General features: G+C 39.2%; 7 protein-coding genes and 2 pseudogenes across 23 annotated transcripts; 6 read left to right on the top strand and 3 right to left on the bottom strand.

Moving 5' to 3' along the window:
- Positions 1-89,509: 89,509 nt before the first annotated feature.
- Positions 89,510-101,655, bottom strand: LOC127411417 (UMP-CMP kinase 2, mitochondrial-like; annotated as a pseudogene).
- A 1,561-nt stretch (positions 101,656-103,216) lies between these two features.
- Positions 103,217-105,514, top strand: LOC127411092 (radical S-adenosyl methionine domain-containing protein 2-like; annotated as a pseudogene).
- Positions 105,515-110,733: 5,219 nt separating this feature from the next.
- LOC127411267 (probable E3 ubiquitin-protein ligase RNF144A-A) lies at positions 110,734-187,360 on the top strand. Of its 5 annotated transcripts, none has more exons than XM_051646706.1 (9): positions 110,783-110,867; positions 117,633-117,731; positions 140,399-140,549; positions 159,101-159,205; positions 160,843-160,903; positions 164,461-164,671; positions 173,954-174,101; positions 178,457-178,546; positions 183,160-187,360. In XM_051646706.1, exons 2-9 carry the CDS (start codon positions 117,697-117,699, stop codon positions 183,289-183,291), a joined length of 933 nt encoding a protein of 310 aa, XP_051502666.1. In that variant the 5' UTR covers positions 110,783-110,867; positions 117,633-117,696; the 3' UTR covers positions 183,292-187,360. The 5 variants fall into 5 exon arrangements, with proteins under 5 accessions (XP_051502668.1, XP_051502666.1, XP_051502667.1 ...); XM_051646707.1 differs by lacking the exon at positions 110,783-110,867 and adding an exon at positions 116,834-116,990; XM_051646708.1 differs by lacking the exon at positions 117,633-117,731 and having other exon boundaries at positions 110,734-110,867.
- Positions 187,361-188,859: 1,499 nt separating this feature from the next.
- LOC127411257 (disintegrin and metalloproteinase domain-containing protein 17-like) lies at positions 188,860-234,644 on the top strand. Of its 4 annotated transcripts, none has more exons than XM_051646679.1 (20): positions 188,860-189,280; positions 189,933-190,065; positions 191,528-191,661; positions 191,741-191,829; positions 192,585-192,762; positions 193,618-193,748; positions 194,584-194,670; positions 195,111-195,224; positions 198,655-198,799; positions 198,882-198,973; positions 199,109-199,261; positions 199,541-199,740; positions 201,247-201,350; positions 202,336-202,470; positions 208,202-208,332; positions 208,445-208,523; positions 208,625-208,713; positions 209,808-209,864; positions 213,596-213,968; positions 234,538-234,644. In XM_051646679.1, the coding sequence occupies exons 1-20, from the start codon at positions 189,160-189,162 to the stop codon at positions 234,642-234,644; spliced, it is 2,652 nt and encodes an 883-aa protein (XP_051502639.1). In that variant the 5' UTR covers positions 188,860-189,159. The 4 variants fall into 4 exon arrangements, with proteins under 4 accessions (XP_051502639.1, XP_051502642.1, XP_051502640.1 ...); XM_051646682.1 differs by lacking the exon at positions 234,538-234,644 and adding an exon at positions 226,654-228,579; XM_051646680.1 differs by lacking the exon at positions 234,538-234,644 and adding an exon at positions 210,097-210,136 and having other exon boundaries at positions 213,596-218,558.
- Positions 234,645-235,434: 790 nt separating this feature from the next.
- On the top strand, positions 235,435-239,899 carry LOC127411272 (integrin beta-1-binding protein 1-like). Its single transcript, XM_051646719.1, has 6 exons — positions 235,435-235,564; positions 236,614-236,692; positions 236,779-236,909; positions 237,299-237,391; positions 237,886-238,035; positions 238,654-239,899. Exons 1-6 carry the CDS (start codon positions 235,493-235,495, stop codon positions 238,723-238,725), a joined length of 597 nt encoding a protein of 198 aa, XP_051502679.1. The 5' UTR covers positions 235,435-235,492; the 3' UTR covers positions 238,726-239,899.
- Positions 239,900-244,976: 5,077 nt separating this feature from the next.
- LOC127411255 (arf-GAP with SH3 domain, ANK repeat and PH domain-containing protein 2-like) lies at positions 244,977-365,471 on the bottom strand. Of its 5 annotated transcripts, none has more exons than XM_051646672.1 (28): positions 364,986-365,471; positions 321,702-321,774; positions 302,451-302,596; positions 301,933-302,007; positions 291,324-291,373; positions 287,954-288,083; positions 287,777-287,862; positions 287,436-287,511; positions 286,997-287,083; positions 284,695-284,798; positions 275,216-275,285; positions 273,920-274,007; positions 272,074-272,122; positions 271,735-271,901; positions 268,920-269,053; positions 268,083-268,177; positions 267,792-267,981; positions 266,460-266,545; positions 266,098-266,213; positions 262,663-262,730; positions 260,294-260,401; positions 259,954-260,185; positions 257,389-257,535; positions 255,763-255,883; positions 255,239-255,324; positions 255,069-255,142; positions 253,285-253,401; positions 244,977-248,435 (listed from the first exon to the last, which is right to left on the bottom strand). In XM_051646672.1, the coding sequence occupies exons 1-28, from the start codon at positions 365,109-365,111 to the stop codon at positions 248,361-248,363; spliced, it is 2,976 nt and encodes a 991-aa protein (XP_051502632.1). In that variant the 5' UTR covers positions 365,112-365,471; the 3' UTR covers positions 244,977-248,360. The 5 variants fall into 5 exon arrangements, with proteins under 5 accessions (XP_051502632.1, XP_051502634.1, XP_051502635.1 ...); XM_051646674.1 differs by having other exon boundaries at positions 253,285-253,398; XM_051646675.1 differs by having other exon boundaries at positions 255,266-255,324.
- Positions 365,472-379,290: 13,819 nt separating this feature from the next.
- Positions 379,291-472,429, top strand: LOC127411261 (lysophospholipid acyltransferase 2-like). Of its 3 annotated transcripts, XM_051646694.1 has the most exons (14): positions 379,466-379,479; positions 397,115-397,151; positions 412,969-413,114; positions 421,737-421,814; positions 441,170-441,265; positions 445,881-445,936; positions 452,444-452,498; positions 457,082-457,265; positions 461,213-461,405; positions 462,758-462,861; positions 462,961-463,025; positions 463,117-463,249; positions 465,155-465,306; positions 467,924-472,429. In XM_051646694.1, exons 2-14 carry the CDS (start codon positions 397,146-397,148, stop codon positions 468,096-468,098), a joined length of 1,443 nt encoding a protein of 480 aa, XP_051502654.1. In that variant the 5' UTR covers positions 379,466-379,479; positions 397,115-397,145; the 3' UTR covers positions 468,099-472,429. The 3 variants fall into 3 exon arrangements, with proteins under 3 accessions (XP_051502653.1, XP_051502654.1, XP_051502655.1); XM_051646693.1 differs by lacking the exon at positions 397,115-397,151 and having other exon boundaries at positions 379,291-379,479; XM_051646695.1 differs by lacking the exons at positions 379,466-379,479; positions 397,115-397,151; positions 421,737-421,814 and having other exon boundaries at positions 412,989-413,114.
- Positions 472,430-475,653: 3,224 nt separating this feature from the next.
- LOC127411251 (kinase D-interacting substrate of 220 kDa B-like) lies at positions 475,654-552,937 on the top strand. 4 transcript variants are annotated; one of them, XM_051646669.1, is made up of 31 exons: positions 475,654-475,746; positions 481,796-481,946; positions 487,378-487,476; positions 489,569-489,667; positions 491,244-491,342; positions 491,844-491,942; positions 492,261-492,359; positions 493,416-493,613; positions 493,833-493,931; positions 494,173-494,271; positions 494,404-494,502; positions 494,642-494,819; positions 496,752-496,916; positions 497,002-497,181; positions 498,803-498,968; positions 499,380-499,531; positions 500,166-500,452; positions 500,780-500,920; positions 504,710-504,947; positions 505,846-505,934; positions 512,397-512,541; positions 513,286-513,448; positions 531,456-531,634; positions 533,009-533,241; positions 535,730-535,840; positions 536,475-536,531; positions 541,192-541,221; positions 543,422-543,559; positions 544,563-544,661; positions 546,151-546,381; positions 549,974-552,937. In XM_051646669.1, the coding sequence occupies exons 2-31, from the start codon at positions 481,815-481,817 to the stop codon at positions 551,066-551,068; spliced, it is 5,199 nt and encodes a 1,732-aa protein (XP_051502629.1). In that variant the 5' UTR covers positions 475,654-475,746; positions 481,796-481,814; the 3' UTR covers positions 551,069-552,937. The 4 variants fall into 4 exon arrangements, with proteins under 4 accessions (XP_051502629.1, XP_051502626.1, XP_051502627.1 ...); XM_051646666.1 differs by lacking the exon at positions 475,654-475,746 and having other exon boundaries at positions 481,676-481,946; XM_051646667.1 differs by lacking the exons at positions 475,654-475,746; positions 541,192-541,221 and having other exon boundaries at positions 481,676-481,946.
- A 1,009-nt stretch (positions 552,938-553,946) lies between these two features.
- LOC127411277 (DNA-binding protein inhibitor ID-2-like) lies at positions 553,947-558,419 on the bottom strand. Its single transcript, XM_051646727.1, has 3 exons — positions 555,220-558,419; positions 554,968-555,028; positions 553,947-554,575 (listed from the first exon to the last, which is right to left on the bottom strand). Exons 1-2 carry the CDS (start codon positions 555,568-555,570, stop codon positions 554,972-554,974), a joined length of 408 nt encoding a protein of 135 aa, XP_051502687.1. The 5' UTR covers positions 555,571-558,419; the 3' UTR covers positions 553,947-554,575; positions 554,968-554,971.
- Positions 558,420-576,716: the final 18,297 nt, after the last annotated feature.

Genomic DNA, 576,716 nt, shown 5'->3' with positions numbered 1-576,716 from the left:
ACAAGCAAATAAGGTAATCCTTCCCTCCACCAGACATGTGGGCTGCAGTGAGGTGGATTTCAGTCACGTGTAGCTAGCAGTGTATCCCTAGTGTGTGTAAAAAATATGTTCCCACTGGGGTTTGTCTAGTTTATCTAGTTATTATTTATTTTATTATTATAATTTTTTGGACAGCACATTTGCGCTGTCGCAGTGTTGACCCATAGATGCTGCAGTTGTGGCACCTGGATAGCACATTTGCACTGCTTGCAGTTTTTTTTTTTCCCCCTTGGCTTGAGCCAATTTAGACAAGACTAACATGGCACAAGCTGACAGCACACCCTAGCCAGTTTAGGTGACGACTAGCATGGCACAGCTGACAACATACCCCAGCAACCGCCTGAGCAATTGTATGATCAACTGAATCCAGAATACATCACTTGAGTATTCAGAATAAATTGAACTGGTCTAAGATACTGTACATGCTGCTGAAAACCAACATTCAATTCTATTAGATAGCCGACAAGGTAACTCTGTGTGCTGAAGTGATCTTGCTCCAGCTTTGAAGAGTGCTGTTGTATGCTCCTGCATACAGAGTCCCTTGAGTAGACATATTTGTTTCACTGCAGGTGAACCATGACTCTTCATATGTTATCCATCGACCGTTAGGAAGAGAGGGTCATAGGATCAAAGGAGTTCTGGTTTCAGGTCCGGAGACATGTGAAGAGAGGGCAGAACTTTGTTAGTTTGGGTTAGGCAATAGGTGATCCTTATTAAAGCACAAGAGAGTTAAATATGTGAAGTTTTTTTTTTTTTTTTTTTAGATGCTGCATTTGCGGCACCTGGACAGCACATTTGCGCTGCTTGCAGTGTCATTAGGTTTAGTTGCTCAGCCCTAAGATGCCACAAGCTGCTGCACCTAGACAGCACATTTGCGCTGCCTGCAGTGTCATGAGAGGTTTAGTTGCTCGGCCTAAAAATGCTGCAGTTGCGCACCTGAACAGCACATTGTGCTCAGCAGGCAGGGTAGATGACAAGCATAATGAATTATGATTGGACACCACCAATTATGAATTAAGAAGTGTAAGCTACAGAGGGAATATTCTTCTATTTAATATCTTATACTGAACAGTAAGTGTGATCATGCGATACAGCCTTAACCCTGTTGGATATAGGTATGAATTTGTTGCTGCATTACACAAGCGGTATGCCTTTCAAATCTTATAATGCCTGTCGTGCGTGAGTGACCCTAGATGGTACATACTAATTTATGCTAATTGAATGTACGCCTCACTAAAATAACAGACAGGAGAATGCTGAACGTGCAAATAAAGTCATCATATCAACAGGATCTTTTGACATACTGGTTGTTTAAAATGGCAAAGCATGCAGAATACAGCCTTATGTCCAATTACTGCATGCCTGCTAATTTTGATTTAATGATAGACTGAAACCATTTGTGGAAGGAAGCTTCCATAATAGTTGGTCTGATATTACCGTGTGAGGGTCCGAACTGTATGTCTCTGAAAGATGCCTAGCAGCAAGGGTTTCTACAAGGGAAGACTCTAGACTGACACTGAAAAGGTGGAATAGAAGCTGCATCTAAAACAGTGGTTCTCAAATGGGGGTGGGGACCCACTAAGGGGCCTCAGCACACTTCCAGGGGCCTCAAGATATTTACAATTATTTCGATAGGAAGAATATTATGATTTAAATATTTATTACATTATAAAACTTACTGAAAATGCTAAAATTAATACCTCCAGCATCTTGCTTTAATGAAGAATATACAGTTCTAGACATTCTGGAGTACAATTATAATGATTAAGAGTTTTAATATACAACTACAACTCAATGAAATATTGATATATCTTGCTTATAAATATGTATACTGTCAGAATACATGGCTACTTTTGAATGGCCGTCAGTGGAGAAACAGGCTTTTTGCATGCAGAATGTTGTAGATACAACATTGGCCTAACTTGCACACGCTAACCAGACAAACCATGGCCCCCTGGGCATAACAGTGCAGATCACTGTGCCTACTGCTAATATTTACATAATAAATTCAAATTAGACCCAGAATAACACAGAAACACACTTTAAAGACATTACCTTTACTATACAAATTCTAGTATGCACTTAAAAATCAAACCATCATCTTATAGTCCTAATTGATATTTGTATGCATTGTGTTCCCATCAGAGACTTTTGCTTTGCTTTAATACGGTTTGTCTTTCTCTCTCTTTCTCTCCCGCATCTTGTTTCTGTTAATTACCTCTAACAAACAACTCATGTCATGTCAGCACCCAGAGCCCTTTAAGCTATGTAGGCCTTTCACCATCCCTTGTCTCAGGCAGGGGAAGGGCTGGATTGGGCCTTGCAGAGTGCAGCATCGATTTACCCTGTGTAATGATGGCTGAGAGATTGCCTGCATCAGGGACTGATCTGGGCGCTGCAGCTGGATTAAGGCAGCCATGGATTGCCATCGATTTCTTTCTGATACAATCATTTCATTCTGACTCAAATCTTCTGCCTAGCGAACAGAGGCAATCCCTGCAAAGATCTTTTAATTCCTGACTGGACCTTCATCACAGGCCCCCGATCACTACATGCTTCACAAGCCTGCCCTGTTACAAACTATTGTTGTTCTGGCTATTACTGCCAAACTTATTAATTAAGCCAGAGCAGAAGACTAAGACCTTGCTAGTCCTGAGGGGCTCTGCTTCCTCTGAGATCAGGCAGAGTGAGGTGTTTGGCAGGTTTGCACTTAACACCAATTGTTCTTCCTGATCCAGTATTGTTTACTGATAGAAACTATATTTGTGGTTCACTTTGTGCACTTACATGAGACTGAGGAATGCTTGAGCTATTGCATTATTGGGGACAATTGTATCTGTGCATTAATTTCCAACTAGTTAGCTTACTTCTTTCATGAGGTGTTTGTCCATGAAATGGAGTGAGGTGGTTTCCTTGTGTATCATGTCTAAGTGGTTGCATCTCTGCAACAGTGCAGTGTGTTTTAAATATTTATATGCCATTTACACTCCCCTAAGTGAGGGGAAAATTCACCGTTTTTGCGCATTGTATTTTAGTCTTCTCACTAACTACCCATAAGTTTAACCAGGAACTAAATGTGCAAATTGCTTTTACTACAAAAGAAAAAAACAATATATATATATATATATATATATATATATATATATATATATATATATATTACCTCATTCACAGAATTCCTTTAGTGAATCTGGTACTTACACAATGCAGACAGTGCATGCAAATAAACAATGCTATCAGCAGGCGCAATTCAAACTGAAAATTTGTACTGAACTAGTTGCCTTGAGCTGCCCATTCAAGATCTCTTCTTCCAATCTGCGTAAAACAGCTCAGACTCAGAGTATTTAATATAATGTGCTAATTAATATTTTTGTAAGGATTACTTAAGGCCCACTCACAGAGAGGTTCTTCTTTGTTCTTCACTCAGAGCCAAAATGAAGTTTGAAACAGCTGAGCAATGGTATACTGTTTGCGAACATTCAGACACCGGCCACTGGCGGAGGCGTTTGAGCATTTAAATATGAGGATGCATAAGACTACATGTAAAACCATAACTAATGTGACATTAAAATGTGTTATTAATGACTTCATGCCTCGTTCTTTGAGTAGAATTTGCGCAAGATATATGCAGTTGATGAATTTCTCATGTTTACATTCTCCATCCATGGCGCTATTTGCGCTAACATGCTAACATAATATGCGTCGGTTACAATGTTATTGTAATTTATTATGACACTGATACTTTTGCAAAGATGGGTGTATAAAAGAGTGTTAATGGGCAGAATAGAGACTAAAGAATGATGAAAAGAGAGCCACACCTTACAAAAAATCTTGAGTTGCCGCAAACTTGCCGCATATTCGCCATATTTCACATGCATATGTTAATTGCAGCAAATATTTGCCAGAAGTTTGCAGCTCTTCACCGGTAGTGGTGAACCTGCAAACCATTGGCAACAATGAAGAGTTTGCCGCAAAGCTCATTTGCATGTGAAAATGAATTAGTGACGTATTTGTGGCAATTTTGTAAGGGAAATGTCTCTACATGAACAATCGTAGATATGAAAGTAAATTTGCACCAGTTTGCTAAAAACTCTGCACTTCAGTGTGTTCATGTTGACTGAACATCACCAGAATTAGTTGTTGGCTTCAAAGTAGATGGAGCACCAGGTCACACCAACCGATGACGTGGACCAATAGCAGTAAGAAGGTGTTTAGCACACAATAAGTTTTCTGAAAGTTTGTGCTGGTGAGCTGTTACGAATCACAGAAACAAACTCAAAAGAAACTTCATTTTGACCAGATATTTTTTCTAAATGTCATCACACCCATCCGTTCTTTGATTTCGTATGAAGAATGCCGGGGCCTTTAGTGTCCCAAAGGCATCACAAGCTGACCATTGACCATTGGCGTCAATGGTTTCTACAGTCTGCTTAGGCTTCAGATGCTTTTGGGAAACGCAGCCCAGATCGGTTCTGTTTTGAGAATAAACATTTCCTTTGAGGCAATGCATCTGTATCAAAGAACCACCCCACCGAGAGTTGATCCATTTCCCTTGATCCAGGTTTCTTTTAGCTTATTATATCAGTCTCTTACCGTGCAGATCAATTACAGCCTCATGTATCACTGTCAAGGATAGCCTTCTTATATCCTTTATATGAATTGCACACTTTAATTAGTCCAATTTATGTATTAGGGCAGTGATTCGCCCTTACATATGAAAGCAAAAGACATGGAATTTATTGATTTCACCCAGCTTTTAGATATTGATTAAATCACCATATCTCTCCTAAAGGTGGGGAGGGGAAGAGAACATCACTGTTGTTGCAAATTTTGTTTGCATAGTTTGTAAGTATATGAATTTAGAACGACTTTTAGCCAGTTTTAAATCATTAGCAATAAGCTAGCATTTTAGCTTCTATTGTATCGTAAATGAATATATTTTAGAAATTTGTGTAATATTTCATATAGTGCTATTCATACAACTCATATTAGATTGACTTATTAATCAGATGACTTCCTACCTGACTGTTCTCAATGAAGTAGCATAGTAAAAAATATATTTACATTTATGCATTTAACAGACACTTTTACTTAAAGCGACACAGCATTCAAATTATACATTTTATCAGTTCATGTGTTCCATGGGACTCAAACCCCTCACCTTGGCATTGCTAGCAACATGCTCTACCTATTAAGCTTCAGAAACAAAATAAGTTACAAACCCAATTAAAAAAAAAACTTAGTCCACATCAAGGTTATTATCGTAAACTAAAACAAAATGTAAAAAAAAACATTTTCGTAAACTGAAATAAAAATAAAAATTTACATAATTGGAAAAACTGAAACTGAGAAATCTGGCTCTGAAAAAACGTAAAATAAAAATAATCTTAAAAAATATTTAGTTTTTTTGCCTGTCTTAGGTAATTAGTTAAGATCACTACTTTATTTTAAGACTGTGAAATCTCTGGATAATAGAAGAGAGAATTACTTATTTCAGCTTTTATTTCTTTCATCACATTCCCAGTTGGTAAGAAATGTACATACACTTTGTTAGTATTTGGTAGCATTGCCTGTAAATTGTTTAAGTTGCTGGAATTTTGTCCCATTCCTCCAGACAGAACTCGTATAACTTTTATAATTTTGTTTCATCACACCAGCGGAAATTTCTCCAAAAAGTAAGATCTTTGTCCCCATGTGCACTTGCAAACTGTAGTCTGGCTTTTTTATGGTGGTTTTCGAGCACTGGCTCCTTCCTTGCTGAGCAGCCTTTCAGGTTATGTCGATATAGGACTCATTTTACTGTGGATATAGATACTTGTCTACCTGTTTCCTCCAGCATTTTCACATGGTCCTTTGCTGTTCTTCTGGGATTGATTTGCACTTTTCGCACCAAATTACGTACATCTCTTGGAGACAGAATGCGCCTCTTTCCTGAGCAGTATGATGGCTGCATGGTCCCATGGTGTTTATACTTGCATACTATTGTTTGTACAGATGAACATGATACCTTAAGGCATTTGGGAATTGCTCCCAAAGATGAACCAGACTTGTGGAGGTCCACAGTTTTTGTTTCTGAGGTCTTGGCTGATTTCTTTTTATTTTCCCATGATGTCAAGCAAAATGGCACTGAGTTTTAAGGTAGGCCTTAGAATACATCCACAGGTACACCTCCAATTGACTCCAATTAGCCTTAACAGAAGCTAACTGGCTAATTGCCTAAAGGCTTGACATCATTTTCTGGAATTTTACAAGCTGCATAATGGCACAGTTAACTTAGCAAATGTAAACTGACCCACTGAAATTGTGATATAGTCAATTAAAAATGAAACAATCTGTTTGTAAACAATTGTTGGAAAAATTACTCATGTCATGCACAAAGTTGATGTGCTAAACGACTTGCCAAAACTATAGTTTGAAATCTGTGGAGTGGGTTAAAAAATGAGTTTTAATGACTTCAACCTAAGTGAATGTAAACTTCTGACTTCAGCTGTATGTGTGTGTGTGTGTGTGTGTGTGTGTGTATATATATATATATATATATATATATATATATATATATATATATATATATATATATATATATATATATATACAGCTCTGGAAAAAATTAAGAGACCATTGCAAAATTATCAGTTTCTCTGGATTTACTATTTATAGGTGTGTTTGAGTAAAATTTATATTTTTGTTTTATTCTATAAACTACTGACAACATTTCTTCCAAATTCCAAATTAAAATATTGTCATTTAGAGCAGTTATTTGCAGAAAATGACAACTGGTCAAAATAAAAAAAAAGATGCAGTGTTTTCAGACCTTGAATAATGCAAAGAAAACAAGTTCGTATTCATTTTTAAACAACACAACACAAAATTTTTTTTTTCAATCACAGCTTTCCAATGGAGAAAACTCCACCATTACATTTGACCCTTACAGTTGATTTATCGCGATCAACTAGAAGGAAAGAGGAATTTGGGCACTGTCTATGTGCTGAGCAAAGGCACCTTGGGACTGCAACTGGCAGTTTACAGCCTCCCATTAATTTTCAAATGACAGAAACAAGAGCAACAGAAGAAAGGTGCAGGGCTAGAAGGGGAAGAGAATGGGAGCTGGGCAGTCAAGAGGGTCTCTTAGGCATGTGCTATTTAATTAGCTTTACAAGAAAACAATCAGCCTAACAAGCTAAACAGTTATTAGACCATCATGGCCCACTGAGGCCTGTCTGTCTCAAGCCTCCATTCCATTGTCGCACCTCTCCTCTGATCACTTTGACAGCTGTTGTATTAGCTACGTACAGTTATTACCATGGTTATGCGGCATTAAGAACTGAATTAACACAATAAAGCCTCAAATTAAATAAAACAATTATTAAATAAAATAAAAATTCAGAAAATTCTTTTTTTTTTCAATTGAGCTTTTTTTGAAGCCACATTATTAAATCTAAAAATAATAATGGGCTTTTCAGAGACACCAAATGTTTGAGAGTTTGGTTATGACAATTTCCTCTCCTTGGTCTATAGCAATGTATTTCTATATGTAATAATAGAAATTACATTACAATTCTGCACATCAAATCAAATATTTCTGCACCAAACACGATATTGACATTAAAAAAAATTGTAAAACCTTTTTTTTTGATGAAAATAAAATGAAGAAACAGAGAATAAAATAGCAAAGTCTTCCTCGGATCCCATATTTGTTATTTACACAAGTGTTGTGGGGAAATTACGATGCTGTGGAGAAAGCTGCTCACTGAACGAGCCACATGTAAAGTACACAGGAGTAAAGAGAAAGCCACTAACACAGCTCATGTAAACCCATACACCGATTTCAAGCCTTAAGCAGCTTTCTCGCAATAAATGTGTCCATGTAAACATAGTCAATGGAGACAATATTTTTATGTTAAGCATTTTAGGACAATTCTAAGGGCCCTGGACAGTATGCTCAGCAGAACTCCCAAGACTTTATCTGTGTGATTTTGTTATAAATGGCCACTTCGCACTGGTTAGCTAAAATGAAGACTGCTCTTACTTGATAATAAAAGATTATCTAGTGTGTGCAATCCCCCTAAAGACATTCGGTGGTTTATTCCAAAAGCGTTTTTTAAGCGCTAAATGCGTTTCCCATCTGTACAGCTCACAGAGCAAGTCTCAAGAATCCTCTCGGTGGATGTGTCATAATCCAGGCTTGACTGGATCGTGCGGAGCACTTAACAGCGTAGTACAGACCACAAAACCTTAATTAAACTGAGCACTATGGAGAATGTTAAACATCTCATAAGGCCAGACAGATTCGCCATTCTAAACAGCGCTGATGAAGAAAAGACAAGAAAACATCCTGGTTACTTGCATAACCTCCGTTCCCTGATGGAGGGAACGAAACGTTGTGTCGATGTAGTGACACTAGGGGTCACTCTTGGGAGCCTGAGACACCTCTGGTCTTTGATAAAAGGCCAATGAAAATTGGCAAGTGGTATTTGCATACCACTCCCCCGGACATACGGGTATAAAAGGAGCTGGTATGCAACCACTCATTCAGGTTTTGTGCTGAGGAGCCGAGACAAGGTCCCAGCCATTTCAGCGGGTAGTTCAGCATTGTGGCAGGAGGGACACAACGTATTGTTCCCTCCATCAGGGAACGGAGGTTACGCAAGTAAACAGGACATTCCCTATCTGTCACTCACTCGACGTTGTGTCAATGTAGTGACACTAGGGGTCCCTATACAAAATGCTGCAACTGGCTGAACTGTGTTACGTGAACTGTGCCACTGTGTGCCTCTTAGCCAGTGCACCAGGCCGACATGTGACCTCCCCCAACACTGTTATGAGTGTCGAACGCCCCTTTGGGGACAAGTCGACTACCCAAAAGATAGAGACAGGCTAGCCCAGTCGTGGCCTCTTATCCCCTTTTTTTCCTCTCCCCAAAAAAAAGGGAATTAACCGACTGGGGCCACCAGGTCTAGTCGAGGGGTGTCCCTCCCAAGGGGAAGACACCGCGGAGACCACACCCCGCCCAGAGAGGGGGTGGGGGGGGTATTTAAGTGGAAATACGTCACATGGTCTTGCCGAGCTATGTCGGAAATATGCCATGTGGGGAAGTCCCATGGTAGGTCCTACCCTACGTGGGAGGAGTTACTACAAGCATGGTGACTGGGGCAGAGGGGCCTCTGCCCAAGGAAGTTGCAGTTTGCCAACAGGGAAACGAATTAGAAGAAGATATACGTTGCATGGGGTTACCTATGGGGAACCACCACATGCGGAGCACCTACCCCAATACAGGGCTTAGTTAGCACGTGTACTGAGCCGGCAGCAAGTTTCTCCACAAACTCGTCTGCCACAGGGCTCAGAGGAAATCAACTAGGGAACACAGTTTGTGAACAATACTGGGAGTTAACAGTGCACATCTTCAGCTCAGGAGAGGTGAAAGGCGCTATGTGAAAGTGATACACCCGGCTGGCTTTCCCGGACTTAACTGCTTGTGCGTGCCACTACACTGGACGAAACCGGTTCCACCCGGAGATTGTAGAACCTCGCAAAGATGTTGGGTGTTGCCCAGCCCGCTGCTCTGCAAATGTCTGTTAGAGAGGCGCCACTGGTCAAGACCCAGGAGGCAGCTACACCCCTGGTAGAATGCTGCTCAGAGACACTTAAGCTCTACGTGCGATCGTCAGGGCTGGGTCTGCCTCCTCCTGGGGCAGTGCTTGCAGGTTCACCACCTGGTCCCTAAAAGGGGTCGTGGGAACCTTGGGCACATAGCCAGGTCGGGGTCTCAGGATCATGTGAGAGTAGCCTGGACCGAACTCCAGGCACGTTTCACTGACAGAGAACGCTTGCAGGTCTCCTACCCTCTTGATGGAAGTGAGCGCAGTCAGGAGGGCAGTCTTCAAAGAGAGTGTCTTAAGCTCAGCTGACTGCAAGGGCTCAAAGGGGGCTCTCTGTAGACCCTGAAGGACTATGAAGAGGTCCCATCAGGGAACGAGGCATGGTCTGAAGGGATTCAACCTCCTGGTGCCTCTCAGGAACCTGATGATCAGGTCATGCTTCCCTAAGGACTTACCATCTACTGTGCCGTGGTGTGCCGCTATAGCGGCTACATACACCTTCAAGGTGGATGGGGACAGCCGACCTTCCAACCTCTCCTGCAGGAAGGAAAGCACCAATCCGGCTGTGCATCTCTGGGGGTCTTCACGTCGGGAAGTACACCACTTAGCAAACAGGCGCCACTTAAAGGCATACTGGTGCCTCGAAGAGGGGGCCCTAGCCTGAGTGATTGTGTCTACCACTGCAGGTCTTCCGCTTAAGTCTTCCACGTCCCGTCCAGGGGCCAGACATGGAGTTTCCAGAGGTCTGGTCGTGGGTGCCAGATGGTGCCCCATTCCTGAGGAAGAAGGTCCTTCCTCAGGGGAATTTGCCGGGGGGGGCTGTTGCGAGGAGTGTGAGGTCCGAGAACCACATCTGGGTGGGCCAGTAGGGTGCTACCAGGACGACCTGCTCCTCATCCTCCCTGACCAGGGGGCCAGCTGTGTGCCAGCGCGTTTATGCCGAGGGGGGCCTCAGTCAGGGTGTAACAGAGTGGGCAGTGGGAGGATTCTTGGGAGGCAAACAGGTCTACATGTGCCTGTTCGAATCAACTCCAGATCAGCTGGACCACCTGAGGGTGGAGTCTCCACTCTCCCCTGAGGGTAACCTACCGTGACAGCGCGTCCGCTGCAGTGTTGAGGTCGCCCGGGATGTGAGTGGCTTGCAGCGACTTGAGGTGTTGCTGACTCCAGAGGAGGAGACGGCGGGTGAGTTGTGACATACAACGGGAGTGCAGACTGCCTTGATGGTTGACATATGCTACCGTCGCCGTGTTGTCTGTCCGAACTAACATGTGCTTGCCCTGGATCAATGGCCGGAACCTCCGCAAGGCGAGCAGAATTGCCAGCAACTCGAGGCAGTTGATGTGCCAATGCAGCCGTGGGCCCATCCATAAGCCGGTGGCTGCGTGCCCATTGCAAACAGTGCCCCAGCCTGTTTTGGAGGCGTCTGTCGTAACCACGATGTGGCTGGAGACCTGCTCTAGAGGAACACCTGCCCGTAGAAACATGAGGTCGGTCCAAGGGCTGAAGAGGCGGTGACAGATCGGCGTGATGGCCACGCTATGTGTCCCGCGGTGCCATGCCCATCTTGGGACTTGAGTCTGAAGCCAGTGCTGAAGCGGTCTCATATGCATCAACCCGAGCGGAGTGGCCACCGCTGAGGATGCCATATGCCCCAGGAGCCTCTGAAAGAGTTTCAGTGGAACTGCTTTTTTCTGTCTGAACACCTTCAAACAGGTCAGCACTGACTGTGCAAGCTCATTCATGAGGCGCGCTGTCAAAGAGACTGAGTCTAACTCCAAACCGAGAAAAGAGATGCTCTGAACCAAGAGGAGCTTGCTCTTTTCCCAGCTGACCCAAAGCCCTAGTCAGCTGACGTGCGAGTGCACCAAGTCCCTGTGTGCACACAACATATCCCGAGAGTGAGCTAGGATTAGCCAATCGTCGAGATAGTTGAGAATGCGAATGCTCACCTCCCTTAACGGGGCAAGAGCTGCCTCTGCAACCTTCGTGAAGACACGATGGGACAAGGACAGACCGAAAGGGAGGACCTTGTACTGATACGCCCCTCCCTCAAATGCAAGCAGGAAGGGTCTGTGTCGAGGTAGAATCGAGACATGGAAGTACGCGTCCTTCAAGTCTACCGCCGCACACCAATCTTGATGCCGGACGCTCGCCAGAATGCATTTTTGCGTCAGCATCTTGAACGGAAGTCTGTGTAAAGCCCGGTTAAGTACTCGCAGGTCCAAGATTGGCCACAACCCACCGCCTTTTTTTGGTACAATGAAGTAGGGGCTGTAAAACCCCTTCTTCATCTTGGCTGGAGTGACAGGCTCTATCACATCCTTCCATAGGAGGGTAGCGATCTCTGCGCGCAAGGTAGCAGTGTTCTTGCCCTTCACCAAGGTGAAGTGGATGCCGCTGAACCTGGTCGGATGCCTGGCGAACTGAATCGCGTAGCCGAGTCGGACGGTCCGGATCAGCCATCGTGACGGATTGGAAAGCGCAAGCCACGCATCCAAGCTCCGGACGAGGGGGCCCAAAGGGACAATCTCATCGGATGTACCGGCAGGTGGGGCCTTGCGGCGGGGCGGAGCCCGAGGTGCCACGCCATGTTGTGGCCATGCTGAGTTCAGGGACATCGAAGCACTTACCTGTCTCCTTGTGACCACCCCGGAACAGCCTGGGACGGGGGAGGAAGAGGCCTGTCCTCGTGCCCCGTGGAGACTGTCACATCGGGGGTGGATTTGTGCCACAGCTGGGCACGCTGGGGCAGGGAGACCGCCGCTGGAGTGCCAAACCTGCAAGGATGAAAAGGTGGACGGTGGTCGTGATGACGGCCGTGCACACTGGGAATGAGGAAATCGCTCTTTTGCTGAACTGTTGGGTACCGCAGCCACTTGGGCATGCGGTGAAATTAAATGAAAAGGCATCAAAAGATTCTCATCCCGGCCCTCCACTGGGGGATGAAGTGGTCTGCTTACCAGCTCCAAGGTGGGTTTCGTCGTCCCTGGGTCACCCATCTCAGGGGCACTTCGAAGCCTTCCGTGGGTTCTTGGAGGCCGGCCGTGAGACGGGTGGCATCTGCTTCCTGCTATGGGCTCCACGCCGGGGCCAGGCCGAAGGGGCGGATGTTGAGCAGATGTTAATTAAAATGCGATGCTTTCCAGATGAAAAGATCTAAAATGGACATCTCGGACCTGTACGTGTGCTATCTGGGTGCATGGTATTTTGGAATCACAATGGTGGTGTCGTGTATTTTGTTGATTCATGTCTTTTATTTTGAAATGTTTAGTTCCCTTAGTTCTCCTGAGCAGGCAAGGGGAACTTTCGGCCCTCCGACCCCGCCTGGACCCTCCGAGCCCTGGACTTCGCCTTGGCCTGTCGGTCCCTCAACATTGCCTCAGCTCTGCGTTCCCTCGGCTCCACTGTGGTCTTTCAGCCTGTCGGCTTTGCCAGGGTCCCTCGTCCCTCCGGCTCCTCCTTGGTCTATCGATTACCTGGCTCCGCCTTGGCTCTCCGATCCTCTGGCTGCGCCTCATCCCTCCGATCTGTCAGCTCCACCGGGGACCTCCTTCCCTACGGCTCCACCTTGGTCCTCAGTCCCACCGGCTCCACCTCAGTCTTCCGATCCCCCAGCTCCGTCTTGCTCCTCCGAGCCTCCAGCACTGCCTTGGTCCTCCCTGCCATCGGCTCCACCCTGGCCATTCGAGTCTTCGACTACTCTCCGGGCACCAAGTTCCATGACTCCACCCCTTGAGCCTCTCACGGCTCCGCCTTCCATGGCTCCACCCCTCGAGCCTCTTATGGCTCCACCCCCCATAGACTTTGCCCTGGTCCCATGCCCCTCGCCCTTTCTCGCCATGCCACGCCCCACGCCTCAAGACACCCCCCTCCCCCCCAGCTCCCTACAGAACTTTGGAACTTTGTAATTTTTTTTATGTTTGTTCTTGTGTTGGGGCTTCAGGAGCTGCCCCTTAGTGGGGGGGATATGTCATGTGTATTTTGTTGATTCATGTCTTTTATTTTGAAATGTTTAGTTCCTGTTTCCCTTGTCATCTGATTCCTGTTTTCCCTCCATGTTCATGTTTCATGTTTTCATTGGTTTATTGTTTAATTAGCTTGTTATCAGTTTTGTTTGTTCATTGGTTTATGTTCTCCCATGTCTTGTATTTAAGCCCTCATGTTTGCATTGTCTAGTTGTCAAGTATTGAATGAATGTGAATGATGATGTAAGGTTGGTTCAAGTCAAGTCACGCTTATAGTCAAGTCATGTTATGTCAAGTCCATGTTTTATTCATGTTTTTTAGTTAGGGTTTTTGGATTACTGCACATTGTAAATAAACTGCACTTGGGTTCTCTCTACACTTCGTCATCATCATCATCATTGCCAGCTGCCAGCATCGTTACAGAATACTTGACCGAACTATGAACCCAACAGTTCGACTCATACGGCTACGTCAGGGGAATCGTCCCCTGGAGGAGTACGTAGAGGACTTTTATGCTCTGGCCAGCCAGGTGGATTTTAATGTGGTCGGCCTCAAAGAAATTTTTAGGGTGGGGTTAAGTGAGCCAATCTCCTCCTTGATGCCTGGTGGTTGCAGTTCCCACAGCCTGGCTCAATATATCGACCTTGCCCTACAGATCATTGGTTCCACATTCACTGTGGGGGAGGTGGATGCCGAGCCAGAGGTCCACGTCATGGCCGCCGCCGAGCCAGAGGTCCAAGTCATGGCCGCCGCCGAGCCAGACGTCCACATCATTGCCGCCGCCGAGCCAGAGTTCCACGTCATGGCCGCTGCTGAGTCAGAGTTCCACGACATGGCCACCGCCGAGCCAGAGCTCCTCGTCATGGCCGCCGCCAATCCAGAGTTCCACATCATGGCTGCCGCCGAGCTAGAGTTCCAAGTCGACATTACCTCAGCTCTGCGTTCCCTCAGCTCCACTGCGGTCCTTCAGCCTGTCGGCTTTGCCAGGGTCCCTCATCCGTCTGGCTCCTCCTTGGTCTATCGGTCACCTGGCTCCACCTTGGATAGAGGGGTTGATTGATGCAATGATTGGAGGCAGGTGTGGGTGATCAGTATTCGTGAGAGTGAGAGGGTTGAGTGAAATTGGTAGGTGGGTCAGAAGGATCCGTGACATTACCCCCCCATGGACCGCTCCAGAGGGACGTGCTTCCTGACGCCATGGCCGACCCCGTCCACGTGGAGCTGGATGATCAGGATGTGCGTCGTGGAAGTTGGAGAGTAGGGTCGGGTCCAGGATGTCGTCTCGAGGAATCCAAGATCTCTCTTCTGGACCATAACCTTCCCAATCTATGAAGTATTCAAGACGACCCCTGTGGCATCGGGAGTCCAGAATGTCTCGGACTGTGTAGATCGGTCCGTCCTCCAAGACAAGAGGCTGGGGGGGGTCGTCAACAGGATCAGGTTCTGAGGAGTGAGGAGAGAGAGAGAGGGGTGGTAAGGTTTTAACATTGAGATGTGGAAGGTGGGATGTATGCGATATTGGGGAGGGAGTTGGAGCTGGTAAGTAACTGGGTTGATCTGTCTGGTGATTGTGAAGGGACCAATGTAACGGGGACTTAGCTTTTTGCAGGGGAGATGCAGCCTGATGTCCCTTGTGGAGAGCCACACCTTCTGCCCAGGTTGGTAGATGGGAGGAGAAGACCTTCGGGCATCGGCTTGGAATCTCTTGCGGCGCACTGCCCATTGCAGGTGGTGGTGAGCTAAGTCCCAGACCCTCTTGCTTTCTCTGAACTAATGTCGACTGCTGGGACGTCAGATGGTTCGCCGGACCAGGGGAAGAGAGGCGGTTGGTAACCGAGTATGCACTGGAAGGGTGTGAGGTTGGTGGGGGGTTGACGAAGGGAGTTCTGTACATACTCGGCCCAGGACAGGAAGCGACTCCAGCAGTTCTGGTGGCGATGACAAAAGGTTCTAAGGAAATGGCTTACCTCCTGAATCTTTCTCTGTCTGCCCATTACTCTGCAGGTGATAACCAGATGAGAGGCTGATGGACACTCCCAAGAGAGAGAAGAAGGCTCTCCAGACTCTGGAGATGATTTGGGGACCACGGTCGGAAACGATGTCTTCAGGGATCCCATAGTTCCGAAACACGTGGTTGAAGAGGTACTCTGCGGTCTCCAGAGCGGTGGGCAGACCCTTGAGGGGGATCAGTTTGCAGGCTTTGGAGAAATGGTCTATAGCTACCAGCACACAGGTATAACCCTCAGAGGGAGGAAGGTCAGTGATATAGTCGACCTCTAGATGTGACCAGGGTCGGCGAGGAATGGGCAACGGAAGGAGTTTGCCAGCCAGTAGTTGTCATGGTGTTCTGGATATAGCACATTCTGGGCATCCTTGGATGAACCTTCTGACATCTCCAACCATGTGGGGCCACCAGAACCAGTCCTGGATAAGTGAGAGGGTCCTGTTGGTCCCAGGGTGGCCAGTGCCCAAGGAGGAGTGAACGGAGTCGATGAGTGTGAGATGTTGAGAGGAGGGTACATAGGTCTTGTTGGTAGGGCATCCCGACAGAGCTGGTTCAGTGGCAGAGGCTTCGCAGATGCTATCATCCAGGGACCATTGAATGGGACTTACTATGACATGTGGGGGTAAAATGGTATGCGGTTCCTCGGAGCCTTCTTCTGGAGCGTAAATGCAGGAAAGGGCATCTGCCTTGGAGTTCTTGTCACCTGGACGATAGGAGATTGTAAAGTTAAAGCAAGTGAAGAAGAGGGCCCATCTCACCTGGCGGGGGTTTAAGCGACGAGCCTCTCTGAGATACTCGAGTTTCTTTTGGTCTGTGAGCAACAGGAATGGATGTTGCGCTCCCTCCAGCCAATGCCGCCACTCCTCCAAGGCCAATTGTCAACAGCTCTCAGTTCCCGATGTCAGAGTTCTGCTCCGTCGGGGAGAATTTCCTGGAGAAGGCACATGGATGAAGTAGCGGTGGTTTCCCTGCTGCTGAGACAAGACTGCTCCTACGCCGCTGGTGGAGGCATCTACCTCAACGATAAATGGTTTATTCGGATCAGGGTGTACAAGGAGTGGAGCGGAGGTGAAGGCATCCTTCAGGAGTTGGAAGGTGTGTGAAGGTTCAGGAGAGAGATTTGGGTTTGGATCGGAGAAGAGAGATCAGCGGGGATGTGAGGGTACTGTAGTTCATGATGAAGCGGCGGTAGAAGTTGGCAAATCCTAGGAATCGCTGGAGCTCCTTGATGGTGGTTGGAGTGGGCCAGGATTGCACCGCTGTTACCTTCCCCTCGTCCATCCGAATGCCTTCCGGGCTGATGATGTAGCCAAGGAACTGGAGGGATGTCTGGTGGGAAGAACACTTCTCATCCTTGAGGTACAGGTGGTATTCCCTCAGCTTTTCCAACATGAGCGCTACATGATGATGATGGTCGGTCATGTTCTGAGAGTACACCAGTATGTCATTAATGTAGAAGAGGACGAATCGTTGGAGATACTCACGGAACACCTCATTCATGAAGCCTTGGAACACGGAGGGGGCATTGACCAGGCCATACGGCATCACCTGGTACTTGTAGTGGCCTGTAGGAGTCATGAAGGCTGTCTTCCACTCGTCTCCCCTCCGTATTTGAATGAGGTTGTAAGCGCTGCGAAGGTCCAGCTTGATGAAAACAGTGGCTCCTCTCAACAGTTCCAAGGCAGCTGGGACGAGGGGAAGTGGATACCGTAACTTAACCGTAATCCTGTTGAGGGAGCGGTAATCAATACAAGGGCGTAGGCCTCCATCCTTCTTAGCCACGAAGAAGAAACTCGAAGCAGCAGGGGAAGTGGAAGGTTCCCCTGCGGGGAGGTCAAGTGGGACATGCAGAGATTACGTGTCCCTTACCACCACAGTACAGGCACAGACCCTGGCTTAGCCGGCATTGGCGCTCTACAGTGGAAAGTCGAAAAGCATCCATCTGAATGGACTCGCTGCTAGGTTCTGGAGAGTGGAGAGGGGACCTCAGTGAAGGGAAAGGCGGGGACTGCAAGGTGGGTAATTCATTGAGGCAGCTCTTCATCCGGTTGGCTACTCTAATGGAGAATTGAATGAAGCGCTCCAGCCCCATGGTGTTGTCGTATGATGAGAGATGCAGCTGCAGTTTGGGATCGAGTCCATGGTGATAAGTGGTCAGTAGAGCGGACTCATTCCAGCCACTAGATGCATCCAGAATCCGGAACTTTAGAGCATAGTCAATAATAGAGGACTGACCTTGACGAAGTTTGAGAAGCTGTTCAGCAGCTGACGTGTCACCTTCAGAACTTCCAAACACCTCCTTAAAGTGCTGAATGAAGCTATCAAGAGACTGTATTATTGGACTTTTCTGTTCCCAGAGTGAATTGGCCCATTGAAGTGCTCTTTCAGACAGCAAGGAGGTGAAGTAGCCCACCTTCGACCGCTCAGTGGGGAATCAATGTGGCTGCATCTCAAGGGCGAGCGAACATTGGAGTAGGAAACCACCGCAGTCCTCCTCCGATCCTGAGAAGGGCGCTGGATTGACCACGGGACTGGCGGAGTAGACCGGTGAAGAAATTGCGGAAGTGCTGGGAGCGGGTGAAGTCGAGGGATTAGCGGGTTGAGTGAGTGCATGCCGTAGTGTGTCAACCAGCTCCTGGATGGGATCCGGACCTGCTGGGTTCATGATTCTTGTCGGTCTGGTCTTCTGTAACATATACTCAGACTCGAGGATGATGTTTGAACCCAAGCAGGTATTTATTGACACACAAACAAAGACAGCAGGTAAGTGATGACGTGACAGTACTGGGTTGCAGTGGTAATAGTTTACGTGATGAAGACTAATGTTGATAGAGATGGTGACTTTCCTTGAGGTGAAGGATTTGTAACAACGAAGCTTGTGTTGTGGAGATGGACACTGGAGTCGTTGGAGAGGAGAGGAATCGTTAATGCTGGAGATACAGGTAAGTGAGTCTGTACACGAAGTTGAGACCAGACACAGAATGGAAGGGGAGTGAGGTTTATATAGAGGGGTTGATTGATGCAATGATTGGAGGCAGGTGTGGGTGATCAGTACTCAGGAGAGTGAGAGGCTTGAGTGAAATTAGTAGGTGGGTCAGAAGGATCCGTGACAGCTTTACATATACCATACACTATTTATTTGTATATTATTTGCTGCTACAACTATCCTAATACATGTATAAGTCGAAAGGCTATTTTTGATTATTTAGAATAAGATATCTTGATAACTTCATACTTTTTGTTGAACAAATTAATTACTGTCCACCTCTTGCAATTCAAGATGGTTAGGATTCTCCCGGGGTATAGAAACTGTATCAAAATTACCCAGAAATTAAAAAAATGGAGCTAAACAATCAGGGACAGTTCTAGGCTCAGTGAATCAGTCAAAAAACTCAAATGTCTTGGCTAGGGACTTTTGTTTTATGGGTTATATATTTAAATATTTGGTACTGACCTACATACCAGAGTAATGTTGATGATAACAGTTAATATTCTGTCGGATATCAATTTCGCATTGCCTACTGCCTTACACTCTGCTTTCAGTCTCACTCAAATACGGCAGAGCAATGCGCGCCAGAGTGTCCCTTTCAGTGTTTGGAATAGCATACTAGCATACTACTCTTACTATTTTGGTATATCAGCGTATATTGCAGAAATAGCAATGGTATGGTTGTATGTTATTGCGAACACAGCCACTGAGTCTGCGTGCCAGCAACTTTCTGCTCGTATTAAAGCGAGGTGGTGGGGTAATGCTACAGCTAAATAATTTACATTTGCGGAAATGTCCGGGATTCAGCTTTAGTTGCATTATGATGTGCATCTGATCTAATACTTCATTGTGTGCGCGCGCATATTTGCATTGCTTTAACCCCTCTTTGTAAGTCCCACCTTCTCGCACACCAATTGGTCAATTATAAGAGGCTTGCAGCAACTATTGGCCAAATTCCTGCCTGTCAATCTCTCCGCGAACGCGCGAAGCACTGTTGTGTTCAGCATCAAACAGTTGCTTGACAGTAGCAGCAAATGACAGCTGAGTGGAAACAATGCCCAAACGAAAGTGCAAATTTACAGAAGATTTGCACAAAAAATTCCCATGCTTTCGTCCAGGTCGAAATCCATGGGAAGCAGAATGTATGACAAAGCTGGCACTTATGTGTCAGTTGCTGATAAAGGTGCAAGTGATTTAGAAGCACACATTAGCTCTGCGAAGCATAAAGGGTCAACAAAAGGTGAAAGTTCAAAGTAAATTAATGGACTACTTTTTGCGACCAGGTAAAATTATCACATTGCTTCATTTTCCATGGCCATTCAAAATAATAGTAATAGTAAATGAAGGTACACTCATGGCATCAAATACTTTATTTTAGTACATGGACATTCAAAAGAATGTTGGAAATTTGTATTTATTTACATATATTTATGTTATGCTAATAGAGTGTCTTTTTCACTGTATTGAAGTTTGCATTCATAGTAACACTGTTTTGAACCCTATTATACCCTATTATTATTTCAGCTCTGTAGATCCACACAGTGCAAGTGAATGGTGACCAAAATTCTGAAGCTCCTAAATGCACATAAAGGCAGCATAAGAGTAATCCATAAAACTCCAGTGGTTAAATCCATGTCTTCAGAAGCGATATGATAGATGTGGGTGAGAAACAGATCAGTATTTAATTTCTTTTTACTATAAATTCTCCTCCCTGCCCAGTAGGTGGGGATATGCAAGAAGAATGTGAATCACCAAAAACAAAAGAGGAAGAATGTGGAAATGAATGTGGAGATTTAAAGTAAAAAAGGACTTAAATATTTATCTGTTTCTCACTTGCTGTTTCTCACATTTACTCATTTAGAGCAAATACGAATTTTTATTTTTAGGTGAACTATTAATTTGATTGTTTTTAAAGTAATATCTGAAATTGTGAAGACAATTTTATGTTTTGCTGTAAACGTGTAACAGCGTTGGCCAGTCTCAGCATCAGCCTGGGTGATCAGTTGCATTAATGTACTCACTCAAAGTACAGTCAGTGATAAAACAAGCATTCCACATAAAACAGCAGCTGTCCACATACACACTGAAATGGGCTCTTTGTCCACTGAGAGCAGACTCAACCTATAACGCTTTAATTAGTTTTTACATAAATCTGAGGTGTTCTGAAGGGAAATCTCAGATTTGGACTGTGCCTCATCCAAACAAAATGATGCTCTCACTCTGGCATGGGCTTGTAACTCAAGCAGGTTCCTTTCCTGTAATAAGCAATTGGTTTATTTACTCTAATGATACTAGTGAGGTTTGAACGCATGCAGTGCCACCAACAAATACACACACCGGACTTGTGGAACTGGACGTGACCTGCTGTCATTACTGCATCAGAGTGAAGAGGCCGAACAGATGCCACAGTTTAGGTGTGGTTGGCAAAATAGTGCTTGACTTGGCTGAATGCCAACCTCTCCCACTGGTCTGTGGCCAGTAGAGATGCTTTCATTATGAGCTAGCCTCCCAGAGCTGCTTGGAACCAGGGGATAAGGTTTAATACCAGCCAGCTGCCTGAACTGAGTGCTTCAGATCAGTGGTATTTACGAAAATTAAAATGAAAACTAATTGAAACATTTTGTTAACTAAAATAAAAATTATAAACTAACATTATTAGAAAAATATATAATAAAATAAATAAAAATGACTACAAATTAATTTTATTTTTTGAAACACAGTATATTTTTAAATTTGAAACCTTTGCAACCCATCTTCATTAAACATGAAAATTCCACTATACAGTCATAACACTAGACGGCCCTGAGAAATTTAACATCATAATCATATTATACAGCACTGCCATAGAATTGGGAGAGACGGTGGGGCACACATACCCCCCAGTGCTGTGATGCTGTCATTTATTATTACTGGAAGATGATTTAAAAAAAAAAAAATGCTTTTATAGATAATGCTGAGGCAGATTTTCTTTCACTGATATGAATTCTTGCAATTATCAGTTTTTATTAAAAAATAACTATCCTGTGTCAAATGTTTCCAAATGGATATAAAGTGTTCTTAGATTTAAATGCGGCTGAATGAAGGATACATTTTTGAAGGGTCAAGCACCCCATGCAGGAATAAATCTCACAAGACAGTCTGTGGCTGACAACGTGCCATTTCAGTCTATAGGTCTGTTACCCACACAAAACTTTCTATGAATTTAGAAAACATGAAATACATCACATGAGTCATATGTGGAGTCAGTGAAGATGTTAAAGGCATCCATAGAAATGATCAGTTGTTTTGAGGAACGCAGACAGGCATTTCAGATGAGCAGGTAAGATTTTTAATTTCTGAAAGGGTAAATTTTTTATGAAACATTAACCCTAATGCTTTTTCTTAATGTTTGATATGATACAATGTGTAGTATGCATTGGGGCGCCATGCAAGGTGCGGATGCGTGAACGGCGAGCTCTGCACCTTTGCTAGTTTTAATACTTTTTGTGTCATAAACCGGTGAGATTCGATACACCCTGTTCCATAACTGTTCTATGAAGACAATTTGTCAAGAATTCAAAATCCTCAGGCTCTGGAGACATTAAAAGACACTTACGAGCTCAAGCTGAAGCTCCTGAGCAGCAGGCCGAAAGCCCGGGACTCAATTTGGCCAGTATGGTGAAAGAGATTCAGCATCAACTGTTGAAGATGTCGGCAATGCTGACAATGGTTGTTGCTGACTTGGAGGATCTTGCTGTAATACTGCCATGGAGATGAAATTCACTGAGTTGGTTACAAGAGTGGCGGATGTTGAGAAACGGATCGATTATCTGGAGTCATCGGAGAGGGAATTAGCTGCTAACCTGCTAGCAACCAAGGCAGACTTGGAGCGCATCTGGGAAAAGTTGGAAGACCTTGAGAATCGTAACTGGCAAAACAATGTCCGAATTGTTGGAATTCCTGAGGAAGAAAAAGGCAGAGATATGGTGAAATTCCTAGACGAGCTCTACCCCGAGTCTGCTCGACATAACAGGCCATAAGCTGGAAATCGAGCAAGCTCACAGAGTTCCGACTCAGAGATCCATGGAGGGAGAGAGGCCCCGATCAATTCTGGCCAAATTTCTGAGATCATCCAATGAAGATCTCATGTTACGCGAGGCGAGGAGTAAAGGAAGGCTTTCTTGGAAGAACTACAGCATTTTCTTGTTCCCAGACTTTGCGAATTCGACAAGAGAGAAACGTGATCGATTCAAGGAATGCAAGAATCTCTTACATAAGTGGAAGGTCGCTTTTGCACGGATGTTGCACAAAATATTTACATGCCCACAGCAAGCGATGTCCTTCATAAAGTCAATGGAATGAGTAAGTCATTGTGTGATGCTCTTGATGCAGCCGAGTTCACTTGACTGTCTGAGGAAACTGAGTGCCTTATTGTTTCTTTTTGTGGTGGTTCCGCCTAGTGGCTGGAGTTGTTTTGTGGAATAACACTCCTTTGGGACAGTTTGTGGATGAATCTGAACATTCTTTGTGCTTATGCCTCCTATTGGATGGAGTTTGTTTTGTGGAATATTTCTTGAAAACATTGGAGTGATTAGGGCATTTGTTGCACTCATGTAACAGCCGAGTGGGCCTGACTCACTGAACATTCACTTGACTGTCCAAGGAATATGAGTGCCTTTTTGTTTCTTTTTGTGCTGGTTCCGCCTAGTGGCTGGAGTTTGTTTTGTGGAATAACACTCCTTTGCGACAGTTTGTGGATGAATCTGCACATTCTTTGTGCTTATGCCTCCTATTGGATGGAGTTTGTTTTGTGGAATATTTCTTGCAAACATTGGAGTGATTAGGGCATTTGTTGCACTCATGTAACAGCCGAGTGGGCCTGACTCACTGAACATTCACTTGATTGTCCAAGGAATATGAGTGCCTTTTTGTTTCTTTTTTTGCTGGTTCCGCCTAGTGGCTAGAGTTTGTTTTGTGGAATAACATTCCTTCGGGACAGTTTGTGGATGAATCTGAACGTTCTTTGTTCTTATGCCTCCTATTGGATGGAGTTTGTTTTGTTTGTTGGAGTGATTAGGGCATTTGTTTGTTGTTTTTTGGAGTGATTAGGGCATTTGTTGCACTCATGTAACAGCCGAGTGGGCCTGACTCACTGAACATTCACTTGACAGTCCGAGGAAACTGAGCGCCTTTTTGTTTCTTTTTGTGCTGGTTACGCCTAGCGGCTGGAGTTTGTTTTATGGAATAAAATTCCTTGGGGACAGTTTATGGATGAATCTGCACGGTCTTTGTGCTTATGCCTCCAATTGGATGGAGTTTGTTTTGTGGAATATTTCTTGCAAATCATTAGTGATTAGGGTATTTGTTACACTCATGTAACAGCCGAGTGGGCCTGACTCACTGAACATTCACTTGACTGTCCGAGGAAACTGAGCGCCTTTTTGTTCCTTTTTGTGCTGGTTCTGCCTAGCGGCTGGAGTTTGTTTTGTGGAATAACACTCCTTCGGGACAGTTTGTGGATGAATCTGCACATTCTTTGTGCTTATGCCTCCTATTGGATGGAGTTTGTTTTGTGGAATATTTCTTGCAAACTTTGGAGTCATTAGGGCATTTGTTGCACTCATGTAACAGCCGAGTGGGCCTGACTCACTGAACATTCACTTGACTGTCCAAGGAATCTGAGTGCCTTTTTGTTTCTTTTTTTGCTGGTTCCGCCTAGTGGCTGGAGTTTGTTTTGTGGAATAGTATTCCTTCGGGACAGTTTGTGGATGAATCTGAACGTTCTTTGTTCTTATGCCTCCTATTGGATGGAGTTTGTTTTGTTTGTTGGAGTGATTAGGGCATTTGTTTGTTGTTTTTTGGAGTGATTAGGGCATTTGTTGCACTCATGTAACAGCCGAGTGGGCCTGACTCACTGAACATTCACTTGACAGTCCGAGGAAACTGAGTGCCTTTTTGTTTCTTTTTGTGCTGGTTACGCCTAGCGGCTGGAGTTTGTTTTATGGAATAAAATTCCTTGGGGACAGTTTATGGATGAATCTGCACGGTCTTTGTGCTTATGCCTCCAATTGGATGGAGTTTGTTTTGTGGAATATTTCTTGCAAATCATTAGTGATTAGGGTATTTGTTACACTCATGTAACAGCCGAGTGGGCCTGACTCACTGAACATTCACTTGACAGTCCGAGGAAACTGAGCACCTTTTTGTTTCTTTTTGTGCTGGTTCCCCCTAGCGGCTGGAGTTTGTTTTGTTGAATAACACTCCTTTGGGACAGTTTGTGGATGAATCTGCACATTCTTTGTGCTTATGCCTCCTATTGGATGGAGTTTGTTTTGTGGAATATTTCTTGCAAATCATTAGAGTGATTAGGGTATTTGTTACACTTATATAACAGCCAAATGGGCCGGCTCACTGAACATTCATTTGACTGACCGAGGAAACTGAATGGCCTTCGGGACAGTTATGTGGATGAATCTACTCGTTCTATGTGCTTATTCCACCTATTGGCTGGAGTTTGTTTTATAGATTATATTCTGTTGTGTAATTCTGTCTCACAAAATTTGTATAGAAGCACCAGACTTGAGCAATCCGACGGCAAAGTTTTCACAGGGACACTCGTAGGCGTACATGGACTGTTTGAGTTTAGAGGGATGGACGCCGGTTGGCACTTTTATCCGCGGGGTTAATGCGCACGATTTTCATTTTTCTGTTTTTTTTTTTTTTTTTTTTCTGGGGGATGTTCGGGGGTTGATTGTTGCACCAATGTTGGAATGTGGTCTTTATCATTTTATTTTTGACACACAATCTATTTTTTTCCATAAGTCAAAATGTCAAATGTTAATATGAGCGGATTGTCTCTCTCCACTTGGAATGTTAATGGGTTGGGGCACCCCATAAAAAGAAGGAAGGCTATTTCTTTTCTTAAATGTAAGAAATATGATATAGTGTTTCTTTAAGAAACGCATTTTTCCCCACAGGAAGCTGAAAAATTTGGAAAGGTATGGGGTGGACATGTTTTCTTTAGTGCTGGCTCAAGTAAGAGCAGGGTAGTCATTACATTGAAAATTAAACATCTACAATTCAAATGTCTCAAACAGATTAAAGATAAATTAGGAAGAGTCATTATTGTTTTTGCTGAAATTCAGGGGCAAAGGTTGATTTTGGCTAATATTTATGCACCTAACGCTGATGATCAGGGCTTTTTTATAGATCTTGAAGGGATGTTGCAAACCGCTGGCACTCCTCATGATATAATATTGGGAGGAGACTTTAATCTTTTGATGGACTCAGTCCTTGATCATAGTGAAGCAAAAGTGTGTAAGCCCCCTAGAGCAACATTGACGCTTCACAGGATGTGTAAAAATCTTGGTCTTACAGATATTTGGAGACTTTTGAACGCATCTGGTAGGTATTATACATTTTTTTCATCAGTCCATAAGATTTATTCTAGAATAGATTTTTTTGTTATATCTAAGTCCCTCATTTCATCTGTTGTGGATTGCTCAATTGGAAACATCTTAGTCTCAGGTCATGCCCTGGTGAGTTTAGAGGTGTTGCCACATACGGAGAAAAAGAAATCATATAGTTGCCGCTTTAATGTATCCCTTGCAAAATCCTGAATTCCAACAAATGTTAAAGGCTGACATCAATGTTTATATGGAGATCAACTGGTCCTCAGTATCCTCTGTGGGCGTGGCTTGGGAGGCACTTAAAGCGGTCTTTAGGGGTCGGATCTTACAGTATGCCTCATTCATCAACAAATCCAGTTGATTTGGAAGGGAATATTAAAAGTGCCGAGGCAGAGCTGAAGCGCCGAATGTCATCTGATGGCCTCAGAGAACTGACCCGATTGAAATACAGATATAACACTATTTTGTCATGGAAGGTGGAGTTTTGGCTATTCAGGGCAAGACAGTTATACTTTGATTTGAGGGACAAAGCAGGAAAACTTCTGGCTAGATATATAAAGCAGAGAGAGTCTTTTTCTACCATTCCCTCAGTCAAATCTGCTGGTGGTGAAATATTTACCTTGGCCATTGATATTAATAATGCTTTTAAAGAGTTCTATCTTGATCTCTATAGCTCCACGTCTTCGTCTACTGATGAAGATATTAGAAATTTTGTGGAACCATTAGAACTCCCTAAACTGACGGCTGAGCAAAAACATTCCCTTGATTTTGAGATAACCTTGGAGGAGCTTGGCGAGGTAATTAAGCCCTTGCCTATAGGCAAGGCTCTGGGGCCAAATGGCTTTGCCATTGAATTTTTTAGATCTTATGCTACAGAACTGACTCCACTTTTGTTCGAAGTTTATACGGAATCATTAAATAATGGAAAGCTTCCGCCAACCATGACACAAGCCCGGCTCAGTCTGATTCTTAAAAAGGACAAAGGTCCAAGTGAGTGTAAGAGTTAACGTCCAATTTCCGTGATCCAGCTAGACGTAAAAATATTGTCAAAAATTTTGGCTAACCGATTAAGTAAAGTTATAACATCGCTTATACATATAGATCAGGTGGGGTTTATTTGGGGCTGCAGCTCTTCTGATAACATTAGGCGTTTCATCAATATCATGTGGTCAGTGGTGAATGATCAGACTCCGGTCACTGCCATCTCACTTGCAAAAGGCGTTTGATATGGTAGAATGGGATTATCTTTTTAAGATTTTGGAAATATACGGGTTCGGGAATACTTTTATTGGATGGATTAAGTTACTTTATAGACACCCGGTAGCGGAAGAACAAACAAATGGATTAATTTCAGATTATTTTACTCTGGATAGGTGCACCCGGCAGGGTTACCCTCATTCCCTGTTATTGTTCTGTCTTGCCCTGGAACCATCAGCAGCCACGATAAGAAAGGAAGATGATTTTCCAGGGGTGGTGGCGGAAGGTATGGCGCATAAGCTTTTGCTTTACGCAGATGATATTTTATTATTCGTCTCTGACACCACTAGATCTATGCCTTGCCTCCACAGAATTATTAATTCCTTTTCTAAGTTCTCAGGATACAGAGTCAATTGGTCTAAGTCCGAAGCTTTGGCTCTGACAGCGTACTGCCCAGTAATGGCTTTTCAGCCGGGCATCTTCCAGTGGCCTAAACAGGGCATTAAGTATTTGGGCATTTTATTCCCAGCAAGTTTGTATGATTTAGTTAGAGTAAATTTTGACCCCTTAATAAAAAGTTTTCGAGCGATGTGGGCAGGTGGGCTTCATTACATTTATCTATGATTGGGAAGGTAAATGTTATTAAAATGAATTGTACTCCAAAATTCAACTACCTGCTACAATCTCTCCCTGTAGATGTCCCCCTCTCTTATTTCAAGCAATTTGATAGCATAGCGAAGTCCTTCATTTGGAATGGTAAGCGTCCCAGATTACATTTCAATAAGTTACATAGGCCGATTGACAAAGGTGGGCTAGGCCTACCCAAGATTTTGTTTTATTATTATGCATTCAGTCTCAGACATTTGGCTCATTGGTCACTTCCACCTGAGAGAGCCCTTCCCTGGTTTTGTATTGAACAGGAAGGTTTTGCCCCTATTTTGCCATTGCAAAGCCTTTCTATTAAACTAACTGGAGAAGTTAAGTTACACCCCGTTATCTCGCATTTGCACGCGGTATGGACAAAAATTTTGTATTAATAAGTTCCCTTTCTGCTGGTCAGAGTGGATTGTGTGGGAGGTTAATACGCTCGGTGACCTATATGAGAGTGGAGTGTTAAGATCCTTTGAAAGGATTCCCAGATCTCAGTTATTTAGGTATTTACAGCTGCGCCACCTGCTCTGTACTATTTTTGGGAGTAGCATACACCCCCCTAAAGTGGCAGATACTCTGGGAGTGGTAATTACTGCTTTTGGAAAAGGTCATGAAGCATCAGTGTATTACTCCCTGTTAATTCAGAGTCTGGTGGACGGAGCTTCAACTTCTCTTAAGAGATTATGGGAGAAAGATTTAAACTTGGTACTGGAGGAGGGAGTGTGGGCTAGGATTCTAAAAGTCTACATTTAGAGATGCAAGGGTGCATCTGATGCAATAAATTTTACATAGATTCTATTGGACCCCCTCTAGATTGTATAGACTTGGTCTCAAAGACCAGTGGAGTGAGACAGACAATGTCAAATGTGTGTGTGCATTCTTATTGTTTTTTTGTTTTTGTTTTGTGTTTCTAAATACTTTCTGTTGATTTATTGTTTATGTATCATTGTTAATTTATTATCAGACCACTGAGGTGCGCATTTGTGTCAGGTGGGGGGGCTTTAAATTCATATAATTTGATTCCGTATTTTCTGTTTATTTAATCTGTAACTGGAATTAATAAAAATTCTTAATAACAAGAGAATGCATTGAAGTAGGAATGATGCAATTATACAATTCATTTAACTGTAAGAATTTAGAATCCATGGTTAAAAACCGTGAAATGCTTTATTTACATGTGGCAAAAATATTAGATATAATGTATATAATATAAAAGATTTTTTCGTAATATTTTGTAAGCCTAAACTTTCGTAACCTCCGTTCCCTGATGTTGCGAACAAGACTTTGTGTCGATGTAGTGATACTAGTGGTTGCCCTTGGGAGCCCCGAACACCTCTGATCTGTGAAAAAATGCCAATGGGAATTGGTGAGTGGAATTTGCATGCCACTCCCCCGGAAATATGGGTATAAAAGGAGCTGGCTCGCAACCACTCATTCAGGTTTTGTGCTGAGGATCCAAGACAAGGACCCGGCCATTTCAGCGGGTAGTTCAGTGTTGTGGCAAGAGGGACACAACGTCTCTTTCCTCCATCAGGGAACGGAGGTTACGAAAGTAACCAGGACGTTCCCTATCTGTCAATCACTCGACGTTGTGTCGATGTAGTGACACTAGGGTCCCTATACAAAACGCCACAATGACTGAACTGTGTTACGTGGACTGGCAGTGCGAGATGGGCAGACCACTGTGTGCCTCGTAGCAAGCGCACCAGGCCGTCACGTAACCTTCCTCGAAGCGCTTATGAGCGTTGAATGGTCCCTTTGGGGACAAGTCGACTGCCCAAAAAAATAGGGACAGGCTAGCCCAGCCTGTTCCTATTTTTTCTCCCCAAAAAGAGTGGAATTTGTTTACCGACTTGGGGCCATAAGTGTCTATGTCAGGGGGATGTCACTCCCAAGGGGAAGACACCGTGGAGACTACACCCGCCCGGGGGGGGTATTTTGTGTGGAAATACGTCACATGGAGGAACCTCTACCCAAGGAAGACACAGTTTACTGAAAGGGAAACAATTTAGCAGACGATATATCACATGGGGTCACCTGTGGGGAACCAGCGCATGTGGAGCACCCACAGTGCTTCCGAAATGTATTCACAGTGCTTCACTTTTTCCACATTTTGTTATGTTACAGCCTTATTCCAAAATTATTGTAATAATTATCATTATTTTCCTCAAAATTCTACAATCAATACCCCATAATGACAATGTGAAAGAAGTTTGTTTGAAATCTTTGCAAATTTATTAAAAATAAAAAACGAAAAAAATCACATGTACATAAGTATTCACAGCCTTTGCCATGACACTCAAAATTGAGCTCAGGTGCATCCTGTTTCCACTGATCATCCTTGAGATGTTTCTACAACTTGACTGGAGTCCACCTGTGGTAAATTCAGTTGATTGGACATGATTTGGAAAGGCACACACCTGTCTATATAAGGTCCCACAGTTAACAGTGCATGTCAGAGCACAAACCAAGCCATGAAGTCCAAAGAATTGTCTGACAGGCACAGATCTGGGGAAGGGTACAGAAAAATGTCTGCAGCATTGAAGGTCCCAGTGAGCACAGTGGCCTCCATCATCCGTAAATGGAAGAAGTTTGGAACCACCAGGACTCTTCCTAGAGCTGGCCGCCTGGCCAAACTGAGCGATCGGGGGAGAAGGGCCTTAGTCAGGGAGGTGACCAAGAACCTGATGGTCACTCTGACAGAGCTCCAGCATTTCTCTGTGGAGAGAGGAGAACCTTCCAGAAGAACAACCATCTCTGCAGCACTCCACCAATCAGGCCTGTATGGCAGAGTGGTCAGACGGAAGCCACTCTTCAGTAAAAGGCACATGACAGCCCGTCTGGAGGACTCTCAGATCATGTGAAACAAAATTCTCTGGTCTGATGAAACAAAGATTGAACTCTTTGGCCTGAATGGCAAGTGTCATGTCTGGAGGAAACCAGGCACTGCTCATCACCTGGCCAATACCATCCCTACAGTGAAGCACGGTGGTGGCAGCATCATGCTGTGGGGTTGTTTTTCAGCGGCAGGAACTGGGTGACTAGTCAGGATCGAGGGAAAGATTAATGCAGCAATGCACAGAGACACAATAAAGTGATTTGATTTGATCCTTGATGAAAACCTGCTCCAGAGCGCTCTGGACCTCAGACTGGGGCGAAGGTTCATCTTCCAACAGGACAACGACCCTAAGCACACAGCCAAGATAACAAAGGAGTGGCTCCGGGACAACTCTGTGTGTGTCCTTGAGTGGCCCAGCCAGAGCCCAGACTTGAACCCGATTGAACATCTCTGGAGAGATCTGAAAATGGCTGTGCACCGACGCTCCCCATCCAACCTGATGGAGCTTGAGAGGTCCTGCAAAGAAGAATGGGAGAAACTGCCCAAAAATAGGTGTGCCAAGCTTGTAGCATCATACTCAAAAAGACTTGAGGCTGTAATTGGTGCCAATGGTTCTTCAACAAAGTATTGAGCAAAGGCTGTGAATACTTATGTACATGTGATTTTTTTTTTTATTTATTTTTTTTTTTTTATTTGTAATAAATTTGCAAAGATTTCAAACATACTTCTTTCACGTTGTCATTATGGGGTATTGTTTGTAGAATTTTGAGGAAAATAATGAATTTAATCCATTGTGGAATAAGGCTGTAACATAACAAAATGTGGAAAAAGTGAAGCGCTGTGAATACTTTCCGGATGCACTGTACCCCAGTATAGGGCTTAGTTAGCACATGTACTGGGCCGGCAGCAAGTTTCTCCGCAAACTCATCTGCCACAGGGCTAAGGAGGAAAGTCATCCATGGATCACAGCTTTGTGAACACGACTGGGAGTCAAAGCGCATGTCTTCACCTCAGGGGAGGGGAAAGGCGCTATGTGCAAGCGGTACATCCGGCCAGCTGTCACGGAACTTACCTGCTCATACCTGACAATACACAGGACGAGACCGGCTCAAACCGGAGATTGTAGAAACTCGCAAAGGTGTTGGGTGTTGCCCAGCCTGCTGCTCTGCAGATGTCTGCTAAAGAGGCGCCATTGGTCAGGGCCCAGGAGGCCGCCACACTCCTAGTAGAGTGGGCTCGTAGCCCCACGGGGGGCGGCACGTCCTGAGCGTGATATGCCATCATGATGGAGTCAATGACCCAGTGGGCGATCCTCTGTTTGGAGACAGCACTCCCTTTCCGCTGACCGCCAAAGCAGACAAAGAGCTGCTCGGAGCTTCTAAAGCTCTGCATGCGATCCAAATAGATGTGTAAAGCACACACAGGACACAGCAACACCAAGGCTGGGTCTGCCTCCTCCTGCGGCAGTGCTTGCAGGTTCACCACCTGATCCCTAAATGGGGTCATGGGAACCTTGGGCACATAGCCAGGTTGGGGTCCCAGGATCATGTGAGAGTAGCCTGGACCGAACTCCAGGCACGTTTTGCTGACAGAGAACACCTGCAGGTTCCCTACCCTCTTGATGGAAGTGAGCACAGTCAGGAGGTCAGTCTTCAAAGAGAGTGTCTTTAGCTCAACTGACTCCAGGGGCTCGAAGGTAGCTTCACGTAGACCCCGAAGGACTACCGAGAGGTCCCACGAGGGGATGAGGCACGGTCTGGGGGGATTCAACCTCCTAGCTCCTCACAGGAACCTGATGATCAAGTCGTACCTCCCCAAATACTTACCATCTACTGCATTGTGATGTGCCGAAATAGCGGCTACATACACCTTCAAGGTGGAGGGGGACGGCCGCCCCTCCAGCCTCTCCTGCAGGAAGGAAAGCACTGATCCGACAGCGCATCTCTGGGGGTCTTCGCATCGGGAAGAATACCACTTAGCGAACAGACGCCACTTCAAGGCATACAGATGCCTCGTAGAAGGAGCCCTAGCCTGAGTTATCGTGTCTACCACCACGGGTGGTAGGCCACTTAGGTCTTCCGCGTCCTGTCCAAGGGCCAGACATGGAGATTCCAGAGGTCTGGTCACGGGTGCCAGATGGTGCCCCATCCCTGAGAAAGAAGGTCCTTCCTCAGGGGAATTCGCCAGGGGGGGCTGTCGTGAGGAGTGTGAGGTCTGAGAACCACGTCTGGGTGGGCCAGTAGGGTGCTACTAGGATGACCTGCTCCTTATCCCCCCTGACCTTGCACAGGGTCTGTGCAAGTAGGCTCACTGGGGGAAACGCATATTTGCATAATCCCGGGGGCCAGCTGTGTGCCAGCACGTCTATACCGAGGGGTGCCTCGGTCAGGGCGTACCATAGTGGGCAGTGGGAAGATTCCCGGGAAGCAAACAGGTCTACCTGCGCTTGACCAAATCGACTCCAAATCAGCTGGACCAACTGGGTTTGGAGTCTCCACTCTACCCTGATCGTAACCTGTCGTGACAGCGCATCCACTGCGGTGTTGAGGTCACCTGGGATGTGAGTGGCTCACAGCGACTTGAGGCGCTGCTGACTCCAGAGGAGGAGACGGCAGGCGAGTTGTGACATGCAATGGGAGCATAGGCCACCTTGGCGGTAATGTACGCTACTGTCGCTGTGTTGTCCGTCCAGACCAACACATGCTTGCCCTGGATCAACGGCCGGAGCCTCCGCAGGGTGAGCAGTACTGCCAAAAACTCGAGGCAGTTGATGTGCCAACGTAGTCGCGGGCCAGTCCAAGAGCCGGCAGCTGCATGCCCATTGCATACGGTGCCCCAGCCCATCTTGGAAACGTACGTCGTAACCACGATGCGCCTGGAGACGCTAGGTCGGTCAAAGGGCTGAAGAAGCGGCAACAGATCGCCGTGACGACCACGCGATGTGTCCCGTGGCGCCATGCCCATCTCGGGACTCGAGTCTGAAGTCAGTGCTGAAGTGGTCTCACACGCATCAACCCGAGCGGTGTGGCCACCACTGATGATGTCATATGACCCAGGAGCCTCTGAAAAAGTTTCAGTGGGACTGCTGTTTTCTGTCTGAACGCCTTCAGACAGTTCAGCACTGACTGTGCGCGCTCGTTCGTGAGGCACGCCGTCATCGAGACTGAGTCCAACTCCAAACCGAGAAAAGAGATGCTCTGAACCGGGGAGAGCTTGCTCTTTTCCCAGTTGACCCAAAGCCCCAGCCGACTGAGTTGCATGAGCACCAGGTCCCTGTGCGCACACAACACATCCCGAGAGTGAGCTAGGATAAGCCATTCGTCAAGATTAGTTGAGGATGCGGATGCCCACTTCCCTTAGCGGGGCAAGAGCAGAGCCCAAGCATGTAAGACCGCAGTCGTGGCCATCGGAAGTGGAGAGGTAACGACCGCAACCAGGAAATACACACAAACGGAGAGTCATCTTTAAAAAGACGCTCTCTGTTAATGCCAATCTTTTAGAAGGGAAAATGTACCCTTTTAGTAGGAAGAATATACTCTTTTAGCTGCTGAAGCGCCCAGGGGCGTTCTCTGCACTTCACCAGTGCAAGAGGGGGAGAAGCCGCTGTAATGCGCTGTAAATCCAACAGCTTTTCATGGTGAATGGATCGGCAGAGTAATTCAGCTCGCTGAACACAACCGCTTGGCTCCGAAGAGAAAATCTGAATGAGTGGTTGCTAGCCAGCTCCTTTTATACCCGTATGTCGGGAGTGGCATGCAAATTCCACTTGCCAATTCCCATTGGCCTTTTTCAAAGGTCAGAGGTGTTCGGGGCTCCCAAGGGCGACCCCTAATGTCATTACATCGACACAACGTTGAGTGAATGACAGATAGGGAACTCTTGTGCCTGTGTGGATACTGGAGCTGTTGCTATGGTTACGGACGGGGGCCGCATGGTGCTTTAATGGCCAGGTGTCACGAACTGAACATGAATTTTCAATTCACATGAAACTGAAGCTTAAACACATGAATTCCAATATATAACAGAGGAATTCGATCTACCAGATTCGTATCCATAAAAAAGAGACTTAAATCTGCTATATGGCAGCATATAAAAGACTGACTGAAGACAATGGTTGTAAACAAGCAGACAGAAGTCATAGAAAGAAACACATCCTTAGGACAGGATGCTCCACTAATCATCCAACAACAAACTAGTAAGTTTAATATTTTTAGCTGTGGTGATTTTAAAGTGATGAATTAAAGATGCCACTTTTTGTAATGTTTAAGTGTGCTGACAGCGTGTGGTGCATTTGCATGTAGTTACTATCAGCAAGGGCGTAGATTTGGCTTGAATATTGGCGGGGTTGCAGCGTGAAGCATCTACGTGTTTCCATTGATCATGGTAAAATATTTGGGGGGGTTGTACTTGCTTGTTTTTATTACTGGGGGGCTTACCTCTCCCCCATCCCCCTTGGAAACTACGCCCCTGACTATCAGTGAGTAAACTTCTTAAAGTTCCATCTTAAATCATCCTCATTATTTAAAGCATTGTTTCTGTACAAATTCACAGCATTCAACAATAAATGTCCGTTTTAGTCATGATCAGACTTTAAATTGCCTGCTGTAAGCAATATTCCCGTTATTATTCATAGTCCACAGGTTTATTTGTAAGGTATTGTGGACAGTATTTAGAGACTGTTGCTGATTCTTTATGCTGGGGTGTCTGACAGAACAATGGATTGCTTTAATAAACTGATGCAGAAGAAAAAAACTGTTTAATGCCGTGAACTACATGTTGTGCACTCACAATAGTCTTGCAATTACACACTTTTGGAGCACTCTGGTTACATTAGCACATCACTGAGCTTGGGATGCGCATAAGCGGTGTTGTGCCCTAGATTGGAGCATCTCTTATTACCTCTTTGTGTGTGTGTGTGTGTGTGTGTGTGTGTGTGTGTGTGTGTGTGTATTTATCAGTTTTCTTATAATAGGACTTCCCTTAGCATCCACATATCCCCCAGAAATACGTCCACTTAGATGTTTAGACAATTGTTATATGATATGCATTTTTTGCATCAGTGCTGTTGCATAATAACCAATGTGCAGATAATTTTAAAACCAGTTAACCACAATTTTTTTCTCAGACGGTAATCTAGCCATCAAAAACGCTACATTAAATATACTTTATTTATTTATCTTATTTACCCCCTCCCCCACCTGACCGCCGGACCCACATTTGGTCCCCCTCAAAGTTCAAACCAAATCTACACCATTGTTATACAGTGTAAATATTTAAATTGTCATGATTTCAGGTGACACATGAACGTAAAAACAACGAGAGATAAAAACTAAAACCTTAAGAAAAACAAGAGGCATAGAGTGGAAATTAATAAAAACAAAACTCAGTTGAAAGGATGAAATCAAAAATAAAATAGAAATAAAAACTAAACTGATCAGATAAAAACTGTGAGCTGCAGAGTAAAGATGAGCTGATGTTCTCTGATGTTCTTTACAGCTGAACTCAAGGACCCTAAATTGCAATCCTCTCCTGAATCCTGCTGTTGTATTTCATTTCCTTGTATAAATGCAACACATGCATTCCTCTGTATAGTTCATTTGCCACAATTTTTTATAGTGCATAATAAAGCTAAAAAATACGGTGGACTAGAGGTGTACAACACAACCAAATCAGCACATCAAATATAAATTGAAAACATAATGGAAATAAACCACAACACAAAGAAATCTAGCCATAAAGCAAGAAATTAAAGGAATTTTTTTTAACACTGTATTTTAAGTTGTGTGGCACTCTGACTCAGTGCATGCAAGATATGGAAGTATTTTAACAACAAATGTCTTTGAAAAAGTAAGCTGAATTGCACTAATTGAAAAATAAATTCATTGCATTAACAGTGCTGGCATTTTTTGAGGATGCAATTTCATATGGTTTTATTTTTAAGCTGTAATTTTTTTTTTATATATGTAATATATTTGTGCTATTGTGTACAGATACAATAAATTATATAAAAATAAATAAATAAATAAATAAACAGAATATAGTTCGAAATAACAAGCTTGAATACATTTCAGATTTATAAATTTTTTGGTGAACTACTCCTAAAGGGAATTATTCACCCAAAAATGAAAATTCTCTTAACATTTACTCACACTCATGCCATCCCAGATGTGTATGACTTTCTTTCTTCAGCAGAACACAAATGAAGATTTTTTGAAGAACATTTCAGGTCTGTTGGTCCATACAATGAAAGTCAATGATGACCAGAACTTCGAAGGTCCAAATATTACATTAAGGCATCATAAAAGTTACCTATATGACTCCAGGGGTTTAAATACCTTCTGAAGTGATCTAATTGGTTTTGGGTGAGAACAGTCCAAAAATGTAATTCCTTTTTCACTATAAATCTTGACAGCAGTCTCCTTGGTGATCAACTGCAATGGCAAGATGTACAGTGAAAAGGGAATTATATTTTGGTCTGTTCTCACCCAAAACTGATTGGCTCAGTTCAGAAGACATGGATTAAATCACTGGACAAACAGAGCTGAGATTTTCTTATAAAAATCTTGAATTGAGAAATGAGAATTTTCATTTTTGGGTGAACCATCCCTTTAACTGGCTCCCTTTTTGAGTACAGCCCTGACAAGGACATTCCCAAAATAAAATGGTTGCAGATCATGAACTCTGGTCTCTTTTGAAAGAAGACACTTATTGTAGGAGATTGTTGTCCAAACATCAGAATAAACAACCCATTCTCATTCCCTAAGTGTCCAGTTTTTACGCTTGTGCAGAAGCCCTGACGTCCTCTCATTGACGCGGTGAGAAACCCCACTGTTTTGAAAAGAAAACTTTGTCGTCAGTTATCAATTTTTTAATATTATTTTGTGTTTAACCTGAATGTTTTATTTTACTTATAAATATATTAGTGTGATATTACATTATACAATCATATATAATGTTTTAGATCCCCTAACCCAACCCCATTTCTAAACCTAACCGATAATCAACAATATAAAACATGAAAGAGACACTTTGATATACATAATTTGATATACATTATACTATTTATAGATGTTTTAAAGCACCCAACCGCACATTTATGCCTAAACCTAACCAGACATAACAAGCAGATAAAGTACAGTCATGATCATTTATTTTTTTAAATGCACTATAGTAATATTCCAAGCCATACGTTGGCATTGTGTGAGTAGCAGAGTGAAACTGAAGGTTTTAATTGGTAAAAATATTCCCCCTCTGTTAAGGCATCCTGATCCTGTTTCATCCTGATTTTACCGGCACATCTCATTCAAAAAATACATGTACATCCAAACTGAGGTCGTTGAAATCAGTCACAAGACACATGAGAGCCAGTGGCATAATCGCTGAGTCTCTGACGTCAAACCCGTGTCATTACACTTGAGGTGGCAATTTTTGAATGTGTTATAATTAAACTTCTGCAGGATGTGTTACGGTGGACGCAGGGTGACCGTAATCAGTGACTAAAAACCTACATTTAGGATTGTTCTTCACATGATTGTAAGACTCGGAATACACCTGGAATGAAACGGGTCACTTCAGCAGTGCAGGATGTGTACAGACAGATTAAATAGACAGATAAACAACAGATTAAATATTAACCACTGTGAATAAATCTTGCTGATTTCAAATGAAATGAAAATCATTCCCCTGACATAAGTGACAATACAAAATTTTACCCCAACGTATAATTAAACGATGCTAAAATTCTAAAGCCCATCGCGTCAGTCAGTTGATGTCAAAGGTTTCTCATTGAAAAGAACGCACTTTCCGGATGCGTTGCAAACTGACGCAAGTGAGCGCTTTTTGCGTCTGTAGATTGACATGCTGGGCTATTTCACAAGTATCAGTCTTTGACGCTTTGGGAGTGAGAATGTGTTGGAATAAATTAAAGTCATGAAGAAATTATTTAGAAAACTCACATTTATTGTACATTTATTGTACAAAAAAAAAAAAAAATTTTATTCAAAATATTTATTCAAATCTGAGGGTGATAATAACTCTCCTACATTCACAACCATGTGTGAGAGTTTCATTTGGTATGTGTTCATGCTGTGTGTGTTTGCATGTGTATGCCGTACTTGCATGTAAACATAAGACACAACGGTGCTACCATTTTTATTTCGTATGTATGAAGCAAAGGGGTGTGAATACATAAATCTTTTCAATATGCACATTATTGCTGGTTTTATGTTGAAATTTTGGTAGTGTGTGAATGTTTCAAACAACATTTTCTTTAACAACACAATCTGTTCCTCATGGCGGCCATTTGGTTTATTGACTATATACGCTTTACCGTCATGCAACTGAGCAATCGTGAGGGTAAAGTCTTTCCTCCAATAATCCACTAAGTGCAACAATGGCATTTTAGGAGCAATACAGTGAATTATGTAAACTGTTTTGGAACATTTCACCTGATATTGCTGCAGTTAATCACAGAGAGGTCTTATGAGGAGCTGGAGAAATCTCATAAATCAGTTTTGGGGAACGTGACACTCAGGCGGTGTTATTGTGTGTGCAGCTGTGTCCCAAGAACCCAGTAATTTCTTTTATCAGTTTTAAGAGCAGCACACACAAGCACAAAATCTGTTTTATTTATTGTCAGTATAGTGTGTTTATGCTAATGTGATGAAATTGTGAAGCAATTGACCACGCACAATGGTGGAAACCTCTCAGTGACTGCATCAGTAAGCATCTATTAAAGCTATTTGCAAAATAATTCAATTATAAGAAATATCAAACCTAGCATTGAGAAGCTATTACCCTTTATTGTTCTCCAACCTCAACACCCCAGCATAACTGTCCATTTATGAAGATATACACTGACCTGTGCTTAATTGCATTGTGCTTAAGAGGCATCTGGGTAGCACCAGATACCATATTGAAACAACATGTCTTTCTCTCTTACTTTTGTTTGGATTTGACCAAACAGGTTTACAAAGCATTTGGGAACATTGGTGGATGAAAATCACTGCAAAATTTTTTTTCTTAATCAGCATTTTTGTCTTATTTTTCTGTTAAATAAATAAATAATAAACAATATATAAGCAAAATGACATAAGATACTGTATTAGTCTTGTTTTAAGAGATATTTTACAAAATATAGCGAGGTTTATGCATTGAACAAGAAAAAAACTATTTGCACATAGTTTAAGAAAATGTAAATTACTTCAAAGGGAACCGCATGATCACACTGGAAATGAGCATGTTAGTTTTGAATGTTTTGCCAACCAAATTCAGATGTGCCGAAATCCGGGCAAGCGCAACCATTTGGCGAATGTTCTTGCCCCAAAAATCGCCAAGCTGTTAAGGTTAGCTTTAGAGCTTGGGTTAGAAGTGTTAATGTTATTATTACTCAAATTTATCACATTCATTCAAAGAAGTAGTCCTACATTTCTGCACTTGTGCAGTGCCACACCGAATGTGTGCATGAGCACAACTGTAGTTCCAGCTTCGGTGACTAGGGGGGCAGTTCAGATAGCCCCTAGACTGATTTAAGCAGACAAAATATTCGACCAAAATTCGACCATTCAAGACAAAATTACTCGTCACGAAAATTATTTCTTACTATGATGTTCCTATATTGATGTAACATTAAATCCATGACCATTTATATCTGTGTCCCAAAACAAGACTAAGACATTATGATTTGTAACCCAGGCAGGATCTCTCTCTGGTGTGTACATGTGTGTTTATCTGCATGTGTAGAGGAGATATGTTAGAGTCCATCACAAAGGTGAAAATGGTAATCCATCAGAACCACCCCTAATTCATCCCACATGACCCCCTTGTTCAGCAGCTGCTTGAAGAAAACCAAAGGTTTCTCATTCAGTCTGAATCCCACATTCCCCAAACCCGGGACACTACAAGAGACGTCATCCTGTGTTGACAATATGTAACATGGGGGCTTATCTTATGCAGAGCCTCAGTTTTAGCCTTCATATTCTCCCTGTGATGTTCCTGTGGGGGTTTAGCACTGGATGGTGATTGATTTGGGAGGTTCTGCAAAAAGTTGCCCTTTTGTACAGATCACTGCTTCTCCACTTTAAAGGCTTTGCACTCTTCCTATGTTTAACAATTTTTTTTTTTTTTTTTAGGTTTCAGCAGAAATGGAGAGATTGCCCTGTGTGTGCTCTGCTTTTGCCACTGTAAGAAAAACTTAAATTAAAAAAAAAAAAAAACAGCGAAAGCTATATTGCCTGGATTTTGATACGATTTTTAGACCAGTGTTTCTTCAACGATATTCCTTTGCTAACTGCAGGAACTAAAGCCTGTTTTAGGTACTTTTTTCTCAGAACTTTTCTTCACTATCAGACATAGTGCAGGACAGGACTCAACTGATGGCGGTGGGGTGGTGGAGGTTGCCGTTTTGGCACACTGAAACGGCAATGTGATAGATTGTGAGCAGACTTATAAAGCGATGGCTGACGCATGAATGGCTAGGAGTAACCTAACTAATGGTGCAATGATGTACAGCTATGAGTCTTCCCACTAGAACTACGCTGCACTTACATTTCTATCAGGAAGACTCGCAGACTTGAGTAAAATTTAAAATGACATTTATTTAATGAATATAAAAAACAGAAATGTAATGTCTCTCTTTGGCGTAAGCCCCATCTGGTGGTCCGAAGAAGTTGTACTCAGAACCATCATATCCTGCCGGAGATTGGAGGCAGGGGGCGAGGAGCCTACCCCAAAAGAGAGAAAATAAAATACTACCCCCAAAAGAGAAGATCCAGTCAGGTACTAACCAGGTCTCTTGTTTGGCATTCATTCTGGAGCAGAGAAAAAAGGAAATGTGAACACATAGAATTGACACTTGCATGAAATACACAATATCCCTGGCATGGTTGTGCAATACCTTTGCAATAGGATAAGCTGTGCTTGCATTGACTTATGGCTTTTATGATAGAGGGAGCTTTTTTTTTCTTGTTGAGTTAAATTTCTTTCCTTGTCCTTGAGTTAGATTTTGGGCCCTCCATCGAGGAGCCCGTGGTTATACAGAATCTTTGCTAAAGATGAACAACATGATATGAGGCCCTACAGTAGGCCTGTGTTGTTGTGCAGTATCTTTGTAAGATAAACAACATTTGATTATGAACCCTCTGACGAGGGCATAGTTGTTTGGAATATCTTTGCCGAAAGATGAACAACGTAGAGTCATAGGATAATGGCGACGTTGCATGCAATACCCTTAGTTGAAAGAAAACAACATTTGATTATGAACCCTCCAACGAGAGCTGGTGTTGTTTGAAATATCTTTGCCGAAAGATGAACAACGTAGCGAAGAGCCATACGATAATGGCGACATTACGTGCAATACCCTTCGTTGAAAGAAAACAACATTTGATTATGAACCCTCTGAAGAGGGTGGACATTGTTTGATGGTTATCTTTGCCAAAAGATGAACAACATAGCATAAAGCCATATGATAATGGTGACGTTGTGTGCAATACCCTTCGTTGAAATATCCCATGAGGCTCGAGCCCTCAAATGAGGGCGGCCAATTTTTTATGGTTATCTTTGCCAAAAAGCCATACGATAAAGGTGATGTTGTTGTGCAAAACCCTGTTTTGTTTTTTGTTTTGTTTTTTGTTTATTTTCTCCCCTTTTCTCCCCAATTTGTCATGCCCAATTCCCAATGCACTCTAGGTCCTCTTGGTGGCATAGTGACTCACCTCAACCTGGGTGGCGGAGGATGAATCTCAGATGCCTCCATGTCTGAGACCGTCAATCTGCACATCTTATCACATGGCTTGTTGAGCGCGTTACCGCAGAGACCTAGCACGTGTGGAGGCTTCACGCTATTCTCCACGGCATCCACGCACAACTCAACACTCGCCTCACTGAGAGCAAGAACCACATAGCAATCATGAGGAGGTTAACCCAACGTGACTCTACCCACCCTAGCAAGCAGGCCAACTGGTTGCTTAGGAAGCCTGCCCTGGATTCGAACTTGCGACTCCAGGTGTGGTAGTCAGCATCTTTACTTGCTGAGCTACCCAGGCCCCTGCAAAAAGTCAGGCTTGTGCAGTACCTATGCAAAGGAAAACCATGCTTGGGATTGTGGAAGCCCTGGTGAGGAGGGTGGATATGGTTATGCCATGCTTAAATTTGATAATAGTGTGGGAAAAGATGTGGATGAGCAGTGAGAGCCTCTGACCGCCACCAGATAGGTATGTAAACTTATGGCTGATGGAGAGTTGAGCATGTGTGATGATATGAGGGTTGGGTCGAATATATTTCTGGTAGGATGAAGACCAGCAGCCGAGCATCTGATTCTGGGTTCTGATAGTCCTTGAAGAGCAGCCGTTGTGGCCACACCAATTCTGAATGAGTGCCCCAAGACTAGGGGAGGGGATCGCAATATTTGAGGGGTCAGATGCGGATTGTGAACTAGTTTGCAGATATATGCAGTGAAGGTGTTGAGGCTGGAGGAGCTAGATGTTATAGATTTCATTATGCTACAACTGCACCCCACATGGTCTGTTTTGGAGTGTTTGAGAAAAAAGGGTGAAATGTGCGTGGACTGGAAGAGTCCTTTCTGCATGAGTTATAGTGGAATCTAAAGGGGGGGAGTGATGGGCTTAGTCCAGTAGAGGTTTGAAATGTGTGGGCAGGGGACGAGAAGTATGCTGGTGGAGGGACATAGTTGATGGAACTCCTGAAATGAGATAGAGTATCGATTGAATTGAAAAAACCTGGGAATGTGCTCGGCTGAGAGAATGGGGTTTAGTCGATGCTCTGCCACGTCAAATGTCTACAGTGCATCCGGAAATTATTCACAGCGCTTCACTTTTTCCACATTTTGTTATGTTACAGCCTTATTCCAAAATTGATTAAATTCATTATTTTCTTCAAAATTCTACAAACAATACCCCATAATGACAACGTGAAAGAAGTTTGTTTGAAATCTTTGCAAATTTATTAAAAATAAAAAATGAAAAAAATCACATGTACATAAGTATTTACAGCCTTTGCCATGACACTCAAAATTGAGCTCAGGTGCATCCTGTTTCCACTGATCATCCTTGAGATGTTTCTACAACTTGATTGGAGTCCACCTGTGGTAAATTCAGTTGATTGGACACGATTTGGAAAGGCACACACCTGTCTATATAAGGTCCCACAGTTAACAGTGCATGTCAGAGCACAAACCAAGCCATGAAGTCCAAGGAATTGTCTGTAGACCTCCGAGACAAGATTGTATCGAGGCACAGATCTGGGGAAGGGTACAGAAAAATGTCTGCAGCATTGAAGGTCCCAATGAGCACAGTGGCCTACATCATCCGTAAATGGAAGAAGTTTGGAACCACCAGGACTCTTCCTAGAGCTGGCCGCCTGGCCAAACTGAGCAATCGGGGGAGAAGGGCCTTAGTCAGGGAGGTGACCAAGAACCCGATGGTCACTCTGACAGAGCTCCAGCATTTCTCTGTGGAGAGAGGAGAACCTTCCAGAAGAACAACCATCTCTGCAGCACTCCACCAATCAGGCCTGTATGGTAGTGTGGCCAGACGGAAGCCACTCCTCAGTAAAAGGCACCTGAAGGACTCTCAGACCATGAGAAACAAAGATTGAACTCTTTGGCCTGAATGGCAAGTGTCATGTCTGGAGGAAACCAGGCACCACTCATCACCTGGCCAATACCATCCCTACAGTGAAGCACGGTGGTGGCAGCATCATGCTGTGGGGATGTTTTTCAGTGGCAGGAACTGGGAGACTAGTCAGGATCGAGGGAAAGATGAATGCAGCAATGTACAGAGACATCCTTGATGAAAACCTGCTCCAGAGCACACTGGACCTCAGACTGGTGCGAAGGTTCATCTTCCAACAGGACAACGACCCTAAGCACACAGCCAAGATAACAAAGGAGTGGCTCCGAGACAACTCTGTGAGTGTCCTTGAGTGGCCCAGCCAGAGCCCAGACTTGAACCCGATTGAACATCTCTGGAGAAATCTGAAAATGGCTGTGCACCGACGCTCCCCATCCAACCTTATGGAGCTTGAGAGGTCCTGCAAAGAAGAATGGGAGAAACTGCCCAAAAATAGGTGTGCCAAGCTTGTAGCATCATACTCAAAAAGACTTGAGGCTGTAATTGGTGCCAATGGTTCTTCAACAAAGTACTGAGCAAAGGCTGTGAATACTTATGTATATGTGATTTTTTTCGTTTTTTATTTTTAATACATTTGCAAAGATTTCAAACAAACTTCTTTCACATTGTCATTATGGGGTATTGTTTGTAGAATTTTGAGGAAAATAACTAATTTAATCCATTTTGGAATAAGGCCGTAACATAACAAAATGTAGAAAAAGTGAAGCGCTGTGAATACTTTCCGGGTGCACTGTAAGTAGGGACAAAGGAGCCTAGAGGAGGGCATGCCTTTGATGATCATGATGGCGGGGGTGGTGTCTCAAAAAATGACAATATGTTTGCATGCCCAGGGGGGACCCCATAATATGCTGGCGACAACAATGGGGTGAATTTCGAAGATGCGGATGAAGAGGAGCTGGTGCGAGTAAAAAATTAGTCTGGCCATTTCCCTGTGAATCATGTACCTATACAGTAGCCCCAAGACCTTCAGAGGGCACGCGTCCATGAAAAAGGACATGCCGTCTGATGTTTCGGGGTTTTGTTATGGAAAAGGGAAAATCAGTTCTGGTGATTAATCATAATCATAATCTTCTTTATTTATCACATATTATACATTTGCGCATATACAGTGAAATTCTTCTTTTTCACATATCCCAGCTAGGCTGGGGTCAGAGTGCAGGGTCAGCCATGATACGGCGCCCCTGGAGCAGATAGGGTCAAGGGCCTTGCTCAAGGGCCCAACAGTGGCATCTTGGCGGTGCTGGGGCTTGAACCCCCGACCTTCTGATCAGTAACCCAGAGCCTTACCCGCTGAGCCACCACTCGTCGTCAATAGATACATTGTCAGAGTGTTATTGACGAAATGGCTAGCATGAGGAGGCAAGAGATGGAGCGGCCTTGACGAATGATGCACATGGCAAAATAAGGTGACGCAAAGGGACAGGAGATTGAATATAGAAACTGAAACTGTGCGGGGAGGAAATGTGAACTAATGATCTGTCTAATTAATAGAGAGGTGGGGAAGCTTGCATCCGGGGGAAATAGAGCACGATGCCAGAAATTGAGAAACGTAGAAGGGCTATGGCTTTTCCAGTGGAGAGGGTATGCCCAGTTTGTGAGAAAATTAGTTTAAACATCCAGGTGGAGCTGAGAGTGGCACGGGAATAGAGGAGCAGAGAATAGGAGCGGGTGCATATGGGCAGGAGCTTAAAATATTGGAATGATCCGGCATGCGCCTTCAGATGGAGATTTAAATGTGTAGACTACTATTACAGTCATTTGTGAGCCGGACAGTGAAGTACAATTTGCTACATGATGCCGAAATGAGCAGCAGGGTGAATGGGTATGACTTTTGGAATCGTCTTGATGTTTGCTTTGGAGAGGAGGGTGCCGTGCCCAGCCTTGAATGGGGTTGAAGTATGTAGATGCGAAAGATGTGATGACTGAAGCTTAAGCTCATGATAAATCCCATAAAACCAGCAGCACGATGCATGGTCCATGACATGTAAAGCTTCAGTCAACTGAATATTCTGTATCTGCTTCGTGAGAATGCTAATCCGGCATGGTTTTATCCAAGAGTGAACGAATCTTACCTGCTGCTAAATGTAAGCTGCCCTGACTGCAAATATATTTACAGTGAACGGAGCGAAAAGCAAAAACATTGGTAACTTTAAAAATCAATAAATGCGTTTAGGAAAACATGGTTGTAGAAATAATGTAGAAAGCATTAAGAGGGAGCTTATGACTTACCAGCAGGAACAGAAATTTAACAGTAGCAAAAAAGAAAATGAGCTTTTGAGATTTCGAACACTGTGAAAACTAATCCGGCACAGGTTTTATCCAATGATTAAACAAAACCTTACTTACCTGCAACTAAATGTAAAAGCCCCAACCAGGAGCGCATTAAAAGTGAACAGAGCAAAAACTGAAATGCATTGATACTTAAATTAAAATGTAATGTAGTTAGGCTGACGTAGTTGTTAAACTCATGATGAGCTTTGAAATTTGGAACATTGATAAAGCCCCAATGCTTGAAAGTCCCCATTGACTGAAACATGGTCCGAACAGTGATAAAAGAATAAATGATTTACGGAGAGACATATAATAAAAATGTCTGCACTGTAATGAAGCCTGAATGAGTAATAAAATGTAAATATACTGTGAAATAGGAATCACGCCCCTGTATGACTTGATCATATAAGGCAGCACAATTTATTACGCTGGTCATTAAATTATCTGATGAAATAAGGAATTTAATGGCTGAGCCTACCGCTAGGTGTCAGAGGCGCACAACAACAGTGGTGCTTCCTTATCTGAATGGAGTGATGAGACCCCTTACAATGAGCATTGTGCATCATGACATGCATGAATAATAGATCTTGATTCCCCGATAGGGGTACAGTCGGGCATGCAACACAGTGAATGAATATGCATTGTGAACCTAAACTGAGTTACCCTCATGGCGATCACACTGTGAACGTGTCATCACCTGCCATTAACTATTAGAGCTGAATGCTCTGTTGAAATGAAATATTGGCTCTTGATTTTGATGCAGATGAGGGTTTTTATGAACAGACAACATAGCAACAAAAGCCTAGACCCATAAACCATCCTCTGAATGCATTTGATGGATATGATTGAGAACTTAGCTTATTTCTGATGGGAATCAGCTGCTGCCTTGAGGCGATGATTTTGATGGACTTGGCGAGGAGTGCGCTCCTTCTGCACCGGGTTGTGCATTCCGATTGCAGTAGATGCGGTGGCTCGACTGAGGGAGGTCTCCTACGTGACTGAGATATGGATGAAGATCCAGGTTCGCTGATCGTTTATGCAATGTAGGTTTGATGTGGGGCAGAAAGTTGAGATGAAGCGGTGGCATCGTTGAGGAGGGAAGGCAGGCTTCTCGAGATATTATGTGAACTGGTTCACCTCTAGCCTGGAGAGATCGGAGTTGACGGAGATGTCGTTAACATGTCTACTATCATTCCAAGAGGGCCGTGATCTGAATATCCGGAAATTGCAGACGCGTGTTGCGTTGAGGATCTACTGATCCTGGATAAAAGGTAAGGAGCACTGACTAATAAATGTCCAGAGCTGGATGTTAGCTCGTCGGGGAGCGAATCTGACTTGATGTCAGACATAGTAAGCTATAGAATTATATTGCCGTGTTTACACACTGAAACAGCAATGTGATAGATTGTGAGCAGGATTATAAAGCAATGGCTGACGCATGATTGGCTAGGAGTAACCTAGCTAATGGTGCGATGATGTACAGCTGTGACTCTTCCAGCTAGAACTACGCTGCACTTACATTTCCTCTTAAGGCCAAAGTATACTTTGGTTGTTCGCATTGCTGATAGCTCCACGCACAATATGTGTGATGCAAATCAGCACAGTCTGCGGGGACAGTATGTGTGCGGCCCAGATTTTTTCGACATGCGGATTGACTTCATCTGTGTGCATCGCACATTCTAAATATAGTGGAACATCAAATTATGTCCCTGACAGTCACTGTTGTAGCCATTTTATGAAACAAATATGTTTGAGATTTGTGTTAAACTATTTATAGGTCATGGTTTATTCTTCAATTATTATTATTATGTTTATATTTACAGTTGTATTTATGAGCTAATTTGTATTGACATTTTTCCACCTGTTGTCGCAGAGCGATTTTCAAATCACTGCAAAAGAGGCCTGTGAAAGAAGTTGGAAAGCATAAAATATTTTGATTTGGGGAGGTTGTTTTATACGATTTTTTAACCACTTCATTACTTTGATTATATTTACATTTCGTTTGATGTATTATTTGAAGATTTTCATGTTTCATTAAATAAATTACATTTTTAAAGCAAAATCAACTTCAAAGTGAATTGCAACAGCCTAACCCAGAAGGCTGAAACAATCACTTTTAATACTAGCCATGATTTGTGTGTCACTTGATCATTATGATTAATAATACTTACATTCTCTATAATTTAATGGAGCCTACATCCAAATCCTGATGAGAACCACATTTTCCATGCGTATAAAATGAGCAAGTCACTGTCATAAAAATATGACTGACATTTAACAAGGATAAAGTTAATGCACAAAAGAAAGTGTTGGGCCTCATGTATTCAAATAGAAGACAAAGGCAGGCCTAACACAGTCGTAAAACCTAACTGAGGCCCACACACAAAGTCATAAATCTTACTGATAAAAACTGCGCCAAAATCAAACAAAGGGAGTCCAAAACAGACTACAAATCCCATGAAGCCTTGCTCACTAAAGGATCGAACACTCAACTCCTATTGAATGAGGCACTCGACAGAACGCCCCTTAACCATGACCTCATCAGGAGTAGAAATACCTCTGAGATGCTTCCTGGCATTGCTTCCAGCAACTTTGCTCGCCGTGTGTAGACGCAGCTCATCGCTGCTCTCAGGTGTAGCCTCGTGGCACAAGGAAGTAACATCCGACTTGAAACTGTGGCCATACAATCTCCATCTCGCTGGACGAGTTGAGATTACTCTGTGTTCCACCGAACACTCTAACGGATCCGAAGGAGATCGCCGAGCAATCCGCATCTTCATCCGTTTGCCTGCAGAAGTGAAGAGAAAAAAAAGATTTCTCTTCCCTCTTCAATCAAGTCGATGTTGCTGATTTCTCTGCCAGCCCGCTGAGAATCAGCAGCCGTACCGCCTGCCGACAGAGTGAGGAAAGGCCTGCCGTCATCACCCGAGCCTCGAGGAAACAAGTCGGAGTCAAACGAAGGATGAACACACATTCTACCTGCATCCTCATGCGATTCAAGTAAGAGGTTTACGTCTGGGCAGAGATAGAATATTATTGTGTGTTATTCTTGTGTATCAAGGTTATTGCTTGAACAGTTTACGAACCGCCGAGTCTGCTCATTGCTGCTGATAATACTCAAGGTATTATTGTAATGTACTGTTATCACGAATGAGATCTGCTGTGTTGCAGTCCAGCCACATTGGACTGTTGTTTATTTCCGCCATCGTGGGTGAGACCGGCACACTGAGTTTATCCATTAAAGAACCAAAAACCGCGGGACAGTTTACGAGCCGTCCACCGTGTCTCTAAGTGCTAAACTAACAGCTGCTTTCTCTCCCACTATCGCGAAACCGGCTTTGGTGCTGCCACTTTATTCTCTCTCTCTCTCTCATACTAACCACACACACACGCGACCCCTCACAAACATTCTCGCACACACTTTTGGCTAGTAGATAACTTTGTGATAAAGCTCAGCTTTGTCCCTAAGTTATCGTACAAGCGGAGACACGTGGTAAACTGGCAGACGACATTAACCGGCTTCTCTCCGCCCACATTCGCGGCCATATTCTCTGGCTGGAAATCTCACGTGACGTACTCTCCACGTGAGTCGCATCCGCCATTTTGTACGCGTCACTCCTTACACACACACCCATTCACACACACACACACACCTTCCTCTCATGTGTTATAGAATTATTTTGGTTACCATATCTAATCATGTCACTGTTTAGTTTGTAGTTGTAAGTCAGAAGCTTATTGACTCCATTGTAAATATGGAATTTAATAAACTTTGTTATATTTCAAAGAGAAGTGTTTTGGTTTGTTTTGCATACACCTGTGTCAAATGCTGACAGGGGATGTCAGTGCTCGGATTCAAGTCTTCATTGTTTCTTTTCGAATGTCGATATTCTTCGGATGTCGATTTTCCTAAGAGAACAATCTAATATTGAGACTGTTATACTGTATGGTTATTAGTCCCTGATTCCAGGGTGGTGCCCCGGCAATATTAATCCTTATTAATATTCTATTGATTTTGATAATTGATAATTATCTTTGATGATTGTTGAATTTGAAGGATCAATAAGCTAGTGTTAATTCTAATCAATGTTCCATTGATTTTAAGAATTAATGATTATCTTTGATAATAATTAATATTCTATTGAATTTGATGGTTATCTTTGATTGTTGATGTGAAGGATTAAAAGAGCTAACATTGATTCAAATCAATGTTCTATTGATTTTAATAATTGATGATTATCTTTGATAATTATTAATTATTGCTAATAACCAAACCCACTCCTGAACGTAGCGCACTACATTTACTGGTGCCCCGTATGAGGTTTTAATGAATTAGATTCTATTATTTAATTTAAATATTAATTAATAACTAAAGAAATAATTATTAATTATTTCTGATAGTAACACTGATCTAAACAACCAGTAGAACCTACAAAAAGTCCATATTTCTATTATTTTAATTCATTGCATACAGTCCATTTACACTATCAACTTCTTATGAATGTGCTATTTATATTGCTGGTGCTTGACAGGGAATGGACTACTGTCTTTAATAGGACGAAAACCATGCAAAAACCGGAGAAGAACCTCAGAATTAAATTGCACTTGACCCAGCCCATTAGCGCGTTGCGTGTGCAATTTCCCCAAACCCACTTGTGCCTAAACTTAGCGCATGCTTGGACAAAAATACCAAAACTTCATGGCAAATTGACTTTGCACTTATGACTTATCGCATAGTGCTAGTGCTCATAAAATAACGCCCTATATCTATTTTTATGATGAAGCCGGGCTAAATGAATAAACACTGTTACTGCACTCCTGACATGGCTCAGACCCTCAGCAACTTCTAAAAGATTAAATGTACACATATTGTGACATATACTAAATAATACAACATGTAATCATGACAACATAAAATAAAAGTAAATAAGAATGATTGTTATTAATTTGGTAAAACTCATCAGCAACAGAACAATGCATAATAAAATAAAAGTGTGGGGATCTTAAGTTATTCTTTTCATCATAGGCTTAAATTTATAATATTTTTATGATGGGTTTTTATGACAAATTGAGTTCAGTTAGGAAACTCAATGGCGCAGGATGGTAGGTCACCCTGGCAAACATGGTTACATTAACCAATCAGAACCCCTTTTGTCCTCATCATATTATATTATAACCGACAGGGGCCTGGGTAGCTCAGTGAGTATTGACGCTGACTACCACCCCTGGAGTCATGAGTTCGAATCCAGGGCATGCTGAGTGACTCCAGCCAGGTCTCCTAAGCAACCAAATTGGCCCAGTTGCTAGGGAGGGTAGAGTTACCTCCTCATGGTCCCTATTATGTGTGGTTTTGACTCTCGGTGGGGCGTGTGGTGAGTTGTGCGTGGATGCCACGGAGAATGGAGTGAAGCCTCCATACGCGTTATATCTCTGCGGTAATGCGCTCAACAAGCCACGTGTTAAGATACGCGGATTGACAGTCTCAGACGTGGAGGCAACTGAGATTCTGAGAGTCACTATGCCACCACGAGGACCTAGAGCGCATTGGGAATTGGGCATTCCCAAAAAAATGGAGAAAATATATATAAATTATATATAACCCTACGCATCGTAGCAGCATGGCTGCAGCTGCATGGTAACACGCAGCATTTCTCAAGAATTTTCTCATAATTCTTTGCTATTTTCACCTTGTTTTCCCACCTCCATGCCTCATCTCAAGCTTCAGACCCAGAAAGTCACTTTTCCAAGAAGATCAGGGAGCTGATCAAGTATCATACGAGATCCTGGAATCCCTATCTGCAAACACACAGAAGGAAACGTCATCTTCTGGGCATGCCCAAGCCTACTAGGCTGAGTGTTAACATCTCAACGGTGACGCTGATCTACCCACACTGCCACTGAACGCAACATATAAACTGCAGCTAACAAAGCAATTATGTTATCGAAAGACCTCATAGACGAGCAAGACAGCATTATTTTACAGCATTATTTTAGAATGTTATTACAGGCAGCTATCACCAGATCCCTTATAAAGGGAGCCTACTAATTCAGCTAACACAGCTGTCTACCGTCAACTATGGGCACTATGCTGGAGAGGATATAAAGATCTTTCTTCGGATATGAAGTTGAAGAGTATATAAAAGATCTCCGGCATCACCTGCAGGGACCGCAGGGGTACTTCGGCTGATCGTGATGTCACACCATTCATTTGGCAGCAGCAAATCCTTTATCCACAGCTATATGATTCCTTCAGCAGTAGCATACCACCCTCCTTCATAGGAGATTTTAGCAGGTAATGAGATCAAATTTATATTAGTTTTTTCTAGAAGAGAATTCAAGCTCTTAAAGGTATCTTTACATAGCTGTGTTAAGCCTGCTCAGTACCAGCACAAATCAGTTTAAGTGAACAGAGTTGCTATTATAATTTGTTGTAAAATGCTTTGGAATAGTATTTCAGAAGAAGTTACCTATCTAGCTTGTATGCATTGTCGCACTGAAATCAGACTAGGGCTGGGTTCGGAATTGCATACTACTGTACTTCTCATGCTATTTCTGCCACTGACACATGTGGTGGAGCGGAGGTAGTGGGGGTGATGTGCCATTCTGAACTCTGCATAAATCTCCCTACTCTACAAACACAGTAAGTTTTGTATGCTGGTTTTGCATAAATTATGGCAGCTTCAGAGCAGCTTTAAACTTATATTGTCATATAAGCATATTTGATTTTATATTTTAAAACATAATGGCCATCTCAGTTGTTGTAAATGTAATTGATGTATAAATGCATGCATGCCCACTGAATATCATTAATCTGTTTGAAAAAGTACCTGAATGTATTTTGATCAGTGGCTCTCCACCCTTTGACTTCAAGGCCCCCCACTGTCAGAGAAAATATTTGAAGGCCTTCCATGTAGGGTATTTTTCATTATTAGAAGGTATTCTACCGTAATGATGACAAAGCCTGTTTTCAAGTTTTAATGAAAGAAACTACTATCGACAATAGTTTACAACTATTAATCATTATTATTTGTACTCCAGAACGTCTACAACTGTACATTCTTCATTAAAAGCAAGATGTTGAAGGGAGTATTAATTTTAGCATTTTCAGTAAGTTATAAAATGTAATAAATATTTAAATTGAAATAATCTTCCTCATCTAAATTTAAAGATCTCGAGGTCCCCTGTAAGTGTGCCCATTAGTGGGTCCCCACCCCCTGGTTGAGAACCACTGTATTAGATGCAGCTTCTATTCCACCTTTTCAGTGTCGGTCTAGAGTCTTCCCTTGCAGAAACCCTTGCTGCTAGGCATCTTCCAGAGACATACTGTTCGGACCCTCTCACGGTAACATCAGACCGACTATTATGGAAGCTTCCTTCTTATGTCATAAGATCCTGTTGATATAATGACTTTATTTTCACAGTCAGCATACTTCTGTCCGTAATTTTAGTTAGGCGTACATTCGATTTGCATAAATCAGTATGAATCATCTAGGGTCACTCACGCATGACAAGCACTATAAGCTTTGAAAGACATACCGCTCAGGTAATGCAGCATCAAATTCACCAATATACCAATAGGGTCTGAGGCTGTATCGCATGATTGCACCTACTGTTTGAGCACAAGATATTAAATAGTCAAATATTCCCTCTGTGGCTTACACTTCTTAATTCATAATCAGTGGTGTCCAATCATAATTCATTATGCTTGTCATCTAATCGGCCTGCTGAGCACAATGTGTTGTTTTAGGATGAGTCTTTAAGACGAGCAACTAAACCTCTCACGACACTCCTAAACAGCACACATGTGCTGTCAAAATTAAAATTTAAATAAAACAATTTTAAAAAATTAAACTCTCCACTTGTTTACTTCTCCTGTACTTTAAAAAGGATCACCTATTGCCTAACCCAAACTAACACAGTTCTGCCCTCTCTCCACATGTGTCCGGACCTGAGACCCAGAACTTTGCCTTCTTCTATGACCCTCTCTTCCTAATGGTCGACGGATAATCTATGACGAGTTATGGTTCGCCTGCAGTAAAGCATATATGTCTACTCAAGGGACTCTGTACTCAGAAGGGACTCTGTATGCAGAAGCATACAAACAGCATTCTTAAAAGCCGAAGCAAGATCACTTCAGGACCCAGAGTTACCTTGTCGGCTATCTAAAAGAATGGAATGTTGGTTTTCAGCAGTAAGTATGTTAGACCAGTTCAATTTATTCTGAATACTCAAGCGATGTATTCTGGATTCAGTTGATCATACAATTGCTTAGGTGGTAGCTGGGGTATGCTGTCAGCTGTGCTGTGCTAGTTGTCGCATAAACTGGCTAGGGTGTGCTGTCAGCTTGCACTATGCTAGTCATTGTCTCAAGCTGTCACTTGGCTCAAGCCAAGGGAGAAGGGGAAAAAAAACACTGCAAGCAGCGCAAATGTGCTGTCTAGGTGCCGCAACTGTGGCATCTTAGGGCCAAGCAACTAAACCTAACGACTGTGCAAGCAGCGCAAATGTGCTGTCCAGGTGCTGCAACTGCAGCTTCTATGGGTCGACACTGCAGCAGCGCAAATGTGCGTTGTGCAAAAAAAAATAATAATACTTTTTTTAAATTGATTACTTACAATACACACATAGTTATTCAGGTCACTAGATAAACCCCAGTGGGAACACATTTTTAATACACGCTAGGGATACACTGCTAGCTACACGCGTCTGAAATCCACCTCTCTGCAACCCACATGTCTGGCGGTCAGATCTGCTCATTGATCACCTTATTTGCTTGTCTTATCTATTTTGTAAAAAAATTACATGGTTTTGGGGGATTTTATGTTTGTTCAGTAGAACCAACACGCTTCTCTGTCAGCAGCAGGGTTCCATGCAACTGCTGCAGCATATTTACTCATGTCAGGTAGCAGCAGCAGCATGCATAGAGCAGATATAGTCTGCCAAGACCAAGCCAATACCATGTCATATATATATATATATATAGAATAAAAAATATATACCATGTGGAGAGTCTCATGGTAGATCCTACCCAACGGGGGAGGAGTTACTACAAACATGGAGACTGTGGCAGAGGGGCTCTGCCCAAGGAAGACGCAGTTTGCCAACAGGGAAACGAATTAGCGGAAGATATATATCGCATGGGGTTACCTTACAGGGAACCGCCACATGCGGAGCACCTACCCCAGAACAGGGCTCTTAGTTAGCACGTGTACTGGGCCGGCAGTGAGGCTCTCCGAAAACTCAACTGCCACAGGGCTCGGAGGAAGTCAATCAGGGAACATAGTTTGTGAACACTACTGGGAATTAATGGCGCACGTCTTCAGCTCAGAGGAGGTGAAAGGCGCTATGTGCAAGCGATACATCCCAGGCTTATCCACTTGTATTGCGTACCACTACCTGGGACGAAACCAGTTCCACCCGGAGGTTGTAGAACCTTGCAAAGGTGTTGGGTGTTGCCCAGCCTGCTGCTCTGCAAATGTTTGTTAGAGAGGCACCCCTGGCCAGGGCCCAGGAGGCCGCTACACCCCTGGTAGAATGGGCTCGTAGCCCTACCGGGGGCGGCACGTCCTGGGCGTGATATGCCATAGCTATGGTGTCAATGAGCCAGTGGGTGATCCTCTGCATGGAGACAGCGCTTCTTTTCCGCTGTGCACCAAAGCAGACAAAGAGCTGCTCAGAGATCCTAAAGCTCTGCGTGCGATCTAAATAGATGCGTAAAGCATGCACCGGACACAGCAACACAGGGCAGGGTCTGCCTCCTCCTGGGGCAGCGCTCGCAGGTTCACCACCTGGTCCCTAAAAGGGGTCGTGGGAACCTTGTGCACATAGCCCGGTCGGGGTATCAGGATCACATGAGAATAGCCCGGACTGAACTCCAGGCACGTTTCGCTGACAGAGAACATTTGCAGGTCTCCTACCCTCTTGATGGAAGTGAGCGCAGTTAGGAGGGCAAAGAGAGTGCCTTAAGCTCAGCTGACTGCAAAGGCTCAAAGGGGGCTCTCTGTAGACCCTGAAGAACTACAGAGAGGTCCCATGAGGGAAAGAGGTGCGGTCTGGAGGGATTCAGCCTCCTGGCGCCTCTCAGGAACCTGATGATCAGGTCGTGCTTCCCTAAGGACTTACCGCCGACTGTGTCGTGGTGTGCTGCTATAGCAGCAATGTACACCTTCAAGGTGGAAGGGGACAGCCGCCCTTCCAACCTCTCCTGCAAGAAGGAAAGCACTGATCCGACTGCACATCTCTGGGGGTCTTCTCGTCGGGAAGAACACCACTTAGTGAACAGACACCACTTAAAGGCATACAGGCGCCTCATAGAGGGGGCCCTAGCCTGAGTGATCATGTCTACCACCATGGGTGGTAGACCGCTTAGGTCTTCTGCGTCCCGTCCAGGGGCCAGACATGGAGATTCCAGAGGTCTGGTCGCGGGTGCCAGATGGTGCCCTATCCCTGAGAAAGAAGAGGGGGCTGTCGCAAGGAACGTGAGGTCCGAGAACCATGTCTGGGTGTGCCAGTAGGGTGCTACCAGGAAAACCTGCTCCTCGTCCTCCCTGACCTTGCATAGAGTCTGTGCAAGTAGGATCACTGTGGGAAACGCATATTTGCGCAGGCCAGGGGGCCGGCTGTGTGCCAGCGCGTCTATGCCGAGGGGTGCCTCGGTCATGGCGTACCAGAGCGGGCAGTGGGAGGATTCTTGGGAGGTGAACAGGTCCACCTGTGCCTGTTCGAATCGACTCCAAATTAGCTGGACCACCTGAGGGCGGAGTCTCCACTCTCCCCTGAAGGTAACCTACTATGACAGCGCGTCCACTGTAGTGTTGAGGTCGCCGGGGATGTGAGTGGCTCGCATCGACTTGAAGTGCTGCTGATACCAGAGGAGGAGACGGCAGGTGAGTTGTGACATACAGCGAGAGCGCAGACCTCCTTGGCGGTTGACATATGCTACCATTGCCGTGTTGTCTGTCCGAACTAACACGTGCTTGCCCTGGATCAATGGCTGAAATCTCCGCAGGGTGAGCAGAATTGCCAACAACTCGAGGCAGTTGATGTGCCAATGCAGTCGCGGGCCTGTCCACAAGCCGGTGGCTGCGTGCCCATTGCAAACAGTACCCCAGCCCATTTTGGAGGCGTCTGTCATGACCACGACGTGCCTGGAGACCTGCTCTAGGGGAACACCTGCCCATAGAAACGAGAGGTCGGTCCAAGGGCTGAAAAGATGGTGACAGACTTGCATGATTACCACGCGATGTGTCCCGCGGCGCCATGCCCATCTCGGGACTCGAGTCTGAAGCCAGTGCTGAAGCGGTCTCATATGCATCAACCCGAGCGGGGTGGCCACCGCTGAGGATGCCATATGCCCCAGGAGCCTCTGAAAGAATTTCAGTGGAACCGCTGTTTTCTGTTTGAATGCCTTCAAACAGGCCAGCACCGACTGTGCACGCTTGTTCCTGAGGTGCGCTGTCAAAGAGACTGAGTCCAACTCCAAACTGTGAAAAGAGATGCTCTGAACCGAGAGGAGCTTGCTCATTTCCCAGTTGACCCTAAGCCCTAGTCGGCTGAGGTGTGAGAGTCACTGTGTGCACACAACATGTCCCGAGAGTGAGCTAGGATTAGCCAATCATCGAGATAGTTGAGAATGCGAATGCCCATTTCCCTTAACGGGGCAAGGGCTGCCTCTGCGACTTTCGTGAAGACGCGAGGAGACAAGGACAGGCCGAAAGGGAGGACCTTGTTCTGATACACCTGACCCTCGAATGCAAACCGCAGGAAGGGTCTGTGTCGAGGTAGAATCGAGACATGGAAGTACGAGTCCTTCAGGTCTAATGCCGCAAACAAATCTTGATGCCAGACGCTCGCCAGAATGCATTTTTGCGTCAGCATCTTGAACGGGAGTCTGTGTAAAGCCCGGTTCAGTACTCGCAGGTCCAAGATTGGCCGCAACCCACCGCCTTTTTTCGGTACGATGAAGTAGAGGCTGTAAAACCCCTTCTTCATCTCGGCCGGAGGGACAGGTTCTAACACTCCCAGGTGGGGCCTCGTGGCGGGGCAGAGCTCAAGGTGCCACACCATGTCGTGGCCGTGCTGAGTCTAGGGACATCGAAGCACTTACCTGGCTCCTTGTGACCACCCCCGGAACAGCCTGGGACGGGGTAGGAAGAGGCCTTCCTCGTGACCCGTGGAGACTGTCACATCGGGGGCGGATGTGTCCCATAGCTGGGCATGCAGGGGTGGGGAGACTGCCGCTGGAGCACCAATCCTGCAAGGAAAAACCCATGGACGGTAGTCATGATGACGACCGTGCACGCTGGGTATGTGTCCCAGGGAAGGAGGAAACCGCTCTTTTGCTGAACTGTTGGGTACCGCAGCCACTTGGGCATACGGCGAAATTAAATGAAAAGGCAACAAAAGATTCTCCACCCGGCCCTCCGCCGGGGGATGGAGTGGTCTTCCTACCAGCTCCAGTTGAGTGTGTTTCCAGGGGCGCTTTCATGACCTTCGTGGGTTCTTAGCGGCCGACTGTGAGACGGGTGGCGTCTGCTTCCTGCGGTGGGGCTCCACACCGGGGCCAGGCCAAAGGGGCGGGCTGCGGTGGAGCCGGTGCAGTCAACGCAGGGGGACGCCCTTGGCGACAAGCAGACGGGGTGCGGGATCTTGAGCCGTATAGCCCCTGGCTATGGAATCGCCGTATAGCCCCTGGCCACCCCGCCATCGAGGATAGTGAGGGCGGGGGAACTGAGGAATCGGGACTGGGCAGTAAAAGGTGCCTCTCATGATTTCATCAGCTCCTCGTGCACTTCCGGGAAGAAAGGCACTGGAGCGGGGCGTGGCTGCTTTGAGCGGTGCCGTGAGCCCAGGAACCAATCATCGAGCCGCGAGGGTTCAGGGGAGAGTGGAGGGTTCCACTCTAGCCCGACGTTCGCGGCCACCCGGGAAAGCATGTCCGTCATCTCTGCATCAGCTTGTGACTGGGTAATCGTCCCCGAAGGGGGGAGCCCAGCTGAGGCTTCTGCATCCGACTGGACAAGCCCACTCTCCGATGCTGTGCTCGAGAGCTCATCAGCTTCGCGGGCTCCGAACAAGAGGCCAAACTCGCCATGAGACGAGCCTGTGGACTCATCCTGAAGCCCGATCGGGGCAGACGAGCATGCTGGGGAATGGGAGGTCTGCGGGGGGATACCCGGCGGAGGCGATCCCATTGGGGTCCCCAAATCGCCCCCAGTGCTAGCCACGCTGGCCTCAAACCCATAGGTAGAAGGACTGAGGCGGGGAGACGCTGGGGTGGCTTGCTTTTCTTTTTTCTGCCGAAGCGCCTAGGGGCGTTCTCTGCAGTGCACCAGTGCAGAGGAGGGAGAATCCGCTGAAATGCGTCGTCAGATCCAGCAGAGGTGAATGAACAGTAAGAATTCAGCTCAATGAGCATGACAGTTTGGCTCCGAAGAGAAAATCTGAATGAGTGGTTGCATACCAGCTCCTTTTATACACGTATATCCGGGGGAGTGGCATGCAAATACCACTCGCCAATTTTCATTGGCCTTTTATCAAAGACCAGAGGTGTCTCGGGCTCCCAAGAGTGACCCCTAGTGTCACTACATCGGCACAACATCGAGTGAGTGACAGATAGGGAACTCAATTTACACTGAAAATTTGAAGAACTCGATAACTTCAGTTTGCTTGTGCAGAAAACATCAACACTAACACCAAAGAATATGTAATTAGCAGTAAAAAATACATAAATAAGTAAAGAGGTTTCCTGTGGTTGCCATCAATTTATTTGTCAGTTAAATACAAGTTGGTGCTGAGACACACTCTGTTGTGCCGGACATATATAACACAATGCATATACACTGCATACAATACATTTGTGTGTATATATATATATATACAGAGAGAGAGAGAGAGAGAGAGAGAGAGAGAGAGAGAAAATATATGTTATACTACTCTGAGAGTTGTCCTAATTGAAATATTTTAATATTGAAAGTCTAGGTCTGGAACAAGGGTAAAACAATGAAATTATACATAAAAAGTATTTAAAAAGTCAAGACAAAATGTTGAAATCTGCTAGTTTCAATAAAAATCAACCCCTGGGACATAAACGTGCCCATAGCGGAAGAAACGCCCAGACATAGTACTTATAGCACAGCCCTAAGTCTCTAAAGCCCTTAAGACCTTCAGAAACCATTATAAATCTTTGTGCAACTTCTGTGTGCTTTTATCTGTGTTTGTGTGCACTTGTTCTTGTGTAAGACAGTGTGATGTAATGATTAAGTTTCTATGTTCACCTATAGTCATTGTGAAATAGCTGGGGGGCAACTTTCTCTAGCGAAAAATGAAAGCATTAAGCTACAGGATGATTTCTGGCTGGAAGATTCTCATTGGCTTGCATTTTTAATGAGAACAGCTGCTCCAATCTTTCCTCTGTTCACATCTGGGCTTGCTTAATTACACAGTTTATCCCTGCAGCCCTACTGACAGGGCAAAGGCAATGCTGGCAGAACAGCAAGAAGCCTGAAAGAAAGGAGAGAGAATGAAAGAGAAGCATGTTGACAGATGAGGGGAAAAGAGAATATTACCTGAATGGAATGTTCTTGATGCAAGGTAAAAGGTCTTTAAGCCAGAAAGGTGAGGTCTACAATGAGCCCTGCTTTATATGTGTGGCATATTTGTAAGAATGAGAAGGACTTATTTATGCCTCAAAAATATATATAAAGGGAGGAATATAGAGAGAGCAGAGCTTCTTTTTAGATGGAAATAATCCAGGGTGATGGACCCAGCATCTGTGTTAAATACAGTATACACAGAAACCAAAAACTTATATACCATTTAAATTTTCATTTGATTGGAAAAGGTAAGAATAAGCTCCTCACATTGACTTGTGAACTGTCCATAGTCAATACAAATTGAGAGTGCTGTAACAATGCTAGGGTATTCTGGGTGGTTGCCAGGGTGTTAATATGTGGTTGCTAAGGTATTCTGGGCAGTTGCTTAGAGGTCAATGTCAAAATAGTTTATTATAGGGGTTATGATTATGTCTAAGCATACATTTATATTTCACTTATCAGCCCCCCTTTGTTTTGTAAAGGATTTACTGTGCACTGTGTTTTTGCTAATTAATCAAATAATCCATGTAAACTGAATTAATAACCCTCTGAATTACATGAAACAATTAGATAAATGATCTTGACAAGCTGAAGCCAGAACTGAGCTCTTTATTTTTATAACTGGAGTGTTGCCATCCTATCTCATGGTCACAGAGGGCATTTGGCGCAGGACAGAGAAACTGGAGCACAAGACAGTGAGGATTTCTGTCTGACCACGTGGATAACAGACAGGCCACAGCACAGTCATGTCAGCAAATCAGGGTGTAACAGGAGCAGCTGAAAGCCGAGAGGCAGCAAGCCTTTGCATGAATCCGCAGGGATGCCCATACCCTACAGGCAATTAAAGCACTGTGCTGTCAGCAGCAGACTGAATAATGCCCCTTGCCTTATAACATTGTAAGGGTTTCTTCAACTATGGGCACTTTTGGCCCTATGCGCTTTTGGAATCTAAACTCCTTTAAAACACACTTTACACAATCTTATTTATATAATTTGTTAAGTAACAATGCATATGTCAAAGGAGAATTCTGTTATTTTTGTCATTAACATTTACACTACAAAGTCATTTCCAAAGTCCAGTCATTTTGAACAATTTTGGAAAAAAATGGCCAAAGCAGTTGTTGGGCCTCATGTATTCAGATAGAAGACAAAGGCAGGCCTAACAGTCATAAAAAAACATTCCTCAAGCCCCCTCCTTCTAAGTCGTAAATTTTACTGACAAAAATCGCGCCAAAATCAAACAAAGGGAGTCCAAAACAGACTACAGATCCATGAAGCCTTGCCCTCTAAAGGATTGAGCTCTCAACTCCTATTGGATGAGGCACACCACAGAACATCCCTCAAACATGACATCATCAGGACTTCAAATAATTCTGAAATGCTTCCAAAGTTGCTTCCAGCGACTTAGTTCACCGAATACGGACGTAGCTTTTTGCTGCTCTCCGGTGCAGCCTCGTGGCATAAGGAAGTATTTTCCGACTTGAAACTGTAGCCATACAATCTCCATCTCGCTGGACGAGTTGAGATTACTCTGTGTTCAACCGAACACTCTAACGGATCCGAAGGAGACTGCCGAGCAATTCGCATCTTCATCCGTTGGCCTACAGAAGTGAAGAGATTAAAGATTTCTCTTCCATCTTCAATCAAGTCGACATTTCTGAGTTCTCTGCCAGCCCGCCGAGAATCAACAGCCGTACCGGCCGCCGACAATCAACAGCCGTACCGCCCGCCGACAGCGCGAGGAAACGACCTCTCGTCATTACACGAGCCTCAAGGAACCGGGTCAAAGTTAAAGGATGGAGGAAAACACATTCTACCTGTGTCCTCATGCGATTCAAGTAAGAGGTTTACGTCTGGGCAGAGATAGAATATTATAGTGTGTTATTCTTGTGTTTCAAGGATTTTGCTTGTACAGTTTACGGACCGCCATGTCCGCTAATTATTAATACTCAGGTATTAATTATCACGAATTTGTTTTGCTGTATTGTGGTCCAACCAAATTGGACTGTTGTGCATTTTCGCCATCACGGGTGAGACAGCAACTGAGTTCATCCATTAAAGAGTCAAATAACAAGGGACTTTTACAAGCCCCGCTCGTAAAACCGCGTCTCTGAGTGATGAACACGGCTGCTTTATCTCCAGCTATCGCGAAATCAGCTTTCGGGCTGTCACTTAATCATCTCTCTCTCTCTCTCTCTCTCTCTCTCTCTCTCTCACTAACCACACTGACACACACACACCTTATGTGTTATAGGATTATTTTTATTTCTATATCTAATCATATCACTGTTTAGTTTGTAGTTGTAAGTCGGAAGTTTATTGACTGCATTGTATTAATTATTAATTGATATTACTGCATAAATAAACTTTGTTTATATTACAAAGAGAAGTGTTTTGGTTTGTTTTGCATATGCCTGTGTCATGCTGACGGGATGTCAGTGCTCGGATTCAAACCTTCATTCATTGTTTTTTTTCCCGAAAATCGATATTCTTCGGATTATCTTTGATAAGTGTTGATTTTAAAGGATTAAAAAAAAGCTAACATTGATTCTCATCAATGTTCTATTGATTTTTGTAATTAATAATTATCTTTGATAATTATTAATTATTGCTAATAACCAAACTTGCTCCTAAATGTAGCACACTACATTTACTGGAGTCTCATATGAGGTTTTAATGAGTTAGATCCAATTAATTAATTTAAATATTGATTAATAACTACAGAAATAATTACCAATTATTTCTGATAGTAACACTGATCTAAACAACCAGTAAAGCCCTACACAGTCTCAGAAATGCATAAGAATAGCATGCAATGTTGCATTCGTAAGAAATCGTATGACTTTGTTTGTACGAAAACGTATGACTTATACACTATTTTGCTTTCTTCCGTCATACACAAAATGGCTTTTCACATAAGGTATCATGGTTATGTTTAGATTCTGGGTAAGATGTTACACTTCTTTGTTAGGTGTGCCTTCACGTCGACACGTTTACCAAGGAAGAAACAAAACATCCAGCCTGGTCTGGTGAACATTACGTGACTGTGGCAACATTTTTGCAAAATGAAATTACGTGCCATTATACATGTTTGGCTGCAATTTCCCAGTGAAATGGTATAATGATCAGACAAGGTTTTTAAGATGAATATTAGATGGAGGTTTTATTTAGTAAAATGTACCTCCCTAACCTAAAACTTTAACCTAAACCTAACTAATAGTGATCTCAAATCAAATAAGAAATGAAAAGCACATTTTCTGAAGCAACCACGTAATCTCATGTAACTTCTATGACACACTCGTCTAACATGTCAGCTTGCATGCTTGACTGGTCTCGAACCGCAAACTTCAGGTGAGCCTCTGCAGAAGTTAATCACATTGGAATGTGTAAATGTATGTGAGTCTGTGATACAAGCATTAAAATTTATCATTTTTCAAATGATGTATTTCGAAATCATAATATAGCAGTGTGTGAGTAATAGTGTGAAAAATAACTCTTTATGAAGTCATAATCAGCCACTGTAGTCGTGATTTATATGAAAGTGAATAAAAGTTTTTGTAAATGCACAGTGCACCTCTAGTGTTCCTTTCACCTGGAAACCGCGATGATACAGATTTCGGCACACAAAGGTTAGTTTGCAAAATGGAATTATAGTAACATTCATTCTATGACACTAGGTTGAAACAATGGGGTCTAAAAGGACACGAGGGAAGAGTATGTGACTGGTTGGTGTATAAGTCATATGTTCTTCTCGTACTATTCTTACGAATTGTAATGTGATCAGCTTGAAATTTCAGACTCCTTATTTTAGCAAAAGCTAATTTCATAGCTAGTATGTTATGTATCCAGCAAATCGCATTTGTCTCATATTTTATCTTAAGGGGATAGTTCACCCAAAAATGAAAATTCTCTCATTATTTACTCATCCTCATGTGATATCCCAGGTGTGTATGACTTTCTTTCTTCACCAGAACACATTTTAAGAAAAATACAAAAATGTCCTTAAAATGCAAATGGATGGTGATTTCTCGTTTGAAGCTCCAAAAATCACAGACAGTCAGCATAAACGTCATCCATACGACACCAGCTGTTAAATTAATGTCTTCTAAAGCGACACAATTGTTTTTGGTGTGAAAAAGATAAATATTTAAGTAATTTTTTTTAATGTGTGTGATGTAATCGCATTGGCATTTGAAACATGCGAGAACTGAGGCTCATGAGTCACACCCGGAAGAGCAGGGCTGTTTACAAGTGAGGAGGAGGAACGCTGTACAGACGTTTGGTTGGTTTTGGTTTCTGTATTTATCTGTTTCTTTACTCACAATAGTGCGTTTGTGTGCTTATCCTGGATGTCTCAATCGATTGTGGAACGTGAGATTACCTCTGTATCATGGCAACACGAATACGTCACACGAGAGACCGCTTGAACTGAAAGTGTTTGATTATAAACTCAGCAAAAAAATAAACATCCTCTCAATTTCAACTGCTTTTATTTTCAGCAAATTTAACGTGTAAATATTTGTATGAACATAAAAAGATTCAACAACTAAGACATAAACTGAACAAGTTTCACAGACATGTGACTAACAGAAATGGAATAATGTGTTCCTGAACAAAGGGGGGGTCAAAATCAAAAGTAACAGTCAGTATCTGGTGTGGCCACCAGCTGCATTAAGTACTGCAGTGCATCTCCTCCTCATGGACTGCACCAGAGTTGCCAGTTCTTGCTGTGAGATGTTACCCCACTCTTCCACCAAGGCACTTGCTAGTTGCCGGACATTTCTGGGGGAAATTGCCCTAGCCCTCACCCTCCGATCCAACAGGTCCCAGACGTCCTCAATGGGATTGAGATCTGGGCTCTTCGCTGGCCATGGCAGAACACCGACATTCCTGTCTTGCAGGAAATCATGCACAGAAGGAGCAGTATGGCTGGTAGCATTGTCATGCTGGAGGGTCATGTCAGGATGAGCCTGCAGGAAGGGTACCACATGAGGGAGGAGGATGTCTTCCCTGTAACGCACAGCGTTGAGATTGCCTGCAATGACAACAAGCTCAGTCCGATGATGCCGAGTCACACCGACCCAGACCATGACGGACCCTCCATCTCCAAATCGATCCCACTCCAGAGTACAGGTCTCGGTGTAACGCTCATTCCTTCGACAATAAACGCGAGTCCGACCATCACCCTTGGTGAGACAAATCCGTGACTCATCAGTGAAGAGCACTTTTTGCCAGTCCTGTCTGGTCCGGCGAAGGTGGGTTTGTGCCCATAGGCGACACTGTTGCCGGTGATGTCTGGTAAGGACTTGCCTTACAACGGACCTACAAGCCCTCAGTCCAGCCTATCTCAGCCTATTGCAGACAGTCTGAGCACTGATGCAGGGACTGTGCGTTCCTGGTGTAACTCAGGCAGTTGTTGTTGCCATCCTGTACCTGTTCCGCAGGTGTGATATTCGGATGTACCAATCCTGGGCAGGTGTTGTTACACATGGTCTGCCACTGCGAGGACAATCAGCTGTCCTTCCTTTCTCCCTGTAGTGCTGTCTTAGGTGTCTCACAGTATGGACATTGCAATTTATTGCCCTGGCCACATCTGCAGTCCTCATGCCTCCATGCAGCATGCCTAAGGCACATTCACGCAGATGAGCAGGGACCCTGGGCATCTTTGTTTTGGTGTTTTTCAGAGTCAGTAGAAAGGTCTCTTTATTGTCCTAAGTTTTTATAACTGTGACCTTAATTGCCTACCGTCTGTAAGCTGTTAGTGTCTTAATGACCGTTCCACAGGTGCATGTTCATTAATTGTTTATGGTTCATTGAACAAGCATGGAAAACATCATGTTTACTTTCATAACCTCCGTTCCCTGATGGAGGGAACGAGATGTTGTGTCGATGTAGTGATACTAGGGGTCACTCTTGGGAGCCCCAAACACCTCTGATCTTTTTTAAAAGGCCAGTGAGAATTGGCGAGTGGAATTTGCATGCCACTCCCCCAGACATAAGGGTATAAAAGGAGCTGGTATGCAACCACTCATTCAGGTTTTGTGCTGAGGAGCCGAGATAAGGTCCCGGCCATTTCAGCAGGTAGTTCAGTGTTGTGGCAAGAGGGACACAATGTCTCATTCCCTCCATCAGGGAACAGAGGTTTCGAAAGTAACCATGACGTTCCCTATCTGTGACTCACTCGACGTTGTGTCGATGTAGTGACACTAGGGGTCCCTATACAAAACACCACAACTAACTGAACTGTGTTATGTGAAGTGGAGGTGTGTGACGGGCAGACTGCTGTGTGCCTCGTAGCCAGCGCGCCAGGCCGTCACGTAACCTCCCCCAGCGTTCTTTATGAGCATCAAACAGTCCTTCAGGAACAAGTCGACTGCCCAACGAATAGGTGGAAAACACCGCGGAGACCACACCCCGCCCAAAAAAGGGGGGGTATTTTGAGTGGAAATACATCACATAGTTTTGACAAGGCTCGGTAAAGACAATGTCATGTGGAGAGGTCCCAAGGTAGGTCCTACCCAAAGGGGGAGGAGTTTCTACAAAGCATGGTGACCGGGGGCAGAGGGGCCCCTGCCCAGGGAATACGCAGTTTACCGACAGGGAAACGATTTTGTGGAAAATATCACATCAAATCAAAATCAAATCAAATCACTTTATTGTCACACAGCCATATACACAAGTGCAATGGTGTGTGAAATTCTTGGGTGCGGTTCCGATCAACATAGAAGTTGTGACAGTGATGAGACATATACCAATTTACAATAACATCAAATTAACACAGCACAATTTAAACGTCTGATATACACATAATCACACACAACAATATACAAATAATAACATACACTGTACAGTATACAATATGCACTATATAGATACACATTATTCAATAAAAATAAAAAAAATATAAAAAAGTATATATAGTAGTATATACAGAATGTACAGTAGGTTGTACTGTATTGACATTCAGGCTGTTGGTTGATAGTCAGTTGTTAAGAGAGAATATAATATAATAATAATATAGTTTATGATAGTCCGGTGTGGGATATAAGAGTAAGGGTAATAAAGTGCAGTGCTGATGTATTTTGATTGTGGGAGATCAAGAGTTCAAAAGTCTGATTGCTTGGGGGAAGAAGCTGTCATGGAGTCGACTGGTGTGGGTCCTGATGCTGCGATACCGCCTGCCTGATGGTAGCAGTGAGAACAGCCCATGGCTCGGGTGGCTGGAGTCTCTGATGATCCTCCGAGCTTTTTTCACACACCGCCTGGTATATATTTCCTAGAGGGAGGGAAGCTCACCTCCGATGATGTGTCTGGCAGTTCGCACCACCCTTTGCAGTGCTTTGCGGTTGTGGGCGGTGCTATTGCCGTACCAGGCGGAGATGCAGCCAGTCAGGATGCTCTCTACAGTGCAGGTGTAGAACCGTGTGAGGATGTGGCGGTTCATTCCAAACTTCCTCAGCCGTCTCAGGAAGAAGAGGAGCTGATGAGCCTTCTTCACAATGACTTCAGTGTGGATGGACCATGTGAGTTCCTCAGTGATGTGGACACCCAGGAACTTGAAGCTGCTGACTCTCTCCACTGGTGCTCCATTGATGGTGATGGGACTGTGTTCTCTGTCTTTTCTCCTGAAGTCCACCACAAGCTCCTTTGTCTTACTGACTTTGAGGAAGAGGTTGTGCTCCTGACACCAGTGTGTCAGAGTGTGCACCTCCTCTCTGTAGGCTGTTTCATCATTGTCAGTGATCAGACCTACCACCGTCGTGTCATCAGCAAACTTAATGATGGCATTGGAGCTATGTGTTGCCACACAGTCATGTGTGTACAGGGAATACAGTAGTGGGCTGAGAACACAGCCCTGTGGGGCTCCAGTGTTGAGGGTTAGTGATGAGGAGATGTTGCTGCCTATTCTAACCACCTGGCGTCTGCTTGACAAGAAGTCCAGGATCCAGCTGCACAGTGAGCTGTTTAAGCCCAGAGCCCGGAGTTTCTCATCTAGCTTGGAGTGCACTATGGTGTTGAATGCTGAGCTGTAGTCTACAAACAGCACTCTCACATAAGTGTTCTTTTTTTCCAGGTGGGAGAGAGCAGTGTGTATTGTAGATGCAATGGCATCATCAGTGGAGCGGTTGTTGCGGTAAGCAAACTGCAATGGGTCAAGAGAGAGAGGCAGCACAGAGCAGATGTAATCTCTGATTAGTCTCTCAAAGCATTTGCTGATGATGGGGGTCAGAGCAACAGGACGCCAGTCATTTAAGCAAGTTATTTGTGATTGCTTTGGAACAGGCACAATGGTGGATGTTTTAAAGCATGTGGAGGCTACAGACAAAGAGAGGGAAAGGTTGAAAATGTCTGTAAAAACACCAGCCAGCTGGTTCGCGCACACTCTGATGACACGGCCCGGAATGCCGTCTGGGCCCGCGGCTTTGCGGATATTCACCCATCGGAAGGATCGGGTTACATCCGCTACAGAGACGGAGAGTGAACTAACCTCTGTAGCTTCGGCCGCGAGAGCTCTCTCCACGAGGGCGGTGTTATTTCCCTCAAAACGAGCATAAAAAGTATTTAGCTCATCCGGGAGAGAGGCAGCGGTGTTCATGGTGGAGTTTTTATTCCCTTTAAAGTCCGTGATGATGTTAATTCCCTGCCACATGCTTCTAGAGTTGGTGGTGTTAAACTGTCTTCAATCTTGCTCCTGTACTGGCGTTTTGCTGTTCTGATAGTTTTTCGGCGTGCATAACTGGCTTGTTTATGCTCCTCCATGTTCCCAGAATTAAAAGCGGAGGTCCGCACATAAAGTGCCACGTGAACATCGTTATTTATCCATGGTTTCTGGTTCAGATAGATCCGTACTGTTCTGGTCGGAACCATGTCCTCCACGCACTTTTTGATGAAACACATTACGCTATCAGCGTAAAGCTCGATGTCGTTATAAGAGGCGGACCGGAACATCTCCCAGTCCATGTGATCAAAACAGTCCTGTAGCGTAGAGACTGATTGGTCCGACCGCACTGGATCGTTCTGAGGGTGGGTGCTTCCTGTTTCAGTTTCTGCCTGTAAGCGGGCAGAAGCAGAATGGAAGAGTGGTCCGATTTGCCAAATGGTGGGCAGGGGAGGGATTTGTAGCCATCCCGGAAGGGAGAGTAGCAATGGTCCAAAACCCGGTCCCCTCGTGTGTTGAAACTAATGTGCTGGTGGTATTTTGGTGCGACTGATTTGAAACTGGCTTTATTAAAGTCCCCGGTCACAATGAACGCGGCCTCAGGGTGCGCGGTTTCCTGCTCACTTATACTCCCATACAGTTCCTTGATTGCCCGGTCTGTGTCGGCTTGTGGCGGGATGTACACAGCAGTGATAATGACCGCTGTGAATTCCCTTGGTAGCCAGAATGGTCGACACAGAAGCATGAGAAATTCCAGATCAGGAGAGCAGAAATGAATGAACGTTCCTCTGATCACAGCAGGATTTGTTGATCATAAAACATACACCACTACCTCTGCTTTTACCTGAGAGGTCATTCGCTCTGTCCACTCGGTGCACGGAGAACCCCGCAGGTTCAATGGCTGAGTCTGGAATCTCCGCAGACCTCCAAGTTTCCGTAAGGCAGATAATGCAGCAGTCCCTCATCTCTCGTTGGAAAGAGATCCGCGCTTTCAGCTTGCAGAGCTTGTTATCCAGAGACTGAACACTTGCCAGTAGAATAGTGGGTAGCGGGGGTCGATTTGCGCGCCGTCTTACTCTGATGAGAACGCCGGCTCTGTTTCCCCTTTTCCTTTTGCGTTTCCATGTCCGGACTGCCTAGACAAAGGGCTCCGCTTGCGTGTTTGTAAACAGCGGGTCGGCATTGAGGAATATGAAGTCCGGTTTACGGTGTGAAATTGCTGAACCAATGTCCAAAAGTGTTTGTCTGTCATAGACAATAAGGCAGACAACATCCAAGACAAAAAACATAAGAACTGTGAACAAAACAAACAAAACACTACTATGTTGTGTCGGAGCTCGCAACGCAGCAGCCATACTCAGCGCCATCTTGAGTCCAGTTACATGGGGTTGCCTTCAGGGAACCAGTGCATGCGGAGCACCTATCTCAATACAGGGCCTCATTAGTGCACTTACTAAGCCAGCAGCGAGTTTCTCTGCAAACTCAACTACCACAGGGCTAAGGAGGAAATTCATCCAGGGATCACAGTCTGTGAACACTACTGGGAGTCAAGAGCGCACGTCTTCCTCTAAAGGGAGGGGAAAGGCAATATGCGCAAGCGGTACACCCGGCCAGTTGTCCCGGAACTTACCTGCTCATGCCTGCCACTACTCGGGACGAGACCGGCTCAACCTGGAGATTGTAGAACCTTGCAAAGGTGTTGGGTGCTGCCCAGCCCGCTGCTCTGCAGATGTCTGCCAAACAGGCGCCACTGGCCAGGGCCCAGGAGGCCGCCACACTCCTGGTAGAGTGTGCTCATAACCCCGCAGGGGGTGGCACGTCCTGAGCCTGATATGCAATCGTGATGGCGTCAATGACCCAGTGGGCAATCCTCTGTTTGGAGACAGTGCTTCCTTTCCGCTGTCCACCAAAGCAGACAAAGAGCTGCTCGGAGCTTCTAAAGCTCTGCGATTCGCTGACAGAGAACGCTTGCAGGTCCCCTACCCTCTTGATGGAAGTGAGTGCATTCAGGAGGGCAGTCTTCAAAGAGAGTGCCTTAAGCTCAGCTGACTCCAAGGGCTCAAAGGGAGCTCCCCGTAGACCCTGAAGGACCACAGAGAGACCCCACGGGGGGGACGAGGCACGGTCTAGAGGGGTTCAACCTCCTAGTGCCTCTGAGGAACCTGATGATCAAGTCATGCTTCCCCAAGTCCTTACCATCTACCACATCGTGATGAGCCGAAATAGTGGCTACATACACCTTCAAGGTGGAGTGGGACAGCCAACCCTCCAACCTCTCCTGCAGGAAGGAAAGCACCGATCTGACTGCGCATCTCTGGGGGTCTGCGCGTCAGGAAAAACACCACTTAGCAAACAGATGCCACTTCAAGGCATACAGGCGCCTTGTAGAGGGAGCCCTAGCCTGAGTGATCGTGTCTACCACCGCAGGCGGTAGGCCACTTAAGTCCTCCACGTCCCGTCCAAGGGCCAGACGTGGAGATTCCAGAGGTCTGGTCACGGGTGCCAGATGGTACCCCATCCCTGAGAAAGAAGGTCCTTCCTCAGGGGAATTCGCCAGGGGGGGGGCTGTCGCGAGGAGTGTGAGATCCGAGAACCACGTCTGGGTGGGCCAGTAGGATGCTACGAGGATGACTTGCTCCCCGTCCTCCCTGACCTTGCACAGGGTCTGTGCAAGTAGGCTCACTGGGGGAAACGCATACTTGCGTAGTCCAGGGGGTCAGCTGTGTGCCAACGCTTCTATACCGAGAGGTGCCTCGGTCAGGGCGTACCAAAGCGGGCAGTGGGAGGATTCCCGGGAAGCAAACAAGTCTACCTGTGCTCGATCGAATTGACTCTAAATCAGCTGGACCACCTGAGGGTGGAGTCTCCACTCTCCCCTGAGGGTAACCTGATGTGACAGCGCATCCACTGCGGTGTTGAGGTCGCCCGGGATGTGAGTGGCTCGTAGCGACTAGAGGCGCTGCTGACTCCAGAGGAGGAGACGGCGGGCGAGTTGTGACATGCAATGGGAGCGTAGACCGCCTTGGCGGTTGATGTATGCCACCGTCGCTGTGTTGTCTGTCCGGATCAACATGTGCTTGCCCTGGATCAACGGCCGAAACCTCCGCAGGGTGAGCAGTACTGCCAACAACTCTAGGCAGTTGATTTGCCAACGCAGCCGCAGGCCAGTCCAGGAGCCTGCGGCTGTGTGCCTATTGCATACGGTGCCCCAGCCTGTCTTGGAGTTGTCTGTTGTAACCACGACGCACCTGGAGACCTGCTCTAGGGGAACCCCTGCCCGTAGAAATGCCAGGTCGGTCCAAGGGCTGAAGAGGCGGTGACAGACCGGCATGATGGTCACGCAATGTGTCCCGTGGAGCCATGCCCATCTCGGGACTCGAGTCCGAAGCCAGTGCTGAAGCGGTCTCATATGCATCAACCCGAGCAGTATGGCCACCGCTGAGGATGCCATATGCCCCAGGAGCCTCTGAAAGTGTTTCAGTGGAACCGCTGTTCACTGCCTGAATGCCTTCAGACAGTTCAGCACCAACTGTGCATGCTCGTTCATGAAGCATGCTGTCATCGAGACTGAGTCCAACTCCAAACTGAGAAAAGAGATGCTCTGAACCGCGGAGAGCTTGCTCTTTTCCCAGTTGACCCGAAGCCCCAGTCGGCTGAGGTGCCGAAGCACGCGGTCCCTGTGTGCGCACAGCAACTCTCGAGAGTGAGCTAGGATCAGCCGGTCATCCAGATAGTTGAGGATGCGGATGCCCACTTCCCTGCCTCTGCCGAGAACAGGCCGGCGGGGAGGACAGGGACAGGCTGAAGGGGAGGACCTTGTACTGGTATGCCTGGCCTTCGAAGGCAAACTGCAGGAAGGGTCTGTGTCAAGGTAAGACCGAGACTTGGAAGTACACGTCCTTCAGGTCTACTGCCGCAAACCAATCTTGATGCTGTACGCTTGCTAGAATGCGCTTTTGCGTCAGCATCTTGAATGGGAGTCTGAGCAAAGCCTGGTTCAGTACTCGCAGGTCCAGGATTGGTCGCAACCCACCGCCTTTCTTTGGTACGATGAAGTAAGAGCTGTAGAACCCTTTCTTCATCTCGGCTGAAGGGACAGGCTCTATCGCGCCCTTGCGCAGAAGGGTAGCGATCTCCGCATGCAAGGTAGCAGCATTCTTGGCCTTCACCGAGGTGCAGACCAGCCATCGCGACGGGTTATAAAGCGCGAGCCACGCACCAAACTCCGGGCGAGGGGGACCAAGGGAATGATCACGTTGGACGCACTGGCGGGTGGGGCCTTGCGGGGCGAAGCTTGAGGTGCCACGTCGAGAGGATTCGAGCCCTGTGGCCGTGCTGAGTCCAGGGACATCGAAGCACTTACCTAGCTCCTGCCACCCACCATAAGATTGGCCGAGGGGGGGAGGAGGAACCTCGTCCCCGTAGTCCACTGGAACCACCTGTGTGGGCGTGTTGTGCCACAGCTGGGCGCACAGGGGCGGGGGGTCTGCTGCTGGAGCGTCATACCTACAAAAGCGGGATGGTGGACGGTGGTCGTGACGACGGGCGTGCGCACCGGACCTGTGACCCAGGAAATGAGAAAACCACTCTTTTCTCAAACTTCTGGGTACCGCAGCCTCTGAGGCGTGCGGCGACAAAAGATTCTCCTCCCGGCCCTCCAACGGGGGATGGAGTGGTCTGTTTGCCAACTCTAGTGAAGTGGGTCTCCTCGCCCCTGGGTCGCCCGTCTCGGGGGTGCTTCGAAGCCTTTCTCGGGTTCTTAGCGGCCGGCCGTGAGATGGGGTGCGGGCTCTAAGCCGTGCTGGGGCAAGATATGTTGTAAGGCCTCTGTCTGCTTTTTCATCACCGAAAACTGCTGGGAAAAGTCCTCAATGGTGTCACCAAACAGGCCCACCTGGGAAATGGGGGCATCAAGGAACCGTGCCTTGTCCGCCTCTCCCATCTTGACCAAGTTGAGCCAAAGGTGGCGTTCCTGGACCACCAGGGTGGACATCGCCTGCCCGTGACCTTCATTGCCTGGAGAGCGAAGTCAGTCGCCGAGTGCAGTTCCTGCATCAATCCCAGGACAGAACTACCTTCGTGCATTTTTTTTAGCGCCTTGGCTTGGTGTACTTACAGGAGAGCCATGGCGTTCAGGGCAGAGGCAGCTTGTCCAGCGGCACCATAGGCCTTAGCCATCAGGGATGACATAATCCTACAGGCCCTGGATGGGAGTCCCGGGCGCCCACGCCAGGTGGTGGCGCTCTGCAGACATAAGTGCACCGCGAGCGTCTTATCCACCTGGGGGATCACTGAATACCCCCTGGCCGCTCCACCATCGAGGGTAGCGAGAGCAGGGGAGCTGAAAGATCTGGACTGGGCAGTAAAAAGTGCCTCCCACGACCTTGTCGTCTCCTCATGCAATTCCAGGAAGAAAGGAATGGGGGAGGGGCATGGCCGTGGGCAGCACCCTGAGCCCAGGAACCAATCGATGAGCCGCGAGGGTTAAGGGGGGAGTGGAGGGACCCACTCTAGCCCAACGCTCGCGGCCGCCCGGGAAAGCATGTCCGTCATTTCCGCGTTGGCCTGGGACTGGGTGACCATCCCAGAAGGGGGAAGCCTAGTCAAAGCCTCCATGTCTGACTGGACGAGCCCGCTCTCCGATGCTGCATTCGATAACTCATCCACTTCCTGGGCTCTGAACATGAGGTCAAACTCGCCCTGAGACAAGCTGGCGATCTCGTCCAAGTGCGGGGGCAAGCGAGCATGCTGGGGAATGGGAGGTCCGTGGGGGGATATCCGGCGGAGGTGGTTCCATTGAGGTCCCCAAATCGCCCCCAGCGCTAACTGACGTGGCCTCAAACCCGTAGTTAGAAGGACTGGTGCGGGGAGCCGCTGGGGTGGCTTGCTTTCTTACGAATGCAAGCCGCGACCGCAACGTTTCCATGGTCATGTTCTCGCAATGAGGACATGATCCATCCACGAACGATGTCTCCACGTGGGTAGCGCCCATACACGTTAGACAGCAATCGTGGCCGTCGGAAGCGGAGAGATAATGAGCGGAACCAGGAATAACACACAAACGGAAAGGCATCTTTAAAAAGGTGCATCTTTAAAAAGACGTTCCATGTGTGCCGCTCTTTTAGAAAGAAAATATACTCTTTTAGAATATACTCTTTTAATATGTTCTGCCGAAGCGCCTAGGGGCGTTCTCTGAAAACCACAGATGCAGAGGGGGAGAAGCCGCAGAAATGCACCGTAAAATCCAGCAGAGAGAGGTGAATGAACTCGGTGGATGAATTCAGCTCAATGAATAGAACCGCTCGGCTCCGAAGAGAAAATCTGAAAGAGTGGTTGCATACCAGCTCCTTTTATACCCGTATGCCCGGGGGAGTGGCATGCAAATTCCACTCGCCAATTCTCATTGGCCTTTTAAAAAAGATCAGAGGTGTTTGGGGCTCCCAAGAGTGACCCCTAGTGTCACTACACCGACACAACGTCGAGTGAGTGACAGATAGGGAACATTGTTTAAACCCTTTACAATAAAGATCTGTAAAGTTATTTGGATTTTTACAAAATTATCTTTAAAATACAGTGTCCTGAAAAGGGGACGTTTCTTTAAAGTTTAGTTAAAAAGTACTTAAGTATTGATATTTATCTCACCAGAAGTGATCGTATCACTTTAGAAGACATTAATTTAACCACTGAAGTCGTATCGTTGACGTTTATGCTGATTGTCTGTCATTTTTGGAGCTTCAAAAGAGAAATCACAATTCACTTTTTTCACGCTGCTTTAAGCATTTTCCTTAACTGACACTTTTGTCTTCTTGGTAGCCTAGTGCACTAACTTTTGATACATTTTCATCAGTAGCAAAGTTGTTGGTTGTGGAGGACCTGACAATTGAAAGCTAGTCATAATTTATGTAAAAAAAATAAAAATAGTTATTATTCTCAAACAATAAATATTTAAATGCTGATATTTATTTGACACTTTTCAGATTATCATAGTTCTTAAAATGTAATAATTAATGATCTATGCTGGATTTTCATATTGTAATATAAAAAGTCTGGATCTAGCACAAAGATAAATCTATAAAATCTATTCAAAAACAACTTTTTAAAAGTAGCAAAAATAAATGATGAAGATATGGTAAGACAGTTTTAATGTCTTGTAAGACTCGTAAGACAGTTTTAATGTGACCTTCATGTACAGTGTTGGGTAACGTTACTTTTAAAAGTAACTCATTAGAATATTGCGTTACTCCTTAAAAAAATAACTTAATTATTTACAAAGTTGTTGTTTTTTTATGGAAAGTAAAAGTGTTACTTCAATTTTGCATTACTTTTTTTCTCACAGCCACTTTCTCTTCTGCTATGCTATGCATTCCATACAAATAAGTCATGCAATGCAAACAAGAGACATTACAGGTCATGCTAGCTACTGTACAACACTCATGTCAAAACAACATAGTAAACAAACAGATATTTAGAAAGTAGGTCTTCACGTCATATTTATAATGAAGAATAAATAACATGAATATGCATGATTTATTTTTCCATCAACATGGCAGCCAATATGAATAATGAAGATTAAACATTGTCTTAGCCAAAGCAGCAAAGTCCAACACTTGAACCTGCATCATACATGTCATTATGTCGACAATGTCAGATTACCATCGACAATGTCAGAGTCAACTTAAGATGTTGTCAGGATAAAATTCAGTGTGTCAGCCTAACATGTTCAAGGAATGTGTCTGATAATAAAAGAATATTTTTCACTTATTCATCTCTATTTTGAGTTGATCCACGGTGCGTACAGGCCCCACTGGTTGATCGCATACAACTTCAAAGGCTCATGTTGATACAACTTGAATGGAATCGTTTTTAATGCTAACAAAATGTCATAAAAACTGTTTGTTTCATGAATAAAACTACTTGTTTATTATAAAAAATTTGTTTTAATCTTTTTAGAAACTAAGATATTTTCTCTGCGTACACAATCGATATAGAATGTTGCTTGGAGCAACTGATCCAGAGTCTTTTCTCATCTCATTCTCCCAGTTACAGGGTGCTGTAACACGGAGCAGTTCGGCTGTGTAAGTCAGTGAACTGAGCGAGTATTTCACCTAGAAGACTAGACTAGGCGTTTACTGATTTTTTTTTAATGCAGTGTTATGTTAACACATGAATCAATCGCGTTTCACTCAACTGAATGTTGACATCATATTATTCTAAAACACGAATTGCGCATGCGCGTTAGCAAGTTGATTGACAGGCGATGTATGTATCTAAAAGGTGATTGGCTCTTTTACCTGCAAGGCGGGACTTCCTTTCTACATCCATTGACTGTTGGGTGCTAGAGCTTCTTGGTTGGGCATTCCAATTTCTCACATTCATTTAAATAGAAGTGACTCTCTCTATCTGCTAAATAGTCTGTGGCCTCACACTCTATAGAACTACAATGCCCATCATGCACTACCTCTCCTCCCCGAAGTTTGCACACTTTTACTCCTGATTTCTCTCAATACAGGGACAGTAGAGGTGTACAAAAGCAAAGTGTTACTTTATTTAAAAAGTAACTCAGATATTATGTTCTAAAATATATTTTAAAAATATTGCGTTACTTTACTCGTTACTCGAAAAAGTAATCTGATTACATAATGCACACTACTTTTATCGTGTTACCCCCAACACTGTTCATGTAACATAAAAGGGGTTGGGGGGGGGGGGGGGTCTGTTCTGTTAATCTTTTAGTTTGAATATAAATCAACCCCAGGCTGGGACAGTAAAGTGCCTGTAATGAAGAAACACTCATAAGCTCTAGCAGTCCTCTGATCATTTTGCAGACAACCACACATTTGGATACTTTGTTATGAATGCACTGTAAAGAAAGAGATCAACCAAGGTCAATCATAAAAGCCCATCATATGCATTACATGCACACACACACACACACACACACACACACACATGTTGGTGCAGTATCAATATGAGGACTCTCCATAGACATAATGATTTTTATACTGTACAAACTATAGATTCTATCCCCTAACCCTAACCCTACCACTAAACCTAACCCTCACAAAAAACTTTCTGCATTTTTAAATTTTCAATAAAACATTGTTTAGTATGTTTTTTAAGCGATTTGAGTTATGGGGACACTAGAAATGTCCTCATAAACCACATTTATAGCATAATACCCTTGTAATTACCAGTTTGTAACCCAATAAAAAGTCCTCGTAAACCACTTAAACCTGCCCACACACACACACGCACATACACAGACACATTATCTTATCTGGTTACTGTATGCAGGACCATACAGACTTGGTGGAGACCCTGAGGTTGTAAAGCATTCTGGTATCATGGCTGTGTTTTATGAGCTTTTCCTATCGGACACTACTCTACCAGTCATTACACAACTACTGATATCAGGACTGATGCATTGAATCATATTAATCTAAGACTTGTGTCTGGAGTGGCCCAAACTGCATCAAAGAGAAAAGACCGACTATGGCATTAGCTCTAAAACCTAGTGAGCGGTATTGCTGCCTACCCTGCTGAAAAAATAAATAAAATCCCTGCTTAAACCAGACTATGCTGATCTAGTTGGTCTTCAGCTGGTTTCAAGACCTGACTAATATACAAGTGCTCAAAACCATTTTTTTTTTCAGGGTAGCCTACTGGCTATACTGTACTAGGCAGCTGCCTTGTAAGGCAGTTAGCATGTTGCTAAGCTAAAAACACAATACTTGGGTTAGGGTGGTTCTTAGGGCCCTGGACAGACAGGGGGCCCAGCAGAACCCCCAAGACTTTTCCTGTGTGATTTTGTTATAAATGGCCACTTCGCACTTGTTAGCTAAAATGAAGCCTGCTCTTAGTCTTACTTGATAATAAATAATGATCTAGTGTGTGGAATCCCCCTTAAGATGTTCAATGTTTTGTCCCAAAAGCGCTTTTTAAGCACTAAATGCACTTTCCATCTGTACAGCATGCATCGCGACTCAACAGTGTAGTACAGACCACAAACCTGAATTAAACTAAGAATTTTCTACTTTGAAGCACTATAGAAAATGTTAAACATCTCATAAGGTCAGACAGACCCAACATTATAAACAGCACTGACCAGGAAAAGACAAGAAAACATAATGTGTGTCATTATTTTAGCATCACCAACTGTAGTAACAGGTATGATTTGATAGAAATGTTATAGATTCATATCAAAACTATAAAATGGGAAGAAATGTTATTATAACAAAGGTATTTTTAATTATAGATGTTAAATGTTTAAGCTACTTTTTTTTTTTCTTAAACAAAATGTTATAGTTTGTTTTATAGAAACCTAGTTACATAGGTATGGAGGGATAGTTCACCCAAAAATGAAAATTCTCTAATCATTTACCCTCATGCCACCCCAGATGTGTATGACTTTCTTCAGCAAAGAGTTTTAGAAGAATATCTCAGCTCTGTAGGTTCATACAATGCAAGTGAATGGTTATCAGACATTTGTAGCTCCAAAAATCACAGAAAAGAAACATAAAAGTAATCCATAAGACTCCAGTAGTTATATCCATTTCTTCTGAAGCAATATAATAGGTGTGGGTGAGAAACAGATCAAAATGTAAGTCCTTTTTTACCCCAAATCTTCACTTTCACTTTTAAATCTGAAAGTTACATGTGGTGCCTATTTAGTTTCACTTTCACATCTGAACATCTTGCCATTGCAGTCTCTAGGCACGATCATGATTTCAAGATCGGTTACACTTCCTAGTGCTTGACACAAGCCAGAGTTCCAGATGGCGCTGTAGGAAGTGCAATCAAGCTTGAAATCATGATTGACAAGGAGACTAGATATACAGTGAAAAAGGAGATACATTTTGGTCTGTTCTCTCCCAAAACCAACTGGATTGCGATAAGATAGGGGGCCCAGAGTGAAAATTTATCAGGGCCATAATGTGCCTAATGCTGACCCCATAGGCAGATCACTAAGGTTTTTGAATACAGAAATTGTTTTCAGAAATATTTCCGATTGGTATAGCCTTTAGGCACATTTCAGAGCCTTGTGAATTCATTTAAATACAACTAGTGCATCTGTTCGGAACACTCTTCAGGGGATTTGGTGAAAATTGGACATATCACCACCGTGAATGGCTGGCTGAGATGTGTTGTTTCATAAGAGCGGTCTGCTCTTCCCTGCCTCGCGGCTGGATGGCTGCCCTGGCCGCCGGTGGTGTAGAGGCTCATTTAGAGAACTCGTCTGGGATGGAACACTGAAGGTCAGACTGAGAAATGCCTGCAGCAATCTCTGCTCACACATGCTCTCTATTCTCCTCTCTCACTCTCCCTCTCTCTCAGTCTGCTGGTTATAAATCTCTGGCTATCAGGTGCAGTGCCCCTGCTGGCACTTTTATAAGCTCATGCGCTTGTGTCTATGGTTGCTGATTGTAGTGCCACAGTCTCTGAGCAGCCAGTTCTGTGACTGACAGTGAATATGTGACTGAGCACATTGATGGCAGCCCATGTTCTCTATATTTATTTTGTTTCACCATATAAGACTATATTTTGCACAGGCCTGACTATCCTTGAGATGTTTAGTAGTTTTCTAATATTATACCATGGGTAAGAAGCTCAAAGTATTAGTTCCCCTCAAAATGAACATTTTGTAATTAATTTCTCACCCTCATGTCATTCCAAACCCATATGACTTTCTTTCTTCTGCGGAACACAAAAGGAGATATTTTCTAATGGCTATACAATAGAAGCTGATTGTGACTCACTTTAAAGCTTAAAAAAAGCATCATCATACATGGGGTTTTCAAAAAATGTTATGCCAAGGACCCCCCAAATATGATAATACCTTTGCAAGGACCCCCTTACTAAAATATCCAGGCAGCTACATGTATAAAGACCCATTTTTACTGTGTGAGCAAAATAGTAACTGTGATATTATAAATAAAACATGGTCTTTGCTAAATGTTTGAATTTCCTTTTATATTGTCATTGTATTAAAGCAAAAAACATATTAAGTTAAATACAAAAATTATCTGGAAACTTTTTACTTTGTATAAAATTGACAGTGCATCTTTTATAGAATAAAATAATGTTCTGTTTTCCCCTTGTTCATGGACTTCATTTCCCAGTATGCACCTGTTTGATTAGGCTCACCTGCCCTCCATCTTCCACAGCTGTTCCCTGTTACCTCATCATTCGTGTGTAAATACCCTCTTGTTTCGTTCACTCATTGTTAGTTCTTGTCTGTTTTTTTTAGCACATTAGTGTATGATGTTACTTACCTAATTAGCCAGCAAACTGCTTTTATGTTTGATTTCCCTTTTGCTCCAGTGTTTTAGTTTCATCTTTGTTTTCTTCATCTTTTGAGTTCCTTAATAAATAGTTCTACAGTTGGATCCCCAATCTCTCGTCCTTCCCAGTCTCGTAACGGGCACTCAAAATTGTCAACTTTGTGACTTTTTCTAAACTTATTTCTAAACTTATAAAGTAATTATAAACATGAAAGCACTCTTCAAAAGTCTTCAATGAAAAATTTAACACTATATATGTTTGATGTTTCAGAGACCACAGATATAAAATATGAATAAATACAATGAATTCTGACATGCTGAGATTTTATGATTGGTGTTCACACTGTGGCGATACACTCCTGACAGCTGTTTATTTAGATTTCTTTTATTGTATTTTTGTGTTTTTACTGAGGTTAAACTGACCTGTAACCATGTTACAAGAATAGCTACCAAACATATTACTGAAAGTGCATGTCTGTACTGTGGTGAACAGAGGCATAACGTTTCAATCATATCTTTTTGGGTTTTCATTAGGTCAGAGGAATAGATTACAAGGCAAAATTTAAATTACTTATACCATGGACTGTTCGAACTCTCAATTCGGATTGGATGGAATGCGTGCGTTAAAACTGTTTAATGCACAGGAAGTTCCAGTCAATTTTAATCACCGTTCTATAATAATGCGCCTTCTCTGCTGTCCTCCGGAATAAGACATTGCAAGAGTTTTATGCCTCATTTCAAACAACATCTGGATGCGAATATAGTCTCAAAGCTGGGATTAGCCTTCACATAACAAAACAACATCATTAAGTCATGCAGTGCCGTCTTAAAATCAACTGTGAAGCACTACAGGAAACACGAAAAAGACAACAGTGTTCATCAGCCCCGTATTGCTCGCCCAAATCACTTGAAAGGAAAGTATGGCTTGACATTCAGCTGTTTTGCTAGGAGGGGGAGGGAAGGTTACCGGGACTTGTCTGGTAAGACAAGGCAAGAAATTTACATTTTAATATGATAAACATTAACTAAAATTGCTGCCCTGCTCAACATGGGTGCTAGAGGGTGCCCCATGATCACACATCACTGACTGAAGCTCTGAATGGATGGGAAAGTCTTCAGAAGGCATATGATAGCTTTTGGTAAATTCAAATTATTTTAAAGTGAAAATCTTGACTTCTGCATAGCTCTCCTTTCCGCATGCATTAGAGAAGCTTGTGAGAGAAACTTTTTTTCATCTTTATAGCGAGTTACTATCAACTGCCATTGTATGAAAATCAGGGATCGCAACATCCTTTAAAATATCTACTTCTGTGTTCAGAAGAAGAAAAATAGTCATACAGGTTTAGAACAACATGGGGCTGAATAAATGATGGCATACTGTCATCAGTTAGAGGCCTTTATGTTTAATGGTTTTGTTTACATAATAAGAACTGAAACTAAAAGGGTTAAGATGCTTCATGCCAGGTTTGATGTCAGCGATGACGAACTTCATTGGTTTTTGCACATCTTGTGACCAAATGAGATATAAATGCTAAAAAGAAGAGATAAAGAGAAGAGATGAAGAGATTTTGGGATGAATTCACAAGACTTGGAATATAGTGCAGGAGTATATTTATGGTACTTTCATTGTACTTTTTTGTCATTTTTGAGCTTGACAGTGTCCGTCCCCATTTACATTCACTATATGAAAAAATGATGGAAGAATTTTTGTTTTTGGGTGAACTATTCCTTGTAATGTTAATGTAAATACTATTGTGGTGTTCCAGTAAAGATATGACTTCATGATATGGTTACAGAATTACACATCTACTCGGCTTGGCACAACCACTTACTGGATTCTTATTCCTGTATGGGATGGTTATTTGTTTATAGAAAGTCCACATGTCAAGCTTTTGAGGCTTTCAAGCTTTTCAGAGTTTGACTTGTTGATTAAACATTAAATTGATGCCATAGTCTGCTGTGTGAACTTTTTCATAGGCAAATTAATGGCATTCTTTGTGAGACAACACAATGCTTCTCTTTAAAAAAAAATAATAAAAAAAAATGTTTTAACAGGGGCATATTTTGAATGATAGCATTTCAACCCGTGCATGATGTGAATGCTTCCCACATTCAATAGTGTTACCTTTGAAAAAGTGGGGACTTTTTGAACTGAGCTATAGGAAGCTGGCGTGGAGCCTGAGTTCTTGTTAGCTTGTCTTGGAGTCGACCGCCAAGCACGGACACACATGATTATAGAGATGAACAGCTATAAGCTCCATATTTTACAAGGAGGAGTGAGTGAACTCTTAAGTAGGGAGCTGTCTGGGTCGTAGTCAAGAGAATCACACAGTAAGAAAACTAAATGGGTGTAAAGGGATTCATGAAGCGTATTCTGGATAAGCAGCAAGGATTTCACTCATCGTTCTATCTTCCACCCCAGGGCTTTCGCTCAAACACATTTCAACAGCCTGTGACAATGAGGTGACACACCGGAGTAGAAAATCAAATCAATGTCAAGACTGTAAATTTTCTGAATTATGTTTAAGGGGAAAAAAGGTACTCATATGCACAAGCAACTTTAGTCTTATAGCACTTACAATACACACTACAAAGTTTTGGTCGTGTAGATTTATGGCATAATGTTATAGTATGATGACAGAATTTTACAGCAGATAGCCCCTCTATAGCGATCGTTGCACTGCCCTAAGGCCGACCCTGACTAGTAAAACCATGGTTAAAATTACCCTGGGTCCTTCCACACACAAAAAAGCAAATCTACACCATTGCAGCGGCACTTGAGAAAGCAGTTTGTCTATAATTTTTGTGTTTCCACCTGACTATTTGAGTGCAAATAGCCATGCTCCGTGGCAGGTGTTAATTACACCTAGTGCAAATAGTCACTCCAGAATTTTTATTTAATTTTTGGGGGAATTGTTCCTTTAAGCATTCAGAAGAGGAGTGAAAACTGTTTTTAGATTGAGTGTGAATATGGCCTTGTGATAATAAAGGATGAGCTCTCTTGTGTTCGGTAGGCCTATTTTACATTGTTCTCCAATATAAGATAAGCAAACATTTGTACCAGTTAATGACTCACATAATCATATCTCAGAGCACTGATTAGATGCAGCGGACGTCCTTCTTTGCCAAGCACAGAGCTCCCAGTGACAACTACCTTACATCTTTCTACTAGCATTCATCAAAGACTCGCTTTTCCCCTGACACTCAAACAAGATGCAGAATAAAGTTGCTATACTTCTATTTGGGTGTGCAGTTGAGGTTTTTTAAACATTTTTATTCCACAGTCCAAGGTCTTTTTTTTGGTTTGGCCTTGCATTCATTTTTGGTGACAGAGATTGGATGAAATCAATGGTTCTTGATAAATAAATAAACAAGGAGATGGGATAAACAGATATTCTGCTTTATCATGACAGTTGACGCTGATGAAGTTTAAAGCATTCCCCGCCATTAATGGCACTTGAACAAAAATAAACCATTTTCAAGTATAAAAAGATACATATAGCTGCGTAGCAACTAGGCAGACTCGGTCTTTGATTTATTCCTAAGGGGAAGAGAGAGGAAGATATGAGGGACAAAAACTTGAACTGTGCAGATTCAAGCTCTCCACAAGAAATCAATTTATTTGAGAGGGCAGCCCAGCTAAAAATAGGGGAACGCTAACAATACAAAGAATTAAGACTTTTGGTAGAAAAGATCACTCGGGAGAATCCAAGTTTTTTCACCATCTCGTTTTTGTGTCTACAGAGTTAGTCGTCTAGTCGGAACTGTCGAGCTGTTCTTTTTCTTTACTGTTTTCGTCCCCTCAATCTATTTTTGTTGTTTTCTGCTTTTGGGGTCTCAGAATTCAAGCAGAATTTTATGAATCTCAGTCAAAGACTGCCTCATTTTACTGAAAATGATGATTTATGATGCTCTTAGTATGACAAGGAAGCTTTAGATAATAAGTGTTGTGTCACAATTCACTGAGTTATGACTAGTATCCAAAACGACTGCGCTCAACACTGATGGGGGTTTTGGTGTGGGCTGTGCTTGTACAGATTTTAATGAGATCTTGCAGTGTGTTTAAATATTTAACAATTCCTGGAGTAGCTCCTCTATCTGCTGTCAGGAACACTCATTGCAATTTTATCCCAATTCCAAGAAATGGAGTGTGCACATTGATTTTGAGTTTGGCTCATTTTTCTTTGCATCTGTTTGTAAGTCTGTGCATACAGTATTCTTGTAGATGTTTATAAGGATGCATCTCCCCATGGGTAAAGAGATTAAGCCTTTTAATGCATGTATTTAAAAATGCATGAATATTTTGCCTTCTTTTATATAAAAAAGGCCAGCTAAAAAGGTCTACAAGTGAATCTCATGAAGACTGTCAAGAACACGTTTGGGTCATTTTTTTGTTCCAAAATCAAAAGAAATAAATAAGAAAAAATGCTGCAAGAAAAGCAGAATTGAAGTATGAAGCCTATTTTAGGCAAATTAGTATTATTTATTTATTTTTTGCATTGTGGCATCATTTTCATAACAATTAAGCATATTGCCCCTCTAATTCTCATTACTGTAATACAAAAACATTTTCAACTATAATGACAAATTATTTTAAATGGTAAAGTTTATCTACTGTATAGTGTCTTAAGATTTAACACAAGTAGGTGCATTTCTCTCTAAAATAAGCTAAGATAACGTGTCAACAGTATCAGCTGGTGGCTTTAAAGGACGGTAACACTTCTTGTGCCATTTAAGGGCCTCAAAGATATCAAAACATCACACACACACTCTCTGGTCACTTCTTCCTCTCGTCATGCCTTCCATAGGGTCCTATAGGCTTCTATAGCCCTCCCTCAACTCAGAACCCCCAGTGCAGTTGGCAGCTTCTGTAGGCCCGGAGAAGGAGGGTGTCAGTGCCAGGTCTCCAGATCCCACACCAGCCCACTCCCCTATAACACCCCCACCTCACTCTCACCGCACTTCACTCATTATTCATGTTCATAGTGACAGCTTTCATTTGATCTATTACTTAGGCAGGGGGGACCACAGACTGCTGTGCAGCTCCATCCCTGCTGGATCTTTAATTATTGCAGAGAGGGTTTTCTCTATCTTGTTTTTTGTTATGCTAATTAAATATTGAAGTGGCCGATGTAGATAGTGCGGGGCCTGCTGAGGAGGATGGTGGCGTACCTTTCCTCTCTGAACAGACCTTCTGCAATGTGACCTGATTTTCCATATTTCAGATGCACACATGAAATGCATTCGACTTTGTTTTATTTCCGATTACCGTAAAAGACTCATATCGCAACGTTCCTCATTTGTAAGTCATTTTAGATTAAAACGTCAGCTAAAAGAAGAGATGCAAATGTAAATGTCTTATTTGTATAAATAGTTTAGGCTGAAATGAAAAATTAAGGTTGTGAGGTTTTGCTTGTAGAATTTTGAATGTACAGTTGTAAATATATCAAGTTTATTAAAACTAGAACTTAGAACTAGATGCCTTAGAGCATAATATCCATGTTTTTAATAATATGAAAATATCAATGGATCCTAAGTGTCTAAAGAAATTATAGTTTTTTACATAGTCCACATTTACATAAATAATTACAGAGTAATACCAATATTTTACATGTACTCACTGTGTAATTATTTTGTGTAGTTGCTTGTATTTACAGTACATATTGTTATTGTTATTTCTGTAGTACTTTACATTAGTCACCTATATTTTATGTAACACTGACACTGTAAAATAAAGTACGACAAAATCTACAAGCACTTTTTCATGATTTTATATTTCCATTCTACATCATATTATTATAAAGCACCATAAGAAAGACTTTTATTATAGTCAGAGAAGAATATCAATATCTACAGCAATATTTAAGCAACTTACATGTAGCCCACAGACAGCATTTTTAAGAGCACATAACCCCCCCACCCCTGCACTTATACGAACTGTATTGTAGGAGAGTCTGTCCATAGCAACTGAATAATACTTAAACACTGTATATTCCCTCTGAGGCAATTGCAAATAGATGGAAAATTGATCAAGCTAGCTGTCTGACCATTGGGGGCCACATTGGGCTCCAAGCAAAAAGAAAAAAGAAAAGAAAAAATAATTTAAGTCATGCATTAAAATCACTGAGCAGTCCATTTCCCACACAGCACTTTTAAATATAGTATTTTAGGTGCCTTAGGTGCAATACAAGGCTTTAATATTAACTACTGACAAGCATATATGGAGTATATGCAGTGTGTTAAAAAATAAACATAATTGCATCTGTAGCGAGAGATTCAATAGTTGGCTAAGGGGAGTGTGTAATTGCGCAGTGGTGTGGAAAGCCATCTGACAGTGATCTACAGGACTCCATTAATTGCCATATGAATATACCCCACTCTCCTCTCCCCTCTGCTGAGGCATCAGTGTAAGAGAGACGGGTCACTCTGTCTTCCCCGACCCACATCCTCACTGAATTCATAATTACTCAAACTTTTAATTAATCTTGCTATCACTGGGTAAATGCAGCACTCACCATATAAATGAATTATACGATAAGAGTGGTATTGTTAGTGTGTATAAGTGTATGCGAGCAGATCCTTGGGCAGGTGAATCTTACTAAAACTTTGAATAACATGTCCAGATCACATTTCACCCCAAAATCAAAAGATATTTTTTTTTTTTTTTTTTGCATAAATAAAATTATGCCTGTTAAAGGGACCATTACATTTTTTTGCATCGCGACATTATTTTCATGACAATTATGCACCTCCTGGCCCCAATTCTCTTTACTGTAATGCAAAAAAATAATGTGTGACAAAAACAATGATATTATTTCAATTGTAAATGGTTTATATTACAGTATTATTTTATTATATTAGTATTACAGTCATTTTGAATTTGAGGGGAAGTGTGCTTAAATGTAAAAAAAAACAAAAAAAAACAAAAAAAATACATTGCAAAAAAAATTGGATGGTCCTAAAAAAAGGTTTAATTTTAAGTTTATTCTTTTGATTTTGTGGTGAAATATAACCGGGATATGTTTTTTTTATTTTTATAAGATTATACATGTTTAAAATGTATATTCCATAAAACTTTTTATAAGAAGATCATAAACAGAAAGCAGGACTCTGGAACTGAAAAGAGAGGTATATGTACGGTATTTCTTTGTCCTAGCATATCACTTTTTATTAATGATCAGAATCTTTGTCCAAAAGAAACAGCAACAAATCAAAGAAAATTTAAATTGCCCGGATCAGATCTATTGCTTTTAATATCCCCATAAAGTCCCCTGCTTCCATCCTCTTTAGGAGTGAATGGTGAGCTGACCAACAATGAGTACTTGTGTTTAAATCTAATTGAAGTGATTGATGAATTCCCAAACCTCTTTAGTTAAGTTCCTGTGTTTCAGTGGGAATAAGTCAGGGTGAGGAAAGTGGATGCCGTGAACCTGCCTATGAGAGCTGACATGCATCGACACTCGCAATAACTTTCTCTATCGTGTCATCACTAAAGCTCTGTGGGAAGGGGAATATGTTGTGACATGTCCAGATATGAGCCCTGAAATACACGCAGGCTGCTTGCCACCAGCCTCGCTTTCAATCAACAGGCTCAGCTGACTGGGACTTTTACAGTGGGGGTTTTAGACGACTAGGGATGAAATCGTAACACTATACTACCATCTAGTGGAGCGCAGTGGTATTGCATGTCTTCCTGACTCGCAGGAATTGGTAGTTCACAGGTGACAATTGTTCCTAATTAAAAACAGCACTTGTTGCAGCACTTCTTGGGGAGAGGGGCTTGCATCTGGATTCTCTTGTAAGCTTCATCCACTCTGAAAACAAGAAGCATTTTGTCAATATTGCTATGTACTGTGTGTTGTTTAATCAAATGCCAATTCATATGATGAAAATTTATCAAATACACTATAAACAAATAAAGTTATTTTTCATAAATCATCTTTCTGAATATGTTTAATGGTAGAGAATAAACACTTCGTTGTTTTACTAAAAATATCTAAAGTAGTAAAAGTCTATTGTTATGTATTGTATATAATGTATTAAAAATTGTTGTATTTTTGTACTGTTATTTGGGTTAACATTCATTATGTTGAGTTCTGCTTCTCTTCCAGAAAACAGCTGAAAAATACACATTTGGACTTCACTCGAGTAGTAGCTTCCCATTTTTTCTTACAAAAATAAACAAACTAGTAGGTGTGTAACTGCCAGTAGTACATGTGGAAACTGCCGAATGGAACTTTTAAAATTGTTACTATAAAAAGAATAGTCATAATTTACTCACACTTATGCCATCCAAAATAGGCTAAAAAACAAACAAACAAAAAAACACACATGTCATTGTAACATAGTGTCTAGGAGTGGAAGAGAGGAGACATAGGAGTGGAATGTTTAAAACCTTTAATTATACTCGCTGGAGTGGAAACAAACTATTAAACAACACTTCTTAAACACAAAGTAGCACTTCATTAACTCAACGAAACACTTCAAGGACTGACAAAGGAGTGGGTAAAACTGGAGGATATTTATACAAAAGGAAATAATGAGGGAATGGAATACAGGTGATGATAATGAGAAACAGATGGAAGTGATGAGGGCAGTGCACTATGGGATATGATGTCCGGGGGAAAACTTAAAAATAAGAGTCCTTGAAGAAAATGGAGACATTACTTTAAAGGGAGACTCCTGGCCGCCAACGACGGATGAGGGTATGATGACGCAGAAGATGAAGGATCCAAGGAGGATGATCAGGAGGCCTAGGGGGTGGCTTCAGGGCTGAGAATGGATCCGGGAGCCTGGGAGGGACTGGGTCAGGAGGCCTGGGAGGCTGCCACAGGGCAGAGACTGGGTCAGGAGGCAGAACCGCTGGGGAAGCGGGCGGAACCGTGGAAGAGACTGAGGGCGGAGCCAAGGGAGGCAGAGCTGTAAGAGGCTCAAGGGGCAAATCCGTGGAAGGCTCGGGGCAGAGAGCAGTGGAAGGGTACAGGCTGAGACTGGGGATCGACCTCCATGATCGTGAGCATGGGAACGTTAACCGTGGCAGGCTTGGGCACTGGCTGTGGTCCGGGGTTACCGCCATAATTCACAGAATACGGGGGAATTGCAACCTCCGTGGTTGCTACCGCTGCCTGCGATGGGGAAATTGACCACCGGAGCTTGAAGAGGATGAACCCCCCCCCCCCCAAAAAATTTAGGGGAATTGTATGAGGAGGAGTTACCTTGGAAACAGGGGCCGTGGAAGGCATTACCTTGGAAACGGACGATATTGAGGGGTGATGGATGAAGAGTGTGGCTCGGACGTATTCCAAGAAGGAAAGATTATCTACTTCTGGAAGAGCAGTGGGACGGTGGATGTTCAAGCCCATTCTGTAAATAGCACAGAGGTAGGGGTCCGAGATAGTGGTGGAAGATGCGAGTTGACAAAACTTGCCAGTGTAATCCAGGAGAGGAAGTTCTTGTTTGGGCACTGGCTGTGGTCCGGGGTTACCGCCATAATTCAATAAAGATCTTGCCTTAAACCTTGTTTGCTATTCCACATACTCAAACTGGCATGCCGCGTTCAGTTATGACACACTGGAGAACCAATGGGAGTTAAACTTGATGCAACACATTTAAATGTGCCAGTTTCTAATAGAACACAAACACAAATGAGATTATGAGTGAATAACAATTTAAATATCTGACTAGCTCTCACACAAACCTATTATATGGCTTAAGAAGACTTGGAATATAGTGCACAAGTTAAACTATTTTATGTTTGTTTGGGTTTTTTTCCCTTTTTGGAGCTTGTAGTCACTGTTTGGAAAAAAGGAGCATGTACATTCATCAAAATTTCTCCTTTAGTGTTTCACGAACAAAAAAAACACACACAAAAAAAGCGTCGAGTTTGAAACTATATAAGTGTGAGTAAAGGATCACATAATATTCATTTCGGGGTGTACTGTCCCTTTAAGCGTTATCATGAAGTACAAGTGGGTAGTTATGTACCTTTGAAATTGCAAGACACATTTACAGTTGGTTGAACTACTTGAGTCTGAACAGTTGATTGACCTTTAACTCTGTCTCCTCAATGGTTTTTCCCTGTCCCCTGTCCCTGAGTCTTCTCAGTCTCTCATCTGGGTTGACAGTCAGGAGCAGCACCAGGTCTGGCTGGAGCAGGTCTTCTGGCCACTGGTACAGTTCTGAGCTTAGTCTATGGAGGTTTTCCACTCTCCCACTTACTGCTGTGGCAATGGCATAAGCTGCTGTGCTGTGCCAGTACCTATCAGAGATCAATAAAACTGGTTCTTCAGGGTTCAACTACAGTATATTCTCTTCAACTCATACTTGTTAAACACCAGTGCCAGAAATGAACTTGCTTTTAATTAATGGCCAATATTTTCACCCTGGAATTTATTTTCAGGGGCATTTTTACCATTATGAGGGCATACTTTTTGTAAAATAACTAAATAAATAAATGTGTTGTCCATTTGTCAGTAAAGTGTTTTAGATCGTTCCGCAGACAAAACATTGATAAAATATCTGTCTATGGGGATGGAGGCGTGGTCGTGCGTCTGTCTGCAGGAGAGGGAGAGCGGTAAGGCTCGTCACCTAGGTTGTAATTATCTCTAACACCTGTCTCTTGTCATAGTGATGGCGGAGGGAGATTTAAAGGCCACAAGCTCACCACAGAAGGAGAGAGAGAGAGAGTATGAGCTTGACGCTTACTGATGATCTGACTGTGTGTTCCAGAAAAGGATATTTGTATGACCTGATTGAGTGAAAAGACTGTATTAAAATACCGTGAACCTGAGGTGAAAGGAAATAAAAAAAACCTTGCCTGCACTGCTTCGTTGCCTCCTGTCTCCTCCATTGCCCAAAGAACTTGTTACACTGGTGACAAAACCCAGGAATTGGAGGACCACACTGCTATTGAATCTTCACCGCTGGGCGAAGTCATCAAATCCCTCGCCAGCATCCAGCAGACACAGCACCAAGCCCCTCATCGAGTTACACCTGGAGCAGGAACAGCAGTTCCAACTCTTGCTCCAGGCCCAAGCCAAGGACTGGCAGGTATTCCAGAGCCTGATTGAGAGGGAGGGGGCTGGCGCTGCAACCCCCCCGGAGCCCACTTCCCCCATCACCCTGATGAAGCTGGGGCCCAATGACGACCCAGAAGCCTACCTCGACTTATTCGAGAAGACCGCAGAAGTGTGGAAGTGGCCACCCGACCAGTGGGCGGCCCGCTTGTTGCCGCTACTCTCCGGAGAGGCACAGCTAGCGGCCCAACTTCCCGCCACCAGCCTCCTCAACTACCTGGATCTGAAGAAAACCATCCTGCAGCAGGTCAGCCATAGTCCAGAACAAAATCGCCAGTAGTTCCGATCCCTGAGATTCGGCAGACATGGCCGCCCGTTTGCCTTCGCCCAACAGCTCCGGGATGCTTGCCGGAAATGGTTGCTGGCTGAGGGGACCCGTGGTACCATGGACATCATTGACCTGGTGGTACTGGAGCAGTTCATCGCCCAGCTTCTTCGTGGGATGGCCGAGTGGGTCCAGTGTCACCACCCGGTTGGAAGAGGCCGTCCAGCTGGCAGAGAACTACATGGCAGCGCTTCCAGGAGGCATCAAAGCAGGTTCTCTTTCTCTCTCTTCTCTCTCTCTCTCTCTCTCCTGCATCTCAACCCCCACCTTCCCTCTCGCCCCTCCCCTTCCCATCCTGTTCCAGCTCCCCAGAGGTGGGGAGGAACCCCTCCCAAACCTTTTCCCTGGACTAAATGGTCCTTCCCCGTGTCTCCCTCTTCTCCTGTCTCTCTCCACTCTCCTTCCCAGGTTGGCGGGTCTGCCCCCACGAGCAAGGTAGGGAGGCAGGGAGGCCTGGGATGGGCTGCTGGGGCTGCAGGGAAGCTGGGCACTTCCAGGATCATTGCTCGGCAATGGAGGTGGTGACACTGGTCCGGATCCCTGACGCTCCACAGGCTGCCCCCGATTGGGCAGGGATGTATCGTATACCAGTAAGTCTAAAAGGGGATACATACCAAGCTTTGATTGGTTTGAGGCTGTTCTCAAATCTCCATTCACCATCACTTGGTGCAAGACGGGGCATTGGGCACAAATAAACGGGTAAGGGTGCAGTGTGTGCACGGGGATATTCATAGGTATCTAGTGGTTACTACTGAGATACTATTCAGGGGAGAAAAGCATAGAGTAGAGGCCACGGTTAATTCCCGCCTCACCCATCCACTGATTTTGGGAACGAATTGGCCTGGTTTTAAGAATCTATTTACCTGTTGATGCTCATTGACCCCACCCATGGGTTTGACTTTACTTTGCTTAAATGAGTTCACATTTACTATATAGTGTGCTGTTCAAAATTGTATGATCACTACAAGAACTGTATGAATTGTTAGGTATTAAATCAATTCACACCAGTGTTTACCACCCACAAACAGATGGGTTGGTGGAACGATTTAACAAAACCTTAAAAAACATGATTCGTAAGTTCGTACACGAGGACGTCAGGAATTGGGATAAGTGGCTCGATCCCCTGTTATTTGCAGTATGAGAGGTCCTGCTAGCCTCCACAGGGTTTTCCCCATTCGAGCTACTGTACGGGCGTCGGCCACGCAGCATGCTCGACATCATACGGGAAGCTTGGGAGGAAGGACCTTCAAATATTAAAAATGAAATCCAGTACGTTTTTGATCTTAGAGCAAAACTCCACACTTTGGGGCAGTTAATACAGGAGAATTTGTTCCAAGTTCAGGAACGTCAAAGCCGGCTGTTTGACAGGGGCACTCGACTACAGGAATTCACACCGGGAGATAAAGTGCTTGTATTACTGCCCACCTCAAGCTCTAAATTACTCGCCAAGTGGCAAGGGCCTTTTGAGGTCATGCAGCGAGTCGGAGATCTCGATTATGAGGTTAAGCAGACGGATAGTGGCGGGGCATGTCAGGTTTACCATCAACCTCCTAAAAGCATGGAGGGAGGCGGTCCCTGTGGCTCTAACAACGGTAGTCCCCAAGAAGGCGGAGCTTGGGCCAGAGGTGATGCTCAAACCAAATTCATTCACCCCGTTCCCTTGTGGAGACCACCTCTCATTGTCTCAGCTCACAGATGTGGCCAAGTTGCAAACGGAATTTGCGGACGTGTTCTCGCCACTTCCCTGTCACACGAACCTCATAGAACACCATATCGAGGCCACCCCAGGGGTGGTGATTCGTAGCTGGCCCTATCTCCTTCCTGAACACAAAAAAAAGGTCGTTAAGGAAGAATTAGAGGCTATGCTTGATATGGGCATATTAGAAGAGTCGCACAGAGATTGGGCCAGCCCGGTGGTTCTGGTGCCTAAGAGCGACGGGTCAGTCCGGTTCTGTGTAGACTATCGCAAAGTGAATGCAGTGTCCAAATTTGATGCGTGCCCAATGCCTCAGATTGACAAATTGCTCGATCAGTTGGGCTCGGCTCAATTTTATTCAACACTGGACTTAACAAATGGTTATTAGCAGATCCCTTTAACTCCAATCTCCAAAAAACAGCTTTTTCCACACCATTCAGATTACACCAATTCGTGACCCTTCCGTTCAGTTTGTTCGTGGCCCCCGCCATGTTCCAGCATCTCATGGACAAAATCCTCAGACCTCATACAGCATATGCCACTGCATATTTAGATTATATTATTATTTATAGCAATGACTGGCAGCAGCATATGCAACAACTGAGGGCTGTCCTGAGATCACTACGATGGGTGGGGCTCACGGCCAACCCAAAGAAGTGCACAATTGGGTGGGTGGAAGTTTGGTATCTGGGGTTTCACTTGGGCCATGGGCAGGTGCGTCCCCAGGTTGACAAAACCACAGCAGTCGTGGCCTGTCCGAGGCCCAAGACCAAAAAGGAGGTGAGACAGTTTCTGGGGCTGACTGGCCACTACCGAAGTTTTGTGCCTAGTTACTCTGATGTCACCAGCCCGCTGACTGATCTTACTAAAAAGGGGGCCCGAATCCGGTCCAGTGGATGGAGAAGCGCCAATAGGCTTTCTAAAAATAAAGTCAGTGCTTTGTGGGGGGCCGCTTTTATACACTCCTAACTTCTCTCTCCCCTTTATTTTGCAGACGGATGCATCATACAGGGGGCTGGGGGCAGTGCTCTCACAGGAGGTGGAGAGGGAGGAGCAACTGATGCTGTACATTAGTTGTAAGCTCTCACTGAGGGAGACTAAGTATAGCACCATGGAGAAGGAGTGTCTGGCAATCAAGTGGGCCATCCTCACCCTCCTCTACTACCTGCTGGGGCGGGCCTTCACCCTCTGTTCAGATCACACCCCACTCCAATGGCTCCACTGCATGAAGGATACCAACGCACGGATCACCCGCTGGTACCTGGCACTTCAGCCATTCAAGTTTGAGGTAATCCACAGTCTAGGAGTACAGATGGCTGTGGTTGACTTCCTCTCCAGGAATGGAGGGGGGGGGGGCATGGTCGTGTGTCTGTCTGCGGGAGAGAGAGACCGGTAAGGCTCGTCACCTAGGTTGTAATTATCTCTAACACCTGTTTTTTGTTATTGTGATGGCAGAGAGAGACTTAAAGGCCACCAGCTCACACAGAAATAGAGAGAGTATGAGCTTGATGCTTACTGATGATCTAACTGTGTGTTCCAGAAAAGGATATTTGTGTGACCTGATTGAGTGAAAAGACTGTATTAAAATACAGTGAACCTGAGGCGAAAGGAAATAAAAAACCTTTGTTGCCTCCTGTCTCCTCCAGAAGAGAAACTTGTTACACTAAGAACATTTAGTATACAAAGAACTCCAGACAACACGAGTTGTGGAAAATCAGATGTGATCTAGATGTGATCCGTTCGTGCCATTGAAGAGACTGTAAGTCTATCCCTCACAGCCTCATTGTCTTCCCATTAAAAATCAAATATAGTGCTAGCGTGAATAAGGTCTATAGACAGACAGTGCATTACTAAGTGTTTGCTAGGATGTTCTGGCTCATTGCTAGGTGTTGCCAGGCTGTTCTGACTGGTTGCTATTTATTGCTATTCTGTTCTAGCTGATTGCTAGGGTTTTCTAGCTAGTTATTAGAATGTTGCTAGATTGGTTTGAACATTCCATTAATGGAAGACTATGGGATTTTGGGGATTTTCAATGTTGGATCAGTTAGAAAAAACATAGCAACCTGAGTCAGAACAGTCTGCATATTTGTGCCAAATTTGGTGGATGTAGCTTGAAAGCTCTAGGAGGAGTTACAATGGAAAATTTTGGTCTAAGAATAACCAAGTCTGTAGAATAACAGTATGTTGGCCTTGTCAACTCAAGCCAACATACAGTAAATATATCAAATATTTGGACTCAAGATGGCGCCGAATATGGCTACTGCATTGCGAACTCCGACCCAATGTTGCAGTTTTTGGTTTGTTTTGTCTACAGTTCTTATGTTTTTTTGTCTTGGATGTCTTCTGCCTTATTTTCTACAATAGACAAACACTTTTGGACATTGGTTCTGCAATAGCACACCGAAAACCGGACTTTAAATACCTCAATGCTGACCTGCTGTTTACAAACATGACAGCAGAGCCCTTTGTCTGGGCAGAAAGGGGAAGGAGAGCCGGTGTTCTCATCAAACTAAGATGTCGCACAAATTGACCCCTGCTACCCAGTATTCTACTGGCAAAAGTTCAGTCTCTGGACAACAAGCTCTGTGAGCTGAGAGCACGGATCTCTTTCCAACGAGAGACAAGGGACTGCTGCATTATCTGCCTTACAGAAACTTGGATGTCTGCAGAGATTCCAGACTCAGCCATCGAACCCGCAGGGTTCTCCATGCACTGAGTGGATAGAGTGAAAGACCTAAAAAAAGAAAAAGCAGAGGTGGTGGTGTATGTTTTATGATCAACAAATCCTGGTGTGATCAGAGGAATGTACATTCTATCAAGTCTTTCTGCTCTCCTGATCTGGAATTTTTCATGCTTCTGTGTCGACCAATCTGGCTACCGAGGGAATTCACGGCGGTCAATATCACAGCTGTGTACATCCCCCCACAAGCCGACACAGACCGGGCACTCAAGGATCTCTATGGGAGTATAAGCAAGTAGGAAACCGCGCACCCTGAGGCCACGTTCATTGTGACCGGGGACTTTAACAAAGGCAACCTCAAGTCAATAGCACCGAAATACTACCAACACATCAGTTTCAACACACGAGGGGACCGGGTTTTGGACCATTGCTACTCTCCCTTACGGGATGAGTTTGCATTAAGTTTGCTGATGATACGATGGTGGTAGGTCTGATCACTGACAATGATGAAACAGCCTACAGAGAGGAGGTGCACACTCTGACACGCTGGTGTCAGGAGCACAACCTCTCCCTCAACATCAGCAAAACCAAGGAGCTTGTGGTGGGCTTCAGGACAAAAGACAGAGAACACAGCCCCATCACCATCAATGGAGCACTGGTGGAGAGAGTCAGCAGCTTCAAGTTCTTTGGTGTCCACATCACTGAGGAACTCACATGGTCTGACCACACTGAGGCCATTGCGAAGAAGGCTCACCAGCGCCTCTACTTCCTGAGATGGCTGAGGAAGTTCGGAATGAACCACCACATCCTCACACGGTTCTACACCAGCACTGTAGAGAGCATCCTGACTGGTTGCATCACTGCCTGGTATGGCAACAGCACTGCCGTCAACCGCAAAGCCCTGCAAAGGGTGGTGCGAACTATCAGACACATCATTGGAGGTGAGTTTCCCTCCCTCCAGGACATATCTACCAGGCAGTGTGTGAAAAAAGCTCAGAGGATCATCAGAGACTCCAGCCACCTGAGCCATGGGCTGCTCTCACTGCTACCATCAGGCAGGCGGTATCGCAGCATCAGGACCCACACCAGCCGACTTCACGACAGCTTCTTCCCCCAAGCAATCAGACTTTTGAACTCTTGATCTCTCATGATCAATATACATCAGCACTGCACTTTATTAATCTTACACTGGACTGTCATAAATGATATTCTCTCTTAACAACACACTGGCAACTGACTATCAACCGACTGTATATTTTATATATACAATTTTTTATTGTATACTGTGTATTCTATATTGTGTGTTTTGTATATATTATTATTTGTATATTGTGTTGTGTGTAATTATGTGTATATTAGATATGCAAATTGTGTTGTGTAAATTTGATGTTTATTGTAAATTGGTATATGTCTCATTCACCCACTGTTGCATTTGTGTATATGATTGAGTGACAATAAAGGGATTTGATTTTGGAAAAAAAATAAAACATTTTTTAGATGAATAAACTAGGGGGCATTTTGCAACCACATATTAAATATCTGGGGCGTTTTTGTCACCCACGCCATGAGGCCTGGTTAATTTCTGACTCTAATAAACACCAAGGAATAATAAATTATGGTTTTGTTTTCATTGTTCTAGCAGCTGTATTTAAAATTTAAGTGAGGCTATTTTTGCACTCCATTTTGGGCTCTAAAGTGATTTAGACACAAAAAAATGAAAATTTTGTCAAAGTTTACTCACCCTCATGTTGTTCCAAATCCTTATTACTTTCTTCCTTCTACTGAACAATAAAGGAGATGTTAGGCAAAATTACTTACTATTCCATTCAATGACAGTGAATCGTGACTGAAGCTAAAATTCTGCTTCACATCTTTTGTGTTAAACAGAAGACAGAAAGTCATACCGGTGGGTTTTGGAACAACATGGAACAACTTGAACTGTCCCTTTGACATAGATAGTCTTCAACATTTTCTATAGTGCTGCCCAAACAGCAACTGAGTGTACACATCATCTTTACCTGTCCACTATGACAAGAGCCCCTGAGGACTCTTTTCCAATGTGGCCTGCGGTGATGTAGTTCCCCAGAGCATAAAAGGCCCTGCGGAGCCTTGGTGACTCTGAGTCAAAGCGCTGTCTTAACGGAGCCAGGCACTGGGGAGGAGACTTCAGTAGTGTGGCATTCAGAGACTCCCACAGGGCTTCTGTGAGAGTAGTTTTACCTGGGTTCATGAAGAAATCAGGAGATGGTATGGAGAGAAGACATTGACTGAAACAATTTAAAAGTGATATATACTGTGTGTGTGTGTGTGTGTGTGTGTGTGTGTGTATGTATATATATATATATATATATATATATATATATATATATATATATATATATATATATATATATATATACTGTATACTGTATATATACAGGGTTGGGGAGTAACAAAATACATGTAACAGGAATACGTATTTAAAATACAAAATATGAGTAACTGTATTCCACTACAGTTACCATTTAAATCATTGGTAATTAGAATACAGTTACATTCAAATAGTATTTTGATTACTGAAGAGATTACTTTGCATTTTATTGTCATTTTTTTCATTTAATATTTAGACCTTTCAGATGGAAAACATTTATACATATAAATGATGCGATCCAAAGTGCATTTGAACAGCGGTGAAACACTTTCTTATGATGTGTTATATTCATACGAGCAGACAGAGAAGTAAGTTTGAAGTAAGTTTGGAGCAGAAGAAATAGAAATAAACCTTGTATAAATTGTCAGCTTTATGCTAAGATAAAATGCTATTTCTAGCCATTTCACATGCACGTTACCAGGCATGATTATATTTTTTTATCAAGAAAATCCACGTTGGATCATAATTTATTTTTTCTAGTAAGACCTTTGATATTAGGGCAAAAATTATATTCTTGATAATAATTTTTGTATTGTTTTCCTGTAAAAATATCTAAAAATCCTTAAAACAAGATAAATTTGATTTATCTTGTTTTAGAAACAACACTGCATAAGATATTTAGGTTTTTCAGAGAATGTATTTTAACGTGTATTTTGTCTTACTGTACTGGCAGTTTTTATTATCAAAACAAGTGAAAAAATCTACCAGTGCTGAAGAAGTAATCCAAAGTATTTAGAATATGTTACTGACCTTGAGTAATCTAACGAAATATGTTACAAATTACATTTTACAGCATGTATTCTATAATCTGTAGTGGAATACATTTCAAAAGTAACCCTCCCAACCCATACATACATACTATACATATACATACATACATATACAGTACATATATGTATCTAGATGGTCTTTTTTTTTTTTTTTTTTACTGTATCACCTTTGAATTTTCAGATTAGATTCTGAGAATCTGAGTACATGTTATACAACATTAGAGGTACAAAATGAACCTGTAGCATCCAGTCCCTCAATCACAATGACTGGAAAACCTTCACTTCTGCTTGTCCACAAGCTGCAGCACTTCCTTAGACTCAGGGATAATGTCACTGCACTAGGATGGGCAGATGAGGAGTCTTGGTTTAGATAGCCTACTGTCACTTTTAGTTTCAGTGTAATATAAACAACCAGACAAAAATAATCAGGACCTTGTTTATCATCCTCCTACCTCTTGAAGGACCTTATAGGCTTCGTCCATCCAGTTACACGTCAGAGTTCTTGATGTTAAGTGTGGATTGGTGATACGCTGGTGCTGCTGCAGGTGTGACGTAATGCCTCTCTACCCGCTCCATTTGATGGACAGGTGACCACGACTCCTGCCAGCAGTACTGACCCTCGCGCTTGTATGAAAACACACATACTGATTTATTTTGGTTGTATTTCTTCCATATTTCCTATGAAAGGGCTGTAGTGGATTTGCTCCGTATATAAAAATAATAATAATAATAATTATCGGCAGTGTTTTTGACATCCGGGACAAAGCAGGACGCTTCGAAAACATCGCAATCTCGTGCCAGTTTTTCTGACAACGCGCGTTTTATTTCTGCGTGAGCTCGCGCTTTCTGAATTGTGTTATCGCAGTGGACTTGCAGCCAGTAGCGTTGCCCATCCTCTCTGAAGACCTGTTGATAATCATGACGCAAAATCTGAGGGCTTGTGCTGAATGTGAAATAAAAAGGTTCGGTGCGCAAATCAAATTCCACCGCAAATACGCGAGAACACAGCTGTCCACAGCGAAACATTGCTCTCTTTAACACGTGAGGCCAGAGCGGCATTATACAGGGAATTTAGCGTCTTTTTTTCAGCTGGAGGACAGTGTTTTACAAAGAAACGAAACTAGACTGGAAAACGAAATTAAGATGGCCAGCAATCGTAACTCCCAAAAATGCCTCTCTTGAGTCTGAACTGTCAAACTTTATAAAACTAACAGCAGTGTAGCCTACCGGAAAATTGCACGTTTGCACATTAATTAAGCTTGGTCACACTTTACAATGTGTAAAAACTGATGATGAGTAGGCTAATGCTAACAACTAATGTAATTATTTGTGCTGCTACTTGTGAATTTTATTTATTAGAATCAATGTTCATAAATTACTTTTATAGTTATTCTATTATTGTCTTATTTTTTTATTATTATTAATATATATGTTTTTATTATATTGGGTATTATAAGGTTAAAGTGAAAATACAAAGTAATGAGTAATGCTAACAACCTGTAAACCCTAAATATGTATTATTTTATGTTACTGCTTGGACATGCGCACCTGACTGGTGAAAAAATTAAATAAAGTGGAGAAGAAAAAAGAGTGCAGATAATTTTTCTTTTGTAATTGATAAGGCTGCTTGGAAATATTCCCACATTATTTTTATTATAATTGAGAGTTACTGTTAATAATAAATATTATTGTAGTTGTATAATATAGGCTAATCATTAATATAATATTATACAACAACAACAACAATAATAATAGGTTTTATGTTGTTATTTATAATTACTATTGTTGTTTTACTGTAATATAAAGGGTCACCTAATGTATTATTTTCTGGTGGTTGGTTGATGATGTTGCAGGGCAAGGAACAAAGCACTATTATGTATTCCTATGACGCAAGAATGAGGTATATGCCCTATCTTAATTGTCCTGCTTTATGATGAGGGCACAATGAGAAGTAAGCTCCTGTTGCACCAAGTTGTATTAGAAAAATTATCGTATGACCATGACTCGACAGATGTTTATCTTTCGTTTTCCGATCCACGTAAGCAAGAAAACAAACTGAACTTGCACTGCGGTGCGGTGCGAGTTCTCCTCTGTGCATCAGAGTTTGGTGGCATCAAACCAAGTCGGAGTGGCAAAAATGCTGATGCAGGTTTGTTTGAAGAACGTCCACAGCATCTTTTCAGCCCTGTTGAGGTGGATGTCTGTTTTGATGAGGGTAGGCATATCTGGCGCACAGGTGCAGCAAACACCTGTTGTTGGGATGATCAGTCGCAACAAACAGGACCAGAAACAGAGCACCAGTGCGCAGTTTACTACACCGAGCAGTGTAAACTACCATTTTACCCGGTAGTGCAATTACAAATGCGGGTTTTGCTTCAACACTGCAAAAACCTCGTTCGTCTTCCCTATTGATGAAGCAAAGCGTGGATTGTGCCTTTTGAAAGATGCAGGAAGACATAAACTTGTCTCTGCTATCTCCTTTATTATAGGGCTGTAAATCGATAAAAAAATAAAAAAATAAAAAAAATAAATTAATTAATTACACGATATGCCAGTTAATTTATCGAATTAATCGCATACTGTATAGCTATCAATATTGATAATATATAATTATATAATTCCATGTAGCCTATAATATACAAAATAATTGCGTTATTTTTTTTAGCGCGTTATTTTTAATCACACTATATTTACGCCTTACGTCGACAGCCTTTATTCTTTTTATACTTTGTTAATATTGTCAATGCTGCATGTTTTAGGGATGGAAAAAGTAAATTTCTCGGGTGGAGAGCCCCACTGCAAAACAGGGGGTCTTTTGTGGGAGAGTTGGTGCGGTACTGCAAACAGGATTTGGAGCTGCCGAGCGTCAGTATAGTTTGTAATGGCAGTTCGATCAAAGAATCCTAGTTTCAGAAATATGGTAAGAATCATTCATGACCAGCAGAGGGCAGCAAAGATTGTTTTCTTGAAAACGCTTTACATAAGAATCAGAATGAGCTTTATTGCTGTGTTCACACGTACACAAGGATTGTTTTTTTTGTTTTGTTTTTTTTTTGTTTTGTTTTGTTTTGTTTTTTTGGTGATAGGAGAAACAAGTGCACACAGAACATTACAGTGAGACACAGAATATAAAACAAGGTAAGAGTATAAATTGACACAAATAATAGGACATATAACAGAATGGCGTATGTACATGTGCAAGTGGTAATGTATGTGCAAGGTAGGGGTATGTACAGTTATTGAATTAAATGTGAATTTACATATGTACATGAGATATGTATTTACACTATTGCACTATGGGGGAGTCCTGAGGCAGTTTAATTGTTCATGTGGAAAATGGCCCGAGGGTAAAAACTGTTCTTGTGCCTGGATGTCCTGGGCTCACTGCTCTGTTGCGCCGGCCAGAGGGCAACAGTTCAAAGAGGGAGTGGGCAGGGTGTGTGGGGTCCAGAGTGATTCTACCTGTACATTTCCTCACTCTGGAGAAATACAGGTCTTGGAGGGTGGGCAGGGGGGCACCAATAATCCTCTCAGCAGTCCTGACTGTCCTTTTGTAGTTTCCTTCTGTCTGATTTGGTGGTTGAACCAAGCCAGATAGTTATAGATGTACACAGGACAGACTTAATGACGGCCAAGTAGAACTGTGTCAGCAGCTCCTGTGGTTACAAACAGCATACTGTATTACTTGTGCAGTTTATTAGAATAGAAACAACATTAACAGTGTATAATTACACATAGCTGCACAGAATATCTACATATAAGTATAATGGTCCACTTAATATTTGAATATCAAGTAAGTGTTGCTTATTGATATTACATAGTTGGTAGGCCCCCTTATATTTTTGTATGCAATAGCACTGTAACATGAACACTGTGGTCTTTTTGTATGATAGATGAATCTGATTGAGTTTTAATTTTGTATTATATACTATTGTATATTTGCCACTGTGAGTTTTTTCACTAATTTAATGAATTTAATGTACAGTATCTATCCTCCATAGGTGACTATTTGGACATTCTGGCAATTTCTTGTGACAGTTTTAGTGAAGACATCAATAAAGTAATAGGTTGAGGTCAGGGCAAAAAGAGGACAATCTGCATAAGTTCGTAACTGGTGCCAGGATTATAAGGTGGCTTTCAAAATCAACTCCGTTATCAACACCTTCAATGTGGACGAAGATATGCCAGAGCACATTACTGCTCTGAACCCTGTGCGCTGGAAGGTAAGGTTCCTTAGTAATTATTTGACACATTATATGGGAATTAGCAGGCTGCTGTTTGTATGATTAAAAGCTTTTTGTAGTGCTTGCTTATTGATGGTGAAAATGCAGGGGAGGACAGCCTCTGGAAGGCAGAGACATTTTTCATCAGTGATTAGCAGTTCCAAGATTTCCTGGACTGCCACCAGAGTGTTGAGTGTCCTAACAGAAGGTAATTCTGGGGCACCAAGCCCGTACATTGGCTTAATTCTAATTTCAAATTGGCATTTGATAGTACCTTTATAATTTAGAAGCTAAAGTGGCTTCATTATATTGGTAATACCGCAGTAAATTTTCTGTTTTGATTAATTACCAAAGCTTTTATTATCTCTAAGTATGCGTTCACAGTTTTGAACCAAAAGAAAAATTCTATTCAGTGATAGGAACCAGCAATTTGAATATTAAGCCTTCTATTACATTGATATGTATTGTTTATTTGCAAGCCTATTTTCCCTTAAAGATGAGAGACTCCTACCTGATTCTTGATGAATATGTACATGATGTCATATTTTCTCTTCAGCATCCATTAACTTTTTTTCTCATTACACTGTGAAGGATTTCTTTATATTAGATTATTTCATCACTAGAGTCTAAAGGATTTCTTTATATTAGATTATGATATTATTAGAGTGTAAATTATTCCTTTATATTATATTTCATCACATCAGTATGGGATGGATTGGGAATAGGAATATATTAAGTTCCACAGTAAATTACCTCATATTGTGTTTAATTCTATAGGCCTCAAATTGCAGTCCCCCCCAAGGAAAATCTTTGGATTCTATTCATAATCATGCTTCCTGAGTTATATCATCAGAAAGAGTAAATCATTATGAATAGATTTTTAATCATTCATATCTGATGCTGCAAATGCATTTCCTGGATTGCAGAATCCAGTCTGGCTAAGCAGGAATGTGATCGTGGTCAAGCGAAAACTAGAGTGAACATCGGCAGGACATTTGATTCCTGGAGGGACCTTTGTTCGGTTTTGGGGATCAAAACCAACCCTGAATTAGCGTTCTTTTTATTGGACAGGTGAGCTTACATAACTGCAAAGCATGTGAAATATAGTGCCATAAGGATTGATCTGTGTAATTTTAGATAACTTGATCTTGTCTGCTAACGCTGACGAATTGCAAGCTACCTTGCTTCGTAACTTTCAAATAATTTTAACGATCTTCTCTTTATAATAAAAGTCAGGTATACAGGATAAATTTAAGCAAATATGCTAGTTTCTTATTCGTAGTACATCATATGACATACAAAACATACAACAGTGCAACATAACAGTGCAACAGTAAACTGTCTGGTATAGTTCGGTAGTATGTAGCTGTATGTGTGTCTCAGTATGCTATGTTAGCTGATAAGTAGTTTTAGTTTAGTCTCAAAGTTTGTAGTAAAACAATCATAACTGTGTAATTTTAATTATGCTACCTAATCTGTCATCATGATGCCGGTGGATCACCTTCAGTCTCTTTGTACATTACGTCATTGTTTTGGCTGATGCTCACTCGCTCACATCCCTATGGATTGTGTGCACGTGTGCGAGCACGAGCAACAGGTAGCTGAATGCAGTTCACTTAATGGCCACAGGTGTCATTAATAACAAGGGTTTCTTGTTATCATCAAAAAAACGTTCATCATCAAATGTTCAGCATCTTGTTGTCTGTTATGTCTGAGCAGATATGATTGTTCAAACTGTTGAAGAGCAGACTTCTTTAAATGAACCCACTTTGCAATGCCTCATTTTGAATAGATGTATGTATGTATGTGTGTGTGTATATATATATATATATATATATATATATATATATATATATATATATATATATATATATATATATATATTGTGACGAGGAGGAGGGTGTGGCCGGGCCGTGAGGGTGCACACCGGCGCTGAGTCAGCTGATCAGCAAGAGAGCAAGATAAAGGGCAGCCAGAGACACCGATTCAGGAGAGAGAGACATGTGGCCGCTGTATGTGTGTGCATCTTTGTTATGTGTTGTTTTAAAGGAATAGTTCACCCAAAAATGAAAATTTGCTGATAATTTACCCTCAGGCCATCCAAAATGTATCTGAGTTTCTTTCTTCATAAAAACAGAATTTAAGATTTTTAGGATTTCATTTCAGGCCTCCTCCTCTAAACAATGCAAGTGAATGTACTCCATTTTTTGACAGTCCAAAATGCATATTTAGGGTGCATCAAAATAATCCACACGACTCCAGTCGACAAATAAAGTTCTTCTGAACCCGAACGATTGATTATTTTGAGAAACAAAACAATACTTATGTACTTTTTAACTACAAATGTTCGCTTCCATACATCTCTGGACTGCGCTCATGAGAGGGATGACGTAAGATAGTTGGTAAGGTCACGCGTCATGTGGAGGAGGAGTCAGGAAGCACGTCATTGTTTACAAGAAAAACTTGCACAGAGCACAGACCAAGCGCCGTTCACAAATCAAAACAGTCCAAAACAATTTCAAAACAATATAAAATAAAAAATAATTTCCAAATAATAATAAAAAAAAACATTACTGCAGTAAATAACCATCCTTTATTTTGGAGCAATGCTGTTGCGTTATCTACTTGTGCTTTTTCTTTAGCAGAAATATATAGGCTATATGACTGTCAGGAATTCAAGCCACACAAGTTGTAGTTAGTAAAACCAAGTGTCCTTTGTGTGAGACTTGACAGTGAAGTGGCGTGAAGGTGAGTTATTTATGCAGGCAGTTATGAGTGAGTGCAGATGCGGTGAATTAGAAATCGGGTGATGAGGAGCAGAGTGCTGAGGGAGGTGCAGAGACCGAGGCAGGTGTGACAATGACAAAGTTTTCACACATACCTGAGTTCACTGGTAAAACAGCACGGGCACAGCCGATGAATTCAGATATCGACCCTTTGTTTCTTTCGATGGTCTGAAATCCTCAGGGGTAAAATGTTCACTGCACACCCTCCAACATTTGAGTGAATATAGATGTGTACTAATATCCAGGTTCAGCGCGATAAGCCAGAGCTTCAATCTCTCATGATCATATATAAGCAATCGATGAAAAGTTAATATTTTTCCCAGTGTGCATTTTCTTTGGGGTTTCTGAAGGTTGAAGCATCCAGGATACACACACCAAACAACTATTTTGAACAATACACTTATACAAATACAAATCTACAGCAAAGACAATTAAACTTTTGTACAGCGCTCCTCTTGTATACAATGACGTGCTTCCTGCCTCCTCCTCCACGCGTGACCTTACCAACGGGCTTACGTCATCCCTCTCATGAGCGTGCATCACGGAGATGTACTGAAGTGAACATTTGTGGTTAAAAAGTATATAAGTATTGTTTTGTTTCTCAAAATAATCAATCGTTTGGGTTCAGAAGAACTTTATCGACTGGAGTCGTGTGGATTATTTTGATGCACCCTAAATATGCATTTTGGACTGTCAAAAAATGGAGTACATTCACTTGCATTGTTTAGAGAAGGAGGCCTGAAATGAAATCCTAAAAATCTTAAATTCTGTTTTGATGAAGAAAGAAACTCAGATACATCTTGGATGGCCTGAGGTTGAGTAGGGGGGGAGGAGTGCGACGAGGAGGAGGGCATGGCTAGGTCGTGAGGGTGCATGGCTGGTGCTGAGTCAGCTGATCAGCGGGAGAGCGAGATAAAGGGGAGCCGGAGGCACCAGTTCGAGGTAGAGAGAGACACACATGGCCACTGTGTGTGTGTGTCTTGTGTTTTATGTTGTTTTAAGCTGAGTTTTGTCATTAAACTTTAGTGACTGTTCTGCTGGTTCCCGCCTCCTCCTTGCCCATCCTTTACCTGTCACACACACACACACACACACACACACACACACACACTATATATATATATATACAGTATATATATATATATATATATATATATATATATATATATATATACAGTATATATATATATATATATATATATATATATATATATATATATATATATATATACAGTATATATAAAATGGTAGCCTAAATATGTGCTACATGTTGTAACGTCTAAAATAACTGGTTTGATTCACGTGAAAAAATTATATTCAATAAATATTAAATACTATTTAATATACTGTACATATCAAGGACTAAAATCTGAATGTTTTTCATTTCGGTTCGTTCTGAGCAAAAACGGTATTTGTTTGTTTCAGTTCAGAAGTTGACAGCAGTCACAGCACTCCCTGCTAAAGGGTGGGTAAAATACCAATTGCAGTGTTGCCAGATCACACAAGAGAAACAAGCAACCTGGTCTGGAAAAACAAGCCCAAAATATGACACTTGCCTCACCAAAATAAGCAAAAAATAAGCAATTAATTTATCAGCATAGAAATCATAGCAAGCATACAGTTAATAAACAGTTAAGTATAACTTTAATTACAGATCTGCTTCTCAGGCAGCATCAAATCTGTATTAATGCGTCTTGTCTAACAGTAATTTAGTGAAGACTTGGAAACAACTGAGAAATTTACTTTTTACATCTAATAATGTTTTCCTTTTATCTGGATTAGCCATGCATGTATATGTAGTTATTACACATAGTTGTTAAAAAGGTTTTCAGTTTTCATTTTTGTTCCTTGAACTATATTACTTGATTCATCACTGAATCAACCTGAATACAATAGGTTACACCAACTAAACTAATTTCAAGCATTAGATCAGGTAGAAATAGCTCCTTGAGGCAACAATTGTAGGTAACAACATTGCACAATGTAGTTACCCAGTTTGAGTTTAAATTTCTTTATAGATGCCTTCTCTGTCTCTATAATATTTAACAGGATGGGATGGGATGGTAATATAGCCTACTTTATTCACCCCTAAAGGGAAATTATAGCGTTGCAGCAGTAAACATAAATACAGAATAGGAAATAAAAAAATACAACACAATACAATGGAGAAATGTGAGAAGGCAATAAAAATAAAATAGGCTATATAAGTGTGAAAAAGGTTTTTATTATTATTTTTTTTTTTTTTTTTTAGAAAATTAACATGTTCAAAAGGATGTTATGCAATATGGGCAGGTACTTGTGCAAGTACTGAGCAAAATGGAAATATGCTTTGAAAACGTACAAAAGAGCAGATTATTTACAACAGGACCATCATCCATGTAGAAGCAGCAGCAGCAGCAGTTGTAGTAGTAGTAGTAGTAGTAGCGAGTAGAGTAGTAGTAGAGTGAATTAATATATATATATATATATATATATATATATATATATATATATATATATATATATATATATATATAGGCCTATACTGTAAATAGTGGATGAATAATCCTAGGAATCAAGTCTGTTAAGGGTATCGTAATGGTTTTGGTACTGCATTGTAGCCAACAGGAGGCGCTAGTGTTGAGCTTTCGCTTTTGTGAGACATATAGATATATACAGAGACGCACTGTCTTTATAGCACAGCACTAGGAAATGCTGATATACTAATGGCGTCTTCACAACGCGTCGGACGGATCAGCTGATTCTTATACCTGCCTGCGAAACTACATGAAGACATAAGGTAAAATAATAGTGCAACAATCCGTGTTTATGGATGTATCTGTCTTGAACTAAAAGATTTTCTTATCCACAGTATTCGTAGTAGACGGCACTATATCGACTTTCAGTAATGTAAAGGATTTGTGCAGCCTTCATCCTTTTAAACAATATGTCCATGTCAGCCAGCTTAATGTATGATAAAAGCTCTATTTTATTTTATTTGGCAGTCCTTTATTGGCTGCATATAGCTGTAACGGCAAACTCTTTTTTCCTGGATGTGCTGCTCTCATAAGATAGATTTGTTTACCCGACTGATGTCTAAGATGGCTGTTTACTATTATTATTTTACCATAGGTTACCGTCACATTCAATTTGGCTGTATCTCCAAATCTTGTCAGCTGTCTATCTAGACAGTATGTTTGCTGCACGCGCATAATGTGTGATTCTCAAAAATCAGCCTGATCAGGGAAGCGCACTACACTGTTAAAAGTGGTAACCTGCAATTGTTACCTCCATGATCTATTTCTACTTGATTTAACTCATACAAATTACATTGGCTGGTGTAACCTATTTTTTCTTGTTAGTGTAGTCAGATTAAATACTTTTTTATTTACTTGAATAAAAAACAGTTCATTTAGATATTAGCATATGAAATGAATTTTTGGTTAATACATTTGTTTAACAGTGTACACTAAAAAATGCAAACCTAACCTGATAACGTCTAAATTAACTGGTTTTATTCAAAACAAAGATATTGTTTAACGTCACTGAATCAACATGAATACATTAGGTTACTTAAACAAAACTAATTTTAAGGGTTAGGTGAGTTAGAAATAACTCATTATGGTAACAGTTGCAGGTTGCTATTATTTTCAGTGTACTGCTGGACTCTTGACCCTCAATAGAAGGCAGACAATGGATGTATTAAGTTACCAGAAATATAGGCTAAATTGTAGATGATAAATGTACCTTTCTAGTGTTTGGCCAGGTTTTGTTTTTATGGATGTATGAATTGCATTATCATAATTGCAAGACATACTGTGCCTTGTATGTTTATATTATCATTGTTGAGTTTCAGCCTCGTAGTTATGACCGAACATATTAATAAACTGTAAAATATTGTATCTTTCAGAAGTACAGATATACAGTATTTTGATTATGTTTTGTTCCACTACGTGTTTTTGCTAAAAATGTATAGTGCTTTACAGAAAGGGTTTATGTATGTTTGACAGTTACACTTAGTGACCACATTTATATGCATTAAGAAAACGGTTTATTCCAGGGTTTTTGCAGAAAGCTGTGTTCTAAAATGTCATCTAAACAAGAACACTGATTTCCTTATGCCACTTAAGGGATTAAGAGAAAGCAGTTAAACACACCTCGGCTTCTCCTAAAGAACACAGCTTATTGTGGTAATGTAAACATATCAGCTGGTTTCTAACAGGTTTTTGAGCAGTGCACATGTGCATAAACGGACAGGATAACAAACATAGTATGGAGCCCAACAAGTCAACACAGCGGAAATATTTCAACATTTCAGGGAGTCCAGTGGGAAAATCACATACAACATAAACTATATCATTTATACACACCAATGTAAAATATCGACTGTCCCTCACGTTCCTGTAAATGCACTCTTTCATTGGGGGAATCCCAGAGTTTTATGTAAAAGGGAAACCCCACTATTGCAGCGCAGTTGCGCTGCAGGTTGCAATAGAAAGTGAAGGAAATAAACAGCAACAATTCTGGAATATGTGGAAATAAATAAATGAAACAGAGGAAAAATAGTGAAGTCTTCCTCGAATTCCATGTTTGTTATTTATACAAGTGTCACAGGAAAATTATGTTGCCATGGAGAAAGCTGCTTATTGACTGAGCCACATGTATACGGAAGTAAAGAGAAAGCCACAAACACAGCTCATGTCAATCCGTACACCAGTTTCGAGCCTTAAGCAGCATTCTAGCAATAAACAGCTGTCTGGTGTCCATGTACATAAACGTAGTCAGTGTTCAAGAGAAACCTTTAATCTTGTTGGTCCTCTCAAGTAACCAGGGGCTTCAGTGGTTTGACAACAACACATGTTGCTAACTGCCACGGTTTACAGTTTTTAGCGCTGGCCCTATGGCATTTACTCAAAGCTGCGCATTTATCAGTACAATGCTTGGGTATGGTCTGCACAGTATCAGTCTGTAACAGTTCAAGGACGGGCAAGGAGGAGGCGGGAACCGGCTGAACAGTAAACGTAAGGTTTAATGTAAAGCTCAACTTAAAACAACATAAGACAAACAGACACACACAACGCGGCCGTGTGCATCTCTCTCTCCTGAATCAGCGTCTCCAGCTGCCCTTTATCTTGCTCTCCCGCTGATCAGCTGATTCAGCGCCGGCCATGTTCCATCACGGCCTGGCCACGCCCTCCTCCTCATCACACAGTCATATTGGGTCAAACTTATCATTTAGATCGCAAAGCATAAAGGTCCAATCCACTGGGAGGGGTGTATTTATTTTTTATAAGTAGAGTTTGGAAAAATTTTAGTTTACTTGTGTTAATGGGATAGGAGAGAGACTGTACACAGTTGAATGTTTTGGCCAGGTAGGTGAAATGTCTTTTGAAACAATAATTAGTGTAACAATCTTATTTTGGATACGTACGAGCTAGAAGGGTTTATGCATGCAAGTACTGAGGTCTGTTTTCATTAGGTTATCTTAGGTTGAATTCTTGTATTAACAACAAATGAACCCTTTACCTTATATCTACTGTCCTTTTTGGAATGGTAAACCCCTTTCTGCATTTTATCCTTGAATGAAGAACAATTATGTGCACTCATATTTCAAAAAAATGTGAAGAGGGTGGGGTCGGTCTATATTTAGACAATAACATAAATGGCCTGTGCACTGTAAGTGGCATATGGTGATGTAATGTCACCAGAGAAACAGTCAAATACAGAGATTAAATAAATGCGTTACTCATAACAATCAGAAATAATCGGAAAGACAATCCCAATTTAGGCCATTCACTGGTCTTTCCACACCATAAATAGATATTCTGAACGATTACTTTCAATGTTTGTCCTTCAGAAAGATAAGTCAGGCTAATGGTGGTTTGAATGGTCTAAAAGTAAACAAAAAAGTTGTCTTGTTTAGCCAGACCTTTGACTAAATGGCATATGGTAAGGCCTGGTGACTGAGTCTGGTCCACATCACAGTTTATCCTGGCCAAGAACCGCATACCTAGATTAATCAGTTTAAAATATCTATACCTCTCTCTGTAATACTATTTGGGGGTACTCTTTTATATGTAAAGAAACACAAACCTTTAACTACACATTATTTTAATGTAAATGTATTGCCTATTAAAGGAATAGTTCACTCAAAAATGAAAATTCTCTCATCATTTACTCACCCTCATGCCATCCCAGATGTGTATGACTTTCTTTCTTCAGCAAAACACAATCAAAGATTTTTTGAAGAATATCTCAGCTCTGGAGGTCCATACAATGCAAGTAAATGGTGATCAGAATAGAATTACATAAAGGAAACATAGAAGTAATCCATAAGACTCCAGTGGTTAAATCCATATCTTCAGAAGCGATATGATAGGTGTGGGTGAGAAACAGATCAAAAGTCCTTTTTTACTCTAAATCTGCACTTTCACTATCAGATATAAGAGTGAAACTAAACAGGCACCACATGTGACTTTCAGATGTGAAAGTGGAGATTTAGAGTAAAACAAAAAATGTAATCATAAGTAATTCTTCATCGACTAGTCAGTTGTTGAACGACTAGTCAACCATTCTCGCGCATCCCTAATCAGTATCAGAGCCGATACCGATCCAGGATCGGTGCATTCCTAAATCAAACAGAAAAAGACAGTTTGACTGGCATGTACATTGACTAGCTTTACACAGTTCGTCTTGTTTTTATGTGCCATTGATGATTGTAGATCAATAAAAGGCTGACATGACAGACTCTTTGAACGGCTGTATAGAAAACAAAGGAAATGGTGAATACTTTGTAATCAGAAACTTTCTGGCCATCCAAAAGTAATAAGTACAGACTATTTGATAGACTTAAAACAGAAAACAAGTAAGGGATAATCTACATTCAGCCTGTCATTATCTCAAAATAAACCGCAACAGGGTGGTCAGGACCCTGACGTGGAGTGGAGGGGTCTTGTATCACCCTGAAGTGGCTTATTTTGCAATAACGACAGACTGACTTTAGATTATCCCACTTATTACACTGCAGTTTACCAAATAAATAACTAAATGGACATGAAATAATGATTTCAGTTGAAATTACAGAAGAGACCACAGAGTCTCCAGAAACAGCTAAATTCCACCTTGCATCAGAGTTCTGTTGGTGTTTACAGTATTTTGTGAAAATGACCATCTGACTGCTCATTATTCTGTTTATTACACAATACTTGCCAAATAAATAAATAAATGAACGTGAAAAATATATTTGAGTTGAAATTATTGTATTAGCATACTTGTAAAGATCGCAGGGTGATACGAGAAGTAGAAAAGATGAACGCTGAACCCGGATGCCATGTGAAATATCGCTTTATCCCTGGATGTGCTGTACTCTGAAATATCAAACTGCTGGATGGCATGATTGACCAATCAGAATTGAGTATTCCAGAGAGATGTGTAATAAAGAGGAATATTTATTCCTGCTCTTGACTATGCTACTAAGTTCCTTTAACAAATATTTGATGGCAGTGACTTTGTAAATTTGACAAAATCAGTGATTATTTATCTTCAAAAGTGAACATTATATCAACCTAGTACCATGTAAACACAACTTGCACAAGAGCTTGCCAGACTGAGAAAGTAATTTACAGTTTTGTTTGCAGTATATTAATCAGATCATCAACGAGCAGACTTTGGGTGTGTCGTCTGAAGCTGAGACTAATGATAAAGGAACTTCTACTCTTCTCCGGCAACATTTATTTTGGAATACATTTTCTAGTTGTAGTCACCTGGCAGCAAAAGTGGCAAGTACAACCATAGTGATCAGAAAAAAAATTATAATTGACATGCAAACCTTTAAACGTAATTATTTGTTTATAAAATATTTGCCTACAAAAATCATCGGGCTAGTGGTTAGCTAGAGGGCCGTGTAAAGTATGATTCTGCACTGTAGCCTACATCCCAAGAAGACAATGGAAACTAAAGTTGACAGGTTTGTGTTTAGAATGTATATGCATGTGTTAAAGCAGGACTGGAGACCGCTTACTGTAATTTATATTGTTTGTAACATTTGTTTACTTTAAAATAGCTTGACGTATCGAACATTTAGTAACTCTTCCTGGTCCACCCATTTTAATCCCCTACCTGACCTGGAAACTGACTAGAATTTTTACTGAACATCCATATTGACATTGGCTAGCTTTGCTAATGTGCTTTAATGTATAGATAAACTAATATATAAGATAAACATTATATGGCCTTGTTTGACTTTTTCAGCCCCCACACACATAGATTTGAAACACTTATTTATTACTGAACACTTAGAGCTGTTAAGCTGTAAGTAGTTGTGGTCAAAAATTGGAATTGTTCACATTTTGAGATACAATAATAGAGGTAATAGAGCTGTTTTGCAATTTAAAGGTGCATTTATTAATTTGGGATTAATTTAAAAAGTTTTATACATTAACAAATGATTTGTGATCTGAATGGTGTACACTCAAATGAGATGAAGACTACTCGTAATAGTTTTCTATAAAAAGTGTTTTTATTATACATGGTGCAGGTCACCCCTTCAATGTGTTTCACCATGTTGAAATTGCATGACCGGCTGTGTTTCACTAAACGTTATAGAAAAGAATCCTCACGCTCATTGGTTGCCGCCTTTGTAGATACACATGTCTATGCTTAGCGCAGTGTTGTTTGGTGACGCGAAGATCAAAAAGAACACAATGGAACATATTTAATATCGTGCTTTAGAAGCAGAGACAACAGGAGATTCAGTAGCTGTACTGCCAAAGAAGCGAAAAGGGTCAGAAGGAAGAAGACAGAAAGACCAACAAAGGTAGAAAACTACAGTAAGCATCGGTACAGCATACACAAGGTGGAAAGATTTGATGACAGAGAAAAACATGAGTAGGGATGCCGATGTTGCTTCTGTTTTGTTGGACAGGTAAGACATTATTAATTTTTTAGACCACTCTCTAAAATAGTATCAGTGGAATTTACAGAAAACTCATACAAGTTTACCTCAAACTTTTTAAAATTACGTGTGTAGTCAACGTATGTTAGTAATGGACAGTTTTCAGCGGTGTTTACAAACGCAACCGGAAAGCAACGTGTAATTTTATTTTCTTTGTTATCACAGTTATAGTAAGGGGGGCCCATCCACCTCCACCTCTGTGTAACGGCATACGTCTTCATTCGTTTAGTAGCTTGGCACAGTGATTGTTGTGGATTATGAGTAAACCATGACATTGGTTTGCTTGGAAACTAAATGAGTGCTTCAAATACAGTATTCATGGAAATGCAAAATTTGATAAACAATTTGAATGTTTCCTTTACCGTGATTTTCTGTATCGCTAGGTAATTAAGGCTTATTTCACGCTTAGCAGTTCTCTAATAAAGGTAATAACTTTCTTTAGAAATAATGTGAAACGTAGACAGTTTCCAAAGATTATTGATATGAGGGACAATAATAATCTGTCCTTAACTGTAGAAGTCTGTTTACTTGAATTCTGACGTTTGTTTTTAGGCAAAGCAATTATATTATAGTAGTAATAAATAACTTCAGAAATTACCTCAAATTTTCCAGATGCAAATGATATTCCAAAGCTGACGGGGGCAACAGAGACGATCATGCTGATCCACGTCGATAGATGGCAGTAGAGCATCTAACACCACTGTCGTATTGGTAGATAAAGTACATGAAGAAGAGCAATGCTAATGCTAGCTAGAGAACTACTGAATGCCCCTTTAATTATTAGAGGTGGTATGAAATTAAATGAATCAGTATGAGTTTGTGTTTAACTCAGGATCGTACTGCCATACCAACTAATGAATAATGAATGCTAATCAACTTTTCCAATCATATATTATTTACCCAATGATTCCATAAGAATTACCACTGACTACTTCCTGATTAGTATCTGTGTTGCCATTATGGCTAAATGGAGTGTTTTTACCACAAGCATTATGACTTCTGGAATTCTTGAGTTGGCTATTACCTAAATATTGTACCTTAATAAGATACCATGCTTTCTCAATTAGTCAGTCACCATTCCTCAGTGATATCAAAAGTTGCATTGTTGCTGCTTACCAGCTGTGGATGAGACTGTCTGGCTCAAGGCAGAAGGTGACCTCAGCTGGGTTCATTTCGGATCAAGTCAGAATTGCAGGATATGTAACAGTAGCCTCATGTATAGAAGTTATGCACAAACATAATGTGCACAAAACAATTTGCCATGACAGTGCCATTTATAGGGTACCAATGGTCAAGGAAAGAAAATGGAAGTTTTCTTCAGTTTGGAATAGATGTTGAACAGAGTAGAGGTAGGCCGATATTGCTTTTACAGATTAATCAGTGCTTTTTGAAACTATCAGTAGTTTGCCGATAGTTGTTTTTACTTTTTTTAATCATACATGTTCCTCTGTGGCCGGCGCTGGAGGATTCTGCAGTTAGAATGGTTTGGTTCTACAGTATAACAGTTGCCTTCTTGAAGTGAAACAAAAACAATCACTGACACCTCCTGGGGTGACAATATTCAGCCATATTTTTGTCCTCATTTCAATGCATATTTTGTTATTTTGATTAGATAATCAAGTGATCTAAATTGAAGCAAGGGCATGCAAAGAAAATGTGACTATATGGATGTTTGCCGTTAGCATCTTCATAACTTCATATACAGCATATCCTTCATAACCTAATATCTTGTGAATAATAATAAACTTTATTCTTCATTAAACTTCATATGGTGAAATATATAAATATATAGAATCCGATTGAGAAAGTAGTTTGATGCAATTGTTTACATGGCTAATATTTTTGTTTTTAAACTGATTATTTTAGGTCTACACCCCTTTCAATCTGATGGAAATTTAAATCGAATCAAGCTCAATCTTATAATTTTTTTCCAGATTGACGTGTTTACATGAAGGCTTTTCAATCTGATTGAGCTATCAGTCGGATTATAAACTGATTATTTGGTTGCATGTAAACGTAGGTACTGTAAAATATTTTTCACATGCCGTCTGTAAGTGGACAGACTTCCAACATTCATTAAAAAAAAAATTCCTTTAGGCTGTCTGAACTCAGTCTGCTGTTATATCACTCATGGTTTAGCTGACTTCATAAGTCAGTACTTGTCTAAAGTGTTGAAAATTACATTTTTACTCCACTGACCATTAAGTTTAAGGTTGGGGTTTGGCTTAGGGCATATGATTAATAAAATACGCATTCCTGTGACTGTCGAATTGCTTTTGGCGCCACTCTGTGGACATTTTGCCCAGAAAATGGAGTATGTGCCCATACATTCCAGCTATGGCCATTGGGGGCAGTGGTTCAAATTTCGGTAAGCATTGACCAATTTCAGCAGAGGAAATTTTGACCTGTTGTTGCTGAATTCACAGTGATATCAGTCTGGCCTAAACCAGGTTAAACAAGATGGTTTATTAGTTGAATTTTGACTCCACCAACTTTTTGATCAGTTGACCAACCACCTAAAACAGTTTGGACTAGTTATTGACCAACTTAGCTAGAACTGTACTCCTATTGCACTTCACACAGTACTCCTTTTCTTATTTTGTTTAGCTTCACATTTATATATGTGATGAGGAATCTGAGAGAAATGTCAATGGGAGTCTTTTAATCTGTCATCCCTCTTCTGTTTTTCGGCTCATATCAGCGTAGATTGTTTGTGGACCAGTCGATTATATGATTCAAGCTTTGCAAAGAAACTGTTATTGAAGGATGTGTCTGTCAAAAATACTATTGGACCGATCGCAAAACCATGAAAAAACAGTTTCATTCATTAATATCAGGGCTCGACATTAACGCTTGTCCTGGACAAATTGATTTTTTTGAAGGGGCAAGTGAAAGAGAATTTTACTTGCCCGACCGGACGAGCTGACTGATGAAAATGACAATAACGAAAAAAATAACCAGCTATATTTGTGATAGCCTAGGCCTGTGTCACTTATTAGAAAGTTCATATTCTTATTCTGCTGTTGAAAGTAATCCAGAGCACATAAGTTTATAATTCGCTAGCGATCTAGTAACAGCTGCGCCCTGTTTGATTGACAGGCGGCTTATGTGTTTGTGCTGAACATACGCGTGTTTTCCGAAAATGCTAGCGCTAATGCTTGTCTGAACGGTCTGCCAGAATTCCCGTCTTGGTGTGGTATTCATGTAAACAGAGAGAGGGATGTCTAAAGTGAACGTAAACAGCTGAGAAAAAAAGAAGATTTATATTAAAAAGCCGGACATGTAAGTATAAATGTAAGCTAATAGACCTGCTGCCGTCTGGTGTAGTGTGTCATAATAATAATCAAACAACCAGAACAAGAAAACACTCATTGCTCTTGACTGGGCAACTTAAGTAGCTTTAAAAAGTATTAATGTATTATAATCATACAGTGAAGACCTGTAGTATTTTTATGTTGCATTTCATTCTGAATGTTTACTTGAATAATTGATACTGCTGTTAAAAACTTTTAAAGTTGTTAAAAAATCACTGAATTTTCACAAGGTTTTTTTTTCTATTATTTTTAATCTATTTATATTCATTGCTGTTTTTATTGTTATTTTATTACTGACTCTTTACTAGTCTTGAATAATTACTTAAGAACTTGAAACCATTCTTCCGTAACTAACATATTAGTTAAAGGAATAGTTCACCCAAAAATGAAAATTTGCTGATAATTTACTCACCCTCAGGCCATCCAAGATGTTTCTCTCTTCATCAAAACAGAATTTAAGACTTTTAGGATTTCATTTCAGGCCTCCCCCTCTAAACAATGTAAGTGAATGTACTCCATTTGTATGTCCAAAATGCATATTTAGGGTGCATCAAAATAATCCACACGACTCCAGTCGACAAATAAAGTTCTTCTGAATGCAAACGGTTGATTATTTTGAGAAACAAAACAATACTTATATACTTTTTAACTACAAATGTTTGCTTCTGTACATCTCTGTGACGTGCGCTCATGAGAGGGATGACGTAAGCTCGTTGGTAAGGTCACGCGTCACGTGGAGGAGGCAGGAAGCGCGTCATTGTTTACATTGTTTTTTTTTTTTATTATTATTTGGAAATTATTTTTATTTTATATTGTTTTGAAATTGTTTTGGACTGTTCTGGTTTGTGAATAGCGCTTGGTCTGTGCTCTGTGCAAGTTTTATTGTAAACAATGACGCGCTCCCTGACTTCTCCTCCACGTGACGCGTGACCTTACCAACGAGCTTACATAATCCCTCTCATGAGCGCACGTCACAGAGATGTACGAAAGTGAACATTTGTAGTTAAAAAGTATATAAGTATTGTTTTGTTTCTCAAAATAATCAATCGTTTGGGTTCAGAAGAACTTTATTTGTCAACTGGAGTCATGTGGATTATTTTGATACACCCTAAATATGCATTTTGGACCGTAAAAAAATGGAGGACATTCACTTGCATTGTTTAGAGGAGGAGGCCTGAAATGAAATCCTAAAAGTCTTAAATTCTGTTTTGATGAAGAAAGAAACTCAGATACATCTTGGATGGCCTGAGGGTGAGTAAATTATCAGCAAATTTTCATTTTTGGGTGAACTATTCCTTTGTGTTATTATTTGTTGTGGTTTTGAAGCTGGTATTGAGAATCGTCAAATTCCACTACCAACTACTGAAATTTTGGTATTGTGATAATGTATAGACTTTATTGTACATGTTAGATCTTGCTGCTATAACATGATGAAAAAGTAGATCTCATTCCATAGAACTATGAGCATCCCTGCTGTTAATGGTGGCGATAGAGGCTTTCCTTTATTTGACTATCATACATAACATAAAATAATTACCATATGACAATAGCCTCCTCCCCTACCCAGTGCAGTTTACATTTCTGTTGCAGAGAATTTAGTTGATTGCATAGGTACACTATTAGGTTGGGCATCGGTCATAATTTTAGGAAACATACAATAGAAACTTTGACATGTTACTTGAGCATGTAACGTAAATGCCCTTTTTTCTGTCCGGACAAGTAACTTTTTTACTCGGACAAGTGAATGACCAATTTACTTGTCCGGAGGAGAAGCACATGACGATGATTAATGTCGAGCCCTGAATATTTTCAGATGTCATGATGGTTTGATAGTTTATGGTGCTGCTGTGCTTGAGTGAACAGTTTAATATATTCAGGTGCAATCTGTTGGGTGTGCGATATGTGTAAACCGTGAAATGTAGTTTTATAATGTTGCAGAGCTGGTTCATTCTCTTCCGACTGAGTTTCAAATATTGCTGTATTTTAGGGCCTGCACAATGTTAGCCAATCATAACAGTCGACGTTTACGTGCGTTTACATGGAAGTTTAAAGGATGCGCTCAGGCCAAAACTGAGCGTTTTAGACACAGGGCCTGAGATAGGGTGGAAAATTATAATATATTATTAAATTTTGACTGTTTGAAAAAAAACTTTACTAACATTATCAGTGGACCACAGGGAAGATAATACAATTATGTCAAGAGTATGTCATGACCCCTTTAACCCTCTAGGGTCTTCGGACGCACCGGTGCATCCTGCTGGATTTTTTCCTCATAACAGCGGAAACAACTTAAAATACTCCATCATTTTTGGGCATACAGATAAGAGTAAGACACCATTAGAGTCTATAAAGGGTCTACTTTTATTTGTGTACACTCACAATAACAACAAAACCTTGTGCTTTTGTAAAATAAAGAAAATAAACAGGGTGCGCTTTCAGCCATCTCTGTCTCCACGAGCATCTTTCTGAAACACGTCAAAAAAATGAACTGAAACTCCACGAATATTTATCACACAAACATGAATCATATGTCTAAAGAAATCTTAAAATGACTACTTTTAAATAAAAGAATTCAAATTTAAAACAAATATTCTCCTGCAATGTAATCTGTATGAAACAAAGTGATGTACAGTTTCTCCGGGCTCAGCTAATTATCCCTAATGAGATCACACCCACCAGTAGAGTGCGCTATTCATACGGTAATGTGCTGAGGCGATCAATGCAAATGGAAACGCCCCCAACAGTGCCTTAAAAAGCATCAAGTTCATCATCAGATTCATTCACCTGCGCGTTTGGAAGATGGCATGCTACACAGGTGAGGAAGCTCCTGGATAGTGACGAAGAGTTCACATTTTCCTCAGAAGAAGAGCGGGACTCCGATGATGAACGTTTGATGAGCGACTTGATCCAGCCGAGGATACAATTTCGGATGAGTAAGTCGTTTAGTTTTACTTACATATTAGTTGACATGCTATTTTATATAAACATGGACATATTTTACTAGCTGGATTATTTCCAGACTTGCCAGCCAAGATTCATAGTATTGAAATTTGAAATATGTCCTAATAGGCAAGTTTTAGTTACATTTAAATGTTGTTTCGGCTAAAGCAGGTATTTAAATTGTATGCTGTATGATATAAATATGATATGTAATATGATATAAAAATAATATGAATGTTTAGATTATATTTTAACTAGTGTTTATGCTGCCTCATTATCATCAACGTAGCTTGTGCTTGCAAATATCTGTTTGGGTGTAAATGTGTAAAATGTGCTGTAAATATGCCCATATTAGAAAATCAGCATATTAGAATGATTTCTGAAGGATCATGTGACACTGAAGACTGCGGTAATGATGCTGAAAATTCAGCTTTGATCACAGGAATAAATTGCATTTTACAATATATTCAAATAGAAAACAGTTATTTTAAACTGTAAAAATATTTCGCAATATCACTGTTTTTGCTGTATTTTGGATCAAATAAATGCAGCCTTGGTGAGCAGAAGAGACTTCTTTTAAAAACAATAAAAAATCTTACAGATCTAAAAACATCATGGTTACTTGTGTAACCTCTATTCCCTGCTGGAGGGAACGAGACGTTGTGTCGATGTAGTGACACTAGGGGTCACTCTTGGGAGCCCAAGACACCTCTGGTCTTTCATAAATGGCCAATAAAAATTGCCGAGTGGTATTTGCATGCCACTCCCCTGGACATACGGGTATAAAAGGAGCTGGTATGCAACCACTCATTCAGGTTTTATGCTGAGGAGCTGAGACAAGGTCCGGCCATTTCGGCAGCTAGTTCAGCGTTGTGGCAGGAGGGACACAAAGTTTCATTCCCTCCATCAGGGAACGGAGGTTACACAAGTAACCATGACGTTCCCTATCTGTCACTCACTCGACATTGTGTTGATGTAGTGACACTAGGGGTCCCTATACGAAACGCCACAACTGGCTGAACTGTGTTACGTGAACTGGCGGTGTGTGGTGGGCAGACTACTGTGTGCCTCGTAGCCAGCACACCAGGTCGACACGTAACCTTCCCAAACATAGTTACGAGTGTCGAACGGCCCTTTGGGGACAAGTCGACTACCCAAAAGATAGAGACAGGCTGACCCAGTCGTGGCCTCTTTTCCCCTTCTCTTTTTCCACTCCCTAAAAAAGAAGGGGGATTATCCGACTGGGCTGCTAGGTCTAGTCGGGGGGTGTCCCTCCCAAGGGGAAGACACCGCGGTGACCACGCCTCACACAAAGAGAGGGGGGGATATTTAAGTGGAAGAATATGTCACATGGTCTTTCCGACTATGTGGAGTGTCTTCAAGGTAGATCCTACCCAATGGGGGAGGAGTTACTACAAACATGGAGACTGGGGCAGAGGGGTTCTGCCCTAGGAAGACACAGTTTGCCAACAGGGAAACGAATTAGCGGAAGATATATATCGCGTGGGGTTAGCCTTACAGGGAACCGCCACATGCGGAGCACCTACCCCAGAACAGGACTCTTAGTTAGCACGTGTACTGGGCTGGCAGCGAGTCTCTCCGAAAACTCAACTGTCACAGGGCTCGGAGGAAGTCAACCAGGGAACAAAGCTTGTGAACACTACTGGGAATTAATGGCGCACGTCTTCAGCTCAAAAGGAGGTGGAAGGCGCTATGTGCAAGTGATACACCCGGCCGGCTATCCTGGGCTTATCCGCTTGCATTGCGCGCCACTACCTGGGACAAAACCGGTTCCACCCGGAGGTTGTAGAACCTTGCACAGGTGTTGGCTGTTGCCCAGCCTGCTGCTCTGCAAATGTCTGTTAGAGAGGCACCCCTGCCCAGGGCCCAGGAGGCCGCTACACCCCTGGTAGAATGGGCTCGTAGCCTTACCGGGGGCGGCATGTCCTGGGCGTGATATGCCATAGCTATGGTGTCAATGAACCAGTAGGCGATCCTCTGCTTGGAGACTGTGCTTCCTTTCCTCTGTGCACCAAAGCAGACAAAGAGCTGCTTAGAGATTCTAAAGCTCTGTGTGCGATCCAAATAGATGTGTAAAGCGTGCACCGGACACAGCAACGATAGGGCTGGGTCTGCCTCCTCCTGGGGCAGTGCTCGCGGGTTCACCACCTGATCCCTAAAAGGGGTCGTGGGAACCTTGGGCACATAGCCCGGTCGGGGTCTCAGGATCACGTGAGAGTAGCCCGGACTGAACTCCAGGCACGTTTCGCTGACAGAGAATGCTTGCAGGTCTCCTACCCTCTTGATGGAAGTGAGCGCAGTCATGAGGGCAGTCTTCAAGGAGAGTGCCTTAAGCTCAGCTGACTGCAAAGGCTCAAAGGGGGCTCTCTGTAGACCCTGAAGAACTACAGGAGAGGTCCCATGAGGGAACGAGGTGCAGACTGGAGGGATTCAGCCTCCTGGCGCCTCTCAGGAACCTGATGATCAGGTCATGCTTCCCTAAGGACTTATCGTCGACTGCGTCATGGTGTGCTGCTATGGCGGCAACGTACACCTTCAAGGAGGAAGGGGACAGCCACCCTTCCAACCTCTCCTGCAGGAAGGAAAGTACTGATCTGACTGCGCATCTCTGGGGGTCTTCCTGTTGGGAAGAACACCATTTAGCAAACAGACGCCACTTAAAGGCATACAGGCGCCTCATAGAGGGGGCCCTAGCCTGAGTGATCGTGTCTACCTCCGCAGGTCAGCTGGGCTCCTCCCTTTAGGGACGATTGCCCAGTCACAGGCTGATGCGGAAATGACGGACATGCTTTCCCGGGCAGCCACGAACGTCAGGCGAGAGTGGAACCCTCCGCTCTCCCCTGAACCCTCTCGGCTCAATGATTGGTTCCTGGGCTCGCGTCACCGCTCAAAGCAGCCACGCCCCGCTCCAGTCCCTTTCTTCCTGGAAGTGCATGAGGAGCTGACAAGATCGTGGGAGGCACCTTTTACTGGCCGTTCCCGATCTTTCAGCTCCCCCGCCCTCACTACCCTCGATGGCGGGGCGGCCAGGGGCTATTCGGTGATTCCCCCGGTGGATAAGGCGCTCGCAGTGCACCTATGCCCGCAGAGCGCCGCCACCTGGCATGGACGCCCAAAGCTCCTGTCCAAGGCCTCTAGGTTTACGTCGTCCTTGACGGCCAAAACCTACAGTGCCGATGGACAAGCAGCCTCCGCCCTGCACGCCATGGCTCTCCTGCAAGTCCACCAAGCCAAGGCGCTAAAGGAACTGCACGAGGGTAGTTCCACCACAGATTTGATGCAGGAGCTGCGCTCGGCGACTGACCTCGCTCTCCAGGTGACGAAGGTCATGGTGCGGTCTCTCGGGTGGATGATGTCCACCTTAGTGGTCCAGGAGCGCCACCTTTGGCTCAACCTGGTTGAGATTGGTGAGGCCGACAAGGCACGGTTCCTTGCTGCCCCCATTTCCCAGGTTGGCCTATTCGGCGACACCGTCGAGGACTTTGCCCAGCAGTTCTCGACGGTGAAGCAGCAGACGGAGGCTATTCGGCACATCCTACCATGGCACGGCTCATGATCCCGCATCCCGTCTGCTCGTCGCCAAGGACGTCCCCCTGCGGTGACTGCACCGGCTCCGCCGCAGCCCGCCCCTTTGGCCTGGCCCCGGCGTGGAGCCCACCGCAGGAAGCAGACCCCACCCATCTCACGGCCGGCCGCCAAGAACCCACGGAAGGCTTTGAAGCGCCCCTGAGACAGGCGACCCAGGGATGACGAAACCCACCTTGGAGCTGGTAAGCAGACCACTCCATCCCCCGGTGGAGGGCCGGGAGGAGAATCTGTTGTTGCTTTTTCATTTAATTTCACAACATTTCAGCAAAAGAGCAGTTTCCTCATTCCCTGGGTCACGTACCCGGTGTGCACGGGCGTCATCACGACCTCTGTCCATCTTTTCATCCTTGCAGGTGTGTTTAATCCCTTCAGATCGCACCTCGTTCCCTCATGGGACCTCTTTCTAATTCTTCAGGGTCTACAGAGAGCCCCCTTTGAGCCCTTGCAGTCAGCTGAGCTTAAGGAACTCTCCTTGAAAACTGCCCTCCTGACTGCGCTCACTTCCATCAAGAGGGTAGGACACCTGCAAGCGTTCTCTGTCAGCGAATTGTACCTGGAGTTCGGTCCGGGCTACTCTCACGTGATCCTGAGACCCCAACCAGGCTATGTGCCCAAGGTTCCCACGACCCCTTTTAGGGACCAGGTGGTGAACCTGCAAGTGCTGCCCCAGGAGGAGGCAGACCCAGCCCTGACGTTGCTATGTCCGGTGCACGCTTTATGCATCTATTTGGATCACACGCAGAGCTTAAGAGTCTCTGAGCAGCTCTTTGTCTGCTTTGGTGGACAGTGGAAAGGAAGCGCTGTCTCCAAGCAGAGGATCGCCCACTGGCTCATTGACGCCATAACTATGGCATATCACGCCCAGGATGTGCCGCCCCAGTAGGGCTATGGGCCCATACTACCAGAGGTGTAGCGGCCTCCTGGGCCATGACCAGGGGCACCTCTCTAACAGACATTTGCAGAGCAGCGGGTTGGGCAACACCCAACACCTTTGCGAGGTTCTACAATCTCCGGGTTTCGTCCCGTTTAGTGGCATGCACAAGCAGGTAAGTCCGGGACAGCTGGCCGGGTGTATCGCTTGCGCATAGCGCCTTTCACCTCCCCTGAGCTGAAGACGTGCGCCGTTAACTCCCAGTATTGTTCACAAACTGTGTTCCCTGGTTAATTTCCTCCAAGCCCTGTGGCAGACGAGTTTGCGGAGAAACTCGCTGCCGGTTTAGTACACGTGCTAACTAAGCCCTGTACTGGGGTAGGTGCTCCGCATGTGGTGGTTCCCCATAGGTAATTAGCCCCGCTAATTCGTTTCCCTGTTGGCAAATTGCGTCTTCCTTGGGCAGAGGCCCCTTTGCCCCAGTCACCATGCTTGTAGTAACTCCTCCCCCGTAGGGTAGGACCTACCATGAGACTTCCCCATATGGCATACTTCCGACATAGCTCGGCAAGACCATTTCCATTTTTGTGACGTATTTCCACTTAAATACCCCCCTCCCCCCCTCTCTGGGCGGGGTGTGGTCTCCGCAGTGTCTTCCCCTTGGGAGGGACACCCCCCCCCCGACTAGACCTGGTGGCCCCAGTCGGTTAATCCCCTTTTTTTGGGGAATGGAAAAAAAAGGGGATAAGAGGCCTCGACTGGGCTAGCCCGTCTCTGTCTTTTGGGTAGTCGACTTGTCCCCAAAGGGCCGTTCGACCCTCATAACAGTGTTGGGGGAGTTCTTGTGCACTGGCTACGAGGCACACAGTAGTCTGCCCGTCACACACTGCCAGTTCACGTAACACAGTTCAGCCAGTTGCGGCGTTTTGTATAGGGACCCCTAGTGTCACTACGTCGACACATCGTCGAGTGAGTGACAGATAGGGAATGTCCTGGTTACTTGCGTAACCTCCGTTCCCTGATGGAGGGAACGAGACATTGTGTCCCTCCTGCCACATCGCTGAACTATCCTTTGAAATGGCCGGGACCTTGTCTCGGCCCCTCCGCATAAAACCTGAATGAGTGGTTGCATACCAGCTCCTTTTATTCCCATATGTCCGGGGGAGTGGTATGCAAATACCACTCGCCAATTTTTATTGGCCTTTTATCAAAGACCAGAGGTGTCTCGGGCTCCCAAGAGTGACCCCTAGTGTCACTACATCGACACAACGTCTCGTTCCCTCCATCAGGAAATGGAGGTTACCAGGACATTATATGGCCTCATTTCAGTGACTTACAATTTTTGTTCTTTCAGAAACCACGCATAAACGTTATTTTCTCAAAAATAAAACATGTACATACATGTTGTTCACATATTATTGTATCCCAGTTTGTGCTGAATACAGTGTTATCAGACTTTAGCCATTAATATGTTTTTAAGCAGCTGAAAAAAGCACAAATGTCTAGGCATGTCAAAACTTCTCCAGGACCCAAAACACCCTCAGACCCCAGAGGGTTAAATCAGGTTTTGGCTGGATTTCCCAGCATGGCCAAGGCAAAGCAAGTTGTTTTTTGCCAGAAAGATTTGCCTGAAGGATGCCATAGTTGCAAAACTGGTTGGAATTGTATTCAGTCACTTAGGAGATTACCTTGATAATCAAGAGTTCTTGGAAACAGACAGACAACCTACTCATGTATTCTCATGTATGCTTTGTAATTGCTGATCATTAATCTAGCCCATGACGTTCAAGGAAATTTAATTGGAAAAGAAATTGATTGTATCATGAATGATGCATGCCATGGACGAGGGCCGACACTGACCCATGCCTTCATGCAAGATCATTATTGTTGCCTTGTCTGACTCATGGAACATCAAAATAACCCACGATGAAAGAAATGTAAAGGATGATCACAGAAGCAGTCTATAGTAGATTTCAGTCCTCACTTCATTTCTGGGAGCTGAAGATAATTGCTCGCTGGGAGTGTTTCGCCTCTGGGATCGGTGAAGTTTATGAAGACGGAGCCAAAAATAAAAGAGTTCTTAGTTCCTTTGGGTGATAAATGTGGGTCATTTGGCAAGGGCAAAAAAACAGTGGGGAACAGTTACACATTTATGTGCGCTCCATTTTGACCGTACAGTAGCTTTTGTCCACACAGTCTCATGAATGCTTAAATTTTTTTGCTTTATGCACTAGTTGCTGGGAGTTTTATCATTTATTTGTCTTTCATTATAGTTCTGGCTATCAACTGTAAGATTCAACAGATTTTTTTCTACTGGCCCAGTAGTTCATATTTTTACTTGCCCTGCCAACATTTTCATTGGCCCCACCAAAAAAAAATATATATATATATATAAAAATCAGCTATGTGTTTTTAAAATTAATTATTTTTTCAATGAATGTTACGTTTTCTTAAAAAAAAAAAAAGAAAAAAAGAATGTCAAATAATTTACTAAGTTTTTGATTTTCTGGCTCAAAACTCTCTCACACTGAGTCCGGTCCATCAGGCCATCCTAATTGTTGAGCCCTACAGTTGTTATACTTTTAATAGTTTACCAGTTAATCTGCCAGCCATTTGCATTCTCAGAACCATCAAATAAATAAGCAAAGTCCAAGGTCTAAGTGAGATCTTCCTTATTCTCACATTTGTTCTGTTTTGTTACCGTATATAGACTGAACGGCCATAAAAACTTTATGGAGATTTGTTGTATGCCATTGTGGCATTCGCTCAGGTGGTAACATGGCAGTTTAATGAGGGTATAGTTTTTGACAGGATGCCAAGAATGACCTTTATAGACGTTGCACACACAACCTTGCAGTCAGAGAAAGTCCAGCTTTAGGAGAACACACTTGCTCTTCCCTGGGGCTTCTGTGTTCTCTTTAAAGGGACATTCCCATATTTTCACATCAAAACCTGTTTTACCTCTTCAGAATCAGGGGAAGCTCTTTGGAGCATCTGGCATGTTTCTGTTCTGTCTATTTTTCTCATATCATACTGTCTTCTTCATTGGTTTGGGCTTATAGAGTTGTTAGCTATGAGCATTTTATTAGGAACACTATACTAACACTGAGTAGGGCCTCTCTTTGCTCTTAAAACAGCCTCAGTTCTTTGTGGCACAGATTCCACAAGATGTTGGAAACATTCCTTTGAGATTCTGGTCCGTGTTGACATGATTTCTTCACGCAATTTCTGCAGATTTGTCAGCTGCACATTTATGCTGCAAATCTCCCGTTCTACCACATCCCAAAGGTGTTCTATTGGATTCAGATCCGGTGATTGGGGAGGCCACTGAAGAACAGTGTCATGTTAATGAAACCAGTTTGAGATTACTTTTGCTTTGTGACATGGTGCATTATCATGCTGAAATTAGACATTAGAAGGTAAGTTGTGGCCATAAAGGGATGCATATGGTCAGCAACAATACTCAAATAGGCTGTGGCATTCAAGCAATGACTGATTGGTATTAGCGGGCCCACAGTGTGCCAAGAAATCATTCCCCACACCATTATACTAACGCCACCAGCCTGGACTGTTGACACAAGGCAGGTTGGGTCCATGGATTCATGCTGATGGCTTCAAATTCTGACCCAACCATCTGTGTGCCTCAGCAGAAATCGAGATTCATCAGACCATGCTACGTTTTTCCAGTCTTCAACTGTCAAGTTTTGGTGAGCCTGTGCCCACTCTAGCCTCAGCTTTCTGTTCTTGGCTAACAGAAGTGGAACCCGACATGGTCTTCTGCTGTGTAGTTTATCCACCTCAAGGTCTGACATGTTGTGCATTCTGAGATGCTATTCTGCTCACTACAATTGTACAGAGGTGTTATCTGAGTTACCGTAGACTTTCTGTCATCTCGAACCAGTCTGGCCATTCTCCGTTGACCTCTTTCATCAACAAGGCTTTTCTGTGCCAAGAACTGCCGCTCATTGGATGTTTTTGTTTTTGGCACCATTCTGAATAAACTCTAGAGACTGTTTTGCATGAAAATCCCAGGAGATGAGCAGTTTCAGAAATACTCAAACCAGCTCGTCTGGCACCAACTATCATGCCACAGTCAAAATCACTGAGATTCGACCGATAGTGTATTTTACCAATACTGATAACTAAGTTGGGCAGTACCTGCCGATAACCGATTAATCAACCGATAGTTTTTAAAATTGATACTGAATGAAAAAATAACACTCAGAGTAAAATAGTGCTGAACTTTATTACAAAAATAAACAGTACTGACTGAACCATGGATAATTTTTTTTTATTGAAATCAGATGCATTTCAGATTTGTTTATATGTTTCTCTCAGCTGCATGAAGATATTAATTTGCTTTATCACGTCACTAGCTTAAAATATGCACCTTAGCTGGCTAACGAATGCATTAACGTGACCAGCCGGACATAAACTAATGCAAATAGATGGTAACAATCGTGACATTTAAACATTTGGGTTGACTTGCGTGTATTTTTGTCACATTGTTCTAACCGCTTGAGGTTAGCTTTAATGTTAGTGTCCTCTCAGCCTTATCAGAAAACATACTGCTGTTCTCTGCTAATGCAGCATCTAGTCATCAAATTAATTACTTTATAATGATATGACAATGTGTACTGTATACATACCTTTTCATTGCTGATGTTTTAAATCTGCATCTGAAGTGTTCCGCTCCATGCAGAGAGTAGTGTCACGTGCCAAAACAAACACCACAAGGCATCAGTGAAGTGATTGCCTCTAGAGATCGCTCTCATACTGTATAACGACAGCGGACCCTTCCCAGCCGCTCCAGCACCGGACGCAATGGGGAAAAAGTATAGTTCCAGAAATCTGTTATCGGTGCCGATTAATTGGCAAAGCCGATATACCTCTAACTGAGATCGCATCTTTTCCCCATTCTGATGGTTGTGAACATTAACTGATGCTCCCGACTTGTATCTGCATGATTTTATACATTGCACTGCTGCCACATGGTTGGATGATTAGATATTCACATGAATATGTAGGTGGACATGTGTTCCTAATAAAGTGCTTAGTGAGTGTACATCACAAGATGTCAAAATTTTATTATAAATCCAATAGTTTTGAGACCTTGAAATCTGATTAGAGGCACATTTTAAAGTATACACAGCTGATATACTTATATTAGTGGCACATCAAATGAATTTTATACGTGTCAAGTTGTTTGGAAACCATAAATAGTCTACAGGCTAATGAACTGCGAAGAATTGTTTATTGAATTGTTTAATGTCATTATTTATTGAACATTGTCTTCTTATCAAATGATTGTTGCAGGTTTTTTACGGTGCGTCATGTTAAATTACCATAATAACGAGATTCCAACTTGTAAAAAGCGCTTATGACTCCGTAGAACTAGTAATTACAAGATGCAGACTTGAAATTCTATTAAAGCTTCGACTTAACAGTTGTGACATCATGTAAAAAGAACCAATATGGCAGCGGCCTCAATAGTTAAAGGTAATAGAACACATTTCTGTTTGATTTGCCATTTTATTGTGCCAGTGTTATCTGGAGTGCTGTCTTTGTTCTTAAACATTTTACAAGAACATATAGAGGTGAATTAATGAATTCGGCATTTTAAATGAATGACTGAATGAACGTACAACGTTTAAAAAAAGCATTTGTACAACGTTACAGTTTTTTTTACACAACACTGTCATCAACAACAAAACTGTTTTGGCACAATGATTGTTGCCATAAAAATGAATAATTCCTAAATCCTAGGACATGAACAGCTCAGAGTAGAATCTACGAGTTGCCATCTCATAATTACAGTAATTCCGACGTGAGGTGAACACAGCATTATACTCTGCTTTGTGTCATGCCTAACAACACCCTGTTAACCATGGTACAGTGTAATGCAAATATCTGTTTTAAATAAAATTCAGTTTACTGCCTGCTTTCCTCGGGCAGTAATAGCACAATGGTTTTTGCGCCGGGAAAAATTACAAATTGTGTTTTGCGAATAAAATATAATGTAAACTTATCTAATAAGCTGAATTTACACTGAAAAGAGCCATGTTTGCACAAAAGGAATGACAGTGACGTAATTTAATTCTTTAAGACGTAGCACTATTTCAGTACTGAATAGACCTGCTTAAACTAAGTTGTGGGTGGTTAGTAAATTAAAAATACTTTTATTTTTTTTATTTTTTGCAGAAGGTTTTTGCACTGAAATACCATGCGCAAAAGTGGTGCAACTGTTTAGTGAATTCACCCCTATATTTTATAAACAAAACACTTGATATACAGTAGTTCATCACCATTTAGTTGTTGGTAATAGAAGGTAAATGCTCACAAATGGTCTGTGTTCTCAAAAAGTAGCAGAGCTCTAGTAAGAAACATTGTAGGCAATTTAGTAGTTTGGAGACTTGTAGGTTATCACAGGCCATCCACAACACTGAACAGTGGGAGGAAATGACACTCAACAACAATTGAACTTGGGCTTCTTGTTGGACTTACAGAGAAGAGCTTAGATAAAGATCAAGATGTAAGGATGATAAGTTGACCTGTTGTCTGGATGTCATTTGTCAGGATAGTAATGGATTTTCTCTGGTCTGCCTTTTCCTTCTTTGTTATATATCATGATGTGGGGAAAGGATTGAATAATACATAGTCTAATCCCTGAGCAGTGTGTTTCTGGCATCGAACTGATCTCATTTGGGCAAAAGTTGTCTGTAAGTGTTTTGAAGCCTAAAAGTATTACCACACAATGGTTGATTGTGAAATATGATGCTTATAAGGGTTGAAAATGAGCCCATGGGGCAGGTTGCCTCTGCTCTTTTCAACTATGATTGAGTGAAATCCATATATCTGATAAAGCTGAGAATCAAAGAACTTAATGAGTAATTTAAGGAAGGAACATTGTGTTAATGTTTGTGGTGGCTGGGACTGCGAAACATCCATTTTTTTTTTTTTTTTTTTTTGGATGCTCAATTCCCAATTCGCTCTAAGTCCTCGTGGTGACGTAGTGACTTGCCTCAATCCGGGTGGCGGAGGACGAATCTCAGTTGCCTCCGTGTCTGAGACCGTCAATCCGCGCATCTTATCGCATGGCTTATTGAGCGCGTTACCGTGGAGATGTAGCGTGTGTGGAGGCTTCACGCTATTCTCCGTGGCATCCATGCACAGCTCACCATGCACTCCACCGAGAGCGAGAACCACATTATAGCGACCACGAGGAGGTTACCCCAATGGGACTCTATCCACCCAAGCAACCGGGCCAATTGTTTGCTTAGGAAGCCTGACTGGAGTCACTCAGCACGCCCTGGATTCGAACTTGCGACTCCAGGGGTGGTAGTCAGCATCTTTACTTGCTGAGCTACCCAGGCCCCCGAAACATCTATATCTTAAAATATTCAGGCATCTGTTCTTTCTCAGCTCTCATTTTAGAACTGGATGATTTCTCTCGAAGAGTAAATAATAGAGTGGAGACTTGGAGTTCAGCACAAGAGCTTTGAAAATTTCCACTCTCAGCTCCTCTCTCGTATCTGAACATCTAAAGATTTTTGAGTTGACCCACATAAAAAAATGAATTGAAGGAGATAAGGGAATAGACTCATTATGTTATAGTATGTTTACTTTTTCCACCTTTTCTTATGTAATTTTGTCACTTCAGAACTTGATGATTAATTTCAGCCTGGTTAATATATTTAATAGATCCCTGGAGAATGCACAGTAAAAATAATGAAAAATCTATTCTTTTTTTTTTTTTTTTTTAAGAAAATACTAATATGCTCTTAGTATTTTTTTTCCCCATTAAAAAAGTACGGCATGCATAAAAAAAATCACTGAGTGCACCTTTAAGGATATGTAGTGAGTGAGGATTCCTCCTCTGTGATGTTCAGTGGTTGATGAGGACAAGGAAGTAGGCAGAGATGGATGGATGTGAACCAGCGAGACAGGTTTTGACAGATTGAAGGAAGAGTGATGTAAAACCTCTGAAATTTGTCTGCAAAATCAGCTTTTCCTGCAGTCTCTGTTCTAAAGATACAGAAGGCTTGGCGCATTATCAAAGTTTTGATGCTTCACCCCATTTGACTACTAAAGCTAAAACAGGCCAAGACTTTTTGTGGAATTGATGAATGTGTTTGCACATGATTGTCTGTTATCCACAACCTTTTTGTTAAGGAAAGCATAAATATCACAAGCTGGGTTTCCATCCAACTATTTTAATGCGCATTTTGAAATTGCACATTAGACAGTTTTAATGGAACCGCTTGATATGCAAGTAAACTTTCAAAATTAGTGTAAAATTTAATGCGTTTGGAGGATGTGTATTTTCTAGAGTTCTGCATTAGTTAAAATGCACTTTAAGGTGATGGAAACAGTTTATTCGCAAAACAATGACATGTTTTGACCATTTTTACACGTGTTCTGAGTGTGCAATAGCTTGATGTGACTGGCCCAACGGAAGGACAGACCTTGGCATACAATTCTTCTAATATATAGCTCTTGACATTCTGAATTGTTTAACCAAGAGATGGTCTTTAAAGTTGGTCCTCACAATCCGCCAGAACAGTTTTGAGTGTGGGCACTCCCAAATATGTGGAGGCTGATGGTGTATGGGCACCGCAGTCATTTCAGCCCTCATTATTTCAGATATTACACTTGATCTGCGGCGTCTTCTGGCAGCATTTAATAAAACAAGTTACAATTGCTCTAATCCTGTAAATAAAACTCCTCGAAGCAAAGAGGTCATTTAGCTGCTCCCTCATGACAAGGCAGCTCCCTCAAGATGATGTGCATGACGTATTGGATGGAAACACGCAACGATTCATATTTGTTTAGTCACATTTTTAGAAATGCGCTTAAAAAATGTGAAACTTTTCGATGGAAACCCAGCTACTATTGATTATCCCTAGGGTTAGGGATTTGAACAAACCCCTAACCTTAAATTTTACACATAGGTGTGTAACTGGCACCGTTTGCTTTATGGACATGACTGATACCCCAAATCATGTGTTGAGAAGCTTCTTGTGTGCTTTTACTTTTCTTGGCAATCTGACTTTTCAAAATCTCAGACTAAGATTAGATGAGGGACCTTAGCCATATCTAGAGACTAGAATATCATAGAGACTTGTGGGTGGGCTCTTTTGATTTGGCCAGCAAGTTACTACCTAGGAACCACCTAGAACACCCTTACACCCTGTCTACACTGGACGCACACCGCAACGGCTTAAGGCTGTCTACACTGGATGAGTCGAAACGAATGTTCAAAACCTTATACCTTATAAACCTTATCTTGTTGGCAGGAGTGAGTGCAAAAGGGCGTTTACTGTTGGCGCTCTGCGGGCGCCGCAAAGCATCCAGTGTAGACAGCATCATTGGTTTTAATGAGAGTGATTTGCTTTTGTTGCATCGCACCACTCAGTTCTGGTGTAGAAAGGGTGTTAGGCTTGGGAACCGAGAACCGAGTTTCCTACTGTGCTATTCAGCGGCAGCGCAGTGTCTGTACTGAATCTGTAGTGCAAAACACACGTGTCCAGCATAGTCCAGTTACTGAACAAATGGCTCTTATGGGCTTGTTCTTTTGAATCTACAGCATGCAACACACAGATTACTGAAATAATCTCACTGATCTTGAAGTTATGACTCACGTCATGTCCAACTCGAAGTGAACCGTGACTGTTTCTGTGTTATGTAATTTTTTTGTTAAAGCTGAAGTGTGTAATTTCTGCACCACTGAATGAAATTACAAAAAGTAAACATTTGTTTTAAAACAGCTTACTAAATATGTCCCCTGTCTGCTGTTGATCGAACTATTTTTTGTTTGCTTAAAATTTATATTTCATAAATAGTTACAGTTGGACCAATTATTGGATTGCATTTATGCCTCTATAAAAATATTTGCAAAGCCTTTAAAAAGTCTGTGTAACAGACTTTTTGCAAGAATTTTAATAAATGTATCTCTTAAAATTGCATTCATTTACAAATATTTCTTCCTCAAAAGTAACAATCGTTAATGAAGCACTTAAAGAATCGGAATTGTTTAAAGGAATCTCAACCCAAATTGTTAAATTCCTAACGATTACCATTCCTAAACACCCTAGCAACTGCACAGCAGCACACTAAAAAACACTCAGAACACCTTAGCAATCATATAGCAACAACCTGGCAACCACCCAGATTTGGCACCTGTGATGGTGAGCCTGTAGGTCAGTTCCAATCACAGCACGCCTCACATTATCTTGGAAAAATTAGAAAATTTAGTTCTCTATTGAATCTTTATTTATTGCCACAATTAGGTTTAGTGGAATTAGTTTTCAAGACTTTCACACAATTTTGCAATTGAACAGCATCACAAACTTATTCAGAAACAACCCCCTTGGAGTAACCTGGGGTTATATGTAGGGATGCACCGATCCGATACCTGGATCGGTATCGGCTCCAATACTGAAGCTTTTAAACGGATCGGGTATCGGTCCGGCGAGCCCGATCCAAATCCAATACTGTGTGTTAGTCATGTTCGTTACTGTCAAGCTCAAAGAATGAGATAAAAGAACCATAAAAACACAATTAAAGTAGTTCATATGACTCGTGCATTTTTATTCAAAGTCACTTGAAGACGTGCAGTAGCTCTGTGAATCACAAAAGGCTGTGTTTAATAAGTAAATATATAAAATGCACACCCAGCTCCAGCGTGTCAGTGAGTGGCGCTGCTCTGTTTACACACACACACTCGCTTCTATTTTTAGCCTTCACGCTGTGTGCAATATTTGAGTGCTACTCACAAACAACATCTCAGATGTAAATGCTCAATAGTTCGGTTCACTTATAATATGCATTTAGAATGGCACTGGAGGTGCTTTTTTACCAGAATTTGAATAAGAAGCGAATTAAACTACTAACACATACAGGACTTCCTGGAGAGTTTAGAATGTCATAAAGCGTGAGGGTTTAAAAGTTAAAGGTGCACGATTGAGATATATTACTATATATAACTATTATAATAAATTATTATTATTATCATTTGTTAACAAATTATAATAATATTTAAGTTGAATGGGTTCCAAAAAATAACTGTGTGAATGAAAAGTGAGCTGATAACTTACAACTAAATTGAACAAAAAAGAGATCTGATTCCTTTAAAGTCCAGATACAAGTAAAAAAAACAACAACAAAAAACGGCTTCTTTTCTACTGATGACTTATGCTGGAATTAATGTTAATTTTGCTGCTACATTATCCAGTATATTAGTTAACAGTAAAGTTTTTCTTAATAAGCAATACATTTATATTGAAATAATGTGTAGTTAGAGGTTTGTGTTTCTTTACATATTAAAGAGCACACCCAATTAGTTCCACACAATAATGTAAAGATATTCTAAACTGATTATGCAAAAAAAACCAACACTGGTATCGGATCGGGATCGGTATCGGAAGAGAAAAAGTGGTATCGGTGCATCCCTAGTTATATGCCCTGCTCAAGGTCCCATTGATGATATCTCATGACTCATTCCTTGCGGGCATCAAACCAGCAAACCAAAGTTTCTACCCCCCTTTAGCTACAAGAATGGAATCTGCCATAAATACTCTACCAGCAGAAGCGTATCTGCCTCGTGCACTATTCCCCCGTTGCCTAGCAGCCGAGGCCGAGTGTTGACGTTCTCACAAGCACTTCCTGTAAACACTTTAAGACACAAGGCTCTCTTGATACAACAGCCCACTTTAGCTCTGAGAGTCTTATAGTCGAGACTTCCAAAAATAACCCTCTCCTGAAAACTGTAAAAAAGAGAGACGTAGGCAGAGAGTAGAGTGTGATTTTTTTTTTTTTGTCACCTCACCTTTTCACTCAAGGAGTTCCATTCAGTGAAGTAATCTCTTCTGTCCTCTGTCATTAGCAGAAGAGGAAAAATCGCTCTGTCTCACCAGCCCGATTTCTCATTCCATTACAGTAAGGCTAGACTCCTGAACGTGTTTCAGAAAGCACTTCTTGACCATGCTTTCAGTACCATAATATAAATGTATTTGACCCTTTCGCCACTGCATCTGTAAGACCTTCTCGATACAAATTGTGGCCAATTTAATGTGCATTAGTGGGTTGGCTGCTGCAGTGTTTGCGATTCCATGGATATTAGCATCTGGGCATTACAGAAACACTTTTTGTTGCTGTCTAGATTGTTGGCTGTTAAAAGCTTTGCACTGTTTGTATTGGTGTATTAAAGCATGTACACTACTGTTCAAAAGTTTGGGGTCACTTGCCTGAAATGTTTTTCATGATCTTTAAAACCTTTTGTTCTGAAGGCGTATGCTTAAATGTTTGAAATGAGTTTTGTAGACAAAAATATAATTGTGCCAACATATGAATTTATTTAATTACAAAACTAAAATTTCATTAATTTTTTTTTTTTTTTAAGCAAAATCTAGGCAAAGTGTGGCCACTTTGAAGATGCTAAAATATAACATAGTTTGGATTTATTTTGGATTTTATTTAGTCACAACATAATTCCCATATTTCCATTTCTATTATTCCATAGTTGTGATGACTTTACTATTATTCTAAAATGTGAAGAAAAAAATAAAATGAAGAATGAGTAAGTGACCCTAAACTTTTGAACAGTAGTGTAGGATTTCTCTAATTGGAGGTATTCTGTGTTTCAGCTCTGCAGCAGGCATCATGACCACAGCTAGGTACCGACCCACCTGGGATTTGGCCCTGGACCCGCTGGTGTCCTGTAAACTGTGCCTGGGAGAGTTTCCCTTGGAGCAAATGACCACCATCACCCAGTGCCAATGCGTCTTCTGCACCCTGGTGAGTAAGCACTGTACTTCATCTATGTGTTTGGTCTTGTTTGTCTATCCTTATATGTACCCCACAGTTATATTTAACCTGAAAACCCTAGATTATGGGGAAAACCGTTTCACTAAGGGATTAAAGGTCTTCACATTTAAAATGGCGAACGGTTTCTGTAAGGGTTAAGCTCAATATATACGTTGGAAGAAGCCAAACTTTTTTCTCCTAAATGAACTAAAGTTCCCTTGGTGAAGGAAGCGTGCATTTTAGGGCTGGGTATTGACATAGATTTCCTGGTTCGATTAGATTCCAATTCGCAAGCGCTGGATTTGATTTCCAGTTTTGATTGATTTGTAGAACACATGCTAAAATTTTATTATTATTGTTTCAGACATTAGCAACAGCTTCTTTAGCTTACCCTCCCTATGCTATGTTTAATTGGAATTAAGTGTATATTTTTAGTTGTTTTTGATCAACAACTGACTGTAAAGAACAGATAGAATATTCAAAGAGACATTATTCAATAACAAATGGGTTGCGTTGGAGGTTGACGTGACGCCATGAAAGGATCGGACGTGTGAACGGTGAGCTCTGCGCACTTTGCTAGTTTTAACACTTTTAATTACATAAGCTGGTGAGATTCGATACAGTCTGTTCCATAACCGTTCTAGCAGGACAATATGTCAAAGAATTCAAAATCCTCGGGCTCTGGAGACATTAAAAGACACTTATGTGCTCAAGCTGATGCCCCCGAGCAGGCCGCGAGCCTGGGAGTCGATTTAGTCGGGGAGGTGCGGGAAATGCGGTGAGAGATGCTGAACATGTCGGCAATGCTGACGAAGGTCGTTGCTGACTTGGAGGATCTTGTTGTGATACGTCGATCAATCACTTCAATTTAGGCGAAGTTCACTGATGTGGTTACAAGAGTGGGGGATGTCGAGAAACGGATCGATTACCTGGAGTCATCGGAGAGGGAATTATCTGCTAATCTGCTAGCAACCAAGGTGGATTTGGAGCATGTCTGGGAGAAGTTGGAGGACATAGCCGGTGGAATGAGGTCCGAATCGTCGGAATTCCTGAGGGCGAAGAGGGACAGGATATGGTGAAATTCCTGGACGGGCTCTTTCCAAATTTGCTCGACATAGCAGGCCATAAGCTGGAAATCGAGCGAGCTCACAGAGATCCTGCTTGGCGATCTGCAGAGTGAGACAGGCCCCGATCAATTCTGGCCAAATTTCTGAGATCATCCGATAAAGATCTTGTGTTACGCAAGGCAAGGAGTAAAGGAAGGCTTTCTTGGAAGAACCACAGCATTTTCTTGTTCCCAGACTTTGCGAATTCGACAAGAGAGAAACGTGATCGATTCAAGGAATGCAAGAAACTTTTAAATCAACAGAAGTTCGCTTTTGCGCTGATATCCCCGGTCAAATTGAGAATAGACACTAAGGATGGCTGTAAAACATTCACATTCCCACAGCAAGCGATGTCCTTCATAAAGTCGATGGAGTGAGTAAGTCATCTTGTTGTACTCACATTGCAGCCGAGTGGACCGGCTCACTGAACATTCGCTTGACTATTTGAAAAATCTGCGCGCTCTTTTTGTGCTGGTTCCACCTAGTGGCTGGAGTTTATTTTTTAGAGTAACACACCTTCAAGACAGTCTTATAGATGAATCTACACGCTCTTTGTGCTTAGTCCGCCTATCGGCTGGAGTTTATTTTTTAGAGTAACACACCTTCAAGACAGTCTTATGGATGAATCTACACGCTCTTTGTGCTTAGTCCGCCTATCGGCTGGAGTTTATTTTGTAGAGTAACACACCTTCAGGGCAGTTTTATGGATAAATCTACACGCTCTTTGTGCTTATTCCGTCTATTGGCTGGAGTTTGTTTTGTAGAGTATTTCTTGCAGAGTCATTGGAATAAGTCATTTGCTTGCACTCATGTTGCAGCTGAGTGGACCGGCTCACTGAACATTCGCTTGACTGTTTGAGAAATCTGCATTGTTTTTGTTTTTTTTGCTGGTTCCACCTAGCAGCTGGAGTTTATTTTGTAGAGTGTCACACCTTCAGGACAGTTTTATGGATGAATCTACATGCTCTTCATGTTTATTCTGCCTATTTGCTGGAGTTTGTTTTATAGATTATCTTTTGCTCTGTTATTCTGTCTCACAAAAGTTGTATAGAAACACTGGACTTGACCAATCTGACAGCAAGGCTGGCACGGGGGTTCTCGTAGGTGTGCATGGACTGTTTGAGTTTGGAGGGATGGACGCCAGTTGGCACTGTCATGCACGGGGTTAATGCGCACGTTTATTTCTGTTTTTTTTTTCCTGTTTTTTCTAGGGGATGTTCGGGGTTTGATTGTTGCACTATTGTTGGAATGTGGTTTTTATATTGTCAAAATGTCAGATGTTAATATGAGTGTCTCTCTCCACGTGGAATGTGAATGGGTTGGGGCACTCCATAAAAAGAAGGAAGGTTATTTATCTTCTTAAGCGTAAGAAATATGATATAGTGTTTCTTCAAGAAACGCACCTTTCTCCGCAGGAAGCTGAAAAATTTGGGAAGATATGGGGTGGGCATTTTTTATAGTGCTGGCTCGAGTAAGAGCAGGGGAGTCATTATGCTAATAAGTAAACATTTACAAGTCAAATGTCTCAAACAGAGTAAAGATAAATTAGGAAGAGTCAATATTGTTTTAGGGTGCGTCACGAGACGGACGATTTGGTCGCCAGGATGATTTAAGGATATTGTTCCAAAAATAAATTAATTCAATTTTAATAATAATAATAAGAATAAGAACTTTGAATAGAAGCACATTGAAATACATTATTCAACTAAACGCAAAATAAATATTCCACCTCTGACACCTGACCCACGTACATGCAATCAAACACTTTTTTTTTACCTCGCGAAGTGCTCAGAACATTATCACATGTCGTTGACGCAGCCATTTTCTTTTTCCCACTGTGATGATGCAAAGGCTTCACTAGCGTGACATTACTAGCCAGTCTTTCATTTCTTTTATGCTGAACATGAGCAGGCCAAAGTCAAAAAGTACCATTTATTATTTTTTTCACAAGAAAAAGAGGGCCTGAGACTGAGACCCCTTCAAATGAAGCAGCAGAAAACGCTGTCAGCCGTCCAACCCAGCTGCACACAGTGGAGATCAGCAGAAAAGATTGTGAAGGTGATGCATGCGAACAGTGTAGCAGTATCAGTACTGATAGTTCTTGCCCAACAAAGAAAAAGCAGAAATCCAGAGTAAGGCCATATAAAGATAATGTTTTGAAGTTTGGGTTCGTTAACTGTTCCAACGCAGGTCATGCTGCAATACCAATGTGCATAGTATGTGGGGAAATGTTGGCAAATGAAAGTTTGAAACCAGCGAAGTTGGAAAGATATTTATGTACACGTCATGCCGATCTGGCGGACAAACCATTATCTTTTTTCAAAGGAAGGCTCAAGAAATTCAGTCATCAGCTCAGGTACTCTGCAGAAGCATAACACACAATCACAAATTGCACTTGGCATCTTATAAAGTTTCATATCGTGCTGCCAAAGAAAAAGCGGCCCACACAATTGCAGATAGATTAATATTGCCTGCTGCACTAGACATAGTTAATACAGTTCTGGATGAAAAGGCATCTGAAAAACTAAAACTAATACCTCTTAGTGACAATAATGTGTAACGTCGAATTGAGGATATTGCCCAGAATTTGGAAGAACAGCTTATAGCGAGACTGAAGTCAGCAAAGGATTGTGCTATTCAGCTGGACGGGAGTACTGACATTGCATCAAGCGCTACGTTATTGGTTTATGTTCGGTACATTTGGCAAGGTGAATTTGTTGAAGACTGTGAATCTTCTGTGCTGCCTAACATTGCCTTCCAGCACGTCAGGAGCACGTATTTTTGAAGAGATAAATGCTTTCATGACAAAATGCGTCTGGATTGGGCCAATTGCAGAGGCATCACCAGCGACAGGGCAGCCAACATCACTGGCAAAAATAGCAGAGTTGACAGAAGAATTAAGAATGCAGCAGGACAGAACATTGTTTGGAATCATTGTTTTATTCATCGTGAAGCTTTGGCATCAAAAGGAATCCCATCTGAGCTTGAAGTGGTGATGAGAGACATTGTTAAAGTTGTGAACTACATTAAAGGTAGTGCTCTTAATAGCTAACTTTTTTAGGCCCTGTGTACTGAAATGGGAGCTGAGCACACACATTTACTCTTTCATACATATGTGAGGTGGCTGTCGAAGGGCAGGGTGGTCAGCCGTGTGTATGAATTGAGGGATGAAATACATGCTTTCCTAACAGAGACTGTCTCCTCTCGCAAGCTCATTCATTGATGAGAAATGGCTTTTAACCCTGTCTTATCTTGCTTACATATTTTCTGTTCTAAATGAACTGAATCTAAAATTACAAGGGAGGACAAATTTTCATACATTTCAAACAAATTCAGGCTTTGTTCCCGAAGATGATGAAACACATTGAAGAAAATGGTGTGTCAAAGAAATCGGTCGCTGGCCTGACGCGCCTCATTCAGTCACATCTGGATGCACTGATGGGGAATTTCTCTCACTACTTTCCCCAGAAGTTCAATGAATTAAAAGACAAAAGGTGGGTGAAAAATCCCTTTGACTTTGATACCCCAGATTCAATCGCTGAACTGAATTTAACTCCTTCTGAAGAATCAGAAATGCTGCAACTAACCTGTGACAGCACACTGAAAACTCATCACAAAACAGGAAAATTGTCTTGTTCTGGATTGGCCTCTCCACCAAGTATCCCGTGCTGAGTAAAGCAAGCATTTCTTTGCTACTACCTATAGGTGTGAAACTGGAATGAAGACGAAACAATGCTTTTCCGGACATGCGTGTTGCCCTGTCATCCTGCGATCTGGCTTGGGACCAGATTATGCAAAATAAGCAGGCCTACCCTTCTCATTAAGTAAGTTATATACATACACACACACACACACATGTGTGTGTATACACAAATTTGCTGGGAAAAAAATACCCAAATACTTAATGCCCTGTTTGGGCCACACACACGTATGTGTGTGTGTGTGTGTGTGTGTGTGTATATATATATGTATATATATATATATATATATATATATATATATATATATATATATATATATATATATATATATACACGTGTGTGTGGCCCAAACAGGGCATTAAGTATTTGGGTATTTTATTCCCAGCAAATTTGTGTGAGTTTTTGGGCTTCATTACATTTATCTATGATTGGAATGGTTAATATTATTAAAATTAATTGTATTTCAAAATTCAACTACCTGCTACAATCTCTCCCTTTAGATGATCCCTTCTCTTATTTCAAGCAATTTGTTAGCACAGCGAAGTCCTTCATTTGGAATGGTAAACGTCCCAGATTACATTTCATTAAGTTGCATAGGCCAATTGACAAAGGTGGGCTAGGCCTACCTAAGATTTTGTTTATTGCTATGAATTCGGTCTCAGACATTTGGCTCATTGGTCACTTCCACCTGAGAGAGCCCCTCACTGGTTTTGTATTGAACAGGAAGTTCTTGCCCCTATTTTGCCATTGCAAAGCTATTCTATCAAGCTAACCGGAGAAGTTAAGTTACACCCCTGTTATCTAGCTTTTGCACGCGGTATGGACAAAATGTTGCTTCGAGCATATGGCTGAACCCAAAGTTATGTATTATTAAGTCCCCTTTCCTTTAGACAATGTGGATTGTGAGGGAGGTTAGTACGCTTGGTGACATATATGAGAGTGCTAATTCAGAGTCTGGGGGATGGAGCTTCAACTTCTCTCAAGAGATTATGGGAGAAAGATTTAAACTTGGTATTGGAGGAGGGAGTGTGAGCTAGGATTCTAAAAAATATCAGGTCTACATTTAGAGATGCAAGGGTGCGCCTTATGCAATTTAAGATTTTACATCGATTCTATTATCTCTAGATTGTATAGGCTTGGTCTTAAAGACACATCCACCTGCTGGCATCCACCTGCTGGCGATGCCAATCAGAAGATGGGGACACAACCCATGTTTTTTGGTGGTGTGTAAAGATCCAAGAATTTTGGTTGAGGGTTCAGAGTCTTTGGACACACATTACACAGAACAAGTCAAACCAAACTTTTACTCTCAACAGGCAGTGAAATTATCTCGGTGCTAAACTTCTTCGACACTATACTACTCAATCACTGGTGAGTGAAATCGAAACATTTATCAGCCAGTGGCTAATCATAGATATTTTGAATTGCATATGTGAGTGATTTACTTGCATTGTAGAGGATTGCCTCATAGAGTTAAAGATCGATCTTGGGATTTAAGAATCGTTATTGAAATCATTCAAATGATTTTCAAATGTTCAGATTAATTGTTTTTAGTTCATTGATGGTGACATGACAGAAGATTGTAAACTCTTGGGCAGACGACACATCAGTAGGTTAGCCAATCATCCAACATGATCACGTGAGAAATTGTCATGCTACTTCAGAATCTTCATGTACCCTGAAATCGACCCCATTCTGATAAATTAATAACAAGCGCCATCCCCCGTCAAAAATCATGCCCCGTCAAACATGTTCACCTTTCTCTGTGGTGCAACTGATAGCATGTTGTGCTTACAATCTCTAAGACATGGAAACCAGGAAGTAATTGCATTCACTCAGAGACACGAATTTGTGTCCTGTGGAAACTAGGAAGTTATCATGTTCACATAAACAGTGGGGAGCATGATTTGGAGGTTGCATTTTTGCTCTAAATTTATATTTGTACTCCATGAAGTGTTAGGGGTCTGGGTTAGGGAGTAGGGTTAATAAAGTATACCTTCCTGTTAACTGTATTACATTAGATACAACCAAAAATACAACTTACATTTGGTGCCACCCTGTGGACATTTAATCTCAAAACAATTCTGTCTCCTGTCCGTTGGGAGCAGAGGTTTTGAATTTCAGTAAGCACAGGCCAATTTCAGCAGCAGAACTTTAAGCAGCATGTTTGCCCAGAAAGTATTAGCCTTTAGAGATAAAGTTAGGTTAAAGGGATAGTTCACCCAAAAAAGAAAATTCTCTCATTATTTACTCACCCTCATGATATCCCAGGTGTGTATGACTTTCTTTCTTCAACAGAACACATTTGAAGAAAAAGAGTAAAATATCTTAGCTCAGTAGGTCCTTAAAATGCAAGTGAATGGATATTTTTCTTTTGAAGCTCCAAAAATCACAGACAGTCAGCATAAACGTCATCCATATGACACCAGCTGTTACATTAATGTCTTCTAAAGCAACACGATCGCTTTTGGTGTGGAAAATATTAATATTTAAGTACTTTTTAAAACTCTAAATCTTGCTTCCGTTCTGCGGCAGAATGCGCGTGTGACGTAATCGCATTAAGATTTGAAACACATGAGAACTGAGACACGTGCGTCACAGCCAGAAGAGCAGCACTGTTTACAAGTGAAGGAGGATCGCTGTACAGTAGCTTGGTTGGTTTTGGTTTAGATCTGTATTCATCTATTTTTTTTTACTCACAATGGTGCATTTGTGTGCTCATCCTGGATGTCTCAACCGAGTGGAGAACGTGAGATTACGTCTGTATCATGGCAACGGAATACGTCACATGAGAGACCGCTTGGACTCCACCCTCTTGTGAAACCTAACGGAAGTGATGATTTATAGTTAAAAGTACTTAAATATTTTTCTTTTTATTGCACAAACATTTTTTGTGTCGCTTTAGAAAACATTAATTCGATGACATTTGTGCTGTCTGTCTGTGATTTTTGGAGCTTCAGAAGAGAAATCTCCATTCACTTGGATTTTAAGGACCTACTGAGCTAAGATATTTTTCTCTTTTTCTTCAAATGTGTTCTGGTGAAGAAAGAAAGTCATACACACCTGGGATATCATGAGGGTGAGTAAATAATGAGAGAAATTTCATTTTTGGGTGAGTTATCCCTTTAAGAAGCATTTTTATTTTATTGTATTTTATTTTAAACATAATTTAAAAATAACAGAAGTCAGTGGGAGGTCCAAAACATGACGTGTGCTTTCAGTCTTATTTTAGGAATGTCTATTGTGTTTTTTCTCTCTGGATCATTTCATGTTTGATTTCTGTCTTGTTTTCACTATTGTAAGAATGGAACATATTAAAATAAATCAGTGGGGTTTTTACATAAGCCTGAGACATTGCAATTGAAATGTGTCTAAATTTATGCACAGGGTTCACAGCTATATAGAGAATCTTCACATGCTAACTTAACTGTGTTCTACGCCAGCAGTGTGATTCACAGTCCAGTAATAAACATTGGAAGCATCTTCGGCCATCTGAGGTTTGCTGTTCAGAGAGTAGTTTTCCTTTGCTGTGATTTGAGCACTGATCTAAAAGCAGTTTTATTTATATCTTGAGACTGCAGGCAACATTTGACTCTGAGAAGCCTTGTCTTGGTTATGTCTGAGCTCACAAGAGACAAAACTGTCTTTGTGTCTTAAGTAAAGCATGTTTATGGAATGACTCCCTCAGACTTAGTGTTGCGATTAACATTTTTTTATTGATTCAACCATTAAATATAAACAGCAGAACACACATATACAGAATCAATATCCAACACCCCAGTGGTCGCAAAACCATAGACACACAACAAAGATAAATAAATAAATTTAAAAAATAAAATAAATAAAACAATCACACACATAAAACCCCTACACCTCTCTCTCCACTGTCCCTCCCCGAGAGCCCTCCAAAAAAGACAGATATCTGCCCCACTTCTTCACAAACATGTCTAGACTCCTCAGTCTTCTGGATACCTCCTCCTCAAGAGCTGCCACTCTGGCCATCTCTGAACACCACTCCTGAAATGGGGGCGCTCCAGCCGACTTTCAACTCCTCAAAGTGATCTGTCTGGCGATCATAATACTAGTTAGGACCCAGTTTTTCATGTGCTTATTCTCCAAATTAATGACTGCCCCATCTCCTAAGATACAGAGTCTGGGGCAAAATAAAATTTGAGAGACCAAAACCTCACACATAAAACTCTGAATCCTCATCCAAAATTCTTGCATCTTAACACATCCCCAAAAGACATGGGTTGTGTCTCCATCTTCTGACTGACATCGCCAGCAGGTGGGTGTGTCTTTAAGACCAAGCCTATGCAATCTAGAGGGGGTCCAATAGACTCTATGTAAAATCTTAAATTGCATGAGGCGAACCCTTACGTCTCTAGATGCAGATTTGATGTTTTTTAGAATCCCAGCCCACTCTCCCTCCTCCAGTACCAAATTTAGATCATTCTCCCATAATCTCTTAAGAGAAGTTGAAGTTCCGTCCCCCAGACTCTGAATTAGTAGGGAGTAATACACCGATGACTCATGACCTTTTCCAAAAGCAGTAATCACCACTCCCAGAGTATCTGCCGCTTTAGGAGGGTGTAAACCACTCCCAAAAACAGTACAGAGCAGGTGGCGCAGCTGTAAATACTTATAGAACTTAGATCTAGGAATCCCAAAAAGTTGAACCAAATTTTGAAAGGATCTCAACAATCCATTCTCATATAGGCCACCGAGTGTATGAACCCCCCTCCCAATCCACTCTGACCAGCAAAAAGGGGACTTGTTGATGCATAATTTGGGATTCAGCCATATGCTCAAGGCAACATATAAAAAAATGTCAGAATTAAACAGTCTGGACACTTTTGTGCATACCGTGTTCAAGTGTGAGATAACGGGAAGTAACTTAGCTTCTCTGATTAATTTGATAGAAAGGCTCTGCAGTGGCGAAATAGGGGCAAGAAATTCCTGTTCTATACAGAACCAGGGATGGGCTCTCTCAGGTGGAAGCGAACAATGAGCCAAATGTCTGAGACCGAATGCATAATAATAAAGTAAAATCTTGGGTAGGCCTAGCCCACCTTTGTCAATCGGCCTATGTAACTTATTGAAATGTAATTTGGGACGCTTACCATTCCAAATGCTATGCTATTAAATTGCTTGAAATAATAGAGGGGGACATCTACAGGGACCTTCCCAATCATAGATAAATGTAATGAAGCCCACCTGCCCACATCACTCGAAAACCATTTTATTAAGGGGTCAAAATTAACTCTAACTAAATCACACAAATTTGCTGGAAATAAAATACCCAAATACTTAATACCCTGTTTGGGCCACTGGAAAGCCGTTTCTAGGCAGTACGCTGTCGGAGCCAAAGCTTCAGATTTAGACCAATTGACTCTATATCCTGAAAACTTAGAAAAGGAATTAATAATTCTGTGGAGGCAAGGCATAGATCTACTGGGGTCAGTGACAAATAATAAAATATAATTTGCATAATGCAAGAGTTTATGTGCCATACCTCCCGCCACCCCTGGAAAATCATCCTCCTTTCTTATCATGGTTGCTAATGGTTCTAGGGCAAGACAGAACAATAATGGGGAAAGAAGGCAACCCTGCCGGGTGGCCCTATCCAGAGTAAAATAATCTGAAATTAATCCATTTGTTTGTACCGCCGCTACTGGGTGTCTATAAAGTAACTTAATCCATCCAATAAACATACTTCCGAACCCGTATATTTCCAAAACCTTAAAAAGATAATCCCATCCTACCATATCAAATGCCTTTTTGGCATCAAGTGAGATGGCAGCGACCGGAGATTGTTCATTCGCTACTGACCACATGATATTGATGAGATGCCTAATGTTATCAGAAGAGCTATGGCCTCGAATAAACCCCACCTGATCTACATGTATAAGAGATGTCATAACTTTACTTAATCGATTAGCCAGAATTTTTGACAACATTTTTACATCTAACTGGATCAGGGAAATTGGACGGTAACTTTTACACTCACTTGGATCTTTGTCCTTTTTAAAAATCAGACTGATCCGGGCTTGTGTCATGGTTGGCGGAAGCTTTTCATTCTTTAATGATTCAGTATAAACTTCTAGCAAAAGTGGAGCCAGTTCTGTAGCATAAGATTTGAAAAACTCAGCGGCAAAGCCGTCAGGCCCCGGAACCTTGCCTGTAGGTAAGGCCTTAATAACCTCGCCAAGCTCCTCCAAGGTTATCTCAGAATCAAGAGAATTATTTTTCTCAGTTGTCAGTTTAGGGAGATCTAATGGTTCCACAAAGTTTCTAAAATCTTCATCAGTAGACGAAGACGTGGAACAATAGAGATCAATGTAGAATTCTTTAAAAGCATTATTAATATCAATGGCTGAGGTAAATATTTCACCACCAGCAGATTTGACTGAGGGAATGGTAGAAAAAGACTCTCTCTGCTTTATATATCTAGCCAAAAGTTTTCCTGCTTTGTCCCCCAACTCAAAGTATGACTGTCTTGCCCTGAATAGCCAAAACTCCACTTTCTGTGACAAAATAGTATTATATCTATATTTCAATCGGGTCAATTCTCTGAGGCCATCGGATAACAAACGGTGCTTCAGCTCTGCTTCGGCATTTTTTATATTTCCTTCTAACTCCACAAGTTCTCGTGCTTTGGATTTTTTGGTGAATGAGGCATACTGTACCGCCTTAAGTGCCTCCCAAGCCATGCCCACAGAAGATACTGAGGACCAGTTGGTCTCCATATAAACATTGATTTCAGTCTTTAACATTTGTTGGAAATCAGGATTTTGCAAAAGGGATACATTAAAGCACCAACTACATGATTTCTTTTTCTCTGTATGTGGCAACATCTTAAAGTTCACCAGGGCGTGATCTGAGACTAAGATATTTCCAATTGAGCAATCAACAACAGATGAACTTAGACTTAGATATAAAAAAAAAGAAATCTATTCTAGAGTAAATCTTATGAACTGATGAAAAAAAATTATAATACCTACCAGATGGGTTCAAAAGTCGCCAGATATCTACAAGACCAAGATTTTTACAGATCTTGTGAAACGTCAGTGTTGCTCTAGGGGGTTTACACATTTTTGCTTCACTATGATCAAGGACTGAGTCCATCAAAAGATTAAAGTCTCCTCCCAATATTATATCATGAGAGATGCCAGCAGCTTGCAACATCCCATCAAGATCTATAAAAAAGCCATGATCATCAATGTTAGGTGCGTAAATATTAGCCAAAATCAACCTTTGCCCCTGAATTTCTCCTAAAACAACAGTGACTCTTCCTAATTTATCTTTAGTCTGTTTGAGACATTTGAATTGTAGATGTTTATTTATCAGTATAATAACTCCCCTGCTCTTACTTGAGCCAGCACTAAAGAAAACATGTCCACCCCATATCTTACCAAATTTGCATTTATTGAAGAAAGACTATATCATATTTCTTATGCTTAAGAAGAGAAATAACCTTACTTCTTTTTATAGGGTGCCCCAACCCATTCACATTCCATGTGGAGAGAGACAACTTATTCATAATAAAATTTGACATATTGATATAATAAAAAATAAAAAAAATGAGTGTCATAAACAAGACCACATTCCCCATTAGTGAAACAATCAAATCCCGAAATTCCCCCCGAACAAAACAAACAGAAAAAATTAAAACGTGCGCATTAACCCCACGCACGACAGCGCCAACCGGCGACAATCCCTCTAAACTCAAAGAGTCCATGTATGCATGCGAGAACCCCCGCGACAACTTTGCCATCGGATTATTCAAGTCCGGTGCTTCTGCACAAATTTTGTGTGCCACAATTACATAACAGAAAATACTTTGTAAAACAGACCCCAGCCAACAGGCAGAATAACAGAAAAACATGTAGATTAATTCACAGAACTGTCTCAAAGGTGTGTTCCTCCACAAAATAAACTCCAGCTGATATAAAGCCATTCAGTTTCCTCAGACAGACAAACAATTGTTCAGTGAGCCGGCTGTTATGAGTGCAGCTACTAGGAGGCATAAGCACAAAGAACAAACAGATTTAACAACAACTGTCCCGAAGTAGTGTAATTCCACAAAACAAGCTCCAGCCGCTAGGCAGAGCCAGCACAAAAAACAAAACCAGCATCCCGGTTCCTCGGATGATCAAGAGTCAAATTACCCGCGCAAAAAATAAATAAAAAAAAACACCATAACTTACTCAGCCCATCAGCTATATAAAAGACGCCCTTTATGTGAGCATGTAGATATTTTGCAGTCATCCAAAGTGTCCATTCTCGATCTGGCCGGGAACTTCAATGTAAAAAAATCTTCAGTCAATGCAAAATTTTCTTGGAGTCATGCCATAAAACAAACTCCAGCCGCTAGGCGGAGCCAACGCAAAAAGAAACAAAAATGGCACCCAGCTTTCTCAGATAATAGAGTTCCTGAACCGCGAGTCAGTCCACTAATATAAGAAACATCAAATGGCTTACTCCAATGTATTTATAAAGGAGAGTGCCTGTTTTGGACAAGTAAATACTTTGCGACCATTCTTCGTTTCTATTCTCAGTTTGGCCGGGAACATCAATGCAAAGGCGATCTTCTGTTGGTGTAAGAGTTTCTTACATTCCTTGAACCGATTGCGTTTCTCTCTTGTCGAATTTGCAAAGTCTGGGAACAAAAAAATATTATGGTTCTTCCAAGAAAGCTTCCCTTTACTCCTCGCCTGGCGCAACACGAGATCTTTATCGGATGATTTCAGAAATTTGGCCAGTATTGATCGAGGCCTATCTCCCTCAGCAGTTCTGCAAGCCAGGACTCTGTGAGCTCACTCGATTTCCAGTTTATGGCCTGTTATGTCGAGCAGACTCGGGAAAAGCTCATCCAGGAATTTCACCATATCTCTGCCCTCTTCATGCTCAGGAATTCCAACAATTCGTATGTTATTCCTTTGACTCATATTTTCGAAATATTCCAGTTTTTCCTAAATTAATTCCAAATCTGTTTTGGACGCGGGCGGATTAGCGGATAATTCCCTTTCCGAAGACTCCAAATAATCGATTCGTTTCTCAGCATCTGACACTCTTGTAACTAACTCAGAGAATTTTATTTCCATCGCCGTAAATGATCGACGTATTACACTTTCGTCATCATTACCGATATGTTGGACAACTGACGCTGGATCTCTTCTCCCGCCGCGCCATCCAAATCGAGTCTCTGGTCTGTAGGCCTGTCGGGGCTTTCATCCTGAACACGTAAGTGTCTTTTGATGTCTCCAGAACCCGATGATTTTGACTTCTTTGCCATGATTTAGCAAAGTGCGCAGAGCTCGTCGTTCACACGTCTGCTTCTTGCATGGCGTCACGTGACCTCTCAGACTTAGTGTTGGCCAAATTTCCTTTAAAAGAAAATTGCGGGTTCAATACAAGTTAAGCTCAATCTACTGCATTTGTGGCATAATGTTGATTACCACAAAAAATAATTTAGACTCATTCCCCCTTTTCTTTAAAAAAAGCCAAAATTTAGGTTACAAATTGCAGTTTTTTTAAGTGCTGTACTGCTGAGATGTCTCCATTACTACTTAACATGTATAATGAGGAAATAGAGAAAGGTGAGTTACCACCCACCCTGTCACAGGCGTTAATTACCCTTATCCTTAAAAAGGATAAAGACTCAACTAAGTGTAAGAGCTGTCGTCCGATCTCTTTAATTCCTGTGGATGTTAAAATACTCTCTAAAATCCTGGCAAATAGGCTGGACAGTGTAATTACTTCTTTGGTTCATGGGGATCAGGTGGGTTATATACATGGAAGAACTGGGGCAGATAATATTAGGAGACTTATTAATATTATGTGGTCAATGGCTGACGCAAATTCACCAGTGGCAGCAATTTCACTGGACACGGAAACATTTTTTGACCGCGTGGAATGGGGTTAATTATTTGAGACGTTAAAAACCTTCGGGTTTGGTAGTATTTTTTTTTAAATGAATATGTTTACTGTACACGCAACCCCAAGCTGCGGTGCAGGCTAATGGGCAGATTTTGTCTTACTTTATGTTGGCAAGAGGGACCCGGCAAGGATCTCCATTATCTCCCCTGTTGTTTTGTTTGGCTTTAGAACCACTCGCGGCAGCTATAAGAGCAAGTACAGGCTTTCCTGGGGTTGCTGTGGGGGGAACGGTTCACAAATTGATGTTGTATGCAGATGACATACTGTTGTTTGTTTCAGAGCCCCAAAAGTCTGTGCCGTGTTTGTTAGAAATTATTAATTCATTTTCTAAACTTTCAGGTTTCAAAGTTAACTGGTCTAAGTCTGAAGCTCTTCCTTTGACAGCCTATTGCCCTGTGTCATTTTTCTAACCTGCTCTTTTTCAGTGGCCCAAAGAAGGTATACGGTACCTTGGTATTCTTTTTCCTCATAAACTTAATGATTTAGTGAGAGTGAATTTTGACCCATTACTGCAGAAATTTTCGAATGATGTAGGGAGGTGGTCATCACTAAATTTGTCTCTTTGGGGTAAGGTGAATGTTCTTAAAACGAACTGTCTCCTAAGAATTAACTATTTACTTCAATCAATCCCGGTAGAAATTCCATTGCAATATTTCAAACAGTTTGATAAGATAACCAAGTCATTTCTCTGGAATGGCAAGCGGCCTCGGCTACATATGAGCAAGTTGCAACAGCCGGTTGATAGTGGGGGGTTGGGACTTCCTAAACTTATGTTTTATTATTACGCCTTCAGCTTGAGACATCTGGCTCACTGGTCCCTCCCTCCTGAGAGGGCCCCTCCTTGGTTTAATGTTGAGCAATCTATCCTGCTACCGCTGCCGCCACTGCGATGTTTATCCATTAAAGTACCTCAAACAGTACAGTCTCACCCCATAATATCACATCTCCAATCAATTTGGAAGAAAATAGCGAGAATATTTAAGTTTAGGATCAGGTGGTTATATACCCACCCATATATAAGGATGCTCTCTACAGTGCAGGTGTAGAACCGTGTGAGGATGTGGCGGTTCATTCCAAACTTCCTCAGCCGTCTCAGGAAGAAGAGGTGCTGATGAGCCTTCTTCACAACGACTTCAGTGTGGACGGACCATGTGAGTTCCTCAGTGATGTGGACACCCAGGAACTTGAAGCTGCTGACTCTCTCCACTGGTGCTCCATTGATGATGATGGGACTGTGTTCTCTGTCTTTTCTTCTGAAGTCCACCACAAGCTCCTTTGTCTTACTGACGCTGAGGGAGAGGTTGTGCTCCTGACACCAGTGTGTCAGAGTGTGCACCTCCTCTCTGTAGGCTATTTCATCATTGTCAGTGATCAGACCTACCACCGTCGTGTCATCAGCAAACTTAATGATGGCATTGGAGCTATGTGTTGCCACACAGTCATGTGTGTACAAGGAATACAAGAGTGGGCTGAGAACACAGCCCTCTGGGGCTCCAGTGTTGAGGGTCAGTGATGAGGAGATGTTGCTGCCTATTCTAACCACCTGGCATCTGCTTGACAGGAAGTCCAGGATCCAGCTGCACAGCGAGCTGTTTAAGCCCAGAGCCCGGAGTTTCTCATCTAGCTTGGAGGTTACTATGGTGTTGAATGCTAGCTTGGAGGGCACTATGGTGTTGAATGCGGTATACAAACAACATTCTCACATAAGTGTTCTTTTTTTCCAGGTGGGAGAGAGCAGTGTGTATTGTAGATGCAATGGCATCATCAGTGGAGTGGTTGTTGCGGTAAGCAAACTGCAATGGGTCTAGAGAGAGAGGCAGCACAGAGCAGATGTAATCTCTGATTAATCTCTCAAAGCATTTGCTGATGATGGGGGTCAGAGCAACAGGACGCCAGACATTTAAGCAAGTGATTTTTGATTGCTTTGGAACAAGCACAATGGTGGACGTTTAAAGCATGTGGGGACTACAGACAAAGAGAGGGAAAGGTTGAAAATGTCCGTAAAAACACCAGCCAGCTGGTTCGTGCATGCTCTGATGACGCGGCCCGGAATGCCGTCTGGACCCACGGCTTTGCAGATATTCACCCGTCGGAAGGATTGGGTTACATCCGCTACAGAGACGGAGAGTGAACTAACCTCTGTAGCTTTGGCCGCGAGAGTTCTCTCCGCGAGGGTGGTGTTATTTCCCTCAAAACGAGCATAAAAAGTATTTAGCTCATCCGGGAGAGAGGCAGCAGTGTTCATGGCGGAGTTTTTATTCCCTTTAAAGTCCGTGATGATGTTAATTCCCTGCCACATGCTTCTAGAGTTGGTGGTGTTAAACTGTCCTTCAATCTTGTTCCTGTACTGCCGTTTTACTGTTCTGATAGTTTTTCTGATAGCATAACTGGCTTGTTTATGCTCCTCCGTGTTCCCAGAATTAAAAGCGGAGGTCCGCACATAAAGTGGCGTGTGAACGTCGCTATTATTCCATGGCTTCTGGTTCAGATATATCCGTGTTGTTCTGGTCGGAATGACATCCTCTGTGCATTTTCTGATGAAACACATTATGCATCAGCGTAAAGCTCGATGTCGTCATCAGAGGCGGACCGGAACATCTCCCAGTGCATGTGATCAAAACAGTCCTTTAGCGTCGAGTCTGATTGGTCCGACCAGCACTGGATCGTTCTGAGAGTGTGTGCTTCCTGTTTCAGTTTCTGCCTGTAAGCGGGCAGAAGCAGAATGGAAGAGTGGTCAGATTTGCCAAATGGTGGACGGGGGAGGGATTTGTAGCCATCCCGGAAGGGAGAGTAGCAATGGTCCAAAACCTGGTCCCCTCGTGTGTTGAAACTAATGTGCTGGTGGTATTTTGGTGCGACTGATTTGAAACTGGCTTTATTAAAGTCCCCGGTCACAATGAACGTGGCCTCAGGGTGCGCGGTTTCCTGTTTGCTTATAATCCCATACAGTTCCTTGAGTGCCCGGTCTGTGTTGGCTTGTGGCGGGATGTACACAGCAGTGATAATGACCGCTGTGAATTCCCTTGGTAGCCAGAATGTTCGACACAGAAGCATGAGAAATTCCAGATCAGCAGAGCAGAAAGACTTGATAGAATGTACGTTCCTCTGATCACACCAGGATTTGTTGATCATAAAACATACACCACCACCTCTGCTTTTACCTGAGAGGTCTTTCACTCTGTCCGCTTGGTGCACGGAGAAGCCTGCGGGTTCAATGGCTGAGTCTGGAATCTCCGCAGACATCCAAGTTTTCATAAGGCAGATAATGCAGCAGTCTCTCGTTGGAAAGAGATCCACGCTTTCATCTCGCAGAGCTTGTTATCCAGAGACTGAACATTTGCCAGTAGAATACTGGGTAGCGGGGGTCGGTTTGCGCAAGCGTCTTACTCTGATGAGAACGCCGGCTCTGTTTCCCCTTTTCCTCCTGCATTTCCGCGGCCGTGCAGCCCAGACAAAGGGCTCCGCTTGCGTGTTTGTAAACAGCAGGTCGGCATTGAGAAATTTGAAGTCCAGTTTACGGTGTGTAATTGCTGAACCAATGTCCAAAATTGTTTGTCTATCGGAGACAATAAGGCAGACAACATCCAAGACAAAAATCATAAGAATTGTAAACAAAACAAACAAAACACTACCATGGTGTGGGAGCTCGCAACGCAGCAGCCATACTCGGCGCCATTTTGAGTCTCTCTCTCTCTGTGAGCAATTAAAGTGAAAGAACATTAAAAAGAGGATGTTAAAGGAACACATTTGCTTATAATATAATGTAATCTTTTGTTTTATTATGTTTTAAAAGTGCCTGAAGCAGTATGTGGAACTTCTAATCAAAGACGGCTTTGAAACTGTGATCAGCTGTCCTGATTCTGCCTGCCCAAAACGAGGACATTTACAAGAAAATGAGGTAATTTCAACACACACACATGATTATTTTAACACTGTTTATTCACTATTATTAAACAGATGATCAGCTCAAGGTGATTTTTGTGTCACATTTGACACAATCAGTAATGTAGTGAAAAAAAAATCATGCAACAATGAAAAAACAGAGCTCTAGGGTGTCACCAAATGCGAGTGAAAATTACTGTGTGTGAACGTGGAAAAAATTATTTGGCCGCACCAGTGTGACATATGTCATCAAAATGTATGAACTTATACAATCAAATACAATCAAAATCAAAAGTCTCTATGCAGCTCACCTTTTATACAAATTACATTTTCAGAGAGGGTTATTTCATTGCATGCTATTTCTCTGACCTTTATGACACGACAAAAAAAAAATGTGCCAGTGAGAAATACATGAACTCGGTTTCAAGGAAAGTTTAGACAGTAATGAAATTAAAAGAATGTTAAATCTCATAATTGTGTTAGCGTACCCCTATTGTCACCTCACGTACCCCCAGGGGTATGCATACTCCAATTTGGGAAACACTGTTCTTGGTCTTGTATTTTTTTATTATATAGTAACAATTTTATAAAAGCAATAAGGCACTTGAGGCCATGCTATATCTTAAATATATATTTAGGTTGCAGCTAAAGAGCTAACAACGTCCTGCAGCCTTGACTATTTATACCATACCTCTTGTACCCTAATGCTTAATTATAAAACAGATTGTTCTGGTTTTGCATGCTGATTGGTCAGTACAGAGTTCCAGATGTGCTAAAATACAAGGTGTAGTAACAGCTGCATATCAATGTATATCACTGTGCATTCCCATGGAATAGCATTTTGTTATCGATTACATGTCAGGGACAATATCTTCTAGCAGTGATGCAATGAAGTTTTTTGACAAACCCTGCAATAGTTGCAGCTGCTGGAATAACAGATGAATGTTATACCTCAAATTTCCAAACAAAATCCTAAAACGGACCAGTTTATCTATATTTAGAGTAGATTAGTGCTCTTTTAGTATGAAATGGGTGCCGAAATCTCTGCAGTCAGACTGTCTGTAAAATGCTCTCAAGTCTGAGGTCAGTGTGAGTGCAGGGTTCCTCCTCACTGCTGGAGGCTCATTGTGAGGATCGCTGGCTCATTCAGTATTCTCTGCATCAAAGCAGCTAAACCCGAGGAGTCAGATCCAGATCCAAAGCAGCAGAGCAACTAATGTGTTGCTTTGGCAATCTTTAAAGATAAAGAGTAAATTCTGTGCTACTAGCTTCACCAAAGAGAATTACAAAAAATAATTATTGTTTACAAAAATGTTCCCCAAAAAGTTACCTTAAGGATCTATTTCTGTTTGTTCAAACCAATAAAAATTACTTTTGTTAGTGTAACCTAGCTTGTCAGGTTGATTAAATCTGAATAAATAACATTTTTGATTTGAAAACCACTTCATTTAGATATTATCACATGAAGCACATATTTTAGGTAACCTGACATAGTATTTTTTACATTGTAGACACCCTCTTTGATATTTGGTGTATGTTCACCCAGATAAAATAGAAATTTAAAAGGCAATATCTATAAAGTGTAAAGTGCTTTTGTATCCATCAGACCACGTTGTTCTTAACTGCTTTTGTCTATATCTCTCACTCTCTCAGATTGAATGCATGGTGGCCACAGAGATAATGCAGAGATACAGGAAGCTGCAGTTTGAGAAGGGTAAGTGGAAAACATGTCTGTCCATCAAGGGGGCGATAACGATGACAGCCTGCCACTTGCTGACGTGTTTGAATGTCACCCAGGATTTCAAGCATAACTCTGCATCATGTTACAGAAATAGTTCACACAAAAAAGAAAATTCTGTGATTATCTTTTTTCTTTTTTTTTTTTTTCTGGAATGGACATATACACTGCACAAAATAAATTATTTTCCATAGAAAATACAGTATAATTTAACGTTCTTGACACATTTTTCAATAAAATGTTAAATTCCCCTAAAAGTACATTTATTCACACGAAGTTTACATTTTCCCCAATATTTAACTGATTATACTGTATATGTTACTGAAAAAAACAAAACAAACAAGCATTATCTTTTATATGTTATCCTTTAAATTCTCCTGTGCTGCCAAGCATTCTCAGGTTTACATTTTTACATTTTTTTTTTTTTTTTTTACAGTGTACAGCATTAATTATATGTCATGGTCTTAAAAAAGGTCTTAAAAGACTTCAATAGGCTTACTGTAAGACAACCAGAACAGATTTATGTGGCATCATTCCAACAAATAGCCAAGCAGCTATTAAAATAGGTTGCATGTTCATCATGTTCTGTAGTTGTCCAATCAATATTACCTTTGTAAATATGCAACACTAATGTTAGCCCAGGGTTTAATGTCCAAACCTGACCACACAGGATTAAATAAATGCTGTTGTTTACCCAAAAATTATAATTCTGTCATAATTGACTCACCTTCGTGTCATTCTAAACTCGTATGAATTTCTTTCTTATGCGGAACACAAAAGGAGATAGATGAATAGGAAAAAGGAGAATATTGCGGTCTAATATTTGAATACAATACTTTACATTAATAAAGAAAAGTATCATGAAAGTAGTCCACGTAATTTGTGCGTCATAATTGAAGTCTTCTAAAGACGTACGCTAGGTTTTCTACCCAAACTTTAAGTCATTTTTAAGTGAAAATCTTGATGTCTGTTGCGTGTTCATAAGTGCTTGGGAGATGCTTGTTCACAGCGGCTCAAGTGACATCAAGATTTTTAGTCTCCAAGGCACTATCCACTGTCATTCAGGGCTCTACGCTAACATTTTTGTTTGTGAACAATTTTAGGGGCACAGTCAGAAATTTAGGGGCACAGTCAAAGTTCAGTTTTTTGATGGGTAACTGTTAATGTATCAAAAAGGAGCATGCATATACACAATAAAAATAAACAATACATGCTTTAAAAATTACTACAAAAGATTCTTGACACCTTCTCTGATAAACCTTCCATTTGCCATTTCACACCTATCATATCACTTCTGAAGACATGGTTTAACCTCTGGGGTCGTATAGATTACTTTTATGTTGCCTTTATGTGCTTTTTGAAGTTTCAAAGTTCTACCCACCATTCACTTGCATTGTATGGCCCTACAGAGCTGAAATATTCTTCTAAAAAATCTCCACTTGCATTCTACAGAAGAAAGAAAGTCATACAAATACACATTTGGGATGGCATAAGGGTAAATGAGAGATTTTTCATTTTTGGGTGAACTATTCCTTTAGCCTTGGGTTGAGTATAGTATGAAAAGCCTATGTGTCTGAAGCAATGTGTGTAGTGATCTGAAATGCCTTTCATTTTAACATGTATAGCTTCAAGTTAGAAATCTCCAAGATTAAAGAGACTAATAAGGAGTAAATTAGACTTGTGTTAATTAGATACATTTGATCAAAAGAATGCATGTTCTCTTACACAGATAAGACCTAAGGCTCTTTAAATTGGTGCCATTTACTCAGCATATGAATCATCTCTTTTTCATCATCCTCATCAGTAGGGGGTCCCAGACTCTGGGCTCTGATAAGTCTCCAGTATAGTTTGAATCATAGGACATATTTGCTTGAGATAATCCCCCTCCATAAAGTCCAGTGCATTACATGGCTTTGAAAAATGACGTAAGAGAGAAATATATATGCCTTGACGTCTAGCACTTGTTCCCATGCTGGGAGCCGCCCTCTCTTTATTTTTGGTGCGTATTCACCTTGAGTATTGCCATGTCGGCAACCTTTTCATAAATGGATGAAATGAGAGACAAATGAGCAGACTGAAACTCATGGTTCCACGGTCATGGAAAATCTGGGGATATAATGAATAAAATCCTGAAAAATCAGGGCAATTTCAATAACACATTATAACACGATTGTATTCATTACTACTACATTAGTTAACAAACTAACAATACTTCAACAGCACTTGGTTAATGTTAATTTTACGGAACATATACTATTTTTATTTTATTTTTTTATTAAAAGCGAATACATTATAAACTAACATGTTATGGAAATCAATCAAAAGGTGTGAGAACCCTGACAAATGCATTGACATAGGCCATCAGTCAGTGTGTGCAGTATACATGTGCAGTAATAAACGTGCTACGTGCTTCATCTGTCTTTCCAAGTAAATGTGACATCATGTGTAATCGAATATTTGAAAGAGAGACGTCAGTTTCATGCTCACAATGCAGGGGCCAATTGTGGTCGGATTAACATGTATACATGCTGTACAAATTAACAAGGTCTGTTAGTCTGACTTTGCAAAAATCAGAGTGGTACAATTCCAGTCGACTAATGCATTTACATGACATTTAAAAAGACTAATTATTGTTTATGTAAGTCAGACTGAAATTGAACTTTAAAGTGCATGTAAACGCATTGAGTTTTCTGTAGAACTGGGGCAGAATTGTGTCTAATATATACATGCACCAGAGTCTGAGCCAAAAGTGCATGTGGAATCACGCATGGCCTGCTGTGTTGGATGTTAGAGTATGTTCGGTTAGTGAGAGATTCACAGTTCAGGTGGGGGCAGATTAAAAAAGCGTGCCTTCCTGACTCAACAAGACAACTAAAAATGGCAGTCAGCAGAAAAATCACTCTTTCCATCATACTTGCCCTCAACTGCACATTACATACTGTTGATAACCAAGCTTAGCCATATGTTGCAAACAGATGTTTTTGCATTCATAAGGCAGATGAGTAAGTGAAAAACAAATGGATAGTTGTGGCTCTAAAATATGATTGGATGAGCCACGTTTGAAGCCATTGTAAAATAGCTGATATACACAAATATTTTACAACTTCAGTAGAATTCTGTATTAATGTGATACAATTTGATACAAATCATACAGTTTTCTAAGCAGTCAGACTTAAGGGTTAGCTCAGGTAGAAATAGCTCTTTAAAGTAACAATTGCAGGTTACCCTTTTTTTACAGTGTAACAGCACTGGTTTACCATAGTAAGTTCACTGTATTGCATGACCTCTCTTGGCTTGTTAATTTAATAAACACTAATTTAACTAATTAATTTATGTAAAGCTATGACAAGCATTTGCACTGGTTGGATCTCGTTTCTAAGGGCAGATGAGGCCAAAGCTTTTCTTGTTTATTACCCATTCATCTCTGATGCTGTAACTATGGTGACCTGTCAGCCTACATCGGCTGTTAGCAGCCTAAAATCGTATACTCACAAAAAAACTGTGTCTGATTCCTCATCTCGCTCCCCCCACAGAGGTGTTGCTGGACCCGCGCCGGACCTGGTGCCCGTCCTCCACGTGCCAGGCTGTGTGCCAGCTGAAAGAGTCTGACACGGGGCTTCCGCAGTTGGTGCGCTGCAGTGTTTGCACACACGAGTTCTGTTCTGCCTGCAAGGCCAGCTGGCACCCAGAGCAAGACTGCCAGGAGAACGTTCCCATCACCTCTTTTCTACCTGGAGAGAGCAGGTACTATACTGATGCCTGTGAAGCACCTCCCATCTCTTCTCATCTTTTCATTTTTCTTCAGCTACACCTGCTGCAACTTTTTTATTTGTTTTCCATATGTAAATATGCTTTAAAACATGGTCAATGTCCTTGAGAAGCAAATTTTTGTAAGATATTAAGACAATTGTTTTTCTTTCCACAATGGCATTTTTTTAAAAAAAATTTAAATGATTATTATTTTTTATATCTGCTTAAAGCAAGAAACAAAGCAAATGTGGTATGACAAAATGAACTTAATTCAAGATATATTGTCTGAAAACAAGTTTTATCTTATTTATCTTGCAAGTATAATTTAATATAAAACAACACAATATAATATAATAAGGATGGGATAGGATAGGATAGGATAATTTTAATATATATTAGTACAATATTCAAGTATATAGAATATATATTATATGTAATAATATAGTACTATGTATAATGCATTTTGCTTCTCAAAGTAAATTTATCATGTTTTAATTATGTCGAAATATTTTATATAAAATACCAAATATATACAGTATAATAGTAATATAATATTCAGTATAATAGTATAGTACTATAGTGTAGTTGTGTCATATATTAGTATAATAATACAATATATATTATATGTAATAATATATATAAATATACAGTAATAATAATATAATATATAGTAGTGTAATATAGTACTACAGTGTAGTGGGACTATATATTAGTACACTGTAAGTATATAGTATATACTGTATGTAATAATATAATTATACATATGTAATTTGCTATTTTGCTTCTTAAGTAAATGTATCTTTTTTTTTAAAAGATGTTTAGTTACTGGGAAACAAGACAAAAATACTCATTAATGACCGCATAAAATGGCTTTACGAGCGATTACTTTTATCTGCCCTGTGTTATTGCCCTATTGAAACATATCGAAGGGCTAGTTGCCGTTGCAGGGGGAGGGACATTCTTATTCTAGAGAGCATTCAGCTGGACATAAACCTGTGTAGTGCGGCATGAGTCATCCTGGACAAGAAGGACTGTCAATTTTAAATGTGTATATCTACTGAAAGGGAAATTTGTCAACATTTAGGAGTTTACTAGCATACAGATGACCTCAAAGCAAATGCATGTGCACTAAAAGCCACAATTTTGTCTCTTTAATGTGCGTTGAAGCTCTATAGACAGAATGTGATTATAGCTATCACGATAAGGCTTGTAACTGTGTAACAATTTTTGTTATTAAGTCAACATGAGATTTGAAATGAAATAACTCGTTCTGTCTTCATGTTTTTCTGCACTATTGAGCATTCATATCATTCAGCTTAGAAATGGGTCTCTGCTCCAAGATGTTTAAGAGCATGCTGCTCTCGGCTCAGTAAGTCAGAGATTCATACACAGGTGTTAGCTGACATTAATTTCTCACACACACTTGATTTACAAGCAGAAGAAGCTTTTTGTGGAGAGCATCTGCACCTTGATCTTAGGCAGTGTTGCCAGATTTGTGGTTTTCCCACCCAACTGGGCTATTTTGAAAATGCAGTTGCGGGTAAAAATTTTGAGTCACGGGTTGCAATTTTTTGGGCTACTTATAAAATGTACCACGGCTCCCTAAAAGTTTAATGGAAGAAATGCAATGTCTTGTTGACTTACAGTAATGATTGCGCTATACAGCGTCAAAGCGTCATCTGTCATTACAATCAGTGCTGTCAGCTCAGATGTGCACAAGAATCAATACATTCGGCATCATTTTGTATCAAATTTAAAATTCAAGCGCATAACACATTGTTTCCTGCGATTTTAATTCTTGTGTGAATAAATGTATGCCGCCTCCAGTCTATACTTTTAAAAAGTCTGTGTAATTCGGTCTGTTTTTATGGTATTTGTGGTCTTGAGAAGACGGCTCGAGTTGAGATAAGCATTGGGTGAGTTGCATCCACATCGTAAACTTGTAGAGCATGTAGGTCTGTTGAGGAACAGCAGTTATGAACAACAATAATCTGTCAAATATTGGTGAAAGTACACCCATAAAAATAATCACAAGTGTTCCAAACTAAAATATGCAAATACTGTAACATCTTACTTTGAAAAGGAAGAGTAAATTAAAAACACGCAAAAATTACGTTTCAGTGATAAAAGATAAAGAAATACAAAGAGTATATAAAAATGCATGCTGAGTTAAAATCATTGTTATTGTACTGTATATTGTAGTCACATACTTTGTTGCATGTTAAATTTTGCTAGTGACATACAGTTATTCAATTATTAATAATCATATATATGAAAATAATTACACTTTTGTGTCATATGCCTTTTCAGACATAATTTGAGTGTCTGATATAAGAATAATGAAATGTTAAAAATAATGCTTGATATTGCTTCTAATTCAGTCAGTCAGCACACTTAATACTGAAGTTGACCTCAGGTTATCATGGGGTATACTGTAGAATTCGATGCAATGTGGTCTAATGGTATTCTGCACATTTTGGCAAATGTAGCTATTGTATTACATTATCATTCAAGTTTGGAATCACTATGAAATTTGAATATTTTTTTAAAGAAAATTATACTTTCAACAAGAATGCTATATGACTCAAAGATTTTATAAAGACATTTATAATGTTACAAATTACTGTTTCTGTTTATATACATGCTGTATTCCTCAAACTTTCTGTTTATCCAAGAATCCACCACTAGAAATGACTAGTATGGTGTAATGACTGCTAAAATGGGCTTTGCCATCACAGATAATTTAATTTAAAAATAAATAAAAATGTTAAACATTTATTTAGATTACCATTATATTACAAATTTTTGTGGCAGTGTTCTTGATCAATATAATGCATCCTTGGTGAACAGAAACGTGAATTTCTTTCAAAAACAAAAATGTCTTAGTGATTCTAAACATTTGAACGGTGTAGAAGATCATCCAGGTAATCTGTGAATGCAGAAAATTCACATACTGTGCACAGGAGGCTATACATACTGCAAAAACAGCATAGAGTAGTATGCCATTGCGAACAGTTCAAAAAACGTATCAAGAGGGACACTAAACATGCAATTTAACATCCTGGGTTGTAGTTTTACACAGTGATAGGACACTTAAAATTTTTGCTGGACCTTGCAACCCTGATCTTAGGTCTTGCAGGAATGAGCACTTAACAAGAACTGGAGTGAATTACTCCACACTACTCACAATACATACTGCATACAGCCTCTCAAGTTTTCAGATCTATTTCTTTATCATTTGATACCGCTCTGTATCAAGCTCTGAAAATCCAGCCAATGGAGAAGTACAGTTTACATTTACTCACCCTCATGCCATCCCAAATGTGTATGACTTTCTTTCTTCTGCAGAACAAAAACAAAGATTTTTAGAAGAATATCTCAGCTCTTTAGGTCTTTACAACGCAAGTGAATGGTGATCACAACTCAGAAGGTCCAAAAAGAACATAAAGGCAGCATAAAAGTAATCCAGACAAGTCCATTGGTTTAATCCATGTCTTCAGAAGCGACATGATAGGTGTGGGTGAGAAACAGATCAATATTTAAGTCCTTTTTTACCATCAGTCTCCACCTTTGACCAGCCCTAACCAGTAGGTGGCTGAATGTGAAAGTGAAAGTCACTTCCGCACCATAATGTGGAAGTGAATGTGTAGATTTGCAGTAAAAAAGGATTTAAATGTTGATCTGTTTCTCGCCCACACCTATCATACCGCTTTTAGAAGATATGGATTTAATCACAGGAGTCGTATGGATTACTTTCATGCTGCTTTTATGTCATTTTTGGACCTTCAAAGTCCTGGCCACAATTCACTTGTATTGTATGGACATACAGAGCTGAAATATTCCTCTAAAAATCTTCATTTGTGTTCTGTAGAAGGAAGAAAGTCATACACATCTGGGATGGCATGAGGGTGAGTAAATGATGAGATCATTTTTATTTCAGTCAGGACCAATTACGTCAAAAAGAATAGACTTGAATACTTCATAGACTATTTTTTGACTTAGTGATGAAGCATCTGTTGGTGTTGGTGGTATGGTTCTGTTCTGGGCAAACTCTCCGCACATCCATGAAGCCATGCATAGACAGAGCAGTGAGTGCAGCAAAACCCCAGGGGTAACAGAACAGATCCAGCAGAAATATTACAATATTGTTAAAAAAAAAAAAAATTTACATTCTGACAGTGCAACATTTTTCGATCTTTTATTGCATAATAGATTAAATGGACACTTAAAAAAAAATCAAATACTTTATATCACTTTGTATTTCAAGAACAAGGCGCAAAAACACGTTGAAGATAGGAATTTCAAACTGGCAATCAATTGTAGTCATAGAGCACAGAATAACAAGACAGATGTAGAGAATACTAAAAAGCAAAGCTGCCATCCAAGAGGTGTAGTTGCGGATGGAGGAGGGTGTCAAGTGCAGCTTGCATCCATGCAGTGGAAAGGCAGCTAAGGCATTGCATATAAATGGAGGACTTAAATAGAAATGCTCTGATTAGCATCTGAATTGTATTGGTAGATGACATAATCAGCTGGGTGTCAGCTGATTGCAAGCCTGACTCACGTGACCTGCCTGAACTAATGCTACGCTTCATTTTTGGGAGAACTATCCCTTTAAATAGCTTTTCCTATTAGATCTGACTCTGAGAGAAAACTGTCATTTCTGTAACCTGATGTTTTAAGTTAATTCAGACACCATCAAATTATTGTTCCTTGAATTAAAGTGATGGTTGTCGATTTGAATAAAAACAGTTAATGTTACCACATTAAGTACATTTTAAAGTTATTTGCAATATTTTTACAGTGTACTTTCTTAATAAATACCACTGGTCTTATTGTACACGATTCATATATGCATGTTATTTAAAAGAAAATAAATGTTTGGTTTTTTTTGTATAATATTTAATCAAAATTAAATAACTTTCTCTGCCTCTGAAAATGGAGATGTAATCAAGACCTTGTGGGCAGGGTTAATATTATTATTATTTTTTTTTTTTTTAAATTTACCAATAAAATTGTAGTACTTTTTTCACAATCCAGTCAAATCCCTATAGATTAAATAGATAAAAAGTACACCCCTATAGATTAAAATCGATAGAAAGTACATAATTTTCGTGATGAATATCTGATTAATATATTACACCACAAATATCAATTCTGTTTGTCTTTAAATTATGTATAGCATTAAAATCTGAAATAATCATATTACGGAGTGACAATTTGCACTAGGTGTAAATCACATCTGCCACACAGCCCAGCTATTTGCACTCCAATAGTCTGCTGGAAACACAAAAATTGAAGACAAACTGCACCTCCAGTGTCGCTGCAGTGGTGTGGATGTAACAGTGGTGTGGATGTGCTTTTCTCGTGCGCATGACCCGAGTTTTTTCCCACTTTCTCTCATCCTCTTTCCTGTCTCCACTCTTCAAGGATTAGTTCACACACAAATAAAAATTCTCTCATGATTTAATTACCTTTAAGCCATCCCAGATGTGTATGACTTTCCTTCTTCAGCAGAACCGAAGTTAAGGTTTTTATAAGCAGATTTCAGCTCAGTTTGTCCATATAATGCATGTAAATGGGTGCCATCAGGCTGCTGGCTGTTTAACGATCCAAAAGGCATATTTAGGCAGCATAAAAGTAATCCACACGACAGTCCATCAATTAATGTCTTCTGTAGCAAACCGATAAGCTGGTATAAGAACCAAATGTATCATTTAAAATGTTTTTAACTTTAATCATTGCTTCTGCCCAGCGCTGTATTTTTTGTTTGAAATGAACTAACTCTTGAGACGTTCGTTCCTCTGTTGTGTACAAAGCGCTCGCTTCTGACTTCTCGTGTGAATGCACCATTGCGCTTATGTCACTGATGCGTTGACTGCTGGTAGGAAACAGTTTTTTAAAGTTAATAAAGTTTTAATTATCTATTTATTTTTACACAAACCTATAGATTTGATTCAGAAGACATCAATTGATTGATTGAGTCATGTGGATTACTTTTATGCTGTCTAAAAATGCCTTTTGGATCGTCAGAAAGCCAGCAGATTGATAGCACCCATTTACATGCATTATATGGACAAACTGAGCTGAAATCTGCTTATAAAAATATTCACTTGGGTTCTGCTGAAGATGGAAAGTCATACACATCTGGGATGGCTTAAAGGTAAGTAAATCATGAGAGGATTTTCATTTTTGGGTGAACTAACCCTTTAATATATCCTTTATTACTACTTATAATAATAAATAAAAATGAATATAAAGGTTGTTTCTTGCAGTGATTTGGTCACGGTGACTGTCGGTGAGTTGAGAGAAAGGTTTGATCCAGGTAAAATGAATCATGGTTTTACAATAGTAATTTTCTAGTAACTGTTTTCTTTTTCTTCTTTTTGAGCGGAAGCCATAGCCATTTAATGCAATTAACCATGGTTTTACTACAGTAATATGGTGTTATTATAGTAACCATGTTTAATTTTGTGGCTACTATGATTTTACTACAAAATGCCATGGTGTAACAGTATGGTTACTGTGATAAAACCATGGTTAATTTTTATAATGGTGGGTTAAGGTTAGGTTTAGGGGTAGGGGCTGGTGTATGGTGTCTGTGGGACACTAAATAAACACAATAAACATGCTGCAGTGATGCCCGATATTCTATGTTAGTATTTAATTAATACCGTAAAGGTTGTTTAAGAGCTGCTCAACTCTTAAATTGCCCATTCTTAAATTGTTATGTAGACTACTAAGAGTTGCTTGGTAGAAGCAGTGCGTACTTTTGAATGGCGAAGGCCAGTGGCCATCTTCATTCCTAAAGAACAGAAATCCAGCAACATTAAGTCAGTTTAGGAGTATTGCTCTACTGAATGTGGGGGAAAAATTTTCTTTTCGTTGGTAGGAAGGATGATGTCTAACTACCTCCTAAAAAATGGATACATAGACACAAGCTGCCAGAAGGCAGGCATACCAGGTTTTTTATGCCTTTGATTTTTTATCAATAATATTGGGAGCAGATCTAGTCTTGCCAAGAGAGACAAGAAAGAACTCCATGTAGTTCTGCTCGGCCTGGCAAATGCCTATGGATCAGTTCCACACCAGCTCGTCAGCTATGCACTGAAGTTTTTCTATGCACCAGAGTGTATTAGGAGCTTGGTGGACAGTTACTATGGGCACCTGAAAATATATCATACAAGGAGCACACAACTGGTTGGCAGCAACTGGATAAGGGAACTGCAAAGATTTGTTCAATCGCTCCCATCCTGTTCACAGCTGCATTTGAAATCTTCCTTTTGGTGCCAGACAGATGGCCGAGGAATCTGTGCACAGTCTGGAGTGAGATTGCCAGAGCTGCGTAGCTATATAGACAATGTCACAAGCATCCTCCAGACTGGTGCATGTACAAACAGACTCTTAAAAGGCTGGAAGAGTTTTTATCATGGGCCAAGATATAGGTTAAGCCAACAAAATCACATATCCTTTCCATTCGTAAGGGAGTTAGGAGCGACCAGATATTGTTTGAAGTGAATGGGGAAGAATCCTGGTGCTGCAGAGCAGCCCATTCGAAGTTTAGGGAGAGAATACACAGCAGATCTTTCAGATAAATGGCTGGGTTGGTTCTGAAGCAACGGAAAGAGGGCTTGGATAAGATAGACCAAATACAAGGTGTGATATTACCAATTTTCATTGTATCATTGCCTGATGTGGCCACTAAAAATGTGTGAGATCGTTGCAGTGGGAAGGATGGACAACAAAGCCAACAGTTACATCAGGAAATGGCTGAGCTTGCCACGTTGTCTTTCAGATGTAGAATTGTTTGGAAGAAATGCCTTACAGCTGCCATCCTATGAGAGGAAGATGCTAAAATATGCTAATCTGACTGCCGAGTGCAGGGAAAATGGATGGAGGGCTGCTACTTGCTCTGTGGAGGTCGGGTATCGAGAATTTATGGGACGATCAATGCAGCATCTATTGAAATACATCGGTATCATTGGATCAGCGTTGAAGAAGTCTCTGATGGAAATGGCTGCATGATCCCTGGCTGCATGGTACGACCTCTAAAGGAGAAAGGTCTCGATGGGGATGCAAGAACTAGAAGCAATGAAAAGGATCCAGTACCCAGCTTCGGGGGTGGCAGGGAGACATCCCTGACCACTGCCCAACCACCAGGAGATGTTCCGGGATTAATGGGGCGAAGCATATTTGATGGGTGGCTCCTGGCCTTTGACCCCGTAGATGGACGACTGAAGGGCACTGGTAGAGGTGCAGCAGGCAATAATGCCCAGTAGGTTTAGACAGATGCCTGTGCATCTTTTTAGGGGTGTAAATAGCATCTATCACTATGTGCACTTAGTGCAAATAGCATCTTTAGTGCAAATAGCCTCTGACATGATATTCTTGCTATTATTATTATTATTATTACAATTATTGTTATTTTTAATACTAATTTACTAAATGCAGTATGAGTCAGATTGTGCCTCTCCAGTTTCAAGGAAATGTGGCTTCTCTTTAATTGGCTATGAGAGGATTGCTGCACAGTGTCACTTCTCTTAGATTAATAGGCTGTGAATTGTCCTGGAAATGAATGGGGTTGTAACTGTCAGCTCTGTCCCTCGGGGTCAGCCTCTCCATTACCAGCTAACACTATCCCTGGCCCACAACTCTTTAGTACATAAAAAGAGACAGACCTGTCTGTATAAAAAAAAAAGAGTCTATCGTAGACAGCTTTTAGAGGGTTCCTCTTTAAAGGTCTTTTTCAACGAAATTTCATAGGTGAAATTTAAAAGTTTAATGCAAATGGTTTCTCTAAATATTCTTTCTTGCTTGCTCTCTTTTCACTTTCTATTCTCCTTCCACTGTCTCCCTATCGTTCTCACCCTTATATTAGTGGTGCATTACAGTACATAAATGTGTTGATGCGAGGTGTCGTTTCACTTTGAGTTTTCACCTTGCAGATGATAAAACAAGCAAAAAATCCCAGTGATTTACATTAAAGGAAGAACCATATCTAGGAACTTTGGGTTAGGCTCTTTTGACTTGGACCAGTAATCTACCATCTGGCAAATCCTAAGCAACCCATTTTAACACCCTAGCAACTGCACAGCAACATGCTAAAAGCCACTAAGAAAACTTTAGCAACCTCATAGCAATGCCCTGGCAACACCTTAGCATTGTGGCATTTTTCCTGGGCAAGCATCTTTTTTCATTCATTCATTTATTTCTCTATATATTTATCTTTTACACATGGTCTTCTTTCCTCAATCTCTATCTTTCTATTTATTTCAGTTTTTTTTTTAAGGCTGGTGATGACGACGCCCCAATCAAACGCTGTCCCAAATGTAAAGTCTACATAGAGAGAGACGAGGGCTGTGCCCAGATGATGTGCAAGAACTGCAAGCACGCGTTCTGCTGGTACTGCCTGGAGTCCTTGGACGTAAGTGTTCACTTAGTCAGAGTGCAAAATATCTCATCTTAAAGGGATAGCTCATCCAAAAAATTAAAATTCTGTCATAATGTTCTCACCCTTATGTTGTTCCCAACCCATATGGCTTTCTCTCTTCCATGGAACACTAAAGATGAATTTTTGGAGAATATCCTGTTCATTCTTTTACATATATGGAAAGTGAATGGGGACTGAAGCTGTCAAGCTCCAAAATGACAAAAACGGCACCATAAAAGTATTTTTTAACACCAAAATGTTATTAATAAATCTTAAATATATGTACGTTTTATTCGTTTAATTTTGTTAAAGACAACTTAATGCAATTTGATGGAATTTTGTTGTGAAATTGAAATGCATTATTCTTCAAAATAGGCTAAAATATTTTTGGAGTGTATATTATGATATTATTATTAGGGATGCACCAATACCACTTTTTCTCTTCCGATCCGATTGTGATATCGGAAATCTCAGTAACGGCCGATACCGATCCCGATCCGATACAGTCTTGTTTTTTTGCATAATCAGTTTAGAATATCTTTACATTATTGTGTGGAACTAATTGGGAATACTCTTTAATATGTAAAGAAACACAAACCTCTAACTACACATTATTTCAATATAAATGTATAGCTTATTAAGAAAAAATTTATTATTAACTAGTATACTGGATAATGTAGCAGCAAAATTAACAGTAATTCCAGTCTTCAAATCTTCAGTAGAAGATCTTTTTTTTCAAAAATGTTTCAACTTGCATCTGGACTCTTTTTTGTTCAGTTTAGTTGTAAGACATCAGTACACTTTTCAGTCACACAGTTATTTTTTGGAACTCATTCAACTTAAATATTGTTATAAATTGTAAACAAATACTAATGATGACAATAATAATAATAATAATATATTGTTATTAATATTGTTATTATTGACTTTTAATTTTAATTTTAAATACAACAGTAATATATTTAAATCATGCACTTTTTAAACCCTCACGCTTTTATTTTTACATTCTAAACTCTCCAGGCAGTCCTGTATATTTGTAGGCAAGTTCACAGAAGTTTAAATAACTTCTTATTCAAATTCTGTTAAAATGCACCTCTAAATGCAAATTATAAGTGAACCGAACTATTGAGCATCTATATCTGAGATGTTGTTCGTGAGTAGCACTCAAATATTGCGCACTGCGTGAAGGCTAAAAATAGCCGCGAGTAAATCACCCAGGGCTGCGTGTGCTTATGTGTGTGTCAACAGAGCAGCACCATTCACTAATGTGCTAGCACTGCGTGTGCATACTATATTACTATAAAATATAAAATACTATTTACTTATTAAACACAGCCTATTGCGATTCACAGAGCTATCGCACGTCTTCAAGTGGCTTTGAATAAAATGCACGAGTCATAGGAACTGCTTTAATGGTGTTTTTATGGTTCTTTTATGTCATTTTTGGAGCTTGACATTAACAAACATGACTAACACACACTATCGGATTTGGATCGAGCTCATCGGACCAATCCCCGATCCGTTTAAAAACTTCAGTATCGGAACCGATACCGATACCGATCCAGGTATCGGATCGGTGCATCCCTAATTATTATGACATTGACCTTTTAAAAAGGTATCGCCTGTATCGCAAGGGTGTTTACATTATTGTAAACTTATTTAGTAATGCAATTACCTCTCCCACTCACCGAAACAACCCCGCTATACCGGAGATAAAGTCTACAGTTACACCCAGTTAAACTTTCCTTTCCCTGGCAACAGGCAAAATGCAACTGTGTAATGCAGATAAATTGGGAGTTTCTCAGTCATTTGTCAGATGAAACTATCCTTCAAACGATAATTTATATGTTTTCCTGTGGATGCGCGCAGAGAAATAAGGTGGCCTTCGTGGCCATCGCTGGGCTACACAGTTTAGTTGATGCAGTAAACGGGATGTACACTCATTTCATAGCATGAAGACGTGTCCATCAACCGAAAAAAAATTTCCATCCTAAAGAAGTGGTACTTTACTATTTTCTTTTTAGCTTTGTGTATACATACAAACACTTTATTAGTTTTATACCTTTCCTTTATAATATAATATAATATAATATGATATGATGTGATATAAAAAATATATATATGATATAATATAATATATGTTGTGATATAAAAAATATAATATAATATAATATAATATAATATGATATGATGTGATATAAAAAATATATATATGATATAATATAATATGATATGTTGTGATATAAAAAATATATAATATAATATAATATAATATAATATGATATGTTGTGATATAAAAAATATATAATATAATATAATATAATATAATATGATATGTTGTGATATAAAAAAATATATAATATAATATAATATGATATGAATATATGTTGTGATATAAAAAATATATAATATAATATGATATGTTGTGATATAAAAAAAATATAATATAATATAATATGATATGATGTGATATAAAAAAATATATATAATATAATATAATATGATATGATGTGATATAAAAAAATATATATAATATAATATAATATAATATAATATAATATTTAAGCAATATCACACAAGCAGGAGTGCGATATGTCCCTGTGATTTGGCCGCAGGCCGAGTGCCATAGGTAATCACAGCAGTGCTGATTTAGGGCCATATAGCATGATTGCGAGTGTGATAATGCTTATAAACAACAGTTCAATGAACAAGTAAATGTAAAAAAATAAGGAAAAACTGAGTACGGTCATAAAAACGCATTTGTGCATGGAACTACTTTATTACGCGACGGATCAGAATCTGCCGTTGCTTGTTCAAACAAATGATGCGTCCAAGCCTTTATTAGTAATTCAAAAATGTCACTTCAGAAATAGTATCACGGCTTGTGCTGTTTCTGCCAAGTTATTGGATAAACAAGGATGGATGTGTGTGTGTGTGTGTGTGTGTGTGTGTGTTTGTGTGTGTGTGTGAGAGAGAGAGAGAGAGAGAGACGGAGCGTGTGCGATCACTTGTTGCCACTCCCAAGCAGAGATGCTGTCAGCTTTCTGAAGATCAGCTTTCTCAGTGGTAAGATAGCCATCCAAGCAGGGGTATTCCTTTCTATTTCGTGGTAGCCGGTGCGCTAGAGTCATTCACTATAGAAACCGTAATGTCCTCCGCCATTTTAAACAGTATGTATCCAATGTGTAAACTCCGGTAAGAGGTAAGCGCCTTGAGTTTGTGTAATCAATCAGTCTATTGTGTCTCTCAGCTGTGATGAGCCATACTGCTGAAGTTGTTCATTTAAAGCCGTTTAAAGCTATTTCCTAGCTTTAGTAGTGTAGTAGCAATCACGGAGCGCTGTTGTATGTGAACAGTGGCTGATGCGGATTCACTTCACCTCACCAACTGGCTCATATTATACACAAAAATGGTCTTTTGCCACCACCTACTGGCTAACATATGTAATGTAAAAAAAAAAAAAAAAAAACGTAGCTCTTAACACATATGCACTGCTCTTACACTTTAGTTTAGAACGGCACGAACACAAGCAGAGTGATACACACACAGTGAAGCATCCGAGTGCTGATGGTGTGAGACCATCAGTGCTCATGGAGCATCTCTCGTCCAATCAGATTCGAGGACCGGAACTAACTGTTGTATATAATTTAATATAATATAATATAGGTCTACTACTCGCTGTCTGTTTAATACATCTGCTGACAAATAGCAGCTCACTGTCTACCAATCACTTTGGCTGATTTAAGAAATAGTGCTCATATAGTGTGACATCATCCATAGCAATGAGGTCAACTCTGCCTTTACTCTTGCCTAAAGACTTGCTTTTAGCAGTTTTTTGAATAGGTTTTAAGCAAAGATTCTTAGCTAGGAACTCTTTGGAGAACTCCTAGTGGTAAGATACATTTTTTTGTAAATATGGCCCTGGAGTTTAGCACATGAGTCAAATGGACCACTTTTATGATACTTACATGATTTTACTTAATTTTACTATGATTTGCTTTTACTTTTTGTCATTCTGAAGCCTGACTGCCCCAGTTTCCATTCACTTTCATTAAATGGAAAAAAATGGCCAGGATATTCTTCAAAAATATACCTTTTTGTGTTCCAAGAAGAAAGAAAGTGTTACCAGTTCGGAACAACATGAGAGTGATAACGGCATATTTCCTTTATTCCTTTAACAGCATGCTGCTATCTTACTGTGTTTTTTTGGTGGTCATGTGCCCATCATTGATCTGGCATGTTCAGTCCTTCAATGAAGGCCGTAAATACAACAGTGTCTTTCATGCAGCTGTTCTTAACACCCACCGAGATAATGAGTGGCCTCTCGTAATGCTCTCTGTGTTTGACAGGACGACTTCCTCCTGATCCATTACGACAAAGGACCCTGCCGCAACAAATTAGGCCACTCCAGAGCCTCTGTGATCTGGCACAGAACGCAGGTGGGCACTCACAGGAAGGAGCACATGTTTTCTTCCCCTTTTTTCCTTTACTCTGCCAAGATCGGAAAGTGTGACTGTGCACGTGCACCTACACGTGACCGAGTTATAGACATCCGTTCAGAAGCAAGTGTTTAGAAAGTAGGTGGTTGTGTGCTTTAAGCAGGTGATGTTTTCACTGCAGAATATAGTGCAAAACAGTGTTAATTGATTTGGGAAATCAGACTACCACAATGTCACAAATGCTGCAACAACTATTTCCGTAATCAATTAATCTGTCAATTACTGTATTTGTTGTATTATTCAGATAATAAAAAAGCTAAATTGTATTTCCAGCATATGATTGAAAAAAAAGTTATTTTACATCTCAGCCAGTGCTCTCCTTCAAAAAAGGTGGCTTTAAAAAATAGTTCACCCAAAAATTCAAATTGAAATGATAAATTCTGTGTTCATGCAAGAACTTGCATTGCTTTTAGCACTAAACAACACAACTTTGTGAACACGCAAGCCATTGTGAACTACGATCTTGTCTCAGCACTTATGAGAGCGTAAAGAACGTCAAGAAATTTGAGGGGGCCTGGGTAGCTCAGCAAGTAAAGAAGCTGACTACCACCCCTGGAGTCATGAGTTCGAATCCAGGGTGTGCTGAGTGACTCCAGCCAGGTCTCCTAAGCAACAAAATTGGCCCGGTTGCTAGGGAGGGTAGAGTCACATGGGGTAACCTCCTTGTGGTCGCTATAATGTGGTTCTCGCTCTCGGTGGGGCGAGTGGTGAGTAGTGCGTGGATGCCACGGAGAATAGCGTGAAGTCTCCACACGCGCTAGGTCTCCGCGGTAACACGCTCAACAAGCAACATGATAAGATGCGTGGATTGACGGTCTCAGATGCAGAGGAAACTGAGATTCGTCCTCCACCACCCGTATTGAGGCGAGTCAATACGCCACCATGAGGACTTAGAGCACATTGGGAATTGGGCATTCCAAATAAAATAATAATAATAATAATTGTGACATTTTAAAAAAAAATTTAAAAGAAGGATGGCACTTAAGTTGCTTAGTAACAGTGTATTTAATGACAATTTTTATAATTTTTTAATTTTATTATGTTATAATTATTCTATAAATGCAACAACACCCTTTATTCACGATAATGTTCACAATGCAGCATGGCCTCTTGTAACTTTTTGCTTAATTATGCACCTTGAACATAAAGTGCATAAAGAGTTATTTCTTTTAAACTCTGACATCTTTTCATATGCTGAACATAATGTTGAAAAGGTGAGACGGCTGTGAAACGATGGCAAGGTTTAGTACACTTGCACAAAGACGTCTGTTGCTCAGTGGGGAGGAGTGAGTCATATTAAGCTTCATAAGAGCACGGCAGCTCTGTGCCAGCCCTCATATTTTGCATTTTACAAAGCTTCAGCTGAATTTCATCAGAAATTTGACTGTTTATGAAGTAGTCAAGACAGATCTGCTGGGCTCAGCCAGTCCCGGGTCTGTACCTCAGGGTTTGCCTGCACTGTATTCTTCCATTAGATCACAATGCTTTCCCCTGCTCAGAGATTTGCAGTCTGGGAAAGAGATACATTTACATAGAATGAGAAAAGCAAAGTGTGTGCAAGGTTATAACAGGTCCCTTGATAAATGGATACAATTGCCATCCTCAGAATGTTGGGAAGATTCTAAAATATTAAGAGGCTTGTTGCAATTCAGGGATTGTTTACATGAGGAGCAAATCAAGCCTGAAAAGTTTCACATGCAGCTGTGCCCTATAGTGACCTGAAGCAACTGTAATTGTCAGCCGGTGATTTTTACTTGTTTCATGAATGTATAAAATGAACTCAATCTCTGTTCCGTTTTGTGATAGTAATAAATTGTAAGGAACTGATGCCCCTTTGTGGTGGAAAATGATGTTACATCAGAACAGTGTGTTTTGCCTCTCAGAGAACTTTATATTCTGTAGGGATGCACTTATATAGGCATTTTGGCCAAGATAATAGTCAATAATTATTTTTAAGATTTGACAAAACTAATATGATTGTCAGTACTCTTAATCTATACTATTTGTTAAAAATGTAATTCACCATATCACACAAAGGTTACTGAGTGCACCTTGGAAAGGCTATTATTAACATTATACAGTATAGGCCTAAACTGCAGACTTCTTTGTTGTTTTCCATTTATTAACAACTAGGGCGGCAAATCGATTACAATTTTTAATCAAATTAATTACATGATATGCTGATTAATTCATCACAATTAATAACACATCAATATTTGCTGCAAAAGACCCACAAATAAACATGATTTAGTATATCCACCCATTTTCTATAACCTCTTATCCTATGAGTAGGGTCACGGTGGATGCTGAAGCTACTTTGGGGTGAAGGCAGGGAAACACCTTGTAATTCAAAATGTAATAATCAAAATAAGTATACATATAATATATAATAATTCAGATTCACTGGCCTACAGTCCACAGCGATCCATTTTACAAATTGAGTTCATCAATCTGTTGACTTAAAGCTGAAGTGAGTAACATTTCTGGAGTTAAAATACTTTCTCATATCCCAGCTTAATATGCAGAGACAACTATAAGACGTTCAAAAATTATTAAAAAATGTTTGAAATTCCTGTTTGTTTTAAGCAGCCTCTCAAATTACACAACAACATTGAATTAACCAATGGTGTGAGCGGGGGGCGGGACCATCTGTTTGTTCGATCGGTGGAAGACGAGGATGTATTCGGAATGCTGTTTTGAAAATGATGTTTATTTTTGCAATGCCATTCGGTGGCACTAGTTGCATAGAAATTACACACTTCAGCTTTAAAAGATGTTGTCACAAGACACGTCCTTGCGTTCTGTCTGTACACATGCGTCAATACTGAATGGATGGATGCTTTTTTGCATCTTACTGTAGTTTCACTCTTTTCCAGCATTTCTAGCCATAAATGCCACATTTTTAGGATGGAGTGTCAAATTAAATGTAGTTTGAAAAAAAAAAAAAAGAAGAAGAAGAAAAGTGTCTCGAGACCCCTGCTTGCACTCTGCTCCGTTTAGCTGTCAGTTTGTTGTCTGTACAGCTGGAATTGCGTTTACTGCTCCCGGATAAGGGGCCGTTTTCATTCACATGAAACGCTCGCATATACACACAAAATGCATGCACATACTCACAAAATGCGTGCAGATACACACAAAAAGCTCCCACATTCACAACTTTTACCTCTCACACACACATACAACTCTCACACCTTCACTGCTTTTACCTCTCACAAACACATATAACACTCATGCATTCACTTCTTTACCTCTGTCACACACACAGAGTGCCCACATGCAAATCATTCTTTTCAGCCGGTTCTTTTTTGAGGAATCAGTCTAAACGATTCGCAAATTCGACTGAACGGCTGTTGAAAGAGACTCCCGAGCTGTTTCTAAAGAGTTCTTCTGAATGGCTGTACCAAGTTCATTGGGTTTTATTATTATGATTATTATTATCTTTACATTTATAATTGTCTTTAGTTCTTAATCTGTAGGCAGATGCTTGTGTGTTGGCAAATGGAGCCGTCGGAGATCTTTGTTATTTTATTGCTTTTTCGTTTAGTTTAAAGTGCAATTTGAGTTTAGAAACATCTTTTGTTTATGTTTTTCATGTTTCAATAAATTAATTAAATTTTTTAAGCAAAATCAATAAAGCAAAAATATTCACTGACCCTCAACAGGGGGGTTGATGATCGTATACCGTGATATTTTTTAAGGCGATTATCAATAAAAACATTTTTACTTATCGCCCAGCCCTATGTGAGAGATAAAAGTAGTGTACTGTATGTGTGGGCATTTTTTATGTATATGAGAGGTTAAATAAGTGAATGCAAAGGTGTTTTAAGTGTATGTGAGAGGTAAAAGCAGTGAATGTGTGAGCTTTTTGTGTGTATGTGCGAGCGTTTCATGTGAATATGCATGCGTTTTGTGAGTATGTGCAAACATTTCCTGTGAATGTGAGAGATTTTTGTGTGTATGTGAGAGGTAAAGTTTGAATTACAGCCTAAACGGCCCCTCACACTTCCTGCTGAGTGTGACTCGCAAAAACAAATGATGGTACTTCAAGGTTGATTTGCTCCGTTGGTAGGAAAATTCCCTGTTTCTGTGGTGTGATTAATTGCATTCTTTTTTTAACATGATATTTTTTTATGTTATTAATCTCTCTAAATTAATGTGTTAAATCGACAGCCTTATTAACAACAACCATTGGACATATCAAAACCACCAAAATCTTTTAGCCTATATAAATGTCACATTTTGCTTGGTCGTTATTTAGTGAAGTGAAATACTTCAAAACTGCACTGCTCTCTCTGTTTTAATGTTGTTCATGTTGAGTGTTGTATAACTGTTTAATATTTTTTGTAAACCTTGCAGAAAAAGTGCAGGAAGTTTTTTTTATTTCATTTTTTTTTTTTTATATATAACTAAGCCCTGATAATATCTGATTCTGATATTGGCCAACTTATACATGCAATGATACGCTATAGGCTGATTGCAAGATGGTATTAAGAATTGTTTTTAGTGTGTTGTTGTGAGTCTCAGCTTGTACCTATTATTTTCATTCTCCACAGGTTGTTGGAATCTTTGCTGGTTTCGGACTGCTCTTACTTGTAGCCTCTCCGTTCCTTCTGCTAGCCACGCCATTTGTGCTGTGCTGTAAGTGCAAATGCAGTAAAGGCGATGACGACCCTTTACCAACCTAACAGCCTGCAGCAAGCAGTCGCTGTTGGAGGAATTCCGGTCATCTCCTTTAATCGTTTTTCTTTTCCTCCTCCACCTTTGAGCTTTCATCAATCGGTGGGACTTGCATTTGAAGCCACAACGCAAGCCATCTCACGCCATGGTTACTGTCACAGCTAACTGATGTAGGCTACTTCAAGGCAGGCCTGACGAGAATAAAGGAGACCTCATGAGCCTGCTGCTTGCTTAGGTGGAGGATTTGAGAGGTGGGGTTACTTACTGCCCCTTCCATAGTAACACAAGAGATGTTACTAAAGGAGCCCAGCGCTGTTGCATTCAAGCGCTTGTCTTATTTTATGGATGTTTTCCAGATGTATTCAGTCTGTTCGTCTGTCGGTCTCTGTGTGCATGGTAGCATTTCGGTCACACGGCTCACTCTTTATCACTTGTATTGCACGGAGAAGGGAGTTTTCTGTCACTTTAAATTCTTCAGAATTTCATTTTTTTCTCAAATGAGCAGCAAGAATACTACTTACATTTTAATTCAGAGATAAATTTCACATTCAAGACTTTATTTTATGGCACGTCTTTGTTTTTCTGTATTTGTCGAGATATCTTTCAAACTTAACCAACAGACAAACCAACAGTAAATTGACTGCAGATTTTGGTTGCTGATGTCATCAGGGTTACACAGATGATGTTTGCCTTTGGAATTTCTCCCTGTGTACTTAAACACAATTTGTTTGCTTTGAGACATCACTGGAATAATATTACCGCTTTAAATCCATGGAGATCAAAGCAGGACTGCTCTGTGAGTTTAAAATGTTAAATACTGAATTATTGAGTTGCTCAAACAAACCCTTAACCTAATCCGAACATGAGATACAAGATTACAATCATCTAAGTGCAAACTGTCAGAATACTGAAACCAAATGACAACATTCTTAAGGCCCTTTTTTAACCCTTACTAAATGTAAGTGCTGTAAAAGCACTGCATTATAGAAACTTTAATGGCACTCATCTAAGTCTGCAGTATGTCTGAAGTTCAAAATAAACTGTTAGTCCCTTTTTTCCACAGTAAATGTGATCATGTCTGAGAATTATATGGTGATTTACTAAACGGCCTGTCTTGTGTATTTTGTCAGATAGTTTGAAACTTGCATTAAGTTTGTATTCCTAGCAACAATATACAAATTTGGAACAGTCACTGTAATTCTGGCAGGGATTATACACAGATTTCAAGACTGTGTGTCTTAAACATATTCACAAGTCCAGCACTTTATCTATGCAAGTTCATACAACTTGAAGATAAAATATATATATATATATATATATATATATATATATATATGGCTTCTGATGTCTTGGATTGAAAGGTAGGGGTTTCTATGGGCAAGTTTGTGTCTCTTGTTCAAAACAGAGTTTATCAGCTTCTGAAATGCCATTGTGGTAATGTTGAGTATTGACAAATAGTTTTAAAATGAGATTTCTTTGCTTAAGGGGGCTGATTTTAAAATAGAGTTATGATGCTATTTGAATGTTAAGATCTTGCCTGCACTTCTGTAAATAGCGAGTATATAATCAAAAGCTATTGTTCCATCGATCATTTGTTACTCAGAAATATTCAAATCAGAGCATCTGCATCCGCCATATGTGTAGCTGGATAATATGTAGCTCATTAGATTTCTTCAGAATTGTCTGTGTGATTCCCTCATCTACCATTTCTCATGTGCCATATTTGAGGTTGACATGACGAAGTGATTGTCTTTTCTTTACAAGAAAATTTTGTGCCCCTCTGAAATTCACAGTATTCACAAAGTTGATTACTGGTAAATATTTTTATGTTGGTCACCTCCATCATTTGGTAGCAACCTGAATTTTCATGTTTTCAGCCTTAAATTTTTGAGTACCTCAGTTTTTCTTCTGTATCCAATATATATATATATATATATATATATATATATATATATATATATATATATATATATATATATATATAGAGATAGATATAGATAGATAGATAGATAGATAGATAGATAGATTCATCCTCAGGTCCTCCTAGATAAATAATGGTACTTTTAAACTTATGTGATGTTCAGAGATATAGAACTTTGGACTTATATACATACATAAAGTACATTTAAACAAATTTTACATGAAATGGCCAATTTGTAGATTAATATTATTGTTATACATTATATTTTTATTTTTTAATAACAACAATAATAATATTATAAGATATAAGAATAAGATGTTCTTTCAACAAAATAAGAATGATTAGTTCCAGTCTGTATAAAATTCTGATCACGTTGCTCCTTTTGCAGGCTTAGATAGCCGAATTAAAGTTTTGGAAACCAACACTGAATGATTTTTCATTGTTAGTGTCCTGCCAATGTTTTTTATTTTGTTCTTTGTTTTACTTTTTGTGGTTAATCTATATAATTTCCGAATTTGAAATCATAACAAATAATACTCGAATGATAGTCGAAAGTAAAGCATCATTGCGATTTATGAATAGCACACAAGTTACTTTAAACCTAATTATGGTTATCTTATTCAACATTTGGCCATTTCATGTGGAACAATCTAATGTATTGCATTGGTATATGTATATATATTGACAATCGTGCCAAGTGGATTTTTTAAGACAATGATGAGGGAACTCTTTTTGATAGAGTGAGTAAATATGAACTTGAAGTAAATCTTTGATGTTGTATGGGCTATATTATTGCAGCTTATTTTGTGTCATTTATGGCATATGTAAATGTTTGTTTCATTGCTAAATGTGAGACTCTTTTTTGTTGTATACAGTACATTGTTTTGTGAAATATTAGCTGTGTTATGCACTTTCAGAAAAAAAGGTACCAATTAAGGTATAAGGACCGGCCTATCACTGGGGTGGTACCCACAAGGGGACATATTTCTACCTATTGTTGAAATTTATAGCTCATTTTGGGTACATAATTGTACCCTAAGGACCTTTTGTGTACCTTTAAAGGTAAAAATATACTTTTTTATCTCCTGAAGGGTAAAAATATGTGCCCAAAACAAGGGTACCGCATCCAGTACTGTACCTTTAACAGTACCTTTTTTCAGAGTGTATACTAGTATTATTTCAGGGTTATAGACCTTATTCACGCTAGTGCCGTTTTTGATTTTTAATGGGAATGACAACGAGGCTGTGAGGGACAGACACCGTCTCTTCAATGGGCTGTACTGCAGTTTAAAGTGTTTTTAGATTGTTCCGCAGACAAATCATTGATAAAATATCTGTCCAAGAACATTCAGTAGACAAAAAAAAATCCAGACAACATGAGTTGTGGGAAATCAGATGTGATCTAGGAGCTTTTTACAGCTTTATACCGTTCGTGCCATTGAAGAGATGGTAAGTCTGTCCCTCACAGCCTTGTTGTCATTCCCATTCAAAATCAAAGATGCCGCTAACGTGAATAAGGTCTTGAATTAGCACTTTGGTAGCTCACTTAGTGCTTATTTTGTTCTCTCTGTTGGGGGAAGTGTAGCGCCATGTTCCCATGTAAAATGCTGTTTGTTTCGGCATATTAGAAATAATTGTGGCTGTACAGGAAACTGGGAAATGCTCCTTGACCTAAACTACACATCTTAAAAATAGCCAAAATTTTTATTGTTCCTGTTTGTAAAAATTTGCTTGTTGCACAAAACTATTTTTTCTCTGATTAAACTGCTTTGAACTCTAACAATTTGGAGATATTTTGACATTTAAAACACATGTCTTTCTTTTCTTTCTTTTTTTTCCCACCACAGCCGTCTGTTTGTATTGTCTGTCTTTTCATTAAGCTATTCCAATTATTCATCATTATGACTTATATGGATGTTTTTCACCATGTTAATATAATGACCTGGCAGTGACCCTTTATCATTGCTCCTAAAACTGGTTTTGCCTTTCACTCTTCCTTAGATGGCCTTTTAATGTTTCATCAGTTTGTTTTTGATACATAATAAAAAGATTATGCATTTTATTCTTTGTAAAGCCAAATTCCACTTGTACAGTTGTAACCTTGTAAATGTGCATGTATGTGAAGTCTTTAGAGTAAAAAAAAAATACAACTTTAACACATTCACTTGTTCACTTGTATTGTCCATGCCACAAACACTGTGATATTAAAATGTGTCCATGTACATAGTTTTTATGTTATTTCTTTTATGTTCACATTTTGGTTCATATGCCAAGAAAACTATTCAGTAGACCACGGTTGTAAAATATAGGCTAAAAATGTGGAATTTCAAAGTATGTAATTTCATGATGTATTGCCAAAATATAAAATAACGGTGGCCGAATGTGACTAAATTGAATTGAAAAATTAACAGGTATTACTAAATTTCTTAGTGTTATGGATGTGCCTACTTTTGCTTTAATGACAACAAGCACTTAAAATGCATAGGCCAAACCTTAAGATCCATGTTATTTCAGCATTACTTAAGAATGTTCCACATTTTTATTATTATAATTATTGCTTCCTCATGTGTCATCAATTTATTATTATTATTATTATTATTATTCCAAAACCACAATTACAATAAGGCATTGCAAATGATTATAGCAATAAATGGGTCCCAAAAAGCAGCACACATACAACAAAAATAAATAAAATGATACATATTATTTTCAAATTTAATTCTTCAATTATATTTACAAATTTTTTTTTAAATCTTTGAAAATATTACATATTTAGAGTAACTCCAGAATTCTTTTTGAAGAATGATAATGGGTTAGTTTTAAATTAATGGATAATCCCCATCCATTAATTGGCTGTATCACTCTACTCTCTGCTCTCCTCTCCACCAACAGCTGGTGTGTGGTGAGCATACTGGTGCACTATGGCTGCCGTCGCATCATCCAGGTGGAGGCTGCACACTGGTGGTGGTTGAGGAGAGTCCTCCAATACTATGTAAAGCACTTTGAGTGCCTAGAAAAGTGCTATATAAATGTAAGGAATTATTATTATTATTATTATTATTATTACTTACATTTATGGATAAAAAAAAATGATATAATAAAAACTAAAAGTGTCCATCTTCTGTTATTATACTAAAGGTTATGCCATGAATTTATTGAGATTCTAAGCCAGTTATGCATGTCAGACCAAAAAGTGTGAATGGATAAACAATGAAATAATAATAATAATAATAATAATAATAATAATAATTATAATTATTATCTGTTGTTTCGATTTCAGACTACTTTGTACAAAGTTAACACGTTCAACGTCACAAATTTGCTTATTTGAGTGGCATGGAGGTAGTGGCAAATATTTTATATTTCCACATTTTTGTCATAACTTTTATTTGTTTTTAATGCTTAAAAATTCTAAAACCATCTTTTCACACGTTTAAATAATAAGAAAGGAAGAAATGTCAGATTTATTTATGTGGTTTCAGACTTTTTGACCCCACTGTATATTTTATTAAACAGTAATCGATGTTCACTAGTCAAAACTTCCACCTGCAGCTGCAGTAAATACCAGAGATCTTGCTCCAGTAAATGCCTTCGGTGAGTACAAAATAAAAGTCCCCGCTTCCTGGAAATTCAATTGTTCCCCGGAAACGGAATCAATGGAATATTTTTTTGTGATTGTTATCTGAGGAAGGTCCAGCGCAAAATGTGGAAGATGGTTTGAGACCCGCTGAACTTCTCTCGAGTTCGTGGTATATTAGTTCATATTTATGGACATTCAGTATTTACCGGGAACTTGTCCCATCAGTATACATTTTTGTTTGTATCTGTCAAAGGCGTGGTTAATAACCGGAACATAAACTGGCCGCGTATATTTGTAAATAAGAGACAGTGGATATTGACAGCTGTAACGTGGACTTTAAATCCAGACATGCTGCTTTGATGTTACATCGCCAGTATGAAGTCTTTTATATTTTACTTGCTCTACATGCTATTTGCTTTATTTTCCGTCCACTGTGCGGTGAAACCAGTATCTACAGCAGAAGGCATGAGAAATCAGGAAGAGGCGCGAGAGTTTGGTATGTTAATTTGGAGTTGGTTTGTTTATTAAATTGGCCCCACAATGGGACTCAGTGTCAAATCAAATGTCCCAGCAAACCTTCCCCTAACGTTATATGGTTCTCCTTTGAGGTTTTGGGAACAAACTCACGTTCTTGGAATGTTATTTTTAGGTTTTATTTTTTTATAACCAAAAACTAACGTTCACAGAACGTTCTGGGAACCAAAATATGTCATTTGGGATGCTGTCGTCTCAAGTAGGGATATTTGGGGGTTGGTCTTCCTTTTCCTGTTTTTACTTGTTTTCACGACAGTGCTGAGTACGTTTCCTCCAACATGGAAGTTGCTGTATTTGCAATTTATCTGAACATTTCCTAATGGAAAGGTGTTTTGGCTTCTCTTTTAGTGTATGTTTGGATCACTATGGCCAATTAAATGGACCTGCTGTCTGTGCTGACTACACATGATGGTTATACTGTTAGTTTAAACAGCCAAACATGTTAAAATATCCATTAATATTTATTAGAAAGAGTCTTGGCAGGGTTCAAATCCAAATGCAGAATCTAATATTTTGGATATGTTTTGTTTCTGGTTGTTGTCATTCAATGGTGTGTGTGGATAAACAGTTGGATTATGCTGGAATAATAATATATGATGCTTTCTGTCACCTAGATACCCTCGACTTCTTACTGTCGGACTATGAGGTTCTGCCTGCATCAGGGCTCCAGCTTCACTCTGTCAGAAAGAGGGACATTGACGCCCGGTCATATGTGGAGCGGCTGGTTAGCTTCACAGCACTTCAGAGGTAAGTCAGTCAAATCAACATGTACCTTCATGCTATTGCACAAGGAAATATCTAAATGAGGAATTGGCTCTGAATGTCATAATTTGTTTTGTGTATGTTATTTTTTGTTCCTGAGATCAGCTCATAATGTTAAGATTTTTTCTTCCAAAACCAGTAATAATTTACCTTTTTTTTTCTTTTCTTCTTCTTCTTTTGGGCAATGACCATTTTCCACTCTCCCTCTGACTCTTAGAATCAACTGGCCTTTTTTTTTTTTTTTTTGCTGTAGTGTCTTTGAAACATCTATGTAACACCTTATTTGCATGTGGAATGAGTAACAGTGCTATACTAGTTTTTTACGTGTCACGAAACATTAAGAAAATATGAGAATGTGTCATGTATTGGGGGCAGATTGCTGCTATCTGGTGAAAAAAAAAATAAAAAAAAATAACATGATTTAAAAAATCATGTTATGACAAAAATAGCCAGTAGATGGCTGCAGTGTTCAATGTGTTGTTCAATATGTAGTAATCAAAGATTATCGACAGTTATGCATTTGAATATATATTTAAACTAGGGCTGGGCGATATGAAGTTATATATGGTGGCGACGATATAAAGTGTCAGTCGATAGAGATTTTGCTATACTGTGTATATTGCGATATGTAAATATCCATATGCGAGGGTGGGCTTATCTATCAGTGGGCAGGGCTTCTCGTGAGACTGAGAGAATTAAAAAAACATGGACACAGTTGTTATGGTTTTAAAACGTTTTCAAGCAAATTCAACGACATTCATCTCGTGTTCTGCGCTTCATAAGTGCTTAATATGCTTCATATCTGACACGCTCATCTGTGTTTCATGTGAGTATCGTGTGCGCTGTCTCTGGAGCACGCATGTGCACGTGAGTCCAGCAGGCTTTCCGATATTTATGGGAGAGTGCAGAACGGGATCACTCATGCTACCCAAGCATTATTGACCCAGGAAAACCCCCGAAAAAATATCTCCACAGCACAGGATGACTCCCAAACAAGGCAAGAAAATTAAAATGAGCTTGTTATTAAAACCAGTGCGTGACATAAGTGGTATAGGTTCACAAAAGCTAACACAGAGCAGAACAATTTAATCTGAGATGTTGTGTTAGTAACCTGTATATATCTGTTAACATCTCAATGCGTTTTGGGGTTTCATAACCCTTTCAATTGCCCCTTCTTTTTAAACAGCCTCTTTGCAAAGGCTGCATTACACTGTTACAGTGAATATTATCAGAAACCTTGTTCAATAATAAAATGGGATCCAACGTTGCATCACCATGCTGCTGCCCAAGGCAGATCACATGAGATTCAAGTAGTATTGCCATTTTTTTCTCTTTCTTGTGACTTATTTATCGGTGTGTGTTAGGTTTTCCTGACCACCCCTAGTCTCTAGAAACCCTGATTAGAGGTCATTACTTCTTGTTCTAAAGCTACATCTTTTTTTCAAAGGCACTTCAAGTTATACTTGACGACGAACACAGAGCTTTTCACAGATGACTTCAAAGTTGTGTTTGTAGACAAGTATGGAAATGAGGACCAATATGATGTTCAGTTGCAGAATTACTTCAAAGGACATGTTGTTGGTAAGGGGATATTTTTCAGTGTGCTTCATCACTAATCTTGATCATATGTTGCTGTATCATTGTTTACAAATGCTTTCAGGAGAGGAGCACTCCCGTGTGCAGGCACATATCGATGGGGAGGAGTTTTCAGCCCACATTCTCACAGATGAAGCTGAATACAATGTAGAGGTGAATGGCAAACACAAGCTATATATGATCCTGAGCCTTAAAGAACCAATCAAATCAAAACTGATGTTTTGTGGCTTTTAGTCTGTCAACTCTAAAGCCATCTATATGCTAGTGTACATTTAAAACTAAAGAAAACATGCATTTTAAATATACATTCTTTCACTTTAAGGAAAAGAGAAATTGCTTTAGCAATGGTAGAAGCTGCCAAATGTGGTTTTGTGTCATAAACTAAAGGCTATGGACCATAAAAAAAAGCAAGAACAACTTTTTGACCACCCTGTTTTCAATAGGATATTTGTCAACACAGGAAAGAAAATTGCATTCGTCAAACTATTTCATGGTGTCTTTGCAAAAGTGATAAGGTGATAAATCAGCCATAATCTGTCAATATTTGTCAATTTTGCGATTTATCGGCATCGGCCAATAACCATATTCGCTTGGGTGATTAACAGAAGTGTTAACTATCTATTTTTTTCATGTTCATGCAAATTTGAGTAAATAATGCATAACATATGTGTTTGTTGCACTTTAGAAATTTTGTGTACGTCCGATTTGCTGTTGTTAAATTGTATTATGTTTATCGGCATTTAAATTGGCCATCGGCCATGGAAAAACCCATATCGGTCGACCACTACTTTACAAGCAGTCCTGGCATTGAGTCTTGAATTCTACTTGATGTTTTCTCACACTATTTTACTATCAGTGCTTGTTTCAGAAGTGCATCTTACGGCTCATCTCTGTCTTATCTCTATTAGCCTTTGTGGCGGTTTGCAGAGACGCCTCCTGATGGCCGTTTGCTGGTGTACCGCTCAGAGGACATAAAGAACATCAGTCGACTATCCTCTTCCAAAGTGTGTGGATATGTGAATGCTGACGCCCAGGAGCTGCTGCCAACTGAGGCAAGAGCAGTGGTAGAAACAGAACAGGAGGAAGGTGTGTATCAAATGTATGACAAGACACCACAGAGAGCTTTAGGCCATTTTGCTTAGTTCTGCAGATTAGTCTTTTAAAGACAACATCAAATGAAATGTGACCCTATTTAATTTCTTAATGATCTCCCTTGTCTTTTTTTTGTTTTGTTTTTTTGTCAGTGCATCAGTTTGCTATTCTGAAGAATGTTATTGATAATGTTTTCATAGTCTTTCATCAATGAATTAACTTCCTTCACCTCTGAAACAATTTTTGTTTTATGCTAAAGCAAACAAGGCTTTGCGGGTATGAAAAACAAATATAAATCAATAATTTCATAGCCTATTTCTCCCCTTTATAATCCATTCAGATCTCGATTGAAGTACCTTCCTGCACTATTTCCTGCTGAATCTTCTGTTTCACTCTGAAATATGTCACTTTGCAGAAGTTAAATGCATTACAAATGCCGTTTGCAATGGGATACACTTACCAGACAAGACCAAATATTTTACTCTCATCACATGCTCATGAATATAGAAAGGATTACTGCATGAGTGTGGGTGGGAGTTAAGCTGACAAAGGGTGCCCATTCATGTACGTAGTCACCCAGCAGTGACCTCTAGCCATAATAATTTAAAATTGTGTGTTGACAAGTTGGTAGCGATGGATAGTAATTCAATTGCATAATGACTCGATTATATGTCTTCTATCGTTTATGGTCATCAGATTCACTATTGTGTTGTTTTGAATTATATAGATCCATTTATGGATGTAGACACTGGAACTGACTTGACAAAATAGATAGATCAGGGACTGGGAAATAGTTATTTGTTTCACAGTAAGTGGTTCAGTCGCTTTATTTCCTTATCTTGAAAACAGAACCTCACCATATTGAGAGGAGATCTGCACATGACCACAAGAAAAACACCTGCCCTCTGCTGTTAGTGGCAGACCATCGCTTCTACAAGCACATGGGCCGTGGAGAGGAGAGCACCACCCTCAACTACTTGGTGAGCACAGCAGCAGCCTAGAATACACCTAAAATAACATGAAAGGAGGGACTCTGAACTTATGGTCTGTATCTGATTAAAGGGGGTATTTACACTGTGTCACTTCATGCTTTTTTAACAGGCTGTATTTGTGTCCATTCATGAAATGACCTAGTGCATTATGCCCTCCAAGACACATTTGAGACAGATGGCAATCCAGTTAATCAAACAACCTCATGAGTCGCCCATAATAATAGATCAACATTTGTTATTTGTATGTTATTTATTTGTATTTACAGATACACATTTATGTGGCCAAGTGTAAATGGAATGTTCTTGTCCATTTGCATAGCAAGCTGTTTGGTCAAGTGATTAGGCCCAAATAGTAGATGGGCCCAAAGAAACAGAAGCTCTATGGACAGCATCTGTGGCATCCCGTTGATTACCACAGAGAATAATTTCAACTCGTCTCTTGGTAAAAAAGCAAACCAAAAAAACATATGTACAGTTACGTGCTTCTAATGGAAGTCTATGGAGCAACATACCTCATATTGCTCTGTAGACTTTCGTTGCAAGTGCATTTTTGTCATTGCATTGTTTTTGTTTGTTTTACCTGCTGAGTTGAAAATGAAAGTATTTTCTATGGTAATCAATGGAATGCCAAAGATGCTGTCTATAGAGCTTAACCCAGAGCATTCCTTTAAACAGGTTCAAAACAAGTTGATTGAAATTCTCTTATTAAAAGATGCTTATTGAATTAAGAATCTCAATTTGTTTTTAATCATCTTGGTCACACTTGACACTTACCAATTGGTTGGTCACCTGCCCTGGAGTAAAGTCATTTTGTGTCTTTCAGATTGAGCTGATAGACCGAGTGGACGATATCTACAGGAACACATCATGGGATGAGGAGTACAAAGGATATGGTGTGCAGATTCAGCAGGTGACTGGTGACCTAAAAGATACAGCATATTTGAGCATGAAAGGGCATATTACAGCATTGTTCCCTCCTAACAACTTTGTTGCAACTCTTTGGTCTTCTTTAGAGCTGGATCAGAAGTGATATGTTGTTTTATTTGTGTGTGACAACTTGTGTTCTCCCAAACATGTATGACTTTCTTCTATGTAACACAAAAGGAGATGTTCGGTAGTATGACTGCCTCAGTCACCATTCATTTAAATTGTATTAAAAAAAAGATGAAAGTGAATGGTGACTGAGGCTGTTAGTGTCTAACATTCTGCCCCAAAATCAATTTGTGTGTTCCACAAAAGAAAGAATTGTCATTTTTGGGTAATCATTCTGATGCTGATTTTCGAAGATTGATTCTTGTATAAATATAATTTAGCCATTCAATATGTTTTTACACTGTTCTGTGCCCACAGATAATCATAAACAACGAGCCCACAAAGGTTGGCCCAGGAGAGGTTCACTATAACATGGATGGCAGCCCATTAGGAAGAAAAGATGGTGTGTGGGATGTAAAGAAGCTTCTAGAAGTAAGTACTGGGACCGTGAGTTTGATTTGTGTAATCGGTAATGTAATCTTGTGGATTACATGTTTTAGGTAATCTAATCTTGATTACTTTTGGATTACCTCTTACTTAACTCTTGTTTATTTGATGTCACATGCCTTTGAGTAGAATAGTCTTGTATATATATTCCATTATTTCTTACCGACAAAAAGAAGACTCGAAGATTTACCAAACGTATATCAGCGTTAAGCTGATTTAGAATGAAAATTGAAAAAAATAAAATAAGGGGATCAATAAATTATGAACAGTTTGCTGCCATTGCCTGATTAATGTGTTACAAAGCACTAATGTGATTACAAGTGTTTTAAAATGTAATGTAATCCAATAACAAGTAGTTTCTTTGTAATCTTTGTAATCTGTTTATGTAAACCCAGTTAATACTAGGAGTGTAACGGTTAAAATTTCTCACGGTTCATATCATGGTTTTAGGGTCATGGTTTCAGTACGGTTCGGTATTTGCTATTTTTTGAAAAAACATATATATATATATATATATATCCAAAGTAAGAATATTCTATTATTTGCCCTTACTAAAAATCACCATGATTTTACTACAGTAACCTTAGTTTAATCATGGTATTTGAAGTAAAGTCATAGTAACCACTAAAAGTCATGGTTAAAATACCATAGTAAAACCATTGTTACTATATGGAAACTACAGTATTACTGTTGTTAAACCATGGTTAATTGTACCAAAACCATGATTTCTGCTAAGAAAACCATGGTGACAGCAGTCATGGTTACTACAATATTAGTAGCCTATAAAAGCATTGTTCATTTTCATCAGGGTCCTTAACAAAAAAAAAACCTTTTTCTCTAATCACTAAATCAGCATTTTAACTTAATACCTGCACTATTACACTACATGCATCAACATAAAATGCATTTCAAACTCAACACATATTCAACATTCGGAAGCTGAAATGAGAAGGGATGTCATAATGCGATTTGAGTGTTTTAATCATGTGCAGAAATCCCACGTCTTCATCAGTAGAGTAGGGAAACATAACTTTGGCAGTGAACACACTAAGTGCTTTAGTTATTGTTTTATGTCTGTCCGAATTAGCACTGAGTGCTTGCTTAAAAACGGAAGGGAGTGTGTGCAGTTTAGGGCTCACTTGCGGCGTGCTAGCTATCCTGGGATGATGTCGGTGTAAATAGCTAATCATATATCGATGTATTACCAGTATACGGCACTCACGTCGAGCAAAGTCTGCAAATAGTGCATTGCTGTTGTAATTGACTGCAAAAAGAAAATGTTTCCAGACAAGAGACTTGAATGACACAGGGACTTCTCTATTTGCAGCTTGTTTTCTCCGCTTGCCATTTTCAGCTACACATTAACGCATGCAGAACTGTGATGTCAAACTGATTTAACCTACTAACAGAACGGCTTCTCTCTGTAGAAAGTTCACCCACGTGAAACACAGGTGGAGTGTATCCATCTTCAGAGCCATACATGTGCATAATTCGTTTTTTTTTTTGTTCTTTACAGAGAACCGTTACACCACTAGTTAATACCCAGCACTGAGTGTGATCAAGTGTTTTCAATTAAATAATGTTCAAGTCAGCTGTTATTGTGTGGATAGTTTTTGTTTTGATGACCAAGTTTGAAGCTAATACATTAGTTTTGGGGTGGACAACCAAATAAGGGTGAATCTCAGTCACACACTGAATCCGTCAGAGTGGTTACTGAATTAACATCTGCCTCACTGCTTTCAGATCTGTCTGACAAAAAAATGATGCAAGAACTGGTTTATTTAAAGGGGTCATGACATGAGGAATACAATTTTCCTTGACCTTTTTACAATTAAGAGGTCATTGTACTATAAATACACTGCAAGATTCAGAGCTCAAAACGTCCTCCTCACTGCGAAAAGAGCATTTGTTGAAACCAAGCTTCCAAAACAACTCGTTCTCTGCTTCCTCCACATTGTGCTGTCACACTGTGGTAGACATTTACATCTGACCGCCTCCACAATAACACATCAACGCCTACTTTACCTTATTACTTCAGTAGCCCCACCCAGTAGTGGTGAGTAGTAAGACAGCAAGGAGGGAGCAGGTCAGTCAAGAGCACAGAGCCAATCAGAACAGTGGGCGTTAACTGTCAGGTCTTAAAGGAGAAGCAGCACAAAAACCAAGCGTTTCTGACAGAGGGTCGGAATGAGGGTGGAAAATGTATCATGTTTTACAATTATATGACTGTTTTTTGTGCAAAAAAACAAACAAAACAACTATACTAATTTCACAAGTATACCTCAAGGAACATATTAAAATAATACAAAAAAAGGCATGTCATGACCCCTTTAAGGTTCGTGAAACACAAATAAGTGTATTACTAACATGTTGTTTATATGACAATCTGTCATTAAAGAAATAGTTCACCGACAAATGAGAATTCTGTCATAATTTACTCACCCTTATTTTGTACCAAACCCATATGACTTACTTCAGTGTTCGAATTGAGTCAGAGCTTATGGGGGGGTCCCCTCGTCTACCCTGTATAAATTGAATAATTACGTCAAATGCACACACGACTCTCCAAGAACCTACGTGAATGCTTACCAAAAATTCACAGAGTAATTAGATCTATTGATTAAAATGAGTCATTTTAACATTTTAATGAGTTGTAATACATGAGTAAGGTGTAAGGCTTAGTAATAGACTATACTTTGTTGAATTTAAATAGTGGTCACCGTGGCTGAGATTCATAGTGCTTAGTAGAGTTATAAATAAGAAGTAGCTCTTTGTTTTACAATAATACATTTGAAATTATTTTCTCTGTTGCCGCTATCGTTTATGGGCATAGATTGCATATTTTTAGATATTGAGGGAGGGTCGCTCGTCACAGACTCAGCATAATAACTGGACAAAGATATTTCTCCACATAACATCAATTAAATAACTTTAGTTTACAACTGTTTGATCATGAGCTAACATGTAGCTTTAGGTAAATTCCGGCAAATCTACGTGCATATTAATTAATCTCTAGCGACTGTTTAGTTATTAGATAAAATATGATTTAATGTTAGTAATTTAGGAGTACCAACAATCATATATCAAAGAGGAATTATATTTTACCATTATTGTGAGGTGAAAATGAGAATCCACTCGTGTTTAGACTTTTCTAAAAAAAAAAATCTGGTATAGGTTATTTATGAAAACTGGGACAGATAATGGATAATGTTGCATTCTGTTACTGCAAACATTTGGAAAAAATGAGAGTTTTAAGTATCTAGTATTCTAGTTTTTATGATACACCAGGGGACCTCCCAAGTTACATTATTTTGGTCTTATGGGGGGTAAGACCACCCCCCCTTTCTTTTGAGATTACTTGACACTGAAAATTTTGACACACTCAATTTCTGATCTCTGTCCTCTTGGTTCTCAGCAATTCAGTTATGACATCGCAGACAATGCCTCTCTAGTTTGCCTTGCCCATCTCTTCACCTATCAAGACTTTGATGATGGGACTCTTGGTCTTGCATACGTGGCCCCTTCCAAACCACAGGGATTAGGAGGACTTTGCCCTAAACGTATGTCTCTTCAACTTTGGTTAATAGAACAACCACTCTTCAAAGACAGGGCTTGACTTTGCACATTCATTTTGTCTTGTAGCCTACTTCCCATCACAAACCGTCAGTAAACCCAGTTACCTGAACACTGGCCTAACTAGCACCATGAATTATGGGAAGACTATTCTGACTAAGGTTTGCACACAATGCTTTAAATAGCACCTTATAACACATACCTGACTAAGCATGCCAAAGCTTGAATTTTGTATTATGAATGTTTGCTATTTTTTTTAGCAGGCTGCACAGTGATTTATTGTCTCTGACCTTCAGGAAGCAGATCTTGTAACCACTCATGAGCTCGGCCACAACTTCGGAGCAGAACACGATCCAGACAACATAGCTCTCTGTGCGCCCAGTGATGACCAAGGTGGCAAATTTGTCATGTACCCTATTGCAGTAAGCGGAGATCATTTCAACAATAAGGTACTGTCCACTTTGTGCTATGTTTATTTCCTTTAACATGTAGTTACTCACTTGAATGTTGTTGCAAAGTTATTATTCTGTGGGAATGGTGAAAAATCAATCTCTTAGCCCTGAAATGTGCTCTGCAAAAATGGAAACTAAAATGTTTCGAGTTGTATTCCAAAATGTGTCAGGATGCGATTCATAACGCAATGCAGGTAGCCTGTAATGGTTGCATGTAGCATGTCCTGTAATAATTACTATGCCCCCGGTGTTTACTTCACCTATTTGTTTGCCCAGCGGTTCTCCAGCTGCAGCAAGTTTTCTGTAAGTAAGACTTTGAAGGTCAAGGCCCGTCAGTGCTTCAAGGAGAGGAGCAGTAAGCTGTGTGGGAACTCTCGTGTGGAAGAGGATGAAGACTGTGACCCTGGACTCCTTCACCTCAATGACGACCCCTGCTGCACCGCTAGGTGCAAATTCAGGATGCAGGCGCAATGCAGGTAAACAAGCATTAGAGGAGTAATAATAATTATACTGTATATGTTTTATACATTCCAAGGATAGTGTGAAAAGTGTGGTGTACAGACTCCATTCTTTAGTTACTCCCATTCAGAGTATTGTATGTAGTCTACTGTAGTAGTTGATCAATAAGGGATTTTCATTGGCTAATACTGATGGCGATATCTAGAGAGTTGTTATAGACCACCTATCAGCAACTGTGCCTGACTTGCCAATAAACCAAAGTGCTCCTTCCACTTAGTGTCAGTTTCAAAATCTAATGACAGCCCTGTTAATGCATAATGAACATTTTCTGTTTGTTTAGTTTTTTTTGGGGGAATAAACAATTTAATGAATTAATACAACATTTCGGTCATGTGACCTTCATCAGGTATTTGAAAAAGAGTGTATCACATGTGTATTTAAAATATGGATTAGCCAATCAAGATCAATTACAAAAACCATATGACAATCAGTAAAAGAGAGACAACCAATCCCTTTTTTTTTTAATTAGAAAGGCAAAAGAGAGGAATACACCTCCTAGTGGACATTCCAAACAGATATAACCTCTGAAGATACCATATCAAATCGACATCATGAAAACAATAACTATCCAAAGTCAAAAATAATAAAGAAGGCTATACAGTATAATCCCCTTAATCCTATAATACATAATCAAGATTGCACATAAAACACAATTCAAAATACATTTGTTTACAAAACATATCAAAATTATATTTCCACTGCATAGTATACATTTGCAAATAATTTTGTATATAAAACACATCTCAATTTCATCATCACAGCATAACATTAAAAGGAAGCTCATCATTAAGACCCATTGGAGCTAAGGTTTGGAGAGAGTAAATCCAAAATACTGCACATCTCTGTAGAATACGGTCTATATCTCCACCTCTAGATGGCACCCTTACCATTTCAATCCCAATGAATGGTAAAGTTGAAACAACATGATTAAAATTAATAAAATGAACCGCAACCACATTCATATCCTTTCGTCTGTGGAACTTTTATGTTCACTGATGCATTGTTTAAGTTGTCTAGACATTTTTCCCACATACCCCAACCTGCAAGGACAAAGAATTAAATAAACCACGTGTCGAGGAACATGTAATGACATCAGAGATAGAGAACCGTTTCCTTGTGCGGGGATGTCAGAAATTATTTGTTTTATAGGTACATATTGTGTAAAATAAGGGTTTAAATTGAAAAGTATTTAAAAAAAAAAGTTTTCGAATAGCACGCATAAATTGTCCCTACTACCTGATGGATATCCCAGATATGGGTGTCTTGAGATGTCACTTTCTATATATTCACACTTCTATATATCATGCATCTCATTTGCTGTTAGTCATTTGTATTATATGTTGGCCATCAGCCACCCTGCTCTCTAGATATCGTCATCGACTATTAAAAACATATCACCACTAACATCTCTCCATCAGTCTCCATCAGCATGTTTATTTGATATCGTTTTCTATGAACTTCAGTGATAGGAACAGCCCCTGCTGCAGGAACTGTAGGTTTGAAAGTGCAGAGAAGATCTGTCAGGAGAACATCACTGCCACCTGCAAGGGCATGTCCAAGTGCACAGGTGAGCCTGCAAGGATATACTCCCATCCAATTGATACACATACTGTAAAAATAAACTGAGTAACAGCAAAAAAAAAAAAATGTTTTTGAGGTGATTTTTCCAAAGCATTACTTTGAGAACTCTGTCACTCAGAAAGACTGGAAATCTCTGTTTAGTTGCTTTTAAAGTTTAGAAGTCTTAACAGAAACTTTTTTGAAACCTGAAATCCTATTAAAATCTGTTCTATTTAGAACGTGTCTCAGTCAGATTGATCAGATTTAAAGATTTTGTTTATTTTTTGTTTCATCATTGTAAAGTCCTGAATGTTAATGTAAAGTCATATAAAGTGCGCAATTGTCTGGAGCTGAATCTTTGTCTGAAATACACTCATTTTTACTCACTCTTGGCTCATTTTAAGGGGTCATGAGGAATCAAATTTTCCTTGATCTTTTAACATATAAGAGATCATTGTACTATAAAAACATACTGTAAGTTTCAGAACTCAAAACTTCCTAATGACTGCGAAAAGAGCATTTGTTGAAACCAAGCTGTCAAAACTACTAATTCTTTACTTCCTCCACATTGTACTGTCACACTGTGGTAGACATTTGCATCTGACCACCTCTACAAAAACACATCAACGCCTACTTTACCTTATTACATCAGTACCCTGCCCAGTAGTGGTGAGTAGTGAGATGGCAAGCAGAGAGCAGGTTAGTCACGAGCAGAGAGCCAGTCATAACAGTGGACATTAACTGTCAGGTCTTAAAGGAGAAGCAGCACCAAAACCGAGCGTTTCTGACAAAGGGTCAGAATGAGGGTGGAAAATGTTTTTTGTGCACAAAAGTTTACTAATATTATAAGTGAACCTCAAGGAACATAAAATAATTTTAAAAAAGAGCTATGCTTTTCAATATGTTGTGAATGTGTTAACTGGTCCAGACACATAATATGCATGAATGTAAAAAAAATAGTAATATTTCTTTAATGTATTGTATGCCTCTAGGCAACAGCAGTGAGTGCCCCGCTCCTGGTAACCTGGCTGATGATACAGTTTGTGTGGATAAAGGCCGATGTCACAGGGGTGAATGTAAGCCTTTCTGTGAGGCCGTGCATAACCTTGAGTCCTGTGCCTGCAATGGTAAACGTCTCCACATCCCTTCCTGTTTTTACATAGTAGTGGTCAACCGTTATGGGTATTTCAATGGCCGTGTTGATATCTAGAGAACTGGATACTGGATGACCAATACAATGCTTAAATACACTACCAATCAAAAGTTTGGATGCACTTACTCATTCTTTATTGTTACTGTTTTCCACATTTAAGAATCAATACTTAAGTGACACAATTACAGGTGTATCAGACTACCTTTATATTTTAGCTTCTTTAAGTTGCCACCCTTTGTCTAGACTACAGCTCTGCACACTCTTCACAACTTCACGAGGTATCCAACTTGGATACTTTTTGAACAATATTTAATTAATTTGTGTGTAAGTTGGGCACTTGTTGGCTACTTTTACTACACCTACTTATTCATGTGATTATCTTATCTCAGTGATTTTGACGGTGGCATTATTGTTGGTGACGGACGGGCTGGTTTGAGTATTTCTGTAACTGCTGATCTCCTGGGATTTTCATGCACAACAGTCCAAAAACATCCAGTGAGTGCCAGATCTGCGGACGGAAACGCCTTGTTGATGAGAGAGGTCAACAGAGAATGGCCGGACTGATTCGAACTGATAAAGTCTACAGTAACTCAGATAACCGCTCTGTACAATTGTGTTGAGAAGAATAGCATCTCAGAATGCACAACACGTTGAACCTTGAGGCGGATGGGCTACAACAGCAGAAGACCACGTCAGGTTCCACTTCTGTCAGCCAAGAACAGAAAGCTGAGGATGGAGTGGACACAGGCTCACCAAAACTTGACAGTTTAAGACTGAAATAACATAGCCTGGTCTGATGAATCTCGATTTCTGCTGAGGTACACAGATGGTAGGCTCACTGCAGCCTCAGCTTTCTGTTCTTGGCTAACAGAAGTGGAACCCGACATGGTCTTCTGCTATTGTAGCCCATCCGCCTCATGGTTTGATGTGTTGTGCATTCTGAGATGCTATTCTGCTCACTACAATTATACAGAGTGGTTATCTGAGTTACTGTAGACTTTGCCAGTTCAAACCAGTCTTGCCATTCTCTGTTGACCTCTCTCATCAACAAGTTGTTTCCGTCCGCAGAACTGCCACTCACTGGATGTTTTTGTTTTTGGCACCATTCTGAGTAAACTCTTGAGACTGTTGTTCATGAAAATCCCAGGAGATCAGCAGTTACAAAAATACTCAAACCAGCCCATCTGGCACCAACTGTCATGCCATGGTCGAAATCACTGAGATAAAAAATTTTCCACATTCTGATGGTTTATATCAGGGGTCGGCAACCTATGGTACGCGTGCCAGTATTGGCACTCGGAGGGGTAATCACTGGCACGCCAGCAATGGCAAGAGAGGTATAGACTATTGGCATTGGTGGCATTCCAATATACATCTTAATGTAATCCTTCCTTATGATCATGCAGTGTGTTTTTATGAGCTGAATGGGAGGCTAAACAAAAAGTTAAAATGTGACGAGACTGCAGTATACCCAACAAACTCGTGCAGCGAGTGCAAGCCATTCGTGCATCACGAGCTGCCAGCACTTCACTTTCGGTTAATCGTAAATGCGCCTGCTTTGGTCAGGCTGCTGGATGACAGCCTACATTCTGTGTTTCATCTGTTTCTTTTTGCTTTCAGAACAACACATGATGTACAGTGCATCCGGAAAGTATTCACAGTGATTTTTTTCATTTTTTATTTTTAATAAATTTGCAAAGATTTCTAACTTCTTTCACGTTATCATTATGGGGTATTGTTTGTAGAATTTTGAGGAAAATTATTAATTTAATCCATTTTGGAATAAGGCTGTAACATAACAAAATGTGGAAAAAGTGAAGCGCTGTGAATACTTTCCGGATGCACTGTAATAAGGAAAACACCATTATTAATCCTTGAGATTTCCAACCCAGCATACAGGTACGACCTCCTTAAGCCATGGTCACACTCAAAATTACAGTAAATTATTAAAAGAGAAAACATAAACCCACATCGTGTGGTTAAAAAATCTGAGTCAATTCAAAATTTCAATTAAACCTGGAAATAAAGTTTTAGGATTTTGCAGGTGCGATTCACCGAAAAGGGCTAAATAGTTGATCGGCTTGTGATGCGTGAATGGCTTGCACATGCAGCGCAAGTCTCGTCACACTTTAATAGTGTTGAGTCTCCCATTCAGATGATGAAATCATGCTGCGTGATCATGAGGAAGGATTACATCAAGATGTAGATTGGAATGCAGGTGCGAAATACGTCATATAAATAAAACAGACTGCTGCTCTCTCGCTGTTGCTTGCGTGCTTAAGTGATTACCCCTCTGCGTGATTTTGACAAATGTATGACATAATATAAGAAATATTTAAGATTCCACACAATACCGTGATCAGTAATCAAATAAGCAAATTTGTGACATTAACTGTGTTAACTCATTTTGTACAAAAGGACAGGTTTTCTTTCATTAAAGCACTTTCACAAGATGCTCTGTGAAATTTCACATGCAAGATTTGTCACATGCTGGTTTTGCAAATTTTTTTTACTCTGCACAGCCATTGACCAGCAAAATAAAAATGGCACTCAATGTCAAAAAGGTTGCCGACCCCTGGTTTATATGAACAATAACTGAAGCTCCTGGCCCATATCTGCATGATTTTATGCATTGCACTGCTGCCACATGATTGGCTGATTAGATAATGGCATGAATAAGTAGGTGTACCTAATAAAGAGGTCACTAAGTGTATATATACATACTGTATACTATATATATTATAATTATAATAATTCCTTACATTTATATAGTGCTTCTCTAGGCACTCAAAGCATTTTACATAGTATAGGGGGAATCTCCTCAACCACCACAGTGTGCAGCATCCACCTGGAAGATGCGACGGCAGCCATAGTGTGCCAGAACGCCCACCACACACCAGCTATTGATGGAGAGGAGAGAGTAGAGTTATAGAGCCAGTTAATCGATGGGGATTATTAGGAGGCCATGATTGAGAGAGGCCAATGGCAGGAATTTTTAATGACCACAGAGAGTCAGGACCTCGGTTTAACTTCTCATCCAAAAGACGGTGCCTTTTTACAGTATAGTGTCCCTGTCACTATACTGGGGCATTAGGACCCACACAGACCACAGGGTGAGCACCCTCTGCTGGCCTCCCTAATACCTCTTCCAGCAGCATCCTTAGTTTTCCCCAGGAGGTCTTCCATCCAGGTACTGACCAGGCTCAACCTTGCTTAGCTTTAGTGGGCAGCCAGGCGAGAGTTGCAGGGTGATATGGCTGCAGTATTATACAGTATTTTCATATTAATAGTATAATTAATTAGTATTAGTATCTCACCTTGGCCTACAGTACATACTAATAAAAAAAATCTTGAATAATTTAGTATTAATATTTTTTATTAATACTACATTTCTTTCTTTTTTTTTAAATTATTATTATTAAAAACTGTAGGCCAGGATCAGAAATTAAGGGCAGCTTGAGGCAAAAATGCCACCAAAAATTATGAAAATGCCCTTGAAATTTTAAATGTGGGGGCAAAAAAATGCCCCCCGTTTTTTTTTTTTTTAAACAGTATTTGTAACATCTGATAAAGTTTTCTATATTCTTTGCCTATTTATACACAGTATCACATAAAATATGATTTGACGTTGATTGAATTTTATGGGTAGGAGCTAATATATTCTCAGTCTAATTATTCAGACTGAGAACTTATGTAAATGAATTCATTAAATTGAAGTATCGGTATAAAAGTTTGCCAGTATATTTTTATATGTTTAGAAAAAAATGCTCCTGAAAATTAAATCCAGGAGACAATTGTTGCCCCTTTATGGGAAAAGTTAAACTTTGACACTGATGTAGGCAAATTTGTGTTTGTCTACAAAACTAATATCAAGCATACAAGCTTAAGCCTCAAAGATTTCAAAGATCATGAGACAAATTCAGTCGAGTGTATACAAACTTTTGACTGGTAGTGTATATAAACTCAGCAAAAAAAGAAATGTCCCTTTTTCAGGACACTGTATTTTAAAGATAATTTTGTAAAATCCAAATAAACTTTACAGATCTTTATTTTAAAGGGTTTAAACAATGTTTTTCATGCTTGTTCAATGAACCATAAACAATTAATGAACACACACTTGTGTAACGGTCTTAAGACACTAACAGCTTACAGATGGTAGGCAATTAAGGTCACAGTTATAAAAACTTAGGACACTAAAGATACCTTTCTACTGACTCTGAAAAACACCAAAAGAAAGATGCCCAGGGTCCCTGTTCATCTGCGTGAACGTGCCTTAGGCATGCTGCATGGAGGCATGAGGACCGCAGATGTGGCCAGGGCAATAAATTGCAATGTCCGTACTGTGAGACGCCTAAGACAGCGCTACAGGGAGACAGGAAGGACAGCGGAAGGACAGCTGATCATCCTCGCAGTGGCAGACCACGTGTAACAACACCTGCGCAGGATCGGTACATCCAAATATCACACCTGCGGGACAGGTACAGGATGGTAACAACAACTGCCCGAGTTACACCAGGAATGCACAATCCCTCCATTAGTGCTCAGACTGTCCGCAATAGGCTGAGAGAGGCTGGACTGAGGGCTTGTAGGTCCGTTGTAAGGCAGGTCCTTACCAGACATCACCAGCAACGTCGCCTATGGGCACAAATCCACCTTCGCTGGACCAGACAGGACTGGCAAAAAGTGCTCTTCACTGATGAGTCGTGGTTTTGTCTCACCAGGGGTGATGGTTGGACTCGCGTTTATCGTCGAAGGAATGAGCGTTACACCGAGGCCTGTACTCTGGAGCGGGATCAATTTGGAGGTGGAGGGTCCGTCATGGTCTGGGGCGGTGTGTCACAGCATCATCGGACTGAGCTTGTTGTCATTGTAGGCGGTCTCAACGCTGTGCGTTACAGGGAAGACATCCTCCTCCCTCATGTGGTACCCTCATGTGGCATGACATTGCCACCAGCCATACTGCTCGTTCTGTGCGTGATTTCCTGCAAGACAGCAATGTCAGTGTTCTGCCATGGCCAGCGAAGAGCCCGGATCTCAATCCCATTGAGCACGTCTGGGACCTGTTGGATCGGAGGGTGAGGGCTAGGGCCATTCCTGCCAGAAATGTCCGGAAACTTGCAAGTGCCTTGGTGGAAGAGTGGGGTAACATTTCACAGCAAGAACTGGCAAATCTGGTGCAGTCCATGAGGAGGAGATGCACTGCAGTACTTAATGCAGCTGGTGGTCACACCAGATACTGACTGTTACTTTTGATTTTGACCCCCCTTTGTTCAGGGACACATTATTCAATTTCTGTTAGTCACATGTCCGTGAAACTTATTCAGTTTATGTCTTAGTTGTTGAAACTTTTTTTGTTCATACAAATATTTACACGTTAAGTTTGCTGAAAATAAAAGCAGTCAAAAATGTGAGAGGACGTTTCTTTTTTTGCTGAGTTTATATCTTGAATAACTGTGGGCCGATGTTGATAATATTGAAATAGCCAAATATCAGCTACTATATGGGTTTGTTACTACTATGTGGCATCCAGAATATACATGCAAATAATCATATTCACTGTTTTACCTGCCATTGTGAAAAAAATTATTATTATTACATACTTCTACAGTCCAAGCTATTTGCAGTGCACTGCAGCCATAGGTAAATTAAAAATGGAGGCCCTGAAAGTGCAAAATATGTCCTTGTTATGCTGTGTTGTTTTTCAGAGACAGAGCAGTCATGCAAAGTGTGTTGTAGAAACCGAGATGGGCTGTGTACTCCCTTTGTCACTAGTGATGGAGGGTATCTTTACCTGCGCAAGGGCAAACGTTGTACAGTTGGCTTCTGTGATGGGGCCGTGAGTGCTTTGCTTGTTCATGATTTAGTATAACCATTAGCAGACAGAATCGTATTTTCTATTTACTGCTATGATAAATTATGCCATTTTTTAAATTTTTTTATTATTACAGGGTAAATGCATGAAGCATGTGCAAGATGTCATTGAACGCTTATGGGACTTCATAGACAAACTGGATATAAACACATTTGGTAAGGGATGATATCTGAGTGAATTTAACCAGGCAATCTGATGATATCTTTCATTCATCAGTGCATTTATTTTAGTGTTTTCTGTAAATGACAATGTTCAGGGAAGTTCTTGGCTGACAACATAGTGGGGTCTGTGGTGGTCTTCTCTCTCCTTTTCTGGATTCCTCTAAGCATACTGGTGCATTGTGTGGTAAGACAACCAAAAGGCAGTTATTTCAGTCAGTGTAATATTTTACTCACCCTCATGTCATTCTATGCCTGTATGACTTTCTTCCATGTAAAACAAAGTCCTTTTTAGGACTTTTAGGAAGATGTTTTGCAGGAGATCTGTTGTTTTCCATACATTTTGTATACAATGACCACATCTGTCGAACTCCAAAAAAGGACCATAAAAGTAGTCCATAGAACTCATGCACTTTATTCCAAGTCTTCTGAAGAAGTATGGTAGTGTGTTTGAGGAATAGACAGAACTTATTGTATTGCAAAGCTTTTGTATGATCTCAGAAGTCTTGAAATATAGTGCACAAGCTGTATGGACTACTCTCATTATTTACTCAACCTCATGCCATCCCAGATGTGTATGACATTTATTATTCTGCAGAACACAAACAGACATTTTTAGAAGAATATCTCTGCTCTGTTGGTCCTCACAATGCAAGTTAATAGTGGGCAGAACTTTGAAGCTGCAAAAAGCACATAAAGACAACATAAAAGTAAGACTCAAGATTTATAGCAAAAACGTCTGAACATCAGCAGTCTCCTTGGCGACCATGATTTCATGGATCATGATTGTGCCTAGAGACTGCAATGGCAAAATGTACAGTGAAAAGGACTTATAATTTGGTCTGTTCTCACCCAAAACTGACTGGATAACTTCAGAAGACATGGATAGGACACTGGAGTCGTATGGATTACTTTTATATACTTTTTGGAGCTTCAAAGTTCTGGCCACCATTCACTTGCATCGTTTGGACCTACAGAGCTGAGATATTGTTCTAAAAATCTTCATTTGTGTTCTGCAGAAGAAAGTCATACGCAGTTGGGAGTAAATGATGAGAGACTTTTCATTTTTGTGGGTAAACTATTCCTTTATTTTTGGAGCTTGACAGCCTCTGGTATTAGATTTAATTGTATGGAAAAGAGCAGTGTCAATATTCTACTGAAGTCATATGGGTATGGATGGACATGAGGGCTGTAAAAAAAATGATGCAATTTTCCTTTTTAGTTGAACTAACCGTTTAAGACAAGACATTGCAGTGATTGTCTTTCTGTGCTTGTTAATAGGACAAGAAACTGGATCGTCAATATGAGGAGACCTCCAAATCCTTGATGTATCCTAGTGTAAGTACTTTTCACAAAGCTCCAATGATGGACTCTTTACCAATACTTCAAAGATCAGACTAACCAACACTAAATACACATTAAAATCATCTAGAACCCAACAGAAACACAAAAAAGTTATGCTGTTGTATGCTGCTGTTAGCATGGAGACTTCTATCAGGGCTAGTACAGGGGGGAGCTTGGCTGCACATGTATGACTTGTGGCTTGTTTGCTCTGACCCTGGAACTGCAGCAGATGGTGATGGAGGTGTGTAGTAGAGCTCTCAACTCAGGTGAGTTTGCATTGTATGGCTCCCCCACACTGCTTTGCGACCCCTTGAGTGTGTCGGAGCAAGATTGTGATGTGTTACCGTCAGAAGGGCAGATTGTGAAATGCGGCAGCACGGATGCCATTGAGCTTGTCCTGTGTGTCTTGTGCATTCAGTGTCAGTGAGTATGTTTTGCTGATTTCTGGGTCTAACGTGCAGTTCAAAATTGGAGCATTTTAAATGCACAGCTTTGAAAAGCTCTTGATACTGCATATGCAACAAATGTGTTTTTTTTTTTTTTTTCTCCCAATTTGGAATGCCCAATCCCAATGTGCTTTTTTAAGTCCTCGTGGTCGCGTAGTGATTCGCCTCAGTCCAGGTGGTGGAGGACGAATCCCAGTTGCGCATCTTATCACGTGGCTTGTTGAGCGCGTTGCCACGGAGACATAGTGTGTGGAGGCTTCACGCCTTCCACCGTGGCAACCACACTCAACTCACCAAGCGCCCCACCGAGAACGAACCACATTATATCGACCACGAGGAGTTTACCCCATGTAACTCTACCCTCCCTAGCAACAGGGCCAATTTGGTTGCTTAGGAGACCTGGCTGGAGTCACTCAGCACGCCCTGGGATTCGAACTAGCCAGCTAGCGAACTCCCGGTGTGGTAGCCAGCGTCTTTTACCACTGAGCTACCCAGGCCCCCCATAAATGTGTGTTAATTTATTTTAAAATATTTGAGTTGATTTAAGAGACGTGAATGGATATATGGTTTGGTAGGCGCATATACTGTAGACCTTATACAGAGTACTGCTATATTTGATTGATGACAGAAATGAAAACGAGGCTGTGAGGGATAGACTAAGAATCTCTTCAATAGCATGCACTGCATAAAGCCCTATAAAGGTCTTAGATCACATCTAATTTCACAACTTATTCTTGTGCAATTTTTCTACTAAATTCTTTGGAAAGATGCTTTGTTTGCTTAACATTTAGAAATAGTTTAAACAACAGTACAAACCATTGAAAAGATTGTCTATCCCTCACAGTCTCGTTTTCATCCCTGACAAAAATCAAATATGGTGAATGGATAAACAAGGTCCATTTTGCTGCATTTAACATAAATGTAGCATGTTGTTCGTATGGGGATGGGCATTTTTGTCAGTTTGTCTGTTTGAGTACTTGACAGATAACCGAGTACTCCATTTGCACCTTTTCCTTTTTTTATTACCGGTCTATGTACAGTGCATTCATGAAGTATTCTGACCCCTTCATTTTTTTCACATTTTGTTATATTGCAGCCTTATGCCAAAATGCTTTAAATTATTATTATTATTTTTCACATCAGTCTACACTCCATACCCCATAACAATAAAGCAAAAAACAGATTTTTGATAACTTTGCAAATTAATTAAAAAGAAAAAACTGAAATATCACACTGACATAAGTATTCAGACCCTGTGCTATGACACTTGAAATTTAGCTCAGGTGCATCCCATTTCTCTGGATCATCTTTGAGATGTTTGTACACTTTGATTGGAGTCCACCTGTGGCAAAGTCAATTGATTGGAAATGATTTGGAAAGGCACACACCTGTCTATACAAGGTCTCACAGCTGAAAATGCATATCAGAGCAAAAACCAAGCCATGAGGTCAAAAGGAACTGCCTGCAGGGCTCAGAGACAGGATTGTGTCGAGGCACAGATCTGGGGAAGGCTACAAAAACAATTTCGGCTGCACTGAAGGTTCCCAAGAGCACAGTGGCCTCCATAATTCTTAAATGGAAGAATTTTGAAACAGCCAGGTCTCTTCGTAGAGCCTTGGTAAGAGAGGTGATCAAGACCCCGATGATCACTCTGGTTGAGCTCCAGAGATCATGTGTGGAGATGGGAGAAACTTGCAGAAGGACAACCATCACTGCAACACTCCACCGATCTGTGCTTTATGGCCAGACGAAAGCCACTCCTCAGTGCAAGACACATGAAAGCCTGCTTGGAATTTGAAAAAAGGACCTAAAGGACTCTGTCTGTGAGAAACAAGATTCTCTGGTCTGATGAAATGAAGACTGAACTGATTGGTCTCAATTCCAAGAGTCTTGTCTGGAGGAAACCAGGCACTGCTCATCACCTGCGCAATACCATCCCAACAGTGAAGCATGGTGGTGGTAGCATCATGCTGTAGGGGTGTTTTTCAGCAGCAGGGACTGGGGGACTGGTTAGGGTTGAAGAAAAGCTGAACGCAGCAAAATAGTTATCCTTAATGAAAACCTGGTCCAGAGCGTTCAGGACCTCAGGCTGGGCCGAAGGTTCACCTTCAAACAGGACAATGACCCTAAGCATTCAGCCAAGGCAATGCAAGAGTACCTTAGGGACAACCCTGTGAATGTCCTTGAGTGGCCCAGCCAGAGCCTGGACTTGAACCCAATCGAACAGCTCTGGAGAGACCTGAAAATGGCTTTCCACCAACGGTCTCCATCCAACCTGACAGAGCTTGAGAGGATCCGCAGAGAAGAATGGCAGAAAATCCCCACATCCAGGTGTGCAAAGCTTGTCGCATCATACCCAAAAAGACTTGAGGCTGTAATCGCTGCCAATGGTGCTTCAACTAAGTAGTGAGTTAAGGGTCTGAATACTTATGTCAAGTTATCAAAAATCTGGTTTTTGCTTTGTCATTATGGGGTATGGAGTGTAGATTGATGTGAAAAAATTAATAATTTGTAGCATTTTAGCATAAGGCTGCAACATAAAATGTGAAAAAAAATGAAGGGGTCTGAATACTTTATGAATGCACTGTACATATTCATCAGATGAACGTATTTGCATCACATCATGCTGTTATTTCAGCATCTTGCAGCATTATTTCTTTATTTTTAAGACCGTGTGTCAAGTTAAAAATAGATATGAAGGTAAATTAAAATAGTGCCTAAAATAGCTAAATTTGTCAAATTTAAAATTAAGTTGCAAGCGCAGACTGATTTGCAAAAGTTTTTTTTTGTTTCACAAAAAGTTTCATTTAAATGTTGTCAATCGAAACTCCATATATTTTGACTAAATAAATATCTATTCATCCAGCTTTGATTTTTGCGCACTTACAATTTTGGTACAGTTGTCGTGAATAACAATTTGCGATTTTCAGCAATTTGCAAGCAAACAAAGGATGCCATGAATTGCATATGTAAATGAGTGCATATATTACATTTATAAGTGTAAAAATAAACATTTACAAAAGTGTAAATGACAATTCATGTATGTGGAAGAAATATTTTCCAGAAAGATGTGTATTATTCCATTTTGGCACAATGAAAAAAGTCATGCAATGTTATGTTTTTATGGTCGTTCATTGGTGCCAATTCAGAGGACACGGGAACTCTTGCCCATCTCTAGTTATACAAAATGCAGTACTGTATATGCCACGATGAGGTGTTTGAAACTGTTGTTTGAATCTCCTCCTAACTAAATTCATCATATGTTTCTTCTATCCTCAGAGCCTGGAGATGTTGAGCGGTCAGGAGTCAGTTCCCCTCCGCATCGTCAAGCCCCCTGCTCAGGCTTCGTTTTCAGCGGCAGCACGACCTCAGCCCTCACTGGGCCTCTCGAGCCCCGGCGTCTCACCGCCACAGGAGACATTCGCCGTCCAAGGCCCCGCCAACCTCTCCGCCGCACCCAGAGCGGATCCACTGCGAATGGCCACCATCGAGGAGGACCCCAGCGGCGACTCCTCTCACCTGGACGAGAAGTTGCTGGAGGAAGGCTTCCCTCCAAGCGTCACAGCTGTCAGGTCCTTCGAGGACCTCACCGGACAGGAAACACCAAACCGGGGGGACAAGAGACGGCTGACGAGACAGGCACGCATTGATAGTAAGGAGACAGAGTGCTGAGGACAGAGCCTCATACTACTCATTAGTACACATAGTACACCCTTATGTGTGTGCTTGACAGTCAAGATCACTTGATAGTGCACTTACATACATAAAATTTACTTCAAGGGAAAGTTCACCCAAAAACGAAAATTCTCTCATAATTTACTCACCCTCATGCCATCCCAGATGTGTATGACTTTCTTTTTTCTGCTGAAAAATATTTAGAAGAATATCTCAGCTCCGTTGGTCCACACAATGCAAGTGAATAGTGACCAGAATTTTGAAGCTCCAAAAGCACACAAAGGTAGCATAAAAGTAATTCATAAGACTCCAGTGGTTCAATTAATGTCTTCAGAAGTGATAAGTGTGGGTGAGGAACAGATCAATATTCAAGTCCTTTTAACTATAAATCTCCACTTTCACTTTCTTCTTTTGTTTTTGGCGATTCGCATTCTTCATGCATATTGCCACCTACTGGGCAGGGAGGAGAATTTATAGTAAAAAAGGACTTAAATATTGATCTATTTCTCACCCACACCCATCATATCACTTCTGAAGATATAGATTTAACCACTAGAGTCTTATGAATTATTTTATGCTGCCTTGATGGGAATTTTGCAGCTTCAAATTTTTGGCACCCATTCACTTGCATTGTGTGGACCTACAGAGCTGAGATATTCTTCTACAAATCTTCATTTGTGTACTGCAGAAGAAAAAAAGTCACATCTGATATGGCATGAGGGTCAGTAAATGATGACAGAATTATCATTTTCAGGGCTCCAGAGTTTGTGTAGGAGTCGGTGTTATGCTGGGAGCCGGACGTTTGCTAGATTCCATCACTAAGATAACATTACCTAGTGTTGCAGACTGTCTGTTGTCGCTGTTGAATAGCGGAAGAGAAGCTACTGTCTGAGGCAAGGCTCTCGGGAGCGCGCATAAACATCACATCCTCTGGATTTTCCCGGAAAAAGTGACCTGCTCCCTTCGCATGAAAATCGGTCCACAGGCTTTAATAGGCAACCTAGGAAGTCCGGGAAGGGCTCATTTTTTAAGTTGCGTTACAAGCCGTTCACATTGGCAAAAAAAAAGGCGAATATTACATGAAACATTTTACATATTGCACCTTTAACTGTAATGTCTACAGTTTCTTCATTGAGGTGGTTTAGTTCTTCACTGAAACCTGAGAGACCACAGCCTTTAAGTGGTATGTTCTGAAAGGAAATGCCCATGTAGTCAGATGAGGCTGCCTTTTTCTGCCTTCTAGTCTGTTTTTCTCTTTGAGCTTTGTCCTGCTGCACCACATTCTCATATTGAGAAACTGAATCTAAGTATGTGTGATGGGGAAATTCCTCCAAATTTCCATTCCTCACTGGTTTGTCCTTTATTCCCTTGAGTGTACCAACACAGGTATCAATAGCTGCTACAGCCTGAGGAAGAATAAGTGACTTCTTCTGAAGCACAAGACTCAACTTTGAGATTTCTCCAAACAGGTCATGGAAAAAGTGACAAAATGCCACAAAAGACAACTTTTCCATTTGTTGTGAGATGTGTTTTGCTCTTCCTCTTATTTCAGTGTTTTTGGATGATGCAGCAAGGTGCTGCACGTGGAGGTGTACAGCTGTATATTGACCCTGACCTGTGTGATCAGAAGCAAGAAAAACAGAAAGGGCCCAGTAAATGTGAGGCAACCAGCGCTGGGTCTTCACTGCAGAAGGTGTTCGTATGGCGCAGCCTAACTCCATCCCGATGGCTTTCAACTTATGCTTGCTTATTGTTGCTAAAATGGTATGTTTTTCATACCAGCTGTAGCATGTCATAGATTTTTCAATCATTGGAAGAGACATCTGAACACCCCACATGGCTAATTCCAGTCTGTGTGGCATACAGTGAAAGGAAAGAATGTGTTCTCCTATTTCTCCTCTTAGGAGTGCACCTACTCCACCTGAGGCACCCGTGTTAACACTGGCCCCATCTGCTCCAAAGGCTGTAATTTTCTCCTGCCACCATTCATGATCAGTTTGTTTAGCATCACCAAACAATAATTTTATTTTATCTAATACTCCATGTGCATGGCAGTGTTCAAGCTCAGCTAAACCAATAAACTGGTTCACTGCTACACCTGCAGAAATGTGCCTGCAGTATGCAATAACATTGTCCTTCCCAGAAACGACTGTGCCACAGTTAGTGATAACAGAGATGTAATTAACTGTCTGAGCGTTTGTCAGTGCTTGTTCTTTGATCTCATCTGCAATGCATCCTATAAACTCAGCACATGCTGTGTTGTTGTCATACGTCTTGCACACATCCAGTCCATTTTTCTTCATTTAGTAATATCGGAGAGGTACATTTGGTGAAAGGCAGCTCTTCACATGCAAACATATAGGCAGTGTTGAATTTTATTTTTAGCTCCTTCCATTCTTTCTCGTCATGTAGTTCGCATGCACGAGACACTGCACATGCTAACAGTGTTTTTTTGTGGAGCACTCTTTGCGATTACATGGTCACGAGCATTTTTATGCTTTTGACTATCGCCGTGTTTTCTCACAGTTTTTTTTTTTTTTTTAAATAGTTCGTTCCGGTAATGAAATCCATTTCCCCTGTTATTTCTCTGCCCGCTTTGGAACAAAAGTCACAAAACATTTTCTGTGTGCGAAGACCATACCTGAGCCATGCAAACTCTTGAATCCAAGAAGTTTTAAAATGCCTTTCTGCACTTTTACTTGGGTGTTCATTGATTGACACGGAAAGATGATCCCCTGTGTCTCCATCGTTTTCTATCTCTCTCATACTGGCACAACTGGAGCCTGCTTTTTTTTTTTTTTTTTTTTCTTCCCAATTTGGAATGCCCAATTCCCAATGCGCTCCAAGTCCTCGTGGTGGCGTAGTGACTCGCCTCAATCCGGGTGGTGGAGGACAAATCTCAGTTACCTCCACGTCTGAGACCGTCAATCAGCGCATCTTATCACGTGGCTTGTTGAGCGGTTACCACAGAGATGTAGCACGTGGTGGCTTCACGCTATTCTCCGCGGTATCCACGCTCGACTCACCACAAGCCACACTGAGAGTGAACCACATTATAGCGACCATAAGGAGGTTACCCCATGTGACTCTACCCTCCCTAGCAACCGGGCCAATTTGGTTGCTTAGGAGACCTGGCTGGAGTCACTCAGCACACCCTGGATTCGAACTCGTGACTCCAGGGGTGGTAGTCAGCATCAGTACTTGCTGGAGCCTGCTTTTTTATTAGCAGGTGTGCCATCAGCGTTGGTGCTCGACAGAGATGTGGAATGTCTGAAAAAGTTTGTTTTTGTGACGCGGAAAGCTGATCCTCGCTTTCCCCGTGCGTATTTTGGCGCTCTGGATGAATTTGAACTCAGTGAAACGTTTGTTTTTTTTCACTGAAACTTTCCTGCGCGGCGTCTCATTTTATAACGTCAACACAACAAATGACGTGATAGGCTACTCCTCACAGAACACGCAAGTATAAAGACATTACATACACATTTTTAAATCTTATCGTGTACATTTGTATTGTTGCCAGTGGCGATCTCAGCAAAAATATCACTCGCAAATAAATATTTATATTTGCGGCCGTTTTAGGTGCAGGCTGGAGCCCTGATTTTTGGGTGCACTTTCCTTTTAAATGAGCCTTAATATGATTAGGGTGTAATCAGGCTGAATTTTTTAGGTGCACTTGTGGTTTAAAAGTTTTTGTTATGTGGTGACTGCTGACTAATTTTAAAAAGCAAAAAAAACAGTAATACGCTTACAATGGAAGTCTATGAGGCAACCATTATACTTCCATTGCCCCATAGATTTTCATTGTACATGCGTTACTGTCAAGGCATTTTTTGTTTGTTTTTACAAACTGAGCTACGAGTAGAAATAATTTTCTATGTATAAAACAATCAACAGTATGCCATAGATCCTGTCTGAAATATTCCTTTAATGTAGTTTCAATAGTGCTTTGGTAGCTACAGTTGCTTGAGAGCATTGAATTCTCATTAAATTATTAGGACATGTTTCATTAATTTATACCTCATTAAGAATATGAGCAGCAAGACTACAGCACAGTTCCGTACAAGTAATTACACTTTTAATGTTACACTGGTCTACTTTATTAGAAAATTCAGCTATGCATATCCTATTCCATATGTATATGTATATGAATTAAATGTTGTATCTGTGGGAACTGCTAGAGGAGATGCTGTTTGTTAGTTTCTTTGACATTTTTTATGGCTTTATGATAGAAATTGCACAGGATGTTTAAACAAATTTTATGTGATTTATCATTTTAAGAATTGTTCATCTCATGGCATGAACATTTTTTGGTAATATAGAGGTATAAATATATGTTTCCCCACTGTGAAATATCTGGTTATAACTAATTAATAATAAACTAGTTCATTTTTAAGGTGAATTTTCAATGTTTGTATTACGTGACAGCCCTGTGAGTTATCTTTTAGGCAGGATCAGTCGTCTCTAAGTTTTTATGTGCCAAAAGTCAATGGACTAAGTATATATTATTAATGTTTCTTGTATATCAAATCATAGGTAATGATTAAAACATCTCATTTGATTGACGTCATTCTTGCATCATTTGGTGTGTGTTTCAGATGCTTTGTAATATATGGAGCTAAATTCATGACTAAAATCTTTGAAGCATAAAAGCATGTCAAATTGCTCTAAAAAATAAATGCGTTGCATTTACAGTGCTTGCATTTTGGGAGGCTGAAATTTAACATGGTTGTATTTATAAGCATTGAATATTTCATTTGGAAACATTTCACAACTAATTTCATTATTACAAATTCAACAATAAATATTCACCTTCCAAAGTGCATTCCCAAAATATTCAGTTCATTTGATAATACAATCTAGATTTTTTGACAGGTAAAATTCAGCCCGTTATATTTCGCTTAACAAAATTCGCTTCCTCAAATTCAGTGGTTCAAATTCGGTTGGAAATTCAACCTTCCACATCCGAGAACTGCAGGAAAAGCAGCAGAGTACTGATGCACAATCTCCATCTGATGCTATTCGTTCTCACCAGTAGGTGGTGCAATGCAATCGGGTGTTGACGGCTGAAGACCAAAGCTACAGGTAGAGAGAACAGCCGTGAACGTTTTGAGTTTGTTTTTCAATTTGAAAAGAAATGAGCAGAAACAAGAAAATGAAATAAAATAATATTACAATAAAAATAATAAATGAAGGAATGAAAAATTAATTAGGTTGGTACAAAGTGGCTGCATGATATTAAATTCAGAAGGAATGATGTCGATGTTATACTGTATATACGGGGACATTTTTTATCTTGTGCGTCTTCCCATGTTCCTTCTCTTTACAAACCATCATCTTCCTCTCTGACACCAAAGGGCACTGCCACACGCACATTGTTATGCATTGATGATCAGTTTGGGCACAAAGTGCAGATCTCCGCTTAATCAGTTAATGTTTGTACATTTACCCTATGTTAGTGCTTCCGCCACCATATTGTGCACATGAATTAGGCCTGCCAACACGTTAACCTCTTTATATTTTTTATATAATCTTCACAGACCCTAGAAGCTTGCACCCCGATGGTCGACCCACAGATGATAAATGAAACATTGCAAATGCACATTTGTTGAACAAAACAGTGATTGTTTAAAAACAGTAGATCGTAGCCTCCAGCACAAAAAAATAATTATAAAACTATGTATTTAATTATGTACTTTATTAGTTTAATTATTTAAGAAAATAACTTTGAACATTTCTCAGCGAGCTAAATTACAAGTAGGCCTATTTATAAAGTTATGCACAAATCTATGAATGAGCGACATACGGTCAGATTTCAGCACTTCACAATGGACAGCAACTCTTAAGAAGCACTTAAAAGTGCGTTGTGCATTCGTGTTAAATGCAGGTTTGGGAAATGCACATGAAAAAGGAAAGAACATTCGCAACTTCACATGTCGAGAACGCTCTTAAGAGCTAAGACCCATAGTTATCGGAAAAGCACACAGCCTTTTTTTCTCATGATCAATGCACTTGGCTGGGAGCGCTCTCCGTTTCAGTTTTAAGTAAATGGCTGCTTAGAAATGGTATGCAAAGAAAATTGTGCAAAACAACATACATAAATTAAGAGAAATGTCAAGAGATAAAAAGCTCTCGCTCCCTCATTGCACATGCGTTTTTTGCAGTGTAGGTGGTGCTCACGTCGCGGTTTCAGGGGCGGCCGTTGCCATATTTACAATGAACAAGAACTCCATTGCACCAAGTCATATACACACATATTTGTATTTAATAAAACCAATGTAATTAAACACAAATTCCGTTATCCAAAGTCGTTTTGGATCTGTTTTACCTTACCTCAATGAGAAGTGTTAGAGTTGTTAAATATAATCAGCCGATAGTCAGTTAAATAATAGAAGTCAGTTGAATCATAATCAGTTGTTACATAAGGTAAACAAATGATAAAATAAAAACGGCACTTGTGTTTATTGTTGATTTGTCTGTCTTTGATTTCCCTATGAGAAAACCTGATACAAATTTAGCGCATAATTTTTTTTATTTGTTGTTTATAGTTTCATTCGAATTAAAATATTTTTGGGGTGTGGTTTATGATTAGCATTGACGACATTTCACCCATTGAAATCAGTTCATTTTAAAATTGGGTTTCATTTTGCAGTTTATTTTAACCTGGCAAATCTACTTGTGCACTCATATGCTCCCAAGCCGTGGCTTTCAAATAATATCTCTTTATGAGATTTTCAAAGGATCAAGTATTTCGGCAATTTTAAAGAGCACCTATTATTGTTTTTCAAATATTACCTTTCATGTAGTGTGTTATATAGCTGTTTGTGAATGTAAAAAAGTCTGCAAAGTTTCAAAAATCAAAGTGCACGACAAATGGAGTTATTGACTTCCAAAAGAAAGAACCGATTCTGAACACCTGAAACGTAGGCCTGTCTTTTCTTCCATGTTTTCAGCAATCTGATATGAGCTTAGTAAACTGTTGTATGATTGGCTGTTAATAATAAGCTTTTCAATGACTGCTGCAGAGACTAAGAAAAAGATTAAATATTTTCACCTGTCGCGAAGAGCCGTGGACGTGAAAGCGGTAGGATATTGGGTGCACGAGCACCGCTTGCGCGCCGCCTCCGAGCCGCTAGAAAAACCGCCCGCGATTTGCCGCTTTCCAAACAGAGCGAGCGCCATGTGGAACCTGCGCTTTAGGAACATTCACCAATCGAGAGGTCTTCTCTTTACTCCTAGAGGTGATAACGGTGACTAGTTGCCACTTTTGAAGTTTTAAAATAAGGGACACTTATTTTATAGTTTTAGCAATAAATGCGATGAGTTACTATGCATTATTAATAAAAATTGATATCCTTCCTTATGCTAAAATGAGAACTTTCCTGACCCGTGACTTATAAATGGTGCATTTATATGTATGTTAAAAATATATTTATTTAAAAAAAAAAAAATTATTATTTAACTTCTTTATCTTATGTATACATTTTGGATGGTTTATACATATTGTTTAATTTTTTTATAATCTGTATTTATTTTATTTGTTTATTTTTTCCTTCACCTGTACTTGTCTTTATGATTGTATTCATACCTTGTTTGATCTTATTGAACATTTATAATGAAAAATCAGGACTTTTCAGACGGTCCCTTACCACACCCTCCACAGTATTAACACGTTTTAGCACAACGTGTGGACTTTTCAGACGGTCCCTTACCCACCGCAGGCAACTGTTCCAACTTATATCAATGTTAAATTTGGCGATCTGGAACGATTTCACCGTGACGCCATCTGACCAGCTTAAATACGGGACAAATTGTGTCCCGAATTGATTCAATACCAGACGCATCGTTTTATCTTTAAATACGGGATGGTCCTGTATTTTACGGGACGGATGGCAACCCTAACGGTGACAGAAATGTGGTGCTGCACAACACGTGGTGCGGGTGAGAGTGCCCTTGGGTGTCAGAAAGGAAGAGGAGACGATGAGAAAGTCACTGACATTTTTCTGCTCTGTCTGATTTTATTTTATCTTTCATCCATTTATATTATTATTATTATTATTAACCTTGGCTGGGTTTCCCGAAGCATTAAGTAGGACGTTAGTAGCACTTAAAGGTGCAATATGTAAATTTTTCATGTAATATTCATCTTTTTTTTTTTTTGCCAATATGTGAACGGCTTGTAACGCAACTTAAAAAATGAGCCCTTCCCGGACTTCCTAGGTTGCCTATTAAAGCCTGTAGACTGATTTTCATGCTAAGGGAGCGGGTTGGTTTTGCCGGGAAAATCCAAAGGATGTGACGTTTTGCGTGCTCCCGAGAGCCTTGCCTCATAGTGATGGGAAGATCGGATAATTTTACTGACTTGAATCTTTGAGTCTCGTTCAGCAAAATGAACTAATATTTTTCAAGACATTTAGTTCATTTCGTTCATTTGAGCAGAATTAAATTAAAATGTTACATTTTCAATAGCCAAATCCCCCCAACACGTCTACTTACGCAAACTTTGATTATAGTCCCAATAAGGAAAAATGTATAATGCGGCCAATGACAAATTATGAGAAACAAATGATTAGTTCATCTCTGGATTGAATCTTCTTATCGGAGTCGTTCGTTCTTTTGTCATGTGACAGCCGTGTGTGCATAGCATATATGGCTGTCCCGTGACAAATGAACGAATGACTCGGAGCAGAAGACTCGAGGTGAACTAATCATTTCTGTTTCCTGTGTGAGCAATGCATAGCGTATACAGCTGTCACGTGACAAAAGAACGAACGACTTAGACCAAAAGAGTTGAAAGGTGAACTAATCATTTCTGTTTCCTGTACAGCACCTATGCGGTTTTCATGTAACAAACGAACGGAGGTTAAGCAATGCACATGCGGTCAACACAAAATGAACGGATCACTCTCCGAGACTACTCGTTCTTCTGAGTCACATAAAAGATTCGTTCAAAATGAACGAATTGTTCATGAACAACCCATCACTATTGCCTCAGTGCTTCCGCTATTTAACAGTGTCAACAGACAGTCTGCAACACTAGGTAACGTTATCTTATGGCACTTTTCCACTGCACGTTACGTTCGACTCGACTCTGCTCGCTTTTCTGAGCTTGCTTTTCCACTGCAGTTTAGTGCCGCCTCAACGTGGGTGGGAGTATAGGCTGATCGTCATAGTTGTGCCGCCTCTACTGCCATGACATCATCTTATATGCGACACAAACATTACTGACCATAAACAATAACACGACCGCTAGCTGTTTGTTACTAGCTCATTGTGCTGCATAAAGCAGTTGTTGCATGGTGATTTTACACAAGTGTAACAGTTAAATTGGCCTGGTTGTTTTAGAAGCAAGCTTTCCAGTAGCTGGTCAACTAAATAAAGTGAAGCTTTCAAGCAGAATATAGAGTTAACGTAACAAAACGTACCATCCTCCATCGTGGACTCCAACAACGCCGAGTCCAGGGCTCTCTCCCTCCCATTGCTCGCTGCTCTATTGCCATAGATAGCATCCATTTGGTCGAACCACTTTCTTCTGTTTGAACCACGCCGGCTGTTGTGGTCCTTGATGGTTCTGTAGTCACTTTTATGTTTTTTTTTTACTTTTTCCTACACTGTTGGTAGGTCCGGTGGTAGCCGTGTGCGGCTGAGACACTTCCAGAAAGACTTTTTCATTTCGCGTCATTTCGTACGTCGCTAACGAGAGGAATGTCTGCACCTCGTTTATTGACCACGACGTGGTTTTGCGCACAGCCATTTCTTTTTACAATTCGAAAGTCGCGTGAACAAATTATACTGCTATTGCTGTTACTAACTTTAAAACTAGCGGTTGATGTCCCGTGTCACAAATCCAGTGACGCTGGTAGTGACGATTCTCTCTGACCAATCAGTGATCTGCAGTGTTTTGACGTCACATTTAGTATCAGCTCGGCTCGCTTGGAACCTTGACCAAGGTAGTACTAAAAAAAAAGTATCAGGTACCAGGTACTATCCACTATCCACAGTGGAAACCCCCCAAAAAGCGAGCAGAGTCGAGTTGTATCGTGCAATGGAAAAGCCCCATTAGAGATGGAATCCAGCAAACGGCCGGCTCCAAACACAATACCGACTCCTACACAAACTCTGAGTAAGCCAAAAAAAACAACAACAAAAAACAATCCCATCTGGCTAAACGGGAACGTGATCATGGTTGAGCGAAAACTAGAGTGAACATTGGCAGGACATTTGATTCCTGGAGGGACCTTCGTTTGGTTTTGTGGATCAAAACCGACCCTGAATTGGCATTCTTCTTATTGGACAGGTAAGCTTACATAACTGCAAAGCATGTGAAATATAGTGCCATAAGGATTGATCTGTGTAATTTTAGCTAACTTGATATTGCCTGCTAACACTGACGAATTGCAAGCTACCTTGCTTCGTTACTTTCAAATAATTTCAACTATCTTCTCTTTATACTAAAAGTCAGGTACACTGATTCACAGCAACTCGCATAATGTTAATCTGTAAATATTCAGCAAGGTAAACTACAATAACACATGAAATGAATGCTAGACAATGTTCAAGATTATGCAAAAAGACCCATTCATTAGTGTAACGTAACTTGGTTATACAGAAAATATATACACTCTATTATTATAAAACAATAGCACATCGATATATTAAAATGATAGTGTGATGGAATCGCATCAATACTGAATTGTGTCAACATATTTATAATGTACAGTCTATTTTATAAACAGCTACTGTCATCCTCCATCAAATTTAGCTAACAGCTATTGATAAAGCTGGCTAGCTAGCTAACGCCGACATAGGATATTGTATAAATGCAGTCAATGTATCATGCAAAGAAAAATGATTACTTCAAACTACAGTCTCGCATAGTCAGACCTATATCCACACTTTGTTTTAGCCCTGTTCCAGCACTGGAGAGTCAAATATAATATACAGTCTCAAAGTTTGTAGTAAAACAATCATTACTGTGTAACTTTAATTATGCTACCTCATCTGTCACCATGATGCCGGTGGATCACGTTCAGTCTCTGTACGTCATTGTTTTGATCGATGCTCGCGTCCCGATAGAGTGTGTGCACGAGCACGAGCTACAGGCTGCAGTTCACTTAACGGCCACAGGTGTCATTAATAACAAGGGTTTCTGAATCATACATACTGCACCTTTAATATCACACCAAAAATAAAAAGTAAACTTTACTGTAACAAAGTTCGTGATGGGGTGCAAGGAGGATGCGGGAGACGGTGAATCCAACTCAAACGGTATTTATATATAACACAAAAGTTGCTTTTCAGCACTTCACTCAATAATCACGTTTTTCAGCGTGCGCAGCTCAACACAGTCTCTGGGTTCGTGTGGTAGCTCACTCTCCCTCACTGGCATCTGGCTCGCTCTTAAATCTGTCTCCAACTCTTACTGCATTGACAAACAGCTGTTAGAGACGATCATCGCCAGGTGATGATCCTTACCGTTCTCATCTCCTGATCTCGCTCTCCATTAACAAGCCGGCGCTCAATCACGCCCCCACCAGCACATTTACTAATCTAAACTATCTATAAAACAGCCATGATGGACGATGTGTGGCCATGTGGATTCTGATCACTTACAGTACATGTTTTGAATAGGGTTGCCAACCGTTCCGTATAATACGGAATCATCCCGTATATAAAACATCAAAGCAGCGTTCCGTATTAAACCCATACGTATTGTCCCGTATAGGCTACATGTAGATTAGAGAGCCGTATATAAATGTGCAATTGGTAATGTCTGTGCAAGGTAGCGGTATGTACAGTTACTGAATTAAAGAGTGAACTTACATATGTACATGAGATTTGTCTGTGCGTGCACACGTGAGAGTGAGAGCTCTGTCACTGGTTGTTGCTACGTTACCTGGATCCTCCAGGCTGGATGCTCGCTGACAGTGGCGGGAGGTTTAACTTTACAGCGAGTATCTCATGATGGCAACTGTTACTAGTCCACCTTGTAAAAGAAAGAAAAAAACGTTTACAGAAATATAAACCAGAATGGGAGACCGAGAACCCATGGCTTGGTGAAGTCCTGGGAAATATGTATCTGGCAAATTGTAAATTATGTAGGAGAGATTTTTCTGTAAGCCATGGCGGAGTTTGCGACGTCAAACAACACGCGTCCACAGAGACTCATCGACGGAACGACCGACAGCAAAGGACCCAAGGAGCAATTTCTAGTTTTTTCGTGTCTCCCGCCACCACATCACCAGAGGCTGATATGGTAGGCTACTGTTTCAAATGTGAAAATTTATTTCAAGATGTACTCCAAAATTTCTCAGAAAAATATCATGTATAGTCAATATAGGTGTATGTGTGTGTGTTAAATGTGTGTGTGTGTGTATATATATATATATATATATATATATATATATATATATATATATATATATATATATATATATATAAAACAACAAAATAAATTGTACATCATGTATATAAAGTATATGCTTTCAGATATCATTTTGCCTATTTAATTTTAAAATAAAATATTTCATTATTGCTTAGTCAGGTGATGGGCTTACACATACAGACAGTTCCTGTAATACTGAAATCACAAAACATTATTATACTGTTCACTTTGATGCTAATAACTGTGATCTTGATCCTCATATTTGCATTTTTACTTTTAGGTTACTGCAGCTGAGTTGGCCCATGTTTACCACACTGCAAAGCACAATATGAGCTATGTCAGTGCTGACTGTGCTAACAAATTACTTCATTGGACAGTCAGTGACTCAAAGATAGTGAAGACAATTTCCTGTGGACGTACAAAAGCGGAGACCATTGTAAAAAACATCCTTGCCCCCAAGTCAGTTGCTGAAGTGGTTAATATTTTGAAGGGCTCGAAACCCATCCCATTTTCCCTTCAAACAGACGCATCTAACAAGGGCAATCAAAAGATGTTTCCTCTGTCTATTCAGTATTTCACTCCTGAGAGTGGAGTAACCCAATGAATGATTGATTTTGTGGAGAATCCTGACGAGTCTGCTGATGGCATTGTGACATGTATAGAGCACAGTCTTGAACAACTGTCGCTTACTCTAGATCAAGTGTCTGCATTTAGTGCAGACAATACAAATGTGAATTATGGTGTTCACAACTCAGTTTACACAAAGTTGAAGAAGAAGAATAGCTACCTCCTAACAGGCAACTGTCATACCCACATTGTCCACAATACGGTAAAACATGCACTGGATGAGTTTTCAGTTGATGTAGAGAACATTGTTCTCAAAATCTACGCATTCTTCTAAAGCTCTGCAAAAAGAAGAGAAAAACGTAAAGAATATTGTGAGTTTTGTGACGTTGAGTTCCATAAGTTTTTGCGTCATGTTGTGACCAGATGGCTGTCACTGAACCCTGCGATCACTCGCCTCATGCAGAACTGGACTGCTCGTAAGTCCTACTTAATTAGTCTTGGAGATGACTGTCCAAGGCACCTGAGGATTTTGCTGAACCTGAACATGGATGCAGAAGAGCTGCCTCTTTGAAGAGGTGGTGAAGAATCTTGAAAAAGATGCCACAACATCTGTTGATTTGTATGCCATCATGAAGTCTTTCATGAACAAGTTGATTCAGAGGAGAGATGATGAGTTCTATGGATATTTGACAAAACTGAAGCTCCAGCGTCTTCCCCCATCTGATGCAAATACTGCCAAAGAGGAGTTCAAAGCCTTCTTCAGCACTGTCATCAGGTATGTTAAGAAATGGTTTGACTTCTCTGAGGACAACTGGCTTTTTCACCTGCAACCTTTGTCTCTCCAGTCTGAGAAACTTTCCTTTGGTGATATGGAGAAGGTTGCAGAGACACTTAACCTCATTCAAAAGCTACAAATCAACATGGATGCACTTTACGATGAGTGTGTCAATGCCAACCCCATTTTGGAGAAGCTGAGAGAACATGAGCAGTGGCAGCATACAGACACAGCTAAAAAGTGGATGAAAGTGCTTCAAGCAGCAGATCTTCCAAACATACAGGCTTTAGTCTCATTTGTCCTGAGCATTCCATCATCCACAGGCTACGTGGAGAGGATATTCTCCATAATGAAAAACAAGTGGAGTGACTCAAGGAACAGATGCTCTGTTGAACTCATGAAAAGCGAGCTGCTTATCACCATGAACTTCAACACACCATGTTATGAATTTTACAAAACTGTACTTCATGACAAACAAATCATTGCTGCTGTGAGAAATGAGAAGTACTCATGGAAAAAATGAGTGGGCTCTGAGAGGAAAAGAAAGAAAGTTAAAATCGTGTTTTTTTTTTTTTTTTTTTTTTTTTTGCACTTTAATCTGTTGAATTTTTGCACTTTTGTTTGCACTGTTCATAAAAAATGTGAAACATAAAAGACAAAACATTTCTACATTTACTGTAAGTAACATTTCTACATACATGTCTACATTTAATCAGTTGCTGTGTTTATAAAAAGAAGTTGAGTTTATCAAAGCCTATTACATGCACATTAACTTTTTAACAAGCTCAACTGTCATGTAAAGTACTTTAAAAATAAAAATGACAACATGCACTTAAAAGAACAATCTGTTCCTCATCATTTTTGCAGTCCCAATTCTATAGTGGTACTACTCAGGCAGGTGGTTTGTGTAATGGATGTGACATTTTAATATGACATTATAATTCTTTTTAGAATTAAATTGTACATAAATAGCTTAAGCAAAACGTATTTATGTCTGAGATTCCTTTTAGCATTTAATTCAGGCAAAAAAAAAAACAGACATTTATACACATACTTCTTCAGACACTGAAATGACAAACTATGTGGTACAGTACAAATATTTTGAGTGTCCCTTATACTGTCCCTTATTTTCCTATAAAGAACCAAGATTGTCCTTTATTTTTCTTTGCTGAAGTTGGCAAGCCTAGTTTTGAAGCTGCCTAAAAGTAAACATTTTCTGGGATACTGTACTATTAGAGATTTATAAGATTTAAGGGTATGAGGGGTATTAAAAGGGAATTTTGAACAATGCACCTTGGAAACATTTGAAATAATGTACTGAACGATACCCATCTTGTTAAGATATTACTTGTGTGTAATTTGTATAACCCAGAACCCCATTTATATGGAGAATGGATAGAAATAGTTTAAGAAATATATATTATGGAATGACTGACTCATAATTTAAGATTTAAAGTTACTGGGAGAAATGGGAATATGTATGAATATTGAAACGCCATTTAATCATTGTACGTATGTCATTAACAGATACCCCACTTGTTGCATTTGTGTGTGCATGCGTGCATACGTGTGTGTGTGTGTGTGTGTGTGTAAATATACCTTTGTGTTGTAAAATAAGTAAAATACATTTTTTATATCATATTTGCTGTGTAATTCAAGGCCATTTAGGATTTTTTTTAGGAGGAAATGGAAAACAGTAACTATGTTCGAAATAGCATACTGCCATACTGCCAACACACTCTCACAGTGAAATCGTTAGGATTCATTCTCTTTTGAATTACTACAACTTTCACTACAGCCAATGACGTCACTGGACATCGTTTCCATCTAATACGTGACAATTACTTGCTTCTGTCACCAGGGTTGGGAGGTTTACTTTTGAAATGTATTCCACTACAGATTACAGAATAAATGCTGTAAAATGTAATTTGTAACATATTCCGTTAGATTACTCATGGTCAGTAACGTATTCTAAATACTTTGGATTACTTCTTCAGCACTGGTAGATTTTTTCACTTGTTTTGACTATAAAAATTCTGCCAGTACAGTAAGACAAAATACACACGTTAAAAATACATTCACTGAAAAACCTAAATATCTTATGCAGTGTTGTTTCTAAAACAAGATCAATCAAATTGATCTTGATTTAAAGATTTTTAGATATTTTTACAGGAAAACAATACAAAAATTATTATCAAGAATATGATTTTTGCCCTAATATCAAAGGTCTTACTAGAAAAAAATAAATTATGATCGTGCCTGGTAACGTGCATGTAAAATTGCTAGAAATTTTAGCTTAGTGTAAAGCTGTTTATTTCTATTTCTTCTGCTCCAAACGTACTTCTCTGTCTGCTCGTATGAATGTAACATATCATAAGAAAGTGTTTCTTTGCACTTTGGATCGCATCATTTATACAGGTGCATCTCAATAAATTAGAATGTCGTGGAAAAGTTCATTTATTTCAGTAATTCAACTCAAATTGTGAAACTCGTGTATTAAATAAATTCAATGCACACAGACTGAAGTAGTTTAAGTCTTTGGTTCTTTTAATTGTGATGATTTTGGCTCACATTTAACAAAAACCCACCAATTCACTATCTCAAAAAATTAGAATATGGTGACATGCCAATCAGCTAATCAGCTCAAAACACCTGCAAAGGTTTCCTGAGCCTTCAAAATGGTCTCTCAGTTTGGTTCACTAGGCTACACAATCATGGGGAAGACTGCTGATCTGACAGTTGTCCAGAAGACAATCATTGACACCCTTCACAAGGAGGGTAAGCCACAAACATTCATTGCCAAAGAAGCTGGCTGTTCACAGAGTGCTGTATCCAAGCATGTTAACAGAAAGTTGAGTGGAAGGAAAAAGTGTGGAAGAAAAAGATGCACAACCAACCGAGAGAACCGCAGCCTTATGATTGTCCAGCAAAATCGATTCAAGAATTTGGGTGAACTTCACAAGGAATGGACTGAGGCTGGGGTCAAGGCATCAAGAGCCACCACACACAGACATGTCAAGGAATTTGGCTACAGTTGTCGTATTCCTCTTGTTAAGCCACTCCTGAACCACAGACAACGTCAGAGGCGTCTTACCTGGGCTAAGGAGAAGAACTGGACTGTTGCCCAGTGGTCCAAAGTCCTCTTTTCAGATGAGAGCAAGTTTTGTATTTCATTTGGAAACCAAGGTCCTAGAGTCTGGAGGAAGGGTGGAGAAGCTCATAGCCCAAGTTGCTTGACGTCCAGTGTTAAGTTTCCACAGTCTGTGATGATTTGGGGTGCAATGTCATCTGCTGGTGTTGGTCCATTGTGTTTTTTGAAAACCAAAGTCACTGCACCCGTTTACCAAGAAATTTTGGAGCACTTCATGCTTCCTTCTGCTGAAAGATGCTGATTTCATTTTCCAGCAGGATTTGGCACCTGCCCACACTGCCAAAAGCACCAAAAGTTGGTTAAATGACCATGGTGTTGGTGTGCTTGACTGGCCAGCAAACTCACCAGACCTGAACCCCATAGAGAATCTATGGGGTATTGTCAAGAGGAAAATGAGAAACAAGAGACCAAAAAATGCAGATGAGCTGAAGGCCACTGTCAAAGAAACCTGGGCTTCCATACCACCTCAGCAGTGCCACAAACTGATCACCTCCATGCCACACCGAATTGAGGCAGTAATTAAAGCAAAAGGAGCCCCTACCAAGTATTGAGTACATATACAGTAAATGAACATACTTTCCAGAAGGCCAACAATTCACTAAAAATGTTTTTTTATTGGTCTTATGATGTATTCTAATTTTTTGAGATAGTGAATTGGTGGATTTTTGTTAAATGTGAGCCAAAATCATCACAATTAAAAGAACCAAAGACTTAAACTACTTCAGTCTGTGTGCACTGAATTGATTTAATACACAAGTTTCACAATTTGAGTTGAATTACTGAAATAAATGAACTTTTCCACGACATTCTAATTTATTGAGATGCACCTGTATGTATAAATGTTTTCCATCTGAAAGGACTAAATATTAAATGAAAAATATGACAATAAAATGCAAAGTAATCACTTCAGTAATCTAAATACTTTTTGAATGTAACTGTATTCTAATTACCAATGATTTAAATTGTAACTGTAATGGAATACAGTAATGGAGTTACTTATATTTTGTATTTTAAATATGTAATCCCGTTACATGTATTCCGTTACTCCCCAACCCTGTCTGTCACACACAACAGCTTCCTATCATGTTTACACACTCTACTGATTGGTTAAGTTTAGATAAGGGGTTTGGGTAAGGGCATAATATTAATAAGTATGTCCTTAACACCTCGTGCGCAGAACTCACGCTTACTTCCGCATTTGACATCCGGGAATTTGCACGTGACGAAGTCGTACAAGTTTATGCGAACAACATCGTGCGTGACCATACGAAATAGCCAACTCGAAATTATGTACGAATTTCATTGAGATTGGGTTGATACTGCTCTTAGCCTACTATTTCTGCCCTAAATTGAGCTATAAATTACAGAAATAGTACGAATAGTATGTTAGTATGAGTTCAGCCATGACAACTCTGAAAGATTTGGCATGTTAATGTGGGCATGACATATTGATAGAATATTAGTCTTGGCTGACAAGATCTGCTACGCTGCTGGTGCTGCAGAGCAAGTACTGCGACTTGCTACTGCTAGAAAATATACAGACATAATGAGTTAAACATTTGGCTAGCTGCTGCTGCACAATTAGACAAAATGCAAGACATGCTGCATCAAGGAAGTATGACATGCTGCTGCACAAATAGACATTACAAATAATCCCCATGTAGCAGCTCTAGCTGTGGAGGTGGGTTTCAGGAAAAACAAAAACTCATGTAGCGCGCTGCAGTGAAACCAGCTTATCTGCAAAAGTGAGCAATTGAAATGCTAGACAAAGAGTGAGACGGGAATTAATTGGCTAATCGATTACATGCAAGGACCAATCAGTTTACACCATGTGAGATTGGCTTAACATGCCACAACAGATAACAATTTCAAAGAACCAAAGAGTCAGGTTCAGAGGGTGCTATTGTGAGATACAGTGACTTCATATGTTTTTTGTTTTTTTTCACTTTAGCAAAAGTATAGTTTTCTGATGGTAAATATTTTTTCTACCATACTCGATACATATTTTCAACTCTACCATACTGCTCCTAGCCTACTATTTTTGCTGAAATGGATCGAAGGATGGATCGTGTGGCCAACAAAGACAGATGGAAGGTGCTGTCACCCCGATCCAAGACAAGATGCGTGAGGTGCACCTATGGTTGTATGGGCACGCAGTGCGAAGCGTGGAAGCATCTGTGGGGAAACCAGCAATGAAGTTAGATCCAGCCAGCCAATGTCCCCATGGCCATCCCAAGAAACATTGGATGGACTGTTTAAAAGAAGACACGTGTGTCACTGGAGTTGACCCGGAAGATGCTCTGGACTGCAGGAAATGGAGAGCGGCTTGCAAAACAGCGGACCCTGCACTACGGCAGGAAAAGGGCTAGGATGAAGATTTTTATAACTCACTCTCAGCAAGGAGATTGCCACTTAATTGAAATACAGGCCAATAGAAACTTTGTCTTATACAGCAAATTGTCTTGAGAATAACTCATAACTTTTATTAGAACCCGTCTCCCACTAAACCTGTCTCCCCATCAGAAGATATCCAAATATCAGAGTTTTGTCTGACATCCAGAACCAGTCAACAAAAACAGCTTGTTATGTTAAGTTTTCTACCAGCCCAAGAGTTAGGCAGCAGAAGGCAGGAGAGGAAGTGATGGTCAAAATGACCAGAATTTATTAAATAATCTTAGTTTTGAGACTATCAGTGATTAGTCAGACTTTGTCTGATCAGCACAAACAAAAAGTCTTTCTAGCAAGTCAGTCCACTGGTGGCCATATTTGGAATGCTTCCCGGGGGGCTATTTCCAGTCATGCCAGTGCAGCTCCTATTTACTTGAATGGGGAAAGATTGAAATCTCAAAAACAGTTTGCCGAGCTTATGCTTAAATTACATATTTCAAATCAGCAGTAAAATGTGACAACATTGGAATCATAAATTGTGCGTCTTTACCTCATATTACGTTAAAAAAACAAAATTTTCCCGGCTTGTATAGCTAATATGCATGCACTTTCTCGAGTTGATTGACAAGCGATGTCTGTGTCTAAAAGGTGATTGGCTCTTTTACCTGTAAGGCGGGACTTCCTTTCTACATCCGTTGACTGTTGGGCGTTCCAATTGCTCCTGTTCATTTTAATAGAAGTGGCCCATCTCTCCTAAATAAATAGTCTCTGGATTAAACGAGCAAAATTCGGCTGGTCACATGATCTCAACATGGTGCCACTCACCAATGTGCACCCACAGTACTATCCCAGATAGCACAGGTACATCTCCGAGATGTCTGTTTTAGATCTTTTCATCTGGAAAGCATCACAATCTAATTAACATCTGCTAAACATCTTTAAAAGATCAGATTTACAAACATTCTAAATCATAAACGTCTCAAAGACATCTTCTGAATGTCTTATTGACATCCGAGAGGAAACGTCTCATTGCAGATGAGCAAACAACCTAAAAAAAATGTCTTGCAGGTGTAAACACACACATAAAATAGACGTCTGAGTGATGTATTTGTGCTATCAGGGATATGTAGGATAAAACAGCTTTTTCTCTGACTGATATGACTAGAGTCTTCATATAAGTGTACATCATTTATTTATTTATTTATTCAAAAATACCACTCTTCTATAACTATTGCTTTCTGTTTAGAAGTTCAGAAATGTGCTAACAAATTGTAACCTTTTAGGTGTTGCGTCCCCTTTAAGAGGCGCTGGGTGGAGCTGTACAGGAAGTGAAGTGTCACCGCAAGTCTCGCCAAAACAGAGGAGAGAGTACTGCGGACCGCCGCTTTGATGAAACTACATAATAATTATTCCAGTCCTACATTGCTGCACACTGGCTTCAAAATAGAGGTATGCCCTGTGTGCTTGTTTACCAGTCTCAAACTCACCATTTAATTTAAAGCAAACCACCAAATAACAGCCCTTTGCGCTTGCATTCGTGAAGAAGTTAGACGTGGGGAGCTGCAGTGGGTGGGGGCAAGTGTTTATCCTAGCAACGGGTTTCCGTTACTTTCCGCTGTTTTCATGAACGCTCGCGGTGAGCTCGAGCCCTGTATGGAGGCGCACGAGCTGAGCGGGTCTCCGTTGATTCCTCGCAGGCTGCCCGAAATTTGGCACCCGCGTGTTTTATTGGGGCGTGGGCTCGGGGAGAGCCTTGCACCCAGAGAACATGTCCATGTGGTTCCTGACCCTTATAAAGCCAACATTGTCCTTAACATGTAGTATTTGGGCTTAGAAATGGATTACAACGCCTCCGTGTTTGTTCACCTCTGCTTTGAAGGTTTAGAGTCAGTCGTGGGTACGAAAAAACGGGTTCATTAAATGTTTATGTTTGATTAAGTAATAAAACACCAAGAGAGTAATAATAAACTACGCCTATTCACAGTTAAGAACAACAGTTTTGAATGTGTATTTACTTGTATGAAACTTTTACGAACCGTTTTACTGTTGGAAGAATGTTAAGATGTTATCTACATGTTGGGTCTTCGATTGAAATATGCTTTTACAGGACTGTTAACTATGGACTGCACCGACTAGACACACAAGTTTATTATGGCGCTAATACTGATTAATCTCGTCAGACTCTGCTGCCATCTGTTGGTCAGCTGGAGAACTGCAGTACTGGCGTCATGGTGAAGGATGTTTCGAAAGGTCAAGAAGCGCCACAGCAGCAGCAGCTCTCAGAGCAGTGAGATCAGCACTAAAAGCAAGGTGAGCTTACCACCAACTATGCAGCATCATAAGCATGTTATCTGGGTCACAATTTGTAGAAAAAGTATTTTGTACATTCTGTACACATACAAGCTCGTGTGTAATTTTTTTTTCATTACATGCCATCCATGTGCCTTACATACCATTTTTCAACACTGTGATTCAGGATGCAGTAAGCCTTAGGGGTGTAAATCGCAAGTTTCTTCAATATCGTTTCTCCAATGTTTACCGGTACCTCAAAGTCTGTCACGATGCGATTTCGATATGATTCGATTCAGGGGCCTGCGATTGATATGAATCGATATTATGTGCATATTTTACACAATCAGTTTCATTTATTATCTCAATCAGTTAAATATTATTATTTATATACAAAAGTGTATGTATGTGTGTGATATATATATATATATATATATATATATATATATATATATATATATATATATATATATATATATTATTATTATTATTATTATTATTTTTATTTTTATTTTTTTTATTATTTTCTTTGAGCTCTCAAAGTGCAAGTCCCAGTCTGGATACTGGATATCCACAAAAAAAAAAAAAAAAAGGTTCTTCAGTTGTTGAAAAAAATATTACAGAAAATAAATAATACAACAAATAAAGTCACATATATGTGATCATAAGTCGTTAGATGACAGCTCATTTGCCTTGTGGAATGAGGTAAACACTACTCTTCAATATTCAAGCAAGTCTTTTAATCAAAATTACTTACCCACAACTTTTTTCCGATAGGAGAGTATAGATGAAATATATGTTGGTTCTTTTTTGAACTGTCGACAAAACAAGTTTTAAACTGATTCAGTATGCCTGTATTTATGTCGGACAAATAACAGGACAAATACACATCCTTACATGTTTAACGCACATGTAAACACCTTTTATTAGTTATCTGATCGATACATCAATCCAGATCGACGTATCGTTACGCCCCTAGTAATCCTAATCTCGCATACAAAATAGGATGGGAATTGGTCATTGGAATAGAGCCATACTCTCTGCTGAGCTTTTGTATTCCACTCAACCAGTCTGTAGATTCCAGTTTGGGAGGCTTGTCTAGGTCAAGCACAGTCGCCAGCCTTGACACCGACTCCACCAAAAGCTCAGGTGAGACTTCATTACCTCTGTTGGACAAACATGTGTATACTAACTCTGTGGCCTGATAAGAGTTTCTTACTTTGTTGATTCGGCAGGTAATGCTGTGTCTGAGACCTGTGCTGAGTTCAGGGTGAAATATGTGGGAGCCATTGAGAAGCTGAATTTTGAGATGAGCAAAACCCTCCAGGAGCCTCTAGACCTCATCAACTTCATTGATGCAGCTCAAGTAAGAATCTTTAAGCTTAATTGCATTGTTATGTGGAATACTGAATTCTGACTGGTCAATTGTTGCATGCTGTGGTCAATTATTTTGGTATATTGACCACTAAACTCTATTTTTGACGATTTCCCTTTCTACTGTGCTAGTAGGCTTTACACTGTGCTAGTTTCATGTCTTTGATAGCACTCCATGGTCTCTTTCTTGTTCATCTTAATAAAATAACTTTGGCTTAAATCCGTATTTTATGTCCATATGTTTACTTAATTGGTACGTAGCTTTGTAGTAAGTAGGATAATGTACAGTCAGCCAGTCAGAAATAACTAACTGTACATTATCCATTACTTATTCTTGTTTGCTTTAAAATGTTTGCAAAATCTTATGTATTCTCTTTAAAGCAAGATGGAAAACTTCCATTTGTGCCTGGAGATGAGGAGATGATTCTGGGAGTGTCCAAGTATGGAGTCAAAGTGGCCTCATTGGACCAGTGTGTGAGTTCTGTGCCTTACATTCCTTGTGTCAAGTAATGTTGACAGTGGACATGATGTCTAGATTCCACTTTTTACTTGCAGTGTTGAGGCATGTCAAAGAAACATTTGGATACATGACTATAATATAATGTGGATGTGCATTTTTGCCCATGCAAAAATCCCAGCCACAACGCTGTGGTCTGGGTGGTTTCCAAGGCATTGCTAGGGTGTTATGGATGGTTTCTTACTGGCTCAAGTGAAAATAGTCTGCCTCATTAGTCTCTTTGATATTCTGGGTCTAGATATGATTTGGGTCCCTACTTCATTGCAAGTCTATAGGACTTTTTTTTACCTGTCAGACAAATATTGTGTCCAAATGCTTCTTCACAAGCTGCACGATTCAACAAATTATTTATTGTCCATAGTACAAACGATGTGGACGAGTTACATGTCGAAGTTTAATGCTGCGAGTATGCTTTCTCTCCATATCTGACATGAAACCTTTCTCTTCCCAGGATGTGCTTCACCGTCACCCGCTCTACCTGATAGTGCGGATGCTTTGCTACGATGATGGTCTGGGCACAGGGAAAAACCTGCTAGCACTGAAAACCACTGATGTCAAGCAGCAGGAGTGCAGCATCTGGGTTTATCAGTGCAGCAGTGCGGTAAGAGCTTTGAATGGCATCAGATAGTTGTAATTTACAGTTACAGGAAAAACTGTGAACCCCTTGAATTTACCTGGATTTCTGCAAAAATTGGTCAAGATTTGATTTAATCTTCAACCAAGTTAAAGAATGATACATTTTCATGTCTTTATTGAACACACCATGTAAACATTCAAAGTGCAGGATAGAAAAACGATGTGAATCTGTAGTCTAATGACTTCTCCAGAAGCTAACTGTTGTTCAGTCAATGAGAGGAGATTGGAGCTGCTGGTCAAAGCCACCCTGCCTTTTAAAAAACACTCACGAATGACCGATATAGGCATCATTCATGGTTCATTTTCCTGCATCTGTATTTGCTTGTATTGTACTGAATGTGGTCCTGCAAATGTTAAGAATCTTCTTATGCATATGGTTTAGTTTCACATTGATAAATTATATGCCCTTAGAAACACTTTCTTTTTGAATGTGTAAAGTACATTTTATGACTGGTCTTGTGAATATACACAGCTCGGTAAGAACAATTGATTGGCTGATGCACAATGGGTCTGTCTAGCTTTCAAAGATTTCTAACAAAATATTAGTGATTTGTAGATTTAACACTTCATTTTTGGAATTCAGGAGCAAGCCCAGGCCATCTGCAAAGTACTGTCCACCTCATTTGACTGTGCCCTGGCCTCAGAGAAATCCTGAGGTCAATTTGGGAGCTCTCTGTTTCTTCCACCCTTATTCATTCCTAGGAGGGAAGGAAGAGTTGGAGCAGGCCTGTGGAAGTCCTGTGGTTTCTGGAGTGTTTTTTATTTTTATTTCTCCATATGTGTGTGATGGTGATTTTGTTTTTTGTTTAGCATAAAAGGACAAACATCTCTACCATGTTTACACCATAGTCATTACTCTGTTTTCCATCCCTTTCTACCCCCCACCCCCGAATGTGTCCCTCCCTACTATATAGTATGCAGAAAGCAGTACTTCAAGTTTTAAACAAATTCTAAAACCGTAGGAGAGAAAAACATGTATGAACTAAACTACTGCATCTGCTGAGATTCTGAAGTGTGCATCCACTGGACACTGTACTATCCCATAAGAACACGAAAAAATACTGAAATTAAAAAATGGCGGAGATCCGAGTGGCTGTAAGTGCAAGTGCTATATATACCAAGAAATTTGTTCCATACTGTTTGAGAAAAAAAAAAATATATTTTTGTGGTCATTGTTTGGACATCATACAGTGGGGTCACAGAACAATGTCTACGTTCCTATTTGAAGTATGTCCCAAAAAGTATTTATACCACATACCTAAAGAACATACTTTGATAATGGTCAAAAGTATGTTTATCATAAAATGCAGTACACACTCTGAAAGTACAGGAATTTGGACACTGCTGATGTCTCCCTTACCGGACAAACCCGTTGCAGGCATGTGATTAGGTACACATCCAAAATGAATACTGTTGGGTGGCCTCCAGGTACAGAGTTGGGAAACACTGCTCTACTCCGAACATCCCCATCATAATGCAAAGGTCCAGCAATCAAGTTTGGGCTGTGTCTATTTTTGTAATCTAATTTAATCTTATTTAATGTAAATACAGTAACATCTGAGCACATGTCCAATATGGGCCAGTAAATCTGTGATTTCAGAGAACTTTGTGGAATTTGTGTAAACTATGGTACATTAATGTCAATGTGGAACAAAGGGAGTTGTTCATCAAAGATGCTGTAAACACCAGACCCTCTGCACCCTGTATATGTAGAGGTTGTAATGGCTCGTATTACAATCAGCGCTGTTTGTCAAATCTGCCCCTCTTCTGTCCTTCTCCAATGCTCTGGTCCAGATGGGATCAGTTAATACGGTACAATAAAGCAATGCAAAAGTAATAAGTGCTGGAGTTTGACTTTTCTTTTCTTTCCTTTTTTTTTTTTTTTTTTTATGCCAAAAGCTGTGGAGAAGCTACACAGAAACAAGGCTCTCTGTGTAGTTATCCACAGTTTCCCTGACCAACCACTTGGTGGTGCCATGATAATTCTGATTACTGCTGGACTGTTTTTTGGTTCTGATCTCCATGAGAAGCAATCAAGATGGAGATCAACAATTTAAGTGTTAGTTGGAGTAAAAAAAAATTCAGGCTCAACTTGAAATTGTTGGGTCTCATAACTCAAAGTAGTTAATAATATTAATGTAAGTAACTTTACAACATCGCTTCATGTCATTTCTCCACTCAGGTGAGGCACTGCCAAAAGTCGGTCATTGCGACTCTGAAGTATTGGCACTATGGTGCCACATGTTTTTTATTTATTTATTTATTTTTTTACTTTGGCAATTATAAAACAAATTGAATATGCTAAACATCACATTATCTGCAAAAAACAAATGCCAGTGTATGTGAAAACACTGCAGATTGGAAAACAGGCTTCTGTTAAGAATCGTTGAGAACTCCTGCGTTCAAGAAAAAGGTGGATAGAGAAAGTTGCTTCTGACATACAAATACATGTATAAATGTGCAATCTTACACCAGTTATGTTTAATAAGCCAACAACATTTAAGGCTATGTAAACGCTTTAAACAGCATTGCTTTATTGCTGTAAGGTAATACACTATGGTGGGAACTCTGTGTTAAAGCCAAGCTGTGACCGTTTACACAAAGAAAAGGTGTAAGACATATTATATTCATCTTCGCTTCGAAGTGTGGGCCATGTACTAATAAGTAAGCCAATAATAAGTTATAAATCTAAGATTAAGAACTCTATTATTAACACAGACCTGAGGTTTTGTATAATACAATATCGCTTCATGCCATCTACCCACTCAGGTGAGGCACTGTTAAAAAATGGTCATCGCGACTTTAAAGTATTGGCAATATGAAGCCACATGTAATGCTCTAATGTAACGCTCTAAACATTACATTGTTCACAGAACATATTGCTGATACCAGTGAAAACTCTGGAGACCGGATATTGAAAAGCGGCTTACTTTATGAATCGTGGAACACTTCATTCAGGAAAAAGGTGGATAAGCAAGTACCCCTCCTGATCAGATTTTTGTAAGACTCATGTGATTTTATAACTTTGAAGATTAGGTGGAATTTTGGATTGTTTTAGCTGCAAAAATAAGAATAAAAAAACAGCATATTGAATATTGAAATTCGACTTGGCTCGTGCAATTTCAAGATGGTGATGCCTTGCTAGGTTGTCACGTTGTTCACATGACCTCCCAAGACCTGCAAAGCAAAAGATGCAGACCTTCGATTAGTAGCCTGTTATTCCATTGGACGGCTAGGTTTTGGCACGGAGTTCTCGCCATATTTAGCACGAACTACCCTAAACATCGAAGGAGATGAGCTCCAGTCGTGTAGCATAGGCTAGGCTAAACATTGTAGGATTTTTATTTTAATAAACTTAATTTCAGTTATCACCATATTGGTGTGCATGCAATTAGATTTATTAATTTGGCAAATACTTATTAGTGACTTACAATGCATATGAAGTATACATTTATCAGAATGCGTGTTCCCTGGGAATCAAACCCACAACCTTGGCATTGGTAACACCATGCTTTAGCAGTTAGGTATTAACCACATTTGGTCATATCAGCCAAATCTAAAAATGTACAGTAAGGGGCTCAATTTAACTTGCAATTTCAAACATTTAACACATAATTATTTTAACCACTAGGTGGCAGTGATCATTAACTTTACTGGACCCCAACATAGATCAATAATTTTGTTGCAAAAATAATTGGTCACAGAAACTATGAGGATTCTTAAGCCACATTTGTTATGTATGAATGTCATTGTATTTGATACCACAATGTCAAACAATGAGGCCTTTATTTTATAGAAAGAAAAAAAAAAAAAACATGCACACTTTTCAAGCAAAACATTTATAGAATAGATTTTCTTTTTAGGTTTTAAATGATAATGCAATACAAAAACAGTTCAAAATTAAGACACTTTTTGACTTTCAAACTTAGTGTAACATGTCCATACTTAATGTGCTGAACTTCCCTTGTGGTTACTCTGCTAGGACACCTGTGTGAACTTGAGGGGTTCTGACTTTGCAATGCAACTGTACCACAATGAAATATTTTAATTACATCTTTAAGAGTGGCTTAAGTGTCCAAATCCTTTTTGATGCCACTATATTAATAAAAGTATATGGGCCCCTGGTTGAGGAATAATAAACATTGAAGAAGAACCAGTACCCATCAAAAATGAATTTATTTGTACAGTATGTTTATATTTTGTATATTAGTGCCAATGACGTTAACGGTAAACATGTTGAATAGATTCTGTCATAGTTAAAAGTGTACTGCAGTAGTTTTACCCAACAGTACATCAAAACATTAGTCATTATCACTTAAGCTCTCTGTTTACAATTAAATATGCACAAAGCAAAGTCTACATTTATTTACAATTACACATGGTAAGGTCCATTCATACACATTGAGCTGAAGACAGTAATAGTGTGGAGGATAATTCCATCCATTCACTGCCCGAGTTACAGGTCACTCTAGTCCGAGCTCAATCAAGACTAACATTGTTATAATTAAAAGTTACATAACAGATTCTAAGTTGCTCTGCAACCACATCAAACACTTGCCACAAAAAACACTCTGCTATATTACTTCTGTACAGAATTACTTCTAAATCTCTATTGATGGATATGATTTCCAATGCTCTCGAAAGGATTAAAAGTGTTATTAGGGGAAATTACTGGCAATGATGATTGATTTAAATGTACAGTGCATCCGGAAAGTATTCACAGCGCTTCACTTTTTCCACATTTTGTTATGTTACAGCCTTATTCCAAAATTGATTAAATTCATTATTTTCCTCAAAATTCTACAAACAATACCCCATAATGACAACGTGAAAGAAGTTTGTTTGAAATCTTTGCAAATGTATAAAAAACCAAATAAATAAATAAAAAAAAATAAAAAAATCACATGTACATAAGTATTCACAGCCTTTGCTCAATACTTTGTTGAAGCACCTTTGGCACCAATTACAGCCTCAGGTCTTTTTGAGTATGATGCTACAAGCTTGGCACACCTATTTTTGGGCAGTTTCTCCCATTCTTCTTTGCAGGACCTCTCAAGCTCCATCAGGTTGGATGGGGAGCATCGGTGCACAGCCATTTTCAGATTTCTCCAGAGATGTTCAGTCGGGTTCAAGTCTGGGCTCTGGCTGGGCCACTCAAGGACATTCACAGAGTTGTTCCAGAGCCACTGCTTTGTTATCTTGGCTGTGTGCTTAGGGTCGTTGTCCTGTTGGAAGATGAACCTTCGCCCCAGTCTGAGGTCCAGAGCGCTCTGGAGCAGGTTTTCATCAAGGATGTCTCTGTACGTTGCTACATTCATCTTTCCCTCGATTCTGACTAGTCTCCCAGTTCCTGCTGCTGAAAAACATCCCCACAGCATGATGCTGCCACCACCATGCTTCACTGTTGGGATGGTATTGGCCAGGTGATGAGCGGTGCCTGGTTTCCTCCAGACATGACGCTGGCCATTCAGGCCAAAGAGTTCAATCTTTGTTTCATCAGACCAGAGAATTTTGTTTCACATGATCTGAGAGACCTCCAGACGGGCTGTCATGTGCCTTTTACTGAAGAGTGGCTTCCGTCTGGCCACTCTGCCATACAGGCCTGATTGGTGGAGTGCTGCGGAGATGGTTGTTCTTCTGGAAGGTTCTCCTCTCTCCACAAAGAAACGCTGGAGTTCTGTCAGAGTGACCATTGGGTTCTTGGTCACCTCCCTGACTAAGGCCCTTCTCCCCCGATCGCTCAGTTTGGCCGGGCGGCCAGCTCTAGGAAGAGTCCTGGTGGTTCCAAACTTCTTCCATTTACGGATGATGGAGGCCACTGTGCTCATCGGGACCTTCAATGCTGCAGACATTTTTCTGTACCCTTCCCCAGATCTGTGCCTCGATACAATCCTGTCTCGGAGGTCTACAGACAATTCCTTGGACTTCATGGCTTGGTTTGTGCTCTGACATGCACTGTTAACTGTGGGACCTTATATAGACAGGTGTGTGCCTTTCCAAATCATGTCCAATCAACTGAATTTACCACAGGTGGACTCCAATCAAGTTGTAGAAACATCTCAAGGATGATCAGTGGAAACAGGATGCACCTGAGCTCAATTTTGAGTGTCATGGCAAAGGCTGTGAATACTTATGTACATGTGATTTTTTTCATTTTTTATTTTTAATAAATTTGCAAAGATTTCAAACAAACTTCTTTCACATTGTCATTATGGGGTATTGTTTGTAGAATTTTTAGGAAAATAATTAATTTAATCCATTTTGGAATAAGGCTGTAACATAACAAAATGTGGAAAAAGTGAAGCGCTGTGAATACTTTCCGGATGCACTGTGTATACATACATATATACATATATACATTATATATATATACACGTTCAGCCACAACATTAAAACCACCTGCCTAATATTGTGTCAGCACCAACCCGCATCTCAGAACAGCATTCAGAGATGATATTCTTCTCACCACAATTGTACAGAGCTGTTATCTGAGTTACCGTAGACTTTGTCAGTTCGAACCAGTCTGGCCATTCTCTGTTGACCTCTCTCATCAACAAGGCGTTTGCGTCCATAGAACTGCCCCTCACTGGATGTTTTTTGTTTTTGGCACCATTCGGAGTAAATTCTAGAAACTGTTGTGTGTGAAAATCCCAGGAGATCAGCAGTTACAGAAATACACAAACCAGCCCATCAGGCACCAACAATCATCCATGCGATTATCTAATCAGCCAATCATGTTGCAGCAGTGCAGTGCATAAAGTCATGTAGATACAGGTCAGGAGCTTCAGTGATCTCAGTGATTTGGACCGTGGCATGACTGTTGGTGCCAGATGGGCTGGTTTGAGTATTTCTGTAACTGCTGATCTCCTGGGATTTTCACGCACAACAGTCTCTAGAATTTACTCCAAATGATGCCAAAAACAAAAAACATCCAGTGAGCGGCAGTTCTGTGGATGGAAATGCCAAAAAATGTTAGTTTTGTAATTAACAAAAATTCATATGGTGGCACAATTATATTTTTGTCTATAAAACTAATTTCAAACATTTAAGCATACGCCTTCAGATAAAAAGGTTTTTAAGATCATGAGAAACATTTCAGGCAAGTGACCCCAAACATTGGAATGGTAGTGTGTGTGTGTGTGTATATATATATATATATTAGATAGATAGATATGTATTTTTTAGGTAAATTTTTTTCATGACTATAAAGCACCCCCCACCATTCTCATTACCATAATTTATCTGTTTTACTGTGCCATTTATATATATATATATATATGCTGATTCTCAAAACTGCAATACAGTATTTAGTTTTTTTACAGAAAAAAACCATTATGTATAAAAAAAATATTACATGAATGAGGACAAAGGTAGTACAACAAATATTACCATGATGCACAAAAAATGATATTTTTTATTTCATATTACAGTAAAAATAATACTTTGTTCTTAAATTACATTAATGAGAATTGTGGCAAGGGAAATGCGTTTAATTTTAATGAAAATATTGTCCCAACGCAAAAAGTTTTAGTGGTCCTTAAAAATAGGCGTAATTTGCTTTAAACAAAAAACTTTTTTAAAATTATTATTATAGAGTGAATTATGACGCAGACATATTCTTGACATTTTCTGTGAGATTCGCCCAGCTTAGTTTTGAAATGACACTGAATGGTGTAAAAACAGCAGAGTACTGTATGTCCAAGCCACTTAACACTTAAGGAAGGTAGAAATAGTTCTACTGAAGGTCATCAAAATCAATAAGAGCATCTAAATCAAGAACATAGAAGGACAGCTCAGAATTATAAATATCTATACAGAAATAAACATCTTTGACACTCATTTGCTCTCCTGTGAGACAGGCAGCAGCTTGTGAGACCAGAGAAACTCACTTCTAGCACCTGTACAATCAGCACTGGTGCCCTTCAGGGATGTGTGCTCTCCCCATTACTCTTCTCCCTGTACACAAATGACTACACTGCCAAGGACCCCTCTGTCAAGCTCCTGAAGTTTGCAGATGACATTACTGTCATCGGCCTCATCCGAGATGACGATGAGTCTGCATACAGAAGGAAGGTTGAACAGCTGGCTGTCTGATGCAGTCAAAACAACCTTGAGCTGAACACGCTCAAAACGGTGGAGATGATTGTGGACTTTAAGAGGAACACCCCAACACTGACCCCCCTCACCATTCTAAACAGCACTGTGGCAGCAGTGGAGTCATTCAGGTTCCTGGGCATTACCATCTCACAGGACCTGAAGTGGGAGACCCACATTGACTCCACTGTGAAAAAGGCCCAGCAGAGGTTGTACTTCCTTCGCCAGCTGAGGAAATTCAACCTGCCACAGGCGCTGCTGATACAATTCTACTCAGCGGTCATTGAGTCTTTCCTCTGCACTTCAATAACTGTCTGGTTTGGTTCAGCTACGAAATCAGACATCAGAAGATTACAAAGGACAGTTCGGACTGCTAAGAGGATTATTGGTTGCCCCCCTGCCCCCCCTTCAAGAACTATACACTTCCAGAGTGAGGAAAAAGGCTGGAAAAAATCACTCTGGACCCCACTCACCCTGCCCACTACCTTTTTGAACTGTTGCCTTCTGGCCGACGCTTCAGAGCTCTGAGCACCAGAACCGTCAGGCACAGGAACAGTTTTTTCCCTCAGGCTATCCATCTCATGAACAGTTAAATTGCCCCATTGAGCAATAACTATGTGCAATACACTGTTTAGTCTTTTTTATATTTATCCAACACATCCAACCTCTTCTGCCATTTCATTCCTCTGAGAAAAAAAAATAAAAAAAAATTGTACTGTACATAACAGATTTGTATTTGCACAGATTGTATTAGATTTGCACTACCCATGTGTATGTGTGTCTGTACGTATGTGTATAATTAGTTTTATCTTTTTATTATTATCTATGTCTTGCTGCTGTTTTTGTATTGTTGTACACTGGAAGCTCCTGTCACCAAGACAAATTCCTTGTATGTGTAAGCATACTTGGCAATAAAGCTCATTCTGATTCTTCTTCTGAATGTTCACCAGACTGTCCCGGTGCTCAAAACTCCTTAACAGGTCCAGGGTTACAATTACTCATAAAGATCTTTTTTTTTGTGTGAATTTTCTCCGCTTTTCTCCCCAGTTTTGCATGCCCAATTCCCAATGCACGCTAAGTCCTCATGGTGACGTAGTGACGTCTGAGACAGTCAATCCGCGCATCTTATCACGTGGCTTGTTGAGTGTGTTACTGTGGAGTCCTAGCGTGTGTGGAGGCTTCACGCTATTCTCCACGGCATCCACGCACAACTCACCACACGCCCCACCGAGAGCGAGAACCACATTATAGTGACAACGAGGAGGTTAACCCAACGTGACTCTACCCACCCTAGCAACCGGGCCAATTGGTTGCTTAGGAAGCCTGACTGGAGTCACTTAGCACGCCCTGGATTCGAACTTGCGACTCCAGGTGTAGTAGTCAGCGTCTTTATTTGCTGAGCTACCCAGGCCCCCTAAGATCTCATTCTTATAAACACAAGACAAATGCAGTCTCAAAGTCCCACTGTACAATTCTCCATCTCTCTAATTCACGTAGTGCACTTCAGAGATTTCCCAAGGGTGAGCAATAGAAGGCCTATTTATACACTCAGGTAGTGCTGAAACAGGGGAAACAGAGCACCTCTCGGTGGGAGAGAGTGCTTATAGCATACTCCTAGTTTAGCATCATTTACTGTCATCTTCAATTTGAATGCTTAAATTTTTTTTATTTTGTTCTGCATATATCCTTCCGTTTCCTTCCTAGTCATGGAAAGAGCATACAAGACTGTATTCACAGATATGTGTCCTTCAAAAACAAATTCCAAAGATTAATGCTACTTTGCATTGTTCCATCAAAAATGAATAAGGATGTGAATATCATCTTGGAATAAAACCTTCATCTTGGCAACATTCTCTTTACATTATCATTGTGACCATGATAAATTAAGTCAAAAGTGCCTTTATTGCATCAAAGTCACTGACAACAATCATTCTCATCCCTGGTCCACAAACCGAAAATGAAATCCAAAACCAAATTCTCCAACGGTGTTACATCTGAGACTGCATCACCCAGGTTAGTCGATCGTCACTGTACAGTGAGAACCAGGGGTCTTCATGGAAGCTCAGTGAAAGATCAAGCCTCATGACAAGGGGAATGAAAGATGATGATCATAATGATGGTGATGATTTTTTAATGCCACGCAGAGGCAGGGAGGTGATGTCATCAGTCCAGCTCAGTGTCTGTGGTCTATGACATTCAGTCCATGATGAAGTGTACGAATGTTACTGGAAACGCTCCTCTTCTCTTGGGCTCTCCCTCGATGTGGCCCAGCTACAGAACAATCAAAAGAAATATGTTACTTAGAAATGTATAATGTTTCTATAGTTATGTACAGTGATGTAAAAATGTAAGCACATTCCATGAAAATATTTGTCTTTGTTTTACATTTTTGGAAAAAAGGATATTTGATTTTCAGCAATACTAATTTGAAGTATTTTTTGCATTCATTTTTTCCATAGGGATTTCATAAAATCTGTCATAAAAGAGTTCTAAGCCATGAACCAAACCAACCAGCTCCTAAGTGAATCACAATGTTACAAACTTGAAGTTAGAAGCAAAAATGTTTGTAAGAAAGGTACAAGACTGTCTACTTAACAATTTTAATGAGGAAAAGAACTACAATCCTATGAAGCATTGTAAATGACACTAACGAAAAAAAAATGATGGAAAAATATAAAACTATTGATTTAAAGTTGTTGATTATAAGTATATAAACAATAAACAATATATGCAAATATATAGTAGTTTGAGAGTGCAGGGAGACTGAATTGCGCAGAGCATCACGGGAGAGGGCGCTCGCCGCAGAACTGTTGGCAGTGGTTCTCTGACTGCTGGATAGTTTCCCTTCAGGATCATGGGTAGTGTAGTTCTTCACCAGAAATTCCAAGATTAAACACGATTAAAAAAAAGATTAAATAACACGGACCAACCTCAAAGCTCACTTTCCACAGTTTTCCTGAGCAACCACTGGGTGGCGCCATGATGATTCCAATTGCCCGTTTTCTGTTTCTGGTCTCGAGACGCAATATAGAAACTACCGAAATGAGCGATCCAGACAGAGAACAAAAACCATTTAAGTGTTATTTGGAGTAAAACTTAATTTCAGGCTCAACTTGTGCAGTTGTTGGCTGCCATAACAATTCAAAGTAGTTAAAGATATCAACGTAACTAACCTCTGACCATTGCTACATGTTATCTGACTACACACTCAGGTGAGGCACTGTCAAAAAAAAAAAAAAAAACAGTCATCTCGTCTCTGTAAAGTATCGGCACTATAGAGCCACATGCTTTTTGACAATTTTTACAAATGTAATATTTTAAACATCACATTACCCACTAAGAATATACGCTGATGCGAGTTAAAACACTGGAGACCGTAAATTGAAAGCAGGCGAATCGTGGAACACTTCTGCATACAGGAAAATGGTGGATAGGTCTGTCTTTAAAGCTGCAATAAGTAACTTTGGGCTCTTTAGCGACACCTGTGTTTGAAACCTTAAATTGCAAGCAACTTGTGGAGGAACATTTTACATCAGTTGTATTTCAGCACTGCTCCTCTGTGCAGATTAATCTCATGGTTTGAGGTTACCTGCTTTGCCTGTGATCATGACTCAGAGTCACGACGTGCCATTTTCATGTTTATATTATGTTATTCATTTAAACATTTATAAACGAGGTGTTACTTGCTTTGAGGAAGATAAACAACACTCTTAATGAAATATTTTAATATGATTATTCAAGTGTTTTAGGAAATCATACACATCTGGGATGGCATGAGGGCGAGTACATAATAAGAGAAAAAAAAATCCTTATGTGGGGCAGCTTTAAATGTTTATAAGTTTGTTCAAAAATCTATTCACCTATGGAGAAAATGAATGGGATTTTTACTTTCGGAACCACTCTGTTGTGTTCTATAGACCTTTGCAACAAATGGCTACAGAGGGGGCCATCAACCGAAGCTAGGAACTTAACTAGAAGTTCAATAATTTTTTATAGGCTTATATGATTACAAATATTGTCTGTGTTAACAAAAATAATTAAGTATTATAAACCTGACAGTGTATTTTACAACTATTTTATGATATTTCCTTGGAAACCAATAACTCTGTGTACCTGTGCAAAACATATGTAGTCTATGTGGCCACAAATGTCAAAGACAATCAAATTTAGATTTAAATGTGGAAGAATTGGGTAAACATTTGTAGCAAATTGAGTCAGTTGAGAAAATAACAAAATAAGTGAGAGGGAAATGCATCTTGAAGCCACTGAAACGCATATATACACTGGTGGCCAAAAGTTTGGGATAATGTTCAGATTTTGCTGTTTCGGAAGGGAATTGGTACTTTAATTCACCAAAGTGGCATTCAACTGATCACAAAGTATAGTCAGAACATTACTGATGTAAAAAACAGCACCATCACTATTTGAAAAAAGTCATTTTTGATCACATCTAGACATGCCCCATTTCCAGCAGCCATCACTCCAACACCTTATCCTTGAGTAATCATGCTAAATTGCTAATTTAGTACTAGAAAATCACTTGCCATTATATCAAACACAATTGAAAGCTATTTGGTTCATTAAATGAAGCTTCACATTGTCTTTGTGTTTGTTTTTGAGTTGCCACAGTATGCAATAGACTGGCATGTCTTAAGGTCAATATTAGATCAAAAATGGCAAAAAAGAAGCAGCTTTCTCTAGAAACTCGTCAGTCAGTCATTGTTTTGAGGAATGAAGGCTATACAATGCTTGAAACTGCCAAAAAACTGAAGATTTCATATAAAGGTGTACACTACAGTCTTCAAAGACAAAGGACAACTGGCTCTAACAAGGACAGAAAGAGATGTGGAAGGCCAGATGTAAAACTAAACAAGAGGATAAGTACATCAGAGTCTCTAGTTTGAGAAATAGACGCCTCACATGTCCTCAGCTGACAGCTTCATTGAATTCTACCCGCTCAACACCAGCTTCATGTACAACAGTAAAGAGAAGACTCAGGGGTGCAGGTCTTATGGGAAGAATTGCAAAGAAAAAGCCACTTTTGAAACAGGAAATCAAAAAGAAAAGGTTAGAGTGGGCAAAGAAACACAGACATTGGACAACAGATCATTGGAAAAGAGTGTTATGGATCTTAACCCCATTGAGCTTTTGTGGGATCAGCTAGACTGTAAGGTGCGTGAGAAGTGCCTGACAAGACAGCCACATCTATGACAAGTGCTACAGGAAGTGAGGGGTGAAATGTCACCCAAGTATCTGGACAAACTGACAGCTAGAATGCCAAGGATCTGCAAAGCTATCATTGCTGCACGTGGAGGATTTTTTGATGAGAACTCTTTGAAGTAGTTTAAGAAGTTCTGAATATTTTGTTTCAAATTGTAATAGTAATTTTTCACGTTATTAATGTCCTGACTATAAATTGTGATCATTTGAATGCCACTTTGGTGAATAAAAGTAAATCTGTACATTATTCCAAACGTTTGGTCGCCAGTGTATGTAAATACCGTTGAAGTCACATTGGCAGAAGACAGAGATTTGGGGATTTGGCTGTGATGTTGATGAGCCTCCACAGAGAATAAATTACTAAACACAGCCAGTGGAAGCGAAAGGGATTTGGTGAAAAACAAGCTGCAACTGGTCTGCATTTAGCCAGAGAGACTGTACCAGATTGAGTGTCTGAATGAGGTTACTTATTAAGATCCAGGCAGTCATAGGAACTAAAAAATGACAAAGAACTTTTTTTCTCACTTTGGTTCTCTTTCTCTACTTACAACATCCTAATTTATCCAAGATCACCACTATATTCAAACCAAACAACAATTTCATGTTATGCTGTACACATATACTGTACTTCTACTTGTTATAGTTTAGCCTGGGGCCTCATTTATAAAACGTACGTACGATCAGATTTGATCATAAATTCCATGGATTTGATCCAACGTCAAAAGCGAAGAACAAATCGAGATTTATAAAGGCAGAAACTGACATGAAAATGTTCTTATGCATACATCAACTGGCAAGCATGTGTACGAACATTTTTGTGCTATTGCTCCAGTGTGACTTAATATTCTTTAATTTTAGTGATGCAAATATGAGTCAGTGACTGACTGAATTGATTAATAAATGAGTGAGCACGTTTATGTGAACAAGAATATTCCGATACGAGTCAGAATGTGGTCTTATTTAGATTATGTATGCGTAATGTAAATGTTTTATTTTGGATATCCACTGTAACAGACTATTCATTTAGCCCTATCAGCACGTTTCCATAATAAATCATTTTTGAGATCTACGAGATAACAGGTAGGTGTAATATATGGTATGTAATATGTTAAGCATATTTTTGGAGCGAGGAGGAGGAGAGATTAAAGTTAAAAATAGCTAAATCAATATACATATGGTTAAAAACCACCACAACAGTCTCATATAAAGATAGCCTACATTTTTTATTTTATTTATCCTTCAGCTTCTTGTCTGCTTTTGTTGAGGACATAAATAAAACCTAACGATTTGACTAAAATGCATCTTAATCAATTGCATGAGCGAACAGAAGATAATAGCGGGAAAAGGATGCGCATGTAGTTTATATTTCATTATAATACAGCATGTAAACCTCTTTTTGGACTTAAAGTTTAACAAGAATAATGACATTGGTTGAAGAATGGTGTGGATTTGCAGTAAATGCGGCCAATGAATGGACTTATTATTGATAATGAAAATGAATAACCGATGATGAGTTGTTGAATAAGACTACATTATACGGGCAGACTGCACTCACTTTTTTAGAAAACCTTACCAACCACACAAAAACATTCCTTATGAATGAATGAAGGAATGAATGAATATCTTGCACATGAGCAAGTTTTACTGTAATCTGTCTAACCATATTAGGATATTTGTGGCCGTTCTGCAGGTGGAGTCCATGCGCTCCTTCACGTTGAAGATGAAGATGAATTGCAATTTATAAAGTGGGATGCATTTAGGAACAGTTCTTCGTGCGTACAGATGTTTTATAAATTGTTCGTAGGAACATTTAGGAAATTTTCATACGTTCACATTTAAGATCATTTTACGAACACCTTTATAAATAAGACCCCTGGTCCATAGCAGTGAAGATACTCACCCACCACTCCTGGTCCTCCTCACCATCCACCACAATGACTTCTCCCTCTGAGAATGTCAGCTCATCTGGGTTATCAGCCACACAGTTATACATGGCCTTCACACGCTTTGGCCTCTGCTTCAGACATACGGATCAGGTTTGAAAACACAAACATGAGAATGTCAGCTGGCATTCCACATACAATAAATCTCTGGCTCTTTTCATTATATTCATTCTGCTAGAAAATTTAGATAAAAGGCCTAACACATTTAGCACATTTAGGAACGTTTCTTTCTTTTTTTTTTTTTTTTTTGCACTAATGGTCGGTTTTAAGATATAAGCTTTTGGATTACGTGTCAGCATTCAAGATAAATTATAAGCTGCTGATTTCGTTGGTATCTGAGTACATGAAACATCAAAGAGCCATAGAAGTGATATGTCAAACATTTGCTGGCAAAATGGGAAGCTTATAGCATTACTATTATCGTTATAACATGACACATTCTTCCTTTACCACACTATTACATTACTAGGGCTGTTGATTTCCCACGTTAATACAGTGCGATTATTTATATAAAAAATAACGGGTAAAAAAATGTATGCAGTTAATCATGCCCCCAGACCATAAAAAGGAACATTCTTACATCAGAGCATTTCAAGCTTGAACACCTTCATGTTTTCAGCAGGGGGCAGTAAGCGCAAATACAGCTGTACAGGCAACAAACCACACTGACAGCAGACAGCACAAGATGAGGGTGCGTTCTTGCGTTCAAACACAGCTGGATGGAGCCCAACTTCGAATGCAGGGGTCTCAAGTTGTTTTTTTAAGTTTCAAACTACGTTTAACTTGACTGTTTATGATGCGACGCAACCAAAGTGAGACGTTTCAAAATCACCGTTGGACATGCATTCTTAGAAAAGCCCTTATAATAAGTCTACTTCAGACTGATTCAATTGCAAAATGGAGTGCTGTGTACTGTACGCCAATGATTGGCTTATGTTCAATGTAATAGAAATAAACAATACCATTACATTAAACAATACCATAAACAATGTCTAATCAATGCTTTACTCGCCTGTCAGAATAATGTAATGTATTTTAATTATATTAATTATATATATTGTATGCATTATATTTATAATTAAATATGATTATAATTATTTAATCATATATTTAATTATTTTTATTTGGGGAACTTTCTCGACAAATATTGATATATATATATGCAATTAATTGTGATTATTCAATCGTCATATCATGTAACTAATTTGATTAAAAATTTTAATCAGTTGGCAGCCCCAATTATTATACTTCATTCAAGGAGAATGATAACATAATACGTTTCACTTTGGCTCAGGTATGCAAACTTTTCTAAAATACTCAAAATGTGAATAATGTTGGTGCAAACAAAAGTATCTGATTTTTGTCTGTGATTTGCTTTTTTTTTTTTTTTTTTTTTTTTTGCATCTTGGGTTAAATACAGTAGGCCTTAATAGAACAGTTCACCCAAAAATCAAAACTGTCATAATTTACTCACCCTCATGTCGTTCCAAACCCATATCACTTTCTTTCTTATGCAGAACTGAAAAGGAGAAATTTCAGAATATCCCGGTCCTTCTTTTCAATACAGTGACTTACTTTAAAGCTTAAAAAAGGACCCAAATGTTTCATAATAGTAGTACAATTTTCATTTTTGGGTGAACTATTCCTTTAATGTTGTGGTAAATGTGTAAACAGCCTTTCCTCTATACATTTTTGTTTTGCTAGATTCACACAATGAATTTCCAATTGTGATAAAACTTACCGGGTATGTTTTCCTTTGCATGTGGGTAGGGGGCAGAGATTGCCCAATAGTGTTTTGTCCAGGAACTTCTTTAGCTGCTCAAAAAAAAAACAGGATATTACATCACAATACGCATTGACCTTCTAATACAATGGTCCTGCAAGCCTTTCGCAAAAGAAACATCAACTTACAATTAAAACGGTTTCTCTGACATCTACCTGGTCTCTCAATGGATCCTGAGCGCATCAGCTGGCTTTTGTTGAAGTTTTTGTCCGCGCTGCAACCAACAAAGGAAAATCCCATTTCACTGCATGAAATAGCAGTTCCATTCATGTTCATACAGCATATAATGTGACCCCCTATGCCAGCAATACAGAGTTATAAAGGTCATGCTGGGTAATACCATAAGTAATCTGAGTGGCCTACTTGTCTCCTCTGGCACTGTGTGCGTGAACGAGGTCTTGTATAGGAATTAATGATTTGTTAATGCAGAAAATCCCTAAAGGCTTTTTCCACCTCTACATTCAGATATGGGCACACTCACCTTGGAGTCAGGTTCACCGAAAACAGACAATACATTTTTATGCAAGGACGTATGGCTAATGGCAGCTATTCAACTGCCTTTTTCCGGGCTGATTCTGTCACCCTATAGGGCAGTCGGGGGTACGTGTATACACATGTGTGCGTGTGGTCATGGGTAATTTAGTATTCTGACCTTGTAGCCCTGTTGATGTTCTGACCAGGGGGCCCCTGTCCAGTTTTGGACTGTATACTCATGGCTTCCATCATGCTTGCATTTTTACCCACATGAGGGGGAGGACCACCCGGCACAAGAACTGCACAGAGAAGATGAAATAGCTGCTATAACATTATGTATGCTCACAAAGACTAAAAAGCAGACAAAGAAACCATGACAGTGGAACTAAAGCCAAGCGCACGATTTTGGTGTCAAATATTCGAGATCTCCGACAAAAATTGTAGCCAAGCTGGCACTAGAGAGTGCATAAAGCAGGTTAGGGATACATCTAGGAAAAAGACCTTGCAATTTGTTGACCTCATCTGAACTTAATTTTGTAGGTGCACTGCGACATTAAGAAGATGACACATTACAAGTTGTGTAGTGAGCAGTAAAGTGATTTTGGTAGTCTGGAAGTAGAGTACTGGTATGTGAACTTGGCCACTGCTATGTTACAGACATGTATTGTTAAGGGCTGTTCAGATCGAACAAGTTCTTGTCCTAAAAAAAGCAGGACACAGGGCGTTCGCTAGACGTTCTCCAACTTGAAAGTGCATTCTTACGCCGATGCGGATGCAGCACCATGCAAAAATACCCTGGCAGTGTTTCCTGGTACCATTCAGAATGCAGGTATATCAAGACGTGCACCTGACACAGCATCTAAAAAACTTTGCACTCCTTGCAAAATGATGAAAAAAATGCTATATGTGGTGCAATGCTCAAAGACGTCCGTCTAGTACAAGTTTGCATAGAAAAACAGTGGAAAAAGTGCACAAATGGATTCCAAATGCATTCAGTGTGAATGTTGATTAAAGGAATAGTTTGCCCAAAAATGACAATTCTCTCATCATTTACACCCTCATGCCATCCCAGATGTGTATTACTTACTTCTACTGAACACAAATGAAGATTTTTAGAAGAATATCTCAGCTCTGTAGGTCCATACAATACATGTTGGTGACCACAATTTTGATGCTCCAAAAAGCACATAAAGGCAGCAAAAAAGTAACCCACACAACTCCAGGGGGTTAATTCATGTCTTCTAAAGTGATCCAATCGGTTTTGGGTGAGAACAGACCAAAATGTATCTCCTATTTCACTTTTAGTCTTGACATCAGCAGTCTCATTGTTGATCATAATTTCAGCTTGATTACACTTCCTAGGTCCCTAGTGTTTTTAGGACACCCTGCGCATGTGTCAAGCACTAGAAAATGAAATCAAGCTTGAAATCATGATCATGCCTTGAGACTGCAATAGCAAGATGCATAGTGAAACAGAGAACAGAGTAATATTTTCGTCTGTTCTCACCCAGAGCCAACTGAATTGCTTCAGAAGACATTGAATAAAACACTAGAGTCTTATGGGTTACTTTTATGCTGCCTTTTGAATTTTTTCAAAATTTTGGTCACCATTCACTTGCATTGAAGCACTTGCACAGGCCTGAAATATTCTTCTACAAATCTTTGTTTGTGTTCAGCAGAAAAAAGAAAGTCATACACATCTGGAATGGCATGATGACGAGTAAACGATGAGAGAATTTTCATTTTTGGGTGAACTATCCCTTTAACAACTGAAAATGGCAAAATTCAGTTGGAATACACTTACGAGATGTAGATGTGACCCGTACGGGGGGTGTTGGGGGATGCATGTTGGGGGGGTCAGAGGAAGATCTCTGCCTGCCTGTCAAATCTAGGGAGCCAGGCTTCCAACTGGGTGAACCCTGGGCCATTCCAGCAAGACCAGACGGCTGAACTGTGAAACGAGAAGGGAAAGAGAGACTAAGAGAGATTCTATGCAAGGTTTAAATATAAAAAGTAGGTTCAGAGGAAAATCTCTCATGACTTCAGCATGGCCTAAATAAGACCACTTTTGTTTACTTGAAGTGAAAGCACTACTATGCTTCTAAAGTTTGTTTTTCTGGACTTTGTGTCTTGCTTCAGATGAGCAGAGTTCCATTTTGCACCTAATTTTATTATTCCTTAAAGAATACAACTCACTGTCAAGTCTGTAACAGAAATCAACACAGAAACAAAGTTCTTTGTATCTGTGTGAAACTATGACAGACATACAGTAGTCATCAGTTACCAATATCCTGTTAACTGACATTTGGCTTTTAAGGCAGACACAGTCCACGAAGCAGTTTTAGGCCATTCAGTTGCACATCACACCTGCTGCCAAGCGTTTGAGCTCATAACAGCTTCTGTCAAGAGACTTTGGGAGCTCACATGTAGGTCAGCATCTTCACACCGTCGTTGCCATGGAGCCTGACAGTGTAACTGGGTGAGGATTAGGGAACAGGTCAAAAGGGACTTTTTGATGTGACATCTGTGAAGGCTAAAAATACAGTAGTCTGCTGTGGCCTATTATGCTGTGGACTATTGCTTATAATGGGTCACATAGCATTAGTGACTTTTACTCCTTTTAGCAGCATTTGGATTTTCTGTGAGTAACAAGTAAATTTGGTGACACTTAATATATATTTACTATAATATCTGTCACTGTTGAGCCTTAAAGGAATATTCCGGGTTCAATACAAGTTATGTTCAATCAACGGCATTTGTGGCATAATGTTGATTACCACAAAAGTTTGACTCGAAAATAAATTTTGACTTTCTTAAAAAATAAAAATAAAAAAAGCAAAAATGTAGGCACTTGCAATGGAAGTGAATGATTTTTTGGAAAGTTTAAAAGCAGAAATGTGAAGCTTATAATTTTATAAAAGCACTTACATTCATTCTTCTGTTAAAAGAATTACATGTATATTATTTGAGCTGTAAAGTTGTTAAAATCTTCATTTTTACAGTCTTTTCAGGCTTTAGAGCATTACATCATGGCAAGTTGTAAAATCGGATGTAACTGTACACACAAAATGTTAATGATTTGATCACAGTAAAATCATGCTAACACACATTGTTTACATCTTGTGGGTATACTTTTGAAATTTCAAGTGTATTTTAACGTTTACGGATTGGCACATTCACTTCCATTGTAAGAGCTTCACTGTCACCTAGATTTAAGGGACCAATCTAAATAAATTTTGGTTTTAAAATCCACATTGTCTGGAATCCGGAATATTCCTTTAAATATTTTTTTATAACATACATTTTTGTAAGTTATATTATATATGTTTTATGTCATTTATATTTTTTAGGATTTATTTTGTTGTATTTTTGTTACTTTATTAATTATATATATATATATATATATATACACACACATAAACAGTGTTGGGGTAACACACGTTACGTAATCAGATTACTTTTTTGAGTAATGAGTAAAGTAAATGGCGGTGCTGTCTTCTTGGTATATACATTTCTCTGAAGTCCACTTATAATGTTATGGGGATTTTCCACTGCATGATACGGCTCGACTCGACTCTGCTCGCTTTTTGGGGGGGTTTCCACTGTGGATAGTACCTGGTACCTTTTTTAGTACCACCACTGTCGAGGTTCCAAGCAAGCCGAGCCAATACTAAATGTGACGTCAAAACCCTGCAGATCACTGATTGGTCAGAGAGAATCGTCACTACCAGCGTCACTGGATTTGCAACATGGGACATCAACCTGCTAGTTTAAAAGTTAGCAACAGCGATAGCAGAATCATTTGTTCACACGACTTACGAATTGTAAAAAGAAATGGCTGTGCGCAAAACCACGCCGTGGTCAATAAACGAGGTGCAGACGTTCCTCTCGTTAGTAGCCGAGGAGAGGATCCAACGAGAGCTGGATGGGGCGACGCAAAGAGGCGGCACAACTATGACGATCAGCCTATAATCCCACCCACGTTGAGGCTGCACTAAACTGCATTGGAAAATCAAGCTCAGAAAAGTAAAGCGAGCAGAGTCGAGTCGAGTCGAACCGTAAGGTGGAGTGGAAAAGTGCCATTAGTCAACCATAAATAATCATTTTACGCGATCATTTTCAATAGATGGTCTTTTTGGAGCATGTTTACTGTTCTAAAAGTTACAATTTCAGTTATGTTCTCATAGTACAGTACATCAAACTCTTATATTTCAAAAGATAAAGATCAATTACATTTCATGACCCCTTTAGAGGTTACTAAAGGAGGAGGTGTGTATCAGGTCAAATTTCTGCCCTCAGCCCTGAATCACTGGGTTTCTCTCTATTATGATCTGATTAAAATAAAAATATACTCTTAAATGTAAACTACCTAAATTTCGCGGCGGTAGAGGTGGAGCAGAGGTGGAAAGGGGGACTGGTGAGTTTGTGTTAACAATGGTTCCATAGGTCTCGTTGTTGACCAGGTTGGGCACGAAGCTCCGCTGTTTGTCTTTAACCATGTCTCGTGCCTCTCGTGCCAGACTGGCCGGACTAGGCTGCAGGGAATTACTGCCTGGTGTGTAACAGCTGATGGGCCTCTCTTCCCGCCGGTGAGGACTGGACTATAGACAGAAAAGTTAAAGGTCATAAGCTCATAAGAGACACTATCTGATGCAACTAATATATGTCACTACTGCTCTTCATTCAGAGCTCCATGAGTTGTTACTTACCTTTTCGTCCAGATCTTCATCACTTTCATCCAGATCTTCATGCTGTAGTCTCCACTCATACTCCACGTGCACATGAGCATTGAACTTCCCTGCCAGAGCCTGGTTCAGCTAGGCATAAAACACACAAACCATAAATCAGCCATTTAGACCAATAATTCCTTAGATGGGTGAATCTCACAAAGGTTGTCAAGAACATGTTTGGGTCACATTTCACCCCAAAATCAAAAAAATAAATAAAAGAAAAAGAAAAAGAAAAGACTAGATAATGAGAAAAGGATCCATAGGAAATACAGCTGCAGGTGGATAAGGGTAACAACTTACAAGGGGCTGTGGATTCATCAAGGAAGGATGAAATGTGGCGGGAACAGCCATACACAACTTTGCACTGCAGCTGCAGGTCAGACAAGAAGGATACAGAGCCTGGTTGAGCACCACAGTGCTACTGATGCACTGTCGTGGAGGGTCACCAAGAAAACTAGTACCGCCAGCAGGACAAGTCATGGCTACGAGGTGAGCCGCAGGAGGATACAACTGTTAACCCACAGACAAGAGATGGAAGGCAAGACAATGAAAAGGAGCCAGGGAGAAGGAAACTAATTAATTGGCCATGATCTAATAATAATGAAGCCTGGAGCAGACTAGACCAAGAACTGTGTTCCACCTTGGAGAATGCACTCAGCGGAAGGGTGGAGACCAAGCTTAAAATGTTTAGTGACATTGTTTATGAAGAATGTGTAGGTAGATTTGGGAGAAGTGTCAGTGAAGAAGCGTGGTCTCAGGGTAATGGGTAGGAGAGAAAAGGAAATACTTCAGCTGGTGAAAGAATGGAGGCAGCTTCGCAAGGCATGAAGAACAGATGAGCATAAGAAAAAGAGGGTTTGAAGGTATTGTGGGATGGCATAAGGGCTAGGTTGTTGGTTTTGAGGAGGGCAGAGAGAATTCGACAGCGGAGAAGGAAGGAGCATGAGAGGATGAAATTCATGAAAGATCCTTTTAAATTTGCCGGAAATCTTCTCGAAGAGGAGTGGAAAGCTGGTGATGCCGAAGCAAGATCTAGATCACATGAAAGAACAACTAGGGGACCCCCATAAAGATATCCCGCTAGGCTCACTCGGATATGTCCCACAGCCAGAGGAGCCAGTAGTGAGAGTTGGAGCTTGATAGATAGTTACTATGGGGACCTGAAAATATGTTATGCACACACAAGTACATAACTGGATGGCAGCAACTGGAAAAAGGGATTGCGATGGGATGTTCAGTCTCTCCCATCCTGTTCACAGCTGTATTCAAGATCATCCTAATTGGTGCCAGACAGATGGCCCAAGGAATCTGCGCACAATCTAGGGTGAGATTGCACTGTATATGGATGATGTCACAAGTATCCTCCACACTGCTGCATGTACATACAGACTCTTAAAAAGGCTGGAAGAGCTTTTGGCATGGGCCAGGATGAAGATCAAGCCAGCAAAGTCACGTAGCCTTTCTATTCGTAAGGGGATTAGAAGCGATCAGATATCATTTGAGGTGGATGGTGAAAGAATTCCAGTGCTGACAGAGCAGCTCACACGAAGTTTAGGGAGCGAATACACAGCAGATCTGTCAGATAAACACATGACAGGGTTGGTTCTGAAGCAGCTGAATGAGGGCTTGGATAAGATAGACAATTGTCATCTCCCGGGCAAATACAAGGTCTGCCGTTACCAATTTACACTGTATCATCGCCTGATGTGGCCATTAAAGATGTGTGAGATCACTGCAGCGGCAATGGCAAGGATGAACATCAAGGTCAACAGTTACATCAGAAAGTGGCTGGGCTTATCACTTTGTCTTTCAGATGTAGCATTGTTTGGAAGAAATGCCTTACAACTGCCATTAAAGTCAATCACCCTGGGTTACAAGCAGGAGAAGACCAGGCTGTTCTTGGAACTAAGGGAATCAACAGACCAACCAGTGAGAAAAGACCACTGGTGAGTGCTTGTCAAGCCCAGGTCTGAACAGGCTGCGCCTGGAAGGTTGTAAACAGGGTGTTTTCAAGACTGAAGCAACGAGACTGTTGGAAGAACCCAATCAGGAAGAGCAGGCCTTGGATGGGGGATGGCTCCCAAACTGTGGTCAGCAGCCTCTAAAAAATAGAAGAAAGCGATGGGAGTAACCGAACTAAGATGGAAGAGGAAGGGGGTGGGGAGGAATTATTTACACTGACCCACTCAGCAGGTTTTAAGGATGTTTAGATATTCTGATCGGAAAACAAGGAAAATAAATTATTAACAATTATTATTTTTTGCAGTGAAATATGACCAGGATATGTTCTTGACAGTCTTTGTTAGATTTACTCAAGAATCAACAATAATAAATGTATGATAGCTCACCAGTTCCTCACACTGTATGTGTTTGAGTCGCCTGGCGATGTCAAGCGGGGTTTCACCAGCCTCATTAGCTAAAAGCAAACACATATTTCAATATGAAGAAATAGTGGTTTTATGCACATTATGGTATCATAGTCATTTCCGTTTAAGGTACTAAACTAAGCTTGGATTGATGAGGACATGCTTTACACTTTCCCCCACCATTCTGGACCCTTGGTTTAATGTAGTGAATTGTACAATACTTTACGGACAAGATGAAGCCAAGTCTATCCAGAAAGCTTGTTCACAAAAGACGCTGGCAGGGAGTAGATGAGATTCCCAGGCAGAGCATTCACCCACCCACATAAACTTACAGAACAGCTAGCCACATATGAGCAATCATTTGATCCCATTGTTAGTGAACAGACTGTTATTGACTGAGAATCCTGTACACATCAACAGGCTTACTAACCCTGTCTAATCACTAGGGCTGGGGAAAAAAATAGATTCTGTTACAAATCGCGATTCTTTAGCCAAATTATTTTAAATCGTCTCCCTGATGAAAAATCTTTTTTTTTATTTAATAAAAAATACATGTTTATCTTAATGCTACAATGATTAATAGATAAATATAGGAAGTTATATTCGTGTAGAGTTCCACACTAACAGGTTTTCTCTCTGAGAAGTTTTGTCTCTTTAATTCTTTACATTTAGTCCTTTAGTGCACCGCTGCTACAGCCATCAAGCCAGAGAATTTGATCAAGCGCCATTTGTTCACTGTCGGATGTCAAAATCCTCTGCTGTGATCAATGTTCCTGTTATTATGCATAATCCAAAAGTTTATTTGAGAGGTGTTGTGGAGGATATTTGTCAGAAGTCATTCTGCAGATTTTGTCTGACACTGCTTTAATAAATTGTTTAGCTGTAAAAAGGCTTATCAAACTGTTGGATGGCATAAACTATATGTCACGCCCCCGCAGTATTTATAATCTAACAGCCAGGGTATTCATGTGCAGTGGCGGGTAATTTTGCTCGTTTATCCGCCACTGTTGACATGAAATACCGGCTAGACACAAAGACGCGTGCTTGAGGAAACTATATATACACACCTGAAGTTCATTTGCGCTTTGGCGCCAACACGCGCAGCGCTACCATGTTTCATGGAACATGCGTAAATGGTGAGTTCTCACTTTTTTTCTGTCAGTCATCTGGAAGCAGTTTGTAAGAATATCTCAGACTATCTCAGAATGCATATGCAAATAACATGCACCACTATTGGGACTACAGGCGAATTGTCATGTCATAATTCAGTACAGCCCCAGAAATGGTTCTTGAACAAGTTTACTCTTTAGCCTCTGTTTGTAATTTTGTATGTTGAAAAATTATTATTATGATAATATTAATAGCCTATGATAATATCTATCTATATATATCTAATATCTATCTATCTATCTATCTATCTATCTATAATATATATATATATATATATATATATATATATATATATATCATATTCTGAAATAACAAAATTAGTTTAATAACTTAAAATGATATATTCTATATATTTATTTTTTGAATACAAATGGACATAATGCAGCCTTATACATGGGTTCCTTTGCACTAACTAGTCGCCTAGCTCAGACAACACACTGACTGGTTGATTGGTTTTATATTGGTAGTTTTGCACATTCCAACATTTTACCAGCAAATTATATATTACGGAGTGAAAACAATTGTCATTTCAGACACAACTGTTCTTCAATAGACATTTCTTTCTGAGAAAAAGGAGTTTTTTAAAAAAAAATCTTTTTAAGAAGTTTTTATATCAAAACATCAAATCGCAGTACTTACTGAATTGCAATATCGCAATACATATTGAATCTGCTAGGAAACATTGTTGTGATATCAAATCGGGAGGTCTGTGGCAATTCCTAGCCCTACTAATCACCACACTAACTTTCCTCTGTAGTCAAAATAAAAACATGCTGTGAGAGTATTCTAATGTGCAAATGCAAGCAAACTAAATGAGTCTAGGAATTCTAAAAATAGCTTGGAAACAACCATCCTTTTTGCAAAGGTAAAAAAAAAAAAAAATAGCATTAACGCAGATGGTTTCGGTGTCTGCTTGGGATAATAGGGATGCGCAAAACCATATATTTTCAAAATCGACTAGTTGAAAAATGGGTCTAGGAAGTCCTGCATAATAACACAACCATCAAATTTAAAAATAAATAGCTTCTACTCAAAAAATTTAAATTTTTATAAATTTTTTAGCTTTACTTCATTTGTATTAATGTGTACCATACAAAATATAAATTTTAAGGTAAACTTGGAGAGTTACATAAAGTAAATTAATATTCATGAGCTCCTTAAGCTTCTTTAGCTTACAAATTCATAAAATAAAGATTGTAAGTACTACTAACTCAAACAATAAAGTACAGGCCTGATACTGTGGGGAATACCCATGAGCCCTTGCACCTGAATAATTTAAGTATGTCTGTTTGGTCAAAATGAACTTATGTCAGCATTTAATTCGTTGTTTTTAAGAATTCATTGAGATTTTAGCAATTCTTTTGTATTATTGACACTGTTTACTGTAACTAGCTGTTTTGTGTAAAGTCACCATTAGTGTTCCATAAGTGGCCAACTTGGATCCTGTTCAATCCTTTTGATTTTTCTTTGTGCTTGTGAATATGCATAGTTGAAGTGCAGCTTTATCTGCACTTCTTTGGGGAATCAAGTTAAAAGACTGACCTCAGTTATTATTAGAAAATTTGGTAGAAACAGAATTATAAATGTTAATTTGAAACAACTTGCTATTAGTTGATAAATCTTCTTCGTGACATATATTTTTAGGTTAATAAAGTTGCATGAACTGATACAGTTGTATACTGTATATCTAACAAAAGTTTTCTAGTTGTGCTGACATAAAATGACAAGAAGTTGAATTTACTTCAAAAGTCTGATGCAAAAATGCTACATATATATTTTAAGTAAATCCAATGCATTTTTTTTCCAGTGTAGGCAGATTTTGGGTTAGTCAGACGCATTTCTTAGGGAGCAATTTCATTAGACGCGTTCTTGAGTTCAAAAATACTAGACAAAGCACAAAAGAATGCAGAGGTTTCAAGTTGCACTATTAATAACTTAAAAAACTCAATGCTAATGGTGGGACACTAACAGCATAACATGCTATGCAACAGCCAAAAATGTTCTTCCAAATGTGCATGGCTGTAGAAGAAGTGTTTAAAGGGGTTCATTTTAAAAACACAACTTTTCCAAGAGGGTTTTATCATGTAAACTGTCTAACTACTAAAGCACAGCACACTGCCAACACACTAATTAACACACCGCTAGGAATATCCAAACTACTGTAGTCTTGATAAGCTTGTCAACCTGACTTATCGACTAGTCACTTTTTGGACTAGTCAAAAATTGTGACCCATCCCTATTTCATACCGATGTCTATAGAGGCCTTTCCTCTCAGGAGCAGTTTGAGACACTCGCTGTTGTCCGTCAGGCAGCAGTAATGAAGGGCTGTGCTTCCTTTAGCCGTTTGCTTATCCAGGTTTAAACTGTGGGAGGAAACACACAAAATTTAGCCTATTTTGTGTTCCAGCAACAGCTATAATGGCACTCTTTAACCTTCAAAACCAGCATCTTTAAATAGCTTTGGTCAAACTATGCCAAAAAAAAAAAAAAAGCCATTTATTGAGATTTTAGCGTGGAGTACCATCAGTCAGCATTTGGTCAGCAAAGAGAGGATCTTAAAACTAAAGGTACAGTATTTTCCACCCTGTGCTCGGATGTCTGGGACTTGCCTGTTTTGGGTGAGGAAGTCTATGATGTGAAGGGAGGTTCTGTCCACCAGTCTCACAGCCAGATGAAGGGCTGTCTCGCCTTGTTCCTACCGCAGAAAACCAAACACAAACAAATAAAGAAACAAAATAACATGTTTTATACTGTTATAAGCTTGGCTACTACTCAGGTTTGTGTATATGAGCTACTCAGGTAATGTATGGCCATGTTATTTTGGATATACTGTATGTGGCTTAACCATGAGTACTAAAGTGCAGAACACTTATAGCTAAAATGTTTATTTTTTTATGTTAAAATAACTTATCCCAGCTTATATATTTTTTTTTTATAATTGTATTTATTTATCACACATTATACATTTGCACATATACAGTGAAATTCTTTTTTTTTTTCACATATCCCAGCTAAGCTGGGGTCAGAGTGCAGGGTCAGCCACGATAGGGCGCCCCTGGAGCAGATAGGGTCAAGGGCCTTGCTCAAGAGCCCAACAGTGGCATCTTGGCGGTGCTGGGGCTTGAACCCCTGATCTTCTGATCAGTAACCCAGAGCCTAATTGTGTCTCTTACAAAATTACAAAACATTGCTCTGTTTGTTTGAGCATCAGGATCAGCCCAACATAGCAATACTGGCTCAACCAATGGCATGAGTTCAGGGTGGGACTACTTGTTTGAGTGTTTGGGAAACCTCTCTGAAAACAATGTATAACTTTGCAATTTTGTTTGGTGCCACTATAGTGGGGCACAAATTACACATTTCACCTTGAAGTAATTCCTCAACAATGTTGTGCGTTCATTTGAAAGCACTGATAACACTTTTATGCACATTAAATTTCTGCATTTTAGTGCAAAAATATTTCTTGATTATACTGTTCATCGTCCTTACAAAAATGTACTATAGTTAGCATAGTTTCTGCCAAAATGCCAGAGTTACTGTTATTGATACTACTGTACAACCATAAGAATGTTTATTTCTTTTATGTATGTTTTCGATGACAGTGGCTGCTAAAATTAAGTTTTATGGTAGCACAGTATTTTACAGTACTGTTCTACATTTACGTACTATATAATTACAACAACTACAGTAATTACTAGATACTAACCACAACCCTAACTCATATTAAGTACATGTAGTTACCTAATATTATTCAGTACTTTCTTGGATAAGTACACTGCAAGCATACTGAAAGTACACGTACTGTAAAATAAAGTCCAACCTGTATTATTGTATTCATCATAAATAAAGAGTTATGGTATTTTGACGGAAACTATTGTTATCATTGTGCAAGAGCAATAATAGCTCCTATCCAATCAGAGTTGAGACGGGAGCAAACTCACATGCCCATTGGCCAGAGGAATGGGCTCCATTAGGTCCACCCCCTCTGCGTAAACCTGGATGAGCGAGAAAATGTCTCGGGCCTTCACCGCATCGCACAGCGTGTACAGTTTCGACAGAGCGTCAGGACACTTCTTACAAGCAAATCGCTTCTCTGTGTATTTTGCCATGATAAAGTCTTTCCTTGCTTGCCTGTAGCATTAAAGGGCAGGTAAGAAAGGATACATGTAATAAAGCCCAACACAAAGCAATGCCTTGAACAAGACAAATCCACAAGAGAAACTATGGCTTACATGTCACTGGTCGGATTTGGTTTGATCACATCTTCTGCCATTAGACAAGCTTCCATTATCTCATTAAAGCCAGCATTCCCAACATTCTTGGCCAGCTGAAAACCAACACACCCATACTTAATAAAAAATAAAAAATTAACTAATTGCATTTCTGAACTCCAAACTGATAGCAAACAGACTTAAAGTGTTAGTGTTTAAAAGGATAGTTCACTCAAAAATGAAAATTTCGTCATCATTTACTCAACCTTCCAACCCATTTCCCAACTTAACTTTCTTCCATGGAACACAAAGAAGTTTTCAAGAATGTTCATGCTGCTGTTTCCCATTCATTGAAAGTGAATGGTGTCTATGGCTGTCAGTCCCTATCATTCTGCCAAACATCTCCTTTTGTGTTCCACAGAAAAAAGGAAGTAATATGGGTTTGAAACAACATTAAGATGAGGGTGAGTAAATGACAACAAAATGTTCATTTGTGGCTTAACTATCCCTTTCAACACAATTATTCAGGGTCCATTTAATCTGTTTTGCTACTTCATAATACGCCAATCAGCATTGATCAATGTATCATTCTCACTGTGGCTAGCAGTTCTGCAGTCTTGTGTAATTGCTGTAATCATTATAAATGGCTTGCTAAACACTGGGCAGAAATCATGCTTGTGGAATGACTCCAAAAGAGGCTGATTGTTTTAAGTGAACCCTATAAAAATATAAAGCATGCAAGATGAATAAAAAAAATCCAGCAGAAACCAAATAAATAAACCCAATATTAGGCTTACAGCAACAGTGGTGGGGAATCAAAAGAGATGCATTCTCTGAAACCAAACATCAAGCACTAACCAAGAGCTCTGAGGTGCTGAGAACATCCAGTGTTAGTGACTGGATTCTGGAGTAGTGTACGCCTAACTCTCGGTGGATCCCAGAACATTCGATGCACGTCAGGATGCCTAGGTTGGTGGAAAGCCACGTGGGGCCTATATGAGAACGAGAGGGTAAAAATACTTGAATAAGCTAAAATGTGTCTGCAGACAAAAGTTTTTAATCAGGAGAATGTATAACACCCAAAAAGATGTAGACAAAAGAAAAGACAGCTTGTCTTAATTTTCACAATGGAAGTGCAACAATGGTATAATCAATTATGCAAAAGCTTTGTGTTCTCTAATGATTTAAAACAATGACAGAGTATTCTCTGTCTAAAGTGTTCTGGGTGATTCTGAGGACGTGGCTAGGGTGTTCTGGGTGATCGCGAGTACGTTGCTAGGGTGTTCTGATTCATTGAGAATTTTGCAAGAGTGTTCTGGGTGATTGCAAGGACCTGGCTAGGGTGTTCTTGGTGATTGTGAGGACATTGCTAGGGTGTTCTGGGTGAGTGTAAAGACGTGGCTAGAGTGTTCTGGGTCATTTTGAGGAATTGGCTAGTGTTTTTGGTAATTGTGAGGATGTGGCTAGAGTGTTCTGTGCGTTTGTGAGGACACTGCTAGTGTGTTATGGGTAGTTGCGATGGCATTATTATGGTGTTCTGGGTGATCGCAAAGATTTTGCTAGAGTGTTCTGGGTGATTGTGTGGGCATTACTATGGGGCACTGACTAATTGTGAGGACATGGCTAGTGTTCTGGCTGCTTGTGAAGATGTGGCTGAAGGGTTCTGGGTGATTGCGAGGAGGTTGCTAGAGTACTCTGGGTGATTGCGAGGAGGTTGCTTGAGTACTCTGGGTGATTGCGAAGACGTGGCTAGAGTGTTCTGGGTGATTGCGAGGGTATTGCTATGGGGCTCTGGGTGATTGTGAGGACATTGTGAGGGTGTTTTGGGTGATTGCGAGGATGTTGATGGAGTGCTCTGGGTGATTGCGAGTATGTTGCGAGGGTTTTCTGGGTGAATGCGAGGACATTGCCAGAGTGTTCTGGGTGATTGTGAGGACGTGGCTAAAAGGTTCTGGGTGATTGCAAGGAGGTTGCTAGAGTACTCTGGGTGATTGCGAAGACGTGGCTAGAGTGTTCTGGGTGATTGCGAGGGTATTGCTATGGGGCTCTGGGTGATTGTGAGGACATGGCTAAATGGTTCTGGGTGATAGCAAGGAGGTTGCTAGAGTGTTCTTGGTGATTTCAAGGAGGTTGCAAGAGTACTCTGGGTGATTGTGAAGATGTTGCTAGAGTGTCATGGAGAATTGCGAGGACATTGAGAGGGTGTTTTAGGTAACTGTGAGGATGGTGCGAGGATGTTTTGGGTGATTGCAAGGATGTTGCTAGAGTGTTTTGGGTGATTACAAAGATGTTGCTAGAGTGTTCTGCGCTTTGGGTGATTGTGAGGACATGTCTTGAGTGTTTTGGATGATTGTGAGGGCGTTACTAGAGTGCACGTCAGGATGCCTAGGTTGGTGGAAAGATGTTGTTATAGTGTTCTGGGTGATTGTGAGGACATTGCTAGAGTGTTCTGTGTAATTGCGAGGACGTTGAGAGGGTGTTTTAGGTAACTGTGAGGACGTCGCAAGGGTGTTTTGGGTGATTGCGAGGATGTTGCTAGAGTGCTCTGGGTGATTGCGAGTATGTTGCGAGGGTTTTCTGGGTGATTGCAAGGACATTGCCAGAGTGTTCTGGGTGATTGTGAGGAAGTGGATAAAGAGTTCTGGGTGATTGTAAAGGAGGTTGTTAGAGTACTCTGGGTGATTTCGAAGACGTGGCTAGAGCTTTCTGGGTGATTGCAAGGGGATTGCTATGGGGCTCTAGGTGATTGTGAGGACGTGGCTAGAGTGTTCCTGGTGATTGTGTGGACAAGGCTAAAGGGTTTTGGGTGATTGCAAGGAGGTTGCTAGAGTGTTCTCGGTGATTGCGAGGAGGTTGCAAGAGTACTCTGGGTGATTGCGAAGATGTTGCAAGTGTTCTGGGGAATTGCGAGGATGTTGAGAGCATGTTTTAGGCAATTGTGAGTATGTTGCATGGGTGTTTTGGATGATTGCGAAGACGTTGCTAGAGTGTTTTGGGTGATTTCAAAGATGTTGCTAGAGTGTTGCTATGGGCTCTGGGTGATTGTGAGGACATGTCTTGAGTGTTTTGGGTGATTGTGAGGGCATTACTAGAGTGTTTTGGGTGATTTCAAAGATGTTGCTAGAGTGTTCTGGGTGATTGCGAGGCCATTGCTAGAGTGCTCTGGGTAATTGCAAGGACATTGAGAGGGTGTTTTAGGTAACTGCGAGGACGTTGCAAGGGTGTTTTGGGTGATTGCGAGGATGTTACTAATGCGTTATGGGTGATTGCGACGATGTTGCCAGAGTGCTCTGGGGGAATGCGAGGACATTGCCAGAGTGCTGTGTGTGATTGCAAGGACATTGCTAGAGTGTTCCTGGGGTAATTCTCATGAATGTAAAGTTAAACCAAAATCAAAGCAAGAAGTTTTGAAAAACTTACAATAGTATTCTCATGAGAAGTACATTAATGAAAGAATGAGGTAAGATATGAAGTTTAGTCTCACAGTGGCAGTTTTTATCATTTTTTTTATATATTGATAGGTCAAATTTGAGCAGCCTATGCAAATTCAACTCTTTTAGAGTTTCTACTTGCATCTTTCACTTTGTTCTTCCTCTGACCAAAAAAAACAAAAAAAAAAACATGCGCCCTCTTTCTGAACTTCCTTATTCCTGTCGATTTCCAAGTCACTCACCGGGAGCTCCGCAGTCACAGCAGACATCATTACCCGCCATCCGCTTGACCTCGCCCAGGATGGCTTTGGTCAGCTCTTGCACAATGTTGTTCTCACCAACATGCTGGTCACCTTTAAAGGCATTGTTGAGTGCCTCCTCCTTACTATTCTGCAGCACTGAGATCCATCTGAGAAAAGATGCACAAAGATCATGAAAAGAAATGAAAAGTAAAAAAGGTTATATTGTCGAGCAGTGGTTCTCAACTAATTTTGCTTTAGGATTTGGATCTGCACCACATTTAAGGATTGTGTTTTGACAGGTTTTCTTTAAAAAGAACAGGGATGCCAACACAAACTTACATTTGACACTCCGGTTCATCTTCTGCCTGGAAATGATAAGTTCTGTCATCTAAGAGTGAAACAAGTAAAAGACCGAGTTGGATTAATGGAGCAATAGATCAAACAGAAAAACAAGGATGTATTTGACAGTAATAGATGTGCTCAGCTTCCAGAGTCCTATCTTTAAGTATGACTGAGCAACAATCACTCAGCAGATCAATTTCCTCAACAGACGTGGTCTAAATGTTATAACAACATTGTCAAAAGTGTGTGACATCCGCATATACAGATGCACAGCAAGCTTCCTACATTACCTGAAAATGTATGTATAGACAGCGCTGTCAGTAGGCCATCGGGTATGTTATCACCAGCTCTTGCCATTGTCTTTGTAAAATGTGTAGTGTTAGTGGTACTCCAGCAAAGGATTAAGAAACACTGATCTAATGCAATGACATCAGGGCCAGTGTTATAATTTCCTTGGCCCTTGGCAACCAACTGACCGACTGGGCCCCCCTCCCCCTAAACATTCCACCATCCATCCAACCGACAGTTTTTGTGGCCCTAGGCAATTGCCTAGTCTGCCTATAGCTAAGGCCAGCCCTGATAACATTTACACATTTTTAAGTGTGGCTTAAGCATCTGAATGCTGTTTGGGGCCACTGCATATTACTAGAAGGACTTCCTTTAATATAACATTATTTGTTATAAGCAGTCAGAGGTTTATTACACACTTTATAATGCCTTAAAAACACATTTTCCTCATAAGAGTGACACTGTGAGAACCAATTCAGAATGTTGAAGAATGGAAAAAAAAGGAGAATAGGACAGACAAGATGACCTCAAAAAATCCTAAAAAAAGAAGTTGTTTTTCTCTCTGGCCTCAGTTTCCTGTGGTTAGATGAGGAAGCACAGTAATATGGGAGAAAATCCCTCAGCCAGGGCCAGTTTTTCCTCAGCCAGTACTTCCTCACAGATAACACTCACAACAACACTCACTTACATAAGGCTAATAGCCCTTATGCTCAGTTGAGGCTCTGCAATAAATGACACTACAGCAGGTCAAGCAATAAGCTATAATTCTAAGTAGCTAATCCCCTTAATCTAAGGGGATTTCTTTTTTCTTTTCTTTTTTAAAATATGTAACACATATTGCATATTATCTATTTAAAAACTCGGCATCATGTGGCATCCCACAAGGGTCAATTTTAGGACCCGTATTATTTTCCTTGTATATGCTTCCTCTGAGCTCTGTTTTCCAGAAGTACAGCATACCCCATCACTGTTATGCTGACAATTCCCAATTTTACTTACAGTCTTTATCTGGCTTGAACACATATTTTAACTAAACTTTTAAAACTAAGAAACATCCTAATTTATAAATTCAAAAAGATAATAAAGTCATAAACAGCAATATTTATGTACTGTACAAAAAAAGATGTAAAAAGCTGCAGAGGAACAATATACCATGATAACTGATAAAAATTAATTAGTTCATGGAAATGAACTGTCCAAATGAACCAATTCTCTAAAAATGAATCAGACTACCCAAACTACTTGAGAGAAGATTTACATGGAAATAAACCTGAATCACAGTGCAATGCAAATCAGTAAAACAGTTCCAGCAACTGCAAAGCAACTCATTTTAATTCTTACACTTATGTTACACTAGTTATTCTTTTAATTATCAACTGTAAATCACATTCTCTCTTTTCACTGGTGCTCCAACATATTGTTGTTCCCTACCTGCTCAGCTCGGTCTTAAGCACCTAGACTTTAATTAAGTTTTACTGAGCTCCTGTATCAGATTTTACAGATGTGTGTGTGTGTGTGTGTGTGTATAAAGTAACATTGGCTGGTGTAACCGTACGGGAGATGAGGTCAAAACTCTTCTTCTCCTCTGGGTTGTGCTTCACTTGACAGGTAAGAAGATTGAGTTTGGCAGGAGGTCTGTTAGCCTGAGACACAGAGCAACAGAATGAGAGAAAAAGAAGAGAGAGAGAGAGAGAGAGAGAGAGAGAGAGAGAGAGAATGTATCAGTTACCAGTGACATTCCACAAAACACACTTAAAACCATGTTTTGGTGTTCACCTTTAAAACTCAGGCGTGAATCTCACAAAATCGGTCCAGGTCACATTTCACAACAAAAGCAGAAGAGATAAATAAGCAATAATATTTTGCCTATATAAAATGAAGCTTACTTTTAGGACCATTATCACTGTGACATTGTTTTCATGACAAAAGCAAATGTTTTCATCATTACAGTTAAAAAAAAAAAAAAAAGGTTTTTACGGTATGTATCATGGAAGTATTTGTTATACTGGCTTTAAAGATGCTGATTAAAAAAAAAATGATTTCAGTATTTTTTTTACTGCAAAACAGGAAAACATTAATGTATTTTACAGTTTTACATTAATTTAATTAAATTTAATGAAAATCTTGAGAAATATGATTTGATGCATTACAGTAATGAAAATTTGGCAGAAAATGTTCTAGTGTAAAATATCATTTCAATTTTTTTTTTTTTTTTGGGGGGGGGGGGGGGGTGAAATATGACCAGGACATATTTTTACGAGATTCACTCTCAGACCACATACATTTCAAAAACATCTTTTTAAACCTCCCTTCATAAATAATACACTCTCTTTTTCCATAATATACAATATTGTGAAAACTGTTGCTGTAACTGTATGGCCTACATTGAGCATTAGCTACAGCAAAAACTTTCTGAAGTTTTAGAATCAGGCCACAGATATATGTGCTCTTGAACGAGGTGTACAATAGCAACTTTTGTACTCCTCTTTAATTCTAAACTCCTCTCAATTATCTTGCCAGTTGTCTTGGTGACAAGGAAAGTCTTCAAATTTGAACAGCACTGAGGCCAAAGGAAATGCCTCTAGAAGAGGTACAAGAATGACTGATGATGTTCTTTGAGAGTCCTGAATAAAAAATTACAGTGAAAGTTTAAAGGCACTCAGCTATTGAATCAGCATGGCACTAATGAGGAAAAAGCCCTTATTTACCAAAAAAGAACCTTGGCTTGGAAACAAGGCTTTTCCCTGTGTGAGTGCTTGCTTGTGTGTCAAAGTGTGTTACTGCATGTGTGAGCACATCAGAGAGGAACAAATAAAAGATAAAAAAAGCTAGGTCAGCAGTAGTTACATACTGTCCCGTGCGAGATGGTCAAATAACCGTTCTTCACTGTGCATTTCCTCTTCTGCCATACTTTCCGGAGCCTGGAAAGAGTAAACAGTAAAATCACATAATTCTCCATTAGACATTTAACTCACCATAGCAGACACTACAAGGCTTAACCATAAGGATGGCTTGGGCCCCAGAGCCAGTGTGAGAGAGTTTTGGGCCAGTTGATGGAACTATCAGGAAATATCTTAAATTTGTGTTTTTATGCCTTGCAAAGTTTTGGTTTTCTGTTATGTACTGAACATTGTTATTTCAAATTAAGGTGATGTTATTAGCTGGTTAACAGATGAGGCTTTGTTAAAATTACAAAAGTGACTTGTGATAGTTTAGGAAGCATCAGTTAAAATTGGTTGAAAATTACAAACCAATCAGTAAAGTTTTGTACTATATGCCATAATGTTTTTAACAAAAGTGTGTTTATTAATATATCTACAGTACTGTGCAAAAGATTTAGGCACTTGTGAAAAACTTTCAAAGTGAGGATTTCTTAAAAAAATAATGACATAAATAGTTTTCATTAATCAATTAATGTCATACTAAGTCCAGTAAACAGAAAAAGAGCTAAATCAATATTTGGTGTGAACACTTTTGCCTTCAAAATAGCACCAATTCTCCTACTTACACATGGACACAGTTTTTCTTGGTTGTTGGCAGATAGGATGTTCCAAGCTTCTTGGAGAATTCGCCACAGTTCATTTATTTATTTAGGCTGTCTCAATTGCTTCTGTCTCTTTGTGTAATCCCAGACTGACTCAATATTCAGTGGAGGGCTTTGTGAGGGCCATGACATCTGTTGCAGGGCTCCCTGTTCTTCTATTCTAATCTTTTCTATTTGCAAAAGAAATGTTTGTGAGTCTAACATTTATATTTCCTATTGACACACTAAAGCTGAAGACATAAATAACCATCTTAAGACAAATGTTTTTGTGAAACATCTTACGTACCGAAGACTTTTGCACAGTACTGTAGCTGTAAAGCGGTTACATTACTGCTGTGTAATTTTCATCAATTGTTGCAAATTGAAAACCTAGTGATTTTTTATTTATTTTTTTGTAAAGAAAATATAAAATTAAATCAAAATAATAATAAAAAGCAAAAGTGTTCATGAATATTGTAGGGCTGTCAATAGATACATTTTTTTTTAATTGAAATTACATGACATGTCAATTAATTAATTGAATTAATCGCAATTAATCGCATACATTATTATTTGTCGAGAAAGGCTGCCAAATAAAGATAATTCATATAAATAATGCATAATAATTCAAATATTTAGAAATAAAATATGCAGGCCCTATAACAAATATATAATACGGATTGAAATTCAATTTGAAATAAATTGCATTATTGTGGCAAATAAATAAAGCATTGATTAGACAATACAAAAAGTGGCTTAAGAACTCTATATATAGTTTGTTTTATTCTCATATCACTGAACAAGTCTACAGTTGACAGCAATCTGTTTTGCATTGAGTTCGTCAACGTGTCCAATTCTCACAGGGTGCGTTTCTGAGTTCTGTCTGTGCTATTTTTTTGGTTGTTGCTCTATGTGCATGTGCATGCCTCAGACAGACGCGTTTGGAGTATTCTCAGCATCATAAATGGCACTACTTTAGGAATGCTTTGTCAAGTTAAAAGTAGTGGAAACTTTGAAAATGACGTCTCAAGAATCCTGTTATCTGTTGTGCTCCCTCCCAAGTAAGCGGTTCTTATTCTGTGGCTGTGCAGCTTGTCAAGTCAAGTCAAGTCAAGTCAACCTTTATTTATAGAGCATATTTAAAACAACAGAAGTTGACCCAAAGTGCTTTACAAATCAATAAAATAAATATACAATGACAGAATTATATGCATACATACAAAAAAATATATAAAATAAAAATAATAATAATAATACATAAATAGATAAAACTAAAAAGTATTTATCTAATTTAACCTATAAAAAATCCTATTGAAATTCTAAAAAATATAAATACAAAGAAGATTTAAAAATGGCTATTGAAGAAGCTGACCTCACATGGTAAGTAAGACTATTCCAGAGTTGAGGACCTACCGCAGAGAAGGCACGATCACCCTTAGATCTATAGCAACAATGAGGAACCCTCAAAAGAAGATGATGAGAAGACCTGAGTGCTCTGGTGGGGGAGTAAGGGACGAGAAGATCACTGATGTACTTGGGCGCAAGACCAAATAGTGCCTTGTAAACAAAGCAGAATTTTAAAATCGACCCTGTATTTTACGGGAAGCCAGTGTAGAGATGCTAATACAGGGGTAATGTGATCCCTCTTTCTTGACCCTGTCAAAAGTCTAGCTGCTGCATTTTGAACCAGCTGTAGGTGGGATAATCCAGTTTGAGGGAGGCCAATGTACAATGAGTTGCAATTGTCTAACCTTGATGAAATTAGTGAGTGGATCGCAATTTCCAGGTCTTTGCTGGAAAGAAAATGTTTGACTTTAGCGACAGATCTCAGATGGAAAAAGCTACTATTGACAACTGCACTAATTTTCTTATTAAAAAGTAATGATGAATCTAAAATCACTCCAAGACTTCTAACATGATCTTTTAAATTTGACGACAGAGGACCTAACTGGGCGGACAGTCCAGGATGGAGGACATGGGGGGACCTAAAATCAGAACTTCAGTTTTGCTTTCATTAAATTGTAAAAAATAGTTTGCCAGCCAATGTTTAATATCTTTGAAGCAATTTAGGATGTTAGCAAATGAACACTTCTTGTCTAAGCTCACTAGTAAGTAAAACTGGGAATCATCAGCATAACAGTGATAGGATATGCTGTACTTCTGGAAAACAGAGCTCAGAGGAAGCATATACAAGGAAAATAATACGGGTCCTAAAACTGATCCTTGAGGGACACCACATGATAAATGAAGAGAAATTCCCTACATTTACAGAAAACTTCCTACTGTATCTTTTAGATAGGAAGCAAACCACTGGAGGGCCATACCCTTGATGCCAACCCTACACTCGAGACGATTGAGAAGAATGTTATGGTCGATAGTGTCGAACGCGGCACTAAGATCTAATAAGACTAAGACAACATGTAAGCCTGAATCCATGGAGAGAAAAATATCATTAGTAACCTTGAGCAATGCAGATTCAGTGCTGTGCAAGGGTCTGAAGCCAGACTGAAATGTGTCTAAAATGTCAAATGTATTTAGATTTAGATAGCAAAGCTGCTATCTAACTCTCTCCAAGATCTTGGAAATAAAAGGCAATTTAGAGATTGGCCTATAATTATTGTGTATTGCCGGATCCAAAGAAGGCTTTTTTTTTTAACAAAGGATGTAGAATTGCATGCTTAAAACTGCTTGGAACAACTCCATTAGCTAAGGAGCTGTTAACTATCGCTGTCACACTGGAACTAATGGTGTAAAACGTCTTTAAAAAGGCGTGGAGATAGAATATCCAGCTTGTAACTGGAACACTTCATCTTGGAGACTACATTTGCTAACTGTTCTGACGAAACTGGTTCAAAGTGAGTCAGGGAGCTGGATGGGGAAGGTATTAGTGGTTGATCAAATTGTGAAGGTACAATACCACCTTTAATATGCTCGATTTCGTGAGTAAAAAAGTTACAAAATTCATCACAGGTCTCTTGAGTAGTGTCCAAAAAAGCATCTCTCATAGGGTTTAAGACAGAATGGATAGTATTAAACAATACTTTTGGTCGATTTGCATTATCAGAGATTACTTTAGAGAAAAACTTAGATTTTGCTTCTTTCACTGCTCTTTGATAGTTTGTTAAAGACACCTTTAAGATGTCAAAAGAGACCTGAAGCTTGTCTCTTTTCCACTTGCACTCTGCTTTTCTACACTCTTGTCTGAGAGCGCGGGTGACATCATTTAGCCAAGGCTGTGAAACGCCCTTAATTCTCCTTGGCTTGAGTGGAGTGACATTATCAAGAGTGAAAGTACAAGATTTATTGAAAGCTTTAACCAGTGATTCAGTATTGACTTTATCTGAGACATCATCAGTAAAATGCGATAAATAAAATTCTGAAAAAAGATTGGCAGTAGATGAGTGAATGGAACGGGATTGATGTAAAGACAGAGTAATAGGGTGAGGACAAGTAGAGACAGACTCAAACATTATTGAATAATGGTCAGAGATGCCAATATCTAAGTTACAGTGCATCCGGAAAGTATTCACAGCGCTTCACTTTTTCCACATTTTGTTATGTTACAGCCTTATTCCAAAATGGATTAAATTCATTATTTTCCTCAAAATTCTACAAACAATATCCCATAATCACAACGTGAAAGAAGTTTGTTTGAAATCTTTGCAAATTTATCAAAAAAAAAATAAAAAAATAAATAAAATCACATGTACATAAGTATTCACAGCCTTTGCTCAATACTTTGTTGAAGCACCATCGGCACCATTTACTGCCTCAATTCTTTTTGAGTATGATGCTACAAGCTTGGCACACCTATTTTTGGGCAGTTTCTCCCATTCTTCTTTGCAGGACCTCTCAAGCTCCATCAGGTTGGATGGGGAGCATCGGTGCACAGCCATTTTCAGATCTCTCCAGAGATGTTCAATCGGGTTCAAGTCTGGGCTCTGGCTGGGCCACTCAAGGACATTCACAGAGTTGTCCCGGAGCCACTCCTTTGTTATCTTGGCTGTGTGCTTAGGGTCATTGTCCTGTTGGAAGATGAACCTTTGCCCCAATCTGAGGTCCAGAGTGCTCTGGAGCAGGTTTTCATCAAGGATGTCTCTGTACATTGCTACATTCATCTTTCCCTCGATCCTGACTAGTCTCCCAGTTCCTGCCGCTGAAAAAAATCCCCACAGCATGATGCTGCCACCACCATGCTTCACTGTAGGGATGGTATTGGCCAGGTGATGAGCGGTGCCTGGTTTCCTCCAGACATGACGCTGGCCATTCAGGCCAAAGAGTTCAATCTTTGTTTCATCAGACCAGAGAATTTTGTTTCTCATGGTCTGAGAGTCCTTCAGGTGCCTTTTGGCAAACTCCAGGCGGGCTGTCATGTGCCTTTTACTGAGGAGTGGCTTACGTCTGGCCACTCTACCATACAGGCCTGATTGGTGGAGTGCTGCAGAGATGGTTGTTCTTCTAGAAGGTTCTCCTCTCTCCACAGAGAAATGCTGGAGCTCTGTCAGAGTGACCATCGGGTTCTTGGTCACCTCCCTGACTAAGGCCCTTCTCCCCCGATCGCTCAGTTTGGCCGGGCGGCCAGCTCTTAGGAAGAGTCCTGGTGGTTCCAAACTTCTTCCATTTACGGATGATGGAGGCCACTGTGCTCATTGGGACCTTCAATGCTGCAGAAATTTTTCTGTACCCTTCCCCAGATCTGTGCCTCGATACAATCCTGTCTCGGAGGTCTACAGACAATTCCTTGGACTTCATGGCTTGGTTTGTGCTCTGACATGCACTGTTAACTGTGGGACCTTATATAGACAGGTGTGTGCCTTTCCAAATCGTGTCCAATCAACTGAATTTACCACAGGTGGACTCCAATCAAGTTGTAGAAACATCTCAAGGATGATCAGTGGAAACAGGATGCACCTGAGCTCAATTTTGAGTGTCATGGCAAAGGCTGTGAATACTTATGTACATGTGATTTTTGTTTTGTTTTTTATTTTTAATAAATTTGCAAAGATTTCAAACAAACTTCTTTCACGTTGTCATTATGGGGTATTGTTTGTAGAATTTTGAGGAAAATAATGAATTTAATCAATTTTGGAATAAGGCTGTAACATAACAAAATGTGGAAAAAGTGAAGCGCTGTGAATACTTTCCAGATGCACTGTATATACAGAGATACCATAAGATAACACCAGATCTAATGTGTGACCCATGTTGTGGGTAGAACCAGTAACATGTTGAACAAAATGTAAAGACTCAGTGAAGGAAATAAATTAATTTACCAGTGGTTTCGATGGACAGCATATGTGGATATTAAAATCTCAAAGAATCAGGAGTCTATCACCACGTGACACCAGTCCAAAGAGAAAGTTCGAAAAATGTTCAATAAAGTCATTATTAAATCTGGGAGGTCTGTACACAATTGCACATAAGACAGGACCCAGGGCGTCAAACTTTAATAGTAGGACCTCAAAACTGGAATACATGTCTCTATGTAGCATTCTGCATTTAAAAGAGTTTCTAAAAACAGTGGCAACACCACCTCCTCGCCCTGAAATCTGTGGAGAATTTAAAAAGTCACAGCCTGGCGGTGTTAGATCCCCCAGGGCCATTTGTTCGCTAGGATTCAGCCAGGTCTCTGTGATGAAAAAACAGTCAAATGATTGTGATATAAAAATGTCTTTCAAAATAAAAGACTCATTCGATATTGATCGTGATGAGGGCCATCTTAATGATGGCAACATCTGCATTTTTTGTTGGAGTAAAAGATCTGTTTTAGCCTGCTGAGATTGTCGAAAATGACCCCCTGCTTCAAATCCCTTGCAACAGTTGGAGGGTGATGTCGTGAAGACCAAATGGCCAGTATGTGGTGGTTGTCAGAGGAGTCAACCAGGAATCTGCCGGGATGTTGGCGTTACCCGCGATGGACATACCGGGAGCGGTGTGCAATTCTAAGGGCAGCGCAATAGTTGTAAACTCCAGCTGACACTCCAGACACTGTAATTCCAGGGATGAGTAATATAAAACCATATCGGAAGCAAAATAACAGCATGAGCCTGCAAACAGGCAGGGAGCTCGCCACTGAAACTGGCCAGGGCCAGCAGCAAAACTCCAGTAGGCCAGGATGGGCAACATAAGGCATCCACCAACACGACCCGAATTCCAGTTACGCGCGCTCCAGCCCCACTGGACGTGGACAAAGTTTAAAGCGTAGAGAGAATGGCTCGAGTTGGTCGGGTGAAGGTGTAGTGTAGTTCACCGCCCCCCCCCCCCCCCCCAATTATCCATAAAACAGAATAATAAAATTTGATTTCCTGAGGTCGCTGCTTTAAAAGGCCATTAAATAAAAGCTTGTGAGGTTTGTTGAGGCGCGCTGCCATCTATTGACGGCGCTTATAAAAACAGATTTACTTCAAGCTAGAATAGGTCATATGGCAGGAAAATCCGTACTTTATTACAGAATTTATGCATGCGTCAGGGGGCATGATTAATTGCATAGTTTTTGGTTTTTTTATATATAATTAATCACACTAAATTAAGTTCAATCGACAGCCCTAGAATATACAGTGGCATGCAAAAGTTTGGGCACCCCTGGTCAAAATTTCTGTTGCTGTGAATAGTTAAATGAGTAGAAGATGAACTGATCTCCAAAAGGCATAAAGTTAGATGAAACATTCTTTTTAACATTTTAAGCAATATTAGTGTATTATTTTTATTTTGTACAATGGAATTAAGGGAAGTGAAAAAAGGGAAAGGAGCACCATGCAAAAGTTTGGGCACCCCAAGAGATTTGAGCTCTCAGATAACTTTTACCAAGGTCTCAGCTTGTTAGGGCTATGGCTTGTTCACAATCATCCTTTGGAAAAGCCGGGTGATGCAAATTTCAAAGCTTTATACATACTCTGACTCCTCAAATCTTGTCCCAACAATCAGCAGCCATGGGCTCCTCTAAGCAGTTGCCTAGCACTCTGAAAATTAAAATAATTGATGCCCACAAAGCAGGAGAATGCTATAAGAAGATAGCAAAGCATTTTCAGGAAGCCGTTTCCTCAGTTCATAATGTAATTAAGAAATGGCAGTTAACAGGAACGGTGGAGTTCAAGTTGAGGTCTGGAAGACCAAGAAAACTTTCAGAGAGAACTCCTCGTAGGATTGCTAGAAAGGCAAATCAAAACCCCTGTTTGACTGCAAAAGACCTTAAGAAAGATTTAGCAGACTCTGGAGTAGTGGTGCACTGTTCTACTGTGCAGCGACACCTGCACAAATATGACCTTCATGGAAGAGTCATAAGAATAAAACCTTTCCTGCGTCCTCACCACAAATTTCAGCATCAGAAGTTTGCAAATGAACATCTAAACAAGCCTGATGCATTTTGGAAACAAGTCCTTCAGACTGATGAAGTTAAAATCTAACTTTTTGGCCGCAATGAGCAAAGGTATGTTTGGAGAAAAAAGGGTGCAGAATTTCATGAAAAGAACACCTCTCCAACTGTTAAGCACAGGGGTGGATCGATCATGCTTTGGGCTTGTGTTGATGCCAGTGGCACAGGGGAACATTTCACTGGTAGAGGAAAGAATGGATTAAATTAAATACCAGCAAATTCTGGAAGCAAACATCACACCATCTGTAAAAAAGCTGAAGATGAAAAATGGATTGCTTCTACAACAGGCTAATGATCCTAAACACACCTCAAAATCCACAATGGACTACCTCAAGAGGCGCAAGCTGAAGGTTTTGCCATGGCCCTCACAGTCCCCAGACCACATCACTGAAAATCTGTGGATAGACCTCAAAAGAGCAGTGCATGCAAGACAGCCCAAGAATCACAGAACTAACAGCCTTTTGCAAGGAAGAATGGGCAAAAATCCCCCAAACAAAAATTGAAAGACACTTAGCTGGCTACAAAAAGCTTTTAAAGGCTGTGATACTTGCCAGGGGGTGTTACTAAGTACTGATCATGCAGGGTGCCCAAACTTTTGCTTCAGGCCCTTTTCTTTTTTTTTATTTTGAAACTGTAAAAGAAGAATATAAAAAAGTTAAATTGCTTAAAATATTAAAGAAATGTGTCATCTTTAACTTTAAGCCTTTTGGAAATCAGGCCATCTTTTGCTCGCTTAGCTATTCACAGCAACAGAAATTTTGATCAGGGGTGCCCAAACTTTTGCATGCCACTGTAGCTGTAAAGGGGTTACATTATTGCGGTATAATTTTCTGCTATTGTTGCAATTTAAAAACCTAGTATTTTTTTTAAAGAAATATTTACAATAAATGATAGATACAATTATATTCCAGCATTTCCAGCAAAAGTATATTTATGATTGTATCTGTAAAAATTAATAAAGCTAAAGGAGTTACATTACATTGCAACATTTTCAGCTATTTTTGCATATTAAAAACCTTTTTTTTGTAAAGAAAACTTAACATGTAATGAAAAAATATGTTAATATTTCTAGCAAAAGTATTTATGTATATAGTTTTAAAGGAGTTACACTATTAACTTCTCTCATTACTATTTATTAACATTTAATAAATAAAAAAAATGGTCTGGTACATACAGAATCCCATTGCATAAAATAAAATGAAAACATTTTGGCAGGGCAAGTACAATCTACCCGACCAAGCCAGAAGAAAAATCCTTACTGTTGAGCCCTGCAGTAATGCTTAAGGCCACTATTAAGGACTTAAATAAACCTTGTCTGCATTCAATACACTATAAATTATGCATCACAGGCTCTAGTTGTTGTAACAAACATGCACTAACTCATTGTATGGCATTTTAATGTGTGGTCTGTTATGTGATGTCCAAACATGATTACCCATCACTCTTCTTGTAAAGGTTCCCGCTGCGCTCTGTGCCGTGTTCCTTGTTGCCCTGTGGCTGGTGTAGACTGTAGGTAGTGCTCTGTCTAACCTGCGAGTCCTATGACAACAGAAAAGATATATAAGTGCACACACTGCATGTATATGCACTAGCAGTAAAACACTGGGTACGTCACCAGTGGAGGAAATTAGGTGTTTTTGTAGCTCAGTGTTGTCACTCCAGTGAGGAAATGGGAGCAGTGGGCTTCAAGTGTCCCTAGAGAGCTGAGCTCATTTTGAAATGCACTGCTGTGGAACACAAGGAACTGAGCCAATAATGAGAATGCTTCCATTTTAGTACTAATGTTGTTTTTGAGTTGAGTCAAAGCCAAAATGGGTTGTATTCGGACGGTGTACTGTGAAAAGCTTAGACTAAACATACAGTAGTGCCACATCACACAGGGTTGGACAAGAACTTTGGTTTAAGTACTCTGGCAACCAATATTACTGAAAATATGATACAATTTAGACTGCATTGTGGTTTTGTACATTTTATAAACAATTAAATAAAATGTGCATGTATGATCTGATGGTAGAAAGTGCATATAAAAAAGAAAACACTTACTCTTCTAGACTTTGTTGCCAAAAGACGGTAGCATTAAAGAAGACGAGAAAGCATTCTTAACACAGGTTACATATATATATGTTTCACACCAAATACTGCAATAATGTAAACAACAAGTTTATATGGGGATGCTCTGATATCGCTGATGACAGCTGATAATTCTTTTTGTTTTAAAACAATAGCCAATATGTCTGTTTTGTCGGTTAAGAAAAAAAAAAAAAAAAAAAAGAAAGGCTACTTGAATGAAATAATGGACTTGAGTAAGGGCTGCATGATTATGACAATAATTATAACTGATCATTTTCCTTGATATTGTAATTGGGATTAATTTTGATGAATAGAATTTACATTAAAATACTTTTGGGTAGATCAGCTACATCCAAAACAAGCTGAGAACTGTGTTTCTGAATGACTTTTTTGCTGTTTTATACATCAGTAAATCAAGACTACTTGCCTCGGTCAAGTTTACGGCCCTCGGCATAACAAATCTTTTATTAAAATTATGAATAAATAATACACAGAAGCGGCAAACAGACTTGTCTGTGATTGGTTACAAAGCTCAATCGCTAAAAAAACATGTTAAATAAAAAATTAAATAGAAAATTGTGATGCAACATGAGTAGACCTATATGGATTGCTATAACTGACACTTTTCACCATTAGATAATTGTGGCAGCTGTAATTGTAATCTTGTTTATTTATTCAATTAGCTGAGCAGCCCCAATTTGAGTTGAAAAGATTTTATTACATGAGAAGATCATGGAGCAATCTAAGAGACATGAAACTAGCACTGCTATGCAGCTGGCCGTCTGGTGCAGTCAAAACAACCTGGAGCTGAACACTTAAAACAGTGGAGATGATAGTGGACTTTAGCAGGAACACCCCAACATTAACCCTGCTCACCATTCTGAACAGCACTGTGGCAGCAGTGGAGTCATTCAGGTTCCTGGGCACTACCATCTCACAACACCTGAATTGGGAGACCCACATTGACTCCATTTTGAAAAAGGCCCAGCAGTCTGTCCTCTGCACTTCTATAACTGTCTGGTTTGGTTCAGCTACCAAGTCAGACGTCAGAAGACTTCAAAGTATAGTTCGGACTGCTGAGAGGATTATTGGCACTCCCCAACCTACCCTGCTAGAACTGTGCACATCCAGAGTGATGAAAAGGGCTGGTAAAATCATTCTTGACCCCCAGCACTGAGCACCAGAACAGCCAGGCACAGGAACAGTTTTTTCCCTTGGGCTATCCACCTCATGAACAGTTAAAACTGCCCCCAAATACTTTCCTTTGGTCAATAAAACCATGTGCAATATTCAATCCATCCATTCCTACTTATATCCATATTTCATTTATATTCGTTAACATATCCTACCTCTTCTTCAATACACTACATCACCTGCACATAACTGTATATCTGTATATAAAATATTCGAACAACATTATTGCACTATTGTATATTTCAATGCTGCAAAACTGCAATGACAAATTGAAAATACTACAAATGAAAACTGAATTAAAACTCAAAATTTAGTAACCCTAATTTTGTACAGTAAAATATTGTAGTAAGACTTGGAAAATTAAAAACTTATAAAATAACCAAAAAGTTATAAAAAAAACCTTCTTAACTACATTCTTAATACTGTGAACGGGGCAGAGAGTTTTGTGGGATCTGGTTTGAGAAAAGACTAACCTCCTTCTGTTCCACCTGCAGAGTGGTCTTCAGGACGTCCCGTAACTGGGTAAGCTGTCTGCGCTCTTCATCTTGTACCTGTTTAATCTGAAGGAGAGAAGAGAGTCAGCAATGGGAACAAACTGCTTGGAGGTAGAAAAGCCCTAGGTAAGGTTACAATCCTGTAGCAATTTGTGCTCCATCTATAACGATCCATCTTTATTTATGTACCATTATACACTATTACAGTAGCTTGGAATGCCACGTAAATGGCATGGTACATGAAAATGGTAAAAATTCAGTACTATGGTCTTACCATCTAATACCATTAGTACCATGGTACTTCCACATCATTTCTGCAAAAATAGTTTTAAGGAGCTATACTTACTGTAGCTTTTAATTATGCCTAAAGTCTTAAACAAGGTAAAAACTCTCTATTATAAGATTTAGAGTGTCTCACAGAGTGTAAATCTGTAGCCAGTTTCTCTATTGAGGGCTTGAGGTTGTCCACTGCTTTGAGGCCATCCTGGAAGAAGCTGAGAGAAGAAGGCATTACATCAGTTATATTTAGCATGTATAAGCATCTACATATCTTCTTCTCATTATTAAGAATGTTGTTCTTCTAAAACATAATGGCTGTATCTCAAAACCTAGTGAGCTGCCTACCTAGACAGTCTTTTTGGGCATTGTAGGCCAGTACCGTTCAAACTTATGCTCCAAATGTGTCTAGGTAGGCGGCTCACTAGGTTTTGAGAAAGCCATTGTTTTAGAATTAGTGCTGAGAAATGTGGCCAGACTTACTTGCACTGAGCGTGAAAGTATTTGATAAGATTCTGGAGCAGGTCGACACCCTTCTTAACCTTGATTTCATTGACTTTGAGGAGGTACTGTAACAAAACAATGGAGGAGACTGAAGCAAACACACTACAAAGGAACTCCCTTTGGATTTAAAGCGACATTTCTGCATTCTCCTCTGACCTCACACATCTGAAGCTGAAAGAAACGGCGCTCCTTCTCCATCTCCTCGGCTATCTCCGCTCCACTGATCTCCGTCCGGATCATTCCGTGCTGTCGAGCATGCTCTTTTTTCTCCTTCTCTATTTTGGAACTGCATGAAACACACACAGACCACCTTAAAAATTCAGCCAAGTGCACACACATACACACGCACAGGAAACACAAGCTCTTTCACTCATGCAACAGGGCATTCTTTTCCATATGCTCCAGCGGCATATTGTACCCCACGTTACGGATGCAGCATTTCCTCTGTGGGGACGAAGGGCTGCTCTTGCGTTTAGTTTAGGCCTTTTAGGCTCGCAGTTCCAACAGCCTATCATGAACCACTGGTATCAGTATCTGAAGTCTAGCGGAAGGGGTTTGTGATTAGGAGATGGCCAAAAACTAGCCGCCATTCTCAAAGTTAAAATTTCTAATGAGTGGCAAAGAAAAAACATAAGCGAAAGAGTGTTACAAAAACCATCAAGTGATAAATAAAGTGCGGAGTTAGCATGTGAAGCTGTCCCTAAAAAACTTCTGATTTCTGTATTAGGTTATAGAGCCGTTCAGATATGACGTCAGTTTTTGGGCCAACCTGGAATGCTAATTCCGGACACCAATGGCTCTGAAGCTACCTCCGTGAACCAATGGCTCTTAAATGCTAATTCTCTACTGGGCTTTAGGACAACAAACTGAACAGCTATATACATCTGTAGAGCTGTACAGGGACTGGACAGCCTTTCTCATGCCAACATTTCACTTTCTCTGGCACTTTAAAGAACAGTCCACCATTTTCAGTGAAAAGATCATTATGCTAATTGAGTGAAAATGTAGGGACATTCAAAATATCCATAGCAAAATTTCTTTTTAGATGACATTTAAAACTTAAGACTGACCTACTATGAACTCAGAAGTTTTTAAATGATAGTATATACTTCTGCAGAAGCCAGAAGTCAGTATGATTTACAAAATTGTGCTTAATAGAGCGCAACTTTTGTACCTCATTGAAGCATCATGGCATAGAATTAACGGGATTTTTACTTCAGGAACCTGACTGTTGCACTCTATTTCTCAATTCCTGGACAAATCCTAAAACCCTACACAACCCATAATTCTAAAAAGAGATCCACCAATCAGAGAAGTTGCTGTAGCTATGTAAACTGGAACAGGGTTGTGGTAAGTTTTTGCAGTCCAGCATTGGCTTGTTAGGTGATGTTAGCTAGCTACCTAAATAACATTAGTTAATATAGATTATTGCAGCGTTTTCAGACATTTCAGACAGAAGTGCTGATTTCTGATAGGAAAACATATAAAAAGACACAAAAACCAGGACTGATTTGATCCACATCTCATGCTACATTCAATTTACAATGCTTTTTTGAAAGAGAGGTTTATTCATTCTCGTCTTGTACCTTTGACATTTTTCCATGTACTTTTTTGCTTTAAATCAAGTGTGTAATGTTCTGATTCGTCTTGTAGCCAGTTGGTTTGGTTTAAGGCTTGGAGCTGTTTATTGAAGAGTTTTCTGAAATGTCTTTTGAGGAAAAGAATGGCAAAAATATTTCTAGAAGTCACTTGTTGAGCTCTACATTAAACCATTTAACCAAAGAGACCAATGAAATAAATGGTGGAGTGTTGCTTTCATCTTTGAAAAAAAAAAATAAAAAAAATGCACAAACAAATAAATTAAAATGAATTGGTATTTGATGTTTTCTGCTGCACATCTAGTTTCAGGAGTCTCTATTTTCTTTTTCTGTCTCCTCGTTCTTTTTATTGCACAAACACAGCAAAGTCTTTTCCATATTCATTAGCAGGATATTTGCAGACAATAAAAAAAGCTGCTGCACAAACTGCAATTTGCCAAAAGCGGAAAGCTCTGCACAGACATAGAGACCAAAGAGAACTCAAACTGTAGCGCTGGCGACGATGAAAACCAGTTTAACGGAGTCAGGACCAGTGTCGCATTAGAGGAGGGTTTCGTTTCCTTCTGTCTGGAAACATGAAGGATTTTGTCACAAATGAATTCCGGAGATTATATCTAGGTTGGGGTGGGATGGGCAATATGAGGACATGAAGCATGTATTTGACTCTGCAACAGGGCTGGGCGATATGTCTTTAAAAATTATATCTCGATATTTTTCAGCCTATTGACGATATTTGATATATATCTCGATAATTATGTATTTGCTCTAAAATGGCTCAAAAGTGGGGTATTGTATTTTATTTTTTTATCAGAGGAACCATAATTTCCTCCAAACAGCCATTGTTGCCAAGTAGATTAAATATTTTAAAGACATTAAATAAAAATCTAATAATTAGTGTTTCATTAAATAAACACAAGGGAGAATGAAATTCAATCATTTTCATTGATATGCACTTTAATTATATTATATTATATTAATATTTCATACACAATGATACATAGTATCTTAATAAAAAGCATTATTTACCTTCTAATGTTTTTACTGTGCAAAGCTACTTCACTGACTTATTTCTGAAACCCCAGTTGAACATTGCATAATACTAAATTATTACTGCGGGACACGTCATGCTGCGCGAATGCTTGAACCTGCATTACTTTGATTACACAATGCACGTGAACTGATCTGAGAGCGCCGCCATGCGCGTGCACACAGATCAGCGCGTCACTGGTTTGTTTTGAAATCACACACAGGACATGTTTATCTGTCTTTAAATCACAGCCTTTTGTGGATAAATAATCACATATGACCAACTTGCCATTTTGATGTTATTTTGTTTAACTGTGCAGCAGCCCTGAAGGATCGTGAAATTAGTCTACTGATGCACTCTTTATTAAACTTAATGGCCAAATGAAAGCACATTAAAATCATCATGATATTGACGATATTGGTCAATTTTACATAGTCAGCAAAATTATCTCGATTATATTGTTAATATTCGATATATCGTCCAGCCCTACTCAGCAAAACTGCCAATGATAAAAAAAATAGATAAAAAAAAACAATGATCTATAAAATGCACCCGGCTTTTACAGTAAATCAACTAGTCAAATGACATGTTGTAAGAAAATATATTACCCTTTCAGTAAAGAATGTCCCTTGCAGCTTGGAAAATATATAAAAAGTGCTATATAAAATGTCATACATTTTTGCATGCAGAACAATCAGTGAGATAGGACAGGATAGGAATATAGAAAGGAAGGTGGCAAGAATGACAGCTCATTATTTAGAGTGCTGGGAGGAAGAACTCATTTGACACACAGGACAAGAGTTGTCATTTCCTCTCAGTTCATTTAATTATTCAAAGTGTGTTATATTTAAGCATATGGTAAAATGGATTGATGGCAGAGGATTCTTTAAAAATGTCTTACACTTTAGTCTCATAGTCTTTCCAGGCTTTATCAAAGGGCTTCTTCAGATCCTGCAGGAGACAGAGAGGATATTCATTAGACACATTTGACTCAACTTTCATGTTGACATCCAGTTTCACCCAAATTACTGAGAGAAACAGGTCTGAGCAAAAGGGCTGTCTAACAGAGCCAGATTGTTGTCATGAGTCTGTTTTTTAAACTTCATTTTATAAAAATGAAAATGACGAATGTTAATAAAGAATGTTAATAGCAGAATTTTCGAATATTTTCTGGCTTCAAATTAAAGTTTGTATTGTTGTGATTCACCTCAGAGCTGGTTGATTTGGTTCAGGGCTTAGAATGCTTTTAGGTGGAATTTTATGAAATCCCTATGGAAAAAATTAATGGGAAAATACTTCCAGATATCCTGTTTATTTAAACTGGAACACACATGCACATTAGCTGGACCAGCCTGAAAAACACAGTTTTTAGCATGATTTGAGCTAAAAGAAAAAGTTTTTGATACCATATTTGAAATTGTTGATTTGAAAATATATTTTTAAAACTTAATCTTCATAAACAGTTTTAGAGATTCTGGACTTTCCACATTCAAGCGGACTTGTACGCAGTGGCGTAACCACACTGTGCAGCAGCATTGAGGCCCACGGTCAAGTCGGGCCCTCCCTCAAAATACCCACCTGCGGTAGATTTAGCTGTCGAAAATCAATTATAACTATTGTTACCCTACCACATTACCTACCAAGGAGCTACTTCGTAATTATAGCTATATCATACACCATGCATCTCATCCATAATTTAAAATGAAAAGTTTAAAATCTTGCTCTAAAACCCGATAAAATATCTCATTAGAAATGACTCATTTTAATCGATATATCAAATGATTCTTTGCATTTTTGGGAAATCTTACTGAGCTAGTGTCGTGCGTCTGATGTCATTACTCAGTCCTGAACATGTTTCTCCCTCACTGATAAACCGTCATACATTATATGAGTAAACAGCTGCCAAGTGCCGATGCAGTGACATTGTCAAATACATAATATATTTAATTATAGTAGAAAGGAGAAGAGAGAATTGTGCTGAGAAAGAGCATGAAGTAACAGTAAAACCATTACAAGCATCGGGCATCTCCAGCACGAAAATTCAGTTGAATCAAGCAAACTTTGTCTGTGATGTCAGGTAAACATGAGGTCCGATAATTTCCATATGCAAATGAGCTTTGCAGCAAACTTGCGAGAAATTGTCCATTGTTGCCAAAGGTTTGCCGGAGGTTCACCACTACCGGCGAAGAGCTGCAAACTTCTGGCAAACATTTGCGGTGAATCAAAAGCTCATTTGCATGTGAAAATAAAGAGTGGCGATTTTGCTGCAAATTTGTGATTAGATTAAATTGTTTTATAAAGGGTGCCCTGTCCTTTTGTTAGAGAAATTCGGGAGAAAGCTGATAATAGTGTGATAAACTGACAGTAATTAATCTGTTCCTAAAGTCTTAAAAATATTTTGAGACATTTCTCACAGTTTCTGAAAGGCTGCCTTGAGAGGATTAACCTGATTGAGGCATACAGTAATCATATTGAGCAAACAAAACAAAACAAAAAAAATACAATGTTATAATTTCATATATTTTATTTTAAATTGATTATTTTAGGCTATGGGTGGGTTGGGGTGGTGAGGTGCCCCATCAAGTTTTTTTTTGCATTGGTGCCCATGTGGTTCTAGTTACACCACTGCTTGTATGCCTAATACCTACATAGAAAATAGCAGCCCAGGCGTGTTACAAAGATGCCCCCCCCCCATGAACTGACTCACGTCAGGGCTTCAGTGCACCTCTCATGCAGTGCTTTGACTTCCAAACAAAAAAGCTGAAGATGGCATCATGGAAAGGAGATTCTCCATACCGATTGTCTGCCATCCATTGTCATTTCTTTGAATGTCATAATATGCCTACAGTTTATAGCGTTGTACAAGTCAATGTATCTAGATACACACGAGATCATTCTTCCATTTTGTATTATTTTTTGGGGGGTTTCCACTGTGGATAGTACCTGGTACCTGATACTTTTTTAGTACCACCATTTTTATGGTGGCACCACTACATAATGGTACGTCATTCAGATTGTCTAGAAATCATTGGCTGCTCTTTGAAAGGTCATCGGCAAATGAGGTAAAAGTTGAAATTGTTTGAACTTTGCTGGGGATAGCACTGTAGCTTGACATGTCGCTCCATGGAGATCAATGCAACTTAAGGGGCCTTTCGACAGTATGCAACCAGCCAATCAAATTGGAAATGGCAATTTTCACCAACTTTAGCCTCATCTGCAATATCTGACATTCCGTAAATGGTCATTGGGCACGACATCTGAGGCTGAGGCATTCAAGTAATAACATCTTCTGTAAACTTCAGGGAAATTTTCAGCTTGCATTAATAAAATGTTTCAATGGAATTCTAGCAGTTCTACAGAAAGATTACTCTATTAATAGTATCAGCCTGTGTTTATAGAGGGACTTCCCAAGCCTTCAAAAAACTAAATTAATGTACTTTCAAAACAGATGTTGCACACAGCTTGAGTGTAGAAAAGGGTCTCATCTGTGCCAGCGAATATCGCTGAGTATAATTCCTTACATTTTATATAGTAAGGCACTCAAAGAGCTATACACAGGGGAAATCTCCTCAACCCCCACCAGTGTGCAGCATCCACCTGGATCGACCTGTGACGGCAGCCATAGTGTGCCAGAATGCCCACGAGACACTAGCTATCGGTGGAGAGGAGAGTGATGTAGCCAATTCAGGGATGGGGATTATTAGGAGGCCATGATAGATAAGGGCCAATGGGGGGAATTTTGGCCAGGAGTAAAAGAAGCTTGACCAGTCAAAGAATTTCCATATTCTAGGCATACTAACTAAACCATGCATTTTGCATACATGGTTTCTGTCATTGTATTATAAAACAGAGATCAGGTGACAATTTAAGTCTTTGGAGAGATTATTTCGCTGTTTCAGGGGATTTTTTTTTTTCTGCTACTGTACAAAAAAAAACCTCTGGGATTCAAATCTAATTTAAACCTTTAAATAGATAAGGTTTCAGGATAATATTCAGAAGAAATATTATAATGTAAAATGAATAAGAAATATTTATAATTCTGGACTGTTTCTAGGTCACAAATCAAATAAGGTAAAAAAAAAAAAAAAAACTGTATAAAAAAATAAATAAAAAAAATATATATATTACAAAAGCAGCACTTTTACAACTGGACTCAGACTTTTGAACCCCGCTGTGAAGGGATGTCAAAGGTACCAGTACTTCAGCAGCAAGTTGATACTAAAATAAAGATATGCAAGGATACCAGCCTTCTGCAGTATCAGAAGTAATTTAATCAAAATATCAGAAGTGTGCCTTGCCATGTATATGCAGCCTGTTTACTTAAATAACTACATGAATAAAATGTCATTGAGTGTTTTCAATAAAATGTTTTGCTGTGAAATTAGTCTCAAGTATCAAGAAATTTCAGCTGTAATGGTATTGACAACAAAAATTCTGCTATTGTAACAACTAGGAGTGTGCAGCGAAGCCATTATCTGTATCTGTATTTGTATCTGTTACTATGACAAAATTATTTGTATCTGTCTCTGTATTTGGACAGAACCGGGTGTGGGCGTGGTTTAAACCGGAAGTGTCTCAAAAATACTTTTAAAATGTAACTCTCTTACATTTATAGCTTCTGTATATAAAATATGCCTCGGATAGGCCTGTTTAATTATTATTATAATTATTATTATTATATTATATTATTGATATATTCTTTATATATATATCAATATATATATATATATCATTTTTTTCTCACCAAATGAAGCTGGATATGTATGTAGGCTACATTAACTGTGGTTTTAATTTCTCCTGGTATTTTTGACATTAATATCTGCTTAAAAATAATTTTTGTTTATGTCTGCAATGTGCAAGTAAATGTTTATGTGCACTGTGCAAGTATAACAATGTTATTCAGGAGGCACGAGGTGTCAAGCTATTGTGAAATGTCAAGCACACATTTTGCTGAAAATATTAAATACAAATACAAACATTAAAGAAATGAGAAAAAAAATTAATTAAGCCTACAAACAGGTGAAAGCACCGTCAATTTATATCAGAAAGTTTTATGATAGGCTACACTTGAGGCTTATTTTGTGTGCACATATTTTAACAATGTGGAGGACATAATTATTTAGTTAAATTACATGTGCAGAATTTGCAAAATACAGTGGAATAAATAGCAAGAGCGAGCTTCTATAAATTTCTATAAGAGAAAAGCAGGAAAAATGTGCATGTTTTGTTTGCTCTGCAATTCTCTGTGCAAGTGCAGGAATATTCTGAATAGATTTACAAGTATTTAAACCTCTGTGGAACATTTAAACTGTATGGGAATAAAGGCTAAACCACGCAGTTACTTTAATTGGTGATGTGGATATAAATGTGGTCAGCTTTAAGAGACGACAGATGAGCGCCGCTATAAAATCATCACTTCTCTGGTCAGGAATTCAACATCACTCTCAGGTTGGTTTATGGATCCTTATGTGTGAATTGTGTGCAACAGTTAATGTTAATGAGTTAACAGACATTTTAAGAAGTGGAACATGTGTATGATATAGTATCTTAGTTAGTTACTCTTGACAAGATTAGATTTCTGAGACGTGCACAATTAACGGAGACTGAAACAGAGTCAAGAACGCGGCAATCCAATGAACTTGAACACACCGTGCGCATTTTCATTCATAAGGTTTACACTGTAGTAACATTGGCTTCCCAGACTCATCATTGCTTTGTAATTTTGGATATGTTTAAAATATCGCTTAATACCTGTGCTCGTTGGATGATCGGTCTTCTGAATATTTTTGTATTATTCGGATGAATTCGTTATTCATTTTGAAGTCATTATTTGTGCCTTTCCGAATAAGGTATTCGGCTTCGGGCACATCCCTAGTAACAACCCTACCACAGTATTTGCAATAGGTCTTGAGGTTTGAATGAGTGAGATATTCAGAGCTCATTATAGGATAGATCTCAATCACCTAAAGGGCCCCTTCAGAGATTCAGAGAAAGACCATTCAGCAATCCAGCCAATTAGCTGAAGAGCATGGAGAAGGGGGTTTGAGCAAGAGAGAAAGCACATTTCTGAACAGCAGACACGGTAAACGCTATTTCCAGCAGCTTCACGTTGCTTTGACCTATAAATCATCATTCCTCACCACACTGCAACAGGATACACGACTTTAACAAGCTGAGTCACAATGGCGTCACCTGGCTTTTGAGACCACAACATCTTTCAGCCGGAGGGGTCTAAAAAAGCCTGAGTGGGTGGGTTTCACAGTTCAGTGAGCATGAAAAGAGAAGCCAACGCTGACATCACTCCCTCTGCAGCTGACAGAACCGTCTACTGCAGCAAAGTATGTGTGAGTGACTGAGAAAGGGGTGTTTCCTTCACAAATACACACACTGTAAGACAATAGAGCAGCTGAGGAACAGACAGCATGATCATCAAGTTGAGAGCTTTTATCATGATGTCAGCACGTCTGCGTGTCTGTTTCCCGAGGCTTTTGATCCCGCCTGCTTAAGCACTTCCGGCACAACACACATCTCAGGGTCAGGAAGAGGGAACGTTGAGGTCAGGCTTTGTGAAATGTTACGAACACCTCTCGTATGCCATAAATCAATATTTAATAGAACATTCAACCCATAATTAACAATCAGTTAGTTAGTTTCTGAGTGGAAATGCATGTAAAAATATATATTTAAAGGAAGCAAAATCTCATCCCCCTTGGACCCCAAAGCAATTTCATTGGATGAAAGAATTTGTTGTGGGTAATTTGTTCAGTACCTCAGTAGAAAAATGTGTATGATGCAACCAACATTTCTTTGGACACCCCTCTAGAGTCCAAAGGGGAGTAGGATTTTGCACCTGTTATGTTCAACTAGACGTCTATGGACAGTATCTGTGATAGGCTGTCGATTAGCACAGACAATAACTTTGATGTGTCCCTAGCGTGTATACATAAACAGAAAATGAGTTTAATGTAATGAACTTGCAATAGAAGCCACAGAAATTTGGTAACGCATAACCATAAGTTCCCACCTGAAAAGGCAACTTCATACCTCAAACTTACCTTTTTACTCAAGTGCTTTATAAAAAATGCAAGCTTCACATTTCTGCTTTCAAACCTTCTGTTACAATTGCCCCATAGACTTCAACTGAAATTGTGAAGTATACACAGCAAAAACCTTTCCCATTCATTTACACTGAGAGACAGGTTAAATTTTTGTCAGTGGTAAATAAAAGCATGCCACAGATACTGTTAACAGACATTAAGCTGACAACAACCCAAAGTATTCCTTATCGTATGACAGCCTGTGATTCCACATACATGTAGCAAAAACGATGACCTTGTAGTGACAAAGACATTTCATTTCAAAGACCCATTTGTTTAACAGGTGACGGGTTAGTGAGGTGCAGGTTCAGGCAAATGACTGGAATGACGGCCCAAGAAGAGACCTGTAATCTCCATCCATTAGCAACAGCCCCCTATTGAGCTCAAAATCAAGCACAATGCTGATGCAGACCATTCCAAGACCATTAGCACTCCATAACTGCTGGTTAAACAAGGCAGCTGCCTTCATGCTCCCAATCACCTCTACAGGAAACTGACACAAAGCTGGATTTATTTCTTCATCTGAGCTGGATCTATATGGGAATCTATGATGCCTAAGCAAGTGTTGAGGCAAGACAAGTCAGTCATTTTAATTGTCGCCATCTTCTTGTTCTTTGTGGTGCATCTAGAGGTTTATGTGCCGGATTAGCTGTCTGTTAAAGCCTTAGGGTATAATTTCTGCGCCACTAGTGCCACCAAATGGAATAGGATTCTTTAAAACAGCTTTCTCAAATTCTCCCCCCTTCTCCCATTGATCGAACAAACAGAGAGTGTTTGGTCCAAATTCGCACCATTGGTTGAGTCAACAGCCACTTTTCCACCATCAGGCCGAACAGTTCTCATCGCAAAGCCGCACCGTTCCATGGCGATCCGGGCCAGTTGGCGCGGTTACAGTTTCTTTTTCCACTGTGGTGCTGTGAAATCTGTTGGTGACGGAGTGAGAGGTAAACACTGGAGTGAATGCAGCGCACTATGGGGGATGATCGCATATTCCAGCTTTTAGGACTTCTATTCCCCCTGGTTTTACTCTGCTAACAAACAGCAAAGACATGAACCATGCCACAAAAAGGAAAGTAGAGAGAAAAGGGCGAGAGGTTTACCATCATTTGCTGAGGGCTTGTGTTTGCCACCGGACACAAATATGCAGAAAGGTAAAAGTTCCAAGACTAGCTAAAAGGATATTTATTGACAAAATTTTCGATAAGTATTATATGAAAATAGTATATGAGAATATATTAATGTATTTGAATGAGTATAAATGAGCTAGTAATCTACTTCTCTGATGAAAAAGGCATGTACAAAAATAAATGTAGGTTAAAAATACTAGTTAAACAATCATAATAAAATCATGAACTACGTACTAAAGCCATTCAACCAGCATGCCTGAGAATGGTTGAGTACGGTTAGCTAACCTTGATGAGAATTCTGGTTCAAGAACGGTTTATAATCGCCCAAATGGTGGAAAAGCAGCTAATGTTGCTGTCTGGTTGGAGACACAGTGTTTACAGTTTTTAAGGAAATCAACCTACGAATGGCTTACTTGTAGTTATCTGCATATTAATCTGGGATATGAGAAAGTGTTTTAACACTGAAAGTTATACACTTCCAGCCAGATCTCATTATTATACTTAGCTATTTGTATGAAAAATTTAAACATACCAGTACATATTTGTCCTCAAATTCCTTCACTGGCTACCTGTGTCTTACAGAATTGATTTCAAGATCCTCTTAATGTTCTTTAAATGTCTTTATGGTGTTGCCCCTACATACCTTAGCACTATTATTACAAAATACAATCCACTAAGGGGGCTTTTCCACTGCACGGTACAGCTCAACTCAAATTGACTCTGCTCACTTTTTGGGGGGTTTCCACTGTGGATAGTACCTGGTATCTGATACTTTTTTTAGTACTACCTCGGTCGAGGTTCCAAGCGAGCCGAGCTGATACTAAATGTGACGTCAAAACACTGCAGATCACTGATTGGTCAGAGAGAATCGTCACTACCAATGTCATCGGATTTGTGACACGGGACATCAACCCACTAGTTTTAAAGTTAGCAACAGCGACAGCAATATAATTTGTTCACGCGACTTTCGAATTGTAAAAAGAAATGGCTGTGCGCAAAACCACGCCATGGTCAATAAACAAGGTGCAGACGTTCCTCTCGTTAGCGACGAACGCATCGACGCGAAACGAAAAAGTCTTTCAGGAAGTGTCTCAGCTGCACACGGCTACCACCGGACCTACCAACAGTGTAGGAAAAAGTAAAAAAAACGTAAAAGTGACTACAGAACCATCAAGGACCACAACAGCCGGAGTGGTTCAAACAGAAGGAAGTGGTTCGACCAAATGGACGCTATCTATGGCAACAGACCGGCGAGCAATGGGAGGGAGAGTGCCCTGGACTCGCCGTTGTTGGAGTCCACGATGGAGGATGGTACGTTTTGTTACATTAACTCTATATTCTGCTTGAAAGCTTCACTTTATTTAGTTGACCAGCTACTGGAAAGCTTGCTTCTAAAACAACCAGGCCAATTTAACTGTTACACTTGTGTAAAATCACCATGCAACAACTGCTTTATGCAGCACAATGAGCTAGTAGCTAACAGCTAGCAGTCGTGTTACTGTTTATGGTCAGTAATGTTTGTGTCGTGTTTAAGATGATGTCACGGCAGTAGAGGCGGCGCAACTATGACGATCAGCCTATACTCCCACCCACGTTGAGGCGGCACTAAACTGCAGTGGAAAAGCAAGCTCAGAAAAATAAAGGGAGCAGAGTCGAGTCGAACCATAACATGCAGTGGAAAAGTGCCATAAGATCACTCAGTAACTTACTGGTGGTACCTAAAACACATCTGAAAAGTGGTGAGTCAGTCTTTAATATGGTCTCAAGCTTTTTTTTTATTTTATTATTTTTTTTATTCAGTTTTTCACTTTGTCCATGAAAAGCACTTTGTAAACATTGTTTTTTTTCTTTTCTTTTTTTGAGCCGCAGCATATTCTTAAAATTCATTTTGTTTCCCATGGCAAAGAAAAAAAAAATGCTTAATGATTCATAGATTACAGAATTATTAATTTATTCATTTTAATGTTTTAAAGCTTGGTTAAAATAATATAATCATTTGAAACTAGTTACATACAGCAACAAAAATCATACAGAACAGAATTAAACCAGTATGATGTCAAATAAATGTGTTAAATAAATGTGATGGCACTGAACATTTAATTAATCTCATTGATGATAAAATGCAATAAAATCAACCGATTAATTCCATGAATTCAATATTTATGGATTCAATAGGATACCAAAACATTGATTACGTTTTAAATGCTGTGAAATTGTTAATATTGCAAATGTTAGCAAATGTGCTTTTACTGGAACCACACTTTGTATTAAAATACATACAAATTCTAATAAGATCACATTGACACTTCAGCTTTAAAGTCCCTATGCTTGCCTTAGAGGTTTGTTGAAATCCCTAACCTCAAGTGATTGTATTAGAACCCCTAAACACAAACCCCTACTGGCTGACTGGTGGTGAGAGGCAGTGATGTTCTTAATACCATCTCATATGGAGAGGAACCAACCAAGAGTTAGGTCAGTTTAAAGGTTCAAAAACTTTGAGTCCAATTAAGGCCAAAACAAAGCCTGTTAGGAATCTCGCTGATGCAGTTAACTGTTCTTTCATCTTTACTATGCATTTAAGGAATCACGTCACCCAGGCACAATGTCCTCTTCAGCCCCATCACAGAGAGAGAGAGAGAGAGAGAGAGAGAGAGAGAGAGAGAGAGAGAGAGACGTCTCCAGGGAAACGAGAAGCTGAAGTTCCTCATTAAGAGTAAATCACATCAAGCCCCCCCAAAGAGCTCACAAGACAAAGTCTCGTGATACAAGGAGGGTCAGGAAGTGACGGTGGGCATTAATGAACAGGGACAAACTGGAAGGACATTCTGAGAATCAGTTAAGTGCAGAGCTGCTACCCAACTATCTTTCACTCAAGCAAGCTATTATGTGCATTTGCACATACACGAAAATACACACAGGTGGTCTAAGACTTATACTAGACTTTCTACCAAATATATCAGACAAACCAATATTGGGGAAATTTTGAAGGCATATCTTGGCATGAGAATATCATGCCCATATGTTTGTACAACAGGACCACACACTTGCAAAGCATTGCCGAAGCATTCCTGTTTGCGTAACTGTTTGAAGTATATGTCTAGCCAAACGCGTTACACCCAACACTGTCAACCAACTAAGGCTTATGTGTGCCAAGGAATATTATCCATCTTTTATGTATTAGCCATCGTGCATGCACTTGCCATGAGACAACCACTGATCAATATGGCACTGATACACTGCCAAAAGCACAAAGAAACTCTTTATAGGCTTAAAGTAATGAACTTACCCCTTTAACCCCTTTCAGATCTCCCTTCAGCAGACTGTCCAATGGGAAGGTAATGATGTTATTCATGTTCTGAAACTAGAGTGAAAGTGACACATTAGACAAATCTCTTCCTTTCTCCCCAGTGCTGTCATTGTCTCTCTTATAATTATAATCTTATCTGCGGAGAGAATAAAACACATAACAATGGCGAGGAAACAAAGCGCTCTGTCACAGCAGGAGACGGTTTAAGTAGAGTATATTCATGCAAGAATGATTGTTAGAGGATCATTATGTTTGCAAAACTGATACCACCAAACCACAAATTACACATTGAATGGAACTGTTCATCTTAATTTTATGAGGAAAAATACAAGTGCTTAGACACATTGATGTAATTTGATCCATCCTGTAGTGGACCAATGATGACTATGGATCTTTATGACCTCAGAGATTTTAGCACATTAACAGCTTGGACATAAGCTGTTTGAAATGCATTTGCGCCTCATAAATGTCACACACAAACCCCAAAATGTCCTCACCAGATTCTTGAAGAGGGCTGTGAGCTCCTTGGTGAAGACGGAAAACTTCAGGAAGGCTGATCCCAGGTCAGGGTCATCTCTGTACACACAGTTTTCTCCAAACTTCTCCAGAGCTTGAGTATACTGCTCTTCATTCTCCACATGAGCTAAAAACAGAGAAAAGTGGCAATGTAGTCTATATCAAATTGAATAAATCCCACAATTCACAATCTGACTAAGAAAACTAGCTCAATCCTAAAGCATTAACGCTGCAATATAACCTATACACCTTGGCTGGAGTACACCATATTTAACAAGAATGAAAACAAGACTGAAAAGGACAAAAGTAGTCAAGACTTGTATTGCATTTTCTGCACTGATTTAGGAGAAAGTCTACAAAATGGTTTTAAACGTGTTTAACATGGCAGCTGAAAACCATTAGCAAATTAGCCAAAATATATAAACACCAAACAAACAAGCGGTGGGGGGTGTGTTGGAATTTGTGAACAACAGGCATTCCGATTCTGTGGAAATCTGCAGGGTTAAGCTGGCAAATTCCATGTGGGCCTGGAAATGACTTTTGGCCATAACAACCTGATCTGATAAAATCATGTTACTATACCTATATTTCTGCAAAATGATTTTGATGTGGCTCATTTTATATTATAACAGTTTCCTGATTTCCCTACAACTACAACTTTTTTACACTTGCACAAGTATCACGAGCAAAATGGCAGATAATCAGTTCATAAAATATTTTCGCTCTGTTCCTCACACAATGCTATCTTATGACATCTAAGCACTTTTACTAAAGTGCATGACTTGCAAGTAATGGTCGACCGATAAGGGTTTTTCCAATGGCCATTGGCGATACGATACCTAGAGAGCAGAATAGTCGATATAAATGGCGATAAACAAAATACAATTTAACAAAAGCAAATCAGTTGTGCACAAAATTGTGCACCGATAATCGCACAATAGCCAAGTATTGGCAGATTAATCGGCCAGGCCGTTATATCGATGTATTACTGCTTTTAAGGCGATACATTTTACCATTTACATTACATCGCCAACTACATTTACAAGCTTATTTGTACGCGATCAAGTCGTGCAGTAGCTCCACTGATTGACAGTTGCAGTGCGAAGGACTGGGATACAAATCCAGAAGAACACGCAAGTCAACACATGAGCCAAAAGTGTCATAGAAACACAAGAAAATGACATGGTTGCATCAGCAATTGTGCTTTAGGTTAGGTTTAGGTTTAAGGTTTAGGGTAGGGAGGTATATTTTGTTGATTTATAACTCGATAGGGCGTTAACCTTAAAAACCTCATCTGTTTAGGTGAACACTTAACTCGTTAATAGCGCCACACAGTGGATATTTTACTTCGGAATTGCCATGTTCCGAAGTAAAATATCGTGTGGTGAACTACGTAATGTCATTTTGCAAAAATGTCGCCATAGTCAAGTAATTTTCATGAAATCAGGCTGGACCTTAAGGCCGGATGACATATTGAACAGACTACTTCATGGCCGGGTCTAAGGGGGGGCTGGGTTGGACAGCAAAATTACCAAGGGGGACCAATTGTCTTCTCAAAAAAAGAGAACCTACTGCCCCACCTTAAAGTTCAGAATGCTCCTCCCCAAAGATCACATCCTAGTACATTCCCTGCTATATTTCTGTCCCTCATAGCCGTATTTTTGTTTGTCGAATTAAATATGGTGTTTAATCTAGTGAAGGTCCGCATAGAATACAATAATTTAAAAAAATAATCATCAAACTCTACACAAACATATAAGCCTTTCATTCCTCTATGGATAGCAAAAACAGAACGTAGTCAGTTACCAAAAAGTCTGGAGTGGTCTCAGTCAAAGTATCATGTGTTTGGCTACCATCATATCAGTCTTTCCTACGGTTTGCTTCTTTCCTCTCAATTGCGTTATCTTGCAATTCCAGCATTATCAGTTACACTTCACCTAATCACATCAGCTGCACAAAGCCAAGGACACACACACACACACACAGTCTATATATTATTTTAAGCAGCCTTTTCAACACTCTGTGCTTTGTTTTTGGATGATGAGACAAAAAGATCCTGATAGGGCCTGATGGAAATTTGAACAAATTTCACAAAAAGCAGAACTTCCTCTTAATTCCAACTCCCAATCATCCTTCTCTCCTGGGTCAGAGTTCAAACCCTGGTTAGGTTCCAAAACATGGAAAACAAGTATGTAATTCACATTACATTACAGTGATGTTGCAAACCCTCCATAGTTTGTCAGCAGGAAAATTGTGTAATTTACAAGTACAAACATGTCAAAGCATGGGGACACCAGTCAGTGTGGGAGCTGACCAAATGTGGGCTGTTTGCAATCAACACCTGAAGCTCCTTTAAGACAGCCTAGTGTGTAACCCCTTTCCCACAATTGGCTAACATTAATAATCAGTGTTTCCTGCAGGGATTTTCAGGAGCAAAATTCTGTAGGGAACACTGTTGTCAGGCATTACTTGCACAATTTCTTCCCATAAAAACCTATGCCAAGAATAACTGCATCTTCCCTCCACCACACAGTATTTTTTTAAATGAGTCGATGCCCTCTGATGAATAATGCATAAGGTTATTTGTTTATTCTCAAGTGTAGCTTGTGATAATCTGTTTGAGAGTTTTCTCTTTAGGTGACCCATTGTCCCTAGATAGGAAGAACACAATAGGGCAGGAAGTGAGGCAGTGGTGTGATATCACTAGAGCCAGTCCAGAACTGCGGCCATATGCGACAACACGGATGAAAAACAAAAGGAAGACTTGGAGACACACTCCAGCGAATGCAAGCACTCATGAAGCTGAGTAGACTTGGAATGATGCCCAGGTCACAACAACAGGGACGGTAATTAGATTCAGGCTAAAGAATAATGGATATGTAAAGGCTGTGAGAAGATTATAGAGGACACGGTCCATTTTACCTGATCAGGAAAGCAAGGATTGGGTATTTCTTATCTTACATCTACTTCAGCCACATGCCCTTTGCCAGTTTAGATTGATGAATGATTACACCTGCCTCAATAAATAAACCCTTGATAAGATGAGACAAATAATGTTCTGTTAAACTGCTAACCAGACTTCTCCTGATGGTACTGTTGTAAGAAACAACCCTACTCACAAATGCACTGTTTGAACTGAGAAAAAGTTCAATGAAGCCCTATAATAATAGCAAATTATAGCAACATGAAGTGACATTTGCAACAAATAAATAAATCTTCCTTCTGTACTGAGATTTCAATCACGAGTGAAGATACCACGAGCCAGAGAAAGAGAACAAAGAGGACAGTTTTTTTGACTATTCAGTGAAGTTAGTTTAGGAGTAGCTGAAAAAGTGATAATATATATAATGTATAATATAATAATATATATAATATATAATGATAATATTTACATTTAGGTAGTCTATCCATGGAAGTATTGTTTAATTAATTTTTTTTTAAACGTACCGGTAACTCGTTACTCTAAGGTTGTGTTGTGTGCATATATATATATATATATATATATACATACATACACACACATTAACAGTACACAGTTAATTAACATGAAAAATTAACAATATTTTTACACCATTTTTAATCATGGTGTATGTCAATTTCTACAATTTAATATAAAAAATTAGTAATGTAACATAATTAAGAACTAACATGAACTAACAATGAACAATATTGTATGTATAAATGAACATAAACCAAGAATTCCAATATGAACAAATGCATGGAGAAATAGTCATTGTTATTCTTGAAACCCTATGTGGTATGTAATACATGTTACATGTGTTAACATATATAACCTTAATATAAAGTGTATAATTAAATCATAAACCCCAACAACAACACCCCCAAACCTCCACTACAAATATATTTATATTTCATTCAACAGTGAAAATAATTTACATAATTGTTCAAAGTGGACTATCTCACCCATTATATGTGTGTATTGCGCCATTAGCTTAGCAACATGCTAACATAAAACTTGCCCTTTCAAATCAGTCACTGATTTGGTTCCAATTCAGTTACTGTAGCATGTGCCCTTGTGAAGCAGCTGCCTATGTAGGCAGTAGACAGCAAGGCAGCTCTAAACTTGGTTTGGGAAAAGTGCTCTAGTTTCAAGCCTAAAATTAGGTTTGATGTTATCGACGTAGCTGCCACATTTGACTTGAATGTTTTATTACAGTTTTGATTTGATATGAGAGTGAATAATGACTTCAATTCTGTTCTCGCACAAAGTGATTGCGTCGCTTTAGAATACTAAGAACATAATGCATGAATCATATCAATTAATTTTTACTGTGATTTTATGGTGGTTTTTGTCCTTTTCGAGCTTGAATATTCCCTTGCAATATACAGCAAATAAACTCGGTGAAGATTTTATTTTTTTTTTTTTTTAAGAAAAACTGACACACTTGAAGTTGTGTCTAGAAGACCACCATAAATCTGCAAAAAGTCTCAAGAAAGTAGCATTCGACATTTAATGTGTTTGTAGTAGTTTAAAGATTCACTTGTTTTCTCAATGCATTGATTGTTTTCCAGGCCTAGAAGAGTCATGCAATTTAATAAAATCTTAAAAAAAAAAAAAAAAAACAACTTTTTTTAATTATGCCTGCTCTGTCCACCTCAGCCCCTATCAAAATTAATGATTGAGCAGTGTTTATGCATTCTTGCCTGCTCTGAGCAGCATTACATAGTCTGTGTAAGTACACTTAAATGCTACTTCAGGTGCAGCTTCTGTGCCATCTTTGCAGTGTAAAGACGGTTTATGACACATTGTGAATCGAAATGTTCTGAATAAAAAATTAAAATAAATTTTTTTTTTTAGATCGAATTGAAAACCTATGAATCGTGAATCGAATCGATTCACTTTCAACCCAAAGATTCACACCCCTAGTTTGCAGTATTTATTTGGAGTTCCACAGAAACTATAAACCTACCCCTAAACCTAACCTTAGTAGCAGCAATTGTGACTAACTGTCCTTTGGAATGGGTGCAGGTCGCCCCTTATTTGAAGTTAAATTTTTGCAAAATGATTTTCAGTGAATACCAAACTCCACCAGAGCTTGATTGAAGTCCATGTGAGTCTCTGAACATTAGAGCAGAGCTCGTGATCTCCACATGGTTTGACATTCACAGCGGGGGTCTTCACATGGAGATCAGTTTCCAGCTGATGCCGCTGTTAATGTTATGACAATAAATCTCCAGGCCAGGTGGTGTGTACAGCCTCAACACGGCTGTGTTTGGCCTTCAAACATCTCTATCTTGTTTTCTGCCACAGTTGATCAATTACTGGCATTCATTTTTGCAGCAACATATGAGTTTTGCACATCTGCCACTCATCTGCAATGGTAAAATGCTGGCTCCGAGTTGTTTTCTACTTTACAGAAACTCAACCTTAGCAGGCAGTTCTAGTGTTGGGGGAACTGTGTAATTTGCTTTTTTTTTTCTGGGTGACTTTTAAAACCAGTTAGGAAAATAAAAACTGAGCTTACCTTGTATTGAACCCTGAATATTCCTTTAGGATCTCGGCTTATCACCCAAAAATCCAAACATTAATTGAAGTGCCTCATTGTAACAACATTTTTTTTTTTTTTTTTTTTTAAGTCAAAATTATTTATTAAGGTAATCAACATTATGCCACAAATGCTGCCAATTGAGCTTGATTTGTATTGAACCCAGAATATTCCTTTGATCACACATACAGGAGAACATTGAAGTTCAAAAAGCACAAAAAGGCAGTATAAAAGTAATCAATACGACTCCAGTGGTTATATCCATGTCTTCAGAAGTGATATGATAGGGGTAGGTGAGAAACAGATAAATATTTAAGTTCTTTTAATTATAAATCTACACTTTCACATTCTTTTTCTTTTGTTAATGGCAATTCGCATTCTTCGTGCATATCACCACCTACTGGGCAGGGAACATTTATCTGTTCCTCACCCACACCTATCATATCGCTTATGAAAACATGGATTTAACCATTAGAGTCAGATGGATTACTTTTATGGTGCCTTTATGTGCTTTTTTGGATCTTCAAAGTTTTGGCCACCATTCACTTGCATTGAACAGACAAACAGAGCGAAGACATTATTCTAAAAATCTTTGTTTGTGTTCAGCAGAAGTAAAAAAAAGTCATATACATCTGGGATGGCATGAAGGTGAGTAAATGAGAAAATCTTCAGAATGCAACAAATCTTAAAGGTCCTAAAAAGTTATATATATATATATATATATACACACTATCAGTCATATAGTATTTGAAACACTATACTCATTCTATATTTTATATATGAAATAGTATATATGATATATATATATACTATATATCTATATATATATATATATATATATATATATATATATATATATATATATATATATATATATATATTTATTTATTTTTTTAAATAATCAAAACTATGGAATAACATAAATGGAACTATGGGAATTATGTTGTGACTAAACAAAATCCAAAATAAATCAAAACTGTGTTATATTTTAGCATCTTCAAAGTAGTCACCCTTTGCCTAGAATTTGCAGACATGTACTCTTGACATTTTCTCAACCAACTTCTTGAGGTATCACCCTGGGATGCTTTTTAAACAGTATTGAAGGAGTTCCCATCTATGTTGGGCACTTATTGGCTGCTTTTCTTTATTATTTGGTCCAAGTCATCAATTTTTAATTAAATAAATTAATATGGTGGCACAATTATACTTTTGTCTACAAAACTAATTTCAAACATTTAAGCATACACCTTCAGATCAAAAGATTTTTAAGATCTAGAGAAACATTTCAGTCAAGTGTTTCAAAACTTTTGACCGGTAGTGTGTGTGTGTGTGTGTGTGTGTGTGTGTATACACACACACACACACACACACACACACACACACACACACACACAGGCAGCCAAAGGTTTGGAATAATGTTCAGATTTTGCCGTTTCGGAAGGAAATTGGTATTTTAATTCACCAAAGTAGCATTCAACTGATCACAAAGTATAGTCAGGACATTACTGATGTAAAAAACAGCACCATCACTATTTGAGAAGTCATTTTTGATCAAATCTAGACAGGCCCCATTTCCAGCAGCCATCACTCCAACACCTTATCCTTGAGTAATCATGCTAAATTGCTAATTTGGTACTAGAAAATCACTTGCCATTATATCAAACACAACTGAAAGCTATTTGGTTCATTAAAGAAGCTTAACATTGTCTTTGTGATTGATTTTGAGTTGCCACAGTATGCAGTAGACTAACATGTCTTAAGGTCAATATTAGGTCAAAAATGGGAAAAAAGAAACAGCTTTCTTTAGAAACTCATCAGTCAATCATTGTTTTGAGGAATGAAGGCTATACAATGCTTGAAATTGCCAAAAAACTGAAGATTTCACACAAAGGTGTACACTACAGTCTTCATAGACAAAGGACAACTGGCTCTAACAAGGACAGAAAGAGATGTGGAAGGCCAGATGTACAACTAAACAAGAGGATAAGTACATCAGAGTCTCTAGTTTGAGAAATAGACGCCTCACATGTCCTCAGCTGACAGCTTCATTGAATTCTACCTACTCAACACCAGTTTCATGTACAACAGTAAAGAGGAGACTCAGAGGTGCAGGCCTTATGGGAAGAATTGCAAAGGAAAAGCCACTTTTGAAACAGAAAAACAAAAATAAAATGTTTGAGTGGACAAAGAAACAGACACTACAGGAAGCGTGGGGTATCTGAGTATCTGGACAAACTGACAGTTAGAATGCCAAGGATATGCAAAGCTGTCATCAACACTTTGAAGTAGTTTAATTTTAATAGTAATATTTCACATTATTAATGTCCTGACTATACATTGTGATCAGTTGAATGCCACTTTTGTGAATGAAAGTACCAATTTCTTTCTATAAGAGCAAAATCTGAACATTATTCAAAACTTTTGGCCACCAGTGTAAATATCTAAAAGTCCTTTAAAACAACATACATTTTCTTTAGCAGCTATACTGCAGAAGAAAATTTTTTTATCTGAGAATGTTGAATATAATATAAAAAATACAAATATTTTAAAATATCTAAAAATTCTTTAAAAAAGATGCATTCACCTGAGCAGCAGCATATAAGATATTTAGACTTGCTTTTAGAGAATAGATCTTCAAAATATAAGTATATTTTGTCTTTACTGCACTCACAGAAGTATAACTAAGTGAAAAATACACTTATATATAAAATACACTTATATTTAAGATCCATTCCCTAAAAGCAAGTCTAAATATCTTATATGTTGCTTCTCAAGTAAATGTATCTTGTTTTAAGGATTTTTAGACCATTTTAAATGGAAAAAGACAAAAACACTTGATAACAATAGGATTTATTGCCGTGAATTTCTTTACGGAATTAAACGAAATAAAAAAGTATTTTTTCCCTTTAATTCGGTGAATGTCATTTAGAGGTATTTTTAAAAGATGATTTTGTCCTTTATTGTTAGTAAGAACGTTTAATACAACCTTTTAAGTCGGGGCACAAGCTTAATAATCGTTTAAGAGCTAATGATTAATCGGTGCAATAATTGCAGAATAGTCTAATACTCGTCCTAATAATCGTTAGATTAATCGATTATCAAAATAATCATTAGTTGCAACCCTAATCACCAAAATTCAGATGACCCTTAATGTTCTTCTGGGTTAGCAGTGGGTTTTTTTGTGTTCATTTCGGTAGTTCATAACAGCTCGCTGGGGTGAACTTTTAGGAAAACTTCTGACTGGCTGCTAAACACCTTCTTACTGTCATTGGTCCAGGTTAAAGGTAATGGCTGATGGATAATTCCGTTTATGTTGTTCAGTGAGTCAAAATGAGTCAACATGAACACATCGCTGTGCAGTTAATAGCGAGCTGGTGCAAATGTACCTACATCTGTACAACTGTTCACTTAGAGACATTTTCCAAGGCCATGTCATGTGATTTTTATTTTTAGTCTACTAAAAGAATCCAATCTTCTCAAATACTCTTGAGTACCCAATCATTCATGTGCCATCTGCAGCAAAAGCCATTCAAACATCTGCTCAAGTAAGATATGCCTCAATTATCATTGTTTTATCTTTGTTCTGCACATTAACACTTTTATACACTCATCTTTGCAATGGTATCAGTGTCATATAAATTACAATAACAGAGTGTAACTGGCGCATAGTATGGCCGCATGTAGCATGTTAACGCATTAGCGATGTGAATTCATAATGTAAACAAGACAAATTAAACATTTTCTACTGCATATACAGTATATTACTTTAAATCATCATCGAATGATTAAAACAGCTTCTTTTACTGACCTCATGTGAATTCTACTCATAGAATTAGGCATAAAGTCATTGATAACACATTTTTAAGGTTTTACATGTAGCATCCTCATATTTAAATGTACTTCTAAATGCCTCCCACATCGGTGTGGCGGGTGTCTGAATCTTCGGAAACAGTATACTATTGCTCGGCTGTTTAGAACCTCTTTTTACCCCTGAATGAAGAATGAAGAAGGACTTCTACGAAGTATTTTGAGGCCTTAATTAATGCGAGAGAGGTCTGCAGTTCCTTGAATGTTGTCCTTGGCTTTTTTGTGACTTCCTGAATGAGTCGTCGTTGTGCTCTTGGAGGAATTTTGGAAGGTCAGCCACTTCTAGGAAGGTTCACTACTGTGCCAAGTTTTCTCCATTTGGAGTAATGGCAGTAATCAGGCCTGGGTGTGTCTAGTTCAGCTGAACCCCATTATGAATGCAGTTTCATAGATTTGGGGATTAAGTAACTAAGGGGGCAAACACTTTTTCACACAGGCCCAGTTGTTATTGGATAACGTTTATGCTTCAATAAATAAGATTATCATTTAAAAACTGTATCTTGTGATTACTCAGACTGCCTTTGTTTTATGTTAGATTTTGTTAGAATTTTTGAAACAATTTGGTATGAGATATGCACAAAAATAGAAGAAATAAGATAAATACTTTTTCACAGCACTGTATTTTGAGATTATAGTAATAAAATTACGAGAATAAAGACGTAATATTATGAGAATAAATTTACAGTATAAAGAAAGAAAGAAAAAAGTGATCATCAAAGAAGAGCCAATGTAGATGCAGATGTTACCATCAACCCTTTGAAGGTAACCACTGGTTGACATTTCAGACTTCAGATTTTTTTGTCTCTAAATATTTGTACTTTACACAATATCACGTCTTTAATCTCTTTATTTTACAACTTTATTCTCGTAGCATTCTAACTTTATTCTCAAAACGTTATGACTTTATTCCTGACTATTTCCAGGAATCTTAGATTTTTTTTTTATTTGAACTTGGCACTAAAACAATTTTGTACAAATAAACCAGTCTTTTTTATTAATTAAAAAAAGAAAAAAAAAAAACAAGCACAATAACATCACAAAAATGTAAATACAGCTGCTGCAGCTGTAGGATTGACAAAGGACTTCATTCTTTGTGAGACTGTCCTAATGCAAGGTTATTTAGGCTGAGGGAAGACAACAGCAAAATCAGTGAGCTGTCAAATCCAGTTTTGTCATAGTACTTTTCGTATTTTTGTCTATATAGGAGGAGGCATACTATCCTGTGGGCTTTTTGTGTGTGTGTGTGTGTGTGTGTGTGTGTAATGGGTGTAAAACATAGATACAAATGGGCAAACTGACTTATATTCTTGAAGTATCTTAATAAAATCAAATAAAAAATCTTTAATATAATAGAGCATACAGCAATCTCAATCAGCATTCAAACCAGAATTTCTAACCAGAATGTTGAAATGGACACAAAATGGTCACATTCACTAACAAAAAAGCACCAAAAAGTACAATGTTATCACTATGATTTTTGAACATTGTTCCATGGTAATATCATGGTATACTTTGAAGTACCTTGGTGTACCATGTAAATACCATGGTACATGAACATGGAAAGCATTCAGTACCTTGGGATAACTCACTGTATCACAGTACCTCCTTGTAATGGTGATGTCTCTAGGTTTAGCTATGGTTTATGTTTTTGAACTAAAGCTATTGAAGCTTGAAGTATTGAAGTTCTTTGTTTAACCATAAACTTAGAAGAATATGAAGGGAAAAGGTGAGATTTACCCAGAAAGTTTCTGGTAAAAAAGTGTTTTGTTTTATGTAAATAAAAAAATAAAAAAAGCTCATGGTAAATTTCTGCATCTTACACTGTAACACTATCCACAATTTTTTAATAATATTGTTATGGTGTTCTGTGAAAGGTTTAAGCCCTGTTGCAGTATCTAACGAGGATGCTAACTGATTTCAATAATGTTGAACTGCATGAAAAATATAATGCTAAAGATGCATTTCATTCTTACATAAACACAAAATGATGGCTGTGTTCATTGCAGCTTCTACTAAAGTAATGAAAACAGATAGACATTAATGTTAAGATGAAGGTTAGAACTCGCAGTGTTGAATTCAACACTCCAGCAGTGATTATAACATATTGTCACTGTCCTCTGCAGCTGTGAAGTAGGTTTATTTCCACAGTTCTATTCATGACCCACCAGTGTTGTTAAAGACTGTGCCTTTACTGCAGTTCAGGCTGCTAAGATGAGGAGATTCGTCTCCCTCACCTCAACCCTGAGAGATTTATATCCCCAGCTGTCTGGCCTTTCTAAAGCCAGCTACAGAAAGAGAAGATGTTCTGTAGCTCACTTATAACAGAAGCTGTTAAGAGCAGAGAAATTAATCAAACTTTCACCCACCATCACCAGGCCTGTAAGCAGAGATTCTCAATTTTCTTAAAGTGGAAGAACATGTTTAAATGGAGGCTTCTACAATAAAGCTTTTCTAATGAATATCTACAGTATGTAAAAAAGGCACATTTGGCTGATTTAGCTGTCTTGTTCATCATCCTTTAAATAAACATGCTTGATTTTCTTCTATGAAGTCATTCTGGGATTATTCATTAGAAGTCAATCTGGGGCATCAATTTTTATAGAGTGGGTTGAAATTCTAAAGGCGCAGTATATAGAATTAGAAATAACTACATTTAGAAAATTTCTGAAGTGCAAAAAAACAAATAAACAACAACAACTAGATTTTCACATTTTCTGAGGTAGCGCTTGCCTGTGCAAAACCTGCCACCATGATACTATGCTATGAGAACTGGAGGGTAAAGTGTGATGTTGCCCATTTGTTCGCCCACCATTTGAAGCACACCTCTCCTCAACAAGCTGCATGATTTGACCAAATGTTAATTCTTAGGTTAGGGGTTTGTTAAAAAGAAGCTGGCATGTCAGACTATTCAAACTAACAAGAGGATTCTCATAAAATCTGTCAAAAACTTTTCCTGGTCTTATTTTAATCAAAAATCAAAAGAAACAACTAAGAAATTATGTTTTGTAAATACATAGAAAATGAAGCCTATTTTTAGGGCCATTAAGAGTTTTTACACTGTGACATCATTTTCAAGACATTTTAACCCACATTTCCTATTACTGCAATGTGAAAAAAAAAAAAAAAAATTATTGGTAATTATGATATTCTCATTATTGCAATGTGGGGAAAAAAAGGGATGGGACGATATGGTTCTCTCACGATTTGGTTCAATATGCAATATGGGGTTCGTGATTAGACAACGCTTCCATGCTATTTGTGATAAAAATTAATATTGTGTTTTATTAATATTTTTATCTGAATGTGATATTAAAAGACACATTATCCAATGAAAGTGGAGTGTGGGATTTCATATCTGGACACACATAACACGGAAGAAATGGTCCGTTTTAATTTCAAGCACTTTTCAACGAATCAAGGCAATTTTCCAGGTATTCCATGACTTACATTTCTAAAAGCTAAATTCAAGCTTTTTAAGAATTTCAAGGACCTTGTGCGAACCCTGTAAACAATGTAGAAAAAAAAAATCAAGCAATAGAGAGATCATGAAGCTTGACGGGTCAGTTCATTTATGATCACATGGACAGAAAACAATGTTGCAAATTTCAAAATATCGAGTTTTGCCTCAATACGGTAAATTGTTTTGGTTCGAAATTCGACATCCTATCGCAAGAAATTTTTTTTGTATTTTTAAAATTGTGAAATATCTATACGTCATTGTAGTACTCACTTGATACTGCCTTTCATTTTCTCTAATTTACATTAAAAAAAATTGTACAACAGTATAAAATTATTGTTAAGGTAATGAGAATCAATAGGAATAGGAATAGTAAGAGAAGAACATTTGGACGCATTACGGTAATGAGAACTTGATATTAAAATGTGCCTGAAAATAATGTGTCCTGAATATAATGTTACAATGCAAAAAATCCTAATAGTCTTAAATGTAGGCTTCATTTTCCTTGTTCAATCTAATTTAATATATACAGTTGAAGTCAGACGTTTCCATACACCTTAGCCAAATACATTTAAACTCAGTTTTTCACAATTCCTGACATTTAGTCATAGAAAACATTCCCTGTCTTAGGTCAGTTAGGATCACTACTTTATTTCAATGATGTGAAATGTCAGAATAATAGTAGAGAGAATTATTTATTTCAGCTTTTATTTCTTTCATCACATTCCCAGTGGGTCAGAAGTTTACATACACTTTATTAGTATTTGGTAGCATTGCCTTTAAATTGTTTAACTTTGGTTAAACATTTTGGGTAGCTTTCCACAAGTTTCTCACAATAAGTTGTTGGAATTTTGGCCCATTCCTCCAGACAGAACTGGTGTAACTGAGTCAGGTTTGTAGGCCTCCTTGCTCGTACAAATTTTCTATCGGATTGAGGTCAGGGCTTTGTGATGGCCACTCCAATACCTTGACTTTGTTGTCCTTAAGTGGAGGTATGCTTGGGGTCATTGTCCATTTGGAAGACCCATTTGCGACTGAGCTTTAACTTCCTGTCTGATGTCTTGAGATGTTGCTTCAATAAATCCACATAATTTTCCTTTCTCATGATGCCATCTATTTTGTGAAGTGCACCAGTCCCTCCTGCAGCAAAGCACCCCCACAACATGATGCTGCCACCCCCATGCTTCACGGTTGGGATGGTGTTCTTCGGCTTGCAAGCCTCACCCATTTTCCTCCAAACCTAACGATGGTCATTATGGCCAAACAGTTACATTTTTGTTTCATTAGACCAGAGGACATTTCACCAAAAAGTAAGCTCTTTGTCCCCATGTGCACTTGCAAACTGTAGTCTGGCTTTTTTATGGTGGTTTTGGAGCAGTGGCTTCTTCCTTGCTGAGCAGCCTTTCAGGTTATTTCGATATAGGACTCGTTTTACTGTGGATATAGATACTTGTCTACCTGTTTCCTCCAGCATCTTCACAAGGTCCTTTGCTGTTGTTCTAGGATTGATTTGCACTTTTCACACCAAACTACGTTCATTTCTAGGTGACAGAATGCGTCTCCTTCCTGAGCGGTATGATGGCTGCGTGGTCCCATGGCGTTTATACTTGCGTACTATTTTTTGTACAGATGAACGTGGTACCTTCAGGCATTTGGAAATTGCTCCCAAGGATGAACCAGACTTGTGGAGGTCCACAATTTCTTTTATGAGGTCTTGGCTGATTTCTTTTGATTTTCCCATGATGTCAAGCAAAGAGGCACTGAGTTTGAAGGTAGGCCTTAAAATACATCCACAGGTACACCTCCAATTCAGTACACCTCCTATCAGAAGCTAATTGGCTAATTGTCTAAAGGCTTGACATCATTTTCTGGAATTTTCCAAGCTGCTTAAAGGCACAGTTAACTTAGTGTATGTAAACTTCTGACCCACTGGAACTGTGATATAATCAATTAAAAGTGAAACAATCTGTCTGTAAACAATTGTTGGAAAAATTACTTGTGTCATGCACAAATTAGATGTCCTAAAAGACTTGCCAAAACTATAGTTTGCTATTATTAAATCTGTGGAGTGGTTAAAAAATGAGTTTTAATGACTTCAACCTAAGTGTATGTAAACTTCTGACTTCAACTGTATTATATATATATATATATATATATATATATATATATATATATATATGATAGATAGATAGATAGTATAAAGTCAGGACATTACTGATGTACAAAGTCATTTTTGATCAAATCTAGACAGGCCCCATTTCCAGCAGCCATCACTCCAACACCTTATCCTTTAGTAATCATGCTAAATTGCTAATTTGGTACTAGAAAATCACTTGCCATTATATCAAACACAGTTTAAAGCTGTTTGGTTCGTTAAATGAAGCTTAACGTTGTCTTTGTGTTTGTTTTTGAGTTGCCACAGTATGAAATAGACTGGCATGTCTTCAGGTCAATATTAGGTCAAAAATGGCAAAAAAGAAACAGCTTTCTCTAGAAACATGTCAGTCAATCATTGTTTTGAGGAATGAAGGCTATACAATGCTTGAAACTGCCAAAAAACTGAAGATTTCACACAAAGGTGTACACTACAGTCTTCAAAGACAAAGGACAACTGGCTCTAACAAGGACAGAAAGAGATGTGGAAGGCCAGATGTACAACTAAACAAGAGGATAAGTACATCAGAGTCTCTAGTTTGAGAAATAGACGCCTCACATGTCCTCAGCTGACAGCTTCATTGAATTCTACTACTCAACACCAGTTTCATGTACAACAGTAAAGAGAAGACTCAGGGGTGCAGGCCTTATGGGAAGAATTGCAAAGATAAAGACACTTTTGAAACAGAAAAGCTAAAAGAAAAGGTTCGAGTGGGCAAAGAAACACAGACATTAGACAACAGATAATTGGAAAAGAGTGTTATGGATCTTAACCCCATTGAGCTTTTGTGGGATCAGCTAGACTGTTAGGTGCGTGAGAAGTGCCCGACAAGACAGCCACATCTATGGTAAGTGCTACAGGAAGCGTCGGGTGAAATGTCACCTGAGAATCTGAACAAACTGACAGCTAGAATGACAAGGATCTGCAAAGCTGTCATTGCTGCACCTGAAGGATTTTTCGATGAGAACTCTTTGAAGTAGTTTAAGAAGTTCTGAATATATTTTTCAAATTGTAATAGTAATTTTTCACGTTATTAATATCCTGACTATATATTGTGATCAGTGGAATGCCACTTTGGTGAATAAAAGTCTGTATATTATTCCAAACATTTGGCCGCCAGTATATATATATATATATATATATATATATATATATATATATATATATATATATATATATATTTTTTATTTTTTATTTTTTTAATGTTTTTACATTTTGATTTGAAGTTAAACATCACCAGGACATTTTATGGACAGGTTTTGTGAAAATGTTCTGAAAGTACCAGAGAGATACAGTATACACTTTTTGTGAAATCAACTGACCAATATGAAACTGAGATAGGAGAAAGTAATCAATAATTTATCATTATAGTATAAATAATAATAATAATTATAGCACTGAAAAAAATACATCTTACATCTATCTTACTGAGCACCACTTAATATGATTCTTTCACCGTATGTTTGAGTATTTTGTCAGCAATGATTTAGTCTTAACATTAATATTGGTGGTTATACAAATAATGTTCTGATATATTGATACAACAAAAGTAAAGTCCGGGGTCCAGTAAAATGCAAATAAGGGATAAGGAGCATGCTGGCAAATGATTTGCAACGAAACTTCATGGATTGTGGAGTTGCCTAATGAAAATGATTGTACCCAAGACTACTAGAGCAAACCGACACCAAACCACTAATTCCCATGAACAGAAAACAATAACAGAGCCACAGCTCTGGGAACCCCACCAGCATATATACAGGGGACAACACATACACACACACAGACACAAAGGGTGTGTCCTGGCACAGCTGTCCCCTGGGGTGTGGGAGACAGCTGTCCCGCCTGAACAGAGCCAGCAGTGTTCCTGGAAAAGACCAGATCAGCAGAGTTTGCCCCTGTGTTCTAGGCTGGGCCTCCACATGCAGTTGAAACAAATTCAGCCTGTGAATGAGCAGTGTTGTCATAGAGCGAGACAGGCAGCACAATGGAGAGCTGCTCAACCTCAGTACCAGCAGCGGGTGCAAAGAAAAGTCCACCAGTGCAAGCTGCTAACTGGAGCCATTCAATCTAGAATAAAATAGAAACACTCCAAAAACTAATCATATTCCAGGCAGAATGTAACTCATGAAACATCATCTATTCAACATATGAGCCAAAATGTCTTCGAAGCACCACAAAATGGCATGGTTGCTTCAGCAAATGCGTTTTTTTTAATTTTTTTTTATCTCACATTTGCTTTTATGACACTATCAGTTAGGTTACGTTAAGCATTAAGGTATATTAGGTATATGTTAGGTTAAGATTTAAGGTTTATGGTAGGAGGGTTGGTTTTGTTGATTTAGAACACAATAGAGCCCAGACCTCTGTGGATATGTATGGTGCCATCCTTTCATGAAATATTGGAATACACTTTACAATAAGAAGTTTAAATGTTACATCTGTGATGTGTCATTTACAAATCTTTAAATATTACTGGAACTAATACTAAAAGGTCTCACTAACATGTCTCAAATCAGAAGTTGCATGCTTTAACACTATGTACTTAAAACATGATTTAAAAAACTTTTTTGTCCTTTTTGGCTTTCTGTAGTTCAATGTACATTATGTACAACTGATAGTTTGTTAGTCTATTATTAATTAGTCAGATGTTTCAAGCTAGTTTAGAAGATAGCAGGCTGTAAAGTGTAAATAGGCTAAAATAGGTGGTTATGAGAATACATAGTGGCAAGATTTGCAAAAGTTTGCAAGGTTCTGAATTAAGTCGGTTTTTGGTATTTTCGATACTGTAGAAAGACCTGTATCATTCATTTCTATCTATCTATCTAGATAATAAAACCATTATGAGCTTGAAAACTTTAGCCCACCCTAGCGCCTCCCATGTTTTAGCCCTGTTGCACACCAAGGCATTTTACCGGTCACTTGGTTACCATTTTTGCTGAGTATCCCGCCCAGAGTGCAATCACACTAGTCCCAAATTCCACTCCATACTGCTATTTAATAAACGTCAAATATGTTCTGATTGATGACAGGCTTTTCATTTTCTGTGAGAATTAAAACTTGACTTGATTTTGGAAACTAGCAACTTGAAATTTAATGTTGAAGATGATCAGTTTTTACTAAAGAAGTGGTGGTTTAACAGGGATAAATTTAGAGACCACCCTGAGAAGAAACGGCTATAAGTTTATCCCCATTAAAGTACTGAAACTAGGGGGCCTGGGTAGCTCAGTGGTAAAATATGCTGGCTACCAACCCTGGAGTTCGCTAGCTCGCTAGTTCGAATCCCAGGGCGTGCTGAGTGACTCCAGCCAGGTCTCCTAAGCAACCAAATTGGCCCGGTTGCTACGGAGGGTAGAGTCACATGGAGTAAACTCCTTGTGGTCGCTATAATGTGGTTCGTTCTCGGTGGGGCGCGTGGTGAGTTGAGCGTGGTTGCCGCGGTGGATGGCATGAAGCCTCCACAAGCGTTATGTCTCCGTGGCAATGCCACGTGATAAGATGCGCAGGTTGACAGTCTCAGACGCGGAGGCAACTGGGATTCGTCCTCCGCCACCCGGACTGAGGCGAATCACTACGCGGCCTTAAAAGCACATTGGGAATTGGGCATTCCAAATTGGGAGAAAAAGGGGAAACCCCCACCCCCCCCATCCTGACCTAATCCTACTTAGAACACAGGTAAAGGGCCGTTCAGATCGAATGCATGCTTGCTCTAAAAAAAAAAAAAAAAAGATAGATGCAAATTAATGCATATAACAGGACACAGGTATTTCAAGATGCACTTTTAAAAGTTGACATTCTTTTTTATACCTGTCATGTGGCTAAAGATGTCTGTCTAGTGAATGTGTACATAAAAAAAAAACATTGCGCAGGGTGTGAATGGCCCTATTTTTGAGTCAAATTTGAGTTGAGCCAAATGAACTGTGTAAGAGAGAAAGTGTGCTTCTCCTCTTCAAATTGCACTCTTCACTTGAAGAACCAATTAAGACCGTACGTAAATGGAAATCATGCACACCAAATTCACTCAGATTCAATCTTCAGTCAAACTCGCTCTTCCAGTATGATATTTGAGCTATCAACATATCATGTATCAGTAAATTATACCTATGGATTAGGTTGAGTACAGTCATTGTATCAGATGGATGGACAGATATGTTCTACAGATTTCCTAAGTGAAACCCAATCACACTGCCGCCACATCAGGAGACATGTTTAAAAGACAAATGAAAGAAAAGAGGCTTAGATCACTTACCGAGACCCGAGGCGTAAATGGCCTTAACCGACTTCTTCATCTTGTAAAGGACACCACGGTCCACATCCAGGGCCTAATCACACACAGAGAAAGAAAGAGAGAGAGAGATAAAATGTAAAATATAAACCATTTAGGGCGGTAATATAGATGCACATGATTATCAGTACTACTGTACTACACACATTTATCAAAGACCCCTTAATTATCTTTAGGTCATGCTCTGATATAAATCACACTATGGACTGGAGCAGCCAATCCTTTATAGTTACAAGAGTCCACACAAAAATGCCTCTCTATCTAAGATTCCAGTGTGTGTGCTGGGTGGCAGTCCCTGCTGTCTTCAGTTTGCAGGTAATTCATTATTTAAAGGTGCACTCCTAAAAAATATTCCCAAAACAATCCCCACTCAGTGGGAGCAACGGAAGTTAGCAGGCAGGCAAGCCTGCACAGCTTAACAAGAACTGCAGTGTGCACGCACACACACTCAAAGCATTATGTCAGCCAAGAAGTGTTTTAAGCAAATAGTCACCTTTAAACTGTAAAGTATATTGTACACAGCAACATGATTTGTTAAAGACCTCATGAAATTAAAATCAAAGTTTTGTGTCTTTTAGATCATGACTGATAGCTTTGAAGCCGTCTTTATGCTAATGTACTTTTAAATGTTGAAAAAAATGCACTTTAACAGATATGTAGTCTCTCTCTTCTGGGAACAAGGACCGAAAATATTGATGATTAATTTTGCGCTACACAGATTCTTGTCCAGTCAAATGCTTTCTAAAATGAGAATGTCTCACCAACCTAATACCTCTGACTAGCGACAGCAAATAACATATGACGGCATTTTAATGCCATAAATGCTGCATCTACGTGCACTTCCACATTTAATACAGGATGGACTTCAAAGACTTTGGTCACTAATCTTTTAGTTCATACAAAATTATTTTGTTTAAACACTGGCCCCTATAACATTTACTTAGTTTTCTAATTTAAACTATGACTCTTTCTACACAAAAATAACTAATACTGGCATTATATTCATGCTGTTTAATCAGAAGGGTACTATCCCCAAAAGTGTGCCTCGATTCTCGCAAAGTTATTTTTCTCCATTAACCAACATCTTATTGAGTTTTGTGTCCTTGCCACAGTTGCCTTTGGCTTGCTAACTAGGGGTCTAAATACAAATGTATTATTAACTTAAGGCACTATTTGCAATCACATTTTTATCAAATCGCATAATCAATCAATTAATCCTTTATTGCCAAACAACATAGTTGTCTGGATTTTTTCCTGGTGAGATAATGATGACTAATGATGAATTTTCTGTTATAGCATAATTTCCTGTACAGCTGCTTTGAAATAACATCTGTTGTAAAAAAAAAAAAAGCTATACAAATAAAAACAAATAATAATAAATAAATAAATAGGAGTGTATTATAAACAATCAGGCGTGCGATAGATTACATCCGTGCAAGCAAATGATGTAAATGTAGGCTGTGATGTAAAACTAAAGACTACTTACTAGTGCCCGACCGATATATCGGTGGGCCGATATTAGCCTTTCACCGATATATTGGAATCTGCGTATATTTTACCGATATGCGCAGATATGAAAACTTTTTTCAGAACATATAATGCAGAAAACAATGCTTTAGAATTGGTGTCATTACGTAGTTTGTCCAGCAGAGCGCGCTCCGACACCATTGTTTACAGAGCTGACTCTGAGCTGATGGTGGCTCTGCAGACAGGGAGTTAAGCGGTGCGGAGTTGAGTGGTGTCTTTGCGGTAAGTTGCTAACTAGTTTGTGAAATACATACTAGAAAGTTAATAAACGACCCCATAATTTTTCCTTTTCAATATAACTAATATAACGTTAACCCAGTCCCTGACAACCATGTCACTCATGTTTATCACATCTGTTTGCTGTTAGCCAGCTATAGTTTGTCAGTGCAGTATGTAGCATATTGAAAGGTAATCATCAGAGCATCTTTTTGCAGTTCATCAGTCAATGGTGCAGTGGTGGATTGTGTCTGTTCAGTGTTGATTTCACGCTACACTGTTACATAGTTGGTGAGACGCAATGCTGGTCCATTTTTACTCTCCGTGACAACGAGCTTATAGCTAACTAGCTAACCACGTAGCTACTTTCACTGCTTGTCAGCTGAGTGGAAGCTAATGTGTTCATGTATTCACCAAACTGTTTTGTTAAGGATTCACAGTTTGGTACCCCCTTCAACCGAACAATTCCAGTCATTGCATTTATAAAATGTCATATTTAGAAGTCTGGTTTTCCACCGTTGAAAGTTTCCCCTGAACTTGTATAGCAGAATACGGTGTAACACCACTGCCGCTGTTTTTCTCTGGTCTCGGCAGGCGTAAATGCTTCTTGTTTTACAACCTGCCAATAATTGACTGGCAGTATTAAAATAGTCAGCATTTGACTGATACTAAACAGTAATACTGTTGTTTATTTAGCTAAAATTTTAATGTATTCTTTATTTAAATGGTCAGCATTTGACTGATACTAAACATACAGTACTGATGTTTATTTAGCTATTTATATTATTTTTATTTATTCTTTATTGTCTCAGTGTTCATTTCTAGAATTTGTTGACAATGTATAATAATAATGTCAAATATTCTTTGATAAAAATATTTGTTTAAGAAAGCAGCCTTCTGAGTACCTTTGCATAGTCATATCGGTGCAAAATCGGTGAACAATCCACATAGAAAAGGTCTGTTTTCATTCCAGCTAAAAAATTAACTATATCAGCCACCATATTGGTAATCGGTGAATTTTCCCCCTCTAAAATCGGTCTCAAAAATCCCATATCGGTCGGGCTCTACTACTTACTATTTAAAGGTGCATTCAGTGATTTCTTTTATACACTAAAAGGTTTTACTACTAGTAATGAATAGTAATTGTGAAACATACAGTTGAAGTCAGAAATTTACATACACTTAGGTTGAAGTCATTAAAACAAATTGTTTAACCACTCCACATTTTTAATATTAGCAAACCATAGTTTGGCAAGTCGTTTTGGACATCTACTTTGTGCATGACATGAGTAATTTTTCCAACAATTGTTTACAGACAGATTGTTTCACTTTTAATTGACTATATCACAATTCCAGTGTGTCAGAAGTTTACATAAACTAAGTTTAACTGCACCTTTAAGCAGCTTGGAAAATTCAAGAAAATTATGTCAAGCATTTAGGCAGTTAGCCAATTAGCTTCTGATAGGCTAATTGGAGTCAATTGGAGGTGTACCTGTGGATGTATTTTAAGGCCTACCTTCAAACTTAATGCCTCTTTACTTGACATCATGGGAAAATCAAAAGAAATCAGCCAAGACCTCAGAGAACATTGTTTGAACCTCCACAAGTCTGGTTCATCCTTGGGAGCAATTTCCAAATGCCTGAAGGTACCACGTTCATCTGTACAAACAACAGTACACAAGTATAAACACCATGGGACCACGCAGCCATCATACCGCTCAGGAAGGAGACGCATTCTGTCACCTAGAAATGAACGTAGTTTGGTGTGAAAAGTGTAAATCAATCCCAGAACAACAGCAAAGGACCTTGTGAAGATGCTGGAGGAAACAGGTAGACAAGTATCTATATCCACAGTAAAACGAGTCCTATAACGACATAACCTGAAAGGCTGCTCAGCAAGGAAGAAGCCACTGCTCCAAAACCACCATAAAAAAGCTAGACTACAGTGTCATCTGGTCTGATGACACAAAAATTTAACTGTTTGGCCAGAATAACCATTGTTATTTTTGGAGGAAAAAGGGTAAGGCTTGCAAGCCGAAGATCACCATCCCAACCGTGAAGCATGGGGGTGGTGGCATCATGTTGTGGGGGTGCTTTGCTTCAGGAGGGACTGGTGCACTTCACAAAATAGATGGCATCATGAGGATGGAAAATTATGTGGATATATTGAAGCAACATCAGCCTCGGTTGCAAATGGGTCTTCCAAATGGACAATGACACCAAGCATACCTCCAAAGTTGTGGCAAAATGGCTTAAGGACAACAAAGTCAAGGTATTGGAGTGGCCATCACAAAGCCCTGACCTCAGTCTGATAGAAAATTTGTGGGCAGAACTGAAAAAGCATGTGCGAGCAAGGAGGCCAACAAACCTGACTCATTTACACCAGTTCTGTCAGGAGGAATGGGCCAAAATTCCAACAACTTATTGTGAGAAACTTGTGGAAAGCTACCCAAAACATTTGACCCAAGTTAAACTATTTAAAGGCAATGCTACCAAATACTAACAAATTGTATGTAAACTTCTGACCCACTGGGAATGTGATGAAAGAAAGAAAAGCTGAAATAAATCATTCACTTTTATTCTGACATTTCACATCCTAATTGACCTAAGACAGGGAAAGTTTTCTACGATTAAATGTCAGGAATTGTGAAAAACTGAGTTTAAATGTATTTGGCTAAGGTGTATGTAAACTTCCGACAACTGTATGTATAGAATCATGACCACTCACATGAGATGAAGACTCACGAGATTGAAACTAAGCTTTGTGCCACGCAGATGCTCTTTTCAGCTGGAACGATGAAAAATGTACTCAAGAACTGTAGTGAGAGTAGTTGTAATTCGTTATTTTTAGGGCTGTCAATTGATAAAAAATTTTTTTTAATCAAATTAATTACATGATGTGCCGATTATTTAATTAGATTAAGCACATATATCAATATTTACAAAGGCTCCAAAATAAAGATAATTTAGTATCTACCCCTACATTTGTTTTTCCGCTTTTTCTACGTTCATCTTGATTTAAACTGAGTGCATCCATGTTTACACGGATTGTTGCATCGTTCTCAAATCCCCACTGCTCAGAAATCACACCATCTCTACAACAACCAACTGTGGTAAGTCACCAACACATGCTTGCACCGCATGTCACATGTTTTCTATAGCTTCATCCGTCAGCAGTGAGGGATTTACATATGATAAATGTAAGGAATTAGGTTTACAGAGAAGATTAATGAGTTAGAGACATGCATCCGTATGCTAGGTGAAGTCTTTGAGCAAGAGAAGCTGGCAGATATTGTTAAAGATGCAGGTAGTACAGCGAGCCATTTACACACTTCGGTTCAGGCTGTAGAGCCCCCGCAGCAGGGCAATTGTGTAACGTCACGGCGACATACCCGCAGAACAAGCAACACCACTCTCCTGTTCCTGTTTGGACTTCCAACAGGTTCTCCCCAATCAGTGTCGCGCCCACTGAAAATCCTGTTGAAAGTGCCCTGGTTATAGGTGATACAACCATTATTCTATTTTAAGGAATGTGGAAATAGAGCCTCCAGCCACCATTACAAAATGTTTGCCCGGTGCCAGAACGCCTGATATCAGATCAAATTTAAAAGTGGTGGCTAATGCTAAACACAGATTTTCTAAGATTGTTACTCATGTCGGCACTAACGTTGTCCAGCTTCACCAGTCGGAGATCACTACAAATAACGTTAAAGTGGTGAGTAAATTTGCAAAATTGATGTCAGACACTGTAATATGCTCTGGCCCCCTCACTGCTCGTCATGGTGACATGATTTATAGTAGATTATTGTTACTGAATGGCTGGATGTCTGAGTGGTGTCTGCAGAATAGCATAGGATTTATAGACAATTGGACAAGTTTTTGGGGTAGACCTGACCTGCTAAAGAGAGAGAGTCTCCATCCCTCCAGGGAAGGTGCCGCTCTCCACTCTAGTAATTCTGCTCATTGTCTTAATAGTGTTAGTGTTTGACTCACTGGGTCTCAGGTCAGGAAGCAGACAGACTGGCTTATCCGACCTTCATACAGGTCACATAAACTATCACATAGAGTCTGTATCACCTATATATCATATAGAGACTGTGTCTGTTCCTTGAACAACCAAACACAAAACCCTTAAGTCATTCAGAAAAAAACGACTGATGTCAAACTAGAAAATGACAAAACATTTTTACATAAAAATCTAAAAAAGCGTGGGCTACTAAACATTAGATGTCTTTCATCTAAAGCACTAATTGTAAATGAAATTATTACAGATCATAGATTGGATGCACTCTATTTGAAAGAAACCTGGCTTAAACCAGATGAATATTGTAGTTTAAATGAGTCTATTCCTTCAGGTTATTGTCATAAACATGAGCCCCTCCTGAAGGGTCAAGGAGGATGTGTTGCTATAATTTATACTGATGTTTTCTGTGTTACTCAGAGGTCAGGATACAAGTTGAATTCTTTTGAAGTGATAGTGCTTAATGTGACATCATCTGATATAAATAAAAAAATCCATGTCATCATTTTCTCTTGTTACAGTATATACACCACCCAGGCAATATGGTAATTTCCTTGGTGGTATTCTACTACCTGATTTTCAGTAAGATCTAGTAGTTAGTGTGGATAGAGCTTTAATTTTTTGTGATTCCACAGTAACACAGATAATGAAAATGACACACTGGGATTACCATTTATCGATATTCTCAACACTCATCTCTGTTGGGGTCTGACAAAATGTGACTGGACCAACTCATTGCCATAATCATTTGCTAGACTTAATTCTGTCAAATGGAGCTGATGCTGATAATATAGCTATTTTACCACAGAGCGATGACATCTCAGATCATTTTCTCATCTCTTGGATCTTGTGCTTAGCTAAGGTCACTAAATCTACCATGTTATTGATCAGGTAGAACTATTCTTTCGACTACTAAAGATAGCTTTACTAATAATCTTCCAGATCTGTCTCAAATACTGCGTTTGCCAAAAAGTTTAGAAGAACTTAATGTAGTCACATAAAATATGAACACAGTCTTCTCTAGCACTCTATAAAATGAAACCATCAGAAAAAAATAGGAATTACGCAACCGTCTGCCACAGCACCTCAGAAGACATTGTCTCACAATGTCCCCTATGAGCAATTTCAGCCATTTGCTGACATAGGCCACGAGGAGCTAACAAAAATTAATAAAGCATCAAAAGCAACAACATGTATGCTACTCCCCATACCAAATAAACTCCTGAATGTCAAAACCTCTTCTTAATATTATTAACTACTCACTGTCCTTAGGGCATGTCCCCAGAAAATTTAAACTGGCAGTTATAAAACCACTTATCAAGAAACCCCAGCTTGATCCTGGACATTTAGCTAATTCCAGATCAATCTCAAATCTCCCATTTATGTTGAAAATGCTAGAAAAGGTAGTGTCCTCCCAACTAGGTTCATTTTTACAGAGAAATTGTATATGTTAAGAATTTCAGTCAGGATTTAGGCCCCATCATAGCACAGGGACTGCACTTATCACAGTTAAAAATGACTTGCTCTGATCATCTGATCACGGCTGCATTTCTCTTCTAGTGCTTTTAAATATTAGTGCTTCCCTCGACACCATAGATCACATAGAGGACTCACTGCCGTCCGCCCGAGGAGGAACTGTTCCGTCTGCCAGGGGTTGGAGGACTTGCTGCTGTCCGCCCGGGGAGGAGTGGCTGTTGTCCGCCAGAGGGCGGAGGAGTGGCTGAGGACCAGGTGACGTTGTGTCCAGGGACCGGCGAGCAAGTTTCTCTCTCTCTCTTTCTCTGTGTCTCTCCTGCTCACCCTTTCCCTCTCCCTCCCCTTGTCTCTCCCCAGGTTCCCAGGAGGCGGGGTGGACCATCAGCTGGTGGAAAGGCTGAAAGGGCAGCGTCTCCCCTTCAGAGATGTGGGGGGAGTAGGCCAGTCCGGATGGTGCCCCGGCCTGAATCGGGCGGGGGAGGAGTGTGACGAGGATTAGGGCATGGCCGGGCCTTGAGGGTGCACGGCCGGCACCAAGTCAACTAATCAGTGGGAGAGAGAGATAAAGGGGAGCCGGAGACGCCAGTTCGAGAGAGAGAGAGAGACACACGCAACCGCTGTGTGTGTTGTGTGTGTGTGCGTCTATGTGTTTTATGCTGTTTTAAGTTCATTTCTGTCATTAAAGTTTACGTTGACTGTTCTGCCGGTTACCGCCACTTCCTTGCCCATCCTTTACCCGTTACATTGGTGCCGAAATCCGAGAAGGAGGTGGGATGTCCTCACCACTGCCATCCGCCAGGGTAGCAGCCGCGGCCGTCTGCCTGGGACATAGGGGTCACTGCCGGCCACTGAGAGTTGAAGGAACCGCTGTTGTCTGCCAAGAAAGGGGAGGAGCCGTTCCGTCCACCAGGGGTCAGAGGACTTGCTGCCGTCCACCAGAGGTCGCAGTGGCTGAGGACCAGGTGATGGCATGTCCGGGGACCGGCGAGCCAGTTCTCTCTCTCTCTCTCTCTCTGTCGCTCCGCCTCGCTCTTTCCCTCTCCTTGTCTCTCCCAGGTCTCCAGAAAGGTGGGGAACACCTGCCGGCAGGCATGGCTGGAAGGGCAACACCCCCCCCCCCCAGGAAGGGAGGGGAGGGGATTTCGTCATGCCGGAGGTTTCCATGGCCTGAGGGCAATGGAGGAGTGTGATGAGGAGGAGCGTCGGGCCGAGCCATGAGGACACATGCCCGGCCCTGTGTTTAAGTTGATTTAAGTTCACTTATGATATTAAAACTTACATTGACTGTTCAGCCGGTTCCCGCCTCCTCCTTGCCCACCTTACCCCTTTACACTCCACTCTGCTCATAAACCCCATAAGAACAGCCTCAAACCTCCAGCTCCTGCTCTAGATGAAACAACAGCCCGACACACCGAATGTCTCTCATTTGGCCCCGCTCACAGAAGAGCCTCCACTGGCACAGAAATGGAAGAATCTAAATCCTGCTTTTATTAAAAGGGCTTTGTACTATTTCCTTTCCAAATATGTCTTGGGAAAGCTTTCTAGGTGTTCGTTTGATGGCTGACCATGTTTTATTTTGCTGAGTGTTCAGTTTCAGAGTGGTAGGTAGAACTGAAAATGCTTTCACACATGTTGGGGAGGGAGGCAGACCATGAATGGCCCAAAAACCAAGACAACTGAAAAAGCAAATTGAGAGTTTGCTGAGAAAACAGTTGTGTTATTAATACACCAACTTATTTAATAAAAATGGAAAGTGATTCACTAAATACCACACCATTTGGTGGAACTACAGTATTAACCACTTTAGTGGCTACCGGAAAACACTGCCAAAGATGCAGTCTCTAAAATTATATTTAGCCATTTCTTCCCTTTTTCTTTTTTCTTTTTTGCAAATTCATATAATCTTTGTTATCTTTTTAAAGTACTACAATTTAACATACAGAGACAATTTTTTTTTTTTTTTATAAATGCTGCTGATGTTATTAGAAAGTGGGTGAGAGGTAATCCGAACTTGACCGAACAGTAAAAACTCTTTTACTGCATGAACATAAAGCTACATGCCCTGTATTCACTAGTATAAAAACAAACTTTGTTACTGCCTTCATAAAACCTTACTATACAAAACAGCATAAACGGAAGCACCATATTCCTTTTGCACATTTACAATCAAGTTTTCAGTTTAATGATACAATAATAAAAATTTAAAAAAATACAAGGCAGTTTCCTTTCCCAAAAAGTCTAGACCCCTATACAGCAGTAGAAATTCTCTTTTCTTTAATGTTTCTCTTTTATGTGCAGATAGAAGTGTGTCAGAGTGATGGACAGTAAAATGTGACAGACTGATTGTGTAGCTCTTCGTAATCTGAAGCTGCAATCGATTTCTCCATCTTCATTTCTACATGCTCACTGCTCCCTCACTTAATCTCATTTTACTGGCCTCATCTGTAAGTGAGGCACTCAGTTCTGGACAAACAGAGACCTTTTTAATATACACACATCTCTGAAAGTGTTCTTGCACTACATTTACTCTACTACACTTTCTTTAGTGAATTTAAACCAAAGATTTTTCTCAACCTCAGATAGCACACCCGCTGATCATTTACAAAGAGCTTGACACATTTTGTACACAGAGACGGCAAAGTTTGTGAGGCTGATCATACTGAAACATTAAAAGACTGTTACGAATAAGGCAGTTAGTAGTAAGCAAACAATATGTTCACATGTTTGGCATTATACAACAGTTAGTTTCAGTCTTTGAATTTGATTGGCCAAGCGATATTCCAAGAGTGATTATAAGTGATTATTCAGTTTAATAGCTTGGGACACTTACATTTTTGTATCACTGCGCTTGTTTGCGGCTTTCCAAATGGTGGGGATTTTAATTCTGCCCAGTAACTGAAGCTTTTTGAATTATTAAATTGTTTTTGGCTTTTGAAGCTATTTTCGCAGGTAGAGAAGATATGTACAAAACTTTTTGGGTTTTTTTTACCTGAAATGCAAGGTATTCAATATCATTAACTTGTTTGCATAAAAGCAATATTACAATTAAAACTTACAATCGTGCTATTGTTCTTTCTCTTTCTATGACAAAAATATTCCATCCAGGCTGTGTAAAAACTGAAGTGTAAAAAAATATGCTGTTATTTTTCACATGCTGAAAACCTGTCTAAAGGCTGAGAACCTTTAAAAGACACAAATCTCCACCTTCCTCCACAAATCTCCAAGGAACGAGAGTCCACATTCACTGAAGTGCTGTTGTGACAACACAGTGGTATTCTTTCATATTGGTCTTTCAACATTAATCTTCATCAGTTTTATTTAAATCTTTGAGGCACTAAACAAGGTCCTTGAAGGAATGCAGGGGCCACAACTTTACCGGCTAAGTGCTTATCAAACTTCGTCAGCCAACCTTAGCAGAGAAACGGTGGGGGTCGCATCAAAAGAGATGTGTTTACCTCAGTCAGATAGATTTATGTGATATTTTCATTATGTTGCAACACATTCTGAAAGGCTCCGCAGTGAGAGTTTTTGAGCTGTTAAATAAGTATGCAGGGAGCGACGGGATGTTATGTCCGTGTTTCTGACAGTATGAAATGAATTACACACCTGTCACATGCTCACTCTCCACTGAGGAAATCCCTCACACAACTTGAAACGGATCTTAAGATTTAAATGTTAAAACGTTTTTGAAGGTATTCTGTAAAAGCTGTAAACTTCAGATTTATACTCTGTAGCCATCGAACCACTGTTAAAGGAATAGCCTGTTTCAACCAAAAATGTTCAGTTAGTGAACTTTCAAATATGCCGTTTCAATACCAAAATCGTTTTATGTCACTGTGTTCAAAATGATGTGCCATGTCTTGACAAGCCATATATTAATGTACACAAAAGTGAGATTTGAGAGCTACACCAGTTGGGAATATTTTCAGCCAATAACAATTTAAATTTCAATCTTTTCATGCCATAAAGCTATCTTATGGCTTAAAAAGTCTTGAAATATAGTGCACAAGCTGTATGGACTACTTTTTTGATGCTGTTATGGTGCCTTTTATCATTTTTGGAGCTTGACAGCCCCTGGTCACCATTTACTTTCATTGTATGGAAAGGAGCAGAGTGAACATTCTGCTAAACATCTTTTGTGTTCCACAGAAATAAATGTCAGTGTGAGTAAATAATTATTTTGGGGTTAACTATTTCTTTAAAAAGGAACAAACGTTTTTTTTTAAAGCTACTGAAGAGTGAAAAAGAGTAAAAACAAACAGCAAGCAGAGGTCTGTAGAATGAAACATACAGTGGATATAAAAAGTCTACACACCCCTGTTAAAACGGCAGGTTTTTGTGATGTAAAAAATGAAACAAAGATAAATCATATCAGACTGTTTACACATTTAATGTAAAAATTACAACCTATGCAATGCCACTGAAAACCAAAGTGACACATTTCAAAGAAAAAACTTAGAATTACTTAACTGCATAAGTGTGCACACCCTTTTATAATTGGGTATGTGGCTGTGTTCAGAATCAACCAATCATCAAGCCCATGTGAAATAGTACACACCTGTCTTCACCTTAAGTGACTCTGATTAACTCAAAATAAATCTCAGTTGTTCTTGTAGGATTTTTCTGACATCATCTTGGTTGCACGTAACTACAAGAGCCTAGGGCACAAAGAGTTTACAAAGCATCAATGGGATCTCATTGTTGAAAGGTATCGCTCAGGTGAGGGCTACAAAAAGAATTCCAAGGCATTTAGATATACTGTAGCACAGAACACAGTGAAGACATCATCAACAAGTGGAGAAAGTATGGCACAACAGTGACATTATCAAGAACAGGACGTCCCTCCAAAATTGATGAGAAGACAAAGAGAAAACTGGTCAGGGAGGCTGTCAAGAGGCCTACGGCAACATTAAAGGAGCTGCAGCTCTTTCTGGCAAGTACTGGTTGCTCCCTACATGTGACAAATATCTCCCATATTCTTCATCTGTCTGGGCTATGGGGCAGGGTGGCAAGACGAAAGCCTTTTCTGATGAAAAAAAACATCCAAGCCCAGCTAAACTTTGCAAAAACCTATATCCAGTCTCCCAAAACCATGTGGAAAAATGTGTTGTGGTCTGATGAGATCAAGATTTAACTTTTTGCCCAAAATTGTAAAAGGTACGTATGTCTGGCGCAAAAACAACACAACACATCAGCAAAAGATCTTCATACCCACGGTGAAGCATGGTGGTGGCAGCATCATGCTTTGGGGCTGCTTTTCTTCAGCTGGAACTGGGGCTTTAGTGAAGGTGGAGGGAATCATGAAAGCTCCAAGTACCCGTCAATTTTGGCACAGAACCTTCTGCCGTCTGCTTGACAATGATCCAAAGCACACATCCAAATCAACAAAAGAATGGCATCAGCAAAAAAAGATTAATGTTATAGAATGGCCCAGCCAGAGCCCAGACCTGAATCCTATAGAAAATCTGTGGGGGGACCTGAAAATTGCCGTACACAGGAGATGCCCTCGCAATTTGACAGATCTGGAACATTTTTGCAAAGAAGAGTGGGAAAATATTCCCATATCAAGATGTGCCAAGTTAATAGAGTCTTATGCATACAGACTGAGTGCTGTAATAAAATCAAAGGGTACTTCAACTAAGTATTAGTTCAGGGATGTTCACACTTACGCAGTTAGGTGATTCTAAGTTTTTTTTCTTTTTTTTCTCTGAAATGTGTCACTTTGGTTTTCAGTGGCATTGCATAGATTGTAATTTTTACATTAATGGTGCAAAAAGTCTGATATGATTTATCTTTGTTTCATTTTTTTACATCACAAAAACCTGCTGTTTTAACAGGGGTGTGCAGACTGTTTATATCCACTGTACATTAGCACAGTGTTGTCTCTCACTGTCCACTGAATAAGAATGTAGTAGATGCTGATAAGCTGAATCTGTGCTAAGTGTGCCAAGCCAATCAAATCGGGCTGATGGGTGTTCAAGTTATTCTCTCTCTCTCTCATTTACAGAGGAACTGATAACATTGAACTCCATTTTTCAAAATAATTCTTTGCTGTTGCATGAAGTGATTGGACATGTCATGGAAAACAGGATTTTCCCTTGCTCTTCTGAAATAAAAATGTTTGATCTGCTATGTTCACAATACAAAGCTTCCTCCCTAGTATGGTGGGTAAAAATATAGATTTTCCGATGCATCACAATCTTAATTTGAACGATCTTGACAATAGATTCTTAAATTCTAAGAACGATCTTTATCTCCAAGCGCAACGCTCTACACAATGTGAGGTAATCGCACACATTTGCAACCAAATTTCATGCTATGCAACTAAAATAACTAGAGAGTATCTCTCGTCTCATAACAGTGAAAAATCAGTAGCTGTGGCACGCCGCATGTCATTCCCTCCTTTCAGAGAACCAAGGTTATGTGAGTAACAGAGACGTTCCCTTTCAACAAGGTAACTTTGATGGTGAGTCAGAAGCTGAAGCTATGGGAACCGTATACCACCACGTCATAGCACTGATGTGCAATGTCAAAAGCATAAAAAGCATTTCTGTGGCCACCCCTTCATACTGAAAAAAAGAAAGGAAGGTGGGAACAATTTAACCAATAACTCGATGCCAAGACATAGACACTAGCCATTCTGGGTAGTGGAGCAATGACTCAACACATATTCTTGGTTAGTGGGAAGGAGGGGAGCAGAGCGATCGCCTGGCCAAGGGCTTTGGCACAATGACACTAGTTGAGAGGGTAGTGAAACACTGGGCTTTAGCACAATGACACTAGCCAACAGGGTAAAGAAACATTGCACACATCCTCTCATTCACACCAGTGGGAATAGAGAGACCAAGTTTTTATTGTAATGCCGAAATTAACCAATTGGTCAGCCTTGATCAACCCACTTCCTCTGTGAATGCGTGGGAGATGAGGAAAGATATATGCAGGATGTAAAACATGGCAAAGGTGTCAGAGGAGGCCCAACCTGCAGCCAGACATAGTTCTTCTAGAGACACGCCCTTTGCCCATGCCCAGAAGGAGGCCATCCTCCTGGTAGAATGAGCTTTTATGAGCATATACAGCTGTACCACATCCGTGACCAGTGGCTGTTGGGCCATTTGGTGCAACAAGTAATGGAAAGCGTAAGCGGTAATTCTAGCTGTAGACTCATGATGGCTTACGTCATGCTTTCGATTCAGGCACCTCATCCAATTATATTCCAACCACTGCCATAAATATGCTCCACCAGCTGTTGCTAATCACTCGTCATGTTGGCGTTATTACTAACAGGTAAGTGAAGGTATTTGCATTACTTCATTGGGATAAAACCTGTTGTGGATTAGCGCTTCTTTTTAATCAAATACTGAACATTCTGTCAAATGAAGCTTCAGACTAGGGGTATTGCACAATCAACGTCTGCCCTTATTGAAGAGGTCAAACTCAAATGTGGGTTATCCTTTGGCTAGGCTACTGCACAAATAACGATCACCCTTATCATAGGGTTCAAAAGCAAAACGTTGGTTATCCTTTGGCTAGAGTATTGCACAATGTTCGCCCTTATCATAGGGCTCAAATGCAAAACATCATTTATCCTTCAGCAAAGGGTACTGCACAACCAAAGTTCGCCCTTGTTGCAGGGCACAAACGCAAACACTGGTTATCCTTTGGATAGGATACTACATAAACAATGTTCGCCCTTATCACAAGGGCACAAACGCAAGCACCGTTTACCCTTCTGCAAACATATTGCACAAACAATGCTTACCCAGTCACAGGGCCTCAACAATTCTCAAAAGTAGTATGTTTTTCAGTCATATACAAGCCTATGTTAATATCTTTCTTTTTATTCTTTCTATTTCAGATTCGTTCCTTACTTTCTGAAGACCTGGTTGTTTCTAGTTTAATAGATTGGTTCTGATCTTTCTTTGGGGGTACAAGTTTTAAATTAGGTTCTAATTTCATTTTGGGGTAAGCTCCTCTCCCCAGCCATCATCGCCTTTGGCAGGATCTGACGAATCGTGCAACATTCCAGTGCTGAGCCATAGGATGGGGCTTACACCAAAGGAAACTATTCTATCTCTATATTCATGCCAATTCTTATTCATTATGAGTCTTCCAGGTAATATCACTGTTTCCTTGTCTTGCACAATACTTGATGTAGCGAGCTGACAGGGGAAATTCATATTCGTGTTTCACTGGCAATCTGTGAGCTAAGACGTTTAAACCTAGTGGAGCTTGCTGTCATGGAGAACTAGAGGTTATGATAATTGATATCCGGAGAGGTAAACAGGTTTGGCTTCCTGAATACCTCCCAATTCCTCTTAACTGATTGAGTGTGGAATCTCCATTCCCCTGTCCTGGCACCCTGACACTATAGTAAACCTGTTCTACTGAAGCTCAGTGCAACTGAATCAGCTCAGCTGGAGTTTTGCTCACTTTTTTGTGCCTTGTGCAGCCGATACGAGGTCTGTCAGTCGTGCTGGGGTTGAGTTCTGGCATGGCGAACAGCAAAGACTGAAAATAGTGTCCTCATTCCCAGCATTCAACGGCAGGGAAAGCGAGAGCACTGTCTTGGAAATGAAGAAAGAAAACACCCCAAAGGGTCTATCCAGAATAAATGCCTTGTTTTAAGGATTTAAGTTTGTGTTGTGACATGCCAGATCTCTGGCAAGGTGTCAAAACTGTAAAAAACAGGCATCGAAATGTCCTGTGTCATGCCACAAGCTTGTTCCCAGCTTGCAAAAGGGGGGAAACCAAGAGGACTGTTTAAGCTTAAAATCTTCATGTTGTGACATTGCAGTCTACTAGCATGGTGTCAACTACAGTAAAAACAGGGCTAGCCATCCTGTTACTGTGGAAAGCAAGAAGTGAATTCCTTACAATGTTAGCCAGGTGTGTCATTCCACTGACTCCCGGCCATCCATAGACCTGCAAATTTCCTGGGCAGAAATCTTGGTGACATCAGTGGCAATTTGTGGCATGGTATTTTTAACAAGCACAGCACACTTCAGACCTGAACTCTCACTAAATAGGGAGAATGTCAAATCAAAATGTGCAATTCTGGAAAAGGCAGCATCAGAAGAACAAAGGAGTCAAAACAGTGATCACCTCTTGCCTTATTTTAGTGGCAGGGCTTTCTCCAGCTTGAACCTTGTCAAACATAGGAAAAAGGACTGAACGTTAGTCGGTCATGTGTGCCTAGATGGCAACAAGGAGTTTCATTCCTAGGAAGTACATTTACTGACTGGCACCAACACACAAGCAATTTCATCTCAGAGGCCCTTTGTCCTGTTTCCCACCATTGGGGGGAAAAACAGCAAGTGCCTCACCTAAGTGCATACATGTTTCACTAATGAGAGCCCAGCGATACACTATCCTCTTTATCTCTGCCGAATGTGAACATATCACCCCTGTACCAGTGTCTTACTCGTACGGTCCCTTGGGAGCTGCAGAGGAGCAAGCGTTATGAGCATGGCCAGTTCTAGACATTAAAAGGCCCTACACAAAATTTATGTTGGAGGCCCCCCTCCCCTCACAAAACATATTTCTTATTTGGAAACTAAAAGAATGTATTATGTTAGTGCAGTAATGTAAACATCAGAGTAGTATAGTATAGTAGTATATATATATATATATATATATATATATATATATATATATATATATATATATTTTATTTTTTTTTTTTTTTTTACTTAATCTAATAATTACTGTGGTATAACATGCAACAAGAGTAACTCATTCAAATAATCACATTATCACAATCTGCTTCAAACAGTAGAATTTTTTTATTTTTTATTCAGTGCCATAAACGGCAAGCTTTGGCAAATCTAATTAAAAATTAAATAGTTTTCCACTTGTTCTTCCTTAAAGGTGCTTGTTGCGGCATCAAAGTTACCTTCTTGAAAAGGAACCCCATGCATCTCCTCTAACATGAATGGCGAATTTTACATATTAACGACTATTCAGTATTTAAAAACTCGGCCCTGATGAACAACAGTGAAAACTCCACTCACTCACTTTACATATATTAGTCTTACAGGTACAGTAGCAAAAACAGCCTGTTTAATGATCATGTACAACTAAAATATGACTGCAAGAAACCTTTACAAACATAATGAATGGATTTCAGAGGGGTTAAAAATCAAAATACTACTAAAGTGCAAAATATGGTAGCTTTAATATAATTATGTTTTTGTCTTTGTTTCTTTATTCTGTTCTGTTTTCAAAAGCACAAAAGCTTCACAACTCCATATTTTATGTCACCAAGGTGATAATGGAAGACACAGCATCTGCCACCGAAATGAGACATTCCTTAGTTCCGACTTGGCGTCATTATTCTGTGTTGGCGTGCATACATCAGCTTTCCAAATAGCGCCACGCTGCACACGATGTACACTTTGCTTTATTTCTGCTAACTAATGCATAAAAGATACACTGAACACTGCCAAAACATTACAGAACCAAAAGGTTTGATGACTCTCCTAGCACAGTAAAATAGGGCCCTTCAAGTCAATATGACGTCAGGTACCATCTGTCTTACTCCAGTCTGGAGAGCAGCACCTTTAAAGGTGCCAGGCCACAGCTGGGGTGATTGTGTCCCTCTATATTCCCCATGCTGGCAGGAGAAGGCAAGGTTTCAGAGCTTATCACCCAGCCAGGCAGCAGTGACCCTGATTTATGGGACACCAGGGAAGAGTCACACCATGAGCCAAATGGGAGGATCTTTCTCCTGACATATGCTACAATATGCAAACCAATGAAGAAATGCTTCACATAAGGAAAAGCACTTTTAAAAGAAGTGTATTTAAAGAATATTTAAAATGACTAAATTTATAGTGGTGCTTGATATAAAAGTAGCATCACTATTACCATTGCTCATACTTAGGGTTAGGGTTTTGAACAAACTGCTAACCCTAAATATTACACTTTGGTGCAAAACTTGTACTGTATGATAGTGAATAGAACAGAATGCAGGTGTCTCGAGAAGTCTTAACATTTGAACAGTCGAGACTCGAAGTTCAATTTAACTTGACACAGCATATAAAGAGCATGGTGCTCCTGTGCAAGATGGTTAAAAGCGAGACACGGCGCAACTAGTTTTCTTGAGTGGTAATTTTGTGAAAGATGAAAAAAACTAGATGGATTTTATGCTTGTCATGCAATATTGATCTTTATGCTGTTTTTGGTTTCTGAGTAACTGTGCCTGCTTGTTCAAATTTAATTACAATTTCAGGACACTTCAGACAGTAAAACAGAAATCTGCAACATGGAAGTCATGCTAAATTAAGCAGCAAAAGAAGCATTTTTTTTTTTTTTTTTTTTATATTGCATTCCTGTTCTATTGGAAACCATTCTTTGACCACCACAGCCATATTCACCAAAATCATATGTGTGTAAGCCTTGCTTACCACCATCCGAGAAAGAGCCCTACCACAACCGGTCATCAGTGCAAAAAATGGCTGACCAAAGCAAGGCCCTAATCTGCCGTCTGGCCTTGGTAAAGCCAGACTTGGCCCAAACAAAGACTTGCCACACTTGTGCTAAATTACACAATGTTTTAAATAGGCCTGTCACGATTATTAAATAACCACCTGATCACGGTTATTTGATCCAACCACGGTTGTCCGCGATTATTGGGCATTCAAATTCCAATCATATTTTAATGCCCAAATTGTTCTCAGATTTTAAACTATTTCATGAAGGCATGTCTAGAGTACACACACTCCCCCTCCATTCCCACCATCTCAAAACAATTGTGGCGTTCCAGCATATTTTGACTTAATCTCAATACACTTTTACTTCCTCTCACTACGTGCCTTCTGGTCTGAATCTAGATGCCAGTACCGCCCACTGTGAAGAACAAAGGGAAAACATGGGAGCATCATCTGCGAGGCACGTGCCTGGCTCCTGTCTGGTGTCACTTTATTACATGTCCCACTTTAATCCTCCGAAACCAGACAAAAACGGTCCAAACACAGTTGAACTTGGGCTAAAAGAGGCTGTCTGGTATGCAATTATCCAATTCCGTGGGGAAAGGGGGCTGATTAACATCCAGGTTTCACAGAGGCACCAGATGTTTTTGTTAGACAAACAAATATTACGAACGGGGGAGAAGGATGGTGCAGTTGTGGGCCGCTTTTTCTTTATGTGTGATTTGTGACACCACTGTAGACTCTTTGAGTGAGAAGCATGAGAGTGGGGTGTGTTATTATGGTGCAGTTTGATACTCTAAACAGGGAATAAACTCCACCCTGTGAGGTCCAGTCATGTGTTGAAGGCATGGGTGTGCTCGCACTCTCAAGTGTCTAATTTGTCTCAGTTCAAACCTGAATAGGAGCTTAATTTATCTTCATGCAAAGAATGTGGTGTAAAGCAGTATGGAGACCAGCACTAAATGAGTTTTTATTATTATTATTATCATCATCATCCAGCACTAAATAAGTGCTTGTGTGAGAACGGTATACAGTATATGCCCTTTTTCATTAACAGTATCAAGTATAATCAAGCACCAATAACTTTGTGAGTGCTTGCCCATGCAAAATTTGCCACTATGAATTCTAGGTGGATCAGAGTGTTTTTGGTGTTAGCCTAATGGCCCAAGTCATTAGCGCGCACCCAAAAAAACCAACAAAATTCTTGTCCTAGATATGGCTTGGGTCCCTCTTTCAAATGCAAGTCTACCGGATTTTTTTCCACCAGTTTTTATTCAAGCATTCCAATCTCCTCAACTGTAGCTCTTCAAGAACATAGGTTAAATGCCTTCCCTAAAGATGGATGTAAATTATGGAAGAAGTAAAACTTTTATTGACATGTCAGTAGGCTTTTCTGACAAAGGTCTTTATTTCACGATCCAGTCTACTTCTTGAATGATTAAGGACACCAGAAATTCCACTGAAATGCATCTCAATTATGTGTCTGGTTGAACAGATGTTTTTGAGCAGTGGGAGAGGGTTGGATTTGGTTGTTCGCCAGTATTTAAGCCTTCTCTCTGACCAAGGGCCAGACAGAGACTTATCCCCTTAAGTATCAGGGCTAGAAATGACTATTTAGGGAAAGCTGACACGATTTATCATCTCTGAGTACTGTTGTTTGCAAGTAGGCTTTGCTACTCTACTGTTTTACTGTTTAACTATAAGGAGGAGGAACACATGAGCTCCACATTCTGTATTTTGATTAGTAGTCACTATAGGGATGGGAATCGTAAGGAATTTAACCATTCTGGTTCCAATTCCTCTTCATGAGTCACACATTAAGAAATGTGATTCTTATTGGATTTAAAAAATAATATATGCAATATAATATCGTATTTATTGATTGAATAGAAAGAAAGAAAGAAAGAAAGAAAGAAATAAAGAAAAATGAAAGAAAGAAAGTCATACCAGAGATATCATGAGGGTGAGTAAATAATGAGAGAATTTTAATTTTTGGGTGAACTATCCTTTTAAGAACCAGTTCTCGGTTCCCAATCAGAGGTGTAGATAGCCCTGGGCTTTCGGGCAATAGCCCCAAATCATTTTTCTCTAGCCATACTTCTCTTACGGCAATATATAGATACGGCTAAATAGTAAGAGTAGTTTTGATAGCATGCTATTCAAAACAGCAAAAGGGACACTCTCGCATGCATCACACTCCCGTGTTTAAGTGAGAGACAGAAAGCAGAGTGTAATGGAGAAATAAGGCAATCTGAAATGGATATCTGACAGTTAAAAAAAAAAAAAACAACAAAAAAAAACATACCACACAATTCGTCAGAAAAGAAAAAGGATGAAGCAGCAGTAAAACCTCTTCAGGCTTTGGACAGCTGCAGCCCCAGACTGTTTGTGCTCAGGCAGGTTAACATATGTTGTTCCAGAGCAGCTTTAGGCTAGAGAGTAGTCAGCTTCCTTGAAGCTAGAAAATGAATAAAGCTGTATTAATTTAGTTTTTCTTTTTTTTGTTTTTTTTATGTCTTTTATTAAAGCAACTGTTTTAACACACAATATTAGCAGTTATTATCAATATTACTCTGGTCAGTTCCAAAGAGTAATATATACATTTACTCAAGGAATTTGCAAACTTTAAGTCACAAGACAGGACATTTGCGTTTTTTGCAAAACACTTTTATTAAGACATGATGCCATGAACATCGCAAACTTTGCGAAATCTAGCAACTACTTTTTCTTATAAGCACCTATTTTAGCATATTTACAGTCTGTTGTCTTCTTAAGTTAAAAACACCAGACGAATCAATAATAACCCATAAAAATGTAAATTGTACACAATGTGCATTGAACAACGGAGAGGTTCAGATGGACAAAACCAAGTTTTAAAAAACATAGTATTAAAAGAACGCAATTTCTGATCTTTGAGCAGCATATCTGAGGCTAAACAAAAGTAAGTTTCAGTAATATTTAAAGTTTAATTATATAAATAACTCCTAACAATAGATGATTTTCTATTGGTTTAGTTGTTTTTCTGAAATGGTCACGTAATTGCTTCCCTGAATGTACAAAAAGCTATTCCAGGGCACTATAATTGAGTTGTCGCTGCCATTCAGCAACAAGAATAGCCTTTTCCCAGTCATGGGCTGTTACAAAAATGGGAATTTTAAGCAACGATAAATACGGCTCTCTCCCATTAATGTAACATTGGGGTCTCTTAACAGTGGGGCTAAATGGGGCAGTTGGGTGTGTGAGTGAGCTACACAGGAGCAGATTGTACAGAGTGATCTCCATTAAGGCCGATTCATACTTCTGCGTCAAACCTAAGGCACAGGCTACGCCGTAGCCTGACGTACACCTCTTCAAAAATGTAACTGCGCGTCGCGTCAACGCAGACCACAACAGCTGTGATTGGTCCATGTTAACCAGAGACCGCCCCCCAGGATGGTAACAAGGATATCTGAGGTAGTGCGTTGCATTTTATCCAAGTTTATTTGAATACCTATCCATCATATGAGGGCCTGGGTAGTTCAGCGAGTAAAGACGCTGACTACCACCCCTGGAGTCACGAGTTCAAATCCAGGGCGTGCTGAGTGAATCCAGCCAGGTCTCCTAAGCAACCAAATTGGCCCGGTTGCTAGGGAGGGTAGAGTCACATGGGGTAACCTCCTCTTGGTCGCTATAATGTGGTTCTTGCTCTCGTTGGGGCGTGTGGTGAGTTGCCACATAGAATAGCGTGAAGCCTCCACACGTGCTATGTCTCCACAGTAACGCGCTCAACAAGCCACGTGATAAGATGCACGGATTGACTATCTCAGACGTGGAGGCAACTGATATTCGTCCTCCGCCACCCGGATTGAGGCGAGTCACTAAGCCACCATGAGCACTTAGAGCGCATTGGGAATTGGGCATTCCAAATTGGGGAGAAAAAAAATACCTATGCATCATATCACATTGAATTTGGACTCGGGACCATTAAAACAATTGTCTCAATTGGGAGCATCTGCTGTTGTTTTTTATTTTTTTATTCTGTTTGTGTCATGAAGTTAAAAGCGAAACACGAAAAAAGATATCTGTTTACAGCTTATAAACTCTTTTTCTCCGGGCCTTTACTTGATATTAATTTGATATGTGAGTGAAATAATATGTTTTGTATTCTACTCGAGAACTTCCCGATCGGCACAACAATTTGGCCGTATGTTTGACAGTAGTGTACAGTAAATAATCATATTTCATAAGTTAGGGACACAGAACACTATTTTGTCACAAAATTAAAATGCACCTGGTAAGAGTTGGTTATATTGCCTATATGCACTGTAAAGTCTTTAAACTACACGCATTTTGTGTGATTTAGGTGAGTAGTTATTAATTAATTTGACGATTTCTTTTTCAGCGTGGAACGTCAAAAGTATGCCAAAATATTTATGTATTATTATTTAAGCGACTCAAGAGCAAGCATACAGTAAAATTTCCACATTTATTTTCTGCCTGCAATACAGGCTACATGTATAATAAATTATATGTATATGTTCACATACTTTGAACAAATTTTTGATGCTACAATAATTTAATAAATACTTTTGAGTCCAGAAATTACATTGCTTTTGTTTATTTATGAAACATATAGTTAGCATTTTGGCTGTGTACTCACAGAATGGTGCAGACACCCCAATGCAGAACTATACTGTAAATGCAAACCAACGCGTTGGCCACTATGCGGAGCCTAGTCGACGTAGAAGTACAAATCAGCCTTTAATGTGATTGCTATGGCATGTCTCCTCCCCTCTAATGCTCTGGAAATACACCTTTTCTACTCAACCAGCCCAATAGGGATCAAAGCGAGGGTCTATTAACTCATCCTGTGACATAGCTTGCTCACACACGCACACACAGAACAGGCCTCACAGTGAGATAAAAAGCTTTAAATGCTGTTTCTTAAAACAGGAGTGTTTTTAATACTTGCTTTAATCTTGTTGCCCCAAAGGAGTGGTCTGAACTCATCCACCTTCTCACACATCAGACAAAGGAGGAAAATGATAACTAAACTTCATTTACATTCTAGGGTGAAAAAAAAAATCACAAGTAAAAACATTCAATTTAGTGAAAATTAGAGGTGTGAATCTTCACTGGCCTCACAATTAAATTTGATTACGATTCAAATGGTAGCAATTCGATTACAAAACGATTCTCAATGCCCTCAAATTTCTTTTTTCAGTTTCTTCAAAATTTCTATTTTACTCTATTTTATTTCCCTTTCAGCTTTTTATTTAACAGCTGTTTTCAAAAATCAGTCACATTACATAAACTGGCCTTTCACATTCAGTATGAGTGGTGAACAAAACATGGAATATCCGCAAGATTAAATAAACAGTTCTATAGTTTAAAAGAATATCAAAAAATTTCATTTTTTTTCTTTAGAATCTTATAAAAAAATATCTAAAAAATAAATAAATAAATAAAAAAATAAAAAAAAAATCACAAGAAAAAAAATGGTTCTCCATCAAAACACACTGAATACTATTACTTCAACTGATTATATATTTTGTTTGTTTGTTTATTTAAAGCATTATAAATCATTTAATAGTATTTAATCATTTTTTTTTAATTAATCTACGCTATGTCTATTTATTTACATTTTTAACTATAAAGCACAACTGAAAGTTGCTGGTCCAGGATGAGAGATATATCTGCTTCTATGTGAGTGCAGCTGTCAGCTTCTTCTCTCCTAACCTGCACAGGTGATAGTAAAGCGGTTTAAATAGTACGGTTGTTGCTTCAGAAATGTATCAAGCATCTTGTATGCACTGTTCCATCTGTTTTCCTGTGAGTAGATCACATGACCCCGTCGCAAATCCTATGATGGATTTCAAACCCTTATCATCAGGTGTGCACAAAAAGCCAATGAAATGGAGAGCTTGCAAGAGTAGAGAAAGGCATCGGAAAAAAGAAAATAATTAAATGAAAACAACACCCTTGTCTCATGAACCGCTGCCTCATTATTTTCTGCTGTGTTTTCCCCCATTGTGTGCAAATCAGTGCAATAACAGGTGCAAGCTCATCTTTCATATTGTTTGTAGGCATGTTATCACGAATAAACTCTCCTGTTGCTATGTGCGTGGGTTTGTGAAAGAATTACGGGATCGTAGCTTAATTTGGGTGCAAATGATCATGTGTTTGACCTAGTCAGCAAACAGTCGTGTTGTGCGCCTGACTTTAGCGTATGCGCTTAACGCATCTGTCTTTGGTGCAGCCGCAGTTTAAACTGAACTCAGAATCGATTCTGATTCTTTTGAGAATCGATTTAGAATCGTTTGAGAAAATGGTCCAAAAAATTATGCAGGCTGCAGAAGCAACATGGCACAGCTAGACAGGCCACTCAGCAAACAAACTTCAGACACAAGAGGAGAGAAACAGAAAAGCTGCAACTCATATAAAAACACATGACAAGAATGTAGTACACATTCCTCCCCCTCTGGAGCCCTGCAGCCTGATAGTAAGAACCGAGCTAGGCTCTGCTGAACTATACTACAGACTAGGCTGGGCTTTACTAGGCTGCTTTGTTAGACTACAGGCCAGATTGATCTTTACTAGGCTGTACTAGCCTACAAACTAGGCTGTGCTGGGCATTACTAGGCTAAAGCTTCATCTGGGCTTTACTAGAATACAGACTAGGCTGACCTTTACTAACCTACAGATTAGGCTCTGCAGGGCTTTTTAAACTTCTAGCAAAAGTGGAGTCATTTCTGTAGCATAAGATCTAACAAACTCAGCGGCAAAGCCATCTGGCCCCGGAGCCGAATTCTTTCGTCGAATTCGCAAAGTCTGTGAACAAGAAAATGATGTGATTTTTCCAAGAAAGCCTTTCTTTACTCCTCGCCTCGCGTAACACAAGATCTTTATCGGATGATCTCAGAAATTTGGCCAGAACTGATCGGGGCCTGCCTCCCTCCTTCCTCCTATGTCGAGCAGATTTGGAAAAAGCCCATCTAGGAATTTCACCATATCCTGTCCTTCTTCTCGGACATTATTCAACCAGCAACGGTTCTCCATGTCCTCCAACTTCTCCCAGACATGCTCCAAATCCACATTGGTCGCTAGCGGATTAGCAGATAATTCCCTCTCCGATGACTCAAGATAATTGATCCGTTTCTAGACATCCCCCGCTCTTGTAACCATGTTAGTCATGTTCGTTACTGTCAAGCTCCAAAAATGACATTAAAGAACCATAAAAACACCATTAAAGCAGTTCCTATGACTCGTGCATTTTATTCAAAGCCACTTGAAGACGTGCGATAGCTCTGTGAATCACAAAAGGCTGTTTAATAAGTAAATATATAGTATGCGCAGTGCCAGCGCGTTAGTGAATAGTGCTGCTCTGTTGACACAAACTCACGCACAGGCTGGTGATGCACTCGTGGCTATTTTTAGCCTTCACAGCGGTGTGCAATATTTGACTGTTACTCAAGAACAGCATCTCAGACGTAGATACTCAATAGTTCGGTTCACTTATAATATGCATTTAGAACGGCACCGTAGTTGCATTTTACCAGAATTTGAATAAGAAGCGAATTAAACTACTGTGAACTTGCCTACAAACAGACACATACAGGACTTCCTGGAGAGTTTAGAATGTCAAAATAAAAGCATGAGGGTTTAAAAAGTGCATGATTTAAACATATTACTGTTGTATTATTAAAAGTCAATAATAATAATATTAATAACAATTTATTATTAATATTATTATTGTCATCATTAGTATCTGTTTACAATTTATAACAATATTTAAGTTGAATGGGTTCAAAAAATAACTGTGTGAATGAAAAGTGTACTGATGTCTTACAACTAAATTGAACAAAAGAGAGATATGAATCCTTTAAAGTCCAGATGCAAGTTGAAACATTTTTGAAAAAAAAAAAAAGAAAAGAAAAAGAAAAACACTGGTTCCTTTTCTACTGAAGACTTGAAGACTGGAATTACTGTTAATTTTGCTGCTACATTATACAGTATACTAGTTAATAATAAAGTTTTTCTTAATAAGCAATACATTTATATTGAAATAATGTGTAGTTAGAGGTTTGTGTTTCTTTACATATTAAAGAGCACACCCAATTAGTTCCACACAATAATGTAAAGATATTCTAAACTGATTATGCAAAAAAACAACACTGGTATCGGCTTGGGATCGGTATCGGCCGATACTGAGATTTCCGATATCGGAATCAGAAGAGAAAAAGTGGTATGGTGCATCCCTACACGTAACTCCTGTTGAACTATATATTAAGCCAACTGGACAAGCGAGACACCTGTGGTAAAACTGGTAAAGCAAGACAAAGGAAAGCCTAAAGGACAACTGAAATTTCTTCCCCATCAGCACTGAGGACTAACAATGTTACAACACTGAAAGGAAAACAAGTTGCCACTTTGAGTTAACTCTGACTCTTGTTAACTGAAAAGCAAAAGCGATCATGGTAAGACATATGTTGGCTTAGCTCCGGATTTAATGACTGCATAAGATTAAAGTGACTGCTAGGAAGAGTGTGTAAACTCCAGGAGACTAATGAGGGCACAGTCATTGAAAAATGGTTAGACTAAATGTGTCTGGCAGAGATGCATACAATGAATGCATAGCAAAAGTTACCAGTCTCCACATTCCATGGTTTGTTTTATGGATTTTCAAGATTCATACAAACCATACAGGGAGAAACTTCAAAAGTTTGAAAGTAAAAAATAATATCAAAACAAAACAGAAAAAATCCTGCACACTACCATAACTTGCAAAACACGATCAGGAATGTATTCCTAAATTCCTTATTATTAAAGTAAAATAAATTCATCTGGAATGGGCCAGTAATGTGTCATTAAAATAACATACGGCAGCAAGTCACCATAAGACATGTTAATGTGTTTTTGAAAATATTATAAACCTTTGGCGTTCTGCAGGACAAGCAGAAACTGCTGTTTCATACACACCACACATCTGCAAGCTTTCAGCAGCAGCAGCAGCAGCAGCAGCGGCGTCAGCAGCAGCGTCAGCATTAAACATTCAGATGCTGTAAAAATAGCAGCGCTCCAGTGCTCAAGAGACCCTGTCGAAATGTAGACATGCAGGTGGCATCCCCTGAATCCTCTATCTGCACATCATCTAAGATCGTAAATTTGACTGCTGCTTTTCCACTGCATTGAAAAAAGGATCAAATCCTCACTAGATAGCTGCATTTTATACTCTTCTTAAAAACATGTTTAAAGAGCCCACTAAATCAATTGGGAGTTTTTGTAGCTTTTAGTGCGTGGCTATAGCGTACCCCTAAATGTTTGCAAAATAAACTTTTTTACGTATTTAAAACTGACAGTTTCTCTTTTCATGGAACTCCAAAAATACCAAAAAAATCATCAAGGACATACAGTACAAATAAAATGCTGTCTACATTGAGAATTGCCTCCTCCCCCAAATTATAAATACCACCTGCCTTTGATAGATTAGACTGATCTCTGATAATTCAGCAACAGTAGGTTGAAATCTGTGCTGAAATTTTGAATCATTATCCCCAGTGGCTAAAGCTGGAAGTGTTTATTGAATTTTCCAAGTGAAATGTCCACAGAGTGGCACCAAAAGCAAGCCAAAAGTGACATAACTGTCAGTAAAAATTTAATTTTAGAGTGAAAATGCACCCGCTGAATCACGCAAACCATTGTTCATGTGAACGCAGTTACTTCCTGGTTCCTACGGCCTCAGAACCCGTGTCTCGGAGGCTGCTTGTACAACGCAGTATCAGTAGTGCTAGAAGGAAATGTGATCATGCTTGAATTGATGCAAAAATGTCTGATGGAGGATGAAGCTTGTCAGTAAATCGGCAGAACAGGGTTGATTTCAGAGTATATGAGATTTCCGAAGCAACATGATGATTTTCCGTGTGAGCATGGGTCATCACATTTTCACATTCTGCTTGTGATTATTTAAAGTAAGATTACAATTCCAGTTGCCACAATTAACTAATCATGAAAAGTATCAGTTATAGCAATCTATGTTGGTCCAGTCATGTTGAGGCAATTGTTTTTATTTACATTTCTATTTAAAGTGTTTTTGCATTATAACCAATCACAGATATGTCCGGTGCTTACTTATATGTAACAATGTATTCAAAATCTGGATAATAGTTTTGTTTTTCATGCTTCTAAGTTGGCCAGTGTGAAGTTGTCTTCATTTTTGGAAAAAACAACCATAAAGCAATTCAGAAATAGTTCTTGTTTTGGATGTGTAGCCTACATAAAAAATATATCACACAGTTGATTCACCCAAAATAAGTGTTTTTAATGTAAATTGTATTAATTGAAATCACAGCAATTACAATATCAAGGGAAATAATTGTCAATTTAGATTTTTGTCATCATGCAGCTCCACTATATAGCCCATGTAAAATAGACAAGTTTCAACTTCTTTCATATACTATGAGACCGCTTAATCAAACATAAAATACACCAAGATTTTCCAATGACAACCAAAGTATTTCAAAAAGGAGAAAATGCTGACAGTTATACTTTAAAAAACTGCTTTCCCACATCAGCTGTTTAGTTTGCTTAAACCGAAAGTGACAGTGTCTCACAAATACCAGGAACCTCTGGGAAACAGACCTCCATCCTTGAAGGACACAGCTACAAATCAATGAGGGGACTTCATTAATGAAGTAGAGCTTGACAGTTAACAATGGTCCTGAAAGGGGAGTTGTCCCTTATAATCCGTGACAAAGCCCCAGGATGGAAGGCCTCCCTGCCCCCATTAACACTCACTAAACAAAGGCCAGTGCACTTCTGAACCCTAGCGGATCAATGCACCCATCTCCACCCAATTAATGGGATTTCCTAAACCCTATTCCAACATGTCATCAGAGACTCCAGATCCTTTGGTTTCTACCATATGAGCCATGACAGGATAAAGAAATGCTGAATCTATTGGAAAAAGACCATGACTTTGGCCCAAACCTAAGAAAGAAGTTTTCAAGACACTGATTTTCGATGGTTTCACAGCATCTGTTACCACCAGAGAAGCACTTTACTGTAAACAGTATTTAAAAATACTTTAAACAACTATAAAAAGTCAACATAAAATCAAAATTGACTCTATTTGATTTCTTAATACACATTTCTGGCCTTATTGTGCATTAATCAGTACATGCTGTTCCAAGGTTTGTATTTGTAATCTCTCTTTGCAATCTTGCTCCACCTCTGAAATGACTGTCATTTTTTAATGATATCTCCAAGCCCTCTTATATTTCAAACCCTCTCCTCCAACCACCTGGCTCCATTTAAGGTTATAATTCCCACTTTTCACGATTCAATAAATTCCTGATGGATAAAGTGCCACCCAGTTTACTTCTCGTTGAATATACCAATTCACTTCTAGCTTTGGCCACTGGGGACAGTGGTCTGAATTTCGGTAAGCACAAACTGATTTTAGTTTTAAAACTTGATATTGTCATCTAATTCAGAGTGAGACTGGTTAATACCGTTACATGTTTCTCATTATCCATTATTTAAATGAAGGGTGAATTGTGGTCTCAAAATGACCACAATTGCAATTACAACAGGTTTGATAAGCCTCTTAAAATCCAGATAGGACAGGTGGTCATCAGTTTGTGCAGTTCACCAATCTACACACCTCCCTAACTGACCTAACTGTTTTTTGCTTTTTGTGCTATTTTAATCTCATTTCCTGGGTTTTTAAAACCCCCGAACTCCACCTGTTCCACCAGAGCAGCTGCTGGTTTCATCAGCATTGCTTGTAATGACACAAATGATCAGGAAGTGATCTACACTATACCCTGCTGACAAAAAAACTAGACCAACTAAGCTGGTTCAGCTGGTGACCCTTAAATGACCAGTTAAAATGTTTGCATGCTAAAGTATAAGGTAGCCTATGTTTGGGAACTTTCCTGCTGGTTTTCTTCGATCACCCTGTATGGCTACATTGGTTAAGATAATCTACCCGCAACAATAACCATCTTAACCAGCTTGTGCCATTAATAGGCCAGCATTACCCACCTAAAACCAGTTAAGAACCTCTTGAAAACAGCTGGTCCAAACTGGTCAAAGCTGTTTATTCATCAGGAGGGTAGTTTTTAACTGAATAGGAAAATAACAACTGCCTTATTGCTCATACTTCGGGTTAGGGATTTCAACAACCTCCTCAATGTAAGCAAACTTTGTCCCATTTGTGCTACTTACATGAATGATCCCAAAAATCAGGCAACGTTTTGAGATGTGCTATTACTCAAAGCGATCAGACTAACAATTTTCGATAAAATGGTTGGAAAAATCGACTCTCATTGAAGGAGAAATCCAAACCATATCTCGGGACCAGAATTGGGGGTGAGCACTTTTGACTTGGGCCATTAAGCAATCACCTAAAAACCACCAACATCACCCTAGCATAATGATAATGACTTTTGCAAGGGCAAGCACCACTTACATTTTCTTCCAAAAAATGTATAAATCTAGTTATGTTGGCTTTCTTTAGGATACAAACAGCATCCTGAGGAAACAGTCTTTTATAAAATCAGTTGGCTTGTTCAAAGCGAGCCTATTTAGTTGATTATGATTATTACAACGTACCATTGGCTTCAACAGAAGAAGGTTCTTGATAGAGAACAAGGTCAATGCCAACATTTCCTAGGGATGCCAGGAATACCACAGTGATTTCCCAACTTTCCCCATGTAATTCCTTAATTCATTCAGTGGGATCAGACAGTTCCTTGACACACTGTGAACATTTCAATGGATGACACAAAGATGCACTCAAGGCACACAAGGGTGGGCATCACTGTAGCCTCAAGTGTGTTTAAAACACTTTCTAAAGATTAACTGGAACCATAAAGACTAACCTCCTCCTGGCTATTTTTTAACTTGTTGACAGAAACACAAGTGGTTTTAGAGTCTGGTTTAGATGCTCTGGTGTCTGTCATTGCAGTAACATTAAAAGTCTAAAAAGACTATGTATATTTTTATTTACTATGTCCTCAGTCTGATTCTGCTTTAAGTATATACAGTATTTCAGTAATCTTAGAATATCTGGAAAACTATAAAAGTGAAAACATCTGTACAACACATTCTGTCTAAGCTCACTACATATTAGCTAGTAGGGCTGAGTGATTTGGTCCAAAAATATCATCACGATATTCTTTTTCATATCATTCGATATCGATATTTACATTTGCATAATGCACATTTTTTTTTAATTTCCAAGTAGGCATGAGAAAAGAAGAAAAAAATCCTAAACAGTCAAAATAGTCTCTAAAAAACTGTTTTAGGGGCCCACAGACAGCCAAGCAGTCAACAGTTGGATATGAATAAAATATCATCTGTTTGTTTTGAAGCATAATGACAGCAGTCCAGTATTTGTTTGAATATATTTACATTCAAATTAGGCCTGTATATTTGTATATTTCTTTACATTCAGATACGCAAGTATGGGGGCATAGAAGCCCTTGTGACTGAGGAATGATACTGTATGGGGGTTCAGGGGTATCCCCTGAGAGAAAATTTAGAAAATGTAAAAGTCTGAATGAACCATTTTTATATTTTCATTAAAGTGAGAAACACTAGGCTACCAACTAGTCATTTTATTGTCTTTCCTTGTCATCCATGCCAGAGATGATGAAATCTAATACATTTTCACAAAATTAGAACAGAAATCTATGTTTATTAGTAAAGGCTCGTAACATGCTGAATAATAAAGCTAATAGAAGGAAAAAAAACTCTGAGGTCTAAAGGCGCTTTGGAACCAAGTTAATTTATGCAGTGCCTCATGTACTCACATGCGGGGAAAAGAGGAAACATGTGCGGAGCATGACAGGTCATAAATGAAGCGTGTTCGGTGCTAGAAATATTCAAGAATACAGTGCAGAAAGATCAGAGCTCTCACTGTTGTTCTGTCACGCTGCTCAATAGAGACGATAAGAGGGTGCGACTGTCGTCATGAAGTCTTGCGTTCCGGATGGAATCAATCCGGGGTCTAGACCGCAGTGACCAGTGTTGCTTAATCGTTATCAAGGCAGCTAACATTAGCAACTTCATACAGTCCGAGAAAGCCAAACTGCTTGCGTTTTTAGCTAGATGTAGGCTAAATATCGAAAACTTCAAAAAGCTGATCATCAATATCGTGGATTATTTTTTTTTTTTCGGGATAATAATCAAGATCATTTTATTGCCCAGCCCTACTAGCTAGTATGAACTGTTTCTGAAGTAGATGGGTGCTCTGTGACAAATATCTCTTTGGCCTACATATGTGGGCTAAAATAGAAAGAATGTCTAAGTTATGCCCTAGTTATATGTCTTGGCATGTCAGAAAATCTGATCAATCGTAGCCAGTACCAAAAAATCTTTGTGAGATTGAGTGAATATTAATGTGTTCATTACATTTGTAAAGGCTCTGGTGTATTTAAAAAAACTTAGATTTCTTGAGCACCTACTCCATCAGATACGCAGCCAATATCTTTGAAAAGATTGTTCTCAAAAACACATCTCTCTGGCTGTCTTGTGGTGGAGAGAAGATTCAGAGATCATATGAAGCACTTCAGCTTATTGATTCTCAAGCCACTGCCCTCAGCTGACCTCGCAATAAGACAAGGACACATGCAACAGTGAAATAAAGCTGAAACTCTAACGCCATGAGAGAGAGGCTATTAAACTAAAAACACCAATATATTTTTGCTGTGAAACAAAAATCTGATTGTATATGGTCAACAGTCAATACTTTCAACATGCAAAACATGGTCACACGGGAAGTCGGCATGTTGTTTCCGAAAGTTCCAGTACCCTAGGATTGGCCACATGATGCCGACTCACTGACAAGCGGCATCTTCCATCAGACATTTTTGCATTGGCTCAAGTGTTTACCTTCCCTTGTGGCGCAACCAGAAGAGCACTGCATCAGTAGTAGGGGTGCACAGATCGATCGGCCACCAATCTAATTCGGACGATTTTCATCTTAAATCCATGATCGGCAATCAGTTGATCGTGCCTAAATTCATGGACTATCTTTTTTGCAGCACGCATACACTGCTACTCTAATGAATGAGCACTTGCTCAGCCCTTGAAGCATACAGTGTGGCCTCTGGAGGGTGAGTTGGTGGCAATTCTAAGCATTAACGAATTTAAACTTTCAGACATGCTGTAATTTAGATGAATATGACGGTTTGATTTAAAACATGTGTAAGAATAACATGTGTATGAATATTTAGCTGCTCATTTTTTTGTCAATACAGTAGTTATTCTGACTCGCTGCACAGTGAACATGGAGAGGATAAAGAGACTGCAAACGGCATAAAAACTAATTAAACAACAAATAAACATGCAAATACAAATCTGAGTATACGTGATGTAACGCGAGTCGTGGCAATCAGAAGGCTGCCCTTACAAGAAATATAAACTAGCTGCAAACTTGCTGCAAATTTGCCACTCGTTACTTTCACATGCAAATTAGCTTTTGATTCGCCACAAATGTTTGCCAGAAGTTTGCAACTCTTCACTGGTAGTGGTAAACCTCCAGCAAACCTTTGGCAACAACGGACAATTTGCCGCAAATTTTCCACAAAGCTCATTTGCATGTGAAAATTAGCAGTGGTGAATTTGCGGCAAGTTTGGAGCAAATTTGCCATGAACTCTCGAATTTTCGCAAGGGCGTGTGGAGCGATAGAGACTGTTTGTGCGATCATGAGTGCTATTAGCTTCTCCCTCTTCAACAAGCGCACTCTCCAGGTGCTCTCAATATCTCAACAGTCACTCATCTCAACGCTATCCCCAATTTTAATTGAGGATCCCAATTTAAATCAGACTGATGTTGGTCGCAATGTCACTAATAACAGATAAAACTGTTTAACCTTAAATAACGGCACCATGTCTTCACGCATTTGCTTAATAATTACATTTACATTTATGCATTTGGCAGACGCTTTTATTCAAAGCGGCTTACAGTGCCCTGATTAAAGGGACAATCCCCCTGGAGCAACCTGGAGTTAAGTGCCTTGCTCAAGGACACAATGGTGGTGGCTGTGGGGATTGAACCAACAACCTGATTACCAGTTATGTGCTTTAGTCCACTACACCACCACCACTCCATTAATTAGTGATTTGTATTGCAACAAAACACCAAAGGTGTTAAAAAAATCATAAATACTGATAATTCCTTACAGAAGCCGTTTTGGAGCTAGTGTTAGACTACTTTCTTTTTTTTTTTATGTATCTCTGCGGTGTGTGATACCCTCATGGTTTTTACTGTTTTTGCCAGTATGTCACAATGACCTTTGATATTGACAACAGAACTATACATAACTGTTTTCAACACAAATAAATGTTAGCAATTCACAATTAATGTAATTTTACTGTGTGGGGCATAAACATAACTGCAGAATATAACTTGCAAAAGTGTGGCTAAGGGCACTTTTTTCTTTCTTTCTTTTTTTTTTTTTTAACTGTAACGTATCAGCCGTTCTTAGTTTTAAAAAAAAAAAATCAGTGATCGTATCTGCTTCAAATTTCCTGATTGGTGCACCACTAATCAGTAGCGTGGGAGACGTGGGTTCACATCCCGCATTAAAACCAGGAAGTAATCACGTTTGCATAATTAGTGACGAGCGCAATTTTGAGCATGATTTTTTTCTCCCTAACATTACATTTTTACTTCAATTGTGGTTAGGTTTAAGGTTTAGGTCAGGGGTACGGTTTATAAAATAAAACCTCCTCTTCAGTGTACTGCATCCTGTACAGCTGAAAACAACTTGTTTTTGGCACCCTTCGGTTGATATTTCAACCAGAAAGTGGAGTTCACACATGGCCATACGACCAACAACTCTTACTGCGTGGCCACTGGAGACATTGTTTCAAATTTCGGTGGAAATGGACCAATTTTTGCTAAAGAAAAGTCAAGCTACTGTTTCTGATTTCACTGCAGAATCAGTCCGAGGTGCAGTCAAGGCTATATGCTAGAAGAGCATCGATGCTATTTTTATACAAACGTAAGCAATCTATACCCATGTATACAGCAATAAACCCTGGTGTTTGTCAGTGCAGTAACATTTAAACACTGGTGGTTGTTTGAATATATTGGAAAAGCCTACAAATTGAAGACCACACATTGTAATGTTTAACAACTTGTTTAATCAAAACACTGTTAATTATTTTACTTTTGTGTATGTCTAAACCATATATTATTGTTTCAAATTAAGTATGCCTAGTAATAGCCTAATATTTTAGCTTATTTTATTTCCCCAGGGTTAAACTCAAATTAACTTGTTTTCCAGTATAATTGCTTTGAAAAGAAACAATAAAAGTCTTTCTTAATTCTCACTATCCGCCCGTTTATTATCTGCTAAAGCTCCAAGTAAATTAGGCTCTTAGGTTTAAGGGGCTGGAGCAATTACACCAATGAAAGAGGCAGTGTTTCAAAGTGAAAAGATAATACTGAGTGGAATCATTCAGCAGTCATCAATGCATTTCCTAATAAAAAAAAAGCACCTATAAAGCCTAATCAGGATTAGGGCTGAAATGATTAGTCAACGTTATCACCAATAAAAAATTGTTGACAAAAATGTTCATTGTCGAATAGTCATTTGATCTCATTTAACGTAACATGAGATCACATTAAACTCTAATGACACTGCACTGCAGCTCACGCCTGACTGAGGAGAGGAAGACTAACAAAGCTCACAGTCTAGATGCACTCTAAACTTTCCAAAAAGTTTCAGGTGATGTAGATCACAAAGTATAAGGGAATTATAATGCAAAATACAAAATAATAAATACAGAAGTACTCTCGTTCTGGAATAAGTGGAGCTGGAGCTAAACTTGCGTGTCGAGCGTCTTTAAAGGAAACACCCCGGCGTTACATCTTAAATGCAGTTATATTTAATGCATTATAGCTTTATTAAAGTTCAAATAATACAGAAGCAGATCATGTAAATAACTACAAACTCCAAAACTGGCATTTCTTTGTGCAGTCAGTGCCTCTTCTATAAGTTGCATTAACTGTCTCGATCTAAGTTGCATGAAGTGTCTCGAGAGACTGAAACTGCACCCAGCTGAGGCATACTCTGTCGCGGGGACGCTCGTCCCTCGAGCGCACACGCCTGCTTATAACGTGATGGCTCGTGACTTATTGAATCATAATATATTTGTCACTGAGCATTTCTTATCATGAAGAAAATTGGCAATACGCAGCTTTATTAATATGAGAGAGTTTGATTCTTTTGTGAGTTCTTCTTTTGTGCCAGATGGTGCCCCGTCCCTGAGAAAGAAGGTCCTTCCTCAGGGGAATTCGCCGGGGGGTGGGGCTGTCACGAGGAGCGTGAGATCCGAGAACCACGTCTGGATGGGCCAGTAGGGTGCTACTAGGACAATCTGCTCCTCGTCCTCCCTGACCTTGCACAGGGTCTGTGCAAGTAGGCTCACTGGGGGAAATGCATATTTGCGTAGTCCAGAGGGCCAGCTGTGTGCCAGCACATCTATACCGAGGGGTGCCTCGGTCAGGGCGTACCAAAGCAGGCAGTGGGAGGATTTCCGGGAAGCAAACAGGTCTACCTGTGCTCGACTGAATCGACTCCAAATCAGCTAGACCACCTGAGGATGGAGTCTCCACTCTCCCATGAGGTTAACCTGACGTGACAGCACATCTGCTGCGGTGTTGAGGTCGCCCGGTATGTGAGTGGCTCGTAGCGACTTGAGGCGCTGCTGACTCCAGAGGAGGAGACAGCGGGCGAGTTGTGACATGCAACGGGAGCGTAGACCGCCTTGACAGTTGATGTATGCTACTGTCGCTGTGTTGTCTGTCCGGACCAACACGTGCTTGCCCTGGATCAATGGCCACAACCTCCGCAGGGCGAGCAGTACTGCCAACAACTCTAGGCAGTTGATGTGCCAACGCAGCCGCAGGCCAGTCCAGGAGCCGGCGGCTGTGTGCCCGTTGCATACGGCACCCCAGCCTGTCTTGGAGGCATCTGTTGTAACCACGACGTGCCTGGAGACCTGCTCTAGGGGAACCCCTGCCCGTAGAAATGCAAGGTCAGTCCAAGGACTGAAGTGGCAGCGACAGATCGGCGTGATGGTCACGCGATGTGTCCCGCGGCGCCATGCCCATCTCGGGACTTGAGTCTGAAGCCAGTGCTGAAGCGGTTTCATATGCATCAACCCGAGCGGTGTGGCCACCGCTGAGGATGCCATATGCCCCAGGAGCCTCTGAAACATTTTCAGTGGAACCGCTGTCCTCCGTCTGAACAACCTTCAGACAGTTCAGCACCAACTGTTCGTTCGTGAGGCACCCTGTCATCAAGACTGAGTCCAACTCCAGACCGAGAAAAGAAACCATCAAGGGTAGTGAGAGCGGGGGAGCTGAAAGACCGGGACCAGGCAGTAAAAGGTGCCTCCCACGATCTTGTCAGCTCCTCATGCACTTCCGAAAAGAAAGGAACGGGGGCGGGGCATGGCCGTGGGTGGCACCCCGAGCCCAGGAACCAATCATGGAGCCGCGGTCTCGTCCGAGTGCCCGACCGGGGCAAGCGAGCATGCTGGAGAATGGGAGGTCCGTGGGGGGATACCCGGCGGAGGTGGTCCCATTGATGTCCCCAAATCACCCCCAGTGCTAACTGGCACGGCCTCATACCCGTAGGTAGAAGGACCAAGGCGGGGAGCAGCTGGGGTGGCTTGCTTTCTTACAAATGCAAGCCGCGACCGCAACGTTGCCATGGTCATGTTCTCGCAATGAGGACAAGACACATCCACGAACGATGTCTCCGCGTGGGCAGCGCCCAGACACATAAGACAACGATCATGGCTGTCAGAAGCGGAGAGATAACGACCGCAATCAGGAATAACACACAAACGGAAAGGCATCTTTAAAAAGACGTTCCGTGTGTGCCGCTCTTTTAGAATGAAAATATACTCTTTTTTTTTTTTTTTTTAGAATATACACTTTTGTTGCTCTGCCGAAGCACCCAGGGGCATTCTCTGCACTCCACGGGTGCAGAGGGGGAGAAGCTGCTGAAATGTGCCATAAAATCCAGCAGATGAGGTGAATGAACTCGTGGATGAATTCAGCTTCAATGAATAGAACCACTCGGCTCCGAAGAGAAAATCTGAATGAGTGGTTGCATACCAGCTCCTTTTATACCCGTATGTCCGGGGGAGTGGCATGCAAATTCCACCTGCCAATTCCCATTGGCCTTTTTTCAAAAAAGCAGAGGTGTTTGGGGCTCCCAAGTGTGACCCCTAGTGTCACTACATCGACACAACGTCGAGTGAGTGACAGACAGGGAACTCCAAATATGTGGACAGCACTATTTATGTCCCTGAAGCAGTGACAACAAAGCCAAAAAGTGAAAAAAAACAGCATGACAAGACTTCCTGAGTGCCTCACTAGAACACACAGTCACAAGATAGAACACAGTTACCCATTTGCAGAATTACCTTGAAAGCACTTTACCAACAGGATCACAAAAACTAATGTAGTTTCCAGCTATAACATAACACACATCAGATATACACACACTAGGGATTTAGCGTACAGATTCTGTTTATTCCTGCTATAAAACTAATTTTGTGTCAAAAGCCACAATAAACTTTTAAAAGGGTTTATTCAAAGTGTACATTTGAGCTATCTTTCTTTAAAATAAATGCCACTTGGCTTAAGGGCCCAAATACTTTTTTGGGGGGGCCCCAGCCCACTGTATGAGAGCTATATTCACTTGGAACCTGTGATTAGCAGGTCCAAATTAGCAGAGTGTATCAATAAAATCAAAGATTGGATGGCCAGAAATGTCCTTCTACTCAATTCCGACAAAACAGAGGTACTAATTATTGGACCAAAAACCTCTAAAAATAAGCTCAATGGATGTACTGTTGCATCGTCTTCTACAGCGAAGAACTTGAGTGTTATATTTGATACCAATCTGTCCTTTGAAAAACAAATATCCAATGTTTGTAGAACAGCATTCTTCCACCTCAGAAATATTGCTAAGTTACGACACATGCTCTCTGTTGCTGATGCCGAAAAACTAATTAATGCGTTCATGACCTCAAGACTAGATTATTGTAATGCATTACTGGGAGGATGTCCAGCAAGTTCAATAAATAAACTTCAATTGGTTCAAAATGCAGCTGCCAGAGCGCAGACCAGAACCAAGAAATATGATAATATTAGCCCCATTTTATCATCATTACATTGGCTACCTGTTAAATTTCGTATTCATTTAAAAAAAAAAAAAAAAGTACTACGTACAAAGCTTTGAATGGTCTAGCTCCGCAGTACTTAAGTGACCTTCTGACACGCTATATTCCATCACGTTCATTAGGATCGCAAAATTCTGGCCTGTTAATAGTTCCTAGTATATCAAAATCCACAAAAGGAGGTAGATCCTTTTCCTGTTTGGCTCCTAAACTATGGAATAGTCTCCCTAACACTGTTCGGGACACAGATACACTCACTCAGTTTAACTCTAGACTAAAGACTCATCTATTTAGCCAGACATACACCTAATTTATCCATCAGCTCACAATTAGACTGCTTTAGTTAGGTCTGCTGGAACCAGAAACATCTATCATGTATATAACTGCATAAAATTGAATGACATCTACGCTAATATTATTCTATTTGTTTCCATATCCTGAGGTTACCAGAGCCAGCCAGATCCGGCCGGGATTTCTAAATTTGCGAAAATGTCCGGGGCTTTAGTTGCATTATGATGTGCATCTGGTCTAATACTTCATTGTGTGTATGCGCATATTTTTATTGCTTTAACTCCTCTTTGTAAGTCCCGCCTTCTTGCACACCAATTGGTTGATTATAAGAGGCTTGCAGCAACTATTGGCCAAATTCTTGCCTGTCAATCTCTCCACGAATGCACGAAATGCTGTTGTGTTCGACATCAAACAGTTGCTTGACAGTAGCAGCAAATAACAGCTGAGTGGAAACAATGCCCAAATGAAAGTGCAAATTTACAGAAGATTTGCGCAAAATTCCCATGCTTTCGTCCAGGTCGAGATCCATGGGAAGCAGAATGTATGACATGTAAAGCTGGCACTTATGTGTCAGTTGCTAATAAAGGTGCAAGTGATTTAGAAGCACACATTAGCTCTGCGAAGCATAAAGGGTCAGCAAAAGGTGAAAGTTCATCAGGGAAATTAACTACTTTTTGCGACCAGGTAAAATTGTTATCACATTGCTTCATTTTTCAAGGCCATTCAAAATAATAGTAATAGTAAATGAAGGTACACTTATGACATCAAATATTTTATTTTAGTACATGGACATTTAAAAGAATGTTGGACATTTTTTATTTATTTATATATATTTGTGTTATGCTAATGGTGTCTTTTTCACTGTATTAAAGTTTGCATTCATAGTAACACTGTTTTGAAAAAGGTGTCCTCTTTTTGGAAAACCAAAATCCTTTCCTCCTGAAAGTGACTTTAATTTTACATTTGTTTCATTTATTTTGTTGTTGGATTGCTAAATGTAGATTGCACTTTCCTTTTACTTGAATTGAACAAGTTCTTTTATTTTGGAGAGATTTTATGTTGGACTGTAAAATGGAGATTACCAGTTAAGACAGGGCTATTTTTGTTGCAGAATAATGCCCTGCAGTGCACACTTTGTTTCTAGTACATTTGTTTGTGTTTAAGAGAAGATGATTTAATAAAATATTGAAATATTAATGAGAAAGTTTTTATATTTATTTTGGGTTAATTAATTGTTATATTAAGTAATAATTATAAAAAATCTTTAGAATAATCTGCAAATTAGTCGTTAGATTAATCAACTAATCGGAAAAAGAATCGTTAGATTAATCGATAAAAAAAATAATCGTTAGGTGCAGCCCTAATATTGGCATTATATTCATGATGTTAGCCAGAGGGCTAAACATAGCCCTACAGTGAGCCTGGTTTCTCCCAAGGTTATTTTTCTCCATTAACCAACATCTTATGGAGTTTTGTGTTCCTTGCCACAGTCGCCTTCAGCTTGCTCACAGAGGCTCTAAATACAATTATTATATAATTATTTAATTTTTATACACAATTTACAATCATATTTAATCAAACTACACAATGATCACTCTAAGACTTTATAGATATTACAGTTTCATTTTTTTTAGTTAATGCATGATTTTCTGTAAAGCTGCTTTGAAATGACGTGTGTTGTGAAAAGCGCTATACAAATAAAAATGATGACTTTGAGCAATTCTAGCAAAAATGCAATTTTTAACACTGGATAGTGAACAAAGATAGGCAATGCACCTTGCAATCAACATCAGTTCAAGTTATTTAGCAACACAGACCACTTTTGACCCTTTCTGAGATAATATGAAAAGGTCTCACACTACACTGCTATTATCTTTAGGCTATCCTCAATAAGAAGTGTATAAGGCCTGCCGCATCTATCAAGACTGTAATCTGTAGCAGTGGTGATGGAGTTCCCACAGGAAGCTGTCTCCATTCAACACAACACAAAAGCAGCAGAGCCTATCAGAGCTGGGAAAGGCTATTTATATCTCGTCAGAGCCAGGCTTCAATCATTTACAAGATCTTTTTATACATTGTAGAAAGTGTTCATTAAAGGAATGTTTAGGTTCAATGCAAGTTGAGTTTAATTGACAGCATTTGTGGCATAATGTTGATTACCACAAAAAAAAATCATTTCGACTCGTCCCTCCCCTCAAAGCAAAAATCATGGTTACAGTAAGGCCCTTACAATGTAAGTGAATGGGGCCAGATCATAAAGGTTCAAATACAAACAGCTTCAAAAGTATAGCCACAAGACAAAAACATTATACACGTTAACATGATTTTAGTGTGATAAAAATCAGGGATTTATCTGCATAACAGCATTTACCAGATTACAGGGTTTTCCCGCATTACGTCATCATGACAACGAAGTTGTAATATTGGATATAACTTTACACAGATAAGGTTAGTAAGTGATTTTATCACACTAAATCATGTAAACACATATAGCAGCAAGAAGTAAACATTATATTTTTGAAACAGTTTGTATTTTTACATTTATGGACTGGCCCCATTCACTTCCATTGTTAGTGACTTACTATACCAGTGATCTATCTATATTTTTGTGGTAGTCAACCAAGAACATTCCTTTAACTTTTGACAGCAAATCTGACAGACTGATGGACAATTTATAGTTGTGGGGTAAATCATGTACATTATATAAGATATCTTAATTGTAGCAGGTGTTGATCAACTACTACCAAGCATTTTAGGGCATAATGACTCTGCAGGATAGAATACAGTATGATTACATCTATTCCACTAATGTGTACCTATCCCAACCTGTGATCTATTGAACCGGTAAATGTGCAATGTTCAAACTCTTTAGGAGTTTTCACAGGATGAGACGATGCAATACACCAGTTGTCTAATGGGTGAGGCATTGACAGAGCATCAACAAAGAGGGGCCAGGATCTGCCTCCTTAACTAGCTCATTTAGCTACCCCAAGGGGGGCAGTAGCTGACCCCAGTGGTCTTCTAAGTAAGCAAAACATCCGAGAAGGTTTTAACTAAATAAAAAACGCAGGTTAAACTTGTGGCGAGTCTCACCTCCTCCAGTGCAGTTACAGTATTCCTGCAGTGAGTCATTCTCGTGGTGAAGTTTGAGGCGGTGGGTGATTTATAATCTTCATTCGTCTCCGCCACAAACTCCGCCACCGTGATCTGGTCCGGCATTGTATTTCCTTTAACAATATCCCACAAATCTCAGTTTGAATCCTTTCAATGACCGGCTGTGGTTCTTATATGCCGAAAAACTCAGAAATAAAATGACGAAATAAAACTATGACGAGCGTCCTGAAGTCTGATCATCGCTGTGTTTTGTCCTTGGCGGAATAAGACAAGTTGGGAATGTATTAAAATTAGTAGCCAACTACAGAGAACGAGACTCTCTCTCTCACACGGCGCTAGTTCTCTCTTCTTCCCGTTTAAGTGTAAATTCAGTACACTCGTTTGATAATAAACCTCATCTGTTAAGGGATAGGGGTGTTTGTTGTCGTGCTGGGACTGCCGCAGGGTGTAGATCAGTGCACGAGCTCTTGCAGTGCGATTCAATGAAAGCGCAGAAATTGACAAAGTAAAGGTGGGGGAGATTCAATGGGGAAGCGGTGACCAATCAGGAATAACGGCAGTTAGGTCTCAGCCAATCGGAGTGAGGGTAGGGCGTGGTCTGATTGTGGTTCGCCTTTAAGAGCGCGAGCGCCTCTCTTAAGGTGGAGGAGGGAATTTCTAGTGCGTGCACAGGACGGTTGACGTGACTTTTGGGTTTGTTGTTACATGACATGTCCTGTGGTGTGACATGCTATACAGTACTCCATCTAATACCAATTTAAACACCATTTTGAAAGTTATTTTATGATTATTAAGTATGCAGGTTTTAATCTCATAATAACTGTGAGACCATATGGAACATTTGTACTTTTAAAAATCAGTTGTGACATCACAGGGCCATTATGAACTAATGAAGGCAAAAATGTGTTTAAAAATGTAAAAGAAATAGTGACCACTTAAGGACCTAAGATGTACATTGTGTCCCTTATACATTATATAAATTAACATAAAATCATTATGTTGACAGAACAGTCAATGGACGTTATACATCATCTGCTCAATCCATTTATCTACTCAGACTCATTTATAGTGGGAAAACTTACCTTTTGCTACAATTTACATACTAATGTAGCCTAATTATTTCAAAAGCAATTTGTTTTGTCAACTGACATGATTTTGCTCTATGTCAGGTAGCTGTTCCTCTTTCTGCTAATGAGAAGTACACACAGCTGAAGCTGAAAATGTCACCCATTTTGGAATTAGTCAGGTCAACCACAAAAAAGTGATAGGATGGCATGAGAAGAAAAAAAATCTAATTACACCAAGATAAATGTTTTTTTCATTTTTTACATAATTTTGTGCAAGTATGGTGTAAAAATGGTATCTTTAGTGTCTCCTAAGAAAGAAAGAAAGATAGAAAGAAAGAAAGATACTTCTGGAAATAATTTCATTAGCCTGTTGACATTATTATTGTGCCACTACCATGCTTGCCACTGAAAGCTTCACACAAGCTGCCTCTACAACAATAGACTCATTAAAATGATAATTCTGTAATTGCTGAGCTGGCTGAAATCACTGGCACAAAAGGTGCCAGTCTTCATTAAAAATAATTGTATCAGCATCCAAATGGGGAGTTTCCAGTGTAAAGGAGTTACCTACATCAATTGAAACTGAAATATTAAGTTATTATTTTACAATTTTATAGTTTATATTTTAGTATTTATACCCTCATGTATATAAGATAATGTTTTATTTGTAAAGTAATGGCTGAAATTTAAAGGGATAGTTCGCCCAAAATGAAAATCCTCTCATGTTATACTCACCCTCATGTTGTACCAAACCAAAGTCCTTTTTAAGCCAAGTAAGTCCACTCAGCGGTGATCTTAATGCACATATACATTCTCAAGTTAACTGACAGGCGACAGGTGGGGCGGAGTGTGGGCGCCCTAGGCGAACATGAGGGTGAGTAAATAATGACAGAATTTTCATTTGTGGGTGAACTATCCCTTCAAGGACACATTTAGTTGGATCCTGCTGAAACACTTGGGCATTCCCAGTGTTTTGTGATTAAATGAAAATGTGTCTTCATCTAGCCCATTCACCCTCAGCAGGACAGCCAGCATTATCAACAGTGTAGCAGCACCATTCTGAGACCTAGGGTCGGCTCTAAATTTCTAATACTGTTGCCCACTTACCCATGAGTTGCTTGGAAATAGGCTACATTCCTAAATCCTAGCAAAACTGAGAGTGTTGAAAACCAGAAAAAAAGAGTTTAAAGTGTACAAAGAACTTCAATCCTGTTGTGATATCTTGCTTAAAACATCTGCCATCCAGAACAGAATCTTTATACAGTGGATGTAAAATGTGTATATAGTATTGTTAGGAAAATAATGAATCAGTCTTTATTTAGTTTTGTTCAACACATAAGACTCATAAAATCCAGAGGTTCTACTTGAAACATTGAGATACTTATAAGCTCCAATGGGCAGCTGGAGCTAAGAGATTTTAAACTGACTAAAACATCAATAACTGAACAGCAGGGAGCGTATTTACTCAATGAGCTACCACCCCTGGAGTCACGAGTTCGAATCCAGGGCATGCTGAGTGACTCCAGCCAGGTCTCCTAAGCAACCAAATTGGCCCGGTTGCTAGGGAGGGTAGAGTCACATGGGGTAACCTCCTCGTGGTTACCATAATGTGGTTCTCGCTCTCGGTGGGGTGTGTGGTGAGTTGTGCGTGGATGCCGCGGAGAATAGTGTGAAGCCTCCACACACGCTACATCTCCGCAGTAACGCGCTAAACAAGCCACGTGAAAAGATGTTGCGGATTGACGGTCTCAGACACGGAGGCAACTTAGATTCATCCTCTGCCGCCTGGATTGAGGCGAGTCACTACACCACCATGAGGACTTAGAGCGCATTGGGAATTGGGCATTCCAAATTGGGGAGAAAAGGGGAGAAAAAAATAATATAAATAAATAACTGAACAGCTGCACAGTTTTGCTTTGTTTTTGCTTTTTTTGTGGGGTGTTTTCCTTACAATTTTCCTTAGCAGTCCTATACTGATTCTTAGATCTTTTAAAAATCCATTTGAACAAGGTTCCAGTTGAAAATGTAAAATATATATATACATTTTAAATTCTTGAGATAGCTGCTAAAGTATTTTATGGTTTAGTTGACATCATTATATTTGGGGAAGATGAAAATGAGAGGGTGTGCAGTGCACACCAAAGTCCCTTTCAAGGCAAGTCTCTCGGTCCACTGGGCCATCTTTGGAACGCTCTCTGGCAGGCTGGACTTTTTTTCTATGTAAACAAGCAGGATACAAGTACAGCTCCTATCTACTTGAACGGGAAAAGACCTAAATCTCCAAAACAATCTGGAAAGATTACGATCTAAATAAAAAGGAACAATTCACAACAGTACCACATATTATACAATAATTACAGGACATCAGAATTTAATTATACAATATACAATAAATACTACACACAGTGTATAATAATACCATAAATACTCCCAAAATATAATAAAGTACAAATACACAGACAGTATAAACCTAAAATGACAATTTACACACACACAAAAAAAAACAATATTCTTAACAGTATCAATTGCACGTTTATGAAACTGGAACTGGAACCTTAATGTACAAACCAGAGCCAAATACAAACCAAATACTTGTAGCACGGTGTATTTTTATTTTCATAACAGACAGTAGTCGCTTTAGGCTACTTATGTGAAACAAGGAAATCCACTAAAAAATATTCATGCCACATACAGTTTAGTTCTCTTTATGTACAGGCTTTTTTTGTGGAAGCATGATTTATTACAGTGCTTTTGTTTTGTTGTCTGTGTTCCCTGTTACAACAATGAACATCTTCTTTGATGACCCTGATGTCCTTGAGACCTGAGTTTGTGAAAATAAAAAGCTTATTTCAGATATAATTATTTTAATACATTTATGAATAGTTTTATCTCTGTTATCTCTTCTGAATGTCATTATTAAAGCACTTTAATGCTCTCAAATTAGAACTCACAATGAATACTGAAAGCAGAGGTTTGTTCACATGACCTCTACTGGTGTGTCTTTAAATAACCCAATTTCTTCAAAGCAGTGCCTTATAGTTCAGTAAATGTACTAACTCTCTTTGAATGCAACAGTACATCTGAATTGTATTTTACCTTTTATCTATTCCATAGTTACTATGATATACAATATATTCATTTTTAATTCTAAAAATGTTGCACTTATGTTTGCACAATTAATTATGTTTCTGAGTAGCTGATAATAATTACAATTTTGACCACCAATAGAGAAAACCAATCAATTCCTATTTATTTGATTGTTTGCAATAAGTCAATGGATGAACCTTTGTAAATACCTCAAATACGAATGTAAAAAGGCAACTATCTCACACTACATATTCCAGTGCTGTTTTATGGGATGGAACACAACAGAATTAATCACAACAGACACAGAATGAGTTAGTGGCCTGTGATTGAATAAAGCTCTCACAGGCCACAGTCACCTGCATGCTGGAGTTGCTCATTAGAATTCATGACTGTATAGTTCCATTAAACTGATGAAAGGTGGGTATGGCGGGAGTGTATTTTGATTCAGAGTAGTTCCCATTGATTTGACAAAGTGAGATAATGTATTTAATTAATTCAGAAGAGGTGCAGAAAAGATCAGGAATATAATGAGCTAAAAGTATATGGGACATTACAATGACATTGATGCTCTAAATGTGGGTTCCAATCTTCTTATCCTTCAAAGTAGGCCATTTCAGATAGCTGTAAAAAGTAAAATGATAGTGGTAGGTGCTTGGGCCGTTTCGGCACATGTTTCAGATTCGATACAGAAACCAGGAGTTCATCTTGCCTTGTAAATTTGAGTTTCCGGGGCAACTCATGAACAAGTGGAGGAATCTGGGAATGAATATGCCTTTCAGAATCTCACACGGCATGGTTCGCTGAAGAGGATTTGTCAAATATTCATGTACATATCCTAAACACTAGTTTTATCATTACGGCATTTCAGCAAAGTATGATGCAATGTTTGTCTTTACTGATAATTCCTAATAGTCATTCTTGCCCTGTCCATTTTAAAGAGTAGTTTTATAAAAACACAGCAAAATTTACAGGTAACTTTGCTATAAAATGGCATTAGGTGCTACTTGTGTTTGATTTGATATGCTTTGGGATTTGTGATATGTGATTTGTTTTAGACTGTTGTGGCATTTTTTTTTTTTTTAAAGGATGTATTAGAATGTACAGAATGTTTTTCTTTGGTTTATTGCAGGGTTTGCGTTTTTTTTTACTGTAACATCAGTCTGCCAGGAGATAGTAGATGAAAATGCTACTGTGGCATAAATCAGGCACAATTATATAACAGTGTTTTATTAGTTAATGTGTAATGTCCTTGATAAATAAATAAATGCATACACTTTTCTATTTGCACCATTTTTCAATTTGCAAAACTTTTTGTGCACCTTTTTTCTCTCTCACACAATTTATTTATCCACTGCTGTTATCTGGTCTTTCCAGACTTGCTGTTGCTGCTCTCTTATTTCGTGTTTGATGCTTCCAATAAGAAGCAGCCTTCTAGTAGACCATTTTCTTTTCTTTCTCTTCGTTGATCTGGTTGATTATTTTGGGACTCAGATATGCTGGACGAGACACCCATGGGAGAACAAAACAATGAACCCTGTGATGACTTATTCCCTTGAGGTCCACACATCTTCACTATTGACAACAAACACAAAAACACACAACTCACCAGACACATGTCAATAATGTCCTGACTTCGCATCCAGGTTGTTCGTACACACCTTCCTTTTGCATAATCATGTAACGTTAATGGAAGCTTCTTAGAGTCAATTTAAAGGCATACTGCTTCTACCTTTTTTAACATGAGGTGTCTATTTATTGAAAAGTCTTTGATCCTGGTCACAGATTAAAATATTTATTACAGTAATAGCTTACAGTATTTTTAAGGTTTTCAGCACAATTTCAACAGTAAAGCAATTCTGAAACACAAAACTATTCACAAAACAACAAAAATGTAATGGTAATATGCAAAAAATATCAAACCATTGCTTTGGCCAGCAGAAATTGTAATTAATCAATTCTAAATAAATAAAACATAACAACATTTACACAAAAGACCTAAAACATCAGACATCCTGTTGTGGATTGACATTTATGAACATGTATGACATACTGTATATTAACTGATTTACTCAAGAGCTATTACAAAAATAGGATGATATTAGAATTATGTCACTAAAAATTATTCCATAGTTTCTATTGTAATTGGCTTTTTGACTCAAAAGCTTATGACTTACATTATAGTGCCATTGTGACAACTTCAAAGGGTCGTGAAGCTAGTTTTTGAAAAGGCTTGAGTAATTCTGAACATGTAGCCAATGTAGATGCTGGTACTGTATTTCGTGATTTTTAATTCTGTGTCGTATTCTTCTTTTCCTTTAAGATCTCATCTCATCGCATCAAGGATCCCAAACAGGGGGTCAAGGAAATCATGGAGTATCTTTTCAATAAGCTGGAAACCATCACCACCACCATGGCAGCCAAAGGCACCACTGGCAACAATGGAGCTGTACCCAAATGTGGGGACTAAATGCCTGCCTCAGCAGTGGTGGCACTGTGGTAGCAAAGCTGTCCAACTTAGGCTACTAACTAATAAGAGCCTATATGACACAGAACAAGTTTAAAGCAGTTTGTGTACCCTCACTCTTTTCCTCTCCCTCCTAGCAGGAGGAAAAATCCAAAAAACAGTGGGTTCCTGCTGGTGCAGGGATGTGTGCTAGGCTGGTTGTGGGGCAGAATGGAAGCCCCACATACAGAACTGCAATGCCACAGTACAGTGTCTGGAGATAATAGAATCGCGTAGATGCCATGCTTATTGTGATGGTGCTGTCAAAGGTTTAGAAATGACAATGTCTTTAACAATAAATATATACAGTATATATATTTGTGGTAATCCACATAATGCCACAAAAGCTGTCGATTTAGCTTAACTTTCACTGAACCCAAAATATTCCTTAAAGAATTATTTTATTTATGAATAATCTTTACAGTGTACTAAGAAAAAGTTAGGCAGATGAATGACACCATAAACTGATCTGCTATCTCTACATCTGTCTGTCAAAACAAACGAATTTGTCTCTGTTAAATTACATGTTTAATATTAATACATACACAGACAATCTGCTTTTTAAATATCTAAATATCTCTATAATTTAAAAATGGCTTGCCATAATGCCATTTTTTATATTGGTCTTGTTTCACTTCAAACCCTCCCTAGAACTGTAGGTACATCTACTGTCCATCCATAGGTCTTTTTGGCTTTTAGAAAGTTTCTCAGCATTTATTCTGCGATAATGCATATTATGTATGCTGTCTTAGTGTGCAGTGAGTGAGAAAAGAAATTGAGGATTTTTTTTTTTTTTTTCTTCTTGAAGGACAACAGGTGGTGTATGGATTAATTCACCCTCATCTGACATGTATTCTATAGCTCAGAGTAGCAGAGTTAAACTGTTCTGTGTTTAAGGGTAGTGGAAGTGATTTGTGCTGGGTTCATTCTCCCCCCATCTTTTACGAACTTCCAGTACAAGAATCAACAGTATGACTTTCCTCTGTCTTCGATTGAAGATACAGTGCATCTGGAAAGTATTTACAGCGCTTCACTTTTTCCACATTTTGATATGTTACAGCCTTATTCCATAATGGATGAAATTCATTATTTTCCTCAAAATTCTACAAACAATACCCCATAATGACAACGTGAAAGAAGTTTGTTTGATATCTTTGCAAATTTATTACAAAATAAATAAATAAATCACATGTACATAAGGATTCACAGCCTTTGCTCAATACTTTGTTGAAGCACCTTTGGCACCAATTACAGCCTCAAGTCTTTTTGAGTATGATGCTACAAGCTTGGCACACCTATTTTTGGGCAGTTTCTCCCATTCTTTTTTGCAGGACCTCTCAAGCTCTATCAGGTTGGATGGGAAGCGTCGGTGCACAGCCATTTTCAGATCTCTCCAGAGATGTTCAATCGTGTTCAAGTCTGGGCTCTGGCTGGGCCACTCAAGGACATTCACAGAGTTGTCCCGGAGCCACTCCTTTGTTATCTGGGCTGTGTGCTTAGGGTCGTTGTCCTGTTGGAAGATGAACCTTCGCCCCAGTCTGAGGTCCAGAGCGCTCTGGAGCAGGTTTTCATCAAGGATGTCTCTGTACATTGCTGCATTCATATTTCCCTTGATCCTGACTAGTCTCCCAGTTCCTGCCACTGAAAAACATCCCCACAGCATGATGCTGCCACCACCATGCTTCACTGTAGGGATGGTATTGGCCTGGTGATGAGCGGTGCCTGGTTTCCTCCAGACATAACACTTGCCATTCAGGCCAAAGAGTTCAATCTTTGTTTCTCATGGTCTGAGAGTCCTTCAGGTGCCTTTTGGCAAACTCCAGGTGGGCTGTCATATGCCTTTTACTGAGGAGTGGCTTCCATCTGGCCACTCTACCATACAAGCCTGATTGGTGGAGTGCTGCAGAGATGGTTGTTCTTCTGGAAGGTTCTCCTCTCTCCACAGAGAAATGCTGGAGCTCTGTCAGAGTGACCATCGGGTTCTTGGTCACCTCCCTGACTAAGGCCCTTCTCCCCTGATCACATGGTTTGGCCAGGTGGCCAGCTCTAGGAAGAGTTCTGGTGGTTCCAAACTTCTTCCATTTATGGATGATGGAGGCCACTGTGCTGATTGGGACCTTCAGTGCTGCAGAAATGTTTCTGTACCCTTCCCCAAATCTGTGCCTCGATACAATCCTGTCTCGGAGGTCTACAGACAATTCCTTGGACTTCATGGCTTTGTTTGTGTTCTGACATGCACTGTTAACTGTGGGACCTTATATAGACAGGTGTGTGCCTTTCCAAATCATGTCCAATCAACTGAATTTACCTCAGGTGGACTCCAATCAAGTTGTAGAAACATCTCAAGGATGATCAGTGGAAACAGGATGCACCTGAGCTCAATTTTGAGTGTCATGGCAAAGGCTGTGAATACTTATGTACATGTGATTTTGTTTTGTTTTGTATTTTTAATAAATTTGCAAAGATTTCAAACAAACTTCTTTCACGATGTCATTATGGGGTATTGTTTGTAGAATTTTGAGGAAAATAATGAATTTAATCCATTTTGGAATAAGGCTGTAACATAACAAAATGTGGAAAAAGTGAAGCGCTGTGAATACTTTCCAGATGCACAGTATAATATTGACCACAAACCCCTAGCATATAGTGAATTAGCCAATCAGAACATGTTCCACATCCAATCAAACAATCAGAGCCCAAACCTTATCCTTAACCGCAATCTTACCCTAAAATCGACAGTAGGTTGAAAGTTCTTTAGCTGAAATCGCTCTGTGGTTAACACAATTCAAACCACTTCCCCCAGTGGCCGAAGCCGGAAGTTAACGTTTGTTATACCTAGCAAAATCATATATCATAAACTCTCTTCCCACTGGCTCTCACAGTGTATGATTTATTGGCTGAGTGACAGAATAATACAATGTACGAGAATTAGTTAAATAAATCACTTCACTCCATACATAAAACAAACAGCAAATCACAAGTGCCTGACTTTTATGACTGGCAATTTCAATCTTGCGTTCACTTCATAAACTCTGGCTTAGATCCCAGTGCTTAAAGACTTCCTGTCGCATCTTGAAAAAATACCTATTAAACAGAGTGTATATGTAACAGAAGCCAACTGGTACGTAGCTGTGCAGTATGTGTAAACCTCACCCCACCCCTGGCTTCAAGAGGCGCACTAGCGACTGACACTAGAGGCTATAGTCTCCTCGTTAGCACGCCCGGCTCCTATGGTGGAGCTCAGAGTGGGTCGAGCAGGACTGGTTACATTGGTGCCATGACCCGGATGGGAGTGAGGTTTAGGGGGGTGAGTGTAACAGATGCTAGCGAGCTATCTATCTATCTATCTATCTATCTATAAACCAATGATAAATGTGTCTCTTGTGCCTGTTTATTTAGGAACAATGAATTAAGTTCTCAATTTTAAAGGTGCACTCTGTCATTTTTTCCTCATTAAAAAAGTTTTACTCCGAAATAAATTAATAGTAATTTTGAAGCATATATCTTAAATCATGACCTCTCACATGAGATGAAGACTCAGATCAGTCAGATCAGTAACCTTATTAAATCAGTTTTATTCTTCATGGAGAAGGTCCCCTCAGTGGGGGCTGCCATGTTTAGATCACATGACCAGGGGCTGGTTGTACCAGCTGTGCGTAAGTTAAAACTTAGTCTAGTTGTGGCGTAAATGGGCACTCATTTATGCACTACTACATATTTGAGCGTTGCACCATTACGTATAAACTAAATATTTGCGGAAGACTCCGACCAGGAGTAACTGATGGAATAAAAAAAGCAGACTGATATTTTATGACATCAATGAGCTCATGTTTTGCATGACAGGCATCAATCATTTCGACATACATTATGATGTTGACATTTATGAGAGAGAGACAGAAAAAAACGTACTTTTAAGTGGCTCTTCAGCATGAAACCGTTCTAACGTTGCAGTTTTTAGGGTGTCAAGTTTCAACACATTCAAAATATATATAGGATATTAAAATGAATAAATGTCTGTTTTTCCAGCCTGTTGTGTTAGTATTTATTATCACCCCTCATTTATTTTAGATACAGTTCCTTTTTATTATTTACACAGGGCAAATATACTATTTATCAAATCTACTTTTATAATGTATCAGATTTGAATGGGGATATAATCTATTACAGCTGACAGTTACTTGAGAAAACAAGGTTTGAACATCAACTGTAACAAGATCAAATTGAAGCTGATGACTTTTTAACACTTCTGTGTACAAATTTGAAGGCTGTTTATTGGATCAATACAGGTAAACGTCATATTATGCGACTCCGCATTCCTTTACTGAGAGCTTACGACCTACTAGTTAAGTCTTGCCTTAAGAACAGTTGGTGCAACCAAATTAAGCAGTGACTTAGTTACAAACTAACTAGTAGTTACTAAGCCCTTAGAGTGAACTTTACATCCTAACTTACGTGAGAACTTACGCACAGCTGGTGCAACCCTACCCAGCTGAATACTACTCGCTTAGTGTAATCTCAGTAATTGCACTGTTATTATACACTTTCACTCATGGGTTAAATGCATTATGACTGACAGTAAATAGTGCATTTCTACAATGGTATTGGAAACTGAAAACTTCTGTGTTTAAACAATGCCTCATCCAGGCCCCTAGGGGGTCAGTGCAACTTCACTACAGATGGTTTAAGCTGTGAAAACTGAATGAGGAAATTGATTTTTTTAAAACTACTTCTTTATTGTAGTATAAGTGACATCTTCATATGTAAGAACAAGAGACTCGTGTATTCACAATACCACAATAATTCAGTCTTTCCCTACCACCCACTCTTTAAATGCTGAGTCATTGTGCTGTGACTCTCCTGCCATTGTGCTTTTGTGTTAAACAGGTGATCAGCAGAGACCCCTAGCAACAGAGTCTTGTACTAACATTATGTGCTGACCTACCCTTGTTAGTACTTAATTATGTTTGTGAACATGTAGTCCACTGGGTTAAGTAGGGAAAAAGCAGAACAAGCAGGTGTTTGCTGTTATGAAATGTCCTTGGTGATGTGATTTGGAACAAGTTGGTGGACATCCTGAAAACACTCTGTAATGGTCCTGCAGTGGATTGTGATATTTGCATATGATGGTTAGTATAACTGTAGCTGACATCAAAAGCTACTGGTCCCTGCTGCTGGTGCACACTAGTCATTGGAAATTAAATAGCCTTTATTATAGTGTAGAAGCACAGCACCTTCTAGGTATGAGAAATGGTAAATAAGTTGTTACTGTATGGATAAAAGCAAACTGATAGGTTAAGCAAATGTGAAAACAGGACATTAATGAACCATTGGTGATTATAGATAATTTATATACAGTATAGTTACCATAAATGTAGTTTACTTTTCAGTGTTGACCAAAACCAGTCTTGTTATTTTAGTTTGCCAGAATAATGTTGGAACAAAGCAGAGAATGCACAGATGTTCTGATAATTTATCTAAATTTATTTACAATACACACTGAAGAGTGTAGTTCTAATAATTATATTGATAATTGTAAGTTGTGTATTCCAATATGGCCTGTAGATGGCACTCTCTTACTGCACCGCACAGGGATGGTTTTCCAAGTTTAACACAAGTCCATTCCAGTTCAACTTTATAAAAGAATATACAGAAAACAAACTTTAAAGACAGATTTACCTCTGTTGTCTGAATGCAATAGATAGAAACTTATCTCAGAAAAGTCAACATTAACCTAAAGTTTACCCCTCGGCCTTTCTTTCTTTGAAGGTCTTTCAGTTATTTGAAATAATAACTAACTATTATTTAGTTATTTATTTGCATGGTGACATTCAGATCTTGCCTGAATGTCACCATGCAAATAAATAACTAAATAATAAAAAATAAAAAATAAAAAAAAGAATAAATCATCTGCTCACCTATATGTATGCTCTTGGAAGATGCTGACTTACCATAGTGATTTGCTAATATCTTGTAGACCGCAGGGGTCAGGCCTCTTTAGGCCAGAAACAGTGTTTGAAATATGATTAAACTGTAGCTGGTGCAAAGCAAGATGCATGAGGATTTTGGATGGTTGAACTGAACAGTAGCATCTTGGATGAAGAACTCAGTGCGTCTACAGCATTTTCATGTCGATCACTCCAGTAAACTCAAAGATGACACGAGGGTTTCTAAGAATTCACATGAAGACTGAGTGTAGTACAGTTAAAATATTGTAACTCTTTACAAAAAGATTGCATTTGTTAACATTAGTTAACTCTATTAGTTAATATAAACTAACAATGAACAATACTTTTTCAGCACTTTCTAGTTAATGTTGATTTCAACATACTGTATACTAATACATTTTTTTATTAGAAGTTGTATATGTTAACATTAGTTACTGCATTATGAACTAACATGAACTAACAGTGAACAACTGTATTTTGATAATATATATTATCTTATGTATTTATATTTATTTATTAACATTAGCCAAGATTGATAAATACTGTAAAACATATATTGTAAATGTTAGTTAATAATACTTAATGCATTTACTAATGTAAACAAATACAACTTTATTGTAAAGTGTTACCGAAAAATAGGTATATTTTGGCCAAAAAAAAAGAGAAGAAAACATGTTTAAAAAGGAAAAGTTCACCCAAAAATGAACATTTTCTCATCATTTACTCCCCCCCTCATGCCCTCCAAGACGTGTGCAATTTTTTTCTTCTGCTGAACTCAAATGCATATTTTTAGAAAAACATCTCAGCTCTGTAAGTCCATATAATGCAATAAGGTGAATGGTGACTCCAAAGGTTAAATCCAATCGGTTTAGGATGAAAACAGACCAAAATGTAACTCTTTTTTCACTGTACATCTTGTCATTGCAGTCTCCAGATTTCAAGCTCGATTACACTTCCTGCTTGATCCATGCGCAGAGCGCTAGATGATGTGGAATCGAGTTTGAAATCATGATGTTGCCTAGAGACTGCAATGGCAAGATATTCTGGAAAAAAGTTACATTTTGGTCTTTTCTCATGCAAAACCCAATGGGATCGCTAAAGATGACATGGATTTAACCACTGGAGTCTTCTGGATTACTTTTATGCTGCCTTTATGTGCTTTTTGGAGCTTCAAAGTTCTGGTCACCATTCACTTGCGTTATATGGACCTACAGAGCTGAAATATTCTCTAAAAATCTTCATTTGTGTTCAGTCCAACAAATAAAGTCATGCACATCTGGGATGGCATGAGGGTGAGTAAATGATGAGAGAAATGTCATTTTTGGGTAACCATTCCATTAACTTGGAGGACAGTTGGCTTTGTCAGTGTTGTCATGCTATATTGTGACTATTATTCTTATTGCATAATAAAAATAGTAATAATGGTGCTAGTGTAGATCAGATCTTAGTACTGTGAAATGTTTTATGCTATGCACTGATAGATATTACATTGCTATAGTACTGAGTGGGATGAATGAGAGGGATTGGCGGTGAAGTTCTCTGAGCTGTGAGATTGTGTGTGTGTGTGCAATTGAGCAGCAGTAGTTTGATGTAATGGAGGGGCTGGGCGAGTCAGTCCGCCTACACGGGCTTTGTGTTGATGTTCAGGCGGAGCAACAACGCTGACAGTCCGCCACCAGAGGAGCACCAGAGAACAACATTATACACCCGACTATTGAAAAGAGAGAAAGAAAGAGGACAGACTGTGTTTCGGGAGGATTTGACTGGAAGGGAGTGGAGAGCTGGACTAAATCATGGCCACATCTACGTCTTGCACTGGTTGCACATTGCTGCAGCCAATTAGTGAGATTATCGACCTACCGCTGGACCAGGTAACTGTCTCTTTAACAGCGATTTATGTTTCGTGCTTTTGTCGTTTTGTCGCTCGGAGTCGTTTGCTATAAATCCAGCATATCTGATGCTCACGAATGCCACCTACATCACTTTATTTCAGACATCGATTGCATGCTACGAAGAGCGATTTACGAGCTCGTGAAATATCACACAAGAAGCCTGCAATTCATTATCAGATATTCCATAATGTCTGTCTTGCATTCCTCCCTTCCTGTGTTTTTTCTCTCTAAGATATTGGCCGATGAAAAGTGAGGCATGGGCTGTGTTGCAAAACCTAAAGTGCTGGCTATATAGACAGGATTTTGGAATCGGGGCATCATAGGCGCGTTCTGGGCTGCCCGAAGTGCTGCAGGCGCCTACGATGCTTAAAAAAAGGTTGTCAAGGGGGCCGTTCAGACCAAACACGTTCTTGCGTTAAAGAAAGCGCAACGCACATGACAGAACGCAGGTATCTTGAGACGCGCTTTTAAAAGCCGACATTCCTTTTTTAACCTGGCATGACGTCTAAAACAGTCTAGCGTCACGTGGTGCATTTTATCATAGAAATCGATTGAAAAATAGCGCAGAAGGACACAAAACGCGTTTGGTGTGAACGGCCCTCGGTGGGCAGCTTGTTAGATTTTGAGACGCTCCTATAGTCGCTATTTCGCTTCCGCTGGAGAGACATTTCTTGCAAGAAACCGAATATATTTACAATGATCTGCCACACAGACCTGATAAACTATTTGTAACACGAATGATTAATTATTAACGGAAACATCACTTTCATTTCCTCATTCCGTATTACGCTGTTATTTTGAATTGGGCCGTCTGCTTGTTGGCTATACAAGGTATCATCCAATTTAAGACAATGCCATATTGATATTTAGTTTATAATCTGCAAATCTGATTGCATATAAAAGGCCAAGTACTTTGGTACTACGTCCAAAAGCAGATGCAACATCATAGTTGGTCTCAATTGACATCTCAAGTCATGTACCTACCTACAGTTTTGTGAATGGCAGATGACTATAAAATCTCTTGTTTTATATCTTCAAAAATAGTCAGAAACCTTATCAACTATTAAAGGGACAGTTCACCCAAAAATTGATTTCTCTCATCATTTACTCACCCTAATGCCGTCCCAAATGTGCATGACTTTCTTTCTTCTGCTTAACACAAATGAAGATTTTTAGAAGAATATCTCAGCTTTTGTAGGTCCACACAATGCAAGTGAATGGTGACCAACATTTGTAACTTTAAAAAAGCACATAAATGCAGCATAAAAGCAATCCATAAACCTGGTTTAATCCATGCCTTTTGAAGCGATCTGCTGAATGTTGGGTGAGAACAGACCAAAATATAACTACTTTTTCACTCTAATTCCTAACATCAGAAGTCTCCTTGGCGATCAAACTTGATTACACTTGATTACATGCTTGACGAATGCACAGAGCACTAGATGGCTATAAGAAGTGTAATCGAGCTTGAAATCATGATTGTCAAGGAGACTTTTGTGTAATAAATTATTCTGTGTAATAATTTATTGATGATTTGATTCAGTTAAAATTCTGGCTGCTGTGTATGAAAATACAAGTCCACTCTCATGTTCAATGAGTATCCAGGTTATGCATTGCATTTTTTTCAAATAAAAATGTGAGTTTTTGGCTTTTAGTCCATGTCCTTTAGCTTTGAGCTGTTCGATATGTTAGTGCACTCCTAAAATTGGACAAAACAAACTTTAAGCAGATACGCATTTAACATTGACAGTGTTCCTCTTCTAGGAAAACAGACCAAAATATTAATGACTCATGCTCATGCTTTCTGGCCTAAGAGAATGTCCCTCTCCCTTATGCCACTTGCCATGAGTAGCATGTAGCAAATCATGGTTCTTCACTCTGATGTAAACTAAGGCTGTTGGCTAACCTCCTGAGGCCCGACTGCTGTGTGTATTTTCCATTTCACTTTTTGATTTGTAACTAGCTCCACCTAATAAACAAAAAAAAACAAACAAAAACAAACAAAAAAAAACAACAACATCATATGCTCTTTCTAGAGCAAATAGTTTTCCTAAAAAGTGATATCCACGCATGTGGACAGCGGGACTAAATTGTGACATTTTTAATAATACCAAGCTATAGAAAGTCAGATTTTTTTCGTCAAATTGTTTATTATGTTACTAGGAGTGTTGATTAGTCATGTTTTTGAAATGTTACAGACATTACAGCTGATTTACTATAAAGCTGAATAACTAATTCTTACTTAAAGTAATGGCTAACATCATTCATACCATTGTGGTGAAGACTAGTGCTTTGATTGAGGATGGACTGGCACTTTCAAGTGATATTTGATTTGAATGCTGCTAAGCCCTTTAAGCAGTTGCTATCAAACTGACAGTGCAACATTCTCGCTGTCCTTACATTTGCTTACCTGGCATATACTAACGATTAAAAAAAATTAATTAATTTGAACCGACATAAGACCATTAATTTAAGGAACCTTAGTAAATTAATAAAATTACATTAGACCAACATAAAAATTACGTTTGATTAACCTAATAAAGTTTAGTTAAACCAACTATAGTAAATTGATTTGAACTAATCCAACTAAATTATGTTGGTTTAAAAAACTAAATTAATTAGAAGTAACTTAATTAAATTGCTTGTAAAAACTTTCTTAAATTAAATTAAGGTAATTAATTAGATTTTTGAGTGTAAATATCATGTCCAAACTTCCTTTTTCAATAGGAAATAGTGTACATCAATACAGGAAAAAACAAACAAAAAACTGCACTCGTCAAGCAATTTCACGGTGTCTTTAAAATCTGTTTGCAGGTCCATATTTATCAGTGTGGTGTAAGAAGTCAGTTAAACATATTGGCATCGCTGATCACGCAACTTATTATTTCATCTGTTTATTGACCAATGGAGCGAGTAATCATAAAACAAATCCACCAGACAGTAAGACCTTTATTATGGCTGGCTCTGCCAGTCACTGTGACTGTGATTATTACATCATTCTCTGTGTAGATGCAAACATCCTTTACAGTTCTCTTAACCCCTTTAGCTGGTGCTGCACATCTCGTCCTGCAAGCCGAGGCAAAATTTTGCCCAGAAATGCAGTTGCTCTGGAGTGGGGACATTCTCACATTTCTTTTGATATGCCTAACTTTTTGACTGGTTATCAGTTTTAATATTTTAAACTTATTTTTATAGAAGAAAGTTGTCCTAATTATATGGTTGGGTGTGGGAGCCAGCAGCTACAGTAAATTGAGTTTTAATGGCAACATTCCTTAAAATATTCCCCTTTACTCTGCAAGATAAATTATGAATGGAAACCAAGCAAAGGAGGTGGTTTTTGGTCTGTAAGTGCATTTGGTTATATCCACAGCGGTAGTGCCCTTTGTTCTGTCATTGGCATGGTTCTTAACCAGTCTTTTTGAATGAGACTTTGGCAGGTGTAAGCCTACAAACAGAAGATTTCACTCCCAGACTCCAGTTATTGTGACAGAAATCAATAACTCAGCCTGGCACATCATGAAACAGGCTGTCAGAGTTACTACTGTACATACTGAGCTTTAGCAAACATACAGTATTATACCCACAGCTGAGGAGGGTCATATAGGTATGTGATTACAAAAGATGTGGGAGGCTAGACTGGGCCTATTACTGTATATCAATTTAGACTCGCCAGAGTCTTCATAAGACGAAAGTGTATAATTTGAGACTTTGATGGTTAAAATAGCCTCGTCACTGAGTGCACTTCCTAGTCAGCTGCAAAGCCTCCAAAGCCATTAGATTTCTGGCTTGAGTGTTACAACAAAGTGGTTAAAATCCATTATGACAGAACATCATACCAAGGTTCCAGGTAGCATGCTTGCTTATAGTTCTATATTACAGAATGTTTGCTTGCCAAACTGTGACTGTACATGTTAACTGTGTTCAAAACCTAGTGAGCTGCCTACCTAGACAGCATAATAGGCACGCCTACACAAAAGCTGTTCCATAAGGTAGATTTCATTCAATACAGAAAATTAGCGATAAAAATTGTTGTCTTATTATTACATGACAATTGCGCAGATCGCTGTACACAAATCAGACACAGTGTTGCCAGGTTCTCGGTTTTCACGCCCAGTCAAGCTATTTTTAAATTGTGACTAGAGTTAAAATAATAGATTTGTGGGTTGAGTTTTTTTGGGATACTTTTAAAATGTACCTTGGTCATGAAAAGATCAATGATAAGCACTAGGCAATAAAACTGCATTGTCTTATTGATGTATAATTATACATCAAGTATTGAGTACCTGGCATTCGCATGCATCGTCAAAGCATAACCATTTTGAAAGCACCGTGTTGCAATCGGGCTGTATGTCAGGATTTATAGTGAATAAGGACTTATATTTTAGTCTGTTTCTCACATAAAGTAATTGTATGCTGATCGTATGCTGCCTTTTTATGTCCTGTTTGGAGCTTGAAAATTTTGGACCCCGTTGACTTGCAATGTATAGACAAATAATTTATCCTTCAAAATATATTTGTTTGTGTTCCAGCCATACGAGTTTGATACTGCATTAGGGGGAGTAATTAATGAGAGAATTATCATTTTTAGGTGAACTATACCTTTAATATGCATCAACTATAAATAAGCCATTTTTAAGTGGATTCCTTCATAAAGTGTAGTGTGTCTGTGGGGCACTATCAAAACATTTGCTCTGTTTGTTTGTGTGTACCGACCAACCCCACACAGCAACATTGGCTCAACCAATGGCGTGAGTGTGGGGCGTGACTATCTGTTTGCAGTCCAATGCAAGATGGGGGGAGTGTTTAGTAAGCCTGTTTGAAAACAATCATTATTTTTGCAATTCCGTTTGCAGAAATGACACACTTCACTTTCAAAACAAATGACGATAGCTTTTGGAGGAGTTAAACTCCTGGAAAAAGTAATGGCTATCAGCCATAGAACAGTTCCAAAGATTTAATTGGCCCCAACTGGTCCTAAAACAGATGAAAGAAGTGACAGAAATCAGATGAAATTCACTTTGTTTCAAAGCAATACCTTTTTTGAGTGTCTGAATGTTTTGTTTGACCCCTTAAAGGTTAATAATTGCCAGTTTAAGGACTCAAGGCATACAATCTATGGGTGTGTTCACACATGTAGTTCGGTTCTCTTAGTCCTCTTGGTCAGGACCAAAAAAGTAAATTATACATTTAGTCCTGGTTCGCTTAGCGTTCACACTGGCATTTTTAACACCAAACCTAACGATACAAAACCAAAGGCATCAGGAAAAAGTCACAACCTGATTGGACAGTTTTTATGACGTATATTTTGCGACGGAACCTGCCGAACATCCAAAACAATGCTGGCTGCTGGGCGAAATGCACTTGTTAGATTTATATATGTATATATGGTGGTATTTTTACCAGCTGAGAACAAACGAAGAGATAATAAAATGTGTAAAGGAGTCAAAACAGCACCAGGAATTCCTCCGTTGCACGCACAAACGAAGATACGCTGCAACGACGGCTGACAGCGGTTCCGACACCTGTAGCGAACTGTAATGGGCAACATAGCTCCTATGATGAGAAGAACCAGGTATGCTTGAGGTCAGTATTAAAGGCAAATTACTTCCTGTTATTGGTCCGTTTAGACGTCTTTGGTCCATGCTGCGTTCGTTTGGAAGCGGACTATTCAGGGGGTCTCGGTCCGCTTATTTGGTGCGCACCAAGGTTTGGATGGCAGCGTTCACACTTGTTCAGATGAACTGCACTAACAGAGCAATCGCACCAGAGTTCGTTTTAATCGAACCAAACCTGCCAAGTGTGAGCACACCCTTAAAGTTTTAAGCTTTTAAATAACTAGTCCAAGGAGACAGATGAGAACAACCCTGTTACTTTCTTTAATATCTCAAATCAAAGCCTTTAATACATTCACCAGTTGAAGCACAGGCTCTAAATTTCATTGGTTTCTCTCTGTGCCACCTGTTGAAAGGCAGATTGAGAGTTTATGTGTCTGTAGGGGCATGTAATAAGGAAGCACCACAGGTCTCTTGTCTCTCACCCCAGTGAGCACAGCAGGGGCTTGAGGCACAGCCACAGTGCATGAGGCACAGCCCTGATTACAGTATATGCTCTCTCTCTCTCTCTTTCTCTCTCTCTCTCTCTCTTTAAATGGGGACTCTCCTGGGGTCACTTAAATCTGTTTGATATCTGCTTATGGGAGAGTTGAAAAGTGGTATTGTTTTACTTTATATTCCCTGAATGTGCTGAACTTCATATTGGTCATAATGGAGTTGGACTTTTTCTGTTAACAATCCAGCCTCTTTTTTCATTATTCATAATGCGTTAAAGAATAATGAAACCATTCATTAACACATTATGAACCCTAACCATTTAACCTAGAACTAACACTGCCCAAGTGCTAAATGCGACAAAAAATATCTTTCAAGAGTAAACAAAAGAGAGTTAATGGATGGCAGTGTTGGGTAGATTAATTGTGAAATGTAATCTGGCACTGATTACAAATACATAGCTAAAATTGTAATCAGTAACATAATCGCTTGTAATACACTTTGAGGGAATCTGTTCTTATTACTTTTGGACTACTTACTCTAATTGTAAGTGTATCACTCCTTTAAACATTATTTTTGTAATCTGATTTTGTAATGCAGATTACATATACAGTAGTCCATTACTACCCTCCAGTACTGGTAGGCAATAGCAAAATAGTGCATTGTTCAAATCTTAAGTGTAAGAACAACAGTCTTGTGGTGCATTCACTTCATGTCGGAATTACCGTAATTACGAGATTACGACTTCTAAAAAGCGTTCATGTCTTCATCTCGTAATTACAAGATGTAAACTTGAAATTCTATGAATGCGCCGACTTGACAGTTGTGACATCATGTAAAAAGAACAAATATTGCAGCAGCCTCAACAGTTAAAGTTTATGAACACATATTTTTGTTTAATATGCCTTCTTATTATTCCATTGTTACTTGAAGCACTGTCTTTGTTCTTAATTTTTTTTGAAAGGACATGTAGAGGTAAATTATTGAATTAATGTAGTGATAAATATTTTGTTGTTATCAACAGCAAGCCGTTTTTGCATTACAAGCGTTGTCATACAAACAGATAACTTCCAATGTCTGAGGATGTGAATTAATTGTTTTGAGTAGAGAAAAAAATAATTGTCATTGGACAGGAATACGTAAATTTGGCAAAATTTAACAATAAGGTTCCATTTGTTAGTATTAGTTAACATGAACTAACAATGAACAGTACTTCTACGGCATTTAGTAATCTCGGTTGATGTTAACACATTAACACAAAGTCAACATATACTAATACATTTTTAAAATTAAAAGTTGTATTTATTAACATTAATGCATTAAGAACTAACATCAACTAACAATGAACAATTGTATTTTTATTAACTAACATACTATTTTAACATTATATCTTAATGCAAAAAAAGTTCCATGGCTGCTAAAAAAATATTTATGGACAGTTTCTCAATTTATCACCATTGGCAGATGCAATAAGTTACATTTGGACCCTGCATTTACAAATGGGACAATGTACTATGTTTGTTTGACTTGTTTAATTGTGTAAAGACTGGTTTTCGATTTCCACCTCTTGCACATTCAGGCTACAGACTTCAGGAATAATTAGTGTGATGACTCACGGAAGGTTGTCTAACTGTTCAGAGAAAGCACAATCAGCTGCCACACCTTTCAGGATCACTCACTGTCTGTTTCCACAGTGACACGGATTTATGCGTCTCATTAGCTGTCCGTAATCTCCAGCAAGTGTCCAGTGTCTTTTCTCTGATGCTGGTGAGGATGTGGGAACAATATGGACCCAGTACTAAGTCTTGTACATGCAGTAGCTGCTGGTAATCCCTTCCGGGTTGATGGAGGGATGTGAAATTTATCTGCAGCACTATGTGACTGTATGTGAAATCAGCCATTAAGAGACAGAGGAGCCATATATTTTACTGTCAAGGTTGATGATTTCATCAAGCACATATGCTGTGTTACGTGAGAGCAAGATAATTATGGCTCTTGCACTTTGCTGTAACTTGCTAGTTCTGGATTTTCCAGTGTGGCACAGTTCAGCACTTGGAAGTTCGACTGACAAAAGATAGCTGACTCAAACCCTTTAAACTTTTATGAACACAGAAAAGAGCCAATTTTGGATTAAGGCATAATACTAAGGCATTACTGTCAGGGCCATACACCACCGTAGGTACTGAGGGGGGCACGACCCCACCGATATTCAAATCAGTAATTGATCGATGTGTGTTTTTCAAAAGCAGATTCTTACATTTTTACATTTGGTTCCCCCTTATTGTTGAACATTTGTAACATGCTCCATCATTTTGAAAGCTACAGCATTAACAGGTAGGTGGTGCAGCCGAACTGGGTGGTGCAGCTGAATATGCTGGTTGGTAATCAAGAGGTCATAGGTTTAAATCCTGTAAGAGGCAATCAAGGAATTTACACTATTGAGTGCTTGAGCAAGTCACTTAACCACATATTGCATCAGTGGGAACTGTTCCTGCAATAATTGTGCTATAAATTTAAAAAGCATCAACTAAATGGCAAATTAGTACATTAATAATTGGGGAGGTTGAATTGGCCCAGTTCAAATATCAATGGGTAGAATCAGTCCGTCTTTATTCTTAATCAAACAAAAAGTGTGAGCCATTGAGTAGGTTAAAGTAACACTCAAGCTTTGAGTAGCATGGGGGCGTGGTCATGTGTCGGTCTACAAGAAAGGTGTTAGAGATAATTACGACCCAGGTGACCTTACCGCTCTCCCTCTCACGCAGACCGACACATGACCACGCCCCCCATGCCACACTTTGCTTACAGGAATGGCTGTCCTAAAAATCTTCTAGTGGCCAATAGGGAAGTCATCCGCAGTGGCCAAAGACAATGACTTTACATGCTCAGAGAGAAGAGTTGGTTAGATGGTGTTTCGCGTTCTCAGGTTTCTATGATCTTGTTTCTCATTGTATGTAGATACATAATCAATCAATCAGTGCTTTTCACAACTAACCTCACAGAACATGTACAAGGTCAGTTTAACTGTTTAAGTTTGCAGACGTCAAATTGCATGTTTATTTTCCTTATCCGTGACATTAAAATGCTCTCCTGCTAATAGTAGTCTCCAATAGTCTCTGAGTGTATGCGTATAGGGTTGGGCAACAAAACGCTATCGATATCAGAGACTATTCAGCAGAGACAGGCCACTTCTATTAAAACGAATGGGAGAAATTGGAACGCCCAGCGGTCAACAGATTTAGAAAAGGAAGCCCCGCCTTTCAGGTAAAAGAGCCAATAACCTTCTGGATACAGAGATCACCAGTCAGTCAACTCTTGAACGGCATGCGCATTAACTATACAAGTCGGAAACATATATTTTTTTAGCATAATCTGAGGTAAAGAAGCACAATTTATGATACCAGTGCTGTAAGATTTTACTGCTGATTTGAAATATGTTCTTTGATCGTAATCTTGACAAACCGTTTTGGAGATTTCGGTCTTTCCCCATTCAAGTAGGAGCTGTAGGAGCTGTACTCTATGCCGCTTGTTTACATAGAAATATTACTGCCCAGCCTGGCCAAGAGCATTCCAAAAATGGCCGCCGAGTGGCAGGTGCGGAGCACTCGCAATTGCTGTTTTAGGCTTTTTTTGTCTTGGGCACAACCACCATCAACTTTTGTTGATTATGAACAGGAGCGTTAATTTTATCATGTCGCTCGCTAAAGGAGACGCAGTATAACGGCATTTGCACGTCGAATTAACAGGTTTAGAGAAGTTTATACATCTGTAACATCTTAAGTTCAGTAACTATCTGACAAAGTGCTCCCTCACTGCACGCTCACACTAAATTCAACAAGCGCTCAACGCGCTGCTGACAGCTGCACGTGAGAGAGAGGGAGAGACAGAGTGGATTTACTCGTGCATCTTCTAGAGTTACAGTTTGATACAAATACAGGTTTATTGATTTGATTTGTTCATCTGTATCTGTTGGTTTAATTATTTGCAACTGCGCTGTAAAGTGAATAAAAGTGTGCGGGAATTTCCCACGCTATGAACATGGAACTTGCGGGAATTATTAAAATTGTGCATTATACCCGCAATCCTTTGCTGAATTTCAGGTCCTGAAACAAGTTATGTTTAATTAATTCTTGTGGTCTAACAAACATGTGGAATTCATTTCCTCCCCAGTTAATAGTATAAAATGTATATTGTGCTAAATATTGATATTGAATGATATGAACAAAATTTTATAATATTTTTTGCTGTATCGCCGAGCCCTATATGCATGTCTTTTTTGGGGGGAAAGAGAGGGCGTGTCTTATCCAGCCGCTAAGTCTGGTGGATGTTCTAGAACTGTTAAAATAGCTTACAGCACCTTTAACCATGGCAGGTGTAAGTAGCAGTAGTTCTAAACCAAATACAGCAAGTGTAAAGCGATGCTAACAGACCATCCTAAAGCAATTTCCTGTCTTTTAAAGCGTAAGCAGAATCCCAGATGGTGTCTGTTCCCAACAATGCTCAGGTGTGAGGTTATTTTGGACTTTCATGTGTCATGACTCATGAGCTAATATTAAAAGTAAATTGATACTGTTTCAACCTCTATTCTTCTTCCATGACTTGTTGTCAGTCTCATTTGCAGCCTCTGTGGCTCTGTGACAGTGATGTATCCTAGCAACCAGAACATTTTGAGGCTGATTGTGAGTCATCACAGATCGTAAGGTTGGATATTCAGCATGCCATCACTTCTGGATGCTTTATTTTTGCAGTTCTATTGACTTATTGCATTGAAAATGTTTATCACTTTTTCTTTTGCAGGCTCATTACTAGATGGTTAAGCTCAATTCAAGTCTTATTGAAGATTAATGTTTGCTGTATCGATAGAAGAGAGTGCACACATGGATAATTGTGTCTGAATCAGCATGTCTGTTGGTGATCTCCAACAGATTCGCTCAAGTCCCAAGTGTAGAGTAGAATTGCAGGCAGCATTGAAGAAAACTGGTAAATGGAGGCATTAATGGTCATCATTTAAAAAGAAAGTGCTGAGATCAGAGTACAGCAAAAATGCAGTAAGACAATAGAGATGAATCATAAGCTACAGTGTATTGCTGTCAGACATGGTCCAAAAACAGGGCATTATGTCACACTGTTAATACGGACATATGGCAACATGCCACATGTAGACACTGGCAAATTTTTGTTGTCTCTGACTTTCCTTGACCTTTTCACCCTCAACGGACCGAGTGATGTAATTGAAAGCCAACATACAATGTTTGTTTAAGTGCAGACAATTAGCTACTTGTTTGCTAAAGCTAGCAGGCTACTAACTGATTTTTCAGCCTCATTTACACAAGCATTCGAAAAATGAATGGAGTTGGTGCGTAAGGGGACTTTCAGGCATTGGCTAGCATTGTATGCTGTATGAGGCAGGGTGAGTAGCAGTGACCTGTCATGCAGGGAAGGCTTGAATAGTGGACTATTTATAGCTGACTGAGGAAGACGTGATCATTGGATCAACATAAAGGGACGCTGCTGAAGCCACCTGCCTGTGACTGGAGTCTTTTGTGTGGGGCGAAGTGTTTGAAAGCAGGAGAAGCTGCTGTATGCTTCTGATGTTAACACAGAACAATCCCTGGTCCATGCTGCAGCTGTAGGTTTATGTACAGTAGGACAATGGACAAGACAGCATATTTGAGATGCCTCCAGCTGTTTATTTTAGATTATTTGTGTGCTGTCCTGAAGTATTAATATTATGATGCACTGTAGTGCTCAATACATGCCTTTGTTTAGTTATGTATTAATTTTTACACATAACAGTACAAATTAAAACATAATTAAAGTAGGCTTTTATCATTGCACAATCTATTGTACCGTGATGTTGTAGTGGGGTTTGGGGGCATGCTCCCAATTTTATTGGGATTTTTATTTATTTATTTATTGTATTTTATTTTATTAAATTTTTTTTTTTTTTTAAAACAGCACCAAAGCATTCATTTCTGATGATTTTAGGAGCATCATACGAAAATTTTCTTTAGTAGCCTACATACATTGTGTAGCATTAATGAAACTATGGACTAAAAACGTACTGACACCTTTTCACATTACACAGCACAAGATGAAGTTTATCAAAGTTACCTTTCTCAAAAGCCTGTTGTGGCAGTATCATGTTACAGTGATGGTACAATATGGTAAAACCTTGGTATTTTTATAATATATTATGGTATTTATATGGTAGGCTACTTTAAGGAACATGTACAATAAACTTGGTATTTTCTTGGTAATGTTTGGTACTTTTATGTTTAATGTTAGTATTTTGAAAATGTCTTTACCTGCAGTAGACAGTTGTTCACAGACTGCACTCGCACATGATGAATGAATGTAGCTGCAGGTTTTGTTTCAATGAACTGTAAGTAAATATCCACTTCATTCAGCATTGTGTTTGTTCTCAGTCTTCTAAAGCGTCCCGTTACTGTTTTACTGCATGACAAAGCATTTCAAACGATTCAGCCTGCATGTTAGACAAATTCATTGAGAGTGATTATTTCACACATATCGGGCATCGCTCCGTTTTATGAGCCCCGCGCTCGTGAGTCTATTGCCGTGTTCACAGTTGCATACTTTCCATACTTCTCTCACTGCTTCTGCCACACACAGATGTAACAGAATCAGTAAGAGTAGAATGGAAAGGCATTTAGTACTTGGCCTACATGTTCCTCGGGGGGCGCCACAACACGTTATCGGAATGCACAGGGCACATTTTGTTCAACACAGATTAGACAGATGCTAAAATTAGCTCGGTAGATCGGCGCCCCCGAAGCGATGCTGCCCTAGGCGCTTGCCTATGTCGCCTAATGGGTTGACCTGCTTTTCACTTGCAAATCATTTTGCTTGTTCTCATGTGAAGCGGATCATTGAGGCTATGATTCATAATGTTTGTCAGTTTAGGGTGTAGTTGTGCCACTGTTGAATTTGACAGCAACAGGAACAAACAATGCTGCTCTTTTGCTCAGTTTTGGTCTCAAAATTATCTTTGGCGGGTAGGGTTTTGGAATGAGGGGACATGGCTAATTCAACAGCTCAGTCACGTGAAAGCTTCAGAACATTAAAATCGCTTACAGCACCTTTAAACATGAGAAATGTGGCATGTAAAAAATAATAAACTACCATCAGACATGCAATATGCATCTTTACTGCCTAAATTATTGGTCCACATACAGTAAATAATAATATTTGACTTCAGTATCATCATATCCAATATTCAAACTTACTAATATCCGGTTTCTATTGAACAAGTTATTACTGCATTCAGAATAAATGCAGAAACATATTTTAGAAGTATTAAATGTTGTTTATTCACATATACTTTCACAAGCAGCCAGTAAACGCTGCGGTGGTGAAGACAGGGTCCAGTTTGTCCCGTTAGATCAGGGGTCGGCAACCTTTTTGACATGGAGTGGCATTTTTTTTTTCCTGGTCAATAGCAGTGCCGACGCATCTCCAAAATCCTAAAACTTTATTTCCAGGTTTAATTTATATTTTGAATAGGCTTAGGTTTTTGAACCCCACGATGTGGGTTTACGTATGTCTTCTCTTTTAATCGTGGTTTAAGATTGTGGTTTAAGGAGTGTGTACCTGTATGCTGGGTTGGAAATCTCAAGGACTAATAGTGTTTTTTTCCTTATTACATCATGTGTTGTTCTGAAATCAACAAGAAACAAATGAAACACGGAATGTAGGCTGTCATCCGCGCAGCTTGACCGTAGCAAATCGGCACGTTTACTGGTGTGATTAACCGAAAGTGAAGCGCTGCCGGCTTGTGATGCGCGAATGGATTGCACGTGCAGCGCGAGTCTCGTCACACTTTAATAGTGTTTATCCTCCCATTCAGCTCATGAAAACACGCTGCGTGATCATGAGGAAGGATACATCAAGATGTAGATTTGAAAGCAGGTGCGGAATTTATCTAAATAAAATAGTCTACTCCTCTTTCGCCGTTGCTGGTGTGCCAGTGATTACCCCTCTGCTTGCCAATGCTGGCACGCGTGCCATAGGTTGCCGACCCCTGTGTTAGAACTAGGGATGCACCGATATAATTGAACAAAAACTATGAATACCGATATTTTGCCACTCATCTTATTTTGTCATCAGATCACTGTTTAACTTAAGAATTATGCTTTAAAAATTTACAAAGAGGTACAAAATCTTTTGTTTTACTGTTCTAACAATAAATAATTTCTGTTGCACATGGATTGGATCTGTTGACCATATGTCAGGGCAAAATTTTAAAGAGAGCCATAAAAAAAACAAACATATTTAAAAAATATGATAATATGATGATTGATAAGAAAAAAAGGTTATTTTGTACTTCCACTTCTGATTTTGCAGTTCAAAGCAACAGAACTCACATTTTACATAAAATGTATTTTACATACTGTATATGATAAAACATTACAAATTCATATGCATATGTTGGGTAATTCCACAGAAATGTAAACTACATTATGTAAAAAAAAAAAAAAAAAAAGATTTAACCATAGAAACAGAACCCCCTTTTAAATTCTGTATTATTGATATAATATATAATGCTCTCCAGAATGCTAGAGGGCACCGCTTGCTCACACATCAGTGCTGACTGAAGCGCTGAATGCAGACTATATTTTAAAACAGTCTTTTGAGGTTTAGTAATCACGCAAGGCCATATTGCGATTTCAATCTTAATTCAATCAATCATGCAGCATTAATGGAGATCACACGATGTCTCAGCAGTCAATGTCTGCTAGTTTCAAAGCATTTTGGATAGTTTCCCTCATCATGTAGCCTATAGCCAGTTTTTCCACATTAACATGAGAATGAGAAAAAATAAAAATTAATACTACATTTTCTAAGGAGTGCTAACCCTTCTACATATTGTGGCTATTATTATTTCTGGATTGTGCATTTAAATTCACAGTTTTTACAAAGTGTTTTACTAATTAATTATGAATCAACCATCGCTTTTCATATCTGCATTTTCATGCTGATAATCGATAAGCAGATTGTATTTATCTGGTTAATAATTGGCCAATAAATATCAGCAGCTGATACAACGGTGCATCCCTAGTTAGATCTTACATGGTATAGGTCATCATTAGATCATATTTGGCTTCATATTTGTCACAGCGGTTGCATCTTGAAGTGTTCCACCGAGCATTTGTTTGTAAAGAGTAACTTCATTTATTGGGGGTCCCTGGGTTTGCTGAGTGTCTGTTTTGGAGACCTGGGTCTCGAAGGTTGAAAAGTTCTGTGGAAGAGGATTTAACAAAAGATCCTCACGGTGCACCCAAGTGCATATCAACAGCAAAGTCAGAAGGAGCAGGGGGAGTCACGATTAGTTCATGTGCTCTCTCTCTCTGTCGATTTCTTTCTGTCAGATTCGAAGATCAGGCTAAGTCTGGTTGGAAAAGCCGTGTTTGATGTTCAACTCAAGGAGACAGGCCATTCCCGCCTCTGCCTCTATTGCTCTATCTGTTCACAGACTCTCTCTCTCGCTTTATATTTTCCTTCTTGGATGAAATTCTGGAGGCATCTTTCTTCTGTTTGTCTGTCTTTAATTTGGTCATTTAAATAAAAAGAACTAATGAATCAAGTACCTTTAATTTTGAGCATCTAATTTGGAGTTATTTACTTCAGTGATTGTGAAGAGTAAAAATTGTGGAACTGTAGATTTCTGTTCACTATGAGAGAGGGAGATGAATACTCGCCTACAAAAAGGGAAACGTTCTTTAAGTCTAGATTACTTGTGACATCAGAAATGCATAGGCTCTTAACTTTGATTTTCAGATTACTTCTCCACTATTCTCCACTATCTTTTTAAAAGGCCTCCTAAAGGCCTAATGCTTGTCAGGACTTGCTGAAAGAGGTTTCTTTCTGAGCAAAAGCTCACCATAATTCATTATTGGTGCTTGCTAAACCAATATTGTGAGAGTGGAGGCTTGTTGGTTTTGTGCACTGTCCTCTGTGTTCACCCTGGAGAAAGGAAAAACAGAGTGGAGCTTGAAAGAGTTTTATTGTATGAGGTCATTCATCTTATAAAAATAGAAATAGGAGAGCTCATTTATTGCAATAGTGCCTGTCTGTTGTGTCCTGTACGGTTTTGTAAAGCAAAGCTAACATGACTGACTGGAAATTGTAAATTTGTGGATTGCAAATCGAAATGAATATAGGCTATATTATACTTTGAAATAGACATGGACTGAAAAATATGAAAACACTAATTGAAAAGTTGACAGCACTTTCCTCTTGGTGGCTAACTAGAGCAAAGCTTTGGAAGCATCTTATCTTTGCCTGCATGTAAAGCTGGAGTTAGAGTTAGAGACATGTTACCAAGCGAATCAGTAAATACGCAAAAATGCATTGAGCCCTGGGGAAGAGATGAGGGGGCATTTGCTGGCAGGCTGTGAACTAAAGAAAGCACTTGATTCCCATGGGAAACAACAGGTGCCACATGCATGTTCAGCAGGCACGACTTGACAGGCTTATTCCTGTCCTCTAGTAAGCACATTTCTGCATTCTGCTTACTTTATAGACTCAACTCAAATGGGGAACTTTTTAAAAAAAAAATCTCTAATTTATATCGTTGGGTATCATTGTTATATTATTATATATACTATGTACAGTATATTACATATACTATTTCTGTGTGTGTGCTTGTTTGTGGGTGATTTGCCTGAATTGTCTGTTCTGATATGGTTCATCATTAAAGGAAAACTGCACTACAGTGGCAATTTTGACGACCCAAATATGCAATTTTGTAATAATAATTTTGCCATCAATTATTCACCCTCATGGCATTCTGTTAATGTCGAGAATCTGTCATAGCTGTCAAATCTCATTCACATCTGCGCATATTCAAACGTACTGCTTGTCGATGCGCTGCACCAGGTGTGACGTCAATGATGCCAAAGCTGTGGTGGCCAGGGGTGCATAACACAACCAAATTAGCAAAGCAAATAAAAGTAAGCCACAACACAATGAAATTAAAGGGATAGTTAACCCAAAAATTACTCTCATGATTTCCTCACCCTCCTGGCATCCCAGATGTGTATGACTTTCTTTCTTCTGCAGAACACAAATGAAGATTTTTAGAAGAATATTTCAGCTCTGTACTGTTCATACAATGCAAGTGAATGGTTTCCAAAATTTTGAAGCTCCAAAATCCACATAAAGGGAGCATAAAAGTAAAGAATATGACTCCAGTGGTTAAATCCAATATGATAGGTGTGGGTGAGAAACAGATCAATATTTAAGTCATTTTTTGTCATAAATTCTCCTCTCTGCCCAGTAGGTGGCAATATGCACAAAGAATGTGAATCACCAAAAACAGAAGGAGAAAGTGAAGTGAAAAATGACTTAAATATTGATCTGCTTGTCACCCACACCTATCATTTCACTTCTGAAGATATGGATTTAACCAACAGAGTTGTCTGGAGACTTTTATGTTGCCCTTATGTGGATTTTTGAACTTCAAAATTTTGGCACCCATGCACTTGCATTGTATGAACCTACAGAGCTGAAATATTCTTTTAAAAATCTTCATTTGTGTTCAGCAGATGAAAGAAAATTATACACATCTGGGATGGCATGAGGGTGAGTAAATGATGAGAGAATTTGTATTTTTGGGTGAACTAACCCTATAAACACATGAAAAAGCCACAGCACAACGAAAATAAACTAGAACACAACTAAATTAAGCCAACAACACCGGGGGCGCATTAATGCACAGGCTTACACAGACTGAAGCCCAGGGGCCCACAGCTCCCAGGGGGGCCACATTCTCGGCGTCCGCCACCTTATTCTCTCCCGTTGATATTTGCAGGAGACGCTGATATACAACATATGCGCAACAGTAAAAGCCATCCGTGTAGCATGTTCACAGAATAACAGTCTCCTCTTCATGGCTGGCAGGTGTGCTTCACGGAACGGTGAGCCCATGGGCCCCGAGGTACCATAATGCGCTCCTGCAAAACTCAAAGGAAATAAGATACAATGCAATGGAATTAAGCAACACAACGGAATTATCAAAAAAATAAATATTTATAAAAGTGTTGTACTTATTTTTCCTGAAACGCTCTGGACAGTGCATACCTGGTTGGTTTTCTACCAGAACTTTTTCCAAAATTATCAAATCAATTTATATTCAAAGGGACATTTCTAGCATACATGGAGTCTTTTCTGTTTAGACTTCCACGATGGAAACCCATTACGCGTTGATAAAAATATTGATTTTTACAGTCAGTTGTTGATCAAAAACACAAAAAAGAAACATTTAATTCTAATCATGCATAGCAACGAATAGATAAAACCATTCGAGTCCTCTCTCATTAATGCGCTCATTCACAGTCACTCTTTACAGAAATGCTGGTTTTCTTGAAGAGAATGTACCAGTGTTTAACAAATCAATGTAAATCCCTGGAAACAGTACAAATTCTGCAATTAAACAATAAATGTAAAAAATAAATATTTAAATATCCATATTTACTGATTGAATACATGGATTTGTTCATTTTTAAAAAGCTAAAATGTGAACAAAATGATGAAAAACAAATAAAATATAATAAATAAAGTTAATATTTTCATATTGTACGTAGTTAGAAGGTCCTCTGTATAATTAACAGCATTATTACACGGCTCTCTGGAATACTCGATTCTGATTGCTCAATGCCGCCATCTAGCGGTCTGATATTTCTCAGTAACAACCGTACATCTACGTGTATATATATATTATACAATTTCAAGACAACATTTTTATTGATGGTATAAGTGAAAATTAAAATCTAAAAAGTGACCAAAATGATTAAACAAATGTACAGTTTAATGATTATACTGTAATTTGTAAAAATTATATTTCCATGGGGCCTGGGTAGCTTAGCAAGTAAAGACGCTGACTACCACACCTGGATTCGCAAGTTTGAATCCAGGGCGTGCTGAGTGACTCCAGTCAGGCTTCCTAAGCAACCAATTGGCCCGGTTGCTAGGGTGGATAGAGTCACGTTCGGTTAACCTCCTTGTGGTTGCTATAATGTGGTTCTGGCTCTTGGTGGGGCACGTGGTGAGTTGTGCGTGGATGCTGCGGAGAATAGCGTGAAGCCTCCACACGTGCTACATCTCCGCGGTAATGCGTTCAATAAGCCATGTGATAAGATGATGCGGAGACACGGAGGCAACTGAGATTCATCCTCCACCACCCGGATTAAGGCGAGTCACTAGGTCACCATGAGGAGAAAATTTAAAAAAAAAAATTATGTATCCGTAATGTGTTAAGTTAAAATGTCCCCTGTATATTTAACAGCATTGGCTGAAAGAGAATTTATTTCATATGTATGTAACATAGGAAAATGAATAACTCAAATTATTATCCAATCAAGAGGTTGTGAATTGAAATCTAATCAGATCGGGCAATCCGTTTTAACACCCAGCCCTATAGAATATGTCCATTTTACACGCATCTCTGTTTATGCAGAAAAACGTGGGGAAAAAACATTTCATTTCAAATCTCACGTAAACATGGTTATCTTTTGTGGTTGGGTTTTTTAGAATTATCTTATTTTTGAGAGTTATCAGTGTATTGTTGTGCATGCATGTTAACAATATCAGCAGAAAGTGTTAAAAAGATGGTTTATTGGCCTTCAGGTTCTGCTTTATGTGATAATTAACACCAGTTTATGGCACCAATATAGTAACAACTCCTGTAAAGAGGTGTTTGTCAACACTGTTGCCCACCGTCTGAAAAGAACAGCCTTCCAAAGTGCCGCAGGGGCTGTCAGAAGACTTTAATACCCCTCCTGAGCATGTTCAGGGGACATGTCTCAGCTCAAAGCCAATCTGTCTCCCTTTGGCGAAGTTTCGCTCTGTTGAGCAGTCGGTCGCTTGGACACTAAGGGTGTAATGGTTTGAATTTCTCATGGTTTGGTTTGTATCACGGTTTTAGGCTCATGGTTTTGGTATGGTTTGATATTTGCTTTGTTCAGAAAAAAAAAAAAATATTACTGCCAAATCCAAAGAATACTCTATTTGGTAAACATTTCAGCAGGTTTGCCCTTAATACAAATCATGGTTTTTCAACAGTAACCATATTTTAACCATGTTGTTTGTAGTAAAATCATAGTAACCACAATATAAACATGGTTACTGTCATGGTTACAGTATATAGTAAAATCATGGGTACTATATGGAAACTAAAGTATTACTGTAATAAAACCATGATTTTTGCTCAGAAAACCATGGTGACAGCAATCATGGTTACTACAATATTACTATAGTAAAACCATGGTTAATTTTCATCAGGGTCCTTAACTAAAAAAAACAAAAAAACATTTTCTCTAATTACTAAATCAGCATTTTAACTTAATACCTGCACATGCATCAACATAAAGTGCACTTCAAACTCATCTCAACATATATTCAATATTTGGAAGCTGTACATCACTATAAAAGGAATAACCTTGCTATTAAAATGCATAAGAGAAGGGATGTTGTGATAATGCTGCTCGAGTATTTTAATCATACGTGGAAATCCCACATGAACACCCCAAGTACTTTAGTTATTGTTTCATGTCTGTCTGAATTAGCACTGAGTGCCTGCTTCAAATTGGAAGGGAGTGTGTGCAGTTCGGCTCACCTGTGGCTCTTTACACTGCAGTCAGGCCAGCCTCCACTTGGAAAAACATGGTCAAGCTAGCCCCCACATTGTTTTGCTGTACGCGTATATACTATGCATTATGGTAAGAGTGTGTAACAACTGATTTCAAAATAAAAGCGACCTTCCGGTGAACGTCATTTCACATTCAGTCAGTCAGTCAGTTCCTTTTAATATCTATCTGAATTTAGAAGGAATACAGCTTATATATGACAATTTATAGGGCTTTAATTGTGAAATTCAACATCAAACTGCCCTGACATTGTGTGAGTGACACTCTGAGGTGGTGTACTATCATTCTGAAGTGAAATTGTTCTTTGGAAACAAGGAGTTTCCTTTAAATATCTATCTGAATTTGTAGAAAACACTGCATGTTTATGACATTTCACAGGGATTTAATTTTGAAATTCAACATCAGACTGCCCCGACATTGTATACTGTCATTCTGAAGTGAAACTGGTCTGTGGAAACAGGAAGTTTCTCAATGACAGTCGGTCATTTTGGTGCTTAAAAGTCAGATGGTCTTTGGAAATGTATTCATTATTATTATTAAGTTATTATTAAGTTTGCAGGAGTTATTTTTTTATTAAAATAGTTTTTTTGTTGTTTAATATTTGTTCATTTTGTTTATGTAGTTATTTATGTGTTTTTATTTATTCATTTTTTTTTTTTTTCATTTATTCATTATTGACAGACTGACTGACTGAATGTGAAATGACGTTCACTCGCAGGTCGCTTTTATTTTGAAATCAATTCTTACATACTCTTACCGTAATGCATAGTATATACGCGTACAGCAAAACAAAGTGAAGGCTAGCTTGACCATGTTTTTACAAGTGGAGTCTGGCCTGACCGCAGTCTCTTTCCCTGGGTGATTTCGGCGTAAATGATTAATCATGTATCAATGTATTACTATAATGGCAGCTTAATGCCATTAATCAAAGTGCATTATTGATGCTCATGATAGATTACAGCCGTGCGAGGAAACAAGAAGAACTTGCGTGTGCGTTTTAAACCCTCACGTGCATTATTGACATACATTACCAGTATACGACGCGCACGCTGAGCGATGTCTGCAAACAGTGCCTGTTTGGTAAATGTTTTTTGACCACCACTATTGTAATTAACTTCAAAAAGATCATGTTCCCAGAACGGAGAAATGCAGGGGGCTTCTCTATCAGCAGCTCGATTTCTCCGCTTGCCATTTTCAACTACACACAACTCGTACAGAGCTGTGATGTCATCAATTTGACCCATGTGAAACACAGGTGGAGCGTCCATCTACAAAGCCATACCGCGGAGACCACACCCCGCCCAAAAAAGGGGGGTATTTTGAGTGGAAATACGTCACATGGTCTTTACCGAGCCTTGTCGGAAGTACATGTGGAGAGGTCCCTTGGTAGGTCCTACCCAAAGGGGGAGGAGTTTCTACAAGCATGGCGACCAGAGCAGAGGGCCCTCTGCTCAAGGAAGACGTAGTTTACAAAGAGGGAAACGATTTTACGGAAGATAAAACACATGGGGTTACTTGTGGGGAACCACCGCATGCGGAGCACCTACCTCAGTACAGGACCTTACCAGTGCACTTACTGAGCTGGCAGCGAGTTTCTCCGCAAACTCGACTGCCACAGGGCTAAGGAGGAAGTCATCCAGGGATCACAGTCTGTGAACACTACTGGGAGTCAAGAGCGCATGTCTTCCCCTCAAGGGAGGGGAAAGGCGCTATGCGCAAGTGGTACACCCGGCCAGCTGTCCTGGAACTTACCTGCTTGTGCCTGCCACTACACGGGACGAAACCGACTCATCCCGGAGATTGTAGAACCTCACAAAGGTGTTGGGTGTTGCCCAGCCCTCTGCTCTGCAGATATCTGCCAAAGAAGCGCCACTGGCCAGGGCCCAGGAGGTCGCCACACTCCTGGTAGGGTGGGCTCGTAACCCCGCAGGGGGTGGCACGTCCTGAGCTTGATATGCCATAGCGATGGCGTCAATGACCCAGTGGCCGATCCTCTGTTTGGAGACAGTGCTTCCTTTCCCTTCCTTTGCTTTCCCTTCCTTGGGAAAAAATGTTTGGTGGGCCAGTAGGGTGCTGCTAGGATGACCTGCTCCTTGTCCTCCCTGACCTTGCACAGGGTCTGTGCGAGTAGGCTCACTGGGGGAAACGCGTATTTGCGTAGTCCAGGGGGCCAGCTGTGTGCCAGCGCATCTATAACGGGGGTGCCTCGGTCAGGACGTATCAGAGCGGGCAGTGGGAGGATTCCCTGGAAGCAAACAGGTCTACCTGTGCTCGACCAAATCGACTCCAAATCAGCTGGACCACATGAGGGTGGAGTCTCCACTCTCCCCTGAGGGTACCCTGACGTGACAGCGCGTCCGCTGCGGTGTTGAGGTCCCCCGGGATGTGAGTGGCTCGTAGCGACTTGAGGCGCTGCTGACTCCAGAGGAGGAGACGGCGGGTGAGTTCTGACATGCAATGGGAGCATAGACTGCCTTGGAGGTTGATGAATGCTACCGATGCTGTGTTGTCTGTCTGGACCAACACGTGCTTGCCCTGGATCAACGGCCGAAGCCTCCGCAGGGCGAGCAGTACTGCTAACAACTCTAGGCAGTTGATGTGCCAACGCAGCCGCGGGCCAGTCCAGGAGCCGGCGGCTATGTGCCCGTTGCATATGGCACCCTAGCCCATCTTGGAGGCGTCTGTTGTAACCATGACATGCCTGGAGACCTGCTCTAGGGGAATCTCTGCCCATAGAAATGCAAGGGGAGGATTGTCGGCACAGCCTTTTACCAGGAAAATAAAAAATGGCACTCCATGTCAAAAATGTTGCCGACCCAATCAAACATTATTTGTGCCAATTACACACTCATTGTAATTTCTAATAACATTGATACTTCTGCAAAGATAGTAAATTAAATTGTGTTAATGGGCAATTAGGCATAATACAGACAAAAGAATGATGATAGGCATATCTTAATTTGGGCAGATGTGTGAATGGCTTTCGGCTGCAGACGGCACATGACCAAAGCATCATATCAAACGTGAATGGCCACTTAAGATTATTTGAGTAGATTTGATTCCTTTTGTACTGTAGACTAATTTAACAAAACAAATCACATGGCATATATTCTTGAGAACTACGGATGTCTGTGTTTACCTATTATCCACTTGTGTTTTCCTGTATCTTCAGTATATTTGCATGTAACCGTAGTACTTGGTCACAATAGTACACACGTTTCTCCTCAAATACAAAAGCTATAGGTTTACATTTCACGGAGATATTTGCAAAGCACACAGTGGCCAGACTCTCTAATATTGACCTTTAATAAGTCATTCCCTCTTTTTCTTGTCCCCATATGTCCCTCTTCTCATTTATTTCCCTCTCAGCTGAAAAGGCGAGAGTTGTCAGAGGAGAGAGAGCCAGGTGGCTGGCTACACAGTGACGCTTTAGAGCCACAGGGGGACAAAATCTGTCATCAGTTTCTCTTTTTCGTGTCGTTACACTGAGACTCATGCTTTTTTGACTAGTCAATTTATTTGCATGACCTAATAACTAACAGGATTGTTTGAAGAGATGCTAGTAGTGCATTTAAAAAATTTGCCTGATCACACATTTCAAAGGCATGCAAGAGATTGTTAACAGATGAATTTGTGTTAAAAATGTATAATGAGGGAGGGAAGTTCATACAAAAGGATTTCCTACAGAGGTAGATTAATCAGTGTAGGCTGTTCAGTTTTAAGTTTATTTTATTTATTTATTATTTTCTTGAATCCAAGCCTAATATGCAGAGACAACGATAAGTAAGCAATCTGTAGGTTTATTTCACCTAAAAGTGTTAGACGGTGACTCTGTGGCGCTATCAAAATATTGATGTTTGTTTGAGCAGCCCATCCATTCGCTCAACCAATGGTGTGAGTTTGGGGTGGGACTATCTGTTTGTGCAACCAATAGAAGATGGGGGAAGTTTAGTGGAATCTGTCTGAAAACAGTGATTATATTTGCTGCTGTGTTATGTGATGCTAGTGGTGCAAAAATTAAACACTACAGCTTTAAAGACCTGGTCGGTAATGTAACCTTTCTTAAAGCTGCACTATGTAAGATTTTTTGGTTAAAGATGAACAATTTGCCATTATTGATTAAGTACATAAACAATCAGTATTCAAAAAATGTCCTTACCTTACCCCGATTCATTTCGGCAAGCCCATAAAAATAATTTGTATTTTGAGCTTTCAGGTCAGATTTGTTTACCAAAGCTGTTTACCTGCTATAATGCTTGGAATTGGATACAGTTTGTTGTCTGTTAGGGTTGTCATGCTTTTATGAATCAAACATTACCCATATGTTTACCAATCGCAATCTGTTGTCAGGGGAAGTTACTGTGCATGTTTCATAATCCGTATGACTTCTGAAATTGACTTCTTGTACATATTATTTTCATGTTTAATAAAGTATATTTTATCCCCATTATTGCTCATTTTATGTTTTTATTTTACAGTGTTACAGGGGTGTCGCTAGACTTCAGTGTCATCCAGGGCTTAGCCCACAGGCCATTTTATAATATAAAAATAAGAAGAATCCTTCCTTCCATGACTTAAACAAGACCACCCTCCCTGTCAAATAATAATTATGTTAAGCGCAAAACACAGACACCGGTTCAGATCTTTACACGAGCAAACGTCAGGCGCACAATAAATGAATCAAACATGTTTTAATTTAAATTGCAGAGGATCAAAGCCAGAATTAATTGTTAGCTTATTGTAATTTAACAATTTAAATTCTCAATTGTCATTTATCATACTATTTTGAGAATAAAGTAAAAATTACTAGAAGAAAGTCGAAGCGTTATGAGATTAAAGTCATAATATTTTGAGGATAAATCGAAAGGAAAGTGATGTGGTGGACAACAGCAAAGTGGAGCGTCTGGGTCTTTACATACAACACCACTAACCAGGGAGATAACTTGGCTATGCAACCGAGCTGAATTTATGGGAAGTTTTTGTGAGCTCTCTGTTCATAAATGTGGTGTGCATTAGTACATGAGTTTTCAACATGTGGGCGCCTGTAAAGGGAGGCACGAGATATAGGCTCGCACTTAAGTGAAACAAAAAATAATTGGAACTGTTGTTATTTATATAAGCCCATATAAAGATATTGTATGTGGTAACATCCCCTCAGTTACAGTATTGTTTAGAGAGGAAAACCCAATAACAACACCGATCGGGACTGCGCAAATCTGTCTGTTTCTTTCTCCTGAATAAAGTCAATTTTCTACATAACCGCTGCAGTATCCAGATACTAATAACTCTGTGCTGATGAGCCAAAAGACCAAGGATTTCTTTACTGCAAAATCCTATCCTAAAGTATGATTTAACTACGTCTTCCACATCCATCTCTTGCATTAATGAAGCTGCTGGCTCGGCGTCCATTCTATCGTTGTGATAATGACGCTTTGTTTGGCCTAATATTGAGATTTTTTTACTAATATTTCTACTTTATTCAGACAATATACTACTTTATTCTCACAATGCTACGACTTTATTCTAATAATTTTTACTTTATTCTCATAATAATATGACAATAATCTCAAAATGCTACGTCTTTATTCTAATAATTTTGACTTTATTCTCATATGAAATTTTATATCATAATGCTACGACTTTATTCTCAAACTATTACGACTTTATTATTGAAATCATATTTATTTTTTGCATTTTATTTAACGTGGCAATAAAATGCCATCGTGGGATCACAGAGTAAAGTTAAAAATAGCTTTATTTGATAAACGCATCTTGAAAAACCTGCGTTGGGTTTCATGACTGCTATTAAACATGAAAGTTTTTAACAAAGCACAGTTTCAACGCTTGATAAACGGTAAGACAGTGTTTTTTCCCCTTTTGCTCTGGTGTGCAGACTTAAGTACAATAACTAGACAAGTTCAATGTCATTTGATTTTAAACCATTTAAAAATCAAGGCACCACAAAGAGGCTATTTAAACGCAGCAGTGTAACTCCACGCACATGACATGGAAACGTGAACCAGCACTGGCAGAGCGCATATACAGGCAGTGACAGTTTGATCATTTTTGTTTGATTGTAATGTGAGATTTTATCATTTTAAGACCTATGTATTGTGCTATTTAGGCTTATAGCACTTTGTGCTGCTATTTTGAGTTGCATTTGAGGAAATTCCATTGCAATAAACATTCTTTATTCCCGTGTCCTGACTCCCGACTAAACCTGAATAACCGAACAAGATGACTGGCGCATGCATTAAAATATACTTGGTGTGTGGATTGTTAAAAACAAATGAATATTAGAAATGAGGCTTATAGATTTAGAAATAAGGCTTGCATAATAAAACCTCAGTGCCTCTGAAAAGCTGCACCCCTGTGAGAGAAAGCTCCCACTCGAGGCATTTGTAACGTGTCTGATGAACTTGAGCACGAACAGCAGGTAAAAGTCAAAGAGTGAACTGTCAATTAATGCAAGTTGGGCTCACTGATCGAAATTAATTAACATTTGAAGCCAGAATTGAAGCCTGCCTTGTTGCTTTTGTACCCTGATGTAATTAACATTAAGCCATTTTTCTTTTCTCATCACAAAAAAACTTTTGTGGCTATTAACAAAAGATCTGGGGCTTCAGCCCTATCAGCTACGCTGCTGCAGTTTTATTAGGCCTACAGTTTCACTTGCTTTGTAGATTTGTTAATTTTTTCGTTTAGTCACAGTTTTGGTCTTTTGTCGAAAATATCCTTTAAAAATAGTCAATATTTCGTCAGGTTACATTCATTAATTTTAGTCAGTTTTACTCTGACAAAAATTACATAAAAATTTTTTTCAAGTAAAATATCTTTTACTTGATGATAATGTGCAAAATGGACAAAAATGTGTCAAATTGCAACAGACCAAACTTTTATCAGATATTCAGATATTCACAACGCAAGTTACACAACGCATATTCTGACTAGCGCGTCATTTAGTTCACATGTTCATTTGTTTCGTTGTGCAGATTTAAGTTGTTCGATAAATATTGTGGATATATTGAAGAATCTCATGTATAAATAGGATGCATTTGAATACGTTATTTACTCCCTTTTAAAGTGGTTCATTTTGCTGTTGTTAGTGTGTTCAACTCCCAACACACTGGATTAAGGCCACCTAATATAAAGTGTGGCCAATGAATTAATTGTACACTTTTCTTAAACTACACTCAAAGCGCTTTTACATACCAATATATTTTAATATGATTCTTCAAGCGTTTTATCGACTATTAATGTTTGTATTGTATTATACTTATCAATTTAAGAGGTGAAACTTGTGATAATGCTGATTCGAGTTCAAGACTTTATTATTTTTACATTATCAATCTCGTCAACGAAATCACTGATGAAAATGTTCGTTGACAGAGGGTTTTTTATTTAGTCAACGATAACGAAGACGAGACGAAAAATGCGCATATCATGACGATAATTAAATTATTTTATTAAAGCATATTGTTGACGATAATATGACGATAAAAATTATTCTGCAAAATATTAACAGTGCAAGATATAAACAGAAAAAGAAACATCTTGAGAGCCTGTAAATAGAAGAAGCTATTAGATATGGATTCATCTAATCCATTAACTACTATGTACTAACATTAAATACATACAAGACTATGCATTTACTGTGTAACTACATTTTGTTCTGCAAAATGCCCACATTTGGTGCTGCTGAGGTTGAGATACGGGTAGGTTTAGGAGTAAGGGTTGGGTTAGGGGTAAAGTTAACAGTGTAACTACAAATGTAATTAAATGCAAGTACTTTAAATGTAATTACAATGCAACAACATGTATGTACATAATAAGTACATTGTATCAAATGATTAAGTACATAGTAGTTAAAGCCACCTAATATAAAGTGGGTCCAATTCATTCAAAATATGTAGCCTAAATAAGAGTATTGTTTATCTTCATCAAAGCAAGTAATATTTCATTTTTAAATGTTTAATCGTATAACCTAATAATATCAACATGAAAATAGCACGTTATGACTCTGAATTTCTCCCAATCATGATCACACACAGGCGATGTGCAGGTAACCTGAAATTATGAGATTTATCTGCCAGAGGAGCAGTGTTGAAACATAACGGACGTAAAGTTTTCTTCTGCAGATTGCTTGCAATTTTACATTCCAACCACAGATGTCCCTAGAGAGCACAAAGTTACGTAGTGCAGCTTTAAATCTTGCCAGTAGTTAACATAGTAATTTAATGCCAGTTAACGTAATAAACATTATGGCAGTAATGACCACATTTGCATGCACAGCAATATGTTGATAACTAATAAAAAACAAAAAAACGACAACGTAAGAAACCCTTGGATACATGAAATTTGAAATCATCGTTGGGTAGTTCTCTGCTTTCGACGTCAAAATGTAAACAGGCATGTGTGCAATACATAAACACACTTGATAAGCCAGTAAAAATAGCACTAAAATTTACATGCGGGGAGAAATCGAGATGTGCCGATCGGTTTATAAATCTATTATGACCTTACCCCATAAAGGAAAGCCATTTAAGGCATATAGATGGGCTTACACGTTGTCAGCTAATAAGCCTAATAGGTGTACAATCGTGCATGTAAACGATAATGATGGATTTTACAAAGTAACGTTATTATTGGGAAACATTGACATGTTCTTGAAGGTGAACCTGATCTTCAGCCTTCACATCTCGTTTAAAAAGGGTGACTGGTTGTATTTCAGGAGCAGAGTAGTCCTCCATAATTGACTGCCAACTTGCATTCAGTGTGGCTCCAATGTGGTATGGAATGTCCACTTTTCACGATCCAATCAATTGCTGCTGAATACACTCAAGCGCCAGCCTACGTTTTTCTGTTAATACGTCACATTAAAAAGAGTTGCCAATACCATTTACCACTTAATGTTGTGCCAATGAGGAAGTGCAGACGGAGCTATCTTTTGTGAGATCGCCAAACACAGCTGATACTACCCCCCCCCCACACACACATTTTTCCACCCGGGGCAACAATAGTGATCTCGCCTAGGGTGCCACAATGGTGAGAAATGGCCCTGGTCGTGATGTTTCATCACAGAATTAACAGACATGGACTTAAAGCCTCCAAAATGTATAAAACATATTATTACCTATGAAGCAGTAAGGACTGATAAAAATATGGTAAACATAAGGTATTCCCTTGAGGTCATGTATATATGCACATTTGCTTAGTCGAGCAAACAGGGTCTTGTAATGCTATAGCTAAGTGTTTCGTTTGTAAGCAGATAGCTCGTGCTCATTTTTCCTTTACCTCTTTAACATTTGTAAAACCAGTAAACACTGTACTCCAAAGCCCTCATCTGTTTTCAGACCGTGTCAGTCCTAGAGCAAAAGTAGGTTATCTTTAATTGGGGTTTAATGTCCCAGATTAATTCGGTGTAATTCTATGGTTCTATTTAATGGCTCTTAAGCGACCACATATGGCGGTCGAAAACTGGTCAATCGTGAAAGAGCTCTCAGAGACGAAACAAAGGAGAAACGGCAGAGGCCCATCATCTCCATAAATCTGTCTAACCACAATTACTTACAGTTGTGTGTGTATGTGTGAGAGACAGATCTATCCAGCCAATAACAATGCTTCTTATGATTATAGAGAAAGCGTGGGGGATACAAGGAAGCAGCTAATGAGCTATTTGTTTGTGGCCCTCTGCTGTGACCTGTTTATGCAGACTGGAAAACAATGGCTGTCTCTGTACAGTATAACCACCTGTAACATGGTAAAGAAGATTCATTGGGTTCTTGCTGTAACTAGAGTGAGGAGGGAATGCGTTTCTTGAAAGACCCGGACATAAAGATCCAGAGAGATAGCGACAAGAACCTAAAGGAGGAGAGTGGACATGAGTGGTGTCTTCAGGGAGTGACAGAAATAGACCAGTGAAAACAAACCAAGCACCTTCCTATTGAAATGTCAATAGCATTCTCTGAGTCTGAGAACTATTGTTGTGCCATTCCTACAATGCAGGACATTTTCATTTTCATGGTTATACTGTACAGTCACGCAACCATAATAAGGACTTCTCCTACCAATGGAGCAATTCAAGCTTGATATGCCACCTGCATGTTTCTGAAAGTCTCAGTCAACAGGGGCAACAAGCGCAGCTCCAGCTGTACAGGCAACATGCAGCTGTAGAGACAAAAATCTGACAGCTGATCAAAGATAGATGGACAGAGCAGAATGCAAGAGTCTCAAGACGTTTTTTTTAAGTGTAAACTACATTTAACTCGACACAGGCTAGAGACACTGATAACCAGAGGAGCGTGACACAACCACAGTGGGATGCACCAAAAACGTCCATATGACATATGTGTACAGACGAAATGCAAGAATGCATCCTGTGAGATGCATCCTCAAGTCTACCTCAAACAGATCGATGAACAGTTGTACTCAGTTGTAAAATGGATTGCTGTGGACTGTAGGCCAGCAATAGGCTTTTGTTCAATGAAAAGGGAACTAGAATTGACTTCTAAGGCAGCTTTTTGTTACCTACCACCCCCCCCCCCCCCACCCACACACCGGAATCTAGGCCCCTGCACCATTGTATACATTTTCAAGTTATAATAAAAAGGTTAAAGTGCCTGAGTTTGACCAGAGAATATTTCTTAAAGTCTGATTTACCCTTTTATAGAAATACTTCCTTATATTACTACAGGCATACTGATTTTTTAAAAGTTACAGAGTTGCATAACAAAAATGACGTTCACTGCACAACAGCAGTGACATTGTCATCATAACAGCACGTTTTCTGAGTTTTTTAGGCAGAGAGAGGATGGGCTGCAGTTACTATAAAGACATGCTTTGTCCCTGTCAATAGAATCTACTGAGTTAACTGAACTTGAGTAAAACGAATAGCGAGCGAGACATAAATAAAGCAGGAGTTATTCTGGGCTCATGATGGATTGTTTCTTTGTTGAGCTGAAGCTAATTTGCATGGCAGCTGGCACATGAGGATGACCTCACTCTCATTTTATCACACATGCACATACACGTGCACACACACACACACACACACACACACACACTCAGACAGAATCAGATAAAACGTCACTGAACAGCAGGGAGAATTTTAATGTGTCCACGTGGTTCCTCAGACCATTACAGATGGTATGTTATGGCATACCATACTACACATATTACTTCTGCGGTATATACTACATGCATACAGTATGTACATTTTCTCTGTGCAAACCTACTACCGGTACGTATGCTGAAATTTGAAGTATACTATCAGAAGTCACTGCACTTATATTGTATTCCACAAAGCAATGTGCTGGACTTGCATTCTTCCATATCAAAAGTGACTAAATAAATAAAAAGGAAACAATATTTTTTGAGTCCTTATTTGATCAGGCTGCCAGAGATTTGCCATTTTTATATGGAATTAAATTCAAATAGCCAAATAACTGTAGTTATTTCTAACATGATAACTTGACCGCACTCACCGAATTGCAACATAGATAGCATATATATATATATATAGCATATTTAAAACGTTTATCATTATATACCATTTTTGAAATAAATACTAGTCAGTATACAGTATACTGTGTGGTATGCAGTTAGCAGTACATCAGAATTCTATTCTGAACATAGCCAGCATCTCACCAGCCTGCATGATGGCAGAAAAGCAGCTTTGGTACTAATATAAGCCCTCCATTAGCTAATGGAAAGAGGCATATCTTTCTTTACACCACTATTACGATGGTTAATACAGGCCATTGTTTCGGAAGGGTTTGGATTTAAAATGCCTATTCTATTGGCTTGATTACCTCATTAATAATCAAGATCTTGGGCTTTTGCCTGAGCAGTGTGTAAGCTGGCATCACACTGGGACTTATGAGTTCAAATAGTTCTGTTGCTTTTATAGTGGCATGTAAAGTTGAAACATTTGATTTTACATAAGTGAAATGTTTTCGAAGTAAAGGAAGGGTGAGTGACTGATTGTAGCTCTTTCATGAGTAAGATATGTTCAGGTCCAGACTTGACGCTGTATCATGTAATAGCTCTCTGAATTCAGATCAGCATGTCTGGTGCCCTCAAGTCTGAACAGAACAGAACAAAAATCTACATGCTTATATAAGGGGTATTGTAAGGCCTGTGTGGTTTCCTTTACCGTGCAAAAGCACACGATCATATTGACATGCATTGGGCTGAATTTTAAAGAAAGAAAAGTGTATTAAAGGAATAGTTCACCCAAAATACTCTCCTCATTCCCCTCATGCCATCCCAGATGTGTACGACTTTCTTTCTTCTGCAGTACACAAATGAAAGTTTTTAAAAGAATGCCTCAGCTCTGTAGGTCCATACAATGCAAGTGAATGGTGGCCAGAAGTCTGACTCTCCAAAAAGCTCAAAAAGGCAACATAAAAGTAATCCATGAGACTCAAGTGGTTTAATCCATGTCTTTTGAAGTTATATGATTGGTGTGGGTGAGAAACAGTTCAATATGTCCTTTTTTACTATAAATCTCTACTTTCACTTCCACATTCTTTTCTTTGGCGATTTGCATTCTTCATGCATATCACCACCTACTGGTCAGGGCTTGTCAAATTTGGAGATTTAAAAACATGCATTTAAAACATGTAATGTGCTAAGCCAACATTCTTGACCACGTTAAGCTGCAAAGTGGACCAGACTTTATGGCGTTGTGAAAAATGTGGTTACATGAGACTAATGTACAGTAAATGTAACCTGCTATGTCTATATCTCTTTAGGTGAACTTTGTGGTGTGCCAGCTCTTTGCCCTGGTAATGGCCTTCTGGTTCAGGCTCTACCTGCACCCCAGTAAGACCAGTCCCTTCATCCGGCATGTAGTCGCCACCCTGCTGGGCTTCTATCTGGCTCTCTTCTGCTTTGGCTGGTGAGTGTATTTCATCCCTCATATATCGCAGGTCATCCCACTTTGATCCAGGGCAGGGTCATTGATAGTCGGTTAGTGAGCCATTCAAATTGTAAAGAGGCTGTGGTGTGCTGGCAGAAGACCAGAGTCTCATTAGCAGTCTGCTCTATGTTCTGTTTGTTTGTGGAACCTGAGAGATGCTCTGATGGAGCTGTTTGCAGACCTCTTTATTGATCTGTACATGTTTACAACAACAGAATATAAATGTTGCCACTTTTCTGTCCAGGGGACATATTGTACACATTGAAACACAATGCATAGAACATATTGATTGTTCATTGGTGATTTTTCTGATTTGGGATTTTTCCTATGAAATCAAGTGCAAAGTATATATTTTTTTCTCCTCTTTTTCTCCCCAATTTGAAATGCCCAATTCCCAATGCACTCTAAGTCCTCGTGTTGGCATAGTGACTCCGGGTGGCGGAGGACAAATCTCAGTTGCCTCCGCGTCTGAGACTGTCAATCCGCGCATCTTATCCCGTGGCTTGTTGAGCGCGTTACCACGGAGACATAGCACGTGTGGAGGCTTTTCGCTATTCTCCGCGGCATCTACGCACCATGCGCCCCACCGAGAGCAAACCACATTATAGCGACCACGAGGAGGTTACCCCATGTGACTCTACCCTCCCTAGCAACCGGGCCAATTTGGTTGCTTAGGAGACCTGGCTGGAGTCAATCAGCATGCCCTGGATTCGAACTTGTGACTCCAGGGGTGGTAGTCAGCGTCAATACTCGCTGAGCTACCCAGGCCCCCACTGCAAAGTATTTTTTTAAATAATCTCCTATTTTGAACTGAACAATTTTTGAACATTTGGCAGCATAGAATGTTACTATTCTGAAATGTGAAAAAGGAAATGGCAGTGAAAAATTTAAAAAGTGAAAATTTTATATCCAGTAGCATATTATAGTACAGTGTCCTTATTATACACATTACATGTTAACATAATTACAATAGGCCTATGTATAAACTGCTCCAAGAAAATAATTACATATTAAATACATGTTGTTCATTAGTATTACTCACTACTTACTCATGTAATATTATATTATAAAATAAAATAAATTACAAGTTAGGGTTTTAAAAATGCATTACTAAGTTTGTGTAATAATGATAATTGATCATGTTAATTAATATGTAAATATTAGCTGCTAAACCTGTCAGTCTAAAATTTTACATGCAGTGGACTCAGGAAATGTACTTGATTTTATCTAGCAAAAGTGATCAAAATAAACATTTTCATAAATCAGAACAAGTTTAGATTTTGTGTTCTGCTAGTTACTGGATTTCAGTATACTGGACATTGAATATGAAAATAAAAACAGAATTATTAATTTTGCTATTTTATTATATTTTGCTATTTAAAAAGGAAGCCTTGCATACATTTTGTGATATATATATATATATATATATATATGTGTGTGTGTGTGTGTGTGTGTGTGTGTGAATCGATAAAAAAACCTAATTAATTGTACATTTTCTGTGATTAATCGTGATTAATCGCAATTAAATTATGGTACATGATACATTACAACAAACATTAAAAAATCATCATAAATATATTTACTTTATACTTTGTCTCAAAGAACTTGCAAGTAATTGGTAAGTCATCATTTATTTTAATTATTTAAATATGCACGTTAAAATGTAGTTTTATTTATTTATTTTTATTTTTTTTCAGATATAGTTAATTGGACACATATTTACAGGTATTAATCTTTGATACAAGTGTATGTATACATGCCATTAAATCAGTGGACATGTTGTAATTACAATTTGGGCAAAATCTTCTGGCGTTTTCCAGGGGACTTTTTTAAATAATAGGATCAAATGGGCATATTCAATTCATATCAAACTTTATTGGCAAGAGAAACTTAAGTGTACGTTGCCAATACATTATTAGACACTATATATATATACAGATATAAAACATATTGAATACTGAAGTTTAATTTGCTGAAGTTTAAAATCTCAAAACTATTATTTTGTTAAGCTGCTGTTCCGTCTCTACAAGTATACCTGGCTGCAGTTTGCCGAATGGCCACATCCTTCTCAGTCTCTATCGCGCACATGCGAGGTCTCTCTTGGGCGGTTTAGCTTTTGAAATGGGTTCAGATGAAAGTCAGTGAGCATTTTCGTGCGATGCAAAGAGATACAGCAGCTTGCCCGTATGATTCACCCATTTGCTGGTGATATCTTCATTCTCCGTACAGTAAATCAGCTCCCATGTTTATTATGCCCGGGACATTACACACAGCGTGCAATGAATAAGCGTGCACTGCTTCATACAATTAGTTTCTGTGCGAGTATGTGCAGTTGAGTCAAGCGAGTACCTCCTGAAAATGTATATATGCCAAGCTATGTTTCCATCCAAGTTGCAAATTTAATTTATGTGAAAAACCATGCTATCGCAAAAACAATATGCAAATAAAGCTGCGTTTCCATCTAAGGGTGATGAAATCGTCACTTCCAGAAAAATTGTAGCTACTGTGAGTGATTTATTAATAAAATACTTGCGTTTTAGAGCACGCAGACAAAAAACTCGAAAGAACTTTGTCTCATGTTTGGGAGCAACAGTGCGTCACACATTTCTGAGCACTATATACTGGATGTGTGTTCAACCATGAATATACCAGGGGGATCTATAAGATATTTTTCAAAAGTGTCAATAAACCTTCTGTTCCGTACAGGTCAAGTTTGTTTTCGAGTTATTTGCTCTGCAAACTCTTTGTAGGCTTTTGTAGGATTTTCTAGACACCATTATCAGGATGACCAGAGCAACATTTCAGATGCGATGATTGGCCCGCTGGTTGTCCAGTAATGAACGAGTTATTCAGTCACATGACCTTTTTGATGCGCATCTTTTATTCCTAACAAATTCAATAGGAGTTTATTTGGTAAATGTGTTTCCATCATAGATTATGCGCATTTCTTCTTATCGAATAAAAACATTTATCCACCTCAAATGAGCGTATAAATTTGTATGCGCATTTTGGAGATTTATTTGCATCTTGTTTCCATTCAGTTTTTATGCGATATCCCAAAATGCGCATAAAAAAATGTTGATGGAAACCTAGCTAATATCACCCACAGAAAATGGGGAAAAATGTTGGTGAAGTTTCGCCCATTGCACAAAAGTGCCTGGGTTTGTTCCTGTCAGGCAGCAAATGCCATAACCACGCTCCCACCCTAATCTGTGCCTGTAAGGCTGAATAGTGTGCCAGGAACAACTCGGGACACCTTTCTCCTATCACGTGAAGTAAAAAAAAAATTAAGATACAGCATTAACTACGTTAATTTGTTTACCACATTAAGCAAAAAATCTTAATCACAGAAGTTAACGCGTCAAATTTTCCAGCCCTAATATACATATACTGCGCGCACACACACACACATATTGGTGCGGCTATCATTATGAGGACTCTCCATAGACATAATGATTTTTATACTGTACGAACTTTAGATTCTATCCCCAAACCCTAACCCTACCCCTAAACCTAACCCTCACAAAAAACTTTCTGCATTTTTACATTTTCAAAAAACATAATTTAGTATGTTTTTTAAGCGATTTGAATTATGGGGACACTAGAAATGTCCTCATAAACCACATTTATAGCATAATACCCTTGCAATTACCAGTTTGTAACCTAAAAAAAAGTCCTTGTAAACCACTTAAACCTGCCCACACACACATACACACACACACACACACACACACACACACACACACGTTATGCAAATATTTATATACAGCTGTCAAACACAATCCATGATAATTCATTTATCTCTCTACATCATTTTTATTGTTATAGAAAGATCAGTGCTTAGTACAGTTTATTGACATGGAGGGATGTTTGCACAGACTCATTAAGCAGCAAATGTCTGATTTCTTCCATATCAGGACATCAATTTAATGGTAATTTCCAAAGCCCTAGCTAGATCTTTTGGACGTATCTTAGAACAAATTTGCTATTTACACTAAGGACTCAAGTCTTTAATCTGAAAAGGATAAATAATCTAGGGTTAAATGTTTCACACTTGTGCCAAATGATTTTAGCAACTGTTAATGTACCAACTGCAATCTATACCCTTGTTAAAAAGTGCACCTCAACATAATTCTGTGTGCCAATGTGTTTGTACAAGTACATGAGGTAAGGCTAAAGTGGTAAACTGGCCTAAATACTGTATCTCCGGCACAAATCAGTCATCTGTGTTTAAGAGGTGATTTTAATAGCAAATATTGGGTTATCAGGACATTATTGCAATGTTTTAATCTCATTTTTATCACCCAAAACTGATAATCTTATAATTAAATACCCATACAGTATCAAGGGACGCTTAATCAACCAAACAATGTAGACTGTCTGAAAGGTAAAAGTCATGTTGACTTCTAGCCAATGCAAGAACTCTACCAGCAGGTTTAGGTTATAGGCTGATGCCAGTGTTTTCAACCAAGAAGTTTTGATTTGAACTGTTTTAACCTGCTACTGCAGTGTCCTTTCTGGACTGTCCAACTTCATAAAGTTCTTCTGGAATGTTTTGCCCTGCATGTCATCCTTAATTTACATGTTTTCCACATTAATCTGAATGAAAGTGTTCAAATTTGTTGGTTGAATCCTCAAAATGGAAGTTTTATGACTTTTAGTCCATGCATGTTTTCCTTGAAGCAATCTAGATACTATTGTACACTTAAAAACTGACAAAATAAACTTTTATCCGTTTAAAATGTAAAGTCTTTCTCTTTTGGGAAAACTGACCAAAACTTTTTATGACTCCTCTTGCACTACGCAGATTTTTGTCCATTCACATGCTCTCTAGAATGAGCATGTCCCTCCCCCTAATACCACCTGCAACCAACTAGCAAGTAAATCATGGTTCATTGTTGTTATGTTAAATAAAGGCCATAGGCTATATAAAAAAAGGGACAAGCCCTTCGATAACTTCTTGTTTCAATAGGAAATACATCAACGCAAGTGAGAGAACTGTGCTCGTTTCAAAGCGATTTCAATTGGTCTTCAAGATTCATAGAATCCCCTGCCAGACTCTTTCATTTCCATTTCGGTTGATAGTTTCTGCCTGTCCTTGGTAAAGGTACATTCCACTAAAGGATGATGTAAGTCCCTGATGATGCACACTTACTCTTGCCCCATCAGGCAGCATTCTGCTGGTAATGAGCTCTTTTCTCTGTTCAGCTGCTAAGTCAGGTCAGACAGTGTTAGGGGTGTAAGTGGATTTTGATCCTTTTTTTAAAGGAAAGCTTAAAGAATTAATTCACCCAAAAATGAAAATGATCATATCATTTATTCACCCTCATGCCATCCCAGACTTCCTTTTTTTCTGCTGAACACAAACAAAGATTTTTCAGCTCTGTAGGTCCACACAATGCAAGTGAATGGTGGGCAAAACTTTGAAGGTCCAAAAAGCACATAAAGGCAGCATAAAAGTATTCCATATGAATGCAGTGGTTTAATCCACGTCTTCTGAAGTGATCTAATTGGTTTTGGGTGAAAACAGCATGAAATATAACTCCTTTTTCACTCTAAATCTTGACATCAACAGTCTCCTTGGTGATCATGATTTCATGATGGATTACACTTCCTAGTGCTATCTAGCGCTCTGCACATGAGTCAAGCATTAGGAAGTGTAATCCAGCTTGAAATCATAATCATGCCTAGAAACTTCAATGGAAAGATGTACAGTGAAAAAGGAGTCTGTTCTTACCGCTTCAGAAGACATGGATTAAACCACTAGAATGGTGTGGATTACTTTTATGCTACCTTTATGTGCTTTTCAAAGCTTAAAATTTTGGTCACCATTCACTTGCATTGTGTGGACCTACAGATCTGAGATATTCTTCTAAAAATTGTTGTTTGTGTTCAGCAGAAAAAAGAAAGTCATACACATCTGGGATGGCATGAGGGTGAGTAAATGATGAAACCATTTTTTGGGTGAACTCTTCTTTTAAGTGGTATTGTTACCTATTTAAATAGGCCCAACACCATTACACTGCAAAATTGAAAATCCAAAAAGCACCACCGCCTACACCCTGCTAACAGTTCATTTATGCCATATACGTAGGAGCTAGAGGGGAAAGAAAGGCGTGTTGGCTTAAAGGTGCACTCAGTAACTTTTTGTCCGTGTCATCTTGGACTTACAGTGACACCTAGTGGTGTGGATGCAGCATCATTACAAATCAATAGTTTTCAGTTACAGATGCCATTGTAGAAATTCACTGTTCACATTCAACCATGATTTATTTCATCCAAGAGTGAAAGTGTCCAAGAACAAGACGGCTACTGAGATCGAGTAGTATTCAGCTGGTCATGTGATTCTAAAATGGCAGCCCCCATGAGGGCACCCCTCCCCCATGTAGAATAAAACAGCTTCTGTAAGGTCACTGATATGACTAGAATCCTCATCTCATGTGAGTGGTCATGATTTTATACATACTGCATGTTTCAAAATTACAGTTCATTTCTTTAGGAGAAACACTTTTTTATTGGGGAAAAAATGAGTGAGTGCACTTTTGATGACCAAAGCTTTTCAAAAGTTTGATTCTTCTTAAAATGAACCTTTTTCATAGACTTTGATGATGCATTTCCACCTTAATTTAGCAGTGTAAGTCTAGCAAACTTTTTTATAAATTATTTTAAATTTATCAATGATTTATTGTACTTTTTTTTCACATTATTGTTTGTGTTATAATTAGCTGTCATTAACAAAAAAAAACAAAAAAAAAAAAACTAGTCAACACTGCTGTGATGGGGTTTCAAGTACAGCTGCTGTGGAAGTGACAGTACATTTAGCATTTTTCTCTCTTTTTACTCCAATCCATCTCTCTCTATTTTTTCCTTATTTTGGTAAGTAGTGGAAACATAATATTATTCTTTACGTTGGTCTCCTATTCACTGCGCTACAAGTTTACGCTGCTAAGGTTTACTTGCACGTTCCAACCTGGAAATGTCCAGTTGTGGAAAAATAATTATTTAGATTCTTCTGTTCTTAGTTTAAAGATGTGTATATAATAAAGGTCTGTTGGACCTTAATTTAGGTCCTGCCCACATAAACCAAAATTGGTTATAAACAGAAACCAAGTTCCCTTAATAACCACATCACAAGATGTTTTTGTGAAAAGGTCACATTGTGATCACAATTGTATGTATGAGTAATTTGCATCAGTTATGAGTAAACTGACACTCAAACACATCTAATGATCCTGAGTAGTCTCCATACAGCTGTCTGTGCAGAGGTCAACACATCAATATCCCGACCACACTGGAAGTCATTACGCAATGAAAATGACAGAAAGAGAGAAGGCCTTTAAACAATGAAGTTGCATAAGACTTGTTACATACAGTATGTCCTCATTTTATAACATTATTTGACATTTTTTATGGGATGGGTCAGGTAGAAATTGCTCCTTAGGGGAATATTCCAGGTTCAATACAAGTTAAACTCAATCAGCAGCATTTGTGTTATGAAGTTGATTACCACAAAAATACATTTCGACTCGTTCCTAATTTTCTTTATAAAAATCAAACATATGGGTTCCAGTGAGGCACTTACAATGGAAGTGAATGGGGCCAATCTGTTAACATTAAAATACTCACTGTTTCAAAAGTGTAGCCAAAAGACATAAACAATATGGGTGTAAACATGATTTTAGTGTGATAAAATAACTTACTAACCTTTTCTGTGTAAAGTTGTAACCAAGTTGTAACTTTGTTGCCATGACGACACAATGCAGAAAACCCTAAAACCCTAAAATGAATGTAAAAACAACGATTGAAATAACGTTACAGCTCAAATAATACATGAGTTTTAACAGAAGAATTAATGTAAGTGCTTTTATAAAATTATGTGTCAGGGTTCTGCCCTTAGTTTTGGGTTTTTTCCCCTTTGTGGCAGAGCCCTGACTTGTACGTGTTCTGTGTCTGTTTTATGTCTTGTGCCTGGATTCAGCCACTTCGGTTGGTTTGATTTATTTACTCTGTGGCTGAATCCAGTCACTTGTGTTTTGTCTCATGCTGTGTGAATGCACTTGGGTTTGTGTTTTCTCATTCCCTTGTGCATTCGTGTCTGTCTTCAGTGATAAACTTCCCTCTCATTTGCCTTGTTATCTGTCTGATTATAAGTTAGTTTTTGTATGTTTTTATTATATTTTTTGTATTAATAAAAGCCCATATCGCTGAGTCCTGCCATTTCCTCCACGAAACCTGACATTATGAGCTTCACATTTCTGCCTTTAAACCCTCCAAAAAATTGGCCCCATTCACTTTTATTGTTAGTGCTTCAATGGAACCTCGACTTTTGCTTTTTTTTTTAAAGAAAAGGAGGAACGAGTTAAAAATATATTTTTTTGGCAATCAACATTGTCATAATTGCTATCTAAAGAGCTTAACTTGTATTGAATTTAGAATATTCCTTTAAGGTAACAATTGCAGGCTACCTCGTTTTACAGTATTTAATTATACTAATAAAAATATATATGATTAAAGTGACTGGATTTAAGTTTTTGTTGCAGAAAGAAATGACTTTAGACTCTTCCTCACTGGAATCCTCTTCTCCCCTGTGCTTCATTTCAGGTATGCTTTACACTTTCTTGTACAGAGCGGTCTTGCCTATGGCGTAATGATTTTCACAGGCGTGGAACACATGCACAAGTGAGTACAGAATTCAGTAAGCTCCCACATCCATTGTAACATCAAATAAACCCTGCTACCAACAACAGGAACAACTGTGTGTCAAATCAAAAATCAAATGCACCATTACACTGTGACATGTTCCAGTTTTCTCTGCAGTGTCAAGCTAATGCCATCCAGTTCATCATGAGGTTTTAAAATGCAATATGCCAAGTTATTCTGCCCTACACTGAAACTGAGAAAAATGGCTTCCAAGTTACTTAGTTTTAGTGTGGATTTTGTGGATATTGCACTTACACAATATAAGAGCATAGTTTAGCCAAACCCATCAGTTACAGTATAGATCATAGTCTAAGAGACCAGAATTCGGTCCTAACTCAATTTTGACAAAATGCAATGCATTTTGCCTTTGCATGGCAGTATTCATTTAGCCCTGTCATTGGCTTGTGAAGATTAATCCATACTGCCCTCACCCATCCATGCCATTCTTATGAGTAAACAAGTCCAGGGGGAACAAGTGAGCATCCATTAAGTTGCAGGTTGAGTAACTACTGCTCCTCTGATCTGGGGTCAGAATGGATGTACTGGACCATGCTGTGTTCTCTCCTGCTGTGGGCTCTAAAAATAACCAGTGCTGCTCAATACTGATTACTATTCAAACCAACACTAAAGCAAACTTAGGCCTAGGTCATGTCAACAGCAAAGTATATCACTAGAAACAGACTGGTTGTAAATAGCACTGGCCACAGAGCAAGGCCACATAAATCAATGAAAAACTGTTTAACTGGATTGCTCATGACGATCAGATCACACTGAAGGAGTATTTTCTTCAGCCTGATCTCATGTAAATTACGTTACAGTGGCAACTTTTTTGCAAAACACAATTATGTGCTTCATTACTCGTTTTGCTGCAGTTTCCCAGTGAAATGTCCAGCAGGGGGTGCCAAAAATTCGTGAAATAGTATCGTAATCAGATGAGGTTTTAAAGGTGAATGTTGGATAGAGGTTTTAATGAGTAAAACATACCTCCCTAACCTAAAACTTTAACCTAAACGTAACCAATAGTGTCCTAAAAGCAAATGAGTGGTGAACAAAACAGATATCCTTATCCTTATCCTTAACCAACACCTAAACCTAACCGATAGTGTCCTAAAAGGAAATGCGACATAAAGGGCATATTTTATGAAGTAACCATGTCATTTCTTTGCGCCACGTGTTAGATTGTGTGCTTGACTGGGCTCGGACCGCGAATTTCAGAGTCACAAGTTCAAACACTCTATCACAGGGGTCGGCAACCTTTTTGACATGGAGTGCCATTTTTTATTTTCCTGGTCAATGACCATGGTTTAAGGAGGTTGTACCTGTATGCTGGGTTGGAAACATCAAGGATTATTAATGGTGTTTTCCTTATTATATCACGTGTTGTTCTGAAAGCAAAAAGAAAAAATTAAACACAGAATGTAGGCTGTCATCAGTCTGACCGAAGCAAAGCGGGCACGTTTACTTGCGCGATTAACCGAAAGTGAAGCGCTGCCGGCTTGTGATGCCTGAATGACTTGAACGCGCTGCATGAGTCTGTTGGGTATACTGCAGTGTCGTCACATTTTAACACTTTGTTTAGACTCCCACTCTGCTCATGAAAACATGCTGCGTGATCATGAGGAAGGAGTACATCAAGATGTAGACTGGAATGCAGGTGCGGTATTTATATAAATAAAAAAGTCAGTGATTGGCAAATGTGCCATTGGTTGCCGACCCCTGCTCTATGAGGTGAGCTAACACACAAGCTAATAATTTTGGAATAAGTGTGTAAATGTAGGTGGGTCTGTAATACAAGCGTTACAATGTGTATTTGTTTTAAAATTATGCGCTAGCGTAAAAGTGTTTCAATATCATAACATGGCAGTGTGAGAGTAATAGAGTGAAAAATAAGTCTTTATAAAGTCATAATCAGCTGCTGTAGTTATAATTTGTGTGAAAGTGAATAAAATGCACAGCTGTTTTAGCGCCTCTAGTGTATGCACCAGGAAACTGTGGCGAAACGTAGAATGTGGCACGAAAAACTCAGTTTGCGAAAATGTAGTTACTGTATAGTAATGTTCATTCTATGAGACTAGGTTGGTTTTCTTTTTTAAGATTTAGATTACTGAAGGAACATCTGTCCTAGGTCACCTGACCTTGGCACTTATACCAGAATATCCAGCCAGAAGTCCTGCCAGAATGATTTATGACCTCCTACTGGTTGAACAAGTTGTGATGACAAGTTGACTGTTGATCCCCTGATGTTTGCATAGCTGATAATTGTCAGACAATAAGTTTTAAGTGCATGTGCTTAGAATGCATAACAGGTATAGTTCATTAAGCAATGCATGTTGAACACACATTGAACACATTTCTTGCTTGCTATTTAAATATTAAATATTTATATTAAATTCTTATGTTCATATTTACATTATTCATTTATAATATAAACAATATTGTTTTACATAAATTATAATGAATATATTAAATTAAAACAATGGAATGTAGTCTTAAATGTATTCATGCAAAACTGCTTAGTTTTAAATTTTTAAGTCATTATTTGTATATTAAGACAAGCAATAAAATTAACAAATAAACAAATTGTCAGCAAAAGATACTTATTAATTAAAGATTGCATGAAAGTTTTCAGTTTTCAAGTAAACATTCAAAAAATGTACATAATTATATGTAAAATAAAACGACTTATACAATGTTGTTGGTCACACATAACCAGAAATTCATCCATCTTGAATTGTATACTTACTCATAAAAGGACGATTTAGACAGCTTTACAGGTCAAATAACAAATTTTGTGTGGAAGAATTAATATACCTGTATGCAGTGCTGGGTGGATTACTTTTGAATTATAATCTGGTACTGATTACAAATTACATGGCAAAAAATGCAATCAGTAATGTAATGTCATAGATTAAATTTTTGGGGTAATATAATCTGATTACTTTTGGATTACTTCAACCTAATTCTGTTTTATTTTATGTCACATGCATTTTAGTAGGATAATCACATAAAATTACAAAGAGGAAGAAAATGTGTTCCATTCTTTAATACTAACAAAAAGAGCATGAAGGAAATAAATATTAAATCTAACAGCAATGACAGTGCATGGCCAAAGTTTACAATTCAATACACTGAGACATCAAGTTCATTTGAAGGGCATAAAACAATAGCAACATTACGAACATTAATGACCATAAAGTCAACAGCAATGACATTGCTAGGTCAAAGCTTTCATCTAAAAACACTGAAACATTTTTAACCCTTACTACTTACTGATGGTCCACCTATTCCAAATCTGAGGTGCAAGATATTATTGTTTGATTAGCAAGAACTTTCTAAAAGAGCAGAATATTTTAAAACAGCAAAGTTCCACCGAGTCACACAAGGAACAGTTGTGTCAAGTCTTATGTCAAGTTTCATGCAGTGGACTCCACTGCATCAGCAGCAACAGTAGAGCGGTGGGTTTTGTTTCATATTGCTGCACAATTTGCTGTTGAACTATTGTGTACCTTGCGGGCAGGACCCTTAGAGATGGCATCAACTAGATCCTTTGAAGCAATTATGTTCAATGTGTGAGCTTTAAGAATTTCATTCTTAAAAATGAAATTATAGATCCAGTGGTTAAATGCTGAGACCTCTCCATCCTCACCTGGCTGACTAATAGTGAGTCTCACTTCTGAGTGCAATACACACAGCCCTCCCCCTCTCTTCCGAAAACACTCGAAGACTGACCGAACAAATATCAGCGGTGTGATGATTTAGAATGAAAAATGTAAAAGATCGAAAAAAGTGAATGAATTTTTTTTGTGTGTGTGTGTTTTTACAAACTGAGAGATGAGTCAAAATTATTTTCTTTGGTTATCGACAGCATGCCACAGATACTGTGAGTAGAGCTGAACTTACTAGACAATCTAGAACCTTGAACTGTATTGTTGAAATGTGTAATTTACCTACAGTACTTTGCTGCAGTGCATAATCAGACAGGCTTTATGTAAATTTAGTGCTTCTTCACATATAAAGTCACACTGTGTATATTTAGTATGAGATAACATGCCAGATCACAAAGTAACTACACTTGCAGTGATGATGAAACAAGATTGATTTTATTCTTATCTGATGGATCTAGGCTGTTTCTTGTTTTGTTTTTGTTTTGTTTTTTGTCTAAGAAAAGGGAAAAGCACTAACTTCTAATGCCAAACTGTAAAAGACATTTGATGAGAAGAACTTGTCCTGTAGGGATGATAGATATGTAGTCTGTCCCTGTCCCAGCAGTGAGCAGAGAGACTGCATTAAGGATGCAGTGTGAAGAAACAGTCCTCTTGAAACTCCAGGAGGAGATCTCTCTGTAATAGAGTGATGTCATGCTCCACTGCTCATGGGAGATGAGAGGGACAAATAAAGGATAATGGGAAATTGAAAAACAGATAAAGAAGGCCAGATATGTGTATATCTATGTGTTTATACTGTACATAGCTATAGTTGAGAAGAAATCTGTCCCACCAAGTAAGATAAATATGACAAAATCGGAGTCACGTGGCACCATGCGAGTGTCGGACGTGTGAATGACGAGCTCTGCGCACTTTGCTAGTTTTTACTTTTTGTGTCATAAACCGATGAGATTCGATACACCCTGTTCCATAATTGTTCTATGAAGAAGTTAGGGCATTTGTTGCACTCATGTAACAGCCGATTTTTGTTCGTTTGACTGTCCGAGGAAACTGAATGGCCAATTTTTTTTTTTTTTTTTTTTTTTTTTTTTGTGTGATGGTTCTGCTAGCGGCTAGAGCTTGTTTTGTGGAGGAACACACCTTTGGCACAGTTATGTTGATGAATATACACGTTCTTTGTGCTTATACCTCATATTGGCTGGAGTTTTTTTCATAGATTATTTTCTGTTGTGTAACACAACATTTTTATAGAAGCACGGGACTTGAGCAATCCGGAGGCAAAAGTGTTGCGGGGGCTCTTATAGGCGTACATGGACTGTTTAGAGGGATGGACGCCAGTTGGTGCTGTCGTGTGTGGGGTTAATGCGCACGTTTTTCTTTTTTCTGTTTTTTTTTTTTTTTTTTTTGATTCTGGGGGAGTTCGGGGTTTGTTTGTTGCTCTAATGTTGGAAAATGGTCTTTATAATTTTGTTTTTGACACACAATCTATTTTTTCTAATATGTCAAAATGTCAAATGTTAATATGAGTGGATTGTCTCTCTCCACGTGGAATGTGAATGGGTTGGGGCACCCCATAAAAAGAAGGAAGGTTATTTAAACATAAGAAATATGATATAATATTTCTTCAAGAAACGCATCTTTCACTGCAGGAAGCTGAGAAATTTGTGAAGATATGGGGTGGACATGTTTTCTTTAATGCTGGCTCAAGTAAGAGCAGGGGAGTCATTACATTGATAAGTAAACATCTACAATTCAAATGTCTCAAACAGATTAATGATAAATTAGGAAGAGTCATTATTGTTTTAGCAGAAAGGGCTTTTTTATAGGTCTTGAAGGGATGTTGCAAGCCTCTGGCACCCCTCATGATATAATATTGGGAGGAGACTTTAATCTTTTGATGGACTCAGTCCTTGACCATAGTGAAGCAAAAGTGTGCAAGCCCCCTAGAGCAACCTTGACGCTTCACAGGATGTGTAAAAATCTTGGACTTACAGATATTTGGAGACTTTTGAACCCATCTGTTAGGGACTATAATTTGTTTTTCATCAGTCCATAAGATTTATTCTAGAATAGATTTTTATTTTTTTTTATATCTGGGTTCCTCATTTCATCTGTTGTTGATTGCTCAATTGGAAACATTTTAGTCTCAGATCATGCCCTGGTGAGTTTAGAGGTGTTGCCACATACAGAGAAAAATAAATCATATAGGTAGCTCTTTAATGTATCTCTTTTCAAAACCCTGAATTCCAACAAATGTTAAATGTTGAAATCAGTGTCTATATGGTGACCATCTGGACCTCAGTATCCTCTGTGGGCGTGGCTTGGGAGGCACTTAAGGCAGTGTAGAGCCGAGGAGGGTGGGGCTAGGCTGGAATGAGACACACCCGGTCCCCAATCAGCCTGATGGGGCACGCGAGGGATAAAGGCGGCCGGGGACGACAGTTCAGGAGAGAGAGAATTTCAGGCAGCTGTACTGTGTGTTTTTGGTTGTGTGTTTTGTTTAAATTGTTTATTAAATTATTATTTATATTATTAAGCCGGTTCTCGCCCTCCTTTCCACTGAACCCCCTTACAGGCGGTTCTTAGGGGCCGGATCATACAGTATGCCTCATTCATCAAAAAATCCAAAGCAGGGGAACTCGTGGAGTTGGAAGTGAATATTAAAAGTGCCGAGGCAGAGCTGAAGCGCCGAATGTCATCTGATGACCTCAGAGAATTGACCCGATTGAAATACAGATATAATACTATTTTGTCACGGAACGTTGAGTTTTGGCTAATCAGGGCAAGGCAGTCATACTTTGAGTTGGGGGACAAAGCAGGGAAGCTTTTGGCTAGATATATAAAGCAGAGAGAGTCATTTTCTACCATTCCCTCAGTGAAATCTGCTGGTGGTGAAATATTTACCTCGGCCATTGATATTAATAATGCTTTTAAAGAATTCTATCTTGATAGTTCCACATCTTCGTCTACTGATGAAGATATTAGAAACTTTGTGGAACCATTAGAACTTCCTAAACTAACGAATGAGTAAAAAAATAATCTTGATTCTAAGATAAACTTGGGGGAGCTTGGCGAGTTAATTAAGGCCTTGTCTACAGGCAAGGCTCCGGGGCCAGATGGCTTTGCCACTGAATTTTTTAGATCTTGTGCTGCAGAACTGGCTCCACTTTTGCTAGAAGTTTATACGGAATCGTTAAAGAATGGAAAGCTTCCGCCAACCATGACATAAGCCCGGATCAGTCTGATTCTTAAAAAGGACAATGATCCAAGCGAGTGTAAGATTTACCTTCCAATTTCCCTGATCCAGCTAGATGTTAAAATATTGTCAAAAGGTTTGGCTAACCGATTAAGTAAAGTTATGACATCTCTTATACATATAAATCAGGTGGGGTTTATTTGGGGATGTAACTCTTCTGATAACATTAGGCATTTCATTAATATCACGTGGGCAGTTGCGAATGATCAGACTCCGGTCACTGCCATCTCACTTGATGCCGAAAAGGCGTTTGATATGGTAGAATGGGATTATCTTTTTAAGATTTTGGAAATGTACGGGTTCTGAAATACTTTTATTGGGTGGATTAAGTTACTTTATAGATACCTGGTAGCAGCGGTACAAACAAATGGATTAATTTCAGATTATTTTACTCTGGATAGGGGCGCCCGGCAGGGTTGCCCTTTTTCCCCGTTATTGTTCTGTCTTGCCCTGGAACCATTAGCAGCCGTGATAGAAAGGAGGATGATTTTCCAGGGGTGGTGGCGGGAGGTGTGGCGCATAAGCTTTTGCTTTACGAGGATGATATTTTATTATTTGTCTCCAACCCTACTTGATCTGTGCCTTGCCTCCACAGGATTATGAATTCCTTTTCTAAATTCTCAGGTTACAGAGTTAATTGGTCTAAATCTGAAGCTTTGGCTCTGACAGCATATTGCCCTGTAACAACTTTTCAGCCAGGCACTTTCCAGTGGCCCAAGCAGGGCATTAAGTATTTGGGCATTTTATTTCCATCAAGTTTGAGTGAGTTAATTTTGACCCTTTAATATAAAGGTTTTCGAGTGATGTGGACAGGTGGACTTCTTTACATTTGTCTATGATTGGGAAGGTTAATGTAATAAAAATAACTTACTACAGTCTCTCACCATTGAAGTTCCCCTCATTTATTTGAAACAATTTGATAGTATAGCCAAATCCTTTATTTGGAATGGTAAATGTCCTCGGATGCATTTTAATAAGTTACACAGGCCAGTTGACAAAGGTGGGTTAGGTCTCCCCAAGATTTTATTTGACTATTATGCTTTTGGTCTCAGACATTTGGCACATTGGTCGCTCCCACCAGAGAGGGCCCCTCCCTGGTTTTGCATTGAACCAGAGGCCCTTGCCCCTATTTCACCATTACAAAGTCTTTCTACCAAATTGCCCAGAAAGGTATCAACCCTAAATCACGCATTGATAAGTCCCCCTTCTGCTGGATGGAGTGGATTGAGAGGGGTGCTGCTACGCTTGGAGACATGTACAAAAAAGGAGTATTGAGATCTTTTGATAATATAATACAGTAATTTGGGATTCCAAGGTCTGAATTCTTCAGATATTTACAGTTGCGCCATTTATTATGTACTGTCTTTGGAAGTAGTATAAAGCCCCCTGAAGCGGTGGACACCCTTAGTGTGGTGATTGCTGCTTTTGGGAAAGGTCACGTAGCGTCCGTATAATATTCTTTGCTGATTCAGAGTCTTGGTGACGGAGCTTTATCATCTCTCAAGGGGTTATGGGAAAAGGATTTGAATGTGGCACTGGAGGATGGGGAGTGGGAAAATATTTAAAAAAAAATTCAAATCTATGCTCAGAGATGCTAAGATACGTCTTATGCAATTTAAGATCATACATTGTTTCTATTGGACCCCCTCTAGGTTGTATAGACTTGGTTTAATAGATACACCTACCTGTTGGAGATGCCAGTTGGAATATGGGAACATAGCCCATGCCTTTTGGTTCTGTGCGATGATTCAGGAGTTCTGGTCAAAAGTCCAGAACTTCATCAGTGAGGTCTTGTACACTGATGTTATTCTCTGTCCGAGACTGTGTATTTTGGGGATGGGACAGTCACTGATATAAATGACAAATATATAAAAAATTGGGCTCTATCCAGTGTGATGATTGGGAGGCAAATAACTCTTAGGGGTTGGAAGGCAGCTGGTTCTCCCTCCTTTCAGGAGTGGTGTACCGAATTGGGCAAGGTGGCGGCTTTCAAGGAAATGACATATAGACGGCTGGGTAACATGGAGGCATACAGGAAGAAATGGGGCAGATATGTGGCCTTCCTGGAGTGTTTCAATAATGGGTAGGGGAGAGAGAGACAGTGTTGTTTCATTGTATGTAGTCATTTAAATTGTATTTGTTTTATTTATTTATTTTTGTTTTTCTATGTGGATAATCACTTTTTTCTGTGTGTTTGTTTATATATGTGTGTAAGTCCTTTATTTGTGTTTATATTGACCACTGGGGGTGAGGGAGGGACAAGTTTGGGGTGGGGGGGTGGGGGAATAATAGGGATATAAATGATTTCATGTATTTATGTTCTGTTTATCCTAATTTTTTTGTATATTTCCAGAATCAATAAAAAAATGTTAATGACAAAAAAAGTTAATGGCGATTGTAAATGAGAACGCCTTGAAGTTGTTGACCGGGGGGGTCTTTCTTTGCTCTGTCAAACAAACAAGTGATAGCCATTGCTGAAGCATTTTACCATTCAGAAATTAGCATAATTAATTCTGATACAAGTAATGGCCAGCATTGTTCAATTACTGCCAACCATGTTAAAAGAAAATTATACATTATAAATTCTGAATCGAAGTATTGATTACCATTGTCCCAGGTCTGCCAGCCATGTTGAGTGGTGCAAACATCATCTGCAGCCTGAAACTGAACTTTTGGTCGGATGTTAGGAGTGAATGCACTTGGCTGCATAGGAAAGCTATAGGATGCTCCCTTGCCCCCTATTTAGTGAATGACTTAACCTCCAGTGTGCTGTCTGTGTGCACTGGTCTCAGAACAGTTTGAAATGCACCTTATTTTCATCCTAACTCCATACAAAGTCTCTGAAAGCAACAGTTTTCAGCTTTTGGATGAACTCATTTATTCTCAATGTGATAATGCACAGTGAATATAGGATTTCTAAGGGAAAAATAGCGCTATAGTCCAATATAGTGGTCATTGTGTTTGACAGCGTGCCGTTTCACAATGAATTGCTAAGTCTAACACTTTACTGACAGCCCAGAGTGTCCTAAACTAAGATCAGCCGGTTTAAATTAATTTAAATTCAGTTATGTATAGTGTATAGCGAAGACAAAACTGCTGGATGGAAACACCAAGATGCGATTAAAATCTTAAAAATGCGCAAAATGCAAAAACGTTTTTTTGTCGATACAATGATATTATCTCATAAACTACAATGAAATACATTTACAGAATATGTTCCTATAGATTTTATATAGGAACACAGATGCGGATCAAAAAATCATGTGACTTCGCCTCAACAAACAATGTGAATACAAAATTCACATAATATCATCAGTTATCATCATCAGTCATCGCATAGCATCTGAAATGGTTGCTTTGGTTATTCTGAAATGCCAGAGCCTGCCATAAAAGTGAGTGGCTAATAGCTACTATTACCTACCTCCCAGAACTAACAAGTTTTTGCTCCCAGACATTGAGACAAGAAAAATATAGGGGGCCCTTAGACCTGGTCATGTTTTGCACCAATTTTCCAAGAAGTGACTATTTTGTTTTTCATAAGCACATGGGAAGAAAACAGTGCTTTATTCACAAATATTTTGTGATATTAAGATTTTTTGCATTAAGTATTTTTTGACATTTGAAACATGACTACTAACAAATATCACAAAAATCTGGAAAAAAGGCATGCACATCCAAAAGGAGCAAGGTCCAAAGTAAGTAAAGGAAATATAATGAAACATTAATGAAACAAATAAAGGAATTTATTTATAGGATTTTAATAACGTTTCGAACCTATCAGAGCTGAATGGCTTGAAACATTACTTATTTGTTTTGTAATAATAACGAATAGCCTGCACAGCCTTGGTAATGTAATCCAAAAAATTACATTTGATGAAAGATTATGAAGAACGTTTTTTTCCCCATTATAACGTGCACTGAATCATGCACAATAAGACAAGTAATGGGTATCAACAAAGTTAATAGGGTCAATGAAAATGACCAGAAGTCATTCATCCTCAATGGCGATTTGAGGTGACACGAGAGAATGTTGATGACGCAACTAATAGACTTTTAGAACTATTATAGACCTTTTTTTTTACCTTTATACAAATGGATTGTAATGCAATGTGGAGAAGACCAATGAGAGTGCAGATGTGATCATATTCCTGATACAGTTGGATATTGTAATCTAGTGTAGTCCATACTAGTGACCAATCAAACTCTCTCAGTGTGAACGCACCTTTAAAGCTCTTATGAATTTACTGTATTTGGTCTGCATCAAAACATAGTTCATGGCGTAACTCAGTGCAACTTGATTTTGTGAGCTTCAGTGCAAATCTCAGGACACTTCAAGATTAAATGTAGCCTGGCAAACATTTGTACAGTGGTCCTGCTCTCAAATTCAGACCCATGTGAAAACGCACTACAACAGCCACCAAAACTGTGCCTCTGTCTTCTACTGTAAGTGATAAAGGTTTATTGCACTCTTATGTGATTGTTCCCCCGTTTCATTAAAAATGACATGATTTATTGCTTTAATATTTTTGTGAGGAATAGGTTTTATAGCACAGACGAGACTCCATCTATTAAACAGTGGCCAGGCTGTGAAACTAGCACCCGCCACCCGCCAAATGCGACGAGGCTAAATTTATTTCATGCACGAGCAATTTTGCTCATCTACCTTTAACAGGCGGGCGACCTGTAAGGCGTCTCGGAGTGACACATGACAAGAAATGCTGTTAGTCACAAAGACGCGCTTGAAGAAACACACTTTATTATATTTTTAAGAACAGACAAAAGAAAAGCCGTCAATGCTTTATGTCTGATTTGCTCTCTGTTCAGAGACGTGCAGCACGAGCCTGTCTTGTGGAACACATGCATGTAGGCGTTCAGCGTGAGCCTGTCTCGTTGAACAGACGCATGTTCAAGAGTTTTCACTCTCTTTTTCTTGGTTTCATTCTCCTGATAACTGTTTGCAAGAATATCTTCATCTATGAGAATGCTGCAAATGATCTATTATTATTTCAGGAGGTGCTGTGAGTTTAGCTCGCTTTATGTCCACAGAGCAGTTTGCGGTTAACATGCATTGTGAACGCAACCCTACAGGTTCACTAATTTATATCTTTGTATTAACGAAACAAAGGTGAAAGTGATTAAATTATAAAATAATACAAGACACATTCACCTTGAACCTAAAATTTAGGCAGCATTAACTGTATTGCCAAAACGCAGTAGCCTACAAACACAAATTCTATAAGAACACATTTGGCAGCATTATTTTGGGAACACAAGGTAATTTATTGGGCTTTATTATTATGATTTTAGTATCTTTACATTTATAATTGTCTTTAGTTTAGACAAATGGAGCCGTTGAAGACTGTAAATGTTTGGATTTGGGGAGGTGGTTAAATAAGATTTTTTGATCACTTCGTTATTTTAATAGATATTTTTGCTTAGTTTAAAGTGCAATTTGAATTTAAAAATGTTAAAAAATATTCACCAACCCTCGCCAGGGGGGTTCACGATATAATGGTATATCGTTACATTTTTTAAGGCGATTATCGATAAAATATTTTTTACATATCGCCCAGCCCTACATGGCGATCAAGTTTTAATTCAATAAAACCGACCTCCCTTCTCTAAACCTTCAAACTAAACTCAACTGAAAAATGCAATCATCAATCATCAACACTTTCGGCTCACATGTCGAATGCAAACGAAACAGAACAGAACACAATTTATGTCGATATGCACTCAAATCAAATCAAAGCATTTATCAGCATGTATACAGCGCCCAAATCAAATATGGCGATTACATCAATAACATGAAATCTCATTGGTTCTTCCACTGCACCAAACATCATGACTTGATGGTATTGATGTGTTGCCATATTTGATTTTTGCCATATGTCATTATATGACAAAGTGACGTGTGAAGATTTTTAAAAATCATTTGTGTTTGATGGTGTGGTAGTGGGGGCGTGTGTCTGTTTGTGGTAGAGAGGGAGTGGTGTGGCTCGTCAAGCCGGTTGACATTATTTCTAACAGCTGTTTCTTGTTACAGTGATAGTGGGGAGAGACCTTAAAAGCAGCCAAAACACACCGGAGAGGAGAGAGAGAATGAGTGTGCAGCATTGGCGTGTGTTATATTGAGTTTTTGTTATATTGAGTGTGAATTATTGAACTGAGTGAAAAGTCTGAAAAAAGTGCATCTGCTGCACACGAAGGCAAAGAGAATAAAAGCCTACTTGAAGTTGGGGATGCACCGATCCGATACCTGGATCGGTATCGGCTCCGTTATTGAAGCTTTTAGACGGATCGGGTATCGGTCCGACAAGCCCGATCCAAATCCGATACTGTGTGTTAGTCATGTTTGTTAATGTCAAGCTCCAAAAATGACATAAAAGAACCATAAAAACACCATTAAAGCAGTTCCTATGACTCGTGCATTTTATTCAAAACCACTTGAAGACGTGCGATAGCTCTGTGAATCACAAAAGGCTGTGTTTAATAAGTATATATATAGTATGCGCAGTGCCAGCGCGTTAGTGAATGGTGCTGCTCTGTTGACTCAAACTCAGGCACGGGCTGGTGATGCACTCGTGGCTATTTTTAGCCTTCACAGCGGTGTGCAATATTTGAGCACAACTCATGAACAGCATTTCAGATGTAGACGCTCAATAGTTCGGTTCGCTTATAATATGCATTTAGAATGACACTGGAGGTGCTTTTTTTTTTTTTTTTTTACCAGAATTTGAATAAGAAGTTATTTAAACTTCTGTGAACTTGCCTACAAACAGACACATACAGGACTTCCTGGAGAGTTCAGAATGTCAAAATAAAAGCGTGAGGGTTTGAAAAGTGCACGATTTAAATATATTGCTGTTGTATTTAAAATTAAAAGTCAATAATAATAATATTAATAACAATTTATTATTAATATTATTATTGTCATCATTAGTATTTGTTTACAATTTATAACAATATTTAAGTTGAATGGGTTCAAAAAATAACTGTGTGAATGAAAAGTGTACTGATGTCTTACAACTAAATTGAACAAAAGAGAGATATGAATCCTTTAAAGTCCAGATGCAAGTTGAAACATTTTTGAAAAAAAAAAAGAAAAAAAAGAAAAAGAAAAACACTGGTTCCTTTTCTACTGAAGACTTGAAGACTGGAATTACTGTTAATTTTGCTGCTACATTTTCCAGTATACTAGTTAATAATAAAGTGTTTCTTAATAAGCTATTTATTTATATTATATACACAATAATGTAAAGATATTCTAAACTGATTATGCAAAAAAACAACACTGGTATCGGATCGGGATCGGTATCGGCCGATACTGAGATTTCTGATATCGGAATCGGATCGGAAGAGAAGTGGCATCCCTACTTGAAGTGTGTCACTGCTCCCTGTCTCCTCCTTCCATACACAAACCTTTAACCTCTTACACTCTGGCCCATTTTTTGGATTTCCGCCTAAATCTGTTCTACCCAATTTTAAACGCTCACCTTACACACATACAATGGAGTAAAGGCAAAAGATTGGTCTCTTTGTAAAGACAACCCCTCAAATTAAAAATGTATGTGTTGAAAATTCAATAAATATTATTTTATGTTATAATATTATAAAAAACTCACAATAAATTGGCGCTTTTTGGATTTTCTTTTTTGAAAAATGTAAATAAAAAGGATGTTATTCAGGACCTACTTGGTGAAGCTCAGTTCTGAAAGTTTTGGTTGATTCCCTTAGGTGGCAGCAAATACTAGAAAAAAGAATTTTTCCTCTATCACTTTCTAAACAGAAGCTATTGAACTGCAACTAAAGAGAGGCAAAGGGTCCTTTTTTGTGCCTCCAAGTGTCCTTTTGGAGACTCCAAGTACCCAAATATAAAAACAGGTTAAAACAAAGTACATTACCCCAAAATGTATAGTTTTAATGTATGTTACACGTGGCAGGAGCACTTTTCTGGATTTTCTTCTAGGTTTCATCAACTTTTTCTCTGTGACACACCCAAGTAATAGGCAAAATGGCAGAAAAGGAATGAGACAGAGCAGGAGTTTTTGTGTTTTACACAAAGCCATTTTTATTGTTGTATAACAACATAAGTTAAGGTCACTTGTACTATAACTTGCACCATATACTGATTACTACTTGAAGATTCAAAGTGCAAATATAGACTGTATAGAGCTAAATAGTGTAGGGCTTTACTGGTTGTTTAGATCAGTGTTACTATCAGAAATAATTAATAATTATTTCTGCAGTTATTAATTAATATTTAAATTAATCAATTTAATCTAACTCATTAAAACCTCATATGGGGCTCCAGTAAATGTAGTGTGCTACGTTCAGGAGCAAGTTTGGTTATTAGCAATAATGAATAATTATCAAAGATAATTATTAATTATTAAAATCGATAGAACATTTATGAGAATCAATGTTAGTTTTTTTTAATCCTTTAAATCAACAATTATCAAAGATAATCGTTAATTGTTAACGTCGATGAAACATTAATTAAAATTAACACTAGCTTATTGATCATTCAAATTCAATCAAAGATAATTATCAATTATCAAAAATCAATAGAATATGAATAAGGATTAACACTGACGGGGCACCACGCTGAAATCAGGGACTAATAACCAAATAGTAAAACAGTCTCAATATTAGATTGTTTTCTTAGGAAAATCGACATCCGAAGAATATCGATTTTTGGGAAAAAAAACAATGAATGAAGGTTTGAATCCGAGCACTGACATCCCGTCAGCATGACACAGGCATATGCAAAACAAACCAAAACACTTCTCTTTGTAATATAAACAAAGTTTATTTATGCAGTAATATCAATTAATAATTAATACAATGCAGTCAATAAACTTCCGACTTACAACTACAAACTAAACAGTGATATGATTAGATATGGAAATAAAAATAATCCTATAACACATAAGGTGTGTGTGTGTGTGTGTGTGTGTGTGTGTGTGTGTGGTTAGTATGAGAGAGAGAGAGAGAATAAAGTGACGGTCCCAAAGCCGATTTCGCGATAGTGGGAGAGAAAGCAGCTGTTAGTTTATCACTCAGAGACGCGGTGGACGGCTCGTAAAAGTCCTGCTTTATTTGACTCTTTAATGGATAAACTCAGTTGCTGTCTCACCCGCGATGGCAAAATTGCACAACAGTCCAATTTGGTTGGACCACAATACAGCAAAACAAATTCGTGATAATTAATACCCTGAGTATTAATAATGAGCGGACATGGTGGTCCGTAAACTGTACAAGCAAAAAACCTTGAAACACAAGAATAACACACTATAATATTCTATCTCTGTCCAGACGTAAACCTCTTACTTGAATCGCATAAGGACACAGGTAGAATGTGTTTTCCTCCGTCCTTTAACTCTGACCCGGTTCCTTGAGGCTCGGGTGATGACGGGAGGCCGTTTCCTCGCTCTGTCGGCGGCCGGTACGGCTGTTGATTCTCAGAGGGCGGTACGGCTGTTGATTCTCGGCGGGCTGGCGGAGAACTCAGAAATGTCAACTTGATTGAAGATGGAAGAGAAATCTTTAATCTCTTCACTTCTGTAGGCAAACGGATGAAGATGCGAATTGCTCGGCAGTCTCCTTCGGATCCGTTAGAGTGTTTGGTTGAACACAGAGTAATCTCAACTCGTCCAGCGAGATGGAGATTGTATGGCCACAGTTTCAAGTCGGACGTTACTTCCTTGTGCCACGAGGTTGCATCTGAGAGCAGCGATAAACTACGTCTATACTCGGTGAACAAAGTTACTGGAAGCAAATCCTGGAAGCATATCAGAGGTATTTCATCTCCTGATGATGTCATGGTTGAGGGATGTTCTGTTGTGTGCCTCATCCAATAGAAGTTGAGAGTTCGATCCTTTAGTGAGCAAGGATTCATGGGATTTGTAGTCTGTTTTGGACTCCCTTTGTTTGATTTTGGCGCGATTTTTATCAGTATAATTTACGACTTGGAATGTGGGGGCTTGAGTTAGGTTTTTACGACTGTGTTAGGCCTGCCTTTGTCTTCTATCGGAATACATGAGGCCCAACAATAGGAAAGAAACCTGTGCAGAATTGCAAACTAAATAAATGACCACTGTGGTACAAATGGAAAGAAAGTCATGTGGGTTTGGAGCGACATGAGAGTGAGTAAATTATGACAGAATTTTAAGTGAACTCATTGACTTGCTACTGTTTCATGGTGAAAATCACAATCCAGCCCTGTAACTGTACTATCACACTGTGCTCTCTGTGCAACCAGATGACAACCTCTGCACAATCTTCCTACAGAAAACTCTTATCAGAAGAAGGTCTTTGATAGTTCATACAGTGCTGCTCAGAGCTTTGATAAAGGGCTTTAGTGTTGAAGCTGAGCAGGCACGACCTCTGAACACTGTGAGTGGGACTGAGGATGTAAAACTGGCTTTGACAGAGGCAAAGACAGAAACTAGAATGCCAAGAATTTGCCCTCTGTTGCCTATTAATGAATCTAGGGCTGCTTAAAGGCACAGTTCACCCCAAAAATTTAATATTTTGGTTATATTCAATGCCATCATTTACTCAAACTCATGTTGTTCCAAACCAGTATGACCATCTTCAGTGGAACACATAAGCCTCAATCACCATTTACTTTCATTGAATGGAAAAAAGAGGCAATGAAAATATACGGTGACTGAGGTTAACATTATGCCTAATATTTTTTTTGTTCCTTAGAGGAAAGAAAAGTCATGCAGATTTGGAACAACATCAGGGTGTTTAAATGGTGACAGAATTACCATTTTTGGGTGAATTATGCCTTTAACCACTGTCACTCTCAGGATAGCAGGATAGATGAATTTGTCTCAGGGTCGAAAGTGTGACATGCCAAATGTTCTGTAGCTGTGTACGGCTGCTAGTGGGAGGAATTTCAAAGGCTTTTGCCTCAAACTGAGACCATTCTCAACATCATTTGAAGTCTTTGATAACTTTCATTCCTGTTATCTCCCTTTGATGATTAATATGGCGAATAAAAGAGGGATTGTAATCAAATTGTGGGAGAAAGTTTTTAAGCCGAGTTGAAATTATGGCTCAAGTTTGATAATGTTGTTCTGACATCACGCTTTAGGGTGCACAGCTTTTATCACTCTCACTCACAAATTAGTTTTTGTAGTATGCAAATAGCTTGCATGAATTAGCATCTGTAATCATTTATCAGACATGAGGTATTGCAGCAAAGTGAGTTCTTGGGCTATTTTTAGTTAGGTGACATTTCCTAACTAAAGGATATTTGTGAGGATAAATAATATATAAATTAATCATTTTCAGAATATAGTAATTATGGAGCCATATATTTTAATGTTCACTATTGTTCTCTTTGTTTCTAATTAATTCCACTTGAATGTTCATCGAAAATTGAATGAAAGTGGTTGTTTGGTTATTTTGGTGTAGTGAATTTGCTGCTTTGCCAGTGGTCATTTTCAGAATGTAATACTTGCGTACTGCTTGCTATGCAGTATATACTGTATACTATTTTTTTGAAAATGACTAACTTTTGGCAGTCCAAACAAATAAAGAGTTGAGAAAGAGATGTTACAAAAGAAGACAACAGTCGGGTTCAAGAAGTACAAATTGCATTAATTTACTCCATAATGAATTGATTTTTAATGATAACTTATAAATCATTTAAGACAGACTTACAATGAGCTCTGAGGTTGTTAATTGATGGTAAAATGCTTCTATTGAAGCCATCAATTTATGTTATTTCAACTTTATTTGAGAAAAAAAAAAGTGTGTAATAGTGTAATTCCTTGTGATAAACTACACTACCCATGATCCTAAAGAGAAATATACCAATCAGATAATCGCCGCAAACAAATCGCAGCAAAAGAGCTCTGCTGCGACCACCCTTCCCATGATGCACTGTGGATGACATAATCTCCCTCTCAAACTATTATGTATGTTAATATTTGCACTAAATGTAAAATATATTTCAAATTTAATATTTAATATTTTTCCATCTTTTTTGTATTCGATTACATCATCTACAATGCTTCATAGGACTGTAGATCATTCCCTCATGAAAGACGTTAAAGTACAAAGTCTTGTACCTTTGTCTGTATAGTTTGTAATGTTGTGATTCACCTCGTCACTGGTTGGCTTGGTTCATGGCATAGAACTCTTTTATGAATAATTTTTGAAATCCCTGTGGAAAATATGAATGGGGAAAAATTCTTCCAGTATCAAGATATTACTTACTTCAGGTTCAGTTGTCACTCTAGAAATGGAAGATCAAGTCTATGCTTACTGAAACTGTGCATAATGTACACTGCAGAAATAGCATTAGTAGTATGATGGTACGTTATTCTAAATATAGCCAGTGCTTTGCTTACATGTTTTTAATATTTGCACTTCTTTTGCCTTCCTCTTCATAGATACTGCTTTGTGGTTACGCTGGGATACCTCAGTTTCTGCCAAATCACCAGAGTGTATGTGTTTGACTATGGCATGTACTCAGCGGACTTCACTGGGTAAGTTGTTTTACATTGGATTAAGTTGTCATTTTTTGCTTTGTCATAACATATATCATAAAGCCATATGTAAGTGTCTTGTAATATCTCACCACTCATAAATTATGCAGAAAGATACTGTACATGTTCTGTTATTCAGTAACTTCCAAAACTTGGTCTACATATGCTTATATGCCTACCGTTCAACTTTATGCCACAATCCAGCGAAAATCCAGCTTTCCGCCAATTAAATATACATGTTAACCGAAGTCTTGAGCAAGTATACTGTATCTGTGCTAGTTTTATCCTCAAGATCAAAGCTGATCATTATAGCAGCTCAACCTTGAAGCAGTTTTGATAACAGAGAAAAGAGCTGCACCATGAGCTCAACCCTAGAGAAGCTATGTGGAGATGTGGTCAGTGCGGCTTTTTTAATAATAAATGATGGAGATGATGGACTGATAGGATCTGGAGCTATCTACTGGACTTACCTGTGGATTCTATAGATTCAGTGAGTGATGCAAGATATATATTGTCTTTATAGATTGAGTACATGAGAAAAGAATGCTTTCACTGATTCTCAAGAGCTAACGGTGAACTGAAGTGAATACCTACTCATACTCTAGAATTATTTTATAGATATGGTCCAATCAGTCTCTCATTACTTTTTTTAAATAATAACTATCCAGGCTGATATTTGGCCTTTACGAGATTATCAGCATAGGCTATATAACCATACCTGGTTGGCTGATTCAAGCCCCATACACCTTATTCTCAGCAGCGGCATCTTTGATTTTGATGGGAATGACAACGAGGCTGGCAGGGATAGACGTACAGTCTCTTCAATGGGTTGTACATTTGTTTAAAGTGTCTTTGGATCGTTCCACTGACGAAGCATTTAAAAAAAATATATTTACAAGAAATTTCAGTAGACACAAAACTTTAGACAACATGAGTAGTGGAAAATTAGACTGATCTAGCAGTTTTTTAATAGCTTTAGACAGTGCAGGTTACTGTAGAGAAGGTAAGACTATCCTTCACAGCCTCGTTTTCACTCAGAAATCAAATGCTACTGTGAATAAGGTCTGTTCACACCGCCAGCGAATTTGTCGCTTGATGTCGCTAATCCCTGTACTGTATGTTGCTAATGGGCTTTCCTACAGCTGTCGCTCTAACGTTAATGGTGGACTGTACAACTGGCCATAGCTTTTGAAAATCTTATCACGAATTAGATATATTGTCATTAAAAATAAGATTTAATTCTAATTTGACAAAGGAATCTGTTTTCTTGCCTCTAAAATGAACATTTTGGAGGTTAAAGTGTTTTTATGTCAAATTCAGTAGTGCTCAATGCATCATATCATGAACAAGATAAACAATCTATCAATGTATGAATCAAACTCACTCAAAATGTGGACATTGTCTGACACGGTTTTCCAATTATATCCATGTTTTTGGTTACAGATAAATTATATATAACATTGAAATATCCGTCTTGCTTGCATTCGACTCCAGAATCTTAAAGGAGATGAATGACGTGAGCTCTACTGACTTCACTCCCATTGGTAGTCGCTGCTTATCATCATTCATCATTTGCATAAAGTTAAGCTTTTCTCAACTTTATCATGTTGCCAATGATTGCTGTCAACGGACATTTGGCAGCTCTCTTGGAAAATAAATGAGATCAGGTTGCTTTTTCTTGAGTCACTGGCGGTGTGAATTTGGCTTAACAGTAGTGTACTGTAGTTCCAAAATCTAACAACAGTCTTGTCAACATAATTAACATTTTAATACACATTTAATAGACATTCAAATGCACATTTTGTTTGTTTACAAAGTGTAAAAGTTTTTTTTTTTTTTTGAGTAAATATTGTATGAAATAAGCAATGATACCTCATTTTGGCCCATTTCTGCGGTATCATTGAATGTATCCTTCAAAGACAATCCTAGAAGTCACTTTGATGAGCTCGGTGAAAAATAAATCTGCGGCGGACGAAGAGAGAAACTTTGATTATAAATATACACTGGCGGCCAAAAGTTTTGAATAATGTTCAGATTTTGCTCTTATGGAAAGAAATTGGTACTTTTATTCACCAAAGTGCCATTCAACTGATCACAATGTATAGTCAGGACATTAATAACATGAAAAATTACTATTACAATTTGAAAAAAAGAAAAAGTTCAGAACCTCACTTAAACTACTTCAAAGAGTTCTCATCAATGTCCAGATACTCAGGTGACATTTCACCCCACGCTTCCTGTAGCACTTGTCATAGATGTGGCTGTCTTGTCAGGCACTTCTCACTCACCTTACAGTCTAGCTGATCCCACAAAAGCTCAATGGGGTTAAGATCCATAACACTCTTTTCCAATGATCTGTTGTCCAATGTCTGTGTTTCTTTGCCCACTCGAACCTTTTCTTTTTGATTTCCTGTTTCAAAAGTGGCTTTTTCTTTGCAATTCTTCCCATAAGGCCTGCTCCCCTGAGTCTTCTCTTTACTGTTGTACAGGAAACTGGTGTTGAGCGGGTAGAATTCAATGAAGCTGTCAGCTGAGGACATGTGAGGCGTCTATTTCTCAAACTAGAGACTCTGATGTACTTATCCTCTTGTTTAGTTGTATATCTGGCCTTCCACATCTCTTTCTGTCCTTGTTAGAGCCAGTTGTCCTGTAGTGTACACCTTTATATGAAATATTCAGTTTTTTGGCAGTTTCAAGCATTGTATAGCCTTCATTCCTCAAAACAATGTCTGACTGACGAGTTTCTAGAGAAAGCTGTTTCTTTTTTGCCATTTTTGACCTAATATTGACCTTAAGATATGCCAGTCTTTTGCATAATGTGGCAACTTAAAATCAATCACAAAGACAATGCTAAGCTTCATTTAAAGAACCAAATAGCTTTCAGTTGTGTTTGATATAATGGCAAGTGATTTTCTAGTACCAAATTAGTAATTTAGCATGATTACTCAAGGATAAGGTGTTGGAGTGATGGCTGCTGGAAATGGGGCATGTCTAGATTTGATCAAAAATGACTTTTTTCAAATAGTGCTGGTGCTGTTTTTTACATCAGTAATGTCCTGACTATACATTGTGATCAGCTGAATGCCACTTTGGTGAATTAAAGTACCAATTTCCTTCCGAAACAGCAAAATCTGAACATTATTCCAAACATTTGGCCGCCAGTGCACGTATAATCTATTCAGTACTTAAAAGCATCAATACAAATAGTTTAAAATAATATAAAACTCAAAATTTACCCCAAATATGTGCTTGCTATGTATATTTATGTTAGTGCTTGTTTATGCTCATATTTACACCGATCAGCCACAACATTAAAACCACCTGCCTAATATTGTGAAGGTCCCCCTCTTGCCGTCAAAACAGTGCCAACCCGCATCTCAGAACAGCATTCTGAGATGCTATTCTTCTCACCACAATTGTACAGTGTGGTTATCTTGAGTTACCGTAGACTTTGCCAGTTCGTACCAGTCTGGCCATTCTCTGTTGACCTCTCTCATCAACAAGGCGTTTCCATCCGCAGAACTGCCGCTCACTGAATGTTTTTTGCTTTTGGCACCATTCTGAGTAAATTCTAGAAAATGTTTGTGAAAATCCCAGAAGATCAGCAATTACAGAAATAATCAAACCAACCCATCTGGCACCAACAATCATCCATGCGATTATCTAATCAGCCAATCATGTGGCAGCAGTGCAGTGCATAAAATAATGCAGATACGGGTCAGGAGCTTCAGTTAATGTTCACATCAACCATCATAATGGGGAAAAAAGTGATCTCAGTGATTTAGAGCGTGGCATGATTGTTGGTGCCAGACAGGCTTGTTTGAGTATTTCTGTAATTGCTGATCTTCTGGGATTTTCACACACAACAGTCTCTAGAATTTACTCAGAATGGTGCCAAAAACAAAAAACATCCAGTGAGCGGCAGTTCTGTGGATGGAAATGCCTTGTTGATGAGAGAGGTCAACAGAGAATGGTCAGACTGGTTCAAACTGACAAAGTCTACGGTAACTCAGATAACAGCTCTGTACAATTGTGGTGAGAAGAATATAATCTCAGAATGCTATTCAGAGATGCGGGTTGGCACTGTTTTGGCGGCACGAGTGGAACCAATATTAGGCAGTTGGTTTTAATGTTGTGGCTGATCGGTGTATGTATGATTATGCTTATTAGAGTATTGCATCATTCCTCTCGCGTCACCTATTTTGAAAATAATTGCAAGTTGTATCTCCAGTGCGCTGCATGTGCCTATGTAGGTAGGAGGCATGGAGGCAGCTCACTAAGTTTTGCTACAACCCCACAATAAACGTTTTAATAAATATTTAATCAACATTCTAATAATTAACATTTTCTGTTTTCATTTTCTTTTTTTCTTTTTTTTTTTTTTTTGTAAATATTGTGGGGAATAAGTGTGTCCCTTGCTATAATAATAATGAATTGTTCATAATATATCAGCGTTTTACTGGCCACCGGCCACCCTCCACTGAAGATACAATATTCAATTCAGTTCAGTTCAATTCAATTCAATTGGGAGTCAAGGATCAGGGAGATCAGTGTCATCAATACATCTCTCTCTGTCTCTTTCTCTCTCACATACTTTCTCTCTTTCTCTCTCAAGGCCCATGATGGTTATCACTCAGAAGATCACTTGCTTGGCATTTGAGATTCATGACGGTATGGAATAATTTCAGAGAATTCTTTCTCCCCATTTCAAATCAGATTTTCTGTTTCTTGTCGTCTTGTTGTGCATCTGTCATTGAGGAAATGGTTTTATAGTCAATGATCAGTTAAAAAAATATAATCCTTACACTGTAACCCTAAATCCATATACTGTAGATCTCCAGTCCTGGCTCAGTGAATTACACAATCAATTGAACCTTCCTGCCCCAGTGCTCTCATACGCTGTTGGCTCTGCACTCCAGTGTGGACCAAAGTTGTTTGGGTTGCCAGCTGGATGCACTTCATAGACCACACTTAACTCATTCAACTCACTACACTGCATCTTATGCAACTTTGTGAGATCTGTATACTTGGATGCCAATTGTGCTGCATCTCTCCACATTATCCTGGAAGTTCTGGCTTGTTGATATAGATGTCTGAAGACTGGGTGGAATCAGGATAAACAGACATTCTGTGAGTGTGTAATGGGTAAAACAGTGATTAGCAGGGGAAGGGTGGGTGGCAGAAACCCAAGAGGAACTGCTCTAGTTTTATCAGTGATTGGCACAGCACCCAGGTAAACAGGGCTGCTGATAAGCTAACTAGATCACAAATCAGCCAAACCGAGTTTTTGGAATGTTTAATCAACCACAGAGCTGATCTGCATGACATGTAACTGAGCACTTTCAGAGCCAAACAGAAATATTCTTCACCGTCAGCACATTTCCTTTCCATGAATGGGAAGCTTAATAGGATATTTCACATAAAAAATGAAAATTATTATGGTGTGCCAAACTTGTATGACTTTCTTTCTTTCTTAGAACACAAAAGAAGAAATTTTGAAGAGCGTTTTCCGTGCTCTTTTTCATGCAAAGACAATAAACAGGGACTAAAGCTTTTAAGCTTTAAAAAGGAGGCATCATAAAAAAGGTCCATATGACTTGTGCACTATATTCCAACACTGATTATTGATTGGCACATTATTTTCTTGATAAGTTTTTGAGGCATCAATTTATTAACATTAGCCGACATTTAAATTAGAAGCTTATGCCTAGCGTAATAACGTTGGGTGACCACAAGTGTGTGATATAACATTAACTGTTAATACTGAAGGGTGCATCGATGTGGTGCAGGTGGCAGTCCAAAGTTGTGAATCTAGTTACCATAAACATAAAAGTTATGAAGGTTTTTGAACTTCTTCAAGAATGAACAAAGGGACGTTGATGAGTTTGCAGGTCAGTATATGAAACTAGAGTAACTGCTCAAACTGAATGATTAGAAATGGTGACGTTTATTATGCAAGTTCTCTGTATGTAGCCTTGAATAGGTTTCGTTCAAGCTGTCAAACCACAAAAAGACATACTTGTAACAGAGAATACATTGTGTAGGCTATTTGAAAGCTACATAAACACAATATATCATTCAGTTATGACTACAGTAAATCATCTATGTTCTTTGAAAATTATTTGGGTTGAATTTAATGGAAAACTATGCACGCCGTGTTCTGTGGCGCTGCAGAATTTTAAGCAACCTCTGGAGTCGTAGCTGGGCAATGGTGTGCGTACCTTCACAGGGCTCCAGCCTAAAAAAGTGACTCAGAGCTAATTAGAGCAAATGGCAGTTTTTAGTAGCCAAATCACAGATTTTCTCGATTTAGATTGCTGTTCAAAAACAAGATAGAAAGCCAAAGAAAAGGAATTCAGCTGATAACTCTTTCATCTAAGTTTTAATAAACGGTATATATAGTTGAGAAGATAAGTTTGCATTCTCTTTTATCTCAAATGTTCACACCCCTTTTATAATTTATACAAATATAAGAGATAAAAGATTTTTTATTTATTTATTTCTGCTCTTCAGAATCTACATTACAGATATTTACATAAAGTATAGTATGCATATAATAGTGTGGTGTTGTCTTCTTGAGCATCAATGAATGTTTGCACCTTGTGTAAAAGTCCCTTAATTGTCCTATGTGTCAAAAGCTTGATTTTATATATATATATATATATATATATATAAATAATCAAACCAACCCATCTGGCACCAACAATCATGCCACGGTCCAAATCACTGAGATCACATTTTCCCCCCATTCTGATGGTGGATGTGTACATTAACTGAAGCTCCTGACCCGTATCTGCATGATTTTATACAATGCACTGCTGCCACACGATTGGCTGATTAAATAATCACATGGATGATTGTTGGTGCCAGATGGGCTGGTTTGAGTATTTCTGTAACTGTTGATCTCCTGTGACTTTCACACACAACAGTCTCTAGAATTTACTCTGAATGGTGCCAAAAACAAAAAACATCCAGTGAGCGGCAGTTCTGCGGACGGAAATGCCTTGTTGATGAGAGAGATTGATGGAGAATGGCCAGACTGGTTCGAACTGATAAAGTCTACGGTAACTCAGATAACCACTCTGTACAATTTTGGTGAGAAGAATAGCATCTCAGAATGCTTTTCTGAGTTGCAGGTTGCCGCTGTTATGGTGGCACGAGGGGTAGCTACACAATATTAGGCAGGTGGTTTTAATGTTATGGCTGATCGGTGTATAACGAACAACAACAACCGCGTAGAACTAAAATGAAAAAAGATTGCAGAGCAACACAGCAAAACTTAACAGAACAGAGCGCCACACAGTACACTAGAAACTGCGGATCAGATAAATGTGTGTGAAGTTTATACTAGCTAGCTCGCTATTTTTCCCAACTGTGATGGAACTAAACAAAATATAATTATGTCGGACTTAAATAAGCCAGAGATTGAAGACCCACCACAGTCTCTAAAATTTGTTGTTTGGGAGCATTATGGTTTTGCAGTAAACTATAGTAATATTGGGCAACGAGTAGTGAACAGGACGAAGGCTGTGTGTCGGCTCTGTTTCACCAAAGTTGGGTATGTCTCAGGAAGCACTTCTAACATGATGACTCATTTGCAGTGACATCATCCACATGTGTCTCTTGAGTTTATGGGAGCAAAGCATAAGCAGCCTGTGCAATTTAGTATCTCCACGGCGTTCAAGCAGTGTCTCGCTGCAAGCCTAGACAGAGCTAAAGCGATAACGAAGGCAATAGTAATGATAATGATTTTCCTGAAAACAAAACCTGCAAATTGAGTGATAAGTGCAAGTGGTGAGCTGAAAGGCAAAAGACAGAAATCTGCACTGCTAATGTCATAATTTTGTAGCAGTTATTATAATTTTTTATTTATTTATTTTTTTTACTTTTATTATTATTTATGTTTTTATACAATGTGCATAAAATAGGCTCTTAAGTTTTGTATTGTAATTTCATTGAAGAAATATGCATAGTGCAGTCATGTATAAATGAGCCTTCACAATAAGAATTGTTGCCCATCAGCCACTGTGTTTTCAATATATATATACTGCATACTGTATGTGCAATATAATAAATGCAACTTCGAGACATCATATTTATTGATGGAGTACATGGAATTTGTATTTTTTTTAGCTAAATTATGACCAAAATAAAGAAAAACTAATAATAAAATAAAATTAGTACAATTAGTATTTTTATAATGTACCAAGTTAGAAGGTCCCCCTTTAAGTAACAGCATAATCTGAGAGAGAATTTCTTTCATTTGTAATAATAAAGGACATCATAACTGAAATACACCCAGATGAATCAGAACTGAATAGAATAAAAAGCTTGTGAATCGGAATCAAATCGGGAAATCTATCAATACCCAGCCCTGGTCCCCATTCAGTGTAGTTGCATGGAAAAGTCATATGGGTTGGGAACAACATGAGGGTGAGTAAATGAAAGAATGTTCAATTTTGAGTGAACTATTACTTTAAGAGCATGACCTGAGTTAACTCACTGAACATCTGGTTAAAACTGCAACACAGCACTTCTGAGCTGCCTCTGGATGACTCGCCATTAGCTCTGCATGACCCACTGTTCTGCAGACAACACATGTGACATTTTAATCCATGTGTATTAATGAAGTTGTGCAATGGACTCTTCCCTCTAACAGTTTATGTAGAACTGCACACAAAGCAGTGGAGCATGGCACTGCAACACTGTAGAGAATGACCTTTGACCAGTGCCAGACAAATTTTGATGAGTGATGAAAGTAATTGCATTGCAGTATGTAATTACAGAAAGTAGTACAGAAAACACTGCACTTAAAAAATCAATGAATGCCATTACATTAGAAAACAAATATCTAACTAAAACTCACCTTGACATCAGTATGTTAAAAGTAATTGCAAAAATAAAGATAGTTTCAACAAAACGTCTAACATAATTTGTTAACAAATTCCACTTGGTGTAATATTTTATTCTGCAATGGCATTCAGACATTTTTAAGTGTGACTTAAGTGTCCAAATATATTTGGGGCCACTATATGTTTGTGTGCTCTTACAAACACAGGGTTCTGTGGGCCCATGTAGTACTTGAGAGGGCTGCCCAGTATACAAATACTATTAGATGTTGTATGATGCTGTCACATTTGCTAAAAGAGTGAAAGAGATGGATTGTGCATACTTCTGTGTGTTCATGCCACTGTGGTATGCACACAATTTCCCAGCAGCCATTAAGGATGCAGGAGTTGATAGGGAGACTAATCTAGTTGTCAGTACATTGACTGTGATGAATAAAGATCCGATCCGTTCTCTTTACTAACCCCTCACACTTTATGCTGCAGACTGGAGCAGAGAAGCTCAGTGGTACAGAACACAACATTACAGTGTATGTATATATGAATGTGTGTACTGTATATATACTTTTCCATTTTTTTTCTTTAAAGCAGTACCTTGTTGTCAAAGATTAAAAACCTTGTTTTGGTGCAGTGATTACATGTTTCATGAATAGACGATCCCTAGATGTTGGCCGGAATAGACGCATAAGCATCTACACTACAAATAAAATGTGGTCATGTGCGTCGCTCATAGTCTTGCGTATCCAGTCTTTTGACTATCGGTATTAAGTCTGGTCCTCGTTGCAGCTTACTCTGGCCATCTTATCTTAAATAGATTGTAGCACAATAATAAACTGTTGTTGAAAAAGTACATTCAAATAATGATGCGACAGTCTCCGCAAATGGTTTTACACCAACAAAATTGTGGAAAATGTTTATAGACCTGCATTACCTCACTGGTAATTGTAATTTTAAGGAATATATCACCCAAAAATTAAAATTCTGGTATCATTTACTCACCCTCGTGTCATTTCAAACCTGTCTGGCTTTCTTATTTAAGGCACGGTCACATTTACCTCCACACGCTGAAATTCTGCTGGCGAAATACAGTCGGCTCAATTGGGAATTTTACGTAATGGACTTCCGGTTGCAAAGAATTTTCGCTCTTGGATTTCCCGTGGAGTTCAAGTGTGATGAACTTTGACAGCTGAATTCTCCACGTTGACCAATAGGAAGTTGCTTGGTTTGGCAGTGACCTCTGTGCGGGCGGTGCTTTATACACAGCTACACTGATTATTCACAATGGAAAAGGATATCATTTTAGTGGTGAGGTTCTTTTTAACTTCACTCTCACAGTATAAAGTGTAGCATTAAATAGAGGCTGCTGGGCAATTTGTTTTTTGTTTTTTTGCTGGTTTCACAAGCGCTCAATGTCCGCCTACGCTTCCTTTGTGCTCACGAAAATTGAGAGAGTTCTGGGAAACTTGCTGCAGTCTTGTTGAAAATTTTCAGCAAATTTGACACTCTTTATTTTCACATTCAATTGAGCTTTGTAGCAAACTCTTCATTGTCGCCAAAGGTTTGCTGCAGGTTCACCACTATCGGCGGTGAAGAGCTGCCAAACATTTGCAGTGAATCGCAAGCTCATCTGCATATGAAAATAATGAGTGGGTAATTTGCTGCAAGTTTGTGGCAAGTTTGCAGCAAGTTTGCGGCAACTCTAGATTTTTTGTTAGGGTTAATTAACTCACTTTAAAGCTTAAAAAAGGCCCAAAGATCCAAAAGTATCATTAAAGTAGTCCATGTGACTTTTAAATCATATTCCAAAGGCATAGACGGTTTTGGTGATAACCCAAAATTTAAGTCATTTTTCAATGAAAATCTTTACATCCGTTGTGCTTTCTTGAGTGCATTAAAGAAGCTTGTTCACAGTGAGAACTTGTTGTTTTTAGCGCTTCTGTGTTCTACACAAAAAACGCCATGTGGTTCAGAGCAACATGAGTGCGAGTAAATGTTGACCGAATCTTCATTTTTGAGTGAACTGTCCCTTTAACTTTGAAAGCTCTCTGTTACTGTTAGCACAGATGTATGATTATAGTTTATATTTGTACTTGATGAATGTGTGTGAATGTGCATCATCATGTGAGCTCCATTCACACAAATCTGTGTATCAGAGTGTAGATGCTGTTTCTTCAGATTAGTGTGAACCACAGGAGACCAAAACACCCCCACCCCAATACTCCTGCAGTACTGTTACTGCTTCATAATCAAACCAAACATAAAATCTCATCTGTGTATCTCAGCTTCTCAAACAAATACCTTATGGGTGTGTTGGATGTGTGTTTCCCCACAGGTCTGATGAAGAGGGAGGAGCATCTGAAACCCAGTCAAAAGTATCTTGCTGTCAGGTATGTGTGAAAGGTACTGTATGTTTGTGTCTGGAATGTGATCACACATTTACTCTGTCTTATTTTAAGAACAAAACACATTTTGTATGCACTGTAACAGCAGTCCATGTGATATTTATTGCATGCATATATGATATTTCTAATAACAAATTACACTTGAAGCATGTACTGTATATACTGTATACACAGTGTCTTTGAGGTGTGGCACTGAAACTCACACCATTGGTAGCACCAGAAGGTGACCATCGTCAGGCTAATGTCAGAGCAATGTTGTGATAGCACCACAAAGCCAGTGTTTAGATGTTTCAGGAAATCAGCCCACAAATAGCTTACTTTCAGTTGTCATTACAAGTTAAACTAGAACAGGAGGAAGTGTTTTAGCATCCCAAAATGTATACACTGTCTCTTCGGACAGAGGAAAGTCCCTTTCACTGATCAAATGTGTGTTATTCCCCTACAGAAAGTAAAAAGCGTTCTTTAATAACAACAGTTTTGAGCACAGAAATACATTGCAGATTCCAATACTAGCAAACCCTTGCAGGCTTAAAAGTAGCAAGTCAGGTTTACAAAAGCTGTTGCCAAGCAACTGAAAATTTCCGTCACACCATGTGAGCCAGTATCCTCACAGGAAGTTGTCAGGAGTGAGGAGGTTCGGAAGTCGCACCCTAAAGTTAATGTGTGCAGTTTTTAACAAAGTTGGCACCAAGCCATTTATTTCTCTGTGACACAAAATATGTGAAACTCCTGCGATTTACAGAATGTGAGGTAACATTCCAGAACTTACATACTGACATTCCTGTTAAAACATGCCACACTGTCATGTTTGTTTAATGCTAAATTAAGCCACTATGTACTGGTCACATATGATGCAACTCCTACATAGTGTGTATGTATAGGCCTATATATATATATACACATTATATACACCGATCAGCCACAACATTAAAACCACCTGCCTAATATTGTGTCAGCACCAACCCGCATCTCAGAAAAGCATTCTGAGATGATATTGTTCTCACCACAATTGTACAGAGCGGTTATCTGAGTTACTATAGACTTTGTCAGTTCGAACCAGTCTGGCCATTCTCCATCAATCTCTCTCATCAACAAGGCATTTCCATGCGCAGAACTGTCGCTTAATTGATGTTTTTTGTTTTTGGCACCATTCTGAGTAAATTCTAGAGACTGTTGTGCGTGAAAATCCCAGAAGATCAGCAGTTACAGAAATATTCAAACCAGCCCGTCTGGCACCAACAATCATCCATGTGATTATCTAATCAGCCAATTGTGTGGCAGCAGTGCATAAAATCATGCAGATACGGGTCAGGAGCTTCAGTTAATGTTCACATCAACCATCAGAATGGGGAAAGAAATGTGATCTCAATGATTTGGACCGTGGCATGATTGTTGGTGCCAGATGGGCTGGTTTGAGTATTTCTGTAACTGCTGATCTCCTGGGATTTTCACACACAACAGTCTCTAGAATTTACTCAGAATGGTGCCAAAAACTAAAACATCCAGTGAGCGGCAGTTCTGTGGACGGAAATGCCTTGTTGATGAGAGAGGTCAACAGAGAATGGCCAGACTGGTTTGAACTGACAAAGTCTATGGTAACTCAGATAACAGCTCTGTACAATTGTGGTGAGAAGAATAGCATCTCAGAATGCTATTCAGAGATGCAGGTTGGCGCTTTTCTGGCAGCACGAGGGAGACCTACACAATATTAGGCAGGTGGTTTTACTGTTGTTGCTGATCAGTGTGTGTGTGTGTGTGTGTATATATATATATATATATATATATATATATATATATATATATATATATATATATATAAAATTAATATAAAAATATTTTTTGGAAATTTTAGTTTTTATTTCATAGTCCAATGTTAAATTATTAGGGATGCCAGTTTAATGTGTTAATTCATTGAAATTAATTATATAAAAAAAATAACGCAATTATGTCCCTGGATCATAAAAATAAATATTCATATCATCTGAGCAATTCAAGCTTGAAATACCACCTGTTTTCAGCAGCTGTATAGGCAACATCCTCGGGCTTGCGTGACACTTGCGATATCACAAGATGAGAACTCATTCGTGCATTCAAACACAGTTGGACGGAGCGCAATTCTGAAAGCAGGGGTCTCGAGACGTGTTTTTCAAACTGCGTTTAACTTGACTCCGTGACCTAGAAACCCGTTGATTATAACGCAATGCAACCAAAGCAAGATGCTCCAAAAACTTCCATCGGACACGTGTACATTGATGCGTCCTTAGATAAGCCCTTATAACAAATCTATCCCTGTCAGATTGATGAATTCAATTGAAAAATGGTTTGCCGTGGACTCTAGGCCAGTGATAGGTTTATGTTTAGTAATATGGAAATAATCAGTATATTGCCTTCTAAAATAACTTTTTGTGCTGTGTTATCAATGCTTTACTGGTCTACCACAATAGTGGTAACATTATCACAATAATTATATGATTTTTTTTATATTTATAATTAAGGGTGTGCAGCAAAACCATTATCTGTTTTTGTAGTTGTTCATATGACAAAATTATCTGTATCTGTCTCTGTATCTGGATAGAACCGAGTGTGGGCGGGGCTTAAACCGGAAGAGCATCAAAACTAAATGAAATGCCCAATTTTAAATGTTACTCTTACATTTATAGTTTATATTAATAAAATATGCCTTGTATATGCCTTTTCATAATAATTTCCTAATAATAATAATACGAATTACTATTATTATTATACAACTATTATTTTTTTTTTTTTTATTTTTTTTTTTTTTACCAGATGAAGCTGAATTTGTAGGTTACATTAACTGTGTAATATGTTGTTAACTTTGGTTTCTCCTGGTATTTCAGATATTAATATCTGCAAGAAACAGAATTTTCATTTATTCTGGAGGCAGGATGTGTCAAGCAAAATGTGGAATGTCAAGCACACATTCTGCAGTGAATACTAAATACAAATTCAAACATTAAAAGAATAAAATCAATATAGCCTACAAACAGGTGAAAATTCGTAAGTCTATCAGGAATTTTTACGGTAAGACACCATTATTTAGTTAAATAATAACAATAATAATAATAATAAATTTATATAGCACCTTCCCAGAGGTAGCACAGTTTAAAGAAGAAGAAGAAGAAAAAAAACAGAGCATGTTTCAGTTTCTTCATTTTACATAAGGAGGAATATTCCTAATAGATGAATACTCTATGGAGCATTTAAACCTTTATGGACAATTAACTTTTTTTTTTCTGAGTAAAGTCTTATCAAGATAATTTTCTTAATTGCTGATGTGGACATAAATGTGGTCAACTTTAAAAGACGGATTAACGGGCTCCAAGTTGAAATCATCACTTCAGGTCAGGAATTTAAAATCACGCTCAGGTTTAGGCTATAAATGAATACATGGGAATCACGTGTGAATCAAGTGATACATTAACATAGACAATTCAAGAAGCGGAAAGTGTATATGATGACGTATCTTATTGTTACACTTGATAAGCTCCAGATGCACAATTGACAGAGACCGCAAATGGAGTCGAGACCGCGCACATCCAATCTGAAATCACAGCGTGCGCATTTTCATTCATAAGGTTTACACATTAGAAATATTGGCTGCACAGATTCATAAATTCTTTGTAATTTTGTATATGTTTATTTAAAATGTCGCTTTATCCTTGTGCCTCTTGGATAATCTCCATCCCTGAATTGGCTACATCACTCTACTCTCCTCTCCACCAATAGCTAGTGTCTGGTGGGCATTCTGGCGCACTATGGCTGCCGTCGCATCATCCAGGTGGATGCTGCACACTGGTGGTGGTTGAGGAGATTCCCCCTATACTATGTAAAGCGCTTTGAGTGCCTAGAAAAGCGCTATATAAATGTAAGGAATTATTATTATTATTATTATAATCAGTTATATGAATATTTTTTATATTATTCGAATGAATCCGTTAATTGTTTTTAAGTCATTATTTGTGCCTTTCCGAATAAGGTATTCAGCTTCGGGCACATCCCTATTTATAATATATATTTATAATTATTCAAATATAATTATTTATAATTATTTAATCATTGTATTTTGGATTTGTGTTATCTGCGGGCCTTTCTCAAATATTTACTGTATAAATTAAATTATTTGTATTAATTAATCAGTATATTATGTAATTAACTAGATTTAAAAAAATGTAATCAATTGACAGCCCTATAAATGATAAAGTATTATATATATATAATTTTTTTTTTTTTTTATCAACAAATATTAGATTAATTATAATAACTTAAATTAGATCTTAAAAAGATATTTTCCCCTTTAATAGATTCAATGTACTTTTTGTTAGTAGTTTGTATTGTAGCAGACTGCTTTATCAAAAGGTTTGTTTGGCTGTAGTTTAACAACTAACATTTCCTAATGCTGAAATTTTTAAAAACTTAAATATTTGTACATTTTCATTATTATCTACCCTAAAAAGCCATTAAGACTTTGAAAATTAACATTGGATGTGCTTTGTGACTTAATTATGCATATTGGATGAGTTACTTTTGCTCTTGTGTTTCCTGTGCAGAAAAATGCCCAGTCTGCTGGCGTATCTGAGTTATAACTGTAACTTCATGGGGATCCTGGCAGGCCCGACTTGCTCTTACAATGATTACATAGCCTTTATAGAGGGCAGATGCTACGAGCTCAGACATGTGGAGTCAAATGGAAAAGAGAACTGCAAATTCAAGCAGAGTGACCCTTCACCTAAGGTAATGTGATGCCTTTTGCTCTCTAGCTCTCTCTGGTGACCAAATGCAGTTAAAATTAGAGCTGAGTGCTGTATAATAAAAATGCATTTCAGTAGTCTGGCTCAGACTTAGACTTCGCTCCAAAAGTCCTTAAACAGTAAATAATGGTCTGCACAGGCATTTAGTTGAAGCCCAAATCCGGCCCATAAACGAGACCCTGTGACCTAACCTGATGTAAACCCCAAAATGCTCACTCTGTTATTATTTGCACAGAGGAAATAATGGTTCAGCGAGCTAGACGCAGCAAGCCAATAGTTCACTGACTCAGATATTAAAACAGAAGACTCCATGAAAAGGCTTGATGAATGAGTATTCATATAGTATATACATACTGTAAATACATAGTATTTTCATAAACAGAAATGTGTATACACCCCACATAACACGATAAATTTAGTGCAAGATGAGTCATCCATTTGTATTCTGTTTTTCCGAAAGATAAATAAATTGGGATTGTGTGCTTCTGCTTGAAGTAAATTTTGTCAACTTTTTGGAGTACACTTACATATAAAAAGCCACAAAAGTCCAATCTAGATTTTTGTTCTTTTTAAACACAAGATTTATAAAATGTTTTCCCTTAAAGGATAGTTCACCCAAAAATGAATATTCACTCATCATTTACTCACCCTCATGCCATCCCAGATGTGGATGTGACTTCCTTTCTTCTGCAGAACACAAATTAAGATTTTTAGAAGAATATTTCAGCTCTTTTGGTCCATACAATGAAAGTGAATGGGTACCTAAAATTTGAAGATCCAAAAAGCACATTAAGGCAATATAAAAGCAATCCATACGACTCCAGTGGTTAAATCAATGTCTTTGAAAGTGATTTTGATAAGTGTGGGTGAGAAACAGATCAATATTGAAGTCCTTTTTTACTTTGAAATTTCTTCCCTGCCCAATAGGTGGCGATAAGCATAAAGAATGTGAATCGCCAAAAACAAAAGAAGAAGAGTGTAAAGTGGAGATTTATAGTAGAATAGTAAAAATAGGACTTATATAATGTAGGACTTATATAAATGTCAATAGAAATGACATTTATGTGCTTTTTGGAGCTTCAAAATTTTGGTCACCATTCACTTAAATTGTATGGACCAAAAGAGCTGAGATATTCTTCTAAAAATCTTTATTTGGGTTCAGCAAGAGAAAGAAAGTCATACACATCTTGGATGGCATGAGGGTGAGTAAATTATTAGAGAATTTTCATTTTTGGGTGAACTCTTCCTTTAGTTACAAACCCAAAACCGATGCAAACCTGTGCAATCTTACCGATGCAAGTTATATCTGGAAAAACTGACTCAAACTCGGCATGAAACCCGAATGTTTGTTGGGTCTCACCAGGCTTGGGTCAGGTAGCAGGCCTCTAGTACATGGAGACAGCCATCATAAATGAAAGCAAAGGACATTTGAATGTGGTTGAACAGGAATTTAATGACCCCTTTAGATAGAAAATGGTGACAGAACCAGTTTTATAATCCTTTTGTGGAAGTGTTATGAGTGGGGTGAATGAGGTTACTCCTGTGTAGGAAGATGTAGAAACTGAGGCCAATAAGGAGATCTCACCTAAATTTTCTATGCTCCAGTTAAAAGTAACTGGACTTTGTTTTTTCGTAAATACCTCTTTCAAACCTCTTTGGAACCACTTGATGGAAAAATGGAAAATACAGTAATATCCAGTTGCTTTTGACTAAAGCCACTTTAGAATGACCTGGATTAATGAAAACCTTTGTAGACCATAAAAGCTCTTGGGATTACTTAGGCTTGCTGTGTAGAGAGTTTGTTTAGAGTATAGCTATAGTGATAAACATACTCTTATCAGCATTTCCTGCTCAAGAGCTTTATAATAGTCCTCTCAATTTAATGGACTCCAGCAACAGTTTTAGCCATGTCTTTGCTTGCCCCAGACCTTGTTACACTTTGTCAGTGATTCATGGGCTTCATCTTCAATAGACAAACAACAACAAAAACATTTGTTGAAACAGCTCGTTAGCAAACTCCGTAAGAGCTTGAGGAAGGTGACTTTTGAAAATTAATTTCCTGTTGCACAATGGTAAACTTCACTACCCAGATGGGTACTTACTGATACCAAAACAAAATATGTTTTTATTATACACATTTAAAGGAATAGTTCACCCAAAAATGTAATTTATGTCATAATGTACTTATGTCATTCCAAACCAAACCTGTATGACTTTCTTTCTTATGCGGAATACAAAAGGATTTATTTTTAATGAATATTCTTTGTTTTGTTTTTCCAATACAACAGTTGATAGTGACTCTGTGTTCAAGCAAAAAGTCTTATTTTATTCCACTGGATTGCAGCAAGTACTAGAAAAAATAATGTTTCCTCTATCACCTTCCTTCACATTTTACTGATCTGAAATGTGGATGGTGCTCTAATGCATTTTAGCGCTCACCCATTGACAGCAAATATTTTATTTTATTATTTTTTTAAGTGCTGAGAGCTTCCACACTGTTTTGTTTAATATCTTGGCTTCTGAGTTTCCTAGAAGCCCAATTTAGGTGTCATTGGAAAGCAGAGAATCACAGCTTTACAAAGACTTCTATAGATGGGAACCTATTTTGCTGATGATTTGTTTCTTATACTTTTTCATATTGTTTCAAAACGATTTTGACACAGCATTGGATTATTCACCCAAGCAAATTAACAAACAAGTTAACAAGTAATTTCTTTAACTCATTTTAAAGCTAACAACCCAAGGTAAGGTTTGAGATAAAGTTTAAGGGCTTTTTGGGGCTTACAGATCAGTGGTCAGCAAAGAAAAGAGGTGTTTGCATTTTATGCCTTACCGAAGTAAAATGTCACTTTGTGATATTTTTGAAAATACTTTTAACTGTGGTATTATGGCAACACAATTCCTGAGAATGAGAGCTTTCATTTAATGTATGACTTGTCTATTGTGCAATGTGAAGGATTTTTATATTCATTTAAAAATTTCTACCACGTAACCTCTAGGTGAGGCCAATTTGCAACAAAAAAGTTTTCAGGCCATATTTTGTTATTTTATGTAATTAAATGAAAAAGTTCATCTCTAATCTCTGAATAGTTCAGATTCTAATCTTTTAAATGATACCACATATGCCTAATTGATGCATCCAGGGACTTCACTGTTTTAAGTGATAAAATGGCTTGCCATATAGAGCCTGCCCACGGACTCACCGGCGGAGAGTTTAAAAGGTTTTAATGTTTATGAAAAGTTACATTTGCTTTATTTTAAACATTTCTGTGTGGTTTTAAGATCCATTCCTATGTTAGTGGCTAGGTATTTATGCTCGTTTTAAGAACTCTTACAGAGTCATTTCTGCTTATGCCATTGGCAAAAATGTTGCTTGATTTCTGGAATTTTTGTGTGTTTTGCTTGTTTCAATAGGGCCTTTTTTACCATTTAAGCAAATTGAACATACTATGTATACTGTTTTTTTTTTTAAGTGTAAATTGCACAATTCATGCTATCAGTTGATCACTCAAGATGATCTTTTAAGTTTCTTATGGAATTAACCCATTTGTACAAATTTCCTGAATCATGTCTTATTCTTGAAACAGGATCGTTCATTTGGATGTTCGACTAACCAAAACTGTTACTGCTTGAAAATTTGTCCAAAAAAAAAAAAAGACTCAAAACAATACATTAATTAGACATAAATTAGACATTTTTATTGAAAAACAACACAAGGATACTGATTGCAAAATGTAAAATACTAAAGCAAAATAAAAAATGTATTTGTTTTTTTTGTGCAATTTTTTTGTGATTGATCATGAAATACTAGTTTAGTTTTGATTACTGTACCACAGCTACTATTTATTGACATCTTGATCACATTTGTTTAGAGATTTTATTAACCATCAGTAGTCTGACTGTCTGAAATGTTTTGTGTTGCTGTTATAGAGGGATGTGATCCAGAAAGTCTTCACATGTGCTCTGTCCCTGCTGGTGTATTTGGTGATCTACACCGCATGCCCCACTGACCGTGTCATCGATGACTCCTTCATGGCCTCTAACCCATTTTACATCCAGGTCCTGTACCTCTACATCTCCATGCTGGCCTTACGTCCTAAGTACTACTTTGTATGGACATTAGGTGAGTAGAACAGATGGGCAATATGCTCAGCTTGTATTAAATTATACATATAGCTGAGATGTATATGGGATGAAAATGACCCAGCTATTTAAATGGAAGCTCCATTATTTTGATTTGTATATGTGCTTTTAAAAGAACAATATGCATACATCTTTGTTAATCAGAATTATGCTAAGAAAATGTGCAAAACTGAATTCATGGCCATGTTCGGAATTCCAAACTACTTATACTGTATCTGCATTCATAATAATATTTTTTACTCATTTGATTGAACTACATAGCCATTTTTACTTGATGCAACATGATAACTGGACAGCGCTCATTTAAATTAAATGCTATGATAATAAGGTCACTATGTAGCATACTAAAGTTTGAAATAATTATCATTGCATAATGTCCACATATAATTTTTTTAAATAGCAGGCAGTATACAGTGCATACTGTGCAATTGTAGGAACAAGTACATTAGGATGCAATTCCAAACATAGTCCATGACTGTATTCGGAATCGCATACTACCATACAACTATTACTATTTTTGCCATATCTTTAAATAAACTAGTAAGAGTAGTATGGCAGTATGCCTTTCCGAACTGAGCCCATGTTCAAGTAGTGTATTATACTGCCCTCTTGTGTTCAAAAAGGGCATTTGAGTGTTTTCTCTCAGTTGTTTCCCAAATACTGCTGATTAAAGATCTGGGTTGGGTTGCACCAGCTGTGCATAAGGTCTCACTTAAGTTGGGACGTAAAGTTCAAACTAAGTGCGTAGTTAGTTTGTAACTAAGTCAGTGCTTAAGGCAAGACTTAGCTATTAAGTTGTACACACTCCGTAAAGTAATGCGTAGTTGCATAATATGACGTTTACCTGTTTTGATCCAATAAGCAGCCTTCAAATTTGTACACAGAAGTGTTAAAAAAGACATGTATTTTAGTTTTTGTTATAGTTGATGTTCAAACCTTGTATGCTTTTTTTTTTTTTTTTTTTTACATAATATTCTCTCTCGTAAATGTAAACGATTGTAAATATCAATATCACCATATACTGCATGTCTAAAGGATTAAAGTCTGTCATGCAGAACATGAGCTCACTGATGTCATTAAATCAGTCTGATTTTTTTTATTCCATCAGTTACTCCTGGTTGGAGGTTTCCGTAAATATTTAGTTCATAACTAGGGTTACGTTCTACCTAAGTTTAATGGTGCAACACTCAAATATTTAGTAGTGCGTAAATTGTGACTTAGTGCCCATTTACTCCTCAACTAGGCTATGTTGTAATGTACGTTTGGCTGGTGCAACCGGCCCCTGGTGACTTTGCATCAGAGTTATCAATATATATTTCCCCTCTTTTACAGCTGATGCCATCAACAATGCAGCTGGTTTTGGCTTTAATGGCTATAACACAGACGGTACACCAAAATGGGACAGAATATCAAACTTGAAAATAATGGACATTGAGGTACTGTAGGATACGAACAAATTAAGCCACTTCCAGCAGTTTGCCTTCTCTATAGATCCATACTCAAATATATCATATGTTTCCTAATGTTCTTGACAGTTTGCCACCAGCTTTAAGATGTTCTTGGATAACTGGAATATTCAGACAGCCCTTTGGTTAAAAAGGTGAGCACTTCAATACAGAATAATCTTAACTGAGCATTTGTCTTCTTTCTGAAAAAAGGAATATGAGCTTTGATGTTGCTGTTACCCACAGGGTGTGTTACGAGCGCTGCCCGTACAATCCGACAGCAGCCACTTTCCTCCTCTCCGCCATGTGGCACGGAGTGTACCCGGGGTATTACCTGACTTTCGTCACGGGCATCGGCATGACAATGGCAGCACGGGCAGTGAGTATTCTTAAGTGACATTGGCTGCTTCACCAAGAAATACATAGTCCACTCAAAGGAATAGTTCACCGAAAAATAATTTACTCACCATTGTGTAAAACTCATAAGACTTTCTTTCTTCTACGGAACACAAACAAAGATATTATGATATATTTTTGTCCATACAATGCAAATCAATGGGGCCCAACACTTTCAAGTTTCAAAAAGAACATAAAGGCAGCATAAAGGTAATCCATATGACACAAGCGGTTTAATCCATGTCTTCTGAAGCGATATGATCAGTTTTGGGTGAATATGACAGGTTCTTTAACTCTCTTCTTGAAGGAGGAAGCGGGTGCCAGGTAACAATTCATGCAGTCTTTTATTTTACACACACAAAGATCTGCTTTTCAATATAACATTGCACACGCACACACAGTCAGCTTCGTGCGTCTCTCTCTCCTCCGGCGGTCTAGATTGCCTCTTTTATCCCTCTCCAGCTCTTACTGCATCACAAAACAGCTGTTAGAGATAAATTCCCACTGGTGTCAATCCTTACCGTTCTTCCTCTCTCGGCCTCGCTCTCCACAGACGTCACCCCATTTGACTTTCTGTATTCTGTGGAACACAGAAGGTACATTTTTGAACAATGGCTACACCTTTCCATACTATTAAAGTGAATGGGGACTGGTGCTGTCAAGCTGCTAAATGACAATTGAATCGATCAAAATACACTGATCAGCCACACCATTAAAACCACCTGCCTATTATTGTGTAGGTCCCCCTTGTGCTGCCAAAAATTCTGAGATGCTATTTAGATTTACCGTAGACTTTGTCAGTTCGAACCAGTCTGGCTATTCTCTGTTGACCTCTCTCATCAACAAGGTGTTTCCATCCGCAGAACTGCTGCTCACTGGATGTTTTTTTGTTTTTGGCACCATTCTGAGTAAATTCTAGAGACTGTTGTGCGTGAAAATCCCAGGAAATCAGCAGTAACAGAAATACTCAAACCAGCCCTTCTGGCGCCAACAATCATGTCACGGTTGAAATCACTGAGATCAAATTTTTTTCCCCATTCTGATGGTTGATGTGAACATTAACTGAAGCTCCTGACCTGTATATGCATGATTTTATGCACTGCACTGCTGCCACACGATTGGCTGATTAGATCATTGCATGGATGATTGATGGTGCCAGATGGGCTGGTTTGAGTATTTCTGTAACTGATGACCCGCAAAACGCCGCCACCTGGCGGGGCCGCCTGAGACCCCCGTCCTGTGGCAGGTGAGTTTGCGGAGAAACTCGCTGCCGGCCCAGTACATGTGCTAACTAAGCCCTGTACGGGGGTAGGTGCTTCACATGTGCTGGTTCCATAGGTGACCCCATATGATATATCTGCTGCTAAATCATTTCCCTGTCGGTAAACTGCATCTTTCTTGGGCCTACCATGGGACTTCTCCACGTGACATACTTCCGACAAGACTTGGTAAGACCATATGATGTATTTCCACCTCTGGGCGGGGTGTGGTCTCCGCGGTGTCTTCCCCTTTGGAGGGACACCCCATGACGTAGACACTTATGGCCCCCAGCTGGTAAACAAAATTCCACTCTTTTTGGGGAGAAAAAAGAGGAAAAGAGGCCACGGCTGGGCTAGCCTGTCCCTATTTGTTCGGCAAGTCGACTTGTTCCGTTCGACGCTCATAAAATTTAATTCATTTTTGTTCCTTGAACAGTTTTTAGTACCTGCCTTTAATATAGTGAGATTCTGACAAGTGTGTTTTAAGGGAGTTTATGTTCTAAAAGTCCACCAGGACAAAAGTGCATATAGTTGCAGAAATTACAAATTTATGTTTGTAATGGTTGTGTTTTGCATTCATAATATTTGCATATGTTTTTAATTTTTAAAGGTAATTTGCTCTTTTTCAGGTTAGGCACAACGTGAGGCAATACTTCCTAGGCTCAGCCACACACAAGCTTATCTATGATGTGATCACGTGGGCCAGCACGCAGATCGCCATATGCTACACTGTTGTGCCATTTGTACTACTGGCAGTGGGGCCATCACTAAAGTTTTATAGGTTAGTAACGCATTCTCACCAATATGTGACATCAGGGGCGCCTTAAGGATTTTTGGGCCCCCGACAACTTTGCACTCTAGGCACCCTATTTTATCGCAACCCTTACAACATTTTTGGGACAAACCTCTGAACGTCGAAAGGGGGATTCCACACACTAGATCTTCTTTTATTATCAAGTAAGACTAAGAGCCGTCTTCATTTCAGCTAACTAGTGTGAAGTGGCCATTTATAACAAAATCACGAAGGAGTCTTGGAGGTTCTGCTTGGAGCCCTGCCTATCTAGGGCCCTTAGAACCATCCTAACCCCCCCCCAACACCCACCCACCCCCCCCCACAATTTCTCCTTGTTTGACTCAGAATCAATACGCAGCAGACTCTTCCAGTTTATATATGAACGAGTTCAGGTGCTAAATCATTAATAAATTGCAATGCTTCAGGGAGCAGTTTAAGAACACATTGTTAACCCACATGCACCACTGAGCTACTGCTGAAAGTTATTAGCTGGAGACGTGAAGCTGACAGATAAAAATTAAGTCGGGCTCCATTCATTAGATGGTTTTACTCGCCGGAGTCTGGTGATACTTTATAAGCTGGGAGAGGGCAGTTTATTTTACAGCCTTTGCTGAGATAAAAGAAATATATAATGGTCATTTGTCAGAGCAGTACTGTTAAATGAGTCCACCTGAGCAACACACAAAGCATTTTCATTAATGAGGGAGAATTAAGCTGGGAGGGAACTGTTGTGGATTAGATTGAAGGATGTGGGAGCCCAGCCAATGAAAGGAGGTCTCAGTGACGACCAAGATGATTAGGCTTTGTCTGGTAGCATGGGCAGTTAGTCCCTGCTGGTAGATGTCGTAACTACACCATTATTTGACATCCATTCCAAAGTAATCGTGCATTCTAAAAAAAGTATATGTTGCTTTCTCTGCCAAATGGGGGGTGCTATAGAGGGCATTGCAATAAAAGTGTGGTCACAATACACTCTGAACTCCATTCACTTCCAGTCAAAATCATCTGAATGCGGGAGACCAGAAAAGACATGTACCCAATAGAAGATCGAAACGTCACACACTGACCTCTTGGCTCAATACAAAGAATGTATATTTAAAAAAAAACTGCATGTTTTTAATTGTGCAATTTAATTGCACATTTAATTTCATATATATATATATATATATATATATATATATATATATATATATATAATGTACTGTATATATATCGTATACAGTATATTTGTTATTATATTTTGCTTGAAGAAAATGAAGTCTGCATTTAGCTAAGATTTTTTTATTTTTTTATTCTGACATTATTTTAAGGACAGTTAAGCACATTTTAAAAATATGAACGACCCTAAAAATACATTTCATTTTCTTTATGCAAAATGTAATTTCTGAAATATAATTTAAGAAAAAAACTAATTATATATATATATATATATATATATATATATATATATATATATATATATATATATATATATATACATACACAGTACTGTGCAAAAGTTTTAGGCACTTGTGAAAAATGTTGCATAGTGAGGATGTCTTCAAAAATAATGACATGAATAGTTTTCATTTATCACTTAATGTCATACAAAGTCCAGTAACATAAAAAAACCTAAATCAATATTCAGTGTGTCCACCTTTGCCTTTAAAACAGCACCAATTCTCCTAGGTACTCCTGGACACAGTTTATCTTGGTTGTTGGCAGATAGGATGTTCCAAGCTTCTTGGAGAATTCGCCACAGTTCTTCTATCTATTTAGGCTGTCTCAATTGCTTCTGTCTCTTTATGTATCTTCAGACTGACACGATGTTCAGTGGGGGGGCACTGTGGGGGCCATGACATCTGTTACAGGGCTCCCTGTTCTTCTATTCTAATCTTTTCTATTTGCAAAAGTAATGTTTGTGAGTCTAACATTTATATTTCCTATTGACACACTAAAGTTTGAAGATATAAATAACCATCTTAAGACAAATGCTTTTGTGAAACATCTTATGTGCCTAAGACTTGCACAGTACTGTATATAAATAAATAAATAAATAAATAAATAAAGTAAAATTGGACATTTTCTTGACAGGTTTCATGAGAATCACCCAGAACTTTTTACTGTCAGTTTTCTCTTTTAGGTCACCTAGTTTCACCATTTGAAGATAATTTTGTGGAGCAAGTTAATGTTAGTTAAACTGTTGACATGTTTATAGCTACCTACCTGAATTATATCACATCTGGTTTAATGACACAAACATTTAGCAGTAACTATATCGCCCCCTTGAAGTTTGTTACAGCCAGAATACCGCAAAAATGTTATGTTTGTACAATGGGATTGTGCAATTGCAATATGTTGGCCAAGCACTTGCGTCTGCATTTGCGTACTTGGGTGGAATCTGAGTATGTTTCTGGTCTGAAAACAAATTCCACTGTCATATGGTAATAAATAAATAATTTGGTTCATGTAAATACAGTATTAACATATAAACCTGCCTGTCCTACACACAAAACATTGAGTGTACAATCAGTCTTACACACACAGTATCTATGCCAAAGTATTGACAAATGTCAGTGACAGAACAACTAAAATGTATCTTTTGCTCTCTGTTATCTCTCTTCAGCTCGTGGTACTGCTGCATGCACCTGATCTGCTTGTTGCTGGTGCTGGTGTTACCCGTGAAGTCCAGACGCTCACATGCAAAACAACAGCAGCACCAGAGCAGCATTCAGACCAGCGAACACAACTGCCTCTCCTCTCCAGACAACAACTGCAATGAGAAGCAGAAAGCCACATGAGGGCGGCATGGAGGGCCGCTCGCTCACACACGCTGCTGTGAGGAACTCTGATATCAATACTGAGAGACAAAGGGCGGCCATTTCCGTCAGAAGATCCAACGGTGGCATTAACAAGGCACAAACTCCAGCAACAAAACATGATCAACATATACTAGGATCTTATGAAATTGAGGGGTATTTTTGGATCTAGGTGAATTATTATAGGAAGCAGAATAATTGACTTAAACGTCAGTAAATCTAAAGTTGCCTTAAAGCCTCTATATATTTAGGGCCTGAAGCAACGTATTGGGATCGTGTTACATAGGAATGGGCAGTCATTCTTGGCTTATAGCGTCACTACATTAGTGCAAGAAGTCTAGCACTGGAATCAGCTTCCACGCTATGTAAAGGATTCTGCCATTTTCATTTAAACAAAGTAACCTCAGTTTGAGTTCTCCTCAAAAGAATGTGTGCGGTAATGTTAAAAAAAAAACAAGTACTTGTGTATTGCCAAACTCATAGGCCTTAGGTTCCTATCTCTTGCCATCGATTGATCTTTATTATTTGTTAATAGAGCTTTTCAGTCATGAGATCAATTTGTAGACCAACCCAAAAGGCTAATTCGCCATGGGTTCCCTTGGGAATTTTAAATGGGTTTTTAGAATAGTGGTGTTTGATTTACGAGTAAAATAAGGTCTGTGGTTAACATTACTGGAAGCAACTTTCTCTCTTTGTTCGGCAACAAAAATAAAATGAATGATCCACTTGCTTGATACAATAAATTATGTATAATTCATCAGACAACCATTGCAGTCCTTATGTTGCAGCATATTGGCAACATTTTCAAAATTCATGTTTGAGGTATGACTGCGTGATTTATGTTGTAGAACAAAATGCAAAAGTCTCTTCAAGTAATTAGACCTTATTTTACTCGTAAATTGAAAATCGCTATTCTTTAACCCATTGGAAATTCCTGAGGGAACTCACGGTTCAAAAATGCTAATTCTAAGGTTTTAGGACTACAAACTGAACAGCTCTATTTCTGTGGTTTTCTAGTAGTTTCATATCTGCTGCTTTCTCTGGCTTGTCAACCTTTGTTGGGAACAAGGCTTAAAGGGAGGTGGTCTTCATTTAAAATAAATCTTTTTTTTTTTTTTTGCTATAATTTCAGTGATTTGTTTTGTTGATTTTTGCTAGGGGCTTTCTATTTCATTAAAGGTGCACTCAGTAACTTTTGCCTTTGTGTCATCTTGGACTTAAACTGACACCTAGTGGCTTGGATGCAGCATCATTTAAAATCAATAGTTTTCAGTTTCAGATGCCATTGTAGATATTTAGTATTCACAGTCAGCCATGATTACTTTAACAGGACGGTTGTCAAATAACAGGACGGTTACTGAGATTAAGCGAGGACGTAGTGTTTAGCTGGTCGTGTGATTTTAAAATGGCAGCCCCCATGTGCGGACCCTCTCCATGTAGAATAAAACAGCTTTTATAAGGTTACTGATATGACTGGAGTCTTCATTTTAATGTGAGTGGTCATGATTTCCTACATATATAGCAAAACTACAATTCATGTCTTAAGGAGTTAAACTTTTTAATGAGGATGAAATTACAGAGTGCACCTTTAAGGGTTGTATTTATGATATTGTTTATGGATTGTGGGTTTCCTCAGGGCTTGCAGGTCTCATTTTAGACAAGATGGTTTCTCTATGATCTATGTTTCTCAGGAGCCATTAACAGAAAACACCATTCATTGGGTCTCATTCACTGATATGTGAACACAACAAGTGAGTATGCACCTTAATTTGTTCTTACCCTCGTTCTGATGGTGACAAATCTGGATGATTCTAAATTAGGGAGTCCGTGCCAGAAGTTACTGATTAGGATAATACACACCCAGACAATCTCCATATAAGGGCTTTTCGCACAACACTCTCATAAGATGCACTCGTCTGAGAGGATGTTCAGCAGGATCTTCAAGTAAACCTAAGTGTGAAATTCTCAAAACCAGTTGAAATGCCTAATAATTTTTGTTTCTCAGATATAGTCCAAACTTAATGTACTGTCATTTAAAGGCCATTCACACCAAGCACTGAAGTGTCTCGTTTTTAGATGGTGAGTCAGATTAAAAAGAACATTAACTTTTAAAAACGCCTCCTGAGACACTTGTGTTCTGTTCTATTCGTTGTGCTGCATCTAGCTTTTTTAGTGTAAGAAACCATTCGGTCTGAACAGCCCTTTAGTTATTCATATACACATCGTGGCTTAACACACTCCATGTTCTAAGGCCAACGGGAGTTGTTGCAACAGTTTTACGACAACTCGTTATGATGGCAAAATCGTACGATATCATATGACTTGGCTTGTGCAAAAAGGTATACATTTTATTTCCATAGAGACCCAACAAACAACAGAATTTCAAATTGATACAATTATAAAGTTTTAGCTAGCCTTCAATCCAACACTACTGTATTTAGGTTTAGGGTTTGGTTAAGGGGTTAGGCTTTATGGTTAGGTTTGGGTTAGGGGTTGAAGTAAGGAAAAAAATTAATAAATTTGTTAGTTGGTTTGTTAATTTTTCTCTATGGAAGTAAAAGTTGTGCATTTTGGTACAAGCCAACTCGATTTTACTATCGCACACTATTATTACGACTTGTTATGAGACCGGGTTGGTTTTTGCGTTTGTGCGGTTTCAGTTGGTTCTAAAATTGAATGTAAATTTTTAATTAATTTAAGCACAAACTTGTTGATGAATCATGAATTCTGCGTGAAAACATCTGCACATCGGATTTACGCATGGTTAGTGAATGACACCCAGTATTACTCAATATCACAACTTGTTTATACAAAGGTATTTTTATTTCACAGACATACCCAAGTGCAATATTTCATCTTTTTCATTAGTGCTTGTTGAGTGAAGAGATTTGTTTTTATTTTTGAAAACGATGCTAGTGCTCTTATCAAACCACCACAACAGTCATAATTGTGTAGTGCTTCAGTATGTATACATGCAGTACTCAGTACTTTACTTGGATACATGTAATACTACACACAGTACTTGGATACATGCAGTTTCAACATTTATTCAATGTCAGTGCTTGACTACTTCATTGTGTTGGAGTTTTTTCTGTTCATCCATCTGTGTTTTTGAGCCCTAAAGAAACCTGCAACAATCGTGATTAACAAAGTTGATTTACTAATGTCACAACATTGAATTTCTTCAAATGTTATCCATAAAACATTGTCAGAAAGCCTTGCTCATGTCACTTCATCTTAGTCCCCCGAAACCTACATTTTAAAGGTGCACTCAGTAACTTTTTTTTTGTGTCATCTTGGACTTGCAGTGACACCTAGTGGCGTGGATGCAGCATAATTTAAAATCAAAAGTTTTCCTTAACAGATGCCATTGTAGAATTTACTATTTACAGTCAGACATAATTAATTTAGTCCAAGAGTGAAAGTGTCCAATAAAAGGGTGGTTACAAAGATTGAGTAAGTGGTATTCGGCTGGTCATGTGATTGTAACATGGCAGCCCCCATTAGGGGACCCGCTCCACGTAGAATAAAACAGCTTTTATAAGGCTACTAATATGACTGGAATTATCTCCTCACGTGAGTGGTCATGACTTTATACATATGTTTCAAAATTACAATTCATTTCTTTTAGGAGTAAAACTTGTTTAATAAGGAAATAAAATACTGTTTGCACCTTTAAGATAAGAGCAAATGTGTGTTTTCTACCACAAGTTTAACTCATTGTGAAAGTGACTTCTCTGCACGTTAAGTGAGCAAAGTACAGATCTTTAGGTGTTATTTATGGGCTGAAGGGACTAAAGCATTTACCAAAGTGAGTTTCACTGCATATTTGTTACTTTTGATCAACACTTCAGGAGCTTGTTAAAATAGCTCAAAATGTAAGGGTATAAGGGGTGAGTTGAGTAAAAAAAATTAGCAGGACCATATACATAGCCAGTTTATGAAAAACAAGAATATGTTTTTCACGGGGGTAAAGCTGACCAACCTTCTATCCCTGTGGTTTTATAAGCACACTTCTATAAAGTCTTATTGTATTTGGATTCACTGAACACCAGGCACATAAAATCAGATTAATTACAGACCCTTATGTACGAACAAGTGTAGCAACTGCAAATCTGATAGGAAGTTTAATGCCAAGTCTGCAACTCTTGTTGGTATTATATTGTTTTGCAAGTGTTGAAAATGAAGAGTTTTGCTCACCAGTCCTGTAATATATAAATTGTATATTTTTGCTTATTTTTCCTTAAATATTTAGCTTAAGGTGATAGTTCACCAAAATACAAAAACAGGGCCATGTCCAGGATTTTATACATGGGGTGGCAAGGGGGGGGTGGGGGGTGGGGGGGGGGGCAAGAGCAGAATAAGGGGTGGCAACCAGGGCCACATTAAGGAAGTCTGGGGCCCCGGGCTTACCGCTTTGCTTTGTCTTGCCAGTCGTCAGAACAGACCGCTGTTCTGTCCTCTTTTAGTCACCCTCATGTTCTTCCAAAATGACTTTCTGTCCTCCATGGAACACAAAGGAGATGTTAGGCAGAATGTTAGATTCACCATTTACTTTCATTGTTTTCATTGTGAATGGTGACAAAGACTAACATTCTACTTAACATGTCCTTTTGAGTTCCACAGAGGTAAAAAAGTAGTCATACGGGTTTGGAACAATGTGAAGGTGAGTAAAAAAAATAGTGGGATCTGTCCTTTTAATGTATTAATTGTGAGGTAACACTTTACAATAAGGTTCCATTTTGTTAACATGAACTAACAATGAACAATACTTTTACAGCATTTATTAATCTTGGTTAATGTTAATTTCAACATACTGTATATTAATACTTTTTTTTTTTTTTTTATCAAAAGTTGTATGTTAACATTAGTTGTACCAAATAGTGTACTAATCACATAACAAGCACCTCAATGCAAACTTGCTTCAAACGTCCAAAGTGCCAAATCACATTTTGTCTGCAACAAAAAGATCACTTTATTTGAAAATGTTTGCAACAGGGTGAGAAGTTTGTACTTAAAAAAAAAAAAAAGAGTGATTTATTTGGTCTTAAAAGAAAAAATTTTACCCACTGAGAATTGGAGAGGTATTAGTTTTCACTCTCCCTTTTTGCACTTTTGGTAGGAATGAGTCGTGATTGTGCTAATGTAGAAAAACTGCCAGAGCAATGCAAGAGACTTTTGTGATACTCAGTGGTTTGAACAGATGGTTACTAAAAAGTAAATGCTTGAATTTTCCCACATGGTTACAGTATATTCAGTGTAGCATCTTTTTATTGTTAAACAAAAGAAAACCATGATGGCGTCCCAGTGTTATAGGCTTACATGTAAACAGGTTGCATCCACAGAATGACATTAGACTGTATTCATTGTTGTTTATGTGTAAACATTGTCCCTTTGTTCAAATACATTGTCTCTTTACTCAAAAATATCAGCTGCATATAGCCTAATGTTTTTAGTTTTCAAGGCCCAAGTAATTAATATTGAAGGCATAGATCAGCAGTATTTATCTGTTACATGGGGTTAAGTCATTCATTGATTTCCGTACTATTTCCAACTACTGATTCAGCTATGAATGACCTAAATATGTGAAACTGTGTGACTACTGTAATTTCTCTATAGTGCACAACTTTTACACTAACCCCCTAAACGGTTCTGTCCTTTTTTATTGTCTTGTTGATATGTTTTGTGATCATTCAAATGTTAATGATTTGTGACCCTTTGTAAACATGCAAACCCCCTTACTGATTTCTGAGCTTTCCAGTTATTGCACAGAATCATGTACTCTCCCAATATTATTCCTACGGACTGGTCGTGGCATTATATAAACTACCAATGTACTGGAACATTAAGGATTTGTATTAAATGTTTCAAGGTTGTTGAGATAAACAGGAAAATTCATACCTAATGTGTTAACCATTTCAATATAAATGAGTCTTCTTTTGTGCAAAACAACTTTTTTACTCTCATGCAACATGGATTGAGAACTGTTCGGAGGGGAACCAAAACTGTCTCTGTTTTTTTTTTTTTGTTTTTTTTTTCTTCTTCTTTTCTTTTTTCCCTTCTTAAAATCAGTGTAATAACCATAAATTGAGATGTGATAATTACCCAACATTTGACTGGTTTGAGGAACTGAGTGCTCTGAAGTTGTGCCAAGCCAAACAATCCTCCTTTGAATACAGGACTTGACACAAAAATTTAACTACACTACCTTGTTGATAAAGCCACAAAACAAATAAACCATATTTTCCTTATCAGGATTCTTCGTGTTTTCAGTTTTCTTATAGTCAATGCAATATGTTTTCCACAGAGATATGACACTGAGTGTATATAACTCATAAAAATGCACCATACAACTACTTCACAAACTAAACATGAAGCAATATTTCTCAAATCCACTGATCTATGATATATATGTATCAGTACTCGAATGTGAAGACTGAAGGATGAATTTGAAGTCCAACAGAAAAGTCAAAATGTACCATTGTAACCAGTTTCTGCTAAAAAAATAAATAAATACTGTACGCTGAAAAAAAGGGAAAGCAGCTTTAGTGAAAATACTAAACCAGTATCCAGTAAACCAGTAAAATCAACTTAATACATTTATGTTTGAGAACATAATTATATTGTGTAAAGTCCAAGTTAAATTTAACACAGTGGTCAAAAAGTGATATGATCTCGTTGCTATGCAATGTTCAAATGGATTCAGACTTCTAACGGATGGCGTTTACTCGACATGATTTTTACTGCTTGCTCAATGAACTCAATTAAAATGAGTTAAAGCAACACAATTCTTTAGCATTTGGTCTCAACTTAATTTAATTGTTTACAATGCATCTATATTTGCTCTAGTTGTTTTGGGATTATGTGAATAAAATGTGGCGCATCAATGTATTGCTGGAAATGTATGAAGAATACATTTAGAAATTACTGTAAGTGTTATTATATGGTATTTCTATACAAAATGAAACAAGTAACAGATTTGTTAGAGTTTAATGTTCTGTTCTGTTGGGATTTAGAGGAGTTTCTGTCATTTTCATTGTGTGTAACCAGTGTCCACTCTTTTTTCAGAGTAGTTGCTACAGTAAGTGATAGCTGTGTAAAATTTAATTAATAAGGGATATAAAAATACACACAAACCCATATGGTCACTTTATAATGCAAAAATAATAATAATAATAATAATAATAATAATTGTGTATATATATATATATATATATGTGTGTGTGTGTGTGTGTGTGTGTAAATTATTAATTCAACAAAAAAGAGGTATAACAACAAAAAGGTCTAAATTAAGCAGCAACAACAGTAAAGAGGTAAAATATATAAGTATTTTAATAATATTGAGTAAATAATAATTGGCGCCTACAAGTCAAAATAAAAAAGCTAGAAGGAAGACAAGGGGTACAACAGCTGTAAGTTATAAATCCTGCCTGTCAAAATCGATATGGGCGTGGTCTTCTGCAGTGGGCGCGGTTATGCGAAGGCAATTTTAATAACATCCACACCCCTGTTCACACAAAGAAGGCTGTACTGTAGGCGACTGCAAACCCTTCAGGGTTATGAAAGCAAAACAGTGTTGTGTGAATCACATCGGATTACTTTGGACCTGACTTTTCACTAGGAGGAAGATGTAAGTTACCGGTTATAAAGTGGACGTAAACAAACTGACAAGTGTGTTCATGTAAACAAGTCCATGTAACTTCATATTCGGCTTATAATAGTAGTGTAACGTTGCTTATGTAGACACACAGGTCTGTAATAGGGGAAAACAGTGCATGTACAGTTTCCTGCAGCTGTCAGGCAACATGTGCTTTACACTTACTCCAATAACAGTGTCGGTCATTTGCATTTATACATGGATGAGATTATAATTGTATACTCTCTTAGAGCTCGCAATTTTAATGTTTGACTGTTTGTGAATGAATATAGTCATTTAATTCATAGTAATAGATAAGTTCGCGCTTTGCGTTGCGTTGTTGGGGAAATGTGTTTGAGCTGCTTTCAGAAGTTATTATTGTGTTTTCACATAAGATTCACTCATTTAAATGGTGTGAACCCTGTTTACCTCTGTGCCTTTGTGTCACACCATGGAAACAGATCATCAGAGGATCTTGTCTATTATAAGAGATCAGTTTTATTTAGGGATCGGCGTGGCGCTGTTTATTTCAGTCTGTCTGATGTGAAATCCATATGTGCGCTCTGCCCAGTGATAAATAAATAAATAATATTAATTTACACTGAAATTAAAATAAATTGCAGTTTCTGTCAGAAGTCAATGGGGCGTTGCGCTAATACGCTCGCGTGAGCGAACACATGGCTCGTCTTGAATATTATCGACAGACTGGACACTTCTTCATTATTACCAAACAACGTCAGCATGTTAACACCGAACCCGTAAAAAAAATAAAATAACGCGTTTGGTCTGAACGACCCTTTAATTCATATTTATTGTCTGTTTAATGGTATGCTTAGTAATTCAGCTGCACGTGTGCGCATCGGGCGTCACTCTAAAAGGAAGGCGTGGCTCAACACTTCCTCATGAATTATTAATGCCCGCCTGGATTGAAAGACAGAGCCGCTTGTCACAGTCTGACAGACAGCGTGAGTGGAGTATCAAGTGCATAAAGATAGACAGGTTTTTAAAACCCAACTCACAAGGAACTTAAGGTGAGTCAGCATATTTTGATACTTTTGTGTGTGAGAAAGTTATTGTAAACAAAAACACAGGTTTATTTGGAGCCATCCATGGGTTATCTTCACAGGTCTCTGGGCTTTGTGTTTTTGTGCATTGGGGCTGATGAGGGGGTGAACCTAGCTCAGTCAATATTTTGCTGAGGGGCTCTTGTGGTGCTCTGTGTGATTGGCTCTCTCCAGTCAATCACTCTTGAGAGCAGCAGGGATGCTTTCAAGGGTGTGTCAACAGTTCAGAGATGAACAAAGGCTGCTGAAAGCGAACGTCTCAGATTCTGGATTTATCACCTTTACTTCTGCTTCCGCATTTAAGTCTGTTGGTAGGACTTGGATCTTCTGTGCTTTATCTTAACGGAGTGGATCTTTGGGCAGTGAGACCCTCCATGTTGTTTTAACCCATTATGATGCTCCACATGTTGTCAGATGGGAGCAGCTTTTGCTCTGGTGACCGGCTTTAATCTGGGATGGGTTGTACCAGCACACTGAGCTGATCTATTGGGCTGCTGAGTTGGCAAAATTACCCTAGAGCTTACGAGCAGCCCTGAATTTGGACATTGAAGCAACACTTCAAAATCTATGAATGTCATTAGATCACAAAATATCACACCAAGAACTGGACAAAAAAAAATAAATAAATAATAATTTGTGTTGGATCAACTAAAAATATATGTGAAGCATATTTGCATCACACTTTTTAAGTAAATTCAATTTATATGTCAGCACAACTAGGAAACCGTTGTTAGATATAAACAAATATATCAGCTTATTCAACTTTATTTAATTAAAAATGTATGTCACACAGATAAGATTTAGCAACAAATTGTTTCAAATGAACATTTCTAACACAGTTTCTAATAAATTTATTTGGCTCTAAAGAAAATAATAACTGAGGTCAGATATTAAACTCGATTCCTCAAAGAAGTGCACTTAAAGCTGCACTTCAGCTATACATATTCACATGTGCAAGGAAAAATGATATGGATTGAACAGGATCCTACTTGATACGGAGCCCCTAAGAGCACAGGGCTTTTTGTCTGAAATTATTGTGCATGCCCTTTCAATAGTTTACATTTCCTCGCAATAGTTTTATATTCTCTCGCTGTAAAGTTTGCGTGCCCTTGCAATAGTTTTGCGTTCCCTCGTAATACATGTACCATTGTTTTACTACAACATATTTTAACCTTGATATTCATAGTAAAATCAGTAATAATACAGAAAAATATGGTAATAAAAATCATTATTTTTTTAATTACATTTTTTAATTAAAAGTGTGTTAAACAATTAAGAGAATGTTTAAAAAGTATGAAAGATTGGGTAGATAGGAACATTGTATTATGTATATACTCTCTCTCTCTCTCTCTCTCTCTCTCTCTATATGTTTGTATAAATTTATATGTGTCATGTAGAAATTAAGCAGTTAAAGCAAACGCAAAATTTTGTTAAAGGAATAGTTCACCCAAAAATGAAAATTTGCTGATAATTTACCCTCAGGCCATCCAAAATGTATCTGAGTTTCTTTCTTCATCAAAACAGAATTTAAGATTTTTAGGATTTCATTTCAGGCCTCCTTCTCTAAATAATGCAAGTGAATGTACTCCATTTTTTGACAGTCCAAAATGCATATTTAGGGTGCATCAAAATAATCCACACGACTCCAGTCGACAAATAAAGTTCTTCTGAATGCAAACGACTGATTATTTTGAGAACCAAATGTTCGCTTCCATACATCTCTGTGACGGGCGCTCATGAGAGGGATGACGTAAGATAGTTGGTAAGGTCACGCGTCACACGGAGGAGGAGTCAGGAAGCGCGTCATTGTTTACATTTGTTTTTTTTTATTATTATTTGGAAATTATTTTTTCTTTTATTTTATATTGTTTTGGGCTGTTTTGGTTTGTGAATGGCGCTTGGTCTGTGCTCTGTGCAAGTTTTCTTGTAAACAATGACGTGCTTCCTGACTCCTCCTCCACATGACGCGTGACCTTACCAACGAGCTTACGTCATCCCTCTCATGAGCGCACGTCACAGAGATGTACGAAAGTGAACATTTGTAGTTAAAAAGTATATAAGTATTGTTCTGTTTCTCAAAACAATCAATCGTTTGGGTTGAGAAGAACTTTATTTGTCGACTGGAGTCGTGTGGATTATTTTGATGTACCCTAAATATGCATTTTGGACTGTCAAAAAATGGAGGACATTCACTTACATTATTTAAAGGATGAGGCCTGAAATGAAATCCTAAAAATCTTAAATTCTGTTTTGATGAAGAAAGAAACTCAGATACATCTTAAATGGCCTGAGGGTGAGTAAATTATCAGCAAATTTTCATTTTGGGTGAACTATTCCTTTAAGTTTGATTAAAATTTGTTAGAGTGAAGTTAAGTTTATACATTTTATATAGCCATTTTGCTCTTATTTTTTATTTATAGTTTCTTTTTTTTTTCTTATGAGTTGTGAATAGGACTGTAAATGCAAATATTTAAAGAAAGAATATAAAACTAGAGAGGTAAAAAAGGGTAGGCATAATAAGGTTTGGCTTCAGCCTGTTCCTTTTTAGACATTAAAAAAAGATGATATAATAATACATAAACAAATAAATAAATGAAAATGAAATAATACAGTATACTGTATTAACACCATGGTTTCCACCCAAAAAACATGGTTGCTTTACTTACTTTTCATAATTACTACAATGTTACTATATAGTACAAGCATGGTTAATGTCAAAAAGCAAAATATCGTTAGCCTACAGTCATGGTTACTACAATATTACTATCAAAAAATGATGTCCGCCAAAAAATATGGTTACAGTCTACAATGTTACTATAGTAAAACCATAGTTAAACTATGGTATTTGTATAGTAAAACCGTAATAACCACAACATTATGGTTTTTATTACCATTGTTTTCATTTTTTTCTATTATTATTATTGTTTTACTATGAATATCAAGGTTAAAATATGGTTACTGTAGTAAAACCATGGTAAATTTATTGCGAGGGAACGCTAAACTATTGCGAGGGAACGCAAACTATTGCAAGAGAATGCAAAACTTATTGCAAGTATGCAAAACTATTTCAGAAAAAAAAATCTTACACATTGTCTACACCGGACATTCTGGACACGAATGTTCGAAACTGTTTCATTTGTGTAGGAGCGCCAGCACGTGCAGTGCAAAATGGAATGCGACAGCCGTTTATTGTCGGCACAAAGGACGCAGTGCAACGGACGCTTCCAGTGTAGACAACATCATTGATTATAATGGGGTTCTATTGCTTTTGATGCAATGCGCTGCTCGTGTCCGGTGTAGACAGACTGTTAGGGGCTCTGTAACTTGACCACTTATGGAACAATAATCACCCAAATGGTGACTTTACACAAAACAGCTATTTACACTAAAACAACATCAATAATATTAAAAATATCTATGAATTCTTAATAACAACTAATGCAATGCTAACATAAGTTCCTTTTGACCAAACAAACATGCTTAAATTATTCAAGCATAATGGCTTATGGGTATTCCCTACAACCTCAGTTCTGTACTTAATTTTTTGAGTTAGTAGTACTTAAAATCTTAATTTAATGGATTTGTTCATAACTAAGTTCATTTTATTCATTTACTTTTTGTAACTCTAAGTTCACCTTAAAATGTATATATATTTTTTGTTGTATACATTATTGAAAATTAAAACAAAAATGTTATAAATATGAACATTTCTGAGTTGAAGCTATTTATTTATGCACAAGCACACTTTTTAAACAAAACAATTTCTAAAAAATAAGTTTGTAGGGTTTTAAATGATAAAAGGAAGAATTTGGACACTTTCTGGTGTCATTATATGAGCATAATTTGTTTACGGAGTTTCACATTTAGATCTTAAATAACTATTACAGTGACTCAAAAATCATTTGGCTGCTTTATTATTAAATATCTTGAATAAATTAGATTATCTTAAAAATGAATGCCATTGCATTAGATGACTAAATATCAAACCAAGTGGCATTTATTTTAAGAAAGTTAGCAGAAGTGTGTTTAGGTTTTAAACGATAAAACAATAGATATACACTGTTCAAACTTAAAGAATATTAATTTAATAAACTATCTGGTTGTCACATGTTATTGGAGCATGTCCATACATTATGTAGTAAACTACACCTGTGGTTACTCTGCTTGGACACCTGTATGAACTTGAGGGGAACTGACTTCATCCATGGAAAAAAAAAAAAAAAAAAAATAGCCAAAAATGGCTAAGAAAAGTGAAGGTAGTTCTGAGGAAAGGTCTAATATAAATTATTTGCAGATGCCATTTAGTTTGATATTTTGTTGTCAAATGCAATAACATACAACATCTTTAATTGTGGCTTGAGAGTCAAAATTTTGGGGAGTCGCTGTAACTTGCATTATTCCCCCTACTACACAGTGCTGAGTGATTTGTGCTTTTGGTTACCCTAGCATTGTCTGTCTAGATAGTGGACAGAGACAAACAAAGTGGTCTTCTGTACAGTATATGTGCTCTTTCAGTTCTAAGGCATATTAAGAGGATTAAACTACTCCTCTGTGTTTCAGAACAAACTGCAGTGGCAGTTCATTTAGAAAAATTGCATTTCTCTAGGTAGTCTGCAGTCCGTTAATAATCAGCTGAAAGAACATCAATGTAGCCCCCATTTACCGCACAGACAGCATTAGAGACATTTAACCTCAAATCATGCAGCCATTATCTAATCAATTTTGATAAGGTGGTCGCCTACTGGCTGTTCAGTTCACTTACGGTTTATCATTAACTTGACTGATATGTGCAATCCAGCAAGACAGGGCATGTTACTGTCTGTCTTGTTATTCCACATCTGTGTGGAAAGTAGGTCTGCTTCAGGAGCAGAGCCCAGTTTTTGGAGTTCCCTACAGAGTTTTAACGGTTTTATAATGAATGTACAAAAGAGAGTTTCATTTCATGATGTATCTCTACTGTTCTCTTCAACGTTCTCTAGTGGAGATTCTATTACAGCCATGGACATGTCCACATCCCTCAAAATGAGCTCCATGACCACCCAGAGTCTCTTCAGCCACGTGGAGGAGGAAAACCTATTGGCCATCAAAGTGCATCTGGATAAATACAAAGAAGTGGACACCAGAAGTGAAGTGAGTTGGCAAGTGTTCACTTTTTGTTCTAGCTTAAAAGAATATTCAGGGTTGTTTTCAATGAAATGTCTTCTGTATGTACTGCATCTCTTGCATGCTGTCGATTTCCATAGACAATAATGCTGACATGTCCCTCAGTTTATGAATGCAAACTGGAAACAGTTAGTTCATAGTTAGTAGTAGTGGTCGACTGATATATCACAGAGGCTGATAAATCGGCCGATATTCTGACTTTTTTAATTATCGGCATCGGGCGATACATTTTCCCATTTGGCAGATTTTTTTTTTCTTGAGGGTGCCGAAAATCACCTGCTTGCATGTGAAGCGACTGAGATATGTAAACGACCAGTCACAGTTCGTTTTGTTGTAACGTGCCATCGTGTTACTACAGTAAGACCAGTGTGCAACACAATCATATTTAAACGATCTGCATATTAGAGCCACGGCAGACGTGTTTGAGCTCATAATGTTAAAGTGCTCGCCTGTATTTTCTCCCTCTCTCTCCTCAACAGTTCCCTGTAATTTAACTGTCTTGTCTAATGAGAAAAAGGCAAATATCAATAAAACTAATATGATATATACTGTCTGCAAATATGCACATATCTCATTTAAACAGATGTAATAAACCAACCTCACATAACTTCAGCAGATCCAGCGTCCTGTGGAGCACTCATAAATCTTCCTCTGAAGAACGTATTCTAACAGTCTTTCCTCAACTGTTCCCTGTAACTTTTCTGATGATAAAAGGCAAATATCAATAAAACTTGTATTATAAACCATTTGCAAATATGCAGATATCTCGTTTAAACAGATTCACGAACCTCAAGAAAATCCAGCGTTTTCTTCCTGTCAAGCGCTCATCTAATATCTTCCTCTGAAGCGTGTATTCTGTCAGCCAGAATCAAAAACTTAAGGATCAAAAGTTCCTCTCATTCACAAATCATGGTGGTCACTCCGTGACAATCCAAGTGGGCGATCCAGGCCATTTAAACTGTCAGGAGATTGAGGCTCGTTAAAATTTTAGCAATTTAATGTTTGTTATTTACTATATTAAATTGTGTGATATATCGGCATTGTATCGGTCTATCGGCCACCCTGCTCTCTGGATATCGGTATCGGCCATTAAAAAACCCATATCGGTGGACCACTAGTTAGTAGGAAAGTGGGCCATAGGGCTTAAAAGCAGAAATTATGTTTGCTTGAGTTTCTGTTAAAGCACTTCATGAAGGATTCAGTAAAAATGTATTTTACTTGAGAAGTTGTCTAAATCGTCCTTTTGAGATGGGACTGCTTTACCAGATGGGAAATCTGTTTGTGCTTTACCGACTTTATTCCTATGGGTTGATTTTGCTCCATGTAAACAGTGCTTTATGGATAGTTACTTTATTGAGTTAGTCACTTATTCTCTTAGTCCCTTATTCCCCAATTGTCCCTTAGTTGGTTAGTTGATTTTTAATAAACAGATTAAAAAAATATATATATATTTTTGTTATATTAAGGTCACATTAAGCTAAATTTTTACCATGCCTTCATCATTTATTTTGGTACTTCTCTAATGCCTTTTATGTACCGATTTAACTGTTTTAGCCTTCTCCCAAACCTAGACTTTCAATATTAAACTTTGAAAATCCATAAAAAGAAATAAAAAAATATAATGACATGTTTAAAACTCTAATCTTAACACAGAGTAACATTAATATAAACAATTAAAATTTTACTGTGGGAAAATGATTTCCATCAATTTTTCAAAAATTGCGACTGTCCCACAAATGTGGCGGCATTTCCACCACACCAAACTATTTAAACAGGGTTTGAAATGAACACCTGCCAACCTGCCAAATGCGGGTACTTCATGCGTTGTGGCGGGTAATTTTGCTCATCTACCTGCCACTGTGGCAGGCGACCTGTAAGATATCTCAGAGTAACATATGACAAGAATTGCTGTTTGACACTTAGATGCACGTTTGAAGAAACTCACTTGAATATTTTGAAGAACAGACAAAACAAAAACCGTTGATGCGCTTGTGTGATTCACTGTGTCTTAAGAGGTTCAGTGATGCTCTGACGCTCATGAGTGCAGCACGAGCGCTTCTCACTGGACATGCGCATGCATAGAGTTCTCACACTTTCTTCTCTGTTTCAGTCATGTGAAAATAGTTTGCAAGAATAGTGTCATCTCTGAGAACACTGCAAATGATCTCAGACCATCTCAGGAGGTGCTCTGAGCTTAGTTCGCTTTATTTCCACAGAGCATTTTACATTTTATTTTGAACGCAACTCTGCAGGTTCACTTTATTTTCACATTGCTCAATTCCAAATATTTGTGGCTATATACATTACCATACATAGCAAATGACATTCAACGGCATTAGGTAAATTGCCATGTGTGTCATCATAATTCAGTACAGCCTCAGAAATGGTACTTGAACAAGAAGTTTCTCTTCTGTGCTTGTCTACTCTTTAGCTGCCATTCATATGTTGCAAAATTATCATATTATTATTATTATTATTATGGTATTATTATATTGAAAATAAAATAATATAAAAATTATATATAATAATACATATATACAGTACTGTGAAAAAGGTTTATGCACTTTTGAAAAAGTTGCATAGAGAGGATGTCTTCAAAAGTAATGCCATAAATATTTTTCATTTATCATTTAACATAATAAAAAGTCCAGTAAACATAAAAAATGCTAAATCAATATTTGGTGAGACAACCTTTGCCTTTAAAACAGCACCAATTCCACAGATACACCTGGGCACAGTTTTTCTTGGTTGTGTTGGTATACATGATGTTCCAAGCTTCTTTGAGAACTTGCCACAGTTCTTCTATCTATTTAGGCCGTCTCAATTGCTTCTGTCTCTTCATGTAGTCCCAGACTGACTCAGTGATGTTGAGATCCGGGCTCTCTGGGGGGCATACCATCTGTTGTAGGGCCCCTATCAAAGTGCCTTGTTAAAAATCAAAGTGACTGGTAAAATTGTGCATTCACCAGCCACTGTGACTAGTGGGCAAAAAAGTTAATTCCATACCCTCTTTGCCCCTAATAAAGTTTTTTTTTCAAAAGTTAATGTACTTGGTAACCAAGTCGACAAAAGAGTGCCAGTGAAGAGCATGCTTGAAGAAATATGAGTCAAGGGATGTTTGAAGAAAACAAAGAAAATTCAAGGTAAATATCATTTGTGAGTGGAATATTTTATTGGCCGTAATTTCCAATCAAGCAGTAATTTTGCCAAATTATGAAAGACGTGTGAAAATATTATTTAATTGTGTGTATTTATAATACATAAAATGTTAGCTATTAAATTAGCTTTAGCAAGACCAAGGTGTATCCCAAAAACATTAAAAATGTAATTTCCACCATGGAATTCTGTTAAACACAAAACAGAGATGTGGTGGAAATGATGTTGTGGTGGGAATTTTCATGACTTTCAGAACAAATGACATAAATTATATTGTTTGTACATACACTGCTGGACATTGTCAGTAGACAAATTAAATAAACTAGTGAGAGTGTGAAAAATGTTTTAACGAGACTTAAAGGAGTAGTTCACCCAAAAATGAAAATCCTCTCATTTACTCACCCTTATGCCATCCCAGATGTGTGACATTCTTTCTTCAGCAGAACACAAACAAAGATATTTGGGGGAATATTTCAGCTCTATAGGTCCAAAAAATGCAAGTGAAAGGGTGCCAAATTTGTCAAGCTCCAAAAGCACATACAGTATAGCCATACTATATGACTCCAGTGGATTAATTAATGTCTTTTGAAGCGAAACACTAGGTGTGTGTAAGAAACAGATCAATATTGAAGTCCTTTTTTACTAAAAAATGTTAGCTCCCAGCCAGCTCATTCACGAGGGTGGAGTTCAAACCTCTCACGTGACGTATGCGTGAAAGCCTCCTCTATATAGATATTCTTACGTAGATCTTTGGGGTGGGTAAAAATATCGTTTTTCCTATAATCGCGATCTTCATTTGAACGATCTCGATATCGATTCTTAAATCCCAAGATCAATCTTTCACTCAATGCGAAACCCTCTACTACAATGAGAGGAAATCACTCGCATTTGCAACCAATTTTCGCGCTATGAATAGATAGAGGTATCTATGTATGAATATCTATGCTCCTCTGTTGAAAAAAATACTGCGCTTACACGCTTACGCCGGGTTCACACATCCTGCGTGAGCGGTGTGTTTTTGTTTCGGTGCCCATATTACACCGTTCCCACTGCAAGCGTGAGTTGCGAGGTTTCGGCGTTGAGCCTAATTTTGTTGCATGGCTCACGCAGAGCTCAGTGGATGGGTGCAGTACAACACTAAAATAATCAGGAGATTATAGAAAAAACACAATCAAATCAAAATTATTGAAACCGAACCTATAGTACACTACAGTTTATATGTCTGCATGCAAGTAAGCTCAATAAAATAACTTAATAAAGGAAAGAATAATAAACTGCTGGACCTTTTGCCATTCTATGTATATAGGTGTACAGTATAGACACAACATTAACAAATCACAACCAAGTGTGCTGCTAAAGATGAAGTGCAAGTGACTGCCCGCTGTTGTCCTTGAAGCAGCAATAACCTCAGCTTATTATGACCTTATTAAAGAATCAATTTGGCGTAGGATCATCCCATAGATAACTTTATTTTCTGTGCAGAGGTGCTGCTGTTTCTCGCTGAAGAGACGTGGCCAATGTGAACGTGGCCAATGTGAACGTACAACGCGATGTTTCTCGCTCACGCCCCACTCACGGAGGATGTGTGAACCCGGCGTTAGGCTTTCGTGCTTGCGTCACGCGAGAGGCAGTTTGAACTCCACCCTCGTCAACGTGCAAACAACAGCTGGCCAGAAGTAAACATTTTTTAGTAAAAAAAGTTCTAAATATTTATATATACAAACTTAGGGTTTTACTTCAGAATACATTAATTAATCCACTGGAGTCGAAAAGATTAATTTTATGATGGCTAGATGTGCTTTTTGGAGCTCCAAAAATTTGGCACCCATTCACTTGCATTGTATGGACTTACAGAGCTGAAATATTCTTCCAAAAAATTTCATTTGTGTTCAGCAGAAGAGAGAAAATCATACGCATCTTGAATGGCATGAGGGTGAGTAAATGATGAGAGAATTTGTATTTTTGGGTGAACTAATCCTTTAAATTTCTAGATATCCACAGTGCTAAAAGTGCCAGAAGTTGAAGAAACACCCTTATGTGATACAGTTTTACTTTCCAAACATTGTATTAACTGTAAACATGTTTACACTGGGATGCGTTGAAACTATTGTTTGTGGTGATCAACAGCATGATACACATGAAGTACTAATGGACACAGATTAGTTAAAAAACTAATCTGGAATATTCCTTTAAAATTGCTTCCCCGTCTCTGATGTGTACTAAAGCATGTCTTCTGTTGTAGAATGGCCAGACTGCTCTGATGGTGGCGTCAGAGCAGGGCAGTCTAGAGATCGTGAAGGAGCTCATCAGGAGGGGAGCAAACGTCAACTTGGATGATATTGTGAGCAGTTTTTCACATTTGAACTCAAAACACACACACACAGTAGAAAGACACAACATGAGTTATCATAGTCTTTAACATTATCATAGGGCAAAACATAAACTAGCCCTAGTTACAAACACAGTTGCTCACTGATATTTGCAGCAGGTTGGTTTGATTTGAAATGTTTGAATTCATTTGGTATAAAGTGTGGTCCATTTTCACGGCTTAAGGCCTCGAAATACTTCCATAGAAGTTCTTACTCGTTCTTTCCTCAGGAGTAAATAGAAGTTCTGAACAACCGAGCAACGGTATACTGTTTGCGAACATTCAGGTGCCTGCAACACCGCTGTGGGAGGCGTTTAGAGGAGTATTTAAATACGAGGATGCTCAAGACGGCATATAAATCCTTAACTAATGTGACAATAAAATCTGTTGTCAATGACTTTATGCCTCATTTTATGAGGTCAGTAAAAGAAACTGTTTAATGACTCGATGATGATTTAAAGTAATATATATATATATATATATATATATATATATATATATATATATATATGCATATGTAGTAGAAATTTTTTATTTGTCATGTTTAGAATCTGAATTGCTGGGGAAAACTTTGTTCTGATTTTCTCTTCCACCCCCCCCCCCCACCTTCCTGGAGGGGAGGAGTTGCCCCTTTGGCCATTCCGTCGCCGGCTGGTCTTCCCCACCTCCTGGGTACCTGGGTAGGACGAGGGGAGGGGAGAGAGAAAGATAGCGGGAGAGACAGAGAGAGAGAGAGAGAAAAGAAAAGAGAAAAAAAACCTCTGTTTTCCGACCAAGTCGCCATTCGGTCCACAGCCAGCTGTCCAGCGATCCTCCGCGACGCTGGGCGATGGCACTGGATTCCACCTCCTGGAGGCCGGCAGTGCCTCCACCATCCCCTGGCGGACGGCAACAGCTCCTCCGCTTCCAGCCGGATGGCAGCGGTTCCTCTGTCTCCTGGCGGACCGCTCCAGTACCATCAAACCACTACTCTCCTCGGCATCGCAATCCTCCATCAGCGGTGAGGGCTCTCTGACAGTGCGTCTTCCTCCAGTCCCGGGTTCGGCACCAGTGTGGCAGACAAGCCTCTTGTTCATCGGGAAAGGAGGAAACAGGAACCGGATTAACAATCAAAAAGACTTTAATTCAACATAAACACTGAACTGAAACACAGCAAAAGCGCACACACACAAAACACTGCTGCTTGTCTCTCTCTCTCTCTCTCTCTCTCTCTCTCTCTCTCTCTCTCTCGAAATGGAAAATGACCAATCACAGTTTGCTTTTGAACATGACATTTAGGGGTGTGTTATATGAAATCGGCCAGAACTCTGAGAACAAAGTGGAATATAGATGTGTTCTCAAGGATATTTTGTTTACTTGCTTAAAAAAATTATTAATAACTTCCAAAGACTTGTTGGCACAAACCTTGTAAACTCAGATTCAGTGTCTAAAATCTTCACCCAGTTTAACACGTAACACTTTTTGTTTCCTCTTGCACTGACAAAAACCTGTGCACCTCGAGTACCAAAAATTTTGTAAAGCCAGCCAATCAGTAGCTCGCTAAAACTGTGAAGTTTCACCTATTAGTGATTGTAAGGCACCCCCAAATCCTAATGCACTCTTGAAAATATTTATTTATTTGGATATTTTTAATATTTAGCCTACATCTTTGTGATTACTTTAGGCCTGGGTGGTATCAGTGTCTGTTTTGGTAGACTGAGGTGTAGTTCTTCAACCAGCATTTATGATTTCATAGGTGTGGGTGGACCACAGAATCTATATAATTGGCACCCTGTACTGTCATTTTGTAAATGACTAAATGATGACGTTTACACACACACACACACACACACACACACACACACACACACCTCGAGCTTCTTGCACCGAAAGACAGGGCACAGTATATTATATAACCTTTCTGGTTACGTTCAGTTGGAGAATCTGCATTATGACTACCTGGTATGACCAGCTGGTATGTTTTAAAGCTCCACAAACATTTTCTACACACAAGAAGCTCTTTGAGCTCTTTGTGGATGAGATCTGTGTAATATGCAAACAAACAGTGTTGTCACTTTTTCTTTAGGACTGCTGGACAGCGCTGATTTCAGCTGCTAAGGAGGGACACGTTGAGGTGGTGAAGGAACTGTTGGAGAACAATGCTAATGTGGAGCACAGAGATATGGTAAGTCACAAATAGTAGACTTAATCTGCCTAACTGCTGGTAATTCTCTTTATATATATATATATATATATATATATATATCTCAAATGATTTATAATTTTCCCCTACTTGTTGTTTACCTTCTTGGAAATTTACTGTAGTGAATTGTAACAGTTTTACTTTTGTGCTTATGTGCCAAAATGGTGTGAAATTTCCTCCCTCTCTTTTGAACCTGTTTCTTCATTCTTAGAGGATGTTTTTATAGTACAATGACATCTTATATGTTAAAAGATCAAGGAAAATTTGATTCCTCATGTCATGACCCCTTTAAGATCTGGCTCCTGGCAGTTCTGTGTGTAGTTCCAGATTGTATTGTCTCATATTATTGTCATGTGGTCTTTACTCCATATCTCAAGACTTCCTAAATCTCTCAAAACCAGTCTAGACACAGCTTATGTGTCTGAACATGGCCGTAACCAGCTATGAGGTCACTGAGGTCCAGACCTCGGTACATTTTTCATATTCAAAAATAAATTTTGATGCTATGTACAACTGAATAAAAAAAATAAGCCATAACCTAGTGGTGTGGATGCAGCATCATTCAAAATCAATAGTTTTCAGTTACAGATGCCATTGTAGAAATTCACTGTTAACATTCAACCATGATTAATTTAATCCAACAGTGAAAGTGTCCAAGAACAAGACGATTAATGAGTTTAAAAGAGCAGTATTCAGCTGGTCGTGTGATTCTAAAATGGCAGCCCCCATGAGGGCGCCCCTGCCCCATGTACAATAAAACAGTTTCAATAAGGTCACTGATATGACTGAAGTCCTCATCTCATGTGAGTGGTAATTATTTTATACATATGTTTTAAAATTATAATTCATTTCTTTAGGAGTAAAACTTTTTTAAAGGGGAAAAAGTGCACCTTTAAATAATTAAGAGTCTGGCAAAAGGAAAACAATTGATTGTTTTGGATAATATTAACATATAGTTAATATATATAGTTATAATATATAGTTGATAACAGAGTTAACATTGCCCTAGATAAATTGGTTGTTAATTAACTTTTGCTGATTTTTCTGTAGTTAATATGAGTAAATTTTGCTGCCCAACTCAAAATCAATGCTTCATTGTCAAATGTGCATTTCTATGTGACAAAAATTCAGTATTAATATTGTTAACTGCATTTGCGATTAAAAAATAATTCAGTATTATTATTGGTTTCTAACCTTTAATTTTTATATTTAATTTTTATGTATAGAATATGTTGTGTTTGTAGGTGTACTTTTGGTAAAAGTCTTGACACCTCACCGTGGACCTCACTCATTTTCAAACCCTGGTTATGGCCCTGTGTCTGAAATGACTGCGCTTGCATTTTTTTGTAAACTACATTTATGGAAATGTTTTGGCTGCCCTGGTGTTGGTAGGACAGAGTTTTAAATAACATACTGTATAAGGAAGGTGGCAGACAGCTGGCTCTTTGAGTCACTCTCTGACTCAGGGAAAATGTGTTTATCCACACAATCCTGTGACTGTGAGATTTTTAAGGTCTGGCACATGGGAATATAATGAACTTGGCATGTTTGTGTTTAGGGGGGCTGGAGCGCTCTCATGTGGGCCTCTTATAAGGGTCGTGTGGAGGTGGCACGTCTACTGTTGGAGAAAGGAGCAAACCCAAACATCACTGGACAGGTCTGCAGAACTTTTTCTGGTCTCTGACAACACCTTCGTGCTTTGAACATTTATTGTGCATTAAGAATGTTAAAGGTGAAATGTGTTATTTTTGGACCTCCAATGGTACCAAACAGAACTGCAAAATATTGATTGTATTCAAACAGTTTCCCCATATACTCCCTCCATCTGCCATTGGTCAGAAAAGCAATTAAGTCCTGCCCCAAGATCATGCCATTAGTTGAGCCAACAGTTTGGAAAGCAACACTTAGCCACACTGTGTCTACTTTTCAGGTAAATCAGCCTAAACTAACCTAAACTGTCCACATTAAGCTGGGATTGAAGACATTGAAAGAATAACACATTTCACCTTTACAAATGGTCAGATATGAAGTTTGCCACAGGACCCCAACAAACCATTATGTGGTGTGGGTAAAAATGTGTCACAGTATGGTATTTCAGTTGGGAGGTCTCGTTTTTTTTTTTCTGCGGTGTCTATTTGATTTGCTTGTGTCCCAGCAGTATAGTGTTTACCCCATCATCTGGGCAGCAGGAAGAGGTCATGCAGAGATAGTTCAGCTGCTGCTTCAGCACGGAGCCAAAGTCAACTGCTCTGACAAGGTGCCTTATCATTCCCATCTCAGCAAACGCTGACTTGAGCTTTCACCAGATTCGTAAACACTGATGGTGAACTAAAAAGTCTGTGCCAACATTTTTCACACAATTTGAACTTCTACATTAAATACTTCCACAAAATACTTTGAGCAATCACGGTTTACAAAAACTTCAAAATGCTAGATGTTGAACTTTAAAAATGTTTGCCCCACTGCTCTGCACTTTGAAGCTCATTAAATAAAACAGAATCTTTAGTTCGACAAGCTTTATCAAGTTTTGCCCAAAGTGTAATTGATCCTATTTCATTATATCTCTCTTTGTCAGTATGGCACCACACCCCTGATCTGGGCTGCCAGGAAAGGCCATTATGACTGTGTGATGCACCTGCTGGAGGATGGGGCCAATGTGGACCAGGAAGGAGCGGTATGCACTTAGTGTTTTGAAGTGAAATTCAAAGTGGTTATAACAGATATGTACACTTTATTTTCTTAGTCTCACAGAGCCAGAGGTGATTAATGACATTTGAGTGCTGTGCTACACTCTTTCAAAATAAAAGGTCCCTAAAGGTTCCCTTCCAATTAGAGCCAAAAAGGGTTTTCCAAGCCTGTTGCCATAGGAGAACACCTTTCCACAACAGTTTCACAAAGAACATCTTATTTTCTAGTGTTTTAGAGAACTATGTACGGATCTTTTAAAAATCCAAAATACAGTACATTGATCTGAAGAAGCTGTAATGTCAAGAATCAATAACTTTTGAAATCAATCATATAACCAACTCAAGAACCCAGCGCAAATGACTTGCCATAAGAAGCCCTAGCATCTGTAAAGAAGCATTGAAGATCATGTATTTTATTAGGTGTGTAGTTGATATTAACACAAACTTTTTTTATATATAAATAATATTGGTAACACTTTGCAATATGGTTACAATAAGGTTAACATCAGTGCATTAGGTATCATGAACTAAAAATGAACAATGATATTTCACAGCATTTATTAATCTTGGTTAATGTTAATTTATCAAAATACTATTGTTTAGTAGTCTGGAAATGTTCAATGCTGTGAGCGAGTGGGATAGCTAGAAAGAAAGAAGGTAAAAACCTGGAGCTTAAAAAAGCAGAAAATAAGATCCGGGGCTATATATAAAAACATTTGGGGCTAGACTGCAATAGCCAAAGCCTAGTCATTCTCCTGGGCTACATTCTTCAGTGCTTCTCTAACATTTGTACTTTAGTGAGTGTGGTTATCTTTTCAACATGTTTCCACCTGCTCATATACAATGTAAATAGGTGGAGTTGAGTAACAGACACCCGCTTGTTGAAGTTTACATGCGCTTGTTATATTTCAGACCTCTTGACTTTTGAAGGGCTTGTTAAAACAGACCTTTTTCAATTGTATGAAGTGTGCCGATTATTTTGCAGTGAATTGAAATGCAGCATGGATGCAGAACAATGTCCAAATATGATCTGTCTTTCTCAGAACTCAATGACTGCTCTGATAGTGGCCGTACGTGGTGGTTTCACAGAGGTTGTGAAAGATCTGCTGAAGAGAAATCCCAACATGAATATGACTGATAAAGATGGCAACACAGCACTGATGATCGCTGCCATAGAGGGCTACACTGAGATTGTACAGGACTTACTGGACGCTGGCACATATGTCAACATCCCTGATCGGGTAAACCTGAAATGTAGCTGTTAAAGCAATAATATGCTTTTAAGTAGGATTTCAGGTGTTCGTTATGGATTCAGATGCTGTGTTTTGTTTGGAGACAGCAAATTTATATGCCGTGTTTACACAGTATAATTATACTGTATACTTTGTTATATTTACTGTATAGAAAGTTTATGGTTCTGTTCGTGTACAGTAAAAATATGTGTGTTTTGTCTGTTTCAGAGTGGTGATACTGTACTTATCGGTGCTGTCAGAGGAGGCCATGTGGAGATTGTCCGAGCTTTGCTTAACAAATATGCTGATATTGATGTCAAAGGCCAGGTATATTCATAGCCCCATACCACCACCACCACCACACATCCTCTCTATTTCTAAGTCTCCTGTCTCCATCAGCACACTGTCCTAGGAACTAATATATAGATAATAGACTCTTTGTTTTGATGCCCTTGTCACCTCTTATTAAAAAACTGTTTTTTTATTAAATTAATAATCCTCATATGATTTGGATGAAGATGTTACGATGACCCCAAGTCATTTAATTCCCTGTGAATCTTCAATATAGGATGGTAAGACTGCCCTGTACTGGGCTGTAGAAAAAGGCAATGCAACCATGGTACGAGATATTCTGCAATGCAACCCAGATACTGAGGCCTACACTAAGGTAACGACAAAAAACCTGACCTTCACTGGATAATGAAGAATAATTCTCTATAAATGTATAAATATGACATTAATAATCACTTTACAGTAATAAAAGCCATTTATGTTCATGTGCTTTGTCTTTACATGTCAGGATGCAGAAACCCCTCTCATAAAAGCCACTAAGATGAGAAACATTGAGATTGTGGAGTTGCTTCTGGACAAAGGTGCCAAAGTGTCAGCAGTGGATAAGGTAAAATGATGACACTTTTTTCCCCCAACTATTTTGAATCCTAAAACACTTAACTCGTCTCATTCAGATTTGTGCATAATAGTCTTTAGAGAATATTTAAAGAGGTATTCTGTGTAAAGTTAAAAAATTGTCCTCTCAGAAAGGAGACACAGCCCTGCATATTGCCATTCGCGGGAGAAGCCGTAAGCTTGCTGAGCTGCTCTTAAGGAACCCTAAAGATGGCCGCCTGCTCTACCGGCCCAACAAAGAGGGCGAGACTCCTTACAACATTGACTGCACCCACCAGAAGAGCATCCTCACCCAGATATTTGGAGCCAGTAAGTGTTTCTTCTTTGAACATATCAGTGACTCACCCAGGGTTTAACCATTGTAAACATTAATTAGGTTTATGCATAAATAATAACAAATAAACTTTTGTTTTGATAGATAAATATTTACTGTCTTCTTATATGTTATAGTCTATGGTATTGATCCAGAAATCATGTAAATGACCAATTGCATTTTGTTTTGTTGTTCCATGCCATCGGGCAAATCTCACAAAACTTGAGCAAATCCGACATCCTGTGGAGCACTCATGTATCTTCCTCTGAAGCACGTATTTTATCAGCCTCTTTTCAACAGTTCCCTGTAACTTTTAAATTTCTTGTCTAATGATAAAAGCAAAAATTCATCAGACTTTTATCATATAACGTCTGCAGATATGTGGATATCTCGTTTAAACAGAACATATCACGAACCTCATGAAAACCCAATGTTTCCTCTAAAGCACGTATTAAATCAGACTGGATCAAAACTCAGTTCCTCTGATTTACGAATGTTGCATGATGGTCCAAGTAGGCGATCCGGGCCAGTATAAACTGGAAGCTGTAAGGAGATTGCTGCTTGCTGGATCCGTGCAAGTGCGTGAGAGCAACTTCAAAGTTTATGAATAAATGTCATGTTCACTGTGCGCTGTGTGTACAATTGGTTTGATTCAGTCTTTTGGGAGAAAATGCGCTTACTAATGCGCACATGCCATCCTTGGTTGCTGGACTACTGTTTTACAATTTACAATTTAAATTGTACAATTTTATTATGTGCAAACAAATGACTAAAATTGGATGACTAAACAGAAACTGCTATCTTCTTTTTTTTACAAAGTTGTATGAAATTTAGTAAATACAGTATGTGTAATGTATATGCTGTCTTTTATGTGAACTCTTATTTTTTTAATAGTAGTGTTTATTAACTCTTATTTTGAAATTGTTTTAGTTCCTAGTCTTGTCTCTGTTCTCTGTGCTCCCCATGATTTATCCCAGGTGTGTCTTGTTAGCCTTGTTATGTATGTATATGTGTATATATATATATATATATATATATATATATATATATATATATATATATATATATATATATGAATGATGTATTGGCATTATATCGGTCTGTTGACCACCCTGCTCTCTGATTTCGGCACTGGCCATTAAAAAACCCATATCGATCGACCACTAATTAAGTGTCTTTAACTATGTACATACGTGTTGTTGCTTTGTACTTACATTTAAAGTAACTGTGTTTAATTACATCTGTAATTACACTGTAATGTAATGTAGTTACACAATAAATACATTGTACTAAAATTACAATTATTACAATACATAGTCATTGAAGACACCTAATATAAAGTGATAACGCATATTGTTTTGTGATTCATGAGTGGTGGAAAAGCAGAGTGAGTAGAGGGTGTATTTGAAAAGGCATATTTGCTGGAAAGAAATATGCCACTGTCGCTTTCCTCCACTGACAACAGGTGCAAAGAGCACTCATTATAACATAAAAAATTATAAATGCCAGTGCTGGACCACCACTCAGTATAAAACATACAACTGAAATTGAAACTCCTGCTCAAAAAACTGGAGATGCTTCCTCTGTTTTAGACATGCCCCTGCTGTGAGCTGTTTTGTAAAGTTGTGGGGACAAAATTGGCCATGGCAAAAAGTGGTGGAGACCCACTCATCCCCACCATAAATGACGCCTGTGTCCATGCCCCTTATATTTAGATTAGTGGTCAATGGGTTTTTAAATGACAAATTCTTAAAATTGAACTTTGGTTCCTTTGGCCTGCATATTAAATATTTGGGTACATCGTGGACATGGATGCTTTCCAAATATTTCCTGTAAATTTTGTCTGAAAAACAAAAACATACTTTGCCTTGTTGCAGGAATGTACATTGTGGAAGTTCTAAGTTATTTATCTCTGTCTTCTTCCCTAGAGCACCTGTCTCCCTCTGAGTGTGATGGGGACATGCTGGGTTATGACCTGTACAGCAGCGCTTTGGCTGACATCCTCAGTGAGCCCACCATGCAACCCCCCATCTGTGTGGGGCTCTATGCCCAGTGGGGCAGCGGCAAGTCCTTCTTGCTCAAGAAACTAGAGGGTATGAGCTAGAAATGACTATCCAAGATCTGGAGGTTCATTATAACAATAGATTTGATCTTATTGTATTTCCTTCTCTTCACCAGATGAGATGAAGATGTTTGCGGGGCAGCAGGTGGAGCCGTTGTTCCAGTTCTCATGGTTGGTGGTGGTGTTGACTCTGCTGCTGTGTGGATCTGTGACTCTGGTCCTGGGCTTCACTGTTGATCCGAAGCTGGCCATCGCTGTGGCCCTGAGCCTGCTCGCCCTAATGTACATCTTCTTTGGTGAGATGGAGACCTCATTCATGACATTTTAAGAGATTTTCTCCTCCGCTTTAAAATAAATTAAATAATAATAATATCATGGTAGAGTGTTAGATACCATGATTCTGAATGATTACCTTATTCATGTTCCATGGTATTTACGTGGTACACAGAGGTACTTCACATTTGCATGTATAATCATTTAGCAGACACTTTTATCCAAAGCAACTTTCAAATGAGGAAAGCAAGCAATTTATAACACATGAGCCAACTATTTTAATAGTGCCTCAATATTTTTCCGTACTACTAGAATGCCATGGCACTCAAAACTAATACCATGAGTACCATGATGCTTTTTGGTACTACTTTATTTTTTGTGTCTATCATGTTTTTGCCTTCCATTGTATGTCAAATGTGAAAACCATGGTTTAGCCCAAATAAAACCCACAACAAATAATGACAATAGTGGATGGCTCTTGTGTGTTGTATAAATGTAAAAAATAATGCAGGTAGTGGGTAAATGATATTACAAAATTGTCTAGTGCCTATAAAGTATCTAATTGTGTTGAGGTAGAGAAATAAGTATAGTCAGGGGCCTAGGTAGCAAGAATGTCTGACAGAGTTATTGAGTAATCCGACTAGTTGTTAAAAGACTAGTTTTTGGAAACTCTTTTGGAACCTCTGTTTTCAGTTTTCTTGCATCATTGTTTTCCAAAGTATGAGGTAATGGAGAGTATTTTCAAAAGCCTGTGCCTCTCGGTGGAAGAAAACGGCATTCTAGTGTGGATGAGATGTGTAAACGTTGAAAAATCAAAGCATTTTCAAACGAAAATGTATAAGTGTTGACATGGTCTTAAAAATCCCATGAAATCAGAATGAAAGTTCTGTTACTTTCAGACAGTATCTATTAGCTTTATGGTCGTCTATATGATATACAGTACTGTGCAAAAGTTTTAGGCACTTGGGAAAAATGTTGCATAGTGAGGATGTCTTCAAAAATAACGACATAAATAGTTTTCATTTATCAATTAACATCATACAAAGTCCAGTTAACATAAAAAAAAAAAACCTAAATCAATATTTGGTGTGTCCACTTTTGCCTTCAAAACAGCACCAATTCTCTTAGGTACATCTGGACACAGTTTTTCTTGGTTGTTGGCAGATAGGATGTTCCAAGCTTCTTGGAGAATTTGCCACAGTTCTTCTATCTGTTTCGGCTGTCTCAGTTGCTTCTGTCTCTTCTTGTAATCCCAGACTGACTCAATATTCAGTGGGGGGCTTTGTGGGGACCATGCCATCTGTTGCAGGGCTCCCTGTTCTTCTATTCTAATCTTTTCTATTTGCAAAAGAAATGTTTGGGAGTCTAACATTTATATTTCCTATTGAAACACTAAAGCTGAAAATATAAATAACCATCTTTAGACAAATGTTTTTGTGAAACCTCTTATGTGCCTAAGACTTTTACACAGTACTGTATTTGTCCACCAGAGTGCAGCATTGTACATTAGAATCTCACATATTGATTGAGGAAGGTCTTGTCTGTTCTACTTGTATCCTATTTTACACTGAAACACTTAGTTTAATGTCAAAAAAGTGACCTTGTCTCATCTCAGTCTTGTGTGCCTTTGTTTTGTGCTTTCAGTTTTGGTGTACTTTGGTGGAAGGAAAGGCGGGGAGAGTTGGAGCTGGGCCTGGGTCATCAGCACCAGACTGGCCCGCCACATCGGTTACCTGGAGCTGCTGCTCAAACTCTTGTTCGTCAATCCCCCTGAGCTTCCGGAACAAACCACCAAAGCCCTGCCCATCAGGTAGAGCTCTCTGAATAGAGCTGCTAATCAAAGTCGTCCATCCATTGCAACAGTGTCCTTGCCTGTTGATTCACATCCTAGTTTGAACTTTTTTCAATAGATTTTCTTTAACTCAATACATGTGTAAGAAACATAGATGTCTGTTTGTGTCCCACACACTTGCTTTACAGTATTCAGGTGTGCAAAATGTTCTTTACAAAGTCAGTAAATTGGAAATTCTGTTGATTTGTTATGCGTAAAGATTTAATTTATCTATTAAAAGAGACAAACTTTGCTTAACATTTTGGAGGTAGGATAAAGAGGCATTGTGATTATTCTTTTCACTTTTTAGATTACCTATGCATTCTGTTGAAATGCTCACATGTGTGATGATCACTTTCAGACAGTCTTTTTTGTACTCCATCTGTCCAGGTTTCTTTTCACGGACTATAACCGTCTGTCGAGTGTGGGAGGGGAGACGTCCATGGCGGAAATGATAGCCACACTGTCAGATGCCTGTGAGAGAGAATTCGGCTTCTTAGCCACCAGACTCTTCAGAGTCTTCAAAAATGATGAAAATCAAGGTATGTTTCTGAATACACAAAAATATTATTGATAATGGAAAGTATTTTCATTGCAATGCCCCATTTTTAATTATTGTAAAAAATGTATTTTTGCTTTTCCAAATTGTTTAATAAAAGAACAAAACAATGGCACTCAATGCCAAAAAACTGTAACAATAACAAAGGGAGTTGTCAAGTATGACCTGAAGTAGAGTTTGTCTTAAACCCCCTTAACCATGCTAAAATGCTGAAATCACTCTAACATAGAGCTTTAAATGGCTTATTGCTTTTAATGTATTGGCAGCAATGGCAATATGATAAAGATACCAATTTCTTTATTTATATTTTTACATTTATTATAATTATAAATACTTTATTAACAATACTAACACAATTTAGTATATTCCACCAAGTAATATAGTTCCTTAGCCTAACTATATGCAATTTATGGTTCCCAAGCAACTCAAGACACAATAATGAAGAAATAAATTGGCATGCGGTCACAGTTGTGGATATATTGTCGATTTCACAACTTTAAACATGGCTCATCCAATCAGACTTTACAGCTAGAACTGTTTTAAAATATAATTTAGCTTTCTCCCCTGTAAACTCGTACATTATTGTGGTTCTGTTGCTCTTCAAATTTCTTTCATAGGAAAGAAGTGGAAGAAGACATGTTGCGTCCCTTCCTTTGTGCTCTTTGTGCTGACGTCGGGCTGTCTGATTACGGGCATGACCCTGCTGGCCATCTTCAAGGTGGATGTAGAGAATCTCACCGTGAACGCTGTTCTGATCGCTATGGCCAGTGTGGTGGGTCTGGCTGTGCTGCTGAACTGTCGGACCTGGTGGCAGGTGGCTGACTCTGTGTTGCACTCTCAGAGGAGGAGATTGCTCAATGCTGCCAACAGCATGCACAAGCTGAAGAGTGAGGGATTCATGAAGGTGGGCCAATCATGCTAATATAATATGTAGTACACTTAAATAGTGTGCTTTAGTCTATAGTCAGTGGTGGTTTACTGATAAGGGGTTTTATTCTTCGTCCTATGTTGATACTGATGTCTAGACAGCAGGATGTCCAATGTAAGGCCAATATATACTGTAAATTGTACATATTTAATGCAATTTAATGATAGCCAATGAAACAAAGAATTGTGGCTATATACACTCACTGTCATAAATTGTGTTAATTGGCCAAGCCAGCACAGTTATCGGCTGTTGACCATAACCTCAGAAGAGCAAATAGAAGGAAGATATATCAATCTATTTCAGGTTCTGAAGTGTGAAGTGGAGCTCATGGCTAAAATGGCCAAAACCATTGATGGCTTCACCCAGAATCAGACCCGGCTGGCTGTCATCATAGATGGCCTGGATTCCTGTGAACAGGACAAAGTGCTGCAGATGCTGGATACGGTGTGTATGTGTACTTAGCTACAGTTTGGGGATGAAACAGTCCCCAAAAGTGAGCTAAATCTGACAAAACATCACTTTGGGGAAAGAGAGCAACGGTGCTGAACCCTGGGTAAATGGCACAATTGATTCGATTTTCTACCAAAACACTAAATTGCAACAAAAACCACTTTCCTAAACACCTTTTGTCACTATACACTGCAAAACTTTCCTGTTCCATGAGATCATTGCGTGTAATGTCTAAAGGTTGATTTTGAGGCAATTTCATCTAATATTTAATAATTTTTATAATGTTGCAAATTTTATGTAACTAATTAAAACCCCTGAAATTATCACATTTATTTTGAGACGAAATACTTATCTGTTATTTTCAGTTTTGTTCAAGGTGATTTAAATCAAAAGTTTTTCAATAACTGTCCAATAAGTGAAAGGATAGTATTTGGGATAAAAAGCCCCCCTATTACAGGGGCTAAAGGCCCCTATAAAACACATTGTGATAGGATCAGTCAATGTGAGCCCACTTTGAACATTCTTCATTACAAATATATTCCTCCCACAGTTGATGTTATGAAATGCCAAATGTGATTGAAATGAACAGGAAATGGTGAATTCTGAAGTAGTTCAATCAATCAATCAATCAATCAATACTTTTTTGTTTTATTATCTAAAAAAACTTTTTCTTTAAAAGGTAGACTTGGGGTTATTCTACAGTAATTACAATACATTTTAAAGAAAAACAATAGAAGTCTGTGGTATATTCTCATTTTGATAGGTAAATACAAGTGGGTGTGTGTTTGTTTGTGCGTGTTGTTTGGTCATCGTGCAAACCACTACATTAATTCTAAAGTGTTAAACCTTATTGAACATCTCCCATTGAACGGAATGAAAGTATACAAATCTTATTTACTGTCAGGATCCCATTTGGCTTTATGTATTCAACCAATGCCAAGAAACTGTTGATGCAAAAGCCATCCATCTCTGCTGCAAATATGAAAGACTTATTCTGTTTCACACACAAATCATTTCCTTGACTTTCTGCTCTTGACTAAATGGACAAATTAAGTGTCTCATGTCCACTCTGTGCTCATTCACCTCTCAAGCATCTCATGGACACACAGCAGTGCTCAGAGTTCAAGCTTGTGTAGCTCCGAAAGTTCCCATTCCTCCCTTGCAGCTGGACTAATGGAATTTTCTTCAGCTAAATGTCATTATTTGGGTATAATCCTCTTGTGTTGGCAGCCTGTTCAGGGCTAATGAAATCTGCCATTTACCAGAGAGCCGGCAGAAACCCTCAAAGATTCCTTTGTGGCACAATTAGCCACTTCTCTTTTAAAATCTGATCTTTTTGTCTCTGATTTTAATAGAAATTATCAAATTGAATTTTTCCTTCTAGATAAATATTGTTCCAAGGCTGATGTTCCATAAAATAAATGACTAATGCTGATGGAGGTGGCGTATTTTGCACCATCAAGAGGCAATTGAGTTGCCGTAGAGAACAGCAGTGTGAGCAAACATTTCACATCAGTCACTAAACGAAGGATGCGTGCCATTATAATATTTTAAACAGTCCACAAATCAGTATCCTGTGACACTTCATTACTATGGGAAGTCCCCATCACGTTCACATTAGTACTGTGCATGTGTGTGTGTAGATGTTTACATAGTGGCTTGTTTATTGAGGTACACATAACTGTGTAGGGAGATACACACAATGCATTACATCATTTAGACTATATGCTGAATCCTGTGTTATATAGCTAGTCTAATAGAATTACAGTTAATCTAAGTAATTTAATTTGTTCTGTAGTGGTCTGAGACTATAATAAAACTTCTTGTGTGATTGCCTATGCAAAACTCACCGCCTTGATGCCAGAGTGTTGTGGGTGGTTGTGAGGTTGTTGCTAGGGTCTTGCTTCATGGTTGCTAGGTTGTTCTGGGTGGTTGCTTACTGGCTCAAGTCAAAAGAGCCTATCCGCAAGTCTTTATGATACTTTTGTATCTAGAGATGACTGGGGTCCCTATGGCATTCTTCGTAAATCCTTGCGGCCTTGAAGTAATACTTTAAGGGGTCATGACATGAGGAATCAAAGTTTCCTTGATCTTTTTAAATATAAGGGTTAGGGTTAGGGTCATTGTGCTATAAAAACATACTGTAAGTTTCAGAACTCAAAACTTCCTCCTCACTGCAAAAAGAGCATTTGTTGAAACCAAGCTGCCAAAACAACTCGTTCTCCACTTCCTCCACATTGTGATGTCACACTGTGGTAGACATTTGCATCTGACCACCTCCACAACAACACATCAATGTCTGCTTTACCTTATTACTTCCATTGCCCCAACTATTAGAGGTGAGCAGTGAGGTGGCAAGGAGAGAGCAGGTCAGTCAAGAGCAGAGAGAAAAACTTTACTAATATTACAGTATAAGTGAACCTCACGGAATGGATTAAAATAATAAAAAAAGGCATGTCATCATGCATTAAGGCAGGGGGTTTCATACTTTTGGATGCCAAGGATCCCAAAATATGATGTTCCCCTTATGAGGGCCCCCCTTCCTACAAAATTCAAGGAATAGTTTACCCAAAAATGAAAATTCTCTCATTATTTGCTCACTCTTATGCCATCCCAGATGTGTATGACTTTCTGTCATCTGCTGAACTCAAATGAAGATTTTTAGAAGAATATCTGAATATACAATGCAAGTGAATGGGTGCCAAAATTCTGAAGCTCCAAAAATCACAAGTCAGCATAAAAGTATCCATACGACTCCAGTGGTTAAATCAATATCTTAAGAAACTATATGATAGGTGTTGATGAGAAACGGGTCAATATTTAAGTCCTTTTTTACTAAAATGTTCCTCCCTGTTCAGTCAATCTCCACTTTAATTTTCACTTTCACATTCTACTTTTTGTGTTTTTGGTGATTCATATTCTTCATGCATGTCTCCCTTACTGGGCAGGAAGAATAATTTATAGCAAAAAAGGGATTAAATATTGATATATTTCTCACCCACACCTATTATATAACTTCTGAAGATATGGATTAAAACACTGGAGTCGTATGGATTATTTTTATGCTGTCTTTGTGCTTTTTGGAATGTCAAAATTTTGGCACCCATTCACTTGCATTGGATGGACCTACTAAGCTGAAATATTCTTCTAAAAATCATAATTTGTGTTCTGTAGAAGAAAGTCAAAAAGATATGGGATGGCATGGAGGTGAGTAAATGATGAGAGAATTTTCATTTTTGGGAAAGAGAGAACAGTTAGAAATATTTTTTTATTTTTATTTTATTTTATAAAAAACTACAGTATATGTAGTATGATTTGTTTTTATTTCTTACGGTGAAAAACTAACAAAAAGCTGTCGATAGAATATATAATCATGATTAATGTCATGATTTTCAACTAGTCTTTAGAAAGCAAAATGAAACAGTAATTAATGTAAAATTCACCAAATTTAACACTTTTTTTTTTTAATTACACATTGCTTCTTCGATATTTTCCACTGACCCCCTTGCAGCCCCCTGTGGGTCCCCAGATCCCGGTTTAAAAACCCCTGCTTTAAAGTTTATTCAAATCCCTAACCCTAAGTGTGAGTATTAGTAACAGTATTATTGTGAAGATAGAAGGGGAATGAGATACAATGCAGGCCAGATTCAAACCTGTGCTTCCTGTATAAGAACCACGGCTTGTCTTTAGCATGTGCACCAAATGCCACTTAAGGCCACAGCTTCAACCAAATGTTCCTCCATTAATAAAGATGAATCATTGCAATGTCTCTTCTGTTTGCAGGTTCGAGTGCTCTTCTCTAAAGGTCCCTTCATTTCCATCTTTGCCAGTGACCCTCATATCATCATCAAAGCCATAAACCAGAACCTCAACAGTGTGCTACGCGACTCTAACATCAACGGCCACGACTACATGCGAAACATCATCCACCTGCCTGTTTTCCTCAACAGCCGCGGCCTCAGCACTGCCAAGAGACTCTGCATCGCCTCACCAGCCTATGCAGACCAACTTAACACTGATGGTTGGTGAAGACATGATTAATCAAACTGACAAAACTGTGTACACTGCAAACGCCCATTTTTGTCCTATTTTCAATGTAGACAGCTTTGTTGATTATAATGGGAGTTATATAGTTTGACACGTTGCGATGCGCCACTCGCTTCCAGTGTAGATTGGATACTGTACTGGTGATGGGAAAGTACATACTACCTACTTTTCAGTATGTAGTATGACAGCAACAAGCAGGCCCACATGGAATCTTTGTGCGCACAACTCTGCAGAAAAATTGCAGATTTCTGCAGGATTGGAATGTCAGTCGTTCATAAAATCTACACATTCCAGACACATTGTGTTTCTTTATTTACTGATTTTTTATGTGTTTCTTTATTTAATAATTGGCTTATTTGAACATGTTTTCAGTTACCAATATAAGTGAAGTAGTCTAAGCTCCATTAAAAACATTATTACATGTTTAAATCTATTCCGCATAATTCCACCCATTTTGCCATGAAATTAGCGTGAAAAAAAAATGCTTCGTGATACCTAATAATGCGTCCCAAAACCCTTCTGTAGAGCATGGGTTTATGGGTAATATTACCCCAAAAGGCATGTATGTATACATCATTCAGTTACATCTGACATATTGAGATTTGGTATACACATCATAATCTGGCGTACTAGAATGGATGAATAAAATGCGAATTGGGATTCAGACTAAATATAAAATACAGGCTTTACTTTTAGCAAGAAGCTCAAAACATTTTGTCCTTTGTAGCTTGTGGTCTGATTTCTTTGGTTTCTCATGCAGATATATAATTTTTGTTTGTATCATCTGAGTTGTATTGTGTCTAATATAGACTAACAGCACAGCTTTTCCTCTCTGATACCTCCTCTGAATGTCTGACTCTCTCCATCTGTAGCGTGGCAAGAGGACATGGACAGGATGTTGTCTCAGAACAGTCTCGGAGAGCAGGGCAGGCAGGGCAGTAAAACGGCACTGATCCGCAGGGTAAGATTCGGCCCCCAACACTCCCACTACTTCCCTTCAACGTGCTTTGAAATGGGCGGCTCGACAAAGACCATATGGCTGTTATTAACTCATTGGCAACTCATTAATAACTCATTTATAACTTATTTAAACAATCTTAATGGGATAGTTCACCCAAAAATGAAAATGCTGTCATCAATTACTCACCTTCATGTTTTTCCAAACACTTATTCCTTTTTTCTCTTCCAACACAGAAGGAGAAGTTTTGACAAATGTTCACACTGCTCTCTTCCATACAATGAAAGTGAATGGTGAGCAGGGGCTGTCAGCCTCCAAAAAGGACCAAACAAAATCCACCATAAAAACATCATAAAAGTAGTTCATATGACACAGTATTCGACGTTTTCTGAAGACTTACAAAGCCAGCTTTGTGTGAGGAACACACTGAAATTTAAGTTGTTGCTCACTGAAAATCTTGCCTTAAAATTTTGCTTGACAGATGTGATCACTATTTATTGTATGAAAATGAGTAGTAATAGACCAGGGGCGGACTGGGAAGAAAATCCGGCCCAGGATTTTACATAGAAACTGGCCCAAAAGTTATTGAGCGGGAGTGGGGGTTGCTGTCATTTTCTGCATATCGCGGCAGCGCTTTGTGGCGCGTTCTGCATAATGTGGCGGCCCCATTTTGTGGCTGGCCCACCGGGAAAGGTCCCGGTTCTCCCAGTGGCCAGTCCACCACTGTAATAGACTGATATATCGGCCAAGCCGATTAATTGGCCAATATTTGTCAACGGATACTAAACAATTTCTTAACACTTTACAAAAAGGTGCCATTTGTTAACATTAGTTAACTACATTAGTTAACATGAACTAAAATGAACAGAAATTTTACAGCCTTTATTAATCTTGGTTAATGCTAATTTCAACTTAAACTAAAACATTTTTTAAATCAAAAGATGTATATGTATATGTACATTAGTTAATGAACAATGAGCTAACACGAACTAACAATGAACAATAGTTTTATAGCTTTTATAGCTTTATTAACTAACATTAACAAAGATTAATAAATGCTGTAAAAGTGAATGGAAACATATTGTAAAGTGTTACCAACGATTTCAGTTTACACGTTTTTTTTTGTTTTTTTTTTGTAAATATTGGGTAAAATAAGTATTCATTTAATATCAGCAATTCTGTGTACATTTAATTTGCTTTCATTACATTTTATAAAGCAAGTTATAAGTATTATATCTGCCACCCTGCTCTCTAGATTTTGGCATTGGCCATTAAGAAATCCATATGGTTGACCACAAGAAAAAACAGCTTGGATATTCTGTGCTATAAATAACTTTTTGTGTTCCAGTAAGACATAAAAGCACGAGGGTGATTAACTGATGGGAGAATTTTCACTTTTGGGTGAACTACTCCTTTAATGTCTTAGAAATCCAGGGATATACTGTACATCCCAAATTATTTCTATATTTACAGATCAGAATGTTAGAGACTATAGCAAGGAGATTTAGTGTGTATGTGTATGTGTTTGTTATTGTTTTATTTATTTATTTAATAATATAATGGGGGGGGGGGGGGGGTGCGTCTGTAATTGATTAAATGTCTGTTTACTCTTCCCGCTGAGATGCCATTGCCTAATGACGGGGTGCAGCAGCAGTGGGTCTCGATGACAAAGCACTGGCACGGTGGCACGGAGGCAGGAGGCTAAGTGGCTCCTCTGCTCGCCCTGTGAGGGCTGTTTGTTTGCTTGGCTGATTTATCTGCTTCCTTTATTTGGCCCCTCTTTATTTCAGGGGCACGCTCCTCTTGTTTTGCCTCTGCTGTTTCTTGGCTAAGGATCTGGCTTGCCATACCCCTGATCTGCACATTTTGTTATGGAAAGTTGTTTAACAGGTTTTACGAGCAGCTCGCAGAGGACTCCAGTCATTAAAGAAGGAAAAGAAGGCCGGCTGTCTTAGTGCCGTGCCCTCGTCCTGGTTAATGTGAAATTGCATCCCATAAAATTTTGAGGTCAAACCGAGGTTCCTCCGAGGTCTCTTTTGGAACACAAGAGCAGAGAGGATCTCCGATATAGGGAACTGGGTTTCATCAGTGACATTTTGTACATCCTTCATTATTATTAACTTCATGATACATTTTTTACCTAAAACATATTTAACCTCCTGAGACGCCCGCATGACTGCTGTGTGCATTTTCCTTTTCCCTTTTTGATTTGTAACTAGTAGCACCTAATAAACAAACATACAAACAAAACAAAAAACAATTTCTAGAGCAAATAGTTTTCCTAAAAATTGATGTCCACATATGTTAACACTAAGTTGTGAAATTTTAAGTAATACCAACCAAGCTATAGAAAGTCAGATTTGTTTCATCAAATAGTTTATTATGTGTCCAGGAGTGTTGGTGATTTATGTTTTTGAGATGTTATAGACATTACAGCTGATTTTCTATAAAGCTGAATAAATAATTCTGATTAAAAGTAATGGCTAGCATCATTCAATCACAGTCAACCATGTTAAAATAAAATTTAGCATTATAAATTCTGCATCTATGTACTGATTACCATTGTCCCATGTCTGCCAAACACGTTGAGTGGTCCAAACATCATCTGCAGCCTGAAACTGAACTTTTATTCAGATTTTAGGAGTGAATGCACTTTAGCTGCATATTAAGCTATAGAATGTACCCTCCCTATTTAGTGAATGACTTAACCTCCAGTGTGCTGTCTGTGTGCACTGGTCTCAGAACAGTTAGAAATGCACTTTATATTCATCCTACTCCATATAAAGCCTCTGAAAGCAAATTTTTTCAACTTTTGCATGAATACATTTGTTCTCAATGTGAAAATGCACAGTAAATATATAGGAATGCCTTTACTAATGTTAATGAATAGAACCGTATTGTATAGTGATAACAAAATAAAACAATAAAATCTATATTAAAATGAAGCAAATTGACCCAAAGATGTGTTCATGTTGAAAAATATTCAAAATAACTAACACGTTTTTTCAGCTTTTGAGGGAACGTGGTCTTAATTTCAACTTATGTGGACTTCATGTTTATCATCGCCCTGACGTGCGAAAAGTTCGATTTTTTAAAGTGGCGTATCAAAAGAAACTAGAGATGCTACTCTTCACAACCACACATGGTACTATCCACACATGTGGACGCGGGGTCACACGAGGTTAAAGGAATAGTTCACCCAACAATGAAAAATCTGTCATAATTTATTCACCCTCATGTTGTTCCAAACCTGTATGACTTTATTTCTTCTGCAGAACACAAAAATGAGATGTTTTAATGAAGATCTCCCTGTATCTTTTTAATACAATGGCAGAGTATAGTGCGAGAATTTTTTTTTGCGCTAAACAACACAAGTTCTCACGTGAACACCAGCCACTGTGAACAAGCTTCTCACAAAGACCTCATGAACGCACAAAGGATGTCAAGATTTTTGCTGAAAAATGACTTCATTTCAGGGGTTGTTTTTCACCGAAACTTAGTAGTATTTCATAGTATGTCTTCAGAAGAATTTGACGCACAAGCTGCATGGACTACTTTTATGATACTTTTGGTGTCCTTTTTTTCATCTTTAAAGGGAGGCAATATCACTTACTGTACTGAAAAGACAGTAGGGGGTCTCCTTATGTGTTCTGCATAAGAAAAAAAGTAAATTACGACAGAATTTTCATTTTTGTGTGAACTTTTCCTTTAAAGGTGCACTTAGTAATTTTTCCCCTCATTACAAAAGTTGAATAGTTACAGTTGCCTCTGCATATTAAGCCAGAATAAGATAACTTGTTTTAACATAAAAATTACACTACACTTTTAAGTACAGTACAGGTTTAGGCTTTCTAAGCCCCTTCAGTTGACTTGGATCAAATAGGGGCCACCTTATTGATGGCCATGTGCTCCAAGTAGCAGTAAAGTCACAAGTTCTAAGAATCACAAGAATTAAAAACATCAAACTGGACTTAATGCTGCAGCCTACCAGAGCTCGTGACAAGGCTCCCTCTGCATTGTGCTCGAACTGGAGCAGTTAACACTCATAGAGACAAACAGACGTCTCAGTTGGCCAGACCTCAGGATGTCAGCATGGACAACAGTCAAGCAGTCATGCACAACAAATTGCCTAGACACAACAGTGAATCAACACAGGAGCACAGCTCCTGATACAATGCACTACAACTGCCTTTTCGCTGAATCCAGATGTCTTTGTTTTGCCTTATATACCATAGAAATGACTTTTGTCATTTTCTGATGAATGTTGGTTGTTTCCAACTTTTCAAACATTCAAAATATGCAACTTTGGAATTTGCAAAATTTTGAATTTACTTCTAGAATTTGTATAGTGACCCCCAAAAAGACACCCAAATAGTTCACCCAAAAATGAAAATTCTCATGCCATCCCAGATGTGTACATACTAAGACTTTTAGAAACATATCTCAGCTGTCATCTCATACAATGCAAGAGAATGGTGGGCAGAATTTTGAAGCTTCAAAAAGCACATAGAGGCAGCATAGTCCAGTGGTTAAATCCATGTCTTCAGAAGCGATATGTTAGGTGTAGGTGAGAAATAGATGAAATAAAGTCCTTTTTAACAATAAATCTCCACTTTCACTTTCACTTCCACATTCTTCTTCGTTTGGTTTTGGCTATTCAAATTCTTCCTGCATACCACCACTTAGGGCTTTTTCACACCTGGCTCATTTGGACCATTTGTTTCAGAACCTGGTCGTTTTCTCCCTTAGTTCAGTTCATTTAGGCATATATGAACACTGAAATTGCACTCGGATCCACACCAAAACAATCAGTTGCAAACAATCCCTTAAGCGGTTTGCTTGTGGAGAGAATGCAATCCGACCCAATGGACCAACAAACTAAAAAATATACCTATAAAAACCATGAACATACTTGATGGATCTTTGGAGAAGACATCTGTAGGTCAGCACGTCACTGTAATTCATAATCAAAATGCGGATCTAGCCTTTTGGTGACTATATTAGATATAATTTCACGTTTAAAATAGGGGCTGTTTTGTAACTCCTGAGGTAATTTTAGTACAATCGCTTCTCTCTTTTGGATAGCGGCAGAACACGGGTAGGATAGTGTTAGCAACTTTTTGACAGATAAAATCATTTTTACGTGGCTTCACTCTGCTGTTTGTGTAAATAACCATGTGATGGATTATGTGTATTTGCAGTCCAACCTCTGACTTAAATGCACATTCTGTACGAAGTGCCGTTGCTTTGCAGAAGTGTGACATAAAAAATACTTGAAAATTTGTAGCGGTTTACAATTTGTTTACAGGTCTATAATTTTAATTAATATATATGTGTATGAGCTAAATCCCAGAACAGCGCACAAACATTGTGACCAGTGAGGGGACAGCTTGCTCACATGTGACTTTTATTGCACTGTTTAGGTTCGTTTTGAAATGTTGCCTTGTGAAAGCTAACCGAATCAAGAAGAAAATGCAACATTGTAACAATTTTAGCCCCTGTTTCGGAACAATTCAAACAACCTACAGGTCTGAAAACGCCCTTAGTGGGAAGGGAGGAGAATTTATTGTAAATAAGGACTTAAATATTGATCTGTTTCTCAGCCACACCTATCATATCACTTCTGAAGACATGGATTAAACCACTGGAGTCATATGGATTACTTTTATACTGCCTTTATGTGCTTTCTGGACCTTCAAAGTTCTGCCCACAATTCAGTTCCATTGTTATATTCAGTTGAAGAAAGAAAGTCATACACCTCTGGGATGGCACGAGGGTGAGTAAATGATGAAAGAATTGTAATTTTTGGGAAGCCACACTTAAAAACGTATTGTTTTTGTTGTATTGCATTAGATAACAAAATATTAAACAAAGTGGCATTTATTTTAAAGAAATATAGCACAAGCACACTTATCAATCGTAACCTTTCACATAAAATAAATTCTTTAGGTTTTAAATGATAAAACAATAGATATTCTGTAAAACATGAAGACAAAAATTATTTGGACATGTTCTGGTTGTCAAAAGTTAGTGGAACATGTCCATATTAAATGTGATGACACCTGTATGAACTTGAGAGGAACTGACACACATTTGTATGTGTGGCAAGAGTCCAAATACTTTTGGGGGCCACTCTGTTTCTTATTTGATTTAATATAGAGTACATATTGATTGGAATGGCAGCACAGTGATTCTTTTTGCAGAGAGGGCTAAATGTTCCCTTTGTACACCATTAATTTTAAAACGGTTGCCTCTTAAGCCCGTGTTTGTTTGTCTGCATGAGAAAGAAAGAGAAAGAGCTGTGAAGAAAAGGATTAAATCTTGTGGAAACAGAATGTTCTTGTTGTAAAACAGGACATAATGATCTTTTGCAGGTGCATCACAAACTTGCGTATGAAAAACTGGGCTGTAGGTATCACAGACTCCTGAAATTTGAGCATAACTTCTCTGCATGTTGGTGTGTAGGACACGTACCGCAGAAGACAGATGCAACGTACTGTCACACGGCAGATGTCCTTTGACCTGACCAAGCTGCTGGTCACTGAGGACTGGTTCAGTGACATCAGCCCTCAGACTATGAGGAGACTGCTCAACATTGTCTCCGTCACAGGTCAGTGCAACCTAATTATGGCTTAATATATTAATTGATGGTTACAGTACATGTTAAAGGGATTGCTCACCTAAAAATGAAAATTCTCTCATCATTTACTCAGCCTCATGCCATCCCAGAGGTGTATGACTTTCTTTCTTATGCAGAACACAAATTAAGATTTTTAGAAGAATATCTCAGCTCTGTAGGTCCATACAATGCAAGTTAATGGTGATCAGACATTTGTAGCTCCAAAAATCACATAAAGGAAACATAGAAGTAATCCATATGACTTGATATAATGTGTGGGTGAGAAATAGAACAATATTTAAGTCATTTTTTACTCTAAATGTCCACTTTCACTTTCACTTTCATATGTGAAAGTGAAACTGAACAGGCACCACATGTGACTTTCAGATGTAAAAGTGAAAGTGGAGATTTAGAGTAAAAAAGGACTTACATTTTGATCTGTTTCTCACCCACACCTTATCTTCTGAGGATATGGATTTAAACACTGGAGTTTTGTGGATTTCTTCTGTTTCCTTTATGTGATTTTTGGAGCTACAAAGGACTGAGCTGAGATATTCTTCTAAAAATCTTTATTTGTGTTCTGCAGAAGAAAGTCATACACATCTGGGATGGCATGAGTGTGAGTAAATTATGAGAGAATTTTCATTTTTGGGTGAACTATCCCTTTAATATGGTAGGTTAAAGATGTGTGATGCATTTACAAAGATTTAATAGTAATCAAATATTGTCTAAAAGGTCGTCTCCTCAGAGCCAATCAGATCATCTTTAACTGGGACCGGCTGGCATCCTGGATCAATCTGACGGAGGAGTGGCCGTACCGTACATCCTGGATCATCCTGTTCCTGGAGGAGGCTGATGGAGTCTCAGATCAGGTCACACTGAGGACCATCTATGAGAGGTCAGCTTTCATATCCAAACTTCAGATTTTAGGACTCGGCTTGACTTAAAAACATTCAAAACCTTTTTTTTTTTTTTTTTTTTTTTTTTTGATAGATTAAAAGTATTGGTTTCAAATTTCATGATATTCACCCACCAATATTTGTAATAATGCTGCAATTTCAGCAACGTACAGTGAGACTGATGATATATATGTGTTTTATTATTTTAATCAACTGTTTATTTCACTGTAAACAGTAACAAATACAGGACACTACAGTTGAGCACTAAAGGATCATAGACAAAAAATACAACACTTGGCTTTTTACATTTAATGTCTTAATGTCTTGGCTAAGAGATTCCAAAGATACCAATAAAGATACAAATTGAAATGGGAAGCTAAAGCATATTAATAATACTAAAAGAATTATCCATAAGCAAAATGGTTATCGAAATAGGTATTTCAAGGTTTCATTACTCATATATTTTTTTTTGTTAATGCAGATATATTTGAACCAAGATTTATTTTATAACAACATCTGAAAAGCTAATATTTGTAATGTATTTTCATGCCTGTGACCTGAAGGTGGCAGTAGGAAATCTCTGTTCATTTTTGCTCCTCAGCACGATTCCTATAAATCTTGATATCTGTTATGTATGATGTACCATGAAATCTCAAATCTCAAGCATTGATCTTCCCATTTAGCCAGTTAGTTACATGAGCACAATAAGACAGCTGGATTTTCATATATGAACATCAACACAAGCTGGAGAATGATGACTGCATGCTCAATCCCTGCCTGATTAACAGACTGTAATGGATGATCACTTTAATAATTATCTTATTTACCAAGTGGCATCAAACTAGCAACACACACTCTCTACAGTTGCATCTGCTGCATTCTCACAGGATGGAAGAGGGGGTGCGGCAGTTTATGTGGATGCGTTGATGTGTGTGTGTATGTATGTTGTAAGGGGGAAGTTGAGGCCGTGAGGTTGCTGATGCTCAGTGTTTGGCCTTTAAAGGTTGTTTTCTGTCACACTGCACTAACATGCTGTGACTCCTGGGGCTGTAGAAGTGTCAGAGCATCTCAGTGTCAGCATCTGCTGCCTATCTCTCTCTCTCCCTCTCTGTCGCTCTCTCTTTCTAAGCCCCCATGATGGCCTTTAGCGCATTGTCGCACCCGTTTTTCTCCTCTTTCATTATCCGAGATTGTCCCTTCATCTTCTTGTCTCCACAGTTGTCGAGAATCTATAGATCATGTTTCATTTTTTCATTGTTTTAGACTGAAAGGTTTGTTTAAGATTTTAGAAGAGTGTTGGGAAAATGTTAGAATAACATGTTTTTTAGAGAAAGCTAATTGTGTAGTGGGTAATGCAAAAGTGGCAATATGTGAAAAAAATTAAAGCTCAGTGTATCCTGAACTGGCATTTACATAAGTCACTTGTAGATGCTAGTTCTAAAGAAGAGTTTGCTTTATATAAATGACAAATAATTAGATTTTTATTTAATGAAATCTGTGGTCTATATCAAATCTTTTGTAATTTGATGGTGAGGAATATTTTGTTTTAATTAAGAAACAGGATTTTTAATTAGTATATTCAGTTTGAGCTGGATTCAAATAACAATGCAATTTCTGCAATTTATTCTTTTTTCATATATATATATATATATATATATATATATATATATATATATATATATATATATATATAAAAAAATGTCCATTTAAGAAAAAAAAGGTTATTCTATTTCCTCTTTCCCAGCACTCTGATGGGAGGAGTTGGGGTGGTGGTGGCATGCTACAGGAATCGTCGCAGCATGGATGTAATCATTGTTTATATACGCTTACTCTGGCGATGTGATTGGTCAGATTAAATGAACATGCTCCTCCCGAACTTTATGAAACTCCATTTCAGTAGTTCGCATGTTAATGTAATCCTGCCATGAGGATAGTGTAAACGTGTTTGGCTTGCTGTCCCTGAAGGAGGGCTCGAGGCTCGAGACTTGACCCGAGCTCGAATACCCCCCAAAAGAAGCCAAGACCGGGCAGCGAGTAGCTAGTGTTGGAGCCTCGTGAAACACGGAAAGCAATGTGTTTGGGTAGGAATATTGAGATGCTGAACGACACTAACATCACTACGATGCCTCCCCCAAAAGGAATGAGACCTGAAACGGCGTGCAGGGTGGGTTTGCTGTGTGTGAGAGGGGTAGAATTGCCACAGATGATAGAACAAGCAGTTGCCACTTGCGGAGGCAGCCTCACACTAGGGTCTGCTTTGAGGATAGGAAACTGAGAGCTACAGGATAAGTAGAGTGAAAATAGGCGGAAACACTAAAGAAACAGCGGTTGCTGCCGCATGGAAATGAGCTCTCACGTGAGCTGCTGTTGCGCTGGAGAAGGCTACACCTCCAGCACCTCTGGAGAAAGGGGGGTAAACCTCCCACTGCCTGGGCAGGTCTGCCCTGCCACCTTAGGTGGGCCCACCCCATCCCAGACTCGACCTCATGCCACCTCCAGACACAAGTCATTCGATGGGAGGGGCCCACGCAGTGAACGCGCTAACCCCACAGGTGTGGGGCTCGGCTGCCGATTGTGCGGGCGAGCCCATCCTGCGATCGAATGGGAGCCCTCACTGCATTAGAACGGGGGAGTCCTCACAGCAGTGCGAAAGGAGAGCCCACAACACAAATAAATGTGACTTGGCTCACACAACATTCGCACGGGAGAACACTCACTGCGATTCGAACATGAAGGCCCTTGAATACATGTAAGTGGGAGGTCCTTCACAGCAGTACGAACGGGAGGGCTTCCAGTCTTGCTGGGGGGCCCTCGCCGCATCCGAACGGGAGGGCCCTCCATGTGTACGGACGAGGCTGTTTGGAGCGAGCCCTCCCTAGGACCCTTAAAAAGTTGTATTTATTTATTTGTTTATTGTCATCTGCAAAGAGCAGGTCGCGTGGGGATTTAACTTGGGAGAGCTGAACAGAAGTCGGCGTGGTTGAAAATGTAAATTGAATGTCCTCTTTTGTTGATCTGATTTGCGTAAATTATTTACTCTGCTATGTATCCTGCATCCTACTGACGTAAGGTTCGCATGTGATAAATTCTACAGAAAAACTGAAATATTGTGAGAATGAAGCAAAATGTGAGGCCGAATCATCCGGCGCTGATTTCAACCTGTTACTTTAAGCTTGAGTGCAAGATTATGAAAGATTGTTGAAACAATTTAAAGTCATACAGCAATTAGGTTCTATGGTCAATCTTGTTAAGAATTTATAATCCAATGATTCGAGCAAAAGTAGAGAAGACTTGTCTGTACAATTAAAATGATGGATTGATTTCACCTGCGTGAAACGTTTGTCCTGACCCGCAGCTTGCGGAGCCGGGTTCGTGTCTGTTCGGACAGAAGCAGTATATAGCCGTAGTGAGCTGTAGCGTGGTCAGAGCAGAAACTGCTATAGGGATACTGCGGATACTGCTACACACTATAGGGACCACTCTGGGCAGAAAAATGGACCTGTGTACAGCTGTAGTGGTAGTTAATTATTCTTATTGTCCTTTCAATTTAGTTTTTTTAATATTATTTTTGTCTCTGTTATTTTTTTTGATTTTATTGTAAGTTTTCTAGTTTCAGTTTTGTTTTATTTGCTCAGTATGTAAAGTTTTCATTTTACTTTTTGGTTTTGGTGTTTTTATTTATTTATTTTTTTTAATCTGTCCTTCCAATTTATTTCAACATAAAATATGTTTATTTTTAATGCTTAATGAAAGCTGGTTGTGAAGGTTTTACATTTTAAAATATACTTCATATCTAAAACCTTCTTGGTCATTTTTATTTTATATGAAAATGTATTTTAGTTTACTTTGAGTTTTTCCAGCTAAGTTTTCTGTTTTAGTTTTTTTTATCTGTAATTACACTTTTCCATTGTGAAGGGCATAATAATAGTGCAGCCGATCTGGACCAGTTGGTCAGTATGTGGTATACACTGATGTTGTAAGCGGTCAATCAGGGAGAGCTATACTGCTTGTGTGGCAGAGGAGTGAGTCAGTTTCATAGGTCAACTGTCGTTCTCAATCGCAGTCACAAGGCCTAGGCTTGTGTTCTTTCAACTGTGATTGTGTGTGAGGGCCAATAGACCTTTTTCACACTCTGGGTTTTGGAACGCGGAAGTAAACTTTGCGAATGGGAGTGAATGGGAGATCACAGCAAATATTATTTTCACTTACCCATTTGCTCCAAGACCAAAAGAAAAAATCCACTATTACATTTGAATGACTTTCCAGAAGAGGAAAAAAACAGAGAGCAGTGGATTAAGAGTAAAATGGGAGAAGATGCCAAATTTACTGTCACTCTCTCAGCGGCTGTTATAGAAACCCCCTCGCAGCTGTGGTAATTCATTTTTTTAAACTAATTCCAGGGTAATGTAACACAAAGCATGATGTTATAAATGTACACTCAATATTTAAAAAAATATATAATATAAAAAAATTGCGAGATTTACGCTGATAAATAAGGTGGAAACGCACCATCACAAACTGTGAAAAAGGTCTATGAAATGATATGTGCTCTGGAAAAGGACAGTGTGTGTGTGTGTGTGTGTGTGTATTAGAGTGCGAGTGTGTGGGTGTGTTGCCTGCTTTAGCTTGGTTTTCTACATCCTTCTCTCTTTCTCTCGCACACACACAAATGAAGAGAGAAGTGCTGAAATCCCCTCTTTGTAACGTTGCTCCATGATAGGTCATCATGAGGCTGAGCACTCAAAATGCTTTTATGTGTTTGTTGGCGTGTGTGTGTGTGTGTGTGTGTGTGTGTGTGTGTGTGTGTTTGTTACACGTTTTGTTTGAGCAGTTTGCACAACATTACCCTTACAACCCAGAGAGAACTGTTCAATAGACAGAACTTGTTGCTTTCCTCATTGTAACATCTAGCTACCCAAGCTCAATTTTATGCACCCTTGTGTCCGGAATATTTTAGAATGCGATTCATAACGCAATTGCATTCTCAGTCTTGCTGCAAGCTAAAATTCACTTGCTCAATTTCAAACATTGTTATGTTCCGAAATGTGTCCGAATGCAATTCATAATGCAAATTAAGGATGCGTTGCTTTCTCAGCATTGCCACAAGCTCAGTTTCAAACATTGTGTTCCAAAATGTGTCAACACAATTCATAATTCTCACAATTCTGACAATGATGAATCAGCCTACAGAGAGGAGGTGCACACTCTGACACGCTGAGTGATGTGGACACCCAGGAACTTGAAGCTGCTGACTCTCTCCACTGGTGCTCCATTGATGGTGATGGGACTGTGTTCTCTGTCTTTTCTTCTGAAGTCCACCACAAGCTCCTTTGTCTTACTGACGTTGAGGGAGAGTATGTCACCAGTATGTCAGAGTGTGCACCTCCTCTGTTGTGTTGTGTAATTATGTGTATATTAGATATGTAAATTGTGTTGTGTAAATCTGATGTTTATTGTAAATTGGTATATGTCTCATCACTGTCGTGACTGCTATGTTGCTCGGAACTGCACCCAAGACTTTCACCCACTGTTGCACTTGTGCATATGGTTGTGTGACAATAAAGTGATTTTATTTTATTTTATTTGATAATGCAAATGTAAGTGTGTTTTTGTTTTCTCAACAAGCTTGATTACACATGTTGTGTTCCGAAATGTCAGAACGCAATTCTTAATGCAGCACAAGTACGAATTGCATTTTCAGCATGTCTGCAAGGACCTAAAATGGCTCAACTGGTCTTTCATGGTGGAGCAGCAATTTGAAAAGAATCTTACTGAGCAAAAAAGTTTAAGTTCATTAAAGTGTTGATATGTTTATAGCTACATGAATAATAATCAGTTAAAAGACATTTGAAGGTAACTCTATCGCCCCACTTGTTACCATCACAGTAATGTAAGAACGCACTTTATGTGTGTTGCAGCATTTGTTTCTGCGTTTGTGTACGTGTCTAGAGTTTGGTTTGTAGCTCAAGGCTACACAAATAAGTGTTACCTCTTTTATTGCCTGTAGCATGGAAACAACTCTCCCGTCGCAAAGCAAGCCAGTCCTTTAATCTGCACCAGAATGTGAATAATCTGTTAATAACGTCATCTTATTTTATGATTAACATTGAGACTCTACAGGCTAAACTAATCCATTCGAGCAAGCATAACACAAAGGATTATAGTATCCTTAAAGGGATAGTTCACCCAAAAATGAAAAGTCTATCATCATTTTCTCACCCTCATGCCATCAGATGTGAATGACTTTCTTTCTTCTGCAGAACACAGAGATTTTTAGAAGAGTATCTCAGATCTGTAGGTCCATTCAATGCGAGTGAATTGTGAGCAGACCTTTGCAGCTCCAAAAATCAAATAAAAGAAACAGAATTAATCCATACAACTCCAGTGGTTAAATCCATATCTTCAGAAGCAATATAATTGGTGTGGGTGAGAAACATCAAAATTTAAGTCCTTTTTTTACTCTAAATCTCCACTTTCACTTTTACATCTAAAAATGTGGTGCCTTTTTAGTTTTACTTTCACATCTGAAAGTGGAAGTTAAAGTGGAGATTTAGATTAAAGAATGACTTAAATATTGTTCTTATTCTCACCCACACCTATTATATTGCTTTAGAAGATATGGATTTAAACACTGGAATCTTATGGATTACTTCTATGTTTCCTTTATGTGATTTTTGGAGCAACAAAGGTCTGATCACCATTCACTTACATTGTATGGACATACTGAGCTGAGATTTTAATTTTTAATTTTTTAAATGTTCGTTTGTGTTCTGCTGAAGAAGAAAGTCGTACACATCTGGGATGGCATAAGGGTGAGTAAATGATGAGAGAATTTTACATTTTTGTATAAATCATCCCTTTAAGGTACACTTGCCTGATTTGCACTTCTATAAACCACCCAGACCAAAGAAGAGTCAGTGTGTGAACCAGTGTTTCCTGCACTGCTGTGTTTTACCTGAGTTGCATGTTTGCTGAAACGAAAACAATGAGATAAAAAAAAAAAAAAAGACTGGATACCATGCAGCCTGATAATACAAAGACAATAAATAGACAACACATCTTGGCTGCATGCAAAACCAAACATACAGTGAGTGTAGTTGCACCTTATTCCAATTCATGAATGAATAACTCTGAGCCGTCAGCCTTCAAATAGTTTTGCTGTTATGGTATTTCATTGAAATAAAATATTTTACCAAAAATAGCTGCAAAAACAGAATTCTGTAAGAAACAGTGGTGTGTACACTTCTTTATAAACAACTACAAATTACTCCTAGTCGACTTGGCCCAATCGCCAACAGCCCAGTGCTCTTTGACAAATTGAAAGGAAAAGGCTCATCAAAGTACCTTGCAGCCTGACTTTGGCTGTTTTGCTCTCTGTTATTCTCTGTTTCTTTGTCCTTTTTTCTGTATTTCCAGATGTCCTTCTCTTTAGCCTTTCAGTCTGGATGTAATGGTCTCAGTATGTTTGCAGAACCAAGAGTCATGGTTGTTTTTTGGCCTTGGTGACCATTATTTTAGGCTAAGAATGTCTTACTTGTAGTGAGATCTGTTTGGGCCATATTACCCTAAGAAGCAAACAGGCAGAAGTCCATATGGGGAGAGAGCGAGAGGTTCTGGAGGCCAGTGGACTTTTTGAGAAGACTCAGGTCCACTGGGAGTTTATTTATGGCAATTTGCTCCGGTTTTTGCTTGTTACGAGGTGTGGCCCGCCGAGCTGGTTCTGCTCTGACATCTGGTGTGTGGCATGTGCCAGGATGGTATGACAGAACCTGAGTGGGCCGGTTACCTTGCCCAGTTTCCCCTTATCAGCCGGCTCAGGCCCGGTAACATATGTCCCATATCTTCCCACTCTGAACAGGGCCTTTGTTAATTAACCCACCAGGAGAGTTGGCGTAGCACTGTCCAACTCAACCTATCACCGGAGAGTTCGAATGAGAAAGCACAGGAAAGAGGACGCGCCCCCTCACCTTTTGTCCACACTTCCCTCACCTCTCCCTACGTGTCCCTCTCTTGCCGGCTCCATCATCGGAACACTGTGCCAACTCAGTATGACATTCACCGGTTAAAGAGAAAGAAAAAGAACACGAAAGCCCTTCCACTTTTGAAAGCCTTGTCCCTCTCACAATGCTTCCTGTCACAATGCTGGATTTATTCATTGTGGGAACAATTGCCTCTCAGTGCCGGGCTCCAAATCCAGGATTTAAAGTGATTTTACTGAAACTTTCTAACTAATGACACTCAAAATGAATACGTGGAAGGCTATTGGAGATAATGAGGCAGACTCTTTTACCAAGTACTGAAACAAAGATGACATAGTGTTAATTCAGGATTACTTTAATTGGTACAATTTTTTGTAATTTTCTTCGCAATTACATTCAGAGATAAAAGCGCCATCTGATGCACATTTATGTGATTTTCCTTTATGTGAAAAGCCTAATAAGCCTTTAAATAATTCTCAAAAGCAGACGGCTTGCTTTCTTCTGCTCTTTTGAACTCCTTTCCCTTTGAGATGGGGCTTCTTGGTCTCCTATTTTGAGGATTTGTATTTTTGTAATGCAGCAGTCTTGTCTCTAGCATTGTAATGTGCTACTAGCAAGAGATGTTTTCTCTTCTGCCTTTCGAGGGAGCCTATTGTCCATGAACCTGATCCTCAAAAACTCTTTGGTGGAAGAGGTAAACTTAGTCATTTAAAAGTGCAGCCATTATTTGCCCAGAGGCCCTATAAATGATTAGGTTGTTGAAAAACCCATATGTTTCACAAAGGATGGGAGCCCTATCTGAGATAGAGATTGCATTTATTGGGTGCACAGTGTGACCTACAGATGAAGGAGATGAGTTTGAAATGGAGGGAGAGTGCAGGGAAGAGGTTGTGGCTGCAAAGAAGGGTTTAAAGTTGCTCTAATGCTTTTTGGCGTGCTGCTGTAATGGTTTGTGTGGGCCATTTTCATGCCCATTGTTAAAGGGATAGTTTAAGCTTATGGAACAATAATGAGCTGTGACACTAGTGAGTAGGGGATGATGGCTTTCCTTTATTCTATTTAAAAGGATAGTTCACCCAAAAATAAAAATTCTCTCATCATTTACTCACCCTCATGCCATCCCAGATATGTATGACTTTCTTTCTTCAGCAGAACACAAACAAAGATTTTTAGAAGAATATTTCAGCTCTGTAGGTCCATACAATGCAAGTGAATGGGTTCCAAAATTTTGAAGCTCCACAATCAACATAAGGGCAACATAAAAGTACTCCAGACGACTCTGGTGCTTAAATCCACATTTTCTGAAGTGATATGATTGCCATGGGTGAGAAACAGTTTTTTTCTTTTTCTTTCATTTCACTTTCTTCTTATTCTGTTTTTGGTGATTCACAGTGTTCATGCATATCGTCCCCTACTGGGCAGGGAGAATTTATGCTAAAAAATGACTTAAATATTGATCTGTTTCTCACCCACATCTATAATATCGTGTCTGAACACATGGATTTATAACCACTAGAGTCTTATGGATTACTTTTATGCTCCCTTTGTGTGGATTTTGGAGCTTCAAAATTTTGGCACCCATTAACTTGCATTGTATGGACCTACAGAGCAGAAATATTCTTGTAAAAATCTTCATTTGTGTTCTGCTGAAGAAAGAAAGTCATACACATCTGGGATGCCAGGAGGGTGAGTAAATCATAAGATCATTTTAGTTTTTGGGTGAACTATCCAATAAAGTGTCTTGCTTTCTTTTTCCTCCTCTCTCTACTGTAGTAGATCATCCAGTAAGAGATCTTACTGGTCCAGGATGGTTGACAGGGTCTTTAGGACTTTTGTCTTCATAAACAGGCAATTGTTGAACTTTCACTTCCAGCAAAGCTCTTTATTGTACCTCCATCATTCATTTGTGACTTTCAGTTTTAACCACATGTTTGACAGGATATTGAGCAGCACATTCTTTTGTTTTGGCACCAACGTTTGTCTCCACCCAAGCTCAGCACCTTGGATTCGCTGACATAACACCTTCGAGTTCCCAGTGTTAATACTTTCGACCCCTTGGAGTGATTAAGGGAACATTAATGAGCTGTGACACTAGTGAGTTGGGGATGATGGATTTTCCTTTATTCACCCTCTGGCCAAAAGCGAAGATTACAAAAAAGTTTTAAATATTGATCTGTTTCTCTCAAACACCTATCGTATCACTTCAGAAGACATTAATTAAACCACTTGGGTAGTATGGATTACTTTTATGCTGCCTTTATTTGCTTGTTGGACCTTCAAAGTTTTGGATCCTGATTACTTGCATTGTATGAACCTACAGAGCTTAGATATCCTTCTCAAAATCTTTGTTTGTGTTCTGCAGAAGGAGGAAATTCATACACATCAGGGATGACATGAGGGTGAATAAATGATGAGACACTTCATTTTTGGGTGAACAACTCCTCAATTCCTCAATTCTATTTATCTAGAATAAGGAGATAAATAGAATTGCCAGTAATCTCAGGGGCTATGGCTGATGCTTTGCCAAATTGGCTTTGGTTAGATTGGGATTTGATGAGTAATGCACTTGTTTACACTAGTCATCATGTGGTCAACTGAGACTGATATTTGCCTTAAATAAGAACAATAGGTTCTAGATGTTTCCTCTGATTTTGTGTGGTATGAACGTGAGTTCAGTTCAATTTTAGGACCCTACATTGTCCAAATCACTGTAAATTCAGATACTGATGTGAATCATCTTAGGGAAAAATGAACCGGCTCCTTTGTCTTATCAAAACGTAATCATCCTGGGTAAGGAAGCAGATCATTCTGTAGAATAATAATGAAGAAGTCAAAAATTTCCACATTTATTCCTAAAAATAAATTGTTAGATTGTTCCTATGGGCCTGCTTTAGGCATTTTACTTCTCATGGGCTGTTTAATAGTAGAAACATGTCACATTGATCATGTTACTCCGAGTACTCGCTCAATTTTGGACAAAGTTCCAACTTAGTCTTAAAGCTTTACCTATTATTAACCAACATCATTATGCTTAAGTCCATCTTTTGTGTTCAAGTATAATGTGCATTGCTACTCTTTAATGGCTCTTGGCTTTCATGAATGAAAACCACATTTTAATGAAAGTTCATTAGAGCTTTTTCACGCTTCTGGGCAAGGTGCTTTTGTTTAGAGATGGGTTTACTCATTTCTGAAAAACCTGGAGTTTGGCTTCCAATTTGGTGAGTTTTTAACGGGTTCTTGGTTTGCTATGCTCGTTCATTTCAGATTGTATGTATTTGTGATCACAACAGCTCAGCCCTGCTGGGGATTAAGTGGACAATAAACTTGAACTCAATAGCTAGAGTACGTTGTCCTGTTCTTACAACAGCTTACAAGAGCTGCTCAAATACATCTTATTATGACTTAAACCATGTTATTTGAGTCCAGTTGAGGCAGGAGTTAACTTGTCAAATCTTAATTAACCAATGGTGGCTTCACATGCGTTCTTTTTCATTTACAAGTGTAGTGCGTGCCATTTTGGTCGAGCCCAGACAAAATTACTGAAGAAACTCTGGTGGAAAGAAAATGACTGGACCTTGGGGTCACACATAGTGACACATAGCTCTCATAGTGACTGTTTCTTTGAGTTTCTGGAACCCCACTTTACAAAACGCAACAAGCGAGACAAGCGTGTAAGCAGTTGTCCAGTGTTTTTCCATTCACACAGCACGTTTACCAAATTCACACTCAAAATGTGTGTGAGTCCTGAAAATTAAGTCAGTTTGGTTTTAGAATACTGTTGTCACTTGTTTATAACCTAACTATGAACTTAACCACATTTAGCGCTCTGAAACAGGACTATCAATCACATTCTGCTGTTGTGTGAACGTAGCCAATCAGATGTCTATGCAAAAAGGCTTTGAGTGTACATCTACCAAGATCACTTCTGTACAGCTGAAAAGAATCCCCATTAGATGCCATCATATAGAAGCACATCTGTGAATTTCAGGTGCAAGACGGCACAGCAGATGCAAACATGTTTGCTTTGCCTGCTTGATTGAGCGCCTGGCAGCTCTTTGCCCAGGGTATGCTGATGGATGCAATTACTCCATGTGCCAACCCACCAGTACCGCCTCTCTTAGCCCCCCACCGGCCGTCACAACCCACCCATCATACGGAACTTGTCAGCTTGGGCTGGTGATGACAACTGTTGTTCTTTTCATGGTGGCAACATTGACTCTTTATGGAGCTCAGAAAATAAATGTATCTTGGCATTTCGCATCTCTGGGCCCCTTATGCCAGGGCAGGGTGTTCGGGCCTCATTGAGGGCATCCTTAAACTGTCCACACAAGGGTGTCTGTAAGAAAAGTGAAGTGCCACATTCAGTGCCCAGCCAAAGGGGAAATAGTGGGAGAATTGTACTCTTTCCCGTCAGCTGCCGTGTGTGGGAGTCTTTGAAAAAAAAAAAAAAGAAAGACGAGTAGGATGAAAAAGGAGCTAAGCCAGCTTTGGGATCGATTAGCATTTGGATAAACCCCACACGAAACCTCTCAACTGCCTAGTATTTAAGGCAGCCGTGCCGCTAGCCCAGAATGTGTGTGACACGGCCCCGATCAGAAGTATTTGCATGTACGTTTTAAAATTCCAACTACTACAACTATCTTCAACACCAGAGCTTAATTTTCCTCAACCCCAGTGCTTCCATGAAAGATTGAATGATAGCGCTTTTTTTTACTTTGCCATTTTCTCTTGTAGCAAAGGCAAGTATGTCTGAAGTCATTGCTGTACAAAACACTTGATGTTCAAGCCAACTTACCGGTGGCTGTTTCTCTGGTAGAAGAGTTACATCAGCTTCAATTGATCATAAATAATACTCTTTGCATTACAAAAACGAAGGCTAAGACCATAAGCAGAGGGTGTGTATGAATGGGGAAAGCTTAAAGGAATGTTCCGGGTTCAGTACAAGTTAAGCTCAATCGACAGCATTTGTAGCATAATGTTGACTACCACAAAAATGAATTTCGACTCGTTCCTCCTTTTTCTTAAAAAAAAAGTAAAACAAAAAAAGAAAAAATCAAGGTTACAGTGAGGCACTTACAATGGAAGTAAATGGGAACAATGAAAGTAAACATGTCCAATTTTTGGAGGGCTTAAAAGCAGAAATGTGAAGCTGATAATTTTTATAAAAGCACTTGCACTAGCACTTGCATTAATTCATTTTTACAGTTGTTTTAGGGTTTGATGACTACATCATCATGTCAATGAAATTGTCAAATTTGATATAAATGTACACAGTAAATGTTTGTAAGTGATTTTATCACACTTAAATCATGTTTACACGCATATCCTTTATATCATGTGGCTATACTTTTGAAACAGTGAGTATTTTAACGTTCAAGAATTGGCCCCCATTCCACTGGAACTGGAATTGTATTTGTCATCCCCCAACTATACCTCTCCAAAAGTTGGCAGAAAGGCCAAAAAACAACCCAGTCTGACTAACACAAATGCTGAAATAAAGGAAAGAAGACCAGCGCATTGATTTGTGCCATGTAAGGAGATGGCCTAGTCTGGCTAAGAGTGAAATTCTCCTGCAAGCCTACAGATGTGCCTCTTCCTCCTCATCGGGTTAGTCTTGTTTTAGCAAGTCATTGGAATGACATCGTAATGCTGGAGTGTTTATGGACACCGGGGATGTTTTAGTCTGGCTGTTGTGTTTGGATGAGACCTGCGTCAGGGTGTTGGCACTGTCTCGCAACATGCCAGATTAAATACAGCAGTTTTCACATCTACTGCTCCCTGTACAGTATTGAGTATGTGTGTGTTTATTTCTGTATTCCATAAATCAAGTCAATGACAAACATATTAATTTAGAATGACATAATGACAAACCATTCATAATGGACCTCCAATTCAAAATTGCTAGTATGAACTAATGCTGTGATGGGTGCTTGTGCTGTCAACACGGCTTAGAAAATGGCAAAGAGTTGTGCTTCAAGTAGACATAAGCTTATCATTTTGACTATTAATTTGTAAACTGATGTCTTGCACTATTATTATATCCTATATTTCTATTTTAATGTGTTCTCTGTGCTTTTGAGTGCCAGTGGTTATTTACTGGCCAAAAGAGCCCATGAACCCTGTAGTATCTATGATATTCTGTTCCAGAGATATGGCTGGGGTACTTCATTTAGTGTAAGTCTATGGGATTTTTGCTCATGTTTTATGGTCTACCAAACAAAAATCATAATTCTAATCACATAGAAAAGTAATAGCACACCTCTCTTTAAGAAGCTTCATCTTATTTCCGTAACACAAATGGAGTGTTGAGTTATGAAGTAAAGATAGTTGAAATTCTGTTAAAAAAAAAAAAGAAAATCACTGAAGTTTAAAAGTTTTTTCCCCATACCAGTCTATCATTGTGGTATTGTGATGAGGCAGGTGAGCATCTAAATGCAGCTTTAATAAAACAAAGTAACTCAGAATATAAGAAACCAAAACGCAGAGAACCAAGCACAGAGCATCGAACAATATATGCAAAGATTGACAAACTAACCAGGGGAAACAAGGGCTTAAATACACAAGGGAAAACAAGGAACACCTGGGGAAACAATCAGGGAGAACCAATCATGAAATAAAACTACAAAGGACTACAAAACTAACACAGGAAACAGGAACAGGGAACTAAACAAGAATTTCAACATAAAAGTCTAGACAAAAACAGGGAATACATGACAGGTATCTCCTATTTCAGATATGTATTGTATTTTACATTATTGTGATATCACCTTTTTCTGACATACCCACCCCTAAAAGGCACCTAAAAACAAAACAATACAGTGATAGGTTGTGTTACATGTCAGTCAGACTGTGTCCTGAAAAGGCTGCAATACGGACCAGACTTTATGCCGGAAGTCAAAACTATGCTTGCCTTGGCAAACAACACAAATTAAAAGTTCCTTGTCAAAATCATTATCCAATTACATCTCACAGACACATACCTGGCTGTAAGGAATTCTTTGATATGTTTGCATCATACATGGAAAAATGATCTTCCTCAGTAAGTCAGGCTCCTTCAAAGTATGTAGTATGCTGTATGTAGAGTGTTTGTGTGTGTAACAGTCTTGTGACAGAGGAAGCTGGTTCTCTAGAGAGGCCCTTGTCACTGGTTCCTTTTTGTCTGTAAGCATACTCACAAATAAACAAGCCCTGCTGGATTTCGGAAGAGACACAATCTGGCCAGTTCTGCTTAATCCGTGTGTGGGAAATGAACCAAACCCCTCTGACCAAAACGCAACACGTCGCTCCTGTTTAGCTTTTCTCAAAGTGATGTGTGTGCATGCACTTGTGTGTGCTCATGTTTGCAAGTGCGAGCTTTATGTTTGCCACGTCCTTGAGACCCTTCCTAAGTACAAGACCTTTATCTAATGTCCATCATGTGGAAGGTCAGCTGACTGTGATCACAGCATCCTGCTCTGACCCGCTGACACCCGGGCCTGCTGTAGCACAGTGTGGGCCTTTGTCCAATGACTTCAACATCTGCTCTCACACCCAGCCATTCACTCGCCCTCAAACACACACACTGACTGAATTTGTGAGTCATTTGGTGACCATCAGTGTTTGGGTGTTTCTTCAGCTATGGGCTCTTTGGGCCCTGTTGACTTTTTGAAAAATGTCCCCTAAAAGTCTCTGTTTTCACACTCTCACTAGTTATTTTTAAGTTATTATTTAAGTAAAGTATTATTATTTATTCAGGTATTTAGTTTTATTATTATTATTTAGGTAATTTATGTATTTATTTATTTAGTATTTGTCTTGTAACAATATCCAACAGTGGATGTACATGCATCAAAGCAAAAGGTTTTTATTTTATTTTTATTTTTTATTATTATTTCCACCACATCTCAAATTCATGTTTGAAAAAATACTGTGGTGAAAGACATTTTTGGAATAAAGTGGCAGACTTCATTGACTTGCTAAGGCTAATATAATAGCATTCTATGTATTCTAAATACACACAAATAATCTTTGCACACTTTTGTGAAAATATTGCATTATATGACAAAATTACACCTCGATTGGAAATGACTCTGCTTACATTTTTGTTTTCTCTTTTTCTGTTTTCTTTACACTTGTGTGCATTTCATCTCAAGCATGCTCTTCACTGACTCTGTTGTCTCTTAGGCAACAAGGTGTACACTAACTAACTTTAAAACAAAAACAAAAAATTATTTAACAGTTGTACCTAAAATGAAAAATTTTAGTGGCAAAATATTGTAGTGGAAATGATTTGTGTAAAAAATAAAAAATAATAATTGCACCATAAATATTTAAATGGTTGTTTATTTCACTCTTTGTTTAGATTTTCATAGTTAAAAAAATATGTAATAAATATTTTTATGGTTGATTTACATATTTTATATTTGTGACAAGAGTAAAACAATAAAAACAATCCAAAAATGTATTATAAAAGAAGCTAATATAAATGGTAACAGGTGTGGTAAAAAATTTTCCAGTTTTTAAAATACCTTTTTATAGACCATATAACAAAAATAAAAAAGTTCTGAAATCTGTTTTAAGAAAAGTCAACCCCTGACACATAAAAGTGTCCATAGTTGAAGAAACACTAATTTACTGTATGTGAGATGTCAGAGGATGAGAGACCAGTGCAACAGTCTTCTGTTAAATTAAACTTAATCCTTTTTGAAAATGAAATCTTTAACATGCGAACCAGCTCAAAATTACCCTAAAAAGTCATGTCATATTGGGTCAAAGGATCACTTGATGAACTGATCATTTCTAATGCTACCTCCAGATGTTTTGCATCTTGCTTTTAGACATAACTGTTTGTTTACGCTGCATCTACAGTTTGGCAATAGGTCATCTGAGCATCATTGTGATGTCTCTCCTGCCCAAATTTTCGCCACTAAAATCAGATTACTTGAGTGTTATGGGATTAGGCCAAGCAGTGAGCTCCCCCTATTCATGTTGCAATCCGGCTTGATCGTTATGGTAAAAAAGGGACTTATTGTGTCCATTTACCAACCAATAAGCACTTTGGTAATATTGGTACCGCTTTCCTACCACAGAGGCAGAGGCGTGGGCTGGGGGAGATAAGGAGATGAAATATAGTAGGCGAAAAATGTGTGCGTTCAGCAGAAGCAAATCATCAGATTTAATTGATAGGAATTCCCACGCTCAATAGGATAAATTGCAATATGAAACCATTTATCTGAAAGTGTTTGACATCATGCCGCAGACATAATCATAAGAAATGTGTCTGATACATTTCGGATGCAACGCACAAAATCGAGTTTACATAGCTAGAAGTGTCTGCATTCACACACTTGCCTAGTGTATGTTTCGGCCTTTAGACTGTGATCGGTCCTGTGACAGACGGGTTTGGTTCATCTTTGCTCAGAGTCAGAGAAAATGGGGTGCGAAAATTGTAGTAACGACACAATCTGCACTAAAACCAAGCAAATTGCAGTAAGTGAAGGAATGGCACTCTGACTCTGGACAATTTTCCCCCAAAATATAGCTGACCAATAAGCACTTTGGCAATATGTGTACCGCTAACGTTCCTATCACAGAGGCAGAGGCGTGGGCTGGGAGAGATAAGGAGATGAAATATAGTGTGCGCAAAATGTGTGCGTTCAGCAGAAGCAAATCATCAGATTTAATTGATATGATTTCCCACACTCAATAGGATAAATTGCAATATGAAACCATTTATCTGAAAGTGTCTGACATCACGCTGCAGACATAACTGCAGTAACCACATATGCTCAAAAACATCAAGAGCTAACCGTGTGAGCTTGTGACTTGTAAGCCAGTTAACCTCAACGTAGTGCACATTTACACATTATTAATATCGCTGTGACCATAAATTAATATACAGTGGCCCCCTGGAATTGATTTTCAGGGTAATTTTTACCTTTATTATGACATTTTTTTTATTTGCCTCAAGCTCTGGTTAATTTCTGAAGGTGTTGTATGTTTGCTTCTTATTCCATCTTAATGTTAACTGTGCACCATCACATTGCAGGATCTCTAAAAACATCCCCACCACTAAAGACGTGGAGCCCCTGCTGGAGATCGATGGTGATATTCGTAGTTTTGAGGTGTTCCTCTCCTCTCACACCCCTGTTCTCACCACCCGTGATGTGGAGATGTTTCTGCCCTGCACTGTCAACCTGGATCCCAAACTAAGGGAGATCATTGCAGGTAAACACACACCCACCTGTTTACCTACCTATCTAAATGAGGATACACTATTCTGCCATGCAACGACAAAACATTGTAACATAGTCAAAATTAAGTTAGTGGGTTGAAATCGAAATCAAGTCTCTTAGGCCAGAAACATACTTTATGTACCATTGCATTGCTAACATGCGGTCTGGTTGAACATGCTAACGTGCGTTCTTGCATTATTGTGGTGGTAACAAACCTCGGTACTCAAGAGGGCAATAGAGTTACCTTGAAAAGTGTGTGCCATTTATACTGGATGTGTTATCATTCAGGTAAGTTGCTATAAATATATTGACTTTAACTTACTTATTCAGCAATATTCTCTTCAAACTTTTGGTCCGCCCTGACCGTAGTTGACTTGAAAGAGAAAACTCACCATAGAAGCAGACAGTTCACACTAATGTCCGATATAGCGCCCCCTTGGTGGCAACGCTGACAATGCAATGCGCTTTTTCGTTAAGAAATGTATTTGACATATTTCGGATGCAACGCACAAAATCGAGTTTACATAGCTAGAAGCGTCTGCGTTCACACACTTGCCTAGTGTATGTTTCAGACTTTAGACTGTGATTGGTCCTGTGGCAGACGGGTTTGGCTCAACTTTGCTCAGAGTCAGAGAAAATGAAGTGCGAAAATTGTAGTAACTACACAATCTGCACTAAAACCAAGCAAATTGCAGTAAGTGAAGGAATGGCACTCTGACACTGGACAATTTTTCCCCAAAGTATAGCAGAGCAAACCCCCACACACTAAATCATTGTGGGCGTCAGAGCTGATATTATCGCTGATCACATGATAATGTTCAACTGTGCTGTGCTTTGAGACAGCAGACTTTGCTTGTCGCAATGCGACAATGGACTGTGCAATAAAGCTTCCTTTGTGAAGCTCAGAGAAATGAGTAAGGTCTCCACTGTGTTCACCTCAGGAAATGAAACATCGCTGAAGCTCCATGAGATGCTTATTTTTTGAGTCACCCAGCCAGACTTATTTGGTGTGCTTGGGTGACTCAGAAATTATGTTTCTACCAAATATATCTTGACGCATTATTTCACTCTGAGATGTGATTTGAGGTCAAAGGTAGCATAGATTTCTTTGGAAGCTATTTCCCAAGTTTATTCTTCTTGTGATTCTTTTTTTCTGTTGGGAAAACACTATTTGTGTTTTTCAAAGAGAATCAAACCACAGATGCTTTTCTTTTCTTGCATTTAACTTGAAAAAAATGCCTCATTTGGCTGAAGTCAACTGTGAGTGGGAGGATTTGAATGCCTTTAATGTGCCGGCCAAGATTCACATCTAACTTTCTCCTACTCTTTCGCTCAGTCTCTCTCCCTCCCTGCTTCTATCTCTCAGATGTGCGAGATGCACGCGAGCAGATGCACCTTGGAGGAGTCAGCTATCCCACAATGCCTCTGCAAGATGCTTCGGCCCGGCCGCAGTCTTCGTTTGGACAGCACTCTTTGGCCTGCTCTCCCACAGGCTCTTTCCCTGGTTCTTTTCACCCTGCTGGAATGCTGCCGCCTGCCCAGCCGCACAGCAGCTACTTCAGTGGGCTTACCGGCCCCCAGCATCCCTTCTACAACCGGGTGAGATTCAGAGAGTCTCTGTCAATCAGAGACATTGTTTATTGTGTCCAGGCAAAATACACCTGTGTTTGACAAGGTACTGAATCACATATGTGCTGTTTCAGTGCTATGAATTATAAGGACATAATGACATTTACACAACAGTGCACCTCAAAGCATAGATTTGACTTGGACTCTATACAGAGTAATAACACCAATAAGGAGTAGGGCAGGGCGTAATAGCTGGCTGATGAAAGTTATAACCCTATTTTTCAGCCTTTTGACAATATTCAATACATTAAGTAAAATTAGATATTTTTGTATTTCCTTTGAAATGACGATTAAAGAGAGAAATGTCTTAAGTTTGTCCATTTTCAAAACGATACATCACATAATTAATATATATGAGCCAAGTTGATAATATTTATAATATGTTGGATTCCTATGCCCCTGCAAAGTAATCAACAGGTATATATTTATGTCCATGTTTTTTGTATTATAACATTTGAAATGTTTAAACTCCCACATGAGGGCTTCGCCCAGGAATCATTGATTTTGTTTACATGGACACCAGAAAGTGACTTGCTGTGAGAAAGCGGGTTCTTTCGAGAGAACAGCGTTCCAGTTTATATGCACTGTATAAGCGCCATACTCTTTACTCCCATATACATGTACGTCAGTAAGCAGCTTTCTCCACAGAAAAGTAATTTCCCTGTGACGTTTGTGTAAATAACGAACATGGGATCCGAGGAAGACTTTGCTATTTTATTCTCCATTGCTTCACTTTATTTCCAGATTTGTTGCTGTGTTTGTTTCCTTAACTGTCTATTGGGACCTGCAGCAGAATTGCACTGCAATAGTGGGGTTTCCTTTTTATGTAAAACTCCGGTATACCCTCAATGTACGAGCGCATACGCGAATATGAGGGACAGTTGATATTTTACATTGGTGTGTATAAATGGGTATCGTTTGTAGTGTAAGTGATTTTACCACTGTACTCCCAGAAATATTGAATTCTTTCCGCTGTGTTGACTTGTTGTTGACCTCAGTCCTACGACGTTTGTTATCCCAGTCTGTTTTTGGCACGCGCACTCTTCAAACACCCATCAGAATGCCGCCTATGCGTTTCCATGACCACATTATGCCATGTTCTACGAGAGAAACCTAGGTGTGTTAAACCGCTTTCTCTTAATCCCTTAACCGGCGTAAGGAAATAAGCATTCTAGTTTACATGACGTTTCTGAATGCTGCTTTCTCTAAAAACCCAGGAATAAACTGTTTTCTGCATGTAAACGAGGTCATTGAATCAGTGTTTGTAACCCATTCATTAAAATTGTAAAAAATATCTGTTAATTATATTAACTTTGAATCTCTGTCTGCATTTTTGCTACTGAAGTTATAATCAAAATATCGCTGTCAGTCATAAGATAAAAATTTCACTATTGTCATACTAACGAGTTGCTAAACTAAAAACAAAATGGCCAAATAAAAAGTGCAATAAAATCAAAGCAAAATACATTTTAAGAGCACTAAGTGCAGCGTTATGCGATAAGTCATACACTCATAGTCAGTGTGTATGGCCATGAAGCTTTGGTATTTTAAGTCTAGGCACAAGTGGGTTTTGGCAAAATTGAGCACACAAAGCACTAATGGGTTGGGTCAAGTGCAATTTATTTCTGAGGTTCTTCTCCAGTTATTGCACCGTCTGCATCCTATCATATACAGTAGTCCATTCCCTGTCAAGAACCAGCAATAAACAAAGACAGCACATTCATAAGAAGTTGGTAGTGTAAATGGGCTATATGCAATGTATGCAAAACAAAAATAGAAATACAGACTTAAATATCTTGTTGAATGTTAGGCATGTTTCTATGGCAGTGACCTTTTTTACGCATGGAAAAGTTGTTTTCGTCAGGACTTGCATGTAGGTTCTGTTAAATTGTATATTGTTCCACTAGATTTTCAGAGTTTGGACATTTACTTTATTACCACCTTTAATCTCCAAACTGCAAATGCAGGAACTGATTTTAGACTTTGCACTGAAAATAGAGGAGCCTTCTCAAATGTCTTGGCGCAATGACCTATTTCTCATTAAAACAGCAAATTGCATTTTGCGCCACTTCATTAACATACAATACACCCACAGTTTGCTCGCATACGTGCCCAGATAGCGTAAAACACTCCCACCCCTGCCAACTTGCACTTTGCGCTGGTATGAAAATTAGTGCTCTCACTAAAATTAGATAAGGCGTTGTGCAGTGCTAAGCGCAGTATGAAAATAGAGCCCATTATGTCAGTTCATTTTATATTGCTAACAAAATAATATTATTGTATATTATCATAATTTATCATAAATATTCAATATATAGCCCAGTCCTAAAAAGAAGTCAGTCTATTTATAAGCTCTCATGTGTGTTTTTACTTTTCGTTTAATAGTTTGTAACCCTGATCTGATCCTGATCCATCAGACTCTGAGTATTTGTCCATGTCTTCTCTCCACCTTTTATAGCCTTATTTCCCTCATCATGTTTATCACTTGCCCCGACATTACCCAGGCAACCCCCATCATGCCCCCTCACGCCCACCTACTAAACTCCATAAGGACCCCAGCATGGGACTAGTAAGTACACTGTATGCCAAATGTGTAGGCAGTAGACAGATAAACACTTTTTGTTCTTAGTGTATGTGACCACAATACAGTCTTTTATGTCTCATGATGTGCTATATGTATCTCTCTTTTTTCATATGCTTCTAGTTCCTTGTGACCTCTTAAACAGCCGGTGGCTATTATGTTATTTATTTTCATGCTACACTCTGAGTGCAATGTTGGGTTCTGTGTCTCTATGTATCCAGTGAATTTCAATGTACTTTAAAGGGCCTTGATTATATAAAGGTCTTGTTCTTCAGTTTTGTAGCTTTTTATTTTTCACCATGAAGCCCCCTTTATAATGTTAGAAAAGTTTTATTTATTTTTTTAATATTTTTTTTATTTTATTTTTTTACACCAAAAACAGTCATAATTTAGACAAATCAATTTTTCTATGATATGTCACTTTTAAGACCTGTTGGAATGTCTAGATTGCAGAGATTACACCCACCCCCATAATTCACACCTATAACCATTTTCCATGCAATCATCTCCCTTGCCCACACTAAATGTCCATACTAAAGGTTTGTGGCTGTGTGTTCTATAACTATCTTTTGTCCTCCTGGTTCTTCCCCCTTTTTTTATTCATACTGTGTCCCCTCTTCAGGGTGTAATCATAGAGGACTCCAGTGAGGGTCTTCCCTCTCCTACATCCCCCTCTATGGTAACTTTAGCAGTGTGTACACTACTGGTCAAACGTTTGGGGTCATTTGCCTGAAAAGTTTCTCATGATCTTAAAAACCTTAAATGTTTGAAATTAGTTTTGTAGACAAATATAATTGTGCCAACATATTAATTTATTTAATTACAAAACTAAAATTTTATTTAAAAAAAAAAAACGTTTTTGAAATGGATGACTTGGCCCGAATAATTAAGAAAAGCAGCCACTAAGTGCCCAACATATAGATGGGAACTCCTTCAATACTGTTTAAAAAGCATCCCAGGGTGATACCTCAAGAAGTTGAGAAAATGCCAAGACTACATTTCTGCAAATTCTAGGCAAAGGGTGACTACTTTGAAGATGCTCAAATATAACACAGTTTTGATTTATTTTGGAATTTTTTAGACACAACATAATTCCCATATTTCCATTTCTATTATTCCACAGTTGTGATGACTTTACTATTATTCTAAAATGTGAAAAAATATATAAAACAAATAAAGAATGAGTAAGTGACCCTAAACTTTTGAATGGTAGTGTATGTATGTGTTTATATATGTGCAAACGGAATGCAGTAAAATCTTTTGTTGCTGTGTTGCCTGCAAACACATACACAGACATACACTTACAGTTGAAGTCAGAAGTTTACATACACTTAGGTTGAAGACATTAAAACTCATTTTTTTAACCACTCCACAGATTTCATATTAGCAAACTATAGTTTTGGCAAGTCGTTTAGGACATCTACTTTGTGCATGACATGAGTAATTTTTCCAACAATTGTTTACAGACAGATTGTTTCACTTTTAATTGACTGTATTCTAGTGGGTTGGACGTTTACATACACTTAGTTAACTGTGCCTTTAAGCAGCTTGGAAAATTCCAGAAAATGATGTCAAGCCTTTAGACAATTAGCCAATTAGCTTCTGATAGGTTATTGGCTAATTGGAGTCAACTGGAGGTGGACCTTTGGATGTATTTTAAGGCCTACCTTCAAACTCAGTGCCTCTGCTTGACATCATGGGAAAATAAAAAGAAATCATCAAAGACCTCAGATAAAAAATTTAAAAAAATGTGGAGCTCCACAAGTTTGGTTCATCTTTGGGAGCAATTTCCAAACACCTGAAGGTACCACACTCATCTGTACAAACAATAGTACGCAAGTATAAACACCATGGGACCATGCAGCAATCATACCACTCCTGTCTCCTAGAGATGAACATAGTTTGGTGCGAAAAGTACAAATCAATCCCAGAACAACAGCAAAGGACCTTGTGAAGATGCTGGAGGAAAAATGTTGACAAGTATCTATATCCACAGTAAAACGAGTCCTATATCGACATAACCTGAAAGGCTGCTCAGCAAGGAAGAAGTCACTGCTCCAAAACCGCCATAAAAAACCAGACTACAGTTTGCAAGTGCACATGAGGACAAAGCAACATCTCAAGGCATCAGCCAGGATGTTAAAACTTGGTCTTTTAAATGGACAATGACCCCAAGCATACCTCCAAAGTTGTGGCAAAATGGCTTAAGGACAACAAAGTCAAGGTATTGGAGTGGCCATCACAAAGGCCTGACCTCAGTCAGATAGAAAATTTGTGGGCAGAACTGAAGAAGCGAGTGCGAGCAAGGAGGCCTACAAACCTGACTCAGTTACACCAGTTCTGTCTGGAGGAATGGGCCAAACTTCCCGCATCTTATTGTGAGAAGCTTGTGGAAGGCTACCCAAAACATTTAACCAAAGTTAAACAATTTAAACGCAATGTTACCAAATACTAACAAAGTGTATGTAAACTTCTTACCCACTGGGAATGTGATGTAAAGAAATAAAAGCTGAAATAAATAATTCTCTCTACTATTATTCTGACATTTCACATTCTTAAAATAAAGTAGTGATCCTAACTGACCTAAGACAGGGAATGTTTTCTATGATGAAATGTCAGGAATTGTGAAAAACTGAGTTTAAATGTATTTGGCTAAGGTGTATGGAAACTTCTGACTTCAACTGCATGTACACTCACCAGCAGCATGTGACACTTGATTCTCAAAAGGGCCCAGTAGTAGCTGTCCTATCTCTGCCTGCATTACTTCTTACTCCTTAAAGGAATATTCAGAGTTCAATACAAGCTAAGCTCAGTCGACAGCATTTGTAGCATAATACAGATTACCACAAACATTTATTTTGTCTTGCCCCTCCTTTTCTTTAAAAAAAGCAAAAATCGAGGTTACAGTGAGGCACTTACAGTCAATGGGGCAAATTATTGGAGGGTTTAAATGCAGAAATGTGAAGCTTATAACTTGTATTGAACCCAGAATATTCCTTTAAACCCTGAAACAGTGACCACTGAATAAATCTTGTCATACTGCTGAAATCATTTACACAATCTGCTGCTGGATCACTGAACCTATGATCTTGACTCGGAAGACTTGGGAAGTAAACTTGGGATGCGCCGAATATAGAATTTCTGACCGATACAAGATGGCTGATAACTGTTACAGTGTCCAATATAAGTAATAAACTCAATTCTATTTTGCCAGTTAAAAAGTTAAAACTAAAACCAGAGTGTTGTACATGCTAAAAGTGAATTCAGGTAGTAGTACATTAAAATGGAAGATGGATAACTGTTTATTGTAATTAACAGTGGAATAACTGTTTATTATAATTAATAGTGGTTGACTGATGTGGGTTTTCAATGGCTAATGCTAATAGCAATATCTTGAGTGCAGCGTGGTTAAAGGTTGATAAAACGCAGAATGATATCATTCATTTTAAATATAGCAAATAAAATGCACCCAAAATTGCAGAATTTATTTACATTTAATGAACACAGACCCTGTTTTACACAATATTATACAATATACTCAAAACCCAACACAATAATACTCAAAATTCATACATTTTGGAACTAACCTGAGGTGGGTTAATGTCCATGTTTGAGGTGAACAGTTAATGGCTGAACTTTAAAAAGGCCAAATATTGACTGATTAAATATTGTTATTATATCAGACCAATTACATCAGATTAGAATGATTGTATAGGCCTATCACAAATTACCAATATTGACCAATAAACCTTAGGGTAGATGCTCTATTGAATTTTACGTGGATGAAAATGAGGCTGAGGAACAGATTTACAGTCTGTACAGTGGCATGTACTGAACAGTGTTGAACAAGTTACAGATGACTAATTATTTGTCTAGAATGTTGATCAGATTACTTTTTGATTACGTAATTGAAAAGTAATCACATTACTTGTCACTTAATTTACTTTTTAAAACTCTTTTAATAAAAATGTTTGTTTTTCCACTCATTCAAACTATTCAAATTCAAACTATTGTCTATATTTCCTCCTTGTCCATTGTCGCACACCCTTCAGCTGTCACAGAAACTTGAACAGACTTACATATGAGCATATGAATTCATATTTTAAATGTATTATACATTTAAATTATTTCAGAAGTATGTGTAACCCAAGAAATGTTCTTAAAAGTAATTACCTTAATTTAAAGTCAGTAACTGTAATCTGAATAGAAGAATTTAAAATGTAATGCAATATACTACATTTTTTACTTAAAGGTAATTAGATTACGTTAACTAACTACTTTGTAATCAGATTACCCCCAACACTGATACTGAGTAAAGGTCCATGATCACATCTAATTTTCACAGCTCGTGTTTTCTGGAGTGTTTTGTCTTCTGAAAAGTTTTGGGAAAGATCTATTTTCAATGTTTTGCCTGAACAATCAACACCAGTTTAAACAACTATACTTCTTTCCATCAAAACCTCGTTTTCTATTCCATTAAAAATTAAACCTGGCACTACTCTGACTTCGGTCCACACTGATATGCTCACTGATGTGTTGTGCATCCCTACTTATCATGCCCAAAAGCCCTACTATACACATTTATCTGTCAACTTCTCCTGCATGTTCTCCATTACTGCACCTCTACCCTGTCCATCTTCCCCACTGATTGCTTGAATCAAGCCCTGCCCCTGCTTTCACTCTTCCTTCATATTCTGCCCTCCTTCAGCTCTGTTGTTTTGCTCTTTCCCTTCGCCATCATTTCATCCCATCTCTGGTCTGTTTCCATTGCTATGAGTGTGAATGACTGTTGCTATCAGAGACCGGCTGGATGAGCATCAGCAGGGATGGGATGTCGCACTGAATGTGGCCGCTCTTATCAACAGAGAGAGCCGCTTCCTTCAGCGAGCACGACTGTTTCCTCCTCCCCGGCCCCTCGCACTAATTACACTCTTATCGCCCCGCTCTCGCCCAGTTCTAACACTCGCCCATCTGGGTGCGGCCATTTTAGAATTAAACTTCTTTTTCTCACCGTCACGATAAGTCTGTTGAGTCCTCTCTGTTTCTCCTTTTCTGTCTCTGTTCTGTCTTTTTTCGTCATTCAATCTCTTTGCCAGACTGTCTGTCCTCTGAAATGTTGTTCTGAGTTGCCTTTCTGCAAAGTTCTACTCTGTAGGTTGACTTGATCAAATAATTTATTTTGAATCCATACAGGTTGGATGCTGGCACCTATAATACATTTTCTATTGTATTTTATGTCAGTTTGATTTATTGATTTATAATGATTTAAGCATGTGACATAATCCCTCTTTTCCTTTCCCCTCCTTACCTCTTCTCCTCTCTCCTTTTGTGACTCCCAGATCAAATCTCAGTCCTTCAAACTGAAGCAGGTACAAACATTTAAACCCTTCAGTCTTTCTTGTGTTTTATTGTTTTTGTAAGCCTTCCTTTTCTTAGGCTTTTCCTAAAAACATAGAACAAGATGAACAATTTCAGTTTAAGTGCACTTTCTCTGTACTCTTCCTTTAGATTTTGAGAGCAAAAAGAAGAAATTGGGGGGGGGAATTATATTCAAATATTTGAATAATTATTTGAATAATTTCAATAATGAAGCCCTATCACGAAGTGACTTAAGTTAGAAATAGGACATTATCCTTGAGGTTTATTCCTCAGTTAGCCTCTGAGAAAGATTGAAAAAAATTTGATAATCCTTTTAGCTAAATGTTGACATGTTCACTTGTATCATTTATGTGTTAAAAAAGTTTACTGAGCTGAAGTTCCCCGTAATTGCAACTATTTTACAGAAAAATTTATTTATTTAGGGAGTTGTTGACTCACAAAAGATGATTTGTTCTTCTGTAGAACGAAAAAAGTGAATTTTTGAAGAATTTCTTCCCAATTTCTTCCATGTGAATGGATGCCGTCGAGCTCCAAAAAACTACAAAAAATGCATCATAAAAGTAATCCAGATGACTTGTGTTTAAGCTTTTTTGATGAACATACCAAAATTTAAGCCATTATTCACCAGTATTCATTTTGCTATCTGACATCAAACATCATTGATTCGCCTGAATCTCGTGACCAGACCTCATTGACATTAAACCCCTAACAGCATCATATTTGATTTGAGAGCTATCATTTTTGTGTTCTATGGACGAAAGAAAGTTATACAGGTTTGGCAGGACATGAGGTTAACTTATGAATTTCAATTTTTTAGTGGACTGTTCCTTAAATAGGCTCCTCCTGATTGGCTGTTTCTTTCCAGTGTTCCGCAAGCTCTCAAGAAGTTCACCACCTTTTTTCTTCTTTTTTGTATTTCTTCTTAGTAAACTTGCCTTCTGATGATGAATAGGATCACTTAAGCGTAAATATTTTAGGTGAACACAATTGGTGTTAAAAGCTATGTTAATAATCCCCCATCACTCATTTTGTGAACAAGAACATCAACATCATCTCTCATCTCTTTGGCTACACGTAACTGCATACGTTTCCCAAGCAAGCTGACACAGATAAACGGGCCAGTCTTCAATGTGCAAAGAACTTCCATCTCACATAATGCTAATCCTGAGTCATCTATGGAGCTAACTCAAGGCCCAAGTAGATTGAAAGGAGACACTTTAGTGTTTAACAACTAGTTTCTTTTTTTTTTTTTTTTTTTATCTTTTTTTTTTGTGACAATGCAAAACTACTCCAACCGCTTATTTTTCTCATCCATTTGAAACGCAGTGATTTTGTTATAAATATCATAAATAGCCAGCACATGACGTGTCTGGTCTCTGGCCTACTAATTCAAATAGAGTAACATTATGTATAAAAGTGTTTCACTTTTCTAAATTAGCCTATAAGAGTAAGTTTATACACATTTATTTCCATTGCATATATAGTAGGAAACACTGAAATTCACCTATTTTACGATTGCTGAAGCTTAAACTTATTGGTCTTTTGTTGGTAATCATTCTGAGGTGAGGTAGACCCAGCTAAAAATGTTGATTTCCAATACGTTTAATAAATGCTATGTTTTGGTTCTCAGAATGTTTCCAGAACAGACACCCTAACGTTCTGTTTTGGTTAGCCAGGAAACTTTTTGTTTATTAATAGAAACATCTGATTAAGGTTTGAAGAACATTCCCCTAACATTACAACTCAACGTTAGTCAATTCCAGTGTAGATACTTTGTTTGGCAGCAGTCACAGGCTGCAAAAACTGGTTTGTTTAAAAGTTTAAAAAGATGGTCACCTTGTGCTAAAATGCTCATGTACATTGAAGGAGAAACTTTCAGTTAGCATTTTACATTATACATGCGCTTCACACTTTGTAATTCTGCAAAGTTTTTTAATGATGGCCTACATCCTTGACATCAACAGAAAAGCATTCTTTCATAATCCATGGCTGCTCAAAATACCTCACTCTGTGACAAAGTTGAATTTTGGCTGCTTTACTTTGTTTAACAAAGAGCATGCTGCTTCTTGATGAGTTTCTTGAGTTGCACTGCTTTTCCTTGGCATGACTTTTACTGTGCTGATGCCTTGCTATTCCAGAATGCATTATGTTTTAATGGAATGAGTAACTAGTTATTGTTTGTGTTCATAGGTCCCTGGTCCTGGGGCTTTTAGTGGGCCTCAGGCCCTCCTCAGTTCACTGAGCATTGAGGGTGTGTGCGAGAAACTCAAACACATCCAAGGCCTAGACTCTAGCATGCTGGATCAGTACATCAGCACAATCAGAAAGGTATGTACTTGAAGTGTACTAAAATGTGTATTTTGGAGGGGGGGGGGGCGGTATTTACACTTGGTTTCTTAGTTACAGATATCTAACCATGAAAAAAAAAGGTAAATGCCCTCCAAGTTGCATTCGAGTTGGATAACCATGCGATCAACTCTAAACCCACAAAAGACGCAAACATATACAACTCTGCCAAGTGTAAATGTATATGGTTGTTCAGGCCACATATTGTACGGAACCTTTGCTCTTCACAAAATGGAACTGCGTCAGCATATGGACGTTTGGAAGCCCAGAGACGTCAAATAAAATACGAAACACAGAACAGCTGTTGCATTTTGTATCGCAATGCTCAGAGCAATTTAAGCTGACCGAAAAATTTAGGTGACCGGCATTAGCATCCTCACATAATTGAACACTTTTCTATTTGCATTTAGCACGACAACAGTATTTAGTGGGTTTATATGTTTTGCGGAGACACATTTATCTGCCAAAGAGTATATGGAATGTGGATATGCAATAGAATAGCACTCTGATCATTCACATAAAGTGACTGAGTGCAAACAGGCCTTTTAAAGAGCATGCTGTATGTTCAAACGTTGGCTTGTGAAAATAATACACAAAGATCTATGCTCTGTTGAGGACATAGGGTGTGGTAAACTTGTGCATCCCTGTAAATATCCATTCATCTATTTGAAAAGACTAGGTTTATCAGTTCCATGTGGTGCATACAGAGGTTTCACAATAAGGGCTTTCTTTCCAATGGACAACATCTGAAGGATGCAATGACATTCTTGATGTCTCCATTAGGAATCCATTAGTCAACCTGCCAGCTGTGCAGCATCAGCTTGCATACTTAAACATCTCTATTGTTGTTAAAGTAAGCTTTGTTTTAGCCCAAACAAACCAGTCTGTACAGTTGAAGCAGTAGATTAAGTATGCTCAGATCAGATTGATATAAAGTTTATTATTGAACTTTTGAAATATGTATGTTTGTGTCCCTTAAATCTAGGCCAATGTGAATGGTCGGGTTCTGTCTCAATGCAACATCGATGAGCTCAAGAAGGAAATTAACATGAACTTTGGAGATTGGCATCTTTTTAAAGCAATGGTAAGACATCAGCCGACTAGACATAATAGATTGTTCTTAGTCCCTACATATTCGGTTTTCTTATGTCATCTATTGGTGGTTTGTGCTGTTTAAAGATTGAGTAATCTCTCTATAGCCAAAGAGGCTAGACGGGGTTGAAATAAGGAACACATGTAGCTCTGTTGGTCAGATTTCCATTTGCGCTTATACAAACGAATGTTGTGTTGCCAGCAAGCAGGCAGCCATCTGGTCCAAGATGGCAGCTTTCTGGATGAAGGAGGCTTATTGTCAGTGGGAGCTCGGTGTCCACTTGAAGATCTGAATAGCTTGATGTTTGCAAGAAAGTAGCATTCTTCAGGCTGAAAACAAGTCCAAATGGAACGACTTAGGGCTATTTGTGACGGCATGCCTTAAAGGTTTCACATAGTACTTTTTTTTTTTTTTTTTGATCTTAAAACTGTTAATTATAATCTGTTATTAGAGAGATATTTCAGGGTAAGTACAAGCGAAGCTCTATCAGCAGTAAAAACAAAGGAATGTGTGTACAGAAATGCGCTTACAATTAAGTCTTTGTATGCTTGTCCCATTGACTTCCATTGTAAGTGCATAACAGTCAACTATTTTTTTTTATACAAACTGATTTACGAGTGAGAATTACTTTCTGTGCTAATTGACAGTATGCCATCAATATGCTGTCAATAGAACATAACTTATGCACTTATGATGGAAGTCTATGTGGCAACGCTTGCCGCATTGACTTCCAATGTAAGTGCATTACAGTCAATTTTTTTTTTTTTTGTTATACACATGTATAACAAGTTACGAGTGAGAATTACTTTCTGTGCTAATCGACAGCATGCTATTAATATGCTGTCAGTAGAACTTAACTTGTGAACTGGGAATGGAAGTCTATATGGGCAACGGTTATACGCTTGCCCCATTGAATTCCATTGTAAGTGCATGACAGTCAACTCATTGTTTTTGTTTGTTTTTACAAACTAAGGTACAAGTCTAAGTTCTATTCTGTGCTAATCAACAGCAAGTCATCAATATGCTTTCAATAGAATGTAATTTATGCACTTACAATGGAAGTATATGGGACATCCATTGTACACTTGCCCCATTGAATTCCATTGTAAGTGCATAACAGTCAACTTGTTATTTTTGTGACGAAACCATTTTCTGTGCATGCCATCAATATGCTGTCAATAGAATGTAACTTGCATTTAATACAGAATATCATACAGCCTCACAATGTAACTCTTTGCAAAAATGCCTACATTTGACAATTTGCACAGGAACTTTTTTTGCTGAATAAAGTCGTTCAAACCTTCAAACAACTATTGCTATACTCAGCACTTAAATCAACTTATCGCTTGTCACAGTCATTGCTGGTTAGAAAAAACCCTCATATTTACATGGAAGAGATCGCTTTGTTGTCACACCTGGTTAGAACACAGTGTAAGTATTGGTTCTGTTTAACCGTTGTCATATTTGTGATATGTTGTAGGTTTTAGAGCAACGTCATATGGAGAGCCAGCTGTTGCATGATGAATCGGGAGCATGCAGTGAGCAGGGCAGCAGCATGGTGACTCAATCCGAACTTCATAGACCTTCCAAAGCAGCACAAGACGTGACCATCAACCCAGAAAACTTTACATACAGCCTCAACCTGAGCTTTGAAGAGCTCAGCAGTTTGGGGCTGGAGGAGCCTGCCAGACAACACAATGCCCACTGGCTGGTGCGTGCCAATGCTGTGCACACAAATACTTTCAGCTGGACACATCAACACTGAAGTACAGTGTACAAATAAACACAGGTGCACACAGTGCGAAGAACATAATTACGTACATAGATGCAAACACAAACATATGCATGCATGGAAACAAAGAAAATAATCTGGATATTTTATTTGTTGTTTTTGTTGTGCTTTTTGTAACCAAACATTTTGTTCGCCATTAAATGTTTTTGGTCCTAGCTTCTGCTTTTCAGTAGTCTCTCGTCAGTATGAAAATAGCATGTGGTTCACTGGGTGAGAAACGGAGTGTTTTCTGACCTGGATGGGCAGAGGAAGTGAGCAGCTGACCACACACACACTGGCTCTCTATCACACAGAGATAGCTATTTCTGCACTCAGCTGTTAACACTTGGCAAGGTGTCACTGCACATTGCTACACAAAAGCAAGAGCTTATAATCGTTTAGATTTGCATCATGAATGTCTGGTGGTGAAGATCATTCTGTGTTGACTGTAAGAGTCAGTTAAAAGGGATAGTTTACTCAGAAATAAAAATTGTACTTTCAGGTACTTACCTTCATGTCTCTTAAAGGGATAGTTCACCCCAAAATGAAAATTCTCTCATGATTTACTCACCCTCATGCTATCCCTGATGTCTATGACTTTCTTCTGCAGAACAGAAATGAAGACTTCTAGAATAATATTTAAGCTCTGTAGGTCCAAACAATGCAAATGAATGGGTGCCAAAATTTGAAGCTCAAAAATCCACATTAAGGCAGCATAAACGTAATCCATATGACGTAAGTGTTTTAATCCATATCTTCAGACACGATATGATAGGTGTGGGTAAGAAACATACATTTTTAAGTCCTTTAGTATCATAATTTCTCCTCCCTGCCCAGTAGGGGGCAATATGCATGAACAGTGTGAATCACCAATTACAGAAGATGTATGAGAAAGCGAAAGTGAAGTTGAGCGGCCTCATCCGCAACCGTGAAGAGTCTGCATACAGACGGGAGGTTGATCAGCTGGCTGTCTGGTGCTGTCACAACAACCTTGAGTTGAACACGCTCAAAACAGTAGAGATGACAATGGACTTAAGGAGAAATTCTTTGTGTACCGATTCTGATTCTTCTGATTCGGAGATTGACTGAGCAGGGAGGAGAATTTATAGTAAAAAATAAATACTTAATTGTTGATCTGTTTCTCACCCACACCTATCATATCTCTTCTGAAGATATGGATTTAACAACCAGAGTCATCTGGAGAATTTTTATGTTGCCTTATGTGGATTTTGGAGCTTCAAAATGTTGGCACCCATTCACTTGCATTGTATAAGCCTACAGAGCTGAAATATTCTTCTATAAACCTTTGTTTGTGTTCAGCAGATGAAAGAAAGTCATACACATCTGGAATGGCATGAGGGTGAGTAAATGAGAGAATTTTCATTTTTGTGTGAACACCCTTTAAAGGTGCAGTATGTAAGATTCAGAAACCCTTGTTTTTAGTTACATCTGAGGCCGTTAAGTGAACTGCAGCTAACTACCTGTTGCTCATGCTCATGCACACAATCCATAGGGATGTGAGCGAGTGAGCATCAGCCAAAACAATGACGTAACGAGCAAAGAGACTGAACATGATCCACTGGCATCATGCTGACAGATGAGGCAGCATAATTAAAATTACACAGTTACTACAAACTTTGAGACTAAACTAAAACTACTTATCAGCTAACATAGCATACTGAGACACACATACAGCAACATACTACCAAACTATACCAGACAGTTTACTGTTGCACTGTTATGTTGCACTATTGTATGTCATATGTTGTACTACGATCAAGAAACCAGCGTATTTGCTTAAATTTATCCTGTATACCTGACTTTTAGTATAAAGAGAAGATCGTTGAAATTATTTGAATGTTACGAAGCAAGGTAGCTTGCAATTCGTCAGCGTTAGCAGGCAAGATCAAGTTAGATAAAATTACACAGCTCAGTCCTTGGCACTATATTTCACATGCTTTTCAGTTATGCAAGCTTACCACCCCCTCCCTTCGCATAAAAATCAGTCTACAGGCTTTAATAGGCAACCTAGGAAGTCCGGGAAGGGCTCATTTTTTAAGATGCGTTACAAGCCGTTCACACATTGGCAAAAAAAAGGCGAATATTACATGAATTACACCTTTAAGGAATGTCCTGGGTTCATTACAAGTGAAGTTCAATCTACAACATTTGTGTCATAATGTTGATTAACCCCCAAAAATTGATCAACTCATCCCTCGTTTATTTAAAAAAAGCAACAATAGCTGTTGCAGTAAGTCATTATTTACTCACCCTCCTGTCATTCCAAGCCCAAATACTTACTTTCTTTTGCAGAATAGAATGTCATAATCGCTGATTTCCATACAATAGCAGTTGATAAAGACTTACTTTAAAAACACCAAAAGTGTCATAGTCCATGCAACTCGTAAATCATATTCCAAGTCATATTTCTGAAGGCATGCAATCAATTTGTTTGTTGAACTGACCGAGATTTAAGTAGTTATTCACTTTTTCTAGTGTGCTGCACTTCCAGCTATATGCAAACGTGCAAGATTGTCAGTGAATAATCACCTAAAGGGTTAGTTCACCCAAAAATGAAAATTCTCTCATCATATACTCACCCTCATGCCATCCCAGATGTGGATGACTTTCTTTCTTCAGCAGAACACAAATGAGTTTTAGAAGAATATCTCAGCTCTGTAGGTCCATACATTGCAAGTGACTGGTGATCAGACCTTTGTAGCTCCAAAAATCAAATAAAAGAAACATAAAATGTATCCATAAATCTCCAGTGTTTAAATCCATATCTTCAGAAGTGATATGATAGGTGTGGGTGAGAAACAGATCAATTTTTAAGTACTTTACTACCCTAAATCTCCATTTTAATTTTCACTTTCAGATGTGAAAGAGAAACTAAACAGGCACCACATGTGACTTTCAGATATAAAAGTGAAAGTGGAGATTTAGAAAATATATATATGTTTCTCACCCACACCTATTATATTGCTTCAGAAGATATGGATTTAAACACTGGAATCTTATGGATTACTTCTCTGTTTCCTTTGTGATTTTTGGAGCTACAAAGGTCTGATCACTATTCACTTGCATTGTATGGACCTACAGAGCCAAGATGCTCTTTTAAAAATCTTTGTTTGTGTTCTGCAGAAGAAAGAAAGTCATACACATCTGGGATGGTATGAAGGTGAGTAAATGATGTGAGAATTTTCAGGTGAACTATCCCTTTAAATTTCATTCTCATCCTCGCATAGAGCTATCTTATAGCTTCGGAAGATTTGGAATATAGCACATAGTCACATGGACTACTTTTATGGTGCTTTGGTCTCCATCTACTTTTGCTGTAAAAAGAGCAGACTGGACATTCTGCTAAATAACCCATTTTATGTTCCACAGAAGTTATATGGGTTTAGAGTGACATTAGAGAGTAAATTATGACAGAATTTTATTTATTTTATTTTTTTTGGTGAACTATCTCTTTAAATGCCTGGCTGTTATTAATGGTGTTTTTATTCATTGACCCAATCTTCTCCTTTAGGCCAACAATCACAGGACGGCCAGTATGTCCAGCCTGAACTCTCAGGAATCTTCCAATGACATCTGTAAGCTGACTGATAAACAACAGGCTGAGTACCGCGACGCCTACCAGGAGTACATCACTCATATGGCCCAACTGGAAGTCTCTGCTCCTGGACGAGAGAGTCCTGCTAAAGCCCCGACCAGCCAGTTCCTCCAGCCCAAATCTGAAGACAAGTCTAAGGAGAAAGAGCATGAAGGGTGCAAACCTTTCACAAAAAAAGGCTCCAAACCTGGAGACAGTGTGGTGGACCTCTCCTCTGCCCCTGACAGCAGCCTCCTAGATCCCATAACAGAGGAGGATGAGAAGTCTGAGCCTGGATCTGCCAGTAAAGTCCCACTCAGACGCAAGACCAAAGGCCAGGGTCCGAGTTACCAGAGTGTGCCCAGCGATGAAGAGGAGTCTGGGGGCGAGGAGACGGATGCCACCCCATTGCTGAGGGAGGAGGCCTGGTCTACTGAGCAAGATCTCTTAACCAAGAGGAAAAGCTTAATTTCAGACATTATGCTGGACAAGAAATCATCTGACTCTGGCGTGAGATCCAGCAGGAGCTCATCTGATCACTCTCTACAAGATGAAGAGAACGATCCAGCTCAGGAGAAAGAGGCGAAGTCCACTGAGAAGAAAGAAGAGGAGACCCATCTGATTGAGCTAGTTCTTGAGAGCCCAGTAAAGAAGCGAGTTCTACCACATAGGTTGAGTAACCTGCAGGACGAGGCTGTGGCCCGGATGTCCATCTGTTCTGATGCTCCATCTGAGAGCAGCCTGCTGGTCAGCAGCCCTGAGGAGAGCTGGCCTGCTTCAGCAGTGAGCAATCTCAATTGCTCACCTGATAACACGACACTTAACAACAACCTCAACAACAGCAGCCAGCAGTCTATCCTGCAGCAGGAGACACCCAGCTCCACTGATTCCCCTTCACTCATTATAGGACCCGGCTCCAGTATCGAGACCACACTGCTGCCCAACCAGAACCTGCGTGGAATCCACCTGAAGAGGGCAGCATCAACCGGGGCTGCAACCGATGCTGCTGAGGAAAGAGAGAGTGTTCTGTAAGAACCAAATGAAAAGAGATAGTTCACCCAAAAATGAAAATTCTGTCAAATTCATGTCGTTCAAACCCATTTTACTTTCTTTATTTTTCTCTAATGGAATACAAAAGGAGATGTTAGGCAGAATGTTAGCCTTGGTCAGCATTCACTTTCTTTGCATCTTTCTTTACAATAAAAGTGAATAGTGACTGAGGCTAACATTCTGCGTGATATCTTTAGGAGTTTGAAACAACATGAGAGTGAGTAAATGATGACAGAATTTTCATTGTTGGGTGAACTATCCATTTAATGCCGTTTGTAACAACTGGCAAAATTGAAACAAAATTTGTACATTTTACTTTTTCACTTAGAAAATTTATCACTCTAATTAGATTCTTGACAGAGTGAAAAAGACTATACAGATCAGTTCAAAGTCATGTTAAAAGTGCTCTTAGTCAGAGCAGTAGTGCAGAAGTAGCGTGTGTGTTCTTGGGAAATTAGAGCTCATTAGAGTCCTGACTGTGTCACCTCCTGAACCCATTTCCCTCTCTCCTCACCCTTCATTTTCCTGTGTAATAAAACACAAAAGGCCCAAAAAAGTGCTCCTAAATTGACTGGATTAGGAAAAATAGACATACTGTAGCTGTTGTTGGAGAAGTGTTAAAATATAATGCAATAACCAGTTTGTGAAGCGGTTCGTAGTTTCTGATTTGTTTAGAGCAAATATTATTTCATGCTGTTTTGCCAACATTAAAGGAATAGTTCTCCCAAATTTAAATTCTCTCATCATTTTCTCACCCTCATGCCATCCCAGATGTGTTTGACTTTCTTTAATCTGCTGAATACAAATGAAGATTTTTAGAAAAATATCTCAGCTCTGCAAGTGAATGGTGGGCAAAACTTTGAAGCTCCAAAAAAGCACATAAAGGCAGCATAAATGTAATCCATACAACTCCAGTGGTTTAATCCATGTCTTCAGAAGCGATATGATAAATGTGGGTGAGAAACAGATCAATATTTAAGTCCTTTTTCACTATAAATCTCCACTTTCAAACAGCCCTCCTAAGCGCTCTTCTCTCCTAAGGGTTCTTCTTTCATTTTTGGTGATTTACATTCTTCGTGCTTATCGCCACCTACTGGGCAGGGAGGAAATTTTATAGTAAAAAGGGACTTAAATTGATCTGTTTCTCACCCACACCTATCATATGGCTTCTAAAGACATGGCTTTAACCACTGGAGTCGTATGGATACTTTTATGCTTCTTTATATACTTTTTGGAGCTTCAAAGTTCTGGCCACCATTCACTTGCATTGTATGGACCAAAAGAGCTGAGCAATTCTTCTAAAAATATTTGTGTTCAGCAGAAGAAAGAAAGTCATACACATCTAGCATGGCATGAGGGTGAGTGAATGATGAGAATTTTTTTTTTTTTTTTTTTGGTTAAACTGTTCCTTTAAAGATGTAGTCTAGATTGGTCCATATTAACATCATTTAGTAGGGTGGGGATTTAACCACACATAGTGTTGCTGTTTTTGCTGTGATTGGTATTGTGAAAGCTGTTACGTACTGTATGTGTCATTCAGGTCATCCCTCTAGTGCGCTCAACTTTTTTTTTTTATTATCTATGTGTGCAAATCAGTGTAACATTAAGTGAAGAATAAGAAATAACAGGGTTTTGTGAGGCATGTTTTGCATGTTTGCCAAGTGTGCAAAATCAAGTGACATTTCCTCAAACTGTTTTGTCCCATTTTCTTGCAGTAGGCTAATAAAACATCCTAAATACACTGCAGTCTGATCGTCATTATAGTGAAATATATCAAACGTGTGTGGTGAAATCACATCACTAAATTTGAGTTTTATGGCTCAGTTATTTACTAGTGATGGTGGTATCAACTGAGAGGTCGGGTGGTCAGGACACTTATTTAAAAAAAAAAAAAAAAGTTTGTGAATTTATATTATTCTAATGAGCTTTCCAATAAGTGTGAATCGATGTTTTGATATTTTCTGCAGAATTACTGTTTGTATTTATTTTTAAGAGTTGAGAAAGAGCCACCGGCAGGTGGCGCACTCTTCAAGAAGAGTAATTCGTGATGTCTCGTTTTATTGAAAAGTAGACTTTATTTTAATTCACACTTTACAGAAAGAACATTTTCGGTTTAGCTTTGCTGTTTTTGTGCTTCTGTTGGCAATTAGTAGCCCATCCTGTATTACATCTACGTTAATGTACATTTTGAACGCAGTCACAAAAATGCACTGCTTTCTAAAGAAAGAACTGCTTTTGAACTCTAAATTTGATGTAAATTATACTAATATTAAGACATAAGGTCTGGTTTATCACCTATTTTGAGGGATGACTTCAGTTACATTATTTCAGTCAGTCTGAGATGTTCACGCGCTGTCCACAGCAGAATGTGGCGGTAAAATCGCATTTCATCCGCGTGTCTGATTTAAGCCTTTGCGCTCATAATGGCGCATATTATAGATCTACAGACAACTACTTTTACACATTATTCTACCATTCAAAAATGGGGAAAAGCCTATGCGTGGATACTATACGAATGAGGGCCTGTGAAACGTGATTAAATGTCCTACTTTGACACCTTGAAGCAATGTTTCGCAAGAGGTTAATCGGTAGCAGAATTGCTTGGAAATGGTCTGTAAACGGTTACATATTAAAACAACAGCACTTCTCTTTATATTAAGAACTGTAATGTATGCTTTTTTACACCGCCATATGTTAAAGATGCATTCATTCAGGCCAATAAATGGGCAAATGTGCCATATCGGTCAAGGGCCAGTGACATCCTAAAGGGTCCTAATGTAACACACTGTGCAATCTGGAGTAGATCTGCATACAGAAGTATTACTAGATTGTCATTTTACACAACCATAACAGACCAGTGTCAAATAGAGCATTTGATTTATTTTGTATTTTAAAAAAAAAAAAAAGGTACGATTTACAATATTACTTTTATAAAAAGTCTCAGCATACAGCATACCACTTTGCAGATACTGACAGTCCAATTTCTGCAACTATACAAGATCAAACTCTGGGAGTTTGCACAAGGTTTCATCATGTCATTTTCAACGTCCATTCCTTCATGTGCCAAACGAATCGACAAAAACAGGCTTAAACTTTGTACAGTAACTAACCACGTCTTCTCCTCTCCACACGGTCTTCACAAAAAAAAAAAAAAAAAAAAGAAAGAAAAAAAAAAAAAAAAGTGGTTTCTCATTGCAGAGAAAATGTTCCTTGTGAGCCTTGTCATTTGTTTCCCTCATATTTTCAGGGAATATAGTGCTTCTTCCTCTTGAAGAAAGGACCAAACAAGTCTTTTTTTCTTTTTTTTTTTTTATAGATAAATAATCAATGTCCAAACTTATAACACATCACATAGATTGTCCTTTGAGAAGCAAAAAAGTCTCTTGATTCAATTACAGGAAAGAAAAAGAAAAACTCCAGACCGAGAACAGAAATGGGAGGAAAAGTCAGTTCCCAGGTCCTGTGCGTTCTTGCGTCTTAACCAAACACCTGCAAAAGATTGAGAAAGAGGCGCATTTAGAGAGTGCAAACAGGGCAGAGATCCGGACAGTCTGGCGCCAGAGAGGAAGCCGCAGTTTGAACATTTAACCAAAACACTCCGAGACTGAGCAAAACCCCTGCGCTCCAGATGTACACGAGCACAACTTCTGCCTTCTCTCAATGGGCGGATTTCTATGCAACCTCTGCTGACGCTTTAAGCAGCCTTTCTACAACTTTACCATGCATTTCGTGACATAATGATTCTTAATCGATTTGATCAGATGGTAAGGGAGTTTTGTTCAACAAGGATTGCTGCTAACGTATAGGCTACGTCGCAACTGTCAAACTTGCGCACTTAAAAGAGCGTGCATATAATAAAAACAGCGTTAAAGAGCATTTACCTGATTAACGGTAAAGTGTCCTGCTGTCCTCTGTGATCAAGTCTGATTGAAACTCTGGTGTCTAAAAATGAAAAATGCAAGAACATTCGTCATTTGCGCTGTCAACAAATCAATGCATTTGATAAAACTGCATCACTGCCACCTTTATGCAAAGAGAGTGGTTTAAAGTGAATGGTCTTTGTGGTGCACTCTTTTTGGCAGATTTGTAGATCGTATATGCTCTTTACACTTAGTACATGCTAACTGATTTACCTGTAATGAGAGGATGCTGATGTCTGTGTTGAGAGTTGTCAGGGGGGTTCTGGACGTCCCCTGCCCCGCTCGCGGGTGATGGAGACTGGTGATCGCCGAATTCGAGTCAAGTGCGATCTGCAGGTCCAGGATATAATCAATGACATGCTGCAGGATTTCCATTTTGCTCACGTTCTTGTTCTGCGGGATACTGGGCACCAGTTCCTTCAGTTTGGAGTAGCAGTCGTTCATGTTGTACAGCAGGCTGAGAGGATCGTCCACGGGGGTCTTGCTCCGTGAGATTCCCAGACTGTGCTCCGTCACGTTCGCGTTATTTTTCCGGAAAGACCTGACTGGACTTATTGCCTTCATGTTGACACGTCTGTGAGCAACGCTAAGTCGTTTTGTTGAAAGAATCGCTTTTGTGTTCGAGGTCTCCTCTTTTCACTGGTCTGTTGAAGCAAACGCAGTGGCTTAGCGAGCTGTCATCGCTGTATATATACCCAGCTGGGTGGGTTGTTCACGCGCTGGTTTGGATCGCGTTGATTGGTGCGAAGGGACGCGTCAATCATCGCTTTCGAGGCACGGCATTGGTCGCTGGGATGAGGGAACAAGGCCCGCCCATTTCTTCCGCGTTCTTAACCAGTGAAAGCGGCTGTTTGGGGTGGCGCTGACTGCCTTCAGCTTCCACGGATAATTTCTTAAATCAGTGTACCTGTTTCCGATCAAGAGAATTAGTGACTTGCAAGTATAGTGGTTGTTTTCACGCTTTTATCGCTTTCTTTTTAATGCTGCAAACATATGTGTTTGACCGTCTATTACAACAAGCTATGAGTGGCCCAGTGCGCTTGATGTTTCACGTTATATTGTAGGCCACATATAATGTATATATCTCAGCGCAGATATATTATATATATAAAACGCAGCAAGTCAAACCTTATTTGCAGTTCTTTATCTATAGTGTTTGGTGACGATATTGATGTACCAACATCACATAACTTGGCGTACACAGGCAATCACTCACACAGTCTTTTCAAACTCAGACAGGTTTGTATGATATGCAGGTGGCTGTGCAGTCTTTTAATGTTTATGTTGGTTTGAACACTTCATGAAAGATGGAGATTTTGCGAGCAGTCTTTAGGCCTATAACGAGGATCGTTTAAGACGTAATAGTGATGAAAGTTGGTCGGGCTTAACGGAGATCCACTCAGTCAACACCTCCTGCTTTCAAGTGCATCCTAGGAATGTGAGTGGCATTTTGATTGTCACAAATGTAGAAATCACTGACTCAGAGATACTGTTAAGTTTTCACTTGGAATTGCACAAACGGCTGATTGTTCTGGGAACAATATTTTTTTTTTGCCCTGACACGGATAGATATGATTTGTGGAATAGATTTCCTTATATATATATATATGCTTTTTGGCAGTCTAGAATGAGAATAGTAAAAATAGAAGAGAAAAAATATTTTTATGAAGGGGAAAAAAACTGTGTACACATGCTAAGCAACAATAGAGACAGATTTCCTGGTTGCTTGTGCACATCCGACTAAACAGATGTTTGGAGAAATGCGTCGGAATGCAGTCGTGTTGATGTGTCGGAATGCACCTCGAGCAATCTCATTATCACTCCTTAGAAAATGAAGTGAATGTCAGCTCCATTCAGATATACTACACCAAGATATGTTTTTTTCAGTACTGCAATGTAAAGGAAATCTTTCGCGATTTTCGCACTGCACAAAAACTGCATTCCGCGAGCGCAAGAAAGCCCGTCGGGGTCTCGCGCATTTAAAAACATCAGACTTAAGACCATCGTGGTCTTGTCCGCATCTGCCGCAACTGGCTTTTTCCATTTTCCCCCTGGTCCCTTCTTGTTCTCACAGCTGTGTACATTTCGCATGACAGCCTGGCTGATCCCTGACAGGTGATGAATTGGCACCAAGCAAAGCAGCAATACAGAGCAGCGCCGCGAGCTCACGCTCTCGCAGACTCTCTGGCGCCAGCCCCGTGACGTCACCCATTCACAGCGGCCCTCCAGCCAGTCCTCGCGGCGCCGTCCAGGCGGCTGCTATGGAGACGGGGGCAGTTAGTTAGCGCTGCTTCTCAGCTGATCAATGGGGCCCGGGCGCTGAGAGATCGGAGTTCAGTTCGTCACCTCAGCTCTCCTGCGCTCCAGGCCCGCACACCTGCATCGATTTGCATTCCTTTGGAGAACTCCTGGCCCTTTCAAGAGTTTTGAAACGAATGTGGAAAGAGTAGTAACCTGAAGTTACCTCGACCTTTATCAGAATGTGCACGAGGTGGAACGCCTTTGTTAGTCATGCATGCGTTATTATGCATGAAAAAGAGCAATCGTCTTAGTTCTATTAAATATTAACAATGCAAGTGAATGGTGCCCCCCATCCTCCTTTTCTTTCTTTCTTTTTTTTTTTAGAATAAACAAAAGCTTTTAAGTTCGTCAGAGCGGTTTAATTACGAACATCTTTACCTATGCATTTTTTAACACTAAATAAGAACATAACTACATCCCCAATGCAGCACTTTACAGCAACTTCTACGCTTGCTTTCCTCTTGTCACAAAGATAACAAAGATAATGGCAAGAAAACAGTCTAAAGTTGGCAGAAAGTTGATGAGTTCTCCACGGGATGGAGTCAGGATGTCTGTACCGCCTCCACTGCTGTTCCAGCTCACTGCAGCTGCACAATCCTCCCGTCTCCAGCTCAGCAAACACCAAAACAGCTCCCAAAGAGTCACATTTTACCCACACACTCACTGACGTCTACGATCCTTGAAGACAATTTTCAAAACATTACAGTATTACATGAATAGGCAAAGTCTAAGTACAGCTGAAAACGAGAGAAAACTTTGAAAATAATACATTTCCCCGAATAATCTGTAAGTCACGGATGCTTTGAAGCTCAACTTGGCAACATTGAACGCGAAATTCTGACTTTAGATTCTGAAAAACGCGACGCGTCGTTTAAAACTATCTTTAGTAACGTGCGGTTTTAAAGCATGAAGTCAAACCTCTTCCTAACAGTGGGATAAAACAAAATATTCCTGTCCCAATAACCTCATTTCAGTTCGAGTCACCGCAAAATACTTCGCGACGCATATCTGAATAGATTTTCGATTTCCGCACGCGTATAATCGTATCAGTTAACGCATTCGCTCTCGCCTCTCTTATTCAGCTGTGAGCTCTGAGCTCGGGCTCCCACGCGCCTGTCGCGTGCTGCAGTACACGCATGAATGTGTGGCGCGCGACTCTTGTAGCAACATCGACCCCATGGGCGTGGCGTTAATGTTTGGCTTAAGCTATTGTTCGCCTCCCAAAAGAGGGTCTGAGAAATTTTGTTATTCAGAAACAGCGTCTTTCTTGGTTGCGTAATGTAGTTGGGCTGCTTGCACGCGCCTACAGACTACTCTGAAACATTCTCCTTTAAGCTGTCAGGGCATCGCTAAGAAAAATCTTTCGAAGGGGAAGGGAAGAACAGGGCTAGTTGTCAAACGGGAAGTTGTAACAAGGGGTAGCCTATATATCTCAGTTCAGGTTTTGAGTCAAAAGCCTAGCTGCTTATACACACACACACACACACACACACACACACACACACACACACACACACACACACACACACACTACTGGTCAAAAGTTTATTTTTATTATTCATCCTTTATTATAATTTTTTTCACATTTTAGAATAATAGTAAAGTCATCAAAACTATGGAATAACATAAATGGAACTATGGGAATTATGTTGTGACTAAACAAAATCCAAAATAAATCAAAACTGTGTTATATTTTAGCATCTTCAAAGTAGTCACCCTTTGCCTAGAATTTGCAGAAATGTACTCTTGACATTTTCTCAACCAACTTCTTGAGGTATCACCCTGGGATGCTTTTTAAACAGTATTGAGTTCCCGTCTATGTTGGGCACTTATTGGCTGCTTTTCTTTATTATTTGGTCCAAGTCATCAATTAAAAAAAAAAAAAAAAAAAAAAAAAAACAAATTAAAATTAAATGTTAGTTTTATAATGAAATAAATTAATATGGTGGCACAATTATATTTTTGTCTACAAAACTAATTTCAAACATTTAAGCATACGCCTTCAGATCAAAAGATTTTTAAGATCATGTGAAACATTTCAGTCAAGTGTTTCAAAAGTTTTGACCGGTAGTGTATGTATATAATGGTAATGTTAATTAATAATAAAAATGACATTGCTTGTGTTTTAGATAATGTTTTTTTTTTCTTCTCTTCCTTTTTTTTTTTATTTATTTATTTATTTTTTTTTTACAGTTTATAAATATGCATATTTTTCTTAGATCTTGGATGTCTCGTTAATTATTTTGTGCTTCAAACTGTTTACATTTTTTTTTTTTGAAAAGCCATAAATAGCAAGGTTATATGCCATATTTCCTTGATTTTGGGGCATGTTGTCTCAAAAGGTCACTGTGTGTGTGTTTTGTATCATCTTTTTTTGGAGTTCAATAGCTTTTCAGCTTTACAATAGCTTTTTGTAGCCATGACTTCAAAGTAGATTTTTATACAAATTTCTTTATAAGTGTCTATACAGGTACTGACTTGGAAAAATAAACTTGTTCAGAGAAATATTCACTTGAGTAAAAAGTGTGACATTTCAAATATATATATTTATACATTTAAATCTGTTTACTGATTTTCATAGGGGTAATACAAAAATACAGAGAGAAGTGGCAAATGTCTGTCATACCACATTGCAATTTTAAACAATACAAAAAAAAAAAAAAAAATATGTATATATATATATATATATAAAACTAAGTGAAAGGGTGTATAAACATGTGCGTATTGTTTTACACATTTGGTAAAAGAAATGATTATGAGTGGCTGTCCTGCTATGAGTTATACAGTCTTATGTACTATCTGCCCATAGCTTACATGGACTTAGGTGAAAGTCAGTGGAATAAGTAGTCAAGGCCCAGGGAGCTGTATGTGATCCCTCACGTAGCCCATAAAAGGACCCCACGCTTTGATTAATTTCTTAGAGGAGCTACTTGTAGAGTATCTGATTATTTTCTAATTTTAGAAAATAAAGCACATCCTGAACACAGTGTCAAACATAGGTGCTTTGGGGTCCTTACAATTAAGCAGTATTAAACGTCTTGCTATGAGGGTTAAAAAGCGATGCTATCAGCTTGAACCTGAGTTAAGGAGTAGAGGTAACTCCAAAAATGTTTGGGCTCGGAGTAATAGACTGGCCGTCTCCAGTATTTTATTATTTTTTTTTTTTTTGCCTTAAGTTTGCAAAAAATATCTTTGACTAGCTGTGTAATTGATGGCTCAGCCAACGTTACAGAAAATAAACTGTACTTCAAGGATGTCTTCATTATAATAAGTCAGAAAACGTGCTACCTTTCTGAATTTCAAGGTACTTAAAGCTGAAGTTGATATCAGGCATAAAAACTAAGAATGCAGAATTAAGAATCATAAATATTTGCAGTTATTGTTACAGTCAGTCCCGGTTCTATGGGGGTGCTTGAGGGTGCTAAGCACCCTCAAACGAAACTTAGAGCACCCTCAGTTGCAGACCAGGGCAAACTACTGCCCGCAGGTTGATTTATCATTAATGTTTTTTATTAGATCTTTAATTTATCTGGCTTTGGGACCTATCACACATCCACAAGCTTTTAATATGCTCAGGATTGCCAGATAATAGATTCAACACCCCAATCAGAGATTTATACTTGCACAAATTGGAAATATTTCACCTTGTGTCAAACTTCATTTATGCGATCTGGCAACCATACATGCGAGTGCAGGCGCTTTCTCTCTGCAAAAAACAAACAAACAACAATTTGGCGCTCAATAGGGGACATGCCAGTACAACCAAGTGAGAGAGGAATATATTTATTCTTTGTGTTATTTGTAAGATGCTGAAGTCTCTCACACCTGTATGTGAATGTTTCTCTGGCAGTAATCATTTATCAGTGTCATGCAGCCTGTTTTATTCAGTTGTGTGCTGAATGGGGTGCCAAACACTGACAAGACCCACATCATGACCCATGAGCATGTAAACAGGTTGATAATGTTCTGAGAATAAAACAAGTAAACGGGTCCACTTTGCGGCCAACATTAAAATAAGCTTTTAGAATCTCTTTCCCGAATATTTTATTTTACTTTTAAACCAGACTCCTGATATAGAGTGTTAAATTGAATACTAAATTACCATTGCATTGAAGTATGGTAAAATAATCAATTAATAATTTTATTCAGCCTTTATTCAGTTTTACTCACACATCATAGAAAAGTAGCAGCAAAACTTCAAGCAATCGCAGAATGGTCCCATCAGTATACACTTCAGAAAATTGTGCATCATTCATTGAGTGCATATCTGAGCTTAAAAGATACAACTATGCAGAACTTTTTATCTTCTCTGTTCCATGTTCAACTTAATGGTGATGTGGCCCCAGTACCAAAATAATTGCACACCCCTGCTCAATTGAATATGTAAGACTAATACTGTAAACTGGCAAACAGATTTTCTTGAATACCAGCAAACACAAAAATCCTTGCATTTTGTGAATGCATCAAAACTTATAAACATGTATGATTTTGCAAATCAGTATGTCCTAATCTGCAGGTGCAGCATTTTGCTGTCACTTTCAGTGACAGATTACGGGGAACCCCCCCCCCACAAAGCAATAAATGTTTTGTACATTAAAAAAACAAACTTTTCTTTACATTGTTTTAGTTGCATTTAAACATGATTTAATCTATTTAAAAATGTGTAATTATGATACATCTTTATACAGAGCACCCCCACTATTTTCAGAAGCACCCTCAGTTATTTTGATCTGGAGCCGGGCCTGGTTACAGTGCTGTGAGTGACAATAATATCATTGTAACTAGCTGCTGAAACTTTCAAATTCAAAGAATTAAGATGGATTAGTCTGTATATATATTTAAAAATTCATGTGAATTAATACATTAGGGCTCCATTAATTTATAGTTAGATAACGGGTCTGTTGAATGCTTGATTCTGATTGGTTGATGGACGTTCTAAGGTGTGCAATTATTTTTCAAGTAAACCACACCTTCAGAGATCATTCAGGGTTTTATCAAGACATTTTCTGGTTTTCATCCCTAAAACGCTCTTGTGAGTGGAACTACTTTCTTCCGCCATGGATTCAGCGTCTTGCTCTGATACAGCTCAAGTCTTTGTTGCTAGTTCAAAAACGTCACTTTAGAACTAGCAACGGAGGATTGCGAGGCTTGCGCAGCTTTACTGGAGCACTTACTGAGTAACAAGTTAGTGCGTTTGTGCATGTGTGTGAGTTTGTTTTTGAGGAATCGAAAGAGAGAAGCTCAGAAACTGAGAGAGATCGCCTGTGGGATTACCTTTATTTGTTGCAGCTCTCATCAGAAGTAACATTGCTTCAAAATCGGCAAGATGTAAGCTTAAGTACTTCTCAGCAGCAGCAAGTCTCACTGTATTTCCAATTTATACCATGGGTCTGTTGAAAGCTTGATTCTGATTGGTTGACGGACTGTGAAAGACCTCTGTTCTGTCGGGAAAGGACACACATTCAACGAACTTTAATCCAAACATCACATTAGACTGAAAACATAATGACAAAAACACACACAGTTTCAATGTCTCTCTCTCTCTCTCGGCATCTCTCTCCCGACTCCAGCTCTGCTCCCGGCTTTATCCCCCACCTACCCACGGCTTCATCACTCACAGCTTGGCGAAATCATTTGCTCCAGGTGCACACCTCTGTCTCACTCCTCTCCATCCTCGCTCCGCCCCGCCTGGCCTGCCACACTCCCCCTTCGCCCGATTCAGGCCGGGGACCTATATGGAGAGGAACTGTGGTCCTTCCAGTTGACCCAGTGCTGGATGGTTTTCCCCGCCTCCTGTACTCAGGCACATCTCTAAGGGAAGGAGAGAGCGGGGAAGCGAGAGAAGGAGAGAGCACGAGAGGGAGGGAGAAAGAGGGAGAGAGAGAGAGAGAGAGAGAGGGAGAGAGAAGAGACAGACAACATTATTTTTCGGCTCCCACAGCAACGGCTCCTCCGTCTCTTGGTCGATGGCAGGGAGCTCCTCCACCCCCTGGCAGATGGCAGTGGCTCCTCTGTCCCATGGCGGACGGCAGTGACTCCTCCGCCCTCTGGCAGACGGCAGCGGCTCCTCCGTCTCCTGGCAGATGTCAGCAAGCTCCTCTGCCCCCTGGCGGATGGCAGCGGCGAGTTCTCCCGGACAGCATGCTCTTCCTCCTTTCCCGGGTTTCGGCACCAGTGTAAAAGACCTCTGTTCAGTCGGAAAAGTAGGAAGCTGGAGCTGGATACACATTCAACGAACTTTAATCCAAAAACCATATTAGACTGAAAACATAATAAAAAAACACACACAGTTTCAATGTCTCTCTCTCTCTGCGTCTCTCTCCCGACTGCAGCTCTGATCCTGACTTTATTCCCCTCCTACCTATGCCTTCATCACTCACAACTGGGCGAAATCATTCACCCCAGGTGCACACCTTGGCCTCACTCCTCTACGTCCTCACTCCGCCCTACCTGGCCTGCCACATGGATGTTCTAAGGTGTGCAATTATTTTTCAAGGAAACGCACGGCTATGAAGTAATTCCAGGTCTTGACTACATAGCAGTTCCATATCTCTTCACCAAATTATTTCAGTTATTTCAAAGAGACCTACAGGCTACCACAACAAAATAACCAATTAAAACAAAGACATTGGTGAAGTACATCGGATAAGAATGACAAACAATGTCTATAATATCCTAAATGTATTTAAATTTAGATTGAAAAGCGTCCTTGGGTTCCCTCTCTCTCTCTCTCTCTCTCTCTCTCTCTCTCTCTCTCTCTCTCTCTCTCTCTCTCTCTGTCTCTCTCTCTCTTTTGCTCTCGTCTCACCCACACACACACTGTACATGCTACCACAGCAAAATAACCATATCAACAAAGACATCGGTTAAAATAAATTGATTAAGAACGTCAAACAATGTCTATAATATCCTACATTTATTTCAGTTTCGATTGAAAAGCTCCCTCGTCTGCCCCCGCACTTACACATGCTCACACACATATACACACGCTCACACACATATACGCACGTGCTTGCACACACACACACACGCACACACATGCATACACACACACATTGAGACTCGTGTCATGACCAACAAATAGAGCCGCACCCCTGCGACTTGATCAATAGAACATTTTCTATTATCTGAAATAACGTTTAATATGTGAAACTTTTTATGTTTCAATGTATTTCACCCTAATCAGCCTCACATAGCTATAGTGGGAAACACACACTACCCCTCCCCCTCTCTTTTGCTCACACACACACACACACACATACCATAGGTGAATTACGGACTGGGCCAATGGGGCCAGTGCCCAGGGGCCCTTGACTACCAGGTGCCCGGGAGGGCCTTGGACTGCAAGGTCTCGCGGCCCATCTACTTTGAAAACAAAAATTTAATATAAGCTTGAATATGTGGGCCCCACAGCTAATACAAGCCCCCCTCAATAGGCCCCTGTGACTATGAGGGCCCTCAGTCCTCTTATAGAACCCTTTTTTCCTTCCTGTTTCTAATTACATTTTTTGAGCCACTCTTTAACCCTATAACCCTTAACACCGCTTGTATAATATTTGATACATGACTTTCTAGATCCTCTACATCTTCAACATGATTAAAACTTAGCTGAAAAACCTGTTGTATGCAATGTACTAGATGTCTAATGACTCCTGGTGAAAGCTGCCATGCTCTTCTGGAAGTAGAAGATCTAGTAATATATTTTCCAAAATGGCTACCTTCACATTGTGATGCACTCATCTTTTTGATATGAAATCTTTGCTGATTTTGATAAAGTAAAATGAACAATAACGATTATATTTTTTCTGATATTTCAAAATGAGTATTACTGAATTGAAGCAACATGCGCTCACTTAAAATTTCATTATTTTATAGACAAATCATGTTGAAAATGTGTGTATCAAATATGATACAACAGGCTTTTGAGGTATATCTCTCAATCATCATTCCATTCCATTCATGTCCACCACAATAAAAAAGCTTTTAAAATACTGACATATAATCTTAAAGATATATTTGAAGTGTGATTTATTTAACATATGCAGCTTTCTCTGTCAATATATAGATCTTGTGGTTTTTATACATATCTCATGGTTTGTTATTATAATGTGATCTTACTATAAAAATTTTCAAACATCAATATAGTGTTTGGTGTATAAAAACATGATAATTGATAAAAAAAAATAAATAAAAAAAATCCACATTGCATTTGTGGTGCTGAATTGTAATATCATACATTTCTATAGAGCAAGGAGAGGAAGTTGTCATGGCCAAACTCCGGAACATTTGGCATCTCTGAAAAGCCCAGGGTGTCTTCTTAAGATACACAAACTATATACTATTCATTGCTATAACTGCATGTTTGCCCTACATTACAAAGGTTTAGGTGGTTGGGAAAAATAAGATTTTTATATTTTATTTTGTGTGGTAGCAAAGTACTGATTTAACTAGATATATACATTTTGTCAAGACAAACTATAATGTTGATTTGACAAAACCTTGTCTTAAAGTTTTAAATTGTTTTAAATAGAGTATAAATAGTGTATAGTGATGATCACTTTTGAATGGAATGCTGATGAGTTAGAAAAGATATGGCAGCGCAAGCCAGAACTGCCTGACCTCTTTGCAGAGTTTCACCAAACCCATGCATAGATGCTGTAAAAGCCTATTTTTTTAATTCTTCAATATTTAAAGTGTTTGATGAATTTAAAATTTCATAGTGTATTATTGCCCCTTTAAATATATGTGTACACACTTACATTATACGTATTACGCACACACTTACTAGCGAGCGAAAAACAGAACTGTCATGTCAGCACACACCTGCATCTCAGTGGGGTTGAAAACAGATGTTAAGGTTTGCATCGGAAATATGTTGACACTCGCTGCTGCTGAGAAGTGCTTAAACTTACATCTTGCCGATTTTTAAGCGATGTTACTTCTGACGAGAGCTGCAACAAATAAAGGTAATCCCTCAGGCGATCTCTCTCATTTTCTGAGCTTCTCTCTTTCAATCCCTCAAAAACAAACACACACAAACTCTCACGTACATGCACAAACGCACTAACTTGTTACTCAGTAAGTGCTCCAGTAAAGCTGCGCAAGCCTCACAATCCTCTGTTGCTAATTCTGAAGTGATGTTTTTGAACTAGCAACGAAGGCTTGAGCTGTATCAGAGCAAGACGCTGAATCCATGGCAAAAGAAAAAAGTTCCACTCACAAGAGCGTTTTAGGACGAAAACCAGAAAATGTCTTGAGATATAACCCTGAACGATGTCTTAAGGTTTGGTAACCATGGTATAAGCGGAATAATTAACTCTATCCCGTTGAATTATTGAAAAATAATATACACCCGAGGTGCATTATTTTTCAATAAATCAACGGTCCATCGTCAATTATTCCTTACGTAAACCTTAACAACTGTTTTCAACCCTACTGAGTGAGATGCTGGTGTGCACTGACATGACGGCTCTGTTTTTCGCTCGCAAGTAAGTGTGTGCATAATGCGTATATGCATGTGTGTCCACGTGTGTGGGAGTGTGTAAAGAGAGGGGGAGGGGGGCACAGGAGTGTTTCCCACAGATATTTCAGATAATATAGAAACTGATGTATTGCTCAAGTGAATCTAGCTCTGATATAGCTCAAGCCTTCATTGCTAGTTCAAAAACGTCACTTTAAAACTTGCATCGGAGAATGCGCTGCTTTTTGGCATTGGAGTAACAAGGTTTTGTGTGTGTGTGTGTGTGTGTGTGCGGGTGTGCGCGAGCGAAAGAGAAGGGGAGGGGTAGTGTGGCACTTTCCACTATAGCTATTTGAAGCTGATTAGGGTGAAATACATAAAAAGTTTCACATATTAAACATTATTCCATATAATAGAAACTGCTGTATTGATCAAGTTGCATGGGTAAGGCTCTATATGTTGGTCGCGACAGGAGTCTCAATGTGTGTGTGTGTGTGCGCGCGCGGGGAGATGAGGGAGCTTTTCAACCGAAATTGAAATAAATGTAGGATATTATATACATTGTTTGAAGTTCCTAACTGATTTACTTTAACCAATGTCTTTGTTTATATGTTTATTTTGCTGTGGTAGCATGTACGGTGTCTGTGTGTGTGTGTGTGTGTGTGTGTGTGTGTGTGTGGTTGAGACGAGAGCGAAAGAGAGAGAGAGAGAGAGAGAGAGAGAGAGAGAGAGAGAGAGTGAGAGATAGAAAGAGAGAGAGAGAAAGAGAGGGAGCCCAAGGATGCTTTTCAATCGAAATTTAAATAAATTTAGGATATTATAGACATTGTTTGTCATTCTTATCTGATGTACTTAACCAATGTCATTGTTTATGTGGTTTTTTTTGTTGTTGTGGTAGCCTGTAGGGCTCTTTGAAATAACTGAAATAATTTGGCGAAGTGATATGGAACCGTTATGCGGTCAAGACCTAGAACTACTTCATAGCCGTGCGTTTACTTGAAAAATAATTGCACACCTTAGAACAGGGGTGTCAAACTCAGTTCCTGGAGGGCCACAGCCCTGTAGAATTTAGGTCCAGCCTTGTACTAACATGCCTCCTTGTAATCTTCAAGCACTCCTGAGGACCTTAATTAACTGCTTCTGGTGTGTTTAATTAGGGTTAGAGCTAAACTCTGCTGGACTGTGGCCCTCCAGGAACTGAGCTTGACACCTGCGCCTTAGAACATCTGTCAACCAATAAAAATCAAGCATTCAACAGACCCGTGGTATAATTTTCAATAATTCAATGGTCCGTCATCAATTATTCCTTACGTAAACAGTATAGAGAATAGAATAGAGCTGAATGTGTCCTTCCCTAAGTATAAGGGCTGAGAACAGTGTAGAGAAACCAGTAAAGAGAAGGGGTGTGCATTATTGAGGAAGAGAAATCCTAAAAGGCTCCTTTCTCAGTCCTAATGACAAGGGAATTGAGAGTATTTGGGAGATCTGAAACTGCCTATTAGATACCATATGGACATGCAAGTTTTTGGTTTTTGTGGTAGCTTGTGCCACTCCAACTGCTCTGGTTGTATTCTCTGTCTCCCTCCACTAGAGTCTGGATTGTGAAGACTGTAGTTTTTTGTCTGAGCCACTTCCCTACTGGCTTCTGCTCTCAGTCACTGGACTCTTACTCAATCTCATCTCTTTATATAGCTCACAGGGAAGAGAGAGTCTATGGGGAATTAGTTACTCTCACAATTATTAAATAGCTGGAGACCATAGACAAGTGAGGGGTCTGGGGTTTTCTGTGTAAGGTTTTTCTCTCATGTTCATCAGTGGCCTAAAGCTGAAGTGTGTAATTTGTTCTAAGCTAAAATACTTTCTCATGTCTCATCTTAATATTCAGAGACAAGAATAAATAAGTCATTTGATTTCCCCAAAATGTGTAAATACTTTTTCTTTGTTGCTCATTCAAAACATTGCTCTGTTTAAATGAGCACCCCGACCAGACCAGGACAACACTGGCTCAACTAATTTTATTTGCGCAGTCAATAGCAGACAGGGGGAGTGTTCGGGAAACCTGTCTGGGGAATAAACACCTGTTGTTTAGGCACAGAAGACCCACAGTTTTTCTTGATTGTGTTGTGGTAGCAGTAGGAGAATAGCATGGCTCTGCATGTGCCCAGGCTGAAGAAAGATATCTTGTGTGCCAGTATTTCATGAGGGTAGGGGATTACATTCAACAGGTAGCCTATCTCTATTTTTTAAGTGCTTTAGAAAATCAATGATTGTCAGACTCATGTAGAGATCACGGTTCATTTAGATCCTCAGGATATCCTGACTTCTATGTAAATGACTAGAGTTTGGTATCAAATGCTTTTGTTATATAGGTGCAGATTCTCCAATATTTGGAAAGAAAATATTTTTTTCTTTTTCGTTTCATTTCATTTCTTTTCTTTTCTTTTACTTTCTTTTATCTGTGTTTTGTTTTATGCCTCATAATTAATCAACAGCGACTTTGAATGCTTTTTAACTGAGTGCAGAGCACAGCATTTGTCCCATGAGGAGTTCCGGTGGAAAATAGCAGCTGGATCTTCGGATGATACAGCTCATTTCCCCGTCTCCGTGAATTAAAGAAACTCAACATAAAACGCATGATTTTTAGCATGGCTCTCACTGTACATGCCGTGACTAACAACTAGTTGTCCAGTACGGTTCCATTCACACAGCACAGGTTTGCAGAGAATTCGGTTGTGAGTCCTGAAAATTTGCAGGAGTCAGTTCGGTTATAGAATGCGGTTTTCACTCTCGTAAATAACCGACCTGTGTGTGAACGCAACCATATTAAGCACTCAAAACAGGAGTGACAACCATATTCTGCTGCTGTGTGAACATGGCCCATAAGTTATATGCATCACATTAGCAATATTTTGTTTTGTTTAAAATAAAACTTACACCATAAGTTATGTGAATCCTTGTATCATTCGTTCTTTTCATATACAATTAAGAATATGAAGAATTTTTTTATTTTTATTTAATTAATAATTTACAAAACCAATATTAAAAAACAATTAACGAGTTGTTTTTCGTACTTTCAACTTTAAACTCCAGTTAAAAATAGAAAATTGGAAAAATGGCCACAGGACACTGTTCGTTCTGATCATTTGATTTTCCATCTAAAAAGAAACTAAATGAAGCGAAAAATGAATTCAAATGTGGGTGGACCTGAAACGCCCTTTTCTGATTGGTCAACCTGCAACGCATCTGTTCTTCCTCAGTGATGTGAGACAACATAAGAGTTCACTGCTGTTAAATTCTTCAGATGAATTCGTCTCAATTAATATTAAATTCTTTATCATGTATTCTCCAAAACGCGCCATATTTATCGCAACTGTGCCATCTCTCTCAACACAAAAAAACATAGCTAACAGTAAAATGTTCACTGAATTCAGTCACACTGATGAAGGGGCTTTGCTTTGTGCCAGCATGCTCAAGCATGCGACTCAGCATTGGGACAATCATTGGCACGGGAAGCAAGTGATAATAGCGAGGGAGATGAATATCTTTGCTCTATTTAGGCCTATATATATTTTATATTTTTTAGATGTTTATAAATTAGTCCTTCGTATTGTATGCCAAATGTAGGCCTATATGCCAAATGTCTTCTTACAGTTATCATTCCTCGTGCCACAAAAATTGTTCTATAAATTAATAAGTGGTACCACGCAGCGCAGCTGATCAGTTCTGGAGAATCGGCTGCAGTTGGGTATGGCATTTGCAATTAGGGTGGCCAGACGTCCCGATAAATTGGGACAGTCCCAATTGTACAAGCCTTGTACCGCGTCCCGATGGACTTAAAGTTGGGACGCCTTTTGTCCTGATAATTAGTCTTAGCTAGTTTGATTGCTATAAATAAGCATTTTAAATTGGCATTGCAGTATCATGATTTTTCTGACATGAGAAACCAGTAGAGAGTAACAAAAGAATCGCTCACTGCAATTTTATTTGGGTAATTTTGTCCGAGTGGCTAAAAAGTTGCAAAACTTCCCTCAGCTCCACCGCCTCCCACATCTGCTGCTGTCTGTCTGCCCAGAAAAAAATTCCATTACCTGCTAGATGCCAAAATCGAGGAGGAAATGGATCTTATGCTAAATAGTGCATAATAATATAAATAAATGTTGTGCTATGCTAATATGCTATAGTGTTTACATGCATGATGAATGCGTGCAGTAAAGAAAGCGCGAAAAAACTCTCGGCACCATTTCTGCCAATTCTCCCTATACTTGCATATGAATCTAAATGCAAACATTATGATAATTCTCAGTGATTTTAGTGGAATAGACCTACCTGTTAACTGAGCTGCTTCAGTCGGGTTTATTGTCATTTTACATAATGCAGTGTGATGAACAAAACAAAATGCAGTTCAAGTAATATACAGTCTAACGGCCGCATCCAAGCAGACAGATGAAAGTTATAGGCTGCTTTCATGGTAGTGAATTATAACAGTTACAACAGTAAATTTCAAATAATACATTGGAATATATTAATAAATTTAATATAAGACAATAAGTATTTACATGACAGTGGATAGGACTATGAGTTGAGGAGCCTAGCTCAGATCACTCTGACCATCCCCTATTTTTAAACGGAAATATGGATAACCTATTATACTGGGGCATAGAATAGGAGGCTACTACGCGACAGTATTGTATACCTTATTATGGGAAAATCTGAAGGCTATGTGTAAATGCTGATTTTAAATTCACTGTTCGAGCTTTTGAGAGACGAGTATTCATGAACTTCATGAACAAGTCGCTCACATCCAAGCACCCTGTACTCGCTCGCTCTCAAGAAAGTAAGCCTATTTCTTTGCAGTGTAGGTCTATGCTTCTATAGTCTTGTGGATTTATGGTTATTTGCATTATTTCAGTAATATTAACTGAGACAAATTCATCTGAACAATTTGACAGCAGTGAACTTATATTTTGTCTCACGGCCTTGAGAAAGAACAGATGACCTTGCAGGTTGGCCAATCAGAAAAAAGGGGCGTTTCAGAACCACCCATATGTGCGAATTCATTTTTCACCTCATTTAGTTTCTTTTTAGATGGAATCAAATGATCAGAATGCACAGTGTCCTGTGTCCATTTTTCCAATTTCATATTTAAATTGAGCAGAAATTCGAAAGTATGAAAAACAAGCCATTATTTGTTTTTTTAATATTGGTTTTGTAAATGATTAATGAAATAACAAGTCGTTTTTCCCATTTTGAATTCTTAATTGAATATGAAAAGAACAAAGGATACACAGATTTATATGCATTACATTAGCAATGTTTTTGTTTTGTTCAAATAAAACTTATTCTGTACCATAAGTTATATGCATCACATTCACAATGTTTTGTTTTGGTTCAAATATAACTTACACCATAAGTTTTATGCATTACATTAGCAATGTTTTTGTTTTGTTTAAATACAACTTATGCTGTACCATAGGTTATATGCATCACATTCACAATGTTTTGTTTTGGTTCAAATACAGCTTACACCATAAATTATATGCATCACATTCACAATGTTTTTTCCCTTCTTTTTTACTGTAATGCACTGTACTGTTCAGTTTTGTTCAAATAAAACTTACATCATAGGTTATATGCATCACACTAGCAATGTTTTATTTATTTATTTATTGTGTTTTATGGTTTGTTTTGTTATGCATTACATTTGCATTGCTGACCAAATAATTGGTGTAATAAAATCACATAACCACATGACAATAATATCTTACTAGGAATCTAACACCAAAGTGGCAAGGACAGCTCAATAGAACCTGATTAGATCTAGCCTTTAATTCATATTGACTAACTAGACTTTACTCCGACACATTATTTTCAAGCTGCAGATTCTCTGCCTCAACTCATCCTTGCCACATTTGCGACAAATAACATATGGGGTCAGGAGCGCATCAATGCAGGCTAATGTCACGGTGTTTTGAGTCCTCTGCAGTGTGCTTTATCAAGGGGCCAACTCTTGGGAATAAGCTGGGCTGTGCACACACTGATGGAGGTGGTGTTCTTCATCATTGGTTGAACACCTTCCCCAGCCCCCACGCCACCCACCCAATGTCCCTATGAATTATTCATGCCATGCTAATGAGCCTCTAAGGAATTTCAAGGGCCTCTTAATAGCTGTTCAATGTCCAGTTGTAGCAGTGGGGCCAGATCAGGAGACAAAGGAAAGCTGACAGAAATGATCTTGGCTGAGTCTGTGCTCAGCACGGGGCCCCTGATACACTGCTTCCCTGAAGGCTGTCTGGTGAGCTGATCCATACTGCTCTGCCACTCTGACCTGTGAGTGTGTGAAAGGGGATCTGAGAAAGAGAAGGGGATGTAAACCACATGTGCTGTTCCATGCCACTCCAGGCCTGTGACTTTGACACAGTAAAAGGATCATTATAATCTCAGATCTATCTATCTATCTATCTATCTATCTATCTATCTATCTATCTATCTATCTATCTATCTATCTACCTACCTACCTACCTACCTACCTATCTATCTATCTACCTAACTACCTACCTACCTACCTATCTATCTATCTATCTATCTATCTATCTATCTATCTACCTACCTACCTACCTACCTACCTACCTACCTACCTACCTACCTACCTACCTACCTACCTATCTATCTATCTATCTACCTACCTACCTAACTATCTATCTATCTATCTATCTATCTATCTATCTATCTATCTACTGTATACTGTATATATGGAGCTGTGGTTTAATGGTGATACACTGATCATATTAATAGTTAAAAATACCTAAAACCCCAAAGTAGTATATTAAACAATGCATTAAATAATGTTTATTTTTTTAATTAATTTAAATTAAACACTGTTTCATTGTACTGTAACTATTCCACTGTAACTGTTTCTAAACAGATTTCCAGTGGTTTGATAGATCTTTATAACTTCTATAGCTTTTTTATTTATTTATTTATTTTTACTAATTTTAGGGTAAGTAAAAAAAAAAAACACAGAATAATGTTATAAATTTACACTAAAAAATAAAATAAAATATAAAAAAGTTTAATGCAGAAATGTGTCATCATAGCCTGTGAGAAAGGTCTATGTTGCTGTGTTGAGTGGCTCAAACAAACATAGCAATGTTGAAAGCACCATAGAGCCGTAATGTTTACACTCTTCATTAGTCAACCTATGAATGGCTTACTTGTTGTCTCTACACATTAAACTGGGAAAAGAGGACATATTTAACATAAGAAAATGCATACATCAACAAAAAAATTGTAGTTGTACTGTAGTATGATGTTACATACATTTGTTAAATACATTGTGTCTTGTCAGAGTACCGAATGCTTGTTTTGTTCATAAAAGAGGATACTCCCCTCTCTCTTTCTATATGGCACATAAAGCATTCACTGGGCCTATGAGATTATTTCTTAGGGACGCTCCAGACGCCCGGCTGCACTGTGAAGCACACTGCTTGGATGGACGGCCAGGGTTAGTGGGGCTATAATAAAGCAGGCCAAACATAAAAGCCTGTCATTAGCCTTTCACAGATGCCCATAGTGCTCCCAGATCGGCTGGGTGGCCGGAAGGGGTGAAAAGCCTGACCTGGGAGCTGTGGAGGAAGAAGCCGGGCTTAGCAGAAGGGTAGGGGGCTGATGCTCTCGCCTGATCTCAGAACAGCTCGTACCTCCACAGCTCCATTACCATGTCAATCCCAGGGAAAAAACAGAGCCTGCCTGGGCCCAGCAGTGGGCCGGATCCATATGGAGCTGCCGGGTCCTGGAATGAATAGTGAATGGAGCGGCTGCTGCTGGAATCTGCCTCCCAGCCTTTGTGAACAGGATGACCAAAGACAAGAGGGAGCTTTTGCAGATGGCCAGGGCTATAAATAGGTAGCTAGTCTATCTCCTCGCTGTCAGTCTGTCTATCTTTCGCTCTTTCTCTGCTCCCTGGATGGCCCAGACTGCAGCGGACTCAATAAGTACAGCGTTCGTGGTGACATATCACATCTTACGATGCGGCTGCATGGCTAAAGGCATGACACATCTTTTTAATCAAACATTCATTACTTAAAATGCAAAAGCATCTAGGACCCTAGATGAACAAGTCTAGAAGGGGAACATCCTTGGCTGTTTAAAAAGGAAGCATTGTGATCGGAATTCAAACCTCTCACAGATGGACTTCAAAATGATAGCTAAATCCACCCATGTTGTCCAGATTGAGGGTTCTTTGTCATTAAACTAAGCCTTAGTATTGAAGCCCATCTGGCCATGCGTATGCGCGTGTGTCTGGGTGTATGCGCACACTTAAGCATGTGTCTTTGACTGTGCGTGTTTGCATGCTGTGACTGTGTGTATTTCAGACAAGACATGCATGGCTATATTCAGAATAGCACATAAACATACCATATATTATATATACTGTGAACATTATGCAAATATTGTGTAATACCTGGATGACCTGCCCTTCCAACCTGGTCTCAAAGAATCACATTGCTATACCAAAATTTTTTGCAAAATGATTTATTACGGCAAAAACACACAAAAAAAAGCAGATTACCAGTTCATAAACATGTTTTGCCGTGTTCATCACACAATGCTATCTTATAACATATAAACACTTTTACTATAGTGCGTGACTTTAGGCAACACATTTAACACTTGCTTTACATAACCAACTACATTTACAAGCTTGCTTAAAGGTGCACTCAGTAACTTGTTCCTTGTGTCATCTTGGACTAACAGTGACACCTAGTGGTGTGGATGCAGCATCATTAAAAATCAATAGTTTTCAGTTACAGATGTCATTGTAGAAATTCACTATTCACATTCAACCATGATTCATTTCATCCAAGAGTGAAAGTGTCCAATAACAAGATGGTTACTGAGATTAATCGAGTAGTATTCAGCTGGTCATGTGATTCTAAAATGGCAGCTGCCATGAGGGCGCCCCTTCCCCATGTACAATTAAACAGCTTTTATAAGGTCACTGATATGATTGGGGTCCTCATCTCATGTGAGTGGTCATTATTTTATACATGTTTCAAAATTACATTTCATTTCTTTAGTAGTAAAACTTTTTTAATGGGGAAAAAATTACTGAAAGAAACTGCACAATAGCTCAACTGACAGAGCGTTGCACTTGCGATGCAAAGGACAGGGGTACAAGTCCTGAAGAGCACATAAGTCGACACATGATCTAAAAGTGTAATCAGTCACAACGAAATGATGTGGTCGCTTCAGCAATTGCGTATTTCACCTCACATTTGCTTTTCTGACACAGTCGGTTACATTTAGGGTAGAAAACGTATCGTTTGGGAGAACATTTTACTTACTTTTAGTGCCACACAGTGGACATTTCACCTTGGAACTGTGCCGATACGTGTAATGAATCACAGAATCTCATTTTGCAAAAATTGTTCTTCTTAGGAAAGAAAACAAAATAATATGTAGCAATAATGTTTTATTAATATTTTCCAAACATAGTCTCCCACAGTAAAAAGAAATGCACTGAAATAGCACCAATTCAAATAACATTTAACATTTCCCAAAATCTAAGAAGGAGGTTGACAAATTGAAAGAACTTGTTCCCATAGGTTACATATTAATTACAAAGCGCATTAAATGTCTTTAACCCTCATCTTTCACAATATTAATCTTCCGGCAGGCTGTGGCTATTAACTTTGCAACGGCTAAGTGCATACATCAGTGTATTTGACCCCGGACACATTGCAAATTTTCCACCCTATTCCAACCAGTGTTCAGAACTCAACAACCAGAGCTGAATAAAATGTCTAAATCTAATGTAAAAATGAGTAAATGAGCTAATAGTGTTGAAGAAAAATTAACACGTTAAACATTTTAAATGAATCACATGCATTAACATGTTAATTTTGACAGCCCTGTTTAAAATATGCGCAACGGACATTAAGATTTTTGC

This window comes from Myxocyprinus asiaticus, chromosome 20, assembly GCF_019703515.2.
Source record: "Myxocyprinus asiaticus isolate MX2 ecotype Aquarium Trade chromosome 20, UBuf_Myxa_2, whole genome shotgun sequence".
Taxonomy (NCBI): domain Eukaryota; kingdom Metazoa; phylum Chordata; class Actinopteri; order Cypriniformes; family Catostomidae; genus Myxocyprinus; species Myxocyprinus asiaticus.
This window is presented reverse-complemented; position numbering and strand designations above follow the sequence as displayed.

Bases quoted from the DNA above. Each gene is read 5' to 3' on its own strand.
- LOC127411267 (XM_051646706.1), top strand. From the start codon at position 117,697: ATGGCAGTAGAGCATCTAACACCACTGTCGTATTG. The intron at 117,732-140,398 runs GTAGATAAAGTA...TCTGTGTTTCAG, and splicing joins CTAACACCACTGTCGTATTG to CTCTGCAGCAGGCATCATGA. The intron at 160,904-164,460 runs GTAAGTGGAAAA...CTCCCCCCACAG, and splicing joins GAAGCTGCAGTTTGAGAAGG to AGGTGTTGCTGGACCCGCGC.
- LOC127411257 (XM_051646679.1), top strand. From the start codon at position 189,160: ATGAAGTCTTTTATATTTTACTTGCTCTACATGCTATTTGCTTTATTT. The intron at 189,281-189,932 runs GTATGTTAATTT...TCTGTCACCTAG, and splicing joins GGAAGAGGCGCGAGAGTTTG to ATACCCTCGACTTCTTACTG. The intron at 201,351-202,335 runs GTGAGCCTGCAA...GTATGCCTCTAG, and splicing joins GGGCATGTCCAAGTGCACAG to GCAACAGCAGTGAGTGCCCC.
- LOC127411272 (XM_051646719.1), top strand. From the start codon at position 235,493: ATGTTTCGAAAGGTCAAGAAGCGCCACAGCAGCAGCAGCTCTCAGAGC. The intron at 237,392-237,885 runs GTGAGTTCTGTG...TTCTCTTCCCAG, and splicing joins TGGCCTCATTGGACCAGTGT to GATGTGCTTCACCGTCACCC. The intron at 238,036-238,653 runs GTAAGAGCTTTG...TTTGGAATTCAG, and splicing joins TTTATCAGTGCAGCAGTGCG to GAGCAAGCCCAGGCCATCTG.
- LOC127411255 (XM_051646672.1), bottom strand. From the start codon at position 365,111: ATGCCGGACCAGATCACGGTGGCGGAGTTTGTGGCGGAGACGAATGAA. The intron at 272,123-273,919 runs GTACGGTTACAC...TTTCACTCTTAG, and splicing joins GAGTTTTGACCTCATCTCCC to ATGACAGAACTTATCATTTC. The intron at 255,325-255,762 runs GTCAGAATACTA...TGTTGGTTGCAG, and splicing joins AACATCAACAGGGCTACAAG to CGCGGACAAAAACTTCAACA.
- LOC127411261 (XM_051646693.1), top strand. From the start codon at position 379,402: ATGGCCACATCTACGTCTTGCACTGGTTGCACATTGCTGCAGCCAATT. The intron at 379,480-412,968 runs GTAACTGTCTCT...ATATCTCTTTAG, and splicing joins TCGACCTACCGCTGGACCAG to GTGAACTTTGTGGTGTGCCA. The intron at 463,026-463,116 runs GTGAGCACTTCA...TGTTACCCACAG, and splicing joins ACAGCCCTTTGGTTAAAAAG to GGTGTGTTACGAGCGCTGCC.
- LOC127411251 (XM_051646666.1), top strand. From the start codon at position 481,731: ATGAATGTACAAAAGAGAGTTTCATTTCATGATGTATCTCTACTGTTC. The intron at 494,503-494,641 runs GTAAAATGATGA...TTGTCCTCTCAG, and splicing joins AAGTGTCAGCAGTGGATAAG to AAAGGAGACACAGCCCTGCA. The intron at 533,242-535,729 runs GTGAGATTCAGA...CACCTTTTATAG, and splicing joins AGCATCCCTTCTACAACCGG to CCTTATTTCCCTCATCATGT.
- LOC127411277 (XM_051646727.1), bottom strand. From the start codon at position 555,570: ATGAAGGCAATAAGTCCAGTCAGGTCTTTCCGGAAAAATAACGCGAAC. The intron at 555,029-555,219 runs GTAAATCAGTTA...TTTCATTTTTAG, and splicing joins TCAGCATCCTCTCATTACAG to ACACCAGAGTTTCAATCAGA.